Source organism: Heliconius melpomene, chromosome 19, assembly GCF_056956725.1.
Source record: "Heliconius melpomene rosina isolate 202511_hmr_F chromosome 19, ASM5695672v1, whole genome shotgun sequence".
In the NCBI taxonomy this organism is placed as follows: Eukaryota; Metazoa; Arthropoda; class Insecta; order Lepidoptera; family Nymphalidae; genus Heliconius; species Heliconius melpomene.
This window is the reverse complement of record NC_140407.1, coordinates 4551527-5108339: the sequence shown is the minus strand read 5'-3', so window position 1 is coordinate 5108339 and position 556813 is coordinate 4551527. Positions and strand designations below refer to the sequence as shown.

Here is a 556813-nt window from a genome sequence, read left to right as displayed (position 1 = left end):
CCTATAAACCTATCACAATCAACTATAAAAGTTAAATTTTACAATATTTTGCATCAGTATTTTGTACTTGCAATCAATTCGTTTGGTAGCTACCTACTCGTTTAATTAATATCGTTGCTTATTGAACCGCTACAATTAAAGGCAAATAAACTTGAATCGTTATTATGTATAATAAATTACATTTCATGATATACAAAGTGCCTGTTTAAATATAATTGTTTCTCTCATATTTGTTGACCGTTGTGGCGCAGTGAAACGGATAAACTGATTGTAAGCGGTTCAATTTCCACTCTAGGATCTTATTATATTTAAGGTGTTGGGCGAAGTTGAATTCTGATACCTAACTTGCAATTTCTCGAACATAGGAATTAATACTAGATTATTTCTGCCCATCTTGCATTCACAATTTACTTTCATCACCTTCTTTATACGAGTACAGGTCCTCCACCAGTCACCTTCCACCAGTACCATCGATATTGTGTTTCTATTCTGTATTGTCTCTACATACCACTCTCTTGCATCATATACCTACCTTTTTACCATTCTTTCATCGCTCATTGCCTCGAAGTATCCAAACCAAACAATATTTCTGGAGCCACAATTATATAATTAATTCTTTAATTACTTTAAAATCAATTGGTCATCGTGATGTTAAACATATTATTTTATTTAGCTTCACGCTGTATCCCGCATATAGGGAGACAGAGGAAACCTAATGATAAGACACTCCGTCCCTCATTTTCAGCCGAATTTTCGTTGTTTGGTGAGTGGCGGAACTCGACGCCGCGCTTTTCACGGTACCAGAGTGAAGAAATGAAAATATTAATAAATAGTAATATTCAGATTTTATCAAAATATTTATATAGATATAATTAAATCCAATTCCAATGGAAATCCGATAGTCCTGAGAAAAAGAATCTAAATATATATAATCTTAGAACAAACACTATGTATTCATCTCACGTTCTGATTACATGTCTTATTTGAAGCTTCTGTAGGCTCTTTCCAAAGGTCAAACGACAAAAGTTTCTTATCTTACCTAATCCATTTTAAAAGTATTTTTCTTGTTTTTGTTTCAGGTGTGATGTTGCATACTAATTTGGATATTTCATGCCATAGTGTTAGTATGTAAAATATTCTATTGATCTGAGTGTGTTGAAGATTGGTTGATAAGTAGGGTACGGAGTGCTTTAACTCTAGTTTCCCTCTGCTTAGCCTGCTATAAGCGGGATACAGCGTGAAACTATTTAATTTACAATGTCTATTTATCAAAACATACCCATAGGTACATCTCTAAATTATAGTTACTTATTAAAACTTTCACGCTCCATCACCGGGAGGAGTGTCCAATGACACCTACTGATGTTTTGAAATTAGATTCGCAATACGAAACTACGAATTACAGTTTAAAAAAATTGAAAGGCAAGCTTTTTATTCTTTTCAACTTCTGTTATACACACATAACGTATTAACTTGCTAAAGAGAAAATGTACTCTACTTTCATAAAAAATAAGGGTAACTTTTGATAATTTAACAGCATCTTTAACTTTGTCGATTTCTACAAAGCCGTTTATTTTTCTTTGTCACCCATTTATACATGTATAGGGGCGTCCAGATCCGTTTTTGAAAAATGAATAGGTAAATACTGTAGAGTCTTGTTACAAATCGTTTAATGTGGAGATTTGTTCACTTAAATTACATTTTAAACCTTATTTTGAGGACGTTAAAGTCGTTTTTTTAATATCAAAGTCTGGAAATTAAAATGTATTTAGATAATAAGCTTAAATTGTAGAGCAAAAGTCGTTTTATGTAATTATTATGATAAATTTAGTATACAGTACGTTTATTGTTACTTGATATTATTAATTCTATTAAAAATAGGCTCGACTTCCGCTATTCAACTTATAATCTTCTTTAAATAAGCGAGAAACGGAATGTCTTAATAAGTTATCTGTGCTTCACCTCGTTAGTTTTTTCTTGCTCAGTTAAATGCAGATGCAGAGAAAAAAAAGTCAGATTAGATATGATACAGATAGACAACAGATATCGAGAATATTCATAACAAAAGTTAAATGCAGATAAAATAAATATTTTTTAGTCTCTATGGCTTATTATGCACTTGTATCTTTAGTTTTAGGACTAAATCAGCTTAATTGATTAGTTATGAAAAATAATAATATCGTTACGTTGATATCGTGCGTTAAAACAATATAAAAAATGGTTTTTTTTTATAATATTACTACATTTTTTCCCTGACATTGATTTGAACCTACTGCCATCTCTTTAAGTAAAATACGTTACAACTAAACCTAAATGGTCTAAAACATTTAATATAAGTACATAAACACAACCGAAACTACCATTTTATCTATACCAACGTAATTTTTAATTAATACTGACATACTTTAGTTATTTTTAAAATACCTTATATATTATGTTGATAATAAATAATAATTCTATCTATCGTTTGATAAGGGGTAACAATTAAGCCGTTATCGGTGGGGTTGTCACCTTCGCTTCGTGTCGCGACCATTGACCATCTGCTGGTATTAGAATAACAATAGTTAAATTGCTCTAGATAGTAAAATGTAGGTTAATTTTAACGGAAGTGACTGAATTCAAATAAAAGCATCGCTTTATATCAACGAGAAAATGAAAATAATTCATTCCCTCTAATGGGATTCGAACCTTGGAGAGTCGCGGCAGTCTGATGCTGTACTACTGCTTAATGAGGACTTCTGAATATATATAGACGACATTGGTATTTCAATTCACGATAACTGCGTTCAACCAAAGAGTACTATATTTCTTTAATGCAAAATGAACTACTAATATTTTAAAGTTGGTTAAAATTAAAAGTAAAATATGAGTGTATAATAAAAAGGTTATTGAATAAAAATTAAACGTAAGCATTCCAAGAAGCGAGTTTTAACAATTAATTTTAGGACAAGAACATCCGATAAGAATCTACCACCCCCGAAAATGTGTGGGGCGACTACGGAAACTGTTGACTTCGATTATGAACAGCTGGTTAAATTATACATATTTTTGTATTTTTAATATAATCTAATGCTTGGACTTGGATTGGACATTACAATTAATATTACGTGGCTTTGTAAATGTCATATCTAGAAGAGAGAACGGAACGAAAACGTACAGTAATTTTAAAAAAATAATATTTATTTTATCTTATTTAAGAGATTTTTTATGTAATCTATATAATTGTAGGATTTTTTTTCTAATAATGTTTCAAGAGCCCTCAAAACTTTTTTATTTTTTACAAACTTGTAAAATGTGGTAAAAAAATATGGTATCCGGTGAAGTTTCGCCGGTATATTTTTGTAAAAGGGAATATTTTATTTAATCATGTTGTCACATTAAATCTTATGCTGTTGTGCCTGATAAAAATACAGTTGTGCAGAAATATGCTAAAATCCTAATATCACAACTTGCTTGCTTGCTTCACTTGCTGGCAACTGATTCTATTTCTATTTGACAAAGCGAACAAAACCATAGATAAAAGCTAGTACAATATATTTAACGATTTCCCAACACAAATACAACAAAACAACATCCAGCCTAACTTCAAACTGTAAGTAGTCGCACCCACTATCAGTAATACAAAATTAATCTAACACGCGGCAGTCAAAACAGCGAGTCTAATTGTGTTTTTATTCAAATAACGTTAGAAGCGATAGTGTTTCCTTATTATAATACATTTACATATAAACATTATTTAAAGCGACCGCCCTTTGTGAATCATCAACAAATTATATTTGGTAATTGATTATGACAATATGTTTGCTAGAATTAATTATTTTTGTATAAATTTCAATGTATGAATTATATTTAAGATTGTGAAGCTTTATCCGCCATTGCCGAGGCCATCGTGGCGCTAGCTGTAAACGCGGCAGTCATTACTAGAGGGAATTAACAATTTAATATTTGAATTTTTTCGCTCTGGCAACTACGTTAACCGCGGCGTTGAGTTTCGCCACTAAACAATGCCACAAGAATTCGACATAAAATGCGAAATGGAAACGTCTGAATGGGTAGCGGAGAGCTCCATGAATTTCGCCTAACCTATGGATGATGTCACGTTGTGCAATCATCTATATAGCAATCCAGACTTACATACATATGTCGGAAGGAAGTGGTATCCTATATCAGTCGCTAGAGTGAGACCTCCCTGACGCCCAAGAAGCGATGACTAGATGTCGTAATACAGGACATAAGAACCAATGGACTAAATGAAGTCCTTGTGAAATGGAACAGATTAATTCGAAATTCAAACTCTGGCAACAAAATTTCTAAACAAGAATACATATACATATATTAAGTTATACTAAATTCGTCCATTGTCTACATAGAACCATTAGACCAAAAGCACGGGTACAAGAAATAAATACACGATGTCATACGTTACGATAACGCCGCGCGGACGGAGCGCTCGTAAATAAAATAACTCAGTAATGACTGTATAACTGATATTTACGCGTTTCATCAAGCGGCTGTCCCGTTGAGGGCAGTGGGTTCGGTGCTGTTGTGCTTTTGATGGTTAGGTGTTATTTTATTTTTTAATTTAGTTTGTCTATTGTATTATAATTATAATTATTAATATGAGGAACTTGAGGACAAAAGATAACCCTGACTGGAAATCGAACTCACAATCTTGCATATCGCGTAATAGTGATGAAATATTTCTCAAATTCGAAATTCGATCGAAGGAGAAATAATTATTTTCATTTTGTCGCTATGTTAACAAGATAAAACCCAGCGTTGAGTTCTGCCACTTCCGCCGAGTCCTTAGCACTCAATGTCTCGAGAACTGTACAGAAAGTGGAGAGCAGAGTGTCTCAGAGGTTAGGACTAGAATCTAAACATTAGTATCAAATACGATATATGAAACAAAAGTGTACATTACACCGAAGCCGTGCAGTCAAAAGTAATATTCGACGAATAAAAAGCCCGCCGTAGTTATCATAGCAAAACGAATTAAAAGGCAGGCCTTCTAAAAGTATGGTTTCGGCAAAGGATTGGATAAAATGATAAAAATGAAATATGAAGGCTGCTCCCGATGCGAGCGTGCAGGTGCTAGGGGTGGGTGAGTGATGTATCGAGGATTGTTTTCGCTGTTTCTGTCATTGGAAGTCATGGGATCATTGTGGATTTTTAAATGAAACTCTTAATATTCTCTCTCTCTTAATTTTTTAGTTAACATAATTATTCCACATTACAAAGTTTTGAATAATTGGAGACGTTGATTGATAACGTTAACGTTTTGATGACGTTGAAAAATATTTAATACTGAACCAATGCGACAAATTAAAAATTACTATTTTTTATTTACAACTGTTTACTCAAAGGGACTTTCAAATTATCTCGATACATGAAATGAGTAGCCTATTTTTTGAAAGTATCAAAAACATATTTTACGATTTTAATTGATCACCGATTTTAACTTGGTTAATCCACAAACAAGGGAATACTACAGAAGTCACCAAATGCATCAATGACTGAATCTCGATTTTATACCTACTTTATTACTTTATTTGTTCTATTCCCATGATTGACTTAAAATAATTGAAAAATATATATGAACAATGAAAAGAAAAAACGGAGAGCCCCTTTATTAACTATTCTTTACCCAAAATACAAAGAATATAGACAAAAGCAAAATAATAATCATTATAATGTCGATAAAACCTGAGCCCCTCCCTAAACCTACATGCCGGCGCCCATCGTCAAAAGAATTAAAAAGTGGCGCACTGCAAATGGGTTGCAAAAAATCGAATGAAAACCATCAAAGTAACGTTATTACGACCGGCTTTGAGTTCGGATTACTCTCCTGTTATTGCTGCGGACCTACCTACTATATTTTTGGAAGGAAAATTCTGGCAGGTCAGATTTTCTTAATAAATGAAGATGTAATTTATGTGTGACATTAATTGCATCTTATTTGTAGTTAATATTAATAATTAACTAGCAGTTAGCAGTGGCTTAGTTGATGTTTCACCGAGATGAATGTAGATTCGATTCCCGAAAACAACTGAAGAAACTTGAACAATAAGAAATAGAGTACAATGATGAACGAAGTTAGCTAACGCTAGGATCTTTCTGTCTTCTTTACGAAAGAAAATCAAAAACTAGATATTGTAAACGAAGACTACGACCCTAAATCCCTCTTTCAAAATAACTCTTTAAAAATATTGAAAGTATATTAAAAAAAATTTTTCAACATTTAAATATAGTTGGCGGAGAACTGTAAAAATGTCTTTGGAGGTAAATAATTTCTACAGGGGATATCCTACGAGAAGGCTTGGTTTGTAAGTACAAGAGTTCAAAAGTTCCCACCCAAATGGCACAGAAGGTGCTACTGACTACCACAACAACTGAAAATACATATGAAGAGAGATTCTAACATTTTATTCATAATTTTTATATTATGATATTTATGAAAATCAGCTAGTAACTTAGACTTTCAAGGATCGAAAATTTTATAAATTTATCTTTATAAATCTACGAAGATTATGAATACTTCTAAGCTTCTATAAAAAAAAACTACATAGATTTTATCCGAACACCTTATTTTATACACGTCAATATAAATTTGTATCAATAATTATATTATTTCTGAATAATAAACCATTCGCTTCGGTAAAAATAAAACAAACGTTCAATCGCAAAAAAAATGGCAGACGCCAAGAAAAAAATGGCTTGTCTATGACCAACAATAGTCTTTATAACCGACAAAGGAATTACCGATGCTAGTACAGATAAATAATATTTTTCCATAGCCACCGTTTTGTTAGGTACAAAGGATAGGCTTAAGCGATTTTATATACAATTTATACATAACATCTTCACGCTATATCTCGCAAATAGGATACGAAAAGGGAACCTAGTGCTAAGACACCTCGTTTTCCATTTTCCCATTTTTAAAGTATTATGAGTGGCAAAACTCAAGGCAGGGGTTTTCCTACTAGAAAATATAATCATTCCCACAAGCGAGGAACGAGGTCTATCTCACAAGCATTGCATTAACATTCCATGTAGCAAAATTAATGTTTTATTTTAATTTATAATAATTAATATTTTATTTTAATTAATAATTAGCTATTTTTTTCCAAAAATAAGGCTTTATAATGTTGATCTAACAGATGGATGGCACATGCTATTATCAATTAAAAATATAATAAAATACGCAATTATAATAATATTATGAGATAATTTTTAATTATTATAAATTTAAACATCTTATACAAAAAAAATATTTTGAAGGGTAAACCACAAAAATACAAAAAGTACAGATTACAAAATATAATAAAATTTTAAATATTCTCCACCCTTGCACCACACAGAGGGTGCGCTAAGGGTGTTTCATACGAGTTATTAGCTCCTTTGTCGATGTTCCCATATCTCACGCTCGGCAGCGTGAGTGCCTTAGTATGACCGCCGCCCGTTTCAAGTGCTATTTGTTAATATAAGTTATTTTGTTGTTATTTTTATATATATTGTTATTGTTATAATGATGGAGGAAATCGATACATTTTTAAATAGTTTGATTGTAAATTTTTATGCAGGAAAATTTGTGAAACTGCTTTAATATTAATTTTCCATAAAGTGATTATAGTTTGTTTACCTTCTAAACTTACCTTCTACGTTATGAGAGATTCATTAAAAAAAAATATAGGTAATTTTTTCTTCATCTATAAGCAAGCAAACGTAAAAACAGTTATTTCCACATGATTTATATACAAAACAAACCTAACGGGTCTACAAATGGGAAAAGCTGTAATAAATTAAAATAAACGGATTGCGTACGCTTAATTTCACCAAACTGTATGTATTCTATGGTGCGTAAAATCGCAAATTTCGTCTGTGGCACAAAGATGGCCGTTTGACAGATGTAAAACCGCGCCAAAAACCCTTTGGGATCTGTCACATGGCAGATGGCGGTAATTTGAAATTTACCAATTTTGTTGACCATCTCATTGTGGTTTAATGCAGTGTAATAATTTTTTTGATAGATATAATATTTTGTAATAGTTATAATTAGGTTACCTTGGTTAATCATTTATTGTACTGTCTCTTTTCATGCTAGATGGCTACTTTATTTTTTTCTATTTATATAGAAACCCTTTTGAGTTAAAAATGTATGTAGTGAATAGTCTTTTTTATATTAATATTAAAAGGCTAGAGGTCAGTTGTGGCGCAGGCATAATCTTGCCACTGTAAACACGTAAGTGCGGTAACAAGGCAAAGCGCGGCGTTGAATTCCGCCACTCAACAGTCAACACATAATGCCTGAAAGTGGAGAATGGAAGTTTCATAATGGTAACGGAGCGTCTGGGTTCCCAGGTTAACTCTACCTTTACCACTATGGGCAACATACCGCGTAAAGCTAAAAAATATATGGCTGAAGTTAATTGGGCTAATCGCACTAAACTATAAAACTACCGATTCGAATTGAATAATTATTTTTGTATTTTGTAGTTCATGTATGGAGGAAGGCATCATTATATCACGACGAATGTGTCAGCTTAACCCATTACCCTCTGCACCTACGGTCAGAGTTACCCTGGCTGCAGTCGGTTACAGCCCAGGCAAAGAATTGTACAGCTTTTAATATACCTAAATTATAATCTAGGATCAAACTGGCAACCGTTATAAACACTCGCTTTCCTACTATACCACAAGGGTGTCAATTATATTTATTTTCATTTTGTAACGACATTACGCCAGATTTCGGTAAACAAAGTATATCACAACATTATTTATATCCATGGGGCGTGTAATTGGAGAAGGTATGGGATTTGCGAGTGGGTTATGACATTATACTTAATAGCTTCTATGTGTTATGGAGATGTTTTTATATATTTTTGAAATAATTTAACTTATAAATATTTTAAAATACCATATTGGAGTTTTTTGTTGTGTTACAAAGTTGGGATCGTCAGGTTGTCGGGCACGGAGTATCTTAGCAGGTTCCCTCTGACTACGCTGCAGTGTGCGGGATACGCGTGAAACTGATTTTTAGTAAGAATACAAACGCAAATCAGTCAAATTCATTGCAAACCACCCCTAAAATTAAACGAACTTAAACGCACACAAAATAAGAAAATAATAGACATCAATATTTCGATCATTCATTTCTTATAATACTTCTCTACATGTACAGACACCCCTGTGTTCAATCATTTAACTAGTGTTTATAGTCATTAAGTACCTAGGTATTGTCCCCTAATCCCGAGTTCGGGATTTGGAGTCCCAACGGGGAATCCCGCGAGGACCATCCATATCCCCCGGGATATTGCATCTGATATGTCCATAAAATTGCCATGTTTTGCCAGTTGTTTGAGCAATACATGGGGTTGGGTTGTGGTTTTTTTATGGTATTTTTCTTTGGGATAATTGAGTGGTTAAATTATGATGGTATTGGATATGAATGTTATTATTAATAGTTTAGAGTTTCTGAGTATAAGCGCGACGGTTATAGGTTCGATTTCCACCCGGGCAATGAAAGTAATAATAATTTCACTTTCTCGCTCTAGTAAGAAGACAAAGCACGGTATTGAGTTTCGTCACTCATTCCGCATTGTCTTAAAATATGTACATTAGGTGTTAAATCTGTGAAGGGTATTTACAAGTTTACATTAAGTTTCCTTTGCATCCTCTATTGTATGCGAATTACAGCGTTAAGCTAAACAAATCTTCAACTATTTAAATCAAAATAAATCGAACTTACAGTCTTCTAGTCAACCACTTTTTAGCTGTGCTGTACTTATTAACAAAAAAAACTTTATAGTTGCTTATATATTTTTCCTTGTTTATTACCATCCTCCATATTCTTTACTATCATATACTCGTACATTTCGTTCTTTCCACATAGCATTATAACGTAAATCTTATGGCTATCAACCCCCTGAGGCGGCACTACTCATCCAATTACCGACCCTAACAAAAACGCTAGTATTGGAGTAATTACTACCCTTTGAAGTGCTTTGATGTTGGTCCTTCGAGCCGGATACAGTGTTGTTGGTTTTTGTTATTAATATTAATTTATTGTTTAATTAAGACATATAGATATTAATGTGGAAATATAAACATATATAAACATATTACACATTTAGGAAATATAAAGGAAATGAGGCTATCATTGTGCAGCGGGACAGCCTAGCCTGACTATAAAGGCTATAGTTGTGGGTTTGTGTAATAAGGATTGTAATTATTTAGATTTTTCGCTCTAGTTGACCGTGGGGAATCGTGGTGTTGGGTTCTACCACTCAACACGCAATGTCTTGAAAATTGAACAGAAAGTAGAGGACGACGTTTCTTAATACTAGGTTATTCCTGTTCCTTTATGCGGGAAAAAGCTATTGTTTGTCTCTTTGTATGTGTGTATGTATAAAATATTATGTAGACTTATTAGATGACAGACACTCCACTCAGTGATTTAGTGGCAGAGACTTGTAAAAAATTGGGTTATATGTATACTTGTGTGTGTATGAATACTTGTTTAAGTTCACTAAAGGGTAAGTGAAATACATATACTGAAAATTTAAAAAAATCCATATTCCGAAGCAGATTCCAACGCCATTCTTGTTGAGTGAAGTGTTGTCGAAAGTGTTCTTCTTAGCTTCACGCTGTATCCCGCTCTCAGCAAGATAGGCAAAGGGAACCCGGAAACGTAATGTTAAGACACTCCGTTTTCCATTAAGACACTACCGTTCCCAACATCCTTCCTTGCGCGTATTATCTTAAAAAAATATATTTCATATTCTTTGTTAATAAATGCCTTCAGATATTTCTACCCTAATGAAGTCATTTAGATCACCAAAACTCCTTAGCAATTGTTCGAATCAAATTTAACCGTCGCCATTGAATCGAAAACAAACATCTCGGTTTGAGTGGGCTTATTTTAAATACAAATAGACAATGACTGAGGCACATTAGCCGTAAAGATCGACGTACAGTGAGACAGTTTTTTTTTATATTTTTTTATATTTTTGACTTCATGGAGTATTGCGTTGCACATATAGCAGGTTAAACAGAGGGAATTGAGTATAACGACACTCTGTTCCTCACTTTCCAAAATTTCTAAAATAGGCTAAAAATGGAACATGAAGTAATGCAACACTAAGTTTTTCTAATATACTTTTGTATTAATAAAAAGTTCATGTGGTCACCAATTCAATTCCATTTTACATATTTTTCTTACTCCGGACTTAGTGAGCCAAGATAAATCTCACTGTAAGTATATTATAACTGAAATAACACAACTCAATGATAAAATAATTTCAATGTTAGCCATCCTTACCGCTATTATACGACCGGTTGGCCAAATGGCGCGAAATCCGACCCTCGGAACTTCCAAAAACATTAGGGCGGGCGTCGTTTCGACTATAAAATACGAGTACAGTAGGGTCGACGAGTTGTGGCTCCCTAAAAATTAGCTATAGATAACTGCACGGATCAGTTATTTAGGATTTTTTATTATTTTTGATTATTTTTCTTCCCGGGTGACCAATCCGCAGAAGTTCAGTCAACTTAATTTCAGGGTGGCCACAACTCGTCGGCCGTACTGTACAATACAGTGTGTATTAGACAAAAGATATAAACAGTTTAATTACATTCATCGATCGTTCTATTAACTTAATAAATTTATAGGTCGGTTTGTGTAGAGATGTTTTAAATGGTACAGAAATTGTATTCATATATAGCTATTTTTATTATATTTTTGCAACGCAAGGCCTCCAGAAATCGGCAGAAAGTGGGGAACGTAGTGTCTTAACACTAGGTTCCCTCTGCCTACCCTGCTGTGTGCGGGATATAGCTTGAAGCTGATTTTTTTTACATTTTTGATGTATTATTCCACACTTAGGAAATAAAAATATTTTTTGTAGAAAACGTATAAATATTTGATCTTTGTATGTATGGCTTAGCGGTCAATGCGGTTGGACGGTTTCCAAGAGGCCAGGTTTAAATCCTACTACGTTTAAATGCTTATACGATAGTAAACTTAAATAATAACTTAGTAGTTAGACTCGGGGAAGGAAATTTAACGATCAAATAAATATTTTCTTTGGCCAAAACGATTTCATATACTCACAACGTGTTATTATTTACCATAATGTTTTATTTAATTCCATCTTCCAGAATTAAGCTTAGAGTGGCAAACAAAATGTCTAAATGGTAACGGAGTGTTTTACCAATAGGTTCCTATGTTCCCTCTGACGCCCATGCTATCTGCGTGAAGCCAAAAAAGATAATAATTAAGTAACGCACAAAGTAAAGCGTTCATCGTTGAGTTCCGCCTGTGACATACTATTTTCCAAATTCGAACGGACACAGGAGATCGGAATACCTTAACACTAAATTCACGTTCTCAAAAATAAAAATAGATAATTATTTCTAACTAATCCCATTTCTGTATATTTCATAATCTATGTAACATTAGGCGTAGTGCCCGCGGGATGCGTAATGGCGCCCACTAATGGCCCAACACATATTTTGAATTCATTTCGCCTATTAGCCCCGCTTTTATTGCGGATCAATTCTTTACGATGTTATGTTATCTGTGCTCTATATAATTTAGATTATTTTTTTTATTTTCTGTCTGTATATTCTATATTTTAAGGTAGAAATAGCAGGTGTTTGTCTATATAGCTTCTAAGTTTAATGAGCTATGAAATCATATATATGACTTCATAGGTCCATTTGGACTTGGCTGATTGGATTGGAGGTCGCTGCTTTCTCCAGCTTTTCACTTTCAAAGAAAGTTTTTAAGTGTATTTTGCACTTAATAAGTAAAGGCAGCTTCTATTACCTTCACGCTTGATCCCGCATACCAATAACGGTATAGACAGAGACAATTTGGAGTCCAGAAACTTTACGAACTCTGATAACTAATATAAGATCTAAGGTTTACTAGGAATCCGATATGTAAGCGTCCAATATCCTGGAATATAATTTATTATATCTAAATAAATATATTCTAAACATACTAGGACAATGTCTGATTGTAGATGTGGTGGTTAGAAACATGGAATGTCTTATCACCCGTGTGTGACTTAACAAAATAAATCACTACCAATATTCCTACCAACATAAAAATCGGCCATTAAAAGAATAGAAATTAATGTTGCCCATTATAAAAAACACATTGTATTAATATCTGTATTACGTCATTTATTTACAGCTAACTCAGCCTTATTAGCTTAGAGCCACACCCCCGTTGCCGGCGTGGTGGGCGCTAATCATTTTATTCATAAAGTAATTGTCACGGAAACTGATTCACTGAGTTAATTATGGAACCCTCCTAACTTTTTTTAATGTTAAAATTATTTTTTACCAACGAAGTGAGGAACGGAGTGTTTTAACACTAGGTCCCTCTATGCCTACCTTGCCATGTGTGGTATACATCGTGATGCTGATTTAAAATTATTTTTTGTAGTATTTTTTTTAATATAAACTTTAAATAAGATATTGAAAATATAATGAAGATAATTTGTATTCGCTATATCATATATTTGATAGAGAATGGAAAACAGAATGATATGGTCATGGTCTTTTTATTTATTACCTCAATATATAAAATATATTTTTTGCCTTCATGCTGTTTTTATGTTATGTCACTCCGTTTCCCACACATAACTCAATTTTCGAGACGTCCCGTATTGAGTGGTGTAACTGAACGCCGAGTTTTGTCTTTTTACTCCTCAGTGGACATTGAATCCATAATCGAAACAAGACATCTATACTAACTATTAAAGTAAATATTTTTGTTATATTCTGTTATAATATATTCTAAATGTGACATAAAAATTAACCCGATCCGAAAATGAACCCGAAAACGATGTCAGTTTTTACAGCTTGAACCCAGCCAAATCACTCATTGCTTGTTGAAACGAATCTTAACGCCGTAATTTAAATTTTCTCTTTCGCGAGTTGAAGACCGAACCCACGATCATCGCGTTTAGCCAAACCCTGCCCCACTATGCTCCAATTATCTCAATTACGTGAAATGTTTATATTTCATATTAACTTTCTACATACGACGTTTTCTAATTAACACTAAAACGACCATCTGTCGCCACAATGGGCACTTATATGAGCACTTTTAGTCGAATGCTTTTTTTTAAAACAATTATTTTATATATAAAATGAATTGTATTGTAAGCGAATAAGGTTCAAATTCGATTAAAAACAAATCCACCCTCAATTTTATACGGATTTAGTATAATGAATCGTAAATTCGATCTTTGACACCTTTTTTATTTCGATTCTATACTCTATGATTGTATGTTATGCGTTCATTTGAAAATTACTTTTGCTATAAAGAAAATAAGGTATAAATTCCTTTAGAAAAATATTTATAATATTTATTAAGATGTCTATTCGATAGTGATTTCGGGGGCAAACGGGAGTTAAGCTTGATTCGGACGTAATGTAATGTAATTGTGTTCTACGTTAGTACCATATTTGTTATTTTGACATGTTCATTGATTTGTTTTTTTTTATTTTTGTAATTAGATTTATTTTATTGTTTATTTGTAATTATTTTTCCAGCTTCATGTGTACCGCATGTAGCAGAGTAGGCAGTGTTACGGCACTCGTCTCCCCACTTTCCGTTCAATTCTGGAGGCATTGCTTGTTGACCGGCGAAACTCAACGCCGTTTTCATTTGTAATTGTCATCATAATTTATATTTGAGGTTTGACTGTAAACGCGATGATTGTGGACTAAATTCGCATTTGGGTAATGAGGTATTTTCCTCTGCCCACCCTGTTATATGAACATGAATCTAAAAAAAATAAAGTTTCTACTTTATTTTTTCAAGACGGAGAGGAAGTTATATTAGAAATTTTCTTATTACTCAGCATTTTTTAATTGCCGAACCCACAATCATATTATAGTACCTACAGTCTGGTACTGGCACTGTTCCCCACGCACTGTTGAACTTTCCAGACATACTGTGCTGAGTAGCGGAACTCAACACCACGTTTCATCTACTTGTGTAGAAAAAAATAAAATAAATAAATAAATCATTCCCCCATGTGGGGATCGAACCCACTACGCCACGACAGCTTGGACTAAAAATAATCTAAGACGTCACTTATATTATCTATGACAATTTTAGGTAATATATATGTCACGAATATAATCTGTGCTCGTCAAGCTGTAGAGTAACCGCTGATTTCCCAAGGCACAGCGAGCGCCAATCATAGCGTGGCTTTGTAGGGGTGTAGACTGGAATATGTTTACTTAAAAAAATATACCTATTTTTCATATTTAAGTATTTTATAATAAATGGTGATAATGAGATCGATCGAGTAAATAAATATTTTGTAATAGTCGTCGCTCTCAATTTTGTTTGTTTGGGCGTTAAATGGAAAATACCGTTTTCTGCCGATCCCCTACAGGAGCACTCAGCTAAGAACTCAATTTCAATTACCTAGTTTGGTTATAGATATAAGACAAAACTCGGCGATATACTTATCACTGTTACATATGGGCGATGCCCGTAACTTAACGCCACGAGTTATCTTGTTATCAGAGCAAGAAAATTAAAAAATCTATGTAGAACCTGTAATAAATTAAAAAAATAGAAAATAGACATTGAAATGTGGTAGCCCTGACCCCTAATCTGGGTGTTCGTAATCAGCATCCACGTAAAAGGTGTCTCCGAACGATTCCGCGCCCCAAATACAGAATTACAACACAAACAAGTGACACTTTTGAATTTCTAACAACTGAACACTATCTTTATACTTATGCATATATCTTTGTATAATTCTTTTCTAAAATAAGATGTTCTATTTTTGCAATTTTTACTTAATTTAAATTACACTTTTTTATTTTCACTGTAAGCGGAAGAAACCTGGGAACTTTGTGTTAGCCTCCGTTCTTATTAAGACGTTTCCGTTTCCCACTTTCCGCCAAATTCTGGAGGCACTGGCGGAACTGAACGCCGCATATGCCTTTTTATCAGGACAACTAAACTACAATATTAAATATTTCATTTCTTTGAGAGGCAATCAAACCCCCGACCCGTTGCGTTTGCAGTCGCAGGATTTTCCATGCGCGCCACGACTGTACTCAATGAAACTTTTTAATAAAATTAATCGCATATATATTTTGAAGCGCCATGTTTTAGTTGCATATATTTTTGGCAACGCTAGTCCGTGGTCATGGGTGGACAAACGTGGTCACAAGGTTGCCTACAGATTCCAAAAAAAAATAAAGTAATTCCAGGCACCTATCCTTTGCCGCTACTATAAGACGACTGTCACAAAGATATGTACGTAGTTTTACTCTAATGTGATTTAGCTTGTAAGGTAAGATTGCTGATGTTGCAAATTTCTTTATGTAGGTACTAAATAAGTTACCTTAACTTATGTATCTACGTGGATGCTGGAAGTACGAAAAGGTACATACATTACATAAGGTAACACATTAAATTCAAAAACACATGTAATTTTACATAAATCCAAATATAAAGCAATTTAGTGTCATTTCTATCGCCATTCCATTTACATAGTATTTCACGGTGTACGGTATTTTTTTTCATCGGATGATTTTTCCATATCACTACGCTCGCGAATGACTGCGTTCTCATTTAAGCAATGGCATTTGACGTCGCGCCTTTGTCGCAGTGGAGCGAAAAAAATAATGTTTTTTTTTTCATTCACGCCATTTTTGATTGAAGCTTTGGATCTTTTAGGTTCAGTGGAACGCTCCACGATCGATATTTTTAATTTTTTCCTTTTTTTTTCAAGTAGTCTGCGTTGAGAGGTGAATATATTATCTGTGTTTCCCTTTTTTGGCATTGTGATGTTCAGTCTTTGTCATTGGGTGAATAAATGAAGAATAAATTTTATGTCTGGCAGTATATAATGTAGCTAAGTTATATATATGTAACCTTACTACGAAAACGTATAATAAAAATGATCTGATACGTCTGACAAAGTTCATGACAGCTGCAGTAATTAAAAGCATTAATTACTGTTTTAGTTAAAAACTGTGATGACGTCGATTTTTTTAAAACTGTTTCAAAAACCAATCATCACTATATTACATATTATATAAAAAAAAGTATTTTCAGCTTCACGCTGGGAATCTAGTGCTAAGACACTCGGCTCCTGTTCCTAATTTTGGAGGCAATGCGTGTTGAGTAGCGGAACTCAACGCTTTGACTAGTTACCACAACGAGGAAGTGAAAATATTAAATATTACATTTCCTTGAGTGCTAATCGAACCCACATCCTGTCACGTTTACAGTAGTACGCTTATTCTCCTGTGTCACGAAAATTTAACCTAAAAAATTGTAAATTATACTTAAAACTATACTGTACTTATATTATACTTTTAATTACTCAAAAATAAAATTTACCATATAACAACATGTAATTTTACCACTAGCCTTTAAATATCTGATGCACTGTATTCGTATCGTATATAAAACGTATAGATAAAAATTCTAACACGCCGTTTCTATACGAAAAATTGCAATCGCAAATAGAAACGTATTCATTGGAGAATATAATCAAAAAAGGCGAAACTTTATTAATCAAAGTAACGTAACAGAAATGATCCTATAGCCATCTGAAACTCATTAATATTTATTGAAAAAACCACTCGTGTCGAATGTTAAACAATTTCTCTGTTATACGGCAAGTCAGGTGAAAAATATGTTCAAGGCAGACGAAAAATATGAAACTAAAGGAAAATTGATCTTATTTCTATAGAATTAAGCACTATGGAACATTTCAGCGACCGCAAATACTGAAAGTTTATACTGTATCAATACAAAATACGAAAACCTCAAGAATAGAACACGCTTAAATATCTTCAACTTTATTCCGTTCCAATAAAGTGTATATTTCAAAATAACTTTTTTTATGAATACAAAACAACATTTTGCCTGATATGATAATACCATTTTTCATATTAAAACTTGTCCAAGAGCTAACACGGGCGTCCCAAGTGAATTATTGAAAGGAATGAAGTTATAGAAAAAAAAATGGTTTTCCAAATCGAATCTTTCATCTCGAGTCGTAGCTCGTATGTAATAAATGGGGGAGTTTTGGGTTATGTAATTTGAATAAGATAATGTATAGGTATGTATTGTATATTGAACCGTCGTGGCGCAGGTGCACAAACGTAAACGTACGTGCGTAAGCTCGACAGGTTATAGGTTCGATCTCACTCGAGGAAATGATATATTTAATATTTTCATTTCCTCGCTCTAGTAATGAGGCAAAGCGCTTTCGGCGTTGAGTTCCGCCTAGCTGACATATAGCATGACATCTTTAGTGATTGCACATTACTAAAAAATATAAAGAAAAGATATCTTGAATGGGACCTCCTGAAAACTGCCCAAGAGTTGCCAGTTTGTTAAAACCCTGATTTGGATTGAAATTCTCAATTTTTAATTATATTTTTGGTTTTTAACGTGAAATAACACTTTAAAAATATCTCAATCAAAAAATCAAATAGTCCAACTATAGATAAAAACAAAAATTTTCAGTAAAATTACTATTTAGCCGCCTTGTTTAGTCACATGTGTCAATAATTAGCTAAATATAACAACAATACTTTCTATTTTCGTCAGATATCGAGAACCAACCATTACGATTTACAACGAGCAGGAATCGAATCCGCAACCATCGCGTTTACAGGTAAACGTGGTCTACGTTGCCACGTTGTATCTATAATTATATTATTTAGTTTAGAAAAATCTAATTGAGGCCAGTTGTGGTGCAGGGACACAAACGTGTAACTGTAAAGGCGACATGCTTTAGGTTCGATTCCCAATCGAGAAAATGAAGTATTTAATTTTTTCATTTCTTCGCTCTGGTAACGAGACAAAATATGGCGTTGAGTTCCACCACTCAAAATAATACTGAATAAAAATATCTATAATTTTACTTAGCGAGTTAACAACTTAACATTTAAAAATACCACCCGTAAGGGAATGTAAACAGTGTTTAAATCTTATGATGTCTATTCAAAACATGCAAAAAGCAATCAATCAGACACATGCATTAAAACCTCTTCCAATTACAACCCCAGTTATTTCGATCGGGCAACACTAAATTACCGAATAACATGTTGACGACAAAATGCTTTTCAATCTGTACTAACAATATTCCCCTAAAAGGAGGCCCCTTTTGTACAGTGCCCCCCAAATGCCAATCTGAGAAGATTGCTTTTTTTCTTTTGTTAGTTTTCAATGCGTGTATGTAGCTCTGAACTCAACGAGATCCTTTGTAGGTGATTAAATATGGTGTTCTGTCAAAATAATCTGTCTAACGTTTTGTGTATACTCTATGGTAATTGGTATAGAGTATATATTGAAACGTCAAACGAGTTGTGGCGGCAAATTGTGATGCCGCGTTCATAAAATACGGATTGGTTGTTAAATGGTTTCTTGATTCGCGTACGATTTATCCGGTGATTAATTTTGACGTGCTTTGAATAGACTGGATTACTATCTAAATATATTGGTATCTACGCATGTGTTATAAGCTGTCAAAGGATGTGAGGGATGATTTGAAAATTTTATGGTTTTATAATTATTTCTTATTTTCACCCAAAGTATAAAGACATATCACTTTGTTTTTCACTTTCTGGTAACTGAAAATGCAATAATCTATGTTAGATAGCAATATAGAGCCAGTGGTGCCGTAACAATCGTCTCTATAAATAAGATGGTTGTGGGTCCAATTCCTAATGTAGGGATTGAAATATTTTCATTTTCTCACACTGGTAACCAGACAAAGCGCGCTCTTTAGCTCCGGCATTCAACACCTTATATCTGGAAAATAGTTTATGCACTCAACGTTATATTATAAGATTTAGATATATAATATAAAATAAAATAAACATTCTCTCCACACCATAGCACGTCTAAACTTCACATAAAAAAACAATCCACACAAAATTACCCTAAACAAAAACAACAATTTCCCGAGATCTAACCAAAATGAGATAGATTTAGTGTGCGTCGTAAAAACTGCGTTTAACTAGCAACACTGTGGCATTACCGCCGTCTTTCCCCCAGTACTTTGAGTCTTTAGAAGAAAATTACAACGGATCCCAATCTAGCTGGCAATGTCGAGGGTTTAAGGTAAATGATGCTATTTTATAACTTAGGTATGTATAAACTTTTTATTTTGCTTTATAAGTAACATGTATATTAATTAAAGGCTAGTTATTAAATATTATTTAGTAATTAGCTTTTATTCGTGGTTTCGTCTGTGTGGTCAAATAGGAATAGCTAGGAGTTGTCGCTTGTGTAAGAAGTAACTCAGCTTCACGCTGTTTCCCGCACACAACAGGGTGGCAAAAGGAACCTAGTGTAAAACATACTCTGTTTCTAGTTTCTGCTGAATTCTGGAGGCATTACGTGCTGAGTGGCGGAACTCAACGGCGCGTGCGAAATGTAAATTTAAATAAATATTTCATTTCCCCGAGTAGGGATCGAACCCACAACCAGTGCGCTTATGGTCACACTTTTATACAAAGAAGTGTGTGAGTGTAAACGCGACAGGTTGTGTGATGGATTCCTTCTCGAGGAAATGAAATATTTAATATTTTCACTTCTTCGCTTTAGTGTAGAGGCAAAGTGTAACGTTAAGTTTCGCCACTCTACATGCAATCGATTCAGAGTTCGGCGGAAAGTGGAGAACGGAAGTGTCTTAATGGGAAGCTGATAAAAAACAGAATAAATATATAAAAACAAAACGTAATAAGGAAATGTATTTACAAAAAATCACGTTCCATATGATGTATTAACACAAATACAGATAATCATAAACAAAAAATTTAAATTCTCTCGCCATATTATATGAAATCTTTTCCAGCTAATAAAACGTGGAAATAAATAAATTCAGGGATAACCGTACGACAGCGAAAGTTAATTTGGAAATGGGATAAACAGAAAACGGCCAATGGTATGAGGGCTCGAGGGAGCGTCGACCAATCAGCGTCCGGTATTTTTCGCGCGCAGAATTTTTATTAGCTATGATAATAACGCCATTTTGTTCTCCCTTCGCCTGTGTTGCCACATGAGAAATTGAAAGTGACGTAAATGGGTATAGAGTGGATACGTGACCAATTCGTTTGGGGATATATATACGATTTTGGGAGTTTATTATTTGTGACTGTCATGTACGGATTTGTATTTTGTTATTATTTCTTTTAAAATTTCACGCCCAAGTATCTTTTGATATTCTAAATTATAGTTGAGACCGTCGAGGTGCAGTGGCAGTGCGCCTGACTGCAAATGCGGCCATTGTGAGTTCAATCTCATTCAGGGATTGTGTGATTATGTATATGTGCATTGTTTTCACTTCCTCGCTTTGATAATCAGATCACAAAGCGCAGCTTGTTCTAAATTGGGGTGAAAGTGGGGATGTCTTGAAACTAGATCGACATAAAAAAGGATACTTTTATATGTTGTTATAATTACTAATATGTGATTAGTTTACAATACATAGCATTGGAATGTGTATTTGTAGTATACCTTTCACATATTCCTATAACTAACCTGACGGTAGTCGTTCTCCTTAACGAAATGACATGATGACCTTGACTGCTAAGTAATGAATTTTTACTTTGAGCGCAGAAAATGTTTATTTTAACCCATTACCAAAACACACATGACACAGACAGCGTGGATTGACATTAAAACTGTCATACTTTTAAATAAAAGAAAAATAAAGGCAAACCGTGGTCCCTTTTTATATTACAACATAAAATACATAATCATAATCCGTTCTGCCATCAACAAAATTTACATTAAACATTAAAAAAAACATTCCAATAATTTAATATATGACATACACATTTTTTTAAATTATTAAGTTTAAAAAATACGTTTCGACATAACAAGCAATGATCCTCGAGTCGCTGGCTGTATAGCGTGTTTCCTTCGCCCTAGGCGGTACGGCTAATTATTTCCCGCCCTTTCCTACCCGCGCCCGATCAACGCTTCCGTCACATTTGAATTCAAATTGGTAATGTTTTGAATGGATTTCTACTAAATTTTGAAAGTTATTATTAATAGTTTGTATATGGTCTTGTGTATTTAAAACTTTTCACCTATACATATATTTAGTAGGTATGTTATCTGTCACGTAAGGTGACATAAGAAATATTCTGCGTCACGGAGCGCACGTACTCATATGAGGAAGTGTATGAAGAAAGAGAGAGAGAAAAAGAGGTAAGCAGAGACAACATACATACATAATTAAATACATACATTCGCGCTTACAACATAACACTCCTTTTGAATTTCACTGCAGTCGGGTGACAAGCGAAATATTCGTTCTTCAGCCGCCACTTTTCACTGAAACAGCAATATAAAATGAAAAATGTAAAATGTTCAATCAAGCATGAAGTATCATCAAAATACAAATAAGTTCAGCCATTATGTTGATGTCATACTAACAAACTTTAGTAGTAAATGAAAAAGCTTTCGAGGCCGTCGTAGCGCAGTGGCACAACCGTGTGGCTGTCAAAGCGACGATCGTGGATTTGATTCCCACTGGTGGAAATTGATAATTTAATATTTTCATTTACTCGCTCCCTGATAACGAGGTAAAGTGCGGTGTTGAGATCCACCACTTCCGAACGGAAGTGTTTTAATAGGAACGGGGTGTCTTTACACTAGTTACCTTCTGCCTATCCTTCTATGAGCGGGATACAGAGTGAAGCTAAAAAAAGAACAAAAATATTTTTTTAATTATGTTTGTCGCTAGTTTTAAGTATTTACATAATTACATGAAATAATATTAAAACTAAAATCCGATATTTGTGAAAACTAACATTTACCCTGAATGGAAATAGAACCCACACAATCCCATTTTCAGCTGTCAAATATACTGACGTTCAGATTAAAAGCATGGGTCAAAGATTTTTAAGGCGTAATGATAAGAATCTGTTTTATCTTTCACCCTTCTTACAAGTTTGTAAGTAAACGTCTACGACTTTCTGAAATAACTGACATAACTTATATACCTATTAGGATTATGTTTCGGAAGTGGCATGTGGCAAGGTGGTAAGTACAATATATTTTTTGTCTCCGTAAAATATTATTTTTCTCTGTCTTGTTTATGGATGATATGTAAAGATATATCATTAAAATACACTGTTCTTACATTTCACAAAAAAATTGTACTATATACACAAAATTATATTATGTACACATATATGTGTATTTTAGTATTATAAATTTTTGATTGGTGAAAGAAGCAATCTATTAAATTAGGATCTTTTTATAATGGGAATGGAGTGTCTTAATTTTAGATTTCCAGACTAGCTCTGCGGGGTACACCGCGAAGCTGAAAAAGGAATATATTTTGAACCTACAATCAGTGGCTTTCAATTAAAATTAAATTCAATTTCTTAGATTTTATTGCACCTAACAAAAGTGAAAATACTTTGCCTTTACCTCTTCCATTCTTTGTTATTCTCATCTCGTATAGGTAATTAGCGAGTCCCTCGCAAACGCAACTTTATTTATTTCGACGACTCGACTTCATTTAAGAGGTTTGGGGTTTATAAGTCGCGTGTAGTCTTGATACTGTATATTTTAAATTTATTTTTTTTTTCAGCTTCGCGCTGTATTACGCATATAACGAGGTAGGCAGAAGAAACCTGTGTATCTAATGTTAAAATACTCCGTTCCCTCGTTTTCCGCCGAATTTTCGAGGCATTACGTGTTGAATGGTGGAATTCAACGCCAGGCTTTGTCATGTTACCATAATTAATTTCCTTCAGTGGGAATCAAACCTACAACCTGTGACCATTGAGCCACAACGGCATCATTTTAAAAATCAAAAATCGCCATTCTATTTCTTCGCTCTGATGTCGAGACAAAGCGCGGCGTTGAGTTGGACCATTCAATACGCAATGCTTCCAGAATTCGGCCGAAAGCGGGGAACAGAGTGTCTTAACACCAGGTTCCCTCTGCCTTCCCTGCTGTGCTCGGGTTTATTTATTTTATATCTATACAAGTATCAAGATGATTGTGTCGAGATTTAAGAGTTTATTCGTGCTCTTTAGAAGAATATCTCAAAGGTGTAGAGCTAAGTTACAATATGAGATACATTTGAGTACACAACTGTTTAGTAGATTTATAATTTATATTTTTTTATTCATGCGTCTACAGAAAAGACAGAGAAAATTTGATGACAGCTAGTAATAGCCCGTTAAATGGCAGAAAAATATAGGATGAAAGCAGAATTACTATCGAAATGAGCTTACATTTTTTTCGAGAGCTTTTTGACAATTTTCAACTACAGCATGATATCATTAAAAAATTAATTATCTAATTTAACATGCATGTTTTTCAAAATATAAGGTTTATGTAAGAAAATATAATTTTCTCTTCACAAGTACCAGCTAAGACGGTCGTCTCCCGCAAATTTGCGCACCGCCTCTTAACTCTAAATGTTGTATCATACCTCGACCGCGTCTAGATTAATACGGATATGGCTTATCCTGAATTTAATTTTATTATATTACGTTACAATTGAAAATACCAGTGCATAATGATTCTTAAAATGGTTTAAGTACAGTTATAAATAATGGTATAACTATGGTTTTAAAAATGTGAAATAAAAATAATTAAAGGCATTATTGTAGAAAACCAATTATATACATAAACAAATCGTATTTTTTTATGTAGATAAATATATCGTTATTAAAAAAATCGGTCATATTTATATATTTATTTATTAAGTTTTGCTATAACTATTTCACAATAGACGAGAATTTAAGACTGAATCCAAAAAGTATTAATTATTAACATTTTTTGTGTTGCCATTTGTTTAAGTTGCCATCGATACGTAGCGGCACAGCGTCCGACGGTTATGAGTTCAATTTCCACTCAGGGTAATGAATTATTTATTATTTTCCTTTCCTCGATCTGGTAATTATTTAATATCTGATAAAATATTAATTTTATATTAAACTAAACCCATATCCGTTTAATCCACGTTACTCAAGCCCCAGGGTGGTAAGAAAGTCACAAGTAAAATTTAAGTAATTATAAGGAGCTAAGCAGCGCCCTAATTACGATTAACGGCCGTCCCCGCGAGATGGTATCGCTTGTACTAATCTGTGCAGGAAATTTTGACAGAGTATATTATATTATTGTAAATGTGTTATATATATATATTTTTATTATAATATTATATTCAATTTAGTGATATTGGTGATCGTTTTCTGTAATAGGTACTAGAGATCGCCCGCAGCTTTGTTTGCGTTGAATTTAAGACGTTTTTCATTTTTATAATAATTTCGTGAAAATTTCTCTTAGTGCTCACGTAGGTACACATTTGTAACTTATTGGCATTCCACATGTCAATTTTAAACGTCCCCCAATAGGTTCATTTGCGGATCGTCAATTAGCACTCAGTAACGCTCGCAATAATAAAACAAGTGCGGCGTTCAGTTTCGCAACTCACTACGCTAACTGTCTCGACAACTGAGCAGTGGGCGAGGAACGGGATGTCATAACACTATTTTTCCTCTGTCCATCCTGCTATATACGAGACACAGCATGAATCTAAAAACAATTAATAATCATACAGACAATCAGTTTGTTTACTTGCAAACATTCTTTTGCCATAAATATAAAAAAAAACTAAAAATCAACCACATCTGTCAAATAATCACTAAAACCCGATGGACACTGCTTAAGACAGTTTATTCAACATTTAAGTATATTTCGTTCCATCTTTTGAATTAACAAATTGAACCGGAGCCTGCACCTTGAAACTTATCTACATCTTAAGAAACTCTTCCTTATGAAGACACTTCCTTTATGCCTTTACAAATATATTTTCTTATAAGTAAATATTTAAACGATACTAGTTTTTGCCAGCGTCTTCGCCCGCGTGGTCCATTAGAAGTGCGTAACACTGACTCTGTACATCGAAACGATTGAATGGACTTTTCATCGCGCAAGGGCACAAGTTAGTTTAAGACTTTAAACGCGACAGGTTGTAGGTTCGATTCCCTGTCGGGGGAAATATCAAATGTATGAAATATTTTGTATTTTCCTCGACATATATTTGATATTTTTATTTTCTCGCTCTGGTAACGAGGCAAAGTACGACGTTGTGTTCCGCCACTCAACACGCAATGCCTCAAGAATTCTGGAGAAAGTGTACTAACATTAGGTTCCCAGATTCCTTCTACCTACCCTGCTATGTGCAGTATATAGCGTGACGTGAAAAATAAACATAATTTTTGAAAACCAATCATAAGGTTAGGGAAGTCAGGTTACCCCACTCAAACAAACTTTTTCTTTTTTTTATAATATTAATAGTTATATATACTTTGATTTCGAAACATACAACGCAATATATAGACAAAATCGACAGGAAATTCTATCAAGTAAAGGCTTGAGCGTGACTCGTCAGAATAGTTGAACTGAAAGCTAGGTTTAGCCGCAACAAAGGATTCAGCTGTGGATGCTATCTGCTATGCTTCACGCATTGTCTTTGACGCCATCTTTATGCCAAGTGTGGAGGCACGGCTGTGTAGATCTGATAGAAGTTCTAGCTATTGTTTTGTATAGTATAAGTTTATATTCTGCAGACCTTCGTGGCTTGGATGTGTGGTGTTCGATTCCTATTCAGGGGAGTGAATTATTTTCATTTAATCGCTCTGGTAACAAAGCGATGAGTAGTATTAGAGAGCGAAAATGAGGCAGAAAAGTCAGAAGTAGGTACTTCGGGCACTTGTGTCAAATAAAAATGACGTAGTTTTCTTATTTTATATTCTCCAATAGAGCTCAACTAACCCGTAACTACTAATATTATAAAGCTGAGAAGTGTTTAGTTGAATGTGCTAATCTGAGGAGCTACTGAAGTGAATTGAAAAACCTTAGTTTTATTTAACCACGTGAGAAAAATCGCAGCTAAAAGCTCATCCTTATACAGACTCAGAAGTTACAATAGGATTGAGATTTTCCATTCACTTTTTTAAAGGATTATCGTCTATGGCGTGGTAAGATATAAGGAAAGTTATTTATATCTAGCTTGTTATATACAGAGCACACATTTTAAAATTGAAAAAAAAAACAATTATTTATTAAGTTTTTTGTTTATTCAAGCATCGGCTAAATGATTTTATTTTCCTAGAGTTTTCTTTGTAATTTTATATACACCTACATATTACTTCCATGTATTCGTACATACAAGCACCATGAAGCCACCTTCAAACAGCACCCATCGCATCCGCCTCATTTACACGGAGCTGGAGCCTAACGTCAGCCGAAAGTCTTTGAGCGTTTGAAAATCGAGACCGAACGCCAATCAGCCAAATTGGAGGTCTATTTGATGGATTGTACGATATCGTGTCCATAGTTGGATAAATACATTATACAAACATTTTAGTTTTAAACAAGTATAAATTATTAGGTTCCCTCTGCCTACCCGGCTGTGTGCGGGATACAGCGTGAAGGTGATTTAAAGTATAAATTACTTATAGGTGTCTTTAAAAACGATGGTTTTAAATTCGATGCTACCTTCGAGAAATCAAGGTTGCGGCAATCTTGCTCTGTTAATAAGACAATGTTGAAAAGGCGATGTTGAGTCCTATCATTTAACAAGCAATATCCTGAAACTTGGACAGACAATGGAGAAAGGCGTGTCTTAAAACTGTTGCTACCCTGCCATGTGTAAAATTATTTAAAAAATTTAATAACTAAAAAAAAATCATATCAAAAGGTTATCTATTTATATTTTGCCGTGTACATAAGATATAAAGCATGAAGTTGAAAGACCTGTGCTTAAAAAGTAATTAATTAACAAATTATTAGTATTTTTTTAAATGACCCATAATTTGAAATAAATTCTAGACGGCTTTCTTCCAAAAAAAATACAAAAAATACAAAAATACGAAATTCAATGCAAATATGGCTAACATCAACGTAGGCTCAGGTATTAATAGGTAACACTTTAAAATATTATGAAACAAATAAAAATAGTCACGATTTAATGTAAACAGGGTTCAAAGCAGTCCTCCTACATACCCAATTCAAATTTCAAAATCGGCACGTTTTGATATTGTAAATGAATGGGCGATGTGCTTGTTTCACGATATTCGGCTTTTTTTATTAATAAAAAATGAAAAACTAGATGATCTCTCGATTCAATGAAATGAATAGTTTTAATAGAAAAGAGCAAAGCACTGCCAAATGGTTATTTTTTAAATATTGCAACACCAATTTTTTATCTGTAGAGTAATGAAATATAATGTCGTTTAGAATACAAAAAAAAAACAAAATGAATAAATTTTGTATCTGTTTGTGATATTTTAATGTCGTGTTATAGAATGTAAGACGATAAAAATCTTTCTTAAATTATATACAGAATGTATATGGGTCATTCTAGCGAAAATACGAAATTAGGGTTTCAAAAATTTATGAAAAATATTTGCAATATTTAACTATTCTTTTCTGTGAATTTTATAGTACTAGTGTAACTAATTATCAATGGTATAGTGGTCCCCAAAATAAGTGGATTTTCTTGGAATAAAGAGGGTAGTTAAAAAAATTGAGACTGAGGGAATGATGCGGTACGTGAGGGAATGAGTGTTAATATATTTATGATAATTAAGTACTAAAATACATGTTTAATGACAAAAGAAATCTGGTATTATGCTTTAAATAACAATGAAAAAGTAACATGTACTTATTAATTCTTCTCACAAATCTAATAATGTTATTTTTTGTACTTAAAACATTGTCTTTCCTTTTGAAAACCACAGCGTTTTAAGTATTGGGAATCGCACTATTGATTTATTTAAAATTACTTACTAACTAATAAAGTGAAAGGAAAAGTACCATTCTTGATATTAAATAAAAAGGACAATTCGCCAAAACAATGAAAATCAGTTTCAGAAACACAAAATATTAAATGTAAATATCAAGAATAGAATAATAAAATATTAAATGTAAATATCAAGAATATTTCTTTGATCAACTCTGTCTTCTCTTTCCATTTCCCTTACGAAGTAGCATCCTCTTTTTATTATTGTTGGAGGCTGAATCTTCTGTAATACATCATTCCAAATATACAGTTGTTCATCTGTTAATGTCGGCCATTTCCAAGTTATAGAACTTCTAGTCATGTGCGCTTTCAAAAATTTCTTTACAAACTGAAGAAATTTGTCCATCTATGCTCCATATCATCTATGTCTATGGGTAAGTCTTGACGTCCCATTTAATACTTTTTAATAAATCTTGTATTATTGGTTGCCTGTAAAAGATCGCTATTAGCGATAAGGCCGCCATTGCATATTGATCTCATAATATGTACTGTGTAAATCAAATGTATAATCCGATTGCAAATGTGCAATAAAGTGTTATTATTTTTATTATTAATAATAACATGGTCCAGATCATAATATATAGATAATATAGGGATATTATCTATATATTATAATCTGGATCTGTTCCTATAACATTCTCACCAGAAATATCTTTTGAATATTGCTTACTATCTGACGCACTCCGGGTTTGAATTTTACATACCAGAATTATTCTTGGAAGAAGAGTAATACCCTTAATGATAATGACTACACTTGCCAGTGCAATCGTTGCACGAAAGATTTATGAACTCGAGATTTTTTGAGTTCCACGAAATGCAGCAATTGTTTCTGATATGCTTACTAAATTTTCTATCCCTACGATATCAGCGGTGGTTACTTCAATTAATATTATTGAAGGATATCTTTCGAGTAATATATATTTTTGAGTTTCATGAAATTCACTGTATCAAAGTCTTCAACCACAGCTCTATCGGCAGTTCTTTTTAAAATTCCTCCCACGCCATCGGGTGCACATTTTCCATGGCCTTGTTAGGAATAATGCCTTGAAAATAAGCTCGTTCTCGGATATAAATTATTTATATGTCGAGATACAATGTGAAAAATAAACTTGTTCTTGTACTGATTAACTGGACTATCACTCAAGATGTGAATTACATGAATGTTCAAATCTTAGTTTTTAAACCATCCAAATTATCTTAGATAGAGAGCTAATATTGAGGACTTTGACAGCACCATTGCGATGTAAATAAAGTACACGTCTATGAAGAGTACTTTGTTGCCTAGTAATGCCATAAAGAACTTGAATTCTTACACAGTTCACCTTTTTTATCCCTATATGTCAATAATCCGTATAGGTTTAACAATTTTTTTTTCCAACTCTTTCGTTTTAGTCTTTTTCCCCTTGAACTCATTTCAGGTACAGGTTTTACTTGTCCTTTTTTCTTACTCTTTCGCGAAGTCTTTCTAAATTGATAGGATAACTCTTCATTTTTCTTTACGTTTCCGATCATACTCTTTCTTTTTCAATTTTAATTGTGTGTCATTAATTAATGATTTTTTTTGCAATATTTATGTTAATAAAGCTCCAAGACGAGAAAGCAAAGACCAATTAGCGTTAATGCAGCTAAAACACAAAAAGCCTACAAAGCGCACGGTTAAAATAATCATTCCCTCACCTCGCATCATTCCCGCACTACAGATAATTATGAGGGAATGACGGTGAGGGAATGACGAAATTAAACATTACCGCCAAAAACGCACATAAAAATGCATTCTTTCGTATTGCATTTTATGGTCACGTTATTAGCTACCAAAACCAACGTTAACGTTGATTAATTAATTAGTTAAAATTGATTACCTTATTTTTATAAGATGTGATGTAATGACGGCCAAAAATGTAACTTAGTAAATTATGAACTAAATCTTTTTTTAATAGAAACTATGTGCATGCACAAGATGAATTCACTATAGTAAATTATTAGCAGCACTGCCGACTGTTAAAAACAAATGAATGCATTAATGTAATTCAAATAACACCTTCAAAAATGGGCTGTAAACGCAAGTGTGAAGGAATGATTATTGTTTTTGGGACAAAGTAAAACAGAAGCATAAGTTTCAATTATCTTTATTTATTTTTTTGTAATTATGAATATTTTAAGAAAACCACTTTATATTAAGCGATCAGTAAAAGTCTGACATAAAATTTAGTGAAATATATCAATTTAGCGACCATAGAGTATTTGAATCTGGAGTTTGGGACATAGCGAGGGAATGTTTTTCTGATGTTAACATAGGGAAAAGAAATATCAGATATCTAGGTTACTAGAAAGTCTTATAGGTATTATGTATCCACTATTGCATACTTAGTAACAAAATAATAATAATTGCTTAAATTTCATAACTACTTAGAAAAAATCAATTAGGACATGAATTTCGTATTTTCGTAAGAATGACCCATATAATTTAAGAAAGATTTTCTTATCAAGTTACGCTACAGACTTTAATTCAGTTTTTACTAATACTGGCTAGTCGTGGCGCAGGGCCACGTGTGTGCCACTGTAAATGTGAAAGGTAGTTGGTTCGATTCCTACTTGAGGAAATAAAGGAGGAGGCGAGAAAATATTTAATATTTTAATTTCCTCGCTCTGTTAACGGGGTAAAGCTCGGCGTTGTGTTGCGCCACTCAACAAGCAACGCCTCCAGAATCTGGCGGAACCGGAAGTATCTTAATGCAGACGAAATGTCTTAATATTAGGTTCCCAGCTTCTCTCTGTATACCCTGCTTTGTGCGAGATAGAACGTGAAGCTAAAAAAAAAAAGAAATTTATCTCGATACAAAATTCGTTTTTAATGTTAAATAAATATTTTTAATATACTTACTAAGCAAGTAAAAATATAATTAAACATTTATAACTCAGTCAGTTCTCATAACAAAAAAACTGCTAAATGAATAATAAAAAACATATTCGATGCTTTATCGTTACAACATCTTTTGTTATTAAAATTCCTTTCAATCAATCTTTCAAACATTTTGAACTTTATTTTTTACTTGATAAGAATCATAATTACACTGCAAGCTTAGAATTGCATAATTTCTAAAAGATGTATAACTGTAATCCTTATGTTCATATAAATAAAGTCTATTGTTCAGTAAATGTGTAAAATTTTCAAGTGCAATTGATATGGCACGCGGCGTAATTGACGGCGTATAATGGATATATTTAAAAAAAACTAACTACATTTAATAATGAGAGTCTAAAGCAAAGAACTTTTAGTTTTTTAATAAACCAAAATGTAAAACTTGTATAGTACTTGTATACACATAAGCGGTCACGTGACTTTTCAGTGAGGAATTTTGTCGCCATTATTTTTTATTTATTTAATGTTAAAACACATGATGAGGCCGTCATTGCCTAGTGGCACGAGAGGAAGAGTTTTTGGTTCGATTACCTTTCCGAGGAAAGCTCTGCTCTTGTAAGAGGACAAAGCATAGCATTAAGAATCACAAGTCAACAAGTCAACACGCAATGTCTCAAAAATTGGGGGGTCCGTCGGAAACGGAATGTTTTAACACTACATTCCCTCTGTCTATACCTTGCTATATACGGGATGCAACATGAAGCAAACAAAAAAAGGTGCTTTAGAAGGAGATTCTGTAATCATTTTCAAAATCCCACCCCACAAATACCCATGTGAAACCCACTGTTATAACAAACCTCTTTGCCACTCCACCAGGAGTATTGTATTTAATTAAATCGTTAATGGCGGACGCGTGCCGGACGCTGGGTCTCCTAACTAAGTGATACTTAAGTTCTTTTTTCCACCTATTATAGTTTGTAACTTGAGTTTTGCTTTAATGATTGATAAGTAGGATGAAGGGTTGATATAATGCGATAATATGTGAATTATGGAAATTTAGAAAAGAGTTTGTTAATATAATGTTTTTCTATCTTATCTATATTGAGAAAATCTAGTGACGCAATCTAGAGAAGACTACAGTCTTTCTGGCTAGTAAGAGACTATATTACGAAGCCGTAAGTAGAAATTAAGTGCAACAATGACGTATTTGCATTTTTTAAAATATTGCAGATTGCAAAAGTATGGCGTTCCGACCGTTTTAACAATCAAAGCTTGTAAATTCTTTCCGCTTATATTGATACAATATATAATTTTAAAAAAATGCAATTCCATCGTTATTGCGGCAAAAACCTTCAAATAAAATTAGTTATTTATATTATATTTTTTCACTTCTGTTAAAAACACTTAAATAGACTCTTTCTTTAAATAAACCAGCCAGAAATAACTATTGGAATTATAATTAAATTTAAATATTTAGATCTAGACGACATTTTAAATTTTAACAGAATAAACTGTCTATAGGCATTTAAGTGCTCTCTCTCTCTGCCTTTTTTACTTAAAAATAGTGATGTTACTATTTTTATTAAAAAAAAAAAACATTTTTCATCACAGATAATTAATAAGTCGATGATCGGCACAGATAAAACACCCTCTAATTTCATCCCTTACGTTTATGTAAGCTGATATAATCGTACGGTGCAAATTGTAGTCGCGTGTGGGGGTGCCTTAATGTACTCGACGTATATTATACTTAACTACCACGTTTGTACACCTTGGTTGTAATTCGGTGGTAGTGAGTTCAAAATTGCACACCTTTAGTTTATTTTTCGTAATAAGTGTTATAATTCTAATGCTTCTGAGACTGTCGTGGCGCAGCGGCGTAAGGGTGTGACTGTAACGCGACTTCGAGTTGTGAGTTCGATTCCCACTCGAGGAAGTGAAATATTTATTTACGTTACATTTCCATTTCTTCGCTCGGGTGCCGAGGCAACACGTAATGCCTCCAGAATTAGTCGGAACATGGGGAACGGAAGTAGTTCCCAGGTTCCCTCAGCCTACCCTGCTATGTGCGGGAAACAGTGTCAAACTATGAGTCAAAGGGTTAGGTTAGGTCTCGAAATTCCTAAAATTGATCAAAGATTTACTTATAATATTAAAATCTTTTCCGCTTCACGTTTTTATCAGCATCGGAGGGAAAACAGAGAGTATCCAGTATCATGAGCGCCTAATTAAAATAATAAAATTAATCCAAATAGAGATTGAACTCGAAACCAAACGTGTATACCCTGATCCACTGTACCACTATAACGTGATTGTTTAAATCTAAAACATCCAAAAACCCATTGCATATCTTATATTTCTTAATCTTTTGTGATTTTATCTTATTTAAGAGCTTCGAAGCTAAAGTAAGTTAAGACGGCCACGGTGATGTAAGGGACACTTTCTTTTATTACTTTATCTTAATCTGTAAACACGTTTGGAAACATTGATAACGCTCTAACGCACGCGCATTCAAATATATTGACAAATCTTATTTAGGGTTCGATGGAAATAAAAGTAAATAATATATTAACTTTTAATTCCATCATTTTTATCACCGTATGATCAATACCAACGCCTATAGGTTTTTTAGCGTCATGTTGATCCGGCAGAGTAGGCAGAGGGAATCTAGTGTTGAGACACTCCGTTCTCCACCGCAATAAACCTTAAGGCTGCCTGAAAGAAATCACTATTTTAGCGATAAGGTTGCCGATTGCTTGTTGTATTTTAATATTATGTATTTTCTTGTATTTCGTTTTGGGTGTACAATAAAAAGTTTCTATCATTAATTTTACATATTACAGGTTGAAATGTGGAACTTAACGCCGCTTTTTCTTATCATATAGTCATACCTAAACCCCCCTTTAGGGACCGTATCCATAACAATCCATCAACTATATTTTATTTTTTATTATACGGAACCAAAAACATAAAAATAGACTACTGTAAAGAAATGTATAATCAGATACGATCGGTGTGACGACAAACACTCAGGGCGCCATTATTCACAAAACATTGGAATCTGGTATTATTTGGCTAGGTTTGTTTCTCAGGATTTGACACGGTCCACGTAATTTGAGACCATTGATAAAAATAAAAAAAGGAAAGTGTTTTTTTAGCTTCACTCTATATCTCGCATATAGTAGAGTAGATGGGAAGAACCCAGTGCTAATTTAAGACATTCCGTTGCTCGGAACCGCCCAATTTTCGAGACATTGCGTGTGGCGGACATCAATGGCGACCTTTTGAAAAACTACCCATTGAAAGATAAAAGCCATTCTGTTTGCTATTCTGCTAATAAAAATAATTTCTATGAAAAAATGGAGAACGGAGAAAATAAATTTTCATGATATTTTAAATAAATAAAGAGCTATATAAAATAAAATTTGCGGTCAAAATATTCTACACGCGTACGTTATTTCCTTAGACTCTCAAAGGTAAGAGTGAGCTTATCGCATTATATCATACTTGAATGCATTTAAAACTAACAATGATGTAACAACAATACTTGCGTAATCCCAGTGCTGGTGGTTGTTCACACTGAATTATTTATTTGTGGTGTAGTAGATGGTTGTGAGTTCGATATCTAGTCGTGGGAATTATACAAATATTTTATATATGTTTCACATTTTTAGCGTATTATTCCACACTTAGGAAATAAGTTTTTTTTACTAAATGAAATTAAATAATTGAAATAAATGTATGTGTAAGCTAGTTTTGTGTATAAAATCTTATCGTATAGCACGCGATACCTGTAATTTGTTTAGATATTTAAACAACATAAACTATCAGAAATGAGTTATTTTTATTTCCTAACTCTGATAACAAAACAAAGCGCAACGTTGAACTCTGCCGTTCAACACGCAATGTCTCGAAAATTGGGCGGTGAGTGGGTTACAGTGTTTTAACACTAATTTCCGTCTGCCTACCCATACTATATGCAAGATATAATATAAAAATATTATAAATAAAATTAAAATAAAACTAAATAAACCTTATCTGAAGCAACCTTTAGAGTATAAAAAAATACAGATATATCAATAAGATTAGCCAGTATTTAGTTCACAATCGTCCACACGAACTAACAAAGGCACTTTGGTCACTCACTGTACTTTAAGTATTTAGTTCAAAGTAAAGTATAGCACTTATAAATTCGTTGAAGTGTCCCATTTACCACTATTGTACCTATTTCTTTGACTTGGTGCTATTATTATCATTTTTTTTTCTATATGTAATTATTTTCCACTTTCAATCTTTATGGGAGCTTACGTAATAACAAATTACTAATAGTTTCTTTAAAAAAATAGAATAATTTTGAAAAGCAAATATAAGTGGACTTTAAAACGTAAAATAAAAAATATCAATTTCTCTTTTGACGTAGGAATTACGATAAATGCTATCTCAGTACTCCCCTATACTTCCTAAACTACCTCCATACTAAATTTCAACTTTCTAAGTCCAGTAGTTTTGTAGGTGCGTGGTCTGTCCGTCACTCAGTAACATAATTATTTATAGAAAAAACTGAATTATAATTTTTTCATCATACTTTTTTTTTTATGAACTTATAAATAATATTATTGTTTGGTTAACAAGCGAAAGTGAATTTTTTTCAACGAACATTCGACTCTAAAAAAAAGTTTTTTTTTTCTGAAAACTATAAATAGGATAATCGTTGGGATTATACCGACAGAAGCTCAACACTTAACATTAAGTATCGAAGACGATAACCGACAAAGGACAAAAGGCACTTACGTATTTCGCCTGTTACCTATAGAATAAATTGTAATTTTTTTTATATATCTAATATATATGTTGCAAATTCATATTTATTATGAATATATGTAAAAAAGTTTAACATAGTAAAATGTCTAAATAAGACATTTAAAAAAGACACGTGGTCCATATCTATATTCAAATTTTTAAAAATCTATATAGTATCTCTAATCTATATAGAATCTATATAGTAAATATAATAGTTAAATAATGGAGGATATGTATGTATATTTTTTTTTTTAGTGTGCTATTTAAACTAAATTCAGATCTCGACATAATTATCTTTTTTTTTAGCTTCACTTTGTATCACACACATAGCAGGGTAAATATAAGGAACCGACGAGCCTAATGTCAAAACACTCCATTCCCACTAAGATACTTCCGTTTCGTCTACCCTGGAGCCTAGGTCTAGCCTGGATTCTTAATAAAAAAATATGAAGAATACAGAATAAATTTAAGGGACAGCATCTGCCTGGAAACACGATAGTTGAGGATTTCCTCACTGTCAAACTTTGCAGTAATATAGCGTATACAAAAGAATAACACATAAGATACAATTTATTTAAAAAATAATAATAATTTGGCTATAAAAGCGGACAAAGCCGCGAGTGGGTCACTAGTGGGAAATATATGAAAAATAAATTATAAAAATAGACCAAATCTGTTCCAATAGGTCTGTACATATGTATTGTATAACAAGACAAGTGCAGAAAGGTTCAATCAATTACCTACTGAAGACTGGGTGAGTAAAAGGACTTCAAAGAACACAGTATAATACAGTATTAGAGTACACGTACTCTGTTGTGCTTTCAGAAATATGAATGAGAATTTCACTTTTGCTATGATTCTGTTATGATCTTGCACTTTAGTTTTTATTAATATCAATTTTTCTATAAACCCTACAATCAGCCAATTTGACAGTCATGGCGCAGCGGTAAAGCGTCTGACTGTAATCGCGACGGTTGTGCATTCGATTCCCACTTGTAGGAATTAATTATTTCTATACACTCGCTCTGGTATCATAACAAAGGAAGCCGAGTTCCGTTGCTCATCACACTTGTCTCTCTTTAACACTAAGTTCTCTCCGCCAACCCTGCTATGCGAGAATGCTGCTTTTTATATAGCTTGATATATTATAGATAAACGCAGAAATGCCTTTAAGCCAGCAAGATTTATATAAAGTAGGGTAAATTTGATATATTCGTAAGTCTCTCGGATGAGTGGAGATGTACAGACGTAGACTGGTGTAATACTCTAGCTAGATTGAACGATCCCACTTCAATATGGAAACAGCTATCTTGTAACAAAAATACTTGTTTCATACTTTTTTTTACTAGTCGTTGGATGCGAAAAGCGCAAGACTGATCTTCGCGGAGAGGCTTGACTGATATGATTATGATGATGATGATGACTACTTCTTTGCAGCTTCAAGCTCTACTTGCAAGGTATAGATCTGGATCTGTCCTTATCCATATTTTGCAAGGTCCTGACCACTAGGTCTTGACCACTTGACACTAGTCAAGTTAATTTATTTTCTCCATTTACCACCTGAAGAAACAAGATGCATTGCCTGTTGAGTGCCTTAACAGAGCAGGAAAAGTGAAAACAACTTAGTAAAATCATTTTCATACTGACACTGTCCCACTGTAAAAGTATTTCCCCAAGTAGAGATAAGAGATGTTGCATATTGGAAAACTGAGAACTGAGAGTTGAGTTCGATTGCAACTCGGGGATTAATTATTTATTTATATTTTCATTCCATCTTAGGGCAACAAGGCAAAGTTCGGTGTTCCGTGTGCTATAGGCAAAAAAACTGAACAAGGAACGGGAGTGTCTTAACACTACGTCTTCTTTACCTTCGTAAAACTAAAGAATAAACAAAAAATCCATCTCCATACATACAAGCGCCCGTCACATCATCCCGTCCATATTTCTTGCAAACAGCAAATATAATAAAAGCCTTTCAGACTGAGGTATTCCATATGATATTATGTGAATACTCTCATTTCGTCGCGTCAAGGCTGTTTTGAGTAGAGAGATATGTATTTGCTATGTAAAAATACTGACTTTGCTGAGTTTTGTAGGTGTATTTTTTTCCATATCGGAGGAAGCGTCTTCACGTGTTTTCCCGAAGCAGGGCAGGTATGTTCACCTAGTGTTAAGACACTCTATTCCTCGTGTACCGCCCAGTTTTGGACATAGGTTTTTGGACATACATAGCGTGGTCCAGATCTGCTTTTCGTTCCGTTACCGAGAAGATTCTTTTGCGAAGATTAAGATGATTAATTACTTTTATAATTTAATTACTTATTGAACAGTATTACACGCCGTTCCCCACTTTCTGCCGAATAAATATAAATAAATATGTAATAGAAATTATTATTTCTTAAAACATCTCTTCCCTGTCATCAATATAACACTAGATTCCCGCTACCTTTTACATCACACAGCCCATACATAAACGAGTACATCGTTCAAACAAACACAACACACAACAAAAAAAGAAAAAAAACAGAAGCATGTAACAACAATGGATTATCCAATTTTTCCACTCATTATATTCGGTATTTAGTTTATTTAATAATGGATCGAAATTCGCAACAAAGGCTAAGGGCGGGGATAGAGACTATCCTCCATAACGCGCCGCGGGTGGTGGCACAAACAAACAATTACTAAACTTTTGATTCTTCGTACGGTCTATCTGTACAGTGGTATAAGTCATGTTTATTTATTTCTTTAAGAATAGTTCTACATTTGTTTTAGTAGGTTTTGTCTATTTTTTTTTAATTAAAATATAGGTAATTTTGTCCAATTATAAGAAAAAACACACTCTTCTGCTGCTGCACCATTACGGCGGATTTAGATCAAACTTCACAGTAATATAGCTTATACATAACAAAAAATCTCTTACAGGTGTAATTTTGTATAATTTTATTTTAATATGAGTATAAGAATAACTTTAAGAATCTAAAACCGGGTGTGGTTCGCTAGTAATTCTTATAAACATAAAAATCATAATTTAAACTTATACCACTTTCACTAACTTAAATTTCTCAATGATTTAATCAAAAATATACCATATTCGATTAAGTTAAAGTATATTTTAAGTATCTCCTTATATTCAAAAAGCCATTGAAGTCAATGAGCGGTAGGTGAAGAGCACTTAGATATAAAATCCGAAATCGGATCATGTCGATTCGCTTCGGCGTTTTGAAAGTGTTTTAATTCTTTTGTTAGAAGGACTTTTATAGAAAAAATACCGCTGTGAGAATATTATGTTTATTGTTGTTTGTTTTTAGGTCAAATTTAATTTTTATTTTTATAATATACATGGTTAGTAAATAATGTTTGGAACCGTTTATGTGTTTATGGGTCTGATAGAAAAAAGTTATATAACCAGCGTATAAAGCAGTTTACAGCATCTTTCACATATATCTACTAAATTGTCAAAAGCCAGATTTTTATGCAAAAATAATTTACAATCACATTTTTAAGGTATAATTATAATTATTGAAGTTTATTTTTAAATATTTATAAAGTTGTCAAAAGTATAATTTCACCTTAGGAATAAAAACGTTCAACGTGACATTGGCGAAGTGATATGTGCTCAACTGGCACGCTCGGAACGCCAGATTTAAAGAACCATACCATAAAAACGTAGCGGGATTTGACCACGTATCCTCTTTTAATTTTTTAATTCGTTTCAACCAGTAAAAATCCAACTTGGGATTTGGATTTGACTTAAGGAAGAGTTAAGTAAGTATAGACTAAGTAAAAGCATTTATAAGAAAGAAATGTATTTCAAGAAGATAGAAATAAATTTTCTATAGAAGATCTGTATTTCATATCATAAAAATACAAAAAACATTTGTAAAAAATATATTTAATTTACAATCTCAGTACAACACGTGCCATCTAGTGTTGAATAGAAGTACAAATTTTATTGTCATTTGTGCCCTCTTTTGTTGAATAGCTTAAACTACGGCGTATCTAAAAATATCGTGATCCGAGGCGTAGTCCTATATAATGTCGATAGATGGCGTTTTACTCTGAAACAAAAAATTGACTGAATTAATATTATTCTTTAACATAAATCGATTTCTATAATGTTAGAGAAACTTTGTAATAAACGAATACTATTTAAGATTTAACAAATTTTTCATATTTTACAGAATATTTAATTCGTTGGTAACATGCTATGTCACTCCGATCTTCGCATTTCGTGAATTTAGAGGTGGTATTTATAAAAAAAAAATATCAAAACAATTAAAAATTCGGAAAATTAAATCTACACTCAACAATAAACATATAAAACAATCACAATAGGAAAAACGACACAATTCGGGATGGAATATTGGATATTCCAAACAAAAAATAACTAAATAACTACAAAATTTTAATAATTTATCACAAATCATCTCTAACGATTTTCTTTTTTTTACTAACGGTAATACTTAGGCTTTTAGGCTGCCAGTCCTCCTCTATAATTTTCTTTTTTATAATCCTCTTATATACAATAGCAGAGAGCCTGGCTGTACGCGTTTTTTCTTCTGAATCAAAGTCCACTTCGTATAAGCCAAATCGTTCACTGAAAAACAATAATTTGTAAAAGATTGTTAATAAATAATAAAACACATAATTAAATAGATAGTTGTTATTTTGGGGTCTCATAGATAATAAAGGCATTTATATTTTATTGATTTCCTTTTCTCCACTAAAGTATAGACCAATACGAAAATAAATAAAATTTTCATCACCTAGTCCCAGCAAACCATTCAACATTATCCATGAGACTCCACAGTGTGTATCCCTTTACATTTGAACCATCTTCCAAAGCGTATAGTAACGCCTTCAAATACTGCCTTATATTTTCGACTCGTGAGGTATCTTTTAGACCCTTATCAGTTGACCATCCGTGTTCAGTGATAAACATTGGGGGGTAGTCGTATTTCAGGTTGATGTAGATACATATTCTGTATAGGCCGTATGCTGCGCCCTGAGAATATTTTTTGTTTTAATAGTTAAAATAAAATATTATATTTTAAAAATAAAATATTAATTTAGCAAGATGTGAGACTAAGTACCCTCAAGTAAGAAGTCCAAATGTCGAAACCAATTAAGAAAAAAATTGATATCCATACCTGTATTATAAATTCGAAAGTAATTCTGTCTGTCTGTCTGTCTGTCTTTTACGCAATCAGGGCCAAACCGCTAATTTAATAGTGATAAAATACACATATAGAGATACTTGAGGGTCCCGGGATGGATGACATAGGATACTTTTTTTTTCTCATATTTGTAATATTTTTGATATATACCAATATATTAAAATAATTAATTTGACAAGCAATTTATTCCGCCATGTTAATAACAGTCGTCGCTACGCGTTGCTAAGCAACGGCTTGCAAAGTTTGTTGTTTTAAGAAAACGTCACTCAAAGTGAGTTTGCTTAACGCGTACATGACGCGCGCCGATATAGATTTGTAGACATTAACCAAAATTAGATGATTTCTATAATTTGATATTTATCCTTATGAAAATAAATATAATAGTCACTTTTAGCATTCATCATCTAGATTGAAATTATGGTTTACTGTATAACATTCTAATAAATAATTAAGATGTCACTGATTCCAAATGACCTAGCCTACGCGTGGTATAGTATGACCGACGCGAACTGCACCGGGCAGATGACTTTGATGGATTAGTAAATTTTTATATATTTTCGAATTACTGTTAATTTTTGTTTAATTATTTGCTGCTTATAATTAATTCATCTCAGTTCTGTTGTCTATACCGATGTTATGCACTTAAAATATCGTAATTTTAATCATTTGGGATTTTATTTAATATTGTTCGCAAAAATTAATAATTATTTAATATAGACAAAAGTTTAGGAAGCGCGCACGGCAAACTTTAGGTACTTTTACTTTTTTTGTTTGTTCATTTCGGTTACTCAGATATTTTTTCTAATAATAAATCTCCACTTATTATAATTTTTTAACTTATTTTAGTTATTTAGGCTTATATTTTCGCAGGCGTAGCCGCGTCCGGGCCCACTAGTTTAAATATAAAAAATGAAACAAAATTTTACATACCCTCAACCAAGACGATTGTGACTTCGCCCACTTTTCTCCGTAACTCAATTTTATACCCAAATCGTGCTCTAAGCCTCTTGTATGGGCACAACTCTCCTCAGATTTACTGACTAACGTTGTAGTATAATGATTAACTCCAATGAAATCTGACGAACCTATGAAAAAGTATTAGGTAATTTGTAATAAAGAAAAATAAGTATAAAAAAGTGGCTACCGTTGTGGCGTATTGCAACAGTATCTGACTGTAAGTATTTCATTCCCCCAAATGGGACTTGAACCCACAACCTTTGTGTTTACAGTCGCACAGACAACCTCAAATGGTTATTAACCATAATCAATAATATGCTGTTAATTTCTTTTTACAAGAAGAACTTATTTGGAAGTGTAAAAGTAATTTACTTGGGGCTTAAAACGGCGAATTTCGAGTGTAAAATAAATAATTTAAAGTGAAAAACTGCTTTGGTGTGTAAATTTGGCGTTCATCTTTTTTGAGACATTACGCGTTGAATAGTGTAACTTAACGCTGCGTTTTGCCTATCTCTTTATCTTTTTATTACATAAAGTAAGCTATAATTTCCAAATAAATACCTTTCAATAATTTAATTTCCTCACGACTAAGTTCAGGCAACATAGAGTGGCTGTAGCCGCGCTCGATACTCAACTCTTTCACTCGTCTTTTAACGTCTATAGGGAAGTCACCAGTTTTAGACCATATTGGGTGCAGGTACATGTCTAGCTGAAATATACAATCTATATTTAATATTTAAAAAAAATATATAAGACGGAGTGTTGTGACACCATCGGTTGGTTTCCACTATAGTGTCGGTCACGATTCGTTCTCTGTCCGATATCAATCTGTTAAAACATTCTTATATCCGAATTTCTTAATAAATATACAAACAATAATATACTGAATATCCTAATACCTATAGGTACTGAAATACTATACAAATTATCCTTTTTTGAACTTGGTTAATAAAAGGAAACAATTCAAGTAAGAAGGATAGGTATATGATATAAAACTTACCGTAAACATTCTATATAAAGCTGTAGCTTCAGCATTTTCAGTCGTATTAACCACTGGATCCGCCCAGTTCAGACCGAGTGAAATACCCACTGACCCTATAAAGAGAAAAAAAATGAAAAAAAAATAATAAAAATAAAAATGTATTTTTCACATTTTTATTGCATGTGTAAATGTCGGAACACAATGCTACGAAATCTAGACCAGAGCGATTAAATGAAAATTTAAAAAAAAAATCATCCCACCGAGTGAAAATCGATCCCATTACCTCCAACGCCCTGACGGCCTCTAGCCAAACAAATATGCACAAAAATATAAAAAAAAAAACTATACCCTTATAATTGTCCTTATATTCCTTTTGATACAATCGATAGACCTTCGCATGAGCTAACATCACATTTTTAATGCACGAATAAACATCACTTCTGTCTTTTCCCTGTGTGAATTGTATCGCGTCGTATAATCCCACAGCACATATAGAATTAGGCTGGTTGATTGTTATCCAATAGGGAACCTTGTGAGCATATCTCTCAAATACAACTCTTGCGTAATTTAGAAACCACCCCACGGACAAGGGGTTCTTCCAACCCCCCAAATCTTGTAAATTTTGTGGTAAATCGAAGTGGTATAAGGTAATCATTGGTTTTATGCCGTATTTGGTGAGTTCGTCTATTAGGTTGTCGTAGTATTCGAGACCTTTCTCGTTTGTTTTGTTTGGATGACCTGTTAAAGAAAAGTTGAAAGAGATAATAATTTTGTCTAATAAAATCTAAATTACGTTCATGCTGTATCCCAGCTTCCCGTTCCTGGGATAGGCAGAGGGAACCTCCTTTCCGCCGATTTCTGGAGGCATAGCGTATTCAGTGGCGGAACCCAACGCTGCATTTTATCTCGACATCAGAGCAAAGAAATCGAAACATTTGCATAAATATTTCATTTTGTCGAGTGGGGATCGAACCCACAACCAGTCTTTTATAGGTACACTTTGTGCCTCTGCGCCACGATTGGCCTCTTATTAATAGCTGGCTCTAATTTACCACTAGTTTTTAAAAAATCTTACCATCAGGCAAAACCCTAGTCCAAGATATAGAAAACCTATAATGATTCACGCCCAGCTCTCTCAGCATCTCTACATCTCTCTTGTAGTTGTGATAGGAGTCACTCGCTACGTCTCCGTTTCTTCCGTCGGTTATCACTTCGGGGTGTTCGTGGAAGTGTTTGTCCCATATACTTTGTCCTTTACCTTTAAAAAGAAAATATAGTTGGAAATAAAACCTTTAAAATTAAATTTAAAAAATATTACTTTTTTGGTTACTTGTTTGTTTACTTTAATATTTAAAGAGAAACGTAAATAATGACTGGTGAAAGACCACTCTCTTCTTTACTTATATAGATTTTGAAATTGTTCAAGAAAACATAAACATCCCACAAATGTATTGGAACACACATTCACCAAGTATGGTCAATTAAACACCAAATTAACAACACAATTTCTTCTTATAATTTATAGATTTAAAACGGTAACTATCATTAAAAATATATTAAATTAATAGCAAAAGATAACCTTTAGATATAAACGCATTGATTGTTTTGCTTAATTAGATAGCGAGAGCGAAAGTTAAATTTAAATTATTGTTTTTTTTTAAATTTACGGTTCGCATATAGAGTAGGCAGAGATAACCAAGTGTGAAGACACTCCCTTCTCCACTTTCCGTCGAATTTTTCGAGGTATTGCGTGTTGAGTGGCGGAGCTCAAAGCCGCGCTACAATACATGTCCTTCGACAGTACCACACTGTGTCCTCGAAGGTCAACCGATGTCTCCCCCCGCCAGTCTGTTACCATTCACTCTAACTTTACAAGCCACTTTATCCATTCTTTAATCATTCATTCTCTTGATAAAAGAAATATTATAAAAGGTTTTTACCATCTTCGTTCCAAGCGCCTTCCACCTGGTAAGCAGACGTGGATACACCGAAAAGGAAATCATCTTTGAATCTTCTCACTCTCGTGTCCGTCCATCCGTGAATGCCATATATACTGGATATAAAAATAAAAAAATATGATTTATTAAGTATATATTATATATACAGTAGGTTCGATTCCCTATGCTTGGTTTTTGAGACTGAATTGTTCTTATTTACTTGGGAGACAAAGTGCAACGTTCAATGCAATGTCTCGAATAAATTTTCCTTCGGATAAAAATCGAACCCACAACTCTCGTTTGTGCTAATAAGACATTGTTCCACTGCGCCACTGTGACCTTGATATTATATGCAAATATCGTACAACTTATACGTACTAGAGTACCAAACGTACGTAGTAGAGTACCAAATATTAATATTAAATAATAATACTATACAAACTAGTTCATAATATGTCATAAATATTATTATTATTACTTAATTATTATATAAATATTCTAATAGAAAAATCAAGCGAAATATTCACAGAAAACTAAGATAGATTAAGAGACTTTTTAATTATTAAAATAAATATTATATAAGATGAAAAGGCTTACCTAATTAAAATTAAAACTAAATTTATTACACACTGCATTACCGTAAGACACGAACGCGAGCGACCTTATGTCAGATAAAGCAATTATAGTGATATACTTATAGATAGATATACGATTAAAATACTAATATATAGATAAAACATTAGTATGTTTTTACAATCTGTGAATATTATTTGTTTTTGATTATCTGTGATTTTTATTATCTTTTTTTTTATCTGTTGGCACACCTTGCGGTGGGCTTACGGTGCAAACCTTCACTTTAAAGAATTCGGTGACTAGCGCCGCTGTTTTTAAGGCCCATACCTTTTAAGGAAAGAAGGAACCCTTATAAGATTATTTTGTTGTCCGTACGTCTGTCTGTCGGTCTTTCAAGAGCCTTTATCTCAGGAACGCTTGGAGATATCGAGTTGCAATTCAAATCATATACCCATATCTACGGCCGCATGATTTATTGAAAAAAAAATTCTTCATTTTTAACGTCAATTTATCTATTTATTTATATTTTCAAAATATAATGGCATGTATTTGCCATTTCTAATTGATTAAGCGTTTGTGAATTGTTCATATATTTAGGTTTTAAGTACGTTCTTATAGTCAAAGAAATCCAGCATAGTGTCTTAAAGAGTAAAGGTTATTTTAGACAGAGGAGCAAATCGAGTTTTTCTCTTTTTGTAATTTAAAAACAATCAAAAATTCACTGACAAATTCACATAATTTTATGAAGAAAATGTATAACGTAAAAATTATAGCCCTGCCAAAAATTATGCCCATATATATATTTTTTAAATATTTCTAGTTTCTCGCTGCAGACCGCAACAACCTATCTGCACCAGGACTGACCTCTAATATATTCGGTAGACATATACACGATTCATCGTATGTTTAGCGTATATAGCAATGATTAAGCAAATTATAATTATTATTTAAATTTATATATACATAAATACATATGTACATAATTTAGCTCCCGGATGCAGATTAATATATATTCTCATCACACAAAGTTTTCAATATTTTAGCAAAGTTATCAGAGGAAACCCAGTAAATTGTATTTTCGCTAAATACCAGATGTTACCAGAGTGAGGAAATGGAAATAATTAATTTCCCCGAGTGAGAATCGAACCTACAACATTCGCGGATACAGTCAGACGCTGCGCCGCTACGTCATGACGATCTCAAGCCAGTGCTAGTAATAAGAACCATATTTTTTTTGGCTTAGGGGACCTGGGGACCTAGTGTTAAGATACTCCCTTCGCATTAAGACACTTCCGTTCCCCACATTCTTTATCAATTGCGTATTCGTGCCATGCGATGGTCACGGCCATAATTTATTATTATAAATTATTTAACGCATATATAAACAAAAAATCTGATAAAAGCGATAACGTATTTAAAAATAATAAATTAAATATATTGAAGGTCTGGAGTTCATTTTATTAAATTGCTTATACAGTGTATTGTATGAACTCCATATGATAAACTTCAATTTTTTTAAAGTTAGATGTCATAAATATCATTTCAGCACTTTGGACTTTCATCATCAATCATGAGAGAAATAAAAGACTTATAATTAAAATATAATAAATATTGTGTATTAATTAAGTATAAACTTAAACCTAATGTCCTTCATCAATCCACATTTCAAGGCTCTCAGGCTCATAGTCTGGGTCGACCATACGGCTCTTAATGATTTCCTTGTAAACAAACGCTGATTTTCTTGGTGTTCTGGTCCTTTCAGGACTCTCGAAGTCTACTTTATATAAACCAAAACGTTCTCTGCAATTGGAAATTGATTGGTTGCTAATGGTTTACTGGCTGGCCATTATTTGCTTTTTATACAAAAATTAATTTTATGGAAATAGACAGGTAAACGAGCTTACGGGTCACCTGATGGTAAGCGACCTTATTAAAATATATCTATTCAAATTTTTTACGCTCCAAGCTTATTGGGAGAACCATTCTTATTTAAAACAAAAATCACTATTTTTTACTATTATATATTTTTTTAATGACTTACGTGTATCCTTCCATCCATTCAAAGTTGTCCATCAAACTCCAAGCCATATATCCTTTAAGGTTCACACCAGCTTCAAGAGTATCTAAAACGCTATTTAAAGCAGCTCTATAATATCCTACCCTGTCCTCATCAAAAACACCAGCCTCTGGAGGACTGGACCACCCGTTCTCAGTTATATAAAATACTGGGTTATTGTATTTTTTCATCAAGAATGTCAAAGAATTGTAGATGCTATTGGGTGCTTGCTGAAAAATTACGAATGATTACTTTTTTACACATACCAGTACGCAGAGTTCTAAAATAAAGTAACTAAAGTATAATTGGTTTTTTTTTATTTTCATCCACATAAAAACACCCAATAAAAACTGTATGAATGTAGAAAATATTAGATAACAACTATCCAAAACTTACAGCAAGCCATTTTGAAGCAGATCTTGGCCATTTGAGGAACGTAGTTTCCGACATCAGAATCAGCGTACAAGGAAGGAATAGGATAATCTGTCTTATGTAAGGTGGCTGATATGAGGTTGCTTGTATAATTATTGACACCAAAGAAATCGTAAGCTCCTTGTGCCAATTTTGTTCCAAACTTTTCTGTGCTACAATTTGTGAAAATTCCTTTGGAAAGCCACCTTCCTCGGAGAAAATGGGTTCAGCATAAAGTCCCCACTGTAATAAAGAGAACACATTAAAAAATATAAAAAAATATAAAATAAAAAATGTTAAGGTTTACAAGTATAATACAATAAACTAAAAACTCACCGCAGCCTGTCTATATATTTCCGCTGCTTGCTCATCTTCTTCAGAATCAGTTAAAGGTCCAAACCAATTAACACTAATTGTAATGCCGCACACACCATTTTGACTAGGTTTAAAGTTTTTAGCATAAGCGTGATATGCTCTCGCATGACCTAACACAAGACTTTTCGCACACTAATAAGTACCAACATCAGTTGCATTTAGAATTGATGCCTTTGTGCTCCATCCATAACCTTCATAACAGATTTCTCTAGGTTCATTAAATGTGATCCCACTGGATTTACTTGGATTTACTTTACTTTACTCTATCTCCTAACCTGTCAAAAACGACACGAGCATAGTCTTCAAACCATTCCGGAAATAATGGGTTCATAAATCCCCCTAAATCTTGAAGTTTTCGAGGCAAGTCCCAGTGATATAAAGTAACCATTGGAGTAATGTTGTATTTGAGCATCTCATTAATATAATTGTTATAAAATTCTATGCCAGCCTCATTGACCTGGTTTGCAAGTCCATTGGGAAGGATCCTGGACCAAGATAATGAAAATCTGTAGGCATCTAATCCAAGTTCCCTCATCATCTCTACGTCTCTCTTGTAGTTTTCATAGGTATTGCCTGCTACGTCTCCATTGCTGGCGTCTTTGATAACATAAGGTTTAGTGTGAGTCATGTGATCCCATATGTTTTCACCTTTACCTGTCAAAGAATAAAAAAAATATATTCTATTTTGCTTTTTGTTATTTGAACTATGTTATTAAATTTGACAACACAGATTTTGCAACTTCAATATTATATTATTTGGATTTTATAATAATGAAGTAATTATAGTTTTATAATAGTGAATATTTAAGTTTATTAGCAAGAATAAGTGGTTTCCCGATATACTTCAATCTTGCATTTGTTCATCCAATATGCCATATTTCTAAATAGGCCACACACGAGAAGACGTGAATTGTTATCATTAATATTTTGCTATGGAAACCAAAATATCTATCGTTACTGTAATAAAAACAATATACTATATAATTCAGAAAAATATGTAGTGCTATACTTTTGTTTCCATCTATTCGTCATCCGTCATCCGTCAAGCTATCAATGATAATTTAGATTAGTCGACGACAGATTCGTAACGACATTATCAAAGAGCGTAATCGTAATCTAATATTATGTAATGTTACTTGGTCCTTACATCTCTACTGGGTGAAAACAATCTTATCTTCCGGAAATTATATATTTTTTTATCATTTCGGTAACAATTTCATAATAATGCACTATCTACAATTCGTTTAGTAGGTTTTTAGTTTTTATTAAATATTTTCCGAATTCTGGAGGTACTGCGTGTTGAGGAGTGGAACTCAAAGCCATGCTTGGGGTCGTTACCAGACCCACAATCTAGGTTGTTTACAGTCGCACTCAATATACCTATAGGATGGTCAAAACGATGTTACCAAATATTTTGGATTAATCAGTAAAAATTTTCTTCAGTAGCATCAGACCATAGGCACAGTTCGATGCACTCTCTGGGCCTACTTGAACTGCAATTTGTAGTATTGATAGACCGAATGATTCAAGATTAAAGTTGCTAAATAATAATAATAAATACTTTATTAAGCAATTTTCTTACAAAATCCACTAGTGATTGGAGCCTCCCTTTAAGCATGTTATTGCCTGTACCAGGAGACTCCGCTCTTCCATTAACATTTAAAAAAAAAAAAAAAACCATAACATTGATAGAAACCGTTAAAGTTAAAGTATATTATTAAAAGTTAAAGTATATTATTTTACAATATATATTTACTTGTTATAACATTTCCTATTTGTTTATATTTTTTCCTATTTCTTTTTATTTTGTATCTATTCCAAATTATGTTGTGTATTTGTAGCTGTTAATTATTATATAATTGTAGGTATATGTATGTATATAAATGTATTTAGTGTAATGCTACCTGGCATGCTCAATAAGTGCTTCAGTTTCCTCGTATGAAAGTGGTGTCAGCCATCCTTTAAGTTTTTTAAATGTATAGTCAAATATCAATCATGTCGTGAATGTCGTGATGTCTACGAAAAACATTTGTCAACCAAAATCTAGGAAAAAATAGAATATATGATAGAAAGAAAATGTATTAATTAATAAAATATATAATAACCATCTGCGTTCCATCCTCCCTCTATTTGGTAAGAAGCTGTTGCAGTTCCGAACAGGAAGTCATCAGGGAACCGCCTGTCAGCGTAACTGCTGGCTAAAATCAATCTGCAAAAACAAAAATGTTTTATTTTATTCATTTATGCTTGTAAGTTATATCTAACATAACTAAAAATATTGTATAAACAAATAACATACAACATTTTTAGTTATCTTATTAGTATTTGATTGAACTAAATGTCATCACCAATAACGCATCTAATAAGCCAAAAACCTAAGTAGTGGGAAAATGGACTAACTTTTTAATTGAAATAAATCAATAGACTAGCTTCACACTGTATTTCGTCTATAGCAACAAAGGCAGAGGGAACGTAGAGCCAAGAGTTCAAGAGATTCTATTTCCCACTTTCTACCCAATTTTCAAGATGGTGATTTGCGTGGTAAGTGGTGACAGCGCCGTGCTTTTCGTTTTATCACCAGAGAAAAGAGAAATTAATATTTGTTTATATTTTAATTTCTTCCCTCCCATAACAAGGCAAACCGCGGCGTTGATTTGCGCCTCTATACGCAATACAAGGAAATAAGAGGAAATTTTAATATTAATAAAACTATTCTGTTGCTTAGTGACTGATAGAGACAACACACAACCGAAATTACGCGGTGTAGAACGCTGAAATTTAGAATATACAGAAAAGCAAAACTGCTAGATTTCACGTTTAGTAGTTCACAGAATAGTAGTTGAGCAACAACTCTATTGTATTTCTTTTTGAAAAAAAATGGACAGTTAACACTCACCCTAGTATCAAAAGCAACTTCATTGTTAAAAGAACTTTTAACATAGCAGAGAAATGGTCCTCATTCCTCTATATATTCATAGTAATCACGTGAACCACTTGAACTTGATATACTGTCTGTGGGAGACCAGATAAGCATTTCATGTATTAGTTGTATCTATATAGCTATCAAAATTAAATTCCAAGACCAGTTTCTCCCATACTATAAACTTAAATGTTTATGGTAAAAGCAGTGTTAACTCTTCTCTTTTTTTGTAGCGAAGAAAACTTTTACGAATATACGAGTACTGCCTGAGTGGGACTTTTGGACTAACAGATGTAGACCATCAATAATACCCACTAAATCCTCACGATCCCTTCGGGCCAGTAGCAGGGGTCCGGACTACGGGTGCTAAGGGGCCCCTGCATGAACCCAGCGATAGCAATTTCAACCAATATTTCGTAGTCCAATGGGTCGTGGGTTCAAATTCCTATGAGCTCTAATTCGAAATAATTGTACAAACAGTAATAAGGATTTGTCACGTAGGTACTGGTATAAGTTATAAGTTCAGATATGGGGTTTCTAATGTGTTCAGTTGAGTACACAGCCCTCTGCCAATGTAAAGTTTTAGGGAGAACAGACTAAGTAGATTGGTTGTTAAAACTGATACAAATGAAACGTCATCAAAAAAATAACATTTTCTGATTTCAAGATTTTCTATGTGCTTTTTTTTTAATTCATGTTTTGTTCTCCTGCCAAATTCTTTTGAGCAAATATTGGCAAATGCTACGTTTAAGTGTAGGTTAATAATATTTCTAAGTAGGTACTGATTCTTACAACATTTTTATATTGTTAATATTTAAGACTTCGTTATAGAACTAAATAAATCAGCTTCACGCTGTATCCCGCACACAGCAGGGTATGCAGAGGGAACCTAGTGTTAAGACACTCCGTTCCCCACTTTCCGCCAAATTCTGGAGGTATTGCATGTTGAGTGGCAGAAGTCAACGCCGCGCTTTGCCTCGACACCAGAGCAAGAAATGGAAATATGAATATTTCACTTCCTCGAGTGGGGATCGAACCCACAGTCGTTACAGACACCCTTGTGTCGCTGCGCCACGACAGCCTCTTTGATTTTATTTTATTTCTGGTAGTTTAGGTGAGTGGTTCTTTGTCTGCTGATCCAGTCTTCAAAATCAATTACACCACAATAGAACATTAGATAGCGTTGAAATCTTTCTTATTAACTTGTTATATTTATATATTTGTTTAATATTCTTCTTCATTTTTAGGAATTCTATGTCTTAGACTATACTTTTAATAATATGAGTGAAAAATTTCATCATAATCTGAACTTTTATTACATTATGTACAAATATTGGCACAAAATAAAGCAATGTCAACTTAAGAGATATATTTACATTAACATTAATAATAAAATATATTATATATATGTATAATAATACAATTGGTTAATTAGTGCCCTTCGTCGATCCACATGTCGAGGCTCTCGGGCTCATAGTCTGGGTCGATCATACGGCTCTTAATGATGTCTTTATACACAAACGCCGACTTCCTTGGTTTTCTGGTCCTTTCAGGGCTCTCGAAATCTACTTCGTATAAGCCGAAACGTTCACTGAAATTAGAAAAAAAAAATTTACATAATAATATGATATTCATAGAAATAAGACGTCGTGGCGTGGTTATATAATATATCAAAATTATGTCCATTTTCTTATTCTGCCATAACCTATATAGCTTATAAGGATATTACTTACATATAATCTAACAGTTCTATAACATCTAAAAGGACAATTTTATAACCTACTACCTGAGATTAGGTTCAATTGACTTAAATTGGATGAATAGCAGGTAAATTAATCTTATCATTACACTGTTAGTACGTATCTGATAAAAAATGATATTTACGACCTGGTATAGAACCGAGGAAACTATCGTGGCACAGTTTCACAAGCGAGCGACTGTTAACGCGGTCGTTTTGTTTTCGATTCCTACTCGAGGAAATGACATCTATACTAATATAATAAAGCGGAAGAGTTTGTTTGTTTGTTTGTTTGTTTGTTTGTTTGAACGCTAAGATCTCTGGATCTACTGGTCCGATTTTCATTGTTTTTGTTTTGTATGAAAGCTGCATTCTTCAGAAGTGCTATAGGCTATACAACATTACATTACACATATATATTAATATATTTTAAAGTACATTCTAATTTGACATGCAATTTATTCTGCCATGTTAATAACAACCGTCGTTGCTACGCGACCGCTACCGCGACGTTTTGATATTCATCCTTATGAAAATAAATATAATAGTCACTATTAACATTTTATCTAGATTGAAATTATAGTTTACTGTATAACATACTAATAAATAATTAAGGAGATGTCACTGATTCCAAATGACCTAGCCACCTAGCGGGCGGCATAGTATGACCGACGCGAACGGGCAGATGACGTTGACGGTTTTATAAATTTTCATACATTTTCGAACTTTATTTGTTGTTTATAATTAATTTAAAATATACTTTGATTGTCTTCTTATTTTATTTGATATTGCTCGCTAAAATTATCCTACTTAATAGAGAGAAATGTTTAGTTATTTCGTAGAGTCGATATCTATGTACGCACGTACGGAAAACTTTAGGTACTTTTTCTAATATTAAGAATACTTATCCTTTAGTTATTTTTCTTACTAATTCTATTGAGAATTGAAAATAATTTCATGAATGTATTTAATAAATATTGTTATAGTTGAAGCAGGCGTAGCCGCGTCCGGGTCCACTAGTGTTTAATATTTTCACTTTCTGGCCCATTACTTCGCTGGAAATTACGCCACTTTTAAATATACAAAACTTATTTTTTTACTTTCTTACTATAAATAAAAGAAAAACATTTCGAATATAGAGAACGAGTTACTTACGTGTATCCCTCCATCCATTCAAAGTTGTCCATCAAACTCCATGCCATATATCCTTTAAGATTAACCCCAGCTTCAATAGCATCTAAAGCGCTGTTTAAGGCAGCTCTGTAATAAGCGATTCTGTCATCGTCAAAGACTCCAGCCTCTGGAGGGCTGGACCAACCGTTCTCAGTTATATAAAACAACGGACTATTATATTTTTTCATCAAGAAAGTTAACGAATTGTAGATGCTGTTGGGTGCTTGCTAAAAAAATCAAAATTATTATTATTGCTAAAACATTTTACTAACGTTTTATAATAAATACAATAACTATAAAATTACAATTTAAGACTTACAGCAAGCCATCTTGAAGCAGATCTTGGCCATTCTGGAGGAATATAGTTTCCAACATCAGAATCGGCGTACAAAGAAGGAATAGGGTAATCTATTTTATGTAAGGAGGCTGATATGAGATTGCTGGTGTAATGATTGACACCAAAGAAATCGGCGGATCCTCGTACGAACTCTTTCTCTTCTTCCGAAAACTCAGGCATGCGAGATCTTGGATAGCCCTGTTCCAAGCTTTTCTGTGCTACGATCTCTGAAAACTCTTTTGGAAATCCACCTTCTTCAGAGAAGATAGGTTCAGCATATAAACCCCACTGTAACAAATATAAAACAAATTAAATTTATGTAAGACATTTAAAAATATATGATTAGAAATATAAGTATTAAGTTTACCTCAGCTTGTCTAAATATTTCAGCAGCTTTTTCGTCTTCTTCGGAATCAGTCAAAGGTCCAAACCAATTAACGCTAATTGTGATGCCGCAAACACCATCTTGACTAGGTTTAAAATCGTTGACATATGCGTAGTACGCTCTCGCGTGACCCAATACAAGGTTTTTCGCACAGTAGTAAGTACCAACATCAGTTGCATTTAGAATTGGTGCCTTTGTGCTCCATCCGTAACCTTCATAACAGATCTCTCTAGGCTCATTAAACGTAATCCAGTGCTTAACTCTATCCCCTAGCCTATCGAATACGACACGTGCGTAATCTTCAAACCACTCAGGAAAGAGTGGACTCATAAATCCTCCCAAGTCTTGAAGCTTTTGAGGTAAATCCCAGTGGTATAAAGTGACCATTGGAGTAATGTTATATTTGAGCATTTCGTTTATATAATTGTTATAAAATTCTATGCCCGCTTCATTGACCTGATTTGAAAGTCCATTAGGAAGGATCCTAGACCAAGACAATGAAAATCTATAGGCATCAAGTCCAAGTTCTCTCATCATTTCTACGTCTCTCTTATAGTTTTCATAGGAATTTGCTGCAACGTCTCCATTGCTTAGGTCCTTAATAACTTGAGGCTGAGTGTGAGTCATACGATCCCATATACTTTCACCCTTGTCTGTAAGATACAAAATCATGTTTATTCTCTCTAAAAAACTTAATTGTGATTAAGAATTTTTAAATTGACAACTCTTCCGAAGTAGATAGATAGGTCTTTGTCGTGAAAAAGTGACACCTTTAAAGAATGACGTAACATAAAAGAACAATGTATATCATTTAAAATCATTAGGATCACATATTGAAATTTTGTTCCTCCTCTAAGCCATAATAACCAAATTCGTCAATATAATATTAAAATTATTATAATATTTCAATTATTGTGTTCAACAAAATTTAGAAGCTTAAAAGAAAAATAATAACCATCGGCATCCCACCCTCCCTCTATTTGGTAAGAGGCTGTCGCAGTTCCAAACAGGAAGTCATCAGGGAACCGCCTGTCAGCATGACTACTGGCCACAATAACACTGAAAACAAAATATAAAGGCACTTATTAACAGACGTGTTTCATTGATTATCTATGAAGTTGTAGATATTAACATTCATCATCAATTATTTGTGTTTATAATATTAATGTTTTTTACAGTTTGGATAGAGACACCTACATGGAATTGGCCAAATATAACAATGGAAAATAGAATTCCTTGAAAAGAGACTAAAAATCTTCCATACACACCAAGCAAATTAACAAAAATTTTAAAAAGAAAATAAGAAGAAAAAATAAGCCCGATAGTTTATCAAGACTATCGATGAAGAGTCGGGGACTTAGTTAAATTACGGGGTTTCTTTGGAGTATTTAATAGTTTAAAGAATAGGTCGACTGCATTTAGTGCTATCTAGTCGAGTTTTTTTTAATGAATATTTTATATTTTATTACTTGAAATAATCGTACACTGTTGAACACATTATCCTTCTTAGTCAGGTAACAAATTAGCCATAAACATCAAATAAATTAGAAAATATTTAAACAATCGCTACTGAGACTTAAACGAGATAGGTTTTCATATGCGCTAAAAAGAAAAGTCTAAGAGGATGACACGAGTATCATTTAAAAGGAAAAATTGTAATGGAAAAGTTAACTTATAAGTACTCTTATTGTTTGAATTAATCAAAAAAAAGGTAGGCAGAATAAACCTGGGAAACTAGTGTTAAGACACTCCGCTCTACATTAATACACTTCGGTTCCTTACCGCCGAATTCTTGACGCACTACGTGTGAAATGGCGGAACTCCACACGCTCGTTACCAGAGTGACAAATTGAAAATCTTAAACATTTCACTACCCGAGTGGGTAGGGTGCCACAACCGTCGCATTTACATCACTTGGTTTATAGTCGCACACCTGCGCCCTTGCACCAGCTTCGTTTTTCATAAATACCTATTCGTAGTGTTTCAAAGAAGGTAGGATACGGTCGGGATGTAGAGACCAAACGACCAAGGTAAAACCATCGAAATTGACTAAGAATTTTGATGGTTCTTACCTTAATCAATTTGTCTTAGGCTTGCGAGTGTCACCATAACAGGAATCACCCATGACAGTAAGCTATACAGTATATAATCTATAACTCACCTTATTACCAAAAGCAACTTCATTATCGAAGGTACTTTGGTACCTATCAGAGAAACTCTACAGAAGGAAGATACTTGTCACATATATATATGCAAAATAAACACGTGAACCTCTTGAACGTGATAATCTAACTGAGGGGGACTAGATAAGCGTTTTGTTTATTTGTTATATCCGTATATAAAAAATATATATTAGTTTATTGTACGACTATCTGTACATAAATGGTAATTATATTAGAAGATTGGAACATCTGAAATATGCTAGTGTGACTATAAATGCAACTGGCTGTGGGTTCGATTCCGACTTGAAGAAATTAAATGTTTAATATTTCATTTTCTTCGCGCTGGTGTCAAGTTCCGCCGCTCAATACGCAATGTCTCAAGAATTCGGCAGAAAATAGGGATCGGAGTGTCGTAACACAAGCTTCATTCTGCCCATCCTGCAGTATTCGGGAAACATCGTGAAATTGAGAATGAGCAAAATTGGAAAATTTTGGTAATGTTTAACCAGCTGGACCTAGTATAATAATAGATTGTGGGTTCAAATCTTGCAGGTTTGTATTAAAACCAGTAGGTAATTTTTCAAATAGTAAAGTTAAATAAAATAAATAAATAAAAATAAAAAAGATATATAATATATAAAATAAATAAAGTTCTCACAACAATATAATATACCTAATGTTATATCAAAAGATTTACGATTTAGACATAAACGTCGTACGTCAATCCCAGTTTGTTGTTATTGTCAAGCGCAAGGAAATATGTTGTTTTCTTTATTTTATTGTTTTGAACACTTTTGTAGGTATCTATTTTTATTTCAGTCGCTCGTTCAGTACTTACTACCTACCTATCTTGAACCTGTTACCTTCTCTTCCTAAATTAATTATTATTCTCCTCCTAAAATTGTCAATTAATGTTTGGAAAACAATGTAATTTATTCTTGTTAATATAATTTAAAATATAAGTATCCATATTTATGAATGTAGGTCAAGAATATTATAATTATCAATAAATAGAATCATAAATTTTGTATCTTATAAGCGTGTCATTGTAAATGTGACAGTTGTGGGTTCGATTCCTTTCGGGCAAAATGAATTATTTAATATTTTCATTTTTTGACTCTAGTGACAGAATAGAACGGGGCGTTGAGTTCCGCCACTAAAAAAAAGCAATCCTATATGCGGGATGAGTAAGTAATTCTTATTATTTCTATAGCAATATCAAATCAATAATGTTATTTATGAAACAGCACTATCGTCACTGCTAATAAAAGAATCAGTTAAGTGCGAGTCGGACTCACCCACTGAGAGTTCCGTATTGATTTTCAGGGTTCTAATTCTATATTAACATTTAAAAATTATAAAAGTTTATTAACTTAATAAATTAACTGGAATTATAAGAATGTAATCATTTTTATCTGTAGTTTACATTTTTCTATTCTTTTTCGTTTTATTTGTATTGTTCTCACTTCCTATTTCTAATATCTCATAAGTTTTGGTAATACGCGGAATTTCATACAATATACAGTAGAACGGTACATAAATGTTTGTATCTTTTGATTGCGTTGACCTAGTAGCTTCATTGTTTAGATGCTCCAAGGTCCGTGGACCTAGATATTTAATATTAATTTCATCTATTACTTGACAATATGATCTTAAGATCGAGGTCTTTTGAGATAAGGGACCCTAAAAGTAACAATTACGATTACTGCAAGAAATTAGATATATGGCATGAGTTAGAGTTAACAGTTTATTTTTTGACATAAAAAAATAAACTCTCAGCAGCTGTTTTATGATTTTTCTTCTTGGTAGACGACTCGTTTTTATCTTCACTCAGCCCTCCAGCTTCAGTCACTTCGCCAATCGCAATATTAATCAATATGCACTCGAGATAAAGATGTGTTTTGAATAACAAATACATTACATAAGCTGATAATGTTTCTGACAATCTATATCTATTATTATACATTTTTATTTCGTTCTTTATGTTGGACATTTGTGCAATTTTTCATATACTTATACAACATATTTTCTAAGTAGTTCTGAGATGAAATTCGCATAAAAAATCCCGCAACTTATGTTTCTTTCTTTTATATCCAAAATACAGCGTAAAGCTATAAAAAAAATGTAAACTGTGGAACTATCACCCATATCGATATATATATATATATATATATATATATATATATATACCCTACTGTGTGCGGGATACAGCGTGAAGTTTAAAAAAAAAACATATATTATGAACATTAAAAACTATATATAGTTTTTAATGTTCATAATATATGTTTTTACTATAAATAGTTTTTAATGTTCATAATATATGTTTTTTTTTTAAACTTCACGCTGTATCCCGCACACAGTAGGGTAGGCAGAGGGAACCCAGTTTTAAGACGCACCGTTCCCCACTTTCTGCCGAATTCCGGAGGCATTGCGTGTTGAGTGGCAGAACTCAACGCCGCGCTTTGCCTCCACACCAGAGCAAAGAAATGGAAATATAAACGTAAGTAAATATTTCACTTCCTCGAGTGGGCATCGAACCCACAACCGTCGCGTTACAGTCACACCCTTGTGCCGCTGCGCCACTACGGCCTAAAATATTTGTGGCGGTATCCAACCTCAATAGGTAGGTATATTTAAGAATTCTTTAAAAGAATCAATGAATGATTATATAGATTTTTATTGAGGGTACTTTAAATTAATTGTATTTCCGTCACTCAAATCGAAACGCTTAGAAGGAAAGAGAAATGTACAATAAGTTATGTAATTAGTTATTAATTACTGTTAACGTTATATTTTTTGTTGTAATTAGTTTATTGATATGTTACCTTCGAGCATTCGTGATCTTTTGGTCATTCAACTTGGTAATGTCAGTGACTTAGCGAGAAGCTTTTATATAAAAAGAAGAATATTTATCTGTTAGTCAGTTGGCAATTGAAGACGCAAGCAATGCTTCTAACATTTTTTCATCATTAATTTTATTGTTATGAAATTACATTAATTACTCGTTAATTCGTTGTATAAATGATTAAGTGAATGGAATATTTTTATATTGTTAAAGAAGATGATAAAATTTCTTTTTATTGTCTGGTAAGTTTGTTTTTTTTATTAACACACTTTTATGAGGTCGATTTGTAAGTTGTATTAACATGAGTATGTAATATACATAAAATTTGGCAGTTATACTTATAGCTTATCTTAATTCATAATAATATGGTATCATCGAGCAGGCCTGATGCTGGAGCCAGGACCTGAATAGTTGAACTCTTCAAAGGTTACTAGTAAACCATTCGTGTTAAGAATGATATTATTTTTATAGCTCCGAGCTTATCAACAGCATATTTTGCGTTTGTTGTAGAAAAACATGTTTTTTATTTATTTTTTTCTTAAAATATACCTATTTTATCTATAAATATTAAAGATATAATACTTATAGAATATATAAATGATTATAAGATCTTTCTGTAATACTTTCATGTGTGCAAAATGTGGATTTCATTACTTTTTTATGACATATCAAAATATAATTTAAAAAACTGGTAACGAGGCAAAGCGCATTGATTTCCCCCAGCTTTCACGGAATACCTCGCGGAAGATGGGAAACGGAACGTATTAATGGGAACGGAGTGTCCTAACACTAGGTTCCCTCTGTCCACCCTGATGTATGCGGGATACAGCATGATCTTAAAAAAAAGCAACTGCGCCAAGATGGCCTCAAAAATCATACCTATATTATGTACACTAGACAGACGCACAAAAAACAGGACAAAAAATCTAAATCTTAAAATGTAAAAATTTCAGCTTCTTGGCAGATACATGTGTTGGTCATAGAAGACATAATAGGCGTTTTCCTGAGGATTTCATTTTCGGAGCATCTACATCTTCATATCAAGTTGAAGGGGGTTGGAAATCTGATGGTAACTACTTCTTTATATTTAAGACTAGCTTTTACCGCCCCGGGACCCTAATTGATATAACGATTTCTTGTGAGAGCACTACAACGAAATCATTAACTGGATTTAATATCGATAATGTCGAATCTTTTGTGTTTCTCATAGATGGACCACCCGTAACGGACATAAGTAGTTGGGATTTGTTGGTTCTGGCGCACGCGCCAGAACCAACAAATGCGCTAGAACCACGGGCGTGTGCCAGACCCCGCGCGTCGACTTGTCGATGCGTCGAAATTAAAAAAAAAAAAAAAAAAAAAAAAAAAAAAAAAAAAAAAAAATAAAGGTTTAGCCCCCCATTTGAATCGATTGCGCCGGGTCCCAGAGCCGTAGCTCTAACCGTTCCAAAGATAGCTTTTCGATTAATTAAATGCCACTAGACGCGTCTCTTATCAGTCACCCTCATCAAGCTCGGGCCCGGCCTTATCGCTCGCTTCCCCGAATTGCTAACAACGAACCTACGTCACAGTGCAGTGTTGCTGTCTCTTTCTTGCATTACTTATCACCCAACGACACCACAGTGTCCCGTCTCTTTGTCGCTATGTTGCCTAACAATTTGTTTATTAAAAACTTCTCATTTAATATGCAATTTCTATCATTTTAATTTAATAAAATGTCTAACCTAACCTAACCTACCGAAATCCTGCAATTTCTCTCATTTTAATCAAAGCGCCAGAAACCGCGATACAGGACTGTGTGCTAGAATCCGCGATATTAAATCGCTTTCTACAAATGATTTTCTTATTACAATCTTTGTGAATTTATTTAGTCTAAATACTTCCATTGTATTTTTTACTATATAATGTTTCAAATAATGGTGCGTCGATAACAATATTTTGTTTATTAAAACTTCTCATTTAATATATATATTTTTATGAAATCTAACAATAAGAAATCGAAATGAGAGTATAAAAATGTAAAGAAATGTTCAACCTAACCTAACCTAAGAATAAAAATCTTTTGTTTATTAAAAACTTCTCATTTAATATACAGGGTGGAAGAGGCAGCGCTTCTTTTATTGAAACTGCATATAGGGTAATATATTTAAAACCCACACCTAAAAAATTAATTAAGGTACCTCAACAGTTTGGACGTAGGAATTTTTTTTCATTTCACGATTTTTATCCATACCTGTATTTCGTGTGACGCACACATACGTATGCTACGTTGCCGCTTTGACAGGTAAGTGTGTGCGTGCCTATGTTATACTTTACAAATGGTGTTTTATTTTAAAACGATAATTTTATTATTTGTTTTGTTTGAAAAAATAACTTTTTCATTTTTGGGAATTATTTTTTTTCCGAATTATATTAGGCTTTTATAGAGTAGTTAAAACTGTGGTTTCATTTAAAGTGGTGCTGACAATTCCACCCTGTATATATTTTTATGAAATCTAACAAAAAGAAATCGAAATGAGAGAATAAAAATGTAAAGAAATGTTCAACCTAACCTAACCTAAGAATGAAAATCTTTTGTTTATTAAAAACTTCTCATTTAATATATATATTTTTATGAAATCTAACAAAAAGAAATCGAAATGAGAGAATAAAAATGTAAAGAAATGTTCAACCTAACCTAACCTAAGAATGAAAATCTTTTGTTTATTAAAAACTTCTCATTTAATATATATATTTTTATGAAATCTAACAAAAAGAAATCGAAATGAGAGAATAAAAATGTAAAGAAATGTTCAACCTAACCTAACCTAAGAATGAAAATCTTTTGTTTATTAAAAACTTCTCATTTAATATATATATTTTTATGAAATCTAACAAAAAGAAATCGAAATGAGAGAATAAAAATGTAAAGAAATGTTCAACCTAACCTAACCTAAGAATGAAAATCTTTTGTTTATTAAAAACTTCTCATTTAATATATATATTTTTATGAAATCTAACAAAAAGAAATCGAAATGAGAGAATAAAAATGTAAAGAAATGTTCAACCTAACCTAACCTAAGAATGAAAATCTTTTGTTTATTAAAAACTTCTCATTTAATATATATATTTTTATGAAATCTAACAAAAAGAAATCGAAATGAGAGAATAAAAATGTAAAGAAATGTTCAACCTAACCTAACCTAAGAATGAAAATCTTTTGTTTATTAAAAACTTCTCATTTAATATATATATTTTTATGAAATCTAACAAAAAGAAATCGAAATGAGAGAATAAAAATGTAAAGAAATGTTCAACCTATTACTAAAATTTTACTTTGTTTTATTTTCATTTGAAACGCATTTTAATAAAACCAAATAATATTTTTTATCACTTTAAACAAAAAGACTAAATAAATTAATTTACTAAAATTTTACTTTGTTTTATTTTCATTTGAAACGCATTTTAATAAAACCAAATAATATTTTTTATCACTTTAAACAAAAAGACTAAATAAATTAATTTACTAAAATTTTACTTTGTTTTATTTTCATTTGAAACGCATTTTAATAAAACCAAATAATATTTTTTATCACTTTAAACAAAAAGACTAAATAAATTAATTTACTAAAATTTTACTTTGTTTTATTTTCATTTGAAACGCATTTTAATAAAACCAAATAATATTTTTTATCACTTTAAACAAAAAGACTAAATAAATTAATTTACTAAAATTTTACTTTGTTTTATTTTCATTTGAAACGCATTTTAATAAAACCAAATAATATTTTTTATCACTTTAAACAGAAATATCAGAAAAAATGGAAAGACTGTGGAATTCGGGGCGAGCAATGAGACTCTCAACACCTTTGATTTTTCCATGATTTTCCCAATGTGTTAATAATTTCACGTTTACTCTTTTTTCGATATTTTCCATTGTCTTTCCAAATACAGAATTATTCATCAGCTTATAAAAATCTTTTTCAAAGTCGGATGTTGCTAAAGTTCGTAATTGAGTGTTTAATTCAATATATTTTTTTAACCAAGGTTTTTGCTTGAATTTTAATGCTCTATGAACTTTTTGTACTCGCAAACCATATTTCTCACATTGCAAAAGGTTTCTATAATGTATAACATATTTTTTTTTTGTTATATAAATTAGTAACTAATTTAGATTCTTTCGAATTACCCACACAAATATTTTCTGGACACAATGGAAAGTCGGAATGAGCATCATGTAAGCTATCGGGGTATTCTAGATCTACTTCTAAAATATATCCAATATCAGAGGTGATTGGTACATTATAATTTACATAAGGATCTTCCCATTCAAAATTAGACAAAGGCAAGTATTGAGACATAGCCCACCCATATAAATTGTTTGCATCAAGATAAATTAAATATGAAATAAGATCATTACTATCAAAAGTTTTCATGTGTGGATTTGCATAGCGATTACTGCATTGCGATATGCCTCCTCTAATACTGGATTTGACAAAAGCAATGTTGTCAAAATCTGTCAATAATTCTAGTTCAACTTTGGTATATTTTAACATAGCATCCCAACTTTACCCTGGAGCGGTATAGTAATGAGCAGGATCTAAATCGTAAGTCTTCATGCAAACATTTCTAAAATTTTCGAAAATATCACATAAAAGTATTACATCAGTTTTTAAGTAAAGATTAGAATAGTCAGCCATACTCTGACAGTGGAAATGAGACCATACTTTTTGAGCATGTTTATAATCATCAACTGAAATGCTTTCACCAGTCAATGTACTAGCGAAACACTCAATTGACGGCAAAGATGATAATTCTAATGATTTGAACGAAGTCATATGTTCATATGGATAAACACCTTTCCGCTTTAACAACTGAAAGTCTTTATCAGAGGGATATTGTTTTCTCGTTTCTCGGAACTCATTGTCATTAAGATTCTTAGCTAGTGAATCTAAACTACTCGATAAAAATTTGAAAGAGTCAATAAACCTCAAACCAACCTTTTTACCATTTACATTCAGAATTTTTGAGAAAGAAATATACTTTTCTTTATTTTGTGGAATGATTTGTACTTCGCAGCTGTACACATCATGTCTTTGAACGTTGGTAGTGAAAGATTTAAAAGGATCATTGGAACATGAATCGATTGGATTGAGAAAAGATTCAAAATCTGCGTAAATCACAAAGGGTACCTTCTTTTTCTTTTCATAACCTTCGAATTTTATCTTATCACTTGGTACATTTTCACCACGCCAGTTTTTTTTACTTATATCTTTATTTGGAAGATCGGTTCTGACATGTGTGCAATCATTCAATCTATGTCTATCGAGAGCTTCCTGACTGTTAAAATAAATAAGGCAGCCGTCACAAATGTAAATGGCATTATTTCGTGATGTAACCTGATGACTCACATAATATTCAAACTGTATGCTTATCACTTATGACTAATAAAGAAACAATGGCGTTAGTAATAGCAAATCTGTTACAAGTTTGAGCATGTCTAAAATTCCACAATAACAACTAAAAAATAAATCAAAAATATATATATTTCCACTGTCAGAGTATGGCTGACTATTCTAATCTTTACTTAAAAACTGATGTAATACTTCTATGTGATATTTTCGAAAATTTTAGAAATGTTTGCATGAAGACTTACGATTTAGATCCTGCTCATTACTATACCGCTCCAGGGTAAAGTTGGGATGCTATGTTAAAATATACCAAAGTTGAACTAGAATTATTTACAGATTTTGACAACATTGCTTTTGTCAAATCCAGTATTAGAGGAGGCATATCGCAATGCAGTAATCGCTATGCAAATCCACACATGAAAACTTTTGATAGTAATGATCTTATTTCATATTTAATTTATCTTGATGCAAACAATTTATATGGGTGGGCTATGTCTCAATACTTGCCTTTGTCTAATTTTGAATGGGAAGATCCTTATGTAAATTATAATGTACCAATCACCTCTGATATTGGATATATTTTAGAAGTAGATCTAGAATACCCCGATAGCTTACATGATGCTCATTCCGACTTTCCATTGTGTCCAGAAAATATTTGTGTGGGTAATTCGAAAGAATCTAAATTAGTTACTAATTTATATAACAAAAAAAAAATATGTTATACATTATAGAAACCTTTTGCAATGTGAGAAATATGGTTTGCGAGTACAAAAAGTTCATAGAGCATTAAAATTCAAGCAAAAACCTTGGTTAAAAAAATATATTGAATTAAACACTCAATTACGAACTTTAGCAACATCCGACTTTGAAAAAGATTTTTATAAGCTGATGAATAATTCTGTATTTGGAAAGACAATGGAAAATATCGAAAAAAGAGTAAACGTGAAATTATTAACACATTGGGAAAATCATGGAAAAATCAAAGGTGTTGAGAGTCTCATTGCTCGCCCCGAATTCCACAGTCTTTCCATTTTTTCTGATATTTCTGTTTAAAGTGATAAAAAATATTATTTGGTTTTATTAAAATGCGTTTCAAATGAAAATAAAACAAAGTAAAATTTTAGTAAATTAATTTATTTAGTCTTTTTGTTTAAAGTGATAAAAAATATTATTTGGTTTTATTAAAATGCGTTTCAAATGAAAATAAAACAAAGTAAAATTTTAGTAAATTAATTTATTTAGTCTTTTTGTTTAAAGTGATAAAAAATATTATTTGGTTTTATTAAAATGCGTTTCAAATGAAAATAAAACAAAGTAAAATTTTAGTAAATTAATTTATTTAGTCTTTTTGTTTAAAGTGATAAAAAATATTATTTGGTTTTATTAAAATGCGTTTCAAATGAAAATAAAACAAAGTAAAATTTTAGTAAATTAATTTATTTAGTCTTTTTGTTTAAAGTGATAAAAAATATTATTTGGTTTTATTAAAATGCGTTTCAAATGAAAATAAAACAAAGTAAAATTTTAGTAAATTAATTTATTTAGTCTTTTTGTTTAAAGTGATAAAAAATATTATTTGGTTTTATTAAAATGCGTTTCAAATGAAAATAAAACAAAGTAAAATTTTAGTAATAGGTTGAACATTTCTTTACATTTTTATTCTCTCATTTCGATTTCTTTTTGTTAGATTTCATAAAAATATATATATTAAATGAGAAGTTTTTAATAAACAAAAGATTTTCATTCTTAGGTTAGGTTAGGTTGAACATTTCTTTACATTTTTATTCTCTCATTTCGATTTCTTTTTGTTAGATTTCATAAAAATATATATATTAAATGAGAAGTTTTTAATAAACAAAAGATTTTCATTCTTAGGTTAGGTTAGGTTGAACATTTCTTTACATTTTTATTCTCTCATTTCGATTTCTTTTTGTTAGATTTCATAAAAATATATATATTAAATGAGAAGTTTTTAATAAACAAAAGATTTTCATTCTTAGGTTAGGTTAGGTTGAACATTTCTTTACATTTTTATTCTCTCATTTCGATTTCTTTTTGTTAGATTTCATAAAAATATATATATTAAATGAGAAGTTTTTAATAAACAAAAGATTTTCATTCTTAGGTTAGGTTAGGTTGAACATTTCTTTACATTTTTATTCTCTCATTTCGATTTCTTTTTGTTAGATTTCATAAAAATATATATATTAAATGAGAAGTTTTTAATAAACAAAAGATTTTCATTCTTAGGTTAGGTTAGGTTGAACATTTCTTTACATTTTTATTCTCTCATTTCGATTTCTTTTTGTTAGATTTCATAAAAATATATATATTAAATGAGAAGTTTTTAATAAACAAAAGATTTTCATTCTTAGGTTAGGTTAGGTTGAACATTTCTTTACATTTTTATTCTCTCATTTCGATTTCTTTTTGTTAGATTTCATAAAAATATATATATTAAATGAGAAGTTTTTAATAAACAAAAGATTTTCATTCTTAGGTTAGGTTAGGTTGAACATTTCTTTACATTTTTATTCTCTCATTTCGATTTCTTTTTGTTAGATTTCATAAAAATATATATATTAAATGAGAAGTTTTTAATAAACAAAAGATTTTCATTCTTAGGTTAGGTTAGGTTGAACATTTCTTTACATTTTTATTCTCTCATTTCGATTTCTTTTTGTTAGATTTCATAAAAATATATATATTAAATGAGAAGTTTTTAATAAACAAAAGATTTTTATTCTTAGGTTAGGTTAGGTTGAACATTTCTTTACATTTTTATACTCTCATTTCGATTTCTTATTGTTAGATTTCATAAAAATATATATATTAAATGAGAAGTTTTAATAAACAAAATATTGTTATCGACGCACCATTATTTGAAACATTATATAGTAAAAAATACAATGGAAGTATTTAGACTAAATAAATTCACAAAGATTGTAATAAGAAAATCATTTGTAGAAAGCGATTTAATATCGCGGATTCTAGCACACAGTCCTGTATCGCGGTTTCTGGCGCTTTGATTAAAATGAGAGAAATTGCAGGATTTCGGTAGGTTAGGTTAGGTTAGACATTTTATTAAATTAAAATGATAGAAATTGCATATTAAATGAGAAGTTTTTAATAAACAAATTGTTAGGCAACATAGCGACAAAGAGACGGGACACTGTGGTGTCGTTGGGTGATAAGTAATGCAAGAAAGAGACAGCAACACTGCACTGTGACGTAGGTTCGTTGTTAGCAATTCGGGGAAGCGAGCGATAAGGCCGGGCCCGAGCTTGATGAGGGTGACTGATAAGAGACGCGTCTAGTGGCATTTAATTAATCGAAAAGCTATCTTTGGAACGGTTAGAGCTACGGCTCTGGGACCCGGCGCAATCGATTCAAATGGGGGGCTAAACCTTTTTTTTTTTTTTTTCTTTTTTTTTTTTTTTTTTTTTTTTTTTTTTTTTTTAATTTCGACGCATCGACAAGTCGACGCGCGGGGTCTGGCACACGCCCGTGGTTCTAGCGCATTTGTTGGTTCTGGCGCGTGCGCCAGAACCAACAAATCCCAACTACTGACATAATTATTCAATTCGAAGTAAAAGATTTTGAGCAGCAAGCAACTCTTCAGATCTGAAGAAAATATTAATGAGGATTCTTCTTCCTCCTGGCATTAATCCTGGCTATTCCCAGGGTCTGCCTTCCTACTCAAATATGTGTAGGATTGGAGTGGATTATAAAGATTTAATGTTAACAGTACAAATTTAATTATAAGTTATCGTATTCCCTTAGTGTCGGTCTATTAGGACTTAAAGAGACATTGCAAGCTAGGTAGACACAGCCCACGCCACAGAAATAACGAGCGGACTGTCTTAACACTAGGTTCTCTCTGCCTACACCTCTGTGTACTGGAAAGAGCGTGAAGCTGATTTAATTTTAATTAAACCTTTTAATTAATTTTAATTAAGTAGAAAGACAAAATAAATTATAATTGATGTTTTAGATAAAGCACCTAATATATGGGACCACGTAACACATTCAAATCCTGGCGTGATAAAGGACCGAAGTAATGGCGATATTGCTGCCGATAGTTACAACAATTACAAGCGTGACGTAGAAATGATGAGAGAACTTGGTTTAGAGGCCTATAGATTTTCATTATCTTGGCCAAGAATTTTGCCAAATGCTTTTCCAAGTAAAATAAGTACCGCTGGCGTTGACTACTATAATAATTTAATAAATGAAATGATCAAGTATAATATAAAACCAATTGTCACTTTATATCACTGGGACTTGCCGCAAAAGTTGCAAGATATGGGTGGGTTTTTGAACCCACTCTTCCCAAAATGGTTTGAAGATTATGCTCGTGTGGCCTTCAATCATTTCGGAGACAGGGTAAAATTTTGGATCACTTTTAATGAGCCAAGGGAAATTTGTTACGAAGGCTATGGATATTACACAAAAGCTCCTATGTTAAATATCACTGACGTTGGAACATATTATTGCGCTAGAAATCTATTGCTGGCAAATGCTAGGGCGTATCGTGCTTATAGTGAACATTTTAAACCAAAACAAAACGGTATTTGTGGTATTACAATCAATGTTAATTGGTTCGGCCCTCTAACAGACAGTGATGAAGATAGATATGCAGCAGAAATAAGAAGGCAAGCTGATGTACGATAAAATAAATTCCTCTATTTTAGAAATTACAATGAATACAATTTAACTTATTTTTTTCTCTTTATTTTAGTTTGACATCTACTCCCACCCAATCTTTTCTAAAGAAGGTGGTTTTCCCAAAGAGTTCTCCGAAAAGGTTGCGAAAAAAAGTATAGAACAAGGCTACGCTAAATCTCGTATGCCACAATTTACAGAAAAAGAAAAGAAATTTATTCGAGGTACATCTGATTTCTTTGGAGTGAATCATTATTCCACTCTCCTGATATCATCTACAGAATACAAAATAGACTATCCAGTACCTTCATTGTATGACGATGCTGAGTACGGGTATTATTTTTCACCTGAATGGCCACGAGCAGCTTCGTTTTGGCTAGTGGTAAGTTGTTAAAATTGGATTTGAATAGCACTATTGACAAGAGCTGCATCGAGAATTCGTCGGAAAGTGGGTAACAGAGTGTCTTAACACAGGTTTCCAGGTTTCTTCTGCTTACCCTAGTACGTGAAGGATACATACAGCGTGAAACTAAAGAAAATATTTTCTTTTTCCCGCTCCGGTAAGGTGAAGCGCGGTGTAAAGTTCCACCACTGAATAAGCAGTATCTCGATATCGGACGAAATGCTGAGAACGTAGTGTCTTACCAATATTTTCCCTCTACCCTTTCAAAGATTCTAGATACTGACTAGAAAAAAATATTACAATAAGACTAATTTATTTACAGCAAGCACCTAACAGTGTGTACAACGCATTAACACACCTCAGTGAAAGGTACGGCAACCCAGACATATACATAACAGAAAATGGCTGGTCCACGTCTCCTGATGCTGGACTGATTGATGATGATAGAATCAGCTATATTAGAGCTTCTTTAGAAAGTGCTTTGGATGCTTTAGATGCGGGAGTAAAATTAAAGGGTTATTTGGCGTGGAGTCTCATGGATACATTCGAATGGATGCAAGGATACACGTAAGTGTTAATTCTTATTATAATCTTGAATTGAAGTGAAGTTTATTGTATTGGTGATAGTTTTATTATGTATTTCAACTACAAATAATCTACGAATAAATTGAAGTGATGTGTTTACATTTTAATAGATATAGGGTAAGGTTCTATCTGATAATATCTGTTATTGCCACTTTTATAAGGATATTCTCGAAGTTTATTAGAATAAAAACATCTACTTAGTAATTTATTTAAGAGGCTGACAAAATCAGTTAATTTTTTTATTGATTCAAAATTGTTAAATCTAATAATTAACTAATAATGTTATAAAAACTATTCATATAATTTCTTCTTGTCATATTTTCAGAGAATGCTTCGGTCTATATGAAGTAAATTTCACAAGTCCTGCCAAAACAAGAACTCCTAGAAAATCCGCTTTTGTATATAAAGAAGTTATTAAGAAAAGAGTAATTAATTATAATTTTGAACCCACAAACCTCACTATGTGGATAGATAATGGAAAATAAGTCTATCAATGAAAATAATTATGTAAATTGTAAATACACAGTGAACTCAATACTTTTAGAATTAGGACTTAACATGAAAACTCAATAAATCAATAGGATAAGAATTAAAGAATAGTTTTTTATTTAATATTAAATATCTTACATGGCCCTCCTTCATCTTATTCTACACATTTATAATTCCTTGCTTCGCCTACTATACTATCCTATCTGATCAGCTAAAGAGTATACATAAGCTTGGAAAACAATGAATAAAAAAAGTGTAAATATGTTCAACGAAAAGCGTGCTGTTTTAGTAACTTGTTTAATGATTATTTTATTTTAAACTTTCATTCCTTTTTATTAGCAAGTGAAAATTGTTAAAATAATAATTGATACACTTTAATTTGGTATAAATAATAAAAAAAACATGTACTCTATGATTTGAAATTAAAAAAGTTTAAGCTCCGTCCCACTCTTTGAATTGAACGTTAGTCTATGCTCAGAGTTGACGGGAGACAGACGGATACATGTATATTGAATTACTCATCGCTAGCTAAAACAGCGTTATTCTTTTATAAAACCATTAAAATCTAATCGTTTTATTATTGAATATATTTTTAATTTTCATAACGGATTTTGAACAATGGAGCCGTATCCTAAAATGCATCGGCGGAGAGGACCCAACTTTACATACGTTAGTGGCTGCGTGAAATATATGATTTTTGTTTTGAATTTTATTTTTTGGGTGAGTATTACTTTTATTCTAAATTTATATGTGAAAAAAGAAATTGTTTCATTGTTATAGTTTTTCGTGTTAGCCTATTGTGAGAATGTTTCAATTTTCACTTTGTTGTGTGTGAATCATGGCATTGTTTGAGCGATGGATGTTAGATTACGCATATGAATGTGTATATATATAAAAGTATTGTCTGGCTAGTCGTTTCCGTTGGCAAAATTACTAAACTACCTTTTTCAATTCTAAATTATTTTTATGGCAAATGATTTAAAAGTCAAACCTGTTATTTTTATAATATATACTATAGAAATATTTTATTGAGATACGACTACTTGTCACAGAAAAAAACAAGCAATATACATATAAAAAGAAAAAATAAAGTGAGTTATTGGAAGTGTGAATCATTTATTTTAGTTGAGCTCAGGTTTATATTTCTTTGTCTTAAATATGAATTTATTAAATGTGGAGAATATTTCTTGAGAATTGTTTTGCAACTCAAAAATCTCTTTTTACTCTTTTTACTTATTCGTCATTTATTTAAAATTACATATTAAGTTGCTATTTTTGTATATTCAAACTGAGTTATGACAACTGTGACAAAATATAGCATTTGAATAATATACAATGTATAGTAGTGGGTGTATTCAATCCCCAATTGTTGAAATTAATTTTCATCTCCCTGCTTTAGTTAGTCAAATTGTGGCTTTTACTTCCACAACTCACCATGTAAAATGTCAAATTTGGGTAGAAGGTGGAGAATGGAGTGTCTTGACAATGGGTGCTGGTAGGCCGAGGCCTACCCAGTAAAGATCAAAAATAAAAAATAAGCTGTACCAACACAAAGATGTATGCATCATCACATCAATCTATTTTTAGTACCTGAAATGACTCGTACAATCACAATTTAACATCAAAATAAACAAAACTTAATTTACTGTAATAATCGGAAATATTCTCACTTTTATAAGATTCTGATTTTATGTTTAAACTTTTATTTATATATTTAATTTAAATAACAATATAAATATAAAATAGGAATCAAAACTTGTACCTTAATTTATAGTTTGATTAAATATTAATTAAAAGTAGTTACAAAGTTTTGCAGCTCAACATGGAATGTTTAAAAATAAGACAGGCATGGGTTTATTCCTACTCAAACAAACAAGAATCTGAGTAACAATAAATAATTAATCCTTACATTTAAATAAAATGTATGAATTTAAAAATATATATGTAATCTAACTTTTAATTTATGTGTTTCAGTTGCTAGGAGGCTTGTTGATAGGTGTCGGACTCTATGCATTTATTGACAAATGGCAAGCTACAGGATTAATTAAGGTAATCTACAAAAACTTAAAATAACTTATTTATTATGCCAGGAATATTTACTGTTTAAATATGTATGAATTTAATAATAAAGCTTCTTGAAGTTGCTTATAATTTAAAAAATATTATTTTTTCGTTTTCATATAGAAGTGTGTTGATTTATTTCATATTTTTTCACACTATCACACTGATAGTACAAAGTGTGATGTTTAGTCCCGCTCCTTAATGTGCAATGTCTTAGAGAGAAAAAATATGTTGTTTAATTTCATTATCTTCTATATATATTCGCTAATAATATATTTTAAATACACTTTTTTTTTTTCTTTATAAGTCTTATTTTATTCAAAGTAAGCAGAAACAACCCCATTACAATCTCATCACTATATCGTTAACATTTTAAAAACAATGCACATTGTTAATATTTATTATGGACATTTTGTTTCATGCTCTAATAAGATTGTGGGAACATGTTTATTATAACATTTAACAATATTAGCCTAAGTAGGTATAAAAACATCTCATATATTTAGCTGGAAAATACTAGGGTGATATCCAAGAAGCTTGGCTCCTGCTACAAAATTTTTGACATGTATTCAAAAAATAAATTACTTTCCTTAATGTAGAATAACAATTTAATTATATTAGGTTTTACACAGAGAGCAGTGTACCCTGCTATATGCGGGTTTTTTATAAGCTAAAATTCTTTGCTACATAAACAAGGGAAATACGATGATATAATAAGTGATAACATAACCATATTTAAAATTAATATTTCCCACATAAAGATAACAGCAATCATTTAAATTTGCTTTTTAGCAGTAACACCGTAATAAACTGTATTTGACCTTTTTGTATAACACACAATGTGCTTGCTGATAATAAATGGTAAAATTTTATTAAGGGTATAAAAATCATTTTAGGTTTTCCTTGTTTATCAATAAAAGCTAGTACATATAACTATTTATAACTATTAATATAACTATTTTAAAATAAAATTAAACTCTTTCATTAAGAAATAATGAGGACAATAATAATATCATGAGGATATATTCTTTTTTTCTCAAGTTTAATTTGCTTTCGTATTGTGATACAAATCACACAAAGTGATATGGATATTTTGTACTATTTTTTTAAAAAATTAGCCAAGTAAGAAAGGACAACCTGGCAAATAACTAAAATTGAACTTTTCATTGTTTTTCTCATTCAACATGCATTAAATAAAAATTGTTCACTATCCCGAGTGGAGATTGAACTCACTCCGCCTGCGCGTCTGGCCACAATACTTTTAATTAAACTTAGAATTATCCTTCGCCCTGTTGTCAAATAAAATAACTAAAAGATGTGTATGACACATCCTAAGGACCTGAGATAACTCAGACTTTGCTGTTGTATATATAAATAGACTATTCAACACAAAAGACAACATAAAAAAAAAACCAAAAAAAATAGTTTCTGAGATAAGAGTTTTTTACTAAACAAATTCTTTACCTTTATAATATTAGTCTTTACTAATAATATAACATAGACTTTTTCTGTGTTTTTAGCTGGAAACAGTATATGATCTCATGTTGAACATAAGTTTACTCATCGCGTTGCTCGGTGGTGTGGTGTTCGTTGTCAGTTTCGCGGGATGCATAGGGGCGTTGCGAGAAAATACGTGTTTACTTAAATTTGTAAGTATTTTTGTGTAAGTTATTTGTTGTTAGGTTATAGATTATAAAGCAGTAATTGTTGATTTTATTAATTGTTTATTTAAGAATTGGTCATTTTATGATAAGCTAAAATTGTTTTATTTTTTATTAGATATTTTTTGTCTACTATATACCAATATAAAATTACCTAAAATAAGAAAAATCCTAGCATCGAATTTGCGCAGCCATCCATAGCTAACTTCATGGCGGCCAAGACACATCGACCGTACTATACTTAACAATATTTTTTCTCGTCTTTCAGTATTCCCTCTGCCTTCTGATACTATTTCTAGTTGAAATGGGTGGAGCAGTATGCGGTTTTGTCTTTCCAAGGTCTTTACATGGTTTCGTGGAGCAAAGTTTTACGGAAAGAGTAGTTCACGCCTACAGAGATGATCCAGATTTGCAGAATTTCATTGACTACGCCCAAAGTGATGTAAGCTTTGTTTTGAAATATGAATGAATAGTTAGGAGTGGAATGTTTTCAATATAGTTTGCTTCTGAAAAATATCGGATATTTGCTTTTGATAAGACGAAAACGACGGACTTTGCAAGATTTAAAAAGAAGGAAAAATACTAATTAAACAAAAAAAATATTATATTAAACTAGTTATAAATAATATAAATAATAATATTATTTATAAAATAAATAAACTAATAATAGGCTTTTTTGAGCATATTCCTTTGAATGATTCTGATGACTTCCATTGAGCGTTTCAATTGAAGAATATATAAATAAATGGCTTCGTAATATCATTAGATTATTATGATTATATTATCTCTTAAATGCAAATGAATGTAGGTAAAAATATATTAACCAATTTTTTTAGAGCTATATTATGTTGCATCTGATGATAAACATGATAGTTGAACTCAATGCTGCATTTTGTCACATACTAGAGCTGCGACAAATTGCGGATTTGAGTTCTTATTTACTTAACTCTTTACACAAGGTTCTCTCTCCTTATCCTATACCTGATATACATGAAAATTAAAATATATGATAAAAATAACATGTTAATTTATTTATTTTAGTTCCATTGCTGCGGTCTAACATCAGACGGATACATGGACTGGTCAAAAAATGAATATTTCAACTGCACTTCGCCCTCTGTGGAAAAGTGCGGTGTTCCATTCTCCTGCTGCATTAACGCAACGGATATAAGCTCCGGTTTGGTTAATATAATGTGCGGTTACGGTGTTCAGAATTTTCCTGTAAGTATTTGTTTATATTGACATTTTAAATTATTTGCTTCTTCACCGTTCCGGCAAAACTGACACGTCCTCGTGCCTAGCGTTACGCATGCATTATTTTTCGGTCGTTCTTTTGTGTACCATGCGTTTGATTTTTTTAGGTTATTTCTTTTATTTAGAGTATTTTCTTGTGCTATGGCACAATCATATATACCTACTTGTAAACGACAATACATTTTCAAAATAATTATGAAAAATATCATTTAAAAAAAAAAAAATTAATAAAAACATTTTAAAAAGTATAAATAAATTAGAAACCCAATCCAGCTATTATTAGTGGTGTCTCACTCTGTTCCAAGCGTGTTCTGGTGAACATGCTTGGAACAGAGTGAGACACAACTACTGGGTTCCCTCTGCTTACCAAAGTCATATTAACTTTTATAATTGCAACACGGTGATGACAAAAAAACTGTTTTTTCCTTCCTTTCCTTTAAATCAAATATATTTGTTTAACAAAACTATAAAATCTTTTAATTTCATGTTTTGCAGGTAGCAGAAGCGAGTAAGCGAGTTTGGACAAGCGGATGCATAGAAATAGTGAGGTCGTGGGCGGAAAGGAACCTGTATACCATAGCGTCAGTGGCTCTGGGAGTGGCCCTCTCACAGTTGTTTGTTATATACTTGGCAAAGACTTTGGAGGGACAGATTGAGTTGCAGAAGGCCAGGTGATTATTATTCTTTTTGTTTTTATTTAGTAAAATAGGGGAATTTAGTGTAATATTCCTCCGTTCCCCACTTACCGCCCAGTTCTTGCTTCTTGTTGAGTGGCGGAGCACAACGCCGCGCTTTGCTTTGTTCCGCCACTCAACACGCAGAATTTGGTGAGAAGTGGACAAGGAAGTGTTAATACTAGTTTCCCAGATTCTTCACTCTGCCTACCCTGCTGCATGTGCAAGTACAGCAAGAAGCCGAAAATAAAATATTACAACATACTTTATAAAGTCACGCCATCTATTAATACAATAAAGAAATATATTCAAAACACCTACTTACTTATACTAGCGCCATCTTTTATATATTAGAAAAACTATTTCAATAACAACCGCCGCCCTGGTGCATTTAAAAGTTATTATCTGCTTCACCACATTTTCATTGATTAGAATTTCACTCTGTTTCCCGTACAACACGGTAACTAAAAAGAATCTAGTGTCCAGACACTTATATAGGCCCTTTTCAGATTATCACTGCCTGTCCTACTTAGCGAGATACGGCGTGAACTTGTATAGTTGAACCCGCAGTCATAAAATGGTCAAGCACGTTTGAGACACAGGTCCAATACGTAGAGGCCTCTTAAAGAATGTATTTTTTTTAATGTGGCCTGTAATCCAGGATCCATCTCTGAGTAACCACAGTCCATTGCCCAGAGATTTGCACCAGGTAATAGGCGGGAACTATCGAAAATAGGGTGGATTAGGAACTAGCCTATTGAAGGAGACTAACGGACGTCCGCCGTTTCAACGTCTCTTAGAAAATATATACTTTTAGTATATAAAAGTAATAAATTTTATATTTTTAAATATAAATTGTTATAATTGTTTGTTATTTGTTATTATTATTATATTTATTTACCATTTATAATTTAATATTACAGATGGCAAACATGAAACAGGGGTTCAGCGGGCGCCTACAGAGACGAGTGTAGGCGCGCGCTGCTGTAGCCCGGATTAGAACCGGCTACTCACGCGGTACCAACTTTACACATGTAAACGTTATGGTGACTCAGTGACACAGTGATAGTATTTTGTGTGGGATCTCTCCCACATATAGAGAGTTAAGATCTGTGCTATCAAATACCAATGATATTGACTTAGTGACTTAGTGATTTAATTTGTGCCATGATGATGTGTTAGGTTCGAGATGGGAGGATTATTTTTTATTTTTTAATACAACAATAAGTAGAAATAGAGCTAGAAAAAATTCCACTCATGAGTTGAATTTTTTCTAGCTCAAGTATACAATGTGTGCTAATTTTAGTATATATAAAAATTATATTGCTTTCTAACAATTGTCAAAATAATTAACTAAAATGGAACACCCTTTATATAAAATAAAATATGCATAAAAGCAGTTTTAAGGAACATAAATATATAGAGGACTTGATTTTTTAAAATTATGTTAATAAGCAAAAATGTTCATTAAAAAAATTGGTCCTTATATAATTATACAATCTCTTTTTATTTGTCATAATGACATTGATTTTATAGTATTTAATCAAAATTAAATTATTATAAGAAAAAAATAATATAATTCTTTTTATTAAACTTTTTACTCCTTCGCAAATTCAAACTATTATTTTTTTTCTTATTTTAATAAATAAAGCTGCTCGGTCATATACAGGTGCGTTTATTAAATAATTTTTAATTAATTTGAGTATTATCTGTGTTTCTATTAAAAATTAATCTAAAGTATTTAATGCTATGGTTGTAGTTGTGGGTTCAATAATTCATTCTCCTGAGTACTTGGTGGAAAGAATTATTTTTATATAGGTACTCTAATTACACATACCGCAGTGGTAAGTTCCGTTACTTAACAGGCAATGTCTCAAATTTTAATGGAAAATGGGGAATGAAGTGTCTCAATACTAGGTTCCCCTGATATACATTGCATAAAGCTAATGTGAGGCAGTGTAAACAATTGTAAATGAGGTAGATTTGGGTTCCATTCCCACTTTTCAATAGAAATACAGATAATATTACATTCCTGTAATTATCATATTATTATAATTTATAATATAGTTATTTTGCCAAATGTATATAAATGGCTCAACTAAGTTATAGTTATAGTTAGTTATATTTTGCAGTAGTGCTATGAGGCTGTCAGCACAAGTGGTCAAACCTAGAAATATAAAGAAATTTTATTATATTTTTAAAAGATCTAATATAATTTTAGACAATACACAAGATGTAGATTTTTCTTTTTTATAAAATATATGAAATTGTGTATAAATATCTACATTTCAATCTTTAAATCTTAGGAAAATAAAACTTAAAATTTCTAGATTTTATTGTATATTTATGCATTTCGACTAAAACCATTAATATGGTGGGAACATTTTAACCAAGCAAAGGTTTGCCTTTGCTTGGTTAATAATAAAAACAAATTTCAAATTATACCATGTTAGTAGATGACAGCCTCAAATGTCTATTTCAAGACTGAAATATTCCTTATTTATATACATTATGAAAATTATATTTTAATAATACTATTTTGTTTGTTTAAGTAATGAATTGAGATATAAAGACACATTTATTATGTATTTAATCTGAGTTAGAAACATAATTTATATACAAAAAAATGGACGTAATTTTGTTGGACAGAATTCTTTTTCAATTTGGAACTTTGAAATAAAAAAACGGAAACATTTTAGGATCACTTTCTTGTCTGTCTGTCAGTCTCGACTTGCACTCGATTGGTTTTTTTATTAAGTAAACATAGACAGCATTTTGTTTTTATAAACTTCCATTTTCTTATAGCTAATAGTCTCAATATTATTGGTTTCTCAAAATGTCATATTGGTACTCTTATATTAAAATGATATTATTCAAGGTTATTATAATATATTATAACAATATTTCATAGTTTTTAGCATTAATGAATTCCAAATAGTCATAATATAAGAATAAGTTCTTATAATTATAACAATTGTTATACAAGCTCCTTTACAATATTTATTACAGAGGGGCTTGTATAAAAATTATTTATTTTATTTTCGAAATATTTCCAAAATTAGTTGTTTCTTACGTAACTTAAAACTAATTCAAAATATTTTATTCAACTTAGATTTTTAAATATTTGTTGTTGGCACGGCGTTTAGTTTCGCCATTCAACATGTAACGTCTCGAAAAACATATAATAAATTTTGAAAATATTTCAAATTTTGAAAACTTTTTTTCATAAATTAATAATTCCATGTTTAACCACTGCCATGTATCTTAGCAGCTATTTTAAATATTAATATTGTACATAATAATTTAGTAGTTATATTAATAATTATATTACTAAAATTATTCTTCCAAGACTCTAATAAATAAATCTATGCATAATTGTAAATTAACTTGTTAACAAAGATATAACAATAATTATATGTTGTGAGTGCAATCCCCATTCAAGGGAAACAATTATTTTCGTTTCACCGCTATAGTGCGAAAGTGCGTGGTTTAGTTCCGCGATTCAAACGTCTGATTTGGAAGCTGAGTATATATTTGCTTTGCTATGTTTCATGTGGGGTATAGTGCAAAACTGACAAATAAATTTCTTTTTTCTAATTTGTATATTTTTTTTTATTATTCTAGTTGATTATGGTGCATTTTAAGCATTTATTATAAAGTTAGTTTTCGATTTCAAATACATTTTAATAATACGTGAGTGATAACAGAAAAGTCAATGCTTTTACATACATAATACAAAATTAATCAATTTTTATATATTTTAAATAAGTGTCTATGTATTTACATAATCTTTTCTTAGTGTAATTAAAAAAAAATGTAACTTTTTTTTTAACCTACATCACTTTTTTCAGGAGACAAGGATTTCGTTGTAAAATATAACAATGTGATACATTCCTTATGAATGAATTTATATTTAAAAATTAACATTCCTGGCTATTTTTCTTAATATACATACTTTTAATAGTCTAAGAGCCAGCATTTTTTTTTTGTTTATGTTATACAAACATAAATGTTTCCACATTGAATTGTGATTTAGACAATTTGGTAAAAATATTCGATTTTTTTTACATTTACTTTATTATGAATACCAAATAATCTTAGTGTAAACATTTTAATTGTAATGTTTTTAGAATTAATGCTTGCTTATATATTATAATATTGATATTTACTAATATATAATGATTTTATTTTGTCCAAGAAAAGAAGTATTTCTTTTGCTCATATGTTGTTTAATCATCAATGTTTTTACTGTAACAAACATACATTCAGTTGTTACATTATGATTTTTTTATTATTTCATTTCCTCCATAAAGCATTTTCCTCGAAAAAAGGATTCTGTTTAATCGAAAAGTAATTTTTCGTTATATGTTAATAAAAAAATACTTTTCTATTTTTGCGATGTCTGTGGGGTCAAACCTCAGTCAAAGCAATGATTTCCAATAGACATAACAGTACCTTTAAATGGATGCAATATACAAATAATATTTTTTAATCTATCCAGTTCTTAGTACATATATCTAAGGCATGATTTCTATTAACAATTATAGAAATTAACTTTAATTAATATTCTGTAAATACATTTAGCCGATAGGTTTAAGTAATATATGTATGTCGTTGTCTTAAATTGTCTATTGCATTTACTAATCAATTTACATTCTGTGGCAGTTTATAATGCATATTTTTACACATTATCTGTTCTTTTAAATTTATTAAATCTTCTGTTCCATAGATATTTCATACTTTTTATTGTAGTCAATAAGCCATTGTTTTTTTTTATTCGATTTTTTTTTTTCAATATTTAGTATTTTTCTTAATATGTAAATATTTGGCCCTGTTCCATGTAATATATAGATATATGTGATATTCTTTTTCATTGTATTATTACATGTCGGTAATTAGCTAATTAAAGAATTCATAAGTATTTTAGTTTTTTTAATTTATAACTATCTTTTACCTGCAGTTATGCTTTTTTGGTCAAATGGATATAACCAAGGTTGGATTTATAAATCGCTCTCAAGACTGAGATTGATCTTAAGATGCAGTTTTCATTCATAGAATATCTATATATGAATTAAAACGTCATCTTAACATTATCATTAGGCAGCATCTGAATGTAAACGGGATTTTTGCGGAGTCGATCCAAACTTGGGCAATTATTTTTTAATTTCCTACTCTGGTAGACGAAGACCAAATTCCTGAAAGTTGGGTGTAAACTGAACCGAGTGTATTAACACACGCCATTCCTGTATTTTACAAAATATGTAAAATTTATATAGTACTTAAAAAACACAACCAACGCCACAAATCACCACTAGTAAAACTATAAACATGAAAAAAAAATACACTTTTCGTCTCAAAACTCAAAAATCGCGACCGCCATGCGTATAACCAAATTCGTTTATACTTTCGAAGATCCCCCACGCCCTCGACTTGCCACCCCGTTAATTACATTACTAGAACGCACTCTACTACTTACGCTGACATACGAGTGTTATAATATAACAACATAGGTATAGTATTATATAACTATTTGGTTCCGTAGAATACTATTTTATATGTGTTGTATATCTCGAATTCGGACAAAAGATGTACATGGTATGGTCGACCAGTCGTGACTCGTGGCTGCCTTCAGGGTGAATTATAGATAAAATGGCTGCGCAGATTTAATTTGAGGTTTTTCATATTTTTGATTATTTTGTTTCAAACTCCATCACATTTAAAAAAATCACACTAAATTTGCTGACGGGTTGGAACCCTTGACTCTTCGACTAATCCATACATAATCTCTATTATTCCGATAAATTAAATGTGACTTCTTTTACAAAAGTAAGCCTTTAGTAATATTTTTATTAGGATATATTTAAATGAGTAGATATTTGATTTCAGAAAGAATCTACGAAGTAAACAAAAACTATTATAGATAGATAGGGAAGGATAAGGGAACCTTATATTAGGACACTCCGTTTCCCACGAACCGTCGAATTTTCGAGACATTATGCGTTGTAAGATAGAATTTAGCACCGTGATTTGTCTAACAGAGAAAAAAAATATAATAATTTCTCTCAAGTGTTAATCGAACTCACTACCGTCGCGATTATAATCAGAACGTCTCAACCACAGAAATTGTCATTAAAAATTTAATGAAGTCAAATTCGCGGGGATTCCGCCATTCCCCCGCGATATCCTAACGGGTATAAAGAACGACACTTTTGTTTGTAAATGTGAATTTAAGAAGTGAACGAGACGAAACGAATGAATGGCTCGCTTGAAATACCTACTTTCAAATAGTATAAAGAATTTCCTAATTAAAAATTATCCAGATGTTAAGTTTTTATTTCATTTTTGTCATTATTTTGTGTAAGTTATTTTTTTAGCTTCAGCTTCAGCCATTATGTAAAAATGTATCTACATAAGTCTACTTTTTTTTCTTATCTTTCTTCTTCCCCTTGACCTCTTCTTCTATCGGTTCAGGTTCAGGTGGTGGTGGTGGCCAGTACTTATTGAAGAAGTCATCGTCAGCAGCCAGCGTTAAAGGAAGGATGTGGGACCGAAGATTCCACGAATCACGATCCTTTTCCTCCTTCTCATCTTGTTCTTTCTCATCACGCGCTCGGAGCTGATTTAAGAAAATAATAATTTAAATAGTTGGTTATGAGCCCGGCATACAATCTAACTATAAACAAGATGATTGTGGGTTCAGTTCCCATTCTGGGAAATGCATTATTTTAATTTCTGGTAAGAAGAAAGAACGCGGCGTTAAGTTCAACCACTCAACATGATATATGGAAAGTTAAGCGGAAAGTAGAGAACGGAGTAATTAATTAAAAAGCGTTATTTATAAATATAAACAGAAGGAGGCATCGTGGCGCAGATGGACTTTCTGTATAGGTACACAACGTTTGTAGGTTCGATTCCCATACAAGATATTATTTAATTTCTTTTCTCCGCTCTCACTCAACACACAATGTTTCAAAAATATGGCTGTGCGTAGGAAACGGAATATCTTAACACTAAGTTTTCTCTGTCTACCCTACAATGTAAAAAAATGTGAAGCTAATGCTTTTGTTCTTTCTTTTTATAACGATTAATTAAAAATATATTAACACCCACCTCCATAAGAGCTAAATATTCTTCATTATCCGGTTCCTTCTTCTTTCCTTTACCAGTTGGCTTTTCCGGTTTGAGGGATTTTTCTTTCTTTGCCTTGGGCTTCAAAGGCGCCCACATACTCTTAGGTTGGCGCATTTGGAAGGGGCCATCGATTAACGTATAGTCTGGTGTAAAAGTGAATATCGATCGAACTAAATCAAATTGATAATCTGAGCTAAACCTGTAAGTAAATTAATTTGTTATTTAGAGATTTGGAGTATTTAGTATTATGTAGATTTTTATTAGAGACATAAATCCACCAGAATTCGTGAAGTTGGGATCGCAAGTGCCTTAACACTAGGCTTTCAGGTTCAGTATACAGCGTGCAGCTAAAAAATAAATTAAAAAAACGTAAAAAACTTAAAAATCAAAGACTATTTGTTTGGTATGCAAAGATGACCTAGTATTAGATTATTAAGAATAGTGATGGGTGACGAAATCCAACCTTTGTCTAGCTAGATCTGGGAAACCATAAGTTATTAGTTTGTTACCAGAACCAAGACATAGTGTGGCCATGAGTTCTTCCACTCAATACACAATGTCCTGAAAATTGGGCGTTGCGTGGGAACAGACATTTACACTAAGTCCCCTCTATCAAACGTGCTAAATACTTGATACTGCGTGAAGCTAAAAACAAACCTGTGACCCCGATGAGAATAGAACCCGCAACCACCAACCGAACCGTCTGACCGAAAAAAAACTCCAATAATCGCACTAATTGCACGTAAATTAATTATCAATCTATTAAGTGGAATTAACGTAACGCAACCGAATGCCGGCCGCGAATGGGTTCGTTACGGGGGTGAAAATAACGGAAAATTATCAAAGCCTTTTCAATCTCAATTCAGCGGGCTTAATATATTTTTTTAATTTTAGTTTTTGATAGAGAAATTACATATTTTTAAAACGTTTTACTTTATTGAGTGCATTATCTGTATCGCCAATTAAAATTAAAATTGGCATGTTTGGTGCAACAATGACGTATTTGCACTTTTTGAAATTGTGGTCGAACTGTAATAGAGTGGAACAGCACCAGTAATAAGACAAGACAAAGCGCGGCGTTAAGTTCCTCCATTCGTCCATCAGACACTATTGAACTCCGTACAAAAATAATACTTACAAATCATATATATAATGTAATATGCAGGTTAAATCCACCATTGAGCACTCATAGGCGGCGTGCTCGAAGGTGACCAACTGTTTCGATTTGGGCATAGTTTGGGAAACACTTTTTCTTACTTCTTCTTCTGATTTGTAGTAAACTTGCACTTGAGCAGGTGTCGGTAGATAGTTCTCTTCTTCAACGAATATGGCTGCTGACACCATGTTTTCCTGGTTGACGGTCGGAAAGAAGTTATTGTTTTCACACTAGGTGTCCTTAGTGTAGGGTAAGGCTAAGCTTACTTAGCTTCCTACTTCTGAAACACTTGAACACGTGTGGTGATTCAGTTGTACATGAAAATAAAGTATAATAAGTCTAGCCATAGTCATCGTCGTCTTGTTATTTCGCCCGTCCCGTTCACCCAATTCCTACTCTTATAGAGAATTTATTACTTTCTCCGGTCTAGTAAACAAAACGATGCACAGAATAGAGCACCGCCTCTCAACACGAAATATTGCGAAAAATTGGGTGAAAAGTGGGGAACAACATGTCTTAACTCCAAGTTGTCTCAGCCTACCCTATACCTAAGCGGACATGTCATTCACATGACTAGCTAATGACATCAGCTCATTTTCTTCATCATATCTAAAGTCTAGACTAGACTTGGTCTGATAAAGAAACTTAAATTAACAAAAATATATATAAGATAGGTATCCTACTTCAAAACGTTTCATCATGCGTCGCCTATCCGCCGCATCAAAGTGTTGTATTTCCTTCATCCACTCGCAAAACCACAGGATTAGTATCGCTTGAGATGCTGCAAGCGTGAAAGAAAATAACGTGAAAAAAAATACTATCCTTATATTATAAAGCTGAAGAGTTTGTTTGTTTGAACGTGCTAATCTCAAGAACTATAGACTAAAATAGAAAAATGCTTGTACCAGATTGTTCACGTAGACTAGACCACGTTACGTCATTTCGATGTCATAACATAGATCATGCTCAAATATTAGTTATTTCCATTTAACCGCGATGGCGAGACCGCAGCAAAAACTTAGTAAAATATGAAATAAAAGATCGATGTCATCTTAGACTTTTTAGATCGTGTTTAGCAGGTTTGCTATTTTTAATATAGTTTTCTTTTGATTTTATATTTGTGGGTGGGTAGATGAGTCTATATTGTGCTTGTGTGTATATTACATATATAGGTACACAAGTGCACGCATTCATGGATTGAGTGTTAGGATTTATTAAATAAAAAATCAGCTTCACGCTGTATCTCGCACACAGCAGGATAAGCAGAGGGAACTTCGTGTTAAAACACTCCGTTCCCCACTTTCCACCGAATTATTAGAATTTGACATGAATTAATATAGGGATTTTATAAAAGACAGGATTTTTTTGGATTATTACCATGTACTGAACCTACATGCCACAATTCAATTTATTATATAACAATACAATAAAGTAGATTTTTCACATTATTGTTTCGGCCATTATTTTATCAAGCAAATAATACTAACGTCTACTCAAATCATCACTTTGAGCCCTCCTCAACAGGTTGGCCAAAGTATCCAAAAACCAGAATTCAGCCAAACTTTTCTTATAATCTTTACATCCTGTGATTTCACCTAATATGTCAATATATTTCTGATGAGGAATTGATTCTATTTTTGGTATCACAGTAGGATCGATATCTGTTCTAAATTCTTCTGGTAAAACATGTATTTTGTTATATTCTTGTATTTCTCTGACGCTGTCCGGTAGGAGTTTTCTTAGCGATGGGGTTGGAAATATGTGTGGTAGCTTTTCAGTAGACTCCTCTATGGATGGAGTTCTTGTTTCTTCTCCCACGGATTCTTCTAAATGTTCTTCTTCTGGAACTATTGTTTCTTCTAGAAAAGAGAAAAATAGAATTTTACATACGTTACTATATTTTTATAATTGTAGATTATAAATATAACATGTGGAAATAGATGATGCCAAACAAAGTTTTTATAGTCTTATCGGCATTATCAGATGAATTCTACTTACTCTTTGATTTTTTTAAATAAAAAACCAAAATCTTGTAAGATTGAAAAAGTATATTCTTCAAAAATTGTATAAAGTAAGCTTAGATAATAATAAATCTTTCAATATCAATACATGGTGAAATTTAACGCCCGCCTTTTACTATGAAACATTTACATCTAAGATGAGGAAATGAAAATGTTAAAAATATTCATATTTAGGTAGATATTTGCCTAACTGGGAACTAAACCCACAAGTTACAAGAATAGTCAGCATTTTTTCAGCCTTTAACATATAGCATAACATAACATATACCATACTCCATCTTTCCACCCAATTATCGAGTCAATGCAGTATGCAGTGATTGTCAATTTGTCCTTTTTCCAGAAAGAGAAAATGAAACTCATTCATTAACCCAGTGGGATCGAACTCACAACCTTCGCTTTCCCATACAAATGCTTTACCACGGGCTTCAAAAAGAAGTCAAATTATATACTAAGCCTTTTATTTCCATTTCCTCAGATTCAGATGTAGTTCCATGAGACTCTTCCACAGATCTAACACATTCTAGACCTGAGTCATATAAAAGTTTGTCCAAAAGTATTTTGTGTTTATTCTCTATTCTTACTGAAGTCATTTTGAAACTAAGCCTTTAAGTTATTAATTAATTGTAAACTAAAATATGTTTTTGATTCAATTCTATGTACTACGAGGGAAATTAATTGACAGTTGACAAATACGATCAATTATATTTTTTTATTACATTACATTAGGCCAGTCATGACGCAAGGGCTCAAAGTGCGTGTATACGTGACAGTGGTGGGTTCAATCGCCATTTTAGGAAATTAAATGTATATTTTTATTTGTACTTTTTAGTGTCGAGGTAAAGCGCAGCGTTGAGTTCCGCCATCCAACTCGCATAACTCAATTCGACGGAAAGTGGGAAACGGAGTGTTTTAACACTAGGTTCCCTGTGCCTACCCTGCTAAATACTCATACAGCTTGAAGAGGAGGAAGAATTTAACCTTAGACAACACGGTATCGATAGTACTGGAGGAAGGTCACGTTACAAGCATGAGGACATCCTGAAGGGCATGTATGAAGAAGTTGATGACAGTGGACGACGAACAAGAGGCGATCGTAGCGGTTGGAGCTCTGTCGACTGTAACTACCGCGCCAGGGGGTAAAGCGTGAGTCTAAATAAAAAGTATTTACTGTATATAGTATGACTAGCGGACGCGCGCAGCTTCGCTTACTTATTGAGGGATGAGTTGTAATAAACCATGAAATATGTGTTCAATGAAATATTTCTAAGAGTCTAAATTTTAAATTTTATAAAAATCAGATTTAAAGATTTTTCCATTCAAACTTTCAACCCCTTATTTGCATCCTTAGGGGAAGAATTCTAGAAAACGATGAAACTCGTGTTCAATGAAATATTTTTAAAAGTCTAAATTTCAAATATTATAAAAATCGGTGGCGATTTAAAGATTTTTCCATACAAACTTTCAACCCCTTATATGCATCCTTAGGGGAAGAATTCTAGAAAACGATGAAACACGTGTTCAATTAAATACTTTCAAAAATCTAAATTTCAAGTTTTATAAAAATCGGTGCCGATTTAATTTTTTTTCCATACTAACTTTCAATCCCTATTTCACCCCTTTAGGATTAAAATTTTACAAAATCCCTTCTTAGTGGATGTCCAGATAACGAAAGTAAACATCTGTTCAAATTCCACATTTCTACGCACAGCGGTTACGGCTGTGCGTGCGTCTTACCTCAGTCAGTGAGGACAAGTCCTTTTATATATATAGATTAAGGTTATATATAGGCTAACGTCTGGTACCTACTTAGAATACATATATTTTTGTTTGCATTTAGCTACAGAGACGAAACCTTAGGAAAAAGCAAACTTACAAAGGTATACAGTATTTTAATTAAGATCTAGATTCTAAATTAGAACCCGCTATAACGACCCCTAACAATACATGGATAACCCCGTATAAAGTGTAAGTAAGACATTAACATATCGACCCCACATTTATAGTTTTGTGAAAGTGCCATACAAATTAACCTTAGCGTCGCACTACCACTATTGTATAAACAAAATTATAATTTTAAATCAAAAATCACAATCAAAAACAAGAGCCAGACGACTCTCTTTCTGTGTATTAAAGTGCTAAATTCTTTAAGGAGTTCATCAAACAAAATTCGAGGAACATTCGAGAATTCATTAATATAGAGTCTACCTTGACAATTAGTCAGGTTCACTAATTGGAACTCCATACCACCCTATGGGGTAGGCACCCTAAATCGGCATTAAATAGACAGAACGCAGACCGTGGTGGCCCAGTGGTACATCGTGTGACTGTCAGCGACGACTGTGGGTTCCACTCGGGGGAATGTAATAGTAAATGTTTTCATTTCCTCACACTCGTAACAAGGCAACACGCGGCATTCACTTCCGCCAATCAACACGAAATATCTCCAAAATTCAACAGAAAGTAGTGAACCGTGTGTCTTAACGCTAAGTTTTCTCTGTCTAACCTGCTTTATGCGGGTTACTGCGTGAAACACAAAAAAAAATAATAAAAAATATTAGACCTATGTAACTACATATATATTTATTTCTATGATAGATCGCGCTAGTTTGGGGTTGAAAACTATTTTGGTAGACGCACTATTGTTCTGGAGTATTTTAAGTTTGGTGCTTTCAATTTTTTTTTTAATTTTCCCCGCTTTGATCGCGGATTTCTAGTAATGTGATGAATTTTGACGTCGTAGCTGGAAATATATGTTGTTTAAAAAGTACGCGAGCTAAGTCGAGGTTCAATTTTTAGGTATATGGAGAACTTTATTTATATTCTCGTTATTTGTTCATAAATATCTTCACGCTCTTTCCTGCATATATCAGGATGCACAGAGGGAACCTAGTAAGACCCTCCGTCCTTCACGCAACGAACAATTGTCGAGATATTGCGAACTCAACCGCTCTTAGTCTATAAAATAATTTAAATATAATTACTGATTTTTTATTAAAAAAATTTAATATCTATCGATAACTCGTTCTTATCTTAAAACAAGATAAAATTAATCCTATTAATTAAATTTTTTCAAATATTTTTTTATTATTTTCTTCATAAATGAAAACTTCGTGGACAGTTCTAAATAAAATTCAAATAAATTATAGGCGATTTAATAAAAATTTAATCCACAGTTATCGTAGTCTGTTTCAGACAGAACATATTAATATTTTTTAAATATAATTTTATTTATAAAGTAAACGTAAAGGAAACGGAAGTACGTAAATGGGAGCGGAGTGTCTTAACACAAGGTTTCCAAGTGCCCTCTGCCTTCTCTATATATTTACGAAGTAGTATACGTAGGTATACGTAGGATATATTTACGAAGTTTTTATATTTACGGTTGTGAGGTCGATTCCTATTAAAAGGAATTAATTATTCTCATTTCCCCACTCTTGTAACAAAACAAAGCGAGGCGCTAAGATCCGCCGCTAGTTTCCGCAAACGGAAAGTATTGCACGGAGTGTTTTAACACTGGGTTCCCTCAGCCTACCCTGCTACATACAGGATATAGGATAAAGCAACACTAAAAAGAAATAACCATACAAATATTATAATGTATTAGTCACATCTAAATAAAGAAACACAATCAACATAAAAAACAATGGCCTCTTAAAAATTTAATTACGCAAAATTTCCACAGCCGCCATCAAAAACTACTAAATGAATAGTGAAATACAGAGAGAGTTCTATGTCTATATTCTATATACACTACAGTAGTTCGGAACCCTTCCAAATATAATGAAGGGACTCCCCTAGTTTATACCACTCTAGTTTTAGGCTAGATCCAATATCAGGGCTACCTTTGGAGGGAATTATAATAGTTTTGGATAGTAAATCTCGATTATTTTGTGTATAATATATATTTTTTTAGATTTTCGCTATATTCCGCTTAAAGCAAACGTAGTGACGTAAGACTCTCTGTTCCGCATCTTTCAATATATTTTTTTATATATCGCGGTGTTGAATTCCGCCACTCGACGCAATGCCTCCATAATTTGGCGGAGAGTGGGGCACAGAGTGTTTTAACACGAGGTTCCCTCTGCCTATCTTGCTGTGTGCGGGATACAGCGTGAAGCTGGTTTTTTTTGCTCTATATGTATATGCACGGGTTTGGAGAACGGAGTTAGCTAAGCAAAAGTAAATTCAACTTTAAAAAATTCGTATTAAACAAAATTTTTAGGAATTTTTACTTTTTTGTTTTTTGTAATTGTATTACCAAATTTCCTCCACAAAAAGAAATGAAACGTAAAGCACTTCAATAAAAAAAATATATATTTTTATAATATTTCCATGGTATAACCAAAAAAATGTTTTTCACGAATTTTATCGTGTATTATTTTATACACATTTTTTTCAGCCAAAAAATTTCAAACACTACGTTGGTTCATTTTCACGGGTCACCGAGTACTGTAGCCGTAGTACTGCAGTAGTACTATAATAGTACTACTAGTAGTAAAATCAGTTATATTTAGTACAAAAATTGTACCTAGGTTGAATAATTTCTAAGCGCGGTGTTGGGTTCCGCAACTGGCATACAATGAAGACTTTGATGGAGAATGTAGTTGTTTTAAACGGAACGGTTGCCTATGCCGCTATGAGCGGATTATAGCGCTAAAAAAATATATTAGGTAATTTGTACTATAGAAATATCGTAGACATAAATCTGATGAGATTCTTTCCACATAGTAGGAATTTAAGTTAAAACATTCCGTTCTCCACTTTCTGTCCTTAAACGATAAGCGTGGCGGAACTTAACGCCGCGTTTTCCCATTTAAACTTACAAAAAATCCATTCACAATTCGACAACCCTGCAGTCTTCCTCGGTATTAAACCGTCCCCCTACGCTCGAGGGCTCCTTCCCCCCGCTAGATATTACCGCTACTATTGCAATTTAATGTAAAAATACTAAAAGATTATGAGATAACGATTATTTTACATATTTATGATACAATTTTTTTACATATCCAACCCTTTCAGAGGAGAATGGGGATAGAAATTATAGTTATTGTACTCATTGGGGTACGTGCGGTATTGAAATTACGTTGTTTGTTGTGTCGTGTGTGTTTCGATAGCTAAGTATTTATTTATACTTATCTGTTTCTTTTTAATATAGAAATAAAAATATTTTTATGTTTGTTTTTTATTTAATATTTTATATAAATTGTTTTTGGAGATTGATAGCAGAAAAAGAAATATTTGACAATTTATAAATTAGTACAGTTTATTAGTAAAGATTATCAACATAGTACAATACGTATGGAAAAAAATAACATACTATTCAATTTTCTACACATTCCTCACATTCAGAGCATTAGAAAATATTTGTTCAGCTTACTTTATTTTATCATTTCCAGTTAACAATTATTCTTAACATAAAAATAACAATGTAAAAATTAATAATAATTTAATTAATTGTAAAATTAAATATCTTAATTAGTGAAATGAATACACGATCGTGGGGATCAGAGTGTCTTAGCTCTATGTTCTCTTCTTCCTTGCTATGTGCTAAAAACAGCATGAAGGTAAAAAATATTTATAATTTACATCCAACTATTACCTAAAAATCATCGCTTTTAATTATACGTACAATATCATACTATCACTGTATAACATAAAGATATACTTGTGTGAACAAAATATTATATTAATAAAAATAATATATTAAATAAATGTTATATTTATACTATACATAAATAAATGTTATATTAAGAAAGACAAAATAAAGTCAAAATAGTTAGTCATAAATAAAACGCAATCTGTAACCTAAGAAACTTCATTGCAATACCTACATTTTTTTTCTAGACGCAGGTTCAAAAAAATCGTTTAGCTCACGCATTATTATGTAGTGTGCGCCCGTACACACACACGTACACATATGTACACGTATACTTACATGTGTACAAGACTAAGTATGTGTGTGAGGCACACATACGCGCGGTGCGTGGCAAAAATGCACCGCGACTTGGTTAAATATTGGACGCGTTGGGGAGCTTTGGAATCGCTATTACGCATTTTTTTTAATTTAAGTTTGTTTTTGGAAAATAATTTAGTGATATGTTACAATTGTTGTGCTACTTCCCTTAGATAAATACTATAATATAATATTATGAATTTAGATTTTTTAAATTAGCAAATAACTAGGGCAAGACTGAAATTCATAAGACTTTTTCCACATGTTTTAAAGGATAGAATAAAATGAAGGATAAAATGCAATAAAGTATCTTAAAATTATTCTTTATATTTAATTATAAATCATTAGGTAATGCAGATTTTACTTTATTTTGACCTTTCGAAAAGAAATTTTACTTTACAAGAGAATTTAAAAAAAATATATAAAAATAAACACTTAATTCAATATTCTACTCCCTACTACTCCATACCATCCTATACTCCCAACTTCCCCAACTGGCGAGGTGAATGAACTCACGAAATGCATGCACACACACGCACAACGCGTAACGCATTACACACACACGCACACGCTCAAGACGACAAATATTAACGTAGGTTAGTGTGATGACTAAAATGAACTAAATATAACTATTTTAAAATTTTATTGTTAACAGTTTTTTTGTTAATAGTCGAAATTAATACGCGTATTTAATAAAAGCTCAATTATTATGGAAATTTGAACTACGCAGGATTTGAACCTGTGAAATTTAAAAATAAATGATATAAAATATTTATTATTTGAGGCCGTGGTAGCGCAGTGTGTTAGGATCAAAAGGATCTGACTATAATATATATGCGCGATAGTTATGAGTTTCCGTATTATAGTGCGTAGTATGCATAAACCACTCAATTCTGAGATCGATCTCGAGATGCCGTTTTCACTCATTCATTATAATCTATGAATTAAGATGATGTCTTAAGATCGCACTCAAAATCGATCTCATAGTTGAGAGCGGCTTACAAATACAGGCTTCACACGCAATGTCTCCAAACTGTATACTGTCACAAATATATTATTTTAATAATTATTAATAATCCTTTCATAAGGGATCGGTCTTTTTATGTATTGAAAGTTGAAACAGGCAGTTTTTAAAAGATGTAGGCCCAAGGTATGATAGAGATGATATATCCTAAAAAAAATCTCAGTAGAAATAAAAAACTTTGAAAAGAAAATAATTTTTCCTTTTAATATAAAATATATTTATTAAAAACTTTCATATACCTGCGGCTTTGTAAACTGAAATAAGTAAACTAAGAGTTATATATGACACATTCCCAGTGCCCGAGGCAAGACCGACGAAGTGGGTTACAACGAAACAATTTACGTTATGTAATAGCCTATAGCCTACCTTGGTTAATGGACTATCCAAAACAAAAATGATAGTCCGATTCGAAACAATATTTCCTGAGATTTACGTTCTCAATCAAACTCATAATCCTTATAATATTAATATGTATAGATACTTGTAAGCTAAAATACAAAATATCATTTCAAGATTGGAAGTAACAACCCTTGTGTCATCTTCATTATAATTAAACTTCCAAAATCATCCACCATTTAAATTTTTCATGCACAAAACACCCCTAAATGAGTTAACGCAGAATTTTCTATATCTATATATGTCAATATGTATGTATGTATGTGTATATTGAATACCTTAAACTATCCCTATAATTTCGCCACCCCAAAAAGAATATTAAAAAGTGAAAGGGGCCGTTCACCTTCGCTAGATGCGGTGCTAGCGAAACCCTTTGGCTGTTATTATCAAAATAATATCAAAACTGTATCTATCTATCTATCTATCTATGTACGATTTCGTATCTTTTAGGGTGTAGGAGGAATGATTTGACAGGTTTTTTTTGTTTTATGGTTTTTTAACAGATATGTTGACGGTGGCAGTTTTTTTTGGGGTTCTCACTGTCCGGATCAGCAGGGTAGTCAGAGAGATCCAAATGTTAAGGCACTCTGTTCCCCACGCACCGGTAAAATTTCCAGGCATCGCTTGTTGAGCTTCGTCTACCAAAAACTTTATATACAAACAAATAATAAGTATTAAAAATACGACTAGAAATATATTTCAGGAACAGTCTTTATTGTTTTTAATTTATTTATAAAAATTTTTTAGGGTCACGTTCTCTCGCCTTTACCCGTTTAGATAAGGGAGAAATAGTGTTAAAACTCTCGGTTTCCTATTTTCGAGGAATTTGAACCTAAAACCGACGTGTTTACAATTAGTTATAGCCACGACAGCCTCAAATTCATCGAAATATATTCTTACCTTAAAAAAAAATACTATAAAAAAAATCATCACGAGAAAAAAAATCTAGTCTCCCAACATCATATAGACAGACTATAGAGCTAACAGAAAGTACCCTTTAATAATAAAGGGTAAGCATTTCACTTACAAGAGCAAACGAAGTCGCGGCAACCTCTAGTATGCAAGAGTATATACGTAGTAAGAAAGTTTCGCAATTAAACCATTTCATAAACCAAGTGAGCTAAGGTGGAACAACTGTTAACTAACTTTATATATTACAATTAGATAAAGCACTATTAAATTGTTATGAGTGCTCCTGAGTGCGGATTCGAATCCTAGTTTTGTTGGATGGGAAGGATTTTTATGGTGATTTTATGGTTAAGGATTTTATTTATTTTTATTTATCAAGGAAAAATTTATTGAAAATGTAAATTACAGACATCGTGGGGCGCTGATTTCTGGTACTCAACATGTCACGAAAATTAAGCGGAAAATAGGGAACGAAGTGTTTTAACACTAAGTTCCCTCAGCCTACGCTGTGCGGGAAAAAGCGTGAAGCTATTTTGTTTTATTATACCTATATTACTAAAGGTATATATTATAACTAAATGTAAGTACTTACGCACGTTCAAAATACACATCCCTCGCTTATACTCTAAATGTTCTCTAAATGTGTATTTAAAAACTGTAAGTAATATCGATACTTGAGCTATCCCACGGGAGCTACTAGGGGGGTCGAGAAAATAACGCTTTTTGTCCAAATATTCACGAAAATGTCGATACATTTAAGTAATAACTTTCAAAATAATGAAAATAGTAATATTTTAGAAACTTTTAAAAGCTTTAGAAATAGGTATGATTTTTAGACATATCTGTAGGTATGTATCACACTTGTGTAACTTCGTTTTGTCATTTTTTTTTTTTTATTTTTACATAGAGCCTCCATTATACCAAATACTTTGAGGGAGTTGTAGCGCAGCGGCGGTTGTGGGTTCGATTCCCACTCGGAGGAATAAGACAATTGAGTTTCTTTTTAATAACATTATTCTCTCAATCGCACAATCATCATGTTTACAGTCACATCCTATATTACTGCAACTCAATGACCTCTCCAATATGTATATTGGATCATTCATATTCTCCTTCTCATTTAAAAAATGAAGAATAGTATAGTATATTATATTCTTATTATCTTATTTAGAAGGGTAGGCAGAGGAAACCTAGTGTTATGACACTCAGTTCCCCACTTCCAGTCCACCCCACCAATCATTGCGTGCTAAATTGCAGAACTCAACGCCGCGCTGTCTAAATACCAGATCGAGGAAATGACATGACGACATCTCTTTATATAATACTCGCAACCCACGTGCGGCTTCGCCCGCTTAACCTTATTTTTATATTATAGAAAGATTACACAAAATTATAGTCCATTTGTTATTCTAATATATCAGCTATATTACAGCAAAGTTTCAAATAAATACGTTCAGTGAAAAATTATTTGGCTATTTTTTTCACCAGGCACCGAAGCAAGGATCAACCTAATATTGCAGTAGGCACAAGCGGAATCTAGACTTCCTTGCAAATTTCATAAAGCCCATACATTTTATTTTATTTTTTTTTATGGAAAAAGGACAAGGCAAACGAGCGTTCGGGTCACCCGATGATGATCAGCGCCGCCCACGACCCCGTGAAGCACCAGAGGAGCTACAGGTGCGTTGCCGGCCTTTGAGGTGGAGATAGACAATAGAGATACATAAACAATTGTCAAGTTAAATATAGACCTTCAATTTTATCCCGGGTGAACATAAAACCTGGCAGCCTGACACCCCTACACATCTCCAATTCTTTTGTCGGTGAAGCTTAACGACATTTAACTTGGCTCTCATCACATTTAAATTTTTAGACGATATAACTATTACTACTAACGCCCTGCAGCACGATGGACGGACGATTTAAAGAAGGTGGCTGGCACCGGATGGATGCGAGAAGCCCAAGACCGAGATGGTTGGCGCTTGATGAGGGACGTTCAGCAGTGGACGGCGATAGGCTAATGAATAAAACTATTTAAGGTAATCACAACAGCCCATCAATTGTAGTTTAACGTATACAACATTATGCATATAAAAGTTCCATTACAGATATTCGTAAAAGCCCTTTTAGTATTTCGTGTACTTGAATAAAAACTATTCACCTGTCAGTCTTTCATCCGCACCCTAATATTTGTATTGAGTTTTTTGCTTTCCGTGTAACTAATTTCTCCTTTTCACTAGTTTTTGGATGGACAGGTGTAAATGAAAAAATAAAGTTTTTTTTAATGCACATATCGCACTCGTGGTCGTCGAGGTGCAGTGGAACAGTGTGTGATTGTAAACGCTATTGTGAGTTCGAATCCAATTCGGAGAAATTAATTATTGTATCCATATTTTCATTTCCTCGCCCCGGTAACGCAACATAGAGTTACTCAACGTCAAAAGTCTCGTAGATTTTGAGGAAGGTGGAGGACGAGTAGGTTCCCTCTAGTAGTAGTAAGTAGCTACCTTCCTATGTGCGGAACACCGTGTGAAGCTATAACTCATACATGGATCTACGTATATCATGCTGTTCTCCTTAAGATTATCATTCCCAGGTTCTCTTTGTCTAGGCTGCTGCAGGATACAGCGTAAAGCTAAAAACAAAGATATCAGGTACTAGAATCTACAATCTTATTTATTCTAGAACAAAGGCCAAGAAAATATATAGAAATCAAATCCACACCTATCTCACGCAACCAGAAATTACACTACTACGCCATTAGGTACAAAATACATAAAAAATATAAATTCACACAATAAAACCAATAAATCTTCAATTTCTACGAAAACCACATTATTTTAAACGTAAATTCTTCACATATTAAAGAAATTATCAAATCAAAAGGCGTCCAAGCATCCGTTTATTGTAATTTTTTCTATGTAACGAGTTGAATGACCGGGTATATGAGCGTTCCTATGCAATTCATCAAAGTGCAATAATGTGCATACTGGGATAGGTAAAGCTGGGTCGGCTGGGGACCGCGACCCCTTCAGCTATAAACCTTGCATGGACAAACATGTTCTAGGCTTAGTGGTTTGTGTGCTGGAATTAAAAAATAAGATCAATATTCGATTTTTTATTGTTTTTTTTTTCTTAGATAATGTGATGTGGACTCTTGGAAGTTAGCTTTAGGTATTTAAAATGGAAGGAGAATGAAGTATTGTGGCACTACATACGCTCTGTCTTCTCGATATAGGCGAGAGATACATACTATATATGAAGATAAATAAAACAATTTATCTAATAAATTTATTTCTCTTTCATTTAATATAGGTGTTTCATATTTTTTTAGTAAGTATTGGAATACCCTTTTTCCGATTTTTCAACCAATGGTTGAACAGCGACATTGCGTGTTAAATGGCGGAATTTAACGCCATGCTTAGTCTTCAGATCAGAGCCAGAAAACCCTAACAGTTCATTCCCTCAACTAGGAATTCAACCTATAACTGTCGCGTTACGAAGCCGAAAATGGCAGATACTTCAAAAACCGTTAATAGCAAGTTGCAGCAATAGAAAACCATTAACGCCGTTAGAGACTACGTTAATTCTTGTGCCTTGTAAAGATATTTATCACCAAGATTGATGATGGTTTTAGATAAAGTGATAAGTATAAAGAAGGACATGATACTATTAATTGAACTTTTATATTTATTAATCGAATTCAAAGGGAAGGCAGAGAAAAAACACTCTAGAAACTCTAGAAACTCCTAGTCTTATGAGTAGAATGTGGCAGAACTTAACTCAGCACTTTATTAGGTCTGGTCTTATCAGATCATGACAATAAAAATAATTAATTCCCCGGAGAAATTGAACCCACAACCGTTGCGTTTAAAATGAGATGACGGTCCAAATTAACAAGTACCAATATCGACATTTCTTAGATATACCTACCTAGATTTACAAGAGGTTCGAGTCTTCAAGCCAGTACTTAGGCTTCAGCGCCTGGGGATAACTAACATTCTATTTAGCTATTTAAGATTACCAGTTTAGATCTGGTAAGTATACGTTAAAATCGCATATAATAACTACTGTATCGATGATGATTTGATATGGGCAGGTACTACTTCAATTCCCGTGCTGTGAAAAAAAATAATAGAATTAATGTAAGAGTTTATAGTATAAGAGTGGTGTGAAAATGAGAATGAAGAAGAGAAATAATATTTGCTGAATGTGACAAATCTTCTTATGTTCATTGAGGCCCTCTTGGCGAACTTCCTGAGGCTGTAAGCGCGTCGGTTATGTGCTGGATACCAACACGCAGCATTTCTTTTCCCCGATGTTGTAGACGAAACGTGGCGTCGAGACCCGCCACTGAACGCATACCCACGTTATTTTTCGTCTAATCATACGACTGTCTTATCTCTAGATTTCATCTACCTTACGTTTTATACTTTGCTCTTTAGACTTGGGCTACAGTATAAAATAAAATATTACTAAAAATTAAAAAAAATACTGCAAACGTTTAAAAAATATTTTTAGAATAGGTATCCCATAAATATGTTATAAATTTTTAAATTGTTATTTTAAATTAATTTCTACAAAACCAAACTAAACTAAGAAATAACACTTAAAAAAATATTTTATACTCACTCGAAAAACGTATTAGCATCAACAAAATGGCCGCTAATTTTACAGCGCTGCAATTTATCTATGAAGCACTGTTTGCTAGAATGATCTATTCCACCCCATCTCTATGTGGAGTGGCGATTGGTCGATTTCATTTTGAAAAACTACCCTTTTAGCAACGGAACGCTAAGCCGTACTTCTATGGTAATAATAACAGCATAATATTTTCTACTTGCTTACATTAATAGGCATGTTACAAACCTATCTATGCTCTAAAATTAAAAAAAAACTAAACTGTCATATTTTTTATTTATTGACAGATGTCTAATTATTTTTTTTATCTGTCTTATAGTTCATTTATACTTACTTTTAATTTATAGTTAAAGCGTTGCAATTTATCTATGAAGCGCTTTACGCTGGATTGTACAAACCGACCCCTATCTATCTAGGGGTGGCGATTGGTTGAGCTATTTCGCTGTAAACGTACCCTTTTGGCCTTTGTGGTGTAACAAAACATTTTTGCATTAATCCACGACGGGGCAACGGGGTGGGAGGGCCGCGGGCCGATGCAGGAAATAATTAGCTAAGAGAAAGCAAAGTTTCAAACTCTTATGAGTTGATTGTCAACGTTAGTGCGTGGGGCCTAGAAAAATCGAGGCTGGCATTGGTTATGTAGAACAAAAACTTCGATGGTTCTAGAATTTTCGATGTACATTATATAGGTATAATTTCTCAATAATCTGTGGCAAAGAATTTTCTAGTTACAAAATTAGTAAAAAATGCTTAGTCAAAATCTTAGACTATACGGCTAAGTATACTAATTATGTACCTACTATAAAAATCAGCCAATCAAATTTCTATTGCCATTTAAAAAAAAATGCTATTAGGTGCATGTGCACCTAAATAATAAAAAAAAGCTAATATTATCCTAAAAAAAATAATTTGCGATGCTACACATCAATAGGCCGTATACAGCACAATCACAGTGCATTTCTTAAAAAAACTAATTAAATAATTATTAAAAAAACATTAATCGTCCAAATAACAGTTATACTTATACATAACTATGGGTTCATAATATTGTCTTATACTTAAATAAAAAAAATATAGCCATTATTCCTTCAATAATACCAACATAATAAAAAAAAGCTAAAATTAAAAAAAAAAGAAAACTAACCTACGACACGTCAATAGGCTGTACGCAGCACAGTCACAGGCAATGCAAGAGCAGTTAGGTTTAAAAATATAAAAATCTGAGGTGTATGACCGTCAGCCACCTGCCGCCACAAAAACTGAACCGACCAGCTCCGCTATAACGACAGTTTTCATCTTGAAATACGATTTTATAGTTTTAAGTTTATAGTTTATAATAAAATTCGTTTCGGATTTTATAAATTGTACGAAAAATATATACATTAGATTAATATATCTAATAAATAAACACCATATAAGGACTTACTTAAAATATATTTTTGCTAATGGATAAAGAATAACTTAGTATAAAGTACTCACATGAATTAATTTATTATACAACGAAATATAAATACACTCACTATATCACATTTGAGATGTCATCATAGCGCAGTGCGGCTGTAAACAAGAGGGTTGTGGGTTCGGCCCGTCTGCTCGAGGGAATGATTATAACTATTAATGTGTAGACAGACTTCTGCGTTAAATTCTGCTACCAATTCAAATTTGAGCGGAAATAGAGAAGGAAATGTCTCTGGAGACTCGACTCTCTTTAATTACTACTTTTGTATAATACACTAATATATACATAGGTATAATTAATGCAGGTATATTAAAAAAATTGATTTCATAATAATGATCTATAAATAGTTAATAGCAAATAATAATTGTCAGCCATAAGCTATAAATTATATAAAAAGCTAACAGCCACTCGTCTATACAAATTACAACATAAAAAAAAAAACAAAAGAATACATAAATAAGGCACTATCTACAAATAATTTGACCAATGGCCGTGAAAAGGAAGCAAGACAGGTTATTTAGAACCCCAAAACGAGAACTGACCTACCGTAAATTATGTTCACCGTACATTTTTACGAACTTTCTGTTTGTGTTTAAAAATAAACATTATAGGTATGTTCATTTAAAGTACTTATATTTATAAGTAATATGTTAACTTTTTTTGATTTCACCCTTATTTCGTATAAGAGTTCACTCAGTTCTCTACCTGTCCTTGAATTGGTAAATATTATTGTATATAATTACTCATATAATATGTATGAAATACCAATTCGTATTTATTTCGTATATGTATGCTTGATATAATGTTATTTAGAACCTCGAAAACAGACCTGACCTACCGCAAACGGTAAGTACCTACGTGTTCAATTTTTAAATTTTTGTTTGTGTAAGTATGTATATAAAATTGGAACTTTGTTTTTGAAGTTTGTATACCTATATTTGTAATAAGGACTTTAATGCAGATTTGAAATGCAATAACTAAAAATATTACTCCAAGTGAAATTCGAAGCAGCAGGATAGGAAAAGGGAAATCCCAACCAATTTTCTATATATATTGCGTGTTAAATAAAGCATCTACACGTTTTAACTTGTTTCCACAATAGATAAATGAGAATAATTCTTTCCCCCTATAGGAAACCCACAACCGTCGTTCCAATTAAGACAACCGTTGCGCCGCTGTTCCACGACGGCCTCAATTAAATTGTAATTTATAAATATTTTAAAATTTATAAAACAAAATGTATTAACCATTTAGCCATTATTCATGTACGTATTTCTAATGCATCTTTAATTATTTGTTTACTTAACTATTCTCGTTTTACCTATTTTACCTGTTTTTATGTGGAATTTGAATTAACGACCCAAAAGCTGCTTATTAGCACCTGTTCCATGCTTCTATGACGGATTATCATAATATCTAAGTTTAATTGCGAAACTTATTTAATATTCATGTTACTTAATAATGAATTGAACCTGTTACTTAGTCTACATATTTATAGGCACGTGGAGTTAGTTCAAACTTAATGAAAGTAGTTGTTATATTAAGAAATATATTGAGAAAAAAACAAGGACTTGCTACCTACATGCTCGTTTCCATAGTCGTTATAATATTAAATTTGATATATTATAATTATTATGTTTTTGCTTAGTTAATTATACTTTGAAATTCGTTTTTGAAATGGACAGACATTTTATCGGATACAGTTCTGCTTGGGCAAAGCTGCAAGATATGTACGTATTGATAAAAAAAAATATTTCCATATTTTTGTTAATTAATAATATTATAAATATCTGTAAATAGATAAGAAAGTTTTGGACAACTTTTTATTTTTTGGTTTTTCGTTTTCTCAAGCTTGACGCTGTATTCTGAATATAGCAGGACTCCGTTCCCTAATTCATTGCTAGTTGAGTTGCCGAACCTAACGCCGCCGTCGTGTTGTCAGAGCGAGGAAATGAATATAACTTATTTGAACTTCCGTGACGTTTACGGTAGAGTCTAGAGTCACAATATTGTTTTAATAATAAATATTATAATTAAGCGTGCAAACCCACCAAGCGTAGCTAGTTAAGTTATAAAAATTCAAAATGCGATTTTCGTAACGATTCACATTCAACACAGAGAGCGCGAAAGATAATTTTTGTTTCACACACACAAGCGCACGCACACGAATTCCAAAATAGAGTGAATAAGGACGATGTAAAGATGCACTAGTTAGAGAGGGATGGATGCGTTTTTCGCAACTCTATTCATCCAAAATGCCGATAAAGAATGACGTTTCAAAGGACATTGACCTTCAACGCGTACTTTGGACCTTGTTTTTTTGGTTCCATTTTATTTTTTTATTTATATTTTCAAACAATATTTTGATGTTATATTTAATAAATATATTTTCTGTAAAAAATTGTCTATTTTGTTATTTCTTGGCTTTGTAATAGTTACCTTAGCATAATGCACCTACTTATTTATTATGCACCAATCTTTTTATAAAAAAACGACCCGTAGAATAAAACATATAAATATATTGATAAAATATAAGTAATATATAAGCTTAATTTTAAAATATTCATACGTTTAACCAAACTTTACGTACAAACTTTTTTAAAAAATGACATTATTGTAAACAAAATAAGAAAAAAAAAAGATTTATAAATTTATATCTTTGTCACCATATGACTTATCTACGTTTTATCTACATTTATTTTTAGTCTGTTAACATTACTTGTCAAATCCCTTCCTTTATTCGTCTTAATTCGCAAACACAGGCGATGACCGGAGTCAAGGCCGCAAATTCAAGCCCTACTAAGTACGAACTACAATAAAAAGAATCATTATATTATTTCTTTGGAGTAAATTTAAACGTAAGTACGTATTTTGTTTTAAAATGGGTTTGATTTGAAATGACTTTTACAATACATTAAGTAGGTAATTTGTTTTATAAAATTGAAAAGCATTTTTGAGTTATGTTATGAGTTATTATACTCATTAAAGATATTTTTTCACGATTTATTTTTCATAAAATAAAAAAAATATATAGGTATATTATGGTTCAGAGATTTATATCTACACGATATTTACGTACATTTATATCAGGAACTGCTGATTCAAATATATTTATATTTTTAATAGTTCTTTTATAATTGGATAGTCAATTTATCGAGGAATATTATAAGATAAATTCACGTTAATCGTTTCTATGTATCTAAATATTCTAGATACAGGATTATCACTAAGAATGTGTCATTAATGTATAGTATAATTGAACTCAACAAGACTTTAACGCAACTCTTAATTATTTCACGAGAGAAGCCACATGTAATGCTAGTTGTACATACGACCGTTCCTTCCAACTATATTTGAACCTACGACCTTTATATTAGGGATTTTTTAAGCTATACACTATATCCCGCACTTAGCAGTGTAGGCAAAGGGGACCTCAGAAAAGAGTGTTAACATACTTTGTTTCCATTAAGACACCGGAAGTGTCTTAAAGTGTTCCCGGAAGTCAAAAATTAACAATTATTTTAATAAACACAAAAGTGACGTCATTATTTGCTTTTGCCATATAAGCTTTAGTTAAGAAAGCTTTAATTCAATTCGAAGGCTGCGACTCGACTCGAGGTAACATTTTGAAAATACCGTTTTGATATTTATAAAGGAACAAGTTTTCGTAAAACTGTATAAAAATATAAAAATAATAAAATAAGTAGGTAGTTTAAAATGTTATTCACAACATATATAGAAAGGAATATATTTAAAAAAAATATTAAAAAATTAACGTAACGTTTTTATATTAAATTGTATTCATCAAATTAACATTTAGGAAAATTCTTTATTTCTGTCAATTTTAACGTCTGGCTTTTTCTATGAATACCACCATTTTACAAATACATGATCAAGACCAAACAAACCCCCAATAGAAATTTATATTTAAAAAAAAGTCGTAGGAACTTTATCCAACAAAAAGTAATAGTTGAAAATATTTAAAAATTTATTTTCAAATAAAAAATCAAAACATTAAGGTAATGCAAATGTACGTACTCACTACTTGTATTATACTTAGTTTCTATTCCTAACTTATCCGTAACGTGCAGACAGACATACATACTTTTGAATGCATAAATTTTGGTGACATCCTCTAGTATGGGGTTAAAAAATTGCGATTATAAAATATATTATGGCACAATAAAATCGGAAGGCACCTAAGTATATGCAATCTTATTATATTTTTCAATCAAACGAAATTACTTTTATTGGACCAAGACTACAATTTAATGCAATGGCTAGAATATTTTTTTATTTTATATCCAAACCTATTATAGTGTCGAATATAAAATAAATATAAAATGAACATTAAAAAATATTTTTTTAACAATATTGTTGAAATCAAGTTTCATTATAAGAATTTTCGTTATAAAGTCGAAAATTTAAAAGGTAAATCTTTTTAAAGAAACAAAACAGTTAAAAATTATTTCGAGCGATGTCAGTAATCGAATTTATTGAGGAAATACAATGTATCGGCCTTGAAGGGACATACACCCGAAACTGCATTTTGGTAGGCGAGTATAAATGACATTATGCGATCTCAACATATTTTATCTTGAGATATTTTTTAAATTTTGCTTATTAATAATGGATTTTTAAGAGCAACTTTCTTTAGCATAACGCTGTATCCCGCATATGCAGGGTTGGTAAGGGAACCTAATGCAACACTCAACACACTCTGTTTCCCGTGGCTTTGCCCAATTTTCGGGACATTGCTCTCTATGTAGAGATCCTCCTAATATGTATGTACATATTAGCATAATAACCACAATGGCCATTTTAAATTTTATATAATGCCATAAAAGTATAGTTATACTTAAATTATACAATAAATAATGCATAAACTTAACTAACTTAAGAAAACTTGAACGACTGATCACTCCGTTTTCCTTTTCATACAACCTAAGGAGCAAAATAACAACCCTAAAAGCAAATAAATACAAAATGTTACAACCCATCCGTCAAATCTGATCTAGATATATCTTTAGATTGAATATTGTGTGCATAATTGACTGCGCCCGCGCAATGTCTCGGATCCCGTTTTACTTGTGCACGTGTGTGTAACATTTGTATGTGAGTGTGTCGTACATTGACATCGTTTTTTACACTTTGAGATAGGTCATGGACGGTTCTTTAATTTTATTATTCAGCTTTGATACGTTCATGTTTCTTTTATGTTTATTTTTGTGTTTATGACGCAATAACGGATTTGATATGATAAGAATATGTTTAGTAAATGTGTAGGTATAGTAGGTAGAGACACTCTTTTAGAAATAGTGTGCTTACTGGCGGAACTTAACGCTGCGATACGTCTTATTGCAACACGAGTGATGATAATAAGTAAACGATTAAGAAATTTTATTTTTAAAATGAGCACGATAAGCAACATAATCATGTATGAGGCGTAGTTTAAAATTTTTATTTTTTTTTCGACTTTGTACTGTTGAGATTTGATATTTGAAGGTTCAATTCCATGAGAGGTTGTTACATTTATATGAATTAACACATAGCGATGCGAGTTAAACTCGCCCACCGAGGCTTCCGCACCAATCTTAAGATTACCTATAGGTCAACGGGAAGTACATCTTATAAAAGTTGACAAACTTAAATTTGCCGGCATATGAACTCACGGGATCTTGAGATAAATGGTCTCGAGATAGATCTAAAACAAACTGATCTTATAAGGGTTTAGTTTTTACTTTTTGAGGTAGGGAACCCTAAAAACTTAAATTTCTTATAGAATTTTATTGGTCTTAATTATTTTCTTTGAGGTTACGCTTCATAAATCCTCATAAATCTACCATTTATAAATCTATTTACAAAGTATCAGCATAATTAAAAGAAAATCGCTATGCAATCAGGCGTTAACTATATTTTTTACCAAACAATGAAATCTATATCTATATAGGTACCTGAATAAAACTTTTCCGTTACGTATTAACTGACAGACAACACACAAATGAAACTGTTGATCTTAGAAAGTTAAAATTTGTCGCGTAGGTAGGTTAGGGAGTATGGGATAGTAAGTAGTAACTAAAAAAAGGTTTTCTCGTTTTTTTATTGAAACGGAAAATATGAGATTTCCCATTGTTTTCAACGTTTGCACAAGCAAAGTAGCAGGCGATGACTAGTATCTACCTACATGATACCAATATTATAAATGTGAATGTGAGTTTGTTTGTTATGCTTTCGCGGCAAAACTACTTAACCGATTATCATAAAACATTGTACATTCTTAGAGGTATATTAAACAAGAGATAGAAAAGAGAAAAGAGTATCCTTTATTAAATTCAAATTCAATTCAAAATATTCTTTATTCAAATAAACTAAGCACTAATAATAAGCACTTTTGAATCGTCGAATGAACATATGAACAAAAAGCTACCACCGGTTCGGAAGGCAGTTCTGCTGAGAAGAGCCGGCAAGAAACTCAACAGATTAAAAAAAAACTATCCTATATCCTTTTTTAAAAAGGATATACTTTTTTTAATATACCCTTTAATATAAAAGTATATTATCGGAATTCATAGTTCCCTTAGAGGATTTCTGGAAATTCTTGCATTCTGGAAATTTTGTATGAGAACGGAAAAAATGAGATTTTATATTACATAAGTATTTCACGAAAGCAGAGATACGAGCGGCCACTAGTTTATGTATTTCGACTTAAACCTATTCTTTCTATTCTTCGTAGGTATTTAATGACGGTAAGGCTGTTAACAAGTGATTAATTAAAATAATGATAGCTATTAAGACTCTGTAAGGCCTTTTTATAGGTTACTGTATTATCTATTGTCGATGGTTGTGAATTCGATTTCCTTCCAATATAAAAAAAAAGTTTAATACAGTTATAATCATTAATATCTCAATAATTTTCTCTCTCATTAAACAATATTTGTTAGTCCATATGTAAGTATACATTTCTTACATCAGAGTAAAAAGTGTTGTAAAAGGGAAACGGTTCTTTTTCACAGATACATATAGTAAATAAAATTATTTAAAAATGTAAATTTTATATAATATATGTAAAACTCCTCTAGGTATAAGCGAATGCACAACTAATGCTTTAACAGTGTAACCACAGCACCACCATGTACATATCTAATAATTGTATTCTTTAATCCTAAATAATAATATCGGAATTCGGCGGAAAAGTATCTTAACACTAGGTTCCCAGGTTCCCTCTGCATACAATGCAGTGCGAAGCTAAAAAAGGCAAAAAGAGCCAAAAACTTGCTTAAATTATCTCCAAATTTAATCGTTATTCATACAATGTAATCAACATTTAACCTAAGTATCGTATAAAACTGTGCATTTACCATACAAACAAGGCATCAATCGCCATACCATATTTGGTATAACCGGTGTTCTAGCACATGCTACAGGTGGTCTAAACTAACGGCTAACTTAAGAGTTACTTGTTTTTTTACTTAGAAAATATACTTACTAGAAATAATATTATAAACTTTTAGATTGTCTTTTTGTTTATTTAATATGTTTTTTGTATTTTAATTTAAGGTTAAACATAGAGTCTAGTGCTTAAAGTTTTTGAAACTGTTAGCAATTTTTAAATTATTTAGTTATCATTTTATCTAATTACTTAGTAAAAACATTGTTTTTTTTTATTCCGAATACAGCGGGTTAGTCAGACAAAACTTTAAGACACTCGGTTCCCTACTTTCCACCCAATTTTCGAGACATTTTGCTTGAATGGCGGAGCTCAACGCGCTCTGTGCATTGTCTTGTTACCAGTGCAAGAAATTGACAATTACTCATTCTTCAGAATGGGAAGAGAACCCATAACCGTCGTGTTTGTTATAGAGTAAGTATATCTAATTCTAGATAAAAATTGATGGGCGTCCAAACTTGTTTTGTTTGATGATTCAATAACGCTTTACTCTTAAGGTCTTTTAACTTAATATAACTCGAGGTTAACCAGATTTGAGTGTTGTAAAATGTATTTGTCATTTACATATTTTTTAATTTATTTATATAAAAAAATATATTATAAGATTTGTTTTTTTTTTAATACAAACTTTAATAAAAAATATATTATTATTTTGGTATGTTTTTTTTTGGCAATACCAAATAAAGTACAGGTTAGATAGCAGATCTAACCTGTACTATATTGTTCGTATATACCCTGGCTATATTTAATTTATTTTTATTTGCTGCTCTGGTAAACAAATCGCGGCGTTGAGTTTCGCCACTCAATACGCAATGTCTCGAAAATTTGACAGAAAAGTGAGACCGTGCTATACGAGAAAAAGTATGAAGCTACTAAAAAAACAATCTTTTACCAAATCAAACCCACTGCCCTTCCATTTAATTCCACAAACAGTCCAAGAGTCCCGTCTCCGTCTTTATAGTCAAGATTAGATAGCTAACAATTAATTTACAGTCTCGTGAATCACAGTGATAGTGGGATTATTCTAATAGCTATTATTTCTGCTTTTACTGGAACTTAGCCTTAGATGAGTAATTATTTTCTGTGTAGCACTTACTTAATGGATCTCAAGGTATTGTTTTCAAATGAATATTAAATGTAAATGTGTCTATGTTTAGGACAAGTTCTATGTACAATAAATGAAAAGGATTAAGGTTGTTTTTTTTATATTAAAAAAAAACAGCTTTCTTTAAATTTTTGAACCGTTGCGTGTTGAGTGGCAGATCTCAACGCCGCGATTCCTACTCTAAAAGGAGAAATGACGCTTTACTGTTTGACGCTTCACTACTGCGACACGAAAGTTTCAATATATTTTTTTTATATTTTATATTTAGGTATATAATATAAATACTATAATAATATAAATATAAATAATTAGGCCAGTCGTGGCGCAGGGGTGCAAAATGTGATTGTAAACCCGCCTGGTTGGGGGCAACAGAGTGTCTTAACACTAAATTCCCTCTGCCTACCTTGCTGTGTTCGGGGTACACCGTGAAGTTGATTTTCAATATAAAGACATATGTAATACAATATTCTAAAATACGCTATAAAACGGCAAATTAACAATAAAGTTTAATGTTAGCAACTGAGGTGGATTAGTAGCAACTTTAAATACTTAAGTTGTGTTTAAGACAATGAAATAAAGGAAGCACTACTAGGTAATGCTAATTGGAATTGGAATACGATTTAATTTTCACGGGTTCGATTTTGTGTTTTCATAATTTCAGATATAGCACAAAAGTAGCTTATTATTTATTATAATTTATTGATTAATCGAAATTCAACTTACAGCAACAACCACAAAGGCAATGGGTTCCTTTCCCACTCGGGGGATTTATCAGTTTCATTTTCTCCCTCTGATGAGAAGATAAGCGTCGTTGATTTCTGTTCCACGAGTGGAAATCGAACCGGTTGTGCACTGCGCCACCACGGTCTTTAGTTCTAAAATTCAAGATCTATTTAATTTTTGTTCTTTTCATGGGCTTTTCATTTTCTTTTGATGGGCTTCACCCATCGTGGAGCTTTAGAACAGTGGATATATACTCAATGGATGCAGAAACTCTCTGAAATGATTATATAAAATTATTATTTCAGCATTCACGGATGGAGAGTGTAGTGTTTTAATACTTTAGTTCTCCGTGCCTACCCTACTTAGGATAAACCATGAAGCTGAAAGAAAATATCAGTAACTTTTATTTAACTCCTTTAGTTAATGATTTATTTTTTTTTCTCACAGAACCTTTCTGTTTAGATCAAGGTTTTCTTAGTCATCTATAAGAAAACCTAGATCTAGTACTAGAAACACACGCTACAACAAAATACAAGCACATACAAGTCCACACACCCGTGTCTACCCACATCCACATCCACATCCACGCGTGGTGTTCACCAGCACGGAAGGCTGATTGGGCAATTACCCCGCACGGTGATGTGATCATAGCGTGCGACGGTGTGCATACGTTTTTTATCACTTCAAACGAATGCGAGCTATGCCTTAGATGGATCTGAAAGGGCGTGGGCTTCCTGAGCCTATTTATTTTATATGAGGTGGTGTAGCGTTGGAGAGGAACCGTGATGGTTGTGGGTTCGATTAGCAATTGGGGGGAGAAATATTATAATTTTATCGCTTTGGCAATTCCGCTACTTAACACGCTCTCACAGGCACACATTCACACTCGAAAATTAGGCGGAATGTGAGGAACGCAGTATATTAGCACCAGGTTGCCTCTGTCTAACACAGTACAATTCAAAAAAATTAAAAAGGATGTATGTGAGTAGAAATTAATATAGAAAGACAAAGCTAAACAACCTGCGTTCTTCCTTTCCGCCCTTAATCAATATGATAAAAAAAGAAAGAAAGGGTTTCATGTCTTGAATATTTTATTAAACAACAGTGGGATTGGGATTGAGTGGGGTGTTTTCAATTATTTTTAAGACATCTAATAATTGTATAGTTTCTCTATTATTACTTATTTCTAAACTTTACCGTAAGAATAGAGTAAACTAAAATATTAGACAAGCCTTACAGAATTCAATTTTTTTGGATCCAAATCTGTCTTGCTCTTTGATCAATATTATAATAGAGTTACTTTATTATAAAGGTTTTTGATTGATAAAGACCCGCTTTGGATACTGTTATATAGACATGTATCGCATAGAGTGGGAAGAAGGAACATGATGTTAAGACACTCCCACTTTTTGCCCAAATTTCTGAAATCTGGCTAAATCTGGCTCTCTTCTAAAAAATTTGATTCACAACAATATTGGCTTTCAGAACAATATAACACACATGTGTACCTAATGTCTGGTTATATAATTAGCCTTACTAATGTCTTACTTATGTGTCCTGTACATCTAAAATCCATGGCATTAGAGCTATGGTGTAACCTGAGTTATGGCTACGTTATGGGGATCTTAGGTGCGACTGAACGGTCTGTCCATGTTTATGGTACCATAAATACGGAGTGCTCGTTACCGAGTGAACCATTAATGAGCTTACTGTTTGTTCTCGATTCAATTAGAAATTGTTTTTTTTTTGGTAGTGCAGTTAGAAATGGGGCATAGATAGGACTTTTTCCATTTAGCAGGGCAGGCAGAGATGCCTATTGTTAAGGAAGTTTAAATTGAATTGGAGGTATCGTTAATAGTGTGGCGTAACTCAACGCCGCTCAATATTTAATAATTAATTTAATGTAGTGTGCTAATCTATATACATACTAAACTTCCCATACAAAAGACTATTGTTCGTGTTATAATAGTACCTAGTACTAAAGAAGTGGTCTGGACGAATGCTCTAAAAATTTTACCACCCATTCCCCTAGACCACTACGAAAATTCAATTTGTTTTGAGATAAAACGTCTTTGAGAATAGCGCGAACGTTATTTTATGTGAATTTGTTAAATTTCAGCATAGAAATATATAAAGCAGCTTCACGCTTTTTCTAGACTAGTCAAATTTATTTTCCCGAGTGGAAATCGAACATTCAATCTAAATGCCTGCCAAATTGTAGCGTTCTACGCCACGTAGTTCCTTTTTGTTGTGCGTTGCCCGTCAGTTAATCAGTTACGGAAGAGTTTTATATAAAGGAATAGATAATGATTAAGCAAAAGCAGCTCGATCGACAGTTGCAAGCCTGGGTTCCAGTCCCGCTGAGGATGCCATTGCCGCCTACGGCATCGTCTCAAGCAGCCACGTACTGTTTCCACCTTCTCAGTACAGTGTAATACCCTCTGCCCTAACCAACCTGTGTCGCTGTAATGACCAGTAAGGCTAGCAGCATTAACCTCCAATTCCTCCATTAATTTGGACAATAAAAAACTTTTTTAATAGTGAAATTATAAAAACTTTATTAGTACCTATCTTTTATTAGTTATGCACTTAATATTAGATATAGCTACCTAATTACCTTTTAATTTTGCATCATTATTTAATACTTTTAACCTTTACAAGATATTTAACCTTTACATGCTATTTAAATATGTGGGACATTGACTAACTAACGGAACTTAACACTTGGTTCCCTCTGCCCACCCTGCTATATGCGGGATAAAGCGTGAAACAAAAAAAAAGATATTTAAATAACATGCACTTTTGTAGTAAACTTTCAACCTGTTACACATATTAGGTTGTAACCTTTTATTATCAAAGTGGGTTGATGGGGCATACCATACATGGGGGATGAAAGATTTAATATTTTCATTTCCTCACTCAAGTAATTAGGCAAAAAAAGGCGTTAAGTTTCGACACCAGTCACAAGTGAGGACCAGAATGCCTTGTCACTAGGTTCCCAGGTTCCGTCTGCCTACTTTGCTACGTGCAGGATACAGCGTAAAGGTAGAAAAAATAAAAAAATATATATTAAAGGATTTCAATAATACTATTTCCTATTATAGGCAAAGATGAATATAATATGTAATATTAAAAAGTAAATGAGAAATGGGACGCGCGTGAAGCTTGTATTAATTTAAACGTAGCTCCGAGATCAATGATGTTGGTCTCCTAGATACGTTTGTATAAAATATGAAAGTAAAGTAAAACAGTTTATAGTTATTTACCAAGTGTAGGTATTTATGATAGCGGAGTGTTTTAACACTAGATTCCCACTTCCTACTTTGCGGGGTGCAATCTGAAGCTTTTTTTCTTCTTAGGAATCGCCGTTCTTACGGTGTAGTTATTTCGCAAAACAAAATTAATCCAAAACGAAGGACAAGAAACCAAATTAAAAATTTACAACTTCAAAAAAATATTTTTTAAATGTAACTTCCTCATAATAATGTACCAGAACTGCCAAAACCATTAACATTTACAATCGAATCGTTTATTGTGTTGTGACGTAAGTTTATAATATGAACTTTTGTATTTCTTAAATATCAAAGTAAATATTAATTTTTCATTTACTTTTGTTATCAAAACTCGGTGTTATTTTCCTTTTACTAAAATAATTTTGCAAGGTTATTTTACGGTTTTAAATTTTTAAAATGAATGAGAAGTTGATTTTAACTGTTAAGTAGATATGTACGAGTATTTTCATTATACAAAAAGTTGATCGGAAAATAATTTAAAAAATACTAAACTGACTGTATATATTTTTTTAATTATTAGCCCTATTTTATAAGCATATATAAAATGTATGTATGTATAGTAATACCTCTTTTTTAAGTCAGTTATAAATAATCAGTCATTTTAAGATTAGTTTCTTCATGTAACAGGTAAATAAATTCAAACAACCTTTTATTAGTAAGGCCATTGGCTATATATGAGGACGTCATAGCTCAGTGGTTCAGCGTCTGTATATGTGACAATGATGGGTTCGATTCCCCCTTTTTATTTATTGTTTTTCTAACAAGACAGGGGAATTCCTTCTGCTTTCACGACTTTGTGTGAAAAATACGTTTTTAGTTTTAAAAAATAACATGAAAAATAATACCCATCTAGATATTACGGATCCCAGTGTGTATATCGTTTGAAAACTATAGTTTTGCTAGTATTTAGCTGGACATTATCGGCGCGTCGGAACTCGCGCGTCGTCGGACAACTTCGTGTATTTCCGTCGAACGCTAATAAAGGCCTGTTATTTTTGATACGATTCTATGGTGTACCTATAATATTAGATATTATATACCTACCTATACATAAATATTATAAATATTATCAATTTTAGTATTTTTATGCTTTTTTGTTGTTTTGTTTATGAGATTTGGTGGAGAAAAGCAGAGAGTTTAAAATTAGCGTCTTTTGAAGTGAAATTTTTTTTAGTGTCCCGCCTTTTTTTTAGTTCCCGCAGTTAGCAACTGAGTGCTGTTCCCCACTTTTCGAGACATTGCGTATTAAGTGGCGGACCTCAACGCCGCGTTTTGTAGTAGTTTTTACCTGTGGCTTTGCCCGTATGCTAGAAGAAATCTATATTTGATCAAATGGAAAAAAACGTTTATTACGTCTCCCTACATTACGTTTTCTATTAATAAAGTTCATGCGTTTTTTATTTCACAAATAGGTTTATAGGTAACCTAGACTTACGTAGGCGTTAAACGCATTCCTACCAAATTGCACTAAATCCGTTTTGATCGACCTAAATTAGGTGTCTGTCTTACTTGAGTCTAGATTTCTAGGTAGGATGATATCTCGTTTGGTTATTAGGGCAGGGCTTCTCAATGTGTGGCCCGCGGGGGCTTTCAGCCTGCACTTTATAAAATTGGCAGTTCTGTTTTCTAAAAATATTTAATCTTTTATTAGTACCTAGCACGTTGATTGTAAGTGAATTTGAATTATTTTTAGTGCATTCAATGATATGGTGTGTTCTGTAAAAGAATTATGCACTTGCAAGCAGAATATTATATAGGTACGTCAGCGATTTTGATAACATTATTTATCTTGTTTTTTCAATAAAAAGTGCAATTACGTCAATGTTGCACCAAATAAGCGATACAGAGAGTCACTGTACTCTGTACTGACAAGTTACGCTAAAATGATGTCAAAAAGAATGACTGGAGATGAAAAGATGACTTAAAGTTTTAAACACTTAATATAAAGAACTTTTTTTTTTTTTAACTTTATACTAAATCCTCCATATCTAAAGCAAGGTAGACAGAAGGAACCTAGTCTTGATACACCATGTTGCTAACGGTTCGTCCAATTTTTGAGACATAGCGAATTGAGTGTAGAAACTCCACGTCGTGCTTTGTTTTACAAGAGCGAGAAACAAAATGAAAATAATATATCCCCCGAATGAGAATTGAACCCACAACCGTCGATATACTGTCAGACGTTACTGCTGTTCATTGTGGGAATTATATGCTTACACATATTAATCACATACCAATATATTAAATAAACTGCTATGTATTCCTTATGGAATAACAAAAGCTAAAATATCCACTTAAAAATATACGAAATATATATATTTATTTTTAAAACAATTTCTATGTTCATTTAAAATGCATATCAATTAATACCGAAACACGAGGCATTCTGTGGAATCGCTCGAAATTGCTTAATAAGCTTAAAAGCATCTATTTGGTGCAAGTGCTGGGCTGTTAGCGTTTGTGCCCGATTGCATTAGAAGGAGGCCTATGTTTTTTGGACTTATGATTGTACGTTCTTAGGACCCCCTACAGGCCGGTTTTTGAATATGCTGTCGTGTTCTTTGATCGTATAATACTTTTTTAGCTGCACACTTTATTATTAGCAGTGTAGCCAGATCGACGGTTGTGATTTCGATTCCTATTCTGGTAACACGATAAACCGCGGCGTTGAGTTCCGCTGGTCAACAGTGTCTTCACACTAGGTTCCTCTGCCTTTCCCGCTATATGTCAGATCAGCATGAAGCAAATATTACTTAGGTATAGTAACGCGATGTCTGCCGTAGTGGAAAAGTTAGGATTTTAACTAGACGTAATTAGAGTAGGTTCAAATTTGATCAGCACCAGCGCAGAATTAGGATTAGAGAAAATAAAGCTTAAAGCCTACACAGGTATTTTTTTATATATAATATTTATCGCCCTATACTTATAGTTTGTACCAAACATTGGCAAACGCGTTGTACAAGATAACAATAACGTGAGAACAAACGAAATTATACAAAAATATGTCATGACTGCGTTTTCTCATTATGCCGGGGAAATGTAACATAGTAGTTAATAAAAATAACTACTTATATAATAATAGTAAAATATTTATTAGACATAGCGGATAACGTATCTTAAATATATCTGTTTTTTATATTTATAGCACCGTTTTAGGTACCAAATTGGGAGGTAGAGAGAACCTAGTGTTAAGACACTCCGCAAAATACTTTCTGTCAAATTTTCGCATTTATTTTACGTATTGCCTTGTTTAAATTGATCCCACAGTCTTCGCGTTTACAATCCCACAATAAGCTACCTACATAGTCACCCTAAAAGAATACCCAAATAGGGGACGGAGTGTTAAAAATCCAATATGTACAGATAAAACCGGAGAACAGAGTGTCTTGACACTAGTTTATTTCTGCTTACCCGGCCCTATGCTATCTGTGGGTAGGTACAGTGTAAAGCCCGAAATAAAAATGACAATGCATAAAATAAAGAAGTAAAAAAATAATTTAAATCAGCTTCACACTTAACGTTAAATCAGCAGGGTAAGTAGAGAGAATCTAGAGCTAAGACAATCCGTTCTCCACTTTCTCCGAATTCTGAAGGCATTGCGTGTTGAGTGGCGGACTCCGTCGCGCTTTTACCTCGATAACAGATAGAGCAAAAAAATGAAAAAAAAATTTAAATAAATATTTCATTTCCCCGAATGGGGATCGAACCCACACCAGTCACACTTAGTACCCTTGCATCTCGACTGAAATTTAAAAGACCAAGTTTAAACTACACCACGCTGTAGTCAACAAATGCGACGTGTCGTTACTTGACACTGACGGAAAGCAATAATTAGTTTTAAAAATTGCCACACGGACTCTAGATACACATGTTTCTCATATATATATTAGAAGAAGTAGGTAATTTTGTATTAATATTATGTACCTACCTATATTATTTTTTTTAAACTATTGTTATTATTTTTCCCCACATTCTTAGGTAGGCAGAGGGAACCTAGTGTTAAGGCCCCATTCCCCGCATGGTTCCCATTTTTCGATATAATGCTTTGAATGATGTAACTCAACGCCGCGAGTTTTGAGCTAAACAAAAAAGATTTAGATTCTTAGATTTTATTCTAATCACTACTTTATCCATCTATTAAATTAATACTTTTTTCAAGTTGTAAAATTTAAAAAGTATTAATTCTCTTATCTTACCTTACCTACCTACTAAAAAGTAAGAGTTTACGATTCGAACTATTGTTGTAAAGTATAGAGTTCGTACCTATCTAACATCTCGCCCCCTTCGTTATGCGCTTTCTTTCGAAGTTTTTACTAGGTACTATAAAATTTATAAAAAAATAAAGATAGCATTAGATTACGAGGGGCTTAGTCAATGAAAGATCTATCTTTAGGATTCCGTATCTCAAAAAAAAAGTTGAGCCTTATAGAGTCAATTTGTTGTTCGTCTGCCAAGACTACTTGTCTCGAGACATTCTTCTCTACTTCTCTTGATACATATATCGAGAAAAAAAATAAGCTTCTAAGTCAACAGTATCAAAAGATGCATTTATACATTGTTTTTACTTGTTTTTTTGTACGAATAAAACAAAAAATAACAATAACATTTACTTTACAAATAAAACGATATGTCGATCATTTAATAATTACACTACACCCATATTTCACACCTAATGTGAATATGAGTGAATAACAAATATACATCTATCTCTCTCTAACTACCGAAATCTAACCAAATATTATAATTCTGAACACGATTCTATTCACTAAATGCTAATAACACTCACACAAAAACAAATACGTATACATGTGTGCGTTTTTTACGTGTATATGCGTGTACATATATTTGTTTGAATGTGTGCGTCTAATACATTTTGGCCACTCACACGCATCCACGATATTTGGAGACACCTGATTGGTTGTTTAGAAAAAATTAGGAAATTAAAACATGGTCATGGTTGAATACGTTTAAGTTGTTTTTTTTTGGTTATTGCTTATTGATGTATAAATTACATAACTGAAGCCATCATGGCGTAGTGTCTCAGCATGTAGCCATAAACGCGATTTTTTAGGATTCGATTCTCACTCGGAGGAATAAATTATTAAGTAGATATTTTTATTTCTTTGCTCTGGTAACAGTGAGTAGCGAAACTCAACGCTTTGTCTATTAGAGCAGGGAAATGAAAATTTCCCCTGGCACTCGATATCCTCTAAAGTCTAAGTATAATGAAGAAACTAAAATATTTTATATTATTATAATGAGTAATGAGGCCCACGGGTTGTAGATTCGATTCTCACTCAAGACAATAAATGTGTTTTATTTTTTCTTCTTTTTGCTTTGGTGTCGAGGCAAAGCGCAGTGTTGAGTTACGCCACTATATGCAATGCCTCCAGAATTCGGAGGAAAGTGGAGAGTGAAGGCCTTAACTCGGGCTCCCTGTGCCTACCTGTGCATCGGTATTATTTTTAAAATTATCATTATTTCTACAAAACTTACTTTGAACATCACCTAGAAATTGTTTTTTTCTTCATTTCATTCTAAATAACACAATTTGTATTTGGATGTGTGCGTCTATTTCAAATTCGGCCACTCACGCGCAGCCAAATATTTGGAGGCCTCTCATTGGTTAGAATATGATTAGAAAAAATTAGAGGTATTTTTGGCAGTCGTCAGACGAGGACCAGTTTTTTCTTATATCTTTTGTAATAAAGTTCCATTGGTTAATGTTTGAAGCGTTATATAATTTTCGATGTGACGCATGTTTGGATATTTAGATGCTAATTTTGGAATGTAAATAATACTGCGAAGGAAAATTGAATTATCTGCCCCTTATTAATTGAATTAAATTAATATTAATAGTTACAGTAAGTACCTACATTCAAACAATAAGTATTTAATTATTAAAAATATCTATATATAATATATAATAACAATCTTATTTTATTAGGTACAAAATAATATTACTTACTATCTAATATTTTGTAATGTTTAACACTTCACAATACATGAATGTGAATTAAAAATGTTACAATAAACTAAAATTCTAAAAGTGAATAAATTGTATTGATCTATATTTTTATTTCGTTACCTATTTATAATAAAGAATAAATAATAATAAAAAATATAATATGAAATATCAGTTATTACGTTACTTATAAATTATGATATAAGTATAATACGAAATATAAAAAAATCGTTTTTGGATTGTAGGTCAAAGGCAATTACAACTTATAAAACGACACGGACTTATATACGACGCAAAACTGACCGCATTCTTTGATGGTGATGACTTAGAAGCTTAATTTTGTCTCCACCAGGGACCGTAGACATGGATATTTGTTATTAACTACAGCTTGGTACACCCACGCGGTACGTTTCCAGTTTTTTATTTTAAGGTACGGAACCCTAAAAAATGTTTAAAGTACTCTATAATAACATAACCGTCGCCATCTTATTTATAAGTAAGTATGTGTGCGTCTAATGCCCCTCGAAATTTGAACTGCGTTAGATGATTGGTTGACGAAGAGTCTTTTATGAAAACCGGTTATTTTTTTTGGTATTATTTATTTATAGTTCTTATGTAGCTCATTGCACTATATTATGTACTGTAATAACTTGAGAAACTGTGCAAAACTCCTGAAATGCTGATATTTTGATACTACTTAATTAACAATTCAATTTTGTTCTTCTTGTTCTTCAACTAGCAAGATTGTAACACCGTAACTATGGAAATAAATTGAATTGATGCTTTATATGAAATTAGGAATAAAAAAAATATTCTTAGTAAGTTAATTAATTAAAGTAATTTTGTGGTCTAATTAGAACCTAAACATACCCTCATTGTCTACTAATAAAATGGTGAAAATGAAAATCGAGTAAATATTTTTGTAAAACATTAATTTAAAATTTTAGATATGGTATTTAAATACACAGATCCTCTATTCCAAAAACGTCCTCAATTTCATACAAATTCAAATCAACAATTTAAACTAAAATGCCCCTTCTATACTCAAAAAATACCATATAATTACATACAGAAGCTACCAGGCTTAATTAGCTGGATTCCAAGCCAGAACAATCAACAGACTAAAAATATAATCGAAGGGTCGTATTGTTAAAAAACCCAAAACACGCACACACACACGTATAAACACAAAAACAACACACACACCTATACAAAACGACGCACACACACACCGACACCCCAATTCGAATTCCGAACGCGCACAGTGTTTCCGTAATGGCGGCGCGGTCGTTGACCCCAGTTTTGGAGGGCGAGTGACGTCACGCACTGACCTGCCGTAACGACCTTGATCGGATTCGGGGGTAGGTCATGTTTTTGCTTCGCCACTCGATTTTGGCGAAATTTTCGGTTGAATTTATGAATATTGAACTTTTTGTACGTAAGAAGCTATAAACTACAATATACCTACTTATAAACTTTTGATAATTTATTTATTAATAATTATAAAATGTTAGTAAACGTGACGGTTGCGTGTTCGATTCCCACACAAAGAATAAAACATTTTAATTTCTTAACTTTAATAAAAAGACAACGCTCAGCGGTAAGATCTGCTAAGAACATTAGACGGAAATTGGAGAGGGATGTGTTTTAACCTAGATTTTTTCTGCTTACTCCTTCGCTATAAGCAAAAAAAGCTGAAAGCTGTTTTCTTTATAAATAAAGAGAGGAGAGAGAGAATTTTCATCATTATAGTGGTTGTGAGGACACGACGACGTTTCAAAAATTAGGCGGTGCGCGGGAATCGGTATCCTCAACACAAGGTCTGCGATCTATATAGCGTGAAGCTATAAAAAGCTAAATAAATATTAAATTGATTTATTTTATTATAGTTGCCTTGGTTATAAAATCTCAAACTCTTTAGGTTTTTTTTGGAATATTAAAAAGGGGTTGAACTATCTTATAAAGTAGTTCTTATAAGTTTTGTTTTACGATTATGGCTACTAATTCGGGGATTCCCCTTAATAATTCAGCTTATCATAGCCCGTATCGTATAATTTTTAACAGGAAAATCTGCTAACTTTACTTACATATGAGAAGGTACATTTTTCGCTTTCGCAAAATATATCTCTAATTAGGCTAACAGCGAATCCAATTTCAAATCTCCGTCAAACTTGTTGAGTGCCGGGGCACAACTTCTCACTTTGTTTTATTTTTATTAGCTGCACGCTGTATCCTGCACATAGCATAGCATAGGCAGAGGGAACCCAGAAACCTAGTGTTAAGACACTCAATTCCCCTTAAACATTCCCTTTCCCACTTTCCGTCGCATTCTTGAGGCGTTGCGTGTTGAGTGGCGAAACCCAACGTTGCGCTTTGCCTGGTTATGAAGGTCTCAGGAAAATGAAATGTAATGAAAATAGTTCATTGTCCATATTGGGAATCAAAAACGACGATTTAATGAAAATACAATTTTAAGCTACCCTCTCTTCCTTAACAGTACATACCTACTCGTATCAATCGAGATTCGAACTCAGTACTTCCAATAAGACTTAACGTTTGCCAGACAAAGTCAGTATTTACCACTAGTATATAAAAAAAACATTTAAATAATTATTTTCGTGTTAGTTCGTCTCAGGGCCACCTGAAATCTTATCAGCGGTCATTGACACAATATATTTATTTTGTTACGCATATTTCGCATTATTTACCGTCCCGTTGAGTGCGAATACTTCATACACACACATACATACATATATGTTTACATAAAGGAACTTCTTTATTATCTTCTATGTTCTGGCAATTTTGTGCTAAGACACTTCGTTCCCATTAAAACACTTCCATTTCCCACGAGGGATTGTGTGTTGAGAGGCGGAACTCAACGACGTAAGGAATAAACTTAAAACTATATTTTGTTACATATGGGTAGGTACACTATTCCATTTCCTCGAATGGCAATCGTATCTACAACCTGTAGCGTTTACAATTGCACACTTGTGTCCCTGCGCCAGATCTGGCCTCAACAAACCAAAGCTTATTGTATTCTATATATAAAATAACATAAATTTTGGCTACTTTAATCTAATAATACTTACCTATATAAACTGAATATATAACATATAACTAATATATATATAAATATGTAAATATATATATATACATATATATTCCATTGTCAGAAAATCGTATTTGCTTTTATTAACATTTTATTTACCAATCACGTCTCAACATCCTGTCTTTTTTGTCCTTATTGTACTTATGTACATACATATCTTAATATTTACATTAAAGGATATAGTTATTTAAAAGACCACCGTCTTGCAGAGTAGGTGCGACGGGTGAGGATTCGATTCTTACTCGAGGAAATACAATTATTCGCTTGGATAGTACATAAAACGGGGTTGAATTCCTTCACTAAATACGTAATGCAAATTTGGCGAACGTTGGAAAATAAAGTGTCCTGACACGATATTACCTCTGCGTGTTTCGCGAGAAAAAGCGTGAAACTGTTAAAAAAATATAGTAAACGTCGCACTGTCGAATACTATAATCGTTTCTCATTTAAAGTAGTAAGACCGAGATAGAGTCAACAAATAATGAACAGACGTGCAACGACCCCACATTTTGATGAACCATCACATATTACATACATACTCATCTAAGGATTTGTACTAAACGAATTTAAACCCTATAATTTATGATATAAGAATGAAAATCTATTACATAGGTGTGTCAATAAAGTTCCTTGATTTGCCATTTGGTAGAAAAAAATGTAATTTAGGTGTGAATTTTAATAATCTTTTGTGTGTCATATGATTGAATAGTGGGATGGAGCAGATTTGTAAGAATTGGTTAGAGATTCAGCTTCATACTATTCTGCAATAAATTAAAATTGTCAAAATTTAAAATTACAGTTTTTTTCCTAAATAAAATGATAAGTAATTTAAATTATATTATACATTCTTATTTAATCATTGAATATTTTAAACCATTCAAATTTATTTCCATACACCTTATTTTAAAATACGTGTAAAAACGTAAATATCAATAAATCATGGATTGGCCTTCTATTCAGGGGTACGATTGTATTTGAATTATTTTAATATCTCTTACTGACAAGGCTAGGCGCGGTGTTGAGATCCGTTGCATAACACGTAGTGAAATTGAAATTGGACCAAAATTGGAGATGCGTGACAAGTCAATTCAGATTCATGTGGTATCCCGTAGAGTAAGTAGTAGGTAAACCCAGTGTTAAGACACTCTTTTCTTCATTTCGCACAAAAATCCTTTACAAACCCTAATCGCTCGAACATTGAACCTGCACTGTTTATTTCTAAATTTTCAGACCGATAACGTTATCGCTGCAATTTGTTTTATCTAAGCCCGAACGTTGCACCGCTATGCTACATTGTGAATGTCAAAATGCATTTATATTTATATAAATCTACTGACATAGTTATACTATTAAAAAAAATTGGTGTGGTGTCGTGGGACACCAGGTAAGAACGAAGTTCCTTCGGCTAATGTAGAATCGACACAAATTGCAAAAAAAGTCGTGCTCAATTTTATGTAAGTTTTCTTGATTTTTCTCTTAAATTTTGCTGATTAGTTTTTATTTAAGTACAAGAAAGTATTTAGGAAATTCAGTATTTTAGGAAATAATAAATTACTTAAAATAAAAAAACATCGTAATTCAAATTATCAACTAAAAAAAGAAAGAGGGAGGAAGAGAAAGGTATTATACACTACTCGTCTGTGTATGCGACTGTCGCGCCTGCCCACGTCTCATTTAACGGTTTTATTCCACGCATTTTTCTTACGGTTTTACTATCACATTTTTTTCAGTTCGGTCACGCAGCGAAATCCCTATCCCTTCCAAGCCTGCCGTAAGGAACTTCGTTCCAAAAGTAATAATTGTATACCTATTAATATATAACTTTAATACCTAAATTGGGGAACGTAGTGTCGTGACACCAATTTCCCACTATCAAACGTACAAACAGTAAGGGTGTCGTAGGCTTTACCTGACTACTGTAGATAGGTATTCACTAGTCATGTAATGGTAAGTGATCACCGCCGCCCACGACCCTGTGCAATACCAGAGGAGTTACAGGTGTCTCGGGTCATTAAGGAGGAGATAGACTCGCTTTTTGAAGGTACTTAAATTATATTGACCTGGAAACACTGCTGCGGGAATTTGTAATGCATATAGAAGTCATTTAAAATGTCGATACAAAAATCTTTTATGACGTGAAACATGAATATGTCTCACACAGAATTAAGCGACATGGGTATAGTAGTAAGGATTGTAGCGAGGAAATGTAAATAAAGAAAAAAGAATCCACGACCGTCACGTTTACAATCAGACGGGTTCTTTCTTCTTTTTTCACAAATATCTCAAATAACAATATATTTTGATTAGTTCGTAATAAAATCTTAAATTATTTTAATTGTTTTCTAATAGGTCTTCTTTATTTATAAGTACCATAACAAAGGACCACACATAACTCTACGACGATACTTTAAGCGACTTCCGATCTGATTTGCATTTAATGATTCAGATCAGACTGTCATTACTAAATTACACCCTGCTGGCTCTCGAAACCCGCATTAGTTACAAGCTTCCGAGCAAATTAGTATGTTTCATTGGGTACATTATTAAAAAAAAATGCTAAAATATTTAAAACAGTAGCTTCATCTATATATTTTTAAAATATATTTTAAACATTTTCTATTTATTTTCTATTTTTTTGCTATAGACAGATATAACATCTGCTGGTTTCTGCTGCGGAAATAAGATGGTTTATATTCGATTTTTTCTTGAACGAACATTCCAATCTATACTAATGTTATGTAACCAAAGATTTTGTTTGGTTGAACACGCTAATCTCAGGAACTACTGGATCCAATTTAAGAATAATTTTTGTGTTGGATTTATTTATCGAATTAGGCTATTATCATGCCACGTTAATATCACTGTACTTGTGTCTTGTGTCATAACACAAGCTTAAGTTATTTTAATTTGAATACGCGGGCGAAGTTACAGTTATAAGTTACTTTAAATTATTTTAATTCTCTTAGTCTTTCCCCTAATAAAATCTTCAAAATTTAGGAGAACAGAGTGATAAATGACAAGCCCATTTTTTTCACCCACAATAAGATAAACTAAATGATGAATAATAAAACTAAAAACAATAAATAAATCCAAAACAAAAAAAATATCTAACACAACAATAGAAACATGATCCCTGAACTCGGGCTAAGTTCAGTCAGTCTATCATTGATCTGGTCAGTGAACTTTTTTCCCTGTTTCATATATTTACATATACATATAAAATAAATATACATCTATATATATAGTTAATAATAAAAAAAGCTCTACGCTGTATCCCGCATACAGCAGGAACCTATATATCAGCAGAGGGAACCTATATGTAGATATGAAGTCACCGAATCATTAAGACATTGCATGTTGAATGGCGGGGCACAACGCTGCACTTAGGCTTGTTAGCAGATCGAGGAAATGAAAATATCAAATATTTAATTCCTCGAATGGAAATTGTATCCACAACCTTCGCGTTTACAGTGCACGCTTGTGCTACTGTACCACGGCGGCCTTCACCATAATATATATAAATAAATACGTATATAAATATATATATGTAGCTTAATATGTATTATTAGAAATAATTAATGTGATAACGCATTTCGTATACCATTGGAGTGGTCAGTGCCTTTTGTGATAAGTACATTGTAAGTAACCATTGTTAAATGTTTAATTTTAATTAATTATTCTTTATATTGATGTCTAAAGCCAGAGAATACGTCTCCACTCTTCGCTTATTCAGAATGTATGGTGGTGGTATATACGGACGCAGCGGATCATTTCTCCTATTAAAATTAATTTTATTTATTAAAATATATTTAACGTACATTAAAATCTTGTAAATAAAAGCAAAATAGCTTAAATAGATTATGGGCACGATGGGCATGCCAACAAACCTACACGCTTTTAAATTTTCATCTTCACAGTTTATCGAGCAAATTGATGGAATTTATGGATGTAACCGTTCTTACGAGAAATCGAAAACCGATTAAAAGTGAATTCAAACCCCGACTCGCTTTTAACCGATTTCTTTAATTGTTAATTAAAAAAAATATTAATGTTGATAAGACTCTTTTGTAATTTCAAAGTAAGATATATATAAATATATATTATAGGATATATTTTTACCCCTTTGTTAGAAGAAACTCGAATCACTCTCGCAAAGTGAATACAGAACAAATGGTACCTAAATTTTGAAACATTAAATCTGCGGTTACGCATATTAAGGTCAGTAATTTCAACTTAAACACTACAATTAAATATCAAAACAAAATTGTAATATAACAATTGATGTCAATTTATTTGTGGTAAACAAAAACTAAAGAATAGTATGATAGCTTAACGTTTGACTAAACGCGACGGAATTGGGTTCGATTTCCACTTAGGCAAATGGATTATTGAATATTTTCAATTCGTCACTCTGGTATCTGGTATAGTACTAGCACCTGCGCGCGACTCCTTCGTGGTCAAATGGAAGTAAGCAAGAGCTAAATATAACTCAATAACTCTCCAAGGTATTTCGGGCTACAAGAATATTGAAACGTTAAATGTGATGTAATATAATATATTTATAGCATTCCTCGATAAATTGATTATTTAATACGAAAATATTTTTTAAATTCGAATAGTTCTTGAGATTAGCGCGGGCAATCAAACTCTCTAGCTTGGTAATAGTATAGATTTTTGGTGGTGATGGTGGTGGGGGTGTTCTAATGTGATAATAAAAGGCGCATCTTTGACCACTTACGGCCTCACCATGTCAAACCCGACAATAACCTATAACGATTATTAATATAAATTTTGGCAATTGCAGGAAATAATACGTTTTCCTGTTTAAAATTAAGAATAAATGCCCAAATTTGAGTTTATTTCCTTGTGATGTCAACAATATTACTTCGGAGTATTACCAAAAATATCGCGTCATACAAGTGATATGTACCGTCTTCGCTTGTAAATATTATACGTATTATTAATATATACAATTATAATATATAAATTTTTAATATATTAGCTGGATTCCATTGACCTTCAAGAAAACAGTATTGGTGATACTGGAGGGAGGTCACAAAACATAAGGACCCGCTTGTATGAAGAGGTTGATAATAGTGGACGAGACGAAGGTATGTAGGAACGGTAGCGTTTGGAGCTACGTTCTCTCTGACAACACCGCCAGAGATAAAATGTGTAGTTAAAAATGTGAATTGGAAGTACCTACTTGTAACTTACGTAGGTTCGAGTTTAGGTCGGTACATATAAATGAAGTAATTGGGTCAATAATATAATTTTTGCTTTGTAAAACATAAATTTGAGGCCAGTCGTGGCGCAGGAGTACAAAAGGTGACTGTAAAATCGACTGGTTGTCGGTTCAATCCCCACTCATGGAAGGAAGAAAAGGAAATAATTTTTCATTTCTTTGTGTGGTGTCGAGTCGAGGATTTTAAATAAGTGATGAGCAAAAATAAAAAAAAATAATTTAACAAAAATAAAATGACAGACAGACTTAAAATAGTGAATTCAAAATTGACTTCCAAAATATGTTTTTGACACACTATCATACTTGTGGTTTCCAATTTGTCACTTTGCTTATATACATATATATTGTATAACGTTCTTAATACATTTTTGAGGAAAACAACAAGAATAAAATTTGATTTTACTATAATGTTGTAATACTCTAGTAGGTAATTCCCGCAAGAAATCGTGGATATGAATTGGTTGTCCAAAAAGTATAGGAAGTCGACGAATATTTTCAATTCCTCGCTCTATTAACAAGGCAATATGCGACGTTCAGTTTCTCCACTCAATACGCAACGTTTCAAAAATTAGGCTGTACGTGAGGAGTGTTTTAACACTAAGAACTGAACTGAACTGAACTGAACTGTCCCTCGAGTAGGTACAGGTCAAAGCTACAACCATGGTGCTTGCTTTTAGGTGGTTTATGATGTACCATGATGGCCTCTTTACCTAATCTAATAATAGTGTATTTTTTTATTTCATCCAGCCGGAATTGAATTGGCAACCATTGAGTTCAGTCAAAACTATTCCTACTGAGTCACAATATGACTAAATACTTACTCCATCGTAAATTAAGCAAAATGTTGTAATAATATCAAAGAAATTAAATAAAATTCGACACTCATAATCAATTATAAGCATGTTCAAATAAAATACCGTAACAACGTATTGTCTCAAATACACCTGCAAGAGTGCATTGTACCGTGTGCGAGAGAGACGGACTCACACGATAATTATATGTTAGAAAGAGACATCGACATCCATGACCTTAGTCAAATTGTGCAGAATTGGCGGGTCAGTGACACGATAGTGATAAGATAAGAATTTCGGTAGAAGTCATTATATTTGGAAATTATATATGAGCTTGTATGAATAATTTGCTTATTGAATTTTGGTTGATGTTTTTTCAAGTTTTGCAAGTGCTAATAAAATTTAGATAATTACTGGACCCATTTTGACGTGGTTTTGTTAGGTATTGTATGGAAATATATTATTTTAATGAGGATTTTTATATTACACAGGTTGGTTGTGATCAAGATTTAAAATATTTTTTTTCATGGTTTTATTTTTTTCTTTTGCTATTTCCTTTATTGTTTCGGCAACGACAATATTAGTAAGTATAGAACATTTATAGCACTATGGTAGTAGAGTTCATTATCAAATTATAGGTAACTAGTTCAAATTCAAATAAAACGATGAGATATTCTACAAACTTTTGTTCATAAAGTACACCAAAGGATGTTCAGATTAAAAACGCTAAAACAATACCCATTGAAAGCGACCGGACGGTAAAAAGTAAAATTCGATAACGAAAATGACAGCGAAAGTGACACACACAGACAAACAAACACACACATAAACACACAGATACTCGTAAACACACACAGAACTAACCTTACCCAACTATTGGGCGAATACTCGAGGCCATTGACATGCACACTGCACCGAGGCCGAATGCGTTTAAAAATAAAAGTACACTGTACCTATAGGATTGCATTTTAAGCGAAATTGAATTTGGGAATGAATGAACGAATGGATACGATTAATTGGATTTTTTGACAGTTAGCTACTATGTGCGTTGATTATCTGTGGTGATTAATTGAATGAGAGTTAGTATTTTTTTTTAAATTTTGACCTTGTAAGGTACTGGCTTAAAATAAATTTAAGTGAATAAAAATAATTGTTCAATCGAATAGGAATCTCATTAGAAAAAAATATTATACATTTTTAATTATATATAACTAGCGACCCCCTTGCGGCTTCGCCCGCTTTTACTACTGGATTATTCATATAATGTATGTTTGCAAAGCACTTAAGATAATGTGAAAATTAATTAAACCCTAATGCAACCCGCATTTTCGTAGTGTCAATAAGGATTTTCCAATTGTTTTACACAGCAAGGATTTTTTAGTAGGTACCGTAATTTTAAGTCTGTGCTACTAATCTTTTCAAGTACTTATTAAAATATATTTAAATGACTATTTTTAGATATTTAAATGACTATTTTTAAACGGAAGAAATTATAAATAAAAACCTACCTACTAATAACTAATAACTACAAAAAATATGAAATCAAATATATCGCGCTGAAATAATATACATTCAACTACAATTATTCAATACGTGCAAACGCATCTAAATCTTCGTTACTATGCCTCTGTAGCGGGTGGGTTTTTTTTTCGAGCTTGTGGTTAATGCTGAAGAGGGTATTCTGTCCCTGATGAAAAGCAAGCACTACGTGGCTGCCTGTGAGGAAAATTAAATAGAATGCATTGGCCGGGAATCGAACCCGGGCCGCCCGCATGGCAAGCGAGCATTCTACCACTGAACCACCGATGAGTGCTCATGACGCGCTTGTATAAGCAAAACGTCGCAGGGCGCGTATCGCAGCAAGGATGTTTTGATATTGTAACAACTTCTAACTTAACTTATTAAAATGAAAAACAGTAAAAGACAGTTTTGATCTACATTAAATGGCCAACGTAACTAATATAATTATTTATATGCTGAGAGTAAGGGATAAGTAAAACTTGAGTCGGCACAGCTGATGAGTCAACGGCGTGATGTGTCAACAATTAAATGCGTTTTTCTCTAAAACTATTCGCAATTTCGAAATAGTGTAAAAAGCAAATTTTATCTTCGTTTAACGTAGAAAATTAATAAAGTATTTTAAAGGATAAGGATTAATACCATTATGGAAAAATATCCCTCACAATAATAAATATATTGAAATTACTATTTTTAGACAGAAATATGATCACTACACGTTATCCTTAAAAGATAAAAATATGCTCTCGCGGACTTTTTTGTAGATCTTATTAAGAGGAACAATACTCTAGTACATTTTTTCATGTAGTACTTACCATTAAAGCAGCGCATGCGCGAAAGTGTCTCAACGGGTAGGACTTTATACATATTTATCGTATTTATGTTAATTTACATAAGAATGTACAAATAATAAAGTATATATAAACCTTCCCTGAGAAATATTCGACCTAATAGTGAAAACCGCATAAAAATCCGTTGGGTGGTTTAGAAGAAGAAGAGTTAGAAAGTTCAGACACGAAAAGCGACTTTGTTTTATAAGATATAGGATATCAATCACCATGTATAGAGGTGTATATTACAAGATAAATATTAAGAAAATATTTGGACGAAAATATTTTTCGTTATCAACGCTGTAGAGGTACGTACAAAGCGATTGCTTAAATATCAATGATAAACGAAGGTGCCTTAAGGTATATTTTATAATTGTTTGTTCAGTTGTAACCAAAATATTAATTATTTGTATTCCATATTGCATTATTCATTGCATGCATAACATAAAAACCGGCCGTCGTGGCACAGCAGTGGGTTCGATTCCCACTCGGGCGAATAAATTATTTCCTTCAGACAACAAGAGAAGGCGCGGTGTTGAGTTCCGCCACACATTCAGAATGTCTCAAAAGTTGGGCAGAAGGCGAAGATACGCGAAGGCTAAGCTACCTCTAGCGATAATATGAGAAATAATTTCTTCATAGAAATTATTACCTATAATGGGTGATTGAAATGAAAGATTTATTGTTCAAAATTGGCTTGAAATAAATTAAATACTGCTATTATCAAGCATAGTAATGAATTCAAAACCCAGTTCATTTAGTGTTAATATACCTTACCTTTTCTGATTTGTTCCTACAAGTTTTTCTGTTGAGTTCCGCTATTTTATTTTATATAAAAAGATTTAATTGTAGGGCGAGTGAAAGTATTAATAAGTTTTTTATTTACTCTATAAGGCACATAAAATAATAAGTAATAAAATATTTAAGAAAAAAAATCCATAATTGGGTCGCCATTTAAAAAATGATTACGTACAATTTCGTCATATTTCAGGATATGAACATGTACAAAAATATATAAAAAAAGGTTAAGTAATATTAAAAAAAAAAATATCTGCGACGTTTCCTTAAATGAATCAAATAAAAATCTCGCTTAAAATTAAAATTTTGACAGAAATGACAAGAATTTCCGCAATTCATTTAAATTTAGTTACGACAGTCATTTTTTTTGTGTTATTTCGACATTATGTGACCCACATTTTTATTGCTTATTCGATAGAAATATGTTTTCTCTAATAAATTGTTTGCTATGATGTATATATTACCTAAAGCACTATGTACTTTTATATAGGTATACCTATGGCCGATCTTACAGACGTCAGACTGGTAAAAAACGATTTACTTATAACGATGGAATTAATAATAAACGCTGATTATATCGTTTCTATGTCCTTATTTGGCTATCTTCTGCAAATATTTTTCTTATATATTTTAAATATTTTTTGGTTTTTCTGACATTTTTAGGTCGTAAACTTTGAGTTCTTGTTTATAGCTTTAAAGTAGGTTTGAGAACTATTAATATGACTATAGAATATTATAATACTTATCTATTAATTTAAATACATCGCCTATTATGAGAATACGAATACACTGACTAATACAATTTAGTATCAGTTATTCTACAATAAATAATAGCCGCGACCAGTGTTATGTAAACCACTTGACACATTAGCCTTTATAAAGTTTATTTTAAGAAAATAATACTGTTATTTTGTTATTCGCACGATTATAGTATCAACCTTCGGCTATTTCTGGTTGTTTTTTTAAAACGAGTTTAAAAAAAAAATGTATCGATCGATTCTTTAATTAAATGATTTGTCAGTATTTAAGAATTATATTTCGGCAATGGCATTTCCTATTAATATTTTATCGCTATAGTGTATTATATTGTAGATAGTATTACATCGTAACGAGCGCACCGGCCAGTTTATTGACGCCGCATCCGTCTGAACTTGGGTTTAAGCCTCTGTGAATGTCATCTAGTCTCAGTACAACTGCAGTTGTGTGTGCGACGTACGTGTCGCGCACAACACGCTCACACCACGAACAGCCTAAATAGAAATACAAAAAAAAAAAAAACAGTCAAACGTCAAATTCAAAAGTTACAAACGTCACAAAATATATTCCCGCGCGAACTATCGTGCGAGTGAGACGGCCGCCGGTGTTTGTGTGACGTCGTTGGCCGGTGCATAGCGAAATAAAATAATGAAAAGTGGCATTCAGTAATTTCGTTGTGTTTACGCGCGTTGCTAGTTTGTTTGGTTACCGCGTTTACTTTTTCCCGCGGCCGGTGCTGCCCTCTGGCACGCGTGGTGCTGTCAAAACAATAACCTAAGTGCTTCAATTGAGGAATATTTTCGTTTTCGCGGCGGGACCGCGGCGGCGACGTGGAAAATTGATGTAGCGGTGTGTTTTTTTCCGAAACTTAACCTACGACAATCTTCAGTAGCGCGCGAGCTGTCCCCGCACGCGCCTCGCTCGCCATCCGCCACTGAACGCGGCGGAAATACGAATGGAAACCAACCTGGAGCCCACCGCCGACCGAACTTCTCCAAAAACACCCAAAACGTCAAACACACACCGACCAATTGAAAGTTATTGCTCAAATCTGTGATGTAGACTACATAGTGCCTTACGTACAAACTGATAATTTATATTGTGATGTCATAGTGCAAATAGTTAGAAAACTAGTTAAGTGGACTATATTTTTTGGATAAACACTCCACGGTACAGTGCTTATGGACTACTGCATAGACTCTATAAGGTAAGTCAGTTCGACAGTATTAATTACAGTTACGTATAGGTAATTTGTGTCGAAGGAACGCCAATCTTAATCTATGAACTTGATTGCACTGGCGTGAAGTTGGTAACGTATCAAGTGCATTCCTAGTTGCGCTTGCAAATTCACCCGTGTGGACCGCTAGCTTCTGATAGATATGCTCCACGTGACTTTGGACCTTATCGCCATAAACAGATTCTTACTTATATCTTATTAGATTGAGTGAAATTTTGCATTTTTCTTATGCAAAATTGTGCAAGAACTGTCATGTCTTTTTGGTCTATTTTTCTTTGTGAATATTAAAGTCGGACCAATGGCCATGATTACCCGCTATCGCGCAAGCACACGTATGTATAAATGTATATACATCCTAAGGTTACTATTATAATTTAATTGAATTATTATTTATTGCATTTAACGGTCTCATCGATGAATAACAAAATTGTTTCTGAAAGAAACAATGTATTGTATAATATCCACTTCTTAAATGAATCATCAAACAAAAAATAACGATTTTATCTATAAAAGGACTTTAATACGCTATACATATACTTATAAGAAATATATAGATATGTGTACTATAAAAACTGGCGAATACTGCGTAGTTCTTTTATGTATGTAGTGCCTTATATTTGACATCATGAAAGTTTTCTTTTGAGCATTTTACGTTCGCAACGATACTTGTAGATTATAACTTTCTAGAAACAATGAATTTACTTTTCTACAGATAGTTTGGTCTGGATTTTGTTTGAATTTAGATAGAATAAACACGTTAGTGTCCACCTAGTTGTGTACACCTTGAAAACTATTAATAAGAGGAGTCTTGCCTTTTTCTCGCATAGGAAGTATTTATTTTAGACATTGTATGTTAAAAAAGATCAATTTTTCAGAGTAGGAATCAAACTTCAACCATCGCATTTACAGTCAGTAAGGATGGATTTTAAAACTCATATAGGTAAGACATAGTTAAAAGGTAATAATAATCGAATACAGACAGCGAAATAAAAAAAGATTTTTACGGAACTTAAAGCCGTGCTTCTCCTGCCAAAGCAAGCTGCCAAAGAAATAAAAGTAACTAATATTATAATCTATATATTATCGCAAATTAACAATTTTATAGTAACAAATGTCAATTGGTAGATACTTATATACTTACATATTTATAGTTCTATCTATTGTACTATTAATTCATCGTGTGTTTTAGTTTTTATTATATTTTACAATATGCCTACTATAACATTATAAGTTGAAAATCGTCATCAAAACATCAAGGGCCATTCTTTATAATATGAGTAACTTATCATTGTAAAAGGAGTCCATTTTTCTAATCAATACTTAATGTTACGAAAGTGAAGAGTTTGTTTGATTGAACACACTAATCTCAGGAACTATTGCTTCGAGTAGCATTGTCTGTATTGGATTGTCCGTTGATCGAAGTAGACAATAGAGTATACTACCTCACGTTAATAATTTTCTCAGGTGGTTAGAATCTGTCATAAAATACACAACTCTTAGTTATTTCCATTTAGTGAGGCGGCAAGTAAAAGCTAAACTATAATAAATAAAACAGCTTCACTTATTTATTAAAACGTAATTATAAAAATGTACAAAAAATATAATAATAATTTTATATTATTTATTATTTGTACCAATTTGAGTGAAAGAAAAAAATAATAATTTGATTAATTTTATGTTTAATTTTTCTAGAATTATTTTTTACGTCGAATACCTATTCAATTAATTTTAAAAGGTTACGGTTAAGGAAAGTTACGTACCTTTAAAAATAATATTATTCAATGCTATTCATCCGATTAGTTTTTTAATTTAACAATAGTCTCTTTTTGAACACTAGAAATTACATATTTAGAATCTAATCTTATAAATCTAGTGTTAAGACACTACGTTCCCATGGGCGTAGTTATAATAGGGGTAGGGTTTAATGTAAGCAAATGTAATTTGCCCTGAAAACATAAAAAATAACGCTTACACGAACAATTCTGTTCAAGATAAAGCCCAGAACCCCCCCAGAAAATATCTTTAGATTTTCAAGACATTGCGTTGAAAACTTACAGCTGCTCTTTGTCTAGTTACTAGAGTAAGATAAAAAAATAATACATCCCCGATTGAGAGTCGAACTCCAAACCATCACATTCGTCCATCTCTCTCAGTACTAAACTTCCCAAGAATCTGCTTCGAAAGTCCAAAACAAAATGCATTCTATATAGGTATTCAGTTGTTGTGGATATCGATTTCCGCGCCCGAATTACGCTATTGAAATATTAACGTCATGTGTTTGGACATTTTTGCCATCGTTCAATAGTTTCGTGCTACAAGAACAAAGGGAGAGCTTAAAAGGGTTTAGTAATTTATTTTTTTCATTTAGTGACTCATCACTCTATTTTAGGATTTAGTGACTCTATCACTCAATTGTAGAATTTAGTAGGTAGTAGATTCTTGATGTACCCCGTGTACAGCAGGGTAGACAGAGGAAACCTAGTGCTAAAACACTCCGGAGCCTATAAACACTTCTGTATACAGAAGTGAATAACTATATTTAATAACCCTTTATAGCATCAAAATAAACATGCAGTTAATTGAAAACAAACAAAAAAATATAAGATTAAAAGAAAATCAAATAAGCTAAGACTAACTTTAAGCTTTTAGGTTAAACTTTCGTTTCGTTCCACCATCCTGGGGAAAGTTACGAAAACCACGAAAATTTCAACGTAATTGTGTGCCGCTTTCATGCCACGATGCAAATGTGGAATTGTGAATTCGCTATAATAATCACAATATTTATGTAAAATAGCTAGTAAATAGGTAAGTTAGTTAGTAAATTATAGTTAATAGAAGTCATCATGATGTTATCTGATAAGTGTGGGTTCAAATCTACTCGGTAGAATATTGATATTTTACAACATATGTATTTCCCACATAGCAAGGTAGGCAGAGGGAACCTGTGAATCTACTATGAAGACACTCTGTTCCCATACATCATTCATCATGTTCATTGCCTATTTTCTGTAGAATTCTTGAGTCGCGTGTTGAGTTGCGGAACTTAATGCCGCTTTGACTCGTTACCAGAGCGGAAAAATGAAAATAATAAATATTTCATTCCCCCGAGTCAAGAGAACCAAATCCAAAACCGTCACGTCACGATTGTATAAATCGCACTTTGGTGCCCCCGCGCCACAAAAGCCTTAATTAGATTTTTTTGACCAAAAAAATTAAAAAGAAAAACAACTACAACTAATTCTAAACAAAAAGATAGTACAAAAAAGATATATAGTTAGCGTTTCAGAGGGCATTGCCCATTGACAGTTGATACTGGCACTGCATACTTAACACAAATAACGCCTGTAATTGGCTTACAGTTGAGTTATCTACAGGTTTCATTATTTTAACGCAACTACTGTAGTTAACTACTATAGTATTAGTATTATATAATTAAGTGCATCTTTCTGTCCGTGTGAATTGTATAATTATTTAATTGTGTACGTAGAGTTATAATTTGTATTAGAAATTTAAAAAATATTACAAGCTAGCGGCCCACTCGCGGCTTCGCCCGCATCTTGCCTATACAATGATGAACATTACGTGGCTATGGCTTTTTATTTCCTAGCTCTGGTAACTTAGCAAAGCGCGGCGTTGAAATCTGCCACTTATCCCGAGAATTTGGCGGAAAATGGGGAACAGAAGTGTCTTATTGGAAAAAAAAATCAAGTGCTTAGACTCTCCACGCCGCGGAACTGAACGCCGCACTTTGTTTTCTTACAAGAACGAGCAAATGAAAATAGTCCCTCGAGTAGTGATCGAACCCACAACCGTTGTGTTTAAGTCAGACAATGCCACTACTCCATGACGGCCTTAACTCGTACAATTTCATTTTAATTTTAATATTATTGTTGATATTTGAAAAATTAATACTTATAGTATAATAATAATGTTAACAAAAAAATAATCATTATTTTTTTATCCGTTTAACGATCATTTCCTTTAGTGTCATAAAAAGCACAGCCTTCTCAGTGTTGTTATAATTATAGAGTATACGCTGCTTTTCCGTTTACGTCTCGTTAAAAAAATCACATAAGCTGTGAAAACTGAAAAACAAAGCGATTTTTTATCAATAACTAGCGACCCCTCCATGGCTTCGCCTGTTTAAACTTATGGTTATAATATAGGCAAATCACACAATTTTTTACACAAATATTAATTCTGATATATAAGCTATACCACTGGTACAGCTTCATTCAAATCGGTTCAGTAGTTTTTGCGTGAAAGTGGAACAAACATCCATCCTATCAAACTTATTATTTCTACTAGGTCTACAAAATAAGAAGTAAAGTTAAAAATGTACTTTTTTCATATAAACGCTAATTTGTATTCGCAAATCGGACCCTTCCTCCCTTAACAGATGTAGTTACACCCTAATGTCACAGGACAAAAGCGATATTTAAAAATTCCACCCTAAACTGAGCTTTTGACTCACGTTTTAGACTTTTACTTTATTTTTTTGTCTTTAAACATCTCTGGGCAGGGAAGGCGAAAAGAATATAGAGTTAAGACACTTCGTTTTTTCCATTTCAACCAATTTAGAGATATTTTGCTTAGGTTTTTTTTTTCTTGCTTTCGGTACTCAACGCCGCTCTTCATAGAAATATTTCATAACCTCGAGTGGGACTCGAATCCACAACGGTCGCGTTTTCACACACTGTGCTACTGAGCAAGAAGGACCTTCCCTACAGTACATTTTAAGTTAAAATTTATTGACGGGAAAAAACAATTCGGGCATGCACACCGGGCATTATCGTTAGCTATTCGGCCAGTTTCGTGTCACCTTTTTTTTTATACCTACATTTTTTTTCTAACTCTATTGTACTGTAACACGGAAAGGTTATTTTCTGCCTGTGTTTCAGTCTAGGCTAGGTATATAGCTTAGGTATTTCGGTCGAATTACTCATTGTTTGTTCACGTAAGCGATAGGTTTTTTAGGTGGGTAGTTAGGTAGAAAGTTAAATGGAGGCACGTTCAATATGATTTATGTTATTATTGGTGAAGACTATATTTGTTAATTTTTTATTTTATTTTATTTAAGGCAACGTGTGTAAACGCGACGGTCGTGAGTTCAGTTCCCATTTGATGAAATGATTTGTTTTCATTTCCTCGCTCTGGTAGCAGGCTAAAGAGCGGTATTGAGTTTGTTATTGTACCTATGTTATAGCATGTCCTTTTAATGTTAGTTAATTAAAAAGCAATGTCTCAAAATTGGTTGCAATGTAGAGAAGTAAATGTCTTAACACTATATGTCCACTATATGTGTTTTAATATTATTTTAATTTCTTTTGTCACTATCATTTTCGATTTTTCATAAAATTACTTAATTTATTAAAACTTCTTTTTTTATTTTATATTTATATAACTAACTTTAAACATATTTTCTTTCTCTCGAGTGTAGGTATTATTGGCGTATAGTTTAGTTTAAATTAACCTAATTACAACAAAGTTACCCATAAACGGATACCGTATCAACAAACTCAAAATATCTCGAAAGTAAAGAATAAAGTGATAATTATAATATATGATAATATAGCAATTTTATATCATCCCATAATAATCCTTCCACCCACCGCCATTTTATAAATTATTAAATATTTTTCATACCAATAAATAAAAAAAAAGTAAAATAATAGCGTACTTTCGCGTCGTGTCATCGCTCTTAGGACTGGAGGGGGAATGTAGTGCTGTGACGAAAATTCTCATCATACAAGCAATAAACGTAACAGATACAATATAACTCGACCAAGACCTAACTTTATTCAGCCAGCATAGAGTATAAAATACGATATTCTATGCCACGAGATATGGTTTGCAGCTAGGAAATTCAGAAATGACTAGTCGAGCCTAATGACAAGGTTAAATGTATGAAACGCAAAGAAACTTGTTCTAAAACATTCGCCGTCCGTTAGTGTAGTGTATAGGCTATAGACAAAAAACGCGCGGCCATCTTGTAAGTTGGACATCGTGGTCGGGTGATGACTTCGGCTCAAATTACGGATATGTTTTCTATTTGCGCGCGACTTTGCTCGCTTGAACTAGACGATTATTTATTTACTGATCTGAATTGTTTTCGTGTTTTAGTAAGTAATAATAATAAGTATTAAAAATTGGGTTAGTTCGTAAAACAGTTATTTTATAGAAATTTTCACTAAACAAAATATTTTAATTGATGTAATTTTATTATTTAAGTATCGATTGAAATAAAATAAATATTTAATGTTTATGAAAATACAATAGAAAAATCTGCATGCAAATCGGTTAAGGCTTTTCTGAGATGATAGTGCACAATTGCACAAACGCGCAAACAAACTAACAAAAAAAAGGGGCATTTGGGTCCAATTCCTTTTAAAAATTACCCCAATAATATTTTTTTGCATACATCTTCCATGTACAGACAGTGATCAGTCCCATTTTCATAATAAAATGTATACTGTAGATAGAGTTTCCTATGTTACGATTTTATCTCAAATGACTTTTTTGTTCGTTTGATTGAGTTTTTAGTTTCTTGTTTATTGTTTATTAATGTTTATTTGTTATTGGAATTGAAGGAAGCTTTGATGGTTGGAATTATATTAATTGATCAATTATAAAAATAGCATAGGTATAGCATGATTGCAACTGTAAAAAAATATGAGAGTTCTATTCTCATTTGGGTGAATGAGTTTTTTTCATTTGTTTTTGCTGTTAAGAAGGAGAGCGTGGCGTGGAGTTTCTCCACTCAACTCCTAATATTGCCTACAGTGGGAAATGAACCGATAATCGTCGTGTAATGTTAGGCACTGTCTAACTGCACTTATAAATATCCTTTTTATATCCGCACAAAGTCAGGATAGGATAATAGTTAATCTATATTCAAGTGATTATTGTCCTGTCGCGTGACTAAATATACTGAACCTCTGGTTTAGATTTTTACCAAAACCAATAAAGGGTAATGCAGTAAAAATAAAAATAAAACCTAAACATAGCTTCAATGAAATTAAAAAATACTTTTATTTTGGCTGAAAAGTTTGAATGAGAGCATATAAGGAAAGCGGAAAGTCTTGACACTACGTTTTTAACACGCTTTTATTAGTTAATTTATAAAAGAGTAGAGTTAGTACACTATATTCTGTTCTAATTTCCAGTTTCCTGCTGTTTTCCACATGAAGCAGGATAGGCAGAGGGAAGCCAAGGTTTTGCCTCGACATCAGAGCCAAGAAATGAAAATAAGTTTTTTTTTTCATATCCCTGAGTGGGAATCGAACCCTGTCCCGTCAACAGTCACATACATGCGCCTCTGCGCCACGACTTCAACTCTGTAGTACTTGTGCTTAAGACATTTTATATTGAAAATATTATAAAACTTATTGTATAAGTATTTCTTTATATTATGAAATAGGCATCATAAACCTGCTTCATTTAAAATTCTACAACAATTCTAGAACTTAAATGTCGATTGCAAAAAAAAAACAATTTTCTTCATTAACTGGTATTCGACACATTGCCGTATAAGTAAATAAATTATTGTAAACAATACACAGATGTAAGGTGAGTAGTTTAGAAGCAATGTTGTATGGTCAGTTAGTTGGTACTAATTATGACTATCTATACCTATATATGAAGGCAAGTTGAAAAGTTCTTTTGTTAAATATATTATTATTTATATTAATACGATGGAAAATGAGGAGCGGAGTGTCTCAGCACTATGTACTCAGGTTACCTCTGACGCCTAGGGTATGGTGCAGGATATATCGTAAAGAAATTATCGTAATAAATGAATCGTAATGAAAGAGCGGCATTGAACTCAAATAAAAAATCAGCATCATCATCAAAGCAGCTTCATGTTGTATTCTACACACACCGGGAAGGCAGACGGATCCTAGTGTTAAGACACTCCGTTCCTCACTTTTCACAATTTTTTTGGAGTATAGCGTGTTGAGTGGTGGAACTCAACAGTGGGCGTTAGCCTTGGTACCGGAGCGAAGAAATAAAAATATTAATAAATAATAATTCATATATAATACATAATAATTTCTTTTAAATTATGTTAACAACATATTTTCTAGCTTAAGTTATGTTTGTTATCTTACTTATTTATTAATAAAGAATTTTAAAACTGCAACTACCATTTTTTTGAAGTGTAGCGTGTTGAGTGGTGGAATTCAACAGCGGGCGTTAGCCTTGGTACCAGAGCGGAGAAATAAGAATATTAATCAATAATAATTCATTTCCTTAGTGGGGATCGAACCCAATCCACTCCATATCGTCGCGCTACAGTCACACACGTGCTCCTGGGCCACGAAGACCTTAAATAAGCTCGTACCTACGTATATGCGCATACGCATCCGAAATTATCAATTCAACTACATAATTAACTGTACACACGTCAATTGTATTCGATATATCAAAGTTTCAATGTAAGTTATCTATTCAATGCCACTCAACCATTTCTTGTTGACCTCTCCGACGTCCACACCAATGAACTTTACCTAGTTCACAGTGCACTGTCTAAATGAGTGAGAGGTCATCTTATATTAGACGTCGCGCCGTTCTAAAATAGACGGTAGGCAATAATAATGTAGACTTCTGTTAAACGTTTGGTTAACAGATTTTGTTTGAAGTTTGAGCTTTTTTTACGTTTTGGTGTTATAGTTTTGAAGTAGCGAGAGGGCGTAGCGTAGCTCGCGACGGTTGCGGTTCAATTTCCACTTTGGGGAATGTTTACATTTCCTCCTTTCACTGGCCAGTCAAAACTTGATATATTTAGGCGGAAAGTAGGGAGCAAAATGCTTAAAAACCAGAAAAAATCTAGAGTTACGACACTCTCTTCTCTTTCTGCCCAATTTCCATACCTATATTATCTTTTGTCTGGCGGTTCCCATTTGTACGTTATTTTACCAGATTTTCTTTTTTGCTTCAATATTCATATTGTTACTTCGGTCAAGTTCCAGCCCAATCACGCATATAACAATATTTCTCATACAAGACTATGAGGATGGACCGAGAACGACCCGTGGTCAGCACTATAGTGTGAATCCTTCCTTATAAATCGATCTTTTAAAAAGAAAGGATATACTTAGAGGACAACATACTCTTATATAATATAGATAATACAACAATACCAGTTACATATAAATCTATTCAAATACAAAGCTAGATATAAACAAATAAATGTAAACTTAAATATCAAAGTGCACTAAACAACTTTGCTTACAAATGTCTATCTAATATTGGCATATTGGCAGCATTGGACCAGCAAGTATCACGGTTTTGAGGTTAAGGTTTACTATTACCAGTTACTACCAACATAAAATTATATTTACATCAACTTGTTTCAATGAAATAAAGTCGATTTTCCCATATTTATTGGTATTTTATAATTGTTTTTGCGTAAATGGCGTCTACGGTTGTCATTTTCTTGCGTTAGACGCAAGGGTCTTGATCTTTACATTGAATTCGCTCCCGATGTCTTGTTATACGTTCCCACGGACAGATTGGTTTTTATTACTCTTTCATGTGATTGTTGTATATATATGTGTTATGGCAGTTAAAATTTGTACTGTTATATGAACGGCTCTAGTTAGTCTTAGGTTTTGCGCAATATCTAAGAAGTAACTGTCGATTTTAAATTAATATAGTTTAGTCCATTTAAAGAAATAGATATATTTAAAATTATTTTTTCCTTACTTTGGCTAAACAAAGCGAGACTTTGATGAAACAATGAGTTCTCTCGATTTCGGGTGGAAGACGGTGAATCTGATCTCAGACCCTAGATTGTCCATGTCCATTTACTCTCCTATACGCAGGATAAAACGTAAAGTAGAAAAACTCACAGATAACAATAAAAAATAAAGTGACTGAGAGACGACGTAAGTATAGATAGATAAAACTACTGTACTTAGAATATTGAAATTTGGATTCAAGATCGGTTAAGGAGCGAAGGGCAGCCCTGAAAGAGAATCCCTAAATTCCTATAGGAACGGAAAAGCTAATTTTTTCACGTTACCTCTTAAAGTCCATGCAAACACAGTTGCAAGCAGTTACTAGTCCTTTATATAAATAACTTTGTTGCAATACAAAATAAGTGAATCAATTAAAAGAAATAAATTGTCAATACAAATTATTGAAGCTGTGACCTCCGCCTTTGCGAGCAAAGAACCAATTATTCTTATTTAACCTATATTTTAACAAGTTTATTTAGGACTAATGGTACCAGACATAACTAAATCACATGTAGCCCCGAATGGAAACGTATTATAAAACAATGAGTTCTTATCACCGCCGATTATAGAGGCAATATGAGACTGGGCACCTAAAATGTTGCTTTATTGGACATTTATGTTATGGAAATATTAACGGATTTTTTTTTTTTGCTTACAAGTCGCAATATACAAAATTACTGGAGATCGTTGGTTGTAACTTCAAATTCTCAGGGTTTGGAGAATAAATTATTGTAAAATTTCAATAATCGATCTGAATTTTTATTAATTGCTAATCATGTCAATTAATCTTTTATACCGTAAAATAATTGGCAAAAAGCTACCATTTCAAGGTTTTTAAAACCGAAAATTGTTTATATTAGATATGTAGGTAGGTACCTATAATTCTTTTTTTTCAAAAAATATAATAATAATATTGGAATATAACCATAAGTAGGTAATTAATAAATTGGCGGAAATCTGTGCTATTAGCCATAGTAATTAATTGACTTAAACTAAATCACCTACATACCGACTCGTACAATTGAAAACGTATCAAATTAATCACGTATTAGTTGTTTGGAGTAAACTATTAAATTGCTTACTTTGACTGTTGCTAATCGCTTCTAAAGGCGTAACTGTATATTATAGGTGGTATTGCTTAATTATTATGGATCTGTTATATACGTTCGTGTCTCAAGGTTCGAATTCAATATGAGAAAATGTTTTTCAACAAAATAAATGCAGGTACATACATTGAACAGTTCGATTCCTTTTTGGGGGGAATGAATTATCTTAATACCCCTACTTTACTCTCTACTCTACTCTACTCTCTAGCAAGAAGCGGCGTTGAGTTTCTCAATTCAACACACATTGTCTCGAAACTTGGGTGGAAAATGGGGGAACGAAGTATTTTAACACTGGATTCCCTTTGCCCACCTGCTATATGCAGGATACCTGTTACATAAAAAAAAAACATGTTTATTAAGGTGCTTATTTGTAGGTATATTATCCTTTAAATTCATTCAAATAACACCTAATTTATTTATTATTGCTTCATTGCGGTAGTTACAAACCGCAAAATTCGTAAACTAATTATTATTTAGGGGAATTTCATTTAGTTTCAACATTGTGTGATATCATATCATAGGAAATACAATAGGAACAAAAATATTGAATATTCCATTTTTATCCTTGACATTTTCCTTAATTTTGATAATACACCTATATATTTTTATATTTTTATATTATTTACAATTTTTCAGTTCCACAATTTTAATTATTAAAATACATATTTCTTATTAATTTAATATTATAATACATATCTATATGAATATATTTTCCTGAAAAAAATATTTAATTAATGCAAATCGTGTGTTCGAACGAAGCCCCGCCACTGTACAACGTAAACATGTACGTCTTCAGATTATTACGTTACTGCCGTGTTCACATATTTGTGTATGTTTTACACGTATTTACGGGTTAAGCGCCAGTTTGTTTATATTTATTAATATATTTTTTTAAATATGTTTGATGAGTTTTTGGGGATTTATTAATTATGACATAAGTAGAAGCTATACTAAAATAAGAAAAATATTAGAAGGAGGGTAACGTAATTACTTTAAGTTATCACTATAACAGACTTTAAAAAAAAAATAAGAATAATTAAATAAAACAAAAAAGGTCGTATGTTTTTTTAAAATTTATGTTCCTTAAATTCTCTGTAATGTGTGTAAAAAATGGTTTAGCTTAAATTATCAAAATTCATACTCTATATCAGTCAATCACTAAATAGTCAATCAATAAAAGAAAGAGACAAAAAAATATTAATTTAAAAAATTTAAAAACTAGCAGCATTTTACACGGCCCAAACATTTGTGTTCTCAATTTTAAAATCCGTTCGGGGAATACGAAAAGATAACAAAAATTTCCTCGCCAATTCCGGGGAAGGACACTCGAGCTATTGTTTGTGTTGAGTGTGTTTTTAGTGACGTACCCGCTGTTTTGCTTATTGTTCTGAAACTGTACTTAAATCAACGCCTTTCTGGTGTAGTGGATAGTGATTGTAGACGCGGTAGTTGTGGGTTCGATTTCCGTTTTAATTTATGTGTCAAATATAGGTAGGTATTTGAAATTTTGAGTCAATCCAATGAGAAGAAGATACCAAAAATCTTCGTTTCTTAAAAAAATAATAATGTTAAATGCTAAGTTAGCTAAGCTATGATTTCTGATAAGTTAAAATAAGAAATACATATTTATAATAATATTTAATAATATATGTCTTTTATATATTTTTTTAATGTTTTTTATATAATTATTAGAAAAAATACCTCAGCTCAGGCATTCAGTGGCTAACACAGTCATGGGCACCATCTTGCCTTATAAATATGCAGAAAAGGTGTATGAATAAATAGATGCTAATTTATAGCAAACTGACGTTGAAATTTAAATACAGGTAAATACTAATTAAGAATTGCTTTAAGTTATGTTGTTAATGTCAGGTTTATTTTATCATTTTAAATTAATATATCGAAGTCCATCGTAGTTCAGTGGGATTGTCTCCAAACGAGATTGTGGGTTCAATGCCCACTCGGGCAGATGAAATCTTTTCATTTCTCCAATCATGCAAAAAAAAAGCTAGGCGTTAAGATCCACCATTTAACATGAAATGTCTCGAAATAAAGCAGAAAGTAAAGAGCGGAGTGCCTTACCACTAGGTTTCTGTCCATTATGTTATGTGAGAAAAAGTGTGGAACTACTATACTATTTTTATAAAATTGTATGAGGCAAAGTCACATGTAGTGCTAGTATTATATAAATAAAAGATACTTGAAACGGCGCCTAACCGTAGTTTCATTTCCTACTGTCCGAAGTTGATGCTTGAACAATGTAATATAATATTAAAATTGGATTTTACTAGTTTCACGCTGTATCCCGTACATAGCATGGTAGGCAGAGGGAATCTGGGAGCCTAGTGATAAGACACTATGTTCCTCATCATCACAATATGTGTGCTATGTGCGGGATACAACTTGAGAGTTAAAAATCTCTTTACTTGTACTTATATATGCGGGATATGATAATATATAGCGGGATAATATAGGGTAAACCCCGGATAGTTGCCACACTTTTTGAAAAAGCTCTTTTGTTAGAAATGTATACCACTACATTACCTATTCAATGTGTGTTCTTAAACATAATATATTAATCTTCTAACTTAGCCAATTTTTTCAAATATAAATATTATTAATTTTGAGTACTGCCTGTTTTACGTAGCCTCTAAAAAAGGGGATAGTTGCCTACTATGGCGGATACTAGCCTAACGTTAAAAATGGTTCGGGGGATACTTGCCTGTCTATTTTTTTTTCAAATAAAAACGAACTTATATTAATTTAAGTAATCACTTTTTGTTATTGAACACAATCTTTCATTAAGTATTAATCAAAGTCAATATAATTATAAAATTACAACAAAATAGACTACAAAATGGTAATTAAGTATCCAAAATAATAATTAAATATTACTATTTATTTTAAAGGTAGAACAACAATAAAAATAAGAATTAACTTTGGCTTAGCATCTATTAAATAAGTATTCAGTTCTAATTACTTACTGAGATCCTATATAATTATTACCTAAACAACACTTAAAAGTACTAAGGTTTTAAAATTTGAAATTTGAACATGTAATTTTTTAATTTAAAAAAATAATTAAATATTAGTATTTATCTTAAATATTAAAAATAATTATGGGAATAACTTTGGCATTAGTATTGATTATTACCAGAAGCCAAGGTTTTCAACTTGCCACATCTCATGCAATGGTTTTTGAATGTTGTACAAGTTTCATGCAACCACATACGACACATCTCACATTGTATCCAATCTGATTTTGATTTAGCTAAATTATAATTTTCAAAACATTCTACACAATAATTATCAACTTTAACTTCTTTGTTGGTATTTCATTTTTTTTGAATTTGCTAATTGATATTGCTATTTTGAATTTCTTAAGGTTCGAGAGGATATGCCATAAATCCGGGATATTTCGTTGATACTTTTTTGTTTTTTATTTAGATCTTCGAACGCAAGTGCTAAGCTATCTTCTGTCCAGCTGATGTGGCGCGGCACCACGCCTGGCTTTCGTTTATACTTGCGAGGCATTTTGCTGTTGAGAATTTATTTTATTTAAGATAAACTATAATAAAGCCCAATAAAAATATCACCAAGAAAAAAAGGTAAAACCAAATGAAAAAAATAACTAAGAAAAAAATCTGTTTGCTCGTTAAAATGTGTAGTTACGGATAGTTGCCCCAGGGCAACAATCCGCAAAAGACAGTAAGGCAACTATCCTTTTTGATACGGATACTTGCCCTTTTTATTTACAAAATAAATAAAACATATTTAACAACAAAACGTTTATTACAATGCAATTTAAACTCTAATGCAATCAAAGAAATAATTATTTTACTGAAACCGCAATTAGTTATAATTATATTTAACGGAGATTACTTGCCAATATAATTCTGACGCTCGTCAAAGTATCATCGCGGAAGATTTTTACTCACACGGACAAAACTCGAGCACCTACTTCGACAGCTGATGCGGCACCGAGTCCTACGCGGGGGACGCTTCTTATTATGATCAAAAAGAAACACTGTAAACACGTCTAACATAGAGCATTTGAAACTGAGGCAAGTATCCGTCCGAGGCAACTATCCGGGTTTTACCCTATGCGTGAAGCTTTAAAATAATCGAATCCTTAAATCGGTTAAAATAGTTTTTAAGTTTCATCAGTTTCATTCACTGTCCTTGGAACATTATGAGTGCTATAGTAACTATTAGATAAATAACACTCGAAATATTCGGGTAGTCTTAAACTAATATAGGGTTTCAAGCCTCAAACTACAATCGACAAAGATCGGAACTGTTGTACGGTTAGCAGAATATGTTTAAAAGTATTTTAAAATATGCGAATATTTTTTATATTTTATTTTTAATGGGAGGAAGAGGAGTGATAATTATTTCTAGTTTGAATGTTTAATTCAAACTGAAATAATAAGGAAAAAAGTAAACGTATTAAACTTACACAGAAGATTTGAGAATTGCAAGGAGCAAATGGCAATATCTATAAAAAATATATTATATATCTGAAGATTATATTAATAGGCAGAAAAAGAGACATTGCGTGGTGTTTGACGGAACTGAACGCCGCGCTTTATCTTGCTACAAAAGCGAGGAAATGAACATTGTTCATTCTTCCGAATGACAATCGAACCTATAACCGTCGCGTTTATAGTCTGATGTTGTGCTGCTGCACCACGTCGGTCTCAAAATAAATAATAACATATAGCTAATATTTCTACAAACAGACATACGTACATTTTTTATCTATAAATTTACACTAGTATGAGCATTCTGTCGCTACACATCGGATATAAAGCCGGCGTCGGCGAAATCTAGCGAGATTGCCCGGAATCGAACCGAAACTAAACGTGTAGCGGTACTGTCGAGTGGCGACGGCGGCGGCGTGCCGAATACCTTTGTAGCTTTCAGTTATAATATTATATGAGATGGTCTATCGTGGTGCAATGGCACAGCGTGTAACTATGTGCATTAAGTGTGGGTTTGATTCACGACTCGGAGGAATGTTTATTAATGTTAGCAGATGGAGATCTGCTGTCATCTGATGACACAAGGAGTTGTGTCTACCCTGCTACGTGGGAAAAAAGCGGCTAGCTGATTTTCTTTTGTTTTGGAAATAGTGGTGATAAAATGTATTTTCAGGATTTTAAGAAGGTACTTTTTCCTTACGGAGGTCACCTTTTTTTAAATATTTTATTAAATAATTCTGTCTTGTCAAAGGAATATTTTTAAGAACAATCTGTGATTATCGGAAATTGATAAAAATTTTCTTACAAATATATTAAACAAAAAAAATTTCGATGAAACATCAGTTTTACTTTGTTTGATATATGCAACCTTGAACAATATTCGTTAGCGTGTAAATTATTATTTTTTATATTTTTACTTAGAAACGCTGAGAAATTTCTTCTTTTAAATCACGCATAAGCTTAGGAATAAAAATTTTCAATATGATATTTCAAAATCAGCTAAAATTATTTACATATTTAATCAGAAAGTGGGCCTCTACCAACACTGCTGTGAAAAGGCGTGAAGCTGCATTTATGTTCCTATTATCTAGCCTTTTAACTCTCAAGGTCCTAATATAAAATAACTTTCTAAAACTAAATTTAACAAAACTTTAAAAACAAGAGACATTTACAGAAAACTGTATCTCAGTATTACAGGAAGTCTGAACTAGCATTGAGTAGAAACGCCTAAATTACCCAGCCATAGTCGAATAGCGAGATCTCGTGCTGAAAATTCACATAATTACGGATAGTGTAATTTTTCGGGTGGACTGCGGAGTTAAACGTGGGGTTTCCGAAAAAGACTAAATGCAGGAACTTGCAGCATAGCCGGTCGCAGCGAGGGCTTAACTGTGCCTTTTGAGACGTACAATTAAAGTTTTGCAGGCAAATTATTTTTGTTAATCTATATATCTATCTGTCTATATAGAATTTTGTGAACGTTTTTCTTGGAAGAATTTAGCAAAAATATTATATTGTTTGTTATTTATTTCTAGGCAGTATTATTTGGATTAAATGAAGCTGCTTTTCCGCCCAACCGAAAAAACACTATATTAGCTTTTCGATTTACTTCCCCTTCACTGGCTTAATTAATTAATATATTGCAGGGTAGGTAGAGGGTATCCGTAATAGGATTTCCTTATGTCAAAAAATGGTATGCAGAGGAAACCTAGCGAGCGAAACCTGAGAGCGTAGCGTAGCGTAGGAAACACCGTTCCACATGCCCGAAATTTTTTTGAGATATTGTGTGGTCAGTGGTGGATATTAACGTGAATCTTTATCTTGTTAGCAGAGCTAGGAAATAAAATTAATTCTCCTTCTCTTACTCCAAGTAGGAATCGAACCCAAAACCAAAACATTTACAGCTAGAGACTACACCGCTACGCTACGACGGCCTCTAATATTATAATAGCATTACTTAAGCTAATACAAAAGTGGAAAATTAGTAAGTCGTTTAAAAAGTAAAAGTTTGCCTAAATCCAGGGAAAACAAAACAAAATAAAACTAACTTTACGAGGTAACGTGCTCGTACGTAGTCGGTACGTACATAAATCGGTGTTTTTCATCGTTTTTCAACGTTTTTTTCCCAACATTTTTCATCTATTTTCCCCGCACCTGAGTGTTTTTTGCCCGTTTTCCCTATTAGCCCGACTCGTTTTGTTTGCCACGAAATTCACTCGCTTTCAACCCGAATACGATTTACTAAAAGACTTTTGGATGTGAGGAATGGGTGGAATATCAATTAACTTGGGCAATTTAATTATTTGTTTTTTTTTAATTGAATGTTTGTTTGTTTGCTTGTTGTAATGAGTTATAAGATTTTTGGATTATCTTGAACACTGGTCTATCATATTGGATATTTCAAGGATCTCTCATAAATAAGTGAAAATATTAATGGCGTTTCTTCGTTCGAAATATTTTTTTTCGTAAAATCTGTTCTGTTCTGTTTTTTTCATATAGGTACCCTATATGAAAAAAACAGTTCGATTCATTTGACGTTAGCTTGTTAATGCTAAATTAAACATGGTTTTTGATTGTATATTCACACAGGGTAATGTTTGTTTATATTTAAAAATACATAATACATTAATATATTTCTCAATGCTTCCATATTTAGATTACAATCTTGTTCTGCTACCCAACTGGTAATTCTTTGGGGGAAAAAATGGAAAACAGAGAATGTTAACAATAGTTTCTCTCAGCTTACCATCGAAAACTCCAGAAATTGCGTAATAATAATATATATTTGATTATATATATTTAATAAACATACACAATATAAGCCATCTCCACAACATTCTCTGTTCCGATCCATTTCGGCTAACTAGTTACCAACCATCGACAGACACTGCCGACGGCGACGTGACGGCGGCGACACGACAACGGGACGGGACGTTTTCGATTTTTCCTCGAAAACCTTTTACTCGTTTACGTCGTCACGTGCGGTGACTGTCTGTCCAAAGAACAAAAGCATTGTAATGAAACTGCTCTTTAATAGTAAAAATAAAATAAAAAACTGCGTTTTTTTGCTGTAAAATGAACGTTTCATGTTAAAACGAAATCGTTTGGGAATAATTACGTTACGTTGTATTTATTATTATTTTTATCACGCTTTTTTGTTTGTCAATACTGTGTGTACTATTGAGTTAATGGTTTATATTGTTTTTTTATTTTGACTTTTCGTGAAAATTATTGATTTTTAATTTTATTTTCCTATTTCTGTTATTGCCGATTGTAGTATGTATATTTCTCAGAGTAAGGGCTCTGCTGTACTGTGTAACCCACACACAGCAGGGTATGCAGAAGGAACTATTGAGGAAACTTTTGAGGCATTGGCTGTTGAGTGACAAACTCAACGCTTCTCGACACCAGAGGGAAGACATGAAAAATATAAATATTTAATTCGTGTAGGGATCGAACCCATAAACTGCATATACAGGCACTCTCTTGTGCCTCCGTGCTACAATAGTCCTCAATAGTGTAGTGTAGCGTACATGTGATTGGAAATCGAACCCACTACCAAAATATTTACATTCAAACGCTATCTTTCAAGTCTGTTTTTTTAAACGCGAAACAACCCTTAGAGTAGTAAAATGCGAAATTCTCATACCTAAATAGTATAAAATATTCCATTCACTTAGAGTTGTGGAGGATTTATCTTAAATCTAGGTGAGCTGGGAAAATCTGAGCCAGACCGGTTTGCTATTTTGCGTGTCTGTGTATGTAGGTATATACGTTTTCAAGGTTATACTATGACCTTAGTGTAACCGTTCACCGAAAACGTAGGTTAGTCTTGTTCTGGGATTAGGGTTGTTGGTTTTAGGGGTAGGGTTAATAATTTGTTTCTATTGTTTAGATATTTCATTTTGGCACATTTTGTGTTGGGAGGTGATAAGTGGGAAAATAAGATAGAGTGGGGGAATGAAAATAATTCATTAACCAGGGAGAAAATCGAACCCACGACCGCCAAGTTTGCATCCACACGCTGTACAATGGCACACATATATCTTGTACTGTAATCTTGATGATTAAGCGGAAAGTAGGAAACAGAGTGTTTTAACACTAGGCTCCCTCTACCAACCTACCTCTACCTACACGGACTATATTTAGAATATCATGTCCCTAAAATTACGTAAAACTAAGAATATAATATAAAGTATTTCTATTAATATAAGAGATTCCTGAAATTGTTACAAGCATTAAGTATTTATAATCTCACACAGCAAGTGTCAACCCTGTCCTAGCACCAAAACAAGTAACCTAGATCCCACTGCCCTTGTGCCCGATAGCAAGTAGGTATCTATTGAACCGCAAGAGTTAGATTTGAAGGAATCTGATCCATATTTTGTAATGCTAAAGTCTAATATTGCAATGTCAACGTCTAAATCCAACGCTACCATTTAAAATGATCGTCGGATTGTTATATTACGTCTTATTCGGAGTTAGATATAAATTTTCTGTCTTTATTTAAATTTGATTATTATTTGAGGTGGTTGCGGCACAGTGGAGCTGTGCCTGGCTGTAAATGAAGTGGTTTTGTGTTCGATCTCTGCTAGGGGGAATGGATACAAAATGTTTAGTAAATTTAGTTGTGAGGATTTGGATATCCTCTGCTTACCTTACCAGTAACTTGTGATGAAAATAGCGTGAAGTTGATATTAATTGAGGTACCTACTGCTTATTTTTTTACTAATAACATATATTTAGGATATTGATACTAAATGATTGAAACGGTAAGTAGCCTAACACTCCCTGTACCTCTACGTACCCTGCCAGATGCGGGATACAGCGTGAAGTTACTGTCTTACCTCTTATAGTCCAAGCATACAAAATTGCAGGCAACGACTAGTTTAAAATATAGTAACGACAACTATAACATATATGCTTTTGAGAACATTCGAAACAATGTGAATCAAATACACTGAATACGCATCGAGCTCAAGGGCGTTACTACGTTACCTATCTGTATATGTGTTACCTATATATTATAAACGTATGTATGAGGCCGTGGTGGCGCAGTGGTGGTCTGTAAGCGCGACGGTAGTGGGTTTACGTGAAGCTAAAAAAGAGTATAAAGATTTGTCACTATATTTTTTTTCATATCAACCATTCCCATAAGAATTTTCAAATTATGCCACTAAGCGAAAAAAAGTTCTCATTTTAGTATTTTATGTTATTTGCAAGACAAACACGACTAGCGTCATATAACGCTCGAAAGCGGACCCGTGTGAAACAACGCTCAAATATTTCGCATGATATACGAGATGGCATTTAGTTTTAGCTAAGTTTGGCTGGTTGCAAAAAATATTATTAATTATAAATATCTATTTATATTTTATTTAGCTTCACGCTTCACGCTGTATCCCGCATATAGCGGGGGAGCCAGAGGGCGAGACACGCACTTCTGGATTTTCGAGACATTATGGGCTCAACTTTCACTCTAATATAGTTCTGTAAACTTTTGGTACGACATTATTGGAAGGGATAAAAAATAAAAAAAAAATACATGAAATAATTTATTCACTCGAATGGGAATCGAACCCACAACCGTCGCATTTATAGTTTATGGCTCTGCATCATGATAGCCTACAAAAAGGGAGGTTCTAAAATTTACCTATTTCGTATAGGTTTCGTATAGGTTTATTTGTACATTTTATTTAACTTAATCTAATATAGCGCATGTATTTAAAATATCTGACTAAACAGACAGTTGCAAAAGATGCAACTGTCTTACTATTATGGTTCATGAGATACAGCCTGGTGGCAAATGGACAGACGACCAGAAAAACAACTTATACAAAAAATAATTTTTAGTCAATAATAAAATATTTTTTGAGCCGCCGTAACCGCTGTGCGTAGAAACGTGGAATTTGGACAAATGTTTACTTTCATAATCTGGACATCCACTAAGAAGGGATATTAAAAGATTTTAACCCTAAAGGGGTGAAATAGGGGTTGTAAGTTTGTATGGAAAAAAATTAAAATCGGCACCGATTTTTATAAAATTTTAAATTTAGATTTTTAAAAGTATTTGATTGAACACGTGTTTCACTGTTTTTTAGAATTTACCCCCTAAGAGTGCCAATAAGGGGTTGAAAGTTTGTATGGAAAAATCTTGAAATTGCCACCGATTTTTATAAAAATTTAAATACAGGCTCTTAAAAATATTTTATTGAACATGTGTTTCGTGGTTTCTTAGAATTCATCCCTAGGGGTGCAAATAAGCGGGCGAAGCTGCGCGCGCCTCTAGTATATTATATGATATGATTGTCCAATACAATAATGCAATTTCAACAACAACGCTAACCCACTGACATAGCGAACGCAAAAATGCTGACACTAATAGTTTATAAACGTTTTGTAAACGTTTTACACTTTAATTATTTTGTTCTATAAGTGACAAATAAATATGTTCAATAACAATTGTAATTACGAGACTGTTCGTGGTGCTGGGGTATAAGTGTGCGACTGGTTGTGGATTCGATTCTCACTCGAGGAAATTAAATATACTAAATATTTTCATTTCTTCGCTCTAATGTAGAGGCAAAGCGGCGTTGACTTCCGCCACTCAACACGCATTGTGCCGAAAGTGGGGAGCAAAATGTGATAACATTATGCTCCCTCTGTCTATCCTGCTACTTGCGGGATACAGCGTGAAGCTGTTTGCTTAATTATAATTATTATTACGACGGTCATGGCACTGTAAGACATGAAATTAAAAGTAAATTTGAAGGATGTGGGTTTGATCCCAATCGGAGCAGTGAATTATTTTTATTTCCCCGATTTTGTAGATAAAACGCGACGGTGAGTTCCGCCACTACACATAGAATTTCAAAATAAAAATATTACATATAAGGCTCTACTACCCAATTACCTTAATCATAATTAACATTAATTCTAATTAATATTTTATTTTTGTTTCTGCTACATATTTTGACAGGTTATCAATAGATTACGGCCCAGGTATGCAGTGACCTCGACGAAATGCAGTTTTGTCTAGACGAATAATAAAAAGACATTGCTTTTGTCAAACAAAAAACTTATTTGACATACATACTCGTATGTAGGTCCTAACTCCTAACCTAGCCTAATCCATATATTGTAATATGTTGGCCTTCGCTAAATTTGATTTTGATGTAAATTTTAACGTTAAGGTCGACTCCGTACAGTGAAGTTCATGGTGAGGAAAATTATCATATTTTTTATTGCTTTTTTTTACATACTGTCAATTGTGAAATCGGTTACTTTATTAAAAACAATTTAAAAAAAAATACATGTGGTAGGATTTGAACCCACTCTTGGAACCCCTAACATTTCTCTACTGTTCTTGAGTGTATAAGTAGGTATGTATATCATATATTAAAAAAACAAATTGTTAAACTATTTTATTATATGGACAGTATTCAAATATTTAAATTAAAAAGATTTAAATCATAGTGTATGACGCATATATAACTACCATAATAGGCTGATAATCTCGTCTTATCATAAAATATTATGAAAAAAATATATTGATAAGAAAAAAAGAATATATTTTCACAAAGCTTGTAAAACGTTAATTTTAAAATGCCAGAAGCAGAGAGCCAAAGATATCTATGTTTCTTATATGTATTTCTTATAAAACTCCCGTACAAAACGACCGGTAGGACGACCCCCTGCTAAATGGGCCGACGATATACCTAGAGGTTGGCGGGAAGCGAATGGGTCCGAAGAGCAGAGGATCGAGTGTGGTGGCGAGAATTGGGGAAGGCCTATGTCCAGCAGTGGACAAAAGATGGCTGTTGATGATGATAATGATGATGATATAACTATATACTCTACTAACTAATAGTTATAATGAAAGTACTGATAATTTAATACTATAATTAAGTATAACAACTAATAAGTACTTGTGTTTTAGTATTTCATTTGAATATGACATCACCGGATGTGACACTCCAAACATTATTATCTAGACTTTTGACTGAGATTTACAAGGGTTTAGAAGGTTAGCTGCACACTGGAGAGTACAATGCTTAGCCCTTTATTCACGCTGCATCCCGCATATAGCAAGGTAAGTAGAGAAAATCTATTGTTAAGACACTGCGTGACCCAATTTTTGTGACATTAATTTTTGAGTGGCGAAACTCAACGCCGCGCTTCGTCTTCTTTACCAGAGTGAGAAAATGAAAATAATTTACCTCCCCCATGATATCATTATCATATAGGTATTTAGAATAATCTAGAATCTACAATGTGTGATGTGGCTAAACCTAACTTCATGAATCATTATAATGTTTTTATTAGGTAAGGTACCTTACCACCGTACCGTAAGTTAGACAATAGGGTCATGTGACGTATGATAATACTAGAAGATAAACTGTTTTTATCTAATATTTTACTTACGTTTATTTTTTCTTACTTTTAGGGTTCCGTACCTGAAAATGTAAAAACGGAACCTTATAGGCGTTACCTAATCTTTTGCTATATATACCTTTGTTTCGCGTCTGTCGGTCTGTCAAGACCATTTATCTTATGATTACGTGGAATTATCAAGCTGAAATGGAAAATATATTTAGGGCTATAGTTATTTGAAACACAGGAAAAATCAAGCTTTTATATCAACACAATAAAAAAAATTATGTATATTACTCGTGTATGTAACCTTCGTGGTTTTTTTGTAATACCTTTAATAATGTTGAAATATATTTGTATGTATAATGATAGTACCTAATAAAAAAAATAAAAAAATGTATGCTAAATAAAAATGTATGTAAAAAGTTAGTTAATCTATTCAAATACTACAAATTTTGTGCTTAATGAAATATCTAAATAATTATACAAAGAAAAAAATAAACAGTCCTTAATCGAATATTGAAGAAAAAAAATATTTGATAGGAAAATTTTGCTTTGAAATCGTTTACAACTATGAAAATAAACAAAAAAATAGTTAGACCAGTTTACATGAAGGGCCTGTAATGGTAAATGCGATTTGGAATTTTTTATTTTATTTACTTACATGAAAAATCGAACCAAAATTAAAATATTAATTACTGCGTTCTTAAAAGTTAAAAACAACCCAGTTTTAACTTTGTGTGGGACAGCGTCCATAGGCGTGAAGGGTCAACCCTTCAATCCCACTCTAAGGAATTATTATATTGAAAAATATTTAACATTTCTGTTAAATAATACTAGCAACACTGTTATAACAATTTTTATACATTGAAGAAGTGTGTTATTATCAATTTAAATTATCCATTCTTCAGAGGCCAGCCGTAGCACAGGGGCACAAAGTGTGAGTGTAAACGCGACTGGTTGTCGGTTCGATCCCCAGTCGAAGAAATGAAATATTTATGTAAATTTATATGTATTATAATGAAAATATTAAATGTTTCATTCCCTTATGTGGGAATCGAACCTACAGTCTGTCACATTTACACGCTTATTGCCCCTGCGCTACGACTGGTCTCAATTCCTGATTTTTTTTTTTTTTTAAAGTAATTAATTACATAAGATAATGCGTAAATAAAATGTTAAACGATCTGTCTGTATTTCTACTTTCTTAAACAAAAAAATATTTTTCTTTCCTAAGTGTACTTTAAAAATGTTAAACCTACATATATTTATTCAAAAAGTAATAGTGTATGTAAGGTAAAAATAACTTTGAAGCTGTAAAACAAATACGTTAGAATTTTTCACATTAGGACCAAAGAAAGCCATTTCGCAAACGAAATCTAATATGGTGCCAGTATATTTCCACCTTATATGTATTGGAGCTACCGTGTATGGACTTGTTGGTGATTTTTTATTAGATTTTTTAAAAGATTTCTCTAAATGTCACAATTTTAATATATAAATATAAAATAGGATCGATTTCATATGAAAAAATCTATGGGAAATTATATAAAAAGGAAAAGAAAAAATGCTATAGAGACCAAAAAATATTTACCTTTTATAGATAGGTATGTTTAATTTTAATTATTCTTATTTTTAGACATAATTTTCATTAAACAAATATTTAAGATTTTAAGATTTTCATTTAAGATTTTCATTTTTTTAAGATTTTCATTTAAAATGAGCATACATATACTCATTTAATACATACAAAAGTTCATTTTAAATGAACTTTTGTAACTAAACTAAACTAAAATCTGTTTCTACTATAACCAACCAGCCGTACTTGTTGATTCAGGCATCGGCACCACATGTCATGTAACCTATATTCCTGTGTTCCTAGAATACACATAGCTGCTTAAAATCGATATAATGTTATGGTAATGTTAGCTTGAAAGAGACTTTTTAATTAATGGCTTATTTTCATAACATAGAGTGTAGAGTGGCGGAACTTAACGCTGCGCTTTCTCTTGCTACCGGAGCGAGGAAACGAATGTAATTATTAATAATTGGGAATCGAAACCACAACCCTCGTACAATCAAAGGCTCTATCGCTGCACCACTACGCGACGTCACTCTAGCTTATATAAAGCTAATAATTAGAATTTACGATTCGATTTTTTTATTTAAAGTTTCGATAATTATTTAGTTCCATATCTTTTTATATAAAACTCTACCGTTACATACTGACTAACAGAGACGACAACACACCGATTTTTTTTCTTGCTAAATTAATTTTCTATATAATGCATATACAATTATTCCTTAAGGTCTAAGATTAAAGTTTATTTAACTGTAAGTAATGTATGAAATCATTAGAGTAATCTCATTTAGGGTACCACGGGGATAGCTAAGAGCGACGTGATTAACGCTCTACGTGACCAGCTTACAAATATGGAATTTACACCGATGCTGAATAAACGAATTTAGTATAGTTCAACTATAAATCATAGTTCTGTAATGGCGAATGGAGGAATATTTAAAGGATTTTAAAATTACGAGACAGAAATTATTAATATTTTTCTATAAGAAAGGCCGTCGTTAGTGGCTCAGCGTGTGATTGTAAACGCGATGGTTGTGGGTTCGATTCTCACTCGCGGGAATTATTTGTTTAATAGTTTTATTCAACTCGCACTACACTCTGCCTACACTCCTATAGGTATGAGAGATATAGAGTAAAGCTAAAAGTAATATATAAGATATCTTCAAGAAGTAAGGATCTCATCAACATCATTAACAGCTTATTCTGGTTCACTGCTGGATATAAGCCTCTCCACTGGCAGGCCACTGAGCTCCATCCATTTCTCTTCGCATCTGTTGCTAGTCACTTTTCATATATCGTCACACTACCTAGTCCGAGGCCTTCCTAAACTATGCTTCAGTAAAAGTAATACTTTTTGCTCTACTTTGGTATTTTATGAAATAGACTTTAAAATTAATTTCCATTTAAAAATAGGGGTAGTTAATATTCGTGGTGTATGTTTTCATTTTTAATGACTAACGTAATTTTTTTTACTTACTTTTTTTTCATACCATACAAGTTAAAACCTAGTGATATTACTCCGCAATCAGACATTAGGAATCAATTAACAGAGCTTGTCGACATATTTTATCTAGCTCTTAAATTTAGAATTGAACCCAGAATCCATATGTAACTTATACAGTCAAAAATATCTTAGCTACCTTCTATTCTGAAATCACGTAAGATCGAGTAAAAATTCACCCAAAAATAGCCAATAAAAGGAGTAAATATTAATTATTTCACATCGGTTTTAAACGCAAACAGTGACGGGGCCGACGTCCACTTAAGCCGTAGGATCCATTCCACCCCTATTGATTTTAGCCCACCCCCCCTAACACCCCCTCCTTTTTAAAACGACCAGACAAAGGTTTGGCGAATTTTTCATGCTTTACTTGATGTTGTCTAGACTAAATTACTTATTGGCACATTGTGACGATTAATCGGAAATTTGCTTATTTTTTGATTTGGTTTCTTAATATTAGTAGTATCTATATCTATATTAGTAAAATTAAATTTCTGGTTTTTTGGTTTTCTTTTATGTCATAGAAGATGAATTAAATGCTATTTTTATTATGAAGTTTATATGTAAAATAAAAATAAGATTATATATTTGTATTGATAAATTTTACAAATATTAGAATTGAGAGAGAATCGAACTTGCTATATCGATGGTAATGGTGATAATTTGACATAATTATACTAAGAAACTAATTATTTCAATTTTTTTCTCTGAAGTTCTCATACATTGTTAGTAATACAATAACACAAAACTACTTTGTCTTTTAAAAGCATAATTTAATTTTATGTTTGACACGCAACTCTACTTAAAGCTATTAGGAATGTAGCCTATATTTAAATGGATCCTAAAAGTTGGAAATAGGTCAAGTGGGAACTAGGCTGAACTGAACATGAGCTATATTTTTTTTTATCATCTCTCTCTCAAAGTGTACCACTTTCTCCACTTTTTGCTGATATGGCATGAGAGTCTTGAATTGTTAGTACTTAACGTTGTATTTAGTGTAATTGGTCAAGAAAAAGTCTTTTTTAAAATATACCTTTGTTGTTTTAAATTTGAACCCACAATCATGGTGTTCAGCTAATCGATAACTGAGTCGATAGGTTAAACTTACTATTAATTTTAATTTTGTCAATACTTTGGCTTAAGTAATAGAATCTGGTCTTATATTAGTTTTGACAGTCATCAAGGCCATATCACTGTTTGTCCAAGCAATGTTTGACCAGCTAAAACTTGGCAATGCGAGACGTTGGTAAGTTCCACGGGATCGACGAGAATCAATACAAAAGTGTTCTCCGTCACGTCTGTCTGTACGGCACCAGCAACAGTTAGTACAGGTGCAGGGGATCTTGGAATTTGTTTAGTTCGGCTTACTATTTTACTTTTAGTGTTTTATTATAAGTGGACAGTGGAGAGTTTTAACACTGTTTTTTTTTTGAAAGGAAGTACAGGATACGAGAATATTACGATGATTGGTGGTGGTTTTGTATTTTAAGTAAAACAGTTTTTTCCATTTTTTTCACTCATGAGAGATAGTTTTTGAAAAATATGAATAACTTTATAGTACGTCGTTATAAGTATATACGTCTTACCTTTTTAATCAGACTCAGCTTCGTATTTCTTTCCTATCAAGTATAATTGGTACTGATGTTCGTTTTTTCAAATTTTATCATCATATTTCTGGTTTTTAAATCTTAAGTGAATGATTTTTAGTTTGAAGATTGATCGTGAATTGTTTCTCTATTTTTTCTATTTCTTATATAGTTTCTTTTATTAAATGTATTGAAATATATATATGTCTAACACATTTAACGGTACAGCATCTGCAGTTCACCACAACTAAAGTTTGTCCTCTACGCACCGATGCTTTGAAATTTAATTAGACCCAGTTTCGTTGCATTTGCATCGAGTCAATGGCGCATACGTCAAGGTTGGTGTGTTTGTTTCGCATTACTCACAAACTGGAGCAACTTCGGTCTATACTCGTACATATGGCAATGTTTAGGTTTCGTTTTACAGATGACCTCTTAATATCAAGGTTGTATAGATAAAAAGATTCATGTCAAACAATTAATTTGGAGTGATACAGAAGAACTTTTTATGGCATTCATTAATGCCATGATAAGTTAGATGAGTGCTGTGAAGAAGTGATCTCTTCGGAGGATATGCTGAGTAGCGTTGTAGCTGCAGAAGAGATTCACAGCATGGAACGAAAAAGAACATCAGCTCAGCTGCAGTAGGAAATGGATGATTAGCAGAAAAGATTTATGAAGCAAGACAGTGAAAAGCAGAAAGTGACTGCTAAGGCAAACAGCGGACGATTTTGATTGATTTTCAAATATCTATGATACTGGAAGAAGGTCACATAAAAAACGTGATGATCCTCCGGTTGTTTACATGGGATGCAAAGAAAAGATGCAGAGGTAAAGCAATTCAGAGAATTATGCTAATGACAAAGCTTAAAAGAATGAACATGCATAAGAATTATAGAAAAAAAAATCTTACTATGTAGAATATATAACCTAACTCAATTAATATAATTGCGAAACACCAATTAATGTTATAAATCAACAAGACAGCCGTTCCTCAATAATTGGACGTTGCACAAAAGGAAACAGTTGCCGACCTCACCTGACTAGAATATTCTGTCCTTTCAAGTTAAAACTGTTTAGAATTATGTAAAAATTGTCCTTATTCTCGTCCTTTAAATTTAAAATGCGCTACAGTTTGACGGGCTTTATTAGGGCAAGGACTTCTTTATGTGTAGGTATATATTTTTCTTATTTCTAGCCATCGTGACGCAGTGGTACAGTGTCTGTATGTAAATGCGGTGGTTGTGAGTTCACTCCATTACTTTACAGGTAATGTCTCAAACTCACAAAAGATGAAAGGAAAGCGGAGAAAGGAGTGTCTTAAGTTGTTTGTCCATCTGCCTACCTCCTTTGTGTGTGCAATTCGTAATACTGTTTTTTAATAATTAGTTTTTACCCGTATATATGAATAAGATAAAGGATTTTAATGATTATTATTCATAAATTAAATTAAAAGTAGTATCCATATTTGGATAATATTTACTTAGGTTCTGATATTTTTTTCATGTTTTGTAGTTTCATGGGGCTTACATAAAAAAAAACCTACATATTTAATGTAAGTGAATCTGTCGTTAAGTTATTGCTTGTTTAGTATCGATACCCAATATCCTCTACGCCTCTTAAATTAAGAATAAATTCACATATTCAACCACGAAGTATAAATAATTTAAGTCTAAATTCGATACAAACGTTCAAAGGTATTAGTACCAACTTTTATAGAATATTCAGGTCAAATGACACACAAAGTGAATTAAAGGCAACCGAAACATAATGCCGATGTATTCACGTAATTAGCATTTAATAATTCACACACAGCTGTCTAGTTCTTTAATGACTTAATTAGACTGACAGGTACGAAATTGACTTTTTTTTTATAAATTATATTTTGATATAAGTCATGCTAATAAGTCTTACAAAGCGCGGTGTTGAATTCCGCAATGTCTCAAAAATTAGTTGTAAAGTTAGGAACGGAAAGTATTAATATTAAATTCCGCCTGTTTGCATTGCCATATGCAGGATACAGCTTGAAGTTATAAAAAAGGCAAAACCATGGAAAGAGGAGTGACGAAACCCAATGCCGCAGTTTGTTTTATCAGATCATATAATTGGTCCCACATTTATACCTAATACCTACTAATTTAGTTAGAAAACGAAGAACTTTAAAGATATCAATTGTAAACCAGAATATTACATGAAAACATGTAAACGTGATAGCCTATATTCTACTCCGATAAATAGATTATATAAATGAAATGTAATTTTTCAGTTTAGACTAGTTTTCTCGTTCTGGTAACGAGGGAAAGTTCCGCCACTCACAATGCCTCAGTAACGCGACGGAGAAAATGGAACTGCAGTGTCTTAACGGGAAGTGGAGTATCTTACCACTAGGTTCCCAGGTTACCTCTGCCTACCCGGCTATGTGCGGGGTACAAAGTGAAGCTAAAAATCCCAGTAGTTTTTTAGTGAAGAGTTTTAGTCACAAATCATAATTATGACCTTCATTACAAAAGATTTTTTATAGCTTCTACTCTACCATTAGAATATCTTTAAGTAATTGCCCTTATTGGTATTAGCTGTTTCTTTCATTATAATTAATCGTCTAAACAGAATAACTGGGACAAAGAAATTACATGAAATCTTTTATAGCTGTTTTAGAAAAGACTAAAAATATAAGCTGTGGATTGAATTTCTTTAATACAAAAAACTCTCTTCTGTTACTGATAGACTAACAGACGCTAATAGTGTAGGGGGCCACTTAACATTTTTCAAAATTCCTAAGGGACATCAGAATTCAGCGAAAAGTGGGGAACCGAATATCTTGCGGGATACAGCGGGAAGCTGTAACGTTTTAAAGTGCACGCAAAATAAAGTTGCGGGTGACGACTAATCGTCATATACTTTATCATAATGGTATTTACATTGTAGAAAGGAAAGAAATAAGACATAAGATCAACCGACAGTACAAAATATAGAAAAATAGAGGATCTAAAAAAACTACAAATACTCGTAGCAAGTTACAACGATTGTTAATCTTCGACAGCTGCTTCTTGAGAAGTTTATTAGCATTTAACTGACATTAGGTCGAAATTGATATTCCATACATTTATAGCAATCAATTAAACATTAATTGGTGTTTGTGAGTGTAATTTAGAACATTCAAAAAAAAATTGCAAGCGTAACGTCTTATTCGTATGTGGCTAATCGATTGACTTTTACTTAAACACGAGATATCGATGGGAAGGCAACAGCTGTCGATGCCCAACTAATATAGTTGTATGTTAATTATACTATAAAATATTTATGACTGAAAACTAATTACAGTAATGCTTATTTCTTGCTAGTTTTCTTGGATTTCATTGGTCCAATGAAAGTATTATTATGAAGCTGTTGAATGTATTGTAAATATACTTTATACTAGCGACCCACTCGCGGCTTCACCCGCTGGAACTAAACGATTATTTATTTTCTTTTTAAATAAAATAAACAGGTAACTGTGTTGGAAGAACGGTAAAAGACCTAGAGGTCGATCACTTTGCCGATGGTCTTATGCCGTCAAAGAAATTACTGGACTCCCAATTATTAACGCTTTAAGGCAAGATGAGGACGGCATGGAAGTATTTTGTTAGTTCCTCCACCAGGTCCTACCAGAACGGGCACGACCTCCAGTAATGAAGAAAGCGACGGATATGAGAACAGAGATATGTAGATTCGAATTACGAGTGCATAGTGTTAGCAACAAAAGTTGTGATCATATAAAAATTTCAAGGATCTAGAAAATTCATTTCTAAATGTATAAAATCAATTTCCATTACTAATTTACAGTACAAAAACTTATAAACACTGCAATAATAAAGTTTATACACATCTATTTTCGTCTGAACTTTGTAACAAAGTAAATAATAGTCAGCGCATGAGAATATCCAGCTGTTGGATTACAAGCGGCCAACCTATGGTGTTTTATTTAATTGACAAACGGCATACCAAATTACAGGTACAGGTTCGATTTGTTTACATTGTAAAGCAAATGACTTGCTTATTACGTTGTAAAACATTTGAAGTGGTTGTGGCTTTTTTGTAATTTTCAGGAGTATTTCTTATTTGAATTTGCGTTACAAAAATTGAAAACGTTTACGAATTCTCTTTGATGAGCTGTGTGATTGTGTGGAACTCCACACTAATAAAATTGATCTAAGTTTATGCCTAGATATTTAGCTCTATGCGTCTGTATATATAAACGTATATATATGTATAAACGTGACGGTTGTGACTTTTCACTCGAAATTTAATTTAATTTCGTTTCCCCTCTCTAGTAGCCGAAGCGCGGTGTTGAGTACCGCTATTCAACAAGTAATGGCGCCCGCGGCGGCTGTAACCTGCAATATATTGGAGGCAAATACACTATATCTGTTTAATTTCTTTGCCTTTTTTAATACGAATAAAAGCCATGAGTTCTTATTAGCCTAAAAGTATAACAATACAACTATTTTTCTAGAATTCAAACGTCATTTTCAACGTTTTTAGAAAATAAAACCTAACTTAAGTTAAATTCCAATATGTCCTGCGTCTGTACTCGAGGTGCACCACCTGTGGCTTCGTAAATTTAGTATATACCCATCTCGTTCACACTTATAACACTACTCTATAGCTATTTCACTCTCGCATGTTTTCACAAATAAGTTGCATCCGAAAACAACATAGAAAACAGTATTTTATTACCATTTGAAAGTGGACTTTAGTTCTAAAGTATTAGGTTGATATTGCACTGAGATTATACAGTTAAGAACTCATTGTTAGCCTGAAAGTTTCAGGGAAGGGAAATACAGCCACAACGCATTCTGATTGTAATATAATGCGATTTAAAATAAATAGTGCTGTAACTACTGTCGATGTTAAAAGTAAGGAAAGTTGGCAGATATCGGTGTTTCTATCGGTTTTTTTTAAGCTGTTATAGTGCAGTTGATATGTTTCTTATTGTAGAAAGTTGTTAGCAGTTCAAATCTTCGACTTTTGACTTATGATTACTTGTATATTATATTAGTCTAAAGCCGAGTATATCGAAGATTTGACAAGTAATATTTGTGATTACCAAAATCTTTCTTTTTTGTCAAGATACAGCGTTAGGTTAGGTTAGGTTAACAAGCAGAAAAATCTATCAAGGAAATATGTGAGAACCAAAAATAAAATATTGTAGTTATTAATATTTTTTTCAATGAGTTTTAGACTATACCCCGCTACAGCAGGATAGACACTAGATACATAATGTTAAGACACTTCCGTTACCTTCCTCACCTTCCGTCCAATTTTTGATACATTCAACGCCGCGCTCGTTACCTAATATAGCGAGGAAATGAAAATATAAGTACCCCATAGAGAATCGAATCCACAACCGTCGCGTTTATATTTAAATACTGCGCTACTGTGCCACGGTGATCTCTATATAATTCCCTAGATACATTAAACACTACCAGTGGTGATATTCGTATAGCAATAATAATAATTTACAGTCTACATAAATTTTTACGACGGAATCGTCATAATTAATAAATAAAAAAAATCGTCATAAAATCGTCAATATTTATTATAATTTTACGCGATAGTATCTAATAAAAGCAGTGCATATTAAAACTAAGGCTGCCTTTTTGGATAAAATGGGTAATTAAATTAGTAATTTATTTTAATGATTTATTAATTATCTTATTTCATAAAAGATGTTTTTATATTTCATATATTTTATTCTTGTTACTATTCTTTTTTCTAACAAAATAATCGCTCAACACTATAACTAATAGTGTCTCAACACAAGGTTATCTTTGCCTATATATTTAAAGATCTGTGTTTAGCTTTACGTTCCATCTTCATCAGCTTCACCCCATATACAATAGGGTAGGCAGAAAGAACCTAGTATTAAGACATTCCATTCTTCACTTTCCGCTAAATTTTCGAGACATTGCGTGTTGGATTGCGGAAACTGAACTCCGTTACCCGAGCGAGAAGGTGAAAATGACCACTAGAGCTCGAAACGAGCCCGCAGACAGACACAGTGTGCTTATACCGTAACTTCTAATATATATTTAACATGTTATTTCAAAGATCTATTGGAAAATGTACGTATTGAAAATACTAGGTACTGCAAAATAATAATGTTTAGTCGAACAGGTCCTGGCTCCATCATTAGACCAAACTGATGATTAACATTATGAAATCCTAATTATCCACTAAATAACGTCGTGTGCTTACAAATATTTTAAAGATTTTTTCTCATATATGTGCCAGAAAAATAACGTAAATAGATGTTAAATTAAAAAAAAGAATATATAGAAAATTGAAAATTTTAAGATTTGTTATATTATGTTTCAGCAAATTACTGTTAATGATTTTAAACATGTTAAAAAAATATATCAAAACTAAAAGTTTTAACTAAAAATCAAACAGGTCGATATCTATCCCACATCCCTACCCGGCCAACGTTTACCCACACTCGGTTAATCCCGGTAACCACTCACGAATTTACTTTGGCTCGTGTCTCCATTGTTTTACTTAAGCGCCCGAAATTCCGCCAGTTGCCGTTTCGCCGGCAACCAACGAAAATCACACTAACAGGTGGAAATTTAAACACTTTTATAAGTGTAAAAACGTAGTAATTTTCCTTTTCTTAAGTGGTACGGCTTTTTTTTTTCGTTTTTTTGTATGAAAATTGGAGGACTGTATGATGCTAGTTTTGGACTTTAAAAGTAATTTAGTTTAATGTTATTAGGTATTTTGTGCGTAATTTGCATTTTGAAATGTAGATAAATTGCAACTTCCTAGAGTCAACGCAAAAAAATAAGCAATAAGAAAAGAGAAAAAAGCCCTTGTACAAGAAAGCTGTAAAATTTAAATGTTTATTAGCATAATATGAACCCATAACTAACAGGTACACTTAAACAACTGTGTTACAATCACCTAAATATATTGCTGTTTGAAGCCGCCGTGGTGGATATGAATTATTTTATTTTTTTCGCTCTGGTTAGAAGAGAAAGTTAAAAAAGTACCTAAACTCAGAGAATTCCATAGAAACTGTTATTAGAAAACTAAATAATTTGTCACTAACTGCGCTCTGCCCACCTTACAAAATGCGTAAATATATTAGTAGTAGATATTCCACAGTTTGTATAGACAAACGGACGCAGCTACAATCTACAGAGAAAGTATCACCTATGGCCTGGAAAATTATGCCGACGGCGAATCGTTAATAAATCTTATATAACCAAATTGTTTATGTTTTAAGCAAAAACCTATCTTTCTAATGCTAGTTGAATGGAAGTGCTTAGAAAGTGATTATGAGAATAATTTGTTACTAGCTTTGACCCTCGCCTTTTTACATATAAGTAATGTTGTTTCATATAAATGTAATTTCATGTTTTATAAATAGAAAAAATTATCAATATTATCAGTCTGTCCTCGTCCACTTCTGGACATAGGGCACTCCAATTGCACGTCACTAAGTGGATTTAGGATAAACTAATAGCGTAATTAGCATATCTAGTTACAATTGTTAAGAATAGAATAGAATGTTGCGGCGTTGTGTTCCGCTACTCAAAAAGCAATGCCTCTAAAATTCAGTGGAAAGTAGGAAAAAGATTTCTTTTTTCCTTAATGGAAACGGAGAATCTTAACACTAGGTTCCCTCTGCCTAACCTGCTATGTGCGCGATACGTCGTGAATGTTAAAAACATGTTAAGATCCAAAATTTGTACAGCAATCAAATCCATGACCCACGGTTGAAACGTGGCCTACGTATCAAAAGACACCAATCAGGTTCATTAGTTTTATTCCCGACGGCTAAGGAAGGAAAGAATTACGAAAATAATATACCTACTTCTGACTTAGAAAACGTAAAAAATTTGAACGCAGCGGGATTTGAACCCGCGTCTCTTAGAAACCGCCGAAGGTTGTGACCGGTAAGCCTCTTGGAAACCATCCATATACCGTCTTTATGACGGTATATGGATGGTTTCCAAGAGGCGAGGCTGACTTGCATCATGCCAGTAGTTTATAGCTACCCTGAAACAAAAAAAGTACTAACATTGAATAAATCAAAACACATCCACTCCACTTCCCCTCACAAACGTACCTACTAAAATAAAATAAAAAACACTTAATTACACACCTTAGACAAACACATAAAAACAATCAAACAATAAGATAAAATATCTATAATTGTTTAACACAAATACAAAACGCATAACCGAACTGGTCATCTAATTAGTAGAAACAATGACATGCGCACGCGCAGCCATGTTTATTTTTCGTCCAATCACAATCGAGCTACAAGGTCGCGCCCAATGTCAAAACGCTTCCTAGTAAATTGTTCTAGGTCACTTGTTACTATGATAGATTAGAGTTTGGCTGCCATTTTGTAGTGATACGCCTATCTATCTATTTGTCGTGTTGCGTCGGAGGTTGTGGAAACTTGTTTTATCTTATTGATGGAATAATTTTTGAATAAAACATTTTATATTGGGAAACATTAGGCCAATTTATTTGAATTTTATTAATTATGTTATTTAAATCTAAATAAATATCGATATAATACTTATTGGATTTCTTTTTAGAAATTCTTTGATGAAACACCATATATCTTCTCATAGCATCATTAAAACAAATTGATTACAATTTAAAAAATATCGTATCTTAAAAACATATTTACATTTAAATTAAAAATCTGACTACATTACTAGTATTAAAATCGAATCCACACTCAGTCGTTCAGTGAGAGTATTCTTATCAATATATGCGTACTTATAGGTATATACTTTTTATTGGAGAGATAGAGGAAATCTATTTTTACGACACTCCATTCCCTAGTGTTAAACGCCGCGCTTAGACTTGTTACCAGAACAAGGAAATGAAAGTAATTCACTCCTCTCAGTAGGAAAAGAATCTTAAACCATCGCGTTTATAGTTAAGCCCTGATTCTGTTATACATGCATAGGTATATATATATATATATATATGTATGTATGTATTTTAAAATACATAATTTCAGTGAGCTAAGAAACATTCATCTTGTGTAATTAAACCTTGGAGATAACTTTATGTAAGAACAACGTAAATTATCTAACCTTTTGTGTGACGTAAGTAATCAGTTTACTGTGTCAATTTAATTTCACCCACATTTTGAAAGACTGCCTTATTATAAAAAATATATACCTATTGGTATTAATATATAAAGTCACCACTTTTCTTTCCATTCTAGTTTCATTGAGTGTTCTCCAGAGAACGGAGTGTTACGACACTAGATTCCCCGCTATGCGGGATACAGTGTGATGCCGATTTTCTAAATCTGATGAAAAAAATACATTTTTCTACTATATTTATACAATTATTTCAAATTAAGTAAATATAGATATGTATCTCTACCTAAGGATTAAATAACTTGTTGTTACCTAAAATAAACCTGACGCAAAACAATCGAAATCTTCCAATTAGCATTGCAATATAACTTATCGCTGTAACTAATTCCCAAGATACCTGTCATTTTAATATTTCAACATTACTTGATTTACTTAGATTTTCAATATACATAGATTTTTTTAATTTATCTGTTAAGGTCATCGTGGAACAGGTATATAAACTCTGAGTGTAAACGCGATGGTTTTGGTTCGATTCCCACTCAAGGAAATGAATTATCGTCATTTGCTCGCCCTGCCAAGAAAACAAATCTCTACGTTAACATTAGGTTCCGTCTACTTACCCCCCTATATTCCGGAAACGGCGTGAAGCTGTTTTATTATTAAAGATATATTTTATAAGGCAATTAAAAAGGCAAAATAAATAATTTACTAGTTTTTTTTAGCTTCACATTGTGTCCCGCTCAAAGCACAGTAGGCAGAGAGACAATAAGAACCTAGTGTTAAGACACTACGATCTCTCCTTTCGCAGAATTTTGATGCATTGCGTGTTAAGTGTCGAACACTGTGTTTAACTTAGCTCACGAAGATATTAAATATTTCATTACTCCGAGTGAAAAACGTAAACTCCTGCGCCATAACTGCCTCTACATTACTAATAATTGTTTAGAATAATAATTAATAATTCTATATATGGTAATATTAGAATTGTGCGATGTATATCTTTTTCTATTATACCTTTGTTTACCCTATTAGGGATTTTTAATAACTTAATTATTTTTGTGCGTAAAAGTTCCTTAGTCAAGTATATGTGTGTGAATATCGTGACCTTATACAAACCGGATACAGTGATGGTGTAAAATGTGGTCTTTATTTGGAAGGCAGTGGGTAAATAATCAATAATATTTTTTTTACTAACATTATTTAAGATACAGAACTGGTCTTCTCTTCTTTTTTTTCTTAACTTTACACTAAAAATAAAAATAAAGCAAACCCCGCATATAGCAGGGTAGGCAGAGGAAAACTTAGTATATATCTGGTATTAAGGCACTCCATGACTTAAGCAACTTAACGCCGTACTTTGCCTCGTTACCAGTGTTAATAAAATTTTTCATTTCCTCGAGTGGGAATCAAACTCACACCTGTCGCGCTTACGACGTTACGCACGCTTGTGCCTCTGCGCACTGACCGGCCTCATTCTCTTCTTTTTATACTTCAGTTCTTATTAAACAAAAATAAGCTATTTGTTTTTCTAATCGACATGAAAAATATTATGTCAATTGGAGTGGAAAGCGGAGAACGGTATATTTTAATACCAGGCTCTCTCTTTCTACTTTGTTTTGCGAAAAAAGCTTTTACCAGCTTAGTCCCTTTCGGGTGCTTAGAATTAGGAGATAGATATAAAATCTATTGAAGCCCTAAACCCATCAAACACTTCCAAGCAAATGCGACAACTCAGGAACTACGGCTGCAGTTTGATAAGGCAATTTACATAAGTTACATACGAATGTCACTCTAATTCGGGACCATGGGCTAGCGAGAGCTGAGATCAAAAATGGTAAAAACCTTTCGATTTAAATTGATCTTACCATTTTCTCCGCTAAAACAGTGATTTTTTATGGTAAAGTAAAAGTCCTCGCTAAATTTAACCAGAGGGCACGTAAGAAAATATTTATTCCATCTTGCCCGGAACATGAACAAAGTCGAAGACGTTTATTAAATGAATAAACTGGTACCATTTAAAAGCCAGCGAAAGAATATCTTATAATTCACCTCAGGAACTTTTTAATAGCGCTGCCAAAGGATGGCAAAAACGAAAAAAACATAGGTACGCCACTTTCCTCTCAAAGCTTACCTAAAGTTCAGATTATACTTGATAACCAGAGATAAAAAAGTATCTTGTAATTTGAATATTTTACCTAATTACTATTTTTCTATATTTTTCACATTCTTTTTTGTGTGTGTGAGAAGAATAACTTTGATAGGTCTCCTTCTGCTCTTAAAACTTCTTGAAAGGTAATCATAATAACAATTACGAATATCAGTTACGTCCCCGCCCAGAGAATCAAAGAAGTAACTGGTAATTTCCCATGAAGCCTGATATTAAATGTTGTAAGGTTACTCATACTAGAATTAACACAAATATTAATGAAGTAGGTATATTTTTATGACACTGTCCTACGTCAAAACTTTTAGAAAGACATAATTCCATTTCAATATCATATGCATGCATTCTTATCTAATAAAAGAAATATTCCCTGAATAATTATTTATTTTAAAAAAATCTAGATAATGGTGCATACGTATACAAAACTTATAATATACATATAAATAATTCACGTAACAAAATGAAACATATTTCCATAACTATTCTAATTAATAAAATAAAGGCTGATCATAGAATAGACGCAAAATAGCAAAAGACTAAAAGATTAACACATTTAAGAAGAAATTGCAATTCTCGTATTCAAAACTGCTTGACCTATTTTCATACCCGACGAGGCTAAAGTTAAGAAAAAGACACCATAGCTAAACTGCTAATTTGGAAATGCTAAAAAGATTTTTCCTAATTTCCATTAAAGCATCTTGCAGTACTTTTTATACATTTTATTATTCAATACACCCTAAAATAGGAAACTAATTAGGAAATGCATAATCAAAAATTTCAACATCTTGCCAAACTTTGGTCAACCTTTGAACAAACTCTCATCTCGTTCAGCAGACGACCAAAGATCTGAAAATGAATCCTAATTAATTATTTAGACGCATCGCATAAAAACTGAAGCTCAAAATATTGATAAAGGGTGGCTTGATAAGGGGGTAACTGTACTATTGATCGGCGCCAACCCCCCAAGTGTATAGGTATAAAAAGCGTAACAAATTTTCGTCTTAAGAAAAGGAAAAGAAAAAATGTATACAGCCACCCTATCGCCAGGGAGAGGGTTGCCCCCTTAGACACGAGGTGGATGGGGGTGCATTTTTCTCGCGGTCCCGCTCTCTCTCGGACGTAAGATGTTACAAAGGATTCTTTGTTGGTGGACCAGTTAATTAGATTTTGGATATGCATTTTCGGCGTCTCTTTTGCGCTCGAAATTGTCGTTATATTATAGTCTGTCTGGACCAAGGGTCGTGATTAAATAAGGTTAATCAACTTAGACAGCAAATTTGGGATCACAGACTTATTGTTCCATTAATGCTATTAAAACAATGAAAACTAAGCTCGATAGGAACTAAGAACTAAGCTCGATAGGAAACAATTTTTCATATTATTATCAAATTTAATCCTTAAGTATGTCTTAATTTGAAAAGAATTTTCTTTACTTTTTTAGAAAATGATTTAAATTTCATCTCATGGAAAACGTCTTGGAGGCGAGGTTCCAAACGATAAATTCAATTTTTTATGCGTTTCCTAACCAATAGTTTTAACAATATAACGAAATAACAAACTAAACAGCAATACTCAGCTATATTTAGAAACCCCAAGATTATACCATATTTTAATATAAGCTCACTTTTCATTTGATAACAGCACGGCAATAATGTTTTTCATCAAAATCGTTTTTGGTTGTCGATACAACAAAATATTGCGATGACTGAGTCACTGGGTCAACTCTGTCACGATCCTAATAATACTATACGCATCCAAGCAAAATTGAACGCTATTTTCTAAATACAAGGTTCAAATTCAAAGAGATTGATATCAGAATATCAAGTAAATTATGATCGCCATACGACAACCGTGATACTTTTGAATAGAGGAAGGCTTGGGAAGTACAAAACGGTGTTATTGAGACCTGAATCGCTATAAAGCTTTTAAAGTAAAACACACATTTTAGGGGCCACGGTATGAGAAAGCAATAAGTTGAGCTCTGGATCTTAGAAGTTGTAGTATGTGAATTTGTTCAAAAATTACGTTATATTTAACATTTTGAAGCTATTTAAAGCCTTTGTGGTATAGTGACATCGTTTGACTGTGATCGCGATGGTTGCGGGTTCGATCCCACACGGTGAAATGAATTTATTTACATTATTTCCATTTACCCGCTACGATAAGCCCGGTGTTAAATCCGCAAATTAACACGTGATGTCTCGAAACATTGAAATTGGGAAACGGAGTGTCTTAACACTAGGCTCCCTCTATCTACCCTTATATGTGGGAAAAATGTGAAGCTGAAAATAACTAAACTTTCCATCAAGAAATTAGTTTTCGTTGTTGAGAATTGACTGATCAAGTGGACTTAAGGTTAAGTGGAGGTCATGCCTCAATTTAAGAAATCATCTGAGGGACCGTCCGCCCGAGTGTGGGTACCAGAACATTATCATTGAATCACCGCGAGCTATTCTTGTTACAAAAATCGAAGAGATAATAATATTTTTTTACGTTTTCCTCTGTATCCTGTATCTAGATTGGTGGCCAGAGAGAACCTAGTACTAAGATACTCTGTTCCCCACGCAACGTCAAATTTTCGCAGCGGTAGGTATTGAGTGGCGTAGATCAACGCCGCGTTTGGTCATCAAGGCCAGAGAGAGGTTATGAAAATAATTTATTCCTCCGAGTGGGAATTGAACCTACAATCGTCACGTTTACAGTCGACATCAGCATTTTATTTCCATTCCTCTTAAAGATTCCGATCGCGAAAATTGTGAGATAGTTGAAAACCATCGCCTATATAGTTTCGAAGTAAGCTTTAGTGGATAGCCAATATCTTGCCACGGGACTTATAAAATTGTGAAGAAAATGGCCGCTCCCAATTCTAATACATCAAGCGTATGTTGTCTTTACTTGGATATTGTTTTAATGAAAATTTATGTTTTTTAGCATTATAGGTATACAATAATACAATAATTATTTATCTATTATTTCAAATTAAATAACTAATAATCTACTTGGAGTCCCTCGTGGCGTAGTGAGACAGCGTATGACTGTAAATATGGTGGATGTAGATTTATTCTCAGCTCAGGGAAATTAATGATTTTCAAGTCCTTAAGACGTTGAGTTCTGCCACTCAACATGGAAAATCTCAAATTCCGGTGAATTCGTTCGTCCAGATAGAAGTTTTCCAACATGTTCTCTTTACCCACTTTGATCTCCAGGAAAAAACAAACTACAAAAAAGTAATTAATACAAAATTGACGATATAAATCTTTTTCCGATCAACTCAAGACAAAGAACGAAATAATTAACCAATCAGAGCTAAGCAGACATTAAAACCAGAATATAACTATCCTTCCATTACTTTTAGAGGGAGAAAGACTAATAACATATAAAATATACAAGGGGGAAAGACTAATTATATATGAAAATATATTAACCAATAGTATTTTCATGTCCAATGATAACATTTATAAGAAAAAAGCGGTATTCAATTATGGCCGTAATTAATAAAACATAGTCCACGATAGAATACTATCTTCGGAACACACACAAACTAATAATTAATCATCCAGCGTCTTCCCACCCCTCCCCAAGTCTAATTCCTGCCCCCCCCACGTTTTTTCCCGAAGCATGTTTTCATTTTGCCCGTCTCGAGTATAAGAAGCGTGCTGTACTGTACGTGCAAATTGAATTTCGTGGTCACTCAGAATATTTTAGACTTTAGAATATATCGGGTGGTTTTCAAAGTTGGTTTGTTTTAATTTTGTTTTTGTTTAGCTTTTGTTTTTCTGATTTACGACGTTGCTTCCTTTATGGCTCTGGTCTTAGGTTTGTTGGTTTCTTTGTCTGTTGCTTATTGAGTTTTTTGTTGTGATTCTGGATGTTTTATTGATTTTAGAATTATTATGTCTAGAATACCAAATATGTTCTTATAATTTCTAGCTTTGCATACCTATCATTGTTGTAATGGTGAAGAGAGTCATGCCACTTAAGCGTACACAACTCAGTGGCCCCACTCATTTTCCCAAATAGCAGACTAGGCAGAAGAAATTATTTAATATTTTCATTTCCTTGCTCTAGTAAAACAACAAAAAGCGGCGTTAAGTTCCACCTCAAAACGCAATGTCTCGAAAATGAGACGGACAATCTGGAACGGAGTATTTTAAAACTAGATAGCGGGAATTTACAAATAAATTGAAGAATAGAGTGACCTAACGCCAAGTTAATCTTTTTAAGTAGGAAATTTCATAACTTCCCCGTTCTAGGGACACAAATAATTCCTACACACTTCAAATGTATGTATGTATGTATGTATGTATACAAGTCTGTCCCGGTAACTCGGTAACCGTCTAACCCCAGACGTCTAGTCGGCCGCGATCAAATCAGCCTTATGTGGGAGCCTTTGTAAGTATAGGCTTGTATATGCGAGTAAGATTCTTCGGAATTCTTCATCTCAGCAAATTTTAGTTTAAGTTAAAAAGTATTTTTATAGTTATGTCAGTGATACGAAATCTATTTGTCTATACTAAACTCTATCAATATTATAAAGCTGACGAGTTTGTTTGGAAATATTTAATATTTTCATTTCCTGGATCTGGTAACGGGATAAATAAAGCCTGGTCGTAAGGTTTCGCCACTCAACACCCAATCCTCGAGAATTCGGTGGAAAGTTGCAATGGAAGTAACTTAACGGGAATGTAGTGCCTTAACACTAGGTAGGTTCCCGAGTACCCTCTACATCCTTGACATTTCGTCCAATTTTCTAGATATATCGTATTTTGTATTGTTAACAGAACGAAGAAATGAAAATAGTGGGAATCGAACCCACAACTCTTGCTTTTACTTTTTAGTCAAACGCTGGCTTATAAAAAATGCACAATAAATATCTACCCAAATATGAAAGAAGATGTATAAAATATAAGAGTTCTTCTTAATTTATAGTTATAATTTTAATTTTGCTAGCAAAAGGAGCTTTTGCTTAGGAATGTTTTACATTTGGCCCTTACTTTGTCATTGTTCTTTCTTATAAGAATCTGTTATAAAGTAAAGAGACACCATTATGGTACAGTTTCTACGTTCGTCGGAATGAGATAGACGTGACTTCGAATCCTACTAAATGAATTTTTATATTTATAATCGTTTCTTTTTTCTACAGTCGACAGAAAGCAAGCCTTGGAGTAATTAGCGTTTATTCTCTTAAATAAGTTTGAAAAAAAAAGGATAGATATTATTAGATTTGCTCATCTTTCTCAAAACACTGAAATAAAGATTGAAAAAATATAATAGGTATATTATACAGTGGCATTATTTTATACCTATCTGTCATTTTTTTCTGCTTTACGCTGTATTCTGCACACAGCAGGGTAGGCTGAGGGAACCTAGTGTTACCTGCATGTTACCTACACGCCGTTCATTATCTGTTAAATTCAGAAGGCATTGCGTGTTGGCAGAACTCAACGCCGCACTTGTCTTGACACAGAGTAAAATCGAACCAACAACCTTTGTGGAGCATTACAGTCACACTTTGTGCCCCTGCGCCTTGATTGGCCTGAGAAAATATACATATAGGTATACCTACTTATATTCAAAATTTCTGAACTAGCCTCTCTGTCTATCCTGCCACGCGTAAAGTTAAAAAAAACAATTATACAAGAAAAAATACACATATGGAATTAAAAAATATGATTATACTTAAGTTTTAATAATTTCCTAAAAGGCAACCACTTGGAGCGAGCAGAAAAATTAAATAATAAACGTGACAAACACCGTGCACGTCGCTTAACTTAGCCATTTTGTCTTTTTCATGGCTCCAATTTAAAAATTTTATTTCCCGCTTGACCCAAGATGGAGAATGTTATATTGTTATTAATAAATAAATTTATTTAACTACCTAATTACTTTCACGTTATACTGCTGTTCTGTGTAGATAAAGGGAACCTAGTGTTTAGACACTCCGTTTCATTCTCCAGTCGGAATTGAAACCACAATCGTCGTGCTTATAGTCAAATGCGGCGAACTGCGTCACGAGGGTTCTAGACTATACAGCAAATAGATAATGGTATGGCGTAGGTACCATTCTCTTTTTGAGGGAATTTTTATATATTGGAGTCAGACTTCCTAGGCTTAGGTTCTTTCACAGAATATGTTGTTTTTTACGTAGTTTCTAATACAAACATGTATTTAATTAACACAAAGCTTGTCAATAATGTGAGCCAAATTGATTACTTCCAGTTATTTAGTAAAAACGTTCATTACCCAGAAACAATGCCCAATTATCACAACTTCAAGGCAGCAGTACAGAAGGCTATATTTCCATGACTTCTAGTATTCTAGTTGAAATATTAATACCTTGCACATCGCTTAAGTCGCCCGTTTTGTCATTTTCACGGCACCAATTTAAAATTTTATTTCCCGCTTGACCCAAGGGGGTGGGGGTGTCTCATTATAACCAATTTTACCCCCCACTATCTTTCCTACCATTGTCTTATCTGATGGCTCATTTCTGTCTTTCATTGAGGTTTTTTGTTAAGAACCCGACGACTTATGATTTTGTTGCTTTAATTTTTCTTTCTCGACAATTATGGGAGGGTTAATGGGTCGATCTTTTCGTTTTCAGTTTCTCTACGGATTATGAATATTATGAACGCTGTCTGCTAATTCATATACAGACAAAGGGCGCTCGTTAATTGGTTTGTTTTCAAGGTTATTTATTGTGGCTGTTACGAAGAAATTCTAGTCTTTATCTTTCGTTTAGTTATTATACGGTGAAGCTTAAAGTAATTCAGTAATTTTTCGTCACAAAAAGACAAATGCTCTTTCTGCGTTTAATTACGACTTCTTTTAGGATTTGAACTGATAACCATTATATAAAAATATAAAACAATATAATATACCCACATAAATAACAACAGACGTTCTCATACATATATGCACATAAAACACAGATATAAGACACAATCAATACATTTCAACTAAGCAAATCAAATCGTAGTATTTATAATATAATTACGAAACCAATAACACACATTAATTATCTCCCTCCCCCCAAATGGGGGGTGGGAGGGCAATTTAAAGTGGACGCTGTATTGATTCCTGCATTCTTTCACACAGGCGCGGAGGCTACCCACCCCGCCCGGATAACCGGGAGTTAAGATTTTTTTCGGCTCCTCGATACTACTTGGGAAATTATAGAAGAGTTTTTCTTTTAGCTTCGCTATCCTGCTTATAGCATATAGCAGGGTAGACAGAGGGAACCTAGTGGTTAAACACTTGGTCCTCCGTATCTGCCGAATTTTTGAGACATTGAGCGTTGAGTGGTAGAACTCAACGCTGTGAATATAGCGCATGGTACTTATAAAAGATATAGATAGACGTGATAAAGATATAGATATTTGTGTTTGCCCGATGGTATAATGGGTTGTGTGACGTAGTTTATCTTGAAGGTTGTATAGTTCATTTCTTAGCGATGGTTCCTCAAATTGATGGTAAGATTAGGGACAAAAGATTATGCTACATTTTTTTTATTCTGGCGCAGCGGCACAGTGTAGTACTGTTAACACGATGGTTGTGGGTTCGATTCCCATGAGTAGGAGTAAAGTTCACCCTTGAGTTCCGCCATTCGACAGGAAATCTCTCGAATACTAGACGAGAAAAAGGAAACCCAGAATCTTAGCGCTAGGTTTCCTTTGCGTATAATACCTACTATATGCGAGATTCACTGAGAAACTAAAAAAAAAAACAAAAAAACGTAAAATTTGATTTCTACATATTCACCCAGACACAGAGGCTACCACCCTGCCCGGAATGTTTTGACTCTTCGGTACTATGTGAAAAATTATAAAAGATTTTCTAGTGATATTCGTTCGGTATTTTAAGTTTTACTTACGTATTTTAAAAATCATCTTTAAAGCGGTGTAGTTCGTAGTCTTACAATTTTAGGTGAAGTTAATAATTAAAATTAAAATATAATTCACGCAGTATCCCGCACACAGAAGGATAATTTAAATTAAAAATCTAATCTAGCTTCACGCTGAATCCTTAGCGGAATGCTTTTCCTCATGCTTTTTGCGTGATCTTCCTTCAGTATCTTTGATACTGTTTCCGAAGGTCAACCGAGGTTCCCCCTACCTCTTTTACCCCATTATTTTAACTAAAATTTTTTGGACGATATGATTGTAGAAAATTTATGGAAAATATTGAAATAAGGCTCAAATTGACTGATTTACTATTTAAATATTGTAGAATTCAAAGTCATTTGGATAATACGCCCAAGGAGTACGGTTAACTAAGTTGTAAGTGGGAAAAATAATCGATTATTTTAAAATATCTTTAATTTGACGTTATAGTTGATCAAGATTTATTTAAGAAGTATTTCAAGGAAAAACTACGATGCTACGATCACAGCTCTGTCATTAATAATTTATTTAGTGCTAATACACTCCGTTTACCACTTTCAAGACGTTGCGGGTTGGATCACATAATACAATAAATACATTACAACAATCTCCATTCTCCATATAATGCAATATTTTACCTGACTTAGATTTGAAGCTGCGATACTCCACTCCACCTGTATAACGATCAGAGTATACGCCAAAAAACTTAGTTAAACTAAAACAAAAATTTCATTCGGGCTATCTATTTCTGTATTTCGTTTGCCTCGCTTCCATAGTAAACTTGTTGGTGGAAACTACTAAAAACAAAGGCAGCAACAGGTACCCGGAGCTCACAGCTGGCGTAGTGTAGACTGTATCTGTGTACAGTACGGGCGACGAGTTGTGGCCCTGAAGTAAGGTTGTTAGAACTTCTGCGCATTGTACACTCGTGAAGAAAATTATTAAAAGTATGAAAAAAATCTACAATCACATCTGCACAGTTATGTACAGCTAAATTTAGAGTGGCCACGACTTGTCAAACGTACTGTACCCGAACCCACACTGCTGCAATAGTGTAGACTATAACTGAGAACAGTGCGGAATCGACGCAAAGTTTTGTCAAACGTACGACGCGTTTTTAATAGTAGTTAACTTTGAAATGGTATGGTTTTGTATTAGATTATTTTGTGTAACAAATACTTTGTTCTTTTTTTGCACAATATGTAAGAGTTTTCAATAATCGTATGAATAATATATTTTTTACTTCCACCCTGTATACTGCATAGAGCCGGATAGGCAAAGGGAAGGTGTTAAGGTCCTCTGTTAAATAGAACAAATTATAAAAGACTAACCATTTCTTATAGACAATTAAAATAGCAATAATCAAAATTTCATTTCCCCGAGTGGATATCGATCCCACTATCATCTGGACGTCAGACGCTGTTTATCTAATAGGTTCATAAAATACCATATTTGTTATTAATAAGTAAAGTTATATTAAAGTTAATAGTTAAGTATTTTTAGAAATTCCATTTCAGCCATACACGGCCATTCACGAAACAAAGCGGCAACAGGTATAACTGTTGGAGGCAGATAGCTGAAAAAAAAACTAGGAAACTTCGCTCAGATTTTTGTGATATACTTCATATAGGTAAAAGATAGGTATTTACGTCAATTGACATTATTTTAATTAGAGGTACATATTTTTATAGGGTTCCCACCCTAATAGTCTTTCTGCCTACACCAGCTCGTAACAAAAATTGCGATGAAAAATAAAAAATATATCTTTAATCAAATAAATTTGCTCCCTAGAAAGTATCTTTAGATCTCTGCACCTATGCTTCTATTATAAATATTTAACTATGTAAGAACTGAACCCGTAATTTTAAATAAACTCGAAATGCATCATAGTGTTGATATTTCTTTTATGCACATACATACCATCCATTAATTTCCATAAATTTTAACTTTTTTACAACTTTCAAACAATTTAGTCTAAAGCTCAAGTTACAAGTAACCATTAAGCCCTGAAAAATAAAATATACGTAAAAAAATTACGAATATTATATTAAAAATTCCAAATGAAACAGCACATAAAGTAAGTGCATTTACATTTGAACCGAAAACGCCTCGACTCTTTTTTCATATTTAAAAAAAAAGTAAAAGCTAGGCTGAATATTTGTGGGTCACATTCAAATTTCTCAATGATTCGGAAGAGATTCCAAATTTAAATTCAAACTTGTGACGCGGCATTTTTTAAAAAACGGTCCATTTGAATTTCAAAATGGCTGCACATTTGAATTTCATGGCGTGTTCCGTATTGATTTGTTATACGGTAAATTTTTATTTAGTTTTCAAATACTTTGGTCTAGTTAGCTGGTTAGTTTGTTGATGTAGCTAAATTTGCTTATAATTTTAAGATAAATAAGTTTAAATTTCTAAAGTTTTAATTACAAAATAAAAAGGAATATTTAAAAGAAATAAAAGAAAGCTGTTTCACGCCCTTCCCCGATAGACAGGGGGAACGCAGTGTAAAGGCACTTAGCTCTCCACTTTCCATTTCATTTTCGAGACACTGGTTACCACCACTGGACTTGGTTACTTTAAAGTCTGGACTTGGTTACGTTAAAGTCTGTACTGTACTGTACTGTAAGGCACTCAATTTGCAAAATACCAACTTATCTACTCCTTCCTACCTGGGGCTCTCGTGATGATAATGACGTGTCACTGTCACGTGGTCGATAATGCGCACGAGATTCGGTTTGCTTATACTAGTGAACGTATAGGAATGAGTGACTGTCTGGAATGAATGAATGTATGACAGTATTTAAACCCATACACTACAGTCTCTACCTTCACTCTACTATTAACAATAATGTAAAGCAAAATTAAATAACACTTAAAGTCTCTTATATAACTAGTCATTCTATAAATCAAATGCCTAGTGCCTAGTAAATGTCAAGGATCAACAAGTATTCGATAATCGGCTAGTAGTTGTCAATTTATGTTGTAACAACAATATTCCTTATAAGGCAATAGTTATTTCTTATTTATTTATGCTATTTTTTATTTATTATTGAATTATTTTACAAGAAAATCACCTGATTTTACCTGGTCTTAACTAAACAGAAAATATGTAAAAAACTGAAGCAATCACAGCACAGCGTCTGTAACCGCGGCAGTTGTGGGTTTGATTCTCGGAAAAATTCGGAAAAAAATATTATTTTTATTTCTTTGCTCAGATAACAGGACAAAACGCGGTGTTGAGTGCTGCCATTCAACATTCCAGTCTAAAAAATTCTATTATATTATAAGCCAGTCGTGGCGCAAGTGTGTGAATGTAAAAGGGATTGGTAGTGGATATGATCCCCACTCGAGAAAATTAAATATTTATCTACTTAAATGTATATTCTCATTTCTTCGCTCTGGTGTACCGGTAAACCCGGTCGTGGACTTTTGCCCCTCATTATCTCCGGAATTCGGTGGAAAGTCGGGAACGGAGTGTCTTAACACTAAGTTCTCTTTGCCTACCCCGCTTCGTGCGGGATACAGCGTGAAACAGATTTTTTTTTAATTAAAAACCCATAAAAATCATAACTCAGACAGCATCCAGGCGCAAAGTACCAAAATCACTTGTCGGATATTAAAGCGACGCGGCGAGAAAGTTGCCGTTTCACGAACAATGCTAGGAAGGCCGGGTTACCGTTTTCATGTGGAACTTTAACGAAATTGTTTCACGCGATGTTTATTCAATTAAAGTTTTGGCTTTAGCTATTATAATACGCATCAGCATTTTGTTATTATTTTATCATATTTTCAAATTCAAATAAATTTAAAAAACAGCAAATTTAAACTAAATAACAATAATAACAGTAAATAACAATAAAAAATAACAACAATAACAGTATTTTCGCGGAGACATACCCCCATGACATACATAGGGAATGAAAAATAATTCATTCCCTCGAGTACGAGTCGAACCAAATACCAATGTGTTTACAATCAAAACCTGTTCTACTGTGGTACTATGGCCTCAATAAATGATAAAAGAACTAAAAGATCTAATAGTACATGATAATTTATTTGCTCTGGTAAGAAGGAAAGTGCGGCGTTGAGTTTCGAAACTTTACACGTAATGTCTTGATAAATGGCGAAATAGTTTTGAGACTTTCCGTGTTGATTAACGGAACTTAACGCCATAGTGAAGTAATTGAAATAAATAATTAAAGCCTTTATCTATATTACTGTCATCCCTTAGCAGAAAACACAATAACAAAGGAGAAGCCACCGCACAAAAAGTAATATTAATAAACAAATGAAATGGAAATAAAATAAAATGAATAATAAAGAAATCTAGACACAGGGCGACCAACGAAAAGCGTTGTGAACTAATTAAAAACATCAATTCTAAGGAGCAAGGGGGTGTATTTCAAACGCACGCACACACACACGCCACACCCCCATACGTATACGTGGATGCACGCACACCGGCGTGTCGCATCGTGGGAATGCTTATGGTTATCTGGATAATATTGTAATTGACATTTTAGATTTGTTTTTTTTTTATTATGTTTTGTTGTATTGGATCAAGTTGCTTTGGAAATTTTCGGTAGATATTTTTTTTTTCGTTTTGTATCAAGTGGGGTAGATAGAAAAAATATAGTGGCATATAATTGTTTTTGTGTCTTATATTTTAGATATATTGCAAGTTGGGCTGCGGAACTTAACGCTACAATTTATAGATAGGTAAATTCAAATAAAAGAAATCAGGTCATGCTAAAAATATTTTCAGCGCAATATTTTTTTTTATTTTCCAAAATATGGAAAAAAATATTGTCGATACATGTAAATATCAACCATTATAAAAAATCTGAACTACCCTCCATACAATTCAAACTAAACCAAAACCAAATAAGCATAAATAAAGCACAGCCTGAAAACCAAATAATATTCTCACAAAAAGCGCTTACAGGGTTCTACCCACCCTTATATCAAAGTTATCCAGGGAGGCGTCTTAAGGAGAGGGGAGGGGAACGAGTTATCGCAAATTGATCTAGGGAGTTAGGGAGAACCTAAATTTGACAGCAATTGAAATTGGCGGCAATATTAAAGGTTTTTTAGTAAAAAAAATTAAGGCTGTCATGGCACAGTGGCACAGCGAGTGATTGTATACGCGGCAATCGTGAGATCTATTCCTATTCAGGAAAAATTATTATTTTATATTTTTATTCCCTCGCTCTAATAACAAAGCACAGTGTTGAGTGCGGCCACACTAAGCGCCGTCTGCCTACCCTACATGCAGGATGCAGAAGAAATTAGGCTAAAAAAAAGGAAATTAACATGTATAGGAATCGGAATTATGAATATATTATTAGCTGGGGGGAGTTTCCACCCCCTATGTGTATTAGATTCTTTCTAATTTTTATTCTGTTTTTGCTGCGGTTTCCAGTATTGGTTTTACTCTATATATGCATAGAAAAGGAATATTTAAATAGTGACGTCATTGTTCAGTTGGGTGTTTGATTGTATACGCGATGATTTTAAGTTCGATTTCGACTTCAAGGAATGTTTCTGCAAATAGCAAGACAGGCAAAGAGAACATTATGTTAAGACACTCCGGTCCTTCATTTTCACTCAATTTTCGATATGTTACGTATTAAGTAGCGGTACTCAACCACAGCGAGGAAATGAAAATAATTCATTCCTCTTAATCGAACCCATAACCGTCGTAATTACAGCCAGACCCTGTACCACTGCACTATGACGTTCTTATATATAATTATGTCTATAAATAACTCTTATAACTCAAAATTTTTAGCAAGCGTCAAAATAAAGTGTATTACAACAAAGTTACAATGATCCAGTGACACAAATAAGATTAAACCTGTAAATTACAACCAAGAGAAAATCTATCTTTATACAGACTATTTAGAGTCTATTTTCAAATAAACGGAAATACTTACAATGTAAGCTACTATACATCATTTTAATTTCGGTATAATTGTATGCAGAATACATTTTTACTTTTATTTATGGTGATGGTCTTCAGTTCAAATAAAAATAAGGGATAAAAATAGGTTCACGCCGTATCCCGCATTGTAGATGTACAGAGTAATTTTCGAAACATTGCCTGTTGAATGGCGGTATTCTACGCCGTCTTTTGTCTTGTGAAATGATAGTCGTTGACAGTTTTACACTGTGTCATTTAAGCAAGCAACCTTGAAACACGAAACACAAGTGTCAAGACACTCCGTTCCCCTTTTTTCAGGCCAAGTTCGAGATTTCAAGAAGGGATATTGCGTATGAATGACGAACGTAACGCTTAGGGTCGCCACTACACTGATAATGATTCATCCCCATATTGAAGAGCGAACCTACTACCATCACGTATACGTACTGCAAATTTACTATATGTTATTTTACATATAATAAACCACGATAGCTTATTATATATGAAACAACATAATTTAAACTTGCAACGTCTTAAAAAACGGGGGTATCATATTACCTCTTTATTCCATACAAAAAGATAAAAACAACCTAAAGCTCGTATACAGGATGACCACACTTTGTAGTCTACATATTCAAAGATTACTAGCTACTAAAATATTTCCATGTTTGTATGCAAGTAAAAAATATATTCTTAAAAAAGTAATTATTTCGTAAGTAAGTATTTTCAAAAGTGAACGTGGCGAAGACAGTCTTTGTAAAGGCACACACAATCTTAATAGCAAAATCGGAACGCCGCTTGCTTATACAGTATGTTCTACCGCTACATATTAAATGTGAAGCTAGAATTAGTTTTTTTTTTGGTTGTGGTTTCGGAACGTTTTCTTTGTAGTATTGATGTTTTGTCTTGTTTAGTTAAAATTGTATCTGCAATCTTAGCAAGATAGGCAGAAGAGACGTAGTGTCAATATACTCTGTTCCCATTAACAAATTTCCGTTTCCCATTTTCCACCGAATTCTGGTGGGGGAACTCAACCCTGCGATTTGCTTCGACACCAGAGCGTAGAAATGAAAATATTAAATATTTTATTTCCTCGAGTGGGTATCGAACCCACAAACTGTCGCGTTTACAACCACACACTTAATAATAATAATAAACGACTGGCTGTCAATGTAGAGTTGAATGAAATTATCCCCAAGACTTTATATTAATTTCTCTATTCCTTTTTTAAATAAAATACAAATTCATTTACATTTTATTTTGCTGATGCAGTACATATGCGCAGCCCAAAATTTCACATCCTAATGAATTGATATTGATAACTCACGTAGGCATCGAAGTCACTACCCATAGATTTTTAACTGTGCTTTCAGTAAACACCTAAAGCAATTTCAAATTCAAAATCAAACACGCAATACGTATCTCGAACGAATTCAAAGTGATATTAAAGCTATAATTCAAATCTGCATATAATCGCTTCCTTTGATGGACGACCGTCCTGAAACAAGAATATCACTGGGAAGAATATTTTTAAAAAAGATTTTCGGTGAAATTTCATATTATTTTCGGCCATTCCCAAGTTTTGTTTGTCGCTCGTTTCGGTTATTTTAACGTCTGGAGTGGCCTTTGTCTAGAGTTTAACGGTTTTTTTTAAGGCTTAAGCTTTCAATTCGAAGTAAATGGCACTGAGATGAAAGATTAATTTAAATTTTAAAGTTAATTACGTTTATTATTCAATTTTGGATTTTGTTAGTAATTTCTCATGAGTTACCAAACTATTATAAAACTACATATATAGACTAAGCTACGTTTATTTCTAAGTAAGTAAGTAACTACCCACATAATCCTGAACTGAAAATCAAAGTTCCACACAAACGAATGAAAAAGCAATTACACAATTTACGTATCGATTGCAACCCTCACATAATTTTATATCCTACCCACTCGGGCGTAATGGCGTCTTGAATAAAATAAGAAAATTATCACTGGCCGCTACCGAGGGGTGGTTTTCGGGAGCCACCCACCCCCTTAGGTTTTAAAAAGAAAATTTCGGTCGGGCGTGATATTTTTAAAATAAGACCCTTCTTCGTGGCATATTCCGTGGAGAGATTTTAAAATAAGAATAGTTTCGCGATACCCCCTGCCTCCCTCGTCTGGAGTTCGAAGTAACGCCGCGTTCAGTATTGAAATTTACTAAGCGTTCATCGAAATCCTATCCTACTAATATTATAAATATAAAAGTTTGTGAGGATGTTTGTTCCAGTTTCACGCAAAAACTACTGAACGGATTTAGATGAAACTTTACAGTTATATAGCTAATACATCAGATTAACACATAGATTATAATTTATATTACAAAAATGTATATCTTAGCTATAAAATAACAATAATTTTAGGCAGGCGAATCCGTGTGTAGGTTCTTCCTGTGTTTTCCATACGGACAGACATTCGGAACGTTATAATAAAAGAAGAGAACATAAAAATTTTGATGTAGTAGTATTAATTGGTTAATGTTTTTAGACTGTTATTCCAAGATACACTGATGTAAATCCTGTTATTTTTATATTTATAGCTAAATTTAATTTAATTCAAAAAAGAAGGTAGTATAAAGCAAATACATTAAATTTTAATTATATTAACTAGATTCATTGTCCAACGATATAAAAAAGTTAAATTCCATATTTCTTATAATAAACTAAAATCTACTTGCCTTACCGACTCTCCCGTTCAAAGCGTACCTATAAGAATTCGGGGGTTAAAATCGGGTGGTTCGGGGATACAGGGTGTTCCTTGATGAGGAGGTTTTTGAGGAATTCCGTCAGGGGTCATTCACCGGCGCCGATACGATAGTAATTGGATCGCCTAACGGATCTCTAAGTAATACTTGTATTATGTTGATGTATTTTTTGTAATAAATAATGCTATGTTTGTTATACTTATTTATGTTTCTTTTTTGTGACGTATGATTAAATAATAGTAGGTTCTCCGGTTGGCTATATAACTAATTATATAAGTTTAGAAGTTTGTTTTTTGAGACTAAAAATCATTGAACAGTGATCGCTTCTTTTGGGAACAATCCAAACCCGTATAAGCGTCCAAGTGCGGGTTTGAATCCCGTTACGTTCAATTTTTTATACGTTTTCTAATAATATTTTTCTCATATCTCGATTTTGAGCGGTAAGTGGTAAACGAAGCGTCATAACACTCATTGTCTGGCCTGCTCTATGCGAGTTACAACGTGAAATTATAAATGAAGAAAGATAAGAAGAAAGTTACGTAAAAATCCAAATTTCCTACAAAGCTGCCAACCATCTATTGGAATTATACATAAATTTCAACCGTTTTACCAAAATTGTTCAAAATAAACCTAAAAATGGTAAATAAGAGAATATCGAGTTTGAGTTATCAGGTCAAACCTAACTAATCTGATTCCCTGGATACGACACGCTTTCCAAACTAGATCATAATTCCATGTACATAAATATGTAATATAAATGTCTTATTAAAAATGTATGAAAGAAAGTATTTGACAGTATTCTAATGCATCCTAAAATACTTGCTGTTTGGCCCGTACAAAAGATATCTGTTGACGGTGTAATCCGCCACTCAATGCGCGATGTCTCGAAATTGAAGAGAATAGAGGAGACCGTAGTGTCTTAACATTAGTTTCCCTCTGTCTGTCTGTTGACTAAGCTTTTTGTCTTAGTGAGGCCATCATACACAGTAATCCTCACGCTTTATACGTGACCTTCCTCCAGTGTAGTCAATGCTGTTTTTGAAAGTCAATCAAAGTCTACCTTGTTTAAATTGGTAAAAAAGGTTTCTAGTAAAAAGCGTTTTTCTTTCGTCATTTTCAATTTCGTTGAGTGGGAATCGAACCCACACACAAGGTATTTCAGAACAATGTTTTACTATATTTTTATAATCCTCAGGGTTGCCGCACGTGTGCCATGGCGGAGTGCTCGTTCGCGCGCTGTCAGCAGGAACGACGCGCTATACGCAAGGAGTTACAGCGTTGGACTAAAAACATGGTTTACATATTAGGTTAGTGATTATTTTCTATTTTTCTTTTTCATTTTTGGTGCTTAGATTGAGTTATAATTCTTTTTTATTTTATCAAAATATTTAATTAAAGTTACAAAGAGTATTTTTTTAAGTATCTATTAAAATATATTAAATATTTTGGTGACGTCTAAAAATAATTTTAAAATTTGTTTTTACATGTGACTAACTCTTTCTATATTTTTTTTATTTACGAATTAATTTTCGCAGTTTGTAAGGTAATCAGGGTTGTTTTAGCATTACCGCGTGTTGGCTGGCGAATCCAATGCAGCAATATGTCTCCTAAGTTGAAGAAATGAAAATAATTAATTACTCTCAAATGAAAATAGATCCTACGACCATCATATTTACAGTCAGACGTTGTCCCACTGCAGCACTCAATAAACAATCTTCAGAGAGGAAAATGAACCTACTACCAATGCGACAAGACAGACATATAAACTGAGCCGTTGCTCAGCCTACACCTCGTCTTTTGTACATATAGCTAATTGGTAAACATAGGTAACTTAAAAAAATCGTACATACAGCAAACTTAAAAAAAGCTTATTACGCTTAGAACTTTCCTAGGCATGTATTTGGTCTCGAAATTTTCAAATTAAACCTGACGTCGGACGAGTTAATATCATACTCCATACTCTACTTGCATGAAATTTTGTTTGTTCTGTTTGCACGGGAGTTTTAGGATACGTGTTCATGGTGATTGGCGGAGGCGGATTTGATTATCGGTGTTAATATTGCTTTTCTTTGTTTAACTTGATGCTGTATACTGTAGTAAGCAGGATAGAGTACGAACTTGTGCTAACACGGAAGGGAGTGTTCTCCATTTTCCGCCCATTTTTGAATTATTTATTTTATATCAATATGTGTATAAATATCATAAACATGCATATAAATTTAATATATTAGTTTTACTTGTTTGAGTGGACCTGTTTAATCACACAGTTGTAATTCCTAATTACTCTTTGTAATTCACATGTAATAAGGAATGTTCTTGGCCGTTGTGTGTGTTTACACTCAAGCAAGCACTGCTGCAAGCGTGCAACTGTAAATGGGATGATTGTGGGCTCGACTCCTATTTGGGAGAATGTAGTATTTAATATTTTCATTTCCTTCCTCTAGTAACGAGGCAATGAGTGGCGTTGAGTGCTGACAGTCAACACGCAATGCCTTCATAATTCAGATGAACGTGGAAAACTGAAGTGCCTTAATGGAACGCCCCTCTTCTTTCATCTTCCCCTTCATCTTAACACTAGGTTCCCTCTGCCTACTATGCTATGTGCGGGATAAAAAATAAAATTCATTCCATCTCTAAACTAATAAGGAATATAGTAATCCACTGTTATACATTTTAATCCATCACTATCAATCCGCTACCGCCCATTACGTGTGTATACCTTACGAATCATATTATGAAGGAAAGGGTTATAACGCAAAGTTGCCACTAAACGTTTTTGAGAGCTTCAACTTTGTTTGAGATTGATTTCGTTTTGTACGGCTCCACGCTACTGATGCTGAGCCCAAATCCTTCGTCTATTGTGAATAAGGGCAATAGTTTCGTTAAAAATGTATAAAAAACCGGTTAAATACGAATCGGATTCGCACACCAAGGATTCCGTATCAATTTCAAAATTGTAGGTCTACGGGAAGTACAAACTATGAAAGTAAACAGACTTAAGTTTGCGGATGCACTCGTTTTGTTTGAAATGAACTACAAATTTAATGTTGTAATGTTTTTTTCTATAATTTAAATTTGAGTTCTTACTGTCAAAAACATAATTGTAGATCAGCAGGAAGTCCCTAATTAAATAAGATAACGTGACGAATAAAATTGAGAAACATTTGTGTTTTTTTTTGCTTTTTTTTATTTAACAAGTATAATTCTGAATTGCCGTATGGACTCATTTGGTATGAAATTAAATTACAAATATATTATAGTAAAAAAAAAGTGTAATTGTATAATTTTCCGATTTTTGTCAATAAAGATTTTTGAAAACAATGTAGTTAATCCTCTGAGGATTTTGTTTAATTCTTTTTATGTACGAAACCCTAAAAATTTGTAAAATTGTCCTTGCAGCTTTTAATACTTGTTGGGCGGATATAAATATTCATTACTTTCGCAGTTTACCGTTCTCTATAAGATCTTCAAATTTGACTACGAGGTTCTATAGAGGTGACGTTTTAATTTTTTTGTCTTTTTTTACTGTAACTACCTGTACAGATTTTTTGCTATTTCTTTTTTTTCCCATTTTTTATTTTGTATCGTGCTTAATGGCGAGCACAGAATACCTATATATAAAGATGTAAATAACATTTTTTTTGTGTAAATCGACAGTTGTGGGTTGAATTTCCACTCGTAGGATTCATTCCTCCATATGTCCATTTACTCGCTTTATAACAAAACTAATTGCATTGCGGCATTAGGTTTCGCCACATAACATGTAATAAGAAATAAAACATATCTAAGTATAGTTTTTTTTCTTAGTTTTCATTTTCTCTAAGTGAATAAAATATTAAAATTCTTAAATCTGAACTCACTATAAAGCTACTTATAAATGTTAATATAACATACAAAAGTTAATAATTCAACAAAAGTTATCTTATTCACCGAAATTTCGCAAACAGGTTCGCTCGCGTTGATTCACATTTTCTCCACTAACGGACTTTCATTCAAAGTTTTAGCATAGCAGGCTACGCAGAGGTATCCTATCTTTGACATACTCCATTGTCCACTTTCCGCCGAATTATCGAGATATTGTGTTGAGTGGCGAAATTCAAATCCGCGCCTTGTCTTACAACTAAGGGCGAAAAAATTAAAATACTGAATATTTTATTCCCCCGAGTAGAAATCGAACGCACGACCGACGTGTTTACACGCTTGTGCCACTGCGCCACTACGGCTTTTTTTATTATATAAAGCTCTATGTAGACTATCATTCTATTATATCTTCACTCGTCTCTCCATAAAGCATGATGGTATTTTATAAATTTGTAATGGTCGATTTGCAATGGTTGTGGGTTCAATTTTTTTTGGAATAATGTTTATATTTAATATTATTTTTGTTTTTTAAGCTTCTCAGTGTATCCTACCTGCAGTAGTATAGGCAGAGAGAAACTAGCATTTTTTGACAGATATAAGAATTCGGCGTAATAAGTTGGCTTTTTAAGTTTACTTTTAAATATAATTTGCCTAAGTAGAGATATTTGAAACTACTAACTTATACATTAATATATTCTACCTAAAACAGTTTTAAAAGTTAACATCAATAAAATCGAACCCGCAACCACCACAAACATATATATGGTCTATATTTATAAAATACTAACAGTAAATGTTACAAGGACCCAGCACTAATCCAATACGGATGTCCGAAAGGACGACAGATAACTCGATAAAGGCCATTTAGAGTTCGGATGTCTATTACTTCATGTATTTAGTAATTATATTTGTGTTGTACGAGGCCGTTGTGGCGCAACGTCCAAGTTAATGTACACGGAACGGTCGTTAGTTCGATTCCCACTCGTAGGAATTAAATATTTTCATTACTCCCTTAAGAAGACAGTAAGAATCCACTGGATTCAAAGGGCGCAGGACCGGGTGGAGTGGCGAGAATTAGGGGAGGCCTATGTCCAGCAGTGGACGTTGAAAGGCTGATGGATGGAAGAATGGATGGATGGATTTCTCCCCCCAGTGGGAAGTGAAACCACAACCATCGCACACATGACTCCTGAAAATACTTACGTATCTACTTTGCGTTTTGAGGTCCTTTCAAGAAATGTACCTAGTAGAAACAAAGTAATAATATATTGATCCCAGATATAAATAACTTTCGTTTACATCCAAATAATGTCGCTACAACCTAACTGACAAGTAGGGAATCAGATTTCTGAATTCTACATAATATTTAAGGCAGATGTGGCGCAGCAGCACAAGCACGTCACTGTTAGCGACGGTTGTAGGTTCGACCCCCACTCGGGGGAATGACACATTTAAAATTTTTATTTTTTTTCTTCGCTCTTTCTAACAAGGAAAAAAATATATTTTCCCTATTTTAACAAAGCAAAATGCGGTGTTAATAAATAAAATATACGCAACGTCTATGAAAACGGGAAACGGAGAAGAAATAAATGCATCACTTATTTCTCTTTTTCTCACTAAAAGCAAAAAAACTAACAACAATTATACTTATATAACACTATTCTACAAGTAAAATAGTATCAGTATCAGCTACTATGGGTATTCAGAGATAAAGGCTCTATCTAATTCTACATTCGACTATGGAGGGCAAGAGCAATGCAAGGTTCGTTCTACAATAGTCGCGTTTTGTTTATACTGTTTCTTCAATATCTATTGTTTTTTTCTTTGAATGGATAGGCTAGTGTTGTGTCACTCTGTTGTTTTGGTTACGTTTTGAGTAGTTTTTTTTTTATATTATATTTTTTTCGTATATAGAGGGAATCTAGTGTCAAGACTCGTAGTTTTAATTTTTTAAGCGGCGGAACTCAACGCTGCGTTCTGTCTGCCAGAGCAGCCCTTATTGTATGAAATAGAATTTTGTGTTAATATTGTATAGCATTTAGGTAGAAATTATTTAGGACAATATTGGTTGCCGTTTTATAAAAGACTTTAAAAATACATAATTTATTTTGAATTACAGTTAGATTTAACTTTGTGAGTTGAAATATCATTATAGTACACAAACATACACACAAGCGATCCTAACTAAATAGAATTTAATTTCTCAAAATATTAATTTCTCTTAAATCCCACAAATTTAAACAATAACATGTAAATATAAAGTTAAATACAATCACGTTTAGTGCCACTGTGGCGCGCTGCATCGGCCGCGTAGGGCGCATGCGTCGTTCCGTGCCTTCGCCAAACAACCTGTTGCAACCCCGGCGTGCACTAATGCAACTTCTACGCTCCGCAATCACAAGCTAAATTCTAAAACCTCCGACTAATATACCACTACTGAAATCTATGTGAAAAAAATTAAAATTCCATATAAATTTCGGTACCAAAATCGCGGAAATTATATATTTGATAATAACACATATGTCGAGTTTCTTGTAAGTGCGGCCCAAGTGTCTTGCGAGTTCTAAGACGGTGAAGTGCTGTGAGAGTTGATTGTAATAGGTGTTATATCGATTGTACGTCTAATAAACGTATAAATACAGTATAAAAACTAATTAAAAACGCGAAATTTGACGTTTGTTCTAATAAAATAAAAATAATATAATTGCAGTTCCTTTAAAAGTTCCGTAAGTTATGCTATAAGGCTTCGCGTAGTGATTGTGCTTGAAAAAAATCGCTGAATTAGATAATTAAGTTAGATTAAAAGTTAAATAAAGCTTAAAGGAATTTAAATTCCGTTCCCGGGATCGCAAAGTGCGGATAATTGGACCAAGTGGGGGTGAATAGCCGAAGTTTACCAGCGTGGAGGCGAGAGTTGGCAAAAGCAACAAGTGGACGCCTGATGCCTTTCTCGGTAACTGTGCTACTGTTATACGACTTTGCATGCCCGCTGCGGGACTATATATCCCGCGTACCGATCCTATGCCATTTTATTTTTACCCCCCCTTTTTTGGAAATCTGTTATATTAGGATTTTGCTGGAATTTTCCTTTTTTTTTGCCGATTTTTTGCGTGCGAGTGGGTGGGGTCGATACTTCTTTTGTTTTAGACGCGCCATCTTAGGTCGGCGACAAAAAAAGTGTCATGGCGGCTTCTATAAAAGGAATTTGCTCTAGTTTTTTCGTAAGTGCATTTAAGTTCTTAGAGCTTCTAAGGCGTCGTATGAGGTTTGTGCTCTATGCGATAAGCGTGTGCAACTGTTTTATATTGTGTACTTGGTTGTATTTCAAATTTAAACGTAACGAGGCCGTCGGGGCACCGGGGCAAGCGTGTGAACGTAACGCGACGGTTAGGGGTTCGATTTCTACTCGGGAGAATGAATTATTATTTATGATTATTTTCATTTCTTCGCTCTGGTAGATACAAGACAAAAGCGCGGCGTTCAGTTTCGCCACTCAACACGCAATACTTCGAAAATTCAGCGGAAAGTAGGAAACTATAAGCTTGCTATACCTAAGCTGAGAAAAAAATGTAACGATTTTCTCGTCGCCTCATTCATTGTCCACGAGTTTGTCTCTTAATTTGGTTAGTCTAATATTGTTAGGCAAGCTGTCAATTTTTGTTAAGCTTTTTGTGTGTAGCTTATTTGATTTACATATTTATAAATATCTAATCTTATTTTTGTATTATAAGTTATTTTTTTCAAACTAAAACGGACGTTTAATCTCAATAAATGAAACTTACTGTTTATTTAAAATTAAAAATTTAATACATATCCATTTATACAGAAGGATACGAAAACAATATTTTATACAAGTATTAAATCCTGAACGCGTAAGATTTCCTGTAATTAATTGGTGTATAAGGTTTCAGGCTTACATCCTGCAATATATGCTATAATTTACTTACCTATAGAAAATCTACTCACTATACTCTGTATATTAGCAAAATATTATATTGTATCTAAGTTCAAGTAAAATTAACCTTAATTAAAATTAACTTTAAATTTAATATGTAAAAACTTTTCCATCCCCAAACCCATATTTTCTTTTTACTATTCTAATTCGGTAAAAGGCGGCGTTGAGTTACGTAATGAAAGGGCATACATGGTACATATATTTTTTTTAATTGGTTATTAATAAAAAAATAATATTCCACAGTTAAGCAATAGTGATCAAAAAATTCAAAACTATCTTTAGGTTGATCCTTGTTTCAATTTCTTGACATTATAAAATTATGATTTGCTTATATTGCAACCGTTTCAAAAGGCATAGAAAATATCAGCTTAAAAAATGTACATCGGAGAATCTCTCTCGTTCTTTCCTATGCGAAATTCACTTCGTTTCCCACTCTCCGTCCATATTTAGAGACATTACGTGTTGAGTGGCGGACCTCAACGCCGCACTTTGTTTACCACTGTGTGTCTATCACTGTGTGAAACTAGTCACTATGCTGGCACTGGCTTTGCGTTGCATCGTTTCGTCGTTATGTGGCTTTACCGCCTTTTTCATGGGTAGTCTTCAGGGGAACTGTTGGATCTGGTACCCGTCGCAAAATTTTGTTACCGTACATTTCGTCACGAGCTTAAATACCATCCCCAAGATCTGGCTAGGAAGCACTCCACTATTATGCGGTTGTGTAGGACTTCCATTCACGTGCCACACAAATGTGGAATATCTAGACTACCTGAGGCAGTGTTTCCAGGTCTATACGACGTGGGTACCTTCAAAAAGCGCGTCTACCTCTACCCTAAAGGCCGGCAACGCATCTGTAGCTCCACTGGTGTTACACGGGGTCGTCGGTGACTGTGATCACTTACAGTTACGTGGCCCGTGTGCTGCGGTAACCTTATCTTTCCTACACAAAATAAATTTAAAAAAATCTAAGCGAGAAAATAAAAATAAATTTAATATAATAATTACCCGTAGTAGAGATCTAAGATACAACCATTCTGATGCTGTCCCGCTTCATCAAGAGGGTTTCGTTGCAAAATTGGAAAAATCGTTTAAAACGGACAATCAGGCTATAGATTTGTAAAACTGCTAAGCTTTACTACAGCCGCTATAGGTATACCAAAAACAAATATTTTTCCCAAAAAATAGCAAAGTTTGAAAAAACTACAATATATTTAACACAACTACGACCAACTATTAAGCTTTCGCATTTATTTTTATTTTTAAAAGGCACTTAACCTGAAAAAGGCTAAAATCCACTGACGGCCGATACTCCGTAGATTACAATAAACCGATAAAAATACGCACCAGCTAGCAATATCTGCGTTCACTGTAAAAATGTAGCTCCAAAAAAGTCGTACGATATACCTATGTACGAGTATATACGTATATTTATTATTGTCGTAAAAATTTACGTTTTTTTACGGTAAAAGAAATTTTATTTATTATAGAAGTCGTGTATTTTGGCGTTTTTCAGTTAAATTACGTACGTAAACGTCATTTTCGTGGACAAAAAAGTGGAAATTTCAAAATATATTCTCTTCATACCATCTTAGGAGACGTAGTGGAGTAGTGTTATATAGTTTTACAGCGAACATGACGGTTGTGGATTCAATTCCCACTCGAGGGAGAAAATTATTTTCATTTCCTTGCTCTAGTAAGAAAGCAAAGCTCGGCGTTAAGTTCTGCCACTGAACAAAAAACAATCAATTTTTAAAAATCTCTTCTGTCACTTAGTAACTGCTTCACAGACAACGCACAGAGGAAAGGAAAATTCGCAGAACCTATCATAGGTTAGCATTTAGTATGTAGATTCCTTGGAGAATGTAGGGCAGTAGGTACTAAGAGAGCTTTAGAGAGTGGGAAGAGGGAATCTAGTGTTAAGACATTTTCGAGACATTGTTTGTTTAGTGGCGGAACTTAAAACCGCGCTTTGATTTGTCAATAGAACGAGGAAATGAAAATAATTAATTCCCCAAACCGTCGGGTTTATAGATGTATCAGACGCTGTGGTATTGCGCTACAATGGCCTCAACAGTGTTTTGTTATTGAATTATGATTGGCGTTTATATAACTTCTCTTAGGCAAAACGCGGCGTTAAGTTCCGCCACTCAACACGCAATACCTATAGAATTTGGCGGAAAATAGGGAACGGAGTGTCTTCTGCCTACCCTGCTGTGTGCGGGATACAGCGTGAAGGTGATTTATAATTTAAAAGTACTTTATGAGGTAAGCAGAGAGAACGTAGTATTAAAACACTCCTGTCTATACGCGATGGTTTTTTTTGTCAATAACGACATGACAAAATATATTTTCCTAAAGCATTTTTTTATATTCCATACCTTACGTGTCAATAAATCCGGGACTCGAAGACGTCACTCACAGACGACCCACGTGACCACTGAACCGTGACGCCTTGTCAGTGACACCCTAAAATGAAAATAATGAAGCAGATGAAATTTTGTGTAAAGAATATTTGTATAGCTTTCTATGTTTTGTATGGAGGCCATTTAGGCGTAGTGGGATAGGATCTGATTTTAAACGCGACGGTTGCAGGTTCTAGTCTTATCCCTAAAAATAATGATAATATTATAGTTATTTTAGTTTTTTCCCTCTGGTTAGATTAAGTGCGGTATATATTTAGTCGAAAAATAGAGAACGGAGTGCTGTAACACTAAGCTTTTTGTCCACTGTTTTACTATACAGGGCGCGAGAAAGATTGAAATTATATAAGTGTTTAATAAATATTTTTATAGCTTTCAATGTTTTGTTTAAGACCCATCATGGTGCGGTAGAATAGTGAATGGTTGTGAGCGATCTGGGTTTGAATTCAATTTCCGCTTGGGTAATACGATTATATCTAAATTCATACATTTCTCTGCTCTAGTAAGACAGCAGCGTAGGGCTATTTACATCCATTACGAGATAGTCTGCTAAGTTATATTTTTAAGCGTGGGCAAAGTGAAGACAGCACACTTACTACCCAATTTTCGAGATATTGCTCCTTGAGTGGCGTAACACAACGCCGCTCTTATTCTACCACAGCGGTGGATATAAGTATACAAATATCATTCCATTATCTATTTTATATTAATTTAGAACAAAAGAATCTCTCTCTCTCTCTCTCTCTTTCCCTTTTACTAATAACTTCTTATCCTACTACGATAAGCACGAAAAGAACTCGTATCCCATAGAACCTTTACTTCTATTTACCACTGAGTCAGATGTCCATCGTAAAGTAATGCTTAGTAGATATATTTAGAAACCGCCGGCTAAATAAAGTGGTCCGAACTTAAAGTGTCTTTCTTGTCCTCTAGAGAAATGTACCGACTGAAAGTAATTTTAAGTTCGTCGTCCTAATAAAAATTAATTTGGACATATTTTTATAAGATTTCCGTTTTTTTTATATTGGGGTCTCGATGGTATTGATCGATTGGTAACTGATTATAAACTAATATGCCAGTGTTAGTTACTTTGATTCTGATTAGTGTTAAAAAATAGTAGATTTCGTAGTATGAATATTAAAAAAATATATGACGTTTACTTTTATTCTCTATTTTTTTTAATTAATATTATCTATCACAACAATATTTAAGTATATTCAGTCACTAAGAACAGAGTGTCTATCTAACTTCCCAAAATAAAAAATAAAATAACATATGTTTTCTAACATTTTAAATGTTATTTCACACTTAAATTTAAGCAGAATTTAAACCACCACTAAGCCTTATATTTTTATCAAGCTACATCGATAAATTTGTACGCTTTTTTTAACTTAACGCTGTATATCGAACATAACATGGTAAGCAGAGGAAACCTGATAACCTAGTGTTACGACACTCCGTTCTCCACTTTCCGCTGAATTAACAAAGCATTGCGTGTTGAATGGCGAATCTCGTTACCAGATTGAGAAAATGAAAACATCACATATTTTATTCCCAAAAGTGGGAATCGAACCCAGAACCGTCTCGATTAGTAATACGCTTGTGTCCCTGGGCCACGACGGCCTCTTATACGTTTGCTACAACATAAATAGGTATATTATATAAGTATTCATAGACAATTCGCCGTGTTAATGGTTGTGTAACACAAGCCAGTGAAATATTTGTCAAGCTAACAAGTCTAAGTGTGAAAATCGTCACATTATATGTCATTAACTTTGACTAACACCTCTTAGAGTGCCCGCTTGCTACCGTATGGTTGACTGGTGGCCATTACTAAATATTTTTACATGTAAATTGTTCCTTCACTTGTAGTGTAGTGATATGACTCTACGTTTTCTTATTGTTACTTAGTGCACATGTAGAAGGAACCCAGTGTTACAGTCAGAGGTGCCGCTGCGCCACACTTGTATTAAGTGCTACATCACTCCGTTTCAATACTTTTAATTAACTTATCAGAAGTTAACTAACGCAATCTATATTAAGCCTTGTTATTAATAACCCACACCCATTACTAGAATAAAACAGAAAATACTACTAATCTCTTTTTATTTTTACAAAAAAAAAGGAAATATATACAATTCATATAAAAATGTCTGTTTTGTCAGTCCTATATGAAGCTACCACCGGCTCGGAAAGCAGTAGGCAGACCCAGCGAGACACTCATCAAATGCACCACTAAAAAATAAATTTACTATAAGCTTATGACAATCATTAGTTTTAAGCTAGACTAAAATAGCCTCATATAAAAGAAAGTATCACTAGAAAGTGCTTTTTCATCCAAGAAAGCTATAAATTTACGTTAACTAACATTAAAACTAATCGCAATTAAATATCAACTCAGTTTCGATCACATCCTCATATTACAATTGTTATTATTAAGTGCCATTAACAAACTAATAATTATCTTTAATAATCTCGAACGCGTCACGAAATAAAATGGCTACCCATCACGATTGGAAAATGGGTATAGTCATGCTATACTCGAAATTTTTAAAATATAATTATTGTATTAAAATAATCTCTATATTTATTAGGATAGAGACCATTTCAGGTTGGCGTCGTCCAAAAATAATTTTTGATGGTACTATTTGCATCAGTCCCAGCGCCATCTATACGGATTCCCACAAAATTTTTCACGGAACCATTTCTTATAAGAACTACCCCACACCGCTACGTCCGTGTACAGACGCACTAACACACAGGCAACGTCTATACAATTGAACGCACCCACACTCTGAGAAAAAAACGATAAAAAAGTGCACACTAACACAAACACTTTGCACACAGACGCAAATCTTTCTATTTTAAAGTTACCAATTTTTTCGAAATTTCACGCAATTTCACTAGTTTTGTGGATACGCGGCCAAATTTGAATGTGTTTTCGTGCGTACAGGAGATATGATAGGCGGGTGCTATTCAAATGGTCGAGGTTCGAATACAAGCGAGCACTCACACTAGCAAAAGTTGCATAAACGACGGTGCATTCTGCGCATGTGTGTCGTGTACCGCGATCGAACCGTCTAGAGCCGTGCAACGAACTTCTATTTATGTATCTGATAACGCAAACATTATTGTGTACTTTCAGAACAATGTTTTTAATGTTTCTGCAACTGTCAGATACACGAAATATTGTAGAATATTGTAGTTCGAAGTAAGTTATTAATATTTATTTAAATTGGAGCCTTATTTTTCGTAATAAACGTTGTTTTTCGAAAAAAATTCAGCCAATTTTTTTTTGAAACACACTCAAATTTACGTCCAACTTGCCCCACTAAACTCCTAAAAACCCAAAAAAAGAACTAAAAAAATCCAAAAAATGCAACAAAGGCCGGTGCATCAAGTATCAAGAGCGCATATCTCGTCAGCGAGTCGCAGTAAATACGAGGTAATGGCTAAGTACGCACGCTAGTACAGTGTGCGCCGTCGGTGCAGTGCCGTCTATGCACAATCAGTAGAGAGTCGCATTTCCGCTCCCATTCACTACCACGACACGCGTAAACCGAAAAAAACCTCCAAAATACAACACTAAAATCAAAAAAAATATTATTATTGATTATAAAGAACTATATTTTGTAAGAATTAAATAAAAAAAAATATATTCATATCGTGTAGTGCACTTAAAGTTTTAATATTAGATAAATATTTTTGGGATTTTTTCTAACTTAAATTGTTATTGTATATTCCGCTGCGATGCACACATATCAAATGGAAACGTAGGGCCCGAACTAATTTTAAGATATAATAAATAAAAGAAATATTTGGTGTTTTGTGACGATCGTGATGAGTTTGTCGAGTGACAGTGTGGCGGGGCAGTGTCTATGACCACGTGACCAGTTCGAACGGAACTTTTTTGTTGTTTCCGTTGTTTTTTAACTCCAAATAATTTTTTTACCACCATCAAAAATTACCACCGAAGTGACAAACTGGACCGAGGAGGAACAGGCCACCTCTGACGCATGTAAGTACTCGTGTAACTATTGAAAATTCGGCAAAACAAAAGAAATTTCGTCCGTTCGTCTTAATCTTGGGTTCCGTAGAGTGTGTGAGGGTTACGCACATTTTTTGTGGTCCACCCCTCCCCCCTCGCCCCCGGCATCCCCTCCCCTCATTACTGTTTATCTGTCCCGCTCTTTTTTCTATGACTCCACCATGGCCGTGTGCGTTTCGACGCGTGTGTGCGTTAATAAATTGCAACCTATATTTTGACCGAAGGCCAATGACGGCATAGTGAAAATGCCATTCTAGATTTCTAATACATATTTAAATATTCAATCTTTTTTTTATTGTTTTTGTTCTAACAAAAACTATTGTTAACTTCTTTCGGTCGTGCATTTGAAAACAATAACAGCCAAGTCTTTTTTTTTTCATATTTAATTGTTTTGATTTGCTTATTTTAAGTTTAAAATTAATTATTCTAGTACTTTATTAGAGGGTGCTTACTAAAATATATAAATTATTTAGTTTTATTAAGTTTTAATAGAAGTGTCTTAATGTCGCTACGGGGCTACGCGGGTCGTAGGCTAAAAATCGGCCGTCGGAAACTTTTTGGCGCTTGAAATATCTTAATGCACGTCCGTTTACCACAATGACCATAAATTTATTTAAAAATAAATAAATAACACATAACACGTAAAATAAATCAATTTTTATTATTATTAGAACGAAAAATAAATATTATTCTATATTTTATAGCGTTTTTACGAATTATATTAACATTTAAAAATACCGTGTTATCATAATTTTCGAATAAAAATTATAATAACTGTTGATTTATCTTGTGCTGTTGATTGTCCTTGAATTATATAAATAAATGAAAGCGGGTCATGAACGCATTCAGAGAATTTGATAAAATCACTTGCAATTTACAATCTAAATTTAGCTTCGTGAATTATGATTCGTCAAAATGCATACAAATATTGGCTTATTACTTAAAAAATACCAAAACCAGTTCAGTGTCCATGGCATATAATTAATATGTAATTTAAATATTATACAAATGATTTATTTAAATAATTTTACATAAATGTTTTTTTATAAGTGTCAAAAATTTCATTTTGCATATTAAAAAAGAATTTGTGGCATAATAAATCAATATATATTTTTTATAATATTAAAAGGAACATAGCATTCCAAATTCAATTCCAAGTTCGCGCCCTCATTGGCGCGAGTCCTTGCGCGCGCGCTCGGCCAAGGCGAACTTACACAACTGTCAATGTTACTACGGCGGCCATCTTGCTTAGACGAGCGACGTGACAAATACGTTTTAAACTTTTTAAATATTATTATACTTAATTAACTTTAGCATGGTGACATATTAGACATTTTTATTTAATTTTTTTTTGTTTTTTATATCTATTGAGGATTATTTGTCATATTAGATATGTATAGGTTAGATGTTTTTTGATAAGTTAAGTAACTGTTGTTAATCTTTATTTAAATTAATGTTATTAATCTTGCTGATTAATAGGGCAAAAAATTAATTATAATACTTGGGTTATTTCTTACAATAATTTAAGGAAAAACGAAACTTATTAAAACAACTAAAAACTTAAATCGAGTTGGTAATAATAATAAATGCAAAAATATTATTAAAAGGTCACTACAGTACATTGTTGCAATACCGAAATAAATATTAACATAAAATATATATTATAATATTATTATTAAAATTCGGCACCGATATTTATTTATGTTTTTGACATTTCACCTTATTTTCACTCCCCACTGTACATTACGCCGTATAATTATACTTGTACAAAAATCTCGAGTGTCGAGGAAGCTTTGAAATGTCAAGAGCAGATCTTGTGTCATTAACATTTTAATATAATTTAAGATAAATACTTCATTACAATAACACTAAGATTTAAACGAGACAAAGTGCGTTTAAGGCTTAAAGTAATTTTGGTTGTAAAAACATAATTTACGAATGTTTTGACATCAAATTGAAATCGACTCAAGCCGTCGTAGGTCATACTTACTTCATACTCGTACATTACGCGACGCGTAATGCTTTCTGTGAGATAAATAAAATATTTGCTTTTTTTTTTAGAAAACGTAGACGTTACAAAAACTTTTAGCTACATGGCGGAATTTGAACCTGCGTCTCTTGCAAACCTTCCAATAAACCAAATTGTTAAAACTTAATTTGGTAGACAGTCTTCTAAAAAGTGCTTTACTCTTAACTACAAAATTAACGAAATTAATTTTATAAAATCATCACGTGTACGTTTTAATAATATTTGAATCATATTTTATAAAAATAAATAAATATATTTTTCGTTAATCTATATTCAATTTATAATCTGTTACAAATACCACAGAATATACAACTAAATACGTATAAGTATATATATTGTAACCACAGATAAAATAGTGAAAGGTCAAGTCGAACCTGAGAAGGAACGGTCAATGTTACGACGCCATTCCGGTCTGCATGCAATCAAATGTTTCCTACGTTCCTATACTTGCTTTATCCGGTTTTATATGTCCCACTTTATAGTAACCTATACTTTATAAATATTATATATAACTATAGATATATCTATTTTTTTAACTTCTCGCTATATCCTGCTTTTAGCAGGTTAGGCGGAGGGAATCCGTGAACCTAGTGTTAAGAAAACTAAAAAAGTTGAAATTTTGCAAGTAATTAGTTAAGAGAATACGGGAGAGCCCTAAGAAAAGATTTTTCTAAATTATTACAAGAACATGGAAAAAAATAGTATTTTAGATTTTCTTAAAGTCCACGCAAACAAAGTTGCTGGTCATAAATAGTTAAATATAAAGAACTCATCTAAACATCGAATCTAAAACCACAATGCTTACTTACACTATTGCGCTATTCCGGTATTGACACAATATTATCACGTGGGCGTCTCCAGTTCTCCACCTGTTCGAGAACATCGAATCTGTAATATTATATAATAAAATGTTTATTTACTTACTAATTTGGTTATTTCTGGGCTTACATATCTTTTTTATCAAATATTTAAAGGTATAATTATATTTACCACTTTTTATAAATAAGAAAACAAGAATTAATTAAACTGTACGCCAAATTTATTGCCGAAAATATAGTTAAGGTTGTTGAAGTTGACAGGCTGGTGTTAAGATACTCCAGTTCCCGTAAAATGTTGTTATAATATATAAATTACTAAAAATTATGTTAGCATTATATTGAAAGTTAAGTTAAAAATATAATTTCCTACTCACTAGATTCACGAAAATAAGAAATGCATAGGAACAGATAATAAATATAAACCATACCCTCGCGGTGTATAAGACGGGGTTGAACGCCACTTAACATGCCTTAAATTCGGGAAAATGTGGAGAACGGAGTGTCTTAACAATAAAATTGGATAAAAAAATAAGTGAAGGCAAAACATAAAAAATAAATTCATTTATAATAATCTGATATGAGAAAATAAGCCATTATTAGTTGTCATGGCGACGTCAAGATTCTTGTAATGAGAGCAAATAAAATAAACATAATATAAACTGAAAATAATTGAACATCAATTGGTTTGAAAGCTTTGTTCATTTAGTGAGCTTTACCTGGAAAGCATGTGGAATAGTCATTATTTATATTAAAAAGATTAATATTTTTAAAATGTAACTATTGTAGAAACTATTTAAAACTATAAGCTATACGTAGTTCAAACACGTTGTTATGTAAATTCACTACGTTGAAAGTAAGGAATAGAGAGATTGGTCACCATGCCTTTGTCTGACTATGAAATCATTTAAAAAGAGTAAAATAACAAAATATACAATTAATATGATAAATTAGACTAATTTAACTCATTCTCAGTAAGCGCACAGTATAAACGAGATAGTCGTGGATTTGATTCGCATTTCTCGCTCTGATAACAAGGCAACGTGCGGTGTTAAGTTCCGCCAAAAAATGCAAACTTGCAAATCGGGTTGAAAGTGAAGAACGAAGTGTCTTAACACGTGTTTCCAACATTGCTATATGCGGGACATGTCGTGAAGATATTAATTAATATAATTTAGGTCATACATAATTGTTACATACATACATGTATGTATATTTGTGTGTATGTATAACGAAATCAAAATAATACGTGGAAAAAGGACAGGGTATGAGTGAAGAGTGAGTCATAACTCAATTTGCGAAAACATCTGCTTGCTAACATCCCATTAGGCCGCGTGCCCACTAACTTCTGGCTTTCACGACATTTTTTGTTTTTTTTTTTTTTAATAAATATATAATTATTATTAGATGTAGTGAACTTAGTGTCTAGGCACTCAGATCTCCACCTTCTGTCCAAGGTTAAGACGTTTCGTGTTGAATGGCGCAACTAAACACCGCGAATAATCGAGCTTTTATTTATTTTTTGTATATAAGGTAAACTTTAAAAAATAGTTACATAAAAAAATTTAGTATATTTCTAGTTATTTTATATGATAATAGATATTCAAAATAATAACGTAAAAGCAAATTCGCCTTTTGTAATATGAATCACATATTTAAACTTGCATTTTTATTTTAGTAAAAAGAATCTCGAAATATTGTACAATGAAATGGTCTAAACTTTTGATGGAATAGCTTCATAAATAAATATAACTTGAAAAGTTATTTTATATATTCATATTTAAAGATGAATAATTTACATTTCTCATAAATATGTTCTTTTACTTTTCTTAATTCAGATGAGTGACAATTTATTTAAAATTTTAATTTCAGTTAGTTAAAACTAAGTGAAAAATCACTCATAATTTTCCGTTTCTAAGTCTAATATTAGCACTATATTCACATCTTAACATTTTTCATTCTTTTTAGAATTATTCATATAGGTACTAAAAACATTTCACCTTTTTTTTAAAAAAGAACCTTAATTTAAAAAAAAAATAGAAGTTCATCGTAAGTACAGCCTAAGCCAACAATAAGTTCCCAGTGACCGCGGCCTCCAGACGAAAGTAAGCGAAATAAAAAACCTGACACTTTCGCTCAGCCCGAAATCGAATGACCCATTTCATTTTTTTTTTATTTCAATATGCATTTATGTATTGTTATTTTGCAGTAATTTACAATATTATATGTTATCACCTTTTTCTATAATTTTGAATATATCTACAAAAATACTAATGAAAAAAGTTATAGTAATCGCATAGTAAATTTCACATTTGATAAGAACCTAAAGCTTAGTCGACCACACCTTGAACGGTTTCAAGAAGTGTGGGTTGAAATCCTATTTTGTTTTTTTTTTAACTTAACCGTTTGTAATAATAAATTCGGTTATAATTAAGGTATTCATTAAATTCCTATTATGACTTACAAAGTATATTAAGATATCTATATACATAGGTACATGTGTGTAAATATAGGTAGATGAAAATGGTATTGAGGTCATGTATTCAAATACAAAATCGTCAAGAGAAAGGGAACTCGATTATATAATAAGATATTCATCTTGTTCCTACAGACATACATTGATGGCCTTTTCTGTCTGATCTTGTAATTTGTGTGAATTCTTAATACACTTTAAATTATAAGCAGTTTCACACGTTACTCCGCAGAATTAGAGGAGGATTGCGGAAATTAACGCCGCGCTTCGTCTTAGCAGTGCGGGAAAATGGAAATCATTTCTTTCCTTGAACAGGAATCGAACTTACATCCTCCACGTTAACAGTCAGACGCTGTCCCATATCGCTAGGATGGCCTGTATAATATAATCTATTGGATTATAATAGATACTATAACAATAGTTAAAGTATTAAATAATTTGGTCTTAGATTTAAAGCATGAATGTTACTCATAGCTGAGAAGAATTCAAAACATTCTTAAAAGATTTTGTTGTTTTTTTAACATGTTTACTACCGCGTTTCATTGTTTCTATAATATTTACATTATAATTTCAACACAGCTGTGCTGATTGTTTACAATTAAAACTTATATATATGAAAAGTAAAGAATTATTTCCTTCATTCATTTCTGAAAGTGGACTATAATTTTCAAAATCAGATTAGGTATATAAAACTTTTTTTTTTTAATATTTTCATAATTAATTTTATCTAATAAGCATATGTACCTTATATAATAATAGTAATAGCTATACTAGTTTTGTAACATTTCATAACCAATCAACAATTTCGATCGTAGATTAAAATCAAATATGACCATCGAGTATGGACTGATCGCAAAATAGATTGTGGCTTGCAAAAAGTGATGCAACTCATCCGGTTGAAAAGTAAAATAAAAAGGAACAAACTGGCCCGTCTTGTCGTCGAGAGCAAATTGTTGCCACCATCTTGTTTTATCTATGCTCGCTTTTTAATAGAACTTTTATTATAGTAATATTATGAGAAAGATATTTTTTGTGCGGTGGTGGTGGTAGGCCAGTGGTACAGCGTTTGACTGCAAATATGATGGTTGTGGAATCGATTCACTCGGGGAATTATTATATTTAAATTATTTTTATACGCAATATATAAAAAAAATGTCGGAGAGTTGGCAACGGAGTGTCTTAATGCTAGTGTTCTTCTGGCAACATAAAGAAATGGAAAAAAAATATTTTCATAGAAATATTAGGCGTTTTCTCAATTTAGATTGGTTAGGATACACTACTAAAGATGTAGTGTATCTGCAATCAGGATATATGAAATAATAAGAACAAAGTTAATTTAAAAAAGTAATAAATAAAATAAGTACTTTTTGTTTCTATTTAGCTCACAATCATTTAGAAAAATATAAAATAAAATATATAACTAAGAACTTACATTTCTCCAGCCTCTAGGTAACGTCAAACGAAATCAGCTTCAAGTAATTTTGTTTCTTATGTTATATTTTATTTAAAACACATATATTATTTTTGGTTCTTAATATGTCATTTATCTACAAAGTTGACATTAAATGTCAGATTATGATTAATGTCAGATGATAAAAGGGTTTTGAAAGGTATATTAATAGAAAGGCGAATTTATTTTTACGTATAAGAGCAAAGTTGTCTTATTTTATTATTGGATGAAAAACCGTAATATAAGGCCGTCTTTCTATGAAAGCGACGGTTGTAGGTTCGATTCCCACTTGGGAGATTAATTATTCACTCTAATAAATAGATAGAGACGCCGTTAATTTTGAAAATGCAACAGAAAGTAGGGAGTAAGAGTATCTTGTTTAAAATAGAGTATCTTGTCTAAAAAAAATAATTAAAATTTACAAATCATCCTATCGCATGACCCACGCTGCGCGAGATCTTATCGATAATTCAGAAAGGCCGAAGGAAGTCACTTTATACCTCCACTCCTCCACTTTCCACTTTATCCTTTTTATTAAAATCAACACATAAACAGACGGACTACACCATTTAGAGTACCAATTACTTAACAATGGCATAACCAATCAAAAACCAAAAAAGGCAACAAAAACCGGTTAACCAGTAAAAAGATGAACACTAAATCCATGTATTTAAAGTTACGTCCCACAGAACAAAAAAGCGATCTAATCGTGAGAAAATCTACACAGCTTGTATGTAAGCCCGAAATTAAAAAAAAAAGTAAATCAACTTTTTTTTTAAATGCGAGCTAACTAAGATCCTAAGTCGAATACCGAAGGCTACTGAGAATCCTGTTACGGAATGGACTGGTTTGGACGTCAAAGTTATGTTTTATATATTCCGTGCTTGATCTCCAGTGAAATTTAATCACTGTGCTATCTTGAGATATATATATTTTTTCTATTTTTTCAGCTTCAAGCTCTAGCTCTAGTAACGGGGCTGTCAGAGGGAATTTAGTGTTAAGACACTCCGTTTTCTACTTATTTTGATAGGCATTAATGTTTTGGCTAAATATGTATAGAATAAATAGTAGCTTGAATATTTAAATGTATATGGTGGTCATATTTTTAAGTAAATTTAATAATATTGATTTCATCGCGAAGCAATACCAATGTGATTTTATCGGCATTTGATCTTTTCTGATAAAAAATGTTATTTTTTATGTGAAACACCTTACAATTATACATGGTAGTAAATTAGAAATACAATAAAATGTAGGTAAAATATATTGACAAAAAAAATACTTGTATTAAAAAACGATATATTTAGAAAGTAATGACATAATCGACTTTATTTATTTATTAAAAATCATAAATTTAATAAAAATCCAATCCGATTCAACAAATTTGATATTTTATTGAATCAAATTTTCTCGCATCGCTTCACAACATTGGCCGACCAACTCTACATACGCACTTCTTTATATTACGTAGGTATTATACATACATACATACATACATACATACATACATACATACATACATACATACATACAACATTTAGTTCGTATGCGGGTAAAAAACGAAATAACACAGTGGGTTAACGACCGGCGGTTGAGGCAGGGCAGGTTCTACGTCAGCGCTAGCTGTTTGACAGCTTTGGCGTTTCTTTTTGAATCGGTCAGCTTTTTTTGTTTTATATTATGTTATATTATATGTGTAGTGGAGATGAGCTTAGTTTTAGCTTTTTAATCTGAATTAGTTACTTATATAAGAGTTAATATGGAGAAAGTATGCAAAACAGAACAAAAAAATATTTAGTTTTCTTGATTTTATTAAAAAATATTGTTTTAAAAATACTGTTTACACTAATATCGATAATATTACCAGAAAGTGGAGAATTTAGTCTCAATCCTAAGTTCTGTCTGTAACCTCACAAAACAGCAGGTGCATATACACTAGCAAGGCGTGAAGATAAAAAAAAAGGTAGAGCGCATAATACAAACGGGGGAAGGTTTTTAAATTAGGCTTAAACCTGTTTATAGTTTCTTAAAACATCTAGAAATTAGTTAATTTATTCTATAAAATACTAACTACTCTCTGCAGCTGTCTGATAAAAATCTATATAAAGTTAAATATAATTTAAAAATATATATCAAAATATGTTTTGACATCTCTATTTCATTTAAAATAATTTGATAAATAAATGAAATTACTTTATTTGCTCGCCGTTGTTTATATAAACTAGTCAATCAAGTTTTATGAAACGAGAGTATCGAACTTCAGATAGCTTGAGATTCTACAAAAAATATCCATTTAATATGTATAGTATCTATATTGTATTAAAAGTTGTTTCTTTTTAAATATTAAGTCATTAACACGAAGACAGAACGTTGAACTGAAACATTGTATGTGAATGGACTATAAAATGACGTTTGAGGAATAGATAAAAAATATTACAGATAATAAATAACTGTTTAATGGTTTGTTTTTTAATCTGTTCAATTAATTTAGCTGGCGGGTCAAATTTTTATTATTTCAGTTAATGTATTGATAGGTTTTTATTGTTTTTTTGTTATTTGATGTTTTCTCATTGTTTATTTTTACATTTCATATACTTTTTTAAATAGCTATGTAAGTGGCTCTTTAATTTAATATTATTTGATTATGTACATAAAATTCTAACTATAAAAATGGTGGTTAGGTGTTCGAATCCTATTCGAAGAATTATATTTTTTTTTATTTCTTCGCCTTGGTACACGAAGCGCGGCGATGAACCCCACCACTAAGCATGTTTCGAAAATTTATTGGAAGAGTCTGGAACTGAATGACATAGCACTAGGTTGCCTCTGTTATGCAGAAAAAAGTATAAAATTTCAATATCAAATTTTTAAAAATACAAAAAAAAAAAACCATATTAAAAAGTTTTGTACCAGTCTATCCACAAAGTTTATCTTTAATAACTATAGGGCGGTGAAACCAAAATTGGTAACTTGGGTTTTCTTACTTTTCACAACTCGCAAGTTGCGGAAACTTTGTGCATACTATAATATTTGCAAATAGTCTCACCTTGCCGCTTGATATCGAAATACATATACATATACAAAGTTATTTTTGAATCAAAATATAGCACATATATAGGAGATAGGCTATCTAGTAACTAAAATGTTTGCTTGTTTGCTACTAAAATGAGTGCTTAAATACGCTATGTCTCAAAAAATAAGAACACTGTCTATTTTAACATTGGGATGATACAGAACAAAGCTATCCAAAATTATATTAGATACTTTTAATATTTATATTCTTTAGTGGATGAATGGAGCTAGAGACAGATTCAGTATAAAATTAAAGCATTTTCTTCTCTTTAATAATGGAGAATTTTATGTAATATATACATATGTAACATATATATGTATGTTATTCTATCTAAAAGATGCTCAACTAGCCTATATATAACCTTCACAGTATAATTTGGTAAAGACTCGCTGCTATCTAATTGTCTCTTAACACATGACTGATTCCATTGTCCTTATCACTGTCTTACAAGCTTTAATATTGACAAAATGTTGTGTAAATATACTTTTGATAATTTCACTTATAAATAATAAAACTTCTTCAGAAATATATTTTTATATGATTATCAGGCAGAGAGATGCAAGTAGTTAAGACACTCCTTCTCTTACTTTCTTTTCTGCTGCACTCAACACCGCGTTTTCTCTTATTACTAGTACAACGAAAAGGAAATAATTTATTCCCCCAAGAGAATCGAACCCACACCCGTCACGTTTACAACCAAACGCGCAAATATAGTATATTATCACTAATAATAATAGAATTTAAACGACTTCTAAAGACCCAATCAAGAAATATTGTTATTGAAAAAAAAGTAGTGTTTCATATTTATCGCTATCCAGCTAGCCGTCTGGGGCGACGACCGATCTCAATAACTCCGTATTATAGAGTATAGGAATAAGATGCGTCACGTTAAACCTCACTTTTAGATATGAATTTACTTGACACTTTGGAACTATGTCCATTATTTTTTAAGGGTATATTAATAATTGTATTAATAATTACATTCTTTGGAGAAAAAAAACTTTTTGTAATTTAATTTTAATATAAAACGTCCGTTTTTTATAATTTTGAGGCTTAAGTATTTAAAGCAACAATCAATACTGTCTTTTGACTAATTTAACAATCTTTAAATAATTGTACAGTATGGTTACTGTTCTTATATAATATAGAATAAGATTTCGTAATACAAAATAATATAGAAAAATTTCTGAAAATTCAGTTTAAACTTAAGAATTGCAAGTATTATGAAACTGTCGGTTTTTAAAAGACAAAGCTAGGTCGGTGTGAGACGATCGATAGAGTGGACGAATCGACGACCCAAACCAAAGACGTTGCGATGATCCCCGATTATTTGGATACGGTAAATTAAATATATTTCTGTGCTTGTTTATTTATACGGTGTTAATTACCGCCACTTAAAATGTGTTGAAATAAGGTGGAAAATGGAGACTGGAGTATTTTAAAACAAGGTTTTTTTTTATATGCGAAATAATCTGAAAACATATAAATATTATAAAAATAGTAATTTATCTTATATTTGAAGATCTATTTTGATATAAACGTATAATTAAGTAGGTACGTTAGATCTTCATTTGTCACATCCAACTATTCGCAATGATCTACGAATAGTTGGATGTGACAAATAATATGTTTATTGCTTGTACTTCTTCAACAGTTGAATAAAAGAATATGGGAAGCGTCTTATAATGTTAAATTAAGTTATCATTAAATATACGAGGTATACGAATTATTATAAACAATTTTAAATATAATTTACATATATTTTCTTTACTGTCGTTTTCTTGTTATTTTAGTGATACGACTATTTGAGACAAAACAATTTTACTTCTTAATTAAGTACTGTTTTTAATAAGTATTTCAAGTTAAATAAAATATATCATATCCAATCTTAGTGTATCGGCTCTTCATAGACGCGGTCAAAGGTCCCTCGGCAGTGTGCTGAGATGTTGTGAACTTTAGAAACTGTTACAGACTCTTGATAGAGATATATATTTTTTATTTAAAACTTATTTCAAAAAACATTAGTACCGTTTTTAAATTAACCATTTTAAACTAAATATAAACATTGAGAAAAGATATTCCACTAAAAAAAGAATTATTAGTTTATATTTCAAATTAAATAGTAATTGAAACATTACAGTTACTTATAGGTATATTTTATTGTGATTTGTATGCCGATATTAATATTACGTTTTAATATACACGTTTATAGCCAATTATATTGTTATAATAATAACAATATTACATTTATTAATAGAACTGTTTAATAAGTTATTAATTATTATTCAAATTTATTATTGTTTTTTCACATTATTAGATACTTCACAAATATTACAAAAAAAAAAATAACTCCAAATAAAATATTCCTTATAAAATATAAAAAGCAAAAATAATGGAAATGATAAAGCCTTATTAATATCGCAATTAAAAAGTACAAAACTTAATAATCTCTACAATGACTAGTTCATTCATCCATTCATTCAATATCACACTACCGTCTATTATACCTACTTTACGCAATAAAACTACCAATGTATATAGCTTCACGCTCTATCCCGCATATAGCAGTGTAGGTGTAAGAAACCTAGTGTTGCGACACTCCGTTCACCACCCACCCCCCAATTTTCGAGATATTACGAATTCATTGATGGAACTTAACGCCGGGCGTGTCTTTTTACCAGTGCAAGGAAACGAAAACATTTAATTATTAATTTCCTAGAGTGGGAATCGAACCCAAAACCGTCTTGATTACAGGCCACATGCTGTGCCATGACTGCAACGAATATTTAAAATATTACATCCATAAATTAAAATTTAATAATAAATTTGATTGAATTTCGACAGTTATTTAATTCTCAATGAAACAATAAGGGCATAGAGTATAAACAAATAGACCGGTCGGCCATTTTGGTTCGTTAAAAACATTTTAGAAGGCGGAACTAGGTTGGGGTTTTTGTACAAAATTTCGTAGCGGACCCTCCAATCGCGTGCGCGGGCGGGGCCTGTCAATTCCACTGACTTGATGTACACAATGACCTTTTTCATTTTTTTTTTTCATTTGATGATTTATTTGGACAGTGAGTGAGCGAGTTTTTTCGGCCACAGACTCCGGTGTTTTTGTACGCGCTTTTGTTATTTTTTTTCTCGTATTCTCTGTATTTTTTTGTTTTGACTTTTTTTTGCATAAAACAAAAGAACAGCCATTATAGCGTATGGCTAGGAAAATATTTTTTTCAGCCCACGAATAGAACCAATTAGGTCTATTATTTATTATAGAGGATTTTCCTTTTGTACGGACAATAGGGTTTCGGGTATTATTATAATGCAATTAATTAATGAGCTTTTTTAGATGCAATTTATAATATATGGTTAATACTTGACTCTACAATTAGTTGTAGAGAAGGTTTTTCACATCAAGCACCAATTTATTTTGTTTGTGTTTATTTATTTTAAATATATAATTCAATAGTTAAATAGAAAACATATATTATAATGCAGAATGTTTGTTTGAATGTGCTAATCTCAGGAATGCTAGTCTAAACTTTATGTATATAGTCCATTTATCGAGAAAGGCTATACACAACTGTTAGTTATTTCTATTTCTATTTGGCGATGCGGGCAAAGCCGCATTCAGAAGCTAGTAATATAATATAACGTATGCCTATCGCGTTTACAAATCAATAAAACATAAACAATCGTTAATGGTACGTAGTTGGCTTGACTCCAACTGTGACACTCATACTGGATATCTAGCGTAAGTCCTTAAAGAAACGTTTGTATACGATAGTTTCAATGTTAAATGTGAAAAATAATTTGTCTATTTAGATAATAAATGCTGTTTTATATATATATATATTTAATTTGAATTTAAATGCCATTAATTAACAGCGTATTGACCTATTAATGACATGATTGTAGGTTCGTTTCTCTATTATTTCCCGGTATAATTAATCATTTTACGCACGGATTAGACAAAATACGGCGTTGAGTTTCGCCACTGAATACGCAATGTCTCAAAGACAGTGTGGAAAGTGGAGAACGGTGTGTCTTAACACTAGGTTCCCTCTGTTTACTCTATTGCATGCGAGATACAGTGTACACATCCATACATAATGTAATATATTATTTTACAATGTTAATTAATTATTAAAAAATCTTAATTAAATATAAAGCTACTAATATAAGTAGTAAATTAATAAACAGACAGACACTTCATAAGTCATTTCGTTGGCGTGACGCCAATAGTGGCGAGAGTGAATCGAAATCACTTTACACCTCCTCTGCCTGTGAGAAATAAGCTTTTATTATGTCTTTGAAATATTTATTTATAAAATAATATATATATATTTTATAAATAAATAAATGTATTTTTTTTTGTTTATTTTGAGAAAATTTGGGAAATTGTCTAAATTGTTATACGTTTTTTAAAAATATATTTCTATTGTTAGTGCGAATTTGTCATATAAAAAAAACCTTAAAAAAATAAAAACAAAAATCTCCCTATTGTAAATAATTTTACTAAACTATTATCATTATTCATAGGAAAGATATGACGAAATAAAAATATACTTACTTCGCTAACTCTTCATACTTACATTTCAAAATTATATTATTGTTACTGTAGTTTACTGTTTTATTCATAAATATTATTTTATCATATATCAAATGTTTAAAAAAATGATGGATCTTTTAATCACTTATGAAGTTAATATTTTTACCCTCCAAATGAATATTAGAGTGGCAATACTCAAGTAAACGTCACTAGATGGCGTTAGTTTACACAAAAATTTCTGAAGGGCTCTTGTTTAATACTTCTTTAGTTTCATAACACTAATATTACCTATGAAATTTCATCTATTTGATTTAATTTATACAGATGTTGATTATATACTGCAAGTAGTTCCTGAGATTAGGGCGTTCAACCAAAACGTTTAAAAATTTAAAATGAATATAGAAGTAAGTATTTATAGATAAATATAATTGTATGTGAATATATGATTTTAATCAATTTTATTCCTACGTATCCTATAAGTCACAAAAAACAGAATGAATTAATTAGTAACATTAGATTTATTTCTCCGTTCTCCACATTTAATTTATTAAGAGAATTGAATAATGAAATACAACGCTAAATTTAACCAAAAACTAAAATATAATTTTAGTAAGTATGTGTCACAGATAAACAACAAATTGCTTCATGGCTAAACCAATCATATTTAGTTAATGCCCACATACGAGTACTACTAACGGGGAAGTGAAAATTTATCAGTAGATAAAGTATATGACGCCATGTTTAAAATAGTGACACAAATCAGCCATTTTGTTTTACTTTTATTTGTGATTTTTTTTAAATTCCCAAAAAAAGTAGTGTATTTTTTATTGAAGAGAAAATAATGTTCCAATTTTTATTTATATGCTAATATAGAGTTTTTTAAAGGGTTACTTTTACTCATTTTATATTAATAGCTTTACATATATTTTTCGCTAACTAATTTTATAATATTTATTGAATAAGTTACATATTGTTATGGAAGATAAAAAATAGAAGATTCAGGAATTTTCATTTTTCTAAAAGAAAGGAAAGCGATTGTTATTTTAAATTTTCCAAAAAAAAAGTAAACTATTACAATAAAGGAAAAAAAACCTAAAATTATTATTAAAATTCTAATGCGCATACAACTGCATATTTACCCCACATACCTACTTTAAAGCGTAAAAATAAAATATTAAATGATTTTCTTATCACAAGCGCATTACAGCATGATTCATTTTCCTGTCAAACGTGCACACAAAATTTATTATGGAACCTAATAACTTTTTAGACCATCGCGGTGCAATGGGACGATGTCAGACTTTAAACGTGGTAGATATGGGTTTGATTCTGATAAGGGGGAATGAATTATTTTCATTTCTTCTCAATAGTACCAAGACAAAACAAAATGTTGAATTACGTTAGTGTTCAATATGACAAGACAGCACGACGTTGAGTTACACCACTCAACATGCAATGTCTCTAAGATTAAATACGGAATGTCTTCACACTAGGTTCCCTCAACTTACCTTTCTATATATTGGATAGAGAGTGAACTTATCATAAAAATTACAAGGTTTTCAATATTGGGACCTTGAACCAATGTACTTACTGCATAAGTCCTAACTGCATCAATGCAACACATATTATCCTTTTATATTGAGGTCATATATTTAACATTGTAACTTAATATTGTTATCAAATTAAGAATAATAATGAGTTCATGAAGCCAGTCGTGGTGCAGAGACATACTCGTAAGAGTGTGACTGTAAACGCGAATGGTTGTGAGTTCGATTCCAACTTGGGGAATTGAAATATTTATTTAAATATATATATTTTCATTTCTTCGCTCTGATATCGAGTAAACTGGAAAATTCTATTTTTGTCTTGATCTCGAAAGAATTTTGAGAAATATTCTCTAAATGTTGTCATGACACTCTTTAACCTACCTACACGTGCCTAATCATTCAGGCATCGATATACAAGAAAAATAAAAAGAAAAGATAATTGTATTTAAATAATAATTAGAAATTTTGTCAAATCAAAGTTTATTTAAAATTGTCTACATTATTGGTAAAAAACAATATAAGTACAAACAAAAACAAAAAACCCACCAAACAATAATAATTCCGCCATTTTTAAATAAAAACATAACAAAAACAATGGCCATTTGTTAATGATTAAAGTGAACTAACACGTGAGCAACGTTTTTCCTGTTTTCAATTTCGATATAGAAAACCGTATTTAACTTAAATATATAATAATAATAATAATGACATAAACATACAAACCTATAAATATAATTTAATAATTTGATAATATATGTGTATGTATGATATATAGACTCTAATAAACTATTATTTTTTAGTTTCTCGCTGTATCCTACATGAAACAGGATAGGCAAAGAGAACCTAGTGTTAATACACTTCGTTCTCGATAATATACGAGTATGTTCGTATAAGCAAAAGATTTATTTTTCTTTCTTTTCATGTAATGACCTAAAGTTTATCGGAATAGGGGAACGAGGACAGAGTTAACTGTGCCCACTAAAGTTTAGTCTGGTGTCCACTTAAAAAAATATTGAGAAAGAACACTTAGAAATCAAAGTCAAAGCTCCCCAAAAAAACTATCTCCAAATACAAAAAATATTTTTTTTCTATTGTCAAAGATTCCAAAGAATAGAATTAAGAAGATTAGAAATTTCATATGGCACAAAAATTATTTAACAAAAAAACACTACCTTCAATATACCCAATATACTTTTACAGTATATAAAAAAAAATAACGCTATAGTATCGTTATCGAGACCTGCACAATACACATACGAGTACGTACACGAACCGCGCCCATGTGCTACACACCTTTATTTGATAGCGATGTTTGTATGCCTTTATCCTAATTGACGCGTGAAATGAAACGATTTCTCGATTTTTTTTCCAATTTTTTAAGTTCACGTTGTAACCCGTGTATGGCACGGGAGGCAGCGGCGACATAATGTTAAGACACTCCGTTCTTCACTTTTTGCTCAATTTTGGAGATAACTCTCCCTCTTCAGCCAGTTCTTCCAGATTCAGCTAGAAAACAATACATTAATATATTATGAATTTTTTGCCTATAGCTATAATTGCTGGCTCAATTCCCGTTCAGGAGAATAATTATAACTAAGTATTTAATTTATCATTTGTGTAATACAACAAAATACGTCGTTAAAGTTTGGCGCTTAAAACGTAGTGTCTCAAATATAAGGCGAAAAGATTACTACAGTGTCTTGACAATAGGGGCCCGTATTTATAAATCGCTCTAAACTCTGAGATCAATCTTAAGAGCATCTTTGAGATGCAATTTTCATTCATAGATTATTAGAATTTATGAATGCCAAAAACGCATCTCAAGATCAATCTCAGAACTGAGATTTATACATAAAATACTTAAGATGGTGCCTCTTTAATTAAAAAATAGTAAAAAACGAGATATAAAAATAACATTAAATAAACTAGTTAGGTACATTTCTTAGGTATGTTAGGTTTTCAGAACATGGAAACGAAAGTCCATTCTTAAAATATAGCAGCTAAAGTATATGTACCTAGATTTTGCCACAGTGGAACTATGAATGAAAATACTACAGCATTTTCCAATTTATACTAGCATAGTTATTTTAACTTCACACATTTACATAAGGAGTATAATGATAATATAACATTTTGACTTAGATTTTGTTGTTGTTATAGATGTGATGTTTGTTGTTATAGATTTTGTTTGCCTAAATTATTTTTAAATTATTACAGATGACTGTAAGTATAAAATATATAAAGAAATATCATAAAAATATTAAATTATTTTTAAGTTTTTTTTATTCTATCTCAAATTAAGTATATTGTTTTTAGTCATTACTCAACTATGATTTTTATTTGTATACAATTTTTTAATGATACTCGAAATTTTAATAACTTTTAAAATAATAAATATCTTCATTTACTGATAGATTTATAGAAAGAATATTTACAGGAAATACAATTTTTTATTGTACCTATTCCTAATATTGCAGTGTAGGCAGATGGAGCCTAGTATGGTACTTACTCCCAAATTTTCCGCCCAATTTTCAAGATTTTGCGTGGTAAGTATCACACAAGATCACAACGCCACGCATAATAAAATATTATATAAACTTAGAAATTTTATTAAAAAAAAACTTTAACTTTAATTTTTTAGAACCTACAATGTTAATTTAGAACTTTTTAGAACCCAAAACGTTAATTTGCAATTTCTATTCACAAATCTCATTAATAGACAAGATATCAAAAACAATTTGCCGTCGGTATCATATCGACGTAGGTACATTTTTTACAACTTCCTCTGTTAAATTAAAAATGTAATGGAATATCCACATGGCTGTATCATTATAGATGTGATCGTTAAATTAAAAATAGCTAGTTTTTGCGAAGCTATCTATCAAAAGTGATGGGAGCTATAGAATTATAATCCAAGTTATATTCATTGTGGTGTAGGGAGGTTATAGGGTTCAAATATCATCAAAGTCCATAGAGGACTAATTATATATATATCTCTATAATAATGATTATAATTATGTTTCTTTGGAATAATGTATCCTACCTAACACATAATGTCTAATAATATAAAAAATGGGTCAGAGGTGGATATACCACCATACAGATTCTGAAATTGTTTTGAGTAATGAGTGACTCTACAATTTAGTAATGACTAAATTATAGAAAAATTATATATCAAAAAACTACATAAGCTTAAAAAATACTTGATAAGACATGCATAAATTATAAATACCATACATACATATTATAATATAAATTTAATGTCCAGAAATAGAATAAATAGTAAAAATGCGTAACATTAGACATTTTTTGCGTGCAAGTTAACGCACTCGAAGGCATCCCACGCACACCACCACACCAAATACACCACTGCGCCTGTGTGTGTGCACGCACTTACACACACACGCGTGAGCTCGAAGGACACGCGGCGAGGTCGTTAACCCCGAGTTTTTTGCGAGCGCACCGCGTACTGCTCTCGTCGTACATTGGCCGATGCGTTTTTTTTTTGTTTTTTTTTTCACTTTATTTAGTCTTCGACCAAAAGATCGTTCACTCGATCGCATAGCTGTGGGAATAGGGATATGATGTCAGTTTTATGAACCGGACTTACGTGTATACCGTTTATTTAGATTGCATGTAGATTTTTTTTCAGTCATACATAATTTATCAACCTATGTATGGAATCGTTTCTGTAATATATAATTGCAGGTTTTAAGTTGTATGATATTCTTGTTTCTATTAATCGATACAAGTTCAATTATATGAGTCACGTTAAAGTTATCGAGATCAATGACAGATTTGAAGCGGGCTATTTCGTGTAACACTAATCAAAAGCCAATGCCATCTAACGCCTAAAGGTCTAACCTTGTCCTGCTTACACCAGTTCGAGCCAGTAATGACTACTTTTTATACAGTACCGCTACTTTTATAAATGTAAAGAGAGCAACATCTGAATACGAACTAAAAATGGAAACGTCCGACAAAGCGTAGTTTGAGTAATAATACTTGTAAACATCTCAGTTGCTCCGTAAATTTTATGATCGGAAGCTTTTAATAGTTATGCTCGTAACTCGAAGTTTCTTTTTAATTGGTATGTTTTCTTTCTTATACTTTCCGATATCTGGAGTCATACGGTCTTAGTTATTAGTTTTATCGCTATAAGTTTTGCACATGCACACAAATTACTATTAGGTGAATCGGATTTCTCTAATATACTTGACTTGGCCTATTTAAGTTGACCGACCAAGTAAACTTCGTGATTGCTAAATTGAGATCGTAACAGTTGGAACTCTGCGGTCTCGACTACGGAGCAATTAGAAATAGGCACGAGTTCATATATGCATATTGGAGTTTACGAACTTTAATAACATCGAGTCGCCTTCGCATAAGACCAAATAAAAGTGTCCGCTTTGTACAATGTTATTGACATTGCAAAAGCATTATGAGTCACGGCGCGAATGTCAAGATTAGCATTGTGGTCGACTTATACAAAATACAAAGGATTCATACCGTACCTATTTATTTAAGCAAACAAATGGATTGACATAACCACGGTTAATGCAACTGCTAAAAAAAGTCTCTCAATGAAATGCGTAAACAAAAAAATATAGAGACAAAAGAGAGCCGGCCAACTCTGAGTTCCCCCAGTATGGTTCCGGACCTAGCCTAACATTCGGCGCCACCCCAATTCCGTCCCGAACCTACCCCACGCTGACGCACCTTGTGCCTTGTGCACGTACAGTGTACGCGGCGCGTGCGTGTGCGTGCGTGCGCGCGTGTGCGTGCATTGAGACGTTCGATTCGTTTTGCGCTCTCGCTTTTTAAATTCTAAACTTCAAAAGGCGGGGCCGTTTTTTTGGTGGATTAAAGTTATGAATTAGTTTAAGTAATTCCAAAGTTTTTATTTTCATGTTTACACATTATGATTGTCACTGTTGTTGATAATATTATCATAAAATTCAAATTCCTAAAATATGATAGATGTCATTTTGACACAGTAAGTATGTTCAATTTCCAATCAGGACAATATTTTTATTGTGACTTTTTGTTTTATTTTTATTTAAAAATATTTTCATTTCCTTGGACAGGTTAGATAAAATATTGAATTCCTTCACGTAATAGACAATGTTCCTAATATTTTAAAAATAAGAACAGAGTAATTCGTTCACAGATTTCTGCATGTAAAACAATGCTGGACAATAATGATACACGTATATTAGTTTTATCAAGATTTGTTGACATTTGTGCTTAATCAAACTCAAGAGGCGGGCTTAAGTTATTCTAAAACAGATTATATATTTAGAGACCCCAAAAAAGGCGGGACTAATGTTTTTTATTTGAATTCTCAAAAAGGGTGCCCCGATGCTAAGTTGAAGGAATAAAATCTTTAACATATTTCGATAGGAACCACATTAGTCTGTCTTAGAGAATCTAATCTCTTAAAACTCGTTTCCTTTGTTATAATAAATAGAGCCATAAATCAGGCTCAAAGGAAAGGCTTTACAAAACGTTTAGGTGTTTTTTATTTGTATTCATCAATGCATTATAAAACTTAGCAATACTCGTATATACTTACTTTATGTACCTACTTTGGTGTTAAATTGGATTTTTTTCTTCAAAATTTAATTTCGCATATAGCAAGCGGATGGGAACGAAATGTTAAGACACTCCATTTTTGACACATTATATTATGTTGGGTGGCGGAACTCAACGCCGCGCTCTACCTTGATGTGTTAAAAATGATAAATGTAATAATAGTTTTTGAATAGTTTTTAATTGTCATAATTGTGTTTGCTTTTAAAATTTGAAGAATATTATCAGAACACTCTTCTCTCTCTTACTACTTTAGGTGTCTGCCTAAATAATTGATCATTAACAAAAATAATAATTACTATAATTAAAAAGTAAACTAACTAAAGACCCTTAAAAAGACTTAAAACCTCTCTTTGTGTGTGTCCGCCGACCCATATAAACACGCGTGTGTGCGTGCCCCACATAAATACAAATACAAATACAAATTAGTGTTCAATCTGTGTGCGTGTGTGCGTGGCTTCTTCGCGCGGAATTCCAAGTTTGAAATTGGAATGAATGACGGCTGGGTCACTGACCTACGTCAATCTTTTAGAATAAAGTTTTTTTTTATTTTTAGCCTGTGTGTATGTGTTGAGTTTCAACGGTCTTTTTATGTTTTTTTTCATGTAATATGTTAGTAAGTAAGATTGATTTCTCAAGTCCTAATACACAATTATATAAGAACAAAAATGTTTAATTTAAAAACAAATCAAAAGTTATTTTATTTTATTTATTTATTTTATTACTTTTTTATCAATTATTAATGAATATTAGAAAGAAAATAATTATATTCAATGAACCATATTTAATTTATTATATGTGAGCTTAGCTTTAGGTAAGTTATTGCTTCAGAATGCCGACACGTTGGTTAGCGTTAAAAACTTATAGGTAAGTTGGAACGTTTATTAAGTTTGTGATGAACTTGGAGAATTTTTTTTATGTAAAAAATCAAATGTAACCTTTTAAATGATTGAAAATATATGTAGATACGCTTATTAATATTAGCATTTATTTACTTTTAGTGAGCCTAATTTGATTTATCACAAATAAATGAGAGAAAATAAAAAAAAATCCGAAATTTATGATTATGAATAATTAACAAACTACAAAATCATATTCTTCTAAAAGCAATGTTCTAAGAATTAGAGCAGTATTACATATTTTTTGCTGAGATTTAAAACTACATTTTTAATTTTTTAAAATTAATTATAAACACTTGACACTTATATGAAGTTTCACTAACTTACCAAGAAGGGTGAACTTCAAAGAAATAGCGGTCATTATATATTTTTTCAGCTTCACGCTGTATTCTGCATAACAAGGTAGGCAGAGGGAACGTAGTGTCTAGACACTCTGTTCTTGACTGAACTCGGTATATATTAAAATATTTATTATTTATGGTTTTATTTATTAAATGTAAATTAATATTATTATACTACTCATATTTAAAAATGTTTTCAAATAAATAACTCTTTAATTATTCAAATACTGTTTATTTTTTTTTATACAAAATGTCTCCGAAAACCTGACTTCCGGTTATTTGAGAAAAAAAATCAAAAGCCTCCACTTTCCGTAGGCGTTTCCCCAGTGTGCGATAGAGACGGAAGATATACCTCACGACGCGTGTAAGCGGGAAGTAATGAGGGCGATGACCTCTAAAACAAATCGTTGGAAGAGAGGGTTCGGTTTTAATATGGACAGCAAAAAAAATATGTGCCCTTTTTCAATTTTTTTCTTTTGATATTTTTTTAAAGTGAAAAAAAAAAAATTATTCGTAATATAACAAATTATTATTGGAATATAAATATTGACTTAATTTTATTCTATCATATAATTATTATAAAAAAATGTATGAAAAAAATATATTGAAAGCGTTAATTTTCAATAAATAAATATATACATGTATGTTTATTTTATAAATATAAAGTACAATATTTACTGCCTATTCAATATTTCATTAAAAAAAAGACAACAACTAATATAAAAAAAATAAATATTATAAAAATGTAAATAACAGTAATATTCAAAAAATTTATATGAGCTAAGAGTAATTTTTTTTATATAATTTTAAAGTTAATAAAATATTTTTCATTATCCAATACTAAAAAAATAAAAAAAACAAACCATTTTCCAAAGTAACGAACCCACAACTTTCAATTAAAATCAACATAGGACAATAATATACTCGTACACTCATAGGACAAAATTACTTTAGTCATAATATTTTTGCCCTACCGTTACCTTATCTAGGCACCCTATTGCCTAGACTCGTTACAAACCTAGGCGAAAACTGCAAGGGTGTCCTATCATTGATAACGTATTTAGTTGAATGTGCATGTGTGTGTACACGCACACACACAAAATGTCTTTCTTACATTTTTTCGTTGAATGACTATAAAGCTTATATTTTAGAGCTTTTGACTGTATGGCAGTTTCAATAGCTTTGGATTTCGATAGTAAATTTTATGTATGGGCTTGTTTTGTTTGTCTTATTTTTACGTATTTAGTGTACTCGTGGTAACACAGGAAATCTATTCATAGATCATTCCATTCTTCGTTCTTATAAGTTAAAATAGGTACTAAAGTTTCTATTGACAATTCTTGGAGGTTTTTTTATTTGGTTTTTAATTTTATAAAATAGATTTTGATATTTTTGTTTATAAACAAAAAATATATTCAAGTGTTTCATTGCTATGTTTTTGTATGTTTTTTTTTTAAATATGATACAAAAAAAATTGTTAGGAGAGGACAAATATATTCTTAGATGACTGTTTCATATATTCAAATATCTTTAGTGTACCCTTGATAACAATCTACAAACAAGTATTACATAAGTAACAACGTCTACGTTGTATCACATCTTTGATCACACGTAGCCCTTTAACCGTCAACCACTGTACTCGTACCACATAATATATTTGAAGCTTCGCTCTGTAGCCCGCATATATGGTAGGCAGAGACACTCCGTTCCAATCAAGACACTTCCATTTCCATTCGGGAGGCATTGCATATTAAGTTCATTTCCCACTAGGGGGAAGGAATTATTTTAAAATTTTCATTTACTCGCTCTGGTAAGAAACCAAAGCATTGTGTTGCGTCACTCAAACAAATACCTAATGTATTGAAAATAGGACGATGCATGGGGAAGAGAGTGTCTTAACTCTAGGTTGCATCTGAACTGTTATAAGCGGAAAACTAAGGAAAATAAATAATTTTACATACTCCATATATTTCTACAGGGCAAGTACAGCAATTACAATGAAATAAAGAAACAAAAATGCTACTAATTACATCACATTCTCTGAGGCTTCTCCCCCATCGGGCTTAGTTTGAAGCGTTTATTGAAATACATACGTAGCTATAATATGAAAGAAAATATTTTATAATCCGAACTTACATATAGGCAAAATCATCGAACAACATCAAACGGAGGGTAGTTAGTGGTTATAAAAATACACAAACATACATACATACATACTCCTACATGCATTTCTTGGTTTGGTCAAGTATACTTTGAATGTTCATTTAAAAATAAATAACGATTTCATATTTGTTTTTTTTTTCATACAAAAGTCCGTGACAGTGACAATTCCGTACCCTTATTCTATTGTCTAAATAGCATCAGCCTATTACATTCCCTCCGGAACATTCTGTTAATGAGAGAGGGTTGAACAAAGGTATGCAAAGAAATAATATAATAATATAACAATCGGAGGGCCTGCCATGCTTTTTTAAAAAAAACAAAGTAACCTCTCGTTGAAAGAATAAAAATCGTCTCTCACAGAATTAAATAATCATGGTGACTTTTATGGGGAACGCCAATAAATATGGGGACAAGTGGGCTGTTTGTATTGTATATCACGTTAGGGAATGGCTAATCAGATTTTAGATGTCATCGAGATTCGAGCTTTCTCGGTAAGAGCTTAAAGTTCAATATTTTGTAAACTCTATACACGTGTCATTAATTTAGTCAAATTTTATATTAAATCTATTTGATTAAGCTTTTTGACAAAATTAAATTTATTCGAGAAATTTATAACCTCATAATAATTAAGTGATTTTTTAAATATAATAATTAAAAATGTAATGCACACAACGATAGCCTAAGCACAACACTAGTACCCGCTACCGTAGAGTTAGTATAGAAAACATATTTTCCCTCGGGATCTTGTCCGATAGGGATGTAACCAGCCTTTTGTTTTGCTCGTATTCATAATATATTATACTATAGATATAAAAAGGTTTTATTTGTTCTTGATATTGACGAGCTCATTCGTATTTTATGAGATAAAATAGAAAAATATAAATGTTATGTAAAGAAAAATTGTTAGAATGTACCTACTGAATGTAAATGATAAGTGTGGGCTTAGATGCAAAAAGAGGAAACCATTTATCAGGATAGGCAGAGTAAGCCTAGTGTTAAGCATGCTCCGCTTCCCACTTTCCGGAGAATTCAGGAGTAGAGTGGCGGAACTCAACCCAAACGCTTTGGTTCGACACCACAGCGAATAAAAGAAATAAATATTTAATTTCATAGGCTGGGAAGTACTAATTATATATCATATTAATTATATAAATGTGTCTTGAATTTGGAGAACAGAATTTCTTGACACTAGACCACGTTCTCTCTACTTACCCTGCTATATACGGAATACAGCAATAAATTCATAAAGAAAACAATTGTAATAACAAAAATAGTTTGATTTCGTTCAAAAAATACGACTCTACATACGAATATTTGCTTACTGTTACAAATATCTGTTGAGTTTGGGCGAGCGTGCTCTATCTGCCCGCTTACGGATTACATGAGTACTCGTCATTTTTTTTTGTTTTTTTTGACCCTCTTTGTAAATCGTGATCGAATGTTACGTGTTAAATGTTCAAAATTTTCGATAAATTTTAAGTTTGGTATGTATAGTTTTAGTAAACATAATTATTGTGAGGGCAGGTAGCGCAGAAGCACAAAGTGTGACTGTAAACACGACGGGATATGAGTTCGATTGCCACTTGAGGAAGAAAATTTGTATTTCACTTGTAGAAAATCCAAAGATTCTATTTACTTTTTTAAATTTAACCGATTTACATAGAATAGGAATTCAAATTTGTGCGCCGTATTGAGTCATTACCGTGCAGCGTTTCCTCGTATGATGTAATGTAGCCTTGGTTCTAGCTTTTTTATTGTTAAAGTACTTCCTATGATGAAATAAGATACGAATATTATACGAAACTGCTAATATATCTGTGATATGGTTTAGTTGAGGCCAGTGACTGTAAACGTGACTGAGTGTGAGTTCGATTCCCATTCGAGGAAATCATGATGATGAAAATTTTTTTGTCTTCGCTTCGGTATGAAGGATAAACGCGGTGATGAGTTTCACCACTCAACACGCAATGGCCAATTAAGTGGAAAATGGGGAGAAAAATAATTTAACACTACTCTGCTACATACAGCATACAGTGTGAAGTTAAAAAAAAGATATAGGTAGTTCATACTATACATATACATATATAAGTAGATTTTTTTCTGTAAATTTTAGCGAAGAGATTAGTGCTCAACTGGCACGTGAAACACGTTATAATGAAAAAGAATAAGAAACGCCCGAAAAGTAAGGTTTACAAAAAAATATGCAAAGCTAATTTCACATCCCACCTGGAAAATATTTCCAGAGACACCCATGGTTACGATACGAGTTTTCGAAAAAGAAAACTAATTTTAACAAATGTCAAGTGTAGATAATTATTTGTATAGCTGCTCTTATGAGGGTGACATTCAAATTGTGAACTTACCCTCTTGTGGAAAGGGTTGCTTCAAAATATGCAAATGGGAAAAAATGTGTTAAATACGAATAATAAACATAGCAATCTCATGAATAAAAAAAATTGAAATTTACGAGTATTGAAGTCCTGCGATGATAATGACTTAACTTATAGCTACTGTATTTTAAGAGTGTTATTCCACACTTGGGGAAGAAAAATATCTTTTTTCGAGAATATAAAAAAAATGTTACGTACCGGGATTTCAATCAAGCTTTTTAAAAATCTTTCATTTGGGCGGTATTTTTTTCAAAATAACATAAAATTATTTACTTTTCTAATTTTGAGCGAAAATTAATCAAGAAAAACCTATTCCAAGACACCTTTATTCCTGGTGTATAAATATTTCATTAATATAGTAAAAATGAATTTCCGCTTCAAAGACAAAGACGAAAACAAAAAAATCATAGTGATTTAGAATGTAAATGTTAAAATACATATTTTTAAGTTAAATAATCCAGAATAAAATCTCGGAGTCTTACAATTATGGAAAAGAGTTCCTGCTATGGTAAGCAAAAAAATAACGGTGCTTGGAGATACGCGTAGGATGTAGTCCGGAGATCAAGAACTATTTTTTATGAAAAATAAAAACAAGGCAAAAGAGCGTACCTACGGGTCACCTGATGGTATGTGATCACAGCCGCCCACGACCACGTAACACCAGAGGAGCTACAGGTGCGTTTAAGATACTATTCAGAGGGCACTTAAAATAATAATCCCATATTATTGGGACTATGTTTTTACTACATATTTAAAGTTATTTCGTGGCGCAGAGATACAAGCGTTTGTAAACACGATAGGTTGTGGGTGCGATTCCCATTCGAGGATATGAAATATTTAATATTTTCATTTGAGGCAAAGCGCAGCGTTGAGTTCCGCAACTCAATACGCAATGCCTCCAAAATTCGGAGAAAAATGGGGAGCGGAGTGTCTTAACACTAGGCTCCCTCTGCCTATCTTGCTACATGTAGAATCTGTATTATTAAGATATAATTCCAACAAACACTACAAATTGAACATACTACCACCATTACGAACTTCCATTTTATAATAACTAAGCAGTAAAATCTATTAATAATCTGTATTTTTTATTCAAAACTCCAATGGGGCCAATATTACTCTAGTATAAGCAAGGTCGGGACGGTCGCCTACGAATTTTGCATTTAAATGCCACCATTATCCCTTCATTATAGAACTAAATTAGATTTGCATTTTGTACAGCTGGCTCACAAATAATGAATAAACTGGTTCGAAATATATTAATATACGAGTATTGTATAACAGGCTTATTTGTATTAAACAGTGTATTATTTAAGTCTTAAGCTATATCCTGCACATAGTAGCGTAGGCGAGAGGAACCTGGGAACCTAGTGTTAGGATATTCCGTTCCCCATTCAAACACTTCTATTCTCCACTTTTCGTCATAATCTTGAGGCATTGCGTGTTGAGTGGCGGATCTCAACGCCGCGCTTTGCCCCGCTGCCTGGACAAATAAAATTTAAATATTAAATATTACATTCCCTGAGTGAGAGTTTAACTCGTGATGGCATTAATTATACTCGTATAGGAGTGAAGAAAGACCAAATTCAAAATACTGCATTTGTACTAATTATGAAAATAATTTAGTAAGAATTCATATGTAGCTCAATACGAACGAACGTATGTATGGCTTAGATGGTAGATGTGGGTTCAAGTCCCGCTGCGTGCAAAATTTTATACGTTTCCTAATAAGTATAAAACAAAATATTCCATAACTTTAAATTGTATTGCTTAAACTCCTGGAAATAACTTGTTAAAACGAAATTTGTTTTATACAATTTTCAAATGCAATTTTGTAACTCTGTTAAGTTAAACTTAAGTTAGCGAAGTAACACCTAGGATGAAAAAAAAAGTCTAGAAAAATGTCTGCGGGGGGCAAAATGAACTTTCTTAAAACTAAAAGTCGGACCTACGAAATTACTTCCTTTCGGGCAGAGCAATAAGACTCTACGGTAAATGTACGGTCGCACTGTAAGCTTCTGTATTTGCATATAATATTTCTATTAAAAATAAGAACTAAATCAACTTAACGCTGTATCCCGTACACAGGAACTCCTGTGAGAGGGAACATAGTGTTAAGAAATAAAATGGGTAACGGAGTGTCGGTATCCCATTTTATGCCGAATTTGTCGACGCATTGCGTGTTGAGTGGCGGCTTGGAGGCAGAGCGAAGAAATGAAAATATTAGCAAATAATAATTCGTTCCCTCGAGTGGGGACCGAACCCACAACCGTCACATTACAGTCACACCCTTGTGCCGCTATGGCCTCAAATATAAATTATGTCAGCTTCACGCCGTCAGTCAACGCGGAGTCAACGCCACGCTTTGCATCGACACCAGAACTGGAAATATACATTTAAATATCACATTTATATTTCTGGCCTCTTATAAATATTTCTATTTATTATAATTCTTTTAACGTAGATTACAGATTTTAGATTATTTTCGTTTTCTTTACTTCAAGATAAATGCAGCGCTCAGTACGCTATTATATATAGATATATGAAATGTCTCTAATATTGTCCGAAAAGTTAGGAACCTGCACTACACTAGGTACTAGATGAGTAGGTAAATATAATCTATATATATAAAATCGAAAGGTCACTCACTCATCACGAAATCTCAGAAACTACATGTGCTAGAAATCGTAATAGAATTTGTATGAAACTTCGTTACTACAAATGCTAGGAGTCTCAAATTTTGCATAGACGTCACTAGGACGTAGCCATGGAGACAGAAATTAATAATAACATAGTTCACGCGGGTGAAACCGCGAGCGGGCCGCTAGTATTTAATATTTTCATTACCTCACAATGCCTCCAGAACCTAGCGGAAAGTGGGGAAAGGATGTATCTTTATGAGAACGGTATGTCTTAACACTAGCTTCCCAGGTTCCCTCCGCCTCCCTACTATGTGCCAGATAACAGCATGAAACTTAAAAAAATATTTTTGAAATTTTTAATTAATGACCAAAACGCTACAACTCGGTCCACGCCCTAGGGAGATAAGACGGGGGTCCGACGGGTAATTGGGACTTTTCTTTGGACTTTAGCCTTTTGTTTTGCAAAGTGACTCTTTCTTGTCTCGACACAATCGATTGGAGCTCTTTTGATTTGAAAATCTCCATTACGATGCTAATGAATTCTGGTTAATTGATATATTTTTTTATGGTTTTTTTCTTCTGTCCTGGTTTAGATGTACATTAAAAAATAGATGCCATAATTTCTATGTGTATGTTGTTACGTAATTAATAAGATAACAATTCTATCGATTCATATACGGGGTAATAAGTTATTTCATTACTTCGTTCTGGATACAAGGCAAATGCGGCGTTAACTTGCGCTACTCAGTACCCAATGACTCCAAAATAGGGTGCGTAGAAAACAAACTACACTGAACACTAGGTTCCCTCTCTTCCTTGCTATATTCAGGATATAGCATGAAGCTAAAAAAGAAACAAAAATATAATGCATGTATGTATAAGCATTCAGACGATTGTGCGATTGAAAGGCATTTGGTTCATTTAACAATGAGACGAACGTAAATTTTCTGTTTATTATCGACGATAATGAGGATTTTTACTGACAGTTGCTGTTTTTTTTTTAATTTCATCTTTAATTTTAATTTTGTATTATATTTTATATTTACCGCTGTTTAAATATTGTGAATTTAAAATTGAATGGAATTGAAGGTTTTTCGTTTCGTCGGTCTCATTATGTAATAATGAGTAATGTTGAATACCGTATGTACTTTTCACTCTTTTTATTTTACATTGTATCCCGCATATAGTAAAGCTTCCTACTTTGCTGAGATAATCTAGTGCTAATACACTCCGTACCCTACTATCCGCCAAATTTTCAAGAGATTTCGTGGTCAGTGGCGTAGCTCAATGCAGCGCAACTCACTTGTTGCCAGATTGAAAAAAATTAAAATATCAATAATTACTTCCCCCCAGCGGTACTGAACCCACTATCGTCACACACCGTGCAACCAATATATAGGTGCATGACTCATACATATAAAGATATAGCTACGTAATAATGCATCATTCATTATGATTCACTTGTCCTTTATTACCGAATTGCTGGAGCTTGGCCCAGTTACCCACGGCCGGGTTCATGACCGAATGCTTGGTGTCCACTTAAGTCTGCTAAGCAGTGGCTATGTGCAATTTTATATTTAGCAAATTATTTGGTTTTTGAGTTAACACTTGTTGAAACTATTTTGATTTAGTATTGGACTGTGACTGTAGCTACAATTCAACCTAAGCGGAATGTTTTTTTTTCAGTTTCAGCAGGAAAGGCAGAGGAAACGTAATGTTAAGATCCCTATTTTCCGCGCAATTTTCACTATTTTAATTTTCTTGCTCTGTTAATAAGACGTTGAGTTTCGCCATTCAGTACACGAAAATTGTATATACCCCGTATATATATAGCTAGAATTAAAGTTCTATATTGTGAAGCTAAAAAAATTTACCTACTATAGTATGCCGTGTGAAATGGCATATTTGTGGTTTATTGTTAATTCATTAATTGGCATTAAGTAAGTCAAGAAATGCATTCAGATTAATAATTAAATGAAAAAATACAATTTGCTCATCTAATTATCTTTTTTTTTTACTTAGATGATTACTTACTTTATAGAACAGTCTATAATGATATATAATTAAGCTTTTATAAGAAAAAAGTTTTATGTTTAGCTAATACCAGTGACCCATACGCGGTTTCGCCCGTTAAAATATTTTGTTTTTATTATATAAAATCCTTACAAAATGTATTCTGTCTTATTCTCCCATATGCACCTTAGGTTACTGTTAAGTTTCATCTAAATTTGTTAAGTAATTTTTACGTAAGATAATAAATATTAGTAGGATGAGATAGTACGATTAGTGGATTTTTTCGTGTATTAGAATGCTAGAATATCTCTATATAAATCGCTTCCGGTACTGAGTGACTGATAGATGACGCACAGCGGCACCTATGCGGCGCAGAATGCTGCAATTTGTCAGCCCTTGGGGAATATATGGAAACATACATACATAAAATGCAATACCAAAATAACGGTGAGGAGGAGAAAAGAGATGCGAGAAAGCGCAGCGTTGAGTTCCGCCGAAAATTAGAAACGGAATGTCTTAACACTATCCTAAGCGTGAAGCTAGATAAAAAAAAATAAGAAATACTTTTGTGTTGGATAGTCAATTTTATCGAGAAAATCTATAGACTATATTACATCAGGTTAATACATAGTTTTAACTGTCTCTTCACTCAGAACTACGCCAGGCACTTCGAATGACTCATGTGTCACAAATAACTGACAAAGCCGCAGGCAAAAGCTAGTATAAACATAAACACAATAGTATTTAATACTTACTAATTCGAAAAACTCCACTAATTGAATTCAGCACTTAAAATTGCATTTGAGTAGACGAAGCCCTACGTGAAACCTTTTGTGGGCCAAAGGCTTACTAACAAGAAAACAAACTATAATCCTCCAGCAGTGCTTTAATGCAAATATTTGTATAGAATTAGTGACTGTTTTTTGTATGTAGATTTGAATATCGATTTTAAATATATATTCAACTTAGGCTATCATGGCGTTCTAGGAACGTCTAAATGTAAATACGACTACGAATACGGTTGTGGTTTTGATTTCCGCTTGGGAAAATGTTCAGTTTTTAATTTCCCGCTCTGGTAGACGAAAGTACGGCGTTGAGTTCCACCATTCAACATGGGGGAACGGAGTACATGGGGAATGGAGTGTCATAACACTAGGATCCCTCTGCCTTCCTTGCTTCACGGACAAAAGTGTGAAGATACTTAAATATAGCTATAATATATCTCCAATGCTGCCACAATTATGACACAGTCCTACATTACGCCAGTACATTTTATTCTCATTTCGTATGTATTGAATCCAATCGTCGTTTTTTGTCCGAACATTTGTTTGTTTTGTGAATGAGATGCTGAAATTATGCGTCGGGTGTTTGGTATTTGAATTCTATTATGATTTGCGAAATATTTACAGAAAGTTTCGTTTTTCTTTTCTTCATACATAAATTCTGTGTTCTTTTTTTATTATCATACATGATTTTGAGAGATATTTCGACCAGGCTCGAAGGACCATATGTCATTTACAATATTTTACAACATTTTACAGTATTTTACAATATTTTACAGTATTTGTAGAGTAATTAGTGTAAACGTTTATGTTTTAACATATTTTAGTTAACAAAAGCGTGTGCTATCCTACATATAAGCTAACGTATAGTATAACGTATAGTATATTAAAGCTTAATAAATTAAATTTAAACCACATAATAATATTAAAAAAGTAAAGAAATAAAAGGACTAAGAATACCTTGTTTATATATCTTTAAGAATTCAAATACAGTACTGTATACTGTGTATCGACACTCAAAGACGTCAATTAAACTATAATTAGGATTAAATCGGCACAAATCCATCTGTTCATATCCAAATCAAAAACATGCGAATAATATAACAATCTAAAGCTTAGTCATAAAGCGAATATATAGCAATAAACACATAAAATATAACATAATCTAAGTACATAGGTATTTAAGTAATATTGCAGTTTTATCACAACATAGATTAGTGTTAGTGCAGATATGACATGTTATCATGTGATAAGAGTTGAGTGCGGTTTTGTATGCAGTTTTGTGTACCGAAATTGCATACTCTATCGGTAGAGTGACAATGTTTTTAATATTCTGTTTTTTTTAATACTACTGTATTTAATATACTGTACTGTTTCAGTAAAGAATTTGTAATTATAAATACAATTAACTATTTTATATGGGTGTTTTCTTTTTGTAATTTAAATGAGTATTTTTAAAGGTTTTTTTTTTCGCTTTAAAAAACAATTATATCTTTAAAATAAAGATTTGTGAAGAAGATATAGAAAACATTAAAAAAAATATAAAAAATATATTTTTAAAACAAACTGAATTCAAAATATATATATCTAAAATATATTATAATTATACTACTTATCCAACTTATGAGAAATATTATTCATCAATAATAAATAAAAAATATTTAAAATGTAACTTTTACCTAAATTTAAACAAAATTACACTAAAATCTTATTAAATTCTTTCAACATAATTATAAACAAAATACATATATATAAATATTTGCCTACTATGACAATTTTCCGGGTGTAATTACAAATATGGCAACCCTGCTGATTAGATAAGCCGCGCTCTCTGATAACACGCGGGTCGAAAGCGCAAGGTTGATACGATTCGGTTTAAATGAACACTACCTATTTGTGAGTACTATCATTAGTTATTACCTAAAATATTAAAAAAATATATTAAATAAGCTTCACGCTGTAACCCGCACACAGCATGGTAGGTAGAGGGAACCTTATGTTAAAACACTCGGTTCCCCACTTTCCGCCGAATTCTGGAGGCACTGCGTGTTGAGTGCTTAAAATAGACTTATTTATCGGAGAATTATATATTTATGCTGGACAACATCAAGTTAGTCATTTCGATCTAACCCATTGTACCCGATCACTTACATCCCGCACTTAGAAGTGTCATGTGTCATGACAACTCTTAAGATGTTCAATGCTGGCAAAGGCATTGTTAAAAGCTTGAATATTATAAATTTCATGTATTATACTATTCTTAATATGTATTATAATATGATACATTTTTAATATTTTTTTAGCTTTGTTTTATTCTACACATAATAGGGAACCGCAATCTTAACAGAAACCTAGTGTTAATACATTCTGTCCCCACTTTCCGCCGATTTTTTTTTTTTTTTTTTTTTTTCGAACATGTGGATAATGCTGTTAGCCCTATTGGCTTTTACAGCGACACCGGTTGGGTAGGGAAGAGGGTACTCTGTCCCTGAAGAAATGCAAGCACTAAGTGGCTGCCTGTGAGGAAGTCGACGACTGTAAGGGCGCCCCCTGCGGGACTCGAACCTCGGCTTGCGGCCGTCGAGCGGACTGGGATTTCACCTATGCTAAGCAAACCAGCCGCGACATGAAGTCGCGACTGGGGACAAATTAGACTACTCTAAGGGAGCTAACGGTCCCTAACCGCTGGGCCCGACCGCGCCGAGACGCGATCGAGCCGTTGAATAAGCTGGACTTCGTCGTCGATTCCGTCGACGACGGTGTTTGTGTCGTGTGTGAGTAGTGTGTTTCCTACCTACGTACGGGGCATTCGCTATGGTAATGGCGTCATCGGAGTCTAAAAGGACGCTGCGCGGGCGTCTACGTCTAGGGAGTGCGTTAGGGATGTAATCACACGCATTAACGATGAGGGGATTCGCGTGCGAGCCTGCGCGCTCAAAGTAGCGCTTCGCTAAACGTTTGCAATGCTCGTAAATCGATTCCAGTTCAAAGTCTCTATGTAGGTCGACGTTACGCACGAACCAGGGACAACCTGATGCGATACGTAAGAATTTATTTTGTACCTTTTGCATGGGATCTAGCTTAGTGTGCGCGAACGCTACACAAGCATAAGAGAGGACGGGTCTTATACAAGTTTTGTATAGTGTCAGCTTATTTCTAAGTGACATTTTACTACGCTTGTTTATGAGATAGTATAATCTATTAAGAATGAATTTAGCTTTGTTGCAAGCTTTCGTGACGTGGGGTTTGAAGGAAAGTTTAGAGTCTAATGTGACACCTAGATATTTGACCTCTTTTTCCCAGGGAATGGCTTTATCTAATAGATAGATGGTAGAGATTTGCTCTGAACGAGCGCGAGGGAAGAGTATCGCTTTACTCTTCTCTGGATTAACCTCGATTCTCCATTGGCGGAACCACACACCAAGTACGCGGGCCGCTTTCTGAAGTCGATCGGCTATTATGCGTGTGTTACGCGAAGAGGTGTATAGGGCGGTATCATCGGCGTACATAGCCAAGTGTACATCCCTGGTACGAGGTATGTCTCTTGTGTACAGCGCGTATAACATAGGAGAGAGGGTTGAACCCTGGGGGACGCCTGCGCGGAGGAGGCGGGGGGAGGAGAGAGTTCCTTCTACTTTATAGCGGAAGTATCTATTTGACAGAAAATCCTGCAGGATGCGCACGAGACAGTCTGGCAAGCCAGAGCGCCGCAGCTTGAAAATTAAGCCGTTATGCCAGACCTTGTCAAAGGCTTTCGCTACGTCGAGAAAAATGGCGGCAGTATGTCTGCGGTAGGAAATTTTTACTTTATATTGGGCTATGTGCTCTACCACGCGATGGACTTGGTGGATGGCGGAATGTTTCTTTCTGAAACCGAATTGCTCTTTAATGAGCAGAGATTTGGCCTCTACCACCTCGGAGAGTCTAATGAGAATGATTCTCTCATAAATTTTTCCTAAGCAGCTGAGAAGGCTGATAGGTCTATAGCTAGAGGGCATATTCCGCGGCTTGTTAGGTTTCGGTATACCTATGACAATGGCTTCCTTCCACTCGTCGGGGAAGGTGCACGACATGAGAAGGGAATTAAAAATAATGACCAATAGAGATAAGAACTGAGCCGGAAGGGACTTAAGTGTTCTATTAGACAATTTATCGGGCCCCGGGGCCTTCTTATCTTTGAGATTTTTGATGATGTCTTTGACCTCGTCTTCCGAGGTCGGGCGGAGCGATTCCCCTTGCGGGGGCGTCAGCGCCCATTCTGCGACCGCGGAATCCACGCGCGCAATGTGGCTCGGGTCGCAGGGCTGACTACTCGGAGTACATTGAGCCTCTAAACTGTCAGCGAGACATTCCGCTTTTTCGGTGTCATCGGCGGCAACTGATAAATCTGGCCTAATGAGAGGAGGCATAGTCGAGAGACAATCGACTCTAAAAACACGCGACAGCGCCCAGAATGCCTGGTGCGATGGAGCGAGCCCCTCGAGCTTTTTATCCCACGACACCCCGCGCAGAAGTTCGAACTCGAATCGAACTCTCCTCTTTAATCTATTAAATTCCCTACGATTATCGTCAGTCGGGTATGCGTCGTGTCGTCTCATTGCTTTATTTCTGCGTCTAATCAATCGTCGGAGCTTTTCTGAGATTTCAAACCTACCTTCGGGTAGGTTTGGTACCTCTTTCGAGCAGCTCTGGATTGTGTTTTGAATATATTCGGTAAATTTATTCGCCGCGTCTATTGCTAACTCCGCGGAGTCGGCGATGCCAGGTATTAATTCCTTTAAAGGGGATTCATTCGAACGGAGGAGCTTTCCAAATTTCCTCCAGTCGATTACTGTTTTAGTGGGTGGGCCTGAGGGGCGCACCTCGCCTAATTTAAGAATGACAGGACGGTGGTCCGAATCGAGGTCGGGAATTGTTTCTATTGAATGTTGACATAAGCCTACATTCGATAGAATCGCTATGTCGAGAACCTCGCCTGTGCCGTGGGCACTAAGGCGGGTGGGTGAAGGCGGGCCAATAACGAAAGCATTATATTTACTAGTGAATTCAAGGAGTCTCCTACCATCGGTATGAGTCATCGACGAATTCCAATTTTTATGTTTACAATTGAGATCCCCGATCAGAAGGACCGAGTCACCCATACTAAGTAGCGATAAAATGTCGCTTTCTAATAGTTGCCTATTTCCCGAACGATAAACGGAGGCAATAATCAATGGCTGATGGCCTGTGAGGAATACCTGGCACACCGACGCCTCGGCGGCTTCAAGAGACGGAGGGTCGAGCGGTATACAGTGTAAATTCTTTTTGTAATAAATCATAGTGCCGCCGCCTTTGGTGGCCCTATCATTCCTTACAAACCTGTAGTTCGCAATGCTGGGACTGCGAACCCCGGGCTTAAGAAAAGACTCCTGTATACAAAAGATATCTAATTGGTGAGTGTGAGCGAAGGCACTCACTGACTCACGTTGACGTTTGACACCATTAGCGTTAAAAGTCGCTATAGACAGGGCTCTTGGCTTAATACGCGCGAATTGCGAGTCAGCGGGTAATGGAGTGAATCTATTGATGACCGCCATTGGAAAAGTTATTTAGATATGGAGCCCGCGATGGCTTCCAGGAGATCGATATGCTCGATTATCGCTTGGGCGCGGTCGTCTGGACTATTCGTATTCCTTAATTTATTCGCGAAAATTTTGATTTCGTTGAAGTCAAGAGATCTAACTAAATTTAGCACTAGTGCGAAATCGCTACCATTAGAGAGGGCGGCGCGTGAGGGCGCAAAGGTGGAGTTGGGAGCCCCGACCTTGACGGTCGGCGGCTTGACCGGCGCCGCAGCGCGGGCTACTAGCGGAGGTGGCGCGGGTTTAAGCCACGCGTTCTCCTTAGGCTGGGGTGCGGGCACGTATTTAGGAGCCGGCTCCTCTATTTTGCGATTAGCCCCCCTGTTTTTGCCTCCGCGCCGGGTGCGTCTGCGCGGCGCGCGGGAGCATCCGCGATAGTTCGCGGGATGACCCTGCGTCTGACAGAGCACACAGCTGGGAGGGACGGCGGGATCGGGAGCTTTGCGGGGACAATCCGCAGTGGCGTGGTCGTCTAGGCACTTAACGCACCTAGGCCGCGCGAAACAATTTTTGGCCGAGTGGCCGTATAGTTGGCAGCGATGACACTGCCCTATGAGTCCCCTCGAATGTGGGGGTTCGACCCTGATGCCGGTGAGAGAGCACACCGACCTCAGGTTGAAAATTTCCTTTCCCTCTTTAGTGAGGTCCAGGACGACAAGGACTATATCAAATTTCGCTTTAGTGCGAGAATTGTAAAGCCGATGCGCTTGGCGCACGGGGAAACCCTTATTCCGGAGATCGGAGAAAACAAGCTCTACGTCTAATTCTTTCGGAATGCCCTTTAGAACTACGCGCAATTGGCGCTCGTCCTCTAGGGCGTACGAGTGGTATCCTATTTGATATTCCCTAAGGAATGAGGTTAGTTGTCGGTGCTCCGACGAAGTGGCTACTTGTATTTTGATTCCTACCTGCGTTAGGCGCGCGGTGGAATAGGAGATATTTTGGCTGTTAAGCCAATCAGAAACTTTGTCCCATTTGTGTTTTTCCTGCATGTAAATGGGCAGCGGAGGCTTGACACGGGGGGCGCGGGGGGTCTCGGGCTCTTCCCGCTCGGCCGCAGTTGCGGGGGCAGGGGAGAGGGGGACCGGCGACGCGGCGCCATTCGCACGGGTGTTTTTGCCCTTGGGCTTATTTGCCTTCTTGGGCGGCGGGGGGGCCTTAGGGGCCTTGGCCTTACGTTTGGCCGAACGAGATACGACGGTCTCGAAACCGTCGTCTGAGTCATCGGAGGAGGAACAGTTGTTCGCCTCCATTTCGTTACCGGACGGTTGCGGTGAACGGGGGGCGCGGGGGACGCGGAGAAGTTCCCTCGGCGGGGCGACTTCGGAGTCGCTCGGCCCGTCCGAGAGCATCGGCTCTACTTGGTCAACATCGGCACTCGGGCCGTCGTCGGGCGGGCTCGGGCTCGCGTTGCGGTTGCGCGCATAATTGACCGCCGCGCGGTAAGCCTCACTATGGTGGGCTTCTAGGTAGCGGAGGATATCCTCCTTTTCGGCCATTATGTCATTCCCCTCACCTTACGGTGGGGGAGGGTGTGTAATTTAAGTCTAAACTATCACTTTGGCAAAAACTAGTCTTCCGTCGGTGAACGGAAGGTGAGTGCCTAACTATAAAAACTGTGTAAGTACTCACAGAAGAGTAGACTCTCTAGTCCTATCGACCTCAGGACAACGCAGCGCCGGGCAGCACAACACAGCAGGGTGCTACGCAGCTAAGCACAGCGCAGGATGCTCTTTCCGCCGAGTTCTTGAAGCATTGTAAGGAAATGAAAATATGAAATTTATTTAATTTCATCAAGTGGAAATCAAACCTACAAACTGTTGCGTATACAGTCATACACTTATGTCCCTCCGCCACCACTGGCCTCAAAAACATACTATATATTTCAAATATTATACTATTCTCAATATTATAGTTTAGTATTTAACATCTAGAAACTAGGCTATGGTCGCTAGCAGACCCTGACTTTGAGAGATGAAATTACACGCCAGAAGGTCTAATTTTCAAGTAATTTGCTTTATCGATACTCATACATAGGTACCTACTTATTGTATGTTAATTAATATCTTTGTAATAACATACTTATAGCTAGTTGAAACTGCGTTCGGTAGATTGTGACGCGGATAGTGTGGTTTTTATTTAATGGGTAAATTTGTTTTTCATTGTTTTAATTTTTGTATTCCTAGTCTAATAGAAAAAAGCACGGTGTTAGGTTACGTCACTCAATATGCAATATCCTTGTAGGTTCTCAAAATTCAAAACAACGTACCTACTGTCTAATTGACCTCCTTTGAACGATTTATTCTAGATTTAATCAATATTATCCCTTTTTTAATGTTTAATATTTCGTTCGTGTCATATAAACTGCATTATCGTAGTCAAGTGGCAATGCGCTTGTCCCTTTTAGCGACACTACACGCTCTGGTTAGTTTTACATGTCCGCACCTCTCCATACCTACCTGCGTAACGCTTGCTAAATTTTACTTAATATTTATCTTTTAAAAAACGTATAAAAATTAGAACGTAGCGGGATTTGAACCCGCACCTGTTGGATACGGTAAACACTAAAAAGTGTTACGCGTTTATATGCTTTTTTTTTCAAATACTTTTTATCTTTTTCAAATTTTTATTTTTTCATAAAATACTTACTACATATTCCTATCTCAGTACACGACGCGGCGTTAAGTTCTGCCACTCTAAAATTGTCACAAAGTATAGAACGATTTTTCCTAACACTGACTCCACTAACTAAAATACAAGTATAGGTGAAGGTAAAACGTAACCGCGAAACATTTCAATGCCTAGAATCTAGCAATGACCTAGCTGACTCTAACCAACGCATTAATATGTTTATACTGAGATAACTCGAGATCTAAGTATATTAAATAATATTAAATGTATGAAATTTCATCATTATTGTCATGTCATTTGAGCTAATTTGTTATAGCTATACATGTCTTTGCGATCTGGCGTTACTTGTTTTATTGCCTTTGACCTCTATATTGCTACCAGGTTTTATTTATATCTGCAAATATCTTCCTTTAATGAGTGACTGACACGAAACAGACGAAACTATTGGTCTAAGAAAATTACAATTTGGCATGAAGAACATGATGGGGCAGGAGAAACGAGACCTTTTGGGATTTGGGAAACGAGAACTTTTGGGATTTGGGATTAGTTAAAAATAAAATAAATAAGTATAATGACATTTATAGTAAAATATATAAAATAATTACATTAAATAAGCAGAGTTATCTATCTTTATATTTTCCATTTGTAATAAGTAATACATACCTAGTAATAAACATTATTAACATATTTTACCTAAAATAATAAAGCACTCAGAATATTAGATAAGCAACGCAAAACAAAATGGCTTCCAAAAGATAATTTAGATATTATCTTAATCCGCACCGTATGTACTATCATTTTAATTGGGTTTTAGTGTTCAAGGCTAATGTAAAACGTGTAGTTATATTGTTATATGATACTAGCGTCCTGCCCGCGGCTTCCCCCGCCTTTACTTATTATCACTAACTAAATTAATAATGTCTTTCAGCTTAAAATGTAATTACTTTTTTTTATTTATTCTGAACAAAGCATAGATCAATTCTGCACCTCTATATAAGTACATCTTTAAATGCTTAATTTATGAACCAGTTCTTAATAAAATAGTTATAAATTCTTAACGCAAACTAACCTAATCCATTTAAAACATAATATTTCCAAAAAAAATAAAAAACAGTTATAATAATGTAACTATAACATATAACCTATTTCCATTATAATATATACATATTTAACACAAAAAACAACAAAAATCGATAACTATTACAAAATTCCCACCACAAACGCACTGTCCCTATAATCGATTAATTAACGTGAAAGGCCTCGCTCATCCAAACCAATAGGCTAAAAAGCAATCATTTATAAACTTAAACACGCTTGTACGACGCGGGATTTGAACCAGTGAACCGTTATAAGTGTTCAGTATAGCATGCTAATTACTGCCCGCTTGAGTCTATTCACCAAGAGATGGCGTTGTACGGGAGGGTGCACTGTTTAACGCTAGGTGGCGCCCTAAATTGTTAAAAAATACTATTAATTTTTTGAGGGTTGTTTTTGGTTTTTTTATTACATTTGTCAATTTTTAATGCTTGGGCTATTGGATTTTATTTTTTTATAACTTGTACTATATTTGGATATTATTTAACAATTTTTCGACAAAATTTGACGATATTTTTATTAGAATAATTAATTATTCGTTATTTAAAAACAATTTCAATACAAATTGTATAAATATTCATAATATTTCATTATTTTCCAAAAACAATTCAATATCGAATCTAATTGACTTAAAGGTCAAACAACCAAAGACATCATAGACTCAATTAATATGAAACCTCCAAACCTTGACGACGTAGCTCTAAAATATAGCTATCTCTTTTTAACACGTCAAAAAGTTAATAGCTATCTCCCTCTGAATACCGTAAGCGGTGGGCGGGTGCATTTTTTCACGGTTAGATAACGGCCCAAACGGTTTTGTTCTAGGGTTTTCATTTCATACGTTTCTATTCCTTTTTTGCTATAAACAGAGGTAAATTAATGGAAAGATACTCTGTCTTTAAGTAGCGAAACTTAACGCCGCGCTTTGTCTAGTTATTAGAACGAGGAAAATGAAATTATACCTTTATCATTCCCCGAAATGGAAATCGAACCCAGAACCTTAAATACTTAAGAACATAGAGTATCTTCGCCTTTCAACTCGCAAACCATAACATCTGCCTAACATAATAGGGCGCAATACAGCATGAAGCTAAAAAAATATTCCGCCGAGCGGTAATCGAATCTACAATCATCGGGTGTGGGTACAAGCAGACATTTTTCCATATCAAAATAATAAAAAACGATTAATTTATATTAATTATTAAAGATTATACAGAATTAATGAATCAATAAACTAAAATTAATGTATAATTTATCAATATCTATATTATATTTTTTGCTGAAAATAATTTATAACATTCGTTATGTTTCATCGACTTTGTTTTTCTTTAATAAAATTGTTTTTATTGACTTATGATGTGCAATTTTAATTGACATTTCATGTTTTCATATTATTTAATTATTTTCACTCTAGATAAATTTGCCTTTTTAAATAAATTGTTTTGTATGTACCTACTATGATTATTTTTACCTAAGTTATACCTAAGTTTTTTGATTATTTTATTGATTTCTTATTTTAACAAAATGAAAGGAAACAAAAATAGAATTTAGCGTGATTTATACTTAAATTCTGCATAAAAAGAATAGCTAAAGTATATATCCGCCAATTAGTTAAGAAGGCAGAGGGAACCTAGTGTGTTAACATACTCCATTTATCGTTGAATCGAATCACTTAGTCTTCTTACCAGAGCGAGGAATGAAAATTACAAATCCTTCGATGGAGAATCGAACTCACAACCGTCCACGCTTGAAGCCACGGCGGTCTCCATTCATTAATTCTTCTAAAAGAAAGAAAAAATATTAAAAATTAAAACCAGCTTGTGTACGTGTGCAACTTAGTGTTACGAGACTCCGCTCTCCACTTTCTGCCGAATTTAAAAAAAAAAGTCAAATATAATATTGATATAGACAACCCTACTCGCGTCTAACTTTCCTCATAACGATGTTTACTTTTGGTGACACTATAGAGACGGCTTTTTATAATACAAATAATATGTTCACACATTGCTTTAATACGTATGTTCTTCTCGTATAAGTAAATCTTTAAACATATTTTTATAGACACCTACATATACATAATTTGTTACTATTATTATAGTTTCACGTTTATAGCAGAGTAGACGTAGAAAAGATCGGGGGGGACTAGGTTCCCTTCCCACCCCCCAATTTGTGAGACTTTGCCACGCTTAGTACCTATTGAATTTGGGTTTGAACATTTTTAAGGAATAAACATTTTTTCATTAAGTTTTAAATATTTTAATATAAGAATATAATTTCTTGTGATATGAACCCACAGCTACAAAGCAATACGGCACATCTAAAATTTACTCAACTCTGCTTAATGATAAAAATAATCATCAACTGTCGCGTTTACATTAAAATACGGTTATACTGCGCCGACAATATACCAAAATGAAAATAGAATAAGTAGTGACTCATCACTAGAAAATCAATGGAAAAAAAAACAATGTAATAAAAGTTATAGGTAATTTTGTCAATTTAAATGACAAACATCACTTCCTGTTTGGGCGGCCGCCATCTTTGTGTTAATAGCAGCCTGCGGTGTACCGCAAGTCTACTTATAAATAATTTCTTTGAGTAATTTAACTAATATGATATTGTTAAGATGGTTAAAGCACCTATTTATGTATAAACGGGATAGATTATTTGCTTTTTTTTTAGCATCACGCTTTTTCGCGCGTATAGCACTCTCCCCTCTGCCTTCCCGCCTCTGACTCTGTCTCTTCTATCTGGACCTAGAGTTAAAATATATCCTTTTTCAAGATAATGCGTGGCGGAATTTAACGTTGCGCTTTATCTTGTTACCAGAGCAAGATGCATATTTAATTAATTTCTAGCGAATGGTAATCGAACCCACTATCGTCCCATTTACACTCGAACAAACATATTTTTAAATTTAAAAAAATATAATTCACAAAATAAGTAATACATTTTTGATTTCATGGCTACTACAATTATTAGTCGTTGTAAAAAACAAACGTATCGTTTCAACTATCTATCTACATCTAAAAATAAAATTAAAAAAAAATACATTGCAAAAAAAAAAGAACAACATATTAACCGAACTCTATCTCGATGAGATGATAATCTCTACACCTTGGCCACTTAATTAGTAGCTGCCCTTTATTAACGTGCTTTATACGTACATACATGTAAAAAATATTTATTTTTTCTGTTGCTAAGTTGTTTTAAAACTAATAAAATATACATGTTTTGTTTTAGCTTATGCTATATACAGAAGTCAAAGCTAGGTTCGTATTTATAAACCACTCTTAACTCTGAGACCGATCTTGAGATACTGTTCACGAGTTCACATCATTCATTAATTGTAATCTATTGATGAAAACGGCATCTCAAGATCGATCTCAGAGATGAGAGCGATTTATAAATACGAACCCCAGTGTCAAGAGACTATTCTCTACACATATTACATATTTGTACATGAATTTACTTACATATATACCTAGGTTCATTTATTAATATTTTCGAACATAAAATAATAATTTTAACACATTTACAATAACAAAAACAACAACAACTTAAATCATTTAAGCACAATAAATGAAAAAAAAATATATAAATTTCCTTATTTTTATTTTACTATCTGTCGTCCAAACGACATTACATTTATCAACCACTCAATTATAATTCTAAACATAAAACTAAGGTTAATAAATTTCACAGTTTAAGGAAATAGTTAGAAATCTAGTATTCTACGCAGACCCAAGGCAGTTACTCGAACAAGGTCTAGCCAGGTCTAGGTATACGTATTTCCGTATTTTGAGGAAGAATTCATTTGAATTTGACTGATTTGTGCAATCATAGTTTATTGTTAATTATAGCAAAATTATATGAAAATTTTACATAAATTGTAGCTACTTTTTTTAGCTTTTACGTTTTAACTATATTATTAAAAGTTTCATTTAAATCCGTTCAGTACTTTTTGTATGAATGTGGAACAAACATCACACAAATTTTCACATTTATAATAGTAGTAAGAATTATATAAAATCTTTACATAAATTGTAGCTTATATTTTCTCGCGCACATGGCAGGGTAGGCTGAGGGAACCTGAAAACCTAATGTTAAGTCGTACGCTTGTGGCACTGGGGCACCTCTGGCCCCACATTGAGTGATGAAACTGAACGCCGCGTCTAGTCTTATGTTATTTCTATTGAAATTTTAACTAAGTATAAACCATTCATAATCATACGATTGTAATTCTAGTAAAAATTAAATAACTATAGCTAATTACACTATCATTAATGACGACCATTAGACGGACAGTTTAACAACGTGTAATTATATTACAATTAAAATATTATATATGAGAATACGCATTTCGTTATTTTAATGGCTGTGAACTTTATATGTAGGTACTTATTAAGGAAATAAGTTTTTCTTATATATACTATTTATAACAGAGAGAGTGGTTTCAAATCCTAAATAATAGTTTTTTTTGATAGTAAATTAGTTTTGATGAGACCAATTGTGGCACAGGGGCGCAAGCGAGCGACTGTTAGCGCGCCAGGTTGCGGGTTCGATTCTCACTCGAGGAAATGAAATATTATTAGATATACCAGAGTAACAAGGCTATGACAATGACAGTCAATACGCTTTGCCTCCAGGATTCGACGGAAAGTGGGGAACGGAAGTGTCTTAATGGAACGCAGTGTAAAATAACTAAGAGTTGGGAGAGTAACACATGACCAATTCTAAGTGCTCGAAGTAATTCTGACCGCAAGTACTTTGGGTTACAACGAAACTATTAACGTAATGTATAATATAACATCTATTCGTGGAATATTCGAAACAAAAATATTTTTCCAATTCGAATCAGCAGTTCCCATGAATATGATAGATTAGAGAACGCGGAAGAAGCCGCCGACGGAGGCTAGTATTATATATTACAATAATCAAAATATTACAAGAAATCTAAATAACAGCAACCGATGACCATACAACATTGGTAATGAATTGTTATTTCGTTCTATTATATGCCATTATCAGCAATGTAAATATATTTATAATTGACTAATATACTATACTCGTATACTATAATAGGCTATAATATTATACAAATTATACCTTATTATATGCGTGTTATACATATTATTTATTATATAGCTTAATCCTGAAAGTATTACGCACGCTTCTTATTTAATTCTCTGTTTTTGCCAAAACACATACGACAGTATAATATATAAAACTAGACATCGCCCGATACTTTGTTTGTGTGGATTTTAAGAAATAAAATAGAAAATTTAATTTTTTCCCATTCCTTTAGGAATTTCCAGTAATACTTATACTCTCTTAGAGCTTCCCTTACACTTCATATTTACCTATTTGCCAAATTTTCATTTTGTAAAACCAGTAGGTAGTCAGTTACTCAGTAACGTAAGAGTTAAACATATTAAACATATTAAATATTTCTAGTAAAAAGAAAAGTAAATGGGCCTCTTTCTCTCTCTACTCCTACTATCTCCCTAGAGTAGAAACATTTTACATTTTCCTATATAAAAAGATATATTGTTACTAAGTTAAAATACCATTCGCAAAACGCAACAGATTGTAGCTTCGATTCTCACGGAATTGAAATATTTATTATTTTTATATCCTTGCTCTGGTAACGAGGAAAAGAGCGGAAAGACTTAATGAGAACAGAGAGATTTAACTCTATGTTCCCTGGTTACCTCTGTCTACCTTGCTATGTGCGATACAGCCTGAAGTTAACAATGCTAAAATATTTACTTTACACTATAGATTATTTAATTTTATCCATCGCATGAAGTAATTTTAAATCTATGCTATGTAATCCTTTATAATACTATTCTATACTATAGTATAGTATAGTATAGTATAGTAGTAGATGCATGCATACTGAACGATCATATCATAGGCCCTATACCTATTCGTACCTACTACACGTTATTACAAACACCTGTTTCCGCCGCGCGGCCGTTGCCTCGGCGGCGAGTGATCATTTTTTGAGATATTCATATTATTTCTCTCATTTTAAACTACCTTTTGGTTTGGTTTAGGTTTCGAGATATTTCTTATTAATTGGCGGAGATTAACGCCGCGTTTTGTCTCATGAAATAAATTCATATTTCTCAGTATTGTTAAAATATTTTATTTATGCAACGCATACTACACGCAAAACCTACACGCGGCGTTGAATTTCGCCATTTAACACGCAAAATTTTTAAAAATTTTGTGGAAAATGTGAAAAAGAGTATTTTTACACGTTCTCTCTGCCTACCCTAGCGTAAAACGTGAAGTTTATTTTTGCATTAAAACGAATTTCTTAGGAAAAATAATATGAAATGCATGTCCTTAACACGTGATTCCGCTTGATCTGAGACGACATTGTAAAGTAACACGACGCCGCGAAACCTTGGTCAATATTAGTTATACTAAAATATATATTATATATATAGATATAGATATATCTATTGATATATCTTTTATATATTGTTATTTGAGGGCGACGGCGTGGGTTCGATCGAAAAATGAATTATTTATTAATATTTTTATTCTACGCTCTTGTATCAAGCACAACCAAAAGCGCGGTGTTGTGTTCCGCCACTCATCATGCAATGCCTCGAAAATTCAACGAAAAGGAGAGAACGGAGTGTCTTAGTAACAAAATGTTCCTCTACTCTACTCTACTATAAGGGCGATATAGCGTAAGGTAAATAATATCTGACACTTAACAAGCAAAAAGCAGCGTGAATAAACTAGTGTCATACAAAGTTCAATAGTTAACAGGTATTTTTTCAAGTCTCATCAATCAACCCATACCTACCTCGTTAGACAAAATCATTCAATGTCACACATTCATTTTTGTTTAAGTACTGACATTTAGGATTTTGATGGATGTATTAGATTTGAACGACCTACTTTATATTGGATTGCTTTGTGAATATGATAATATATTAATTAGCGGCGTTTAATTACGCCACTTAATGTTATACCTATATAAATTTGGGTGGGAAATGAAGACCTATATCGGCTTTTCGCTTTAATTCGAATGATAATATCGAATATTTAATTTCTCTTAGCGGAAATCGAATCGACAACCGTAGCGTTTACAGTCGCGAGCCCCCCCTTGTCCCCCTGCGCCGCGGCAGCCTAAACATTTAATACTAACTATAATAAAATATTAATTAAAAAAAATGTATACCAAAATAGGTGTACCCACGTATTATAGCTTCACCTTATGAAAATGAAGACCACCTCTAACAAAATTAACAAACAAAAACAATACATTAGGTGACAAATTAATTTAAATTTGAAAGAATTGTATGCAAAGTTAACAGGTCTTATTTAAATATGAATATAGATTCTACGAATAAATGAACTATGTAATAATACTAGATATTACCTGCAACTTTGCCTGAAATGGTTATGGACTTACTCGTATCTTGATAAAATACCTGCTACCAACTTCCAAGATAAATGGCCAGTTCAAAACAAAAAAAATATCAATGTGGACCAGATATCCGAGTTCCGCTAACAACAATAACTCAAAATTGGGCAATGGAGTGTTTTAACACTTGGATTCCCTCTGCCTAACCCGATGCCCATATATGGTAGAGTCATAAGACTATCATCTATCATCCTTAATTACATTTATATATTGCTTTGTTTTTTTGTACGTTCAATTTAAAAATACTAAAGCAGGAATCAAATCTCTGACCTCTATTCATTAACACTACTCATTCAATATTAATTATATCATTGAAAGTCGCAAAATAATAAATCCCTACAACTACTTCAAGTTTTCAACTACAAGATAATTCTACTAGAAATATCTATAGAAGTGTCTAGTTGTAAAGCGATGCGAGTCGAAAGCGTATAACAGGTTCGTATCAAATAAACAGTGAATCGACGATGTGAGCTACAAGGTCGCCCTGTGGTACTCCATTATTTTACATTTTGTGGGATAAATCTTGAAAATATATATTAATATAAGTTTTTAAGATGAGGTTTTTTAGGGTGTTATGTTGAAGCTATGACACTTTAATTTAGTATTAAATATTTGGGTCTTTGTCGCTCAGGGGCACAATCTCGGGGGGCAACAATCAAAAATTTTTTTAAAACAATTTGGAGACGTTTCTATAATTGCTCTCATTTAACATGTCACTTTATTTTAAATGAGGCCAACAAGATAAACGAAGATATTTAAAAATATTTATTTATTGTTTCTATCTATATTAAAGTTATTATCAAATAATTAATAAAAAAAAATACTTTAAATATAAATATATATTATGGGCAATACAGTACACAAAACTTATAAATCATGGCCAGCCGACATGCGCCCGCGCATAATCTAACCTAGAAACAGGCTGGATTTCGTGACATTCACTATCTATGTGTGCGTTCCTATCCATTCACGTTTGTTATTCCGACACACATACAAACAAAAACTGGTGCCCAACCAACTATACTATATTAACGACTTTATTGTTAAGAAAATAAAGTTTAATTTCGTATAAAACAAATTAAGTCGTAATTTATTAGATTCTTGACATGGCATTGGTGGGTTTTTGGTATAACAAAATGGGCGTTACAATAATACAAACAGTTTAAACATTTCAAATGATTTGTTAGGTTACAAGATTTTAACGTTTGCCTTTTGCATCTAGACTAGACCAAGGCTAGCTGGCCTAACTCATAACTGGTCTGGCCTGAGGACTGGTAGCGTAGCAAGGTCAATTTGCGAGTGTGCTCTAATATACTAACTTTGAATACTTGTGTATTAGATTATGTTTTGCTTTATGTTTATTATATAATTCTATAATTTGATGTTTGGAATAATTGGGTGAATAGTGGCGATCGGAGTGTCTTAACACTAGGTGTCCTCAGTGAGGTTATCCGGGAACGTGGGGAAAAACGTAAAACGTGTATACGTTAGGATAGAAAATTTATAACATGATATGTAAGTGTTTTTAATTATTATTGGAAATATTCTAAAATACTTTTGTTTTTCAATAGAAATGCTTACGTAATAAACATTTTCTATGTGGCTCTACATATTTATTTACATAATAAGTATTACATTTCAACTAAAGAATTAATTAGCAACTGTTAGGTCTAGTTAGTCTACAATTTATATTGACATTAAATTAAACTATTATAGATACGATTCCTATTCGAGGGAATGAATTAAATTTCCCTACTCTAATAACAAGACGAGAGATACTCGTATGTAAAAATAAAAAAAAAAAACAATTTTTACATACAAAACCAAGTTATAATAAAAAAAAACTTCTTTTCAGCTCTTATCAAAAATGCTTCACATAATTTGAAGTGGGCATTAGTTATAAATTTTATCGCTAAATAACTACTTGTTGGTATATTATACGAGTGCCATACACCGGTTTCCGCTTATATTTTGACCAATCACGAATTTAGAGTGGACGCCGTTATCATGGGCGGTGCTAACCGCAGTGATCCGACGTGCGTCATACTGTTTACTTGACAATTATGTTTGAATTGCGATTGAAATTCATAGATTTGTACGTTAAAATTGAAGTGCTGGCTTCGTAGCCATCCATTTTTTTCATATTCAACGGTAACGGAACACAACGTCGTGAAAATTGTACTTAGTTTGTTATCTATTTCATAAAAACTAGGAATTAAGTGATATTCAGCCTTAGTTACCAACTTTTATAGACATCCGAGCGTTTAATATTTCATTCCCCGAGTGGGATTTGAAGCCACAACCGTAGCCTTTCCAGTCACATACTGTGCCACTGCGCCCAAAAACTTTATCTATACAACGAAAACTGAAAACACCTTAATATCTAAAGCCTCACAAGAATAAACATAAAATTGTATAGTTCTCAGAATTTATTCACATAACAGGTTTCAGTAAGCCGACAACTAGGTAAATAGGCGAGGCTATTCAGCTAAATTCCCGCCGAGGTCATGATAAACTGACGCACGAAATTGTTTATTATATATATATAATATATATGTACATATTGGTATATGTATGAATATGATATAATATGTTTAGTCGTGGCGCAGGGGCACAAAGTGTGACTGTAAATGTAAATGCGACTGGTGGTGGGTTCGATCCCCACTCGAGGATATGAAATATTTATTTAATTTCATATTTCCATTTCGTGGCTCTGGTGTCCAGGCAAAGCGCGGCGTTGAGTTCCGCCAAAGCAATACGCAATACCTCCAGAATTCGGCGGAAAGTAGGGTAGTGTCTTAACGGAGTGTCTTAAGACTAGTCTCCCTCTGCCAACCGTGCTGTAAGCGGGATACAGCGTGAAGCTGATATATATTATGAAAGAATCTGATATATGTAAATACATATAAATATATTTGAAAGATTGTAGAGTTCTTGTAAGAATAATCATACGATAGATGTAATAATCAAAGAATAATCAAAATTAAAAATCCAATACCATATTATGAAATAAACGAAATAATATTAAAATTAAATGCATGACAATTACAAGAGCGTAATGGCATAATGGGATTCTGTAAACGAGGTGATTGTGGATTCGATCCCCACTCTGAGAAATATTAGGTATATTTATTTTCATTTCCTAGATCTAATATAGGTACATAGCGAAACTCAATATTTCGAACTACTTATACTGTTTTCCCATAAAAATAAGTATATTCTATATTAACATAGAAACTATATATTTTTTACATTACTTTGACTGAAAATCGAATATACGACCATCGCGCTAATTAAGACACTACAATTGCACCAGGAAGACATTATTACCTATAACGTTCGGCTTTACTATAAAGAAGCTGTATTTTAACAATAATCTAGTGGTTTTTCCTAATAGCGACTATTTGTATGACACACACGTTTAAAATTCTAACTCAAAGTACAAAGTCAATTGCCAATGCTAATATTTATTTGTAACCTTTATAAATATGAAACGGCGTTTGTTTGTTTGTCAGTGAATACTTACTGACATGTACGAATCGAGTTTTGTTTGTTATATAATAATTATATTATTTATTGTCAAAGAGACAGAGCGCGGCGAATTCGCCGGATATTTAGGAACGGAACTGTCCTAATGGGAACGGAGTGTGTTAAACAAGGTTCCCAAGTTTTCTGTGCCTACCCTGCTACGTGTGGAGTAGGTGTGAAGTCAAAATAATATTTATTGATAAGGTTTTTTCATGTTTTTTATGTTTATTTTTTGCATAATAAACGTGCAAAAAATAAACTAGTGTGCTACAATATCGAATTCAAATATTTTAAGAAGCTCGCAACTTTCTTTGCATGAATTATATAAAACTTTAAATCTCGTTAGTCTTCCTTCCCATAGGATCCCTTATTGATGCTCTCCTGCACTTCCTAAATTACCTACATAAATGCCAAATTTCAGCGTTCTACGCCGCATAGTTCCTGTCTGTGGCTGTGCGTTGTCTGTCAGTCATTCAGTAACGGAAGTATATTTTTCTGCTTCTCAAAAATTACGATTTTAAAAAAAATCAAATACTTAAATATATAAAAATTTGCATCAGACGGGAATCGAATCTGTATTCGTAACGTCCGTGGAAAAATCTATAAACAGCTATAAAATTTACATTTAGGTATTAATTTTGTATCGAATAATTGCTTAAAGTTTTCCTTCTTCATATTAATCATAGACAAAAATTTTCCAATACAATTTACAGCTAAACACCGAGACTGGGAAATATCTACATATTATTTGTGAGTTAACATAATTACTACACCTATTAGTCATTTAAAATAATATAATAATAATATCAATGATATAATATTTGATGTATTAGTTATTAGATTATTCTATATCAAAATACGGAGAATGGAGTGTCTTAACACTAGGTGGCCTCTGCTTATTTTGCTGTGTGCGGGATACAGCGTGAAGCTGATTTAAAATAATTTAGATTTTTGTTGTAAATTAAGTACAAATTTAGGCAAATTACTAATATCAAAAACTATCAAAATTAATAAAAAATACGAAAATATACCTACGTATAATTTACACAACGATATTAACAATTTAAGGAACAAAATACCTAGTCTATTGACAAAATTTACTTCCCAATAAAAAAATAGACCCTCATTACTAGCATTGATCTTGTCAACAAATTTAAAACTTAAATATAGTTTTATCACTACGTTATCTCTTTCTTTAAAACACTCTATCGACTTACACCCTACATACAAAATACATGAAAATGATAACCTATTTTTCTGAAAGTCGGTTAGTAAAAACGATTTTTTTATCAAATGCATACGAATGCACCATGATAATTCGTTCAATGTCGCACAGAGGCATGCAATTTAATAAAACACCTAAATATAGATGTAAAAACTAGATAGCTACATGTTTTCGCGATTGTGTGCCAGGGTCGAGACTGTCTATCTATAGTATACTATACTATACTATTATATAACCTTGTATTTACTGATAATATTTGAAATCATTTTACATAATCGTGGTTTACATAAATGATGGTTGAACCTAATGGTTGTAGATTTGATCCCCGTTCGTGGAAATTAATAAATATTTTTATTTATTTCTCCTTCATAGATAAAGTATGGCGTTAAGTTCCGCTGCTGTATGTGTAATGTCTGAAATTCAGGTGGATAGTGGAGAACGTAGAGTCTTGACACTAAGGCCCGTATTTATAAACTTCTATTAAATCTGAGATCGATCTTGAGATGACGTTTTAATTCATGGATATATAATTTTTAAACATAGTCTTAAGTTTTGTCTACACTGCTGTATGTTGGAAACAGAGTGGAGTTTACAAAAATAGTAATTAATTGCTTAGCGTTATTGGGCGCAGTGGAACTATTTATGATTGGAAACGTAATGGTTCTGGGTTCAATTATCTTCTTAAAGACTCTTTGAGGTAATTACGTAAAATGTAAAAGGTGAAAATTAAATATCATATTTAAAGGCAAAGTATTTTTATAGAGTTAATTAACAAAATTTAATTTAATTCAATAAAACATATTAATATTTTTTTTATATTTTTCTAGGTAAGAACGGGACAGACACATAAATGACAGGTTTTTATAAATATTCTTAATTAATGTTTAATATTTATTTAAATTACAAAAATAACTTTATCTTCTATTCTTTACATAGGTAACCATTTGATTATAGAGTTATGTAAATAAATAGTAATTTTGTCATAAGTTACTTTGCAATAATGATGGTACGTTAAGAAAATGATTTAACACCAGGATTTATCTCAACTATGCATTTATGCAATTTTAACATTCAATTTCGATCTATTTATATAACTATAATAAATATATGAACATTTAGCATTTCTACTACAAAAGTATATTAAATAGAATAAGTTTATTATAAGACACTATTCAACAAGCAATGTCTAGAATTTGGACAGAAAGCGGAGATAGGAGTGTCTTGATGCAGGGTTCTCTCTTTCTACACCTTATACCGCATTTGACATTTCCGAATTGATTAAGCCAAGAAAGACTCTAACTTGAACCCTGAAAAGATAAAAAGAAAGAATAATAGTATATAGCAGGGTAGTCAGGGAGACCCATGTTTTTACACTACCCCTTACTAATCCCAACACAAATCCGTAATTTTTATTACAAAATGATTTGGCTAAGTGACTCCAGCCTCCATTTTTTCTCTGTTCTGCGTCCTTAAATTGTACAATATTTATAAAAATTACGTGTTGGATGCACTAAACCGGAAAATATATGTATTTTGAATAGAAACACCGTAAACAATATTAGTCATTCCTAAACTGCAATATTGCGTCACTATATGCCATAATGCATTTATTCAGGAAAATATTCGTTAAATATCAAATAGCTAAAATACAAAATAATTGAACTTTGAAACGTAAAATCTTGATTTTGCCCTTCTCGTAAAAATGATGGGAAATCCCCACACTCCTCTCCGCGTTCTTCGCCGTGTAGTGTCCTCCCGACACTACTAGTGTCTTTTATTTGTTAGTCACTCAGTAACGGAAAATCGTAAAACACTTTGTTTTTTAGATATAACGGTTATATCGTTGATTTAGAGTGGAAATCAGCAACAGCCTGTAAGGCAGAGTTCTGGAGAGAGACAAAAGACGTCTTTTAAAAATGATGAGTTTAGCTATTTTATCATGAAATTTAATTTCTGTATGGAATAACACTTTATAAAAATGAATTTAGTAGGATTACACTCTAAGCCGACGATATCATGTTCACTTAAAAGTAACTTTTATTCCAAATTTGAAACACAAATATGAGTAGTCCACGCATTTCTCCACCACCCACCCCTATATAAAAAATGCCTATAAAACGACGTAACTCAACACTGCAAATTGCATTATTAAATAAGTCAATAAATAAAAAATATATTATACATTTATATACATTCCCACACATTAGATTTGAATCACAAACCTATCTAAGTATAATAACATATCTCAATTATGCCACGACGGCGTCTCTAACAAGTAATTTCTCTATTAATGTGGAAAGTTAACCTGTGGCCTTTAATAGCAACACTATTACAGGGTACCTGTACCTACTAAAGGCATCTCTTTTAGGAAGCATGACAGCATTGACAGATGAAAATACAATCGCAATACTTAGTAGGTAGAGCCAGTGCGTGTTATTTGTCGAATAGAAAGTATTTTATAAAGAATTTGCAATAGCATTTAATTCGTAGTGGGGATAGTAGGTTCGATTTTATTTACATCTCACAGCAAAGCTGGCAATTAAAGGTTTGTGTAAGATAAAATTTCATGTTAATTTAGATCAATTTTCTGTAAGAAGCCTGCGCTATGTACTTTATAACACTCCGAAGCGAGGTTCAGAGGAGAGAAATAAAGTACCTAACTCACTTCCCCAAATATGAATTGAATCCACAACTATCGTAACTAAAGTCAGACACTGTGTCCTTATTGCGCTAAAACGGTGTATTAATATTGTTGTTATTGTTGTTCTTTAATTATGGCGATCCGAGCGTGCCAGTTCAGCACTAATCACTTCGCCAATGTCACGTTGAATGGAGAACACACAAGGGAGAGTGTACGGTAAAAAGACAATATTATATTAATATTTATATCAAGTTGTATGTATGTCTTAGCGGTCAGTCGTGGGCACAAAGTGTGCTGCAAAAATCGACTGGTTGTGAGTTCGATCCCCACTCGAGGAAATTAAATATTTGTTTTCATTTTTATTTTCATTTCTTCGCTGTGTGAATGAATGTATGTCTTTCTATTATTCACTTTTAGCTGATTGTTGGTTGTGCCATACAATATGTTAATAAAATCTGACTATAAACACCATAAGTGAAAACAATTTTTTTAATTTATATTATTCGTATTTCTTAGTATCGTACAACTTAGTTTGGACCGGTGTGGACTATAAGACGGAAATTAGAATGTCATGCTTATCCCCGTTCCTGTAGGAAATTCGAGAAATCCTCTCTTAGTGCTTAACTCCCCAACTTACCTTCATACCAACTTTCTAAGTCCAGTAGTTTCATTTGAACGTTGTCTGTCAGTCAGTCTAAATATACGAAATTTTGTCTATTTTCCAAACAAAACCATATAAATATATAGTATTTATGATGAAAAAAATATAATGAGGATGAAAACTCATACAATCATTATGACTAATAACTGTTGAGTCACATCATTCGTGTATGGGTCCTGGCAAAACACTTAGCTTTTAAAGCACAGTCCTACATGTATTAAAATTTTTAGAGTGAAGAGCTTTCGCGCAAATTATTGTGTCAGAGAGCTAAAAACTTGACGTGCAGCTAAAACCATCTTCATATTTTAAAATATACATGGATATAATGTATAAAAATATATTTTTCTTGGGCTGTTTTTTTATTATTTAAAAAAAAACCTTGGGTTAAATATCTCCGATCTTTACTTTCCGCCCGAATTCGGGACATTGGGTGGTGGAAGTCAACGTCGTGGTTTATCTCATCATAATATAATAAACTAGCGACCCGCCCGCGGCTTCGCCTGCGTGATCTACTTTATAATTAATTTCTGTCTCCATGAGTACCTACGTCCTATAAGTGACGTCCATGCAAAATTTGAGACTCCTAGTATTTGTAGTAACGAAGTTTCATACAAACTTTCAACCCCAAAAACAACCCCTTAGAAGTCAAATATTGCAAATTTCCGTCTTAGCGAGCACCTACGTCCTATAAATAACTCTTATGCAAAATTTGAGATTCCTAGCACATGTAGTTTCTGAGATTTCGTGATGAGTGAGTGACCTTTCGATTTTATATATATAGATGGAGCTTGACAGTTTAATATGATGACCAGTCGCGGTGCAGGGGCACAGAGTATGACTGTAAAACCGATTGGTTGTGGGTTCGATCTCCAATCGAGGAGATGAAATATTTATTTAAATTTAGATTTCCATTTCGTCGCTCTGATGTCGGAAACGAAAACAAAGCGAAAACTTGCGAATTGCGAAACACGAAATGTCTCCAGAAGTGGACAGAAAGTGGCGAACGGAGTGTCTTAACACTAGGTTCCCTCTACCTCTACCTTCTCTATAGAATAAAAACAATATATTCGTATGTATATATAATATGTACATAACAGTTTATTAGCAACTATAGCAACTAGGATAAATACCAGTGGCTAACTAAACTTTAACCTTAAAGCGATAACTATTTACTTATCAATTTAACTTTAAAGTACGGAAAACAGTTAAAAAATAACGTTTCATTCAAAATAACAAGCTTTGTATTAGCATTACGAATAATATCAAAAGTCCTAATGAGCCGATACGTTTTTCCTTCCTACAACAGCTAGGATAATAATGTTTATTACACTATCTGAGCCCGTCATGGCGCAGCGTCTGACTGTGAATGCGATGCTAGTTGGTTCGATTACCACTTGAATGAATAAGTTATTTTCATTTCTTTGCTCTGGTAACAAGATAAAGCGCTTTAGTTTCCAACTAGAGCTCGTAATAATTTCAAAATTAACAAAAAAATCGTGATATATTTAGTAAATTCCGGATTGAACGTCGTAGTCTCGAATCCACAACCGTCGTGTTTACAGGCGTTGTGCCACTGCTCCACAATAACCTCAGGGATATGAAAAAATATTAAATTTAAAAAAAAGATCTTCACTTCACACACCAATGACAATATCTCACAAAGAAAGAGACACAAAGCTTCATAATTCAGAAATTCTAACTTTATAGTCCCATAAAACAAAATTGTACGATATAAAGATTCGAAACGCGTCATTCCGCCATCTTTGCTCGGAATCCGCGCGCTGTCATTACTCAATGTTGCCATTTTGAAATTATAAGTTATCTATGGTTGAATTAAATTACTGGTTCTTGTTATTGCCAGATGATTGAGGACGTTTAAAAAGTAATTTGGAATGTGAGAATTCGATAAAATTAAGCTTAAAAGTTTATTAAGACAAAGATATATATATAATTTAAAGTTTGCTTTATATTTACTTACTCTTTATTTAGTGGCTGTTATTGTTATAATTTAATTTAAATGCACTGACAAATGATTTTGTTGAGAATAAAAATAAATATCTAGAATTATTTACACTTTATATTTAAATGTTTGAGATATATAGATGACTCATCGTAGTTTAATTACTAACTTAAAACATTATAGCTGTAATAAAGAAGAGGACTATAATATGTGAAGATATGTTTCCATATATATTTTTTGCTTTAATTTTTAAAACTATTTGTATTTTATGATACGCACCAAGCTGCACTTTGCACGAAATTTTGGTGCCACAATAATTTGAAATATATAATATCTATTAAAATAATTAAATTAAGAGGCCAATCTCGGGCACAAAGTATGACTTATATACTATAATATTCTCTTTGACCGACAAAATATACATTGTCATAGAAAAAATAGTGACAGTCATACGATAGAAACGAGAAATAAAGATAAGATTGTTACTTCAAGTTTTCGCCTCCAAAAAGTTAATAAATCTTTTACGGGGCTGAGTATACGTGTATATAATAAAATTCCACAGTGTATTCTAGATTTGCCACTTCTAAAATTTAAAATAGCTGTAAAAAAAATTCTAACAAGTAAAGCTTATTACACTGTTCAAGAATATTTAGAGGATAAACATGTATGGAATTAATGTCTATTGAATGTCAGGCAGGACAGCTGCCAGCTAATGTAATAGTAAAATATACCATTGACTTTGAAAAGAGCAACTGTTGAGTTTCTTGCCGGCTCTTCTCAGCAGAACTGCCTTCCGAACCGGTGGTAGCTTTTTGTTGACATGTACATTCGACGATTCAAAAGTGCTTTTATAGTTTATTTGAATAAATAATATTTTGAATTGAATTGAATTGAATTGACTGTAAAACCGACTGGTTGTGGGTTGGATCCTCACTCGAGGAGATGAAATATTTGTTTCAATTTATATTTCCATTTCTTTGCTCTTTACACTAGGTTCCCTCTGCCTACCCTGGTGTGTGCGGGGGTTCTAGATAAATGAGATCTACAAAGAACTATAATGATATTGTCCTCTATTGCATGACGTACGGATAATTAATTAGAATAAATGTGCTATAAAAAATTATGCCACCATCATATTTCAATAATCACAAAATATTTTAATTAAAAAACTGATAAAATGCAAATTCGCACCCCCTGTAATTATAAACATATAATTTTTATTTTATAATCTATGCAAAAGAACCTTCAATACACACCGTATTAAACAACGAATAGGTAATTCCCCGAGCGCCTCATCTTTATTGTTCTACTTTTTTTTAATCTTCATCTATCTTTCAATCTTTTTTCTAATCTACATGTATAAAAGGCAACGTCCCGATCGATTGTCTTATTAAAACCCAAGTGAAGGTACAAATTTTGATATTTATTTTATAAAGAAATGTGGTTCTATATAGGATTATAGCGGATTTGATTCCCATTTGTAGGAATGACAATAATAATAAAAGACTGGAGGAATAAACCTTATGGTTATAGAATATAATGAAAACCATTTCATACACTCTGGTTAGGTTAGGCTAATCGGTCATCTCCATGTCACCTTTCTAGGAAAAATATAAAGAAATCGATTGGTAGAATACTCACATAGGTTATTTCTGCTAGCAAAACCCTACCAAAACTCATAAAGAGTATTCATTAAAATTTAGGGTAAGATTAAAAATTCTCAATGAAAACATTGCTTATAAATTTTCTTCAAATTAATTAATATTTAGAGAAGCCTTTTTAGATATTTTGTTTTTCAACTGAAAATGTTTTGTAGAATACTAAAAATACCGATCTTTGCTAATCAAATTTAGTGATGCGCCACTCACCAGTCACCACCCTATTTACTTCCCAATTTAATGACAATGACTAAATAAAAAATCCCGAATTCTCTATACATTTAATATTTTGTAAAGCAGTTTTTCAAAAGGACAAAATAGTTGTACATAACAACAATTTCAATTAGGATAGTTCAGAAGTTCCAGAAGTGATAGCCGCCGGTCGCCATATTGAAATAGTTTGACCGCCACTCGGACAATATACTGTAAAATAATAAATAGCCGACTAAAGTTACTGCTAATATAGAAGACTTTTTAACCTTTGGTTTCGATATGATTGGAATTTTAATTTTGAATTAAACTTTTTGGTTGAAATAGCTTGAGATATTGATTGGGATATAGATTTTCGTTAAAAAAACAGGTTTCACGGTTTTTGACGACACGGTACAAGAAACATTGTGTTAAGACACTCCTTTCCATACAAAATTTTAGGACATTGCGTTTTAAGCGGCGGAACTGAACGCCTTGTCTACGACAGAGCGTAAATATAAATATAATCTTTATGGGTATCGAACCCACAATATCATCGCGTTTACCATAGAATATAATTAGAAAATATGATTATATAGACTTTTGGTTATTTAATTTCCAAATATTTGTCATATTACTTCAATTCCCACAAGAACACTTTTCAATTTAAAAAATAAATTAAAAAAGTATATAAAATATATAAAGCTAGTAAAAATAATGGTACAATCTAATATTTCCATTGGTATCAGTTGCGTAACCCAACACCTGCGGGCCAGTCATCCATTCAACATAATATTGTTTATAATACCCACTTCTTATAGTCCTATGTTTTAGTGTTCTAGGTCACTCGAATAGGCTATTATGAAATTCCTCTATAGTATAGATTTAAAACAAAATTTTGTTTTGAAATCTAGTAGGTACCTGCTGTACGTACTGTCTAGTTTACTTTTGTTCGAGTCGCGACGAAGTGTGAAATAAATGTATTGTGTAAGTGATTCAATGGAATGTTGAAACTATATTTTTGTATATGTGTTAAAGATTTTTTTTTATATTTTGATTGGAAGGCCGAGAGAAATTGGTGTTAAGATACGCCGTGTGCGGAATTCAACGCTGCGCTTAGTTTTGTTCCCAGAGCGGGGAAATAAAAATGGTTAATTCTCTCGAGTAGAAATCAAACGTGCCACGATGATGCACGATGATGATTTTTTTTAATATTTCGAGAGGAAGGCAAATAATTTTTAAATATAGTATCTCCACACTAGACTACTATACATATCAGCTTACCCTACTATACGTGAAGAATTTCTCCGAGTCAAAATTGAACCCACAACCATTGTGTGTTGAGTTAGCTTCTTACACAATGATCATAATTTACAATAAGCTATACTTCTAAATATTATAACGCTAAAGAGTTTGTTTGTTTAAACGCCCTACACTCAGGAACTGGTTGGAATTGAAAAACAAACGTACATCAAAAATAAACATATATACATACATTATAATCTATGATTGAAAACGGCATCTTAAATTCACTATTAAGATCGATCTCAGGATTGAGAGCGAGTTAGTTACTTCAATTTGACCAGGCGGAGAAGCCACAGGTGAGAATTAGTATTGATAATAAAATACTTTTTACGGTTAACTGATTATCGACAGGTATACAAGTAGGGGGCAATCACATCAAAATTCTAAGAAAGTAAATAAGAATTAAAATATCTACAACGACTAAGCGGAATACGGGCGTGTGCATAGTAAAAAATGTACCAAATATGGCGGTCACGGCTCAATGGAGTGCTGCGTGAGAAGATACTTTAACGTGGAAAGTTGTTTATTTATTATAGCTTTATGGTGATTTTTGAAATAGCTATGAGCTTTTTGAGCTTTTTTTGGTTAAGTTTTGAGTTTTTGCTGGATATTTTCATTTATGTATGTTCTTAGAATATTTTAACATTACATTGTTACATGTTAGTTTGCTATTTACTTTTTCTCTTTTTATAGATTTATGTGTTATCGATTAAGTAAAAAGTTGTAAGAATTACTTTGAAAATTTTTTAATGTGGAATTTCTTATAGTCAATTTCTACAAAACTATCTAAATTACTATGTTCGAAATTTATCTATTTTTCGACAGTTAATTATATTTTTTTTGTTAGAACAATAAAAAAAGTAATTTCCTAGTGAATACTATTAAGCTTAAACATTTCAAGAAATTGTTTTAAATGATCAAAAGCTTACTTTATATATAATATAATTTTGCAATAAAAAAATCGTGCTCTAATTTTACTCTACTAAGTAACTTCTAAACTAAAAGAGTATAATCATAATAAGCAATCATAAATTCCTTTAAAACCACATAACACGTTATCATAAATATCATAACTATCTGCCACAAACGGTCACCCATCCAATTATTGTAAACGTATTCGTAGCTTAACCACGTTTATGAAAAGTAGTTTTATATCTATTGACGTATTACGACAGCAGATGCGTGGAACAGGCGGTTAAGTACAGTGAACCTATGTGAGTTAGTTTTTTTTTTATTTTCTAGCCCTTTTTTAGCTTAAGCTAGTAATATAGCCCTTAAATTTTAAAGAAAACTTTTTATTAAATTTAAATATTTGTGATTTCATTTAATTTTGCTAATACAATTAGTTTTTTTAAATAATATTTGAAAAAATATTTTCATTTTAATATTTAATTAATTTTATTTCAAATTGATACAATTATTTTTTTTTTTATATACCTACCTATAAAATTTTAATTGTTTTTTTTAAAAAGCTTTGATAATATTTTTTGATCTTATATGTTTTTTCTATTTGTTTTTTTAAATATTTCCATATTTAGTAATATTTTAGTTTTTTTTAAGTGAATTGATTGTACTTATTTGGGAAACGAATACTACAACTTTGGAGAAAATTCATTATAGAATGTATTTCTATAAGTGAAACGTTGGAATTAAAATAAACTATAAGTAATAAGTAAAAATTATGCTTTTAAAATAACCTAGTCATTATGTCCAAATAAAAAAGTATTATTATAACACATTTTCATAATAAATTCTTTAATAATAAATAGTTCCATATAAGAAATTCCTGTGAATAATAAACATAATGCTCTAGAAAAATGAGGCTTAACCATTTCGATACAATTACCTATCTTACATACTTTAGTTTCACATAGACAAGTAACTGCCAATAGTAATTTACATTCAAGACGTGTCAAAGTAAAAACAAGAATTATGAACCGTCAAATGCCGATGAAACCTACAAAACAATAATTTATTGGAAAAAAACAATGAAACCTACAATTTATTGAAAGCAAATGAAAATAATTGACGTTGTATGTAAATTGAGCAAATTAAGGTAATTTAGTTTTTAGATTACAGTCTTATAGCCGATGGATAGTCCGTCCTTAGTCTATAGTCCGTTGAACTAAAGAAAAAAAATACACAATACCTATAAAGGAAAACATACGAAGATTAAAATTAAAATAAACGTAAAGTAAAAGCGCAAACGGAACGTAACCCGATAAAATTAAAGAGCTATTTCGAATAAACATTACGTTAGAATTAGGGGAAGCAAGGTATAAAAAGCGGTCAGCCAATCATGGGTCGTGATCATCACCTGTCCCACTCTAACATCGGTTGTGCTTCTCTATCTAATGCTCATATTTTTTGCCATCTTATTCTAATTCCTCATTCAAATGGCTCGCATCGGAATCCAGAGGCGCGTAACCTTTCTCTTAATTACATTTTTATCTTAAGGTAAGCTTTTTATCATTTTCAGAATGTTTTTGGTAATAAATTGTTTTAAACTATAATATAATAATAATAAGTTAATTAATTTATATAAGTATCAACATGATTATTAATCCTCTCACCTTTATTTCCAACGTGTTTTGTAACGTTATTCAACTTTTGGAATTATAAGCCAATTGAAATTTCTTACCAAAAAATCTCTTGCCTATGCAATTTAAATAAGATTAAGAAAGAGTATAGTTTAGCGAAAATTTTTATACAAAGAAATCAACTTATCCAAAAACTAAGAATCACAAAAAAAAAACAAACGAATCGAAGAAAATTGTGACTAAAATATGACAATAACATCATTATCGTGTAGTCATAGCAACGACTTGCATGTTCTATAGCAATGCAACTTACAACTTACAAGCAAGTCTAGTACCTACTACGGCATAGCACAGCGTTGAGTTACGGCATACAACACGCAATGCCGAGACATTTCATCCGGTCGAAAAACGGAGTGTCTTTGCACTAAGTCCCCTCCTTGCTGTACGCAGATGCGTGAAAAAACTGTTATTAAGTAATAACATAGTAACCACTTGCATGTCTGTGTTGATGAGTATGCAGATACAAATACCGGTTATACTTGCAAATGCATGTTTTTGTTTGGATGTAGCTTTTTTTATTAAACCATACATTTGTGCACGCAGGTTCGGTGAAATATAACATAATTTCCATGCTCTTTTAAGCCACAAGATGCAGGTTCTATATGCATGCATGCCTTACACTTCGGTTAATAAGGTTTTTTTTACCTTCACGCTTTAACGGGAACCTTTAGCGGGAAAGGTAACCAGAGTCATCGATGTCTTCATACATGCCCTCCAGGTGGTCTACATTTTTTTTCTTGACTTTTCTTTAGTACCATATATATATTGTGTTTTCTAAGGTCAACCAAGGTTCCCTTCAAGTCAAAATATATATTCGGACCGCGGATGGTTTAAAACTTCTAAACTAATATAACTGGCAATCCCTTTTGCCCCCATTTTCCACATAATAGTCACATTTTAGTGCCATCTTCACCTATATTAAGCCTAATACTTGGGTACCTAGGGCATATATCAGGTATTACTGCTGCATATTACACTCGTATGAGATGTGGAGCCCGAAATAAAGTATTATCTATAATGATATTGAAAGAGCAACTGTTGAAAGACAAATTTCAACAGTTGCTCTTTTGAATTCAACAAAACAAAAACTTGCAATCAAGCAGAAGACTGTTGAGTTTCTTGCCGGCTCTTCTCAGCAGAACTGCCTTCCGAACCAGTGGTAGCTTTTTGTTTATATGTTCATTTTATGATTCAAAAGTGCTTATAATAAGTTTATTTAAATAAAGAATATTTTGAATTTGAATTTTGAATTTGATATTTACTTTTATTTTCTATATTATTTTGATGTAGGTAGGTACTCTGAATATTAAAGTTAAAAAAAATATTAAACTTTTAATGTAAACAAATAAACAATCTTAGTACTAATATTATCTACGTCAACGCCAAACAGTACATACAGATAATTAAAAAAAAAACCACAAAAACAATACTACAAAAAACATATAACACAGTTGTATGAACATACATACATACATATATATACATAATATGTATATATGTCTGTCTGTATAATGACGATATTTGTATCTAGCAGCTAGCAGCTGGGCGGACGAGGTCGTTGGTACACATCCGCAGTACAGATTTGAGCACTTGCGTCAGTTCTTTGCAATTATATTTAAAACGAAAAATGCTCTTCAACTAGGTATATTAAGCCTACGGTTTCGTCTGACTATTTTTCTTTTGAAAATTAATACTAGGTACTACCGTATTAATTGTTTTTTTAGCTTTTTACTTAAAATACAAAATATTTTGTGAAATATAATGGAAAATATATTTTGTTTTCTTTTGATCAATATTAATTATTTTTTTTGTTTCACCCTGTAACCCATATTTTGGGTGGCGCATGGGGAAAAGAGTGTTCTAACACTAGGTGCCCTCTGTCCTCCATATTAAAAGGTAAAAAATATAATTATGGTTTTATATAAGAAAAACAGACCAATTCCAAATAAAAAAAAAACACTTTTCATATACATTTACAAAAATAATACTAGAAAGACAGTAGAATAGCCAGGCTTTGTATTCGAAATATGAAGGACTACTTGAACTTGCCTGCACAGCGTGCGCAAGGTGTACATTTGTCACCTCCACGCACTTCAGCAACACCATTCAATTGTGTTTCCCTTTCAAATATATTTGTGTAACTACTAGTTTACCTACTAACTGTTAATTTACCGACTTTTTTAGTAGGCCAGAGACAATGTATTATCCTGCGACAGGTTGAGTATATTCTCTCTGCATTCTCCGCGTGCCTCGCGTAGGGAAGTTATTATTATATTAGTCCTAATAAATTGAAGAAAAACCGAAAGCTAATCTTATTTTTAAATAGGTTCATGTAAAAAATATTAAATTTAGTTAAAAATATTTTACCATTTGGATTTGGCCATTCTATTTACCATTTAGAGCTACTATTGAGCCCCTCATAATTTGAATTGACAATTTTATCAAAGCCTATAAAGTATGTGAGTTTTCAATAATTTAGCTCAACAGGTACTTAGTTGATATATTAACGTTTAAAAACCGGCATTTTTGTGACTCACTCACTCACTCATCATTAAAAAATATATTTTTTAACATAATATAGTAATTATATATATATATATGTATATATCTTAATTATGTTTATTTCAAAATTTGTATACAATAAAAACAATAGAAATAATTAGCTTTACAGTAGGCGTATATTATTAGTAAAGATTATATTAACATATTTATTAACATATCTTTAATTTTTTTACCTTAATTGCTTTAGGTACAAGGTTGTTGGTTGTCATTGTTATATAAATTTAAAAAAGACAAATTTTTTAGCTTTACGTTGTATGCCGTACAAAATAGAGTAGGTAAAGGGAACCCAGTTTTAACATACTCCGTAAATCATAACATAGGAATAGAATTTTTGAACCTATAGGTGTTATATGGTTAGTAGCGACCCAAAAGCAGCTCACTTAAAGTTTTTTTTATATTTTAGCCAAATTATATAAAATCTTTAAATAAATTGTCACATTGTTTTATAATGAGACAATTCCTCTAAATCTGTTTAGTCATTTTTGGAGGAAATTCCATTTACACAAGCTTTTACATTTATAATATTAATTATTATTAACATATGTGTATAATCATACTGCATTTTGTAACAAACTCCTAACACATTCTAGTAGTTTTTTTTGTTACATTTCAACCTAAAGCAACACTTATAACAACCATCCTTCACAGTAAGATGTAGATTTATCTCACCTCCCAGTTCAAGAGTTACAATTCATTCTCGCAGTTAAAAATTCAAGCTTTTACACCAAAAATAAATAAAATATGAGCTTTCAAGCTTGAACTTTCACTCCATTTGAATTTTAGGAGCTTTTTGCGTATTTAATACTAATTTGCACTTTTACTTATTATGTTAAATACTGTTTTTGTGGATATAATAAGCTAGAACTCTTAAGGACAAACATTATAAAAAATGTATAAACATTTTGTTTAAGAGTTCTATGGGGATATATTGAATAATATACATATTTAATTCGCTTATAATTTTTGTATAAATTATACTTCTAAACTAATATTATAATCTCCTGAGGTTATAATATTAGTGTAGAATAAGTTTCTGAACTAATGATTAGAATTATATATTTTTTTAATTAGGATTTTTTGTGAGTCACAAACTTTGTTCGTCCGTGCCTTTCTTGTTCCCGTGTTTTTCTTAATTAAGCTATTGGTTTTTGTAAGGTGAAAATTAATCGGTGTCTCAGTAAATTTATAGGGTGTTTGAAGGACTAGAAGAGAACTTCCAATGGTACCTAATTTCCTTTGTTTTGTAATACTACTGCTCTCCTCTGCGTCAACGTTAGGCTTGGTGGATGGTGATCGTTGACCACGTTGAATGTGGAGCAGCTATAATTAATTTCGTAATGTCCTTGTTACTTCCTCATATCTGTAGGGAATAGCCATTTAGTGTGTAATATGCCATCATGTAGTGCCCTCTTGAAGGTCTGAATTTGGATGATCGCCACTTCTGGTATGTAAGTTTGAGAACGAATCCAGACCCGTCGCGTTACAGTAACGTTGTGCCATGACGACCTTAAATATATCATATTTTATTTTAAAAAATAGTAAACAAAAATATAACTAGGTATTTCATGACATTCCATTATATTAAATAAAGTGCGAGAATTATATAACACTAGACTCACAAGTCACGCAAGTTTGAAACACGCAAAGAATGGTGGTTTGACCATTTTTAGAGCACACATACAAACATAAATATGTTAAAAAAAATATAATATATATATGTTTATAGAAGGATATTTTTTAATAGTGATAATTAAAGGAGCATGCAGTATGACCATACGATGTGCTATACAAGGACACGGTGCGTTTCCGTGTTGATTCATGTTTCAGTGATAAGCTACAAGCGATAGCGGTTGATAGTTTTATCTTCTCAAGGTTGTTGTTGAGTATTTTTGATGTTATGTGCTTGTTTATGTTGTTTATATTATGAGGCCGAGCGGCACAAGGGTGTGACTGTAACGCGACGGTTGGGGGTACGATCCCCACTCGAGTACCTAAGTGAAATATTTATTTAAGTTTATATTTCCATTTCTTCGCTCTGGTGTCGACGTAAAGTGAGGCGTTGAGTTCTACCACTCAACATGCAATGCCTCCAGAATTCGGCAGAAAGTGGGGAATGGAGTGTCTTAACACTAGGTACCCTCTGCCTACCTTCCTATGTGTGGGATACAGCGTGGAGCTGATTTTTTTTTATATTATAAACACATTTTCAGAAAATAATTGTAGCCCGCTATTTCATTTGCGTGGACTACAAAATGCCTACAAAATTCGAAAATTATCTTAGTGAGAGAGGAGGGATTCTCTTCACTCCAAGGAATATAGTCACCGTTGTTTTTTATTTCGCCTGTAACTTTTCAGTAAATTTTCAATCATTCAGTAGCGAATGAGTTTTATTTATATAGATAATCGAAAAAATATTAAGAATACGTAAAAAATGTATTTACCAATAAAAAATACTTTTTAATAATAATTTTGCATCAGTTTACCTTTTAAAATAGAACAAACATTCGACATAGCTCTTACGATTATCATTCATAATATTCTAGACTTGCGTAATGGAAGTCAGTACATTTATTTAATGAACTTAATTGAATTGCATCGCGTCTCAAGGCTTGGTGCGTATGACTAAAATTAACTAACTTATTTTCATTTGATAATGATTGTATTAATAAACTTTATGTAAATTGTAAATTGTTTGAGGCTGAGATAAACTATAACTGTATCGGATAGTGGGAAAGAGGAGTATTTAATGGGAACGCAGTGTCTTAACACTAGGCCCCATCCCAACTAACTCAATTTTTTCGCACGGCATTGAGTTTTTATACTAAGCATGTAGTGTTAAAATGAAGAACATAGAACTTTGAATATATCGTAAATAAATAAATTGTTTAAAATTCCTTCAAGTACCTTGACCTGAGACTAAACGCAGCATTTAGTTCTGCCATGCAAATCACAATGTCTTGAGAATTCAGCTACTTCGTCGATTTCAAAACGTAAAAATGGAACACTTTGTTCAAGTCGGTGTCCAATATATGGTCCCTTGAGGCATATAAAAATATCAAACTTCTAAATCAACGCAATAAAAAGATACAAGCATTTATGCATCGGTGTTGCTGGATTTTGTATAGTTTTTTTTACTAGCCAAGTGCTGGCCGTTACACAAAACTGATTTATTTACACCAGAAAACTAAAACAAGAAAAGTATAAACGAAAAATCGCTACATTCTATAACCTACAGGCCATTTCCACAAGCGTCCTGAGTCAGTGCGACCTTGGAATAGACTAATCGTCAACCAATCAGCATTCTGCGCACGCGCCTCTTTGTTGCACAGCTGTTATTTCGTTACTATTTGTATAGACTATAGAGCTTTGTTTTAAATACTACTTAGAAATTATTGCATTTTCATACGCAAATGTTATGTTTTGTATAGATTATTTATATATTTTTAACGGTGCTTCAGGTTTTATTCTCATATTGTCGTAGGTAGATAAAATCTAGCGTTAAGGCACTGCGTTCTCCTCTTACCGACCGATTATAGGACATAACGTGTTGAAAAGCAGATCTTAACGCTGCCCGTTGAAATACGAGATATGTTAGATATATTTAGAAATTAGAAGAATCTAATTTAAAGATACTTATTAAATTAAATATAGAATGTTTTAACACCAGTTTCTGCCTTCCCTCTATATACTCGTATGTACATCAAATGTAAATTTTATTAAAAAAAAAACATTTTAAAAACGAAGCTATTATTCAAAAGATAGTAAAGCCCTTTCGGTTAATATTGAGTGGTTTGTTGAAAAATGTTTAATCCGCCATTTTGTTGCGGCGACCATTTTGGATTAATAATAACATTGATCATATGTAATTTCATTATCATCCACAAAATTGAAGTTGTAATCCCAATTTTCAAGTCCAATTTACTTGCAAAATTTCACAAAACACTAACACGGCAAGGTGTTAGTGTTAGTGTTAGTGGCACGGCGAGTGAGTAAAAGCTTGTAAAAAGGTGTTTTACTATAATATTAGTGGTGTAAGTGACGCTCCAAAGTAAACGACATCGGAAGCGAGAAGGGGTCGTTACGCGATAATTTCATTTAATTAACTATAATACAATTATAAGTACACTCGCTCGACTTTAACTGACTGTTGCAATGCAATAATAATACTTCTTGAAAATTATATAACTTTTGGAATGTTGTAAATTCTATATTTTAACCTTTGTTTTTTTTTATTTTATATATATACGCGTTGTTCTGTTTATAGCAGGCCTACTTCTTGATGAAGTCAATATACTAAGCTTTATTAGAGCGCGGAAATCGAACCCACGTCCGTCATTTATATAGTCAGAATTCTTTCAATCTTAAAGACTCTTTATAAGTATATTTATATAGTTAATTCTTCATTATTTATTACGCTTTTTAATTAAAAGAATGAAAATAATTTCTAAAAAAACGTCCGAAATTAAATAAAACTTTACAGTATTTCTTTTTCTCAACAACTTCGCTGCAACGCCCGTTAAAAATTAAAAATGAAATAAAAAAAACCATAGCAAAGTATCAAATTATAAAAAAAAAAAAAACCATAATCAAAAATCTTAACCCAAGTAATGGATAGGTTGGTATAATTATTTTTATTGCTCCAGGGCCTTGACTCTTAATTGCGTAGCGCTTCAGTTGGCGGAACTTACTAACTCGCGTTTACCATCGAATTCTGGAAAACGTGGTTAGGTCTAATATTAAGATCTAGGTCTAGATTTTTGAAAATCAGATTAAATTAGACAAAACTAGGTAGACCAGTACTAAATTTACAGCAAGCGTGCGACCGTGAACTGTGGGAATCGAACCCACAAGCGTGTTTAAAGTCAAGAATGTCATGTACCCTTGCACCACGACTGGCCTCATATGCATACCTTTCTTAAACATAAGTTACATTGTAAGTACGAAATGACGTTATAAAATAGTAAAGCAACCTATTTCATAACAAGAAAATGGAGTTTTGACTGTCAGCCCCTATGGTTGTAGGTTCGAATCGCCAGTCGAGGGAAGGATTTATTTTAATTTTCCTCGCTCTGGTAGTCCACCAGAGAGTGCGGCGTTAAGCTCCACCATTCAAAAAAAAGGGGTTAATAACTTAATAATATTACCCCTACAAAAAGGGTTAAGCTGCTGAATTTAACCTCGTAACCATAGCGTGAAACTAACATTGTACGACCCATCCCTACTTCATACAATCATTAACATTTATGGAACATAAAATAACACACGAAACAATAAAGATAGTCATCTGTGAAATAATTTAATGAAAGAATTATCTGTGTGTCCAGTTCAACGCCTCGCTGGGTGCAACTTGTTATGACAATGTTTATATATATATATATATATATATAGCTGTGCGTTTGTTTGTGGTTTTACTTGTGTTTTTTGTAACCAAAAGCTTATTTTTTTAGTTTCATGCTGCATCCCGCATACCTATAGCAACCCTGCAGGCAGAAAAAACTGTGTTAAGAAACTCCGTTCACAGGTTTTCGGGTAAATAAGTTAAATAAGTACGTGTTGACAGGCAGATATTAACGCTGTGCTTTTTCTCATGAGTGCGGGGAAATGAAAATGACTCATTGCCCCAAGCATTAATCGAACTCGCAACCATTGCCATTGCTATTTGTTTCAAAGACATTATAGATATAGTACCAGAATTGATTGCGCAAACAAATATATTCAATGATTTTTCAACATAGATACTTATTTTAACCAGACGGCTGAAACTTAATTCAAAATAAAATCAAAATATTTTTCATTCAAGTAGACCCTTACAAGCCTCTTACCCTTGCGTCGTCAATTAATATAAAAATGTCTGTCTTACATTAAAATACGACATTACAATGTTGTTGTAAATGAAATAAAAAATAAATATGATTCATTAAATTAAGCCCGGCGTTGAGTTACGCCACTCAACGAAGTGTCACTAGACTATATTTTCTGTGATATGTCTTACATAAAGCTTGTAACGGAAAAAAAAATCATATATCGAAATGAAACGCCATCTCAAGAGAAAAACACTTAAGCTACAGTATCAATTATCGACGCCATTAATTAAAAGAAATCAACTAAATTATATCATCACTTCAAAATCATGATTTGTAACGCAAGTCAATTAAATTTTGTTTAATCTTAATTAAAATAAACTGTTAGTTGATGAGGCTTTCTGTTATAGATGTTATAATTAATTAAGTGTGACACACTTGATTCAAAAGTGCTAGCCTTATGTACATTTCGTTCATTTGAGGATAAAGACTATGCAAATAAGGCACAAGGTTCGATTCCCTCTCGAAGAAATGAAATATTTAATTAATATTTTCACTTCCTCGCTCTGGTGTTGAGGAAAAATGCAGCGTAGAGTCCAGCCACATAACATGGAATGCCTCCAGTATTTAGCGGAAAGTGAGTAATAGAAATGTCTTAATGGGAATGGAGTTTCTTAATAGGTTCCATCTGCCTACCCTGATATGTGGAGAAAAGCTAAAAATGATGTTGAAACTTTACTTTCCGTATTAATAATAGCAATTGTTAAGTTTCTTACTGGCTCGAACTGGTGGTAGTTCAAAAGGACTTGTAAATCGATTCGAATAAATAATATTTAGGAAATCGGGGAATTCATTATTTCATTCACTCGCTCTGGTTGACAGCGCGCGGCGTTGAGTTCCGCCACAAAACACGCAATGTTTCTAACTTGGAAGGAAAGTGTCAAACGCAATGTCTGCGTAGGCAGAGAATTGTTTACTTCCGACCTCTTAGCAACAGTGAGGACCGCAACCAAAACGCGATATGTCTTGAATTGAAAAAAAAATTAAACTAAGTGACGCGTCACTACAACCTTTTTATCTATCTGATAACGACTTAAAACAAAAAAAAACTTTATTAAAACAACTATTATTTATCTAAATATTGTTTATTGATATCACGTGCAGTAACTACTTACTAACGATGTATATACACATATGTAGTTATATTTATTTATAGTTAAGAGTAAAAAGTGCGTTTAAAATTAACAGTTTAAATGTATTCATTTGAAAGGTTGGTTGATTATTTAACGATGGTCGCTTTTTGCTCAATATTTTATGTTAATTCGTATGAGTTAATGCTCTGAACATCAACGGTCATTGGTTTTCTATGGGTCTTCTAAATGGTATTGATTAGGGTGATCGTCCGCTGTGATATAGCTTTGTGTGCGTTGTTTATAGCGTGAGATTTTTTTTTTTAGTAATTATTGAAAATTTTAATTTGGTTTTCTTGTATTTAAAGTTCACAAGATGAACTTTAAAATATTTTATGTTTCGTTTTAAATATGAAAATGAGTATATTATTTGACTTCACTTATGTCGATGCGTTATAATCTATTCAATAAGCAATATTGGAAATTGAAAAATAACTGCTTAGATACTACTACTACTTATTCCAAAAAAATTTTTTTTACATAATTATACTAATACGAATTTTAAAAGTACAATCGAATAACAAACTATATTATTCACCTAACTGAAATCACTAATAAACAAATATTACAACGAATTCATAGCACCAACTGTTCGATGGATATAACCCTAATCAATAGTGAAATATATAGATATATTCAATATAGTAGTTTTTTGAATCATTTAATATTTTTTTGCTTCCCCCTTCCCTTTCTTTCCCGCATTGCACGCTTCACATACACTGGCAGGCAAAACGTTTTTGTCATACTGTTCAGATTTTTTTACATATAGATAACACAAAGTGATTTAATATCACCATATTTTGTTTATATAAGTTAATGAATCGTAAAGTTTTAATATATTTATATTATTTTTTATTTCTGAATTTATTTTCGATTTATTTATAAAAGGTTTAAAATTTTATAAAATAAAACAATATTAATACAATTATCACGTTAAATTCATAGCACGAGCCATTTAATGGATATCACCTTAACCAATAGTGAAATATGTAGATATATTCGATATGGTAGTTTTTTGAATCGTTTAATGTTTATTTGCTCCACTCCTCCCTTTTCCCGCAATGCACGCTTCACGTACACTGGCGGGTAAAATGTTTTTGTCATACTATTTTGATTTTTTCATACAAACTACTTTATATTACTTGTGCAATATACGTGATTTATTATCAACTTTTTTGTTTATATAAGTAGTTTAATGAATTGGAAACTTTTGATGTATTTTTCTGTTGAGTTTGTTTTCAATTTATCTATTTAATTATATATCATAGCGTAGAGACATAGCGTGTGGTTGTAAACAAATGAGACAATGAATTATATTTCTCTCTTTGGTAACAAAACAAATAGTGGTGTTGAGTTTCGCCACTCGACACAGTATCTGGAAAATTAAGGGAAGTGGGGAAGAGAATGTCTTAGTCCAGGCAACCTTCGCAAATATTTGTTTATAAGCACTAAATAAATATACTAAATAAACATATATTATGGTACTTTAATTATTTTTTTGGCAAATATTTTTTTTTGGAATGATAATTATAATAAAAATTTTAACCGTGTTTTTTTTCATTTTTTTAATATTTTTATATAGCACTGGTCGTTCCTAGTACCTACTTTACTTGTCGTTATAAGGCAGCCCTGTTACGTTCATATAATTGTATGAGTGATACAGTAATACTTTCAATCTATTAGCGATATTAAGTGGGCGGTGCGTGGGGAACGGAGTGTCTTGACATTATGTTCCCTCTGCCTATCCTGCTATATGCAGGATACAGCGTGAAAAAAAAACAAGTAATAATAACTATAGTTTAAAATAATATTTACGTATTCACCATTTATTAATAGTAAATTTCATAATTCCAGGTCTAGAACGGGTGGCAGAGGAGTTGATGGGTCGCAGAAAATGGAAACAATACCAAGACGGTTTGATACATCGCACAGAGGACGCGCAGTCGAGCGACGACGACATCGCTGCCACCGACCCCCCGCCCGCGCTGAAGATCAAGACGATAGAGCAGATCAACGAAACGGACAAGACGGACAAATCGCCCAAAACGGAGATTACGGGCAAAACGGAGATTCCGGACAAAGCGGAGAGAAGGGAGACGATATTAGAGAGCTTGATCAAGAGGCCAGCTACACAGCCCAAGGTGGAGGTCCAAGAGGAGCCCACGGACTGGAAACCAGCGGACAGATGCTACTTTTGCGTTGACGGCGAAGGCGACAGGGCGGCGGGCGGCGCGACGGTTAGTGATGCCTTTTTGTTACAATTTTACTATTTTTATAGATTATTATTTAGAAGTAAGTATTAATAATAATATCTTTTGTGTGTATATTTGACTACACTTCTTATCATTTTCTTTATTATGTACGATAGGTATATATTCGACATTTTACAGCAACAACTTAGGAAATTCAAGTCCTCGATTGCCTCCACTACTAATAATATATTTACTTAATTTTATGAATAGTGTTGCCATAACAAATCGATAAAGATACTTATTATTATCGGTTAATATAAAAAATTAACTATCACTGCATGAAGAGAGAATAGAGTTAATTGATTGATAAAAAGCTAAATGCTTATAAACATATATATATATATATATAGTAAATTAATAATATATGTAGTGTAGGTAGATCTAAACTAGAATCGTGTAGGTCTACAATAGGGTCCTACACTATTCTTTTATAAGCCCTTTTTTACATTTTCATTTAAGCACCTACACAATTATATTATGAAATTTAATATTTCTTCAACAAATGCTTCAATGCCCAAGCCAGGGTGGGGAAGTGACATTAGTTTTTTCGGCTTCTGCTCTAATTAATTCATTAATAATTTAAGATAAGATAGATAGGCATCACACTCACCGTCCAGTTTCAAGCAATTGCGTGTTGAGTGGCGGATCTCAACACCGCGGTTTATCTATCGGCGTACAGAATATAATTTAAATATAATTATTCTCCTAAATTATGAACGCACAACCACCGCCTATGCTTTTACAATTAAAAACATTATAAATATATATTATGTATTATAAAAGCTTATTTTAAAAGCGGCAAAGCCATCTAAAGCTAGTCAGTCAGTCATAGACAAAATAGAAAAAAGTAAACTTCATTGAAGTCAGGTGGTTTGCATCGTTGTACGCGAACCGGATTTATACTGATTACTGCCAGATGTTCCTTACAAAGACGTATGTATCTAGACATTCGAGTAGCGTCTATATACTTAGGTGGGTATAGTAAGTACAGGTTCAATGTCCTGTTATGTAAAAAGCTTTTAATATTAGTAGAGAATATATGATGTGTTAGTTATATTTTTTTGAAGAACTATATGTCTTTTTTTAATTCAGTTAGTTATTAGTTAATTAATACATTTCTTTTTTTTATTTTGATGTTTTATCACTAACGGGGTAGTGTTATGCTCTCTACATGCTTCTTTGGCCTCGTTTACTGTCACCCTCTTCCAGTATTAATGATACTGTTGTCACTAATTCTCTCAATATTACATTCTTATTAGTAAATTATTAAAAAACTAAAAAGTTTTAATTAAATTACGAAAGTTTTAGTGAAAGTCTAATTTAGGCAGATTAATTAATACGTATACTATTACGAAGATTAAAACATATAAAAATATTCATCTTAAGTTTTAGGTAGTAGTTGTTAATGTTGCTGTAAAATCAAAAAAGTTGGGATGATTGACGCTAGGTTCTTCTGAAGACATTGCATCTTGAAAGGCTTCCTCAACGCCACTTTTCTTCATTACCAGAGGGAGGGAATGAAAATAAAGAAAAGAACATTTTTCTTTTCTCTGGTGGGAATCGAACCCACAACCAGTCGTGCGCTTGTGCCCTTGCGTTAGGACTGGGCTCAAAAAATTAAATCATTTATAGGTATTCCTTCATTTATCTTAAGTGTACTTACATACGAGTATATATTATGCGAATAAATATTTAACATTAGTTCTTCAGGTGCGTGTACGTCATGATCTCATGATGACTCAAAATTCTTACTTCACCTTTGACTGTGTGTGCTATTACATAGTATTCTATTAAATATAACTTTTATTTTAATTATATATAAACTTTTATTTAAATATAGTTTTAAAATTTAATATCGTTTTAAATTGAATTGTAGTTGTCTATATATTTACGAAATCCCTATCCAAAAAATAAACAAAAGGAAATACCTATATAGATATAATAAGACTTGCGAGAAAGAGAAGATTGTTTTTTTTTAGGACGGCTTAGAATTTTCTATATATTATTCTATACATATTCTATACATTTGTATATTGAATGTATATTGAATTAATTTGTTCATTACTTAAAAAAATTAAAATGGGGAATGGTGAATCGTAGCACTAGGTTTCTTTGTAGCAACTTGTAATAATTTTGTAGCAACTGAAAATAAAATACTATATTTAAAAAATATATAAATATAGTATTTAGATGTTCAAAAACTTGAATAAAAAATTGAAAACTTAATTAAATAATAGCATTTTCTTTCAAGCATATTATTACACCATCATAGCGCAGTGGGACAGTGTATGTGTCATGATTGCTGCGTTAAATTCTGCCACGCGGTGCCCACTTCAAAAAGGGCAGTGAACTATTAAAATTACATTTTCACAACAAAAACACAGCCTTCGTTTCTTTTATATACTTTTAAAAGTATTATAATTCTTTAATAAATAAAACCAGGTATTTTAGCTTATATTATACTATTGATTGAATCACCGCGATGAGATCAGAGTACGCTTATTTTTTTTACAAAACCACCTTCTTAATCGTATAATGATGCGAAGCTTGCATTTATTAGTCAAACTAAATCGATTTACAATGTGAAAAATAAATTATTCATTTGTTTTCCAAGGAAAACAACCAGTCCAATTAGTAACATTGTAAAATATGTTAAGTAATTTTTTACCTTCATGTAGTATCCTGCTTATTGCTATGGGCAGAGGAGACCTATTACTAAGAAACGCTGTTCTCTATGCAAGACTGGAGATAGAGTGACGGAACTTAACGCCACCCTTTGTTTCGTTACCAAAGCGGGTAAAAATGGAACCGCCAACCATCTTTTTATCATTTTGGTACATAGAATAAAAACCACCTGTATCGAATTTAAATTATTAAATATTACAAGAAAATCACATCAATTTTATTTTTGTAAGATATAAGAATAATACGATTAGACGTATTATTCATTTTCCAAAACTTTTTTAAATCACAAAATAATTAACATACCTATTACCACTAAGAACAAAGAACCCATTACTACATACGAAGTAACAAAGACTGACTCAATGCCACTGTGCCATAAGCGTTCTAAAATTAATACTAAGTAAGTAATGTAATAACAGGAGATCGACGTCGTAAATTCTCACGCGAACGAATTATTTTCTTTTAGAATGTCAAGCCATGATTGATGGTACCGCTATAGGAAACCGATTGTCTAGTTGTTTAAAATTTTTAGACGGCAACCCGTTTTTTTGTTTATACTAGTTTTTGTATTGTCTTTTATTGTTAGAAAATATCTAAAATTGTTAAAAATATATACAATTTCCTTCTTAAATCTTACAAAATGTTGGGTTTTAGTATTAATTTAGGCTTGAAAATGGTTTATTTTTAAAAAAAATATATATTAAAATCGTAATTTTTCTAAGTACACGAGAAAATGGCTGGGTCAGCGGAGAAATATTTATGTTGTGACACTATACTCTCCACATACTATGTTATATGACATTTAACTTCAAACAAGAGGATAGTTTAAGCTTCAATACATACTAGGATTTATCTTCAGCTTTGTCCCCTGGTCCAAGGGAAATGACTAAGAGTAGTGTACCCTTGACACATTCTAAATGTACCGTGATGTAATATAGGCTATAGCCTATGACGACTATTCAACATACAAAAGAATTCAAGTTCCTGAGATTAGCGCTCTCAATCGAACAGCTCTTCAGCTTTATAATAATAATATTATCAATAGATTCAGGAGTTAAAGATGTATTACTTAAAATAAACAACTTTTCTAAAATTAAACGAAAGTTAAAGAAAATTGAAAGGTTAAAAACGGATGTTATAAATTATTCGATAACTTTATAGATATTGACCGGATGTTCGTATTTATTATATGCATTTTATTTACATTAAGATTATCTGTAAAAGTAAAATTAATTTTAATAAGTAAAAAAACTACTTAAAAATTAATTAAATTATTTGTTATTATCTATATATATAAAAGGACTTGTCCTCACTGACTGAGGTAAGACGCACGCACAGCCGTAACCGCTGATGGTAGAAACGTGAAATTTGGACAGATGTTTACTTTCGTAATCTGGACATCCACTAAGAAGGGATTTTGAAAAATTTTAACCCTAAAGGGGTAAAATAGGGGTTCAAAGTTTGTATGGAAAAAAATTTAAATCGGCACCGATTTTTATAAAATTCGAAATTTAGATTTTTAAAAGTATTTAATTGAACACGTGTTTCATCGTTTTCTAGAATTCTCCCTCTAAGGGTGCAAATAGAGGGTTGAAAGTTTGTATGGAAAAATTCTTAAATCGCCACCGATTTTTATAAAACTTGATATTTAGACTCCTAAAAATATTTAATTGAACATGTGTTTCATGGTTTTCTAGAATTCACCCCCTAAGGGTGCAAATAAGGGGTTGAACGTTTGTATGGAAAAATCTTTAAATCGCCACCGACTTCTATAAAAATAGATATTTAGACTCTTAAAAACATTTCATTGAATACATTGTTTATGGTTTATTAGAATCCCAAAATACGCAAGCGAAGCTGCGCGCGTCCGCTAGTTATAAATAAAATAAATTAATATACTATAAGCCCGTTCGTAGGTGTTTGCACGGCTGCCAATACCTTCATTACTACCTATATTAATTGATTTAAAAAAATATTTTAAATATGTCTATTTTAATGGAGAATATTTTAGTTTATAAGCTTTTTTTTGAAAGTATCAAAGAAAAAATATAAAATACAGATTTCATGCTACGATTAATATAAATTTCAACAAGTGTTTAAATTCAAAAGGTGCGTACAACTTGGCCCAAATATTTTACACCTACATGAAAAATGTCTTCGTAAATATCGTTTTATGGTTTAATAAATAACAATGTTTACTTATCAGTTACGGCCACAGCTTTACTGTGTATTTTGTTGTAGAGTATATATATATAAAAAATATTATGAGGTCTGACTTGATATCCACTTGGATATATTCTTTCCTAATAATAAAAGTTCGGCGTTCTGTTCTGCCTCTTAACAAACAATATCTAGAATTCGGGCAAGAAGTTAAGAATGGAATGTCTTGATATTAGTCTCTCTATCTATCCTTCTATATATAGGAAGCTTAAGCCTTGAAAAATATTATAATTCCCTTTGGAATCAAAAAAATATACCAACATACTTTTAACATTTCTTGGTAAAAAACATTTTTTAAAGATTTATTAAGAAGATAATAACTTTATACAATAAGTATAAAACTGAATTATCTTTTAACGACTTAATTGTTATACCTATTATTTATCCTTTATGAAATTTTAACACGCACGTTGTTTGTAATACATATTTTTTTCTTATCTACATTTTACTTTCCAAAAATATATATTTTACTGGTAATTAAATTTACAAATAAAAATAAAACTTTAGTTGGGTTAAAGAAACTTTACTTTTAAGTTAAATTTTCACAAAGACTTAAATATTATATAAAATTCATCCATTACTAAGAGACTGGCAGTTCCTTAAGGAGTGTAGATTAGTGTAGAGGAGTGTATTTCTGGAAATTTTTACGGGAATGTTTTATTAGTTCACTCAAATATATTTGCGGGTATGGCTACTAGTTTTCTTTATAAGTATAGTAGAAATACAAAGTTGCAATTTGTAAAAAGCTCTATAATCTTAAAGTAGCTAGCTTTATTTGTTTATTATAATTTACTCTTATTATATTTATTAAATATAAATAATTAATCACCATCACCAAAAACTGTATATAATTATTTTTCATTATAATTTTCTTGGACTTACATATTAAAAAAAATAAAATACAAAACTGAAAGGACTTTTACAATTCTATTGCAATCTTATAACTTTAAAGTCAATATTCATACTTAGTAGTTCATTATAAGCTGAACCGTTTTTATTTTCACGTCGCTCATAGAGACGGTCCAATTTACATTGGTAATACTAATAAGTTAACCGTAGTATAGAAAAAAGGGAGGGCGAGGTCTAGTCGACTATATAATAGCAATTATACCATTTAGAACTTGCAATCAGGTCCTATAACACCACAAATCTTAATAGCATTAACTTTATTGCTTCATACATTTTAATCAACAAAGTCTCTCGTATAAACAATTAAGAGACCCAACAAAACTATTCACTATGGAATATAAACGCTGGTTAGTAATTAATAAACGTTGCATCCGTATCAACATTTCTAATCATTGTCTGTCCATAATTGTAGTATATTGTAAACCCTTTATAATACAATAGCAATTATGCTGGCTTGTCTAAACCAAGCTTTAGAACGTCCAGCGGCAGCGACCCCCCGGTCCGCATACGGCCCGTCTGAACGTACGCCTTTTTCTTCTGCAAGGGGACCGCAAGGGGTCACGGTACGCCGGTGGCACGGCCAACCATAGTTTCAATTTACAAAACAATGCCTTATCCATTTGCTACGATTCTACGTCAAAGTAGGAAACTGGTATTTTGATTAATACGCGAGAAAGAGATGGGGTGCGTGAGCTTTAAGCTCGACTCTAATAACCGCCTTAAAGCTCAAATTTAAAGTCCATTTTCCCGCAACTAGCACTTTTGATACTGAAATAGTAAGCGTGTAGGCGTAGAGCATGAAAGTAGGCAGTGTTTGAACAGAGAGTGCCGCGGAGTGGCGATTGTATAATTGTGCTTTTTTTTTTAAGTCGAGAGTTGTTTTCCGTAATAGTTAATTTGAGAGAATGAGTTACAAGAAGCTCTAGAGTCAAATGAGTTACTTTTGTAATTATAAACAATTAAATAATGTTAAAATAGTCCGTTGCTTGTTGTACAAATTGTATTTTATATTAATATTTGATATCTTGCTTACATAAATGTTTAAACATTTATATTTAAAATTTTAATGATAGGAGTATATGTATATGGTCATAAAACACTAATGGTAATGACCAAGCTAGCGCTGACGTTATGCTACCTAATTGTTATTCAACCTTCAAATAATATACCTACGTACAATTTATTTTCAAATATAATATAATTTTCAAAGTTTTCCTTGTAACATATAGAAGAAATAAAAAATATGGAATAGCTTAAACATGAAGAGCTAGGTTATTACAAAGCCCAAGTAAGCAAGGGGGCATAATTAGCGAACAACGCCGCGTACTCGTACTACGCCGACCGTGAAATAAATTCATGCTATTTGTTCGTTGAAGTTAAAATTTTTGTATTATTACTCAAAACGAAACGTTACCTTAATGATTGACTGCGTCCAACTGTAATTATATATTATTTCTTTCTACTAAAATTGAAATACACAGCCATCACGGCGATTTATAAGTTAAAAGAAAAACTCTTAAAAATTCAAACTGTGCATAAAACTAATTGGCCCCGCAATTTACGACCATAGATACTGCGAAATTGTTTCAATTAAGTGTAGTTAACTTGCCATTTTTTGTATATTTTTTTTAGCAAAATTAACTATCTTGTTTAATTTTTGACTCGTTATAAATGAAATCGTTCAAATTAAAACTTTTTATCGCCTATAGGTCACGCTTGCTTAAATTATTTTTTGTAGAAAAAACAAAAAAAAACTAGAATATCAGCGCAGCTCCACGGTAGTCTATATGCGATCGGTTAAACAGCATAGGCCGGACAGAAAAGCCTATAGGGGCGGTCCGCAGGGGGTGGAAACCTCGGAAAATTCACGTGCTAGACCCACCCCTTGGCAAAACACGTGCGGCCAAATAGCCTCAGTATACGAACGCCTTTGCTTATCATTGCCGTACGTTAAAAAAAAGAAAATGTACCTTTGACGTTTCGATTCCATTTTTGAAAATAGGCGGGAAGTTTTTTTTTAATAGCCAAAGCGAAGTGGCAATGGTGCGAGTGTTTACAGTTTGAGTGTTGTTTTTTTAAGTGTCAATGGAAGGGTACAGAATATGAAGCGATTTCATGGTTAGTTACATTTTACGAATTCTATTTGGATTTATCACTTCAATTAACGAGTGCTTTTTAGCTTTTGTGCGCTTGTTGTGTAAAAAAAATAGTAATAGCCCATACCTTGTTTTGAACGAACAATTCATTCAGTTCTTGAAAACTGTTTGTTGTGCGAGTAAAATAAAAGTAGGAGAAATAAAAAAAATATGCATTGGAAATTATTTGTGACAGATGAAAGTAAACTTTACGCACCTTTTGAACTTAAAAAAGTGGTATATGCGCCTTTATTCGTATATTAGAGTGCTGTGACTCAAAGACTGGGTTTTAGCGGAAGGCCTCTCACCGCGAGTGTTCTTGCTTCTAATGGAAATGTCTATGTCATATTCTTATTTCATTAAATGCATGATGTCCTTCAATGTGACACATGTATAAAAGAATTTTTAATTTTTTAATTTTAATTTATTACCGGCATTAGGTCAGATAGGTATGTTTTATTATGAAAATTTTCTAATATAAAAGTTAATGTAATTTTTTTATGTTTATTTTTAAATGGAATTGGAATATGTACCTACTATATACTATATTACGAATTGATATCATTAAAATAGATAATTAATTTTGCTAAAATGGTTGCGTGGAAAAAAATAATTTTAATTTAATATTGATCCAAAAAATGAACTGTGTTAAAACTATTTCAAAAAAGGGGGTTTTATTTTAACATTTAATTAAAATCCTTTAATCCATTAATAAGTAAGTACTACATTATACATTTTTAGAATTAATAATAATTAGATTCTAGTATTGCTTTCTCCATTTTTCAACTATTTCACAAAAATCGTAACTAAACGACGCGTTTTGTCTAAATCTCGAATCCAACATAATTTACCTATAGTATACGTAATATACATAGGTACAACGTAAATATACAAAAGTAGTAAAACAGGCTTCGTTACCTTGATTTTAGCAAATCAAGTCCACCTTGAACATAGCAAACACGTGACACCTAACTGAATATATAAACTTCCTCGAGGAAAATCAAATGCCGGCCAAATAAATATAAATAAAATATTACTTTTTACGAATACTTAGGTATATATTTTATATAGAATATATAATTATTCAAGAAGAGATAGAGAGATGTTTTACTTACTTTAGTCTTTGCTTTCTCACTTTCGTAGAATTTTTTTTGTTATTATAGAAAATTGGTCTTGATGAAAGCGAATAAGCGAAGAGTAATATTATATAGCGGAAGAGTTTCTTTTGTCGAAGGTGTTAATCTCATAAACTGCTACTTCAAATTGTTTTTTTTTATGTTGCATAGTCCATTTATCAATGAAGGCTATATATAATATTATATTTCGTTCAGTATAAATTTATAAATTAGTTTGACTAAACCAATTTATTTGTAAGATATTTTGGTTCAAAAGTTCAATAAAGAAATAAAAATTGTACCAAAAATCTCATATATTACTGTAAAAAACCCCCCAGTTCTGTTTAAATTAAGAGGTAAAGGCTAGAAATAGGAATAGAGGTTGTGATTTGCCAAAAAAAAAACTTTATATCAAACACTTGCAGTATGAGCTGTGAAATATCAATAAATCGCCCACAACTATCTTTGGCGCGAACTTTAAGATGTTCATTGGGAAAACCTGTATTCTTCCATTACCATAAAAATATTCAAGAAATGCTATTCCAGCGTTCTACGCCGCATATTTTTGGCTGCGCCTTGACTCTCAGTCACTGGGTTACGAAAGATTTTTAATTTATACCTACATTAAAAAACCAAATTAAATGTATTAAATTAAAAAAAACAACCCCAAAAGTTTAACCCTATTTTAATAATTTTCAAAGTAAACATTAATGCATACACGAACATAAAAAAAAATAAACAAAAAATAAAAAAGTTTGTCTTTCTTGAAGCATAAAAAATAATTACTTTAACGGCATGAATGACCGCCACTTAACTAAAGTAGTTACTGTAATAGTAGCTCCATAACTAACAATCAGAGGAATTTCTAACTAGATTGTGATACAAACAATTTCTTTGCCTATTTTTATTTGAAAAATTGCATTTTAATATGTATTTTTTTAGTAAACATAACAACATAAAGTGAGAGGAGAACGGAGTGTCCTAACATTTAAGCTTTATCTGAGTGAGAGTAGGAACTTTATGTAGGAGAAGCTGAGAAAATAAATTAAAAAAATATAAAAAAGTAGAGAACGTAGTGTCTTAGCACTTAAGTCTTACTTTCATATAGTGATGATCATGATGACGTTTACAATTAATATCAGTCAGTTTGTTTATCGCTTTATGATGATTTAATTTTTTTTTATATTTTCACTCCTTCGCTCTAGTAACGTGCCTCATGAATTAAGAAGGGAAGGGAAGTGTGTAATGGAGAACAGAGTATCCTAACACTAAAATTCCAGGTTCCCTCTGCCTACCCTGTTATGTGGCGTCTGTATACGCCGCGTGAAACTAAAAATATATGTACATTAGTAGAAACGAAGGAAAAAACAAATGAAAAGTAATGTCTTAACACTTAAATTTTATCTATTATATAGATCACCATATTATGCAAAAAATAAGAAGCTAAAAAAACAAGAACTTAAAGGGAATTAAATAAAATAAAGCTCAATTTATAAACTACATTTAAGACGAAATTCTATAAAAGAATAAAGAAATAAATAAAAAAATCTAATACAATTATATTTCTATCTTTTACGTTTAGTATTTATTTTACTTTAATGATATACCTATCGCTAACGATCTTATATTTCTGCGACAAAAAGATAGACACAATTAAAAAGAATTAATGAAGTGGAAAACTAAACTTATATTGTTGAGTTCAATGACCAATGCTTAATATACCTACTTCAATAATTGGTCTTGAATATTTATTTTTCTACTAAAATAAATATATTTATAATAGATTAAATAATTTTTCAACTAAAATGATTTTAAATATTACTGAAATGTCTTTTGAAAATAAAGTTTTATTTAAGGGGCTGTGTATTGATTATAGAATAGGTAGTTTTTCCATTAAATAGGTATGTGAAAGAAATTGTATAAAGTGTTGCCATATTAAATAACAATTATTAATATTTATTATGTAAAAAAATATGTCAATGGATTATAAGTAAGTATATGATATGTATGATAACATACATAGGTAGGTGCTAGCCAAAATAAAATCTAAGAATGCTTTTTTGTGTTAGAACTGGAAAATATTTAAATAAGTGTAAAGAAGAATATTTAGTTCTTCGATAGCTACTAGTTTTAAGACATCCTGTTCCTAATTGATTCCTCCGTATGGGAACTGAACCCTCAGCCGTCGTGTTTCAATCATTAAATAGATAGAATATTTAGTTTCTATAGTATAATTATTTTTTATTGCTTATTGTATTATTTAAATTATATTTAAAGATGTGGAATTATTATTTAAAGATGTTTTGAATAATAAAATTAATTTTAAGAGGAAACAAGGAGGAGGAAGAGGTTTTCTTGTTCTGGAAGCGAGGCAAAGCGCTGCGTTAGGTTACGCCACTACACAGTATGTAATGCTTCGAGAATTCGACGAAAAGTAGGGAACGGGAGTATCTTAACGGGAAGAGAGTGTCTTAACAACAGGTTACCTCTTCCTACTCTACTACGTGATACAGTGTGAAGCTGAAAAATAAAATTATTTTATATTTACCTACTCAATACCTCTCTAGGTACATTTAAAATATTATTAGAAATATATTTAAATAATTTGTACCTGAATAAGTTTTCACGTTATATTTCGCTTCCAATTCAATATAGTAAATGAGATGTAATAAAAAAAATAATTATTTCTTTTACTAAATTTGGTGCAACAATGAAGCCCAATAAAATTTTATTAGACATTTACTGCGAGAAAGAAAATAAAAAAAACATATTAGACATATGGCATTTCATCTAAGCATTTTAAAACACATTTACTTTTAATAATCAAAGTAAAGAATTAAACAGCCATATAAAAAATTAAATCCTGCAAACAAACTAATAGGTCATCTACTACATAAAAACTATATAGAAAAATAAAGAAGTAATCAAATATTTTTTTTCTAACTCCTTTGTAGGCAGAACAGCTGCTCCCTTGCCGTTGCCATTATTTGATGAAAAAAAAAACTACATAATTTACTCGCCAAATGGTGGGGTTCTAATTCTAAACTCGTGTTCGACCAATCGCGAGCGAGGATCCGCAAACATGGCGTCGTGGGAACCGGTAATGGGCAATAGAATAGTATTTTTTATTAACGCCGTTCGTTAGAGAACAATGGTTTTTTTATGTACCACATAGATGGATGGATTAGACATTTTTTTGATGGTGTGGATGACAAAAGAACTTACATCAAAAGACCTTCAAAAGAATATTAAAACAAGTTGTACCACGCGGCTTTGTCCGTTTAGCAAATGAGTAAGTCTGTAGGGAGATAGATAAAAAATGGCTTGTTATTTCATGTTAGTTTCTAAGCGTAATGAAAATTTTAGCGCATGTACCCTCATAATGTGGCGGTCTAATGTATCTCTTGTTAAAGTTTAGACATTTTTTGTACAAAAAAAAAATACGCGGAAAAACAATGCGGTAACAATAGAAAAAAATTAGTCATTGTTAGCCTCATGAAATAGGAAAACGAAAATCCTTTTTCTGCATATCTTTCGGTACAGTGGGAATGTTAACTCTAAATATCAAGCTGTGAATGTATGAAAACACAAAGAATGGCACTTCACTCGAAGAGCACAACAGAATTGTTTTATTTTTTTTATAAGTGAAATAGCGAAAGAGTTTTATATAAATTCTGTAGGTTATTTTATAATTAAGTTTATTTTTTATATTTATACCAGCTAAGTTACCAATTGAATCATAAATAACATAAAAATTATAACAATATAGTTGTATATTCACGTATTGTATTAAACAATAAATAATTTCCTTAATTTCTTACTCTTTTAAGATATGTGTGATGAGCGGTACAACTTAACCCTGTGTCATTGTTGCCTTGATCTTGAAGTTATGACAAGAAATTACTTGGTGTTTCGATGCTCCTCACCTTAAAGGGAAAGAAGCTCAGAGCAGTATCTGGTACCAAGTGAAGGATTATTATTTTTAAAAAGTTATTTAGCTTAAAAGGACCAAAATCCAAGCCGTCGCCATTATTCTAACGCATACTGCCTACATTGTAAATCCGTTTTCACTACTGTATTTTTGTCTGAAAATTAATTTGAAACTTAACCCAACCAAGTAATTCACGTTATGACGTTGCGTGTTAAATAAGCATTTTTCTAACCAAATTTATTCTATATACCTAGTTGCAGTGTTACATGTACATTTAATTTTAATTATTTATTATCGTTATTTACTTTTTATTTTCCTTTTTCCTTTTTGGTAACTAAAAGCACGGCGTTAAGTTCCGTAACACAATACGTAATGTCTTGAAATTACACACAGAAAGTAGAGATCAGATTCTCTTTATACGTACTACTAAGTTTTATACACAAAAGAATTGTGTTAGTACGAATTCAAATAATTTTGCTTTGTAATATATAATTATCTATTAATCTTGTAGTATTTCTAAGAAACGCGCGAAGTTTTATTTTTTATTGTAATTATATTTTAAGGAAAATGGTTTATTATGTTTGCATTTTATGACGTAAGTAGGAATATTAGTGAGTTACGTTTCACACACTTTTCCACCTTCTACTAATTAAATAAACCTGCTAGGTGGCAGTATCTAATACCTTACTAAGCCTGTAAGTAATTATAAGTATTTTCAAAATAAATATTAAATTAAATATTTGTTTATATTCTGTAAATTAATCATTATATTAAAGAAAAATATGTTATGCTGTATCCCCGCATGTGACAGGGAATGCAAAGGAAATTTATTATTAAAACTTTCCATTTGCCATTTTGGGCAATCGAAGCATTGGATGTTGAGTGGCAGAACTCAACACAACGTAAAACATATTAAATCATTAAAGTAATTAAATTTTGATATATAGGCAGCTCAGGTAGAGGACTGACTACCTGAAACAATAAGAACGATACCAAAAAATTCAAATACAAAAAAAATGCTAGATTTAGGAAAAACATTCAATACCTATACGTTTATATTTCGATTTCTTCGCTCTGGTGTCAAGGCAAAGCGCGGCGTTGAGTTCTGCCACTCAACACGCAATGCCCCCAGAATTCGGCAGAAAGTGGGGAACGGCGTGTCTTAACACTAGGTTTCCTCTGTCTACCCTGTTGTGTGCGGGATACAGCGTGAAGCTGATTTATTTATTTTATTCAATATAATAGTTACATTAGTATCTAGTATAAGTAGTATAATAATTACATTCTATTTTATTATTTATTATTAACTGATGAACACAAATTTGTAGTTATATTTTCCAAATGAAAATCGAATCAACACAGTACATACTAAACTATAAAGTAACAATTTCGTTTTTAATCAATCTATATATAAGTATATGTAAATAGTTGTTTATTTTTAAGCCCAATAACTTTCGGCACAGGCAAAACTATTAGGAAGTCTAGGGGAGTACTAAGAGATTTCTCTAAATTCAAGAAAAGAGGTTTCCATTTCGCGCTTTAAAGTCCACATAAACAAGGTTGCGCACGACGACTAGTCAATAAACTTAATTACATACATTTTACATATACCTTAGTAAATGGCTTGCAAAATACTTGTTCACTATGCATTATCCTCGTCCATATTGATTTACTAAAATACCGGAAAATTGACACTTTTATATGTAAGGAAAATCGTGTTGTATTAAAATTGATGTTTTGAATAAACATTGAAATAACAAACAATGTTGTTAGTTTAAATATGTAGGAAAACTAAAAGAAAAATTTAGTCTTTTAGTATGTATTTTTATTGCCATTTGGCATATGTTGATAAAATTATATATCTCTGACATATGAAACTCTTCCGTTACAGTCAGACTCACAGCCGGCACTACTCTGTGTATAACGCAGCAATTTTACGTTAGAGATCGGGTTAGAGACTTGAGAAGTGTTAAGAGGAATTCCGCCACTCAACGCGCATTGTCTTGGATTCTTACCGAAAACTGACTAATATCTTAACACAATGTCTTGTTCCAGAGTCCAGCATCGGAATCAGACAGCAGCTCGGTGTCGGGCGCGAAGAGCCCCGCGGGGCCGCCGCTGTTGCAGCACCTACTTCAGCTGCAGCTACAGGGGCAGAACCCGCAGGCGATCGCACAGGTACTATAGAAAGAAGGAATTGGTTATTGAAAAGGCTAGGCTAAAGGTTAGACTGATTAACGTTGAGTTTCGCCATCAACGTAATATCTATAATTCGGGTGAAAAGGAGAGAACGGAGTATCTTGACACTAGGTTTTCTTTGCCTAACCTTCCATTTAAATTATTCATTTTTTAATGATGAACAAGAAAATATCTGATGACATCAGAGACGTGGATTAAAAAACCGTATACAGAATAAAGCGCAATGCTTTGGAACAATGAAAAAGGAAAATTATTTATTTACTTTTCTTAGATGTTTATTGTTCTTTAAGTCATAAAGATGAATTTAAAAACCAAAATAGAAATGAATAGAAAAAAAAACAACTTTAAGTGAAATTCTTTATAATTTTTCATTATTTGTCCGACATGAAGATATTTTTTTTTTGTTCTTCTAATATATTTAATTTCTGTAGATCAAATTATGATATCAAATTAATAGATTCTTCTATCCTAAGATGACTTAATCCTTTTTCATTTTAAATAAAATATTAATTAAGAAATATAGTTAAATTTAATTTTTAAAGTATGAACAAAAAAGTAGGTAATGCAAGAATTGATTGATTTGACATTTTCAACTATTTAAAAAAAGTCGCTGTTATAATTGCCATTACGAGTTTTCACTACAGTCACGGTTTTATTTTAATTTATTTAACTTTTTTATTTATTTTATCTCAAGTCCACAATTATTTTACCTTTGTCTTTCAAAAATAGAAGTAGAAAAAAATAAGAAACCAAGTTATCTTAGTTAGAAGTAAAACTTCTTGTTAATATTTAGTATTCTAATGTAGATAGATAATTTCGTTACTATGTTTCATAAAAAAATAAGCAAAACTATATTATTTTTATCTCCTTGCTCGGGCAAAAAGGCAAAGCTCGCCGTTAAGTTCTGCCACTCAACGCGCTATGCCTCGAGAATTTGGCGTAAAGTGAGAACTCGGCCTACCCTACTATATGCGAAGATATGCGAATGCGAATTCCATTTCAGTGGAAAATAAATAACGGAGTGACTCAACACTACAATCTTAGTCTGTTAACTAACACATTACACTATGTCCCTAGTTCCAGCAGATGATCGCGGCTCTTGCGGCGCTCGGCACCGGCCTACTACCCCCCGCGTGGATGATGCGACCGAGGCAGGTTGATAGGTGAGTACCGTAGTTTATTTTTATCTTCTATTTATAAAACTCTTTCGTTACTGGATGATTGACAGAAGATACTACAGGATTTAGAAATTTGAAAGATGGCATTTAGGTTAGGAAGTGTAGGAGTAGGAGTTCTTAGAGAGGATTTCTCGAAATTCCTACAACACGCAATGCCTCCAGAATTCGGCAAAAAGTGGAGAACGGAGTGTCTTAACATTAGGTTCCATCTGCCTACCCTGCTGTGTGCGGGATACAGGGTGAAGCCTACAACAGATGACGCACGGCCGAAACTAGTAGGAAACCAATGTATGGTATTTTTTTTATTATAAGATCTTTGATTTTTGCGATTTTCACACATTTTAAATTAATCTTTTTAACCGGATCTATTGCGTATATATTTGTGTCATATAATAATGTCCTTAAAACCAGTATTTCTCATATATCTTATATATATAGGCAGCGATCACTTACAATTTTATTATATGTATAGATTACATAAAGTTAATTATTTCTAACTTAATTCTTATAATTAACCGAAGGGGACAAAGCCGCGGGTAGAACATAGTCATAGATATAAGTATTCAAAGAGCAGCGTCAATATAAAACATTTGCAGATAAGATCAAAACAAATAAATTAAACGACATCTTTATGTATTCACAATTTACAAGGTTCTTACATAATTTATAGACTAAACTGTGGCTTTAGCGAAATAGTTCAGCATTCAGAAACAAACCGCTCTAACGGCATTGACTCAAATATCAAGAGGACAGTATTGAATCGATTGTATTAATTAATTTATTATTTTAATTGTAATTGGAGCTACCTGTTGACTTTGTTGTTGTTATCACGCATATAGGAGGGAGGGTAGAGGGAACCTAGTTTTAAGATACTCCGTTCTCCACGCACCCCCCCAATTTTCAATGCATTGTGTATTAAGTGCAGAGAGGAACTCAACGCCCCCTTTGAAAACAAGAAAATTACAATAACAATTTTCTCAAGTGAAAATTGAACTCATATACGATGAACACGACGATTGTGTGCTTACCGTAACTGCGCTACAACGGTCCCAATGTACCTATAATATATGTAATTTTTTTGGCAAGCTCCCAGAAAAGATAAATACAAAAAAGAAGTAAAAGAAGAATACTTAAAAGACTGATTTAAATCTTGGCTTCTAATTTAGTTTTATATAAACGTATTTAAACAAAGAAACAATAATTCAAACAATAATAGGTATTTAACTTAGTACTACATTTCCTTGTAGTATAGGTAATATCATAAATTACTTAATTTATTGTTGAAAAATCTTAAAAAAATGATATTTCATAAAAAAATAAACGTCTGATTATATATCCGATAGTCTTTTCTTATCTCTTTTTCAGCTTCGTGTATCTCGCATGTAGCAGGGTAGGCAACCATAAGAGCGAAGAAATTAAAATATTTAATATCTTCGAGTGGGAATCGAATCCAGAACCTGTTGCATTTACACTCACACGCTCATGGCCCTGCGCCACGATTGGGCTCTCCGATCCGATAATCCGATAGTTACGAGTTCAATTTAATGTTTATATGAAATTGCAAATCATTATAATTTGTATACCTACACGCATAAAAATTCTATACAACACTAGGTATCAATTTAAGCTTAAGAAAAAACTTTATAACTAGGTACAATAAATTTTAAGTAAATAATCTGTATTATCGATATCTATAGGTAATTTAATATTAGAAAGCTGAAGAGTTTGTTTGATTGAACTTGCTAAGCTCAGAAACTTCTGGCTTAAATTAAAATATATCTATGTATATTAAATTAAATAGTCCATTTATCGAAGAAGGTTTATAAAGTATATTACATTAAGAGTATCGACTTGTATGTAACCGCCTGTACCTGTTGAATGTGTCATTTTTCATGTAAAACTCTCCGTTATTCCCATTAAGACTACGCGGGAAAAGCTACATGTAAAACCTAGTCATCATATAAATCCAATGTCTTGGTTTACATAAATATAAATAAATCCTTGGAACGCCATTTGTCACACAGCGACAAACGAACTAGTTTCTTAACGCGGTTTTGCTTCAACCGGTTTGTATAAGCCTCAAATATGATCAAGTGACTCGACTGAGTAATTACTCATCATGCGGTTTAAACCTCCAAGATTAAAGGTTGTTCTAGGATCAATAAGCTGAGTAAATAAAAATTATTTTATTATTCTTATTATTATTTGGAGGCCTTCGTAAAGTGTAGAACTGAGAGTTTATATTTTCGCTTTCACGCTGTATCCCGCACATAACATGATAGACCGAGGGCCTAGCTAAGACACTCTGTTACCTACGCACCGGTACTTTTTGAAACACGGCGTTTTCTCTATTATTATATAGGTACCTATTACTTTTTCTCTCCACATCGAGAGATAGAGAAAAAGAAATAGAAAATTAACGAAAAATCCCATGAAAATGCCAACCATACCTAATTTTCATATCAACCTTCGCTCTGAGATGCACCTTGTTAACATTTTATGTAACACGCGTCCTCGCTGTCGAACTGAATAAATTTACAAATGCATTTTGAATTATATTAGGAGTGCGGAGGCCATCATATCGAATCCCGTATGAAAATATGCACACAGATTATGCGTGTTTGCGTTTTTATTTTCACGTGAATCCCGCTGTTTTTGCAAAAAGGCAGTGAGAAGGTAAAGTCATTTGTCAATTTTGGCTAGGAGCGGATCTTAACACCGCACTTTATCTCGCCAGAATAGGGAAATGAAATAATTTGGATTTGTGCTATTTCACAACGCCTCGAAGGAGTTTATATGCGGTAGTAATTATAATTCACATATTAATAGTGCCTTATTGATGTTTGAATCTAAAATCTAAGACTTTTATCATATTTATACTTTGCTTGTACAAACCACAGTAGAAATCGGCCCCGAACCCATTGGCTATAGGTAATTGTTATATTTTACAAGTTTATATTTTGTTTTATTTAATCTAATATTTCAAGGGATTATTATTAGTTTACAATATTTTTATTTACCAAAGCTTAAAAGTTACAGAATTCTCATTATTTCATTTTCCGAATATCACTTTAAACTTACTAAATCCTTGACAGCATTATTCTACAGATACAAAAATTCTACATACTAAAATAACAAATAAATTCAAGAACTTCATCAATATGTAGGCCACATACATACGAACAATGCTAGGTCTCTATATACACAGTTTATCAATGATATTTGATTTATACCAACCTTGGAATTTCTATTTCAATCCAACATTATGTAACTTGGCTGTGCATATTATGGAAGTTGTGAAAACATTTTAGAATTTACCTTTTTTATTTTTATTTTAAAAGTTAAAAGTCAGGAATGACTTTCGAGACGATAAAAGCTTCCTGTAGGACTGACAATATTGACTTAACTAGATTGATTTAAAAGTGCTCGTAACAGACTAGTCCAAAAAATAATATTTTTCGGTAAAATTACGTATAAATATCGTTCATGGAATAAAAAATAATCTGTACCACATACCCATAGGCCTGGCCTTGCCTGATAAAAAAAAGCAAAATAAAAAAATAATGAATAGTACCTATGTTAAAAAAAAAAGAGAATAAAGAAATATGTAACTAATTCTTCATTCTAAGCCGCAAAATAAATTTCCCCACTCTTACCCAGAAACTCCTAACATTAATTATATTAGAATCCACACAAAAGTATAAACGGCCAGGTTATATATATAATACCTACATATATTATATTATACGTAGTGACCCAAAAACTTAGACTCAAAGTAAATTCACTGTCATTCTAATTACTGACCTACTTGTAAACAAACAATAGACACCCAGCTCATTTGAATAACAAATCCAACTAAATATGCAACCTTGCTATATTTTAGATATTTTACGGATTTTTGTTTGTGAATCGAGTATTATTGCATTGTCTTTTGAAACTGTTTTTATTGTTAGATTATTTATATTTTTTTTACATACAGTTTATACGTGGAAAAATAAAGTATTATACCAATATTTTAATATTAGTTATTTCTTGTTTCCCCACTTTCAGCCCAAATTGAGAAACATTGTATGAGGAGTTGCGGAACTCAACGCTGCGCTTGGTTTTTTTATTTTAGAGGAAGGAAATTAAAGTAATTAATTCCCCGAGCAGGTAGAACCCACAAATATACCTAACATTTACAGTCATCAGTCAGGCGGCCCCTAGTACTATGCAGGTCGTGGAAGCCTTGATGAGCCTTGAAATTCTTTTTCGGGCATTTTTTTTACTAAATACAATGTGATTATACTACTTACTAATAGTAGTTATAAAAAAATTTAAAATAAGAAAAACAAATTAAAACCTAAGTAACTAACATCCTTTGTAGTATCTACACACAATAAGAACACGTTATGAAATTTTTCACGTGTAAATAATTTAAAGTGGCTGTTCACGAAACGACTACGAAACGACAACGAAACTTTCTGAATAATATTTGGGGCTTTATGGAATTTTCCATTTATATTTCTAACTTTAAAATATATTTAAATGGTTTAAAAAACTTAATCTAAGTATATTAATATTATAAACCTGATCAGTTTGGTTGGTTGGAAGCGCTAATCTCAGGAACTCCTAGTTCGAATTGGTCTTTCACACTTAGAAGACATTTCACAATTTAACTTAGCTGCAACTAAAAGCTACTTTTTACACTTCCTGACTCGGTCTTTATATTTCGTGTTAAATGGCAGAACTTAACCCCGCGCTATAGATATGCTCCAGAATTCGTTAAAAAGTGGGGAACGGAAGTGTCTTAACGGGAACTGAGTGTCTTAATATTCTCAGGTTCTATCATGCCTACCAACCTATGTGCGTTAAACTACAAAAATAACATCAAAAGGATTTTTTTATTGCAATTTCATAAACAAAATTACATTTCAAAGACATTAAACTAGATACGCGTCCTGAACACATGTTCATATCAAAGTCGTATCTCATATCAATCCATACATACGTAGAGTATATACGTGCATATGCACCTACAGTATGTAGAACGGATATTCAGGTAGCAATCTTACTCTTAGGTCGTACGTGAGAAAGAAACGAACTTTTAATAACTTTTCGATTTTATATGACAAATATACGAAACTGTTTTTCTTTAATATGACTATTAATATAGTATCAGAGGCAATATACGAGTATGATAGCATTGATGACATTGGAAAAGATGAAAGTGATATGAAGAGAGCTTAGCGTTTGACGTCTCCGTTCTCTCTGGCTACCCCGCTAGGGATAAAGCTTGAAAGTAAAAAAATCTTATTATATTATTAGATTGTTTTTCTGTCTGTTTTTTATATTAAATAGTTGAAATTGAAACTGCAATTTGCATAGATATCAAATTATGGATATGTTGTAGTGCTGTCAGAAAAATATTTTCAGGGATTTTAATTAATACTAATACGTACCTAGTATCAAGAAATTCAAAAATGTTTGTTTCTTTACAGAACCAACATTAGCTAACAGCATATACTACAAATATTTAGAAAGATTTCATCATTGATTTTAGCTTTTTTTTTTACATTTTAAATGAAATTCTGTGACCTTCCTATAGTCTACCTGTGAACATGGACTGTAAAATGTCGCCTGGAATTTTTCAAAAATTCCAAATTTTTCCAAATTTTTTTGCTGAGTTTTTGAAAACTTGATTGATATATGTAACATTTTGTATTTATTGTACTATATGTTTCCCAAATAAATAAATAAATAAATATACAGAGGTGAAGCTATACAAAAATATTTATTACAGCTATAATATTATATTTATACAGTTTTTAATAAAATTTTAAAAAAAGATACTACCATACACACCCCCCCACAAACAGATAATCTTAATACCTCAAATCTATCTAATAACCTTTAAAAAAAACTTAAGGTCTTAGAAAAACCTTTCATTACAACCTTCCAAGCATTTCAAAACAACATAAATCCCTCTATAAAAGACGCGTCACGTCAACGCTTTCATCTCAACAAGCATCTGAACGGATGCTGCGCCGACAATCTTTCGTTGCGGAGATGAATTTTGAAGTTTAACGGAATTTTAATCACGATACCAAGAGTTCAGGATTTACAGTTTTAACTGGTTTTTTTTTTATTAAAAAAATGGTGTTTATTGGTTTTCTTTTGTGTGTAATGCCTTCGTAGCAGTGAAACTGTGTATAACTGTAATCGCGACGTTATGGGTTTGATTTCCACTCAGAGGAATGTATTATTTTCATGCTTTAGTAACAAGATAAAGCGTGGCTTAGTGTTTCGTCACTTATTGTCCTTACTAGTGGATAGAAAGTGGAGAGGTATGGGGTATCTTAACACTAGGCTCATATTTATATCACCATAACCGGTTTAAACTATTTTTCTTATGTCATAATATAAAATAACTTCTAATATTTATAAATTCAAAAAAGCAAACCATTAAATTAAACCAATCTAAAAATATATCTAAAACTTTTATGGTATTTAAGAACGTCGAACATATTATTTTATAATTTTCACGCTCATATTGCTGAAGCGATTGAAAATTTCCATTGTTTTCTCAGTAATATGAGTATAGTGTGTGTGTAATTTTTTTTAAATGAGTTAACGCTATGATACCTTTTGAAATTTATATATTTAGAATCAAATTTTACTGCGACATAAACTAAAAATATACCAATGTTTAAAAAAGTTATAAAACAATGGAAATTTAAATAATAAATCCTTTATGTATATGTTAATTAGGCGATGCGTGAGGAACGGAGTGTCTCAACACTAGTTTTCCTCCGCCTAGCCTGCTATATGCGAAATACAGTGTGAACTTCAAAAATAATACGAAATTACTTCATTGCATTAAACTAAATTATTTTTAATTTCATACTTTGCATACAAAAAAGCTTACAAGCATCTATCGCTTATAACACACTACAAAAGTAGTGTTGCTAGCTAGTGTATATCAAATAATTTCAATAGTCAAAACAACAATGAGTGTTGTCGTATCGCATCGTCTACTCTAGCATTCAGGTAACGTGCTACATCTGCCAACTAAACTGGAATATCGACGTGTTTGGTTGTACTGGCTGGGCTATTGTGTGGTTTTTTTTATATAGAGGTTCTATTGTGAAGGCGTGTTACAAGTAGATTTTTAATGTTTTTTTTATAATATTTTGTGTACATTAATTAATATTAGTAAATAGCTCGTAATTCTAGTTTGCCAATCTAATAAACTTTTTTTTAACAATTTTAATTCATACGTTTTCGTAGAAATCAGCTTCACGCTGTATCCCGCATAAAAAAGGGTTAAGCGTTCCGCACTGAATTTTCCGAGGCATAAAAAAATTCCGAATAAAAAATATAATACATAAAACATTACAATAACTAAAAACTGTTACGAAGCAGCCTATTTCCCCACAATTTCAATACTCAAGACGCCTACAAAAGCTTTGTCGATACGTCACCGCGACTCCATTGAATTCAGCATTTCGTTCCACATCCTAGCACGACTGGCGGACGGATGCGATGAAGCAACAGGCTTAGAAAGGACCTAGTTTTAATTATAATAGTATTTATATTTGTAAAAATATAAATATAAATATAAACTAGAGATTTCGCCATTTAATTGTTTTAAATATTACTTTATCGTCTTATAGTTTCGGCATTTTGTTATGTAATTGGATTAATTATATGAGATTGTAGATTCGATTTTCACTCGAGGGGATGAATTATTTCTATTCCCTCGCTTTAAAGTCTCGAATAAAGTGTCTCAACGCTACGTTCCCTCTACCTACTCAGTTGGCCTTTTATATACAGAATACAGCGTCAAGCTAAAAAAGTTACTAAAATACCTTCATATGTATGTATCTGTCACTCACTTTACTTTACTTTCAGCCGTTTCAATGATACTGAGAAGTTCGACTCCCGCTACGTGAAAATCCTTATAAATTTTCCATTTTCAAACTTCAATGTGAAAAAAAACACTTTAAAAATTGTAAAAACAAACTGTTCTATCTATTTATAGGCGTTTTTTTCACAATTCAACAATCCTAACGCCCTCGTGTCACGAAAGATGTAACCTTGCACTGTAAAATACAATGAAAAATCTTCATTTTTTTTTGTCATCCTAGTTACTGTAATTAATCGAAATCGCTCATTATATTTAAATTATTCGCACATACAACTGTCTTTTGTAATTGTCGTTCGCTTTTTAACAATGGACACTGTTAATCGTTATCTGTTGTAATTATATCACTATTATCTTATCTGAACTTACATTGTACGTATTTGATTTAAATATAGACATTATAATAATACGGAGAGGAGAATTAAGAGGGGGAACAGGAAAAATGGAATTTTCTATTTGAATTCTTAAAGTCGACTTGCGTTGATAAATAACGTTTCGGGTGATGACTAGTATCTTACAATTCCTCAATTCAATTTAATTCAATTCTAATATCTTACATATTATTTACATTTAGTAATAATAATATGTCATTTAAAACTGTGGCTTCAGTATCTCAGACTGTCTAACACATTCTATTCAACGTAGTATCGTCATTGGAGACGTTTCTGCTAAGATATCTTAGCTGTATAGTGAGAAATGCTGCCTCTTGTCATGTCTACTGTAGGCAAAGGTTATAGGTTTATATTAGAAACGTAAATTCATATACGATTGTAGTTTCCAGAGTTTATAATATATAATATGCTATGTCTAGGTATATATCTCAGATGATATTGGGTGAAAGAGTAGAACGGTTATTTAACATTAAATTATTTTCAGGCTCCATATGAAGAATTATTTAATTAAAAGATTTTCTCCTCTACAGTTCCCAGATATTATAAAAATACAATATTTTCGTCAAGGGAAACCTAATTAATGTTTCCATGTGTTTATATATACATTTTTCTTTACCTTTTTCATACGATTATTTCTAATGGATTTCTAATTCATTTCATGTTAATTGATTAATATCTAATTAACATATAATGAGTCAAAATCAATCATAGAACAAATAGAAGGAAGTGATACACGTTTATAGAATTTTAAAGTGCAAAGTTTACGGAAAAACCCATTCCGTTTCTAAGTTAAATGTCCAAATATGGTCATGTTGTTGAACATGTTGGCACATTTGATCCACTATCGTATATTTAAGTAGAATTTGTTATAAACTGCAGTTTATTTTTTATTTTACCCTGTATCCCTCACATAGCAGGGTAGGCAGAGGTAATCTGGTAACCGAGTGTCTCAACACTAACACACTCGGTTACCACTAAGATACCTTCTCGCCGCTAAATTCTAGAGGTATTGCATGTTTAGTGGCAGAACTCAACCTAGTTACCAGAGCAAAAAAATTCACACAAGGAAAATAAAATGATTTAGCACTAGAAGAGAGACCCTTTTCCTTAATTAACTTGCACAGTGGTAGAAATGTATAAACATAATAAACGTAGAGCCTAAATGTATAGAAAATCACTTAATATTTTTTCAATATTTTATATGAAAAAAAAAATATTGAATTAAGCTATATTTTTTTTTCTATTTTTCGTAACGCAAACAAAGTCAAGCGCAAGGGCATACATGTTAGTAATATATTTATCGTTCACCTCCATTCCTTGGCCTAAGATTCATTTACTCCAGAAATATATTTTCATTTAAGATGTTTTTTTTTTTAAAGTATATTCAGAACGAAAAATAAAATATAATTTTACTAATTAGTATGTAGAGTTCGACGAGGGTAGTTTTAGTGGTTGTGTTTTATAACTACCTTGACGAAGTAGAACGAGAGTTTTGGTTCAGCATACATTTGAAAAATTAATTTGAATTTCATGAATTTTTGTGCATAGAAAATTTGCAAATGATTAAGTTCACTCGGTATCTCGCATGCATAGACAGAGGGAACCTAGCGTCAAGACAACTCGAACGCGAACGTCAATGAAAATATTAAATAATTTCATCCTTTTTGTGGGAATCGAACCCACAACCTGTCGCCTCGCACACTTGTGGCGCAGCAGCAGCCAAATAAAATCATCCAACGTCAAATAAAGGCTAATTAAGGTCTCTGAGTGTCATTGTAAGAATAAAAACTTATCGACAAACATTTTTATTGTCTCTCGTCTAGATATATCGATCGTATAATGGATTGGGCCTTTGATTTATATAAGAAGGGGTAGAAAAGGGCTGCCTGCCGTAGTTGGCTTGTACCCTATGTAACGTAAACGTATGATAATCACGGCGCCCTTTATCCTCGTATCATTAACATTACAAATACAACGATGTATGGGTGGCTAATGAATTCCGCCCAGACATGTCGACTCTGGTACCTAAATGAGACTTTTTTATAGGATTTTTAGTTCTTTGATGGCGAAAAATCTAATCTTAAAGTTCAATTTGGTTACTTAAACTTGTCTTTTGAGAAAGTTGCCTTCTTAACCTGTGACGGTGTGAAGGGTAATTAAAATTTGATACGTCATTTTCTATATTGGTTTTCTTTGATGTTCATTATTTATAAAATATAAATAACGGTATGCTTTAGTAATTTTGGGTGTAAATATGCCAATAAAACCGTTTAAAAAATATACCAATGTGTAAAATGTCACTAATTTCATTCTAAAATAATAAAATACAGACTCAAAATACTTTCCCATATAATTATGTCGAAGCATGTAACAATTACGTTTAGTTTGAGGTAGAGAACAGACAGAGAATATCTGGATTCCCTCATCTTCACGCTATTCTCGTTTATACTAGGCAGCCCTCTGCCACGACATAGTATAAAAACTTTTCGTTCTCCACACACCGCCCAATTTTCGAAATGTCTCCCAATTAAGTGGCGGAACTATAAACCTTTTCTTGTTACCAGAACGAGCAAATGAAAAATTATTTCTCCGAGTGGGAATCGAACTCGCAACCGTCGCGTTCACCGTCAGACGCTATGCTCCGCGCCGTTACAGATCAATTCTATATACTTACTATTTTTTCTAATATCTATTCTCTCCAACAGCAGGCTACCCGAAGACAAGGTAGCTGCGCCCAGCTCATCACCAACGATCGCGGAACAACCTCTGGATCTCAGCGCGAAATCGACGTCCAGCACCAGCGGCACTCCACCTCCTGACACGAAAAACGTGGATAATGCTAGGTAAATATCGTATTCTAATTTTAAAAATATTATAAAACTAACTTTTTTTACATAAATGAATATTCATAAATATGTGAGAAGAAAAATATGTATGTACATATCTGATGCTCCATTCTCTCTGGCTCCTAGGAATATGCGTGAAAATAAAACAAATATAAAACTAACTGAAGAATAAAAAAGGGATTGTGACTGTGGAAATCCATCGTCAATCAATTATTTTTTTCCTTTTTTATAGGTAAAAATCTTTTATTTATACGTTTTCTTAAAAATTTAATCCCATCTCACTAGAGAAAATGAATTAGTTAATTTTCTGTTGTGGCAAGACAAAATGCGGCGTTAACTTCCACCGCTCAATAAGCAATATCTCAAATCTAGGCTTGAAGTGGAGAACGGAGTGCCTAACCACAATTTTTTCTACATATCAACTTACCATTTCATTTCGAAATAACAAAAAAAAGTGCATAATAAAACCATGACTTACAGTTTTTTAGTATAAAAAGCCTAATTAGAATAATGGATTTTCCACCGCCCCAGAGACTAGTATTTTTACCTGACGAAATATACATCGGTGAGCCATGCCATGGAACTGATGGCCTTTTAGATACGAGTTGGGAAATTTACATCGAATTAAGGTCAAAGTGTTGTTTAATCCACTTACTGTTATGGGTTACCCTAACGTCTCTTCTATTTAACTATTTTTAAATGTTTCGGTTGTATTATTCGGAAGTGTATTATATTTGGTAAATAACATGAAGAACCTAGTGTTAAGACACTCCATTTCTCTATTTCCACCAATTCATGGTATTAGAGGTGTGTTCTTAGCTTACTTAATTGTGAAATGACACTTACTTCACTTTACTATTCATCTCTACAATTCTCATACGACATTTAAATATGCGAAGAAGTAACAACTTCATTTCCCAAAATAAACGTTCATTGGTAGATGTTCAGAAAAAAACAACCAAAAAATAAAATATCCAAACTTTTCTTAATAAAAAAACCGTATTGAAAACTCTTTTTTTTTATAGTCGGTTAAATATAATAAGATGACGCTAAAATATATGCTAAAAATTAATGCTCAAATTTCAGTTAAGAACGTCGTAAGAGCTCTCGACCCAATTTTTATTAAATGAAGAAAGAGCCCGCCAAATTTATCTTTCTTGTGGACGTAAGGGGATTCAGTTTTGAGTATATTATGAAGGAAAATTCTTGAATATGTTGATTTTTAATACTTTTAGTATCTCTACTTCTATCTTCGATTGATAACATTATGTTACCTAATCTCAAATATTTAATATGTTTTTATCAATAATGACAAGAAATTACGGCAGCTTCATGCTTTTTCCCGTGTTGTGTTAAAACACTCCGTTTTTCATGTACCTTCTGTTGAATTTTTGGGCGTTCTCACATTGTATGGTTAAATCTTATAATTAAATAATACTTCTATGAAAATAAACTCAATATTTTTGTATAATACAAAAAAAAATCGAAACGCAAACAAAATTTTAGCTAGCAACACAAACAATTGAAATAGAAAACAGAAAAAAATATATTTAAAAAAATGTTTCTTTTGGTCAAATAAAAACTGAAGATACTTCACTTATGTTAATTATGTAAAGTATATTCCTCTCATAATTATGTACTTACATCATACATAAGCATCTACTTATCAATGCCAACCCTGAATAGAACCCACTACTCTCATCCTATTGAAATTCGACAAAAAAAAATCACAAACTACCCACATATGTACGAACAGTAGGAGTACAGGTACGCAACAAATCAAATCCACACACAAAACAAAAGTTAATTACAAAAACAAAAGGGGATTTTAATACAGGAAAAGTTTCAGGAAAAGCCGATTCGCCATGACCATGGTATATTACCCATTAAACCCAGGGTACCAGCGCCCATGCCCATTCAATGTTACCGTATTACACAATAGTGTTTCAACTTATTACCACGGTCGTCCACCTTTGACAGCTATTGTGATTTATAAGAGCTAGTATGTAGCGCATGCTCGCAGAAACGATTGGCTTCCCATATTTTATATTGGTGCTAGTTAAATTTTGATATTCTTTATGGTTTTACTATTATTTTCTATTGTGTGTGTAATCTTTTGTTTGTGGACGTCGTTGTGGCTCAGATGTTGAATAAATGTGATGGTAGTTTATTCAAATTCTTTCGAGGTAACGCTAAACACTCTTTAAAGAATTTATCTAAATTGAATATTTTTTTTTAATAAAAGTATTTAATAATCAACAAAATAGATTTAGAAAATTAATAACCTATCCCAGCCATACCTTTAGTAGGTATGGCTTATTACACAACCTTTCAATCTCTACAGTCTCGTTCATTTCGCGGGGTAAATAGAGAGTAGGTACCTACGTAAAAAAAAAGAAACTCATAAGTCACTTCGTTCGCACTCCATCCATTTAAAGCCTATTGCTTGTCGGGTGGCTGGAACAAACGTCGCGCTTTGTCTCAGCACACAAAGAACTGCGTTGGTTGGAAAACGAAAATGTTTTAAGTATATAAACATTAGCCTAAAGTAGCTAGGGAATGATTCTCGTAGAGTTAGATTTCTCAACTGTGTTGTTATGACGTTTTTCTTATTTGAATTGTTTTTTTGTTGAATTTTATGTAAGTACTAGTGGACCCGGTCGCGGCTACGCCTGCTTCAACTATAAGAATATTTATTAAATATATTCATGAAATTATTTTCAATTTTCAATAGAATAAATATAAATTTAATTTTTAAGAAAATATAAATTTAAATAATCAAAAAGAATAATAAGTAGATACACATTATTAGAAAAAAATATCTGAGTTATTGAAATGAACCAACAAAAGGATTAAAAGTAACTAAAGGATAGGTATTCTTAATATTAGAAAAAGTACCTAAAGTTTTCCGTGCGTGCGTACATAGATATCGACTCTACGAAATAACTAAACATTTCTCTCTATTAAGTAGGATAATTTTAGCGGGCAATATCAAATAAAATAAGAAGAGAACCAAAGTGTAGCTTAAATTAATTATAAACAGAAAATAATTACATAAACATTTACAATAGTTCGAATTCGAAAATGTATGAAAATTTATAAAACTGTCAACGTCATCTGCCCGTTCGCGTCGGTCATACTCATACAATGCCGCCCGAAGGCTAGGTCATTTCGAATCAGTGACGTCTCCTTAATTATTTATTAGAATGCTATACAGTAAACTATAATTTCAATCTAGATAAAATGTCAAGAGTGACTATTATATTTATTTTCATAAGGATGAATATCAAAATGTCGCGGTAACGGTTGCGTAGCGACGCGACGGTTGTTATTAACATGGCAGAATAAATTGCATGTCAAATTAGAATGTACTTTAAAATATATTAGTATATATGTGTAATGTAATGTTATATAGCCTATAGCACTTCTGAAGAATGCAGCTTTCATACAAAACAAAAACAATGAAAATCGGACCAGTAGATCCAGAGATCTTAGCGTTCAAACAAACAAATAAACAAACAAACAAACAAACTCTTCCGCTTTATTATATTAGTATAGATTTATATATGTATAATAAAACTTCAAAAGCTACGCCATAGTGGTACAGCAGCACAGCATCTGATTGTAAAAGCGATGGTTGTAGGTTCCATTGCCACTCGTTGTAGAGAATTATATTCACTTTATAGGTTTGATAAAATAAGAAAAAATCTTATGACTGCAAAAGCAACACGACGGTTGTGGATTCCATTCCCGCTCGAGAATTTTCCTATTATTTACCCTAGGTCACCTCTACCTATTCTAATATAGGTTCCCCAATAAACGAAACGGAAAAAAAATAGAAAAAAAAAGTATTGAAATATCCTATGTCCCAATACTCAAATATTATCATAGTAAGTAATGTTTATACGAAATTGGCATACGATATAAACAGTTCATTGAATCATATGAATAAATATTGCATTTCAGTGTCAAAGTACTCGTATCGTAAGTCAACGTTCTGCCCTCATACTAAGATTACGAAAGAAAGTTATTTACACACAATTTTATTATTTGTGACTCATATTTACATGTTGTTCTTTCGTCTGTCGGTATATATGTAGGTAGGTGATAGTACATATATATTCTATAATGAATGGTTGCTTGTTCTGTGCTTAAGAGTTTGGTTGAACGCGCTTATCTCAGGAACTACTGGTTCGAATTGAAAATGTGTTTTGGTATTGAATAATCCCTCTTACCCTCTTCGCCACGGCTAAAAGCTAGTACGAACATATAATATATATTATCATAGTTAATTTATGTATATTATCGATAGAGCTCTCAAGTTTTTACTAACAGAAAATAGCTGATTAACGTTTTGCATAATGATATTAGCTAATTTGAAATTCTTTAAAAGTTTCATACTTATATAATAAAAATTCGTCGTAAGCTTTTTTTAAACAATATTTTTTGATCAATTTTTTTACATAATTTTCTAATTTAAATATACCTATTTCAATTAAATTTTAACCCCGTCATCAATGAGTGCCCTAAACTATGTCCACGGGTACCTACATGGGAATCCATGATGTAATTAATGTCTATAGCTTATAGGAATCTTCGACTATCCAACACAAAAACTTTTGAATTGAGACCAGTAGATCAGCTTTAACATTTTATTAAAAATAATAATTATCATAAAAATTTTATAACCATTTCGGCTAGCCATGGATTTCAACTTCAGTCTGGCATATGATAACTCTCTGATATACTTAAGCCCATACTTACAAATCGTTCTCAACTCTCAAGATAGATCTCAGAGTTGAGAGTGGCTTATAAAGATGAGACTAATATATTATAGATCCACTTTATAAACTGCACTATAACAGCGCTAAAATAAAAAAAAAAATAAAATAATAAATTAATCGAGTAACATTGAATAGGTAATTAACGAGTAAACGATGCAGCCGATTCGCACTTGACCTATATTTTAAGCATAATTCTTACAATGGCGTTCTGCCCTTTACTTTCAATACCTACCTTACTATGGGGGTTGGTCATAGAAATTATAATATCTTGTTAGGGTATATCGTACTTACTAACCCTGATTGTGGGAGAGGGATGAATCAATTACATAAATATAAAGTGATTTTTAATCATTTTTTCTTATTTTTTAAATTATTTATTATTTTCACGCTGCATCCTGCATATAGCAGGGTATTCAGAGGGAACCTAGTATTAAGACTTAAGACACTCCGTTCCTCACGCATTATCCAATTGTCAAAACATTATGTGAACGTTAATGCGATAGTTGACGGAGAAATAAAAATAATTCGTTCTTACGAATGATAATCGACCTCACAACTTTCATACTTACAGTCAGACTCTATAAAAAGGCCTTTATAAATATATTATTTTTTATACTGACTTTTTAATATACTAGATACCTATACGAGTATATTTCGGCAAAAACAAAGAAAGTAATTCGTCTATAATAATATAAACATTATTACTTATAATTTGTACATAATATTGGTTATCGGAGAAAATGAGCGCCATGCTTTTTACCAGAATGGAAAATAAAATAAATAAAAATATAATTAACATCAATTGAATAAATACATTTGTACCAACGATAGCATCTAACAGTTATTAAACTTTAATAATAAAACGAAAATTCAGAAACTTAAAGGTTAATCGTGAGTTTAAGAACCCAGTGACAAGTCACGCTCCACTCTTTCCAATTAACTAGATGCGTGTCTGATAAACGAACCTTATACAACTTGAAATAGAACTGCTGCTGCTTGTATGAGCATTTCAACACATAAAAATATAGGTTTTCTTTGTCATATACAAGATTGAGGTTCAACAACCCTGAACATAGACACAATTGTCCATCCCCAGTAATAGAGCAACGCGAAATGTTCAATTGTCCTAACGCATCGCTGAACCAGCAAACGGACCTCATTACTCGAAATGTCCGCATGAACTAAGTTCAAAGCGTACACCGTACAAGAATGAGGCACTGTCTCGATCCAGCACCGATATTATGCACGATATTCAATCGATAACAGAATAAATTCATTCTGAGCCCGCGATATGGGTCGCGCGACTCGCCAAAACAAATAAAAATGCAACGATAGTCGACAGTACATCGACCTTGTGTCCGCGACCCGAAGACACCAATATGACTCCCGTCTCCTCCTAATAGGGTCCGATATTCCCTGACGACGGCACGGAAAATAAGAAAGTAAAACCCAAGATGAAACTAAAGACGACCGCTCGGATCTGCGCCACCGGCGACCGTAAAACTGCACGGGGAAGCTTCATTTCGCCATAACCGATACGAGCACCGAGTTATAGGAGACGGCGATATAAAGACGCATTCATACAGCGTTATCGCGGCGTTGTTGCACGAGTAAATATTTCGAGTTGCACGTTATCTTGAATTAATGCCGTTTTGAAATATTGAATTTAGTTTGGCGACCGATTGCCGCTCCGGCGTTACAGACGTCGACCCACATTGTTCAGTGATTCAACTCAAACTTTGGATAAAACATTTATCTTTATGTGTTCAGTTAAATAAATTTGCTTGTTTACTGCGAAATTCTTATGAAATAAACTTTTGTAGATTAAAATTGATGTTGAAATTGTCATATAGGTATCTATGGATTTTATCGGAATAGTCAACTATAATATTTTTCTTAATGCAATAATTTTTATATGATGTCGATAAAAAATATACTTAAAATAATACAATAATATCGCGCGCGTGTTCCCTTCATTGTGCGTTAGCCTCTACTTTTTTGCCCATTTAGAGCATTAATATAATTCAACGTATATTGTCTTATGACCCTTAGCTTTCTAGGTTTAAAATGTTGTCCTAAAATTTTAAGAGACGGAATGATATTAGATTTTAAATATAGTTATATATTTTCAATGTTTATAATATCGCGTTCTACTTGCCACTTACCACTTACACTCGGTAAAATATTTGATAAAATATGCTATACACTGTAACATAATTTAGTATTTTTGTTTATTTATATAGAATTTGATTGTTACAGATTAAAACGAGCAGTCCTCGAAGGCTCTAGCAACAGTGCTACAAGACGAGCTTACACCGAAGATGAACTGCGATCTGCTCTGCAGGATATCCAATCTGGGAGGTTGGGAACTCGTCGGGCCGCCGTTGTCTACGGCATACCTCGATCCACTCTTCGCAACAAAGTCAACAAGTTTGGTCTTATGTCGGATACTGGCCAGGAATCGGATCCGGATAGTGAACCCGATAAAGCAGAATCACCACCATCCGTTATCCTCAAAATACCGACTTTCCCACCTCCAGATGAAAAAAGTCCTTCGCCAGCGACGTCCATCACTACCCCAGTTACACCCATCACTCCGCTCCTACCACCTCAGCCGCCGCTCAACCCTCCATCCCAACTTTTACTCCCACCATCAGTTTTTGCAGATCCACCTTCCTCTCAGCACCTTTTTACATCACTGAGTGATGTCATAGCAAAAAGCATCAGCCAAAAGTTCCAACAGCCACTAGATAGACCACAACCATCAGACCTGCAGTACATGCGAGCACCCGATAGACACGTATCCGTAATTAAAACTCCTCCAGACAATCAGAGAAATTACGCGATGCCCAGCAACTCAAAAGCTACGCCTAATAACGGGCAACCGGCCGCCGGCGGAAAAGGCACTAGGCCCAAACGTGGAAAATACAGAAACTACGACAGAGATAGTTTAGTGGAAGCTGTGAAAGCGGTCCAGCGCGGTGAGATGTCTGTCCACCGTGCGGGCTCATACTACGGAGTGCCGCATTCCACACTAGAGTACAAAGTAAAGGAGCGGCATCTGATGCGGCCGCGAAAACGAGAGCCGAAACCCCAACAGGAAGTGAAGCCTCAACCTCCGAAACCTCCACCGAAACCTCCCACAAAGTTCACCAACGGGCTGAACGGGCCGGACAGCTATCCCAACTACCCGTTCTGGCCGGGAGGATTCGCGCCGCCGGCCCCCGACCTGTACGCGTCGCACATGATGAGGCGACTGCGCGAGGAGGCGCCCCCGCCTGCCAACGGGTCCTTCCTGGAGGGCATCATCCGCTCGAGCCTGGAACGGCCGGCCGCGCTTATGCAGCGGCTGGCGGCGCCGCCCTCGCCGCCGGGCGCGGGCGTGGTGGGCGCGGGCGCGCTGCGGCGTGGCGGCGGAGCGGCGGGCGACGAGCCGGCCGCGCGCCGCCCGCGCCTCGACTCTGACCACCAGCTCGCGGCCGATATGCGCGAGGCCGTGCAGCGCCTGCGCCAGGACAAGGCGCGCCCGCGCAACGGCACGCCCACGCCGCCGCCCGCCGAGCCCGCGCACCCTCACCCCCATGCCCACCCCGGCCCCGCCTAGCCACTGTGATAATTAGTATTGCCAGATACGGTACGCTCATTCGGGACTTCAGCTCGAACGATCGGGAATAGTGAAGTGCAGTACTAATGCCACGCAGGTCCATGCCGAGTAGCAGGGCGGGGACATCTGGCAACACTAGTGATAATGTACATTCCGCGGCACGTAGCGACGCTCTCCCTTACTTACGGTTCCGCTTCATCACCAAATATCACAGTTACCTACCGGTTCAATACAACACAGCTTTACTGATATCACAACTACGCCCATAAGTAGACCGTTGCATTACAGTGTCGGGGTTACTTTAGAATCGCTGTAAATTTTCTAAATTGTAATTTTTATATAAAAAGGGAACTAGAAACAATAATTTTCTATAAAATGGCAGACTGTTTAGAAGTGAGCTTGCTTTTCGAATGTTGAGTTCGATAGTGATATTAGAGTAGCTCCGGCACTTCTCCGACAGGTTGTCCAAAATTCTCCCTCAACTCTCCGGAAACCTCAGTTTTTTAAGTAAAGGCAACCAAAAGTTAATGTTATGAAATCAACTATTTAAATATTTTTAAGTAAATAAAAAAACAATGTAACAAATTAATTATAAAGCTAGCTATGAGTGTAAATGTTATCGATTTTTAAGTGAATACGCAGATTTTGTGCGGTGTTTTTATAATTAGATAGGTAATATATTGAATGAAGTAACTGGGACGGTCACGCGCCCGCTGGAGGCGGGAAGTATCGGCTTCGACGCCGAAATCGGACTTGTGCAATTATTATTTTGTAAAAAATAGTAATTTAATGTGTGTGTGTGTGGTTCTGTGGCTCAGTGGCCCCGTCGCGGGGCGGACCAGCGCGGGGGTCGCGGGTTCGGGGCCGCGCGGGCCTCCATATTACTAAATGTGATATTTAGGTATTACGAGTGCGGTTGGCGTGGCGCGAGCGCGGTGTTTACACCGACGTGCATCTTAGTGAACTTATATATTTTATGTACTATTATTGTATCTTAAGAAGATATATTCTTATTTTTCATGGTCCAAGTTTTAAATGTTTTATCGACTATACAAAAATATGAATAATCATTATTATATTCTTGTCGACTTTAAAAATTATAACCCACAAAAAAATCCTCAAAAAAAATTGATATCTTCACATTTGTGACATTTTTTGGTGTTCAATCGGAGTATATGAATAAGGAGGAAATGGAAAAATGTATACGCTCTCACAGAATAAATTTTAGGTAAAATATTTGGATATAAAACTATCATACGATTATTAGTAGGTTACGTGTTAATGTGCGCCTCATTGAAATTAAAAAGTCTTTGTATCGTGTATGTAATTAAAATATACATATATTATATACAAGTTAAATTAAAAAATTATTATCGTACATTTTTCTTCGGAGACCACGAGTAAGAGAAAATAGGTCTGAGTCTGACTTCGACATTTCGACATATAGTATCATTCGTTCGTGGGCCCGAAATAGTAATATATTTAAAAAATAAATAATTAAATAAATGTTTTATATAATCTGTAAGTAAAATTGTCATACATATCCTTTGCCGAGATGTCGAACGCACACTCTGTGAAAAGAAAAAAAAACAAAAATTTTTATATTCGAAATTTAAACTAGTCGATAGCATGTTTCACTGTTTCCTTTCCCTGTGTATAATTTTTGATGTCTTTTTAGAGTTTCTCGAAAGTTCTATTATCGTAACTGTTACGTGCATTTACTTACGAGTACATAGTATCGGTAAAAGACTTAGCGTAAACGAAAGACATGTCACGTTACGTCGCGTCAGACCGCATTTCAAATGTTCCAAATTTAAAAATCGAACAACTTTTTTTTAATACGTACACAATGCCCGTTTGTTGATAGATTAAAAATAAAAACAAAGGTTATTTTGTGTAAGTTGTACAGATTATAGGAAGGGACGATTTGCAAAGAATTTAGATGTTAAACATTCCGCTTAGAATGTTACTAGATTTTTTTTTATAATTAATATAAATATTTTTCGCATCGGGAACAAATCATTATGTTATTTAATCTTATTTTGTAACGTTAGTTAATTTTTAAGTGGCTTATTTTAACCTTATATATTATATTGAGATGTTATACATGTCATTGTTTTGTGCAAGTGTTTGGGGTTCGAGTCCCGGTTTAAAAGAGAGTTGCGACTGATATGTAGAATAATTCCGAGCTGTCGCTCGGTCGGTCTGTACAAATGGTATACGCCTTAACACTTTAATGTTATTGACAGTGGTCTCCGCGAACAACATCTCGCGAAGACAGCGCCGCTTCCTCGCCGTCAAATTTTTGTATACTTTTTTACTTAAAAATAAAGTAGTATCATGCCTTTTGCCTTATATTTTGTACTGGCAACTCAACTGGCCCTAAGTTTACATCAAATTGCTTTACAAGAGATCACTGTGCAATTAGTGAATCGTTTTATTGTATATTGTTCAATCATTTTTCCACATAGCGTTAAGCATTTTAGTTGATAATGTAGCGTAATTTTGAATTAATAGGTAGGCGGTAGTAATTTTTTAATATTTTTGTTAATTTTTTTTCGTATCTGTAATAAATTCCTTAAGAGTTAGGTTAATCTTGAGCGGTCCTCGACTGGTCTAGGAACAAAAAGACAATGAAGGGATGTTGCATTTTTTTTTATTACTAAAAAACATAAATAATCTATAAGATTTCAGAAAAATAACGTGCAATCTAACATTTAACGCGTTTCTAACGAAATCATCGCTCAACAGTTTATATCCGTAGCTACTTGTGCGAAGATCTCGTCGCCTATAATGTGGACGCGCGGTTTGTCCAGAGAAGATAATAGAGAGACATATTTAGATAACTTCATCGATATTTTGGTAATGGAGTCAACGGACCGCGGCGTCCACACTATATCTTTATGATCGTTATACTTTAAAAGACATTGCCAGATCTTATTTGTAAGCATTCGTAAACACATGTTGTTTGTTTGTGTGACTGTATCTGTACATAGCCGCGCGCTGGCCGCGGGCGAGGCGCCCCGGGGGGACGGTGGGGCGCCACCACCACCGGGGCGCCCGCGCCCCCCGCTAGACCGGCCATAGGTCGATAATGTAAGCTTCACCTATTGTTTTCCCTATATATCTATGTACTTTTTATATGGATAATTCCTTATTACACTAGATATACGGAACAGACGGGAGATTTTGTTTTAAACAAATAAAGGTTCGGACGTGGGTTGCCACGTTAAAAAATAAATGTACAACATAAAGCATTTAATTTTAGACATATTAAATATAATGTTAACTTTATTAAAGATGATAGTGTTATTCGACATATTTTCTTGGTATTTATTTGTGAAAGTAACGCTTAAAATTCACATCACATGCTTGATACTGGGGAACATTGATTTTCATGATGTTTACTGATCGATATACCTACTATTTTTTATTTTGGATCGAATAAGATTTTTTTTCTAATGATTTAGGTAACGGACCAATGTAAGATATAAAGTGTTATTCCCTAAACAAAACGACGGCTCGCGTTTCTTTTGACAAGCCGAAAAGAGATCGAGATCAAATTATAATATTGTTATTTAATTATTGAGTACAAGTTTTAATGGAATATTTTTTTTTATTTCAATATACAATTACTCGCCTCTATGATTTTTGTTGTTTTGTTCCTTTAGTTTTTATTGATATTGTTTAGTTTTCATTTTTTACAGATAAACAAATCGTTGATTTAAGTGACTCAATAATGATTATTTTATTATTATTATTATTATAGATATGTCTATATTATTCACTTCCTCAGTAGTAGAGTGATGTTTATACACTATTTCTACATTAACTAGCTCACACCTGTTGCGGCGGAGTGTTAAAGAGATTGTTTGGTACGTGATTGGCTCAGCACCGTATTGTATCTAGTCAAATTTTAGATGAGAAAAAAAACACACAAGAAATGAAATTATAACATAAATTTTCTTTGGAAAGCTAAGCTTACGATGATTCGACTGACATTTTTGTAAAAATAAAATAACGAGAAAAAAAAATAAGAAAAGATTTTTAACGTCCAAAAACTTAGTCGCTAGGCGACACAAAAGTTGATTTGAAAATGTGGAATTGTACAATTGTATGTATGTTTGTGTAACTGTTTCTTACGTATAACTAATGTATCGTAGCATCATTTGAAGTGAACTATATTTTTTTTTCATATTATGTAATGACCTTTTAATCTATAAGATCTTTATGTCTTACGTTATATCTTAATGAAGAATGAATAATTCTGGTTAGGCAGGTGTAAGAATGTGCGAGGATATTTAAAACCTGTATACAATAAATTTCTTTCATTTGTTGAAATATGTTTTGTTTTATTTATGTTTATTGTTCCCTGTGTGTAATTTTGATAATATCTCTGAAAATTACCTTGGAATGTATGGTTGTCTAATAAATATAGAAAATATGTGTTTCATATTTTTATATATTTGTTTGACAACCACTTTCGAATGCATTTAGATTATTTAAAGTGGAGTAAAAGACGAAAAAAAAGAAAGAGAAACTTTTGGTTTGAGCTATGATTTTTATATAATTCGTTTTTTAATAAACGTACGCGGAAATCGAACCCATAATCATCGTTTTTACAATCAGACGCTGTCCCACTGTGACGACGCGACACCACACGACGTTAAATATTAAAAAACGTTAAACTAAAATATATTGTTTATTGAACAATATACAAATGTTACAAATTACCAAGCATAATGTCTCCCTTTCATTCTTTAAGACACGTTCATTCAATTGAGTACGTATAACTGGGCTTATAAAAACATCAACATACAAGCAATTACATATTATTACAAAATGAATTTAAATTAAACTATAAATAAAATTAAGGGTTACAAACCGCCACATGTTGGTCGGTATGCGACACAATAACCTCGAGACCTAATTTCTTAAAGCTTTTTCCGATAATTTGGCACAAACGCCAGCTGTCAATTCAGAAAAAAAACAACAAAAAAAAAACAAATTTGCTTAAAAAGTATTGATAAAACATAATAAGTTATGTAAATTAACAAAGAAACCACAAATGACAGGTAAAATATAATTTTGGTTTCACAATTTCGACCGTACCACCCTCGGGGCAACGGCACTTGGCTCCAAGGCCGTTTTAAAAAACAAAAAAACAACAAGATGGCGGCGCAAGTAAATTCGTTACGTTAAAGAAATAACCAGTTCTAAAGCAAGTAAGTACAATTTTGTATATTTTCGTCGCGGATGAGTGAAATTGTTGAATTATTATTCTTGTTTACTGCTGCAATGTTATTGATGGCAACGACTTATTTTAATTATAAATGCAAATAATATGTTTTGTAAACAAATTTTTATTATTATATTATACATATTCAGAAATATCTATGTAGAAAAAGACTTCTAGCTTCGCGCTCGCTGTATTCCTTATAGGTATACCTATAACAGGGTAGACAGAGCGAACCTAAATATTAAGACATTCCTGAAGAAAGAAAACATTGTGTGATGAATGACGTAACTCAAAATAATGATAGAGAAAATGAAAATACTTAGTTTATTTCCTCAAGTGAGAAATTGGGAATAGAACCCACCACCACCAACCCAGGTCTATAGTCTATTTATAAATTATATGTAATATGATTATGATTTAACTTAATAAAGTAGGTAAGTAGTCCTCAGTCTACTTTAACAAAAGTCACAGAAATTGAATTCGGCCACTGTCGCAATGTGAAGAAGTGATTTGTCACTAATTTATAACTTCTCTTCAACTACACCAATTATATACGAGTATAAGCTGCATAAATCTAATATTTACTAAAGATCACTAATTCTAAGCAACTAATCATAAAAATAATTAAACAACTCTATAAAACACTAAAAGTACATATATATAGGAAAATCCAAAGAGAAATAAAATTTCGTTTAAGGCACGCCTTTTAACTTTACTTTTTCTTGTTGCGCCGGCGCAGGACAAAAAGCCGAAACGTTAGTAACCGTGACCTTACTTGTTACACTTGTGTGTGTTTGTGTGCTTGTGTGTGTGGGATGCTTACTCAGTTTCCCTTTTGTATTGTTGCAAAGATTATTTTATTAATTTTATGTAGATATGTTTTTGAGGGAATATGATTTTTTTTTTATAATGTTATTTAGATATAGGCTGTGACAGTTAAAATAAATATACATTATATCTCATTAGAAACTATTCAAATAGGATAGATGTGAAAATACAAATTAAAAATAAAATTTATATGCAAGGCAACATACAAAAAACATAAACTTACAAACATATTAGCGTTCTGCCCAGTGCTTAAATATCTTCCATATCCAATACATTCATAGGTACATATGTTTTTTTTATTTCACAAAAAAAAAATAGCTTTAATATGAATTTTACCTTCATCTCGAACAAATTTACATCAACTAGCACATTTTAAAGGTCTCGCATTCTTTGCGATGCAATTCGGTTACTTGTACTTTTCATTTAGGCATACAGCCCGCAATCATTTGGGCGATGCACTCCAACACTGACCTTGGTTACACAGCTGTATGAGAGTACGATTTTTGTGTTAAAATTTTTTAGTGTTTTCGCTTTCTATTGAAAGTTATATAGAAGTTATATTCATATTAATATATATGTAGATTTAGATTGGGAAATTTAATTTTAGAGTTAGTATTTTTTTATTAACTCTATACTAATTATAACTTACAGTTGAAGAGTTTGTTTGGTTTAGTGGCACGCTTTGCCTTGTTACCAGAGCAAGAAATAGACAATAATTCAATCTACCGAGTACGAATCGAATCCACAGTCTTCCCTTTTAGAGCCAGAAACTGTGCTGCTGGAACTATTATTAGCAGCATTTTAAACAGTAAAAAGATAAGTATAACATGACATTTCATGGACATAGCGTGACCATTACTCCCATGGCATTTAGGTACCAACGTACTCGTACCTATATGTAAATAATTGTCCATCCCTATCTTATTTAGTACAGACACATGAAAGAACTTGGCAATATATAGGTTTCTATGTTAAAAATTATAATAATGAAATTTAAATAAAATCAGCTTGAAGCTGTATCCCACAAACAGAAGTCTAGTTTAAGAAACACACACAGAACACAAGGAAGCTAGTGTTAAGACACTCCGTTGTTCACTTTCTGCCGAATTTTAGAGGAATTACGTGTACACTGGCGAAACTCAACGCCGCGGTTTTGCCTCGACACCAGAGCGAAGAAATGGAAATATACATTTAACTAAACATTTCATTTCTTCGAGTAGGCATCGAACTCACAACCAACGTAAGAGCAAACGTAACTTTAGTAATCGACTAATTAGATCATCAACACACCTATACCCAGCTGAAACTATAAAGATTTTCATGAGTAGAATTGAACCCACTACCGTGCAATTTGATGGATATAACAATATTAAAATTGTAATCAAACAACCATATTTTGTTTATGAAGCTATCTTCATCTAAAGAAATGACCAATTTAGCGACTATAAACTAGGTACCTAAAACGACTTCCCACGTTATTCATTCTGATATTAACCGTTATTTAAACATAGTAAATAAGACCGTTTACAGCTTTTGAGTTAATAACAAGTACAGCTTCTTGTATATTATAAGGCTCTTCTTACGATTATCGTCGACTACTCAAGATTTGTCATATTTTTAGGAAATAAAGTCACTAAATTAAATATTTTTTCGCGCTGTATCCCGCATTTAGCCGGGTAGGCAGAGGGGGCCTAGTGTTAAAATAGTCCACTCCCCACTTACCGCCGAATTCTGGAGGCATTGCGTGTAGAGTCGCAGAACTAAACGCCGCGCTTCGCCTCAACACCAGAGCAAGAAAATGAAAAAGTTTATTTATAAAATTTTCTTAGTATATATTGTAATGTATTTTACACATTCGATGAGTGTGGATGACTTTTATTAGAGTGACTGTTTGTAATTTATATATAAAATATTTTATGTGTTGTTTCAACATTTCATTCACGACGGAAAGTGGAGAACGGAGTGTCTTAACACCTCTCAACGCCTCTATATAAAATAGAGACGATGTATGAAATATAGACATTATGTTAGTCAGAAATATTTTGGTCATGTGCCTAGGAATGGGGGAATAATCCTGTGTCACAGAATTTTTACCACCAAAAAATAAAGCGTTAATTAAAAAAGAAACTTTTACATAAAAATATCAGTTGAAAACTAAAGTCAAGGCCGCTCTTGCAAAATATTTCTAGATATATTTTTCTATATTTTTGGTATATTTTTCACAAAATTTCAAAGTGCGACTTTATTTATATAAAACATAAATAATACGGCAAAGTAAAACACAAGTTCCGCTTTAAATTAGCTCATTGTGCTACCCGTTGGCACAAAAACAATATTTTCATCCCAAACTAATCTCAAGAAGCGTCAAGAGAGGGGAAACCACTCACAAAAGGAAATTGCTGTAATTTACGTGATATCTTAAAAAACATACAGTTTTTGAATCTTTTTGTTTTAAAATGAAAACTAGAGAGTAACAAGCATTTTTTTCATGATTACCTTTTTTTAATAACACTAACAAAAAGACTAAAGTAGTCTTTTTTAGTCTTAGAATTAGTAGGCTAAATTTTTAAATAAGAGAACGCGAGGTTGATTAAGCACGTATTCACCTATGAATGTGTAGAAATGTTTTAAAGTTAGCTTAACTATAGTAGTTTTTTTATTTATATAATGAATTATATCATAGAATTATACTTTTTTATTTATATAATAAGTTAATAAAAATATTTTAACTTCGTGGCGCAGTGGATTAGTATGTAACTATATACGAAATGGTTAGGGGTTTGATATTTCAACAATATTCGCCGCTAAACGGGCGAGGTCTCTACAATAAGTAGAGAGTATTATCTCCGGCTGTACGCAGAATATTTGTAAAGATAAGAGAGACCCTTTGTGATAAACCTAGTTATGATATTGGGTGCGATAATTGATAAGTACTTAATTGAGCCTTAGGTTGAGGACCGAAACCCTTTGTTTAAAATAAATAAAAAATAATAATAATAATAAAAATAAATAAAAAATAAAGTAACCTACCTGTGTAGTTCAACAACAAGAAATAAATGTTTGGAGATTTAAAAATCTTTTTTTTAAAGTTTGTTCGTAACTCTCTTTATTTATTCAGAACATCAGCTGCCATCTAGCGACGGTTCTAGAATTAGAAAGATAAATATAAATGTCATTTTTGGACAAAAAGAAATCATAAATATCGTTGCAATTAGAAATCAGATTCCAACAATAAAATCTTCGTTTCAATATCCAAAGTGTCAAATAATTAATTCTATAATTTAAACTGAATTATAACTATATTAAACTATTTTAGTAACTAAAATGTTTATATATATACCCTATGTAGATGAATAGTATGTATACCATATTAATAGAAGTTATATAAAATGTTAATATTAATTATAAACAATTTTATAAGCTATTAACAAAATAATTTACTAACAATTTTATATTTACTTTTAAGTTGTAAAGCGAGAACGCTTAGTGACATCTTGTGATATATTTTACACAGGTACGCACTATAAAGATAGATAGTAAATATGGCGGCATGACATTTTTTTTAAATTTGCATATATTAATCTAGATGGCGTTAAATCATTGATAATTTTTCTGTATTCTATTTTTTTTACTTTTGATTCCTATTCTTAGAGTGGTAATATTTTATAAATTTACAAACTAAATATGCATCAACAATATAAATAAAAATTTTGTAATGGTTATAGATTCTTATTTTTTAATATGATTATACAAAGACATGAAAGCTCGTATAGTCTGTATGCTGATTGTTTATGGCAATAATAAAACGTCAAAAACAGAGTTGCTACATCTTCAAAATTTCCTATTATTACGATATGTAAATAATAATATTGAAAATGATTTGATTGATTTTATTATGAAATGATTTCATTAACGTCGGCATTTTTTTGTTCTAAAGTTTACAGCTTATGGTGATTATTTTAAAAATAATTTATTGAGTTATTGATATTTCATAGATGCTTTTGAAATTTTTCCTTTTGGTTTGTGTAACTTATTTTGTTGGTTACATCAGAATTAGGAATTAGCACTAGAAAATTTAAAAAAATATTTTCTACTGCTAATTCCTAATTCTACTACTAATTGCTATTCGTATCGTAAATATATTGGACATTTATAAATATATATCAAAATGATATCCTTTTTTATATTTCTTTAAAGTTCATTAAACCATACAACAAAAGTTTCTTTCTCAACGTTTCTCAACAAAAGTTTCTTATTATAACATAGGGAAAATCTAGCTTAGAGTATGACAACACCAAATCTAGTACCGTACGGATCCTACACGACGCACGATCGCTTTTAACGTCCGCGATAAGTTAACAAAACTCGTATAAAATGCATACATCAAAATGGTAGAATCACTACAAATGTTTTTATTTCTTTTCAAATCAAAATACAGACGAAAATGGTCCTGGTTCTCGCCGTTCCTGTGTTCAGTGCTTATAGTGTTATTGTTTTGTCATGGTGTTCTCACTAGATGTAGTGATCATAACTGCTTGAACGGTGTGTGTAGGAATGAAAGCTGTGTGTGCTACGACGGCTGGCAGGGCCCCCAGTGCCAGCACTGCGGCGGCAAAATAAAGTAAGCCCTTTTACTTAATGTTACCACTGGCAGTTCAGTGACCTATTTGACAGACGGCATGTCGTGTACGTATTTCGCAAAAACATAATACTCAGGATTATCTAATTATTTTCTTTGGCTTCCTTATTTCATCCTTTTTCAGTGAAGGTCGTTAGACAAAGCGTGACCATTCGAAAGGCAAACACTTTGTTGTTTGTGCTTTAGAAACTTTGAGTACGACGTCTAGTGTAAGGAAAGGTGACCGTTTCGAAAGAACAATTGGTTTCAATTTTGATTCAAAACAAAGAAATCATATGAAAGTTGTGAATTTTAATCTAATTTGTTCGTTTTGGCTTAAAATGTAGTATAGCAAATTCTTCATTATATAAATAAACAATACTATTTTAAATGTGTCCATACAAATCTAACATAAGTAATTCATTTACTATAATATATGTGATTGAAAAACCTTTATACTATAATATAATAATCCTATTAACTGTGGCCGTGATAGTCTTTATATTGATTGTTGAACAATTTACTGTGATTCCTATTGATACTATATACTATGTTTTTCTATCTTCTAACATGAATACCATTTTGGTGCAGTGGGAAAGCTTTTGACTGACTGTAAACATGATGATGATGATGATGGGATCAATCCCAACTTGAGGCAATGATTATATTTAAAATTTTGATAATTGAATATTTAATATTGAAAATTTTCATTATTCCACTCTAATAGACAAAGCACTACATTGAGCTCCATCATTCAACATATAATGTCTCCGAAATTATATGGAAAGGGGAATGGAGTGTCTGAATACTAGGCCACCCCGCAATTTAGGATTGGGCATAAATGAGTTGCCTTTTTTCACATATGCATATTTGTAAGCAGAAAGTATATAGTTTAAAGATACCATTCTGCCTGCTTGCTCCTTAATTTTAGAAACATTGAGTGTTACATGATAGAACCCAATCCTCTGTGTTACCTTGCTAGACTAAGATATTGAAAATAATTAAAATATAATCAATTTGTCATGGCACACTCAATGGTTGTATGAACAACAATTTGAAAGTTTGTCCGAATGTGGAGATCTATGTGTCCTTAACTTTAGGTTCCCTCTCAAATTTATATTTGAATTTTATTAAAAAAAAGGAAGATAAAAAGTGTAACTGTACATTTATGTATTCCATTCTTAGTGAAATGGAGCTGACAACCATAGTACTTCCAGTTAGTCAGACCCTATGCCACTCTGCAACATGCCCCTTTTATTATATTCATACAATAAACTATCATAAGAGCACCTATTATTTTTTTATGGTACATTTTTATCATGCACATGATGTGTAATTGGATAATTGAATGCACCAGACTATTTGTAATACAATATTACCACTCTTTGTTATAATTTTTTAAACATTAGCACAAATAATTACTTCAGTATAAATTCTAGAACAATTTTATCTAATCATTATAATTATATTTTGAAATATGTAGATCAAAATATAAATAATTTACAATTAAAAATCCCAAACTCAAAAAGCTTTGAAAAGTATACAAACAACTAGAAAAGAGCTGATAATCTTCAAATGAATGAACATATTTTATTGAATCATGGCTAAGAACACTCGATTAAGTGACCTTTCAAACAAAGAAAACTAAATAAAAATTGGTCCAAACAGACATACAGATACACACATACACAGACACATCAAATTTGATGATAATAAAGAAATATATCTGTATCCTGCACACAACAGGGTAGGCAGAGAGAATAGTTAAAACACTCCATTCCCCACTATCTGCATTTTTACCCCCACTTTCTGAATTTGCTAATCTTAAGAACTCCTGGGTTAAATACTTTTTACAATTTTGTGTTTGATAGTCAACTTTTCAAGAAAGGCTATATTGCCCACATTAATCATCTTGATGTAGCCCACTGTTCCATTTGTATTTGATCAGGATGATGATGCCACAGTTCAATGCTAGTAATTGTAAAATTCCCACACAAATGGTGTAATGATATACGGAGATTTAAATCATAGATACATTTACATATTATATTACTTTTATTTTCACTTTGGCATGTGAACCGATTCATTCAGGAAAAGGTCACTTGTTAAAAACCAGTTATAGATCTTCATGGTCAATGGACACATTCTGTGTAGGTAAATTATAAAACAAAAAAAAATTAGACACCCTAGAACTTTACTTGTTTTGTAACTTTTTTTGAGTCAATGTCAATGTTTTAATATTAATGTTTAATTATTTTTATGATTATTCAAGCTTGAGCCGTTATGTAGTTTACTAATTTTGAACATATTATGGTAATACTTCTTTTTACATTATGAGAATTACATATTTACATAGTAAATAATATTTTTTTAATTATGATAAAAAAATGTATATTTAAATAATGTAAAATTGTTGAAAAATATGATTTGCATATCATCATAAAAATATAATTTACCAAAATAAATTTCTTTCATTAATGTGTTTTTTTTAATTTCCATTTTGTATATTATTTGTAAATAGAATTTACATTATGGCTGAACTTGATGGTTACAGGTTCTACGTCCACTCAAGGGAATGATTTAATTTCACTTCTCTGCTTTCACACTATCACAAATTCTGGCTGAAAGCCCATCCACAAAAGAAGTTGACAAATTTTATCTCTCATTTACACTTGTTAGTAGAAGGTACTTATTGAGTGAGCAATAAAAATAAATAATAATTAAATGATGTTACAAGTCAAGAGCCATTGTGATGTGCAGGATGAATCAGTCTGATATCTGGCTCAATCTTTTTATATTTAATTAAATGAATCAACTGTAATTTCAGCAATGGGAAAAAATATATAGGTACTAATTATTAATGATTGTAACAGACAGTGGCAATATTTTTGTAATAATAAGTATAATTATATTTTCATAAAATTGTTAAAATAATGTTTGTAAAAGTATTTTTGAAAATATTTGTGACGAATATCCCCTTAACATGCAACGTCTCGCAAATTAAAGTGGAAAGTGAGAAACGGAGTGTCTTAACACTAGGTTTAGTCTTTCTAACATGCTATGTGCGAGAATAGAATGGAAAAGCATGAAGCTGCTTCATATTAACTGATTGTAATTACTAATAGGTAAATGTTTTTTTAACTTATTTTTAGTTTAATAACCATTCCTTTTTTCTGCAGATTAACAGAACCAACTGGTGTCATCACGGACGGTCCGGGCAACTACAGTGTAAGCACACAGTGCTCCTGGCTGATAGCGCCGCCTAAACTAGGTCCGAACCCGCCAGTACTTCGGGTACGGCTAGAGAGCTTCGCTACAGAATGCGGATGGGACCATCTATACGTATATGATGGGGATAGTGTGAGAGCTGAGAAATTGTTGGCTGTGTTCAGGTAAGCGGTATTTTAAACGGGGACTTTGTGGGATGGGTTCAGACGACCGGATTTTTTTGCTGGGATATTTAGGCTGTGTTCAGATGAGGGTTATGTTAAGTGCTGATTTTGAGGATGTTGTTCATGCAAGCGGTATTTTTTATGTGAGCGTTCTTTTTAAGCTCATTATAAACTGGTGATTGTGTTCATATGATCACATGCCTAAAAAGTTAAGACCTAAATTATCATCATTATTATTATTTATTTTCCGCGGTGTTTATGAATATTAACGCAAAGTTGCACTACTTAATTAGACATTATTTGACTTGGATTCAAATCCTCTTGGCCTCAGGATGGCGTAAACTTTAATTAAAATTAAGTAAATTAAATTATATGTAGATGAGTTTTAATTGTTTTTAAAAATATAATTTATGTAGGTAGTATTTTGGATAAATTTGCTAGATATCTTGGATGTTTTTGTCTTCTCTTGCATTGATACTTTTTTTAGAATGAAGCAAGCGTCGTTCGAATAATAGACAGGAAGCTTTTGATAGTACTGTCGTTTTATACTGCGTTCTGACTTTTATTAATGGTGCAAATATGAATAAATTCATACATACATACATACAAAATATGTAAATCTTACTGGGAAAGAAAAAAAATGTAGCCTTTTAAAAAAACTTTTTGACATAAAAAAAGTCTTAACGCATTAAATAATTTGAAATGTTTTTCTTTTTCAAATTAACATTTACATATTAATAGTAAAAATATAAATTTAAAAATTACCACTACGACACGAGTTCCTTCCATGGTTCTATCCTATCCTAAAACCAGTCGTACAGAGACACTAGTGTTTGATTCCCACTCGAGGGAATTACATTTATTATATTTTAATTTTCTCACTCCAGTAACGAGGCAATGCCGCAACGGATGTGTCTTAATGAGAGTGTCTTAAAACTAGGTTCCCAGGTTCCCTCTGCCTACACTGCTAAAAGTTCAATCAACAAACTGTTGAATAAGTTCTATAGGTACAAGGTACCCACTACATTAAGAAGATACATGAATGTAGCAAATCAATGCACTATAGAACGCGTATTTAAAAGGGAAGTGATTTCTTGTCCTTAATTCTTTGAGTCCTCACACGTGTGTGCCAAGTCATTTGCTAAGGTCTACTTCTTTGTCGACTATATGTGATCAGAATCAGCTTCCCTCTTTTTCCTGTAGGAAAGCAGCAGCAGGGTGGGTAGTACTATTCTGTATTAATATCATTCAAGCACCTCAGATTTATAACTGAAGAGTTTGGTTTCACGTGCAAATCTCAGGAACTGCTGCTCCGAATTAAGAAATATTTTTGTATTGGATAGTCCATTTATCAAGAAAGGCTATAGGCTAAATAAATTTCATCACATTAACTTTTCTATGTAACCCACGGTACACGAGGTCAAAGCTACCTCGAGCCCTTAGACTGTGTCATGTGTCATGCACCACTTTTAGTTATTTCCATTGGACCACGCGAGATAAGTCACAGGTTAAAGCTGTATAATTATAATAATGCTTTCGTGATCTAGGTCGATTTTTGGCCGAATTGTTTATCATATTTCCGATATCTACCAATGTTATTGTATGAATTAACATAACCCATTAAGTTCGAACTGAATATCGAAAGATTTTACAGCATGTTCGCTTACGATAATTTAAGCATTTAATATTTTGGTGAAACGTCATTGTATTGTTTGTTTTCAACACATCAAGGGTAAAAACAATTTACATCTAAAACAAGTAGTTCCGAAGATTAGGACGTTAAACCTTACAAACTCTTCAGGTTTATAACATTAGTATTGATATAGGTTTTTATTCATACATGGTGGGTTTTTAGATTCGATTCCCATTCGGGGGAACGATTATTATATTTAAATTATTGTCATTTCTACAATTGCTATGCTAGACAAACGGCGTTAAGATTTAAACAGTCAACGTCTTGAATATTATCTCTGCCCATCCTGCTATGCGAAAAAAACGTGAAGCTACTTTTTATTATGTTTTATTCAAATGATATATTGGTTCATACAATTTTCATACTGACGTCTTACAGAGGAATTTTCTTTACTAATTTATTAACCATATTTTTTCTTCCAGTGGGGTGCTAGACAAGACCGAGTCGAGTTGGACCCGACAGGTGATAGCCAGGACCGGCAGCGTGCTGATGCACTTCTTCTCGGACGACGCGTACGCCATGGAGGGTTTTAACGTCACGTACGCGGCGTACTCGTGCCCTTCGAACGATCACCGGACTAATTGTTCTAGTGAGTATAGATTTACATATTTGTAAAATTGTAAACGCGACTGGTTGTGAGTTCGATCCACACTCCAGGAAATTATATATTTATTTTAATTTATATTTTCATTTATTCGCTTTGATGTCGAAGTAAAACGCGGTGTTGTGTTAGGTTTAGGTTGGTCTAAATGCGGCGTTAAGTTCCGCCTCTTAGTAAAAAGTGTCTATATTTTGGGCAATACGTAAGTCAAACTAATTTTTCACTATACTTATTTCGATTCGTGAAGATAAAACGAAAATATTATATTGATATTCTAGATCATTGTCTAGAAGTGTCATGTCACACCTGTCAGTGCTGGATGGAGGCTGCGGTTTCGATTCCCACAAATGGTGTTTTATTGTTAGTATATATATAAAACTGAAGGTTTTGTTTGATTGAATGCGTTAACCTCAGAAATTATTCGTCCTAATTGATAGTATTTTTTTTGCGTATTTTTATAGGTATTCTATTTATTGAAGAAGATGACACCACGTTAATATTTTTGATATATCTCACGGTGCCTACGCTCTGAGTTAATTCCTGCGCTTAGAATGTGTCATGTTCATATGTCATACACAACTCTTAAGCCCGTATTTATTAACCGCTCTCAACTCTGAGATCGATCTTGAGTGCGATCACAAGATGCCGTTTTAATACTCAATGGTTTTCATTCATAAATTCATAAATGAAAACGGCATGTCAAAATCTCTCTCAAGACCATTCTCAGAATGAAGTCCGGTTTATTAATACGGGCCCTACTAATGAAAACGGCATCTCAAGACCGATTTCAGAGTTGACAGCTATTTATAATTACGGGATTTATTCCATTCTATTTGCCTACGAGTGGGCAGACGCCGATAAAAGCTATACGTTAATAAGACACCCGTATTATATGGTAAATGATTGTGATATCATTTATAACCGTAATTGTCAATAAATCGTCATAATTTATTCTTTTCTAATTAAAGTACCTATTATTTGTGATTTAAGTGAAAATTCAATGACATGCGGGTGTGAGAAGAATTTTTTGAGCTTAGGTGTATTGTAATGCTGGGCGCGTTGGGGAGTCTGTATATACATATATCCATACCTATATTATAAATTCGATAGTAACTCTGTCTGTCTGTCTGTCTGTCTTTTACGCAATCAGGGCCAAACCGCTAATTTGATTGTGATAAAATACTCCTATAGAGATACTTGAGGGTCTCGGGATGAACATAGGATACTTTTTTTTCTCATATTTGTAATATTTTCGATATATACCCATATATTAAAATACTTATTAATTTGACATACAATTTATTCCTCCATGTTAATAACAACCGTCGTTGCTAAGCAACGATTTGCAAAGTTTGTTGTTAGAAAACGTCACCCAAAATAAGCTTGCTTAACGCATCTCTCTATTGAAAACTGTAAATAATTTAATAAATATATTTAATAAATATTCTTATAGTTGAAGCGGGCGCAGCCGCGTTCGGGTCCACTAGTCCACAATAATTGCTTGGTCAGACTGGTCATCTGTGTACCAGCTAATTGTCAAAAGAACCAAATCTGAATTCCTTCTGTCTGATATCCATACAAAAATATTTACATATTACATGACATGTAATGTATATTGTCATATCATATTTAGGTATATCGCAAAACAATTAATTATTTTCAAAAAAGAAAAAAACCTACTCAAATAAGTTCTCTCATAATTAATATTCTTATTTTTTTTTCACTGACAATAAGTTACTTTCTTTAAAACATAATAAAATTGAAATCATATTATAAACAATGGAAACTTAGTAATGATTGCATCAGAATGCAATAGGATCTCGAGGATCATACTAGTGTACGAATTCCTTAACAAATATGCAGGTACGTGAAAGGTTCGCGTGATACGAAATGTGAAACATAGTAAGAATTGTTCGGTACTTAATAAACTTTTAGTTTTCAAATATTATTTTACTTAATTTATTAAAAATTTAGTTAACATTATTTCAACATTTTATTTTTAGCTTTATTATATTATTATATGCATTATGCATGCTTAATTCTTAAAAAATAACGACATTATTTATTGAAAAATAAATCTTCAGCATTTCATATTAAATTTATTTAATTTTCTAATATATTACATAGTATATTGCATATTTACCTATATGTGTAAACGAAATATATGATAATCCCATATACATATAAGTAGGCAGAGACAACCCCAGTGTCACTCCCCTTTCTGCCATAGAGTGGCGGAACTAAACACCTCATCTTGTCAGATCAGGGATATGGGATCGTATATCCATCGTATTTGCAGTCGTACTTTGGTCTCCACTTTTTTTATATTATCGAATTTTTATTCCAAGGATGCTATATGTACATACATTTGCAACTACAGGCACGATTGTAGGATTATGCCTCTTTTAGACTTACATTTCTACGGCTTTATCGGCGTTCTCACCCCTCTATGACTAGACTGATAAGCGACGGGTGGTTCGAAGAAACTTTTTAAGTTATATCCAAGTACAGTATTACGCATTGTGCATTTGAAGAGATTCTGCATTATTTGTATGACAAATTCAAAACTCAAAAAATATTTAAAATCATTCATCTCAAAAAATATTAATTTCTTGGTAAAATGGCAAAGCGCGGTGTTGAGTTTCGCGATTCAACGCGCAATGTCTCGAAAAATAGGCGGAAGGTTCTATGAAGGAAAAAGCTTGAAGTTGCTTACCTCAAAATTAAATGTTTGTCTGACCTCATGAATTAATAGTTTTGCACATAGCAGAGCAGCATACCTTTGCCTACAAAGGGAACCTGGCGCCATGACGGTCTCCTTCCTCAATTATTTTTGGAAAAATTCACTGCTTTGCTAATTTCACGGAAATACCATTTTTTGTCATAAATTCATTAGTCATAATTGGTATATTAAGTGGTAAAAGTCTCTTAACAATATTCAGTAATGATTATCTTTTTACAAGAATTTTTTTTTTTCAAGAATAGTTTGATTAATTGCCTTTTTTTTTCAATATTTCAGATCATGGTGAATGTGATGAGGGTTCATGTAGATGTGAAGGTGATTGGATTGGTGTAGCCTGTGATGAACCTCTATGTCCCAGTATGTTATTGTAACTTTATTTATTTCCTTATTTTAGATTGCTTAAGGCAGTGTCTATAGAACTTTATGAAAAAGAAAGCATCAATGGCGCACACCTTTAAATTGTTCTCATTGGTGTCCATTTCAATTATGTTTATTCACATTGGTCTTCACTTCAGTAATATCTCTTCTTGTTTTTTTTACTTTTTACGATTTGCTAATTGTATTATATATTATAAGTTATTTGCTAATATTATAAGTTTGTGAGAATGGATGTTTAAGTACTGAACTAATCTAGATGAAACTTTGCAGTAGTATAGAATACTTCAGAATAAGTGAGTGAGTGTGTAAAGATTTTTTTATAATTAGGTTATAATATAACAATAACTTTGAACGGTCGCTCGTCAGACAATAATTAAACACCGATTTCCTCTCCCCAGACGATTGCAACTCTGAATACGGTGCCGGTATATGCACAAACATGGGATGCGAGTGTACCCCCTCGAAATCCGGCATAGATTGCAGTAGGGAAACGAGTAATGCGGGGTGGGGATGGGCATGGAGGGAGGAGGGGGAAGGCACAGAGCCCCGGCCGGAGGGCACTCCGCCGGCGAGCGCCGGGCACGTGTTGGTCAACTACTCTGATGATCTACTCAGGGTCGGTGGGGAGATGTTCGGAGAGGGGGAGTTCTTGTATAGGTAAGTGATGGTATAGGTAGGTAGTAGGGACTAGTGTAAGTGTAATAGGATGTGGGTAAAAGTGGAGGGAGGAATGAAAGAGGCTCTGCACCTAGGTTCCAAGGTTTTATTTATTGAGTTAAGTATTTGTAAAATAAAATTCACTTTTGTTTCCCACTTTGAGCAAGTATCATCTCATTTGTTATAATAGTAGTTAAATAATTTAAGAAAAGTAATTTAAGTAAACTTATTTTTTGATCCTACATTGCCTGCCACCATACTTAATAAGTTGTTACAATTTTTTATCAATATTGTTAATTGTTCCATATCTCAAATGTATAAAACTTAATATTATTTATTCAGACTTAAAAATTTCATTTAAACTGTGTTAAAATAGCGATCTTATTAAAATATGTACTGTATTTTTTCAGATATAAAACCACACAAAAGAAATGGATATTAATGGAGTCGAAAGGTGAATCCCCATTACCGAGGTTCGCTCACACAGCCATTGTATATGAGAATGAACTAATAGTATATGGGGGTGTGGTCGCTGCGGAGGAATTAGAAAGAGGGTTAGTGGGCTTATTATAGTTTTACCTACTTTTACGCTATAATTCACCTTTTTTTAAAAAATATATTTGAATAAGTAAAAAGACTGAATGAATTATTTTCATTTCCTCGCTCTCGTCGAAACCATTCAATCATAATGTCTCGAAAATTAGGCGATCCGTGGGGAACGGTGTGTCTTAACACTAGGTTCCTTTTGCTGTATGCGGGATATAGCGTAAAGCTGATAATTAACTATTTTCCCTTATAGAAGCGGTCTAGCTGGCCTAGAAGGTATGGCGGGCGAGGTCACAAACGAAATATGGCGGGCGAAGTTAGGTGAAACGGAAGCGGAGTGGCGGAACGCGACACCCACCACTTGCTCGCCGCACCGACAAGCTCCCATGAAGCATTGTGGTATGTGCATATACCTGAAATATTTTTAAATAAATTATCTTGTTTTAAAAATGCAATATTATTAAGACTTCAATAAATTGAATAAATGTTAATAGTATTTTATAATATATTTTTTATAGTAATAAAAAAATACATAGACATAAAGCTGTCGTTGTGCAATTGTAAAAATATTTTATTAATTGTCGGAGTGATTTATCACTTGGTCTTCTTTGCAAAAAAAAAACCTATACAGTACAGTCAATGAGTAGATTATACATATGAAGGATGATTTTATAAACGCGGACACTAAAGCCAATTTATTATAGGCAAATCAAAAAACTTCAAAGTCACTACTGGTGGATTGTATTGTAATAATAATTTTTTGTTGATATTTCCAGGTGGTCTTCATATATCAGGCCACACAGCTGTGTTAGTGTATCTAGGTGCTACCAAGAAACCTGTGATGTTAGTGTTTTTTGGTCACTCACCTCATTATGGATATTTGCATCTTGTACAGGTCAGTGTTTATTTATTTATTTTTTCTTACAAAATTAAAATAAATTATATATTTATATAATATAATAGTAAATTAATAATATATGCAAGATCTGTGAATGCAAAAGTGTTACACTAAGCTTTATAATAAAAAAAATATATTAAGTATGTTTGAAATTAAATACGTTTCCAAAACTAAAAGCATAATTTCGTACTTGCCGCAGGAGTACTACATAGAGGAAGGTGTGTGGGCGGCGGCGGGCGCGCGCGGGTGGGCGGCGCGCGGCGGGTTCGCGCACTCGGCGGCGCGCGACGCGCTCACGGGACGCGTGTACGTGCACGCCGGACTCGTGTCCGAGTCTGAGGCCACGCAGGTTAGTGACGTGACTGAGTGACTGGCTGGCTAACTCATAGACGTAAAATTGTAAAGTTATGTTACTGAATATAGAACAACGAGGCCGTCGCGGCACAGCATCTGACTATTTGACCACGATTGTGAGTTTGATTCCCACTGTAGGGAATTCACTTTGGTAACGAATTACACCGACGTCAAGTTCCGTCAGTAAACACGCAATATATCCAAAATTGGGCATTGAGTAGGCAATTGAGTGTCTTAACACTAGGCTCCCTCTACCTACGTGTACCTAGTGCTGTAAGTGGGATACACCATGAAGCTGAAATAAATTACTACCTTAATAAAATAAATAAAAAACTCAAATAATCGAATTAATAATATTCTATAATCTTATAAACAAACTATTAATGTTTAGTAATATCCAATTATTTTTATATTTCAGGCGCCATCATCAGCGCTCTACGAGTACGAAGTAGAAACTCGAATATGGCGGCCGTTGCCCGCCGCGCCTACACCTAGATATATGCATACTGCTATTTTTATATCGCCTGGTAAGATTATATAGTCCTATAAACTAGTTAGTTGATGCCCGCGACATTGTTTGTGTAGATGTTTTCATTTAGCATCTATTTTCTTAAGTCATTAGCAATAGAAATACAAGAAACTTAATTGGGAATATATTCATAAAACAAAGCCTTTTTAAATTAAATATTAGTTTCACTGTTCTACATAAAGTTGCCAGAGATAATTCTTTTTACATTTAATAAATTACCTTTTATTATTTTACGCTTTATAAACATTTTTTATATTTGAGGTCTGTCGTTACAGAGGGGCACAAATCACACGACTATAAATGCGACAGGTTGTGGGTTCAATTCTCTCTCGAGGAAATTGAATATTTAATATTTTCGTGGCTCTGGTATCGGGGCAAAGTGCTGCGTTGAGTTCCACCACTCAACACGCAATGCCTCCAGAATTCGGCGGAAAGTGAAGACAGCAAGTGTCTTAATAAGATTGGAGTTCCCAGGTGCCCTCAGCCTACCCTGCTAGCTAGTCTAATCTGCAGCCTTTCTAACTGTAGATGCAATGCTTCGTATGTCGATCCCCATTCTGGGAAATGATTATATAAATTATAGTTAGTCTCAAAATCTCCCGAAAGTTGGGCGGTGGGAAATGAAGTGTCTCAAGATTATGTTCCTTCTGACATATTCTGCTATGCGTGAAAAGCGTGAAACTGTCTTATTTTTTTTAACACAAATTTTTGTGTGCCTTATATCTACAATTTTTTCCAGGTATAATGCTAGTTTTCGGTGGCAACGCGCACAACGACAGTGCGGCCGCTACGGCTACTGCGGCTGAACAGTGTTATTCGTCTGCTGCTTTATTGTATGATGTTAGGTATGTACAAAATCTGTCTTTTACTGTAAGTACAATACGGCCGATAGGTTGTGACCTCCATACAGCGTTAAGCTGGCTTTACACTACAATAGGTATACATTTTTAGTTTATCCATCAATTTTTCATTCCAGATGTAGTACATGGTACACGATACAAGGGCCGCAGAGTTCAGCTCGCGCGGCGCACGCGGCCGCCATTTTACCTAAAACTGCAAGACCTACTGTGATAGTGCATGGCGGGTAATGTATATATAATGTTTATGCTGTGAAGATGTTTTTTTATTTATTGTAAGTAGTAAATAATATATTTCTAAATCGATCCCATATTGGCTTTATATATGAACTATACAATAACTTTTTTTATAGCAAATCTTAAAATTGCAGTTTTGACGGTCGCCTAAGATCGGACGCACTCTCGTTCGAGGTGGGCGCGCGGTGCTCGGCGTTTAACGACGAGCTCGCGTGTCTCAACGCCCCATTCCGTGCGGCCAGAGCTTGTGTATGGAGGCACGCTGACCGCGTGTGTGTTGCTGTGAGTACATATATATTTTAGAGTTTTTTTTAGAAATCTTTTCTAAAATATTTTAAGAATTTAAACAATTATTAATCCAAAAACTGAATATAACTTTCTCTTTTTGGAAAAATATACAATTTTTTTTAAACAATTTTTTGCAGCTAGAAGAGATAGGGTGGAAACAGTCATACGATGAATCTGTCAAGGCGTGCCATGTTGAACCCGTGTTTGGTACGTTACTTTATTTTTCTTAGCGTCAAGGTATCCCGAGTATAGCAGGGTAAGCAGAGAGAACCTAGAGTTAAGGCATTCCGTTCTCCAAGCAGTGCTAAATTTTATAGACAATGCGTCTAGATTGACGGATCATAACTTAGTGTTTTTTTTTCTATCAGAGCGGGAAAATAAATAAAAAAGTAAAAAAAAAATTTTAAGTTAAACGGTTTTATATTGCAGATAAATGTACTAAAAGCTAAAAAATAATTTCATAGAAATTATGATTACTAAAATTTAATCGTGGGGCACGTCCAATATCTACAATTGAAAGACATAGCGTGAGACTTCACCCACCTAGTGGTAAGTAGCAAGTGTCCCCACGATTTTATTTTAGTAATCATAATTTCTATGAAATTATTTTTTAGCTTTTAGTACATTTATCTGCAATATAAAACCGTTTAACTTAAAATTTTTTTTTTACTTTTTTATTTTTAAGTTTTTAGTTTTTATTTCTCATGCTATTCAATTCGTTGAAATGAGGCTCGATGTCTCATTATTGCAAGGTTAATGGAGAATGTTACGAACGACCCCCCCAGAGGTCCAATAGAGGGACAAGGCTATGTACAACAAGATGTGCCTGAATCTTGAGGGGAAAACGCTAACGACATATCATTTTTATCCACCTAGTGCCATACAGTTCTCGGCGCGCTTTTACCTTTTACCTTGGGTGGTACCCCTAGCGACGTATCATTTTTAGGCACCCTATAGCCACACAGTCCTCGACAGGATACCAGATTTTGACTTAGGTGGGAGATTCATATTGTAATTGTGTATAGTATACTGTATTATACTTACCAAGCCCTTTATTTTGATACCCATATTGATGGGATTGAAAACTACATTATCCGCCATTTTGTAGCAGTGGCCATCTTTGATTTTGATTTTGTATAGTGCACTGAATTCTACTTGACAAGCCCTTTCATTTGATACCCATATTGATGGGATCGAAAAAACTAACTTGTACGCCATCTTGTAGCGGCGGCCATCTTGGATTTTGATTTTGTATAGTCCACTGAATTCTGCTTGACAAGCCCTTTCATTTGATACCCGTATTGATAGGATTGAAAAAAACTAACTTGTCCGCCATCTTATAGTGGCGGCCATCTTGGATTTTGATTTTATATAGTCCACTGAATTCTACTTGACAAGCCCTTTCATTTGATATCCATATTGATGGGATTGAAAAAAACTAAGTTGTCCGCCATCTTGTAGCGGCGGCCATCTTGGATTCACAATAATATTGAATATGGATAATTGTATTGTCACCAGAATCAAAGGCGTATACCAAATTTCAGATCAATCGGTTAACGGGAAGAAGGTTAAATTTCAATTACTAAATTTGACCCAACCGTTAACCAATAAAACCGTTTAATAACTTAAATACAATCATTCCCCCGGATAAAGGTCGAATCTACAACCGTCGCGTTTACAGTCGCGTCGCGTTTACAGTATTGCGTCACTACGGCCTGAATACTGCATAAAATAATATGAATGTTACATTTGAATAAGGCATGAATAAATTATTTATTTTAAATTCGGAATGATAAACTAATATAATATCTATTTACAGATGAGCGTCGTTGCAGCAGCGCGGACTACTGCGCGGCGTGCGTGGCGTTAGGTTGCGCGTGGTGCGGCACCTGTCTCGCGCCCCAGCGGTGCTTGCGGCACTCCCACCAGGTATATGTTGTCTATTAACTCTACTAATATTCGCTATACACACGTAGACACTTTCTAGTTTATTCGTCTTATTGCGCTATGTCAAGATATTATTTGTAGACATATTATGTCTATAAATACAATATTTTTTACAATTGTTAATCATTTGACTAGAGACATTCTTCAAATTTTCCTAATCGTCTAAAATGTTAAAACATTTCTTAAGCTGATAAAATTACTTAATATTTTTTTAATAAAAAATTGTATTTTTCAGCTTGCGCTAACGGTAGACGAGTGTATAGCGACCAGCACGGGCAGCGAGTCGTGCGCGCGCTATCACTCGTGCGCAGCGTGCCACGCACACACACATCGACATCCTCATGTAAATTTTATTTTATTTTTATTTTTTTAGCTTCACTATGTATGGCAGCTATTCTGCATAGAATTTAAGTGGTCTTAATTCGTAAACAAAGGCATTACTTTATTTGTACACTTGCTTTTACATGCGGCTTTGCAGTCAATATTATACGCAGATTTTCTTTACTAATCTGTGAAATTATTGTTATGTATTCCAGGGTTCAGAGGAATTAAGTCAACGAGCGTGTTACTGGGACTATGATACGGTAAAATGTCGTCCTGCCAATTCATCTACTGATATAAGGTATATACATTTTACTATTATATTATATATATTTTATTTTGTATTTGTTTGCTTTCCATTTTGAATTTACGAAATATTTTTTGAAATCTAAGAAAAGGATGATTTTCATTTCCTCGCTCTGGTAAGAAGGTAAAGCGTGGCTTTGGGGTCACTCAATGCGCAAGGTCTCGAAAATTGGTAGTTTATGCAAGGGAATCAAAGTAAGTGTGCTCTCTGCTTACCATTTAAGTTGGTGAAGCCGCGTATGTGTCTAAAATTTTTAAAAACCTACGGGGTAGGGTAGGGGTAGACATAGTATGAAATAACTTATATTTGTAGCAGCTGATTTATAGCAGCGGGATACAGCGTGTAGTCAACAAAATCGAAAGCCTAAGATAAAAATCAAACCTACAACTACCTCCAAGCTCCACTACACCCTGAAACCACCAACTTTAAGTTTTATATTACTATCGTTATTTCAGAAGTGTAGCTGCGACCGCATCGGGTGTGTGTAGTGCGGCGTGTGCGAGTTTCCACACGTGCGCCAATTGTACCGCCGAGGAGTGCATCTGGTGCGCGTCTGCTGAACGCTGTGTGGACAAGGTAAAGTTTTAATTTTGGATGGTACTAGAATATTTTTAAAGATTTAAGTGTTATTAAATAAATAAGTATTTTGTTAAATGTGTAAACATTTTGACATAAGTAATAAAAATAATTATAATTTTTATTTGATAAACAGTAAACCACAACTATTATCCCGTGGTGAACCCGTGGTTAACTATTTGTCCCGTGGTGAACCCGTGGTTAACTATTTGGCGTTTAAATTATGAAGTACGTTTAAGTTCGCGAGGCTTAAGTTGAGCTTTGCATTTGTATCAGTGTTTCTAAAAGTGGAACCAGAAAAAATACCTTTATAAATTAAGTTTATTGTTACAGAGTAACAAAAAAATCATACATAAAAATATATCATTTCGTATATACAAAAATAAAACATTAAGAATTAAATACATGAAGCTGTTATGAGTACAATGGATATAGACTGGTTGTCAGATGCAGTATAAATCGGTTACGGCGAAAGACATTAAGAAAATCTGTCTTTAACATATTAATACTTATTTAACCCACCGACCTGGTTTCCAGCAGGCGAGGGTTCGAGTCATGCTACGTTAAATTTTTTATACGTTTTCTAAATAAGTATTTTTCTTTCCAAAGTCTGAAATAACACTTTAAAAATGTTAAAAATACTTGTCATATTACTTTTCACACAGAATGCATACGGTGCTTCATTTCCCTTGGGCGGTTGCCGGGCGTGGTCGACTGGTGGTTGTGCATCTACAACCATTAATACCGCATCTAGTGTAATAACCACGGGATGTAGTTCACACGCGTCGTGTTCATCGTGTCTCACCGAACCCGCGTGCGGGTGGTGCGATGACGGATTAGGAGGTGGGAGAGGAGTGTGCCTTCCAGGGGGTGAGAGACGAACACATCACCCCCACGTGTGTCCGCATAGACGGTGAGTGACACGCTATATCTCGCATGTAGAAAAGGGAACGGTTAAAACACTCCGTTGCCCAATTTCTACACGGTGGGATTATATCAATTGCATTATTATAGTCTGATATATAAAGTAAGTAGTCACAAATACCAACATTTATAATATTAGCAGGAATTTTCGAATTCCATTAGATATAATAGCTGCGTATGTCCCCAGGTGGCACTTCACGTCGTGCCCGGAGTGCCAGTGCAACGGGCACGCGGTGTGCGACGCAAGTGCGCGCTGCGTGCGCCCGTGCGGTGCGCGCGCGCTGGGCGACCACTGCGACGCGTGCGCGCCCGCGCACTGGGGCAGCCCCCTCAACGGCGGCCTCTGCCAGCGTGAGTCACAAACACACACACACACACACACACACACACACACACACACACACACACACACACACACACACACACACACCACACAATACAAATACACTGACTAATATAAAACTAGACTAAAGAGTACAGAAAATGTGGGTATGTTGTTCGAAAGGATTTAGAACTCAATGAGTGATAAGGAAAGACAGAAAATAAACTAGCACTGCTCGGGAGCGGTCATCTAGGCGGCCAGTGAAAACCCATATGAGGTGACCAGCGGCCATAGTAGCGGGTGTAGAAAAAACTTTGACATTAAGACAAAATTTAAAGGTGATTAATTATTATGAAACAAGGTGGGATTTGCGCCTTGAGTGTAACCTGTCAGCTCAGATGAAACTCATAAGGATAAGTTTATAAAAATACCGAGTCGAAATCGAGTTTCTTTACCGGGTCGTGATTGTAGTGGACTTAGTAGCTATATAGTAAGATAGAACGCGGTATTGTGCTCCATCTAACACACTGCATCTTAAATGTAAAAAAAATACGCTACATTTTCTCATAAGAAAAAGAACTAAAATATAAAACTTGATATTAACATTATAAACTTTGTGGCTCTTGTGATAAAGTGAAACAGCATCTGCCTGTCAACATATTTTTTTAGCTTCGATCCTTGCTATGACAAATAAGTGTCTTGACACTAACATAGTGTTCCTCCTGTCTATGCCTATGCGGGATAGCGCGTGAAACTTTCTAAATACTTGTAACTTTCCAGCATGCGAATGCAACGCCCAAGCGGTTTCCTGCGCTGCGGACACAGGCAAATGCTATTGCAGTACAAAAGGCATGGCTGGTGATAGATGTGATAAGTGTGATAATACTAACCACTATCACGCCGATTTGTACAATAAGGGTTGTTATTGTAAGTTTTTTTTTATCTGATTATCTTTCTCGTACAGGTGACGAGTTTGTTAGTTAGTTTAATTAAAAGGAAATAAGTTACTAGATATTTTGTTAAGTAAAGTCTTTTGTAATGAAAAAAAACAAAATGATTATTTAGTGTTCTTTATTTCGAGTCGTCATGCCTTTTCGGCGGAAAGTGGGAAACGGAGTCCTTTAACACTAAGTTCTGCCTGCTTACCTTGCTATATGTGGGATGCAGCATGAAGCTAAAAAAAATAGAATACGTAAATTAGATGATGATACTTATGTACTAACTACTACTTTTGTATGGACGCCACCTTTGATATTTTATAGATGACCTAGCAGTGGACTACCAGTTCACATTCAATTTATCCAAAAAGGAGGACAGACACCTATCCGCCATTAATTTTCGGAATGCGCCCGTGAAACCAGATGTCGATGCGGATTTTAGTATAACATGTAGTGCCCACGCTCGTATGAATCTAACTGTCAGAACGAGGGCTGACAGAGCTGAAAGAGTGCTTTTCAGTGATTTGAATTGTACAAATTTTAGATATAAGTAAGTTATTGTTGTTTTGTATATATACAGTTACAATTTTTCCCACTCGAGGAAATAAAATATTTATTCAAATTAATATTTTCATTTCTTTTCCAAAACAAAAAACGAATAAAAACCTATTTCTTTCACAGATTTGCAAAATCCGAGCACGCGTTCGGCGTTGAAGAAAATATAACTCTAACAACCTTTTTCGTCTACGTCTATGACTTTAGACCGCCATTGTGGATACAAATATCTTTTTCGCAGTATCCGAAGTTGAATTTACAACAGTTCTTTATTACTTTCTCGTCTTGTTTCCTTCTGTTGTTGTTTTTTGCTGCTCTACTGTGGAAGATTAAGCAGGTTAGTGATGTATTTTAATTTCGAGGGCGTAGTGAGTGACACAGGGGCACAAGGGTGCCCCTTCATTAAAAAAACGGGACAGAAAATACTAATTTTACCATGATATTTACTTTTTACTTTCCCTCAAAAAAGGAATTCTGAATGTTTCGTTCTGTGATTGTTAGGATATTTTTATTTCGTGTTGATTGTGTGTTTAAATCTCACCCATGGAGTATTCGAGATAAATACGTGTATTTGTAATTTGAGTTGGAGTGTCTCAGCTAAAAAAATATAATCATATAAATATTTCCATTTTTCATTCCATATTAAGATAGTCTAATTTATTTTATCTTAATTATTAATGTTTTTCAGAGATACGATTTGTACAGACGTAGACAGAGATTGTTTGTGGAGATGGAGCAAATGGCGTCGCGGCCTTTTAGTCAAGTTAGCATCGAATTAGAGAGGGGAAGTGGGGGTACGTGAATATTTGATGTATTTTTTTGCTTAACATTTCCCTTTTCAGATTCTGTACTTTATATTACGGGTAATTGTTTGTAATAATAATGTACAATGTTAGGTGTTTATATATAGTTATGTGCGTGGGCGTAACTATATATAAACTAAATAAATAAGTAAATTTTACTTTAAAAATTATCATGAAAAATTTAAAAATATCCCGTTGCAGGAACAGATTTGTTCAAAGACTTCAAAGTTCAGTCTTTAAAATAATAATGTTATTAGAACACGACAGTAATTCAGGTTAGTAAAGAAATAATTGTATAGTTCAGGCGGGCGAAAGATCGAGCATGTGGCTAGTATTGAATAATATTGATTATAGAGTTATTACTTATTAATATGCAACGAAAAATAATTAATTAAAACATTTTGAATAATAATCCGAAATATTAATTGCATTTGTAGTTTACGTATTGTGACATGTGTTTGGTTGTGGGTGGCAGGTGGCGGCGTGCCGGCGCCGGTGGCGCTGGAGCCGTGCCGGTCGGGACGCGCGGCGGTGCTGTCGCTGCTGGTGCGGCTGCCCACGGGCGGCAGTGGGCGCGCGCCGCCGCTGGGCGGACTCGCGCTCGCGTCTGCGCTTGTCACGCTGGGCCACGCGCACGCCCACGCGCACGTCGCCGTCGCGGTCGCCGCGCACGCCGACAGGTACAATATGATTGACTAGTCGTGATTAACATGACCTTACACAAATGATGAGAAAACCTTTTAACCTTATGAATGCTGTCGCTACAGTCGTGGGCGTAGGAATACGGAGGGTCGGGTGGTCCGTGCCACCCCAATTGCTGACAAAAAAATACATTTTAGTTCAAAGTTTAAGTCAAGTCGAAAATAATTTTGATAACTTATCAAAATGAGCGCGAGTTTACACCCCACTGATCAAAGCGTCTCTTACAGATGGAGGCGAGACAACCAATGTAAATAGAAAGTTCGAGATCGCGCTTCCCTTCAAAAGATTGCCAAATGCATTTATGCCAATCAAATGATGTCATTTGACTCATCACTTTGTATAATTATAACGTTTGTATTTATTTCTTAGGTGCTTTGTCTTTTCAGTACATTGATTAGTTGATAGAAAGTTCTAGTTCTTTTTTTTGACTAATCGAAGTATGTCGACTAACAACGATACCGTCGTAATTTTAGTTTTAACAAAACATACATATAATATTTTTTCATTTATTTTCAGTTAAATTCTTTAATACGTAATTTATTCTTAAATTACATATTTTTATTGTATTCTGAGCAACATACAATATTTTTATTTGTAAATAAAGATGGAATTAATTCTTATAATTACAAAATGAAATCCAAAATATTTTTTCTAGAATTAGATCTAATCAATTCGAATGAAGGTTTTAGGTTCGATTTTTCAATACGTGAAGTAAATTGAATTCAATGTAAATGAAGTATTATAATAAAATAAACATGACATTTTTATAAAATTATTTAATTACTATTTATTTATTAATTATCTGTGGATATTGTATTTTTTTATTTCTGTTTTTTTTTAAATTATTCGTCACTTATATAGCACTTGTAAATAAGCAACGTTTATATTTTTCTTACGACTGAAGTGTAAATCGTGTAAAAAGTCTTTAATTAAAAGGCATTTAGGTATTATACTGATGTTGTGACGAATTTAAAAATATTTATATAAGAAAAACTAATAAATTAAAGAAAGATAAACTAATAAGCTTTGTTAAAAATTTTCCAAATTACATAATTTTTTTATCAAAATGGCGACTTTGTTAAAAGCTTTTATTTATGTATTATGTATAATAGCTCAAAGATACCCAGGAGAACAAAAATAGCTTGATACTATGAAGTTATACACAATAAATTATATAAACATATTGATATAATTTAGTATATATATTTAGGTGATTGTCTTCGTGGGTCTGTTGAAAAGCACTGAAAAATATTTTTTAAATAATAATTATTTTGGCTATTGATTAGACATAGAGAATTTATATTAATAATTTTAATATTTCTAATATAGCAGAGATTGCTTGTAGCTAATGAAACATTAACTTACCTATGTTTTTCCCCAAAATATATTATGTTTTCACCATATAGTGTAGCATTATATTGGATATGTACAATGATAGTGATTTATTAGTGAGTCATCACTTAGTTTTTCCTTCTTTAAATCAATTACTTGTTTTAGATTAATTTAATTGTATTATTATATAATTAGGGTTATTTGCCCAAAGGATAAAAAGGGGCCCTCGTATATCTATGTTGTCGCTATAACAATAAATACTAAAAATCTGAATAAATTTAAGATTTAAGGGGGGTTCCATACAATAAACGTGTTTTTTTGCCGTTCATTTTAATTATTATTAATGGTACGGAACCGTCCATGCGTGAGTCCGACTCGCACTTGGCCGATTTTTTTTTCTTGTATATATTTTTTAAATTCGCCTACAACATTATAGCATAGTAACATATATGTATAGTCATAGTAGTAAAAGTATTGTAATCGAGATAATATCAATTATTAGGAGACGTTAGTTTCACGTAATTACTATATTTTATATTTTTTATTTTGTATAATTTATCTACTGCCAATATATTCCATTTATACTTTTGTAGAATAAAGTCTTAAAGACGGCTGCTATAGATATAAAAAAATTACGGTCGTGACAGACAGACAGACTACAAAGTGAGCCTATAAGAATTCGGATTTTTTTCATTTTGAGGTACAGAACTTTTGAAAAAAGAAAATATCTGTACTCCAGTTACATATAATCTGTAATCTAATAAATGACAGTTCTTACTATATCAATATAATCTATATTCTTGTACCAAAACCTGAAGTTTACTGCTTTTAGTACACACGACATTGTTTTACTAAAAGATATTAACTATAACATATTGATTTATAATTATTTTATTCAGTCATAGTTATAGATTAATAATGAAATTATTTCTTTTCGAAAAGAAACGAATTTTGACATTTTTAATATTTTTTTTTGGTCTATTCTAGTAAAAATGCTAGTGATTATACATTTTTTAAATGTCAAAATTCGCTTTGAATTGTATTGAATAATGAAATTGTAGGAAATAAGAACAAAGTAATATGAGGATGAGCTTTTATAGTAATGTATGAATATTTTCAGTTTCCATAAGTGTTTGTGGTAGTTTTTATTAAGAAAATAACATTTGCCTTTTTATGTTTTCATTTAAAATTATGTTTACCCAACTGATATGGACGAAAGTGGTATCATTCATACTATTAAGTTTTCTTTAGCAGTAACATAATACATACATATATTTGAAACAAAAGAAATGTACGATTTGTAATGTACGATATGGTTTTACTTTTTGTTTAGCAACATAATGAATAAAGCGTCCTTTCTAATTGATAAACATGGTTAAATTATGTTTTTACTATTCAACGACTTAAAAATCTTAGAATAGTTGTATTGACTTACTAGATTTTTACTGAGGCTTCGCCTGCATGGTCTTTGGAAAAGACTTAAAGTTGTGTAAGACAGGACCGCAGGTACAATGAGTTACGTTGAAACAATTAACATCATGTAATATAACGTTCGACGATAAATGGGCTATCCAACACAAAAATATTTTTTTAAATCGAACCAGTTGTTCTTGAGATAAGCGCGTTAACTCAAACGTGCTCTTTAGCTTTATAATATTAGTATTTTATAATAATAAAAGATTTTGATTTATTATTCAAATGGTCATTACAAGATTAATTAATTAATACGGAAATGTCAGTATTGTCAGTCATACTTGAATTATGCCACTTTTGTTTAGACAGCTAACACTTAACCTCTCTATTATATAATGATCTCGCTCTATACATACTTTTTACTCAATCTTTCTTAAAACAACTATTCAATAGAGTTATATTAAAAAATATATAAAATTCTTAACCATATTTGGTAGAATTCGTTTAACAATAATAATTATTTAGCTGTAAGTCTTGTTTCCTTTTATTTTATGTATTATTAATTTTAGTTGATAAGAAATAACGATATTGATAACTGCCTCACAAGCAACGTATTAATAAAAATATAAGTTAAATGGAATATTAATTTCAATTAAATAAAAAATAAAAATATATCGAAATAAAAGCAAACCATTGTTTTTTGTAGTTACAGATTATTTTTTATTTATAAAATTCATAATATTATGTCAATTTGTAAATCAATGTAATTAATTAATCATTTTAAATACTTGTTTGATTTAATATCTTTTGCTGATTGGCGTCTGTAAGTACGATATTAAAAGAAAATCTACATTTTTCTATTTACCAAGTCAGACCGTAGTCGTACTCTATATTTAATACAAAATGTTTTTAAGTATTGTTTGTTAAGTTGATTCAAAAATAAATTATCATTTCAATCAAAATAATTTATGTTTATATTTAGCCGTAATATTACTTTTATATTGAAATTATAATTATAATAAATTATATTTACAATTATTTAAAATTTCTGCAGATAATTCAATCATCTTTGTTTACTATAACATTTAAAAATGTATTTCTTTCTTAAACATTAACTAATGAACTTAGCTCATATTAGTCTACCTCACTCGTGCTCAGCGGAAAGCAATAAAAAAAGGAATATGTGTCATTTCTGTGTGTTTTTAATCTGTGGGACAGCTGAGTGACATTCGTAATTTCTTATCTGTGCTTTTAACGAATGATATTTTTTGAAAATAATCATTATAATATTTTTTTGTCTTTATATGACTGATTTTTTAGTCTACGTTTAGTTTCAATTATAAACATTATGTTTTTAACTTTATTTTAACAAACACAATAAATGAATTCAAAATGGTTCCTCATAAAGAACAATTATCAATATTACTGTTACGATAATGAAATAATTATTATCTGTATAAATCGAAACTACATAATATGTTAGTTATATATAATAATACTTGGGTCACAATTTAAATATTTTCTATATAATTAATAGTAAGAACTATACGTACATACATACATAAGCAAATATTGATTAGTCTTTAATTTCAAACTTTCATATAAAATGGTCCTGTTTTCGTGTCATATTTTAGTTTTTGAAGTAGACGTACTTCAATTGTAAAATGTAAATAATATTAAAAAAATAGAACAATTTTCTCCCTAAACTATATTTTTTGTATATATTTAGGAAAAAGAAATGTATTAAATTGTGAACCATGATGAAACAGCGTGGGTTTTTCATTTGTTAAAATGTCCTTAAGTAAACAGATATATCATTAAATATTTCTAGAATTCTAGGAATCAGAAGTTTGAAACTTTTTGTATTAAAATATATATTTTATGCCTTAGCTGTGTGGAGTGGTGGAAATCAACGCCGATTCTTACGACCAATGGTCCCATAGCATACGGCCTGAAACGAAATTTAATAGTATTTCCGTTATATCATTTAATTTTTTCAGCTATGTTATTTATTAAAAAATATATATTAAATAGCTATTTACTTAAGGACTTTATTTAAAGCTGTTTAGTTATGAATTAACATTTCGACTGCCGCAGTCGTATATAATTATATTTTACATTTAATTTGAATTATGCGTATGAAAATTAAATAATCATAAACATTTTTTGTATAAACATTATTATAAATTAGTTTAAAATAAGTCTTGAAAGTATATAACCAGTGGCAGTCGAGATTTTAAACTACTTAACACAATTGATACAACTCTAACGATTGTATAGATTGAAATTTTGATTGAAGCCTAGCGCCTGTTTTGTTTCCCACTGTCTTGTACAATTTGTATGACACCATCGTCGTCGTGTACATTAAATAAGTTAGGTAAGTTGTAACGTTGTAAATATCCTGACATATAAATTATTGTATTTCATAATAAAATTTAATCGAAGTTTTTTCTTTATTATTTTTTTTTACGTACCCTTTGAACGTTTAATCGGAATAGTGAATTTACTAGGCTGTCACTTTATTTGTTTTTTTTAATTAATTTTAGTTTTTATTAAGATACATTATATTTTTATAATTAAAAAGAGAGATTGCTTACTCACTGCATAATTTCAGAGTTGTAGGAAAAAAATACTTGTACACATTCTCTTATTATACGTTTAACTGGTAGGGTTAATTGAACATGAAAAAAAAACTTTTTTCATTGTGTTATAAATGCATACAGAAAAAGAAAATATTAAATATTTCATTTCCTCGAGTTAGAATCGAATCCACAACCCGTCACGTTAACATTCACACGCTTGTGCCCTTGCAAGTTGCACCACGACTCCTCATTACTGACAGTTTAATTGTTTTCATATTCTATTGAAATTCTGTCATAGTGACTTTTGTATTTGTCAAAGTTTTGCTATTTTGATTTTTTAGACACTTATTATGCAAAAATTTTATTTTATTTGTGTGATTTTCTATTCATAAAATGATTTATATTAAATTACATAAAATTAGGTATGTCATACTATATGAAGACAAATATTATAATTTATTATATAGGGTCTCGCATGAGACGCAACCGATAACAATATTTCTGTAAAATTATATTCTACAGCACTTTTAATTTTTATCCTATAAAAAAATAAATAATGCAAAACCTATTTATTCTGTTTGACTAAATTAGAGAAACCCTAAATATAACCAGAATAATATAATACCCTGAATTTTCACCCTATTCTAGATTATAAACCATGTTATGGCAAGCAACTATCCTATTATTGAATTTGAATCTACTAACAACGGTTACAGTAGACGACCCGTATTGCTCACTGCGCTACCGGCGACTGTGTCAAGGGAAAGGAAGTCATGTGGCTTGTCAGTTTCCTGTAGTAAGTGTACATTATTTCTTTTATGTTTCTATAATGTACCTACCTACATTGTATTTTGATCGTTTAATCTTAATACCATAGCAGCCATAATGGAACAGTTGTAATAAATCTCCACTCGGGAGAATTACTTAATTATTTTTATTAGTCTGGTAAAAAAAACTATTTGGCTAAGAGTTGATATCAACAGGTTTAATAATCATTAAGGGTTGTTTCATCGACAAAAAAGATATATTACTCGTCTGGATCTCTAATTCGAGATATTAAAAAACTACACAAGGCCAGTCGTGGGCCGAGGCACAGTGTCACAAGCGTGTATACGCCACAGGTAATGGGTTCAATTCCCATTCGATGAAACGGAATGTTTCATATTTTCATTTCCTCACTCTGGTAACGAAGCAAAGAGCAGCGTTAAGTTCTGCTAATCTACATGCAATGCTTCCAAAATTTGACGGAAAGTGGGGAATGGTAAAAAAATATAGCAGATTTTTTTGGTAGTTTCTTTGGTAATCTTGTCTTGACTTAACGTATTTCCAGACAGGTCCCGGGCCGTTATGTCGAAATTACTCACGAATTAAATTCACAAGTGAACTAAGAAATTTTATCATTCATTATATTAATAGGTGAGCTACTACAAAACTTTTTTTTTCACTTTTTTTTAGTTTTTTTTTACTTTTAGTTGTTGATTTTTTCGTGTAAAAAATCACTATTTGCACTGTTATGCGGAGACTGTGGATGACTCTTCTTTCTCTCTGGCTTCTCCGCTACGCATAAAGCGTGAGATACATAATGTAATAAAATATAAGTATATCAACATTTACACTTGTTATACCCGTCTTATAAATTGCAATATAAAATATATTAAAATAAAGTTATTTCTAAAAGACATCGTCAACGTATCGCCTCGGGCCACGAGCACGTGCGCGGCGGAGCACCGGTCCCAAAACCTCAGATTATGATGTTAGTTGTAAGTTTTGTATTTAAAGTAGTTATAGAATTATACTCACAAAAGAACCAGGAAAAAAAATATTTAAAACATTTAGAGTACATTCAAAAGCAATTATATATGATAACCGCATTATAGTAAGTTAGTGTTTTTTGTAAAACTTAGAAAATCTTATTTATTATGTATATTAGAAAAGTTACAATATACGTATTGTAACTTTGCTATTGTTATATAATATTAAAAAAAAATTATAATAACCAGCTTAAGGAAAAGTACATTAAGATTCACTAAGCTATATATATACCTAAGCTTTTAAAACAAAAATTGGTGAAAGAAAATAAAACGAAAATACATAAAACAAATATATTTTATTATTTATAGCATATTATATACGGTATTATAACAACGAATTATTTAATTTTTACAGTTGGCAATGCGCTCGAACAGTTAGCCTTTTCTAATTCCGCGTGCAATTGCTTAAGTCTTGCTCTTGCTAGTGTTAGGTTTGCGTTTGTAGCTCTCATACTCTCCTAGAACAACATTTATTTATAACTAAGATATTTTAATCTCTCCCTAAACAGCAGGCCAAAAAACCTCGTGTTAAGACACTCCATTCCCTACTTTTAGCATGATTTTTGAGAGTTGTTGAGTAAGGAAGCTTATTGCCAAGCGTTGTCTATAAATGTCCACATTTATAATTTAAATTATATGAAAATAATTGATATATAAACATTTCCTCGAGTGTGTATTGAACTCACAACCATCACATTTACAGCTGCTCAACCATGATGATCTGAATATTTTAATGATGACTTCTTGTAAATTCATTGACATAGCTAAGATTCTAAATAAAATAAGAACAAACATAAAACAGACAGACCATGAAATTATGCCATCAAAAACAGCAGATATTTTTCTTTCGAGATACAGAGTCCTAAAACTTTGCAAATTTTTTTCTCTTTAAAGAAAATATATATATTACCTGTACATTAAGTAATGTTTTATCGGCTCTAGTTAGTTTTTCTACACAAATGTCAGTTGTATGTTTCACTAAGCCTTCTATTGTAGCTCGAAGAGATACATTGCATTCCCCTAAAAATAATAATAAAAAAACCATATTAGGCTATTTATTTTAATAATTGAATGGATTTTGATGAGATATGTCTCTAAAGTAGTTTGTAGTCTATATAATTGTTATACTATAGACATAAATATTAATTTAATGTAAGAAAAATATATTTCTATAAAGTATATAAATAGCCAAATAACTATGAAATTTAAACTCCCAAATGTAACAGATAATTAATTTATATAAATACATTAAACTTATTATTTATATGTTGGATTGGAAAAAATCTTCTTATTTTTTATTGAAAAATCTAATCTGAAGTATAAAAAAGTGATTTCACAGGTCTTCTTCAAATTTTATATGCAAAGTGCAAATATAAAAAAAAATACTTTTCAATATTTAATTATACCAGAACAAAAACAATCCAAGATACTCACACAATTTCTGATGTAAAATTGAATTATGTATCAACTTAGTGGGCGACGACGGGAACATAGATGTGTGAAGAGGAGCATCTAATTCATCATTTAAATGTGACGATACTTTTGTTTCTAAAAAAATATTGATTTATTATGTAGGTTTCGTACTTTAAAATAGATGCTGTTGTGGTGTGGGGGAACGAATTATTTTCATTCCCTCATTAAATTATAATTTTCATTTTTCGAGTCTAGACAGTTTTCGTCTTTTTCAGTCTCATTTTGTAAGCATCATATAACTGGGTGGGCAAATGGAGCCTAGAAATAAAATAATTTACGCTTTTATTTAGTGTTTGTTGAGTTGTAGAAACCAACTCCACGCTGGTTCCTGCTCCTGGCTCCAGAGCAGAAAAAATTAAATATTAATCCCATGGACAGAACATTCATCTCACTAGATGCAATCACCCTGTGCCTTAAAGGACTCACTCATAAATTATAAAGTTTTAAAGCTCAGTTTTATTTATTTTACTAATTAAGTAAAAAATATAGTTTAAATTAACAAAATAAATTACCATCATCTGATTCTGGAGCTTCACCAGATACCACAAATGCTTGGGAATGTCTGGATGTGTCCTAAAATGTTACATATAATAATTTTAAAACCAAATAACCTAATAAGATAAAAAAGTGTAAAAAGATATTGTAATATCTAAAAAAAATATAATAATCAAGTAAAAAGAAGTAATTTGTTATAATTCTTACTGGAGATTTTCCAACTTCAATTTCAGAATCAGATTCGGACGCTTCTCCGTCTACGACATGCGCCGAATTAGACATGGTTTTTTTAAATTATGAATGAACTACTATTCTATTTATTATATTTATGAAATATGAAATGAATATTATGAATATTTGTATTGTTTTTGCAATTTCCACGGAGTTTATTTGTTGTGATGTCAATTGTCATATGATATTGACAGTTGACAGTTAGGGATGTGTAAAACTCGAAACGCCATAAATTAAGAACTGAACTAGTGAAACTCGTATACATATTTTAATTAAATAAAATCGAATATGTTTGTTTAAAAAAAAATGGCCGTTATAATACGATTTTTATAAATTAATGTTGTAAAATTAAGTGATTTTAAACCAAAAGATATTGAGACTAGCATTTTCATTTATGTACAATGGAATAATCATATTATTGCCCATATCAATCCCTTACTTTTTATAATTGGACAGGAAAACTTATAAAATTATAGTATGTACCTATATATTTTAATATAAATTTTCTTATATTTGTATTTGCAAAAAGATTTAATCTAAAATTGCATAATATGTGTGATTCTATAAAAAATAGATTTCTAAATTTGTTATAGAACTGGGATCGTGAATTGGCTGTCCTTGCTCAACGCTTGGCCGATCAGTGTGAATTTGCACACGACGACTGCAGAGCTACAGGTAAATAATTATATAGGTACCGTAAGAAAAAGAAAAAGAAGAAAAATCTAAATATGATATTCTATAAAAATCTAAGAAGAAGATTAATCTTATGCAATTAAAATTCAAATTAAATATATAAAATAAAAAAATAATCAAATCAGTTTCACTGTCTTTAAGACACTCCGTTGTCTACTTTTTTTTTTTTAGTTGAGAGGCGGAACTCAATGCTGCGGGAATCGAACTCACAACCCCGTTTACATATTTCGCCCCTGCGCAACGACTGGCCTCCCTATAATTAATTTTACGATTAAGTATTATCTGTTTATGATATTATCTCATATTAGATAAGAAATATAGTGCTCCATAAAATCATTGATAGCTTATCAAATCTTGACAATTACGTTAAAGCAAATTGCACTTATTTGAATATACAAAGGTGTTGATAAGACATAGCTGTTTCCTCTTTAAATAAAATTAGACTTAGTGTCAGCAGCTGCACGTTCGTTCTCACATAGCAAAGTGAAGGAACTTAATGTTTAGATACTCCGCTCTCAAAAAAAAACAAGACATTGTGTGTTAAGTGGTAAGTCGTGTTTATAGTGGAAATAGAACCCATAACCGTTACAATGTTATGTTTACAACAACACAATGTGCCGCTGCACTACCGACAATGGCATGCTAGCTCTAAGTCATCTCATTTTTTTTTTATAACAACTTGTTTCCCATAGTACGATATCCATATGCCGGCCAAAGCGTGGGGGAAGTACGCTGGCGTGTACCCACTGGTTCAGCGGACGTGACCTTCCAACGTGCCATACGTCGCGTGTTAGACGCCTGGTGGGGCGAAAAAAGGAGAGTGAAGTCGGAACAACTTACTGCCACTTTCAAACCCGCCGCTAAGTTACTTGATTTCGTTTTTACTTCACGCTGTATGATCCCGCACAAAGCAGAGTAGGCAGAGGTAGCTTTTGAATGGTATAGTATATAGACACTTTGTTCTCCTTAAGCTCTGCATTTGAGTGGCGAAACTCAACGCCGCCCTTTGTCTCGTTATCAGGGCGAGGACATGACATACCTAGTTTATTTGATTTATTATTTTTCTTTTTTAGAATTTTTACACGAAATTTTATATAAGTAAATTGTATAAAATTTTAAATTCTGCATGGCATTGAATGCTTATGCCCTGGCCCATTAGACAATTAAATTCAAAATATTTTGGAAAACAAAGCGAACATCTAGGAACATCTCAACTGCGCCACTTGTGAATTAAAAACTTTTGTCATACTTGAGCAATGGTAAATATTTTCGTTGTCCTCGTAAGCGAAAAGCGCCCAACGGAGAGTCTTGACTTGGTTTTCTGTACCTTCCTTGCGTGAGATATGTAAAATAAAAAAAATATCTCTGTCAACAGAGGCACAGTATGGGGCCACTTCTCTCAGCTAGCAGTATGGACACTCCAAGCAGTAGGTTGTGGGGCAGTCAGCCACGGCCACCGTAATATTCGATTATTATTAGTATGCGATTTCTCCCATACTAATATGTTGGGGCAGAAAACTATCAACCCTGGTCCATTAGCCCCTTGTCCAGTGAGGACGGTTAGGAAGAGCAGGACACCTTACCCTTTGCTTTGTGCCCCGGTAAGTCTACACAACTGTTTTTGGTATTTATTTATGTTTATGCAATCAAACATGTGTACTACAACGGCGATTCTAAGAGTTATGGCAAATATTTATATTTTAGTATATTTTTTTATAAACGATAATTTTTGAAAGTTCATGCAGTTTTCCGCAAATATAGCAGAGTAAGCAGAAATAATCTAATGTTACGAGATTTCGTTCCATGGGAAATTTATAGTCAGCCTCGAACTACTTATTTCTAAGTTATTAAGCCTCGAACGCCTCAGCAGCCCTACCTATTATATTAGCCTCGAACTATTACTTATATGTCTAATCATAAATATAGTAAATATGCTGTTTTCACAAGGTTAGAAGACCTATATCATCTATATATGGCAAATCAGATGATGACTACGATACAAATAATAGGGAAATTGAACGTGATGATAGCTTTGATGAAGAAACGAAACAAACAACTCGTCTGACCACCAATAAAAAAATCAATTTGCACCAATATAAGGAGTCAACAGAAATATTCTACAACGACTATGACAATGAGGAGTTTAGTGTAACTTTAATATCTGGTTAGTATTTTTATGTTGTGCCCGTTGCTTTTACCAAAAATTGGTAATGGTTTTATAACGAACGGAACTCGGAAGTGTTTATAACACTAGGTTCCCAGGTAGCTACACATTAAATTATAAATGTATTTAATGCCATATAAATTTATTTCAACAATTCTCATTGACGTTGTTGGTACCACCATGGTTATTCCAGACTTACGAAATAATTTATTTATTTCTTATAGATATAGACCATCAAAAACATCAAGATTTATTCAAAACTAAGAATCCCAACATGGAAATATCAATGAAAAATGAAAAATTGATTTCTGAAAAAAGGCCCTATTATGCTAAATTCAGGTAATTTTACTATTAACTTAATTATTTATTTAACTATTAATTTTTATTTACAATCAATAGCCCTTTATAAGGTTTTCATTATTATTTGTTTTATAAAAGATATAAAGAAATATAGATATTAAATTTAAACATATAAATTTTGATATAAAAATAATTATAACTTTAAATCCTAAATTAATACCAGGCTTAAGAGGTATTCTAGTTATTTTTTCAAATATTTATACACCTATATACTGGCAGCTATTAAGTATTTCATTTTCCAGAGACGCTTTAGAAAGTGTAACAGAGGTTGCGCCAAAGAAACTCTCCGCCTACGAAGATGAAGATAAATCACACTATTTCCGAAAATCAACACGACAGGTGAGGTCAGTAGTGGCACAGGTCGACAAGCGTGCGACTGCCCGCGTGACAGGTTGTGGATTCGATTCCCCGTCGAGGAATTGAAATATTAAATATTTCTATTTTCCCCGCTCTTTTCGCTCGGGAGAAGGGTTAAAATTGAGTTTCGCCGAATTAAGTTTTATCTATTAAAATGTACCCTTTTTTTATATATGCAATGCCATTTCCTTTGCCATTAAGGATAGGTGAAACGACTGTGGCTAGATCACTGTTTTTTTTTTTAGAACTTTGCCAAATCGTTTTAATACCCATTTAGATCGGTATTCAAATAATATTATTATTGTGTTTATTAAAAATACACATAAAAGTTCTTGTCCTACTCCCCTATACACTACTACTCTACATTTACGTATATTCTATATTTCTTATTTTTAATTCTAGGAATCTGGTTTGAGACACAGATGGAAAGAGAATAAAAAGAGACCGCCAAAGTTAGTTATTAAATAATAAGTTAGTATTAGTATTAGAGAGTCTTTCTACAATTTGCTATCGGCGTGTTCTGAAGAGACCACAGCCACGAAGAGTTACTCATCGTTGGGAGCACAGAGGAAAAAGAATCCAGAAGTCGCTCACCAACGAGATAGTCTGATCTGAATTATGGAGGCATTGCGTGTTAAGTGCAAGTCAGTATCAGAGCAAGGCAATGAAAATATTAAAACTTTCATTTCCTCGAGCCTGCCTGTCGCGTTTACAGTCGCAAACTTTTCATGACTTTTACCTTATACTTAAATAAAAATTTTAAAGTTTTTCTTATTGAGACTTAAATAGATAACCATCACTTCAATCAATTATAAAACAAAGTCAGTAAATCTAACTTTGTATTTAGGAAAATGATTGTATACAATTTAATATAATATTAACAATTTTATTTTAGACCTGGAGCTAAAGCGCCATTGAAACCACCAGAGAAGTTGCAACGTCAGTCATCAGGAGTAAGTTATAGCGCAGTTTTGCTAATTATTATAGAATATTTCTACTTCCCTCATATTTCTATGTGAAATAATTTCCGTATAGAGAACCTAGAGTTAAATCACTTTTATGATACTAGCCGCGGTTTTGTCAGCCTAAACTTATTATTATAGCAAAATTATACAAAATCTTTACATAAATTCGTACATCTTTATTATTCTAATGTATAAGCTTATTTATCCCCACAAACTTTCAAATTTATAATATTAGTAGGATTAGTAGAATAGTATGTTTGTACCCATTATACATATTTTGTTTGTAGGGAACATTACTATAAAATTATTTTTTTTTTCAGTTTTTGATGCTAGATCAAGACGATTTGGATCAATTTTTTCGCGACACTGGGTTTCATGTCAACTGGAGGAAGAAGCCTGTGAAATGATAAAAATAAAAAGTTTTTTTTTATATATTTATTGTTGTTTGTTTATAATAATAATTTCTTTAATCTAGGTTATAATTATTAGATATTAATAAAATATTTAATTTTATGTAAATTATCTTAAAAAGTTTAAAATATTTAAATTATTTCATAAAATAAATGGTACCAACAAGAAGGATACGCCCTGTAATTAAGAAAAAATTATATCTACGAAAATTTATATAATATCGTAAGTATAATATGGTGAGGTGTTTGTGGTAGGTACATAATAATTTAATTCGACATATTTAACGATTCTAATTTAACTTATTAGTAAATAATAAAATGAAATATAGAAATAATTACTTTTTTATATAGTTTCTTCAGATTCTTTAAGCTACTTACTATCTGTAAATAAAGAAAAAAAACCAAAATGATACAAATGTCACATAAGTAATATGGCAGAAGCAAAGAAGAACCGATACATATATTTTTATACTTATTTAAAAATAAAATGAGCTATATTAAATATATGTATGAAAATAAAAAATTCAAGCCAGAAATTATCAGACATTGCCCTGTCAGTTTACCAAATAAGTAAATGTTTAGAATGAATAGTGCCAAAAAATAAATTATCGAATTTTATTATAATGGAAATTTGAATTTTTAAAACTATGTGTTGTTGTTGTTCAGACTGTTGTTGGCGTTGCGTAAAGATTTTTTGTTGTGTTTCTTGTTGTATTTGGTTGTTCCATCTGTGCGGGTGTGAAAAGTGTATTGAAGATTGTCGTCTGAATGAAGATGAGTAATTTTGATGTACTTATTTGAAAGATATTAGATTGCTTAGAAGAAAAATTATATTAAAGTGTTGAATCACTCAGTAAAATTTGTTTTTTATGCGTATTTGAAACGAACCATTTCGAGCTACTTTTGATCCCTTCATAATTCATTCGTAAATCAATTACTTTGTGTAAAAGTATGAAATTTAGAACATTTATTAAAATCCCCTAGGTTGTGATGTTATATAAAATTTCAGCGGTTTAACTCAAACGGCTATTGATATACTTACTTATTAACGTTTAAAAACTTAAAAAAAATATATTGAGGCAACTGGGTGTTGGCTTTGAACTGGTGGAACATCTCCCTATTCGACAAGTCTTCGTCGGCTCAAGGAACACCTCCGGGGTTGTTGAGGTTTTTTGGAAAATCAAGATCAATTTTTTTTCTAAGGGTACCTATTCTAAGTTTAGAAAAGAGAAGGACTAAAGTATAGATTTGTTATGATAAATAAATAATTAATTTTACTATATTTAGTAGAGAGTCGGAATTCAACGCCGCGCTTTGTCTTGTTACGAAAGCGAGGAAATGAAAATTATTCACTCCCCTAAATCGGAAACGAACCTATTACCGTGGCCATTATAGTCAAACGTTGCACCTATAATTTAATAACTCTAAAACAATACTCAATTAATTAAGCATTTTATATTACTCATCTAATATCATACTCGATTCTCCGAACGTGACGCAAAAACTAATAATATTCCATATTAGTCATTCTATTTTGTTTCGTTAAAATTAAACCATTGACGACCAAGACCCAATTTCTTATCTTATTTGCATTGATAACATACCTGTTCAATACAAATATCACTTCATTCTCATAGAAAAATCTTACTGAATCAACGTATTTTAATAATAATAAAAATGTCGATGTTTTAAATAACCATCGTTTTAGAACAATTGTATTGAAATATTTATTTTAAGGACAAAATAAGTGATTTTCCTTCAAAATATTTAATTATTTAGCACAGTAAGTGTCTACGATGTGTTGTTACTGTGACTGTGGAAGCTGCGGGAAGATCTTGAGATGTCTCCTGTGTGTTACTCTCTGTGTCTATGTATTGAAAATGTGTGGAGTGGACGTCGACGACAACTGTTGTAATGGCGATGATTAATATAGTGTTGTTTTTTTTTTAATAATAAAAAAGCTTTATTTCAACCACAACATTAAAGGTAGTAAACACAATAAGTAAAGCCATTTGGACATCAAGATGTTGATGGGGTGGGTGCCTATGATAGGTACGAAACCCGTGTTACAGATCAGGTTTCCACCTCAGCATCAATTCAAACAGACAAGGCTACATATCATCACAATATGATGTATCGAGACTTATTACTAGTTTAAGGATTTTTTTTAAACAAATATAAAATATAGTGTTGTTTTGAAGTTCATGTTGTTGTTTTATTTTTTCATTTCTTGTTTAGGTTATTATAATTGTGTTATTAGCTTTAGCTTGGGCTTTGTCACCGTCTTAAAATGGAAACGAGTAAGTACTCGTTTATGACACCTAAAGTCCGTATTTATAAGCTGCTCTCAATTTTGAGATCGATCTTGAGATATATAGTGTTGCTGTAGTAGTAGTAACTGCATATCAAGATGTGAAGAGTTGTGAGTGTTATTTAAAGATTTTTTTTTGTTTTGACAAATTTCTTATGCGCTTGTAACTACTTGTTCAGGTTTCAGTTAAGATGTTTTTATAAGTTTCCACTGGTCTCAAAATTTAGTTATTCAGTATTTAATTACTTTAAATTATAATATATAGATAGGTAATTAATAGTTTATTTACGATCGTGACATCGTTTAGAAATGAATGTTAATGTTACTATCGTACTGATTACCATTTAATAGTAATAATAGAATGCGTAAACCACAAGACATGAGAATTGCCAGTGACATTGTTAATACAATTATAAAAAAAACCGGACAAGCGCGATTACTCTCTCCTACCCCACTCTGGTAGAGAAGGAAATTAAAATATGAAATATTTCATTTCCTCGAGTGGGAATCAAACCCACAACCTGGCTCTCTGCCTATAGATATAAGTTTAAATAAGTCATATATCTGAACTTTATACATTTTTCACTCTAAATTCATACTTTTACACAATAAATTCTTTAAATATTAAAAGATTGTTATTCTCATTACGAGAATTGACTATATTTAAATCGATTTTTTAGGTATTTATCTCACCAGGAGGCCATAAATGTATAAACGTGTGGGTCGGGCTCTTTGACTTGGGCAAGTGAATTATTCCCAGACGAACGACGATTGAACGGCGTTGAATTTCGCCACTTAAACGCAGAAAGTATAGAGTGTCCTGACACTAGGTTCTCCGCTAAAACTGTTGAATGGAATAAGAATAAAAGAAAAGGATATATATAAGGACAAATTTAATATAAAAGCACTACAAAAAATATTTAAATAAAAATAGATTTATTTTACATAAATAACAAATATTAAACTTAATGTTTATAAATAGTTAAATGAATAATAAAAATCTATTGTGAGCAACGCCCCTTCCTTTACTTACATTAGTTAAATAAAGTAATTTAATATATAATAAACAAATAGGAAATGTTATAATAAGTAAATATGTATCGTAAAATAATATACCTTAACTTAAGGTTTCTAACATTGTTATGGTTTTTTAAATGTTAATGGAAGAGCGGAGTCTCCTGGTACAGGCAATAACACGCTTAAAAGGAGGCTCCAATCACTAGTGGATTTTGTAAGAAACTTGCTTAATAAAGTATTTATTTATTTATTTATTTAAATTCACCATATTTGATATTCTTAAACCTGCAAATACTTCTTATTTATTATTTGTGATAAATTAATTCTTCCATTTAATTGACTGAAAATAAAAAAAATGGTTTTATTATTATCACAAAAACAATTATTATTTTTATCTATGTATATAATAAGATATAATTCATTACTGTCTGTTTATACATCGAAAACTAGAGTTAACAAATATTTTGTAGTAACAAAGTTTATATTGAAACCACTTTTTTGTTTATGAACCTATTTAAATACAACAAATACTAAATGTTGAGAAAAATTTGAAATAATAATAGTAAAAACTCACTAAAGTGACTTTCAGTGGCGGAACTTAATGCCGCGTTTTGCCTTCTTAGTGGAGCGAAGTTAACAATTGTTTCTCCAAGTAGGAATCGAACCCACAACCTGCGTTTGAGCGTTGACTGCGCTTTCCCGATGCGTTATTATTTTTAACATTACACATTCTTCTGATTCTTTATACAATAAAATATTCTGATTTAATAAACATATTACTTCTTTATTCCACATACAAAAGTAGTTTAAATACTAAATAATTAATATTATTCCGCGAGTTCCGCCACTCAACACGCAATGCTTTTAGAATGGGGAACGGAAGTGTCTTAATAGGAATGAAGTGTCTCATCCCCGGGTTCCTCTGGCTACAATGCTATGTGCGGGATACAGCGAGAAGCTAACAAAATATACTTACATTATCTCTAAGTGTGTTTTCTGCCAATATATATTCCTCGGACTGCGGGTTCAAAGTCATTTTGTAATTTGTTAGTGATGCACGATCTTTTTGTTTCCCTAACGTTTCTATTACTATTGAATGCACCTGGAAATATTTATTGTCTTTTATATAAAAACCGGTCAAGTGCGAGTCCGACACGCGCACGAAAGTTTTTGTATTATCTATAAAAACGACCAAAAAAATCTAATCTCTTGTATGGGTCCCTTAAATATTTATTTAATACTTTCTGCCGAATGCCGAAACTGGAGGCATTGCGTGTTGAGTGGCAGAACTCAACGCCGCGCATTGCCTCGACACCAGAGCGAAGAAATGGAAATATAAACGTAAATAAATATTTCACTTCCTCGAGTGGGGATAGAACCCACAACCGTCGTGTTACAGTTGTGCCGCTGTGCCACGACGGCCTTAGTATTATTTAAAATTGAATTGAATAAAATTGAATTATAATTAATTTACCTTATATTTCTGAGCCAAGGCCAACCGCTGTTCAGTATTTTGGAGTTTATTTAAACAAATCGCCATTAGACTTTTGTTTGCGGAGAGAGTGTTCAAAGTAGAGAGTAGAGTTTCTATAGGAATGTGCGATGACACTGTCGTACGACCGAACCAATCCTAGATAAGGGTACGTATAATATAATTTATTTATTTTAGTTGAAAAGAAATGGATTTGATTCTGCAAAATTTTTGGAAATCGTTCTTGCACTCTTTATTTGTGTAAAGCCTAATTAATATTTTAAATGTAACAAACAATAATAATTTATACAGCATAATTCAATCAAACTTATACAGCGTGTTAAAAAATGTATTAACTATACAAGATGAAATTTTTACATTACTTGTTATAATTTAAAAAAAAACTATTATTAAAAAATAAAAAATGTTTACTTTTTTGGTAAAAAGAGATTCCACGATGTCCCATTTATTGGAATTCGCGTGTACGTTCAATACGACCCAGTCGTATTGTAACGGCGGAATCTGAAAAAAAAAATTAATGTGTGAAATACCTAATTAAATAAATGTTAGTTCTTTTAATATTGTTTTCTTTTCTAGTTAAATTGATATTATAATTACAAATGAAAATATTTAGTTGTTTAAAGACAACAACACGATTATTGTTAAGATATATAATTTGATTACTTAAAGTAAAAAAAAAAACATATTGTTTTCCATAAACCTGTTGTCGTTGACACAGAGTGAGCGGTGACATGATATTCCCTCCGCCCTCCGACCAATGTTGCGCGATGCAGTGCGACAGACATTGTAACGTCGATTTGTTGTGCAAATCCGATTTTGTTGAACATTTTTGCCATTCTAAGGAATGGAAATGGAGAAAAGGAAAAAAATATATATAATATGAGTTACTAAAAAATATATAAGGCCAGCCATGATGCAGGGGCACAAAGTGTCCCGCAAAGTCGACTGGTTGTGTGTTCGATCCCCACACGTAGAAAGGAAATATTTATTTCAACTCAAGAAAATATAAGAATTGCTATTATAACGTTTACAATAGTACTACAATAATACCAATACATATTTACCTAATAATTTTATATAATCAGAAAGCATTTTAGTTTGATAAGAATCAATGCCGGGTACATTGAAATGGTTTGACATTAAGTTATTAAGTTTTCTCAATAATCCGTCTACACTGTTGCCTTGAGTTTTGATTATATACTGAAATTGGTATACCTGAAATTTAAAAAATGAAACTGTTTAACTTAATGAAACTATTAAAATTTGAAGCTGAGGGTTCAATTTCTATTTGGGGAAATGAATAATTTTCATTGCCTTTTCATTTCCTTATTCGTTAATGGACACAATTTCAGTTTATTTGTTTTATTATAATTGTTATTAAAATGAAAGTGAATAATACTTCATAAAAAAAAATTAACGTTATTTTAAGTAAATTGAGTTTCTTATGTGTAAAACGATTGAAATTGATTAAATATACTCACAGCTGCTTCAGGACTTCGTCCCAGCATTCTGGAAAAAATAAAAATAAATAAATAATATAGAAATGCATTTTAAAATTATTAAAAAAAACCGGTCAAGTGTGAATGGGACATCCCATTAAGGATTCCGCACCAATTTCTGGAGTGTAGTAATAAAAGTAGTAGTAGTAGTGTATGCACTCTATTATATGAAATGAATCACAATTATAAGTTTATGAGGATTTATTTCCAGGAAAAACCAATAAATTTTCACTTTTCGCAATTTTTCCTTTATCTGTGTAATAAGACGTTGCTTGGCGGCACATCTTAGCAGAGCAAGAAAATCAAAATAAAAATTCTCCGAGCATGATCGAACCCACTATGGTTGGAGTCAAACCAAAAAATATCCCTCTCAAATAAAATATACTTACGTAAGAAGATCACTGAGTTCGTTAATTTTCCCTTCAGTTTGTAGAAAACCTATATAATGATTCAATGCCAGGGTTCTCGAAGATAAAAGTTCATATACTAACTTTTTATTTAAGGTTTGTATTAAAAATAGTACTACCTGCAAAAAAATTGATATATGAAAATATTAAATGAAAATGTTTTCATTCTATTATTTAAAGGAAATCAATACATAAGTAATATGTATGTAAGTATTGGACATGGTAATAATATTTTAGAAATATAGGCCGTCGTGGCCCAGTGGCAAAAGCGTGGCAATGTGGACACGATGGTTGAGTAGGTTCAATTTCAACTCGAAGGAATAAAATATATAATACTGTTATTTCCAAGCTATGGTAACCAGGCGAAGCATGACGGTGAGTTCCGCAGCTCAACTATGCCACAGCGGAGAACAGAAGAGGGGAAGAGAAAATTGATCAGAAAATAAGAAACAAACTGTGTTAAGTAAACACTAGGTTCCCTTAGCTCATATTATAAAAAATGAAAACTTACACTAAGTATAGCATTTCCGTCTCCTATTGCAATTGCGGCATCCAACAATTCAGTTTTACTTTTCAAGCTTCTATGTATATGTAAGGAAAAACTTCTGCCGAGAATAAGTCTTTTTAATGTTATCGCTACGCAAGGTTCTACTTCTTGCTTTTCCTTTACATCTTTGCCTGATTGAGCTAGAACAACTAAAGAAATATGATAAACTTTAATATTTGTGATATGTGTATGACTGTTGGCGCAATGGTTGGTTTGATATCCAGTTATCAAACTAATTATTTTAACTTTTCTGCTATGGCAGCCTCATACTTACTTAAGTCCAATACTTTTGGTGATACCAAGCTCGATAATGGCAAAAGTGTAGATTTGGCATTGTTAAAGTTTGAATTAAGCACAGTGTCATCTGTTTCACCTGAATATGTTTTTTGACCAATTGCTAGTATTTCTTGTGGGGATAACTGAAATTATAAGAATATAATAAAATATACCAATTATTATTATTATTAATAATATATAATGAATTTATAAGCTTAAGTTATTTTTTTATTAAGTAGGTAGGTAAAAAGAAACTAGTCACTTAATAATATGCCTTTCATGTCAATCCAAGACATTGTATATTGAATGGTGGAACTCAGCACTTACATTAATTTAGCAGAGAGCAGAAATGAAAGTATCTTGTGCCACTTGTGCCAGGTGGGTCAAAATCATAACCATGTTTTACAATCACATCCCAACATGCCATTGATGGCCTCCAAATTTATATAAATTATTATCTATTTTAATTACAAAATATTGATTATGGAAACAAATTTATTTAGAAGGATATTAAAAAAACATAATAAAGCAGTTTCTTTCTACTTTTTGTTACATATAAGACAAATATCAAATATATTACCACATCATCATCAAAACTAAACGCTTTTGCTTTAGTCTCGCTTGTATTCCAATAATCATCGTCATCCATGCTTAAATTATTATTTGTTTATTATTAACTAAAAATATTTTTATAATGAAAAAAAAATATGTAAATATAATAAATTGTCAATTGTTTTTTAATGAAAATATTTTGTCTTTATTTATTAAGTGAGTTAATTCTTCTCATAATTAATACATATTTAATAATTAAATATTACTTTATTATATAAAGGTAAATAACACTGCAGGCAAATTTGTTGTATATTTTCAAATGTCAATGTCAATCTGACAGAATTTGACACTTGAAGTTATCAAATTATCGTTCGAATAATACATAAAAATGAATTGCTCAAAAATTGGTTTAATAAAACAATATTTATTATTTGACGTTACTAGGGTTGAAAAAATAAATCAATATAAATAAATGATATAATTTCTTAGTAACTTATTAAACATTTGAGTTTAACAAAAAATGTAAGTCATATTAGCCCATCTAATGGTTATTATAACCTTGGGCTTGTTAAGTACAGTGGAATTTGATAGCTGGTCAGTCAACTATAATTGCCATTATATTTCAATTGCAACATATAATATAGATACTTGTAACCAAGTTGTAACTATTGACAAAGTGTGTCAATTCGATAAAAATGTGTGCTTAAACATTTTTCAACTTTCGAGCGTTTATTGGAATTGTTCTCCATTACCAATAAATTTCCATGCATCAAGAAATCAATCATTTCCAATAACTACCAAGAAACACTCTAAGGAGTGTTTCTTGGTAGTTATATATATATAATATCAGTATACTCTAAGGAGTGTTTCTTGTGGCTACAGAATCAGATCAAATTTAGAATAATTAAAAAATCTTAATGAGAGAATACTTAAGTAAATTGAATTAAGTAATTAAACCTGTTGAAATTGTTTAAATATTTTTATTAACTAAGAACAAGATGATAATCTACAAATGATTAAAATTATTTTGTCAAATTATGATTAAAATACTCTCAATTAAGACAAATTTTAAAAAACTAAACCAAAATCCGTTAATCAGTTTAGGAGCTATGACATCGCAGACCCATATATAAAGACACATTATACTTATATAAAACTGTTCGCTTTAAAAATATATTAAAATTCTAATTTACCGATATAAATTTTAACTCATACTTTTTATTAATTCTCATAAAAAGTATATAAATATTATAATGGTGCTTACACCGTTACGGTATAATAGCCAATAACGTCCATATATGACTTATAATATATGGACGTTATTGGCTATATATTTACTTACCGGTACTATTAATGGCATAATAACAAATAACGCCAATATATTACTTATAATATATCGACGTTATTAGACATAGAGAGAGAGAGAGATATATACGATGTCGTGGCAATGATTAGCATGGGCCATTACATTTACAGCGAAGGTCGCAAGTTCAAATTGCACGTCACTAATAATTTAATACGTAAGTATTTAATGGGGATGCGATCAGAGTGACTATACTCTATTCACGGAGCCATGGAAGAAATGGAAATAAAAACTAAAAATATAAATAAATATTTCACTTCTTCGAGTGGGGATCAAACCCACAACCAGTCACTTTGTGCAACTGCGTCACGACTGGCCTCAAGTCTCTATTAATTATTAATTACATTTACTATATTCACACCCTATTTTATTTCCAAATTATTTATTATTTAATTAATATGTGATAATTTCCCTATCGCTTACCTACATTACTTTTTTCCATTTGTGTTAATATCAGTATACAAGAAATTTTAAGTATTTATATATATTCATAAGTATTTATATAATTTTATTGATAAGGTCGAATACCGCGTATGAGTTGTTCAAAGGTAACGTCACGTTTTACTTCACTTTTAAGGAACATCATGGTCACGCGTATATTTTAATGGCGCGATAGTTAAAAGATGAATTGATTGTTTTATTTATTTTTAACATTTTAAAAGTTTTATTCCACACATAAGAAAGAAAAATACTTATAAAGAAAACGTATGAAAATTCAACGACAACTTGAGAACGTACGGCTTAGTGGTCAGAGCGCCTGGTCGGTTTCCAAGAGACGTGAGTTCGAATCCCGCTATGTTAAATTTTTTATACGTTTTCTAAATAAGTATTGTTTTTTCTTATACCATGCTCACGATGAGATTTAAAACATTATTTTTTGTTGATTTCTTTTTAGAAAAAGACAAGGCAAAGTAACGTACCTACCTATGGGTCATTTGATGGTAAGTGATCGCTGCCGCCCAATACCTAGTGTAACACCAGAATAGCAACATAAATTACTTTTGTTGGTTCGATTCCACCTCGGGGGAACGAAATATTTATTATTTTCAATTTCTTGCTCTGGTAACAACGGTAAGTGCGCCGTTGAGTTCCGCCATTGAACACGTAATGCCTCGAGAATTTGGAGAAAACTGGGGAACGGAAGTGTCTTAATGGAAACGGAGTGTCCTAACACTAAGTTACCAGGTATCGCCTGCCTTCCGGTATACAACGCGAAGCAAAAAAATAATGTACCAGCGACTAGCACGCAGTAATACATCGCAAATCGTAAAATGTGTGATGTAATTCAAACTTGACCTTCCCGCTTTATAGGTCTATCCGGTTCGTTTAGAGAATACCATTTAAAAAGGAAGATGTTAAATCTAATCAACATTTATTCCAAGGTTCTATAGGAATAAATCTTACATCCGTGTTTACTATAAAATGTATTTATTTTCGTCTTATTTCATTTAAGGTTAAGGAATATAAATAAATTACTGTAAGCAGAGGGGTTCCTCAGTTTCCACCTAATTTTGGAGGCAATTCATTTCATTGTTTTCCGTTTCATTTGGTGCCATGTGCGAGTCGGACTTGCGCACAAAAGGTCCCAGGGTATAATTATCCATAAAAACGGCAAAAAACAGATTATTTGTTGCAACATTTATTATTTATCAGCCACAGAAGTACATCATCTGTTAAAAATGTTTAACAATTAGGGTTCATGAGATACAGCCTGCTGACAGTCGGATAGACAGACAGACGGGCAGATGGACAGCTGTGTCTTAATAAATACAGGTTCCGCTTTACCCTTTGAATACGGAACCCTAAACAACACGAAGTTTTCTTTTTTATAAAAAAATAAAATTCTTAGAGTGATATTTAATAGTTAAATTTACTAAAATATTTATATTTCTATTGCGTCATTATGTTGTCGACAATGATAATTAGGCAAATGTTTTTATGTGCTATGAACGTGCAATATTCACAAAAACCTCTTATTTTAATTTAAATTAATTATAAAAGTTATAAAAAAAGTCTAACGAATCGGTGTCGGATATCGTGGAATATATATAAGAAAAAAGATTATTGGTGGCATTTAATAACGTACCTAATAGAAATAAAAAAAGTGATATTTTAATTTCCGTCTATTTGTCTGTGCGTTTGTTCACGCTAATCTCAGGAACAACTTCGCCGATATAATTGCAGTTTTTACTATTGTATTTTGTCAAGCCTCTCTTAACATGTAGTGTTATTAGTGTTGTTTTTTTTTGTTTCGATCGTTTTATAAATAAAAAAGTTGTACTATTTTAAAGGACATTGCTCATTAAAATTGAGATTTTTTAATTAAGTTAGGTATAGATATTGTTTTTAAAATAATATAAAAAAAATATACATATTACTATTAGTACATTAAAGTAATGCAGATTGGCTAAATAAAAGTTATTTAATTCAAGCGGGTGAAGCCGCAATCGAGTCGCTAGTTAATAATAACGAAAAAATAATTACAGAAACAATTTAAAAGTGCAAAAAACAAGTTTAAAACGTACCTACTTGTGATTTCACCAAAAGTCAAAAATTTCAAAAGTCAAAAGTCCAAAATTGAAAAACAAGAAGTATATTATGTATGTAGAGTTTGATTATATCTCAGAAACTGGAATATTATTTCTGATTCATCTAATAAATTGAGGCAAGTAATGGCGCAGGGGCACAAGGTGTGCTTGTTAGCACAATAGGTTGTGGTTTGATTGCCACTCCACTGGTTTCTCCAGAATTTGGCGAAAATTCGGGGACAGTAGTGTTTTAACACTAGATTCCCAGGTTCTCTCTGCCTATCCTGCTATGTGCGGGATACAGCGTGAAACTGAAAAAATATATCTATTAAAGCAATGCTTTTAGATGGACATTGTCTACGAACATAATTATATAATAATTGTACTTACAGCTGAATCGCTATATCTTCTATCTCATTTCAGTGAAGTAATTTTCAAATAATCTGATAATCTTTAGATATCGAAGGACAGATTCTTTATTGTCGTTCACTCGGCAATACGCTTGGACGTGATTATTTTATCGACAAAAATAGCATTATAAATTTAGGTATCAATAAATTTCAATTTATTTACTCTACTTATATAGAATAGTCAATTTAAAATTTTGTGAAATATGAAAATAAGACAAAATTATTTGTTTTCTTTGTTTTCAATGAATTAAACATGTACTTACTTAGGTACGTTTTGGTTAAGTGAAAGTGTTTTAAGCCGAGCTTCGCCATATACATTACGTGATGCACCATGTTTGCACGCAACTCAGGTCGTAACAAGGCGTAATAAAATTGACTTCATAAATAGTGATTTTTAAAAAATATAACAGTCAAATAAAAATACATATTTTCTAAAGAAAATATGTGTTTTAAGTGAATAAAAACAATATATGTGTTAGTAATTGATTTAATTTTAGTTTTAAAATAAGTTTAAAGTTATTTTTAAACAGTGTTTCCAATATTAAGTTATTGAAAATGAAAATACATCTGTCTCCTTTGATCCGTCAATATGCACTAGTAGTGACAGGTAAGTTTTTTTTAATTAATAATTATTTTATAATTCAATGAATTTATAATTGAATGAATACAATGAAAATAACAAATTAATAATGGAATTTAAATTGTTAGCTAAAACTAAAATGACTAATTAAACTAAATGTATTATGAATCCAAATGTATTTTATTACTGAAATGAAAATATGAAATATGAATAAAATATGAAGAAGTTCTGTCCTCAACAGACAATGCTTCGAGAATTCGAGAGAAAGTGGAGAACTGTGCGACACAAAGTGAAGCTAAAAATAAAAACAAATACATAAATGGAGTCTCCAACACAAAATATTTTTTTGATTCGAACCAATACTTCTGAAAGCTGAAATACTTCTTCCTTCTCGAAAGACTTACTGAGATAAACACCTTCAACCAAATAGACAATTAACCTTTTTATATTATTTATAATAATTTTTCATTAGGCCAAGGTAATATAATGCCTTTCTTTCTAATCTCTATCAACTAAAAAAGTGACGATCTTAAAATATCTTGATAGTTTTCCTTGATAGCTAGTAACTCTAAAAATAAGTATATAAAGTACTTTTTAGCAGTTTAAGCAGAGGTATAAGCGTGTCTGTAAACCCGACGGATTGTGGGTTCGATTCCCACTCGACGAAATGAAATATATATTCATTTCTTCGCTATGGTGTCGAGGCAAAGCACTCACTGAACACGCAATTCTTCCAGAATTCATCGGGAAGTGGAGAATGAAGTGTTTTAACACTAGGGTCCCTCTGCCAAAAATGCTTTTTTATCATGGATTCTAGTATCAAATGATTTAACTATGTATAGACTTGACTGATAATAGATCGAAGCGTTTGCACAAAAAGCGAGAAGCTAAAAAACTGCTAAAATATACAAAAAAGAAATTAAAATTTTGAATAATATTTTAGTTATTGCTTGAATTATTTAAAATGCAATACAGATAATATGTTTTAAAATTTACAAATACCTACTATGTTTTTTATTAATTTTTATTTCACGTACGTATTACATAAATATATCGAAATATTTACGTAGGTACTCAGTATGGACTATGGATTATAATATTCGTCGGATAACAAGAAAATGGATAAGATATTATATCTTATAAATTGTTAAGGCCGTCATGGGCTATGGCGCAGGGGCACTAACGTGCGGGGAATGAAATATGTATTTAATATTTTCATTTCCTCGCTCTGGTAAAGAGGCTAACTCAAAGTCTATCTGCCTTAATGGGGATGGAGTGTCTTAACATTAGGTTCCCAAGTTCCCAAGTTCCCACAACCACTACCTACCCTGCTATGCGTGGGGTACAGCTTGAAGCTGAAAAAATCTTATAAAGATTAGCTATAATTTATGTTTACCTATATATAAATATTATTTATATCTAGGCCATCGTGGTACAGTCAGACATGTGTTACTGTAAACGGTTGTAGGTTCGATACCCACTCGGGAAAAAGCGGGATAAAGCGTGAATCTAGAAGTAATATTTTTACATCAAATTAACAATCACTTTATATGAATTAGCTTATAAAATGAAGCCATATACATATATCAAGAGACCAAGGTTTTTGTACCATTTAAAGAGCGTTTTCATGTAGGGGAGAGCGGGGCCAAAAGTTCCGATTTTTTTTTAACCTCAAATATTGCTATGAATACTTGATTTTAGTATTTATACAATATAATCAATTTCAACTTACATATCTAGACTTGCAATTAAAACAGTAATTTGGGGTATTCTTTGTAAGACTTTTTTATTATGATTTTTTTTATGACTGAAGTCGGAAAGTAACAACTTACCCCGACTTGGGGCAAGTTGTTAATAGACCGGGGTAAATTGTTACTATATTTTTAAAGCTATTATTTGCAAAATAAAAAACAATAAATAATCGAACAAAGCCTGTTTATTTAAGGAATAATCAACAGTATCATTATAACTACCAGGCGCAAAAGCAAATCTTTTTTAACCGACTTCTGTAAGAAAAGGAGATTATCAATTCGACTGTTTCTTTTTTTTATGTATGTTACTTCATAACTTTTGATCAGGTGAACCGATTTTGATGATTTTTTTTTATTTGAAAGGTAGTGCTTCACATGTGGGAACTAATTTTTATTTGGTCTATTTTTGACAATGGTATCTATGAGAAAATCACATAAGTATTAAATTTGTATTGGTGCGTTTGCGAAAAAATGACGAATAACTCAATATCACGCCAACCGATTCTAATGATTCTTTTCTTATTTGAAAGGATACACTTCAAGGATAGTTTGATGAAAGTTTGGTTAGGTTCTGATTATAAAATCCGGTCAAAATTAAGAAATTTTGTTTTTATTTTGGTAAATAATAATTATACTAGAATAGTTACAAGGGAAAACTTTGTTAAAATTATTGTCAGAAGAAAGATTCCTCATCGTTGCATTTCTTTTCAACCAACCTCAAAAAAGAAGTTTTCATTTTCAACCGACTTCAAAAAAGGGAGAGGTTCCCAATTGGCCCGAATATTTTTTATGTATTTTCTTGTTAATATACCAAAATGTTAGTTTCCACAAAAATAATACCTAATTGAGTTAAGTATTACATATCCCAACAGATGCCACTCGTTACCAACCACTACCACCACAACCAACACTCGTTTAAGAAGTATCCTTTTAAGGTTACTTATCACTTAAAATCGTAAAAAGAATTAATTTTGAACAAAAAAACCGAACCGAAAAACAACGGAACTAAAAAGTAAAAGATAATTTTACATAAAATAAAACTTATTTTGATTTTGTTAAACCAAAATAATAAACAAAAATGTATACCTTTAGGTTTTCGCACTTAATATGTTAGGTTAGGTTAGGTAATTCTTTGGTAACAGTTTTTATCTTATTCGTGCAATCTTTGAAAACTACATCCGCTGCTTTTTGCATCAACTCATATGACACATAACCTCGAGTTGATTTCCGAGCATAAGTCCGCATGTTACTAAATTACAATATTTTTTAGTATGAAAAATTACAATATTTACATCCTATTATTGGTACAAATGAATTGGCGAAATTTTTCGTCACAACAACAGGTCACAACATGCCCCAAAAAAAGGGAACATCTAGCCCCTAAAACACGTGTTGAAAAAAATATATATATAAATAAGATATAGAAAACATAAATAGTTTACAAATAGTGTTCCGAAATAGTAGGTAATATAATGTAAAAAAAACACTAACATACTCGAGGCTAATCGTTAAAATTTGTGAGATAGACCAAAAATATGAAATGCAAAAATATTTACAATCGTGCACCAACGACACCTGTGTGCTATTCCATTGATTTCGGGTGCCACTGGATTGTTCAATATGCTGGCCATGGGTGCGCTATCACATTGCATTTCACTATATGTTTACTAAATATTCCTATCACTTTTCTCCGCGAAATTATTTCCATCGGAACAACTTACCTCGGTAACTTTTAGCCCCGCTCTCCCCTACTCAGTTTCTAATTAGACAGAAAAAAAATATTTATTTATTATTTATTGCACATATTAATAAAATATAGGTACATTTACAAATGGAGGGATTAACGCTACATAGCATTCTCTACCAGCCAACCTTGTCATCTTGGAAGAAACTTCTTATGTAGGTTTGGTTAATGTACATTTAAATGAACATAATGTACGAGTATGTAGATACAAAAATACACAAAAAAATATAAACGTGTTAAAACTTCTTTACTTGCTTGCATTTTATGTAGATTTTTTTTTAAACATAAATATACGAATTTTAAAAGCAGATTAGGTTAGGTTAGTTATTTTTAAGTTTAAAAAAAACCGCTAAATCTGTAGCCAGAATACAGGTATATACTCGTACACTAAGATCATTTAAATACTTAAATGATACATCACCGGTGGACTACACGTGCTCTATAACGACGGTCCTACGAATTGTATTGCATAAATGAATTATGTAGATTGATTAACATATAAATATTGCACATATAAATAATGCATTTTCTATAGAATAGTACATAGTATTAATTATAATATATCTTTCAACATATTGTACGCATTTCAAATATACTACGTCCTCTAAACTCGCAAACTTAATGTTCAAACATTGAATGTGTTAGTGTTTCCAAGACAAAACTCGCAACTCGGAGGATTGTAATATTTACTATTTTATTTTGTCGTTCTGGTAAAGTGAGCTTCGAGCACCCTAGTGTTAAGACACTACTTTCACCATTTTCCAACTAATTGAGTTGAGTGGCGTACCATATCGCTGTGTTTCGTATTGCTAAAACGGTGGAAATCGAACCTGAAACGTCCGCGTATCTAGTCAAATACTACTACGATAGAACCATATACCTACTAATAATTCTTCACAGAGTAAATGTAGTAAGTCGATAAGTCATACAAATGAATATTATAAAGTATTATAAGTTTTACGTGTGTTTATTTAACTTGTCACGACGTAATTAACATAATTATGTTAATAGTCGTTTGATAATTACTGGAATAGCAAGAACAATTACTATCATTCGGTGAATATATATTAATAATTAATGAATTGAAAATATTAATTTTATTTTTCCCGTTACAGAGTGACTTAAAGAAATAATTTTAAAAAATCATTAAAAGAGGATTAAAAAGAAACAAACTTTCTTATTGTTAATTTAAAATTCCCCTCAAACAGAGTTGCGGGCTACGACTAATTATTACATAAAATAACATAATTAAAATACTTTTAAAAGTAAACAAATATATTTATTGTAAAGCAATATTTGAAAGAGATGCCGTCGTGGCGCACTATGACGAGCTATGAGAGATCTGAGATACTATGCTTCACGCTGTATCCCTCAACAGGGTAGGCAAAGGGAACCTGGGAGCCTAGTGTTAAGACATTCCCTTCCTATTATGACACTTCCGTCATCCAATTTCCCCCGAATTCTGAAGACATTGCATGATGAGTAGCGAAACTAAACGCCGCGCTTTGCCTCGACATAAGAGCGAAGAAATAAAAACAATAATTTCCTCGAGTCTAAATCGAACCTATAACCTGTTGCATTTACAGTTACACTCTTGTGCCCCTGCACCACCACTGAGTAGCCTCATTATAATAATTATACAAACCGGAAATTAAATCGACATCGATAATGAGCATAATATTAAACAAGTAATATTTATTTTTGTAAATTTAAATGGGGACAAGTTTTTTTATAGCTTTAAATAAAAAAAGCGAACTAGTTTTGTCAATAGCGCTATAAATTATGATAATAATAACCTACATCAATATTACAAAGCTAAGGAGTTTGTTTGTTTGAAGACATTAAACTCAGGAACATCTGGTTGGTTTTGAAGAATTCTTTTTGTGTTGGATAGTCCATATCTCGAGATAGACTAGAGCCTTCCTATAGTTCTACCCGGATAGTCCATATCTCGAGGAAGACTACAGAGTCTAGAGTATAGAACGTGGACTGCCAACGTTTATTAATATAACTACTGTACTTGCGGTCATAGTTACCTCGGACACTTAGATGAGACGCTATTCTCATATAATTTCGCGAGTGAAGCCGTAGGTAAGAGCTAGTGTTATATAAAATATGTGATTAATAAGCCTATTAAGTGTATAATTATCTCGTTATACTAAATAAATGTGGTTATTTAATTTATTCTTAACATTATGTTTTTATCTTATCGACGAAAAAAGATCCTTCCATTAGTTTTTTATGCAAATTGTCGAATAAGCTACCGGAATAAACAAACCGGCTAAGAAAAGATATATAATTGTATTGTATTTTTTTATGTTTATTTTTATCGCTACACTATCAATTAGGACACAAAAAGTAGATAAAACGAAAAACAATGTCATTCTTTTTTTTATAGACTGTCCACAAAAATCTTTAGTTTCCATAAAACTTATTGGAACTATTTGGACGTCATGAGCAGTCATCGGTGGTTCAGTGAAGTTCAAGAATGCCCGCCTGCCACGCGGGCGGCCCGGGTTCGATTCCCGGCCGATGCATTCTATTTAATTTTCCTCACAGGCAGCCACGTAGTGCCTACCCAACCGGTGTCGCTGTTTTAACAGCATGCCTCTATAGCAAAGAAGATTTAGATTCGTTTCACATATTGGATAATTTCAGTTAAATGTATTATTTCAGCGCGATATTGGTTTCATATTTTTTGTATTTGTTTGATATTTTTTATATTTTTTGTGTTGTAGGTAGGTTTTTGTTTATAATTTAATCCTTGTAAATAGTAAAAAATCCTTGCTGATTAACGGTTCGCCGCCCACCACGCGTCCGTCGTGCCCCGCAACATTTTGCTTATAATAGTGGATCCGCCGCACCCGCCTGGCTTCTTTCCCCCGGGCATGGAAGGAAGGCCTGCTCATTATGCTGCTGAGGGATATCGATCTATAATCCTTCTTAGTACGGTCGCCAAGCTGTTCGAGAAGTTACTCCTCTCACTTCTTCAGTCACACATCCACCCACAAAGCGAGCAGTTTGGCGAGCGGGTATACCACTCTGGGTAAACTACGCAACAGTGATCAACCGAGAGAGAGTATGAGTGTGCAATAGCAGTCTTCCTTGACGTAGCACGCGTATTCAACCGCGTCTGGCACCCGGACTTACTTCATAAATTGCTCAGAGCGGGCACCCCCCAGCACGTCGTGCATGTCTTTGCCGCTCTGCTTTGTAAGTGACAGGACATTTTGCGTGAGAGTTGAGAGTGCTAGCAGCGACCTGATCGCTGCCGTTGTCCCAGTCAGAATTTTGTCACCTGCTCTCTACGCACTATACATTGATGACATCACAATGCCCTAGCGAGTATTACTCAACGAGGAATCCAGTAGGTCGTACGGAACCTCACCCTCCGGCGAGTGACGCTGGCACCATACTACGTGAACACCACGCGCCACTCACCGCAACCTAAAAATAGAAACCCTAGAGGTACACATTGGTCGCCTCGCGTCCAACGTATTCCGTTGCGCCGGTGTATCGGGTCACCTGCACCTAAGGAGCTGCACTCCGCATACCCGGCCGCCCGAGGTCAGACGTCTTCTTCCGAGGGACTTTCTATCCTCCTCCAAATCCGACTCATGAGCAGTCATCTTGGTCGTTTAATCTAGGCCTTCCTCAAGAAACCGAGTGTTCAATTCCAATCCCCTCCCCTTCCATGTGTCTGCTCTAAAGCAGGTTTTCGCCTGGGACCACGGTCGGACCAACGCTCTGATGTCGTTCTGAGCTACTACGGAGATGGCCGAGAGAATGCTTCAATTCTGCGCCTGGCAAAGTAAATTTAGAAGTGATTGCACGTATTTTGGAGTTATCCAATAATTATAATGTATTTCCACGCAACATAGTTGGTTACATCTTTCGTTTAAGTATTTTTGGGTAAGAGAATAGTAGGTAGTCTGTTGTTTATAATTTCTTTCGTTTAAGTTTTCTGTTATTTGTGTTATTTATTTGTGTTTATTTTAAAACAATTGGAAAATCCTTATTGGCATTACGAAAATGCGGGTTGCATTAGGGTTTAATTAATTTTCACATTATCTTAAGTGCTTTGCAAACATACATTATATGAATAATTCAGTAGTTAAGGCGGGCGAAGCCGCAAGAGGGTCGCTAGTTATTTAGATAAAACATACATATAAGATAAATAATGTGTCCAGAGCAGGGTAAGAACGGTAGGTTCAGAGGAATATGTTCAGGAATATATCTACCTGATTCAAGTAGTTTCAGATCAGTGCTGACAAGACTTTTTACCTTCTGGAGGGTTTTATTGTTTTTTATCTGACCTTCTTCCTGTATTCTCGATATTGTGTTCCCGAAGTTCAATGGAAATGTTTCCAAAATTGGAATTGCAATGTGGTGGAGATTGGGGGGTGCCCTCTGCTTATCCTGCGGTACACAGCGTGAATCTATTCAGATACAATTAAGACTAAAACAGTTACAATTAAGACTTCGTTCCCAAGTTTTCGCTCATTTAAAAGACATGTCATCTTACTACAAAAGAAGTTGTAACATAAAATGTTACAAAAAAATAAATTATCGATAACGTAAATTACATTCCTCTAATTTTTTTATAAGTATACCCACAGATTACCTATAGAGTCTTTGTATTTTATTTGTTCATTGTTAATACTCTGTATTAGAATTACTTTTTATAATATTTCTAAGTAAGATAATTTTGTTTGCGAAGCCAACAAAGAAAATATTTTAAAACTGGTTTTATCTTACGGCTTCGTCAGCATTGAGTATGGTACGGTCGGCGTGAGATTTTTCTTTTGATCATTCCCAAGTGACCAATGTGCAAGACTTCAGATACCAAGACCTGTCGATCGTACTGTTCTCGATTGTGACTGCGATATTTCTCGTTTGGAACCCACCAAAACGGGAAATAAACGGAAAACCTTGAAATTCTCATTTCTCGGCATTTTTAAATAAAATTTATTGGGTTTGTTCTCGTTAAATTTAAATTAAATTACGTTGATCAATACTGATACAATATCAATAATATAAATTCATTGTAATATATATATTTATTTTATGTAAACATAAACGTTTATATTTTTTCTCATTACAGTTAACTTGGCTGTCCTTACAACCGGAGCAAGTTTGTCTTGGTCTTCACCCGCACTAGTAAAACTACGGAATGAAACAGAGACACCGCTGCCAAGACCCATTACTGAGGAAGAAGGCTCGTGGATTGTATCCGGAGGGTACTTGATAGCGACATTTAGTAAGTGAATATATTTATAAGCATCCCGCTCTTCTTCTTCTTCTTTCTGGCATTAATCCCGGCTATTACCAGGGTCTGCCTTCCTACTCAACCTACTCCACTTTGCACGATCTTTCTTTTTAAGCATCCCGCTCTATCCCGCACATAGCAGGGTAGGCAGAGGGAACCTTAGTACTAGATTTCTGAAACACTTCCGTTCTGCATTTTCTGCCAAATTTTGTAACTATTATATATTTTTTATTGATGACTAATAATAACTTTTATAAATAAATATCTTATTATAATTTCAGCAAACATTATAGGTGGTATGCTCGTTGATACAATAGGACGAAAGAACTGTGTCTTGATGACAGCGGTACCTAAGCTGGTGGTGGCAATAGTGTTAATATTTGCTGACGAAGTTTGGATTTTTATTTTATGCAGAACAATTTCGATTGTAGCTGATTCTTTTGTGTTAGCTGTTGTGCCGATATACGCTTCTGAGATAGCTAGTGTAAGTATTGGATAATATAAAAAAATAAATATATATTATTTATATCACTCGTTTGCATAATGTGATTCAAAATTGTTATTTTTGGTTTTTATAGTATCTTTTTTGTAAAAAGCATTTTCATTTGCCTGCAGAATTCGGCAGAAAGTGGGAAACGTGTTTTAACACTAGATTCCCTCTGCCTACCCTTCTGTATGCGGGATGCAGCGTGAAGCTTATTTTTACTAAACAAAAATCTATTTTTTTTCCAGAAAGAACATCGAGGCTCTCTTGGAACATTTCTTCAGTTGTTTTCTTCACTGGGCATATTGTTTACACTCTCTGTGGGTCCTTTCCTATCGTATAAAAATTTCAGTATTGTATTTGCGGTTGTCATAGCACTTTTGACGTTTCCATTATTGGCTTTACCCGAAACGCCGTTTCATTTATTTTCCAAAGGTAAAGAGATAAAAATATTTTTTGTGTATAATTAATAAAACGTCGCACGCTTGTGTATTATCCACAAGCATGACTTTCCAAGTTAAATCAAGATATTTATGTAAATGAGACTTTTGAAATATATTTAAAACGCGCGGAAGCGCGTGCCAAGTTCTGGGTTTCAGAACTGGCGAGCAGCACCGTGTGTTATTTTACACGAACCATTTGAAGCCACTTTTTACCTATTCGTAACTCAAAAACTATTCCACCTAAACCTATCATATTTGGCTCAAATATTAAGACCCCCTACCTGTATACGTGCATAAAATTTCATAAACGCAGCTCAAACAGTTATTTAGATAATGACGTCCAAAAATCGTAAATTTTTAGGGGGGTGACTGACCTATAGACCTTAATGTTAACCAAGTTCCAGATGACCTAGAATGGTGAAATTTAGCATCCGGTTAAGTAATTGGGTGTATATCAAGGGAAAAATCCGAAACTAGTATTTTTTTAATATTTTCTTATAATTTTTATTTTCTTTTCAATAAATAGATTCAATTAGGCACATTTACTTATAGTGTAGCGCCTGGCATAATATAAGAGCAATGCATTATTTATATATTGTTGCTTTTATTTATGTCACACGTTAGTAAATATTTTATTTGTTTTGTAGACTAACTTCACTATTACTTACGTAAGCCATCTAAAACAACACGATGCTTTCAAGTATATTTTAAGATAAGATATGTCTCCATTTGTAGCTGAAAATGACTCTAATTTATGTCCTGAGAAAGCCTGTCATCATGTGGACTTCAAGGGCTTCACGTAAACATATAAAAATACTAGCGGACGCGCGCAGCTTCGCTAGCTTATTTAGGGGTGAATTCTAATAAACCATGAAACATGTGTTCAATGAAATATTTTTAAGAGTCGAAATTTCAAATTTTATAAAAATCGGTGGCGATTTGAAGATTTTTCCATACAAACTTTCAACCCCTTATTTACACCTTTAGGGATTGAATTCTAAAAAACCATGAAACATGTGTTCAATTAAATACTTTTAAGAGTCCGAATTTCAAATTTTATAAAAATCGGTGCCGATTTAAAAAATTTTCCATACAAACTTACAACCCCTATTTCACCCCTTTAGGGTTATAATTTTTAAAATCCCTTCTTAGTGGATGTCCAGATTACGAAAGTAAACATCTGTTCAAATTTCACGTTTCTACGCACAGCGGTTACGGCTGTGCGTGCGTCTTACCTCAGTCAGCGAGGACAAGTCCTTTTATATATGTAAATAATAAGTGGATTAACATCCTTCATTATTATTTATTATTATTTAAACATATGTTTTAGTACTTATTATACTAAGAGTATTTGCATAGTTGATTAAGGTATTTGAAATTAAATTATTATTACAATATTTAAGTACTAAGTCCTATATAAGATCCTATAAGGGTTCTGTTTTATTGCTTTCGAGGTACAGAACCCTAAAACAGAAAAAAAATACACTAAAATCTATCTATCTATACTAATATAATAAAGCGGAAGAGTTTGTTTGTTTGTTTGTTTGTTTGTTTGTTTGTTTGTTTGAACGCTAAGATCTCTGGATCTACTGGTCCGATTTACATTGTTTTTGTTTTGTATGAAAGCTGCATTCTTCAGAAGTGCTATAGGCTATATAACATTACATTACACATATAAACTAATATATTTTAAAGTACTTTCTAATTTGACATGCAATTTATTCTGCCATGTTAATAACAACCGTCGCGTCGCTACGCAACCGTTACCGCGACATTTTGATATTCATCCTTATAAATATAAATATAATAGTCACTTTTAGCATTTTATCTAGATTGAAATTATAGTTTAATGTATAAAATTCTAATAAATAATTAAGATGTGACTGATTCCAAATGACCTAGCCTACGGGCGGCATATATGAGTATGACCGACGCGAACGGGCAGATGACGTTGACGGTTTTATAAATTTTCATACATTTTTGATCTATTGTTAACTTTTATGTAATTATTTGCTGTTTATAATTAATTTAAACTACATTTTGGTTCTTTTCTTATTTTATTTGATATTGCCCGCTAAAATTATCCTATTTAATAGAGAGAAATGTTTAGTTATTTCATAGAGTCGATATCTACGAGTATGTACTAGGTACACACGCACGGAAAACTTTAGGTACTTTTTCTAATATTAAGAATACCTATCCTTTAGTTACTTTTAATCCTTTTGTTGGTTCATTTCAATATCTCAGATAATTTTTTCTAATAATATGTCTCTATTTATGATTCTTTTTGATTATTTAAGCTTATATTTTCTTACTAATTCTATTGAAAATTGAAAATAAATTATTAAATATTCTTATAGTAGAAGCAGGCGTAGCCGCGTCCGGGTCCGCTAGTATAAATATAAAAATAATAATTATATTGATAGAAATATATATAAAATTTAATAATAATATACTATCTGTAAGGTCAGTCGTGGCCCGGTTCCCACTCGAGGAATTGAAATATTTATTAAAAATTATATTTCCACCAAGGCAAAGCGCGGCATTGAGTTCCGCCACTCAACACGCAATGCCTCCTGAATTCGATGGAAAGTGGAGTTACTGAGTGTCTTAACACTAGGTTCTCTCTGTCTACTCTGCTGTGTGCGGGATACAGCGTGAAGCTGGTTTGATTTTTAATTTAATATATTGTCAGCCTACCAGCTATCTTAACAGAAGTAATTATAAAGTAATTATTAACAGTAAAAATTTAAGTAATTGTTAATAAAAAAAATAAGAGTAAAAAAGAGAAAATTAAAAATTACTTAAACAAAATAATAAAAAATAAATAAATCCGCTTTACGATGCATCCCACACATAGCGGGGTAGACAGAGGGAACCTAGTGTTAAGACACTCAGTTCCCCTCTTTCCATCGAACTCTGGAGGCATTGCGTGTTGAGTTATTCCAACAAAATAATAAAATTAGAAAAAAAAATATATATATCAGATTTCTAAACGCAGCATACATTAATTACTTTCTAATCTGACAACTGTCATTTAATCAACAAAATAAAAACTATAGTCGAGATTCATAGATAAATATAATCTATTTTCATATATAATTAAATATCGTCTTAAAAGTAATAAAACATAATATTATTGACCATAATAAAAAAGTAAATACCTAATTATATTAGATATATTTTATTGTACGAAGGCGCTCATATTTTAATGGTTTTTTTGGCCTGGGTTTCATGATTTTACTGGTTTTAGGAACACATGTGAAAACGGCAGAGAACGAAGTCGACCTTGGGATCATATCAATTCAGATTGGTACCGTCAGCACTTAATAAACTTATTGTTTATATTTTTTCCAAGATATGTTGAACAATGAGTCGTTCAATAGAATTGCTTGTGGTTGAAACAAGAACTTACACCGAATTGTTCCAATGCCTCCCGATGGGAGCTGTCTCTTCCATGCTATTGCATATTCTTCGTTTGAGCGTATTGATATACAACAAACTAATAAATTGCGCGAGACTATAGTAGAGTACGTATGTCGTAACTGGAATGATTTAAGTATCTACACTAGCGCTCGAAACGGGAATCCTTACTCTTCTAAAGAAGACATGCTTTGCTTAACTACGTACGGAGCTACTTCCGAAATAAAGGCTGCAGTAGATTTGTACAATATTAAGATAGAAGTGTATTATCACAATGTTGTCCTACTTGGTTTATTCGGCGAAGAGAAATGTCCTATGAAGCGCTTACTCTAAACTATGATTTAAAAAGAGCAACTCTTGAGTTTCTTGCCGTAGTAGCTCCCTATAGGAAAAGTACTTGTAATGGGCAAATTGAATAAAGAATATTTTGATATTGATTACATTATGAACCTTCCTACTTATAATTTCTGTACAAAAAGTAATGGTATCCCATCAAAAACATAAATGTAAAATGAAAGCCAAGTTCTGTAATAAAACGTATGCTTTCAGCGATAAAAGAAGTGAGATGTAAATGTATGCCAAGTTCAATGGTCAGCCCTGAAATTTATTTTTAACAATATAAAATATTTTATAACAACTGAAAATGCCCTTTCTTCTTACAACTTGGAGACTTTATTTATGTGTAATATCTGACTTGGCTAGTTTTCATATGAATTTACAATAGAATCTGAATAGAATAGAATTTGAATATGTTCATTTATATCGATGTAAATTAATTTGAAAACTAGCCAAGTCAGATATTACACATAAATAAAGTCTCCAAGTTGTAAGAAGAATGGGCATTTTCAGTTGTTATAAAATATTTTATATTGTTAAAAATAAATTTCAGGGCTGACCATTGAACTTGGCATACATTTACATCTCACTTCTTTTATCGCTGAAAGCATACGTTTTATTACAGAACTTGGCTTTCATTTTACATTTATGTTTTTGATGGGATACCATTACTTTTTGTACAGAAATTATAAGTAGGAAGGTTCATAATGTAATCAATATCAAAATATTCTTTATTCAATTTGCCCATTACAAGTACTTTTCCTATAGGGAGCTACTACGGCAAGAAACTCAAGAGTTGCTCTTTTTAAATCATAGTTTAGAGTAAGCGCTTCATAGGACATTTCTCTTCGCCGAATAAACCAAGTAGGACAACATTGTGATAATACACTTCTATCTTAATATTGTACAAATCTACTGCAGCCTTTATTTCGGAAGTAGCTCCGTACGTAGTTAAGCAAAGCATGTCTTCTTTAGAAGAGTAAGGATTCCCGTTTCGAGCGCTAGTGTAGATACTTAAATCATTCCAGTTACGACATACGTACTCTACTATAGTCTCGCGCAATTTATTAGTTTGTTGTATATCAATACGCTCAAACGAAGAATATGCAATAGCATGGAAGAGACAGCTCCCATCGGGAGGCATTGGAACAATTCGGTGTAAGTTCTTGTTTCAACCACAAGCAATTCTATTGAACGACTCATTGTTCAACATATCTTGGAAAAAATATAAACAATAAGTTTATTAAGTGCTGACGGTACCAATCTGAATTGATATGATCCCAAGGTCGACTTCGTTCTCTGCCGTTTTCACATGTGTTCCTAAAACCAGTAAAATCATGAAACCCAGGCCAAAAAAACCATTAAAATATGAGCGCCTTCGTACAATAAAATATATCTAATATAATTAGGTATTTACTTTTTTATTATGGTCAATAATATTATGTTTTATTACTTTTAAGACGATATTTAATTATATATGAAAATAGATTATATTTATCTATGAATCTCGACTATAGTTTTTATTTTGTTGATTAAATGACAGTTGTCAGATTAGAAAGTAATTAATGTATGCTGCGTTTAGAAATCTGATATATATATTTTTTTTTCTAATTTTATTATTTTGTTGGAATAACTCAACACGCAATGCCTCCAGAGTTCGATGGAAAGAGGGGAACTGAGTGTCTTAACACTAGGTTCCCTCTGTCTACCCCGCTATGTGTGGGATGCATCGTAAAGCGGATTTATTTATTTTTTATTATTTTGTTTAAGTAATTTTTAATTTTCTCTTTTTTACTCTTATTTTTTTTATTAACAATTACTTAAATTTTTACTGTTAATAATTACTTTATAATTACTTCTGTTAAGATAGCTGGTAGGCTGACAATATATTAAATTAAAAATCAAACCAGCTTCACGCTGTATCCCGCACACAGCAGAGTAGACAGAGAGAACCTAGTGTTAAGACACTCAGTAACTCCACTTTCCATCGAATTCAGGAGGCATTGCGTGTTGAGTGGCGGAACTCAATGCCGCGCTTTGCCTTGGTGGAAATATAATTTTTAATAAATATTTCAATTCCTCGAGTGGGAACCGGGCCACGACTGACCTTACAGATAGTATATTATTATTAAATTTTATATATATTTCTATCAATATAATTATTATTTTTATATTTATACTAGCGGACCCGGACGCGGCTACGCCTGCTTCTACTATAAGAATATTTAATAATTTATTTTCAATTTTCAATAGAATTAGTAAGAAAATATAAGCTTAAATAATCAAAAAGAATCATAAATAGAGACATATTATTAGAAAAAATTATCTGAGATATTGAAATGAACCAACAAAAGGATTAAAAGTAACTAAAGGATAGGTATTCTTAATATTAGAAAAAGTACCTAAAGTTTTCCGTGCGTGTGTACCTAGTACATACTCGTAGATATCGACTCTATGAAATAACTAAACATTTCTCTCTATTAAATAGGATAATTTTAGCGGGCAATCCATACCTATATTATAAATTCGAAAGTAACTCTGTCTGTCTGTCTGTCTGTCTGTCTGTCTTTACGCAATCAGGGTCAAACCGCTAATTTAATTGTGATAAAATACACATATAGAGATACTTGAGGGTCTCGGGATGAACATAGGATACTTTTTTTTCTCATATTTGTAATATTTTCGATATATACCAAAATATTAAAATAATTAATTTGACAAGCAATTTATTCCGCCATGTTAATAACAATAGTCGCTACGCGTTGCTAAGCAACGGCTTGCAAAGTTTGTTGTTTTAAGAAAACGTCACCCAAAGTGAGTTTGCTTAATGCATACATGGCGCGCGCCGATATAGATTTGTATACATTAACAAAAATTAGATGATTTCTATAATTTGATATTCATCCTTATGAAAATAAATATAATAGTCACTTTAAGCATTTCATCTAGATGGAAATTATAGTTTACTGTGTAACATTCTAATAAATAATTAAGATGTCACTGATTCCAAATGACCTAGCCTACGAGTGGTATAGTATGACCCACGCGAACGGGCAGACTTTGATGATTTTGTAAATTTTTATATATTTTCGAATTACTATAATTTTTTATGTAATTATTTACTGCTTATAATTAATTTATCTCAGTTCGGTTATCCATACCGATGTTATACACTTAAAATATCGTAATTTTAATCATTTGGGATTTTATTTAATATTGTTCGCAAAAATTAATAATTATTTAATATAGAAAAATGTTTAGTACGAGCGCACGGCAAACTTTAGGTACTTTTTCTAATATTAAGAATTTCCTTTAGTTACTTTTACTTCTTTTGTTTGTTCATTTCGGTTACTCAGATATTTTTTCTAATAATAAATCTCCACTTATTATTATTTTTTAACTTATTTTAATTATTTAGGCTTATATTTTCGCGGGCGTAGCCGCGTCCGGGCCCACTAGTATCAAATAAAATAAGAAAAGAACCAAAATGTAGTTTAAATTAATTATAAACAGCAAATAATTACATAAAAGTTAACAATAGATCAAAAATGTATGAAAATTTATAAAACCGTCAACGTCATCTGCCCGTTCGCGTCGGTCATACTCATATATGCCGCCCGTAGGCTAGGTCATTTGGAATCAGTCACATCTTAATTATTTATTAGAATTTTATACAGTAAACTATAATTTCAATCTAGATAAAATGCTAAAAGTGACTATTATATTTATATTTATAAGGATGAATATCAAAATGTCGCGGTAACGGTTGCGTAGCGACGCGACGGTTGTTATTAACATGGCAGAATAAATTGCATGTCAAATTAGAAAGTACTTTAAAATATATTAGTTTATATGTGTAATGTAATGTTATATAGCCTATAGCACTTCTGAAGAATGCAGCTTTCATACAAAACAAAAACAATGTAAATCGGACCAGTAGATCCAGAGATCTTAGCGTTCAAACAAACAAACAAACAAACAAACAAACAAACAAACTCTTCCGCTTTATTATATTAGTATAGATAGATAGATTTTAGTGTATTTTTTTTCTGTTTTAGGGTTCTGTACCTCGAAAGCAATAAAACAGAACCCTTATAGGATCTTATATAGGACTTAGTACTTAAATATTGTAATAATAATTTAATTTCAAATACCTTAATCAACTATGCAAATACTCTTAGTATAATAAGTACTAAAACATATGTTTAAATAATAATAAATAATAATGAAGGATGTTAATCCACTTATTATTTACATATATAAAAGGACTTGTCCTCGCTGACTGAGGTAAGACGCACGCACAGCCGTAACCGCTGTGCGTAGAAACGTGAAATTTGAACAGATGTTTACTTTCGTAATCTGGACATCCACTAAGAAGGGATTTTAAAAATTATAACCCTAAAGGGGTGAAATAGGGGTTGTAAGTTTGTATGGAAAATTTTTTAAATCGGCACCGATTTTTATAAAATTTGAAATTCGGACTCTTAAAAGTATTTAATTGAACACATGTTTCATGGTTTTTTAGAATTCAATCCCTAAAGGTGTAAATAAGGGGTTGAAAGTTTGTATGGAAAAATCTTCAAATCGCCACCGATTTTTATAAAATTTGAAATTTCGACTCTTAAAAATATTTCATTGAACACATGTTTCATGGTTTATTAGAATTCACCCCTAAATAAGCTAGCGAAGCTGCGCGCGTCCGCTAGTATTTTTATATGTTTACGTGAAGCCCTTGAAGTCCACATGATGACAGGCTTTCTCAGGACATAAATTAGAGTCATTTTCAGCTACAAATGGAGACATATCTTATCTTAAAATATACTTGAAAGCATCGTGTTGTTTTAGATGGCTTACGTAAGTAATAGTGAAGTTAGTCTACAAAACAAATAAAATATTTACTAACGTGTGACATAAATAAAAGCAACAATATATAAATAATGCATTGCTCTTATATTATGCCAGGCGCTACACTATAAGTAAATGTGCCTAATTGAATCTATTTATTGAAAAATTATAAGAAAATATTAAAAAAATACTAGTTTCGGATTTTTCCCTTGATATACACCCAATTACTTAACCGGATGCTAAATTTCACCATTCTAGGTCATCTGGAACTTGGTTAACATTAAGGTCTATAGGTCAGTCACCCCCCTAAAAATTTACGATTTTTGGACGTCATTATCTAAATAACTGTTTGAGCTGTGTTTATGAAATTTTATGCACGTATACAGGTAGGGGGTCTTAATATTTGAGCCAAATATGATAGGTTTAGGTGGAATAGTTTTTGAGTTACGAATAGGTAAAAAGTGGCTTCAAATGGTTCGTGTAAAATAACACACGGTGCTGCTCGCCAGTTCTGAAACCCAGAACTTGGCACGCGCTTCCGCGCGTTTTAAATTTGACGATGGTCGTTACAGGTCGTGTAGATGAAGCTATGCGAGTGCTTACAATGATTCGAGGCTCAGAGGTTATAGCGAAGCAAGAATTAGAAGAATATAAAGCAGCAACCAGCAAAACAGAAGAACGAGTAGACAAAATAGATTTACTTAAAAACAAACAGTTCTTAAAAGGACTATTTCTAGGCATCGTCATTTGCGCTGGAAGTCAATTGATTGGTTCAAACGCAGTCAATTTTTACTTACAAACTATTTTAGAATCAACTAAAACAAGTGTTCCTTCAGAAATAGCATCAGTCATTATGGGAGCTATACAATTATTGGCAAGCTTCTGTACGACTTTGATGATGAATATGTCTGGAAGGAGGCCTATTTTGCTTACTTCTCTATGTGGATATTGTTTGGGAATGGTGAGTTAATTTCAATTTTAAGTAATTTATACGTTGGGATCTATCTATATAGAAATTAAAATAAAGTATTTGGTTTATATAGACATGATTGATACTCAAAGTAAAAATTAAATACCATGGTGCAATTTCTTCAGATAGAATCTATTTATCTGCTTAACAGAGGAAAATCTATTCCTTATTTATTATTTTATTAGAATTTTCTTCTCGCCTATTTTAAAATAAGTTAAAAATGCTTTTCCGTTTTTGTAGAAATTTTGGAAAGTCCTTCCTTAGTACTTTCCTCACATGCGTTGAATATCATGAGGGAGAGTTATATAAAAAGATTTTTATTTTTAATATATAATTATAATATATTTTAATTTATGTTATGATACACAGACAAAGTTATCAAACTAATTTTTATAATACATCAATATAATTTTAATCGGTGACATCATCCATTTTATCCATGTCTTTGTGTAATTTGGTTGCGACTATCTAAATTAATTGATTTATTATTGCTTATATCTAGAAAGCGACAAATATTTAATCGCAATTTCTTATGCATTTAGTGCAATCTAGTTCTTTATGACACATTTTTCATGGATATTTAAAAATAACAGTAAATTCTTAGTAAATCTGCCAAAAGAGTAGTATGTACTATATATATAAAATCGAAAGGTCACTCACTCATCACGATATCTCAGAATCTACAAGTGCTAGGAATCTTAAATTTTGCATAGGAGTTATTTATAGAACGTAGGTGCTCGCTAAGACGCGAATTTCCAATATTCGACTTCTGAGGGGTTGTTTTTGGGGTTGAAAGTTTGTATGAAACTTCGTTACTACAAATGCTAGGAGCCCCAAATTTTGCATGGACGTCACTTATAGGACGTAGGTACTCATGGAGACAGAAATTAATAATAACGTAGTTCACGCAGGTGAAGCCGCGGGCGGGCCTCTAGTTATACATATATTTAAAATACTTTACTTATAATATCTAATAATTCTTATTTCCTATTTCGTTTAGTTGGGACTTGGCACGTTCTTCACGATAAGTGGAGCAGAAGGTTACGTCATAGCCGGTTTTATGAACTATTTGCCGATCATATCGCTGATTTTAGTCACATTTTGCTTCAGTGCTGGTAAGTTATAAGTTAATGGAAGAAATAATAAATAGTTGTTTAAATTTCACAATATTGCTTATGATTTTAAATAAAAAAATATTTAATTGCAGAAATAAAATATAATATATATAAATATAATCGTATCAATAAAGAACATAGTGATTCGACCCAATAATGGTTGTTTTAGCTTCACATTGTATTCTGCACATAGCAGGGTAGGCTGACAAAATCTGTGACCTTAGTGTTAAGACACTCTATTTCCATTGAAACATTACCGTTCTCCACTTTCAGTCGAATTGTCAAAGTATGCGTGTTGTGTGGCGGAACTTAACGCCGTTCTTTGCTTTGTTGCCAGAGCGAGGTAATGAAAATATTAATTTAATTTACTACATTACCCCCTCCACCATGACGGCCTTAATAAAATATTAAAAACACTGAAATTGTTTATAAAAAGTTTAAATACAGGAGAAAGAGTACAATTCGATATCCCTCATTGTCTTTAAGGTAACATATCATGTACGAAACGTCATTTTTCAATGACTTTCCTCAATATGCATAGATGCAGTCGTAATATAAAGATCCTAAAAGGAATGCAAGATTTGAGATCTGTTATTGAGACATAAACTATATAGGATAGGGAGAATTATGGGATGGAAAATGGTCTCCATATGGGGCTGGTTCAGGTCGTTAAGTCCCCAAAAGGACTTTCTTCGACTGTGACGCGATGTTTAGCTCGCTAGACGTTAATAATTTTATTAATATATCTTTACAGGTATCGGCTCTCTCCTATGGGTGGTTACATCTGAGTTGTTCGAAGGTCCTCCTCGCGCTATAGGAATAACTACGAGCATCACCTCAGCTACTATTCTAATATTCTTCACTACGAAATATTTCGCTGCAATGACCACCGCTTTGGGCCCAGCACCTACTTATTGGTTCTTCTCTGCGATGTGCGCATTAGTCATAGTAATAATTGCAATTTTCCTACCGGAAACTAAAGGAAAGACTTTTAGCGAAATTCAGAAAGCTCTCGGTGATAATATTGAAATTCAGGAAAGAAATGCGGAACAAAAGAATAATGTATGATTAGAAGAATAGTTTTACTGAGAATTAATGATTTTTTTCTAGATTAAGTTAGTGATTTATGACGACCCACCTGGATTTTTATACCTAAATGGTTTCTACAGACAGTATTTACGGAAATAGTTTGCTTTCAAATCAATATTTAATGCTTTAATTTTAACAAAAATATATATTTTTTAATATTCCATTTATATTATGACAATTTAACTGTGATTTTAAATAATTTTTATTAGGTATAGAAATAAATATCTCATATAAGGGCCAGCATTGAACGGATGTGCAAAGGTAGTTTTTGTAATCGTAAGTTTTTAGTTGACTATAATGACGTTAGGAAATATCATCATGACAATGACTAATGAAGGTTATACTAATGTATATATGTGATAATATATATTAATTGAGAAAAAAAAGAAATAGAATTATGTTAAAAAAACATAGCCATACGATTTTCCTCGTATTTAGTTGCTTAGCAATTTCAGAATAAAGTTTAGAGTACCTAGACGAGACGAGAGAGATGTGGAAGAGAAACTGGTTTACATTTTCTTGCCAAAATTGAGTGACGGAGCTTAACGCTGCAATTTGTGTAACCAGACATGAAGAAACTAGACATTTCAAATATAATCTCTGCTATAACACTACATTGGTAATAAATTGTTAATTTTGTTTGATTACTTGTTTAATTTTTTTATATTGAAATAGTCTAGAATTCGTATGGAAAGCGTAGAACGGGTAAACTGTTATATACGGGATAAAGCGGGAAGCTGAAAATAAACAAAAACAGTGTAATGAGATAATATTTGTATTTAGTTTTTAATGCTTGGACATATTTTGTACAAAAATAAAATTTATTGAAAATTTAAGTGTTTTATTTATTGCTTTACTTTTGTAAAATTATAATGATTTTTTAATAATTTTTGTTTTAATCATAGTTCTATTTGTAAGGTAGAAAACCTTAACAACGGAGAGCGAAGAAATGGAATAACGTTCGATATTACATGGATATTGGTTTTAAGAGTGGCTTTGAACTAAGTATACCAAGACACTAGCCTAGATTCAAGCTAAAAGCGGAGTGTCTCGACTCTATATTCTTTTGGCTAAAAATACTATTGGCTGGATTTGAACTAGCTACCTCTTTCAATAAAAGTATTTAATTTAGTGATCTGCAGTTAAATAACAATTAATTAAAATATATTCTTTTGCACATCTATTTTGTAGTTCATTAGCTTTTAGCGATTAATTATATTACTATAAGCGTCGAGTGAACGAACTCTCCAAATTTTGAAGCATAAATAATGTTTTTATTAAAAATAGAAATTAAATGAGTTCAAAGACCATTTCAATAAAAAGATAATGAAGCAACTTTACAATCTATAAATCTTCAATAATAATGCATTCAAATGACCATTGATCAACTGTTCTTTTTTAAATAATTAATTATTTAATTTATTTTAAGCCTAACGGTTACTAAAAAACTGGTGAAGTTGGAGTCGAATTCGCTCACCGAGGGTTCCGTACCTGATAATCTTCAAACGGCTTAACATATTTTCTTGAATTGTGGCTAAAAACACTCTCGAATAAGTTACCTTTCAAATAAAAAAATAATAATAAAATCTGTTTGGGAGCTACGATGCCACAGGCAGACTTACAGATACACAAATGCACGCCATACTTAATATAACACCTATATCTTTTAGTTAGTGTGTAAAAATTTAGTAGTTATTTATTTTACGCATATGCAAAAAAATATTTTTTGACAAATTTCACTTAATATGTAAATGTAAATGCTGTATTATTCAGCTGATAAAATAAAATATTAGTCTGTAGCTCGCTTTTGATACGAAAAAACTTCATTTGAATATTTTCAAAAGACTTAAATTTAATTATAGGTACTATTGTTAGGTATATAAACGTGATAGTAGTAGATTCGATTCTTTCTTAGAGAAATATTAAAAATTGTACTTTACACTAAGAAATGCCTTCAATGAAAGAAAACTCATAAAAAGAACTGAAAACACGATATTTACCCGACTGCGAGGCACAAAAAAGTGATTATATTTTTTCTCAGGGTTTTATTCGTGTGATTATAAAATATATAATGAAATAATTTATCTGCGTGCCTCTAATTTATCATTGTTAATTTTAATTTCATGGAATTGAAAAATCTATAATATACATAATTTTAAATCTGCTCTAATTAACGTTTACTTAATATAATAAAAACACTATCAAAATAAGTTTATTGTTAAGATTCTTCAAAAAAATATGCACAAAGTCGGTAAGATCACTAAATATCTACATTTAATTATTTCAAATATTGTGTGGATTACTGTTAACTTTTTATTAATAACAGGTGAGTCTAACAAGCTTAGATCATTTCGACATTTCGAAGCGATAGGTAGCATGCTTAAATAAAATATTTTTTTATACATTTGTATTTGTAGATGTTAAATACTACTATAAAATAAGAAAAAGTTTGAAATTAATGTTGTTTTTTGGTGAAAAGGTGTAAAGTAATAATGAAAATGAAATTAGTTCTATCGCCAGTGGTGCGACAATATGCACTTGTTGTTACGGGTAAGTGATTTTTTTTTCTTTCATTTTCTTTCATAATTAAAATTTTTACACATTTCTCGCTTTATTTAAGAGACGTAAGTTTGATTCTAAGCAGTGGCGTAGCTAGGGGGGTGCGAGCGGTGCGGTCGCACCGGGCATCAACAGGAAAAGGGCATCAAAGTCGACGATTAGTGTGTTTTTTCTTTGTTTTTTAGACTTTATACCATTTTAAAGGGTATCAAGTCCTTTAAGCCGCACCGGGCATCAAAATAAAAGGGGCATCAAAGTCGACGATCACTTTGTTTTTTAGAACTCAACGTCGATGATTTCGTTATTTTTTTTTTTAGAAGTCAATATTGACGATCGCTTCGTTTTTTTAGAAGTAAACATTGACGATCACTTTGTTTTTTAGAACTCAACGTCGATGATTTCGTTTTTTTTTTAGAAGTCATCAACAGGAAAGGGGCATCATGTCCCCCGAGCCGCACCGGGCAGCAAATACCCTAGCTACGCCACTGATTCTAAGCTCTGTAATGTGATCATTTTTTATAAAAATAAGAACATAAATCGAATAGTAATACTTTGCAGACTTGTTAGTGAAAATTTGAGGCCCCCTTTGAGGTCCCAATAGCATATATCAGCATAATCAAGAAAGGGAAAGATTCCTTCTCTTCTTTTATCTTTTTCTCAAAATAATTTTTAGATAACTAAATTGGGGCTAAATGTTTTGACCGAGTTGCGGAACTCTAATTGAGACCCCCGAAACACTATAGGAGATAGAGTTGACATTGTAATTTTATTAGATTTTGAAAATTACCAAAAAAGGTGATCTGATACAAGAGAGATCAATGATAGAAATCTTCTGCTCTACAGAATTCCGTATTAATATATTGAAACTAAAAGTAGAACGCAGCTATAGCGCTGTGGATATCGATTGTTGATTCTCCCACTCTTTCTTAGTTGCCGAAATATTCGACTATCCGGTATTAGGTGCCATCCGGTTTTAGGGGATTTCCCCTACATGCTACAAATAATAAGTGTAAGGATCAGCCCCGCTCTCTCCATATAATTAAAAAAAAATACGCGATTCTTCTAAAGTTCTAAAGTGTGTTTTGTTGATTTTTCTAGCTAATTTTGCCATTTTGGCAACTGGAATGAGCATCGGATGGCCATCGCCAACATTAGTCAAGTTGAGAGATCCAATTAAGACACCTCTGGAAAGACCGATCACAGTGGAGGAAGAATCATGGCTCATCTCCGTGGGTTATTTGGTATCTATGTTTAGTAAGTTTATATTATCGTTTCAGTTTCAGTAACATTTAGCACTAAGGCGCTCATATCGCTTATCTGCGATAATTTGTTCGAAATTAAGGAAATTAGTATAACTAAAAAGGGAAATACAAAACTATTTAATAACCTACTCTTTCCATAGCTTTATCCCGCATAGTATTCATATCCATATGTGTAACCTAGAATTAAGAAATTTGGCAGCTAATCTCTACAGGTAGTATTAGTTCAGGAAAAAATCTAAAAACTTAAAATTTGTGGTTAAATCCTAAAAATAGTAACATTAAACCTTTTAAAAATTAAAGCTAAGACTGAATTTAAAAATATTAAAATTTTAAATTTTGAATTATTGATTATATATTTTAAATTAAAACATTTTCAGGTAGCATCACAGGTGGAATATTCCTAGATAAAATGGGCAGAAAGAATTCTATCATATTAATATCGATACCAAAACTTTGTACGGCGATTACTTTGATTTTCGCTAATAAAGTGTGGATTTTTATTACCTGTCGAACACTTATGATAGCAGTCGATTGTTTCATGTTTGTTGCGATTCCGATATATGCTTCTGAGATAGCTTGTGTAAGTATGGTACCTATAAGATTTTTTTTTATATACCTAGTGCTATGACTATATACGATATCCTGAGACATGGAAATAGAATTCACTTCCAAAAGATGCGAGTTCGAGTAACGCTACGTCGATTTTTTTAACTGTTTTCTATAACATTTTTATATTTTCAGTGTAGAACAATACTTTAAAACTGTTAATCATATTATACGCTATTTATATTTTGTAAAAGGAGAGTCTAAAGTTCATACTTATAAAGAGTAAAATTGCATATTGGTACCCGAGTTACAATAAGAACAACTAAAATTGGACATTGTGTTTGTTTTATTATTTTTTTTATTTCGTACATAGTTGGTTAGGCATGAGAAACCTGGGAATCTAGTTTCACTTACGTTTACGTTTCACAATACACTTCGTTTCCCGCTTTCCTCCGAATTTTGGAGGCATTGCGTGTCGGGTGGCTGAATTCAACGCTGCTCTTTGTCTCGTTTCCAGATCCAACAATGAAAATATTGAATATTTCATTTCCCATATAATAATAAAGATTTTAATAATTTTATTTTCCAGAAAGAACATAGAGGGTCTCTAGGCACGTTTCTGCAGTTGTTCTCAGCGCAAGGAATACTTTTCACGTTGTCTGTAGGCCCGTTCCTGTCGTATAAGACTTTTAGCATAGTATTTGCGGGTGCATTATTTTTGTTATACCTGCCATTGCTGGGTTTACCGGAAACACCGTTTTATCTGTATTCCAGAGGTATTAACACCAAATTATAATTATAATATATGAGGTCAGATATAACAACTGTTAACAACTTAGGTTAAACGATTCCAGGACGCGAAGACGAAGCCTTAAAAGTGCTGATAAAATTACGTAATTCCGAGATCATAGCAAGAGAAGAGATAGAAGAATACAAGATTTCAAAGAACAAAAAGGAGAAAATTGACAAAATAGCCTTATTTAGAAACAAAACCTTTTTAAAAGCATTAGCTTTGGGAGTATCTATTGGGGTTGGCAGTCAGTTAATCGGTATAAATGCAGTTATGTTTTACTTACAAACTATAATGGAAGCTGCCAATACGAGTGTTCCACCTGAAATAGCATCAGTTACTTTTGGAGTTATTCAAGTAGTGGGAAGTTTTTGTACGACTTTTATTACATATAGGTTTGGACGGAGAATCATTTTGCTTTCCACTCTCGTTGGTATATTTATTGGTATGGTAAGTTTATTTATTTTTATTTGAGGAGAGAATTTTAGTGATAAATCACTTTATTTTTTACTATATGATCATTTGGAGTTTTGACCAGTAATTATGCTTATATTTCTAATTTGATAAAGTACAATGGGTCTCTTTGTTTAGCGTTAACTAATTAATAATACTATGCTTTGTCTTGTTCTTATAAGAGCGAGGACATAAAAATTATGATTAAATAAGTGGAGGCCAGTTGTGGCGAAGGGGCGTATGTACGACAGGTTGTGAATTTGATTCCTACTTGAGGAAATTAATTATTGAATATTTCTATTTTCTTCGCTGTGAAAGTGTGACAATGAGGTCCGACCCTCACTACGCAATGTCTTGAAATTTTTTTGTGGGTAACGCAATGTCTTAACACTAAGTTCAATCTTTCTACGCTGCTGTGTACGGGATACAGCACGAGGCTGAAAAAATGAATAAGTTTATAATAAATTAAAGTTAATTGAAATATAATATATTTTTTTGTAAATAATTGTCTTTTTTAGATGAGTCTCGGAATATTTTTCAAGGTATCTGAACTCAACGGTAATGTAGTGACCGGTATAATGAACTACCTACCAATTACATCGGTGGTCATCACCATAATGAATTACTCTGTCGGTAAGTTTCCATAATATTTAATTTTAAAAATATTTTAGTGAAGGAATAAATTGTTTTTAATACCTTTCTCTGATAACATGACAATGCACGACGTTGAGTTCCTCCATTCTATGCACAATGTCTCGAACATTGGGCGGTGCAAGAAGAGGGAAGAGTTTTAATATTATTAGTATGAGTGAGATATTGAGTGAAGTACATAATGCTTTTATGGGTTTCATTACAACTTATAATTATAAATATGAATTATTTTATTTATATTCATAATTTTCATAATATTTAGTATTATTATTATTATTTTTACAGGTATTGGATCTCTTCTATGGGTAGTTGCTTCAGAATTATTCGAGGGTCCAGCAAGAGCGGTCGGATGCACTATTAGCATCACTTCAGCAACTGTAACAGTTTTCTTTTCCAGCAAATATTTCGCATTAATGATACAGGCGGTGGGACCAGCCTATACTTATTGGACATTTTGTTGTGTTTGTGTTGTTCTCTTTGCTATAATAGCAATTTTCTTACCTGAAACTAAAGGAAAAAGTTTTAGCGAAATTCAAGTGGCTTTAGGCGATAAAGAGGAATAAATTTAAAGAGAAAAAATTTCAGTATATGATTAGTTCAAACTCTGTATTAGAAAAAAAATAAATAAAGGCAAAACTTTTAATACCAGTATTTTTTGAATACAGCTAATATATTTCTTGAAAATATAGGTCTTATTTTAACATTGGTATTGAAATTACCTGTATGGATTGACGGTACCTTCAATAATTATCGATTCTATTTTCGATGTGAAGTTTCTTTCCTTATACAAAGTTTTCATATTCAAAATAAATTATATAGATGTTGAGACCTATTAAAACATAAGCATAATATTATGTAATTTTAATAAAATGATTTAAAATATTTAATTTGATAATATAATATTGATAATGGGATCTCAATCTAGTGTAAATATTATTATTTTTTTTATGAATTATATATTTTTTCTATGTTTTTAGTGCAATAAAGTATTATTTAGTGGATTGCACAAGTTTCATGCAACCATTCGACATATTTTACATAGAACCCAATTCGGTCTGACTTACCCCCTAGGGATAACGCGTGAAGGTAAAAAAGACTATGGGAATGGAATTTGAATAGAATGAGTGCCAGCTTATTGGATGAAACCTACTGATATTGCTATATATATTAGTCTATGATAAAAAAATTAAACGGTCTGTGACTCGTCTTCGGCTAGATTGGCTTTAAGAAAAAAAGCAAAATGGGAGCAACCAGAGACCAGAGACATATTATCTGAGGAAATCCTCAGGACGATGACACGACCTACAGATGACAACAGTTCCTTATCTTAATACTTAATATTACATATATTGTTTTATATTGGTATATTAATATAAAATACATATTTAGACAGCTGATAAACAACAGACAAAATTTAAATATTCATGTCGATTTTTCATGCCTTTCATGCATTTCACATCATATGAACTCGTCTTTATTTTACATTGTAACGCCAAGTTAGTTTCTATTTTTTTGTATGCTCCTCACAAAAAAACTAAACTTATTTGGCGTTGTGGAACAGATAGACAGATATTATGAGAAAATGATTTTCCAGAGAAAATGTATATATGATTCCAAAGTATTTTACTTGAAATGACAAGTCGGATAAAGCAGGCCATAAAAACGAAGAGTGCTGTCACACTCACAAATACAATTCAAAAATCCTAATAATATAGGAAGGGATTCACTGAGACTGTAAACAATAAGATTAATGAGGAAAGCAGCAGAGGAAATTTTTCAAGATAGCTGCAATGTTCTTTTTGAAAGAAAGTAGGAAAAATAAAATTCATTTTTATTAATATTTCATCCATAATTTGTCAAACATTCACTAGATAATGCTAGATTAATTAACAACTAGTTTAATTAGTCAGTTATTCAATTTTATCTATGCCTTTAGAGATCTCATCATCTCCCCTCTCTCTATAAAGATTAAACCGAACTTACTAGTGAACTTACTGATACGTTATCAGTAGTTTTATATTATTAAATACGGTGGATGTTGAACATAGAACTTTATCCTTTTTTGAAGTCGGTTCATTCCTATTATATTTCTAAAAAAGAAATTTCAAAGAAGTTAGTTTATTTATATTACAAAGTCTTTACGTAAAGCGCCTTCGAAAATCATATGAGCAAATTTGTAATTTGTTTTTTGTGCTCATCGACCAATATTCTTCACATTAATCAAAAAGATTAATAATCAATCCTTCTTATTGTAATAAGTGTACCAAGTAACGCGTATTTTAATCGTTCTTCTTTAAATACTGCCCAAATGTATAAATATAGAATGAAATAGAATATAAATTGAGAAGGAAAAGACCGAAATAAGCCACTATCTAGTCACTACAGTCACTATCTCACTCGCATCTTCTTTAATATATTATACTATAGAATAGAATTTCAATGGATCTAGCTATAAATACGGTCCAATGGTCCAATAAAACGGTCTGACAACTCCCAAGCAACATATATAAAAATCAGCCTTTATACTATAACTAGTGGACCCGGACGCGGCTACGCCTGCTTGAACTATAGAAATATTTATTAAATATTACATAATGTATTTATTTTTATAAGGATGAATATCAAAATATAAGTTCATTTTAAGTGACGTTTTCTTAAAACAACAAAGAAACTTTGGAAACCGTTGCTTAGCAACGACGGTTGTTATTACCATGGCAGAATAAATTGCATGACAAATTAGAAAGTATTTTAATTTATTAGTACATATGTGTAATGTAATATTATATAGCCTATAGCACTTATGAAGAATGCAGCTTTCATACAAAACAAAAACAGTAAATCGGACCAGTAGATCCAGAGATCTTAGCGTTCAAACAAACAAACAAACAAACAAACAAACAAACAAACAAACAAACAAACAAACTCTTCCGCTTTATTATATTAAGTACTAGTGGACCCGGACGCGGCTACGCCTGCTTCAACTATAAGAATATTTATTAAATATATTCATGAAATTATTTTCAATTTTCAATAGAATTAGTAAGAAAATATAAGCTTAAATAATCAAAAAGAATAATAAGTAGATACACATTATTAGAAAAAAATATCTGAGTTATTGAAATGAACCAACAAAAGGATTAAAAGTAACTAAAGGATAGGTATTCTTAATATTAGAAAAAGTACCTAAAGATTTCCGTGCGTGCGTACATACTCGTAGATCTACACAGTACATACTAGAGTAGACTACATAGTAGTCGACTCTATGAAATAACTTAACATTTTTCTATATTAAATAGGATAATTTTAGCGGGCAATATCAAATAAAATAAGAAGAGAACCAAAGTGTAGCTTAAATTAATTATAAACAGCAAATAATTACATAAACATTACATAAACAGCAAATATTTACATAAACATTTACAATAGTTCGAATATGTATGAAAATTTATAAAACCGTCAAAGTCATCTGTCCGTTCACGTCGGTCATACTCATACTATGCCGCCCGTAGGTTAGGTCAATTCGAATCAGTGACATCTCCTTAATTATTTATTAGAATGCTATACAGCAAACTATAATTTCAATCTAGATAAAATGTTAAGAGTGACTATTATATTTATTTTCATAAGGATGAATGTCGCGGTAGCGGTCGCGTAGCGACGACGGTTGTTATTAACATGGCAGAATAAATTGCATGTCAAATTAGAATGTACTTTAAAATATATTAGTTTATATGTGTAATGTAATGTTATATAGCCTATAGCACTTCTGAAGAATGCAGCTTTCATACAAAACAAAAACAATGAAAATCGGACCAGTAGATCCAGAGATCTTAGCGTTCAAACAAACAAACAAACAAACAAACAAACAAACAAACTCTTCCGCTTTATTATATTAAGTATAGATAGACTAGTATAGATAGTATAGATGAAATCAAAAAAGTCAGCTTCACACTGTATCCCGCACATAACAGGGTAGACCGAGGGAATCTAGTGTTAGGACACTCCGTTTCCAAATTTTCCAACTTTCTGCCGAATTCTGGAGGCATTGCGTGTTGAGTAGCAGAACTCAATGCCACGCTTTGTCTCGACACCAGAGCGAAGAAATGGAAATATAAACGTTAATAAATATTTCACTTCCTCAAGTGGGGATCGAAACCACAACCGTCGCGTTAGAGTCACACCCTTGTGCGTCACGATGATTATTGAAGAAAGTATACTAATATTTTTTTAGGCTTTACGCGTGTCTATCTGGCATGGATTTGAAACTGTGCCTAGTGACTAGCAATGGACAACGTCTTTTTAATATTATACCCAAAAACAAAAAAACTTAATACTTTAACGAAAGAAATATACTAGTTTACATATATATGTAAGGTTTATATAGTAAGATACTGTTATACACCTAATTTACTTAATAATTGGCAAAGTAATCAACATCCAATTTTCGTATTTCCTCATAGTAGGTACTTACCGGTGTTGAGTGTATGCAGAAAGAAACTTTCAGATACAATATATTTATAGAAAGTATTTATATTTCTAGAATATATTACTTAATAATGAATTTCTTAACATTAAATTCATCAGAGTAAATATAAAAACAAATTCATATTTCCTATTCGTCATCAGAGGGTCATTTTTTCTAAAAACATATACAAAAACAATAGAAAATAGTTCCATAAAAATATTTTCAAAATATATTTCAATTAAGTAAAAATCGTTAATTTTGAGTGACATGTTATTTCAAAATATTTTTTATCTATTTTTAAATACTTAAGTAAATAAACAGTTATATATATATGTGAGAATTACCTTAAAGTACTAATAAAGTATAGAATTAGATTAAAGATAAAGAAGGTTTTATTATAGCGCCATAATAATTACCATTGTTCCATATTTATATTAGATTTGACGTTTCCTTTATACGATAAAAGTTTCAAACTAAGAAATGTATGTTACTTGACAAAAGACTCCATTCTTTCGCAAGCGCTTAACTGTATACATCGTGTGGTCTTTCAATTTGTTTTAGTTAAAATAAAATGTATATATAATTAATTAAATTAAATAAATATGTAGATAAAATAATTAAACATATTTTTATTTGTAAAAAAATAAAATAAATTGTGATTTTAATACTGCATGTAATAGTTTAAAAAATCATTTTTTAAGTGTAAAATTGAAAATTGAAGTTAATCAAAATGATATCAATTCTGTCTCCATTGATACGAATGTACGCGTTGGTTTTGACAGGCAAGTAAAATTTATATGACAAATTTATATGACTTGGTTCCTATATGTTAAAAAAATATACAACTAAATAAAAATATATACTAAAAAAATATACAATACTATCGTCGATATACATATATTGTATTAATGTCAGATGCCATTGAAGACGGCAGTAGCACAGTAGGCGTGTGACTATAGACAGGACGGTTACGGGTTTATTCCCGGTATGGGGAATTAAATATTTATTATTTTTATTTCATAGCTCTGGTAACAAGATAAAGTGCAGCGTTGAGTTCCGTCACTCAACACTCAATGACTCGAGAATTAGGCAGAAAGTTGGAAACGGAGAGTCTTAACACTAATAGGTTCTCCTCTGCCTACCCTGCTATACACATATTATATGGAACAACATCTGTCTGTAAATGATTCTTTCTCTCTCACACACAAGGAAAATTTAACTTTGTCATCGTTGTGGCTATAATTTTTAAAATTTATAATAATTATAATGTTATCTTTTGCTACTGTATTCTTTCTTTTAAAGATTTTTTTTAATGAGAAAATGGACTATTAGTAAATGCAATTTTTTATAACCTGTAAATTAAGAACTTCAAGTACATTTCCATACTACTACGTTACTTGTCCTTTTTATTAAAAACAGAGGATTTCAAGTCGTGCCTCTCGGAGACTATCCAAGCGCTCTGACCACTAAGCCATACGTTCTCATCAAGCTACGTCGAAATTCTATACGCTTTTTTTCAACTTCTATTTATTTTTAACATCTTTGTAGAAGATTTTTACAAATTTCCATTTTTTTCATAATGACTAAAAATTATCATAGGCGCGGGTTCAAATCCCGTACGTTTATATTTTTATACATTTCTAAAGTAAGTAATAAGTGACTTATTGAATGTATACGTGACCCAATTGGTGCCAAATTTCATAACTGTAGGCCCACACCAAAATCAATGCAGAAATCAATCAATGGTCGTATCTTTTGCTTTAACTTAGAAACATGTTTAAAATTTGGTTTATTCTGCCTTCTTTAGTTCGCGGGAAAAAGCGTGAAGCTACTATTTTAAAATTAGTTATTATTGTACAATCAATGAAATTTGTTTACGCACAAAAATGTTATTTGGCTTATAATTATTATTAATATAGAAAAACACGAATTAAGCAGAATGCAGTTGTGAATTTACACGTGTGTAGACTCAATTACAAGCGCAGTATAAGGTGATTGTTTACCTTCTTTTTATACCTAAGTATCATTATCATTACTCGTACTCGTATATTAATAATAATATGATCAATTAACCAGTAGTTAAAAAGTCTCCGTTTATACACGATGGTTGAGGGTTCGATCCCCATTCGGGAGATTTTTTTATATAATTGCTTATACAGGTGGAAGAGGCAGCGCTTCTTTTACTGAAACTGCATATAGGGGAAAATATTTTAAACCCAAAATTAAAAAAAATAATCAAGGTACCTCAACGGTTTGGATGTAGGATTTTTTTTCATTTCACCATTTTTATCCATACCTGTATTTCGTGTCACGCACATATACGTATGCGACGTTGCCGCTTTGACAGGTAAGTGTGTGCGTGCCTATGTTATACTTTACAAATGGCGTTTTATTTTAAAATGATAATTTTATTATTTATATTGTTTGAAAAAAAAAAAACTTTCTCATTTTTGAGAATTATTTTTTTCCGAATTATAGTAGGCTTTTATAGAGTAGTTAAAACTGTGGTCTAATTTAAAGTGGCGCTGACAATTCCATCCTGTATATGGCCAGTCGTGGCGCGTGGATTGTAAACACGACAGTTTGTGGGTTCGATTCCCATTAATTGTGGTGATGTTTCGCCATTAAAGATGTATATCTCGGAAATAAATGGAAAATGATGAACAATGGAGAATATAATTTAATCTTGAATTACTTTTTAAATGGTAACCGCCTTAAACTTATTTTCGTAATTTTATTTTATATATTACGTTTTCTTTTAACGTTAATTACAAACGAAACATAATAATTTTTCTTTTATTATTAAAGCAATAAAAGCTTGGGGAGAAATTGAAGTCTTAATCAAAATAAATAATATAATTAAATATATGTAAAGGCATTCGTACCATATAATTTATGCATTCTAAAATTATTATTAAAACAGCTGTTGTACAGTGACTAATAGGAAAGTATGGAAGTTTAGTATTTTTTTACACATTAACAAAGATTTAACAAATTTTTTTTTTTCTTTTCGCCATTAAGACCTTGCTTTTTATTTGCGTATTACGTGTCGGAATATAATGCCGACAGAGTTCTTAATTATAAATATTTTAGGTGTTATATGTCTATTCATTTTGATAGTATAATTAAGAATATTGCCTATAGCTATAGCCTTCTTTCCTCTCGCTATAAAAATGTAACATGCTTTTATTATTCATTAAGTGTTATATTTTTTATTAGAGTTAATTTATTTTTAACTTTTTAGTTTATTTTATTAACAAATAATAAAAACTTGTTCTTAGGTAACAGTTAATCTATACTAATAATATAATAAAGCGGAAGAGTTTGTTTGTTTGAACGCTAAGATCTCTGGATCTACTGGATCGATTTACTTTGTTTTTGTTTTGTACGAAAGCTGCATTCTTCGAAGTGCTATAGGCTATATAACATTACATTACACATATATACTAATAAATTAAAATACTTTCTAATTTGACATGCAATTTATTCTGCCATGTTAATAACAACCGTCGTCGCTACGCGACCGCGTTCGTTACCGCGTCATTTTGATATTCATCCTTATGAAAATAAATATAATAGTCACTTTTAGCATTTCATCTAGATTGAAATTATATTTCTATAGAAATTATATTCTTATATTTCAAGCAGGCGTAGCCGCGTCCGGGTCCGCTAGTAAACTATAAGGAGCTACATTGTAACTAAGCTGCAAACAAATATAAATTAAATGACAAAGATAAAGATTAGATGAAACCATCTATAAAATTAAATAAAGCAGGATTAACTATAATTATAATAGTATTTTCTAACTTAATTGAATTTTTTCAGCTTCACGCTGTATTCACCTTGTGTTAAGACACTCCGTTTTCCACTTTCCGTCGAAATTTTTGAGGCATTGCTTGCTGAATGGCGGAAATCAAATTCCGCGCAAAATTGTAAATGTAATTTGTTTTGTTTGTTTATATGTAAATACATCGATATTTAGAAGGATATAATATATTTTGTAGCGTAACCTTAGCGTAATGTATAGAAAACCAATTAAAACCTTCCAACTTTATTACAGTTAATTTGGGGGTTCTTACAACTGGCATGAGCCTTGCATGGTCATCACCATCGCTGGTGAAATTAAGGAATCCTAATGAAACCCCTTTGTCACGACCGCTTACAGATGAGGAAGGATCTTGGGTGGTATCTGGAGGTTATTTAGTATCAATTTTAAGTGAGTTTACCATTAAACCTAATATTTCTTCAAATTATGTATTTGTCGGCTTCACGCTGTATCCCGCACACAGCAAGGTGGGCAGAGGAAACCTAGTAATTCTGAAGGCATTGCGTGTTGAGTTTCATAACTCAACGCCGCACCGTATTTGTTTTAAATGTCTAAAGGATGTCTTTATTTGTATTTATTTAAATGCAAAAGGTATACGTATACAATACCCTAGATCTGAAGGTTCTGAGGTTCTTGCAGAACTACTCGTATCTATAAATAGTGGGCATTAAGATTTGATTCAATTTTACATATCTTTATTTTTTTTTAATTATTCCAGCTAACGTAATAGGTGGTGTGTTTATTGACGTAGTTGGAAGAAAGCTATTTATCTTATTAGCAACTATACCCAAAATTCTCTGCGCGTTAGTCCTTATATTTGCCAACGAAGTGTGGATTTTCATATTATGCAGAGCGGTGATGGTGGTGGTCGACAGCCTAATGTTAATTGTGGTACCAATATATGCATCTGAAATGGCGACTGTGAGTATTACTAAGAATATATATTTTTTAATATTTAAAAGGTTATATAGACCCTATTGAATATTAATACTTTTTTATACTGATTGAGGCTTGGTTTTTTGTTTAATGAAATCGAAAAGTTTTAAAGATTTTTAAAATGAATATATGTACATGTGTACATATTGTGTCAATCCAAGATTCTTATTGAGACTTAACTTACTTAACTTCATTGAGTTAGGACTCTTCAGAGGTTACTAGGATGCCATATAAACCACATTGAATTTAAAAAAAAACTTTAATTGATACTGATAAAATAAAATTAAACGTTAAAGGTTGATATACCCAAAGATCCTTTACCGGAGGATTACTGACAAAAATATGTGTGTTTGGTGTTTCCGGATTTCGGAATTCGGAATTCATTAGAATCCAGTGCAGCTTTCCCATGCTTATCTGGCTAAAGCCTTTAGTCTCATATAATTTATAGCACTGAGGACATTTGAAAAGCGTACATAAGCTCTACAGATATGTATATTATGTTTTTAAAATTTAATTTATTTTATTCTTTGCAGAAAGATCACAGAGGTGCTTTAGGGACTTTCCTCCAGTTATTTTCATCTTTGGGAGTTCTATTTACTCTATCTGTCGGTCCGTTCATGTCATATAAGAACTATAACATTATATTGACTTGTGTTATCACTGTCCTAAGCATACCCTTGTTTCTATTACCAGATACACCATTCCATATATATGCTAAAGGTAAAACATCATTTTTTTGTTTATGGAGTGAAAAGGTAATTTTAGTTGAATTCATTTCGATTTCAATAGAAGTTACATGGAAAGAAGATTGTAATATACAAAGTTGACGCAAACGAAACTGCGGGCGGCAAATAGTCAATAATAAAAAATATACGTATGTTCTTGCGTCATTAAGTTCTGTTAATAACTCTGGAGTACGATATAAAAAATTCTGAAGGGAACAGCCATGTATTCTAAATGTAAGAGGAATTTAGAACAAAACTGAAGGGGAAGGTTAAAACTGAAGGTGTAACACGGGGTAGGCAAGAACAGCTACTCTTATAGCGCAGTAAATTCCTAAGAAAAAAATAAACATATCGTACTACAAATATTACTCCGAAGAAAAGTTTAAAACTTAATGATGAATTTAAATGTTTTTGTTTGTTTTCATAATCTTAAATGAAAATTTCATATATTTTCAGGCCGCCACGAAGAAGCTTTAAAAGTATTAACAACTATACGAGGATCACAAATACGTGCAAAAGAAGAATTAGAAGAGTACAAAATTACGGAAGGTAAAACGGAGAAGAAAATGGAGAAGTCCACATTGTTCACAAATAAGACATTCTTGAAAGCAGTGTCTTTGGGCTTCGTACTAGGCGCTGGTAGTCAGTTAATTGGTTCAAATGCTATCAATTTTTACTTGCAAACTATTTTGGAATCCACTAAAACTAATGTGCCTCCAGAAATAGCTTCAGTAACTATAGGAATAATTCAAGTTTTGGCCAGTTTTTCTACCACATTAATCATGAATTCTTTTGGGAGGAGGACCATTTTATTGTCGTCGCTATTTGGAATATTGCTTGGATTGGTAATTATATTTCTTAAAGCGAATGTAAAACATAATTTTCTATAATTAGCACACAGTATTTTGCTATAAAAACCGTAAAATAACTGCATGAAGAAAAAATATTTAAAAAAACATTATTTTATGAGACGGTCACTTTACTCATTTTTTTTGTAATTTTTTTGTCAGCTTCACGCTTTATCTCGCATGTAGCAGGATAGACTGAGGCGTAGGCCATGAAGACTGGGCGTAGGCCATGAAGACACTCCGCTCCCCACTTTACTCTTAGAAATAATTATAGCGAGGAACCTAAACTAAACGTTCATAAAATACGTTCCGCAAGTTTTAGAGTGTAAGTGGAACAAATCATCATTTAATTGCTTTTGGTGTTTATATTACTCAATTATTAAATATTTATAAAATAATTTAATCTATTTCAGATCGGGCTTGGTACATTTTTTGAGTTAACCTTTGATACTGGAGAAGAAATAAATGGCTTAATGAATTATTTACCCATTATTTCCTTGATTCTTGTCATTTTCTGCTATAATGTTGGTAAGTATTTCTTCTTCTTCAACTCCCACACATAGCAAGGGTAGACAGAGGACAAATGGGAACCTCGTATTAAGACGCTCCAATTTTTACAGAACACTTTTTACCAAATTCTTGAAGCATTGTGAGTTAAGTTACCAGAGTGACGAAATGTAAATATTAAATTATTCGTTTCCCCGAGTGGGAATCGAACCCACAACCGTCGCGATTAGAGGGTCTCGCTTGTTCCCCTGTACCATGAAAACCTCAGATACTCTATTTAATAATAGCATTCTGTTCTCCACATTCTGTAAAACAAACCGGGTAAAAAGAGAAATATGTAATGCAATATAAATATTGCTTCGAGTGGTATGTGAGAATATTTTTTTATAATTTAAAAGTGACTGACGTCATTCTTATAATTTAATGTATAATAAAAGTAATAAAAGTATAGTAAAGATAAATACAACCTTCAAATACATTGTCCGCATAGTTTATGTAGGTATGTTCATAAAGAAAAATTATAAGTACACATATATCTATTACGTAACTCGTTAAATTAGAACAATTGCGTTACAAAATGTTACTTAAATAAACGTTTGTATAATAGTTCTATTCTATATTATACAACATTAAATAACACATAATATGTTGTTATAAGGGTTATTGTGTTGTTATTATAATAAATGAATGTTATATAATAGGGCCATAAGCGTACGACTCTAAACGTCACAGGTTGTGGATTCGACTCCCACTCCAGGAAATTATTCAATTATTATTTTAATTTCCTCGCTTTGGTAACGAGGCAAACTAGGCGTTGAGTTCCAGAATTCCACCGGAACTGGTGGACGAATATGTCTTAACTGGTCAATTACCAGTTTTTTTTAAATATAAGAGTTTTTTTTTACAACCAAATGTGTAAATTTTTCTAATATTTTTATATTTTGTATTTTAATTATATATAATTTTTATTTAACAGGCATCGGTTCATTACTATGGGTGGTAACATCTGAGTTATTCGAGGGTCCTTCCAGAGCTTTGGGAGTATCTATCAGCATTACTTCTTCGACTGCATTAATTTTTTTCACAACTAAGTACTTCGCTATAATGACTACCGCTCTAGGACCAGCATCTACTTATTGGTTCTTTTGTGTAATGTGTATATTATTGTTTATAATAATAGCCATTTTCATGCCAGAAACAAAGGGCAAAACTTTTAGCGAAATACAAATAGCTTTAGGTGAAAATATTGAAATAAATAATGTTCATTTAGAAGGTAAAGGCGTTGCTTGATTTTGTAAGGATTAAGGTTGATAACTATTACTCACACATTAAGGCAAAATTAGAAACCTATAATAATTTGAGTGTAGAACTTCTATAAGAATGTGGGTATATCTCAATTGGTAGTAATTAATATAATAATTTACTGTGATTTTGTATAACAGTGTGTATGTGATGTGTTTATTTAATTATTAAAAAAAATGTTAATTTTATTTTGGTTTTATTATAATTTAATTTTAATACTGTATAATAGTAACTGCTTTGAAAAATAATATCATGTTTAGTGTAAATAATTAATGTTTGTTTGTTGAAACGTAAAGTCTTATAATAAAATGATGATGATTTTTGTGAACAGTATAAATAAAAGGATTAATAATAAATTAAAAAAGGAATAGAATTTGAAAGACTTTCATTAAACATTTATAAATAATATATTTGTTTATTATATTTTTCTTTTCGTTCCTCCTCGACTTTTGGAAGTCGTTCTATATTCGACAACTGTATATTTTTTTATGTAATATGTCCTTGGGTTACTCTGTCAATTGTAAGTCAAAAAAAAATCTTCGAAAGCACTTGTTTCATAGGTGATCCCATTACCATTTAATAAGGATGTTAAGGATAATAAGGATCAGAGAAGTATAGTGAACTCTTAAATCTTATACATTTAAGAGTTATGGTTTATATACGTTCTTATAATATTCATGTACTTTTTTCTTGTAGTCCTTATCTGATGTTATTGCTGACCTGATGATGGCAAGAGAGTCAGCTCCTTTCATGATTATATTAGGAGACTTTTAATAAATATTTTTTTATTTTATAATAAATTATTTTCGGACCATCCTAGCTATTAAAAGATAACTTCTTAATACATTCAACAAAAGCTAAAATTTATACCATTGTATGCATTCATCCATTGTTTAAAGTCAGTCCAGATGAATTATGATGTTATTATAAGCATAAATAAAAGTATAACAATCTCTGCATACACTCTAAATTCGGTAATTACATACAAAATTATTCATCAATTTTATTTGTTTACGGTTACTTTAGTTAAGGTTTTGATCCTAAACTAAAATTTATCAACATTTGAAAATGAGAAATATACAGAATTATATCATTAAATAGTATAATTAAAACATTTATTAAAAACAAAAGTAAACCAGCAAGCTGTAAACAAAGAAGTGTCGTTAATAAGTTGCAACTTTTGTTATATATAAATGAAGCGTATAAATATGTTTCTAGAAAAATATAAATGTTAATTTAAAATTTCACACTCATTCAAATATCTGCATGTGTATATACAATATTTGTATTGTAATAAAATGGTTTTTAACTCGATGTTTTTCCCTCATGTAATTAGGTAAGGCCGCTTAAGAAACTACTTTATCTACTTTCTGTACATTATAAAGACAAGATCGTGCTTTGTACTGTGCCGAGAATTGAAAAAAAAATATATTTATTATTATTAAGCTTCACGGTGTATCCCGCACACAGCAAGGTAGGCACAGGGAACCTAGTGTTAAGACATTCCGTTCCCCACTTTCTGCCGAATTCTGGAGGCATTACGTGTTGAGGGACAGAACTCAACGCCGTATATGTCACTGCCAACAAATTTAATTGCCGTTCAATCAACGGCCTAGCATCTTTTTAAAACAACAAAGTGGCTTAGATGGAGGACGTTTCTTAACTTGCTTAGCCTATTTCGGCGAACCTTCTGATCTTGGCGGGAGGTCTCAATTTTAAGCCTAAAATTTCTCGAGCCAATATCCCGAGCGGGATAGACGTGTTCCCGCTTTTCGCGAATTAATCCATGTATTTTCAGAATTGTTTTTTTATTCCGTATGTTTTTAACAGTTTTACAGTCAGATGATAATAATTATTTCTCACAGTTTCTGAATTCACTTAAATACACTCAAATTATTTGAATTGTGGGGATTATTGTTATCTTTGTGCTAATAACCGTTTTAATCCTTAGAACATTTTGATCTTTCAAAGCGGTAGGTGGGTAGCATGCTTAAAAATATATTTTTTTGTAACATTATATTATTAAAAAATGTATTTGTAGGTAGTAAAATTTTAACTGCTATAAAACAAGGAAAAACAGAAAAATAACATTTTTCTGGTGACAAGTGATATTTGGAAAAATGAAATTAATACTATCTCCAGTGGTACAACAATATGCACTTGTTGTTACGGGTAAGATTTTTTTATATATTTTCTTAGATATTTACGAATTTTTCGCTTAGTTTCCGAGACATTACGTATTGAAAGGCAGAACTTAATTTCGCATTTTGCTTACCAAAGCGAGGAAATGAAAACAATTAATCGTAAACTACTACAAAAATATTGTGAAAACATAAAAAAATAAAAATATATACATAGTAACTACACATGTGTTAACTTAAATATAATTTACATAACAAACACTAGCGACCCAAATGCGGCTTCACCTGCTTTAACATGTTGTTATATAATAGTCAAATAATCATATTTATAATATTAGTAGGATTTGTAGGGTAAGAGGCCAGTAGTGGCGCACAAAGTGTGACTGTAAACGCGACTGGTGGTAGAAATGAATTCGACGGAAAATGGGGAACGGAGTGCCTGTGCGGGATAAAGCGTGAAGTAAAAAAAATACTTGTATAACCAAATCTTACACCTTGTTATCTCTATCGTATATCGTATATTTCCTTCCAGAACAAAATACAGTAAAGCTACTAAAGTTAAAAGAGGGTAGTTAGAGGTTTTAGACAAAGATCTCTAAAAGTACATCTTGAATTTTCCGACCACATGAAGCGTCATTTTCATGGTGTCACCTGGTGGTGGTGGTTCTGTAAATGTAATCGACCTCTTTTGTTTAGGAAAAATATATTTTAATTAAACAAAGAGGTCGATTACATTTTATAGTAAAATTATTGCGAATATGAAAATTATTAATATAAAATCATTACACTTGTATAAAAAATTGTTGTAAAATATATAAACATTGTATAATATATGTAGCTTCTTGAATCTAGTAGGTACAGTGGGTAAAAAAAGTATTTGCACACCTAATTTTTTTGAAGTTACATCTAGAGAAACACAGAATGATTTCAGTTAATTATTGTATTTAATAGCTTAATCTATATATATTTAGAATTGATTATTAAAAATTCTTAGAAAACAGAAATAAAAAAATTAGATGGTAAAAACACCTTTTTTAAAGTCAAATAAGTATTTGCACACCAACCGTTCCCTTGATACAATGTTATTCCCGCGACATTTTGTCACTTTAGGTAAAATGTGAACATTGTATGTATACATGAGAACATCGGGAAACGTATTCTAATAACGAGACATTTGTTTAGTGTTCAGAAAAAATCTTGAAGCCAACATGCCGAAAGAATTTGAACTGTCGTTATCGACGCGTGAAGAAATTATTTTACTCCGTAATGAAGGTTGAAGTTATCGCCAAATCGGGTCAAATTTAAAGTTAAATTACTCGTCTGTGTAGTAAATTATAAAAAACCGATAAGAAATGGGTAGTGTTGAAAATAAGGAAAGGTCCGTTCTTCCGAAGAAGCTCAGTACGAGAGAAAGGCGACAAATTTTAAAATCGGTACAAAATAAACCATTTACAAGCGCTCAGAGCTTAGCAAATGATATCGCGTCAAGATCAGGTAAGGTTGTCTGTGCCCAAACTGTAAGAAACCTACTGGGTAATGGTGGTCTTCGTAGCAGAACAGCGAGGAAAAATTCTTTCATAAGTGAGGCCAATATAGCAAAAAGACTAACTTTCGCGAAAGAATACTTAAATACCCCTTTAGAATTTTGGTACAATTTTATTTTTTTCTGACGAGAGTAAATTTTATCTTTTTGGAACGGACAGACAAACATTTGTGTGGTGCAAGCCAAATATTGAACTTCAGGCGAAACATATGCATAGTACAGTCAAACATGGCGGTGTTCTTGTGATGGTTTGAGGCTGCATGACGGCAAATGGTGTGGGAAACTTGGCTTTTATCGAAGGAATAATGAAAGCAGTAGAGTATGGTAAAGTGTTGCGCGATATTTTGTCTTGCAGCGCATCGAAATTAGGCGTAAGTGAGACATACTACTTTCCTTAGGACAATGATCCTAAGCATACTGCTATGAAAACCTAAGGAATGGGTGATGTACAATGTCCGTAGAATGATGAAAACTCCGCCATAAACGCCAGACATCCACCCAATTGAAAATTCATGGCTTCTGCTGGATTAAAATTTGAGGAAAAATTTTTTAAATAAAAATGATTTGAAGGGTGCTTTGGTGGAGAAATGGGCTCAAATCTCGATTTAAACAACGTCCAAATTATTGAAATCGATGCCAGGGAGATTGCAAGCCATCATTGATGCTAATGGAACGCACACAAAATATTAAGTGTCTTTTCTTTCATTTATTATTGATTTTTTTTACAAAATACGTACAAGCCGGTTGGTGTGCAAATACTTATTTGACTTTAAAATATGTGTTTATACCATCTCATTCTCTAATTTCTATTTTCTGAGAAATTTTATTAACCAATTCGAAATATATATAGATTAAGCTATTAAATACAATAATTAACTAAAAGCATTCTGTTTTTTTGTAGATGTAACATCAAAAAATTAGGGTGTGCAAATACTTTTTTTACCCACTGTATATAAAACACTTAAACTATAAACGAAGTAGTAAAATAATACTTTTGCTTATTAACATTAGTTTAGATTATTTGATAGAAAAACATTTTTGCCTGTTAACTGTCATTTTCATCTTTAGCACAAAGGTACTAAAGTTTCCTGTCTTTACCTATTAATGTAAATTTACCTTGAAAAAATGATTCAAAATTATCAGTGTATATATTTTTTATTCTAATACATTTATAGTGCTTAGATAAGATAGCATAATTATTTTAAAGGCTAATTCCTAAGTAAGTAGTAATATATGAATTCTCTTCTGATAACTTTAGTTAAAGGTCATCTGTGTAATTTTAAGGTTTTAATTTTAATATGCTTCAATTCAATAGCTGAGAGGCAGAGGGAAGCTGTTAAAGATACTCCGTTATTTTAAGATACATTCTGTTCCCCATTTTCCGAATTCTGAAGACGAAACGAAAATATTAAATGTTCATTTTCTCCTGAGTAGATTTCGGGCCCAAACATGTTTACATTCGAACATACATCTAGAAACACCCTTCTACCCTTTTTTAGGAATAGTACCAGTTTCACGTTTTTTCCAGACAGAGCGAACCTAGTGACAAGATATTCTGTTCTTCATGTTCCGCTCAATTATCGAGATTTCTATTGTAGTGTGTTGGAACTTAACGCTCCATTTTATTTACCAAAGTTACCTTGGGATCTCACATTTAAAGTCTCACTTCGCCACGACGGGTCCTATTATATTATATATTATTTTTTAGTAAACTTTGCTATTTTGGCTACTGGTATCAGCATCGGGTGGCCGTCACCAACGATGGTTAAATTAAGAAATCCACTCGAGACGCCTCTTGAAAGACCAATTACAGTGGAGGAAGGGTCATGGCTCATTTCCATGGGTTATTTAGTGGCTATATTCAGTAAGTTTTCAATCAGTAAAATCCAGGACAAAGGCGGTCGTATCGCTAATTCGAGACAATCTATGGTTAAGGAAATTTGTATAACGATAAAGAGATTAACAAAAGTACATATTTCCTCTATAGCTTTTTCTCGCACTAGCGGACCCGGACGCGGCTACGCCTGCTTGAAATATAAGAATATAATTTCTATAGAAATATAATTTCAATCTAGATGAAATGCTAAAAGTGACTATTATATTTATTTTCATAAGGATAAATATCAAAATGATGCGGTAACGCACGCGGTCGCGTAGCGACGACGGTTGTTATTAACATGGCAGAATAAATTACATGTCAAATTAGAAAGTAGTTTAATTTATTAGTATATATGTGTAATATTATATTATATAGCCCATAGCACTTCTGAAGAATGCAGCTTTCATACAAAACAAAAACAAAGTAAATCGATCCAGTAGATCCAGAGATCTTAGCGTTCAAACAAACAAACAAACAAACAAACTCTTCCGCTTTATTATATTAGTATAGATAAAGCAGATTATTTAGAGAGACAGACGCTGTTTTCTCTGTTTTTTTTTATTGATTGCAGCAAGTGAGGTGTAAACCCATAACCATCAGTCATGTATGATCAGCTCGAGGTTCCCCAATCAACACGAAAAAAAAGGATTCCTCAATATACTACTTTTCACATTGCCCGGAATAAAAAAAATGTATTCTATAATTCGTTTTTCAGGTAACTTTACAGGTGGAATATTGCTAGATAAAATGGGCAGAAGGAATTCAATCCTACTAATATCAATACTGAAACTTTGTACGGCGATTATTTTGATTTTCGCTAATAAAGTGTGGATTTTTATTACCTGTCGAACACTTATGATTGTAGTCGATTGTTTCGTGATGATTGCGGTACCAATATATGCTTCTGAGATAGCTAGTGTAAGTATTTATAGTTTGTATACATTTTCTACTTTTTGTCCATTTTTGCATGTTGAGTGGTGGAACTTTCACCGCACTACAGTGAGGAAAAGAAAATATCTCGCTGGAGTAAGAGCTAAGCTTGTTGCTTAATTAGTTTTTACACAGTACTTTGGAAATCCTACCATTAAAAATCTACATAACTACATAGGTTAATGAGATTTTTTTATATTATTTCCAGAAAGAACATAGAGGGTCTCTAGGCACATTACTACAGTTATTCTCAGCGATGGGAATACTTTTCACGTTGTCTATAGGCCCGTTCCTGCCGTATAAGACATTTAGTATTGTGTTTGCGGGTGCATTAATTGTGTTATATTTACCATTGCTGGTTTTACCGGAAACACCATTTCATCTATATTCTAGAGGTATTACAATAATAATATATACTTTTCTTATGATAATATATTTTTGACTAATAGCTTAAGGGGAGCAATCCCATAAGAAGAAAGAAAGAAATAAAGAGTAATGCAATCTTATGAGTTTGCGGTCATTATTTTGAAATGTTACAGTGTTAGATTGTAAAGGTGATGGTTGTAGGTTCAAGTCCTGTTTAGGGACATGATTTTTTTTTATTTCCCTTTTCTAGTAACGCAAAGGGCGAGGTACCAATAAGCTGAACGTTGAACGTCAATTAGTTCAGTTAATCAGATATCTACGATGGATAACCAAATGTACTTAACAAAACAAGTTACATGACTGACTGTCGTTAAATCTTTCCAGGTCGCGTAGACGAAGCTTTAAAAGTACTAACTAAATTGCGTAACTCCGAAATCATAGCAAGAGAAGAAATAGAAGAATACAGGATTTCTAAGAACAAAAATAAGGAAAAAATTAACAAAATGGCCTTATTTATGAAAAAAACTTTTTTAAAAGCATTAGCTTTGGGAATATGTCTTGGGGCTGGCAGTCAGTTAATCGGTATAAATGCAGTTATGTTTTACTTACAAACTATAATGGAAGCTGCCAATACAATTGTTCCACCTGAAGTAGCGTCAGTTATTGTTGGAGTTATTCAAGTAGTGGGAAGTTTCTGTACAAGTTTTATTACATATAGGTTTGGACGGAGAAGCATTTTGCTTTTCACCCTCGTTGGTATCTTTATTGGTATGGTAAGTTTATTTATTTTTTCAAATTTTATTCTTTGTTAAATGAATTATAGAGACACGTCACTTTATTTTTCAGTTTTTGTTATAGAATTTTGATTCCTAATTATTTTAACGTACCTTAATCTTTAGATGACATTGTGAGAGGTCTATGTACTGTGTAATGTACCTAAGTACATTATTACAGATTCTGATCTTAATGAACAAAAAACGACGGCCTCATAATTATTTTATAATATTAGTACTGTAATTTTGTTATTTTATAGACTGTGATAAAATAAGTTTTCTAATAAATTAAAACAGAAATATAACAATTAATTCAAATATTTCATGTCCCTAATAAATTGTATTTTCAGATGGGACTTGGGATATTCTTCAAGGTGTCTGAAGTAAACGGTAATGTGACCGGTTTAATTAACTACCTACCAGTTACGTCGATGGTTCTCATCATAATTAATTACTCGATCGGTAAGTTTCCATAATAGTGCTAAAAATATTTAACGGTAATAGAGACTGTGAAGATGCAGCGGCACAGCGTCTCACAGGATTCCCATCCGGGGGATCGGATCCATGACCTTTATTTCTTCGCTTTGGTAAGAATAGAAACTGTCTTGGAAATTAGGGGGTGAGTGGGAATCGGAGTGCCATAACACTGTATTTTACGGGGCATATAGGGTGAAATTCATGAAGACTGCGTTTAATTCTATAATGTATACATACATTTTTTCGTATATTAATAATTATTATCATAGTTTTCAGTATATGTATATTCATATTATTTTACATATATTCATTATTTTTACAGGTATTGGATCTCTTCTATGGGTAGTTGCTTCAGAATTATTTGAGGGTCCAGCAAGAGCGGTCGGATGCACTATCAGTATCACTTCGGCTACTGTAACAGTTTTCTTATCCACTAAATATTTCGCATCAATGTTACAGGCGTTGGGACCAGCGTATACTTATTGGACTTTTTGTTGTGTTTGTGTTGTTTTCTTTACTATAATAGCAATTTTCTTACCTGAAACTAAAGGGAAAAGTTTTAGGGAAATTCAAGTTGCTTTGGGTGAAAAAAGAGAAGTAATATAAAACAATTATATAAATAGACAAAAGCTTAAACAAAAATAAAGTATATTATATCGACATAGATGTGTCAGGTAACCTTAGCCATGAATGTTGAATAGTATTTGAATTATTTTTATCTATTTTTAGAGTGCCTAAATATAAAAGCATAAAAAATATAGAATAATTTACTGTTATTTTAGTACAATTTAGGATCGTAGTTGATGATATAGTAGAATGAAATTAACTGTATTTTTGTGTGTCATCTAGTACCTATAACATGGTAATGTAATAATGTTATGTAAAAAATATTTTTTTTATAATTTCCTTACTTACATAAATATTTTAAATATTTAGGCTGACTATATAAAAAAAATAAATAAATGAAGCCGTCGTGGCCACAAGGATATGGTTGTAATGCGACGGTCGTTAATTCCATCCACACTCGAGGGAATTAATTATTATTAAATAATATTTTAATTTCTTTGCTCGAGCAACATGGTAAAAGTCCGGTGTTAAGTTCCGCCACTCAACAGGCAATGCATTTCGGCGGAAAGGAGGGAACAGAGTATCTCAACACTAGGCACCCTCCGCCCACCCTGCTGTATGGCATTCAGCGTAAAGCTAATTTATTTGTTTTATTTTTTAAATAAAAAAAATATAAATATTATGTAATAAAATAAACTATTAATAAGAATAACTTATTATTCATTTATTTCTTAATCAATATTTTAGAGATCCAATTAATTATATATGTAGTTGATAGACGGTCTGAATGAAAATATAATACAAAATATTTAAAATGCACTTTATTTTACAAAAAGCCTTGAACATACAAACAAACTAAATATAAATCACAATGATGCTCGACGCTTATCAACTAAGGCTTTGATAATACAATAAAGTATACTTATATAAGTAGTCCTAGTCCATATTTCCAAATTCCTAATAATATAATAGAAATTGTACCTACCTACCGATAAATCCATATTTTATTTTTAATTTTTTCATTTAATCATATAAAAGAAACATATTAAAGAAAAATCTTATAATAATCATCATTAAATCGTTCTTTAATATATTTATTTGTATTTAACAATTTAATGTATAATTATTAATAATATATTGTACAGCCAACATAAAAATAATTTCCTTAATAAAATCATCACCAATTATTAATATTCTAACTTCATTTGTATTTCATTAAAGTCTCATAAACTTTAAATATATTAAATTCTTTAACCGTTAATAAATCGTGGAAGTTTCAATATATTTTAAATTTGTAACTTTTATTATATGATTAACAATATTTTACTTTGATGTTAAAAGTTAACTCATTTCTATTAAATATAAAAGTAAATTCAATTCCTTTTTCTATTAAATATACCTATATAATAATTTGTTTAAAATATATCTTACTTCACCTTTAAAAAAGTATGATAAAGTCAGTTCCTATAAATTTATGGAACATAAAGTCATACAAACATTCATACATACATACATACATTCACAGTTACATAACCCGTAGGGAAAAATATATATTTTTATAATATTATCCTACTTTTGTTTTTACCTTTAAAAATTGCAATTCAATAAGTAATATATAATATAAATTATTTTCATATTTTATTATTAAACAATAATTATTGAATTCATAATTACATCACATTTATTAAAAAATATATTTTAATTTATAATATGAACAAAAAAATCACATATTTCATAAAATTAAAAAAGATTTTTTTTTATTATAACAATAGTTATACTACTTGAGCAATTGTAAGTTATTAATATTTTCATTAAAAAATTTACAGTCTTCTTTTTTCTCATACTCTAGCTCTCTAGCATGACGTTAAAAGAGAAAAATGATGGTAAAAACTCATATTAAAGTCTCCACTATACTAAAAATAATTAAGTTAAATACATACCTACAGGCAAACAAAATTGACACTGACCCATACAAACAAAAAACTATGATTTTCTAAATCTTAACCTCAAGAAACATAACGCTAAAGCACCTACAATCCAAGCGATAGTAATAATGAACCCGTAATACACGTCAGGGTCCATTATAGTGGAGCCTTTCTCCATCATATGGCGGAGTGACTTAGCTGGTACTGTGAACGGCAGAGCGAAGGCAACGAGACGGAGTATGTTTGGCATACCTTCTAGTGGCCAGATAATACCTGCGGATAGAATGGTTTCCTTTTAGTTCGAGACAATCTTGGCAATAAATTTAAAACCGCACATTTCGGGGTAGGCATTGAAGGATCTGGGGACCCAGAGTTAAGACACTCCGTTCCCATTAAGATACTTCTGTTCTCTATTTTCTACTTTGATACTTGTAAATGAATATGTTATATAATTACTATCATATAAATATTATTTATAAGAGAAATATGAAACACACTTACCACACAACAATATCATAGGGTAGAAACTACCCGTAGCTATAAAGAAGGATAACGTGTAACTTGAACATAAAACGGAGAGGAGGAATCCGTAACACATTCCTCCAAGACCTTGAAGGAATAAAAGGGAGCCGATGGTCCATAGAGACCCTCTGTAGGGCAAGTTGTATCCTAAATAGGATACTATCATCATTTCGAATGTCTGGAATTGTAAAGAAAAAACTATATTAATAATAGTCGCAATTCATTCAATTCAAGGCAATATAAGAAGAAATATTTTATAAAACATATATTTTTTTATAAATGGGTAAAAATACATTAATTAATAACATTAAAAATAAACTTTTTTTTTAAATTATCAATCTCGCTTGCAACAACCACACTCCTAATATTCTCCCACTCTCTGCAATTCTCATGGTATTACATCTATCTCGCACACACCTACGAAGCCCCCAATACGCTATACTCTCCCTCTAACCCACCTGCAGCAGTATAACAAGTGACTGCAGCAGAACATGCACTTGCAGCATCTCGCTGGGGCGCACACCGGCGACGGCGCTGCGCTCCCACACGCCCTCGAGGCGGTCGGATATCATCAGTGTGGACGTTATTATGGCCGCGAGGAAGAATATTATACTGGAATTTGTGGAAAAAATATAAAATTATAAAAATGTTATCATTAATATAAAATATAAATGATGCCGTCTTGGCGCAGCGGCACAAAGGTGTGACTGTAACGCGATGGTTGTGAGTTCGATCTCCATTCGAGGAAATGAAATATTTATTTACATTTATATTTTCATTTCTTCGTTCTGGTGACGAGGTGTTCTGCCACTCAACACGCAATGCCTCCAGAACTCGGCGGAAAGTGGGCAACGACGTGTTTTAACACTGTTCATGTTATGTTGACATGTTCCGTCTGTCCACCCTACTGTGTGCGGGATACAGCGTGAAGCTGATAAATATAAGTGACAATTAGTACACTCACGTGACCATCACACCTGGTGCCATGTACGCTACCACTTCCGCCTCCATTGTACCATATATAGGCTCTTGGAATCTTACTGGCATCTAGAAAAAAATATAAGTTATACAGAATGTATCGTCGGTTAAATAAAAAAGCTGCATAATTCAAACAACACAAATTATACAGTAGGTAAGGGCGTTCAAAGGTCCATTTTAGTTTTACTTTTTCAATTTTATAATATATTTTTTCTGATATTTTAATATTAATATGTATGTTACATGTCCGTCTTCGCGCGGCACAAGCGTGAGAGCTTAAGGGGTTTGGTTATGGGTTCGATTCCCACTCGGGGGAATAAAACATTTAATATTTTCATTTCATCGCTCTGATTACGATATAATTGATTACGATTACGGCAAGGTCCGGCAGTGAGTTTGGCCAGTCAACAAGTAATGCCTCGAAAAAATCAGCGGAACCTGGAGTGTGTTAACACTATGTGTTCCCCTCTGCCTACTCTACTGTGTGCAGGATGCGTCGTGAAGATAATTTATTTTTTTTAAATATAATTATTAATATCTCTATCATTTAATCAATTTCATCTCTCCATTCCATACCTGTACAAGGTCTTCGTTTTTCCCGCACGCCATCATGGAGCGTTTCGCGAACTTTTCATACGCCTTGTGCATTTGCATTTTGATGAAATTCGACAGTTGATAGTCTGAAAAATAGACGTACAATCTATACTAATCTATACTAATATAATAAAGCGGAAGAGTTTGTTTGTTTGTTTGTTTGTTTGTTTGTTTGTTTGTTTGTTTGTTTGTTTGTTTGTTTGTTTGAACGCTAAGATCTCTGGATCTACTGGTTCGATTTACTTTGTTTTTGTTTTGTATGAAAGCTGCATTCTTCCGAAGTGCTATAGGATATATAACATTACATTAGACATATGTACTAATAAATTAAACTACTTTCTAATTTGACATGTAATTTATTCTGCCATGTTAATAACAACCGTCGTCGCTACGCGACCGCGTTCGTTACCGCGTCATTTTGATATTCATCCTTATGAAAATAAATATAATAGTCACTTTTAGCATTTCATCTAGATTGAAATTATATTTTTATATTTCAAGCAGGCGTAGCCGCGTCCGGGTCCGCTAGTCTATACTAATATAATAAAGCGGAAGAGTCTGTTTGTTTGTTTGAACGCTTAGATCTCTGGATCTACCGGTCCGATTTACTATGTTTTTATTTTGTATGAAAGCTGCATTCTTCAGAAGTGCTATAGGCTATATAATATTACATTACACATATATACTAATAAATTAAAGTACTTTCTAATTTGACATGCAATTTATTCTGCCATGTTAATAACAACCGTCGTTGCTAAGCACCGGTTTGCAAAGTTTCTTTGTTGTTTTAAGAAAACCTTATAAAAATAAATATAATTTATAATATTTAATAAATATTCTTATAGTTCAAGCAGGCGTAGCCGTGTCCGGGTCCACTAGTATTATATATGTAGAATTTTATGAAGTAAAATAAAACAAACACAATGTCTTTCGAGTTTACGTGACGTCTCCAGTAGAAAGCAGATTCAAATTCCGTTTTATTTAAAAGTTAAATATAGTTTTTACAATTGAATTTTGTGCCACAAAATAACCCCTGACTGCAGGAACATTAGGCTACATTAAAACCTAATCTTATCATATATCTTATAACCTTTCTTAATAAATGAACTATCTAACACAAAAAATGGAACTAAACGCCGTGCTTTGTCTCGACACCAGAGTGAAGGAAATTTAAATATTTCATTTTCTCGAGTGGGAATCGAACCCACAACCTATCGCTTTCACAGTCATACTTCTTCAACTAGCTTCAACTTATATTTTAATTAAAAAGTACCATACCAGTCGTATCCACCCAAACGCTAATAGTACTCTCGTCGACGGTCTCATTGTCCACCCGCCCTTCAGTAACCCTCAAGGCGAGGGCGTCACTGAAGTTATTAGGGAAATGCAAAGCCCCATACAAATGATGTTTTGCGACGGCGTGTTTTGCTTCTTCCACTGTATTGTATTGCGTCTGAAAAAAGAAACAGATTTTATTAAATTTTATTCCATTATTTTTTGTATTTTTAGATGTCCTCTTCAGGTATAACAATAGTATAATTGATTGGTTCCCAAAGTCCAATTAATAGGATAGCAAATGTTCTACCACAATTTGAACTAATTCCTATTCTAATAATAGGTACATCAACAAAACTATTATTGGAAGCATTTATCAAAGTAATAGAACATAGTTATAATTTTTAACAAAAAGAAACCAACTTCCACAGGATCCCGACACATACTTTATGCAAATTTAAAACTTAGTGATTTTATCATGGATAATATTGTTAGAAATGGACCAAATTAAATGGGGACCACATGGGAAGCACCAGCTTCCAAATAAAAGAAGAATCATCGAACTTGATTCACTCATTCAATGATACTCCCAGCCCGACCGACGGCCTACCCAGCAACGTGTGGGATACAATGTAAGCTAAAAACATAGTAAAATGAAAGCTTACCGGATATATCTTGCGATTTTCCATCTCCTCAAGGAACCAGCAACTCAACATATATTGTTCACACGTCTCGTCCTCCCGCTGTCGCACTGTCGTGATGTTACCATTTCTGCATGTATCGAAACTAACTAAAACAGAATTTTTCAAATGATTATTAAATTATAGAGGCAGTCGTGGCCGGTCGGTTAGATTCCCACTTGCGGAAATTAAATATTATGATTTCGTCGCTTTGGTAACAAGATAAAGAAGCGACAAAATATACGAGTAGTGAAAGAATGTTGAATTCCGTAACAATCAATTCAATCCAGAATTCGGCGGAAAATGGGGAACAGAGTGTCTTAACACTAGATTCCCTCTGCCTTTCTCGTTGTGTGCGAGATACAGCGTGAAGCTGAAACATTTAAGTCTAAAACATAAGAAAGAATAAGAACTTACCGTTAAAATAAGCGGCTTCATCATTCACAACAGCCACATGAAGTCCTATGGGATCGTGACCCACCGCCATGAAGAACGCTACCACTTCTATGATCGGGAATAGCACGGAGAATATTAGTCCACTGAAATTAATACAATGTTCTAATTTTAAAAGTTTCACGCTGCATCCCGCACGTAGCAGGGTAGAGAGAGGGAACTTGGAGGGTTAACAGTCGCACGCTTGCGCCCCGGCGCCATGACAAAAGTTAGAGAATAAAAATAAAAGTTTTATTTCCATTTTCCTTAAAAAAACTGTTACAGGGTCTTATATTAAGAAATACAATTATCTAATTTTACAGTTTTTGATCATAATCATTAGAATAAAACTAACCTATTAATAGATTGTAATATTATGACAACTCAATATTATTATTATAAATCTCACGTATAAACAAATTCCTTCCGTCATCCAATATGGTGGTCAGACGTGAACAGAAAGACGGAAATATTGATAGTGTACGAATTAATATTTTAACTATACGTTTGACCCTACTTTTGTTACTACCGTGCATTGTTATTTTAACAATAACTAATATATAATAGTATATTTTTTTGGAGAACTTAACCTTCCATAACATGTTTCTAAATATTGTATCATTAATTTATACTAACAGATAGATCGGGTTTTAATATATGAAATATATAGAAATTATAATATTTAGTGTAATTCTTCATTCCGCACGCACCAGTCGAGGTGATACCTGTTGAGTAGCGGAACCTAACGCCACGCCATATACTAATGTAGTTGAGAAAATATTTGTCTTTTAAATAACTTACCCGGGATGCCTTGCGAATTGCTGTATGCTTTTTATAAACACTGCTTTATATCGTCCCTTTCTCATGTTTTTTATGCGTTCTGGTTTTTCTTTACTTGTTAGTACCTGGAATATAGACAATTTATTTATTCAAATTTTATTAATTTTTGAGCTCTGTTTGTAGCAGAATGGACAGAGAAAACTTCTTGTCAAGACACTCCGTTCTCCACTTTCCGCTTGAATTTGCGATATTGTATATTGTGTGACGAAACTCAACGCCGCATTTGAAATTGAAAATTGCCATTCCTCCGAATAGGGATTGAACCCACAACTATCGCATAATACAGATTTTTCAATACTTTAATTTCATATGTACTTGACCTTGTATTTTTAATTGTTTTCTTTATTAAATATATCAGTGCCTTAGATCTAATGTCCATTGCATGCTTATGCTTGCGTGACTTGTTTTCATATTATTATTTTTTTGAACTCTCGCACATTACAAATATCTCGTTCGTATATTATAAATAATTACAATTTATAAGGAAAAATATAATTATAAGAAAGACGCGTTTGGAAAATGTTAATTCAAATCTGTTAATTTGTTTGACTATCTCTAAACATAATAAATATATAGGAACAAACAAATTAACGTCAAATTAACATGAAGGTGGTAACATATACATAATATATATACTTGCTTCTATTTATATATTTTTTTGTAGTTTCTCAGTAAATGTCGTACATAGCAAGGTACTCCGCAGTATTCTCGTCGCAATGCGTGTTGAGTGACGGAGCTCAACACCACGGGTTGCGTCTTTACCAGAGCGAGGAAAAAAAAAATTAAATATTTCATTCCCCTGAGTCGAACCGTCGCGTTCACAGTTTTTCAAATGTTTATATCTAAAAAACATATACGTTGTACAGGAGCCCTTTTAATATCTATTTTATCCTGTTTTTTAGTATATGTTATTATAGCGACAATAGACAGACAGACACCGTAGTCTTAGGTCCCATTTTACTCTTTCGATAGGGAACAGTAAAAAGAGGTAATACTTACATCAGTACTGCAGGTGACCACGTTGAAATCTTCTCTAGAGTCGTATCGGATGTCGTCGATCATATTATTCTCTGGTACGACATCAGGCGAAGATGTCAGTGCTACAACAAAATTAAATTATTATTTTAGAATTATTAACTTACTTACTATAATCACTCTTAGTTTGAGATCTCGACCTTGAGAGGATATTTCATTCTTAGATATGTAAATTATGAATGAAAACTGCATCTCGAGATCGACCTTAAACAAACCACCCCATTCTACACTTTTTTCTACATGTTTCAGAGACTTGAAGAAATATTATATCTTAACCTTTGTGGATTAAATACAAAACTAGGCCCTATTTCTCTTGTGTGACCACTGGACATTCCTAAGTACACTAAGTTAAAGAAAACATATAAAGTATACAAAAATACAAATAATTTTAACAAACACAAATATAAAACAAAATTATTAATAAATTAAAAACAAATGTGATTGTGAGGTAGGTCGATAAAAGATGCGTATTTGTAACCACGCGTACGTTTTAAATGTCAAGCTACCTTTATTATAAAAAAAATATATATTATATATATTTTTTTGTTTCATTTCTTAAATATTCATTTTATATTGTTTTATTTTAATAATTTGATAAGAAAAAATATTTTATTTTGTATTTTATATTATGTATAGTAATTTTATCTTTAAGGGTTTTCGGTATTTCATTAATCAGTCTTGAGTAGTTTATTGTCCTTTTACCCTAAAAATAGTTTGCTCCAGTTGTTTTTATTGTATTATATGAAATTGATCTTGTTAATATTTTTTGTTCTTTGAAGTCTCTGTTGTGATAAAAGAAATTTCCTTTAAGTAAAATATGTTTTACTATATCTTGTACTGGTAATAAATACTTTGCAATACTCGAAAAATTTATGTTCATTGTGGTAGAATTAATAAAAAAAATTAAAGCATATTTTTATTAATTTGCTTTCTTTTTCATTAAAACTTATTTTTTTATTTTCAATGTTGTTGAATAGAAACTTTGTGCTATTCAAAGTCGTAACTAAATTACAAAGTAATATTTTGTAAAACATAAGTAAGTATATTATATATTTAAGTATATCAATTAATAAATTAATACAACGTATGATAAGTTTACATACATGTTTCATAGCGATAGCCATAAATGTTATTATTTTATTATCGTTTCATGAAGTCATCTCTTGATTCCCTTAAGTGTGAGCTTGTAAGGTTCTGGGATCAAATTTATTCTTATTTTATTATATCATAGATTTTACGCATTTTGCTACGGAGAAAAATAAAATGCAGCTATTGTAGCATTTAAAGCATTTTTCTCTAGTAGGCAGAGGAAACCTAGTAACCTAGTGTTAACTTTCTCCCATCCCCACTTTCCCCTGAATTCTGAAGACATTGCGTGTTGACTGGCAGAACACGCCAACTCAACGCCACGCTTTGTCTCGTTAAAATAGCGAGCAAATTAAAATATTTTATTTTCCTTTCCTCGACTGGGAATCAAACCTACAACCTATCGCATTTACAGCACGCTTGTGCCATAAGCTTCAGTATCTTATTAAATATACATAAATAACTTTTTATTAATTACATAAATTATTATGTTAAAATATATAAATGTAGTAATTTGTTGATATTTTATTTAATTTTCAGTACCTATTCCTTTTGAAATTTCGAACAGAGTTCTAAAACGCATTCAGCTATAGTTATACTGACCACTGTACCATAACAGCTATAATAAAAACACACGGTACTTTATTAGACATCTTTAAAATGATGGAAATTATAGATTTTTAACGATCAATAAAAAAATATAAATATTTACACATATAATAATATGTATGTACCTATGACGCACAAATGGTTTTATAAGTACCTACTAAAGAAACATAAAAATAAAATTGACTAGTAATAAAACAATGATTTTAATTAACTTTTATTTTTATAACTGTATATCTTTTGAAGCTGTGATGGCGCAGAGGTTGAATCTAAACATGATGGTTGTGGACTCGATTCCCACTGGGGAACGAGTGATTTTCTTCGTTCTGGTAACGGAGACCCTCAACACTAGGTTCCCTCTGACTACCATGTATCAGATATAGCATGGTAAGTAGAGGGAACCTAGTATTATGTTAAGATACGATGTGATGACAAAAATCTTTTTAAGACAGCGCCGAGGCGTATTTAACGTGCATTAGTAAGCTCAATGATTGTAACTTCAAATATATACAAGGAAGAATATATATTTTATAGGTATTTTATTTATTTTTAGGTACCTGTAAACGCAACGGTCCTGGGTTCTATTTCCACCCGGGTGAATAAAATATGTAAAATTTTCATTCCCTTGCTGTTGTTAATTAAAAACCGGTTAAGAGCAGTTTAAGGAAGTACAACATATAAAAATTGACAAACTTAAGACTACAGGTATATGCACTCATTTTGTATGAAATAAACTACAAATATAAGTTTGTAATGTTTTTTTTCTATAAAATACCTATAAATTTTCAGATTTGGGATTTTTACCTGCTTGGGACTGATGCCGCGGGATGGCGCTACTTTGACTGTGCGCATGCGCGGGACAACTAACGACAGACAGCTTGCTATGGCGCGGTGCGCGGGGTGCATCTATCATTATTTTATTCGCTTTGCTAATGTCGCGTCGCCATTACACCAAGCATTGTCTTGTCAAAGTTTTCTTTATTAAACGCCTATGTTATATAGTCCATTAATTTAAACCTCAACAAGGATCCTCCGCTTTACACTGGTCGTACAAGTTTAAACAAAGAAAACTGAAGATTGAGATAAAATTTAGCCTATCTAAGGTGAGACATATCCACGTGGCTAGAAGACAGTGACAAAGTAAGTTCGTTCCAATTCCAAACCTACATTATCCTATTCCTAGCAAATATATTGCACATTTCATCCAAAAATCACATCCAATTTCGTCGATTTTGAGTGAGTACAAGCATAATATTTTATTACGTACTTTTTCTATCTATTGCGTCATCATTCAATTATCGTCAGTATTTCGTCCAATTCGGATAAAATAGTGAATAATATACCATAACACTGTATGAATTACCTAAGATTATGTGTTTATAATAATTTATGTCCGTGACCTACTTTATTTGTGCTTAAAAACGGGCTAGGTCCAAAAGCCATTCAATCAACGTGACGCTGTTATTTTTTCTATGACCTAATTACGCATTCCATCTATAGGTATAGTCCTGCATTATTTTAGTTTAATTTTTTCTCAAATTATAGAAGACTAGTATATTATTTTTCTAATTATAAAATAATTCAAGTAAGTTTTCAAATATAAGTTTAATAATACATTACAAATATGACTAAAAATGTTGATGTTGCTATACAGCGGCTTAAAAAATTAAAAGGGTAAATGAAAGCTAAACTTACACAATTCCAAGCGTATTTAGAAATAGCCAAGTTCTACAAATCTACTCTTAGTGACCTTCATTCCATTGAATTACAGCAAAGGCTGGAGCGAAAAGGATGTTTAATGAATTTGACACATTACAGAACGAGCTAGAAATGCTTAGCGAAATGGCTGATGAACAATATGGCGAACGACCAATATTCGAAGCGCAATACTTTTCTTTGGTATCAGCCGCACAAGAATTATTAGATGTCTGCAGTAAAAAACAGCAGGCACAAGAGTGTTCTGAATTTGATGACCCGAGATCCGGTGAGTCTTGCAGCCACAGTAAAAATTGTTTCCATTTACCAAATATTAATATACCTCAGTTTAATGGTGACTATCAAAATTGACTAGAATTTAACGTAAGTATCCACGTTTCGATGATACATAATAATGATAGTTTAGACAACGTAAGCAAATTTCATTATCTATGTGCCTCGCTTCACGGGAGTGCTTCTATAGTTAGTTGTTCAGAACATTAATGTCACAAAGAAAAGTTCTGAAACTGCCTGGAATTTGCTTTGCGATAGGTTTGATAATTCTAGATTGTTAGTTAATAATGATGTACATGTATTATTTAATGTTGAGCCCATTTCCAGGGAATCCAGTCAATCCATTCGATGTTTGCTTGATGTAACCAACAAAAATATTAGGGCACTTATTATACTAAAGCAATCCACCCAGCATTGGGGTACTTTAATTATTCACATGATGTTTAATAAATTAGATTCAGTTACTAGTCGATACTGGGAGGAGTTTCGTAACACCTGAGTGAACCTCCAAGTCTTTCACAATTTTGTACCTTTTTAAGTAACCGAGCAGACTTGCTTGAAAATCTTGAAGATAAAATTACACCTACTTATCCTGAAAACGTCAAAACAAAATCATTTATCATAAGAAATAATGAATCGAATAAAAGGTATAATAAAAATAATAGATGCCCCATGTGTAAAAGTGAACACTTACTATTACATGCGAAAAGTTTAGATCTTTATCAACTGAAGATCGCGTCAACTAGGTTAAGGAATGTAAGTTATGTTTTTTTTTTTCATGAGCCTATCGCCGTCCACTGCTGAACGTAGGCGTCCCTCATCAAGCGCCAACCATGTTATGTTTTAATTGCCTAAAACCAAGCCACTCAAATAAAACCTGCACCCTAACTCACTGTCGCTATTGTTAACTCAACCTGAACTGCTGGGACTTCTGGGCTTCAGAGCTTAGCAAAATGATCACTACGACGGAGAAACTAAGCAATTCCACACATTTTCTGTACTTTCTTTTTAGAACCTCCATATTATATAGCTTCGCCTTTATACTATACCTCTTCGCCTTTATATAGCTTCGCTGTTCCCGTTATTTGCGTTGGTATTTTCAATCCAATAATGGGAAAGGTGAAGCTAATGGGCTTCTGCAAGTCGGCCACAAGCATTTGTTTCTGTTCGACGAGAAGGGCAAGGTGCATGAAGTGAATTCGGGCTTGTGGAATTGCTCAGTTTCTCCGCTGTAGTTATGACTAAAGCGGAGAAACCGAGCAATTTCACACATTTTCAATACCTTCTTTTTAGAACCTCCATATTATATAGCTTCGCCTTTATATCTCTTTGCCTTTATATAGCTTCACTTTTATATAGCTTCGCCTTTATATCTCTTCGCCTTTATATAGCTTCACTTTTATATAGCTTCGTCTTAATATAGCTTCGCCTTTATATAGCTTCGCCATTCCCGTTATTTGCGTTGGTATTTTCAATCCAATAATGAGAAAGGTGAAGCTAATGGGCTTCTGCAAGTCCACCACAAGCATTTGTTCCTGTTTGACGAGAAGGGCAAGGTGCATGAAGTGGAGCATGGGCTCCACTGGGAAGAAGAAAAAGTCTAAAACGCATTAGATTTTTTCGTCCTCTGGGACAGCCAGCGGCTTGACCCCTTGATATTGACCCCTTTTCCATTTTTGACGATGGCCCGTATCCATATTCGGGCCTTCCTCTAAAATGGAAAAGAGGTCAATATCTAAAGTGTAGCTTGTTAGAAATTAATTTGTTATTTTTCTCGTGGAAACAGCAATAAAATGGCACGTTTATTGCTTATGTACTGTGTTTTGAGAAAAACATATAAATTAGACCCTAAACAACAATGAAATACGCGTCGATTAGCGAAATTTAAAGGAAAGTGAAAACTATTGAATGTCTAAAAATGTTATTATAGAGGTGATATGAAGGAAAACTTACAAATACTAGGTAAGTTAAGTATTAATCTAAAGATATACATATATAATAGTACTCTTCAAGAGAGAGAAGTCGTCTAAATCGCAGAAGCTTAGCAAAGTGATCACTACAGCGGAGAAACTAAGCAATTCCACACATTTTCTGTACTTTCTTTTTAGAACCTCCTTATTATATAGTTTCGCCTTTATATAGCTTCGCCTTTATATAGCTTCGCTTTTATATAGCTTCGACTTTATATAGCTTCGCTGTTCCCGTTATTTGCATTGGTATTTTCAATTCAATAATGGGAAAGGTGAAGCTAATGGGCTTCTGCAAGTCGGCCACAAGCATTTGTTCCTGTTCGACGAGAAGGGAAAGGTGCATGAAGTGGAGCATGGGCTCCACTGGGAAGACGAAAAAGTCTCAACATATTCGGTTCGTTCGTTTGTCTTCGTTCGTTATTAATATTATTTTAGAAAACGTATAAAAATTTGAACTTTTGGGAGTAACGTTTAAAAAATTGTGTATCAAGTAAAAAATGTTCTACCATTGTAAATAGTTTTATTTACATCCTATCCTATATCCTGCATTACTTCATAACTTGCGTGCTAATATGCAATTATTACAGTTATTTTACAGAGGATATTGTGAATACTTATCCAAATCTATTAATTAATAGTTAAGGCTGTTTTTTATATCTATATCCATTTTTTGAATTTATAGTCATCTCATTGTGATTTTTTTTTGACTATGTAGTAAATATAGTAAAAAAATAATAAGTAATAAAATAACTTTAACTACTACTATTGTATTATGTATGATTAATCAGATAAATTAAAATAATATTTGATAAAAGTAGTATACGTTGCTTAGTTATTTAATGTTAATGCTGTGAGAGAGGACTCGCCTTTCTTCAGGAAGGCCGAGCTGTTAGAGTTTATATAAAGTACATATAATTGTATAGACATTATTTTGTATATTTGTCAATACTTGTCAGTGTGTCATATTATTTAACTACCCACATATATTATAATTGTCTAAGATTTCTTATGAAGTGTTTCTAATTTGTATGTCTGTCTAGTCTGAGACGTCTGTCAGTGGACGAACGAATAAAGCTTTGTACTAAATTATATTTTTATTCTGAGCTCCTTTATACTAGTTGGTAGAGAAAGAAAATAGAATATTTATTATAATTATTTTTTAGTTTCACGCCACAGCGTAAAGATTTTTTTTTATGGAAAAAGGACAAGGCCAACGAGCGTTCGGGTCACCTGATGGTGATCACCGTCGCCCACGACCCCGTGCACCACCAGAGGAGCTACAGGTACTTTGCCGGCCTTTGAGCAAGATAGAGGGAACCTGGCAACCTAGTATTATGACGTTCTCGTGTCGACTATGCCTCTTGGGAAAAGAGGATAAAATGCTAAAGGGTTCAAATTACCACTTGGGGGAATGAATTATTTTCATTTCCTCGCTCTCCTAACAAGACCCAAGCCCATTGTTGAGTTCCGCCACTCAAAGTTCTTTCTGCCTTTCCTCTTAAATACGGGATACGCCGTGAAATTAAAAAAAACATACAAGAAAACACAATAGGAACTATAAATAAAAAAAACTAAATTACATATCAGTCTATATCCAACGGGAGAACAAAAATGTATACTTACTCGATCTACGTCTGGGTGTTTCATGCTGTCTCAACGCCATCTTCAAAAATGCTTCTTCGAGTGTGTCACAGTCGTATCTTCTTAGAATTTCCTCTGGCGAATCCTCGGCTAGGAGTTGGCCGTCACGGAGGAGACCTATCTGTTAATAGAAATAGTAATTTAAAATGCATTTTTTTAGCTTTACGCTGTTGGTAGTTTGAGTTAAGACACTTGACTATGACAATCACATAGGCCTCGAATGAATAAAATGTATGAAATAAAAGATGGATTATATTTCATTGTTAAATATATTTACTAGGCTCCCTATTTAGTTTAGGTACCTACTGCCCATTTTTCGAGTTAAATGGCGAAACTAAACGCCGCGATGTGTATACTAGGGCAAGTCAATGAAAATTATTTATCAATTATCCTGAAAAATTATTGAGGCTAACAAGGTAACGTGACATGAAATTCGCCACTTAATACGCAATGCCTCCAGAGTTTCACGGAAAACGGAGAAAAAACATTTTAACACTGTTTCATATATCTCAGAGCCAGTGGCGTAGCTAGGGTATTTGCTGCTCGGTGCGGCTTGGGGGACTTGATGCCCCTTTCCTGTTGATGACTTCTAAAAAAAAAACAAAGTGATCATCGACGTTGAGTTCTAAAAAAAAACGTGATCGTCGACGATGACTTCTAGCAAAAAAATAAAAAAAAACAAACTTATCGTCAACTTTGATGCCCCTTTTCTCTTGATGAGTTCTAAAAAAAACAAAGTTATCATCAAATTCAAATTCAAATTCAAAATATTCTTTATTCAAATAAACTTTATAAGCACTTTTGAATCGTCGAATGTACATGTCAACAAAAAGCTACCACCGGTTCGGAAGGCAGTTCTGCTGAGAAGAGCCGGCAAGAAACTCAACAGTTGCTCTTTTTAAAGTCAATGGTATACTCGTATTTTACTATTACATTAGCTGGCAGCTGTCCTGCCTGACATTCAATAGACATTAATTCCATACATGCTTATCCTCTAAATATTCTTGAACAGTGTAATAAGCTTTACTTGTTAGAATTTTTTTTACAGATATTTTAAATTTTGGAAGTGGCAAATTAAGAATACACTGCGGAATTTTATTATATACACGTATACTCAGACCCATAAAGGATTTATTAACTTTTTGGAGGCGAAAACTTGGTGTAACAAGCTTATCTTTATTTCTCGTTTCTATCGTATGACTGTCGCTATTTTTTCTATGATAATGTATATTTTGTCGGACAAAGAGAATATTATAGTATAGAAATTGGGAAGCAACTGTAATAATACCTGCATCTTTGAAAACATCTCGCAGAGAATCTCGAGCTCTTAGATTATAAATATATCTTACGGCTCTTTTTTGGAGAATAAATATTGAATTGATATCTGAAGCACTGCCCCATAACAGCATTCCATAAGATAAAATACTATGGAAATAGCTAAAGTAGACTAGTCGGGCAGTTTCAACGTCCGTCATTTGTCTTACTTTCTTAATTGCGAACGCGGCAGAGCTGAGTTTATCTGCAAGTGCTTTCCACTGGAGTTTGGAATCTATAGTAACACCTAAGAAAATAGCTGATTCCGACACATTAAGAGGTTCTCCTTTAATTATTACATTAAAATTATGTTTTTTAACATTTGGTAAGGCAAACTCGATGCATTTCGTTTTTTTAGCATTTAACATTAGATTATTAACATCAAACCAACGAAGAATATGCGATAATGCACTATTCACTTCGTCATAGTTTATTATATTTCTGTCAACCTTAAATATTAAAGAGGTATCATCCGCGAAAAGTACAATATCACATAGGTTCTTCACATAAAAAGGCAGGTCGTTAATATAAAGAAGAAATAAAAGAGGACCAAGTATAGATCCTTGTGGAACGCCCATCTTTAGAGGAGATCCAGATGATTTTACATTATTTATACTAACCGTCTAACCGTCCGAGAGGGGAGTCGCTCACCGCGTAAGGTAGACGTGTGCCGTTTTGCTCTGAGTTTAAATTCGTTATTCATTAAAAATAATAAGTTAAAGTCGTGAAAAAAGTGCTCATAGTTTAAAAAAAGTGTTATGCTAAAAATTAGTTGTAATAAAGTGCTTAAACTAACGATTATAGTGCAATTTGGGACTTTTTTACAAGTCAAGTGCGGTCAATGACCGGTCATTGACCTGCCTTAGAAATTCTTGACCTACCTGCAAAAAAATAAAAATTGCATACATTGATATATGCTTTTTTTGCCACAATTTGAGTAAATATAAGCACTGCGCTTCAGTAAGTGAGGAATATCAAGAATTCTGTGAGGATACTGATACGTGCTTTTATCTAAGTTTCATAAGAATTGCGGCCTTTTTTGCTGAGAAAAATAAAGCAACGCCATCTAGCGACGAATAGCGGTAGTAGCAAAAATTTAACAAATCAATTAATTGGCCCATTTTAAAATGGAAGAAATTATGGAGGCACTTCGCAAAATCCAAAAGGATATAGATGCACAGAAAAATGCAATCCAGAATAGCGTCGAAATAGTTACAGAAAAAGTATCAAAAAATATAAACACAATTTTAGATAAAAAATTTGAAACTTGGCATCAAAATCAAGTTAAAATCAAGGAAAAAATAGAAGATCAAGAACAAAGACTTAATTTATTAGAGAAACAGGCACGGAAAAGAAATATAGTGTTCTTTGGCATAGAAGATAATGAGAAATCTTATTTTGATATGGAGAATAAAATTATTAACTTTATAAATGATTATTTCTTACTTAACCTTAACTGTGATGACATACAAGAGGTAAGACGAGTAGGCAAAAAATCTGAGAAGCCCCGACCAATTACAGTCACCTTTGTGACACTTAGCACTAAAATCAAGATTATGAAACAGAAAATGGTTTTAAAAAACACTAACTATTATATAAAAGAAGACTACCCCACACATGTATTAGAGAAGAGAAGAATGCTTCAAGAACAACTAAAAGTAGAGAGAGCAAAAGGTAATAACGTAATTATTAAATACGACAAAATTATCATACTTAATAAGTATGAAGGAAAGGACACCAGGAAGAGGCACCTTTCTACCTCACCACAGCACAATGAAAATACCAGTAATAGAAACATATCACGTAACAGTCAAGTTTCCAAGAAAAATAAAACCTTTTTGACATGTTCTGCATCTCAAAGATCTTCTAGTTTCTCAGAAGGTACGACTAAACAGACTATACTTAATTACTTATCGAATAAAAATGATAAAAGTCAAGAAGGGAATAATATATAGCAACCACCGACACCTCTCTCATGCAAAAAATATACAAAACAGAAACCAACACACACTGATTTATATCCTCCAAGCCGGCTGGTCACCGAGGAGGATTACGACCACTACCTTCCAAAGGAGATGCACCAGTTAAACCAGCTCTACATATCCACCTATAATGTTAGGTCATTATCTTCACAAGAACGACTTATAGAATTAACTGAAGCCTTATCGAATATAAAATATGATATCATTGGAATATGTGAAACTCGACGACTCGGCAATGAAATAGCCGAACATGACAACTTTATTCTCTGTCACACAGGAGAAACACCAGGCATGTATGGAGTGGGCTTTATTATTAAGAAATACCTAAAGCCATACTTAGCTAGCTATATTGGCATTTCAGAACGAGTAGCACTGATACACTTGCACTTACCAAATAAAAACCTTACCATAATTCAAGCTTATGCCCCAACTGAATCTGCAACCGAAGAAGAAATCACTGCATTCTACGAAATGATATACAAAGCCATGGATGTAGCGTACAAGGATTTCATTCTAATGGGAGATTTTAATGCTAAAATAGGGCAACCGCAAAAAGATGAGTATTTAATAATGAGAGGAAACGGCTACGGAGAGAGAAATGCCAGAGGCCAAAAACTCATTAACTTTGCTCTGGAAAACAAGTTAGCGATTATTAACACATTTTTCAAGAAAAAAATTAAAAAAAGATGGACATGGCGGTCCCCAAGCGGACAATATAAAAATGAAATCGATTATGTACTAACTAATCGACCACAACTATTCCAAAACATTGAAACTCTAAATATAACCTACCCATCGGACCATCGACCACTTAGATCAGTAATTACGCTCTCAAAACCAATAAAAAGTAGAGCAGGATATAATAATAACAACAAATTTAGTACACTAAAAACGGAACAAGAAATCACCTCGTATATGGAATCTCTACATAAGTATATACCTACGCTAGTAAATGGGGATGCGGGAGACACAGTTCAAAATTATCATGACAAACTAATTAACGCTATGCAGGTCAGCTTAAGAAGAGCACGAATTACAAAACTACATGCAAAAGATCGGCAAATATTATCGGAACGCACAAAATATCTGATAAAAATAAGGCAAGAGTTACAGAAAACTAAAAATAAAAATAGAGCAGTTAGAAACAAACTTAAAGCCCTGTATAAGCTAATAAGTAAATATATAAAATTCGATTACAAAAAATATAGACTTAATGTCATAAAGAAACATCTTGAAGTAAAGGGGAGCTTAAAAAAGGGTTATAAAGAATTGAGATCAAAAAAAACGTGGATTGAAGGATTAAGGGCAGTAGGTAAAATAAAATACAATCGCAACGATATTATGAATATTGCCACAACTTTTTTCACGCAACTGTATAGTGCCGAAAGTAAAACTGATATTATTTATGAAGAACATTTGTCGTATACACCAACACAAAGTGGCATAAATCCAATAGAAGGCAAAGAAGTAATAGAGGCCATAAAAAAGCTAAAATCTGACAAAAGCCCGGGATCAGATAATATTACCAATGACAGCTTAAAAACAGGTATCACCATACTAGAAGCTCCATTGGTAAAATTATTTAATATGATCTTGGATTCTTCCGAAATACCTTATCAGTGGTCTGAATCGCACATTATACTGATTTACAAAAAAGGCGATTCTAAGAATATTGGAAATTACAGGCCCATTAGTCTTATGTCAACCATATACAAACTTTTTGCAACAATTATAAGCCAGAGAATAAGCTCTACTTTAGAACAAAAGCAACCTATTGAACAGGCGGGTTTCAGGAAAGGATATTCAACTATAGACCACATCCATACCTTAGAATTGATAATTGAAAAGTATCAGGAATTTCAAAGACCCTTATATATAGCGTTTATAGACTATCAAAAAGCTTTTGATACAGTGTCGCACGAAAGCATATGGGAAACTTTAAAAGCTCAAAAGGTAGAAAGAGAGTACATCACGATTCTTAGAAATATTTATAATAACTGCACTGGTAGAGTGAAGCTGGAAACTATTGGGCCAAGCTTTCCTGTAGAAAGAGGCGTACGCCAAGGCGATCCACTTTCCCCCAAAATTTTTATTGCAATACTAGAATCTATAATAAATAAGCTAAACTGGAGTAACAAAGGACTATATATCAGAGGGAAATGGTTATGTCACCTCAGATTTGCAGATGACTTGGTATTGCTCTCTGAAAATAGCGCTCAACTGCAAGACATGGTCGAAACACTTCATGTAGCTAGCAAAAAAGTGGGCCTTGAAATGAATGTCACCAAAACAAAAACTATGTCAAATTGCACTAAAACAAATATAAAAATAGAAGGTGAAACAATAGAATATGTTGACCAGTACACATACCTAGGCAAACAAATTAGTTTTAATAGGATCAATAATGAGCTAGAAATAGAAAGAAGGGTCAAAAACACATGGTCGAAATACTGGAGCCTCAAGGAAATATTTAAAAATGATATACCTATAAATCTAAAAAAGAAAGTGATGGATTCGTGCCTGATCCCAAGTCTTACATATGCATGCCAAACCTGGAAATTCACAAATAAAATTCGAAGCAAGATAACATCATGCCAAAGAGGAATGGAGCGGAGTATGATGAACGTTAAAAGGTTACAAAAAATAAGGCACACTGATATAAGAGCTGAAACAAAAGCAATTGATGCTCTGGAGCAAGCACAAAAGCTTAAGTGGAAGTGGGCCGGTCATGTGGCACGACTCCAAGATAGTAGATGGACAAAGATGGTGACGTTATGGCGGGGACCACAGGGTAAGCGTCATAAAGGCAGACCTTACACACGTTGGGAAGATGATGTTAAAAAAATTGCTGGACCTAAATGGATACATACGGCCCAGGACCGAAAGAGGTGGCAATCCTTGGAAGAGGCCTTTACCTGAGGGGGGTTCCTAATTAACACAATTTAGAAATATTATTTTTTATTAAAATAGAATAGTAAAATTGAATTGAAGTTAGTTTTTATAAAGTAAAAAACACTGTAAAAATTTTGTTATAAATTAGGAAATAAAAGGCTTTTTTATTTTTTTATTTTATTTTTTATTTATTTATACTAACCGTCTGGATTCTTTGGTTTAGATATGAGGCAATAAGGTCAAGGGCAGTATCCTGTATACCATAATGTTTTAGTTTTAACAACAGAGTTACATGGTCTACGCAATCAAAGGCTTTGGATAAGTCACAAAACACTCCAATTGCATTTTGTGACCTCTCCCATGCGTCATAAATGTGCTTTAGGAGTGCGGCACCCGCATCCGTAGTGGACCTACCTTTGGTGAAACCATATTGCTCACTATGGAAACAATTGTTAATATTTAAGAAAATTGTGAGCTGGTTGAACATTATTTTTTCAAATATTTTACTTAAGGATGGCAAAACAGAAATCGGTCTGTAATTTCCAGGCTCAGATCTATCTCCACTTTTGTAAAGCGGCACTATTTTGCTATATTTCATTAAATCAGGAAAAGTACCGGATTCTACACAATTGTTAAAAATTAAAGCAAGGTAAGGAGCAATATTAGGTATAATTGAATTAAAAACTTTAACAGACATGCCCCATAAGTCACCAGTTTTCTTTAAATTAAGGCTTTTAAAAGTTTTGACAATTTCATCTGGTGATACATTCTTAAACACAAAATTTTGTCTACAACTATTTACATGGGTTTTTAGTATTAATTCTGCTTCCGAAGGAGATGATGGCAGTGAACGTGTTACTTCAGTAGATATATCAGAAAAAAATTTTTGAAAAGTATTTGCCACTTCTAAATCTGAATTTAAGATTATATTATTAACTTTTAATTTAATAGGTTCACTGACAGCTCTAAATCTCCCAGTTACAGTAGTGATAGCATCCCATGTAGCTTTAATTTTATTATTAGAGTTCAAAATTTTTGCTCTTATATGCATAGACTTAGCCTGGACACATACCTTTTTAAATATTTTTGAATAATTTCTAACTTTTAACAAGAACGCCGGATCTTGTTTCCATTGCCTCATATTATATAATTCATATAGTTTATTTCTGCTTCGGTATATACCAACAGTTGCCCAGTCGCTAAAAGTTAACTTCGAGTTTTTATATATCTGTTTAACTTTAAAAATGTTATCAAACTCTGTAGTGAGTAAATTAAAAACTTTACAATATAGCTGATTCGGATTTAATCCGGTTATTTCTAAGTTTGCAATTTTTCACTCACTTTATTATTAAAAAGATTAATTTTATTTTCAGTAATTGGTCTAAATGATATTTGTTTACGTTCTGCGACTGTTTTATCTATTACCGAAAACATTTGACCACAATGATCCGAGCTAAGATTAGTAATAATTTGTTTTTCTACAGTCTCACAATGACAAAAAACATTATCTATACAAGTAGCGGACGTATTCGTTATACGAGTTGGTTCAGAGAAAATATTAAACAAATTAAAAGATTTAAATAAGTTCAAAAGACGAAGGCTTAATGATGTCACCTGTAGTATATCTATATTAAAGTCTCCGCAAACGATTAAAGATTTACTATTCGAACTCAAATTATTCAAAACATCCTCCATTTTTTCTTCAAATACTTCAAAACTACCTGAGGGGGGTCGATACACGCATACTATAATATGTCTATTGAATTCAACGCAGGACAATTCAATGGAGCGTTCGTCGGAGAGAGCTACTATATCTGGTCGCGATTTACAACGTATATCATTTCTCACTAATATAAGCGAACCGCCGCGGATGGCCTTCTCTCTAACGAACGAACTTGACAATGTATAGTTTTCTATATTTACTGTATTGTTACATCTCGAGATCCAATGCTCAGTTATACACATTATATGTATATTAAATTTTTTTAGAAATAATTCTAGTTCCAGTTCTTTGCCTCCTAGGCCTTGCATATTCTGATGTACAATGTTAAATTTAAATGACCTAGGCGTTGTCTTATTGTCTAGTTTAAATTGGAACTTACATCATTATACTTTATAGAATTATTATTAGTACATTTAATTTCCTTCGTTATACCATGTACAACGGGGTTTTGTATATTATATGCTACTAAAGTAGCAATTTGTTTCTTAAAATATAGAGGTAGATACAATGTATCTTCTGTCAACTTACAGCTATTAAAAATAAATTTATTTAAATCTAAATAAAATAATGCGTCGCTATGACAATGTCAAGTTCAGGTTGTATATATATTTATTTTGTTTTTCTGTGAGGGAAGAAGAATATGGAAAAGAGCATATAATAAATTTACATTTAGTTTTACTATGTAAGTCAAGCAAGTTTTCTATACTCTTTATAACATCTTGTTTCCTCACTGACAAACTATTTCCATGTAATAGTACAATAGTACTATGCTCATTTACATTCATAGTCATAATTTTCTTAATATTAAACTGGTAACTGGCTCCAGGCGAACATGCATTAAATACATTTGAAAAGTGATGACTAAGTAGGGACCCAAAGCCCTGACCTAATTTATCAGATACAACAATAATATTATTTGATGAGGAGTGGGAGGATTTGATGACTCACATCGACTTTGATGCCCCTTTCCTTTTGATGCCCGGTGCGACTTAGAGGACTTGATGCCCTTAAAAATGGTATAAAGTCTAAAAAACAAAGAAAAAAACACACATCTCGTCGACTTTGATGCCCTTTTCCTTTTTTTTCCTTTTGATGCCCGGTGCGACCGCCCCGCTCGCACCCCCCTAGCTACGCCACTGCTCAGAGCAGAACAAAAATTAAACATAAATATACATACATAAGACTGTCTAAATAAAAAAACTACAATCTTGCAGCCATGCATAAAACCTCCTTATGCACGGTTCCCTTTAATTAGCATTCATCAAAACCCATTGTTACTACTGGTACTGGCGTGCTGCGAGATAATTTGCTATCAAGCAATATTTCAGCCTTGGCTACTTTATTATACTGTTTGTAGTTTTTCCCTCCGTTAGTTAAAGGTTTCAAAATATTTCTCATAGTTTCACTTAGAAATTATTGATTACTTTAGTTCCTTTTCTGTCTATATTTAATTTTTTTTAAGCTTCACGCTGTATCCCGCACAAAGCAGGGTAGGTAGAGGGAACCTAGTGTTAAGACACACACATTGCGTGTTGAGGGCAAAACTCAAGCTTGCCTCGACATCAAGAGCGAAGAAATGGAAATATAAACGTAAATAAATATTTTACTTCCTCGAGTGGGCATCGTACCTACAACCCTCGCGTTGTAGTCACACCCTAGTGCCGCTACGCCACGATGCCCTCAAAATTATTTTTGGTATTTCAAAAGCTTTGTGATTTAAATAAAGTAAGGTATCTTAAGGATATCTTAAGAATCGAATCCCTTATCCCTCTTGTTTATAATTTCCACAATAATATGATATTAATTATTATGCAAATTTAAAAATTCCAAATAAATGTCAGTGATTTTTATTGAAATATTTGAATATGAAATGCAAATTATTTCTAGTTTCATTAGGCAGCTTTTTGTTTCATTAGTAAGTGTAAAAACATGGGATAAAAACCCGTCCGTAGATGCCAATGTGCGATTTATTCAGCCGTGTGTAATTTAGATAGACAAATTATAGTAATTTTCGCGCATCTTAACGGTGTCTATGCGGTCTTAGTTATTTAGAAGAACAAGGCAATTTGAAATTCGTAAAAAAGTGAAAAATATATTTTTTTAATAATATAACGCCATTGTAGCGCCGTGGTGGTGGTTGTGGTTTTTTAGTTTTAACAAGGTGACTAAGGTATTTTTTCTTTAAAATTTAACATTTACATCATTAATAACAGCAATTAATATAGATTTATCTTAACATATTTTTAAAATAAATTAACGTAAAGGTTTTTGTTATATTCAGGATTTCCTCCTCGATGAAATCTTAAACTAAGCACTTTTAAAATAATAATAAGTTGAATTTAAAAGAGTTACATATAAATTAAATTGCTTTTTTTGTATTTTTAGTTTACTTCTTCGCTATGAATTATTATGCAGAGGGAAACTAGTGCTAAGAGTTAAAGTTCTGTTTTTTAAAATTTCTAGGTGTATTTATTTTGTTTTAAAGTATACGCACATTTTAAAAAAAACTGCCGTTTTAGTAAATACATGAAGTATTTTATATAATTACAGCTTGGACTAACGCATTTCAGGAACGTTTCTAAAAACCTACCCAATTAACTAGTAACATTTACATTTATATGTTGATTCGCTAATTATAATTATGTATTAAATAATAAACCTTGAATTAAGTGAAGAGGCCAGCAGTGGCACAAGCATTTGACTGTAAATGCTACAGGTTGTGAGTTCGATTTTAACTCTAGGAACTTAAATATTTACTGTTTTCATTTATCTCGCTCATATAGCGAAGCAAACCACAGCGTTGAGTTTCGCCACTGAACACGCAATGCCTCCAAAATTCGACGGAGAGTTGTGAGCAAATGGAGTATCTTAACATTAAGTTCCTACTGCCTACTCTGCTATTTGCGGGAAGAAAAATAACTAAATATTTACTTGGAAATTTTCTTATAAGTGATTTTTGAAACAAAAGATGACAGTTTATATTAATTCTAAGCATTTTAGTCTATTAAAATGATATATGAATGTGACAACAATGATGTCTAGAGTTATTTATAATGTGTAATCCACTATACTTTTATAGTATTATTTTCCTGAGTTTTCTGATATAATTATTTAGATAATATGTATCCTGTCTTAATTTTTAGAAAAGGTATACGTAAACTTTTGAACGTAGCGGAATTTGAACCTGCGATATGATCTTTCTCGCATATAGCAGGGTAGGCAGAGGGAATTGGGACACTCCGTTCCCCTAATTTCTGTCCGATTTTTAAGATATTATGTGTTTTTTTTAGGGAAAAATTCAAAACTACCTTGTGAGCTTGTTTCGTTTCATCTATGTAGTGCGTTGTTATAATGACAGTTGTCCCAGCCCGTGCCAGTCCAGCGAGGAACTCCCAGATTCTGCAAAAAATATATATATAAACATTTTACAATATTTATATGTAAGTATGTACATAAATTATAGGTAGCCTATCTTGAATAACATATAAGAACTTTTTTTAAAGATGCTAGAAAATTAGAATGATTCGAGTTAGTTGATATATGTAAATAAATATTCAAAATATTTTTTGATAAATATTCGGTATTTTTTAAATTCCTTCTTATTAATAATATAAAGCTTGTGTAGTGCTCCCGCTTTGAAGTTATGATTGTGACATATGTTAATTCTTTTTGCATTTTCTTTTAGGGGGTTCAGTATTTAATTTTCTTTATCGCATATTTTAGAACTATTCATTCTTTTCAAAACTGAAACTAATCTTCGTAGTGTGTCTAAATTTATATTTACATATTATTCCCTTGAACAAGAACCTAAAACGATTGTGAACGAACTCATTGCGTGTATCAGATTGTCTTAGCATAATTTTAAGAAACAACTTATACATAATTAAATATGAATAATCTAAATAATTAATAGTTCAATTAAAATATATATACAATTGAAACAAAGATATACAATTACTATATAAAGTCACGCAATCTCATCAACTCATTGTTAAGTACACACAATGGTGATTATTGCGCAACAATTATGGTAAAACGGTAAAAAATAAAAAAAAAAAATGTTTTTTATCAGCTTCACGCTGTATTCCACGCACAGCAGGCCAGGAAGTGGTAACCTAGGAAGCACTCCGTTCCCATGAAGACACATATCATCCAAAAAGTTTAGTTCCAATTAAAATATGCAAGTACTTGACTACAAACATATACTGTATTTAATATTTTCATTCCTTCCTCCCTTCCAACACAAAAATAATTTCATAATTATTTAAAGTGCTATATACAGAAATTGGATTTACAAAGAGGAAAATTCTTAACAAAAATAATAAAAATCCTTTTAAAATGTTTTGAAAGAATAAAATGTAAAAGAAAATAATGTTCGAAATTATTTCTTTTATGCTAATATCCTTGATATTGGTATAGTAATTAAACGTCCGGTGTAATAGTTAACATTGTTATTTATAAAGGCATTTTATTGCGTCGTAAATATAAAATCCGTGTATAGAAGTTGAAGGATTAAAAATGATTACAAAGTAAAAGGATTAATTTTTGTTTTCATTTTGGTTTTCATTAAATTTTTCTGATTATTATTATAATTACGAACACTATTATGACAGTGTGTTCGAAGATTTCGATGTCAAATTGGAGGAAAGTTATTTTGGTTAATAAATAATAATTAACAATTGCTGATTTTCATCTAGTTTTCATCTAGTTTACACTGTTTCCTAAGTTGCTATATGTCTGATTTAAATTGTAATCGTCTTAATATACGAAATTTAGCTCACGTGTTTGGTAGCCTAACTAGATAATCATAATGTATACAATATTATATACATACAAGTTATACTGGTACTGGTGGTTTGAAATCGCTTAAAAATTGTCAAAAATTAGAGAATTCCTTCTGCCTATTCTAATTATGGTTATTCAAGGAGACTAAAATAATTATTTCTCATAACACGTTTCTTATCACAACATATCAACAGGTTCTTCCATTTAACTTAAAATCAAAAATTTGCATATTTTATTACAAAAATAAATATATTAACAAAAAAAACCGTATACCTGTTTCATATCAAGTACAGAAATATCTTAATATTGTAACATAATTATTATCTGTTATGTACATCCATACATTCCATATCTATATTATAAATTCGAAAGTAACTCTGTCTGTCTGTATGTCTTTTACGCAATCAGGGCCAAACCGCTAATTTAATTGTGATAAAATACTCATATAGAGAGATACTTGAGGGTCTCGGGATGAACATAGGATACTTTTTTTTCTCATATTTGTAATATTTTCGATATATACTAATATATTAAAATACTTATTAATTTGACATGCAATGTATTCCGCCATGTTAATAACAATCGTCGCTATGCGTCACTAAGCAACGATTTGCAAAGTTTGTTGTTAGAAAACGTCACCCATAATGAGCTTGCTTAACGCATCTCTTTATTGAAAACTGAAAATACTTTCATAAATATATTTAACTAGCTATATATTTTAATAGAATTAGTAAGAACATATAAACTTAAATAATTAGAAAAAAATATTTGAATTATTAAAATGAGCCAACAAAAGGATTAAAAGTATCTAAAGGATAGGTTTTCTAAATATTAGAAAAAGTACCTAAAGTTTTCCGTGCGTGCGTACCTAGATATCGACTCTATGAAATAACTAAACATTTATCTATATTAAATAGGATAATTTTAGCGGGCAATATCAAATAAAATAAGAATAGAACCAAAGTGTAGTTTAAATAAATTATAAACAGCAAATAATTACATAAAAATTAACAATAGTTCGAAAATGTATGAAAATTTATAAAACCGTCAACGTCATCTGCCCGTTCGCGTCGGTCATACTATGCCGCCCGTAGGCTAGGTCATTTGGAATCAGTGACATCTCCTTACTTAAGTATTTATTAGAATGTTAAACAGTAAACTATAATTTCAATCTAGATAAAATGTTAAAAGTGACTATTATATTTATTTTCATAAGGATGAATATCAAAATGTCGCGGTAACGGTTGCGTAGCGACGCGACGGTTGTTAATAACACGGCAGAATAAATTGCATGTCAAATTAGAAAATATTTTAATTTATTAGTATATACGTGTAATGTAATGTTATATAGCCTATAGCACTTCTGAAGAATGCAGCTTTCATACAAAACAAAAACAAAGTAAATCGATCCAGTAGATCCAGAGATCTTAGCGTTCAAACAAACAAACAAACTCTTCCGCTTTATTATATTAGTGTAGATAAATATTTGTATAGTTCAAGCGGGCGTAGCCGCGTTCGGGTCCACTAGTAATATTATATTCTCTTTATATAAAATAAACGTTTAAATATAATAATCGTTTTACATGAAAAATGTATGGATTCAAAGTCTAGTTTTAACATCTCAATTCAGCATCTTATAAATTTATAAAAACTTAATTCTTTAAGGTCAAGAATTAGTAATTGAAACGGTCATATTTTATTATTTTCTTTCATATTTTCATACGAATATTCTTAATTAATTTTCATAGTGTAGGTACCTACAGATATATTAAAATTTAATTTTTTTAATTAATTTAAATCTTTAAGCTTAATACCACGAGTGGCCGAAAAGGCGAGGATAACATAGTGTAAGAACACTGCTTTCCATCCTAATTCAAGACAATAAGTCTTGACGAGTGACGGAAATCCACGCGCAGGAGACCGCTTCTCAAAAATTTTGAATTATTGACGTATTAAGTAACGTAACTAATATTTATAGCGTGGATTTATATCTTAATTAGTCCAATTTAGTTATAAAAGACATTTAATGTTATAATCTACGCTCGTTAACTTCATATTTTTTGAGTTTAATTTTAAATTTCAATGGCTTTTTTTCATATTTTGCATAATAATTATGGTAGACTCTCTCAAAATTAACTGTTTTCTTTCGCGATATTTTCCTACTAACCACTAAGCAATATCAATCAGAAAACTTATTGATTATTTTCTCAACTTAACCAAACTCATGAGTTCATGGTTGAGAATAAGTAGATACTTATAAGCTTAAGGATTTTACAAATTTACTTAACCTCATTATGATTAAGACATATTTTAAGCTTAAAGTACATGAAGGACGGATTTATGCAAAGAGAGCCAAGTTCAATATAAATGTATATAATTTTGGACCTTACATAAAAATAAAAAATAAAAATCTGCTTCACGCAGCTTTCCTAGTGTTATGACACTCCATTCCCCACTTCCAGCTAATTCTGCTACTACTTAGTCGCGGTTAGTCGGACCCTTGTCCCCGTGATCCACGACCTCTGTCAGACTTTATACATATTTGTCCTTTTTTACTTCAGTCTTTATTTTCTTATACCTGACAAGTTGTCAAACTAGAATAAGGAATATCTACGTATATAAAAGTAAATACCTATATTATAAATATTATTTGGGTTTGAACAACAAATTATATATTTTGATTAAAAAATCGGATTAATAAGACGATGCCATGCTTATCTACCATACATTAAAGTAATTTTTTTTAAACATTTTTTGAGGCCTGATTCGACATTATAAGGTTCTAATCCCACTTGAAAAGAAAAATATTTAAAATGCTATTCTGAACTAACATAGAAAAAATAGTTTAGAAAACGTATAGAAATAATAAAGTTTAAAATTGTGATGTTTTCGAAAAAAAAATAATAGTATTTTTTTTTAAAGGAAAATTTAAAAATATTAAGTTATGCCACTTAACTCCTTACAATTTATACAAATAAAATAATCCATTTGCACTATACTATTGATATATTATGACGACCATATGTTGTTTACTTTGTTCTCAACAAATATATATATCTGCAAATATAATTTAAAACTGTGTTTACTTCACACTTATTACTGTTAAATAAAGTTAGTATTCATTAACTTAAGGCGGTTAAGGTTAAAAACATACTATTGGTATACAAGGAGATTCTTTAGAATCTAGTGAAATAGTTTGTGCAATATAAGGATAATAATATAATTTTAGCTATATATTACAGTGTATGTTTTATTTTTACCAATATTTTTCTTTAGAGTTTCGTACGTTCTTTATAGGTATATTGAAAAAAATATATATATCACAATGAGTGCATACATCCTCAAATTTAACTTATTCAACATGTAATTTCTTAGGGAACCCTCGCTGCGCAAGCCCGACTCACCCTTGGCCCGTTTTGAGGGTTCCGTACCTTTTAAGGAAAAAGGAATCCTTATAAGATTACTTTGTTGTCCGTCTGTCTGTCTATCTGGTTGTCAAGTGCCTTTATCTCAGGAATGCTTGAAGATTTATCAGATGAAAGGGCTCAGGCTAAGCTAAGCTTCAATTTCAGAAAAAGCTCGAGACTTCAGCAATCCTCCCTTACCCGGTTTTTTTAAATTTTAATTTAACCTTAATTTGGTTGTTGAAAATAATTTTTGTTGCCGGTTGTCGGAAAAATGGCAAAATATTTTAAATGTTTAAAATGGAATATTGCTACACTCCGTTCTCCATTCTCCCAGCAACAGAATTTTTTGGAATATCTTAGCTAAACAGAGGGATGGAAGGTTCAAGGTTCCACCACCATAAAAATATATTATTATACCATTGATTTATATTCAGAGGTCAATTGGCTCATTATATATCACAGTTAACGATTTACATAAGAGGCTTAAAACATTAACGTGATAAATAAATTGTAATACATACATAATATTATTTACATATTGGATTTTTTTATGGTAAATAATCGAATTTGAACTTACTCATTAAAATTTAATGCCGTGTTCTCCAAAGTAAGTAGATTAATATAAAAAGGTTTTATGATTACAATTACCATACCAGGCTGAGCAGGTAAAGAGAATAGAGTACCGTAAACGTAAATTACTTATTTTTTATTATTATTAAAATAAAAATTTAAAAAATATCAAAATATCTATATATTGCGATTTATGCGGACATTGATAATAAGAGCATCACCTCCAGTTTATAGTAACACTTATATATGTTTGATTGGACGCTCTAATCTCAGGAATTATTGGTGTGATTTGTAAATTACTCTTTGCTTTGGATAGGACAATTATCGAGGAAGGTGATAGGTCTTAGATATCATTTAGTTACGTTTAACCACGCGGTTGAAGCCACATGCTAAAAGCTAGTCATATGTATTTCGATGTAAACAGAGAAAACATAGTGACACTACCCTATTCTCGATTCAACCCTCCGTCCACCCTCTTTCAGACACTACATATTATTTCATATATTTTTCAGTTTCTGTTAAGCACCGAACATCCTCTGTAAAAAAAGCAACCTGCCTTATTATTCTTCGGATGTCAGTTTAAAGAAATATGTACATTTATTTTTAATGTATTTAACTACGAATTTTTATTTTATATTTTAAAGTCCTAGTTGTCCTAGTGAGATATCCAAGGTGCAAATGTCAGGACATTTAAGCGATTTTCTTGGTCAAAAATAAAAATAAAATTGTCCTAATGTTATTTGTATTGGTTTTGTAAATAAAATAAATAAATAAAGTAATTATCATTAATGTAAACTTTTTCTTTATCTTAATATAATAAAGGATTTTTTATATTATTCTCATTCTATTGTATCGGGCAAGGTTAAAATTTTTGCTATTAATTAAGAAACAGCAAAAAATCTACAGAATAGTGTGTTATTTCAAATGAGATATATTTTTTATTAAATATAATAATTATAATGATTGTATATAAAATTTTTGTATTTCTTGCTATTATTAACATTAATGAATATGTCAAAGAGAGACGTTAAGAACAGTCGACTCTATAGACGGATATACAGTGTATTCGCGAGCTCAAATTAATTATATGAGCATACAATTTTATTTATATTTTATAAACATTATTAGAGAGGAGATAAAGCTATGTAATATAGAATCAAGATAAATTTAAATGTAGAAATAACACCTAAGAATACGCTTTTATCGTGCAATGCTATAAGTGCTTTAGAATGTGCTAGGAGTCGTAGGAAATCAAATGAGGTTAAACTCGAGTGCTTTGCTAGTTACCGCTGAAGAGAACCACCATTCAAGTCCTAGCTCCATCAACAAACCACCTCAATAAACTATAGTATTGTATTGTCACCTAAGCTACGTATAACTAACTGCCAAGAGTGCCAAGTCTTGTGATGATACAATTACAAATTTTCAGTTTCTAACTCCACCAGAGTTGAAATTAGACGAAATCTACCAGTATTACTGACACTACTGACACATTTAATAGTCCCTATAGTTCTTAAATTTATTATGTTATTTATTATTGCTAAATAATCCATCTAAGTAATCCAGAGGATGTCCTGACTAATATCTGTCCGATATTTGTTTGTGGGCATACGGGTACGCGACCCCGGATCCTCGAGCCGCCATTCTTACATCCTCATCCAGTCCGTAAGAATGGTGTCCTAACTCCCCCCCTCCTTCCCTTAGCTCCCTCCTTCTACCTATCCTACCCCTCTATTTTCCTCTCCCTTCCTCGGTTTTTCCCCACAAAGGGGTTTTGGAGGTCAGACGGCAGTCGCTCCATTTAAAAACCGCCAACCGCCACTTATATGGACCGACAAAACAACAGACTGGGTACGGCTAGGGCGTCGCCGCAAAACGACGCGCAGGCACATCGCCCTACACCTGCGACAAGTGGGCAAGGGCTACCGTGTCATGTACGGGCACGGCTAAAGACGCTAGTACCCAGAAGGAAACTCCGCTTTGCAACGTGGAATATTGGCTCTCTGACCGGACGATGCAGGGAACTCGCAGATGTACTCATGAGACGTCGGGTCCAGTGTGCCTTCCTCCAGGAAACATGCTGGAAGGGCAATAAGTCCCGTAACATCGGACAGGGTTACCGGCTTATATACACTGGGTCACCTTCGGGTAGAAACGGTGTAGCGGTAGTGCTTTCTGAAGAGCTTCAGAATGGGCTCCTTGAAGTTGACCGTCGCTCCGACCGCTTGATGCAAGTGAGGGTACTGATTGAGGGCGTCATCACAAACTTAATCAGTGCCTATGCTCCCCAGGCGGGATGTAGCGCGGCCGAAAAGGAGACATTCTGGGAGCAGTATGAAGGGGTGCTACTTGCTGTGCCGTGTACCGAAGTGGTCTTAGTTGGGGGGGACTTGAACGGGCACGTCGGTAGGGCTGCTGAACCGTATGAGCGTGTTCACGGGGGTTTTGGGCATGGTCTTCGCAATGCAGAGGGAGAAAACATTCTAAGAACCTGTATTGCGTCTGATCTGGCCGTCGTGAATACGTTCTTCCAAAAGAATTCTCAGCACCTTATCACGTATAAGTGCGGGTCCCACTCAACTCAAATAGACTACTTATTGACCAGACGGTGTCATATGGGCAGGGTAACTAACTGTAAGGTCATTCCAGGCGAAAGCCTAACAGCCCAACATCGTCTTCTTGTCATGGACTTTAACGTCACTCCGAAGAAGAAAGTAGCCGAGAAACGTAGGCCTCGGATCAAGTGGTGGTTGCTGAATGGACCGATGCAGACCGACTTCCTGGCAGAGGTGAAAAGTCATAATCTTTCGACTAACACCGAGACTGCTCAGGACGCTTGGGATCGGGCTCAGTCGGCAATCATTGCGGCAGGCAGGCGAGTTCTTGGTGTTTCTAGGGGAGGACGTGTCATCGACAAGGAGACATGGTGGTGGAATGACGAGGTCCAGGAGGCGACTCGTGAAAAGAAGGCTGCCTTTAAGAAGTGGCAGGAATCCAACTCTCCTGAAGACAGACTGGAGTACACAGTAGCTAAACGTGCCAGTAAAAGAGCTGTAGCCAGAGCCCGCAGTGAGAGTTTGTCACCATTGTATGATAAACTTGAAACTGTGGAGGGGCAGAAGCTCATTTACAAACTGGCACGTTCCCGGGATAAAGTGACGCAAGATATTGCAAAATGTCTTTGCGTCAGAGATTCCCAGGGCACGCTGCTCTGTAATCATGACTCTGTGAAGGAGAGATGGAGAAGCTACTTCCAGGAGTTGCTGAATACTCAGCACCCATGCAGTCTTCATCACGACCCACCGCCCAACCTCGGACTTATTGCCCCAATAACCCTTGACGAAACACGTAATTGCCTTCGACGCATGAAGAACGGAAAAGCGGTGGGACCTGACGACATCCCGATCGAAGCGTGGAAATCGTTGGGCTCTCTTGGTGTGCTCATGCTTACTGACCTTTTTAACCATATCTTGAACACTGGTAAGATGCCGCATCAGTGGCGGCTTAGCTTTATTACCCCTATTTACAAGGGAAGGGGCAGTGTCCAAGATTGTGGTAGTTATAGGGGCATTAAGCTTATGAGTCATACCATGAAGCTCTTCGAGCGCATGATCGACCTCAGGCTCCGCTGAGAGTGCACTGTCTCTGAGTCTCAATATGGATTTCAGCCAGGATCGGGCACCATGGACGCCATTTTCGCCCTCAGAACTTTGATGGAGGCATACAGGGAAAAAAGGAGAGCTCTGCACGTGGCTTTTTTAGATCTGCAGAAGGCCTTTGACTGTGTGCCTCGTCAGTGTATCTGGTGGGCATTGCGATCCAAAGGGATCCCTGAGGCCTATATTGAGATTATCAGAGGCATGTACCACGATTCCGCTTCTATGGTTAGGACTGCTGTTGGCGACACTAGACCCTTCCCGATTACAGTGGGGGTTCACCAGGGCTCGGCTCTTAGTCCGTTCTTGTTCAATGTAGTGCTTGATACTGTCTCGGCTCACATCCAGGACCAGCCTCCATGGCTGATGATGTATGCCGACGACATAGCACTCATTGCCGAGAACCGACTGACGCTGGAGCGTAAAGTGAACCTCTGGAAGGGTACGCTTGAGAACGGCGGTCTTAAACTAAATGTGTCGAAGACAGAGTACATGGCCTGCGGGAGCCGGGACTCGAGCACCATCCTTATAGGTCCTGAGCCAGCCGTTAAGTCGGAGAAGTTCAGGTACCTTGGATCCGTTATGCACGAGTCTGGAGGCATCGACCACGATGTCCATGGCCGGATAAGCGCTGCCTGGGCCAAATGGCGGGAGGTCACTGGTGTGGTCTGCGACCGCAGAATACCGCCCAAGCTCAAGGGGCTGATATACAAGAGCATCGTCCGACCGGTTCTTTTATACGGCAGCGAATGTTGGCCAGCACTATCTCGGCACACTCTGGAGCTTCACGTCACGGAAATGAAGATGCTGAGGTGGATGTGTGGCGTAACGCGGTCTGACCGCATACGCAACACATTCATTCGAGGTAGTCTTGGGGTCCGTGACGTAGCGGATAAGCTCCAAGAGCGTCGCTTGAGATGGTTTGGCCACGTTACGCGCCGGCCTAAGAACTATGTCGGACGCAAGTGCCTTGCTATACTAGTTCCTGGGGCGCGACCTCCCGGACGCCCAAGGAAGCGCTGGTTGGATGTCGTGATGCAGGACATGAGAGCCAATGGTCTAACCACCGAGGATGCAAAAGATCGTGCAAAGTGGAGTAGGGTAAGTAGGAAGGCAGACCCTGGTAATAGCCGGGATTAATGCCAGGAAGAAGAAGAAGATTTATTATTGCTAAATGATATAACAAGTATCATCATATTATTTTTTTACTATGAAACGTGTTAGGCTATTTTAAGATAAGAAAATGTTTTATATTCATACATATCTACGTATACTAAATTTACATTTTTCTTTCCATAGATGTTTGATAAATTTGATTTAATTAAGAGACTTAATATATGTGTTTATGTACCTACATATATATAAAATGTCGTTCCGACTGACTGTAACGCATCAGATTGTGAGTTCGATTCCTCGAGGAAAAAAAATTTCCAATATTTTCATTTCCTCGCTCTAGTAGCGAAGCAAACCACGGTGTAGAATTTCGCCACTGAAAACACAATGCCTCCAGAATTCGGCGGAGAGTGACGAACGAAATGTTTTGATGAGAACCAAGTGTCTCAACACTAGGTCCCCAGATTCTCACTGTGTATTCTGATTTGACGTTAAAAAAAAAATAGACATAGAACATTATTTCTATTTTTCATTTAATTACTGTAATAGGCGGTGAAACCAGTGAACTAAAAATCTGTTAAATACAACTCTTTCCCTGGGTGGGAATGAAACCTATAACTATGGTATATATTATATATACCATAGCATTCGAGAGATATCTAAGAACTCAATTTCAATGACAATAAGTAATTTTCCCATAATTAATAAATTATTTATATAATTAATTTTAAACTGGTACCTTCAAACAGTCGTTCGTGCATCGACTATAATTTTATTCATTACTGAACGAATGAATTTAAATCTATTTTTTTACATTTTACAATCGAAACTTCCTTGCAAAATATAAGGGTAGACCGCCAAGGGGTTCTAGTAGTAAGTATATTTTGGACTTAAATGTACTTAGATATATTTTAAGTCAAGACTAAAGCTATGCACCTACTTACGAGTATATCTAATATTATTTCCATAGCAAGTTTTTTCATAGACTTGTCAAAAAAGTACCTACTGCGTATATAACATTACAGGTTACGAATTTTAAAATAATTAATGTGAGAAACTATAAATTATTTGCCAATTTATTGTATAATACAACCAAATATGAAAAATAAAATATAAAATCATTGTTACCATAGCATACAACTACTTGAGTAAAAAATGGACTTATTTATTATTCCTAACAGAGAAACCAGAAAGAACGGAGCACCTAAAGCGACGATTTCTGCATACTTCTTTCGGCTCCACTATTATTACCCTCTCTATACATGCCTTACTTTGTTAGTTACATAAATAAATTAACTAAAAAACTTACCGCTCTCGTAAAACAGGGTCCAGTCCAACAGTAGGTTCATCCAGGATTAATAACTCCGGGTCATGTACCAGAGCCGCAGCCAATGACACTCGTCGTTGCTGACCTCCAGATAATGTCTTAATCAGTCTTCCTCCACTAGGAAGTTCCAACAAATTGGACAAGAATTCGAATTTTTCTGTCATTTTCTTATTTTTCATACCATATATTCTTCCGAAGTAATATATCGCGTCTCGTACTGTGAATTCACCGACGAGAGCAATGTCCTACGAAGAAATTGTATAAATTAGATTTTTTATAGATTTTTAATATCGATATATTCGATTATTTAAATATTAATTGTTATATAATATATTAAATATTCATTATAATATATAATAAAAAGATAGAAATAAATCCATTTAATATTTGATTCGCCCGAGTGGAAATCGAACCCACAATCGTCACATTTACCCTACACCTTGGCGGCCTCGACCTCTGTTTATGATTCAGTTTATAAATTATATGAATCATCTTATGGTAATTACCTACTTCGAATCTATTTATATGATTATTTTATATGTACTTCTAAGCATAAAAAATAAGATATGTACATATATTATTTTTACGAAGTTTTAATAAGCCTATATTATCATTATAAAAGCGCGGAAATGGAAAGCCTGTATCAATAAATTTTATCACTCTACTACATTGTCCTTATAAATGTCTATCACATAATTTATACTTAAATCTTTTTAAGCATATGTATACCGCACGTAGACAAAGGGAATCTGGAAAAGGAACCTAGAGTAACACATTACGTTCCCATTTATACACTTCCTTTCACCACTTTTCGTGGAATTCTTGAGGTTTTGCGTATTGAGAAATATTGTAAATATAATATGTATCATAACCAAAATAGCCAAATGATAATTAAAGGTGAACAACTTTCAAAAGTACTAAGTACAATATTATTTATACATTGTTAAGTTAAAAAACTTTATGGTTTAATTGAATAAACTATTAATTACTGGACATAAAACTCATTTTTATTATGTATTTTAGCTTTTAACAAAAAACACCGTCATCGAAGCTGTCAGTTTTTATTATTTTGAGAAAAAGCTACCAGTGATGCTGTGCCTAGATTGTGACAGTTGTAGATTCGATTCCCACTCAGATGAATTTATTTTCTTAATTAAAAAAAAAAATCAGGATCAGAACATCAAAAATCAGATCAGGATCGAACCCACAACCGTCGCGTTACAATCACACCTTTATTACAAGCACACCATAACATACAATTTCATAAAATGTAGATAAGGTACCTGTGGCATATATCCAACTCTTGGTCCTGGTACACCGCTGCCCTTTTCTCCAGGTTTGCCCCCGAGGACCCATACTTCTCCACTATCAAGCTTTCGTCTACCAACTATGCAAGACAGGAGTGTTGTCTTTCCACAACCTGAAGGACCGAGGAGGCCGTATCTGCAAGAATAGATAAGATTATTTATTTGCTTAGTATTATTTCAGTGTATTTACGGAAAATTGTTTGGTTTTATTTGCTTTTTTTATTTGTCAAGTGTGAATCGGACTCTCCTGTCAAAGGGTACCAATTTCATGATTGTAGGTCAACGGAAAATACAACTTGTTTGTCTTGTCAAAAGTTGACAAATTTGCGGTCGTTTAGATTTATTTTGTATGAAGCGAACAACAAATAAATAGCTAACATATAGCTGGTTAGACAGAGGGAAACTAGTGTCAAAACACTTCATTCCCCACTCTCCGACCAATTTTCAAGACATAGCGTGTTGAGTGACGGATGTCAACACCACTATTTGCCTCATCACAAGATCGAGGAAATAAAAATAATTCATTCGCCTCAGTGGAAATCGACCTCACGACCGTTGCATTTACAGTCAGACACTGCAACTGGCGCAACAATAAGTCAACTCTTTGTGATTAAAATTAAGAATTCTGAAGTCTATACAATATATAGTACACTAGATGAGTTGTGGCCGCCCTGAAGTTAGATTTTCTGAACTTTTGCGCAATGTACGCTAGGGAAGGAATAATGAAAACTTAGAAAAATCCTACTTTTAAATGTATGCAGCCAACTACATCTATCTTCAAGGCGGCCACGACTCGTCAACCGTACTGTACATTGAACAAGCCTTTAAAATTATTTAATTCAACTTACATAATACCCTTCTCGACGGTCATGTCCAAGTACTCGAGGACCGGCTTGAAGTCAGGTTTGTCTTGCCTCCCATAGTACTTGCACGCACGTTTCACTACTACCGCGGGGGTGGACATCTTGATCTTTTAATGTCGATCTGATCTAATTATTCATTGTTTTGTTTGTCCTGTAACAATGGAATGTTATATTAATAACAATATATTCATTACATAAGATATTTTTTGCTGTTAAAAGAAGGGCATTGTTATGTTTTCATGTTTCTTCTTCACAGTTTTCTTCTTTTTTAAGGAAAAAGACCTATAAAAATACTAAAATAATATTCTTATATATTTTATGCAAGATAAAGCGCGTAGTTGAGTTTAGCAACACAATAAATACTAAGAGGTAACATAATGTAAAGACACTATGTTTCACATTTTCCGCCGAACTCTGGAGGAATAGCATGTTGAGTGGCGGAACTTAACGTCTCGTTTTGTCTCGACACCAGAGTGAAAAAATTAAAATATTAGATATTTAATTTTCTCGAGTGAGAATCGAACCTACAACCTCTCGCGTTCACAATCATACGCTTGTGCCCCTGCGCAATTACCTTCAAAATGAACTTCAGTTTCTTACATTTTATTTCATAGTTACATAGTTACAAGTCGACGTAATAAAAGCGTGTTAATATAAATATTTTAATTATAAATATGTAATTTTAATTTTCAATTTCCTTGAGAAGAATTTAAGTAGGTAGTAAGATACTTAAGATAAAAAATCAAGGTTTTATCTATTGTATTGTATTGTATTGTATTGTATAATTAATGAGTTTAAGCTTAATTAACCGACTCCTCTTATAATATATTATTATCATTAACAATGTAGCGTTACATGTGTTTACGTTTTCAAATGGATTCTATGGATTCATTGGATTCGATATAGCTTAAAGGATTTTTTTATTCTTCTTTGTTTGTAGCTGTATTCCTCTACTGCAAGATAGGTAGAGGGAACCTATAAATCTAGTGCTAAGATACTTCATTCCCTTTAATATACATGCATTCGCCACTTTCCGCTGAACTCGTGAAGCAGAGCATCAGCATCAAAACATAAAATATTTTATTTCCACGAGTGGGAATCGATCCCACATTCACGTCTGTGCCACGACTGCCTCTAGCATATACTATTAATATATATCATAAATGTAAATGTTGTCTATTAAATTATGTCATACAAATTTAAACATAAAATTATATCAACATACGAAGAATCTTCAACATAACATAACATAACATAACATAATTCAAATAGATATGCGAAACTCTACAGAAACGGGGTCGCACGGAACCTGTTCACATTCAGTGGCCCACAAAGCTGTCTTCATACATTTGTTGTTGTTAAACATACATACATACGTATGAGATTATCCAATTCTTTTATAAGAGGAGGTAAGATTTTTTTAATTTATGTGTTTTTTTTTAATAAAATAAAAAAAATAAAAAGTTTACTCAGATTTGATACATGATTTAAATCTATTTGAAATTATGAATAACCTCGGAATCATTTTAACACTATTCTCCAAATATACCGTAAAATGCTACTAATATTATATATGTGAAAGTTAGTTACATTGGATGGATAATGCCGATTTCACGAAAAATTACTGAACTTATTTAGATAAAGCTTTACATTAATATATATATTTTATATAATTTAGTTATAATATACCAATTAATTTAAGCAGGTGAAGTCGCGAGTTGCAAGCTAGTATATATAATTTATTGTTACATAGTAAATAATTAATATATTGAAGAGAAAATAACTAATGGACGTATGCAAATCCATCATAGTTTTTGTATTAATATACAAAATGTTTCAAAGTAAACGTCGTTAGTCATTACGGCTGTTATTTGTATTCATATAAGGATAATAATTAAACGTTAATTGATGATTGATGATTGTGTGTGATCTAGCTTGATATATAAGAAGATTATTTAAATAGGTACTGTTCCCTAAAATACTTTTAAATAGATTTTTTATTATATAGTTACATTTTAATTCATTCAAGTGGGAATCGAATTTATAATCGTCGTTTACAGTCACGCGCCTCTAGATTTGTATTATCAATGAAATATACATTTTTTAAATTATTAATTGGGCATGGAAAGTAATTGTGCCTTATAACTATAATTTGTATACGCATCTCCTAAAATTTGCAAGCCTCAATATATCTTAACAGATTAGGGTAAAATTCCATGATATATATATATATATTTTATAGAAAAAAATAGGCTAAGCTTAACCCCCATTCGGAAAATGATTAAAAACAAGCGTGGCGTTAAACTCCGTGCTGAAATTCGGTCCAAAACGAAAAACGTATATAAACACTACTTTCTCTCCGCTTATCTTTTTCATTAATTATTATTTTATTAATTAAAACTATAAAACAAATGGTTTATTGATCTAAAATCTTAACTATGAGGTTCCATTAAGGTCGTCCGCCACTTGCGCCGCTGACGTAACGTAAGGTTAGCACACTGTTCCGGTCATCCGATAGCACGTAATGGTTGCGTCAATATCTTGTCCATTGGTGTCGCCTAAATGATTCATTTTATATATATTTCGATATAAAAATCTCGATCTCGAGTTCCTCTCTTTCTTTGGATACGTAGTGTCAAGATACTCCGTTCTTTACTGTTGTATTAGATAGCAGTACACTGTGTAGTATTTTTTAAGCTTTATGCTGTATCCCACAGGCAGCGGGGTAGATAGAGTGTACCTGGAAACTTTAAGATATTCTGTTCCTATTAAGACACTTCCGTTCCCCAATTTCCTCCAAATTGTCAAGGCACAACTGTAACGTTTACTCCGACGTACAGCCTCAGCTCTAGATATATTGCGAAATGTAAGTAAAAATAGAAAAAAAATATTTAAAAATTGCATATAAAATAATATTTTATAACCATAAATAAATATTATTACAAAATAATAATTACAAGTGGTCGCAGAAAGTATGTCGAACAGATAGGTATTTCCGACACAAACTCGTTTGCGAGCTTTCTTTGCGAACGAACATTTGTATTGTGGTATACTTAGGCGTCTTCGCAAATACTAGGTTTACGTTTATTTGTAAACACGTTTTTTTTTCAGCTTCACGCTGTATCCCGCATGTAGTAGGGTAGGTAGAGGAAGCCTAGTGTTAAGAAACTCCGCTTTCCACTTTCCGCAGAATTTTAGAGGCATTGTATTTTTTCTTTCAGTGGCGGAACTCTCTGCTTTTTGCCTCGACACCAGAACGAAGAAATGAAAATATTAAATATTTCGATCCCCACTCGAGGATCGAGCCCACAACGTTTATATACACGTTTATATAATCATAGCTGATATGGAGTTATCTGATTTAAAGTTTATGTTTTTCTTTTTTAATTCACAGTTTATATCGCATATAGCGATGGAGGTAAAGTGAACCTAAATGAAGGCAGAATGAACGTAGTGTTAAGACATTTTGTTCTCCGCTTTGCTATTTTCAAAATTACCAGAGAGAATCAGTGTTAAACACATCTTTGTCGACTTTCCACCAACTGATTTAAATATAATCTAGTATAGAAGTATAGATTGACCTATAAATATAATGATTACAGTTACTTCAAACGAAAGAGTCATTTCACTACTCCGCCACTCTACAAATTCAGTGGAGAGTGGTTAGCGAAAGTGCCTTAATGGAAATAGAGTGTAATATTAGGTTCCCTGGGTCCCTCGGTCTACCCTCCATGTGTGGGATTCAAAGTGAACTATTATTATATAGTTTATTGAAATCTTATCGAACGATATATAAATTATTAAAATTTTTATTTCCTAATTATACTTACTTACTTTATCTGTAGGTACTTACTGCTATTTAATTATTAAGCTCATTTTAAATAAACTTTCGATAAAGGGAAGGTTGCAAATAATAATTATTCTAGCACAACAACATTGTTTCAAGGCTTATTCTTTGTACATTCAAGTCTCTTTTATAATTTATACAGATTTTATAACTATCTATATTAAATTACAATTAAATTCACTTCCTCTACCTCATATTTGTATAACTGACCTCCATTAGTTGCTTAAAAACACGTGAATTCTTGTTACTTATAAATTATACTATCTAGAAATAGTAAACTTGTGTTTGTTATTGAGGTGTCAATAATATAAAAAATATATACGAGTACATACATTTATCTATTTATTTATTTATAGAACTTTCAACTAAATTAACTATATAAAAATTAAAAAAACATTATGGGGTCATTTTTGCAACTGCCTGCAAAATTGGTGAGGATATATATTTGTTCCGATAACTGCTAAACTGATTTGCCAGAATTCTGACAGAATGCTCATACAGAATAACATATAGGCTACGATTTATATAAAGATTTTGTTTAATTCGGCTATAATATAACAGTAAGCCACCCGAATTCGAGACATGGTGTGTTGACCATATCCCACATTAAAACTACTAATAAATTATAGGCCATTTAAAAGACTGGACTCTTTTAAAAGTCTAAAACATATTCTCACAATATTATAACAATATGTTTTAGTAAAAACAATAAATCTACGTTTTCCTGAAGTCATTCGATGTCTAAGATCAATGCACCTAACGGCCTAGCTACAGTTAAGTTCATGGTAGGCTAACTGAGCTATTCTTAGAACACTTGGGTAAGTACAGAACAACTATTGAGTACAAGCTAATGTTAAAATCCTATACGTTGTCATATTATCACTAATAATTGTAATTATCGGTTTCACTATAATATAATACGCGCGATGGTGAACACGCTATCTTGAAAATTGGGGTCTAATCTGTGAAAATTGGGGGTAAAGTAGGGAACGAAGAGCAAGATAAAATGCCAAGATTCCATGAATCAGTAAAATTTAGTAAAATGACTATTAGTCCTTTTACAATAATTCATATCACCTATTTAGTTTGTTAATTGTTTTCAAATTGCAATCACGGACGCGCGTCACTATACCATTTTAATAACACTCCTTATATTTTATAATAATGATGGCTGAATGTCAATGCAAATTCCAATTAAGTATTAAGTTATATTTTGTTATATCAAGTTTTAATATTATTAATAAATCTTTTTAAAAACATTTTTTCTTCATATGGGCTATGCAAAAAATTATAATCCACCATATTGTTGCAGCGGCCATAGTAGATTAACAATATCGATTATATTATGTTATTCTAACTCAATCGGACACTAGAAAGTAACTCAAATTAGAGTTCAAATTAAGATACACTAACACATATACTAACATTGCAAGTTAAATAAAAGCTTGTAATAAATTTATAAATCATATACAACGCTGTCTCTTTAATTACGGTGGGCAACGAAAAACTGAGAGTTTTGACACTAGGTCCAATGCCTACCCTGCTATATATGCGATAAAGCGTGAAGGTATAATAATATTTAATAAAACGACTGTAAACAGCGATTATACTTATAACTTAAACAAAAAACAGTGCCGTAAGCTAAAGAAGGGACATGAGAAACGCACGGCGTAGAGCTCTCACTCAAAACGTTTCAAATTCTCGAGAAAGGAGAAAAAAGGCTTGGGGCAAAAGCGTGATTGTAAACGTTACAAGTTATGGGTTTGATTCCCACTCGAGGAAACTAAATATTTACTATTTTCATTTCTTCCGCCATTCAAGACACGAATGTCTTCAGAATTCGTTGGAAGGTGCGGAACGGAAGTGTCTTAATGGAAGGGAAGGTCTTAACACTATGTTCCCAGGTTCCCTCTGGCTACCCTGCTATGTGCATGTCACAGCGTTAACACTAGAATCTATAAAAAAAACCTTTCGGCCGCTATGGTTCGTAAATAAAATTTTGTACGTGTGGAATTTTGAGCTACTAACATTAGTTATTCTATACACGTATAAGGAATATGTTTTACAGAATAATAAACTGATAAAAAATGTATGCATATGTATGTATGCATAGACCAGGCCAGCCAGAGTTTGGGAATTCCAAGTCTTCGTTAAGAGTAAGTTTAACATTTTATATTATGAATTATTATTTTTAAAAAATCTTACATTTTAATAAGGGAGTCGTGGTGTACACGACGGTTGTGGGTTCGATTCCCACTTGAGGAAATAAAATATTTATTTACGTTTATATTTCCATTTCTTCGCTGTGGAATTTCGTCGCGTTCTTCTGCCACTCAACACGTAATGCCTCCAGAATTCGGCAGAAAGTGGGGAACGGAGTGTCCTAACACTAAGTTCCGTCTGCCTACCCTGCTGTGTGCGGGATACAGCGTGAAGCTGATGTTTTAACAAAGTAACAAAATCGGAGTAAACTAAATGAATTTTATGTAAAACTTTCTATGAACAGTAACACTGACATGCAAACTTGTGTACCGTAAAAGAGAGAATGCATCGTTCCCATAAACTTTCTTGCATTTAATTAAAACTTTATTTTCTAACTTTTAATGGCCTAACTTTTTATATATTTTTTTAATAATTGAAAAGTATTTTTTACATTATATATTTATAACGTCCCTGTATAACGTCAAGATGAAAGAAACTTTCATGAATAAAAACAATGTCATCTGCGTGTCATCAGAATTGTAGTCGTAACCTTGACTAAGTATGACACTATATGTGTATTTATGCCATTATTGTATTGACAGAGCTAAAGACAACTGTTGAATGACAAACTAGCAAAAAACTTATTCTTTATATTTCAGAAATGAAAAATAATAACAGTAAATTATTGTCCCGAGTAGGGAAACAACGACCATCTTCCATAGACAAAGTCAAGTTATTTACATTTTATTAGAAAATTCATATAATATATTAAAAAAATATGTTTGTTAATATTAAATTATGCAATTAACAATCCTGTCTTATCAGTAACAAAGTACAAGGTTAGCTAAGGTAGGTTAGTACCGTTATCCGTTGAGAAATTGAAATGAGGTTATTATGTCGACGGTCTGTAGTCGGTAGTAACGTGTTCAAAACATAGAAAGTGCTTAGTAAAAGTAATTGTATTTGAATGTTATGTACGACTGACTACTAGTAAAGGAGAAATATATTATTTAAAGGATGTATTACTTTTTAAAAGTTTTTACATAGAGCCGGTGGCTTTTTGACTACCTTATAAAACCTAACAGTAATTGAAGTTAATAAATTTATTTTTTCACTGTTCTTACGATAAAATTATTGTATTCCGTCGTAGCGCAGGGACAAAAAGGTGTGACTGTAACACGGCGGCTGTAGGTTCAATCCCCACTAGAGGAAATTATTACTTAATTTCTTCGCAATCAGAAAATCAGTTATATCAATTATACATTGTTATTAGGCTGAATTGTAATAATAATATTTATTGTTAATTTAAAAAGTTAAATTAACAATAAATATTATTATTACGCTAGTAACAAACGCGCAGTTAACAAAAAAGTAAAGCAATATAAGCTCTCAATAATATCAACGGCGCCGTGACGATCCGAAGTGACAGAAAATGTAAAGATTTTGTGTGACTCTTATAGAAATTAGATAAAGAAGAATTAGATAAAGAAGTTTCAGTCCAAAAGAAAGAGAGCTGTTTTTACCTTATATTTTCTTACAAGTATTTTAATTAATACAATATTTAATTAAAATATTAAAATGATAACAATACATAATTAAATACGAGTACATTTATAATATAATAATTATGTTATATAATTAATAAACAAAAAAAAATATGTTGACTTTGACCTGTATTCTGTTTTCAACTATTGTTTATTACTCTATTGTTCATCTTTTGGCTTGTAAAATGATTGTTTTCGTTACTTCAAAATTTAATTTAGATTAAAAATATTAATTCTGGGAAATGATTATATTGAAATATTTTTTATTTTCCCATTTTCTTTTTAAAGCGTGGCGTTAAATTCCGTCACTCATCACGCAATATCTCGAATTCCGACGGAAAATAGAGAATGTAATGCCTTAACACTAGATTTCCTCTGTCTACTCTATCAGGAGAGAAACATCGTATAGCTGCTTTAAAAAAAAAACAAATAAAGATCTAATAAAAAAATCTACTTAACACAATATTAGCGATTTAAGTAGCTACGACCCTAACTCTGAGGAATGTACTTACAATGAAAAAATAAAGAAAAAATACTATACGACTACTCATAGAGTCCCCTTTTTGTATGACAACGGCGCAGAACGCAGTGCCTTAACATTAGGTTCCCAGGTTCCATGGTGGGTGGGATAAATAATTCTAGCACTGAATGTCATTTGAACTTACTTCCATCGCGTGCAATTTAATTGTGTCAAGAAGAGGTCAAAATTTCTAGATTTAAAATCATTTAATGAAACACGACATATTGTACACGCGATGTTTATGTATTCTATCTTAATTAGTTATTCCATCGTAATAATCCTTTTTATTTCTTAATATCTTTAGAAAAAGTACGTAAATTGATGGAACTTAATGCCGCGTTGGTTTCTGCTATCTACTAGTATTATACTATGCTTAAGATAAGCGAGAAGTAAATGCAATCACTCTACTGTGCAATATGTTAACAAAAATATACTAAGAATTTTAGTAATTTTTCATAATTTTTAGTTATTTTATTTTCTTACTATAGTCATTAATGCTAAAGTAATTATAGCATATGACGCACGTATGTATATATTAACAGGAAAATGAGATACGGAAATATATATTTTTTTATTTAATAAAGATATTTTACAAAGGAATAAAGTAAATTTCGATAAAGGCCATTGTATCGCATTGAAAACGCTTAAATCTTGTTTTTAATATAAAAAATAAAATACTATCCCCATTATAAATTTCCTCATAGTAATTTAAATGTAAGTTTTAAGTAATCGAAGGTTGGTCACACTGATAGAAGTGACAGTTACGTTTTTTAAAATATTTCACCTTATTTGTTTTTTTTTTATTGTTTTACCTCAAGGTCCTATATTTTTTTTATATTTTTATAAATTAAATTGTTTCTATCAATTAACCACGCTGTATCCCGCGCTCATCAGGGTAGGCAGAGGGAACCCAGTGCTAGACCACTCTGTTCCCCACTATACCATTAATCAGTCAATCCATATAAAAATCAATGCTACTTTGAGTCCTAGTTGTGGTCGCTCTTTTTTTGTTTAATTGTACAGACATAAGACGTCATTTCTCGAAAATTAGGCGTACAGTGGAGATCTGTCTTAACCCTAGGTACCCTTACCTACCCTGCTATATACAAAATACAGGGTAAAGCTAAAAATATATATAAAAATAAAAGAAAAGCAATAAAAGAAGCTGCTGAATGAAACAATAGGAAAAATAAATAAAAAATTACCATTGTGATTCTCCTGCACAGGAAAAATTGCAATAAAACCTACAATATCTATATAATAAAAATAATAAACTGCAATTATATAAATGAGTATGAGGTATAAAAAAGAAAATTATCCACCCATTGGCCATTGCTCATTTTGTATTGGAATTTTAAAATTAGCTTCAACACTTAAGTAAATAACGACGTAAATAATGTATCTTCAGTATGAGCAATTCTTGTAAAGTACTTAAGTAAAAGATTTTTATTATAAGCAATTATATATAAATATATTTTATGTGAGGCTCTCGTGATATAGCGTTTGACTGTAAGAGCGGTGGTTGAAAGTTCGATTCCTATTCAGGATAGTAATTTACTTTAATGTTCCTAGTTCCTAACACTTAAGTAAATGTCCGATGGAGATAACGCTTAAGTATGAGCAATTTATGTAAAGTATGTAAGTAATTTTTGTTATAATTACTTATATACTTATTTCAGGCCGCCTTGGTGCAGTGAGACAGCATCGAACAGTAAACGAGGCTGTTGTGTGCCCGATACGCCACGCAGAAATAAATTATTTTAATGCCCCAATACGGTGTTGAGCTCCGTTACTCAACACTCAATATCTCATATTCTGGCGGAAGGTGGAGAACAGGATATCTTAACATTAAGATATCTGTAAACCCTGCTAAGTATAATTATTAAAAAAACATCTCGTAGTAAATAAAGAAATATAAATAATAATTCAATAAGTGTTTTTTTTATTATTATATTTATTTATATATATAATTTATTGTTATATAAAAATGCAGTTAATCGAAATAACTTATTTTATAATTAATTGTTATTCATGCACTTAAGATAATTATAATGAAATTCAGGATTTTAAAATAATTGAATGAATAAAAACTTAAACAACAACGAAAGCAAGTACCGTATAAATATAATTTGTAAAAGAAGTAATATTTTTTAAAACTGTGTCCCGCACATAGCACAGTAGGCAGAGGGTACCTTTCGTTCCCATTAAGAAACTTCTGTTCCCCACTTTTCGCCGGATTCTGCAGGCATTCCGTATTGAGCGGCGGAGCTCAACACCGCGCTTTGCCTCAATCTATAGCGTTCCCAGTCGCCCGTTTGTATCCCTGCGCCACGACTGGTCTCTACAACCGAACTAAATTTAAGAAACATCATCAATAGATGTAATTTAATTGTCCCTTCAGCTCTCATGAAGTCAGATTTTTCAGTTATTAATCATCATCACATGAACGCCATCTTACTATAAACGTATCAGTTGTAGGTTCATTTCCCACGCGGGAGTAATTATATTTATTTCATTTCTCTGCTCTGGTAGATATAGCACGGCGTTGAGTTCCGTCACTCAACAGGATATGTCTCGAAATTTAGATGGTGCGATGGAATTGCTAAAAAAAAGATCCCGTTCATGCGTTGATTCGAAGGCAATTCAATTCATGCTAGGTCAAAAATAGAGAATTTGTAATAATAGTTTAAAATATTGTCACGTTACAATCATTCCTATACCTACAAATGGTTCTTTCAACGTGCGTGATTACTGATTATTACTATTTATTCCTTTTTCTTAGAATTCCGTATCCAAAGAGTAAAATGGTCTCTATTACTAAGTCTCCCGCACAAAGCAACGTGGGCAGAGGGAACCTAGCAACCTAGTGTTAAGTTATTTTGTTCCCCCCTTTCCGCTCTGCCTCATCACCACAGCAAAGAAAGAAATTATTAATATTTCATTCCCCCAAATGGAAATCGAGCCCACAATCGCCGCGTTTACAGTCGCACCCTTGTGCCCCTATGCCACGAGGGCCTATGCCATTTGCTTCTATAAAAAATATATTACATACATACGAGTACATTGTAACTGCATACATTTCCTCCACAATATGTTAAACTTTATAAGTTGAGTCATCTTAATCGATGTTACACACGCGGTAGTATGATATACGAGTATATGCATTAGATAAGATAACATCCGGAAGCCAGTGGACATAGCTATTAAATAGGATTATCATTTCCTTAGCGGCTTCTGATACGCCGCACTTCCTAAGTTATTTATAGCTGGTTTTTGTTAATATTGCATTAAGAAAATGGAAAAGTTCTGAGTCTGGTTTCTACAACACCACAGAAAATAAATCATACATGCATATATAGACTGATAAACACATTACCCTTCTTTGGGTCGCTGCAGTTGAATAGAAAGATGTTAATACGTTTTTATTAGCTCAACCTCTATCTATCAATGTAATAAAGTCTTTACACTATGTCGACCTTATTGCTGTCCGATTCGTTAGAAAATTTGCACAAATAATTATACCGATTTATATTAATGTATAACAAACAAACATACACACACATACACACACACATACACATTTTATTTACAAACATTGTATTTTTTTATAGCATGATTCTAATATCCTTGCTAGGATTGAAAATAAATAACAATTCAATACATTTTATTATTTTTTTTATTATTTTTATAAGAAATTATAAAATAGAAAATAAAATAGGAATGATAGCAGAGAGTTGTGGACTAAATCATATATTATTAAGTCACTTCTCTCCGTCTAATCCAACGAACCGTCTATAACTATATTTCAAAAGACCACACAAGAAACACTAACGGTTCATTAAACTTAGCCCATCGCTATTCTCAAAGTGAGCTGGTGAAATTAACCTTGCATTCCGCATGCGTGTCACGGCGCTAAACGCAACCTGCCCTTGGTACCATTCGATAAAGTGCGGATATATATTCCGTACAGTTACTTACTGTACAATAACATCTCTTGCAATGGTTTCCTAGCGGTTGCGTTAGCTTGTGCCTTACTCTCGATATATTATTATGATGTAAGTATAGCAGCATAACTGTATTACCAGTTTTGCAAATATTTTTAATATTTTACTAGATTTTTTCTGCGGTTTCGCCTGTATAGTCAAATGGAATTAGCTATGCGTATGATATACATTCAAACGAGGTAGCTTATAGATTTCAAGATAATCGATTGTCCGAACCAACCACAAAGAGACAAGAGATTGAAAGAGAGACTCTGTTTCGGAATTCAATGCTTATATTAAAGCATTAGATTATACTAAAGCAATGTTATCATAAAATCATAGTAATAAATATATCAATTAGGCCAATCATGCATCTGCATTGGTATAAGTGTGAGGAAAATTAATATTTTCACTTCTTCGCTCTGATGTCAAAGAAGAGCTCAGCGTTGAGTTCCTCCACACACCTCCAGAATTCGACCGAAAATGGAGAACAGAGGGTCTTAACTGGTATTAAAGGTTCCCCCTGCCTACGCTGCTCTGTGCAGGATACAGCGAGAAGCTAATAAATATATAAACTAATGAATATAAGGAAAACGGAATATTTTAAATGCTAAACAGCTTTAAGCTCTTTAAGGATATTATAAGAATTCTAACAAAAACAAAAATAGATGACTTCCCGTAATGTATGTGGTCGCAGTATACAATGAATAGTAAAATATATTTCACTCTTTCTCTCATATAAAAAGGAAAAGAGAGCAGATGTGGTCATTTCAATTTATTTCCAAGTAGATTTTTCCTGTTTATGACGCGAAGTTTTAAAAGTTTATTTTTTTAATATTTTCAAAGTGGGAAAACCGATGGACTTTAAGAAAAGGAAAGTATTTAGAAACGTATAAAAATTATGTCGCAACGGGAATCGAACCCACGCCTCCTGGAAACAAGTGTAAAAGAATTTCGATGTGACTGATTAAGTATGTATGACTTAATTGGCTAGAGCATTTGCATTTCTCATTTTTATACGTATCTAAATATGTACGAGAATATTTATCTCTTTTAGATTTACGTTACGCATGCAGAGGGAACCTGGGTACCTAACGTTAAGACACTTCATTAAGATACAACCGTTCCCCTCTTTTCGTCGAATTCTCGACCCATTACGTATTAAATGGCGGAAATCAACGTTGTGCTTTGCCTGGTTAGCAGAGGGAGGGAATGAAAATATTAAATATTTCAATCCCCCGAGTGGGAATCGAAGCCACAACCGTCACGTTCACAGTAGCTACGCCTGCACTACGACGGCATCAAATATTCTTTCTTCTATGTAAACTATTGTTATAATATCCGCAACTCTATAGGCAATTTCGCGAAATTAAATCAAAAACGGAGTGCCTTAACACTAGGTTCTCTCTGAACTTATGATTTGGTGATACAAAAAGATATTTAGATGTTTTTCATATTCAGTTACGTGCTTAGAGTATCAATAACCGAATTCCATTAAAGAATGGGATTGCCCACGAATGACAATAGTTTGCTTGTAATTCCAGACGATTGTTTAACAATGTTATTTAACATTTTATAGATATCTATCATAGAGTCTAACTTTATGGTCTGGACATCATAAAATATTAATTTACAATTTTTTTTATCTATTTTAGCGAAAAATAAATAATACAATTTTTTGACTTTTATTTTCTTTATTCTTTAACCCTTATTTATCAGCATTTTGTCTTACCAAATGATAATTCTAAGCTTATTATTAGTTATCTTTGGATGACATTGTAACAAACGTATAAAGTTTTCGAGTTTCGACACACTCGTAGCGTAATAAGACTTTATGGCTTAGTGGTCATAACTATTGGACGGTAAGCGGAAGGCGCTGGTTCAATACATTATTTACATTGTAATTCTATTGGTTAACTATTTTATCTCTTATTTCTTTCAATATGACCACGAGAGCGACGCCGCGAGTAAATGCTAGTTATAGCTGGAACAAAAGTGCAAAAAAGTTTAAGATATCCTATATCTTATAAAACAAAGTCGCTTTTTGTGTCTGTCTGAATTTTCTAACTCTTCTTCTTCTAAACCACCCAACGGATTTGGATGCGGTTTTCACCATTAGGTCGAGTATTTCTCAGGGAAGGTTTATATATAGTTTATTATTTGTACATTCTTATGTAAATTAACATAAATACGATAAATGTGTATAAAGTCCTACCCGCTGAGACACTTTGGCGCATGCGCTGCTTTAATGGTAAATACTACATGAAAAAAATGTACTGGAGTATTGTTTCTCTTAATAAGATCTACAAAAAAGTCCGCGATGGCATATTCGTATCTTTAAAGAATAACGTGTAGTGATCATATTTCTGTCTAAAAATAGTAATTTCAATATATTTTTTATTGTGAGGGATATTTTTCCATAATGGTATTAATCCTTATCCTTTAAAATACTTTATTAAATTTCTACGTTAAACGAAGATAAAATTTGCTTTTTAAACTATTTTGAAATTGCCAATAGTTTTAGAGAAAAACGCATTTAATTATTGACACATCACGCCGTTCACACATCAACTGTATCGAGTCAAGTTTCACTTATCCCTTACTCTCAGCATATAAATAAGTATATTAGTTACGTTGGCCATTTAATGTAGATCAAAACTGTCTTTTCTGTTTTTCATTTTAATAAGTACTTTAGAAGTTGTTACAATATCAAAAAATCCTTGGTGCGAAACGCGCCTCGCGACGTTATGCTTATACAAGCGAGTCCGCCGCGCCCGCCTGCCTTACACGCATCGGTGGTTCAGTGGTAGAATGCTCGCCTGCCACGCGGGCAGCCCGGGTTCAATTCCCGGCCGATGCATTCTATTTAATTTTCGTCACAGGCAGCCACGTAGTGCTTGCTTTTCATCAGAGACAGAATATCCTCTTCAACATTAACCACAAGCTCGAAAAAAAATCCCGCCTGCCTTTATAGCAACGAAGATTTAGATGCGTTTGCACGTATTGGATAATTCGAGTTGAATGTATTATTTAATGTCATTTAACTATCTAAAAATAGTAATTTAAATATATTTTAATAAGTACTTGAAAAGATTAGTAGCACAGATTTAAAATTACGGTACCTACTAAAAAATCCTTGCTGTGTAAAACAATTGGAAAATCCTTATTGAAACTACGAAAATGCGGGTTGCATTAGGGTTTAATTAATTTTCACATTATCTTAAGTGCTTTGCAAACATACATTATATGAATAATCCAGTAGTAAAAGCGGGCGAAGCCGCAATAGGGTCGCTAGTATTATTATAATTATTGTAAAAATATTTTCAAACATAATGTTAATAATTTTATTTTATGTTAAATACATATATTGAATAGATTTTCCTCTTTTCTTATTATTTGTAATTCTGGGTAATAAAGTATGAAACGAAGCCTTTTAACAGTTAAATGTTTATAACATACTCGTATTACTACCTACATTGTAGATAAAAGAGAAGACAAGGATTAGTCACAGGTTTTTTTTATTATTTTGCATTTTTATTTATTGTGGAAAATTATCTCGTGACATATTAGATTTAATCAAGGCTGTCAAGCGTGTTAGTCTGTGGTTCATATTCCACAAAGTTAGTTTATTTATCGTCAACACTCTGTATCCCGCATGTAGGAAGGTATGTAGAGGGAACCTGGGAATCTAGTGCTAAGATACTCTGTTCCTATTAAGAAACATCGTTTCTATGTAAACGCTGAATTCTGTGTGTTGAATGGTGGAGCTTTGTCACTAAACGAAGGTCTGGTGAGAACGTAGAAATTACAATATTAAATATTTCATTTCCTCAAGTGGGAATCAAACCCACCACCTTCACGACTGGGCTCAAAAATATTTTTATAACCTTTATTGAATTAATTACCTACTTCATAAGATTTTTCTATCTGTCATACACCAGCCAATTATATAAGTATGACAAAGAAAAAAATTAAAAAATGCAAATTGCAGTTTTATAATATTAAAATTTACGACGTCGTCTAAAGGTCGAGTATAAGTTTATGACTTTTAAAAATTACATGTCAAAGGCAACATATACTTTAACAAAGCGTCCTTTTTCTTTATGATGGAATTAATTATGATTATAACTTGTTTTAAACGTAAAATTTATATTATTATTGATTGATCGCTAATTATAGTTTAAAAATTACTGTAATAAATATAAGTTAATCACTTTTTTATCTTCGCACATCAATGAATATTATACGAAATACGAAATTTCTTTCTATCTTGCTGTAACAGGCCAAGAAAAACAGAAAATGTGAATCCTACAAAAAATATTTTCATGTCAAATGTTGCCTAAGACGAAGACTTGTACTGTCAACAAGTTATGAGATCTCATCATCAAAAAGCCAAGTTTCTAGTTCTAGACGCCTTAACTGTATGTACAACACCGAACTTCATGAACTCTACATTTTAGTTCGATTATTGGCTTGGTCCTTTCGTTACTGCAAGGACTGTTTTAATAGAATAGAAAACAATTATTTATATAAAAAATAGGATACATGGACTTAAAAACATACCTAACATATCATAGAAAAGTGATATAATCGCTGGGCGTGATTTCTAACGTAGAGTTCCGCTCAAAAAATAAGAATAAGCCATTTTTCTTAGAATACCCACTTTATAAGTTAGTCATAGTGACAGATCACTTCGTTGCTATTTTATTATTCTCGTATGTTCTTCTGTGGTAAGTATTAATTAAAATCCTTATATTTATTGATAACAATGATTGGGTAATTTTCGATTTAATCATATGCAATTTAAAAGTTAGGTTTAAATTAAGGTGAACTGCAAATAATATGTATTCCTGTATTTGATATCAGTTATTTTTCACTTTGAATTTGCAGACTTGCAGCGGCATTTTTGAGCCGTAACACTGCAGAGACGGTAGTGGCGCATGGCACAATGGTGTGACTGTAAAGCAACGGTTGCGGGTTCGATCCTTACTCGGGGGATTATTATTTATTAATATTTTCATTTCTTCACCCTGCCACTAAGGAAAAAGCCCGCCGTTAAATTTTGCCACTAAACACCCAATGCCTCGAAAACTTTGGCTAGAAGTGGGGAACGGAGTGTCTTAACACTAAGATATATAAATTTACGGAAAATTTAGAAAACCATATAAAATAAAATAATATAAAATAAAATAATATAAAATAAATAAATATTGTATAATATGATTTAAAGAAGCTTGTGATGGATGTATCTCAATAGATTCAGCCTTCACAAGCTTCTCTAAATATTGACTTAAAGATTAAACATAACGTTGGCGTTGTGCGGTATGCGGGATACAGCGTGAAGTTGATTTTTATTTATTCATATTATATGGTCCTATTTTATCCTTTGGCTGTGGAACCCTAAAAATTTGATAAAGCCATAATTTTGATAACTTTTTTCAAATAGTTCCGATTACATGGATGATTTCATTTGTTTGCGTAACTAATTTGCCCTCAATATTAACGGTATTAAAGTAAATAAAAAGAAAAATGTTGATTTCGGTCATTTACATTTGGTGCCAAGTCAACATAAATACAGATTAAATATTTTTTTTACTTTTTCTCGTACAGCAGGCTATCCTGCCTATGCAGAGGGAATTTATTGTTAAGACACTGTTCCTCGCTTATAAATTTGGCCAAATTTTCGAAAAATAGACTAGAGTTTTATAATTATAGTTTTAAATAGTTTTTCATTTTAAAACACTTTTAGTTTTTAGCTTCTTATTTTTTTTCTTAGCTAAAGATATGAAAGAAGACAGCGGGAAACCGCTGGATTCAAAGGGCGCAGGACCGGACGGAGTGGCGAGCATTGGGGGAGGCCTATGTCCAGCAGTGGACCCTAAAAGGCTGATGGATGGATGAAAGATATGAAAGCTTGCAGTAGCTCTCAGCTCTATTTCACCAGATAAAAAATAATAACATCACGATGATAATGCGAAAACTTACGCTGCAGTAAAAGTATGTCATTTAAGAAAGATACACAATTATTATTCAATACAGATTCACTTTTTATTTTTTAATGTACATTTTGAAACAAATATGTACATGTTTTGTAAAATAAATATTAATCTTCTTTTAGTTTTTGTCTAAAATTTAAATGAAATTAAAAAGTATTTTCCAGCGTTTCGTTTTGACGTCGCTGCAAGTGAAAAGAGTAATATGTCACTGCTTATTTATTCTCAACGATGACCTATTATTGATTTTAAGCTAATTACGTTTTATAAAGAAAATTGAAAACACGAAACATACCAAAAATAATAAATAATCTTCTCCTTTTTTCTTTTTTAATTTTCAACACTCACTTTATAACACGATATTTAAAATAGAACAAACTAAAAAAATAACAATTGAAAATAATATAAAATCAAAATGTCATTTGAAGTTGGCGCGCAAATGATTTTCTTTTTTTTAAATCAACACGACATAAACGCGGCACTGACGAACGCAAACTGCCAAATCGGTTGAAAGATCGCTCTCTCCAGTTCGAATAGTGTTAAGAAACCTTGAGAAATGGCATGTAGTTGTTTGATTAAGTTAATATTTAATGACTTGTGTTGTATAAATTAGCTTTTGACGTTTGGGTCAAGGGTCCAAAGCTGTGTAGACGGAGGATGTATTTGTAAAAAAAAATAACAATATTTTTTTCTCAGGCATGAAAAATGTTAAAAAAACATAAAATAAATAGTAAATACTCGTATATATGAAAACAAATCTGCACCATATTTTAATATATTTATAGAAAAAAAAAACTATTAGTATAAATTAATGTTAAACATAATAATCATTGATGTTAAATTTATGATAAGAAACATTATTACCTTTTCTATGAAAAAAAAAATGCAGTGGGGAACTCGCGCTTCGTCTTAACAACGTGAAATTGAAAACTATTCATTCCCTAAATAACAATAGAATTGACAAGTTCTCTTATTTAATTTTAACCTTAAAACATATAGGCACGTTAAACGATGTGATTTGAACTACTTGCGAAAATTAAGAAGTCAGTTTTCAAGTCCCTGTAATATTTTTGTTTGAATGATTTATAAAATTAGTTACTGAAAACTCCATGCATACCTAATTCGTGAGGGAGATATATTAAATTAAAAAAAAAATGTAAATAATAAAAAAATCTTCATTAACTTCATATTTTTCCATAATACTTACCACTATTATTATAAACAATAAAAAAATTAACTATAAAATATTTAATACCTTCATACAAAAAAAAAATAAAAATGAAATTATAGTTTAAATACTCATGCATACATAATTAAAATTTTAATATCCACTAAGCTTCCTTGTTTTAATTACTCACACGCATTAAAATTATCCACAGCCAAATAGTGTCTCTCGCTAATTACTTCTAGCTTTATGTATCTTCTGCATATTAAAGCAAGATAGGAAAAAAATCTAGTGTTAGTTGTTACTCTCTGTTATCTATTTCAATATCTGTTTCACCAAATAAACAAAATAGAGTTTTACCTTGATAGACTATGGTTGATCGAGCTAACATCGTTCACCACGTTTATCTTTTCGATGTATTTTACAACACCTAGAAAGTAGGATAGGCAGATGGTGCCTGGGAATGGAATGGGATGGTGCAGAACTTAACAGAATAAAAAAATGATAATGTTAAATATTTTATTCCCCCAAGTGGGAATTGAACATATAACCGTCGCAAATTGCTTCTCTTCAATTAATTATTACCCGTTTAAATTATACCAAATTCAAACACCGCCATGTCTATCTTTTCAGAAGCTTAGGTGGTAATGACGTCACAACGAATAGCCTTTCTTTTCTGTTATGATATTCGAGACCGAGTGCACCGATTACTTACTAAAACATTCTTTATGCTTATTCATACACATGTAGTCCTTATAATTGTTACATTAACATAAAAAAGTAAAATTAATAGGTTTTTTTATATTGCGGACGCGAGTTTCAGGACTTTTTGACTGGGAATTGAACCTGTGATACAGATGTAATATTTATACTTACCAGTTCTTAGATCTGTATATTTTTATTGTGTTCTTCTTCACATGAGTAATTATAATTTTAAATATATGTATGTATAAGCAATTATCATCGTATTGTTTGTAAATGAGACACATGATAAACTTTTTTAAAGGTATAAAAGATTATATTTTATTATATTTTTTAATTAAAAAAAACCTCCATGACGTAAATTGTTGGTGATAAATATTTTTATAAAGCTGTATTTATTTTCTCAAGGTTCATTATTTTTTAATTTTGTCTTCTGTATTTTGTGAAAAACGTAGTGACCTACTTAACTACCCTTTACCTTGCCCAATGAAGTTTATGTAGATAACATTACCCAGCATTGAATCCAAAACCATTGTGAACAGTATTTTATACTTAACTATGCCAAGAGGCAAGATATTCTCCATTATATTTTTTTATATAAAAAGTTCTGCGAGTTAGGATAACTAAGAAACAATCTTTGTCATATGCAGTGGCTATAATAGAAGATATTTAAATTTGTAAGTACATATTACGGTCCTAGAATAAAAGTGGCTTATCCCAAAAAAAATAATAATGAGAATTCACTAAAACCATCTAAAATAATTAATTAAGTTAGCAAAATTTTAACGTATAAAAAATTTAAATTCGTAACAAGAAAAGATAGATAAATAAATAGTCAAAAGTTTAAACTGTGTATTTTAAAAAAATCGTACGGAAGTAGTTTTACATAGTAGTATTTAACGTCGTGTCGGCGGCCTCTTGGGCTGGGAGGAGTTGCGAAAAAATTATATAATCAAATTCGACTGCTAAGTTTATGTTTAATTCTCACTGCTATGTTGTTTGATAAGGTTATATTTGTACTTGTATATATATTTTGATTTTACAGTAACTTGGCTACGAAAATCTACTTTACTAATTAACACTAGGTTCCATCTCTCTACTTATATGCTCCATCTCTATATGCAGGACACAGCGTGAAGCTGAGATAAAACATCTTAGATTGGAGCTCAAGGATGCAATCAGTCCAAAACAGAAGTAGTTGCCGTTCTATGTGGTAGAATACATTAAGCAGAGGATGGCGGTATCTTGAAATAAATATATATATTTATGTATATAAAAATTTGCGTTTAATATACATATATTTATATATATAAAAATATGTATATAAAAATATAATTTACAAAATCATGCAGCGCCATCTGGTTATACGTTTGCATAATTAATGCTGTGCCAAGTTAGAAGTAAACAATGATTCAAACTTTTGTTTGTAGATGGCGGTAGATATCATTTTTAAAAAGATAATATCGCTATAGTTCAATACGAATTAATTTAATTTTTATTTAATTAAATATACATTTCATAGGCAAACAAAAATAATAAAATAATCTAAAATTTAATAATGGAATTTATTAAAATTAATTATTTTGTTATTAAAATAATAATTGTGATATTTGCTAATGAAATAAGAAAAAATAATAAATTGAGAATTTATCAATTTTTACATCTATCCCAAGACAAAACGTACAATCCACTGTATTACTACAGTTTACTGAAATATAGCAGTTTGCCTTTAAAAAAATTACGTATTTGCCATAGATTATTTTTTTAGGTTCACATAGTACCACACGTTAATAAGTTATTGCAATACTTTTATAGTAGGCACTTAGTATATGAAGTATTACGAAAGTTATCGAAATAAATTCGTGATCACGGGGAAAGAAAAAGAACTGTTCCTTAAAGCTAAACTTTTTTAAGATAAGCTGCACTTAAATCTAAATAAGTTAGAGAGGTGGTCCATCTTATATTTTATCTTTATCATTTAATAATTAATTATATTCTGTTTTATCCATTCTCTTATATTCCATTTAGGTGTTTTCGACTTCCGGCCGTTCCGGACATAGCGTGTTGGGTCTCGGTCTCCAACGCTGCTTTCAAAAATATATGAGACCCCCACTTCATGGCTGCCTTGGGGCCCCCATATCTAAATCCAGTCTTGTTATCAGGTTTCCTTTGCCTAACAAAAAAATCTTCTACGTGTTTAGCTAACGAAAAATAAATATCCAAATAAAATTTGAATACACAACACAAAATATGATCAGAATTCATTATAATACGTGACTTTCTATTTCACTGAGAGTGTACGTGACGTGATAAATTATCCGTAACACTCGCTCTGTTAAAAGATACGCGAACTTATTTTACAAGATATCGTATCTACATAATAAACAAGCTAAAGATTTTCTTTGCGTTTTCCAATTTTGTCTTGAATACTGTAAAGTGAAAATAAAAGTGAGTGGAAAACAAAGGAATATTGTCAAAACCTAATTATTGTAATACAGTAGAAACTCGATTAACCGGACTAATTGTTGTCGTTAGTCATTCGGATAATCGAAAAACCGGATAATCGAATGTATAAAGAAAAGCTGATTTTGTGCATATGTAGCACAAAATTATTATATGTCTATTTAAATCAACAAGTACGTAACAACGTTTATTAAGAAATTATTTTCATATTTTTAGTTCTAGCAGCGAGGCAAAGCCCGGCGTTGAGTTCAGCCATTTACACACACACACACACACACACACAGGAACGGAAATGTCTCAATGGAGAACGGAGAGTTAATTTTCTTCTCTGCTTTGTACAGGATACAATATGAAGATAAAAAACAATTAACATAATAATAAACGTGTTGTTGCTTCTCTTTGTTCAATCACTTGTATGTTAGCAAAGTCTGCGGCTTGCAGTTTGTCATTTACCTTATTAATATTCCTGGCTTTAGTCCAGACTGAATGATATTTACTTTTATAAAGCTAGCTAAAGTCCTTTGATTGAACTATACTAATTATATTATTTCTGTTTGTCTGTACATATGAAGGGATCTTAATATCGAGACCGTCGTAGCGCGGTGGGGTAGGTAATAAATGAGACGATTGTGTTCCCAGGTTCCCTCCGCCTACTCTGCTTATGTGCGGAATACAGAATGAAGCTAAAAAAACTTTACTAATATTATTGTAATACTAATGTCATATGTAGAGAAGTAGTTAAAAGTAGAAGTAAAAAGTAAAACTAAAAGATATATCAAAATATATATTTCCTAATAGTTTTAAAAAATAATATACCCTTACGTGCACTCTACATTCCCCTTTTTTAGAAGCCATTATATTTATAAGGTAAAAACTAAAGGCTTTTCCCTCAATATTTTCTTTGAATGAAATTCGAATCAACTCCTATCGTATTTAATTAAAGACGACAGCCGCGTCTATGATGTACGATCATCAACTTTTTTTTTTTTTAACTTAAATTCTTTTTCAGAATTTCAAGCAAAAGTGTAAAATATCAGATATTATGTTCACCTCTAAAGTTCATCAGCCACTGGTACATTTACCTCTTTCATTAAATTTTACCCCCAACGACTAGACTAAGGATCATTTGGGAATTTGTAATGAATTTCTCTACTTCCGCACTGCAAACCCATGTTCATAATTTTATTTACTGCGCTTATACTTAATTAAAGTATTAGCTGTGCCCTCGACTTCGTCTGTGTGGGGAAGTAAATATGAAGATTTCGGTAAAATTACGATTTATCCCGTAACTATTTTTAGTGCTAAAAAAAAATCCTGAACTGCCTTTATTCTTTCTTCTTTCTAAAGTTTATTAGAGTTTTTAATGTCCCGTACCTCGAAAGCAAAAAAAAGGAACCCTTATAGGGGTCACTTTGTAGTCCATCCGTCCGCCAGTCAAAACCCTTTTCCTCAGGAACGCGTGGAGATATCAAGCTAAAATATAAAATGTTTCTTAATTTTTCTCTAGACATTATATAAAATTTTTTGCACTACTGTCCCTTGGAACTGATAAAAATCAAACTTCTAAGCCAACGCGCCAATAATATTCATTACAGCGGCAAATAATACTAATCTATACTAATATAATAAAGCGGAAGAGTTTGTTTGTTTGTTTGTTTGTTTGTTTGTTTGTTTGTTTGTTTGTTTGTTTGTTTCTTTGTTTGTTTGTTTGTTTGTTTGTTTGTTTGTTTGTTTGTTTGTTTGTTTGTTTGTTTGTTTGTTTGTTTGTTTGTTTGTTTGTTTGTTTGTTTGTTTGTTTGTTTGTTTGTTTGTTTGTTTGTTTGTTTGTTTGTTTGTTTGTTTGTTTGTTTGTTTGTTTGTTTGTTTGTTTGTTTGTTTGTTTGTTTGTTTGTTTGTTTGTTTGTTTGTTTGTTTGTTTGTTTGTTTGAACGCTAAGATCTCTGGATCTACTGGATCGATTTACTTTGTTTTTGTTTTGTATGAAAGCTGCATTCTTCAGATGTGCTATAGGCTATATAATATTACATTACACATATATACTAATAAATTAAAATACTTTCTAATTTGACATGCAATTTATTCTGCCATGTTAATAACAACCGTCGTCGCTACGCGACCGCGTTCGTTACCGCGTCATTTTGATATTCATCCTTATGAAAATAAATATAATAGTCACTTTTAGCATTTAAATTATATTTCTATAGAAATTAGAAATTATATTCTTATATTTCAAGCAGGCGTAGCCGCGTCCGGGTCCGCTAGTAATAAATATACAGTAATAGTATATTATAATAATAACACTATATTAAAATATTTACATTTAATTTGTATAGTTTACCAAATACTTGACCCATTCTTCAAGCGTTCGTTTCTATTCCCACGCTGACAACTCTATTAGCACGAAGTACCTAGTCGGAGAGAATTCGTGAAATACCAAAAATAAGTCTAGATTAGACTTAGACTGTAAGAACACGCAGTCATTTATCACAAGACTGATTAATCCTGTCTGTCTACGTCACACTTCTATACAAGACTTCTACGATTATTCTACTCAGTACTAGAGAAATCGTAGGTATATTTATTATCCTAACACATTTTTGTTCAGAAAATCTAGTTATTTCAATGTTCTTTCAATTTCTCTTTTTTTTATCGAATCGAACCCACTACCGTAGTACTCACTGCTCTCACATAAAACAACATTTAAATTAAAGTTCTTTTCGGTTCTATTCTTTTTATTATGGTGTTCTGAGCGTGCCAGTTGAGCACAAAATAACTTCGCCAATGTCACGTTGAATGGAGAAATATTTAGCTTGTTTGTTTGTTGTTAAATCTAGTAATTGAAATTTGACATTTTTCATATTGACAGATCGATCTGAAATTCGATACACTTTCTCAATATATGTATCAAATGAAAGGACTTGTGTAGTAGAACTAATGACTAAACTAAAAACACTATGAAAAAATTAAAAATTTGAAAATAATTTATGTATTATTTTCAAATTTTTGTATTATTTAAACATTGATCAGACATAATAATAAAATCCGCTACGCCAACACTATATTGACTGGATGAAAACACGGGAACCTTATTTCTTAGTTTTATTTTTTTTGCATAATTTATTTAAAAATGTTTAGATACATTATTACTGTTTAGATAGGCAGTAGATACGCGCATACGACAATCATGTTTCCCGCATAATTTCCAATCCCGGGTGAATCCCGGGATAAAATGTAGACTATGTTGCTCCATAATCTCTTAGTTAAGTCCCATGAAAAGAAAGGAGCACAAGAGTGTGATTGTCAAAAAAAAATAAAAAAAATTTATGAACTGATGATGATGAACTGAGTGAGGCTCAGTTCCTCGCTCGAGTCAAAGTGCAGCGTTAAGTCCCGCTACTCCGTAATACACATATACCACTGTAATTTAACAATATTTTTGAAGTATTTCTAGTAATAAAAAAAAAAACGATTTTCCTTGAAATATTCCTGACTTAATCAACAGTATTTATGTATATATTTATTAATTTACCAGTTTTCTATGTGAGTAATAAAAGAAATTAATAGCTTGCTCAACATATATGTAAGTGTTCATTAAAATTAAGTGTGCAAATGTTATACTAAGTATATAAATATATGGATACAATGAAATATGAATGTAGATACGAATAGAATTCTGTCTTAGACTTAGTTTTTCTCGCAGGGTAGGCAGAGGAGGAGGAGGAGGGTAGGCTTCCGTTCCTCACTTTCCGCCGAAGTCTGGAGGGATTGCGTGTAAAGTAGCTGAACTCGACGCCGCCATTTACTTCGTCACCAGAGCCAGGAAATGAAAATATTTAATTTATTTTAAAGGGAATGGAACCCACATACTGTGGCGCTTACAGGCGCACGCTTGGGCCACTGCGCCACGGCTGGCCTCTTAATTTATTACATCGTAAATTATTTAAACATATAATTTTGCCGGTATGATAAAAATGGCATTCATAAGAGTAAGTACATATCACGTTTTCATAAAATTATTTTTAGCAGAAATTGGCGTGCTTTTTAAATATATTTTAAAAATGTTGAATATATTTTATTGAAGCCAGTCGTGGCGATGAGGCACAAATAAACGCGAAAGTTCGTGGGTTCGATTCCCACTCGAAGAAATTAAATATTTAATATTTTCATTTCTTCGCTCTGGTGTCGAGGCATAAGTGCGGCGTAGAATTCCGTCATTAAACACGCCATTTCCCATTTTCCAGAATTTGGAAAATGGGAAACGGAGTATCTTAGGACTAGTTTCCCTCTGCATACCCTGTTGTGTGTGGGAACCGTGTAAAGCTGAATGTTTTTTAGTAGTCATTATATAAACTGACTAGCTTGAAAGTGAATGTGGGTGACTTGGTTCTCTCTCCTTGTCGTTTCCCCACTCGTAAAAACATTTGAAAAAAAAGTTTCTCCACAATAGGTTATCTATCATCTCTCTGTATCTTTTTCTATTTCTTTTGAATAAGATGTTACTAAAAAAAAAAAACAATTTTCTATTGTTGACAGTAGTATATTTGAATTAACTTGTCTTGTAAATGATAATGTGAGAAAAAATCACGTTTAATACTCTCGTCACGAATATGTTTTTGCAGAATCCATAGAATGGCCTTTGTTTCGTAATTTATAATTGTCTAATTGACACGTAATGTATGAACAAAGCTTTATAGGGATGTAATAATTGAATTGTAGTTATTATATAATTATTTTATATTATAGGTATCTCCCTGTAGGACTGACATTACTGACATTTCTTCAAAATTGCTTGTAATAGGCTAAAAAAAAAAAGAATATTTTGATTTTGATGTTACTTTTAGCTTTCTTATTAAGAGAGATATTTTAGATTGCAATGGCATTGTGTGTGACTGTAAAGTCGACGGTTTCGATTCCCACTGGGGGAATTTAATTATTCAATATTTTCATATCCTCGCTCTGTTAACAAGACAAAACGCGGCGTTAACCGCTCAACACGCAATGACTCTAAAATTCGGCGGAGAGTTGCGGGATACAGCGTGAAGCTAGAAAAATGGTCTAAATTAGTACTTTTCGAACTCTATTGTACTGTGTGTTTGTCTTTAGCACAGTAGAATAAATAGATGGATCGAGTAGAGTGCTATTTAAAATGATTTTTGATAAAATATACTGACAACCCTAAATAGTACAGCTAAATAATGACAATAATTGTTTATATACCAATTCTAAACATAATTACTGACAAGTTTAAAATTGTTTTGAAAAAATAGCAATAAAATGCTATTGTTAACATACAAGAATAAAAAACGTAACAAAAAAAAGTAACATGAATTAATAATGTTCTATTTATATATAGCCTACTAGAAAATGTACTATACTAAAATAAATATATATATTTACATAATACGTATGTAGATCATCATGTGTAAAAAAATTGGGTTTCGGTACCCACACGGGCAAATGCATTGTTTTCTTTTTCCGCTGTTTCTCTTTCTTTCCGTTTCTGAATTCCGCTACCCAAGACGCATTGAGTCGAATTAGGGGACAAGGATAACGGAGTGTACAAGACATGTAAGTTCCTTCTGTCTACCCCGGCAAAATTTGGTAAAAAGCTGAAGCTGCAAAATAAACTGACAGAGTAAGTGGATTGTAGGTTTCATTCTTATTAGAGGATAAATAAATGGAAAATATAAAATATGGTTTTCTTCGACGCATCTCTCTTTGATGGAGGCCTGGCCTCGAACTTGCAGCACAGCAGCCCTGTCTCCACCCATTTAGTGATACTTTGGACTCGCAAGCTATTTTAGTTTACTTTAAGCATATCTTTTCGAATTGATACAAAAAGTAGAGAACGGAAACACGGAGTTCTCTCTGTCTACCCTGCTAAAAGAGCGTTAAATTGATTTTTTCTTGTTTCAAAGAAAATTAAATGACACAATAAAACATATTAAAGTTATAAAAATATCGAGGCCATCGTGACCCGGTGGCACAAGGTGTTAAGAGTAAGCGCGACGGTTGTGGGTACGATTACGATAATGAAATATTTAATACTAGCGGACGCGCGCAGCTTCGCTTACGTATTTAGGAACGAATTCTAATAAACCATGAAACATGTGTTCAATGAAATATTTTTAAGTCTAAATTTCAAATTTTATAAAAATCGGTGGCGATTTAAGAATTTTTCCATACAAACTTTCAACCCCTTATTTGCACTCTTATGAAAAGAATTCTAGAAATCCATGAAACACATGTTCAATTAAATACTTTTAAGAGTCTGAATTTCAAATTTTATAGGAATCGGTGCCGACTTAAATATAGTTCCATACAAACTTTCAACCCCTATTTCGCCCCTTTAGGGTTAAAATTTTCCAAAATCCCTTCTTAGTGGATGTCCAGATTACGAAAGTAAACATCTGTCCAAATTTCACGTTTCTACGCACAACGGTTACGGCTGTGCGTGCGTCTTACCTCAGTCAGTGAGGACAAGTCCTTTTATATATATAGATTAGCATTTCTTACTCTGGTAACGAGACAAACGAGGCGTTGTAAAATATAAAAATATCCAAAAAATCTAATCCAGAGATAGGAAAATGTTTTGAAAAGGATATCTTCTCCGAGTAGGCATCGAACTTACATCCATCGCGTACCACTGTCTAATTACACCGTGATGGCCTCTAATTCTCTATTCTACAAGGTAGAGTGAAATCAGTTTCATTAGCATTTTCCTCACGAATTCGGAACTGTATGTTGAGCGGCGTAACTCAACGCCTTGTTTTGTTTTATGAAATACTGGAAATGACAATGCGTATTTTCATGCATCGAACTCACAACCATCGTGCTTATAATCAGATATATATAAAGATAAAGATGAACTTACAACCATATCTAAGTAACCACATCAAAATTGCTTTACAAAAATATTTTCTTATAATAGTACAGTAATAGCAACAATAACAATAACACAACTAAATATTAAACAATATTACAACACTAAATTGCACGATTCATTTATAATGCAACCTGCACTTCTCACTGTCGAAACTGATGGTATAGCCTCGAAATCTCGGAAAATACGTTAAATTAAGTAAACTATAATAACAGTTTAGATTTTACTCTATATAAATAGTAATAAAGCTTATTTTTGTATGCATTTTAACAGCGATCTGCTTTTTTAATTAATTTAATATCAAAATAGTCTTATTTCTTAAGCAATAAAGCCTATTTTGTTGTTACAAATGATTCATTTTCTTCGCCATTAGAATATATGCTTTATTATATGTAAATAAGGTTGATTTTTAATTGAGAATTCAAAATGTGTGTAATAACAGAAGCGCAAGCGCAAGAAGCAAGTTCAGTGTTAAACGAACGCGCGCCGAAACGCGTCGGCCATTTTTTATTTCACATTCTTTATTTAAAATTCGCGCCAAATAAAAATAGTGTTGTGAAAAAAAATATTGGTTTTCGTTTATGGATTTGTGTATGTGATTTAAAAGAAAAAAAAAGGTAAGATTTTTAAATAAATTTAGGTTAAATTTAAATGGATCTAGATTAAGTTAGTATTTTATAAAATTTACATTTACTAGCGTGTTGAGGTCGGGAAGACCTTCGCGAATCTATTTAAGTATATAAAGATGGCCAATTTAAAACTGACTGTAGGTAAATAATATTAGCAATACTATTTAAATAAATTATTTAAATAGTATTGCTAATATTATTATTTACTATTGTAAATAGTTGAAAACAAAGAACAAACAAGTAATTTATGAGAATATGTTTTGCATTAATCAAATTATTAGTCTTGCAATTCTTTCACTTTTACAAAAAATATTACTTTATCGGGCCGGAAGTGTCTCTCGTCGTTTCTACAAAACTCTATGATTCGTAAAACGGGAATAAATAATTTTTAAATGAAAGAGAGATGATGATGATGAAACAAAAAAAATAAATAGTGACAAATCATTTCGGTCCCCATTCTCTACCTTTTTATACGACCAGAACTATATCTATATTCATATCATTTATATTTCAACATTAATACTATAAAAGTTTGTATGGTTAAATGCGCTGATCTCAGGAACTAATTGCTTAAAATAAAATTAATCTTTTTGATGGATAGTCCATCGGCTATCGAGGAAGACTTTAGGCTATATTACATTGACAATGAAAAATGTCGCATAAACGAGAGAGTTTACGAGATCTTTATGTACAAATCTTACTTATTACCATTTTAAAACACAAAACCGAATGAAGCCGTAAATAGCACTTTACGCTCCACTCTACACTCCGTTCTCCACTTTCCGCCGAACTTTTCGGGACATTCCGTGTTAGTGGTGGAACTCAACGCCGGGCTTTTAAAGAAATGAAAATATAAATAAATAATAATTCATTCCCTCAAGTGGGAATTGAACTTACAACGGTCACGTTACAGTCACAGCCTTGTGCCCTTGAGGACGTTCTGGCGCAGTGAGAGATCCCATGACTGCAAACACGATCATTGTGGGTTTGATTTAATCTGAAAATTTCTTTTATTTCATCGTTCTAGTAAGATGAAGCACAGTGTTAAGTTCCGCCACTAAATTCGGAGTTTCAAATTCGTGTGATGGCGAAAAAAAATTTATTGGAAAAAAAACGTGAAACTGAGATAAACGTATTTTTATATTACTTTGTATTATTTCTCATTTAAAACTTTATGATTAAACGACAGCTAATCACTCTGGAATTCTTAAGAAAATAATAATTAATAAATCATTTACCTAAATTGAGTCGTTTTATAAGTATTTTATACAGTAATAACAGATTTATTTATAATTAAAGTCGTTAATCTTCATTTTATAGGAAATATCATAACACGTGTATTTTATCGGTAAAGATTTAAAAGAAGATTTTATGTTCAAATTTCTTAGTATCTTAGTATCTGTATTCATCGCAGTTCTAAAATAAGATTACGAATACTACCAATACCCTGCACCCAATTGATTTTTCTCCTGATCCTGATTAATTGCACCAGAACCCATCATGGCGGTGACGCTGTAAAGACCATTCCAAATGAACCGCAGTTTAGCTCTTTCGGAAAAAAAGACTCAATAGGCAATATCCGGAATTTGGTTTGAAAGCAGAGATCGGAGTGATTTAATAAGAATTAAATCACTCCGTTCTTTTATTTTCAGCCTATTTAAAAACTCTTTTTTTTATCGATCTCGCCAGTCGTTGCGCACAAGCTTGTGTCTGTAAGCGCGGTCTCCCCATTCTCTTATCTCTTTGACCTCGTCTATTGTCATCAATCTCTTCATAATAACTACCCTCGGGGGTCATACTTTTACATGATCTTCCTCCAGCATCACCGATGATACATTGTTCTCGAAGATCAACCGAGGTCTGCCTCTACTTCACTTACCACTCTCTACGTCACGATGGCGTCAATTGTTTTTTATTCTAGGAATCAAAACGTAAATAAATATCTTAATGATTTTATGCAAAATAACGTGCTAATATATGTTTTTCACATGCATGTCATAAAATTTCAAATCCAAATACGAGTGCATGTTATATACTAGGTAACCCCTATTACTTGTATAATATATTCGTTTGAAAATTCTTAAGAACCATTTTTTGTTGGACCAAAAACTAGTTAATTATTACAAAAACATTAATATAGATTTATATTGAAAATATTATAAACTTTTCTCATAATATTTTATAATAGTAAAACAAATATTTCCGTTTCTTATATTCCGATATACAGAGGGAACCTAGTGGTAAGACAATCCGTTCTTTTCATCCACAAGTAATATTAAGACTATGAATATTTTTTATACATGACCATTGAAAGCTACTATTGAGATAGCTGGCATAGTTAATTCAAATCCTGGGATCATACCTACATAAGTGATTTACGCAATGAATATTATGCATGCATATGCGTATATGCATATATTGCATTATATTCACCGATATTACAAATATTTATTATATATTTAAAAATATATATTATTTAGAGGCAAAGCGCGGCTTTGAATTTCGCAATTCAACGTGCAATGTCTCCGGAAAACAGCGGAAAGTGGGGAACGGAAGTATCTTAATTAGAACGGAGAGAGTAACACTAGGTTCTCAGGATCCCTCTGCCTACCTGCCTAATATTATTTCGCAACCTAGTATCATAATATTCCAAAAGTGCAGAATGAAAAACTAAGCATTTTACCTATAAATTATTTCTGCTTAATCCTTATAAGTTAAGTAATTATAATAATTCTCGGAGTGGAAATCAAACCCACGACCATCGCGTATACAGTCGAACATTCCACAACTGGGCTACGTCAACCAAGTATTTTTTTCTTTACATCTTATAAGCATAATATATCTTTATTTTCTTTTTATTCATCTTTTATATGTCTGCACTACGGAAACTTTTAAGCAGCAAAAACCTTTTACGAACATGGGAAATACCTACCTGTCGCTCTTTATAATATTCCATTGCGATTTACGTCACACGTACGCGGCTAAGTTGTTTTTTTGACGATCTGTCAAAATTAACCTTAACCTGTTTTGATAATATTTATGTTTGCAATATGAATTTTATAGCCTCCAATGATATAGATATACTCGTATAAAAAAATATCAAATGAAATTTTAAAATCAATAAAAAATGAATTAAAATAAGTCCGCTTCAATTCCGAGCCCGATTCGTCTGATTAATATTTTGATTTCTTCGTTTCCGTAACAAGCCGAAGCGTGGCGTTGAGTTCCGCGACTCAACACGATGCAGTGAGCAACTGAGAGACACTCTCTCTACATTTTCCGTGTTTTGTTCAGGTTTCCCCTTTTTTTTCTTATAAAGTATGAATCCTATTATTAAACAATAAAAAATTAAATATATTATAATGAAGTATATATAGAACATTTTATACTAGAAGCTTCTAAGGCCGTGTCGAGGGCAAATATCTCTGATTTAAATTATAAAATCATATTTGCTTAAAATATGTATCGTGTCCAACTTGACCGTTCACACGATGATAGTGGGTTCGATACCATTCGAGCAAATATTTATATCTAAAAATAATTTTATTTTCTGAACTTGGTAATATCAATCAGGTCTTTTAATTTCACCATTTCAAACAAAAATGTCGTTAAATAATAATCTGGAAAATAAATTGCCACGACCATTAATTAGCACCTCTGCCTGCACCACTAAGTACGGAAAATACATAAAAGACGAAATGAAAATAAATAATATGAAAACCAAATTATGCTGAAAAGTTGTTTCTCAATATCCTGGTAATCCTGGCAAAGGCAACTTTTCATGCTAACGAAATATTGTGTTATCATAGGATCTGAAATCTGAACACGTGTACTTTTCAAGTAAGGACGATAAGACGTGGTTAAAATAGTGTTACAAGATTTTTCTTCGTTCAGGTACACTCTGTATCTCACTGTATTTGGAAATATTACGTGTTGAATGGATGGAATGGAATCATTCTTACCAGAACAAGGAAATGGAAATAATTCATATCATCGAGTGGGAATGAACCCACTACCATCGCAACTATTAATTATTCCCTATTGACCATACTAGCAAAGCCGCAGGGAAAAGCTAAGAAATAGGAAAAGTCATTTTAATTCATACAAATAATTGCAATTAACAGTCTAAGTCGTGATTAAGAGTGAATGTCAGGATGTGGATATTTATGGCAATTAATATAGTCCCTTATTTATCTTACAAATATGTTTTATACTATACTATTAAAATACACTAATTATACCCGTTTGAAATATATTATTTTTATTATAACGATAATTTCGTTTGATTACCTCGCTCTGGTACTAAGGCAGAGTGCAGCGTTGAATACCGCTACTCAACACGCAATGCCTCCAGAATAGGAACGGAGTTAACTCTAGGTTTCCAGGATGCCTCCGCCTACCCTGCTATAAACGGAAAACAGTTTGAAGCTAACGAAAATAAAAAGAAAGAAAGAATATCAATAATCTACAACTACAGTTGTACTCTATTGTTCAATATGACGTCAGGTCAATTGCAAATCGAGATATTACGTAGGTATCTTACCTACGCATGACGTCTAATGAGTTATTTACACAATTCCATCAAAACCGGTTCACTCGCTCTAAAACGTATTAGTTAATATTCTGTAAATTTATGGTTATATAACCATTATTTATAATAGAGACAGCATTTCACTGTAAACGGTTTGCATTCCAATCGGGAGAATGAATTCTTTTCGTTTCTCCGCTCTGGTAAGTCGAAATGCGGCGTTTATATATGTGACTCAACACGTAATGTCAAAAAGAAAGGCGAAGAGTGGAGAAGGGAGTAGATCCCTTCTCAACTTTTTAAATAAAAAGTAGTAGATTTTTTTAGCGTTTTTGCTGTACGCGGAATGAAATATTAATTTATATAACACGTCTAAATACCGTCGCCAAGCTACCTTTAAATTCTGATTATTGCAAATTGAAGTACTCGTAATTGACAATTTTTTGTACGAATACAAAATAAAAACGTAATAAAAACAAATTATTATTTTTTTGTGATTTTTGGTGTCTTAATTATCATGTATACTTTTCGCATCTCGCAGAAAATAAACGAAAATCCTGGGGCCAGTCATAGGGCAGTTCGCTCTACCTACCCTGCCGTGTGCGGAAAACAGCGTGAAGCTAAAAAAAATCCCTTTACAGACATTTAATCCATCATTCCGTTTCAGACATTGAAATAGACAGACAGACAGCAGTTCAAAAAACCACGTTTTGAATAATTTACATACGAGTTTTATATAACCTGAATAGGACTAATCCACAATGACCTCAGCTAGTACATAAATAAATATAATTAAATAGTAAGTAACTACTTAAAAACAACCAGATATCCTTGATTAATCCAAATTTAAGACATTTAATTGATCAATTAGCATCTAGTGGCACCATTTCGGCACATCTTTTGCATACAACTCCGTCTGCAAGGAACCATGTCAAGGCCGGAGTGTCTTAAGAGAATATTATTGCCAAATTCCTTATTAATGAAAGTATACTGGTTATTTTTTTCGGTTAATATTAATTTTAATATTTGTATACTGTATACCTATGTACATGTAAGAAGCAATTGTTTATTGGTGTCAAAGTAATTTGGTTATGTATTGGGGTTTTGAACGTATGGTGTAATGGAATTGTGTAATTTGGTTCGTATATCGAAAGGGTATAGGTTTGAATTGACTAATTTTTAAGGTTTAGTCTAATATTTTGCTGGAAGATAGAGACAGACATCCATTTCTATTCCTTTTCTCTACTTGTTTGTACTACTCGAAAGAATAAAAATAAAAGGATACCTTCAGTCTATTTGATATAAAGAATACTTTAATTTTAAGTTGTGCGAATAAAACTAATTCTTTTCCCCAAGTAAAAATCATCGATCAGACGCTAGCTAACACAAGTTGAATAAAATATTGTAATTATGTAGAAAGATAACCAATGACCCTCTAAGCTTATGTAACATTGCGTTTCCTAGTAAAAAAATATAAGGTATGTTTTTCAAAGTATAAATTTACATAAAACAAAGTTCAAGTTTAGTTAATTTTGTACACTCCATTAAGTATTGAAGGTTATATATACGCCCGTTATGGCGCAGCGGCACGTCGCGTCGCCTCACTACAAACGCGACTGTTTTGGGTTCGATTCCCATGATGGGCATTAATTATTATTATTTTCTCGCTCTGGTAATAAGACAAAATTATGAGTTCCGCCACTAAAAAAGAAAAAAGGAGAAACAAAATACTAAAAATTCATAATTATAACCATATATTACATAAAACGTGATAAATAACGTACAGTATGTATTTATTCTTGAATAATAAAGGTTGCGATGAATGCGGAAATAATGTCTACCTGTGAACAAAATTATTCATCTCGTAAGTGCTAACTAAACCTTATTAAATTCTAAGTATTTTTTATTATAAGTAATATATTATGTACTATATATCGTTCCATTTTACCTAATTGTTAATTTTTTGCGTACGTAATTGTGTTTTTTTAAAATGCTTTTACTTTAGAACTATAAAAAACTGTGTGATAATACTAAAAAATGAGCTTAACGCTATATAGGGAACTTCAGCTGAATTCTGGAGGCATTGCGTACAGAGTGACGGGACTCAACACCGCGCTTTGCCTCGACACCAGAGCGAAGAAATGGAAATATAAAATTAAATAAATATTAAAATTTACACTTTATGCCTCTGCACTACGACTGGTCATGTAAATAATATTTATTTTTACTCTTTTATTTATTTTATTTTTATATAGAATATATATTGAGAAACATTGCGTATAAACTATCTAAATATAAAGACTCGATGTGAGTACAACTTCTTGCACTTTGATCATACAAATATTTGTCTTGTATAAAACTCTAACACCAAACATGTGTATGTTATATAGTAATACGTATATATTTTTTTCTTATTTTATTCATCAGCTTTATAATATTAGTACAAATAGTAAACAACACTGGTTTTACCCGAATATAAAAGCTAATATTAGTTTATTTTCATACACACACAATTTAAAGGAAAAAAATCAAGAATAAGCATTATTTCTTGTATATTTTATATATATAAAATCGAAAGGTCACTCACTCATCACGAAATCTCAGAAACTACAAGTGCTAGGAATTTCAAATTTTGCATAGGAGTTACTTATAGGACGTAGGTGCTCGCTAAGACGGGAATTTGTAATATTCGACTTCTAAAGGGTTGTTTTTGGGGTTGAAAGTTTGTATGAAACTTCGTTACTAATGACATTTGTCTTTGTCATTCGTTACTACAAATGCTATGAGTCTCAAATTTTGCATAGACGTCACTAGGACGTAGCCATGGAGACAGAAATTAATAATAACATAGTTCACGCGGGTGAAACCGCGAGCGGGCCGCTAGTTTTATATATGTCAGGGCTTGTTAATATACAATTCTTCGAAACATGGTAAATAGAAAAACTAAGTGGCACAAATACAACTGATTTTGATATGTAGTATGAAATATTAAGTTTATGACCTTTTTTCAAATTTAAACTTGAGCTTGAATTTTAAACCTACCGATCGACACTTGCCCGTTCTACTTAATAAATAATATACCTACATTTTTGTTTAATCTTGCACATTTGAATATTACCTTATTTTAAAAGTAAATTATTTTATATTTATAACATATATCCGGTTTTGCAGACATCAATGACTATTATCATACAAATTCTAATAAAAATATATGTAACATGAAATTAAAACCACATAATTTGCATCTACATATTCTATCTCTCCCACAAGGTCAACGAAGTTGTCTAGGTGTTAATTTTAATATTCACTTCATATGTGACATAGCATTAAGTAAAAAAAAATAACTCAAAGAAAAAAAAATATTTTTACCTTTGCAATATCTCTAAAATTGGACGGAAAGTGGAGAACAGAGTATTATGACGCAACACTTCCTCTGTCTACCTAACTATATGGAGCAGGAAGCTTTAAAAAAATAAATTAACTCATATAAATATTTTTCCGAGTGGATTTGAAGATACTATTATCACGTTTACTCAAAATTATTTAAGCTGCAGTAACCGCATTACTGTAAGGCTTTCATTTCTCACCCACAAGGCCAACAAAGCTATTTACTTAATTTGTATACATTTCAAAGTTTACCCAACACTGCTAAGTGGTAAATATGATTCATTAAGACGAAGGAAGCTAAAAACTGAACGCCCTTAACATATAACTTACGTTTCTAGGAAATACCAGATTTTCCATCTTTTATGTATTTGTATTTGCTTTACCAAGGGCACGAGGCATAGTTTGCTAGTGACGTTTTTCTTATATATATTTATATATCTTAATATATGTATATACATTTATAATGTATCATACTAAAAGCGATTTCTTCAAATTTGGGTGGAAAATAGAGAACGAAGAGATTGATAATCATAAAATTAAAAAATATTTGCCTACCCTACAATTTATAAAGTTCATAAGGAAAAAAAAACAGAATTAAAACTTTATATGTATTATGTAAATAATAAATAAATAATCTAATTTAATATTTCTAAAGATTTTTTTAAATATATATATTTTCAATAAAAATTAAAATGATTTGTTTTATCTTTAAACTTCACGCTGTATTCCGCACACAGCAGTGTAGGCAGAGGGAACCGGGGAACCTAGTGTTAAGACACTCTGTTCCCATTAAGACATTTTCATTTCCCACATTTCACTGAATTCTGGAGACATTGCGTGTAAAGTGGCAGAACTCTACGCCGCACCTTATTTCGTTACCGGAGCGAGGAAATGAGAATATAAAATTTTTCGTTTCATGTTTTTATAAATATTTCCAATTTAATCAAAAATAATTGTCATTTTTTCTATGCAAATACAAATTGGGTAAGGTTTAGGTGATTAGCAAACACACCATAGTTTCATTATATCCTGAGCAACTCTACGTACTAACATTCGAAATGTTATATGAGTATTTTGCAACGACCGTTGTAAATAAAACATAGGATGTTGCAAAAGAATTTAAACTTAATGGCATATACTATATTATATTCATTTATCTATCTTTATCTTTATTTATCTATCGTGAGGCCCCTATGGCGCAGTAATCAACGTCTCACTGTTAACGTGATGGTTTCATATTTGATTAATTTCCTCGCTGTGGTAGTAAGACAAAGCGCAGCGTTGGGTTCCGAAACTCAACACACAATTTCTCTGTACTTGGACAGAAAATGAGAAAGTGTTTTACCAATAAAAAGGAAATATTTTATTACGGTTTTATGTAGAGTCCAAAGTATATATAGCATCGGTTTATATTAAAATATAATATTTATATAAAAATATAAATATTTTCGTATTTACGAGTATAAAAAGAAATAAATAAATAGTGCTACTAGCATATGGAATTACATAAAAAAATATTCATAGCTGTGAGGCCAGTAGTGGCACGTGCTACAAGCGTGCGATTGTAAACGCGACTGGTTTTATGTTCCATTCCCACTCGAGGAAATAAAATATTTAATATTTTAACGAGGCAAAACACAGCGTTGAGTCCCCCCGCCAACCACGTAATGTCTCCAGAATTCACCGGAAAGTGGGAAACGGAAACGAACACTAGGTTCCCAGATTCCCTTTGTCCCTCAAAATAAGTTTGAATCTTTATAGATGGGTGGTGGTTGATACGTATTGGCATTGGATCAAACAACATAAATAAGAGCGCTACGCATATCCTCGTCCTTAACCTTTAAAAATTGAATAAAAAACATGCGTTTAAAATCAGATGGACGGTTATATGAAATAACATAATTATATTAATTAGTTCCTATAGCTGCCATATGGCGATCATTATTTGAGGTCAGTTTTTAAGCTTTACTTAAAAGATATATTTTTTTAAATCAGCTTCACGCTATATCCCGCACACAGAGGGAACCTAGTGTTAAGACACTCCGTTCCTCATTTTCCGCCAAATTCTCGAGAGATAGTGTGTCGAGTGACAAAACTCAATGCCGCGTTTTGCCTCGACATCAAAGTGAAGAAATGTAAATATAAAACTAAATATATATTTCATTTAAAATACGTTGCATAGTCCAAAATATTTAAGCATACATAAGTAGGAAACAACTTGATTTTATTACATAATAAAGAAGATGAAAAAATGTATTTCCATAAAGTTAACAAAAACAAGAGCCGAAAACCTGCAAGGCAATACAACTTGTATAATAATCGCTTGAACGAAGGTCTCTAGTTTTTGTATATAAAACTTCGAAATTATACGTTGAAAAAATATAATTTAAGCTTATTATAACGACAATGAACTTTATTGTTTCTTATTACATAATTATCGATCATATTGTAATATTTATAGTGTTTAAATGTGAAGGCTAGAGAAAGTTGAAATATTATAAATATAAGAAATATATGAGGCCATCTTGTCGTAGAGCATAGTGTCCCTATTATTTACTTTTTAGTTTTAATTTAAGGATATTATTTGTTGTTGTTAGAAATATTACGTTTAGAATAGGTATTAATCTTTGAAAAGAGCAACTGTTGAGTTTCTTGCCGGCTCTTCTCAGCAGAACTGCCTTTCGAACCGGTGGTAGCTTTTTGTTCATATGTTCATTCGACGATTCAAAAGTGCTTATAATAAGTTTATTTCAATAAAGAATATTTTAAATTTGAATTTGAATCAGCCTGTCCTTGTAGACTTCAATAAACTCAAATAAATTATAATAGCCGCCGTATTTAATATATTAATCATTACGGCTCTTACAATCACCTACTTGCCATTTTAAATGTAACAGAAACTTTGTCGAACCTATAATCGAACTCACTACCACCTGCATACGCTCTATATATATATCAATGGCGTTAAGGATAATGAAATACATAAAATTATTTTAAAAAATACCAATGAACTAGTTTCATAATTATATTGCTTAATGCTTCTGGTAATCATGAGTAAGTCATTACTTTTGTAACCGTTAATGCTATTTAACGAAATCACATTAACACCAGCCTGGTGAACTAACAAACTGTTCCTGATTCCAACTTAGGGAAAGTGGTTTAATTTAAATTAGTACATTTCCTAATAGTTTATTTGTAAATTCACTGTAGAGGTTATCGATAGGCAAAAAATCTCAAAATATATCCAAATATACAAATAAATAAGTCTTAAAAACATCAAAGTTGAAAGATGAAAACTGTGGGTGTTCTGCCAGACAATATGCATCTCTATTTTAGATATTTTTTGAAGTATAAAAAAATAACTAAAATAGAGAACTAAGTATCTTAACACTTGGTTCTCCCTGCGTACACTGCTATACTTATGCTAAAAAAATTAAAAATATATTGATAATAAAAGAAAAAAATGATGCTTTTCTTCTACTAAAAACGCTACTTTAGAAAAAAATATATTATAGAATTTTCCTAATGGTGTTTGTTACCTTGCATGCCAAAGGTCGTGATTTCGATTTCCGCTCGAGGTAATGTTTGTAATTACAAGAGTTTTTCCTCGTCTAGTCAAGGATACTAAGGATTCATTGTACGTTGTTATATCATTTAAATGTTATTTATTTTAAAGTATAATAAAAACTTTCGATACATTTTGAATAAATTTCCACTTTTGAACCTTTTTATTTAATGTTTCTCATGTCTCGTTCATAGTTTTTTGTTTATTTTTTTTCTAAGGTTCTAACTCTTTATAGGATCACTTTGTTGTCCGTCTGTCAAGACCATTTATCTCGTTAAAACCTCCAAGTGATCTACTTGGAGGTTTTAAACTGTGGATTAATTTCTTCGCTCTGGTATCGAGACAAAGCGCTGCGTTGAGTTCCGCCACTCAACACGCTATGTCTACAGAATTCAGTAGAAAATGGGAAACGGCGTGACTACACACAACACTAGGTTCCCTCTGCCTACCTTGATGTGTGCGGGATAGCGACAGCGTGAAGCTGATTCTTTAAAAACAAAATAATATAGCGAAATCTAATAAAACAAGGCTTAGCATTACACAAAATATATCGCTTTTAACGACGCGGTTTCAATAATTTATCTTTTGAACGTTTCAGGTGAAAGCACCTTGAAATTAGTAGGGTTCAAAGATTGATGGCATTTGGCAGGCGTGGGCTGAAATTGTTTGGGAACATTTAAAAGTAATAATATGTACTTATTTATTATGTATTTATTTATGTCGATGCCCACTCGCGGAAATGAAAAATGTATTTAAATTTATATTTTGCGTAGTCTTGAGTTCCGCCACTCAAAACACAATGCCTCTTGAGTTCAGCGTAAAATGGGGATTGAACCTACAAGAGTCGCGCTTACAGTCCATTTGAGGGAATGATTCATTTTTAATGTATTTCCCCACTATGGCGTTAAGTTCTATCACTCTACATGCAATATCTCCAATTAAAGTAAAAAAAACGATGTGTTTTGACACTAGGTTTTTTATCACTAAAAAGTAAAAAGTTGTAAAAAGTTAACCCTTCTCAAAAAATAAAATATGATTCATATAATAAATAGAATAAAAAAATAATAATAATAAATAAACAATAATAATATTTCCAATGGAATGTACCAAGGACCACTTCATAGTTGTGCAAGCCGGAAGTTAGAATGGCTGAGCTATTTTAATTTTCCATTCGCCTCTCAGACCCAGATGTTTTACTCCAATACTTTATCACCATATACAATAAATAATTATTTCAAAAATAAATCAGCTTCACGCTGTATCCCGCACACAGCAGGATAGGCAGAGGGAACCTAGTGTTAAGACACTCCGTTACCCACTTCCTGCCGAATTCATTGCGTATTGATTTTTATTTTTAAGTTGATTTTTACACTTTTTAGTTCGATTCTCACTCGGGGGAATAAAATATTTCATTTAATATCTACATTAAATGGGTTCTGTCACACTATTATTTGTACTTATGTTCTTTTTTAAGCATTATTTTTTTTTAATTAATTACCAATTGTACGAGTATTACGTTTTTAATAACCAAATCCAACACAAACGTCTCAAAAAAATATAAGAAATGTATATATTTTCGAATTGAACATACAACAATCGGGTGCACCCAACGTTTTCCACTGTGCCACTACGGCGTTTAGTTCTAGCATTACAATTAGTGTTATTCAGAGCAAGAACGCGTCAGTATGACGTAAATTACTCGTACATTTATAACAACAACAAATTAATTTGGATTCTTCAAATTTGCCGTGTTATTTATTACTTCACAACTAAAGTTTTAAATTATGATCCAATTCAACCTACTTTTGATTACAGAATGTTGTGACTGTTGGAATTGTTTGATAAAATATTGCCTATAATTAAATAATAAATTAGCTTCACGCTGTAACCCGCATTCAGCAGGGTAGGCAGAGGGAACTTAGTGTTAAGACACTCCGTTCCCCTCTTCCCGCCGAATTTTTCGAAGCCGTACGTGTTCAGTGGCGGAACTCAATGGCGGGCTTTTGTCTTGGTGCTGGAGCGAAGAAATGAAAATAATAATGAATTCTAAATAATATTACATTACCTATAATTAAATGTTTGGATTTTCTATAATTGTAATCTACTGAAGAATTTGTTAGTTAATCTCAGGACGGTGTAACCCAATGTACCTACTTGCGGTCAAAGTTACCTCGGACTCCTAGAATGTGTCATATGCCAATTATGCCAAACACAATTCATTGATAATACCATTTTACCACGAGGATAAGCCGTAGCTAAAAATGAGTAAAGTCTGCGTTCGATTTCCTCTCGGGGGAATGAGTATATTTTCATTTTCTCGCTCTAGTAAAAAGACAAAGCGCGGCTTTGAGTCGAATCACTCAACACGCAATGTCATGAAAATTCTCGTAGGAAACGGAGAGCCTTGGAGAGTCTACTTATCTAGCGATATATGGAATATAGCGTGAAACAAAAAAGTATTTTTAGTGAACGATTGAGCTAAAAAGTGACAAAATGACAATTCTCAACACAATTTCTCAATTACTCGGGTTGGGCCATTTTCATTGTGGGAGTGCGTTACTACAGTAGTAGTGTAATATTACTACATCTCTGCAGGTTACATGTATTACTCACTAACGATTCTTGAACCTACCTTCCTGACAATTATAATGTAAACAAACAAACGTTTATGCTTGTTATATTTATCCTTATATCTATTATATAAATATAACTATGTTAACATTGTAAATGTAATAACTGAGACTAATATAATATGACGTTTACATATTTCAAACTTAAAAACTCTTGGGCCAAAAAAAAATAATACAAAGTTTCAATATAAATTCAGTTAGAAATTAGAAAGAAATTATAATTGTTTTTATACTTAATATAATAATATTATTAAGCTGATAAAATATGAAGAAGTTGCTGTTGTTTTTTATTTATTGTATTACGAGTATGCCAGTTCAGCATCAATCTCGTATATCATGGAGAACATACAAAGAAGAACATTCTCCTTTACGCTGTAAAAAAGAAATAATATTACACAATAGAGGAATCCACGTTAAAAAGAGATCCAGCTAAGGATACTGCCTTCACCTATAAGATATACATAACAAAGGGTGAGAAATAATATTTTAAAATGTCAGTATTATCAGTTAGGTATGGAAATAAAATCCATTAAATGTATTGAATTTCAATAACATTAATTTTAATTAAAAGTAGATAGGTACCTTAAATAAATATTACTAATGACATATCAACAATCACTTGAACTATAAAATTTAAATTACTTAATTAGAGTTTAAAACATGAAGCAATTGGTTCCGTCTGCCGATCTAAAATAAGGGCCGGCCATTATGTACAGATAAAAGTCTTATATAAATGTAACAGCTGGCGTGGGGTCTTAAGATGGCAGTCTGCTTCTTTTAAATATCCTTATTTTTATAAACATGGCAGGACTCCCCCTTTTCCATGTGGGCATGCGGGCAGTAAACTGAGTGTTTTAACACTAGGTTCCCTCTGCCTACCCTGCTGTTCAGGATACAGGGTGAAGCTAATTTTGATTGCCGGTAACATAAGTAAAAACCTTTTTTAGACCGACAAGGAACCGCTTTAACAAGTAATAAGTACCTACCTATAGCGTTTATTATCACACATTAAAATAAATAGTTTATACATTATACATACAACCTACGATCTAAACAACTTTTTCTTCTTCCGCTTACACAGAGTCTTTGAATACCGCAACCAGAGACGACAATTAATGTTTAACTAACATTAGATCGATTATTGTACCTACATAATTTTAATTGCAATTAATCGTTAATTGAGATTCGTAAGACTCACTCAAGCATTTGTTATAATGATATTATGTATATACTATTTAAATTGAAAATCTTTTAAAGGTGCTTAGTTTTTTTAACAATTTACTTCAAACTCAACTTTAGTATAATAGTAACTAATGACTCATAGTCATAAATTAATGCACCTAGTCATGCTAATTTAATGACAGTTAATTGCTTATTAACATCTATGAGTAATCAGTAAACTTCGGTACTTCACGGTAAATTAATTTATGAATCACAAAAAACTCTATATTTTAAAATTTACCTAATCTTTTTTTTTGGTTTTTTTATAACCATGTTTATTTGATGTAAATAATTTTTAAAATTCAAAAATACCTTCGAAATGTTCACATGTACATACATTTTAAGTAAAAAAAAGTATATCCCGCACATAGTAGGATAGGTAGAGTTCCATGTGAAGTACAGCGCGAATCAAACCCGATATTTGGTCTGACATGAGCGAGAAAATAAAAATAATTAATTCCTCCTAGTTCCCTCAGCCCTATTTTCGACAAATTTTCGACATATTGTATCAACTGGCGGCACTCAACGCCGCGCTGACTAACAAAATTACACTAAGAAATTATTTATATTCTAAATACAAATATAAACTATGATTTATTATACAAACATTGTCTATGTTTATTCATAGCTACTTAAATAAAGCGCGGTAATAAAATGAGAAACGTGAAATGCAATAATATTATTTATGACAATAGAAGTGATCTAAGTAAGCGTAATAACTTCAAGATGACAACATATTATGTTTCTCTATTATACAATTTTAACTATGAGTTATAATATATTTTTGAAATTAAAAAAATAAAAATGGATCACAGAGGAACTTGGACTGGCACCTCTTGGAAGCAGTCTGAACTTTTGACCACTAAGCTATACAATTTTATCAATTAAAAAAAAGAAAAACCAGGCAAAAAGTCTTGCGTGTTGAGTAGAGAAACTCAACGCATCGCTTCACCTCGTTACCAGAGTGAAAAAATTAAAATATTAAATATTTTATTTCCTCGTGCTCGAAAATTAAAATACTGAATATACAATTTCCTCAAGTAAGAATCGAACCCACAACCTGTTACGTTTACAGTCGCACACTCGTGCACTACGACTGGCTTCTTTTATTTTGTCACTACTACATAGTAGCACATATAGGGAACAGTGGTAGAATGTAACAGTGTTTGATTGTAATCACACACAGTGGTTATAGGTTCAATCCCTAACTGGGGATCTTTATTACTTTTATTTTCCAGTGGGTTAAGTTGAAAACGGAAATATTTTTGCCTAAGGGCTTAAAGCGTGAAACTGGAAACGTTATCGTACTTCTTGTTACTTAACTGAATCTACCTATATAAAAATATATTGTTTGCGACCTTGGTTCACCTTCAAAACAGTGTCGATGATACTAAAGGAAGGTCACGTACAAAACGTTAGGGCCCGCAACAAGAAGAACGAGTATAATATATATATCGTTATATGCCTACAAGTATTGTATAGAGGTTAATGACTACAGAAGATGCAGGAACCGTAGCGTTTTACGTTTCATTCTCTCTGAATACTTAGCTAGGGATAAACGTGTTAGCCACTCCGTTCCCATTAAGACACTTCCGTTACCCACTTTCCGTTGAATTCGATTGCGTGCTAAGTGGCATTGCCGCACTATGACGACGGCCCTACTACGTAATAACAGAACAAACGTTAATTACACATTATTACTTTTGATATGCCATTATAACGAAACTTGTTCTGTCAACAACATAATAAAAGTATTAAGCCTTTGAATACAAAGATAATTATCAGGATTCACAAATAATCTCTTGATGAGCGAGTAGTTTGTGGTTGTGCCTTTAATTTCTATGTATAGTATGTTCTTATATACAAACTAGCGGCCCGCCCTCGGCTTCGCCTGCGTGAACTACGTTATTATTAATTCCTACGTCCTACGTCCTATAAGTGACGTCCATGCAAAATTTGAGACTCCTAGCATTTGTAGTAACGAAGTTTCATACAAAATTTCAACCCCAAAAACAACCCCTTAGAAGTCGAATATAGCAAATTCCCGTCTTAGCGAGCACCTACGTCCTATAAATAACTCCTATGCAAAATTTGAGATTCCTAGCAAATGTAGTTTCTGAGATTTCGTGATGAGTGAGTGACCTTTCGATTTTATATATAGAGATAATAAAAAAAAATCAGCTTCACGCCTTATCCCGCACACAGCAGGATAGGCAAAGGGAACACAGTGTTAACACATTCCGTTCCTCACTTTCCGCCCAATTCTGAAGGCATTGCATATTGAGTGGCGGAACTCAACGCCGTGATTTGTCTCGATGCCAGAGCGAAGAATCGGAAATATAAATTTAGGTAAATATTTCGTTTTCTCGAGTGGGGATCGAACCCACAACCATCACGTCACACTGCGCCACGATACATACAATTAACGTGATATAATTCAGCTTTTCTTGATAAATTAGCTATACAATACAAAAATAAATTTCAATTCGAACTTGTAGTTTCTGAGATTAACGCGATCAACCAAACAAACTCTTCAATTTTATATTACAAATTTTAACTTTATTATAAAGTAGATGATAAAATGACATTGATGACACGTACTGATTGATATAGTAAACTTAGGTTTGTCAGTAAAATAAACATAAAACGTCGTTGTTTGAATATTTACTTAAGTAATGGTATTTTTCCTTAGAACATAAAACATTGTGTGGTTATGCAGATCTTAGTATATAGCACAATATATTAAATTACATATTATACTTATATTTAACTAGCTTTTCATTTGACTTTTCTTACGAAATGTTAATATATTAGATAGCATATATTAATATATAGCACAGCTTAGCTTTAAAAGCTGCTTACAGCTGCACTCTTGTAGCCTTAACTTCTAGAAGCTTTTAGAAAGCGGAGTATATATTTTTTTAATATGTAAAACTAAAATATTTATAGAAATTAAATAATTATAATCAAAAAGATAAATAAAATTAACAATTTTAATTTATTACAGCAAAATGCCGGCATACGACAATGAAGGTGCCACGATATCCATGGAGGATGTCCGAGATCCTGACCTGACAATCAATACTATAGAAGAAGAACTGGCTGCTAGAAGAAACCGGATGTTGAAGCCGCAGAAGTCCACGTTAGCTTCAAGAAGACAGCAAGCAGTGTGTGTGAGACGAGCTCATAAGAAATACGGTCCAACAAAGAATCCTAATGTCATATTAGATGGTCTGAACATGACTGTACCTAAAGGCGCCATGTAAGTTGTTAATTCTGGCTTTTATATTATGGTTATATAAGTTTCGATTTTTTATTACTTTAAAGTGTTATTTATAGTAATATCTGATAAACGCTATAGATGAGGAATCGATTCCCATTTGGAGGAATGAATTATTTTCATTTCCTCGCTTTGATAAGAAGCGACGTTTAGTTCCGCCACTCAACACGCACGTTTCAAATTTGGGCGGAAAGCAGTGAACGAAATGTTCTAAGACAAGATTCCTTCCGCCTATTCGGCATTATTTTATATTGCATCTTTTTATAACCATCACAAAGTACGCTATTCAACACGTGTTGTGTCGAATTCAGGCATAGAGGCTGTATTATTTTTAATTTCAATTACATATTTAGGACCCAAATACAGTTACAATTTATAAAAAAAAAATAATAAGCTAAAAGTTTCATCTTTTAACACCCAATGTTTTTCAATTAAATGAAATTGTTGGAAAGTAAAGAATGGAAATGTATCTAATATTAGAATCTCTCTTTATAATATAGAATGGTTATATTCACAAAGCTTGTACGCTAATATAGCTAATAGATTCAATTACTTAATATCAATACGATTAATTGCATACATTAGGGTAATTGCAATCATTACATAAGCTATTGCAGTCCTCTTGGACAAAAGAACTGAAACTCATAATTTTTCCTGATTTTATTTATATGAACATTGCTTTTCTGATAGTAAACTAAGAATTTAGTGAATAATCTCTACGTTTCTATTTTTAAATAATCGATATTATGTTGATATGATGACTAAATTACTTGTTGTTTATAGTCTCCATATTGTCGATAGCTTAAGGATGTTAACTTATTTAAGTGAAGTTTTCATTCTTTATTCTGTTTAGGCAAACTTTTATTAACATTTACTTTTTGTTTTATTGAAATTGGTTCAATGGTTAAATACAAAAGTTTAGATTTGAAACACTAATTAAATAAACCACCTTCACACCAACACCCGTACACACCAGGGAAGGCAGAGGGAACCTATTGTTAAGACTCTTCGTTCCTTACGTTCCGCCGAATTTAATTTTACCGAGTGGGCGAACCGAGAACAGTTAATAGTCAGCTTCGGTAGGCCTAGTATGAAACATATTGGTATCTAGTAAAATTTTTTTTTTTCAGTTATGGTCTTCTGGGAGCATCAGGATGTGGAAAGACTACTCTACTCTCTTGTATAGTTGGTCGTCGTCGTCTCAATTCTGGCGAAATATGGGTCCTCGGTGGAAGACCTGGTGGACCTGGTAGTGGCGTTCCTGGACCCAGGATTGGTTATATGCCTCAGGTAAAATTTAATTATGATATCAGATTTATCTCTAGATTCTCTTAGACTATACTGTATGTAATCTGCGGAAGACGACGATGTTCTAAGCATAACTAAGTATAAGCATTATTATTTTCCAAATAATTATAATTATATCTATTTTTGTATCCTTACGTAATTTAAGTTTTTCTTTTATTCACATAAATGTTGAATTTTTAACAAAAAGGTCGAGGTTTAAAAATTTAACAATGCCATAAGAATATGAAAATTGCTTAAATTGACGTCATAAACAATTATAATTTTTGCAATGATTGTTGTTGTTGATATTTAATATAATTGAAAGAATTTTATGAAAACTAAAAGTACATATTACATATTAAGTAATTTTTGTTTTCATAAAATACTTTAAATTTTCTTTCTTCAAGGCAATATTCTAATATTCAAGAAGTAATATCCACTAAAATTCTTTTATCGTGATGTGGAGAAACCAGAAGGAAACTATTGATAGAACTTTTCGTGCTTCAAGGCTGCACTTTGTCTTCCCAAGCTGAACAATCTAAGATATGATCAATAATAATTATTTTACCGAGTATAAATCGAACCCAGAACCATTGTCAATTAGCTCCTACTTCACAACTCCATGACGCTTTTCCTCAATAATAAGAAAAATATATAAAATAGACAAAAACGCAATAATATTAATAGTTTGGACTGAATTGCCAACTTGTCCCGATCTCTTCGGGATGGAATCATTAATATGGTTTATCTATAACAATATATCTTAGTAACACGATAAAATATCCAGATAAGCGGACATCAGGAAAATACATTTCGTAAGGATTTCAGTGGATTTACAGGATCCTTGTCTTCTTTGTGCCTTTGCTACTCGAATCTAGATATATAAAAATTATACCTCGCTACTATTTGCGGGACAAAATGTGAAATTGAAAAAAGATATTTTTAAATTGTTATTCCACACAGAGGAAAAAAATAGTAGCATGTAAACCCGCGTATCCTAGAAATGGCCTAAGCTGGTGGGTTCAAATCCCACTCCCAAATTTTCATATGTTTTCTAAAAAAAACTAAATATATAAAGATTATGAACCGTTCATCATGTAACAATATTAGATACCATTACGTGCCAAAGAAGCTCGTTATAATGAAAAGTAATATTTCTCGTTTGCAACCCATTTCGTTGCCGAAAATATATGAGCACGGTTAATCTTTACTTTTTAGTAGAAAACCGAACACATTGGTATCGCTCTGGAAAATTGCTTTATTGAATACCAAAGAGCAATTTTCCTTTAATAATTTCACATTTTTCTGGCAGTTTTGGTAATGTTACGGGGTTGAGTTACGTCACTTACAATTAAATATAAAAGAATATACATTAAAAATGAAAGAATTGTCTGTACTTTTTTAACTTTCTAACATAATTTATAAAGCTTAGTAATATACCACTCCGTTCTTCCTACAACCATTGCGTTCCCAGTCAGATGTTCCCCCACTACGCCAATATTATGTTTTTCTTTTACTTGCTTCTCTTTTCTTTCAGTAATTTCTCAATTTAGGTACCACTAAATATATGTATGCTTATGTAATTTATTAAAAACATAATAATAAATTTTTTTTTTTTTTTTTTTTTTTTTTCGGACTTGACTTTAATGCTGTTAGCCTTACTGGCTTTTACAGCGACACCGGGTGGGTAGGGAAGAGGGTACTCTGTCCCTGAAAATATGCAGGCACTGTGTGGCTGCCTGTGGGGAGTGCCGACGACGCAAGGGCGCCCCCTGCGGGGCTCGAACCTCGGCTTGCGGTCGTCGAGCGGGCTGGGAGTTTCCCTATTCTAAGCAAAAGCCGGCCGCGACACAGAAGCCGCGACCGGGGGATAAAATTAGACTAATCTAAGGGAGCTAACGGTCCCTAACCGCTGGACCCGACGGCGCCGAGGCGCCGCCGGGCCGTGAGATAAGCTAGACTACGTCGTCGATTCCGGCGACGACGGTGTGTGTGTCGTGCGTGTGTAGTGTGTTTCCTACCTACGTACGGGCCGTTTGCTACGGTAATGGCGTCATCGGGGTCTAAGAGGACGCTACGCGGGCGTCTACGAATCGCGTGAGGCGTGTAATTACACGCCTCAGCGACGAGGGGGTTCGCGTGCGAGCCTGCGCGCTCAAAGTAGCGCTTCGCTAAGCGTTTGCAGTGCTCGTGAATCGATTCCAGTTCAAAATCTCTATGTAGGTCGACATTACGCACGTACCAGGGGGAACCTGATGCGATGCGCAGGAATTTATTTTGCACTTTTTGCAAGGGAGCAAGCTTGGTGTGCGCGAACGCAACGCAAGCGTAAGTGAGGACAGGTCTAATACAAGCTTTGTATAGTGTCAGCTTATTTCTAAGTGACATTTTACTATTCTTGTTTATGAGATAATATAATCTATTGAGAATGTACTTTGCTTTATTGCAGACTTTTGTAATGTGGGGTTTGAAAGTTAATCTAGAGTCTAGAGTGACACCTAGATATTTGACCTGTTTTTCCCAGGGAATGGGTTTGTCTAAGAGATGGATGGTAGAGACTCTTATATTTTTATTGAGAGGGAAGAGTATTGCTTTACTCTTCTCGGGATTGACTTCGATTCTCCATTGGCGGAACCACTCACCGAGTGCGCGGGCCGCTTTCTGGAGTCGATCTTTTAATAGGATAGTACAACGCGAGGTTGTGAAGAGGGCTGTATCGTCGGCGTACATAGCCAGGTGAACACCCGGAGTGAGCGGGATATCACTGGAGTACAACGAGTACAGGATAGGACTTAGCGTAGAGCCTTGTGGCACGCCTGCGCGGAGGAGGCGGGGGGAAGAGAGAGTGCCTTCGACTTTGTAGCGAAAGTATCTATTCGAGAGAAAGTCCCGCAGGATGTGTACGAGACAGTCTGGCAAGCCGTAAACGGCGCGCAGCTTGTAAATCAAGCCGTTATGCCAGACTTTATCGAAAGCTTTCGCTATATCGAGAAAAATAGCAGCTGTATTGCTGTGAGAAGGATCCCTAAGGTTGTATCGAGCTATATGCTCTACAACACGGTGGACTTGATGTATGGCGGAATGTTTCTTTCTGAAACCGAATTGCTCATTGCAGAGCAGAGAGTCGGCCTCTACCACCTCTGAGAGTCTAACGAGAATGATTCTCTCGTAAATTTTACCTAAACAGCTGAGAAGGCTGATAGGTCGATAACTGGACGGGATATTCCGCGGCTTATTAGGCTTGGGAATGCCTATGACTATGGCCTCCTTCCATTCGTCGGGGAATGAGCACGACTTAAGAAGGGAATTGAAAATAATGACCAATAGAGATATGAACTGAGCCGGTAGGGACTTGAACATTCTATTAGACAATTTGTCGGGCCCCGGGGCCTTCCTATCTTTGAGGTTTTTGATGATGACTTTGACCTCGTCTTCAGAGGTCGGGCGGAGCGGTTCCCCTTGCGGGGGCGTCAGCGCCCATTCTGCGACCGCGGAATCCACACGCGCAATGTGGCTCGGATCGCAGGGCTGACTACTCGGGGTACATTGAGCCTCTAAACTGTCAGCGAGACATTCCGCTTTTTCGGTGTCATCGGCGGCAATTGAACAATCTGACCTAACTAGAGGAGGCATAGTCGAGAGACAATCGACTCTAAAAGCTCGCGACAGCGCCCAGAATGCCTGGTGCGATGGAGCGAGCCCCTCGAGCTTCTTATCCCACGACTCACCGCGCAGAAGTTCGAATTCGAATCGAACTCTCCTCTTTAATCTGTAAAATTCCCTACGATTTTTGTCAGTCGGGTAGGTATCGTGTCGTCGCATAGCTACGTTCCTGCGTCTAATCAATCGCCTGAGCTTTTCTGAGATATCAAACCTACCGTCGGGTAAGTTTGTTACCTCTTTCGAACAACTCTGGATTGTATTTAAAATATAATCGGTAAATTTATTCGCCGCGTCTATCGCTAGCGCCGCGGAGTCGGCGATGCCAGGTATTAATTCCTTAAGAGGGGATTCATTCGAGCGGAGGAGCTTTGCGAATCTCCTCCAGTCGACCACAGTTTTGGTGGGAGGGCCAGAGGGGCGCTCGTCACCTAACTTGAGAATGACAGGACGATGGTCCGAATCTAGGTCGAGAATGGTATCTATTGAACGTTGCGACAGTGCAACGTTCGAAAGTATGGCAATATCGAGTACATCGCCTGTGCCGAGGACACTAAAGCGAGTGGGAGAAGGCGGGCCTATAACACAAGCGTTATATTTCTCTGTGAAGGCTAGAAGCCTCTTGCCGCTGACATTAGTCACCGACGAATTCCAAAGTCTATGTTTGCAATTGAAATCCCCGATCAGAAGGACCGAGTCTCCCATACTAAGTAGCGCCAAAATGTCGCTTTCTAATAATTGCCTAGACGGCGAACGATAAACTGAAGCTATAATTAAAGGCTGATGGCCTGTGAGGAATACCTGACACACCGACGCCTCGGCTGCTTCGAGAGACGGAGGGTCGAGTGGTATACAGTGTAAATTCTTCTTGTAATAAATCATAGTGCCACCACCGTGGGTGGCTCTATCATTTCTCACAATCCTGTAGTTCGCAATGCCAGGACTACGAACAGCAGGTTTAAGAAAAGTCTCCTGTATACATAAGATATCTATTTGATGGGCGTGCGCGAAGGCGCTCACAGCCTCTTTTTGGCGTTTGACACCGTTTGCGTTAAAGGTCGCTATTGACAGGGCTCTAGGTTTAATACGCGCGAGTTGCGAGTCAGCGGGCCGTGGGGTAAATCTATTTATGACCGCCATTGGAAAAATTTAAACCGCGACGAAGCCTTGAATGGCTTCGATGAGATCTATATGATCTATAATAACTTGAGCGCGATCGTCGGAACCGTTCGTGTTCCTAAGTTTCGCCGCGAGGACTTTGATTTCTTTGAAATCAAAACATCTAGCGAATCTTAGCACAAGTGCTAAGTCGCTAGCGTTAGAAGAGGGGGCGGGCGCGGCGCGGGAATGCGCGGGTGCGGGCGCGGGCGCGGCGCGGGAAGGCGCCGGGCGCAAGGGCGCGGTCGCGGTCGCGCCGGAAGGCGCGAGCGCGGGGCGGGGAGCCGCTACCTGAGGGGTAGGCGGCTGTACCGGTGCCGCGGCGAGGGCGACGACCGGTGTAGGTGCGGGTTTAAACCACGCATTCTCTTTAGGGAGAGGGGCGGGCTCGTATTGAGTAGGAGCCGGCTCCTTTTTATTGGAGGTGCGCTTTTTGCCTCCGCGCCTAGTGCGTCTGCGCGGCGCGCGGGAACATCCGCGATAGTTCGCGGGATGGCCCTGCGTCTCGCATAGCACGCAGCTTGGGGGCACAGCGGGATCGGGGACTTTGCGGGGACAATCCGCAGTCGCGTGATCGTCTAGGCACTTAACGCACCTAGGCCGCGCGAAACAATTGCGGGCAGAGTGCCCGTATAATTGGCAGCGATGACACTGCCCAATGAGACCCCTCGTATGTGGGGGTTCGACTCTGATGCCGGTGAGAGAACACACCGACCTCAGATTGAATATTTCCTTTCCCTCCTTAGTGAGGTCAAGGATGACTAACACGATATCGAATTTCGCTTTGGTACGCGAATTATAGAGACGGTGCGCCTGGCGCACGGGGTAGCCTTTGCTACGAAGGTCATCTAACACGAGATCGACTTCGATCTCTTTGGGAATGCCCTTGAGAACGACGCGCAATTGGCGCTCGTCCTCCAGGGCGTAAGAGTGGTACCCTATCTGGTACTCACGAAGGAAAGAGGTAAATTGTCGGTGTTCCGACGAAGACCTAACTTGGATTTTGATTCCAACCTGCGTTAAGCGCGCGGTGGAATATTGGACATTGTGGCTATTGAGCCACTGCGACACCTTGCCCCATTTGTGCTTATCTTGCACATAAATGGGCGGCGGGGGTTTAACGCGGGGCGCGCGGGGGGGTACATCCTCTTCCCGCTCAACCGCAGAGGCGGGGGCAGGGGAGGGGAAAACCGTTAAGTCGTTCGCGCGGGAACGCCGGCCGTCGGGTTTGTTCGCCTTTTTGGGCGGGGGGGGGGGGCCTTAGGGGCCCTGGCCTTACGCTTGGCCGAGCGCGATCCGACGGTCTCGAAACCGTCATCGTCCGAATCGGAGGACAGGCAAGTGCCCTCCTCCATCTCTACCTCAGTCTGGATCGGCGTAGGGGCACGAGAATGCTCCCTCGGCGGGGCGACTCCGAGGTCGCAAGGCCCACCGGAGAACAACGGCTCATCTACGGCACTCGGGCCGGCAGCTGAAGGCTGCATATCGGCATCCGGGCCGACCTCTGGCGCGCTAGGCGAGCTAGGCGCATCGTGTCGCGTTTGCGCGAACTTCATCACGGCGTTGAATGCCTCCCCGTGGAAGGTCTCTAAGTACCTCAGCAGCTCGGAGCTACTGAGGCCGGCCATGCTTTGTCTCTCCCCTCACCTTGCGGCGAGGGACGGGGTGTGTGCTTTAAAACTAACACTATATATAACAAGCAAAATCTACCGTCGGTGAACAGTAGGTGAGTACCTATCTAATAACAACTGTGTATTCACTTACTGAACAAACAATCCGGACGCTGGAAACGAGCGATGCGGGACTCGGCAACCACAGGGCAACGCAGCGCAGCAGGACGCCACGCAGCTCAGCAGTCGCAGGAATCCGCAGCACAACACTAATATAAATACAGTATCACTTCGACAAGGGATCGAAATAAATATAATAGCCCAATTGTGCGACCTCACCGAAGCAAGGCCGAATCGGATCTGCGGGGCACGTCTCGCTTCGTCCAAAGTAATATTGGAAGTGATAATAATAAAAAAAATACTCAACTAAATCTATCAAATATTAATAATATTTATTTCTCAGTTAAATGTTTCTGACTTTTATTTTTTGTACCCGTGACCTTATACCGAGCTTCATGTTCATTTTACATAATATCACAAAAAAACTAAATATCATTTTTAAAAAATATAATTTTATTCACATTATAAATTCATAATTTGCTCCAGCGTTTTGGTATAATACTGTAATTACTTAGAATCATTGTTTTTGTGACTTTTTTATTATCAATCATTACTCATCATTATTTATATGAAGCCGTTATGGCATAGCGTTTGTCTGTAAGCGCGGTGGTTATAGGCTCTATTCAATTTCCCATATGAGAGAATGGGTTCATTTTCATTACCTCGTACTGGTAACATGACATAATGCGGCGTTAATATCCGCGACTTAACACGCAATTTTATAAAAGTATAAATTTATATTTAATGAAACTTTTAGATTTTGTAAAAAATTTGGGATTAGTCCATCTGTTCTCCATTATTCTGATATTGATTAGAGATTACGTTGATGATAGATGGTATCTAAAGAAATTGAGAAGGAATAACCTTTAATAATCTACAAACACTGCTTTTTTATAAATAAAATAGTGACACCCAAATAGACTTCTCTAGCTGTCTAAGCAAAAACTTACTCCACCTCATACTCGTTTATCTTGCCTTTCATAAAATATTAAACTTTTCGAAAGTTGCCCTTCGAAACGTCGTCGTTTCGCTAATATATTTATTTTACAAAAATAATTAATAAATTTCTTCTTCTACAGTTTAAATAATTTAAATATATTTCCTTCTAAATAATCCTCAACCAAGTAAATGGTAGAACCCAGTTCACTGATCCATCATAAATATGTCAATGTGACATGTAGGTACACCGATACTGTAATACTTAATAGCATACAGAGGCTTCAAAGCGGGTGACAAGTAATCTAATACATGAAGGTTATGTGGTTAGGTTACTTTACTTTTATACGCATGTTTGTTTATGTTTTTATGATTATTTTAATTAAATTTTACGCTATATCTAGTGTTGAAACACTCCGTTCTCCACTCTCTGCTTATTTTTCGGAGCATGTATATTTTATGATGGACTCTTTACTTTTGTCTTGTTACCAGATACAGGAAATAATGAAATTCCCGGAGTGGTAATCGAACCCACAGCCGTCGCGATTACAGTCACATGCTGTGCTGCTGCATCATCATCGTCAATCTTTTACTTTTTCTACTCGATATATAAAATTAACGTAGCTAATTGTTAAGTCTCCGTTGTCGCTTTTTTTAAATATTCATAAAATTTATATTAATCTTTTTTCCAAAGACAACTTGATTAATATTAATATTTAATTTATTATTAACCACTTAGAATGAGTTATGTGTAGATGGCACTGTATTATTATTTTTTTTGTCTCTAAGAAAAATATTCTATAAAATATTGAACTAAAGTCAAGATAAATTAACTACAAGTTAGTTGGATTTCAACAAAAAAACATAAATTACAGGTCGTATCAGTCATGGCCTAATGATGGCAATTTACTCTAAAAGCTCTATTAAATATATATTATATTTTACTGTTTTTACTGATTATTATACTGGTTTAGTAGAAGATTTAGGTAATGGGTATGGAGTGTTCAAAGTTCCCAGGTTCCGTCGCCTTCCTGCTATGTGCGGGATACAGCGTAAATGGTTACCAAAATAAGCGCCACCCTAAACGAAGAATACCTATTCACTATAAACATCAATACTATTCTAGTCAATATATTAATTACCTCAAACCGGATGTGAACCCACGTAGCCGTGAAGTTTTCCATTGATTTGTTATAAAAACACAAATTAATTATATTTTAAGACTTCGCTAAGTCTTTTGTATTTAACCGGTTGTTGTTTGCATCGTCAAATAGCTTTTTGTCAATAATTTTTTATGTACCTACCAATGAAGTCATTTAAAAGTGTAAAGTTATTTTTTAATATTCAGTTATTGGAATTTACATTTCAAAAAAGTAAATGGAAAGTAATAAGATTTTAGATTCCTATTTGTTACTACTACATTATCTTACCAGGGCTGAGAGATAAAAATAATTAAAATATTACTCCGTGTTGGAATCGAACCCGTAACCATCGCTATTCTGCTGTTGTGGTGTCAATAGTATTAAAAAACAGAGGTTACTAAATAATAACATTTTAAACTCACATATAAAATTTTAATATAACGAAAAATATGTTCGTATAAAAACACACGTAACTGGATTTGAATCTGCACCCAGTGTTCTAGTCAATTAAGCTATTCATGTCATATAGTCAAAAATAGAGTAGTAAACAACTAATATTACAGACCTGAAGTATTTGTTAGAAATTACTGGTTTTAATTGAAATAATATTTTTGCGTTGGATAGTTAGTTCATTTCTTAAGGAACAAGGAGTTCATGTAAAGAGTTTCGATGTAACTCACTGCACTTGCGGTCACTTATGTCAGGCACATATGTACATGGGTGTTTCTAGAGATATTTTAAAGACCTGGGCTTGAGCTTTAAATAGATCTGTTAGCGTTTCAGGGTACATTTTTTTACTAAAACTTTTGGGCTGGGCACGGTTTAACCCGACCCCGAATCCTACCCATGTCCATTTAGAATTTCTTATGTGTAATACACAACTACGGCGAATTCGCACGTAATAACTATTCCCATATAATATGCTAAACGACAATGATAATGCAAAAAAAACCACTGTTTCGAGAAAAGAGGTAAATTATGGTAATGTATCACCCGTTTACGTTATTTTCATATTAAATAGATTATGAGTAAACATTGGATTTTCCTTTTCCTAGTTCATCTTTCATTGTCTATCAGTGTCATCAGAAAAAATGGTTGTAATTACCAATTAAGCGCAGTGGGATAGCGTTCAAGTGATGATTGTTGGTTCAATTCTCATTTAGGGGCCTAAATTATGTTCATTTCCATTCGAGTTCCTCTCACTAGAAATTTTCCTTTGTTTGTATTATACGTTTTCACTTCTTGCCAAATTTCATAATTGTAGGTCTAAGGGAGATTATACTACAGGTTTTGTTTCAGCACCATCGAATTTCGATTCAAAAACGCTTGTATCTTTTAATTATAATGATTTAAAGCATAATTTTTCTGTGTTCTAAGAGAACGTAGACTTACAAGGTAAGGTAAGGAACCCTAAAAATTATTTTTTATAGAGTAACACGTTACGACTAAACGTAAAAACAAGTAGGTATTGCATTAAGAAGACTAATACGGCATCAAAGGTGAAAAAGTTAATTATACATTATGCATTGTTGTTTCTTAACATCTAGTGTTGGTACAGCAAAAACTCAGGGTTATTACTTCATACGTTACGTACGTATGTATATGCAGACATACATACAGACTATAGGTATATAATTATCGCCATTATTGCGCAATTGGATAGTTGGACTGTAAATTATGGTAGTTGGTTCGATTTCCGCTTAGGTTATCATTTATGCTTATAACAAGCTAAACCCTGTGATTTTTCCTAATTTGAGAAAATGAAAATAAGGCTAAGAATTGTGTATGACAGTGACTGTAAGCACGAAAGGTTGAGAGTTCGATTCTCACTCGAGGAAATTAAATATCAAATATTTTCATTTCCTCGCTCTGATAACAAGGCAAAGGGCAGCGTTGAGTTCCACTACTCAACACGCAATGCCTCTAGAATTCGGTGAAACAGAACAGAATGTCTTAATATTAGGTTCCCAGGTTCCTGTACCTACCTAAAATTAAAAGATTTAAAAAAAAAAATAATCTCTATACTCTACGCAAACTATAAGGAAAATTCCTATACATTTTATATATCAGTTGTAATAACTGATTCATCTAATTACAACACAAATATTATGGAAATACGCGGAATGAGGATTAATGGTTCAGGTGTTTGTCTAACAACTATTGTTTATTGTTGCCTTTGATTTATATTGCGTTAGTGATTTGTAGTGGTATCGTAAAGTAAATTCATCATTTTAGTTTGTAATAAGTTATTTATTTTTAGATTCACGCTCTATCCCGCATTTCTATATATAGGCAATGCGTGATATTTTAACACGCTTTTATTAGGTCGAGCTGTATCAAACTATGAAATAAAATTTAAAACAGGAATTTGAACCATTCGTAATAATTGTATTATCACGAACTTAACAATTACAAGTAACTTAGGTGATCATACAATATTATGGTATTAACGAGCTGATGTGATGATCGGACCTCAATATCGGAACTGCTCAGAGGTTATTAATATACTGTTCGTGATTAGGCTCGTACAATTTATAGCTCAAAGCACATTTTATAGCACTTATATAATTTGGTGTAGAAATGCATGTTTTTTAGTTTTTTTAAAACTATATAATATATATTTTTTAGTCTAGACATAACTATAGTTAACTTGATGTTGGTAATATTTTGTGTATGTTCTCTTGTTTTTGATCTCATTACCCGCTTAAGAACTGTATGCTGAATTTCAATATTTCTTTGTTTTTAGGAAATCGCGCTATTCGGAGAGTTTTCTATACGAGAGACAATGATTTACTTCGGTTGGATCGCGGGCATGACTACTAAAGAAGTGGACGAGAAAGTCGACTTTTTAATATCACTGCTACAATTACCTAATCCTACTAGGTAAGTAACCATTATTAAGGAAACTCACTAAGGATGAGGATTAAGAATTCTTAGTTTCACGCGTCTTCTATATTTATCAGGGTCGGAATTCAGTAGTATTTAAAGACATTATATTCACTTCTCGTCCTAATACGAGCCATTGACTTGAGTGGTGGAACTCTTCAGCTGCTTTTTGTCTTATCATAATGAAAAATAAGGTATTTTTTCCCCATACATAGCAGAATGAGAGAGGGGACTTGGGTGCCTAGTGTTTAGATTTAATTCACATTCCCCTACAAATACAGACAATTGAATTCAATAGCTAGAGATACAAGATTATATTTTTTTGTTACAAGCCGTCGTAATAAACATCCATTTTTTATATTGTTCAATGAGCTTAGATATAATTACAAAATAACAGTGTCATAGCAGAGTCAAGGATGTATATAATTGCTATTTAAAAACATGGCATTATTTTATAGAGTGTTTAAAAATAAGAATCTTACTGACTGTAACCTGACTGACTGTAAATGCGAAGGTTATGAGTTCGATTTCTACTCAGGGGAATTAATTATTTTCATTTCTTTGCTATGCTAACAAGCAAAGCGCGGCGGTGAGTTCCGTTCTGTTGAAAATTGGAACAAGAATAGAATATCTTAACACTAGGTTCTCTCTGCCTACCCTGCCAAAAGAAATCTTGCTAAAGTTATTATAAACTAGTAGGATATTTAAATATGACTTAATTTCCTACTAAATCCGAAAATACTTTTACGTGATCAGGGTTCTGGATTTCTCAAAATGTGTAGGTATATTATAGATGTTTTCTATTTCAATTAAAAAATGCGTCATGCACATTATAGCATCTCTCCGCCAACTCTACAAATTATAGCGAACAACCGAAAACAGAGTATTTTGCCAATTAAATGCGGGATACAGCGTGAAGGTATTTAAAAAATATATCATCTTTATTTATGAATTAAACAATACTTTATATATAAATTTTTCACAGACAAGTCAAAAATCTTTCTGGTGGTCAGCAACGTAGAGTGTCTTTAGCGGCTGCGTTATTACACGATCCCGAGTTACTTATCCTGGATGAACCTACTGTTGGAGTGGATCCAGTACTACGACAGAGGTAAATATTTAATTGTTTTTTATATTAATTAGATTCTTTATTTTTATCATATTTTTGTTATTTTGATACTTATTTGTGGCTTAGAATCTTAGGTATTGAATTAGAATACAAATGCTTCTAAACTTAACCAAGAAATTAAAAAAAATAAAAAAGTGAGTAAATGTTGAGAAAAGTCGAAATAATATTAATAATACATAATTAAAATTATAACATCAAAAAACATATAAAAATATACAATTTTTTATTATTTTTAGTATACATAGTACATATATCACGCAATATAGCACATATGGCAGTTTAAGCAGAGAGGGTCTATTACTAAGACACTACATTCCCGACTCTCCGTCACCAGAGCGAGAAAATTAAATTAAACCCGTAACCCTTGTAATGACAGACAGATACTGTACCGCTGTGTATCTAATAACCTTTCTTTTCTCTACCTAAAACATAAAACAAAAGAAACCAAAACAAGAGCGATAAAATCAAAGTGAATCTTACTTAAGCCGAAATCCTATCAGCGGGAACCTCAAACAATCCGATAAAGATTATAGATTTTAAGCACATATTACCCCTCCATAGCTTAGTAGAGAAGGTTCTACATGTAAACGTGTATGATGTGATTGTGAGTTCGATTTCCACTCATGGAATTTTTTTTTAAACTTCATGCTGTATCTCAAAAATAGCAGGGTAGGCAGAGGGAACCTGAGGGGTGAGGGAATACTCCGTTCCCGTTAAGACACTTCCGTTCCCCACATTGTGCACAGTATAGTTCAAGCAAATGGACCCGTGAGCGGAAAACTATTTCTTAGTAAATTATTAGAATTCATTCAAAATGGAGTAAAATAACATATTTCCTACATAGTGGTTTAGCGTCTAATTTCAACTTATGGCGGTTAATTGTTGGTTTTCAATCGCTTATTACTGTGTAGCATTATTATGCTTATTTTATATTTAAAATATATCAATTTTAAGGGTAATTTTGAAAAATCCGTCCGTTCGTAAGGCCGTCGTGGTGCTGCGGTACAAGGATGTGACTGTAATGCGACGTTTGTAGGTTCGATCATCACTCGTAGACATGAAATAATTATTTACATATATATTTTCATTTCTTCGCTCTGGTGTTGGAAAAGAGCGGCGTTGAGTTCCGTCCGTTCCGCACCAGAATTCGGTGGAAAGTGGGAAACGGAGTGTCTTAACACTAGGTTCCCTCTGCCTATCCTGCTGTGCGCCGGATAAAACATGAAGCTGAATAATCTCAAGACATACCTAGAATAATCTCAAGATATAAAGTTTTTTTTATGTTTTACAGCTTCAGCTTCATGATGTAAAGCATGGTGGATTTCAACGTCTGTTACCAAAGCGAGGAATTGAAAATATTTAATTTCCCTGATGGGAATTGAACCCTCAACCATCACGTTAGTCAGTTTAAAAAATAATTGTAAGAATAATGATTGCAAAATGTTTAATTAACGTTGTTATAGACAACAACTTTGAAGGAAACATTTATCTGTAGAAAAAATCAGGAAAAATATTATGATAATTATTTATTCAAAATTCAAATTTACTTTTTACACAAGTTCAGGTCGAGTTCAAGGAAGTTGAACTCAAAGTAAAAATCTTGTTAACATAATAATAAAAAAAGTTTGGCATTAACATATAAAAAAACATATTTTTTTTAACATATGTTTTATAATCAAATAAAACTAATTTCAAAGCTGTACTTAGGTATAGATATGAACTTAGATACGAACTTTAATCAAAATTAAATTCTATAAAATAATATTTAATTGATTTAAAGTAAAGAAAATTTTAAAATGATAAGTGATATTATTGATAGTTATTATATATCTATTTATTATTATCTCTATATAGTTCACGAATATAAAACCTACTCCTTTTTAAAAAAAGTCGGCTAATAATAGAAAAAATTAAATCAATTTCTTGTACTGTTCGGAACGGAGTGTCTTATCACTAGGTTCCCTATGCCTACCCTAAACAGTTTATTATTAAGAGAATATTTTAAAATAATTTGCTCCTTTCATCTCTGTCAATAATAAGGGTTGACTAGAGAAAACCTGCAGTGATAAAACTATCTTTACATCGTAAAGCTTTTTTTTATTTTTTTATTTAATAAAATTTTATATAATTTTCAGCATATGGGATCACTTAGTAGATATTAGTAATGGCGGAAGAACAACAGTCATCATCACAACACATTATATCGACGAAACGAAACAAGCTAATATTGTAAGTATTTTGCCTTATTATGTCTAATTGTATATGTGACGGTCGTAGCTTCGAATACCGCTCTCGGAAATGTTTCAATTTCATTATCTCATATAATGAAGTTTTTCGTTAGGTTCATAAAAAAAAATTGTAAGTACTCGAAATAAGTATTTTTCTTTCCTAAGAGTGCAATAATATGATACTATAACTACGTACCCCGACTCGAACTTGACCAATCGAAGTAAATGCTCACTTCTGTTTTGTAGGCTAGATCCACCTTGTTGGCTTGATCCAGGTCAAACATAAAACTAGGTGTAATGTACAGAACATCTGAAATATTGAAATCCCTAAGGAACAGTCAGTATACATGATTATCAATTAATAAACTAAACTGATATGACGCTGAGAGACAGTTATTAGAAACAGTTCACTGAATAACTAATATTACATGCAGTTATATTTCTGTTTTATTATAAAATATAATATAAAGTTTTAAGTTTATATATTTTGCTTAATAAAAAAGCGACGGATGTGGGTTCGATTTACACTGGGTAGATTGAATTATCTTAATTTCCACCACCACCGTGTCCACCACTCAGTACGCAATGCCTTTGGGATTGAGCAGTGGGAAACGGAGTGTCTTAACACTATCTTTCCCGTTTGCCTATCATGCTAATTAATAAATAAAAACAACAAAATGTATAAAACATTTTTCACCTTCAAATATTTTCTAATATAGCAAAGGCATCGTAAATCATTAATTGCTTGTAGCTAATTCCAGTTTCAATTTTTATACGCAACATAAATTATTGTTTAATAATACTTTTTTAAATCCTTACCTTTATTTATATTTATACTGAGATTTATGCTTCAAGTTTGACAATGAATAATTATTTTTTTAGAGTTTTTATGAAATATTACATTTCAATCATTTGCCTGGGACATGCTATTTATTATACAATATTTTGGAATATTTCAAAAGTTATACCAAATTATACTGCAGCGCTTTGGGATGTGAACGTACAGCTTAGTTGGCTATAATGTTTAAAAATAGTAATTAAAAGGAGCACATTTTTTCCAGATTGGTCTCATGCGTGGAGGCAGGTTCCTAGCTGAGGAGTCACCAACTGAGCTGATAACGAGGTACAACGCGGAGAGCCTCGAAGATGTCTTCCTAAAACTGTCTGTTCTCCAAAACATGGGGAAACGACGTCGGTCAAGTATCCTCGCTGATGTTGTTGAACGTGTGGAAATTCCTTCAATACCTGTAAGTTTTAGTGAACATAAACATTTTCACGACATGGAAAAATATATTTTGTTTATTAAATATTTAACAAGGCCAATACAAATTGTAACCTTCATATTATCTACCAAAAAGTTTTTCTACACCAAAAGGTCGCTAAATCTCTGAGACGACTGCCAAAATTCACATGTTGGGAAACTGATTTAAAATGGAAATAAGCTTAAGAGCATTATTCAAATTCTAAGAGCATTAACAAAATGGTAATTTTATTTTTTATATTAACCGAAAAACCCCGTGAAATAACCAATAGATTATACAAAAAGGTTATTTTAATGGCACATTTAAAAAATGGATAAAATCCATATTAAATTAAACTTTTTAACCTGATTACTCGTGTATTTTTGAGGGCAAGATACAGTCATACTTATGAATTATATTTTGTGTTTTAGGATCCAACATCAGTAGAAGTAGAAGACGAAATAGGCGAAATTTCAGGAGAGTTCGGAGACAACGTCTCTATGAGCAGTAAAGGTCGGGGAATTGTTGTAGAATCTAATTTAGTAGAAGCTTTACCGCCAGAAGAGAAACCTCCAAGTGGACTATTGCAGAGAATAAAGCCAATGCAGCTTCATCATATGGAGGCCTTGGTTTGGAAGAATTTCTGGAGCTTATTCAGGAATTATGGGTACGTATTAGACAATAATAAATCATTAACAAAACATTAAATAAATAAATTTTAACATTATATGGAATCTTACTTAAAACATCATTATTTGCCAAAAGTAATATGATTTTGGTAAAAACAAAAACTGATAATTATATGTAGAATTTAAATATATTTAACATTTTTTATTTTCGAAGTATTAACAATCTAAAAATTCGATTAATTCTTTCTTTTACAGCTTACTATCATTCATCATCGGCTTACCACTATCCCAAATGATTCTCTTCTGTCTCGCCATCGGCCACTACCCCAACAGTCTTCCGATAGGTATCGTCAATCATGAAGTGGGAGCCAACAATACTAAAGTCCTTTGTGATTACGACAGAAGCTGTCCTCAAGATCGTCAAACATGGGAATGGAATTTAACAAGATTTAGTTGTCGATATCTGGATTTCTTGTCACAACGGCAGCATAATTTGGTAAGTTCTTATCAAAACACGCGACTTTTATTCCGAGTGAACTACCACTTCGTTTATTTTTTGTACGTTTTCTAAAAAAGTATTATATTTTTAAAATTGATCGTGAAATCATAACAAAGAAACAATTTAATTGTAATTAACAATGTCCCAGTATAACAAACCAAATTGTATACTGAATTAGCCAACAATTCGGAAATCCGCTAACATAATTAGGATCGTGAAAACAGTTTAATAATTCATAACCGCGGAAGTCGTAAAGATTTAATTGTGAACGCAATCCATGGAGACAGATAATGAACGTGAGGAATATTAAATTAGCAACGTTTCCACAAATTATTCTGTAATTATTTTCTTTATTATTGGTAAATATTTTGTACTAGAGTTGGCATATATACGATTTAATAAAATGATAGTCAGTTCAATATTCATTTTTGGAAGAAATTGCTTTTATGCGATTGGTGTTTTCAGTAGTATAACATTTACCTGTATGTGATGCTTGTAAGCTTAGTTACCATTTAAAGCAAATAATTATTTCCATTTCCCCGTTCTATCAAGAGAACGTGCGGCGTAGAGTTCCGTCACTCAACACGTCTTAAATTCAATCGCAAAATCGGGATTGGATTGTCTGAACACCACGTTCGCGTAAAGCTGAAAATTATCTTACATTGATGAATGTAGAACTTACATTTCGTCTTGTATTTGATAAGGCCCTTTTCTTTAAAGATTTGGAACGAACTTGGCAAATAATCTTAGAAATATGTAGTGTATTAGAAAAAGAATCGATCTTATCTTATCCTCTCTTTTCTTTTAAAATCTAAAATATAAGAAAAAGAAGTGCTTCTACATATTTATATGTAGTAAGAAGTTTGTTATAAAACAAACAGTAATATTTCATATTAGTCAAACAATTGTTCTTGCCTAATTTTCCTCGAGTTCGTGTATCATTTACTGGTCTCCCTTAAATTCACAGCTGTCGTTTGTTAACAAAGTTGATATAATTAATTATTGTTCTAATTTGTATAATTTCGAATTTCATTATTTTTGGTCTTACACATCTCTCGTATTTTGAGTGGCAGCACTCACTTAAGGTTTCGCCTATTTATTAGACTTTACCACTTATTTATTAGATTTTAAGTGTTAAGTGGCGGAACTCAACGCCGTAAATTAACCAGATCGAGGAAATTAAGTCAGTAGAAATGAAAATATAGATTTTATACTTTAAAATTAATCACTATAAAAAAAAAAAGATTTCAATTAACTTTAGGATAGTTTATTACCTTCTTAATCTTTGCAAGATTCTTTGCTATTTCTAATGCGATATACTTTACGATGTGTTTCCATTACGTTATTACAGTTTGTGTCCTATATTGAAGGTAATATAATACAAAAAGTAGTATAAAAAGAATTAAATTCATTCAAGTCACATCCAAACTCATAATAATATTTATCAAATATAATATAAAGATATAGACATCAGAATAAAAACCTATGGAAATAGAATTTTCCGAATCTCTTGAAAATGGTTTTTCAGATAGAAAAACCACATATTTATATGCCACACACACAACAGGGTCGTCGTACGAGAAATACTCGTTCGTTGACATCTCTCTAAGATTATATATGAGAAATGTTGGAAATGATTCAGGCGGATGCTTTTCATCTATCAGTTTAACTTCATACGATAGAGTTAATTAGAAAAAAGATATTCGACTTTAATTTATTCTAGATAGAGTGTAGCTCGCTACTCTATTTACGTGGATTATTTAAAAGTAAAATCTCGTTATTTTCCTTTCCTTTGGGAATTTTGGGAAATCCTGTAGTGGTAGTAATATTTCTTTATTTTTATTTTACTAGAGATACTTTTAGAGATACTTTTCGTATGCACGAAATGTATATGCTGGCGGATTTATATATTTAAAATTATATATTTAAACATATGGCTAATACTAACTAATTATATCCCATATATTTTTAGATATCATATCCATCCAAAGAGATTGCGATGGAAGAAGCAGTGAGGGGCAAAGTGAGAACGGTACTAGTGTTCCCTGCTAACTTCTCGACGTCTTTACAAGAAAGAATGCGTGATCCGAGACATACCGACAACGATACTATCTTTAGCTCTCAAATTGAAGTCCATTTGGATGATACTGGTAAGATTAATTGTAATTTATTCTTGAGGTACTTTTTTTCTCTGTATTTCGCACATTGCATGGTAGGTAGAAGGAACCTGGGAACCTAGTGGAACGCCGCACTTTATCTCGTTGCCACAGCGAGGAAGTCGCTTTACAATCAGTCGCTTTTACAATTACTTTTATTTAAAATGTTAAGATTGTTAGACTACAAGTCCTATTTCACAAAAAAACTACTACTACTACTACTACTACTATTTTAAGTTATTATTATTTTTTTTAAATCTGTTTAGAAATTATAAAAAAAATTGCTCTCCTCATAACAACATTTAAATACTTTTCAAGTCTTACTAAATATATAGGCCTAAACAGATAATCATATAAAAGTATTTTAAAAAGTAATCACTTTCCGTCAAAAGTGGAGAACAGAAAGATTGTAATAGGAGAGGAGTGTCTTAACTCTAGGTACCGAGATACCTACTTGACAACATTAAAAACCAATTTTAGGCTTTGTACGGCTTGTAAGCTTCGAAAGGAAATGCAGTCCGTCACGCAAAATGTAACCTAATGTTTATAGATAAGATAAGAGCAGGCCTATCAAAAAGTTTCATTCAATTTGTATGTAAATTAACTACTTCCGTTACTTCCTGCGCCAGTACGAAATGTTTTAAGGTTCCCCTGTCAAATGTGGCTCGAATTTTATTTATAAAGTTAAATTAAGTAAAAAATAATGGCCGAACGTATATTTAGGCATTTTGATAGAGAATCTCCTTAGTGGCTGTTCAGGGGCTCGAGCGTTCGACTGTAAACGTGACAAATTGTGGGTTCGATTTCCACTTGAGGAAATTGAATTTTTAATATTTTCATTTCTTCGCTCTGATGTCGAGGGAAAACGCGGCGATGAGTTCCACCAAGTAGGGAGCGGAGGCTCTCTCGGTCTACCTTGCTACTTGCAGGATACAAAGTGAAAGTGAAGAAAAAAGATAAAGATATTGAATTAGTTTTGAAAATGTATAGAAAGTGACTGAGAGACGTAAGGAGCTTAGAAATGTGAGTAACTAAGAAGCAATAAGAAAGGAATTTTTACACATAGGTATCTGTTACGTTATTTACGAGTATATTTGTTTTGTTTTGGTTGATAAAAAAGAGAATGCGTGGGTAATGAAATTAAAATGTTTCCATCTTAGTAAGGTACTTAAATAAATATTTTTAGAAAAAAAGTATAAAAAATAAACGAGACTCGAACCTGCATCTTTTGGAAACTGTTCAACCTCTCTGATTACATGACCCATACGTTCTTATATAGATACCACTAAAAAAAAACATACAGAAAATATTGAAGTTCTACAATCAAAAAAATTGAGAAAAGAAGAGAAAGGAATGGTTGATATTGGGCATTCTTTTATGCGAGATATATAATCAGATAGGGTTTACTTCTGAAATGAGACTTCCACGACCGTCACATACCCACAGGTTTTTGATAAAAGGATCAACGGTATGTCGTTAATGCCTCGAAATTGCCTTTTAGTAATCTCGTTGAAACGTCCCTTTGTTGGTTTTTTCACAGAAAATTATATTCTCACTTCCGTATCGGAATCACTTATTACATTTTATTTGGTAATCTGTTGAATTTGCATTATAAAGTGTAATACATTTTGTATCATCAATAAATAAAGTCAGTTTTTTTGTGGTCGTGTAGCTTACTTTTTATATCTAGGTAGGCAAAGGGAACCTAGTGTTAAGCCACTCCGTTCCCCACTACCTACGAGAAATTGCATGTTGACTCGCCATTCGATACGCAAAATCTCGATGATAGCGCATAGCGACATAAATATTCTTGATATTGTATCTTGATTGTGCTTAGATGACAAATGTTATATTTACCTAGAATCTAAATCCTACTCTATCGATTGAAATTACATTATCTATGATATATTATAATTTTGTTTATGTATAGATATAGTGTATATTTTCACAATTTAGTGGAAAAGAAAGATATCTATCTCTAAAAAAGTCTTTCTTAGTCTTCTTTAGTCCATAACTTTTCTTTTATTCTTCATCAGATAAACAAATGGAGTGGATGTTGAACAGAGATATCCAAGAGTCTTTGATGGACGCAATAGAAAATCTTAGCGAAGTGTGTGAACTGCCTAGGAGGTTAATGTCAGTGCCTGTCAATGTAAGTATGATAATCAATACTCAGAACCTAGTGTTTAGACACTCCGTTCTCTGTTTTTTTACTTATAACATAGTTTATTAGATAAATTAATTGAGAATTATTAAACAAATTAATGTGGCTGTTGCACAGCGTATGACTGTAAACGTGACAGTTGTTGGTTCGATTCTCAGTCTGGGGAATGAATTATTTTCATTTTCTCGCTCCGGAAAGAAGACAAAGCGCGGTTATACTATTTACCACGCAATGTGTCAAAAATTGGGCAGAATGTGGAGAAAGGAGTCCCTACACACTAGGTATCTACCCTGTCACATACGGAAAGTTGAAAAAAAATGCTTGCGCAAAGAGATTACAGTTTTATTTATTTCAAACTTCATTCTTGTAAAAAGGACTCCCGATTTCAACAAACCAAAGACTTATTTAGATATCTATTACCTATATTAATAAAAAATAATTGCAAATGTTACCTTGATCTTTCAATTACAATAAGCACTAATGAGAATGGTTAAAGTAATAAAAGTTTTACGAAACTGTAGTAAGTGTTTAGTACAAGACTTTCAAAGTGATTTAAAGAAAATTTTCGCCTAAGCTTAAGTGTTTCGATTACGTGAGAAAAGCCAAATAATTTGCTCTTATATAGACATAATACATATATATGTAATTTTATTATAATAATTTTAAATAGTCTAAATTTTAATATTGTATATGGTAATTTGGTCACAGAGAAAGTACTGATATGTCACTCCAATCTTCTCGTTCTTCTTGGTAAAATAATTTGAATATTTCTTATGGAATTTTAGATAGATACATATAAAAAGATATATTATATATTTTCATTAAAAAAATACTTGTTTCAGTTCAACAACCCTATTTTCGGTTTGAAAGTTCCAAATTTCACCGACTTCGCCGGCCCCGGTGTTATATTAACGTGAGTAAATAACAATTACATCTTATAGTTTTGTATATTTATATAACTGTAGGTCAACGAGAAGTACCCTATAGGTCTTGATTATGAATTCCATACTAAATGCAGTAAAAACGATGCATAATTGGTCGTATCTTTTGAGTGCGTTAACTTTGCGATTTAGATTTTGTTAATTTAACTAGCCTAATAAGTATACAGAGATAATTATCAAATATCCTTTCACATGAATAAACTTTGGATGAACGTTTCCTTTAGATAAATAATGTGTGAAATTAATAATAGTTAGTGCCGTCACTCAACACACAATGCTTCGGATATAGGGCGGTGCGTGGGCAACCAGTGTTTTAACATTTAGGAAAGATTCACACACTCATATTCTTGTATGAGAAATATTTTTTTCTGCGTGAGTGGTTTGGAACTTGATCAGAACGATAATGTGAATGCTTTCATTCTATCCATCCATCAATTTTTTCAAAGTCCACTGCTGGACATTGGTCTCTCCTAATACTCGCCACTCCGTCCGGTCCTGCGCCCTTTGAAACCAGCGGATTCCCGCTGTCTTTTTTCGGTCGTTGTAATAATGCTAAATGATGTAGGGGAATTGTGCTCAAGATGGCATACTATGATAAGATGACACACTACCAATATTGATGAAACTATTAGCGCTAAGTGCGATCTTGTGACGTTTTAAAGAGTGTCTGTAAATGCAGCTAGTGCTTAAATTCAGTATGGCTGAAAGTGAATGCAGATGGGCAAGTAATTCATGTTTTCGTTATTTTCAATTGCAACAAATTTTTCTTTCGCTTTTGCTTGATGGTGAAAAGACATGTAAAATAAAGATTTTCTATTTGAACTAATTATAAATGTAAAATAGGATTATTATATGACACAACTAACGCTAAAAGCTCATTCTATCCTATAATCTTTTGTCACAACGGTTAAAATTAAATTCATATATCTATTGGGTAAGACGACATACAAAACGTGAGTATAAGATGGCATACTATCTTACCCTTATAAATAGAATCGATGTATTTTTTTTTGCTTTACCTACAAAATGCCTGGCAATTACAAACGAATATATATTGGTCACAAGAAGACATGGATAAGGCTGCTAGAGCAAGGGAATTCAATAGCCGCAAGTGACGAAGCTTATTTCCCTTTTGGAAAAGGAAGTGACTGATAACGTGTATAGGTGCAACACGTGTATAGGTAGATAAGTGCAACATGTATGAATCTGGCCTTAATACTGTTTAAAAGCCCTCCAGCAAAGAAGAAACTATTTATTTCTGAACTATGCTCGACAAATAATGATGGCGTTTTTATGCCACATACTAAGTATGTCATTTTACCCTGTAGATATGTCGTCTTACACTGTTCGGCCTAAGTGCGATTTTTGTTTGTTTTTATGATGTTTGAAAGATGATTGTTCTGAAACTAAAATAATTTCGTTGATTATGAAATATATAACAGTATAGGCAATATGCTGTTCTCAGATCACTTTATTTATTTGAAATATTTGTCTTCAAACAAAAAGTATGTCATCTTAAGCACAATTCCCCTAATGCTTTCATTATTTATTTTATAATAATGTGTCAAACATGTATTTTAATAATATATATACCATAGAGTGTTAACTGTTATTTTATATATTTTCAACAGGATCATCTTCTTCTTGGCCGTCGCTCTAACATCAGGTGCTATGTTGGCAGAACGAAATGAAGGAATTTTAGAACGTTCTCTAGTATCAGGAATTACAGGTATATTTTATTATATTTTAAATATATCACACATTTGATGCAAGAATAACGTAATTGTAATTTAAAAAAAACCAAATAAGTAATATATATATTTTTAAAATTATCTTAATTAACAAAATCTTAAAAACCTCTTTGATTTTTCACTTTTTTCCTACATTAGTATTTTCTTTTACAGGCACAGAGATCCTCTTCGCCCACGTGCTAGTTCAAATGATTGTGATGATAGTACAAACTGTTACGGTACTAATAATTGGATTTCTTGTCTTCGACCTGACGATCACTGGCCCTGTGATGTGGGTGGTGGTGTTAACACTCATTAATGGATTGTGTGGAATGACTTTTGGTAAGTAACTGGCTGAACTGTTTGTTGGGTCCTCGAGAGGGAATCAAACCCATAATCGGTCCCACACATAATCGGTCACACACACTTGTACCTCTGCGTCACGACTGGTCTCCCAATTTTTTATTTATAAAAATTGGAGATCGGAACGTCTTAACACTAGTTTTCCTCTACCAACCCTAGTATATGCAAGATATTTTTTATAAAAGATTTAGATTTAAATGTAATTGTAAAAAAGTAGACGTAAATACAATTTACTCCGTTTTATAAAGTTCTTTTGATTTTTATTTCAATATTATCTCTTACAAAGCCAGAGTTACTGAGACAGAATCAGACACACAACCGCATACATTTATTCAACTTTTCTTGTATAATAAAATCTCTCGGGATCTTTTTATGTTAGTTTTCATTTGTTTTATATAAGGTAAAAGATGTTTTTTAGCGGACCAAATAGATCTAGTGTCACTCCTAGATATTGTTTGTCGCGGAGCTTAACGCCGCGAACCTAGTGACATATTCCGTTCTCCACTTTTGACTTACATTTATTTATACTTGTTTTAATTCTTAATACAAGATATAATTTGACGAAAAAAATTGTATAACTTTGAGTTAAAAATGTTAGCAAAGAAAAATTTAAATTACAAAGAATTTTAAATTAGTTGGTCATTTTTTTAAACACAAACGTACCAGCCAGCGTCGCTTTAGGATTTTTTTAATATAAAAAACTGTAACTTTCGTAATATTTTTAGAAAATTCGGCAAAAAATTTTGTTCTTTGAAAATACTCGTACTATTCCTACCTTTCTTAATTATAATGAAACATTATGTTGTACGTGTATATACGATGTACGGTAGCATGGTACCAGAGCGAAGAAATGAAAATAAATCATTTTTCATTTCCTCAAGTGAGGATTCAATTTATATTTTCTTGCCAATAATATTTATTTGAATACAATAAATATTTTAAAGAAATTTTAGAAATATAATATTTGAAGAAATATTTTAAAAATTTTCCATTTTGTTAATAGACTACAAAAGATTTTAACTCAAGTACGCGGGTTCGATTACTGCAATTTTTTTTTGAATTTAAACCTATATTAAAAAATGTTGTTTATTTATAGGTTTCGTAGTATCCTGCATATGCGATACTGAAAGAACTGCGACCTACCTAGCTCTTGGATCTTTCTTGCCCATGATGTTATTATGTGGAATTATATGGCCTATTGAAGGTTAGTTATTATTTCTACTTATTATTTTATTTGTATAAAAAAATTATGTATTTATTATTTATTTAATTAACTTTATTTTTTATACATAAAAATAATTTTTCAACAGGTATGCATAAAGTACTACAATGGATAAGCTACGTACTACCTCTCACGAAGTCAACTGAGTCCCTTCGCTCGATGCTGCAGAGAGGCTGGACCATCACCGTTCCCACCGTCTACTCAGGCTTCATATCAACAGCATTGTGGATCATCGTGTACCTAACTGTTAGCATCTTACTTATTAAGTTTAAGAAAGGTTGATTTTTTTACTTTGTGTAAAATAAGGTATATTTTTGTGTATTTAATTTGTTTGTGTGTATGTGTGTTTTAGAGTTTATTAAGTTTTTTTTAATAACGAACAATAAGGATATAATATGTTTCTTTTAACATATTATATATAAAAGCTGATGCCAGATAAAATTTTACAGTCCTTATAATATGGTCTTATAAACTGGTCATCGGAGACACTTAAGTTCACAACCAATTTTTTTGTACTTAAAGAAGTAAAGAACAGAGTGATGCGTCACTATCTTACTTTAAATATTATTTAGGATTAGTTGATTCACGAGGTATTAATATGTACAAGTAATTTGAGCTACCCAAATATGTGATGTTATATTTAAAGGTTTAGGTTCACAATGTGATATTTAATCATAATGTATGGGGTAATTTTTTTTTTATTATATTTTATAATGTTCCACATTTCGGTCTAAGTTTTTAGATTACTTAAGTAAACTAATAAAAATATTAATTATGAAATGATAGATTAACATTTTACTTTAGATTTAAATATAAATAATTTTCTACTGGCTCTTGTTGAAAAGTACTTATTTATTGTACAATGTTAAATAACATGCAACAAACAACATACTGAGAAAATAAAACGTAGCGTTGATGGAGAACAGAGTGCCTTGAAATAAGATACATAATCCGCTAAATAGGAATAAAGTATGTAGCGTGAATACTATTTGTATAGAAACGTTTCAACCTTATTTTCGTAAAGTTTTGAAAATTTCTCCAAACATCACTATTTAACATTGTAAATTCTGAATGTGTTACTAATTTGAATAATTATACAATTTTGTATTATACTATAAGGATGTTCTTAACGAGGTTTGCTCAAAATTATATATAATAGTCATGTTCTAGAATAAGATTTATAAAAAATTAATATAATTACTTTTATAGTAAATGTCTTTTATTTTATATTTATTTACATAATTTTAAAAATCTAATATATTTTTTAGTAAGCTATCTCAAATTAATAATTAAAAAATAAAATAAAAACCGTGTGATATTCTTTTATTTATATTATACTTACATATATATACGATTCAAGGTCTTTGCAAACTACAGCCGTATACAAATGCGTAGCTCTCCGTAAGGCGGAGAAAACACGATGCAGCGTTATTGTGGTAACTCTGTTCCGCCACTCTAGCATGAGGGTTTATGGCTACCTGAAAATATATCATCAAAATACATTAGACGGACAGAAATGTTTTAACAGGATCAAAGTGTCTCTACTCTACGCTCTCTGCTTCAATTGCACAGACAGAGGCGGAGGGTGACTTTATTTTATACTACTTATAGATATTTATTAAAATAGACTAAATAAATAAAAAGATATGGACATAGTGATTTGTCTCTAAATTCTATTTATTTTTATAAAATCGAATATGTTACACATTATTATAAAAATAAAAGGGAAAATATCTTGTTTTGAATATACAGCTTAATTGTGAATTCAAAGGACGGTTGAAAATAAAATTTATTATAATCTATTCGTTAAGAAATTAATTAAGTAATTTTTCAGTAATTCACTTTTAAGAGGAAAAAGTGAGGCTTAAAAATAATAAAAAAAAAACAAAATATAATTTATTTTTGAATAGCACTCAAAGGGATTTCCAAAAGATTATTAAAAATATGAAGATTCTAGAAAAGAATTTGCACTGTTTTATTACGGAGTTGAAAAAGATTACTTTATTATTACTTATATATACTATCTATCTATTACTTATATATCTTGCTTTGGACACGTGGGGATGCACACGAGTTCTATTCCCATTGGAGGAAATTATTTTATTTAAATTACTTTAGTTTCCCCTTCCTTTTAGACAAAACATGGCCTTGAGCTACGCCTCTTAACACACAATGTCTCGACAATTAGGCGCAAAGCGACGAACAGAGTGTCTTAACACTAGATTCCCTCTGCCTTAATTCTAAACTTACTTTAAAAGTATAATCTCCAGGTGGAACATCTGTCACATCGACCCACTGACAGTCAATATTGTATTGGTAAACATCGGAGCAGTTTACTGAAACTCCTGCAAATAATTTTCACCATAATTAAGGAAAAGAAGCAAATAAGAAAGGAAATTAAGTGTAAACGAGATTACTGCATCGACGGTTGTGAGTTCGAAATGCATATTACATTAGTCTACTATCAGCGAAGAAATGAGAAAAGTCCATACCTCGAGTGGGAATTGAATCCACAACCGATGCCTTTATAGATATAATTAATATAGAACGTACCTTGATCTCCATAGTTCTTGCACGAATACGTTTTCTCGACTCCAGGTAAACAAGTATTATCTTCTAGACAAAACGACGCTTTATGCCCTTCCGCGATACGTCTGCCAGATTCATCTAGGACATCGAATGTTGCGAAAACTTCCATACTGTGGTAGTGCCTGTATTTATGTATATATATTTTAAAGGTAATATTTAAAGAAAACTATTTATTTCTTTACGGTGGATCCTACATAATAATAATTAAAAATAAAGTACAAATAGTAAAAATATTCATAATTTAACCAGCTATAAACACTTTATAATAAATAAAACTCACATATGACACAAATGCCACTGCCATAAATGCTTGGGCAGGTACGGTCGAAATTCAGCATTGCCTATATTAAGCGAAGAAGCTGTAAACCTGAGTAGACGACGAGTTTCGAATTGCCAGTTAACGTTAGTTCTTTGTATCTGAAAGAAGAATTGAATACTACGTATATTTTAAAATATATGATGGAACCATCATATTGTTGTGGAGAGCGATGGTGGTGGGTTCAATTTTCATTCGGGGGATCTCGACACTCGTTTTACAATATTTGATACTCGAAAATCCATAGTGTATTGTTTTGCGCCCACTTACTAGAAATCATTGAAATACCTGCAAGCGATTTTACTGGCCATATTTATTACTTTTACAATATTAATTGAAATAATAAAAAACACTTGAACATCATAAATTTTTCTGTTTCTAACTATATTCTAAAAAAATGACTTTTTAATCGACCAAACAACGATAAGTCAATCTTACTTGGCGTAAGGCCAGGGTTTGAGTGTTATAACACTTCATTGTCTCTCCATATTCTTCTTTTTATAAATGATGCATGAAATATAAATATAAATGAGTAAAATTATTTAAAACCAATTAATATTATAGCATATAATTTGATAATTGGTCTGTGATCAATTACATCACAAACAACAAAGTGGTTGAAGTATCGAGCTTAAAATATATTTCAATTATTAATAAATAATATGCTATAAATTTATTTTACATTTGGTTTATTTTATAATTCGGAAAACCAAAGAACTTAATTATTTAATATTTGCCGCAATTTTCCACATATTTCATACTAATAACATGCTGTTTAACAATTCTATTAAATGCTATGTAAATGACAGTAATGTACATGACTTTCACTAGGGTTAAGCCAAGGAATCCCGAGTTAAATAAATAAATATGTATCAAAAACAGTTTAGTAGTAGAATAACATTTAAAGAATACTAATGGTTATATGTTTATATTGTACCTAAGAAATTGATTGTATTTTTTTAAACAGAAAAAATTCTATCCACGTAATAATAGTTCGTTATATTTCTCAACATTATCCAAACACTACTTCTCTACAAGTTTTTCCCTTAAAAGTAATGTACATAATATAATTATATTATTGACAAAAACTTGTGAAAGCATACAAAAATCACAACATTAGGGTATCGATGAAGGCAATATTTCTAAAAAGCCAATGTCCCCGCAAGCCGACAGCCAATAAATAAAACAGGGCGTAAAGGCCGTTTCATACCATACCTAATACATTTTTTTTAACTTCATGCTGTATTCCACACATATAAGGCATGCAGGCAAACGGAACATGAGAATCTATTGTTAAGACACTCCGTTCCCATTAAGACACTTCCGTCCTCCACTTTCCGTCGAATTCTGGAGGCAGTATTAAGTGGATAAATTCAACCCAGTGCTTTACCTCGTTACAGAGCGAGGAAACTAAAATATTGAAAACTCCATTTTCCGAAACAGGAATCGCATTCATTACCATCGCGTTAATAGTCATATGTTTTTACTATACTTTTTTTTTTTTTTATGGAAAATAAATATCTTTAACCGAAAAAAAAAACTATATTTCATCTCAAATTTTAAGATTTCCTCAAGTTTCATCATTTTAGGAATAGGTTTCTATCACACGACCGTCACGTTCAAAGTTAAGTTAAGAAATTTCTTTAAAGATATAATTATTATTTATAGGGTTAAAAATTTTAAGCGTATTATATAAACCGTACATTTTTCATATGCCTATTATATTTTATTTATTTTATGAATTATAAATAACCACATATTGTACAGTTAGCCTTATATCGGAGTTTGGACGGCTATTCATATAGGCGAGATCGTTTTAATCCAGATTCTCCTAAAATATTTCATTTATCCGAACGTTGCGAAACAAACTCATTGTATTGTATAACTTACAAGCTTACTTTAGGATTTGAAAATTTATATATGTAATATATTTTTTATGATTCATATTCATATAAAATAAGTTCATATTTGCTAAAGGATAATTAGTAATTCATCTATTAGAGGCTATTGTGGAGCAGTGACTGACTGGCATGATTGTGCGATCAATTTTTAAGATAAATAGCGGCGTTAAGATACGTCCTTCAATACACAATGCACTAAGTCTCGAAAATTGAATGTAAGAACAGCATGGTGAATTTTTTAAATGGGTTCCCCCTGTCTCCTTGTTAAACGTGGGATAATAATATGTAAACAAAAATATAACAAAAAAATACCTGACTCCAGACCAAAAAATGACCACTCAAAATAAAAAATCTAAAACAGATTGAAGTCGACAATAAAAAAACGTAAAACATCATTTATATTCTCGAAGAAACCTCAAATATTGTAAGATGAGCCAAGCTGTGAGTAAAGGGTTCACAAATAATCAATCAAATGGGGTTTTACTCGTATATTGCCTATTTACTTTGGGTAGAGACGATTTATTACGACTCACAGCGTTTACTGAAAGCGTGATATAGAGGAATGAAATATGCTTAAATATACACGCAATACTTTCAGGATCATTATATGAAATACTAGCGGCCCGCTCGCGGTTTCACCCGCGTGAACTATGTTATTATTAATTTCTGTCTCCATGACTACGTCCTAGTGACGTCTATGCAAAATTTGTGACTCCTAGCATTTGTAGTAACGAAGTTTCGTACAAACTTTCGACCCCAAAAACAACCCCTTAGAAGTCGAATATTGCAAATTCCCGTCTTAGCGAGCACCTACGTCCTATAAATAACTCCTATGGAAAATTTCAGATTCCTAGCGCATGTAGTTTCTGAGATTTCGTGATGAGTGAGTGACCTTTCGATTTTATATATATAGATTGCTGAAATTCTATATGAAAATGTAAATGTGATGGGTAAACGAAAGAATAAAGGTGTTGATAGTTGTTCCATAGAGTGCGGCCACGACTGCTGTGCGAGCGACTGTAACGGTACTTGTGGGTTCGGGGAAACGAAATATTTAATATTTTCATTTTTTTTGCTATGATAACGCCCGCCACTCAACACGCAATGTCTCAAGAATTCAGTGGAAAGTGTGGAACATAGGAGTCTTAAAAAGAACGGAATGTCTTAACACTAGGTTCCCAGGGTCCCTCTGCCGGTTTTGTCAAAGAAAAAATATATTTAAGGCAATCATAGCGGGTAGTTTTGTGATGGCAAGATAAATAAAAAGCTACCTTAACAAAAGTTCACCTATTCTCACAAAGTTGTGAAAGTTTCAAAGATTGCTCTTTAAATGCAACGTTGCTTGTTTGTAGTTGTTGCTAAAAAGGTAAACATGTTTTTTTATAAAATGTATTTCTTTTTATTTAGCTCTAGCTTCTTTAATTTTTTTTTATTTTTTTACTCAAGTAAATACAGTTCACAGAGAGAGTAAAGATCTAAGTGCCTTATCACTCATTCATGATTATTTTTTATTTTTGTTAGCTTCATGTTTTATACCGTATATGGGAGGGGACTTACTGCTAAAACATTTCCGTCAACACTTTCCATCCAATGTTCGGAATAAAGTGGCGGCCTTAAAACCACTTTTACTATTAAAAATCAAGGAATACCTCATAGGCTGATTTACTAAGGCAATTCTCCTCCATTGCACACTGCAGTTGGTACATCGGTGCATCTTGTAAATGAGCTGTTTTCTGTATAACATTCGTGTCAAGTAAAAGATCTGCCATAAGACGAGTGCACACTACGGCTGCTACGTGACCTGTAGATTTAAAAGTTTACTAAGTATTTGCTCTTTATCAATATTTAAAATTATGAACGGAGTGAGTTTTGATCAAGCGAATTATTATTTTTTAGCTGGATAGGCAAAGAGACTCTAGTGTTAAAACACTTCGTTCTGAATTTCTAATAATTTCTAATTTCCGCTTAATTTCTTGTCTTTTTTTTATAATTAAAAGAATATAATTTCAAACACAATTAACGTACTTTGTTGGTTTGGGCACGTCGAGCAAAAGAGTGATGAAGGTATTATAAGAAAATATTTATAGAAGAAAATCGAATAGTAAAAGGGGCAGGGAAGACCTCGGTTGACCTTCGAAATTACAGTGTCGATGATAGTGGATGGTCACGTAAAAGGCATGAGAACCTCCCGGGGGGAATATATGAGGAGGTTGATGACAGTGGACGAGACGAAGAGATATGCAGAGACCATAACATTTGGCGCTCCCTTCTCTCTGGCTACGTTGCCAGGGATACAGCGTGAAGGTATGTAGGTATATCAAACTTATTTGATTAGAATCTAATATTTTTGTATTCCCATACAACCGTCTACTCGTCAGTCTCTTATTCATGAAGCATTGTACAAAGTTGCACAAGTAATCTATGTGTAAATTAAAGCAATCGTTGCGAGCTGATCGTCGCTAAATTTATGCGGTCAATATTAAACCGTTTATGGTCTGCCGGTGATGTGATTTGCATTTTAACTAGCAGATACAGCAGGTACAATGATGTATTACAAGTTTGGAACGGTTGGTGGTGAAAACGGTCACTAAAAATATATTAATAATTCAATCTAAATAAGTAATACTGGCGACCCAAAATTCGGCTTCGCCCGCTTAATCTTAATGTTATACTATAGCCAAATTATACACAATTATTGCATAAATTGTAGCCTATGTGCTGTTCTGATATATAAGCTTTGTTACTGTGTTTTAAATAAATCTAAATCTGTTCAGTAGTTTTTGCGTGAATATCAAACAAACATCCACCCTCAATAACGTTTAGATCCGGCTTCGGTCAAATAAAAAAAACAAAGTTAGTCAATTAATGGAACATTCAACACAAAACGAATTTATCATTGCGAATCAGCATTTCCTGAGATTTGCCGTCAATCAAACAAACTATTACATATTCATTCTAGATTTTTATTCATCCTCCTATATCTTATAAAACAAAGTCGCTTTTCGTGTCTGTCTGAACTTTCTAACTCTTCTTCTTCTAAACCACCCAACGGATTTTTATGCGGTTTTCACCATTAGGTCGAGTATTTTTCAGGGAAGGTTTATATATAGTTTATTATTTGTATATTCTTATGTAAATTAACATAAATACGATAAATGTGTCTAAAGTCCTACCCGTTGAGACACTTTCGCGCATGCGCTGCTTTAATGGTAAGTACTACATGAAAAAAATGTACTGGAGTGTTGTTCCTCTTAATAAGATCTACAAAAAAGTCCGCGAGAGCATATTTTTATCTTTTAAGGATAACGTGTAGTGATCATATTTCTGTCTAAAAATAGTAATTTCAATATATTTTTTATTGTGAGGGATATTTATCCATAATGGTATTAATCCTTATCCTTTAAAATACTTTATTAATTTTCTACGTTAAACGAAGATAAAATTTGCTTTTTACACTATTTCGAAATTGCGAAGAGTTTTAGAGAAAAACGCATTTAATTGTTGACACATCACGCCGTTGACTCATCAGCTGTGCCGACTTAAGTTTTACTTATCCCTTACTCTCAGCATATAAATAAGTATATTAGTTACGTTGGCCATTTAATGTAGATCAAAACTGTCTTTTACTGTTTTTTCATTTTAATAAATACTTTAGTAGTTGTTACAATATCAAAACATACTTGCTGCGAAACGCGCCCCGCGACGTTTTGCTTATACAAGCGCGTCATGAGCAGTCATCGGTGGTTCCGTGGTAGAATGCTCGCCTGCCACGCGGGCGGCCCGGGTTCGATTCCCGGCCAATGCATTCTATTTAATTTTCCTCACAGGCAGCCACGTAGTGCTTGCTTTTCATCAGGGGCAGAATACCCTCTTCAGCATTAACCACAAGCTCGAAAAAAAAAACCCGCCCGCTATAGAGGCATAGCAACGAAGATTTAGATGCGTTTGCACGTATTGGATAATTGGAGTTGAATGTATTATTTCAGCGCGATATATTTGGTTTCATATTTTTAGTAGTTATTAGTAGGAAGGCTTTTGTTTATAATTTATTCCGTTTAAAAATAGCCATTTAACCATCTAAAAATAGTCATTTAAATATATTTTAATAAGTACTTGAAAAGATTAGTAGCACAGATTTAAAATTACGATACCTACTAAAAAATCCTTGCCGAGTAAAACAGTTGGAAAATCCTTATTGGAACTACGAAAATGCGGGTTGCATTAGAGTTTAATTAATTTTCACATTATCTTAAGTGCTTTGCAAACATACATTATATGAATAATCCAGTAGTAAAAGCGGGCGAAGCCGCAAGGGGGTCGCTAGTTAATATATAATACATTGAGAACTGGGTGCTGAACTGGGTGAATTAATAATGGCAAAAATGAATGAAATAAAATTATACTTCAATAATGTTTTTTTTTTTGTATTTTTGGAGTTCACGCTCTATCCCGCATATAGCTGACCAGCATCTTGGTCCTATAATATTCCCTGCCCCTCTTATACTTCCCTACTTATTTTTTAACGAAGAAACTTACCAAATTTTCCAGGACACGATACGTGACCAAAATCTTGATATTTGCAAGCAAAAATGTTTGTCTCGTTGCCTTCACATTCAAATCCACTAATAATAATTGGTGATGTGCCAAAATAATTTGTTTGAAGCGCTTGTTCAGCATAACCCAGGGCTAAATGACGACAAATAACAGATGCTTCATATAAAGTCCAACCATCTGGACAAATGCTGCCCCATACACTGTTATGGTAAATCTAAAAAATTAAAAAAATTAAAAAATTGCATACATTGCTTCAAAAATTGAAAGCTAAAAGTAGACATTATGATAAAAATTAAAGGATAATTTAATTTTAATAAAAAAATTAATGCCAGTATGGGGCATAGCACCCGACTGTAAGCGGTTAATCCCACTAGGAATTAATTATTTTCATTTCGTCGCTCTGGTAACGAGACATAGCGCGGCGTTGAGTTTCGCCACTCAACTCGCAATGTCTGTAAGCTTAGGTGGTGCGTGGGAAACGGAGTACTCTAACACTAGGTTCCTTCTGCTTGCATACGTGAGACACTTATATGTGAATAATAAATCACTAACCACTGTTTTTATCGTGTGATTTGGACTGACGAATAAGTGTATAATAACGTGCATAATTAATTACATGTATAAATTGTAGTGTATAATTACGTGTATAAATAGTCTACAACGGAGTGTAACCTATACTCTACGAGTAATTATCATATCTACCAGTATAATAATTAAATATAATAATTAACTATAATTATACAGCGTAAGTACCAATATCTTTATAATATAAGAAAAAGTTTGTTTCGTTGATCGCGTCAATTTTAGGAACTGTTAACTCGAATTGAAATATATTATATAAAAAATTTATGTGCATAATATATTATTTAAAATCATAAACTAATAATACTATGGTCTTACGCCTGAATCGCAATAACTTATTTCCAATGAAACTTCCGGCCAAGTTTCACAATACAGCTTACTTTACTTGTTAGGGAACCAGTTACGAGAACTTAATCTAGAGCTTCCCAACTAAAATTGTTCATATTATATTTAAGGGGGATGTAATTTATGTTCATATATTCTGCACGTATTTAAAAATAACTAATTGTTTTATTTTTTTCTCTTTGGTCACAAAAACAATATATATTATACTTTTTATAAGAAAGTTGTTATGATTTGATCCATCCATGATTTACCATGAATCTTCGTCGTCTTGATAAGGATTATATCAGATTCATGCTATAAGCATGTTGTATTTTCATATTTAATCCACACTTAGGAAAGAAAATAACTTTTTAGCAGAAAAGGTATAAATTTTTTTACGTAGGAGGATTTGAACCCACGCCTCTCGGAAAGTGTCCATATTATATTGTCATCAGATTTAGACAGGTTTATCATGGACAAGATGGCCAAATTTCAGTTATAGAACTTTCTTATATTCATCGATAAATAAGATTGATGAAGTTAATAAAAGCTTATTACACATAATAGTCATTTTAATATAAAAAAAATGGAATCCTTTATTAGTAACCAAGTAACTCAACGCCGGTACATTTTAAGACATTGAAAAAATCTTTTATTATAACGCATTATCCACTTAAATAAATATTATTTAAATACCAAAAAAGTATTAATTCAACGAAAACAAAAACGAAAACAGACAGAAGAAAGCTAAAAATAGACTGCATTTACATATTACCTTTGTAATAAAGTTCATGACTTTAAAGATTACAGTTGAAAGTTGAAGCTTACCAAGATCTTACGCTTATTAATAAATTTAATTTAAAATTATGTTTCAACTTTGTTTTAATATTTTTTGTAGACTAGAGTTTATTTTCCTCTCGATGCTGATGCTAGTTATTTATATTATGGTTATTAATATTAGAAGTCGTCTTGATGCAGGGGTAGAAGCGAGTTCAATTCGCTTAGATCACGAAGCAACAGGATGAAAATGTTTTAATGGGAACGGAGTGTCTTTTGGTTCCCAGTTACCCTCTGCCTACCCTGCTATGTGCACAATACAACGTAAAGCTAGAATAAAATAATATGTTTATAATTAATGAAACTTACTTCAATCCTCCCTTCATTACTAGTTCTTCCACCAACTAGTCTAAGACTTGCACTTCTTATATCCAATGCTTCATGTAGATGTGCTTTTGAATTATTAGTAACTAGTGCAGCACCTTCAGTGTTTTCATTACATATGACTCCAGCGACTTCATTGACATCACAATCAGATGATCCCCACCCGGTGAAGATACATTGAGATATTGACTTCTCATCTCCTTCGCATACTACATCATCCATCCAATATCTTTCTGTAAGCAATGAATTCGGAATTTTCATATCACTGATAAAATTATAACTCGCCAGATAAAACTCATAAGTAGTCTTTGCTCGAGGGCAAAGACAGCCATGTAAACTCATACAATGAAGTTAATTATATACATGATAGCATGTTTGGAACCTGGGAACCTAGTGTTAAGACACACCGTTCCCATTAAGACACTTCGGTATTTTGGAAGCCTTGCGTGTTGAGTGGCAGGACTCAACGCCACGCTTTAGTTACCGCTTAAAAATGAAATCACAACCTAACTCGCTTACCCTCGTATGCTGGTACTAATCTCAAAAAAGATTTACCTCAAAAATTTTTCATCTTGTTTTCTTTCCTAATTTTGGAAAAACACTTTAAAAATGATAAAAAATTTACCTAAAGCCTCTCCAAATTGTGCTCCATGAGTAGCAACACCAGTTCTATTAAAGATTCTGCATACTACTCGTGCAGCCGCATCATCCCATGAGTCGTCGCAGACTGTTCCCCATCTCCCAGCGTGGTATATATAGACGTTACCTAAATATTGAAGTTAAAATATATTAAAGAGAAAAATATTTTGCTTTTATTAAATAGTTTTTGTAGCATCATTTTTTTATTTTTAAGGTCAGTCGCGGCGGAGAGTTTGTGACTCTCCGTGACTGATTTTGGGTTCGATCCTCATAAAATGGTGAACGGAGTGTTTTAACACTAAGTTCCCCCTGCCCACTCTGATGTGTGTGTACAATGTGAGGCTAAAAAAATATATTTTTAAAAAGTTTTTTTCAATATATAAAGTGGTTGGATAGACAAATATAACAATAAGTTTAAGCGGGTGAAGCCGCTATTGGGTCTCTAATTTACTCGTTGGGTGGTATGTAAAGTACGGTACCCATAACCTAATAATAAAAAGATATTTTATTACTGTTAGTAGCTTACCTTCAAATGTATTAGAACCTCCAAGTAATTTAATTCTTCCTTCCAAATGTTTTTGCTTATTCAACAACTTTTGTATGAAAGCTGCACGAGAAGCTCTTTCAGATTCGTTCACATCTCTCGATGAAGTCACCAATAAATGTGTAACAATGAAAAATATAACGAATTTTACAAACATTTTGATACAATGTATGTATGTACGTCTTATACAACCATATCTATTAAACTTTTTCTAAGTAATACTAAGATTTTTCTCTTAAAATAGAATCCAGGTTATCTCGCTACGGCATCTTCAGAACAACTAAATTGACAACGTTGATTTTCATACATTAGATTTTCTAGTTCATTGTCAATGCAATGAGCATGTGTAATGATCTAAGGCTATGTAAGAGGGTACGTTAGTAGAAACGATTTGTTATATAACAACAATAATACTATAGTTACTTCTAAAGTTTTAAAAAAAATTCTTAATAAACTAAAGAAAATTTAAGTATTCAGATTATAATTTTGAATTTCACATAGGAAAAAAATATATTATCAGGTATAAGTTTTTTTATACCTAATCCAAAAAAAATGTATAATCTGTCCATATAAATAAAAATTGAAGTCTGTCTGTGATTTACTCAACTGTGTTTTTTCAAGTTCATATTTACACGATACTAAAACGAAATTCCTAACAAAAACATAAACCATTAACGTTTTAAAATCCACGCAAACAACATTTTGGGTGACGACTAGTGTTTTATAGCAACTTACAACTATTATCAGTTATTTTATTATAGAAACGACAACTCTATTCTCTCTTTTATTCACCACTCTCTAACTAAACCGACTCTATGTTTTACAGAGCTATAAAATAACGCTATAGACGCATTTGACCTAAATAACACAAGTACAATCATCTTTTAAATTGAATCGCGCGTCACAATATGAAATGAAGGACTAGTTTTGTTTCACTAATTAACATGTTCATATAAAATTTAGCGGTGACATAATAACAAGATGTTTTTTTTCTATTATTTTTTTTATTTACCCTGTATCCCGCATATATCAGAGGAGACAGAAGGAACCTAATGCTTAGACCCTCCATTCCCCAATTTCTGTTTAATTTTGGAGATATTACGTGTTAAGTGGCGGGACAGAACGCCGCGTTTTGTCTTGTTACCAAAGCGAAAAATAGAAATAATTAATTCTCTCGAGTGGGAATCGAACCTACAATCGTTGCGTTTATAATTAGGCAATATACTGCTGTAACACGAATGATTATCTATTTAAATACATAATATATGTACGTCTATAGTTTAATGATTACCATAGACTTTGCCTAGTATGGGCTGAGATAAACGTGTGAGTTATACAAATTTACTTATTTACTTTATTATTATTTAAATGAGGCTTAGTATTATCTTAGTTTGTAAGGATTTTTTTCTAACTTTGTGCCGCTACGCTACCACGGCCTATTAACTAAGTTAATTAAGTTGTTAGTATAAAAATCTATGTAAAAATCTAAGTATAAAAATCTATGTATAAATATACAATAGCAAGTAAATCCCGAATCGAATCATCATCGATTGAAGAGTTTCAAAAGACAAGAAGCGGAAACCGAGAACCTATATTCAATTGGATTTGGTAAAAGATATCGAATGGAACTTATAGGCCTTTGAAGTGCCACTGAAGTGTTTTATAAGGTTTTTTATGAAATCCCCACTAAGAGTAACTTCGTTATAGGTACCTATACTGTGAACATTGTTAATTTTTTACTCCGGTTT

General features: G+C 32.6%; 17 protein-coding genes and 1 pseudogene across 29 annotated transcripts; 10 read left to right on the top strand and 8 right to left on the bottom strand.

Annotated features, from left to right (window-relative positions):
• Positions 1 to 40364: 40364 nt before the first annotated feature.
• On the bottom strand, positions 40365 to 46276 carry LOC146528450 (myrosinase 1-like). 3 transcript variants are annotated; one of them, XM_085203581.1, is made up of 10 exons: positions 46170 to 46276; positions 45576 to 45688; positions 44711 to 44893; positions 43984 to 44373; positions 43654 to 43748; positions 43215 to 43362; positions 42627 to 42781; positions 41286 to 41524; positions 40983 to 41116; positions 40365 to 40577 (listed from the first exon to the last, which is right to left on the bottom strand). In XM_085203581.1, the coding sequence occupies exons 1-10, from the start codon at positions 46205 to 46207 to the stop codon at positions 40573 to 40575; spliced, it is 1500 nt and encodes a 499-aa protein (XP_085059707.1). In that variant the 5' UTR covers positions 46208 to 46276; the 3' UTR covers positions 40365 to 40572. The 3 variants fall into 3 exon arrangements, with proteins under 3 accessions (XP_085059707.1, XP_085059706.1, XP_085059705.1); XM_085203580.1 differs by having other exon boundaries at positions 40373 to 40577; positions 40975 to 41116; XM_085203579.1 differs by lacking the exon at positions 40365 to 40577 and having other exon boundaries at positions 40921 to 41116.
• A 1463-nt stretch (positions 46277 to 47739) lies between these two features.
• On the bottom strand, positions 47740 to 52755 carry LOC146528449 (myrosinase 1-like; annotated as a pseudogene). Its single transcript, XR_014879070.1, has 6 exons — positions 51884 to 52755; positions 51093 to 51196; positions 48949 to 49641; positions 48598 to 48855; positions 48187 to 48431; positions 47740 to 47945 (listed from the first exon to the last, which is right to left on the bottom strand). The product of XR_014879070.1 is annotated as a myrosinase 1-like (transcript).
• A 506-nt stretch (positions 52756 to 53261) lies between these two features.
• On the bottom strand, positions 53262 to 57855 carry LOC146528448 (myrosinase 1-like). The gene is made up of 6 exons (XM_085202785.1): positions 57702 to 57855; positions 56496 to 56599; positions 55523 to 56193; positions 55138 to 55443; positions 54801 to 55045; positions 53262 to 53498 (listed from the first exon to the last, which is right to left on the bottom strand). The coding sequence occupies exons 1-6, from the start codon at positions 57722 to 57724 to the stop codon at positions 53339 to 53341; spliced, it is 1509 nt and encodes a 502-aa protein (XP_085058911.1). The 5' UTR covers positions 57725 to 57855; the 3' UTR covers positions 53262 to 53338.
• Positions 57856 to 60402: 2547 nt separating this feature from the next.
• On the top strand, positions 60403 to 72187 carry LOC146528447 (myrosinase 1-like). Its single transcript, XM_085202784.1, has 6 exons — positions 60403 to 60789; positions 61501 to 61616; positions 69932 to 70602; positions 70679 to 70984; positions 71328 to 71572; positions 71916 to 72187. The coding sequence occupies exons 1-6, from the start codon at positions 60764 to 60766 to the stop codon at positions 72073 to 72075; spliced, it is 1524 nt and encodes a 507-aa protein (XP_085058910.1). The 5' UTR covers positions 60403 to 60763; the 3' UTR covers positions 72076 to 72187.
• A 371-nt stretch (positions 72188 to 72558) lies between these two features.
• On the top strand, positions 72559 to 82647 carry LOC146528446 (tetraspanin-33-like). Its single transcript, XM_085203232.1, has 7 exons — positions 72559 to 72799; positions 74054 to 74128; positions 75661 to 75789; positions 76070 to 76243; positions 76843 to 77022; positions 77551 to 77726; positions 78653 to 82647. The coding sequence occupies exons 1-7, from the start codon at positions 72698 to 72700 to the stop codon at positions 78663 to 78665; spliced, it is 849 nt and encodes a 282-aa protein (XP_085059358.1). The 5' UTR covers positions 72559 to 72697; the 3' UTR covers positions 78666 to 82647.
• LOC146528445 (uncharacterized) lies at positions 82332 to 88627 on the bottom strand. The gene is made up of 6 exons (XM_085202823.1): positions 88492 to 88627; positions 87504 to 87875; positions 86700 to 86797; positions 85999 to 86210; positions 84840 to 85059; positions 82332 to 84345 (listed from the first exon to the last, which is right to left on the bottom strand). Exons 1-6 carry the CDS (start codon positions 88625 to 88627, stop codon positions 84145 to 84147), a joined length of 1239 nt encoding a protein of 412 aa, XP_085058949.1. The 3' UTR covers positions 82332 to 84144.
• Positions 88628 to 134469: 45842 nt separating this feature from the next.
• LOC146528444 (uncharacterized) lies at positions 134470 to 323105 on the top strand. 5 transcript variants are annotated; one of them, XM_085203553.1, is made up of 7 exons: positions 134470 to 135209; positions 192639 to 192750; positions 282463 to 282845; positions 297911 to 298033; positions 299132 to 299217; positions 310239 to 310373; positions 317420 to 323105. In XM_085203553.1, exons 2-7 carry the CDS (start codon positions 192657 to 192659, stop codon positions 318762 to 318764), a joined length of 2166 nt encoding a protein of 721 aa, XP_085059679.1. In that variant the 5' UTR covers positions 134470 to 135209; positions 192639 to 192656; the 3' UTR covers positions 318765 to 323105. The 5 variants fall into 5 exon arrangements, with proteins under 5 accessions (XP_085059679.1, XP_085059677.1, XP_085059682.1 ...); XM_085203551.1 differs by having other exon boundaries at positions 134472 to 135209; positions 310236 to 310373; XM_085203554.1 differs by lacking the exons at positions 134470 to 135209; positions 192639 to 192750 and adding exons at positions 205112 to 205697; positions 260869 to 260898 and having other exon boundaries at positions 310236 to 310373.
• A 6033-nt stretch (positions 323106 to 329138) lies between these two features.
• Positions 329139 to 355206, top strand: dsd (attractin-like protein dsd). 2 transcript variants are annotated; one of them, XM_085203546.1, is made up of 26 exons: positions 329139 to 329452; positions 332629 to 332841; positions 334957 to 335123; positions 338155 to 338235; positions 338655 to 338913; positions 339324 to 339467; positions 339713 to 339858; positions 340236 to 340354; positions 340557 to 340706; positions 341130 to 341238; positions 341980 to 342085; positions 342217 to 342324; positions 342469 to 342616; positions 342760 to 342829; positions 344442 to 344551; positions 344805 to 344912; positions 345106 to 345191; positions 345653 to 345773; positions 346439 to 346686; positions 346885 to 347048; positions 347800 to 347946; positions 348282 to 348507; positions 348639 to 348849; positions 349201 to 349306; positions 349791 to 349995; positions 350245 to 355206. In XM_085203546.1, the coding sequence occupies exons 1-26, from the start codon at positions 329220 to 329222 to the stop codon at positions 350270 to 350272; spliced, it is 3813 nt and encodes a 1270-aa protein (XP_085059672.1). In that variant the 5' UTR covers positions 329139 to 329219; the 3' UTR covers positions 350273 to 355206. The 2 variants fall into 2 exon arrangements, with proteins under 2 accessions (XP_085059672.1, XP_085059673.1); XM_085203547.1 differs by lacking the exons at positions 348639 to 348849; positions 349201 to 349306; positions 349791 to 349995; positions 350245 to 355206 and having other exon boundaries at positions 348282 to 348511.
• A 421-nt stretch (positions 355207 to 355627) lies between these two features.
• On the top strand, positions 355628 to 364927 carry LOC146528441 (venom allergen-1-like). The gene is made up of 13 exons (XM_085203550.1): positions 355628 to 355766; positions 355993 to 356140; positions 356675 to 356760; positions 357023 to 357104; positions 359948 to 360029; positions 360740 to 360911; positions 361423 to 361648; positions 361995 to 362211; positions 362436 to 362550; positions 362814 to 362910; positions 363331 to 363380; positions 363824 to 363881; positions 364214 to 364927. The coding sequence occupies exons 2-13, from the start codon at positions 356003 to 356005 to the stop codon at positions 364298 to 364300; spliced, it is 1410 nt and encodes a 469-aa protein (XP_085059676.1). The 5' UTR covers positions 355628 to 355766; positions 355993 to 356002; the 3' UTR covers positions 364301 to 364927.
• Positions 357435 to 359552, bottom strand: Blos3 (Biogenesis of lysosome-related organelles complex 1, subunit 3). Its single transcript, XM_085203228.1, has 5 exons — positions 359331 to 359552; positions 359141 to 359201; positions 358590 to 358703; positions 358066 to 358175; positions 357435 to 357613 (listed from the first exon to the last, which is right to left on the bottom strand). The coding sequence occupies exons 1-5, from the start codon at positions 359403 to 359405 to the stop codon at positions 357494 to 357496; spliced, it is 480 nt and encodes a 159-aa protein (XP_085059354.1). The 5' UTR covers positions 359406 to 359552; the 3' UTR covers positions 357435 to 357493.
• On the bottom strand, positions 364049 to 372732 carry Vps16B (Vacuolar protein sorting 16B). 4 transcript variants are annotated; one of them, XR_014879118.1, is made up of 14 exons: positions 372433 to 372658; positions 371851 to 371995; positions 371541 to 371725; positions 371012 to 371148; positions 370605 to 370632; positions 370188 to 370338; positions 369824 to 369960; positions 369535 to 369624; positions 369106 to 369261; positions 368608 to 368733; positions 367731 to 367971; positions 367308 to 367458; positions 364643 to 364684; positions 364049 to 364289 (listed from the first exon to the last, which is right to left on the bottom strand). XR_014879118.1 is itself a non-coding variant. In XM_085203549.1 (12 exons), the coding sequence occupies exons 2-12, from the start codon at positions 372499 to 372501 to the stop codon at positions 367951 to 367953; spliced, it is 1245 nt and encodes a 414-aa protein (XP_085059675.1). In that variant the 5' UTR covers position 372502; positions 372671 to 372732; the 3' UTR covers positions 367491 to 367950. The 4 variants fall into 4 exon arrangements, 2 of the variants coding, with proteins under 2 accessions (XP_085059675.1, XP_085059674.1); XR_014879119.1 differs by lacking the exons at positions 364049 to 364289; positions 364643 to 364684; positions 367308 to 367458 and adding an exon at positions 367491 to 367674 and having other exon boundaries at positions 367890 to 367971; XM_085203549.1 differs by lacking the exons at positions 364049 to 364289; positions 364643 to 364684; positions 367308 to 367458 and adding an exon at positions 372671 to 372732 and having other exon boundaries at positions 367491 to 367971; positions 372433 to 372502.
• A 1657-nt stretch (positions 372733 to 374389) lies between these two features.
• On the top strand, positions 374390 to 399585 carry LOC146528439 (facilitated trehalose transporter Tret1-like). Of its 2 annotated transcripts, XM_085203322.1 has the most exons (8): positions 374390 to 374544; positions 374663 to 374708; positions 385885 to 386040; positions 386331 to 386533; positions 386782 to 386968; positions 396153 to 396541; positions 397551 to 397665; positions 398420 to 399585. In XM_085203322.1, the coding sequence occupies exons 4-8, from the start codon at positions 386348 to 386350 to the stop codon at positions 398731 to 398733; spliced, it is 1191 nt and encodes a 396-aa protein (XP_085059448.1). In that variant the 5' UTR covers positions 374390 to 374544; positions 374663 to 374708; positions 385885 to 386040; positions 386331 to 386347; the 3' UTR covers positions 398734 to 399585. The 2 variants fall into 2 exon arrangements, with proteins under 2 accessions (XP_085059448.1, XP_085059447.1); XM_085203321.1 differs by lacking the exons at positions 374390 to 374544; positions 374663 to 374708 and adding an exon at positions 376806 to 377312.
• A 1554-nt stretch (positions 399586 to 401139) lies between these two features.
• LOC146528438 (facilitated trehalose transporter Tret1-like) lies at positions 401140 to 405750 on the top strand. The gene is made up of 7 exons (XM_085203545.1): positions 401140 to 401304; positions 402412 to 402567; positions 402953 to 403155; positions 403711 to 403897; positions 403976 to 404361; positions 404883 to 404997; positions 405301 to 405750. Exons 1-7 carry the CDS (start codon positions 401247 to 401249, stop codon positions 405576 to 405578), a joined length of 1383 nt encoding a protein of 460 aa, XP_085059671.1. The 5' UTR covers positions 401140 to 401246; the 3' UTR covers positions 405579 to 405750.
• Positions 405751 to 410008: 4258 nt separating this feature from the next.
• On the top strand, positions 410009 to 417916 carry LOC146528437 (facilitated trehalose transporter Tret1-like). The gene is made up of 7 exons (XM_085203229.1): positions 410009 to 410262; positions 413541 to 413696; positions 414025 to 414227; positions 414776 to 414962; positions 415424 to 415812; positions 416229 to 416343; positions 417299 to 417916. The coding sequence occupies exons 1-7, from the start codon at positions 410211 to 410213 to the stop codon at positions 417610 to 417612; spliced, it is 1416 nt and encodes a 471-aa protein (XP_085059355.1). The 5' UTR covers positions 410009 to 410210; the 3' UTR covers positions 417613 to 417916.
• A 1177-nt stretch (positions 417917 to 419093) lies between these two features.
• Positions 419094 to 427344, top strand: LOC146528436 (facilitated trehalose transporter Tret1-like). Its single transcript, XM_085203543.1, has 7 exons — positions 419094 to 419796; positions 423017 to 423172; positions 423903 to 424105; positions 424326 to 424512; positions 424868 to 425256; positions 425607 to 425718; positions 426056 to 427344. The coding sequence occupies exons 1-7, from the start codon at positions 419745 to 419747 to the stop codon at positions 426337 to 426339; spliced, it is 1383 nt and encodes a 460-aa protein (XP_085059669.1). The 5' UTR covers positions 419094 to 419744; the 3' UTR covers positions 426340 to 427344.
• LOC146528435 (ABC transporter G family member 23-like) lies at positions 427107 to 485390 on the bottom strand. Its single transcript, XM_085203542.1, has 16 exons — positions 485197 to 485390; positions 466798 to 466963; positions 465926 to 466085; positions 464625 to 464887; positions 453093 to 453183; positions 441856 to 441994; positions 434546 to 434646; positions 433508 to 433611; positions 432692 to 432813; positions 432260 to 432384; positions 431598 to 431772; positions 430302 to 430405; positions 429712 to 429794; positions 429206 to 429359; positions 428727 to 428925; positions 427107 to 428498 (listed from the first exon to the last, which is right to left on the bottom strand). The coding sequence occupies exons 2-16, from the start codon at positions 466911 to 466913 to the stop codon at positions 428284 to 428286; spliced, it is 2151 nt and encodes a 716-aa protein (XP_085059668.1). The 5' UTR covers positions 466914 to 466963; positions 485197 to 485390; the 3' UTR covers positions 427107 to 428283.
• An 11197-nt stretch (positions 485391 to 496587) lies between these two features.
• Positions 496588 to 543663, top strand: osy (ABC transporter oskyddad). Its single transcript, XM_085202516.1, has 16 exons — positions 496588 to 496731; positions 515082 to 515336; positions 516485 to 516644; positions 528014 to 528150; positions 529139 to 529264; positions 531418 to 531511; positions 532572 to 532757; positions 533183 to 533418; positions 533636 to 533876; positions 535852 to 536029; positions 538072 to 538187; positions 539042 to 539112; positions 540772 to 540869; positions 541045 to 541212; positions 542330 to 542437; positions 542544 to 543663. Exons 2-16 carry the CDS (start codon positions 515086 to 515088, stop codon positions 542735 to 542737), a joined length of 2364 nt encoding a protein of 787 aa, XP_085058642.1. The 5' UTR covers positions 496588 to 496731; positions 515082 to 515085; the 3' UTR covers positions 542738 to 543663.
• Positions 543664 to 543764: 101 nt separating this feature from the next.
• On the bottom strand, positions 543765 to 555357 carry Loxl2 (Lysyl oxidase-like 2). Its single transcript, XM_085202517.1, has 9 exons — positions 555048 to 555357; positions 554508 to 554648; positions 553868 to 554115; positions 551798 to 552029; positions 548911 to 549062; positions 545325 to 545461; positions 545009 to 545166; positions 544706 to 544800; positions 543765 to 543933 (listed from the first exon to the last, which is right to left on the bottom strand). Exons 1-9 carry the CDS (start codon positions 555220 to 555222, stop codon positions 543811 to 543813), a joined length of 1461 nt encoding a protein of 486 aa, XP_085058643.1. The 5' UTR covers positions 555223 to 555357; the 3' UTR covers positions 543765 to 543810.
• Positions 555358 to 556813: the final 1456 nt, after the last annotated feature.

Coding starts and splice junctions, on each gene's coding strand:
- LOC146528450 (XM_085203579.1), bottom strand. CDS start 46,207: ATGCAGTGTGTAATAAATTTAGTTTTAATTTTAATTAG. Junction 45,689..46,169: donor TTAGTTTTAATTTTAATTAG/GTAAGCCTTTTC, acceptor TTTTATATCCAG/TATATATGGCATTCACGGAT. Junction 43,363..43,653: donor CTTTATATAGAATGTTTACG/GTAAGTTTTATA, acceptor TGTATATTTCAG/CTAGACATGTACCTGCACCC.
- LOC146528448 (XM_085202785.1), bottom strand. CDS start 57,724: ATGAAGTTGCTTTTGGTAATAAG. Junction 56,194..56,495: donor GGGAGGGTGGGATGCCGATG/GTTATTATTTTT, acceptor TGTATCTTACAG/ACAAGGGTGAAAGTATATGG. Junction 55,444..55,522: donor AAATATTTAGACAAGCTGAG/GTAAACTTAATA, acceptor TATTTGTTACAG/TGGGGTTTATATGCTGAACC.
- LOC146528447 (XM_085202784.1), top strand. CDS start 60,764: ATGATAAAATTTCTTTTTATTGTCTG. Junction 60,790..61,500: donor AAATTTCTTTTTATTGTCTG/GTAAGTTTGTTT, acceptor TAAAAATTTCAG/CTTCTTGGCAGATACATGTG. Junction 61,617..69,931: donor AGGGGGTTGGAAATCTGATG/GTAACTACTTCT, acceptor TTGATGTTTTAG/ATAAAGCACCTAATATATGG.
- LOC146528446 (XM_085203232.1), top strand. CDS start 72,698: ATGGAGCCGTATCCTAAAATGCATCGGCGGAGAGGACCCAACTTTACA. Junction 75,790..76,069: donor ATACGTGTTTACTTAAATTT/GTAAGTATTTTT, acceptor CTCGTCTTTCAG/TATTCCCTCTGCCTTCTGAT. Junction 76,244..76,842: donor TTGACTACGCCCAAAGTGAT/GTAAGCTTTGTT, acceptor TATTTATTTTAG/TTCCATTGCTGCGGTCTAAC.
- LOC146528445 (XM_085202823.1), bottom strand. CDS start 88,627: ATGACTTCAGTAAGAATAGAGAATAAACACAAAATACTTTTGGACAAA. Junction 86,211..86,699: donor GCATGATGAAACGTTTTGAA/GTAGGATACCTA, acceptor ACCGTCAACCAG/GAAAACATGGTGTCAGCAGC. Junction 84,346..84,839: donor AATATTTAGCTCTTATGGAG/GTGGGTGTTAAT, acceptor TTCTTAAATCAG/CTCCGAGCGCGTGATGAGAA.
- LOC146528444 (XM_085203551.1), top strand. CDS start 192,657: ATGGCGGAGTGCTCGTTCGCGCGCTGTCAGCAGGAACGACGCGCTATA. Junction 192,751..282,462: donor AAACATGGTTTACATATTAG/GTTAGTGATTAT, acceptor TCATAATTCCAG/GTCTAGAACGGGTGGCAGAG. Junction 298,034..299,131: donor ACCCGCAGGCGATCGCACAG/GTACTATAGAAA, acceptor CTATGTCCCTAG/TTCCAGCAGATGATCGCGGC.
- dsd (XM_085203546.1), top strand. CDS start 329,220: ATGGTAGAATCACTACAAATGTTTTTATTTCTTTTCAAATCAAAATAC. Junction 342,325..342,468: donor ACTGTGATAGTGCATGGCGG/GTAATGTATATA, acceptor TTAAAATTGCAG/TTTTGACGGTCGCCTAAGAT. Junction 344,552..344,804: donor GCTTGCGGCACTCCCACCAG/GTATATGTTGTC, acceptor TGTATTTTTCAG/CTTGCGCTAACGGTAGACGA.
- LOC146528441 (XM_085203550.1), top strand. CDS start 356,003: ATGTTATGGCAAGCAACTATCCTATTATTGAATTTGAATCTACTAACA. Junction 356,141..356,674: donor TGGCTTGTCAGTTTCCTGTA/GTAAGTGTACAT, acceptor ACGTATTTCCAG/ACAGGTCCCGGGCCGTTATG. Junction 360,030..360,739: donor CGACGACTGCAGAGCTACAG/GTAAATAATTAT, acceptor TGTTTCCCATAG/TACGATATCCATATGCCGGC.
- Blos3 (XM_085203228.1), bottom strand. CDS start 359,405: ATGTCTAATTCGGCGCATGTCGTAGACGGAGAAGCGTCCGAATCTGAT. Junction 359,202..359,330: donor TTGAAGTTGGAAAATCTCCA/GTAAGAATTATA, acceptor GTAACATTTTAG/GACACATCCAGACATTCCCA. Junction 358,176..358,589: donor AATTTTACATCAGAAATTGT/GTGAGTATCTTG, acceptor TATTATTTTTAG/GGGAATGCAATGTATCTCTT.
- Vps16B (XM_085203549.1), bottom strand. CDS start 372,501: ATGGATGACGATGATTATTGGAATACAAGCGAGACTAAAGCAAAAGCG. Junction 371,149..371,540: donor ACGGAAATGCTATACTTAGT/GTAAGTTTTCAT, acceptor ATTTTTTTGCAG/GTAGTACTATTTTTAATACA. Junction 367,972..368,607: donor AAAACACACTTAGAGATAAT/GTAAGTATATTT, acceptor TTTTATTTTCAG/TCAATTAAATGGAAGAATTA.
- LOC146528439 (XM_085203321.1), top strand. CDS start 377,261: ATGAAAATACATCTGTCTCCTTTGATCCGTCAATATGCACTAGTAGTG. Junction 386,041..386,330: donor GTACTTGATAGCGACATTTA/GTAAGTGAATAT, acceptor TTATAATTTCAG/CAAACATTATAGGTGGTATG. Junction 386,534..386,781: donor ACGCTTCTGAGATAGCTAGT/GTAAGTATTGGA, acceptor TTTTTTTTCCAG/AAAGAACATCGAGGCTCTCT.
- LOC146528438 (XM_085203545.1), top strand. CDS start 401,247: ATGAAAATGAAATTAGTTCTATCGCCAGTGGTGCGACAATATGCACTT. Junction 403,156..403,710: donor ATGCTTCTGAGATAGCTTGT/GTAAGTATGGTA, acceptor TTTATTTTCCAG/AAAGAACATAGAGGGTCTCT. Junction 404,998..405,300: donor CATAATGAATTACTCTGTCG/GTAAGTTTCCAT, acceptor TTATTTTTACAG/GTATTGGATCTCTTCTATGG.
- LOC146528437 (XM_085203229.1), top strand. CDS start 410,211: ATGATATCAATTCTGTCTCCATTGATACGAATGTACGCGTTGGTTTTG. Junction 410,263..413,540: donor GTACGCGTTGGTTTTGACAG/GCAAGTAAAATT, acceptor ACTTTATTACAG/TTAATTTGGGGGTTCTTACA. Junction 414,963..415,423: donor ATTCCATATATATGCTAAAG/GTAAAACATCAT, acceptor ATATATTTTCAG/GCCGCCACGAAGAAGCTTTA.
- LOC146528436 (XM_085203543.1), top strand. CDS start 419,745: ATGAAATTAATACTATCTCCAGTGGTACAACAATATGCACTTGTTGTT. Junction 424,513..424,867: donor ATTTCATCTATATTCTAGAG/GTATTACAATAA, acceptor AAATCTTTCCAG/GTCGCGTAGACGAAGCTTTA. Junction 425,257..425,606: donor TTGGTATCTTTATTGGTATG/GTAAGTTTATTT, acceptor TTGTATTTTCAG/ATGGGACTTGGGATATTCTT.
- LOC146528435 (XM_085203542.1), bottom strand. CDS start 466,913: ATGTCCACCCCCGCGGTAGTAGTGAAACGTGCGTGCAAGTACTATGGG. Junction 429,360..429,711: donor GCACCAGGTGTGATGGTCAC/GTGAGTGTACTA, acceptor CACAAATTCCAG/TATAATATTCTTCCTCGCGG. Junction 428,926..429,205: donor CACTTGTTATACTGCTGCAG/GTGGGTTAGAGG, acceptor TTACAATTCCAG/ACATTCGAAATGATGATAGT.
- osy (XM_085202516.1), top strand. CDS start 515,086: ATGCCGGCATACGACAATGAAGGTGCCACGATATCCATGGAGGATGTC. Junction 539,113..540,771: donor GGCCCCGGTGTTATATTAAC/GTGAGTAAATAA, acceptor TATTTTCAACAG/GATCATCTTCTTCTTGGCCG. Junction 541,213..542,329: donor ATTGTGTGGAATGACTTTTG/GTAAGTAACTGG, acceptor GTTTATTTATAG/GTTTCGTAGTATCCTGCATA.
- Loxl2 (XM_085202517.1), bottom strand. CDS start 555,222: ATGTTTGTAAAATTCGTTATATTTTTCATTGTTACACATTTATTGGTG. Junction 554,649..555,047: donor AGGTTCTAATACATTTGAAG/GTAAGCTACTAA, acceptor TTCAATATTTAG/GTAACGTCTATATATACCAC. Junction 552,030..553,867: donor GTAATGAAGGGAGGATTGAA/GTAAGTTTCATT, acceptor TTAATTTTTTAG/ATTTACCATAACAGTGTATG.